Source organism: Ursus americanus, chromosome 28 (genome assembly GCF_024610735.1).
Source record: "Ursus americanus isolate L20-20 chromosome 28, mUrsAme1.1.p, whole genome shotgun sequence".
NCBI classification, from domain to species: domain Eukaryota; kingdom Metazoa; phylum Chordata; class Mammalia; order Carnivora; family Ursidae; genus Ursus; species Ursus americanus.
Window position 1 is genome coordinate 30173396 of NC_142154.1, and position 563925 is coordinate 30737320.

The 563925-nt window shown below is 43.6% G+C and overlaps 2 protein-coding genes and 1 pseudogene across 9 annotated transcripts; 1 reads left to right on the forward strand and 2 right to left on the reverse strand.

The window, feature by feature from the left end:
• The first annotated feature begins 24514 nt into the window (after positions 1 to 24514).
• HCN4 (hyperpolarization activated cyclic nucleotide gated potassium channel 4) lies at positions 24515 to 65340 on the forward strand. Of its 2 annotated transcripts, XM_087856562.1 has the most exons (10): positions 24515 to 25302; positions 48523 to 48946; positions 57515 to 57676; positions 59631 to 59849; positions 62715 to 62861; positions 62959 to 63199; positions 63487 to 63651; positions 63755 to 64317; positions 64480 to 64619; positions 64704 to 65340. In XM_087856562.1, exons 1-10 carry the CDS (start codon positions 24515 to 24517, stop codon positions 65212 to 65214), a joined length of 3360 nt encoding a protein of 1119 aa, XP_087712688.1. In that variant the 3' UTR covers positions 65215 to 65340. The 2 variants fall into 2 exon arrangements, with proteins under 2 accessions (XP_087712688.1, XP_045651262.1); XM_045795306.2 differs by having other exon boundaries at positions 63755 to 65340.
• A 15833-nt stretch (positions 65341 to 81173) lies between these two features.
• On the reverse strand, positions 81174 to 318867 carry NEO1 (neogenin 1). 7 transcript variants are annotated; one of them, XM_045795253.2, is made up of 29 exons: positions 318528 to 318867; positions 317692 to 318010; positions 260696 to 261013; positions 254438 to 254713; positions 250890 to 251043; positions 229917 to 230053; positions 196123 to 196277; positions 194659 to 194779; positions 137511 to 137730; positions 129820 to 129974; positions 127233 to 127381; positions 126507 to 126645; positions 124864 to 124913; positions 123778 to 123925; positions 119532 to 119642; positions 118270 to 118464; positions 115114 to 115209; positions 112007 to 112230; positions 111786 to 111924; positions 109733 to 109840; positions 108032 to 108226; positions 104237 to 104305; positions 100583 to 100730; positions 94467 to 94705; positions 93781 to 93873; positions 90217 to 90375; positions 86096 to 86359; positions 83940 to 84076; positions 81174 to 83720 (listed from the first exon to the last, which is right to left on the reverse strand). In XM_045795253.2, exons 2-29 carry the CDS (start codon positions 317816 to 317818, stop codon positions 83637 to 83639), a joined length of 4410 nt encoding a protein of 1469 aa, XP_045651209.2. In that variant the 5' UTR covers positions 317819 to 318010; positions 318528 to 318867; the 3' UTR covers positions 81174 to 83636. The 7 variants fall into 7 exon arrangements, with proteins under 7 accessions (XP_045651209.2, XP_045651211.2, XP_045651210.2 ...); XM_045795255.2 differs by lacking the exon at positions 318528 to 318867 and having other exon boundaries at positions 137511 to 137670; positions 317692 to 318148; XM_045795254.2 differs by lacking the exon at positions 318528 to 318867 and having other exon boundaries at positions 112007 to 112182; positions 317692 to 318148.
• LOC123790703 (small ribosomal subunit protein uS3 pseudogene) lies at positions 187307 to 189153 on the reverse strand (annotated as a pseudogene).
• Positions 318868 to 563925: the final 245058 nt, after the last annotated feature.

Sequence of the window (563925 nt, forward strand, 5' to 3'; positions counted from 1 at the left end):
GGAAACCCCCACCACCCATCCCCAGCTACCATGGACAGCACCTGCTCAGCTACAATGATCTTGCTCTTTGAAAAAGCAGCTGAGAAGTCTCTATACCTTGGCATGGCTCCTTTCAGGCTACCTCTTATTGAGTGTCTACTATGTGCCATGAGCTCACACTCACCATCTCTTAACCTGTACCGTAACTCTGTTGGCCAGGTACTATTATCTTCTGCATTTTACGTGTGAGGAATCAGAGGGAATTGGACAAGAGGAGCTGTCTAAGATTCAACAGGAAGTAAATGGTGGCACTTTACCCAAACTCAGGTAGATTGAACTCCAAATCCTAAGCTCCTATCTTTGGGCTCTATTTCAACTGCTAAGTAAAGCTGACCAAGATGAGACAATTCCAGAACAAGATGGCAGGTATAGGTTACCAGGGCCACATGTGGGGTGACATGTGAGAGCAGTCCATGAGTCAGGATGATAGGTCAGGAGCTGTGGATGAGAGAAGGAAATACATCCAGCTGTCTGTGGTTCAAACAAACCAGAGGTAGTGAAAGTAATATTCACAAAGTCGCTGTAATAGGACCTGCAAAAAAATTCCATTGTCCTCATGGTCAGAGAGCAGATGAAGTAGATACCTACTGATTTGTCTCTCCATCCCTCCTCTCAGTTTCTGGGATGAGCACCCTCTGCTTAGAGTAAACTGCTCCTTCCCCCTTTCCACCCATAGTGTTCCCATGGGAGCAGCTATTTTTTGCTATTTTGCTATTCCATCCACTGGCCAGAGTTGAGGGTTGCAGGGGCAGGGCCACCACCCAAGCTGAGCCAATCAGGCTACTTTGCTGGGATTTTTTTTTTGAACTGGTACTGAGATAAAGGGCCCATCTCTCTTCAGCAGCTGAGGTTGTGAGGGGTGAAGCTCAGGAGATATGAGGAGCCAATCTAGTGTCAGAGAGAAGCAGGCACCCGGATAGAGATGTAAGAAGGAAGATGGATTCCTGGCAGCATTCAGGAGTGAGTTCAGATATTCCTGAGGCTTAGCGGTATCCCTGCTCTCTCCAGGTTGGCTGTTCAACCCTTCTTTTGGTTGGGATATGTTTGCCAATATCCCATATTTGACCCTGGCACCTATTCAAAAGGGACAACTTGGTACCACCACATCTATCAACAAAGTCCCTTTTTGTACCTATGTTAGTATAAACTGTCCTGCCACCAAGTGACGTGACCAGTCTGTCTCCTCATCTACTCCCACTGCATGAGGAGCACATGGTCAGCATATTCCAGAAAGCTGGGGCAGTGAATCACATCAGAGGGGCCCAGGTGCCTGATGGTGACATGGGGACAAGTACAGGGGCATCTTAGGCCTGGAACAGCTGGCCCCACTCTGGATTGCAGAGCCCTGGTTGGAAGCCAATCTTCTGGGCCAGGCTGGCTCCTGGTACCCAAAACAGAAGCCAAAGAGATTGGGCCTAGAGGTGGCTGCTCTAAATGTGTCATCACTCAGATGCCTGAGCCAGAAATGATGCCTTTCCTCTGACCTGGACAGCAGGGCTGACTTTCAGGGAATCACTATGAAACTCAGTGGGCTTTCCCTGGGAGTCCAGGGCCTGTCAGAACCTTCTGGAATCCCTCAGTCAGATGTCCCTCAGAGCCAACAGGGACTGGGTCGGGAAGGGAGGGTGGGAAGGAGAGGGACGAGGAGAAGAGGGAGAGGAGAAAGCGGTACTCTGGGAGGAGAGAAGAGAAGGGAGATGGTAAAGATGAACTTGCAGAAAAATCTATTTCTTTTGTCAGCAGTTCCCAAGAGGAGCTTCCCTTCCCCTTTCCTTCTTCCAGCAGACACCATGGAATTTATTCTCCTTTCAAGAAAGAGCTTTTCTGCTCAGCTCGAAGTAGTAGTGAGGAGTGTGGGGCTGGACAGCAAAGCTTTACCAAGCTTCTGAGCTGCCCTTCTGGATCTCAGCTACTCTCCAGGGGCTTCTAGATCCCAGGGGAGGATCCTAGAGGATGACCATTTTAGGACAGAGAGAGCTGGACCCTGAGGCTCTGCAGCTGGCCCTCCTGTCCATACTGGAAACAGAGCTGGGTGTTTTGGCCTCAGTTTTCTTTCTGTGAAATGGGGATGGTATGCAACTGATTAGTAGCCTACTGCTGTTGTGCTGGGCTGGGACCTCCCGGTGAGGGTTCAGTGCAGTAAAGAAAACAGTGCTCTGCCACCTCTTGAACACTCACTGCCCAACTCCCAGTCTTTTTTTGGCTTACAGTGGACTTGCCCTCGTGTTATCTCATGGGAGGGGCACAAGAGTCTCCAGAGAGAGGCCACACAATGGCCAGCATCCCTACATTCCTAGAAGGATAAGCAGTGAAAGTGGGAGGCTCACTTGTTCAAAAGCACCCTGCACACCACTGCAGAACTGAGTTCTTCCCATGCACCATTTGCCTTTTCCTGTAGCCTAGTTGCCACCTCCGTGCCCCCTGCAACTCAGCACTGCCCCGAGCCCACGGTTTTTCACTGAGCACTTCTACCTTTTGTCATGGGCTAACTTGGTACATGTCAGGCTCAGCCTCTTTGACTACAGTGAGCTGGCAGAGGTCAGAGACTGTTTCACCATCTCTTTGTCCCACTGTCTCTCTGTGGCCTCACCCCTTTCCCCTGTAAGAGCAGCCCTGTTTTAGGACATAGTGGAACTCTAAAATGTCATGAGAAATGCAGGCTGACTGGCAGGGCTTGCTGTGTAGTGGGAAATTGCTTGGACCCCACCTTAGCCCCTTTCCCTTTTCTCTCTAGTCTTCCCAGACACCCCTGCAGCCTCTTCAAGGCAGACCTAAAGCTGGTTAACCCCCTGAGTGCTTGGGAGATAGGGAGGGGAGAGGAGGCTGTTCATTAAAATTCACATCAAGAGAAATAACTAATCAGAAGCCGTTTGTCGCTTAATTGGTTTTAAACTTCAGGAAGATTCCTCGTTAGCCTAGGGGTGACCTCTGCACAACAGCGCAATAGGGAAAGGGAGACTGGGGGGAGGGGAACGGAAGCCCCTCCCCTGCCAGCCTGCCCCCTACTCCCCAGCTGGGCATTCAGAGAAGGTTCTGCACTTCTTGCAGCAAGCTCCCTGAGCCAAGCTCCAGCTTTGCAATGCTCTTCTTCATTCAAGACCTCCTCTTCCAGGAAGCTTCCCGGGACTGGCCAGGGGAATGGCTCCCAGCCTCCAGCTCCCGCATGTACCGTCTGTGCCACCCAAGCTGGGCACTTTTTAAAGTATTTGATGGTGCTTCCCAGCCTTGGAGCTCCTAGAGAACTGAAGCTTCCTCCCTCTTCTGCTCCTTGATTCCTTGTCTCCTTTCCTTCTACTTCTTCTGCCTCCCTCCCTCCTCCCCTTCCTCCCGTTCTCCTCCTTTGTGTTTCCTCCCCAGTCAAATCCCCTTGCTAGGCTGGAGGAAACACCAGGTTAGTGACCGGGGCCAAGGGATAACCAACCCCCCATGATTTTCATCGGCATTCTGTAGATACTTCTGAAGTCTGTCCCCCTTCCAGCCTCCACCAGATTGCTGCCTTCTGCCCAGGAGTAGAGAAGAAAAAGGTTGGAAACCTATTGCACTCAGAGAGATGGAGGAACTGGAAAAACTTCACTTGCAGGGGAAAAGAAAAAAAAAGATGGGGGAAGTCATAATTACTCTTCATATTTCTAAGGGGCTGGTTCAACTGAGTGAACAGCCCTGTCCTGTACAGGCCAGGACAGAGCTAGGACTGGTGGGGCCTGAAGGTTGTCAGAGGGACAGAGAGTCAGACCCAAAGTAAGGAAGAAGAGTAGTGAACACCCACTGGTTTTCCATAGGCTTCTAGCTACAGCATTCTTCCCTTTGGGGATTCTACCCTCCGGCACTCCGTGTGGTTCCAATATGGCTACCATTTAGCATCGCCTATCCTTGGGTCATGTAACAAGGCCTGGCCAATCATAACTGCCCATGTCCCTGCCCATGGTGATTGGCTCAGGATGGGCATGTGACCCAAGGCTGGCGAGGCTCAATCCTTGTCTGGGAATTTGTATGTCGTCAGTGGGTGGAGGAAGCTGTCACTTCTGATTCACTAAGATGTGATAATATATGCTGAGAGCTATGGGCTGCCTTCGCCCAATCACATGGAGAAACAAAACCTAGAGTTGCAGAAAGAGAGAAGGAAGGTCCTGATAATGCTGTTTGGGTCTCAAGAGCCCTCAGGGTCACCTCAACTCCTGCCCTTTCCAATTGCTTAGGCCAATAAATTCTCTTTTTTGGTGAGCCATTTGAGTTGAATTTCTGTCACTTCAACTCAAAGTGTTCCTGACTGAGGCAAGAACTTTCTCACAGCCAGAGCTGTCCAAATGGGGGCTGGGCCGCCACAGGAGGCTGTAGCTGCCCGGGGCAGAGCTGCGCGGCCTCCTGCCAGAGCACTGTCGAGAAAACTTCTGGATCCGTTGTGCCAGATAACAGCTAATATTTATGGAGTTCCTGGAGCTTTATGACTATTACCTCATTTAATCTTCACAGCACCCCTGCAGGGAGGCAGTCTTCCCCCCAATTTATAGATGAGGAAACAGAGTCTCGGGGAGCTTCATTAACTTGTCAAGGATGCGCAGATCCAGGACTCATGCTCCTTGCTGCAAGCCCAGAGATTCAGAGGGCTTTTGCCTACACCCCACCTCAAAGCCCCGCCACTTCTGGAGGGGCAGATGCAGACCTGGTCTCTGCAGTCAGCTCAACAGCTCTTAACTAGGACAGTTGATAGAGGCGCAGTGCTGTGTCCAGGTGAGCAGACAGGCACACAGCTCCCGCTGGCTCTGGGGACAGCCCGCCTGCAGAACCATAGCAGTGGAAGAAACCCAGCGGAGGGGCGGGGCGGGGTGGACCTCAGGGGAGGGCGCAGGCAGGCAGGAGGCACTGCTTCCTCCAAAGACCTGGGGGGGGGGACTTTAATGTTATTGTGTGTCACAGATGCCTTTGGGAATCTGATGGCATCTGTGGACCTTCTCCTAGAAACAGACACGTGTGCGATGTTTTGCACAGGACATCAGGGGCTTCAGAGACCCCCTGGAGCAATGCGTGGAACCCCAGTGGCTCAGTGAAGAACTTCTGATCAAGAAGCATGAAAAGTGCTCAGGGGCCTGCCCCAGGCCAACCAGCAGTGGCAGTAAAATTTCAGAAATGCAGACTTACCACAGCCAATTATTTTAACCAGCATGTCTAGCTGGGGAAGGTGACCAAGTGTCTTTGTCCCCTTTCCCTTAGCCCCCTGCCCCCCAGAATCTTGCTGACCCATGATTCTAACTCCATGGCTGTTCCTGCCTAGGTGAGCGTGGAGGGAAATATCTCATGAGCTTCTTCAGCCTGAGATGGGGGGAGGACACCCACCCCCACATCTTTTCTCAGGCCATGGCTGCTCCAGCCTGCACCCACATGACTGTCAATCAATCCACCCTCCCCAAAGTTAAGCTGCAGAGTGAGACTGGCAGAAATTCGTTTTTCTGGGGTCCAACAACCCAAGACCCGCAGAGTAAGGTCTTAGACCTGTGTTGTCTAATAGAGTAATCACATGTAGCCATATAAGTGAAAATTAATTAAAGTAAAATAAAATCTAAAACTCAGTTCCTCAATCAGTCGCCCTAGCCACATTTTGTGAGCTCGATAGCCACATGTGGCTAATGGGTACTGTGTGGGGCAGTGCGGATATAGAACATTCCCATCACTACAGAAAGTTCTATTGGACAGCACTGGTCTAGATTAGACAGATTCTGAACAAAGACATAGCCTTGGAGTCAGGCTGCCTTGCCTTAAATCTGGAGTCTACCATTCACCTGCTAGGATTGGGATAAATTTCTTAGCTTCTCTAGGCTTCAGCTTCCTTCTCTCTAAAATGGGGATAATAGGGGCGCCTGAATGGTGCAATCAGTTGAGCCTCCGACTCTCGGTTTTGGCTCAGGTCATGATCGTAGGGTCGTGAGATTGAGGCCTGCCTTGGGCTCCATGCTCTGTGCAGAGTCTGCTTAAGACTCTCTTTCCCTCCCCTCCCCCCGCCGTGTGCAGGCTCTCTCTCTCTTAAATAAATAAATACATCTTTAAAACATAAAATAAAACAGGGATAATAATAATGTCTGCCTCATGAGGTTCTCATGGTCCCTGAATGAGTTGAGCCATATGATACTTCAGCACTGTGCCCCGCACATAGTTCGATGAGCTGGATGCCTTCAGCGTGCCCCTCTAGACCACCATCCACTCTTTCCCACTCAACTCCATGCCTGAGAACCTGAACTTCATGGACTGCATCAAAGGGTTTTCTTGCCCTCTGTCTTCCAGTTGGATTTGGCCATTGGAAAACACCACAGAACATCGGAGGGCAGGAAGAAAGAGACGCCGGGGTGTTTGTTTTGTGGCATTCTCCCCGCCAGGCCACTGTGCGTGGGCACTGTCCCTCAATGAAAGGCCACAGCATTGTCAGGCGGCCCTCTCTGGAGAGCTCCTCACTCCAGGTTCCTGTAACTTCTCCTTCCATATGTCCCTTTAGGCCCTGCTGTTTCTTGATGGGGTGCTGTCCTGTCTCTTGTTGGTTTCCTCTTATAGATATTCTTTACTAAGCTTTCCTTCATGACCTCGTGTGAATATGCCTCTTCTGTCCTGATACACAGACCCCCACCTAGGCTAGCCCTATTGGTAGTACCACCAGGCAGCAGGGGATCATGGATGTTCCTCTCTCACCACCTCCGCTTCTGCCTCCAAGCTTCTTCAGAAGAAACTGAATTCTAGGAGCTATCCAAATGAGGAAGGATGAAAGAAATGGCTCAGGGTGGGCTGATGAGGCTGGAGGAATGAGTTGTTAGCAAGGTGGAGAGTCAGTGAATGTGAGGAAGGAAGTGGAAGGCAAGACAGAGTTCAGGAGTCATTTAGGGCCTCCTAGAGAAGCTTTGGCTTCCAGACAAGACAGATCCAAGGTTGAAGAGCAGAACCCAGTTTGACTGCCTTGGGGGTTGTAGGGCCTGCTGAAAGGGTCCTGGAGCTTAGGCCTCTGCCATGGGGTCCAAGCCTTCCCCCCATATCCCCTCAAACGAGATGTCAGGTCCCTTCCTTTCCAGGGCCTCCTTCTGGAGCCTGACGCCCCTGCCTGGGGCCTCTTTCATTTGAACAGCCTGTCCTGCTTATCTGTCCCCTTAGCCTCTGAGTTGTGACATTTATCTGGTGTTCTTATTCAAGCAGGAGACAGAGTGGCGCAGGAATGGCCGAGAGTGGGGGATGTCCTGGAGAGGCTCTAAGAGGAATGTGTGGAGTTTCTGCTTCCTACCCCAAGCTCCCCTCACCCGACCCTTCATCCCAAGTCTGGGCTAGGTGTCCCTCCTCCAGGCTCCCAAAGCCAGGTGCACTTTCCTTACCATAATTGCCCATCTCCTCTCTTGTTGAAGTGCCATCTAGTCCATCATTGTATCACCAGCCCCTAGCAACTTGCCTGGCACACAGTAGGCTTGCAGCATCTTCATGGTGCCCAACCAATATCTATTTATAAGAGGAACTGCCCCCTACTGCCCCGGAGCAGCAGACCTCCAGTAACACTGGCGTAAACAGTGGGAAGAGCCCTCCAGGATCCCAGGGCCTGAGAAGACTGAACTGCGCTTTCATTTCACCAGGCTGCTGGCTTTGGACACTCCCTTCTTGTTCTGGACTTTGTTTTTTCTTATCTGAAACTTGTACTTGGTGGGACTTGATAATCTGTGGTTCCAGTGCCAAGGAAGGACTTTTTTAAGTATCATGATTAATACATACAAATGATTAATATGTACAAATTTTGAATCACAGTCCCAAACCTTGGCATCTTATCCTTTCTCTTTTACTCATGGATGAGCACTGTAGGTATTTTTATCGACATGTTCCTAGTCTAAAAAGAGTCGATCTCCTCATCCAGCCACGTAAGGCCTCTGTGCCCACAAAATTAGGTAATGGATTAATTCACTCCCTTACTCATTTGTTCGTTTAACGAGGATTTATGGAATGCCTATCACCAGTCAGAGATGGATCGTGCATTTTCTTCACTGTCTTTGTGAGAAGCTCAGAGAAAGCTAGTAGGTACCAGAGATGTCATGGAATCTTCGCGTGGGCAGAGGTGGGCCCCTCCCTCATCACCTGCCCACTTCACTCCTGCTGTTCCAGCAGAGAGGGCTGGGAGAGGTGGCCCTGCTGCCCAGAGCAGAAAGGTCTGGCTGCCTATCTGTCTTCCCATGGGGGAGGCGGTGACATCTGAATTAGGGACCAAAAGCTCAGGGGTCTGGAAGGAGTAGAGGGCCAGGTAGAGGCCCAGACTTTTCCACATGGCCCAGTGGCGGCTCCCTCATATCCACCAACTGTGCCCCTATACACACCAGCCAAATATAGGTAGGAAGCATCACTAAGCTCCTCTCCAATGGGGCTGACCCGGAGCAAAGCCTCTGAGCCCAGCAACTGCCCCAAGGGCTTTTCTTGAGTTGGACTCACTGATGCAGGGAGGATGGACCAACAAACTAGGCCAGGATGAGTTGCTCACCATCCAATTCAAATTTGAATGCTATACGGGGCTCATCAAGGATTCTGGCTGGAACTGAAAGGGCCACCCTTCTGAGTGCTGGATTCTGAACCGCAACGTGCCCTTTCCCTTTGGTCTGAATACAAGGAGACTCCAGATAGTTGTCTGCCGGGTCAGGGATGGGGGAAATTTCATTTATGTAGGTGGGCTGAAGATGCCGGCTCAAGGACGGTGGGCTGTCTATGGAGCCCCAGGTGGGGAATGTAGGGCAGCTCTTCCTGGATGAGTCCCACGGGTGACCTGTGAGCAGCACTGGGCTAGGTCCATTGCTAAATTTGGCCAGGGTGTTTTCCCTTCGGAAGGAGAAGCTGCTGAGGACAGCTGGAGGGAGTACACTCATCCTCATGCCTGGGCCCCTTGACAGATTTCTCTTTCAGGCTCAGGTGGGGTCCCATTGCTGCTTGGCAATCCTTTTAAAAAATAACTGTGTTATTTAACTTACTAAAAAAAGCGATACAAACACATTGTTGAACGTTTTAAAAATAAAGGTAAGTGAAAAAGAAAAATCACCCTTAATTCCACATTCCACCACTCAGAAACAGCGACTGCTAACTGGTATATATTCTTTCAGTCTTATATCTGTCCATACATATTATAGATTCTTTTAAAAAATCAGATTGCTGGGGCACCTGGGTGGCTCTGTCAGTTAAGCATCCGACTCTTGATCTCAGTTCAGGTCTTGATCTCAGGGTGATGACTTCAAGTCTAGTGTTGGGCTCCGCCCTGGGCATGGAGCCTACTTAAAAATAAGTAAATAGGGGCGCTGGGTGGCACAGCGGTTAGGCGTCTGCCTTCGGCTCAGGGCGTGATCCCGGCGTTACAGGATCGAGCCCCACATCAGGCTCCTCCGCTATGAGCCTGCTTCTTCCTCTCCCACTCCCCCTGCTTGTGTTCCCTCTCTCGCTGGCTGTCTCTATCTCTGTCAAATAAATAAATAAAATCTTTAAAAAAAATAAAAATAAGTAAATAAATAAAAATAAATAAATAAGTAAAACAAAAAATAAGAAAACAGATTGTTGTGTTCATACTAGTTTTTCAATTAATATGCCCTAAATATTTTTTCATGTCCTCAAATTTACTTGCTTTGTTTTCCAAATATCATTTCAAATGGTTCCATAACATTCTATTATATGAACCTGCTTTATCAAGTTGGGGGTATAAATAAGAAAAATATTTCATAAATATTGATATTAACTACTCAAGCCCATCTGAAGTAACAAGAAATACAATATCTCTTGCTTGGGTTTTCCCTTCACCTTGAATTGTCGAAGCATACAAGGACTTCCTCAAAACGGCCGGTTCATCCAAAGCTGGGTGACAGATGAGAGCACTGGCACCTCTGACCAGCTGTGGCTTCTCTTGTCACACCAAGGTATCCCTGTGGCACCTGGTCCCACATAATCTCGACTTCCTTGTCCACCAAGGCAGTGATGGATTTCCTCAATGGTCCAGACTTACAAGGGATTTCTAAGGTAGTTCTCCAGTGGAGAAAGACCCCGATGTGCCAAAGTGCCCAGGATGGGAGAAGCTTCCGGTCCTAGACACACACCAGTCAGAACCCTGGCAGCTTAGGGCCTGGCACTGAGCTTAGACAGTCTGTCAAGCTTCCCACCACCAGTGGACCTCACTCAGAACCATCTCAATCCATCAGAGAGGGGATAACCATGTTGATCCCCAAAGGGAAGGGACCAAGGGGCCTTTCCTTTTGGAAGCTCTTTGCCCCATACGGATTTGCCCACCTCCTTCTCAGCAACCATTGTTGAGAATTTTTTCTTAAAAATTTTATTTATTTATTTGACAGAGAGACAGCCAGTGAAAGAGGGAACACAAGCAGGGGGAGTGGGAGAGGAAGAAGCAGGCTTCCAGTGGAGCAGGGAGCCCGACGTGGGGCTCAACGTGGGGCTCGATCCCAGAACCCTGGGATCACGCCTTGAGCCAAAGGTGGACGCTTAACAACTGAGCCACCCAGGCGCCCCCATTGTTGAGAATTTAAATGAGTTCTCTCAAATTCCTTCTTTGCACCTCAACTTCTCCCTGGCCTGTCATGCATTCTTTTCCTTGCCTCTCACATCAGGAACTATCCTTCCTTCTCTTCCAGACTAACCTCATGTCTTCTGTAAGTTGTTGGTGCTGTTTCCTTCCCTCCTAAATCACCTGTCTTAATTAATTTTTCCTTCTATATCCTGCATCTTCAACCTCTCCCTGTTTGCTAAGTCCTCTTCCTCCCCAGACAGACAAATGTCTCAAATGTAGACAACTAACAAGCAAGTAAACCCTCCTCCAACCTTAAGTTCCCTCTAGCTATGACCCAACTGGCCAAACTTCTAAAAAGAACAATCTCATTGTCTTGACTCCTCAACTCATACAACATGGCACTGTGGACATCATCTGCTGAGACCACTTTCTCAGAGGTCACCATCATCAACGTCACCCTGCATTCCAGTTCTCCAGAAATAATCCTGGTTTGCCTGTGTTGTCCCAGAGTCTTCTCCGGTGTGCCAGTTTAAACTTTGCATTATATGGTCACCTTATTGCTCACCAGCCACAACCAATGCAACCCATGGTTTCATCGCAGCCATTTCCCCCCGAACTCCAAGCAACACCAGCCTCTGTTGACTGTGCCCTTCTTGAAATGTGCTCCTCTGGCTTACTTGACACTTCTCGGCTAGTTTTCACCTCTCCCTTCTGGGTGCTCACTCTCATCCGCATCCACCACATTCACTTTCCCCCAGACGCTGGAGCTTTGTAAGGTTCTGTTTCTTTCACTTAGCATTTAATCTTCTGAATTTCACCCACATCCACAGCCACAGCTCATCATCTCCGCCTTCGCCCCTGATTCAGTGCAAATCTAAAGACTTCTGGGAATCATGGTGGCTTAAATGCAGGTTTACAAAACTACCCTCCCCCAACTTGACAGAAATGAACAAAAAGAAACAAAAATGAGAGAAAAGGCTGCACCAGGGCTGAAAGCATGGCATGATTCTCCTCAGAAACAAAAGAAGATTTAAATAGAGACAGACCTTCCTCTTGGAAGGGAAGACACCATGATATAAAGATATCATCTATTTCCTTTGGATTAATTCGTAAATCCAGTACAATCCTAATCAAAATACCAACATGATTTTTAACACAATCAAATAATTATACAGTTAATCGTGCAAGAAATAACTAGGAGAATTCTAAAAGAGATGAGCAGTAGAGGAGAAAGATTCTTTTATCTTTTTTTTTTAAGATAATAGTACGTTACAGTAATTTCTGGGGGGAGTTGTGGTATAGGAACAGGAATAGGAAGCAAATCATGGAATAGATATAGACTCTAGAATATATATCCATATATAAAGAAATGTACTGTATGAGAAAAGGGGCATTGTTAATTAATAGGGGAAAGATGGATTATATATGTATATGAAATGTATTTATAGACAAAAAATGTAAATGAATATTTCTTGAGGTGGGGAAGAGCTCTTGAAGTGTGATATCTAGGTCAAAGATCACAAAGGACAAGGTTGACATGCTTCACTATATAAAAAATGAAAATTTCTGGGGCGCCTGGGTGGCTCAGTTGGTTAAGCAGCCAACCCTTGATTTCGGCTCTGGTCATGATCTCTGGGTTGTGAGACCAAGCCCCTCATAAGGCTCCACGCTCAGTGGGGATTCAGCTTGAAGATTCTCTCTCTCTCCCTCTCCCTCTGACCCTCCCACCCACACTCACTCTCTCTCTCTCTCTCAAATAAATAAAATACGTCTTTAAAAAAAGAGAAAATTTCTGGCATGGCAAACACTCCACAGCAAAAGTCAAATAACAAATGCAGGGATGAGTATTGGTAGCAATAAACGATAGAAAAGGGAATTACTCTTCCCAATATAGGTTGTGCTCCTTCAGCTCCATAAGAAAAAGGTAAAACCCAAATGGAGGTAGGGGAAAGGGAATAAAAAGAGTTTGAGAATCATTCCTCGCTTAATCAGCCACCTTGCATAAAGTCAGGGAGGGAGAAGTGAGCTAGAAAAACAATGCAACACAAATGTTATCAGACCCTCCCAGTCTGGGACTATAAATAACGCTCCATTAACATCCATCACCCAGAGTTCCTGCTATTTCTCTTCTGGCACCTACAAGGCCTCTGCCCTCTTCCTCCTCTGCCACAAGTATTTCTGGGAGTTCCAAAAAGGGAGCCCACATATGCTGAAGCATCACCCCGTCAGCCACAGTCCCCATATGGCTTCTCTGGAGTTCTTCTCTCCCAGTTCAGTGCTTGCTGCCAGCAGAGCCACTCCAGCAGTGACCCACGTGGGACTACGGCTCTGGGGAGGTGCCCCCTTTCCAATGTTCCCACAGCCTCCATTTCCTGGAACCAGAGGCCACTGGGCCCCAGGTAGAGGTGAGGAGCATGGCTTTCTCCTTCTCTTAGTGTATGGCCTCGCTGCTAACACCAAGGGGATTAACCCAACTCAAGAGAAAGACAGAGGGGACAGAGAAGGAGGACAGAAAGGGACTGCTTAGTTTCCTACTGGGGCTGTAACCAATGGCCACAAACCTGTTAGCTTAAAACAATACACCTTGTTCTCTGGAGGCCAGAAATCCTGGAATCAAAGCGTTGGCAGGGCTGTCCGCCATCCAGAGGCTCCCGGGGAGAATCTTTCCCTTGCCTTTCCCGGCTTCTAGAGCTGCATTCTTTGTGTTCCTTGGCTCATGGCCCCTTCATCCATCTTCAAAGCCAGCAGCATAGCATCATGCTTCAGTGGTTACATCGCCTTCTCGTTCTGTGTCAAATCTCCCTCTGCTTTCCTCTTACAAGGACACTAAGGATTGCCTTCAGGGCCTCCCCAGCTACTCCAAAATAATCTGCCCCTTTTCAAGATCCTTAATCACATCCGTGAAGTCTCTTTTGTCATATATGGTAACATTCACAGGTTCCAGGGATTATGACTTGATTATCTTTGGGTACCATTACTCAGACGGCCACAAGGCTAGATGCCTTTTTCTCATCCTCCAGCCTGCTCATCGCCTTTCTTCTTAGCCCCCAACCTCCTCCCCCAGTTTAGGAAGATAGCCCCCATGAGTATTTATAGAAGCAAATAAATACCAGTACTAGGATGTTGTCTATACCAGGAGCGTCAGAGGCCCAGCCTGGCAACCCAGTGCCCCATGGTGGGGGTCAGACCACAAGTCTTGGGCGTACGTGGAGACTGGGTGGCAGGTCAGGGCTACAGAGCTAAGCTTCTGAGAAGGTCAAGGCTCTGTGTCAGCTGGTCACCGAAAGAGGGAGGGCTTGGGCACCAACTGGCTGGAGCTGCTCTTCTGTGGCTCTGCAGCGAACCTTGCTTGTGTCCCCACTACATGCTGATAGCAGCAGCATCTTCACATTTATCACCTTCTCCCTCTGTCATCATCACCATCGCCACAATTTCACCAACTTAAGGGATCAGCTGGAAAGAGCTGAATACTGGACATGGGTTCAGGATGGCATCCAACAGTCCACACAGGAAGACAGCCTGCACCCCGACTAGAGAGTCCCAAACAACCCCTGGAGCAGGAGGCCCTGAGAGGGGCATACATAGCTAACTTCCAGGAGACTGGAGCAAGGAGTGTTGGGGGATGGTTTCTGCCTCCAAGGACTGCCTTTTAAATGTGGTAGGCTGTGTTTTAAATGTACCACCCCCACCATAATCATCGACCACTAATGTCACCATAATTACCACCACAGCCATTAACAAGAGTGTCACCATCACCATAAGCAGAAAGCCTAGGAAAGTGCATGAGTCGAGTGCCAGGGGAAGGAGGGCACTGTTGACAGGGAAGGCTGAAGAAATAATGGTGTACAGGCCATTAAAAAGCTTATTTGCCTTTATCCTAGCCCAGTGGAAGTCATTAAAGAGTCTTAAGCAGACATGCCCCAGTTACATTTTGGAAAACCACTCTGGATGCATCATGGATAATGGATTATAATAAGGCAAGGCTGGAGGTAGGGAGGTCAGTTAGGCTGCTGCCATAACCTGGGCAAGATATAACCCGGAGTTGTGTCAGTGGACATGGTAAGGGGTAGACGAATTTGAGAGATATTTATGGAGGAGAAACAGCAGGACTTAGGAATTGATTGGATATGGGGGCTGGTGGTGGGGCTGGTGGTGGAAGAAGTCAGGAATGATGCCCATGTTTCTGGCTTCAGCCACTGGAAGGATGGTGGTGTCATTCATTGAGTGGGGAGAACTGGGGTCTTTGGAGAAGAGCGTGTGGAGTGCGAGGTGCTTGTGAGACATCCAAGAGGCCATTGAACAAACAGGTCTGGGCTGAGGGCATGGATGAGAACCAAACCCAAGGGCCTGGGTGAGAGAGTCTGAGGAGAGAGGTCACATGAGAAAAGAAAGCACGCGCAATAGAGTCAGGAATGACACCAATAGGTGAGGCGTTGGCAGAGGAGGGAAACTGAGGACTGCCAGAGATGTAGAGGAAATCAGGAGAGTATGTTTTCCTGGTCAAGGGAAGAGGATGTTTCAAGAAGGGGGCAGTGGTCAGCTGCCTCACACGGTGCTCAGAGGACAAGTAAGGGAAGGATGAAAGGTGGATCCGGTCTTGCAGAAGACACGGCGGTAGCGGAAGCTGATGGCAGTGCTAAGGCACAAGGGCAAGGGAAGCCCTCCCTCTCAAGAAGAGTAGATGTGGGTGGAAGCAGAGAGGGAGACAGTGGGATTCAAAGAGGACCTTTTGGGATTGAAGGAATCTGATCAGGCTTAAATGCTGATGGGAAGGATCCTGTAGGAAGTGGTCGAATGTTTGGGAGAGTGGTAACTGATGGAACGGCGCGAAGACAAGGCAGATAGGGAAACACAGTGGGATCCCCAGGCGGCACTGAGGCACAGTAAAGACCATGACCTTGAGGAAGCGCCAGTCAGGGCAACCGCGTGATCTTCTCTGGCCGCCTCGGCAGGGCTGCTGTAGGCTGTACACGGTAGGGCCTAGCCAATTCATAGATGAGGACCTCTTTTTCACTGAGAAAGTCTCTGGCTTTGAAACTTCAAACTACATGTGACATGATAGCAGCTGTGATTGAGAAAGCAGCCAGCGGTGGGCGAGGATAAGACACGGCGTCAGACGTAGCCGCCTGCAAACCCGGGCTCTTCCTCTGCCCGTGGGAGCTTAGGCAAGTTAGTCAACCTCTTCAGCCTCAATTTAATCATCTGTAAAATGGAGATAAGACCGCTTACCTGACCAGGACTCTGGCAAGGATTACATGAGCTGATCCATGCTAAGCACTTGGCGTGGCGCCTGGCACGGAGCGAGCTCTCCGTAAACGTCAGTCTTCATGGCCATGAGTTCAGTTTTGCTTTAAAACAAATGGGTGTTTTATCCATCACGCTAGCTCCCACACACGGGGCAACGGTGGTTCGCGTATGTGGAAGGTGTGTTCCTTATTCGGTCAGCGGCTGTGTTTGGGGGTGCTGGGGAGACTCATAGCTCAGAGTCTCACAAGGATCCTCGTCCATCCACGTCTGCTCCCGACTCCTTCTGTGATCTGGGCTCTCCCCAACGCCGGCATTACCGAGGAAACTGAGGCCCGGAAGCTTACCCATGGACACACAGGAATTCATGGCAGAGCTGCTGGGAACCGGCCTCACTCAGCCCCTCTTGCTCTCCTCCTGTGGCAGCTTCAGCCTGTTGGCGTTTCCACAAGTGCCTGGGCCTGGCTGGGCCCATGTGTTTGCTGTGTTGCTGCTGTCACCGCCAACTGCTCTGTCAACCGTGGGAGTGTGGGCCTGGGCTCCAGGAGCTGTTGTCCCAACTCTGATTGTGGTTCCAGACTTAGTCACATTTCTGTCCCAGGCTCTCTCACAGTCCCTGTCTCAGCCTCTGTCACATAACTGTGGCAGCATCTGTCGCAGTACCTGTCATAGCCTTTGTCACAATACCTCTTACAGCCCCTGTCACAGACCTGTCACAGCCTCTGTCACAGCCTCTGTCACAGTCTCTGTTGCAGACTCTGTCACAGCCTCTATCACAGCCTCTGTCACAGACCCTGTCACAGCCCCTGCCCCAACCCATCTCAGCCTATCACAGCCTCTGTCACAGCCTCTGTCACAGACTCTGTCACATCTTTTGCAGCCCCTGTCACAGCCTCTATCACAGCCTTTCGCAACCTCTGTCACAGCCCCTGTCACAGCCTCTGTTGCAGACTCTGTCACAGTCCCTGTTACAGCCTCTATCACAGACTCTGTCCCAGCCTCTATCATAGCGTCTATCACAGACCCTATTACAGTCTCTGTCACAGACTCTATCATAGACTCTGTCACAGCCCCTTTCCTAGTGTCTGTCACAGCCCCTGTCACAGCCTCCATCACCCTCTCCCTGACACCGTCTCTGCTCTGGACCCTGCAGTGTGGCCTGTGGGGCACAGCTCTCATTACACAGCGGAACTGTCTTTCTCTGGAAGGCGTCCAGCGAAAAGCTCATGTAATAGCAGGTTATCCTGATGTGCAGGGCTCATGGGAGGGAGGCTGGGCCATGGGGCCTGCACAAAAGATGTGCTTTGCAGGGAGCTGGAGAGCAGAGCTCCCAGACCTGCTGCCAACCCTGGCCATGGCTCCCGCTATGGGCTCTCAGGCCTCTGGGGTCCAGGCCCTTCCTTCTGGCAGGTGACTAAAGGGTTTTGTGCCATTACTTTAATCTCCTCAACCCCACTGTGAACTTCCAAGAGTAGGGACTGTGTCATTCTTTTCTTGTTCACCTACTGCAGAATTGAGTACAGGGCTGGGCTCCCAGGGCCCAACCTCATGGTTGTCCCCAAAGTCCTGGCTCGTCAGGTCTGGTCACTTCCCATTGCTTCCAGAACCAACCTACCTTTGGGTCCTCGTGCTCACCCACGACTGCCAGGGCTGCCATCCCCCAGACTGCTGAGCCACCCCAGTGATGGGCTCCCCTTTGCCTCTCTTTTGTTCACACTGTGCCCTTCACCTGGCACACGCCGCCTCTCTGCTTCCACTTTTCCAAATCACACATGCCTTCTGGCACACATGCCTCCTGCAAAAGCCAATTCAAGCAGGACCATCTCTCCTTGTTCCCCTCCTCCATGTCCTTCCTCCTCCTTCCTCTGCTCTCCAGCCACTTGGCCACATCACATGACCCCTGTCCCTGGCTTCTTTACAAGAGTTTCTGTCTCTGTCTTATTCTTGTCACGGACGGCGGTGGCTGGAGATTAGGGGCTGGATCTTTAGTGCGATATAGTAGGTACTCCACAAGCCAGCTAGATAAATAAATGGGTGAATGGTTGAACAACAACAGGAATGATGTGAAATTGGGTAGGAAGAATAAGTAGAGGAGTGAGGAAGAGGACAGTGGGCATGGTAGGGGGGGCAGCAGGAACAAGGCTTGGCCAAAGGGAGGAGCCCAGTGTTACTGGGGGCTGCAGGCTGAGCCCACTCTCCGGGCCACCCCCAGCGTTCCTACCCACCCCTTGCCCTGTTTGCCAATTCTCTTCCACCTCTTCCCCTTGTCCCAATCTACCCTGTGTCTTCCTTTCGCTCCCTAACTCCTCCAGGCCAGGCTGTTGAAACCATCCCGGGGCCCCTGTCTGAACTCAGTTCAGCTCTGATATATGGTGAATTCCAGACTTGGGGCAGAGGAGTCTCTGGTACTTAGCTTCCTGGCAGCTCAGCTCAGCCAGCACCTAGGAGGCCTCCCCCCGCCCAAGTGCCTCACTCTCCAGCCTGGCTCTGAGTCCAGGTGGCCCAGACGTCCTGGAGCCCTAGTGGGACACAGAGACACAGTCCAGGCCTGACTGAGCTGTCAGCACATCTTTCTTCTGCCTCCCTGAGAGGAGAGGGGCATGATGTCCCAGCCAGTGCCTTGGCCAAGTCCTCAGGGAGTAGCTGGGAGGACAGGATGGGGAGAATGGAGAGATCAAGGACTGGCCTGGAAATGAAAGGACTTTGGGCTCTGCCAGGCTCTGGGCACTCACAGGTGGGGTCCTGCACAGAGGTAGGGGATGGAGAAGGGGACAATGCCATGGCTCACACTCCCAGATCCTAAAGAAACCAGGCAGACCTGAGAAGAAAGCAGATGGCAAACCCAACAGGAAAGCCTATAGGGACTTTCTTTCACTCGAGCCTTAATGTCATTGGGGGAGGGTAGGCTTGTGGGTTCCCAGTAGTTTCTGTGGCCAGACTCTAGGGGAGAGAGTATTAGGAAGAGGGGGTCAGAAGGACCCAATACCCTCCTTCTATTGGTTCAGCAGACTTTCTCATATGGCCAGCTTAGAACAACCTTTAAGCGGCCCCCTAAGGTGGACCCTTCCCCTAGGCCTATCCTTTGGCAATTCCTCATTTACCCCACAGAGAATGCAGCAGGCCTCACCCCCGCAAGGCTGCTCCAGTCACGGTTTCCCCCATAAGAAACACACACACACATACATACACACACACACCCCTGTCTAGAAAGCCTAGTTCACTTTCCACCTCCTCCAGGAAGCCCACATTGACCACACTCAGGAAGCACCATTGCTCTGAGCTTCTGAACCACTTACTCTGACCCCTGATTACAAACCTCTGGAATGGTCTTTCACCACTTTGACCAGACTGAGAACTGTCCATCTAGGGCACCTCACTCTCTTCTCAGCCTCATTGTGGTGGTGATCAGGGATGGGCACCAAGGCTTGGTCAAGACTAGGTGATTGATTTGTTCTCTCCAATACATTTACATGCAATTGGCCTTGCTCTCCATGTTCCTTCCCCCTTCCAGTTTCTTCATCAGGAAGCCCTGAGACAGGAAACCTGAGGGAATGTAGCAGAGTCCAATATTCCTTCTTGGGGCCTCGTCCCCTGGTCAGGAGTGCCAGCAGGAAGTTTACATATCCCTGATTCCAGCCCCTAGAGCAGAGCAGAAGTGTCTCCTGGGAGGACCATATCTACCCTAAACAGAAAGATGAAGTTGCACCTGTGTATGGTGGGGGCCTTGAGCATAGGGTCCAGGGTGTGAGCTCTGAGTCAGTTTCCTCTGATCCCACTTAAGCAAGTGCTCATGCCAGAGAGAAGAAAGCGTGCATTCTGGAGACTCGGCCAAGACTTACCAGGGACAGAGAATTTGAGGAAACAATCCTGCATAGCAAGACATGACTTCGGTCCCAACAGCAATTTTTTTTTTTTAAAGATTTTATTTATTTATTCAACAGAGATAGAGACAGCCAGCGAGAGAGGGAACACAAGCAGGGGGAGTGGGAGAGGAAGAAGCAGGCTCATAGCAGAGGAGCCTGATGTGGGGCTCGATCCCACAACGCCGGGATCACACCCTGAGCCAGAGGCAGACGCTTAACCGCTGTGCCACCCAGGCGCCCCCCAACAGCAATTTTTAAGACAAATATATGACCTAAGTTGGATTCCAAGGGCCAAGTATCTCCTCCATGTGCAATAACCTTCATTGGCTATCGCAAGTTTTATTCAATATTCCATCATTCAGGGTTTATTGAGAACTTACTACAAATGAGCTGTCATACTCCATGCATTCATTTTCTCAGTCTTCACAATAACTTATGAGGTATACATCGTTAAACCCATTTTACACATGAGGAAGACTGAGGCATACACAGGCAGTAAATGACAGAGAAGTATTTAATTGTGTTTCCCAGTCTCCTGCTCTATTGTTTACAGCGGGGGGCCCCCAGACTTTTGGAATTCACAGACAATAACATTTCAAAAATAATTTTTGGGAACAAACACAGAATCCCATGCCAACTTTTTATTTAGCCAAGGACATAAAAAATACCATCTCCTAGCACTATGATTTCATAAAAGGGCATTTCAACACAGAAAATGCAGCAAGGATATAATGTTAGAATAAAGACAGACTTCTAAGGACAGTTGGCAACCTTACCCTAAAATATCCTACATTGTTCTCTCTCTCTTTTTGTTAAATTTCAAGCAGAACTGGCCGAAACCTTGGCATTACATGGTGTGGGAGCCACACCCCTACCTCCAAGCTGCCTCTTTAAACAAGAACAATGCCCTCAGCCAACAAGCAAATAAACTTTCAGAATTTCTCAACCCCCTCTGCCCATCCAGGTTCCCATCTAGGGCGTATAAGGTCTGAGACTGACCCATAATAATCAGCTATATCCCCACCCTGCTCCCAGTTGGTTTTCTGAATTCAGTATCCCCTCCAGGGAAGGAAGCCCATCTTCCCCAGCCCCTTCTCTCTTAGACCCAGATTTTTTCTGGGTTTTCATTCCAGGAATACCCAGGTCCCCTGCGGCCCGGCAGAAAGCACATCTGTCTCCCAGAGACACTCATTTCCCACTGAAGCTGAGAGCCATAAGTCTCCCTATCTCAGTCCAGAGGCAGGGCTTTCCCCTTGCTGGAGTCCCCAGGTCCTGTCTACTGTGTGATCACATGAGCCAGAACAGACCCCAGGCTTTCTAGACAGCACTGGAAACGAGAAGGCATGAGACCCGGCTGGAGCAATGGCGAGAATACAGAATGTGGGGGCTCCATTCTTCACGGCCTCTCTGCTTTGACCATGCCAGACTCAGAAGCACCTCTCCTCCCTCCTGCACCTGTGCCTGCCCTCCACCCCACCTATGCGAGTCAGCTGGACATCCGAGGAGAGCCTGACCTGTGGGGCCCTTGGCCGGAGGTCCAGCCCCAAAGCTTTTCTTGCTGTGAGACATTTGGCAGGCACCTCTCAGGGCTTTAGTTTTCTTGCTTGCAAATGGGAGGAAGAATGTTAGCTAGAGCCACTGAAATCATAAAATGGTCCACAGAAATTTTATATGGTTTAACAGATGAAGTGTAAACTGTAAGGCGCTAGATACGTGTTTCTCACCAAATGTGACCCCTTCCTCCAGGGAGTCCTCCCTAGCTACCCCAAGCTCAGCGAGGTCCCCACCCCCCAAATCTCTCATCGGTTGAGGCATGATTTAGTTCAAATTTCTTTCCAATCTTGAGTTTTCTCCTCTTTCCTAAGGATGAGTCTAAGATTCCCCACAACTGGGTCCCATCAAGGGCTGGGTTTCTTCCTCCTCTACCTGCCACATTGCTGGCACGCCGCAGCTGTCCTCCATTAGGGTTTTCACACAGAGGAGACAGGAGAGGCCAGTGTCACCACATGCTGACTGGTCATTTCTGCACCCAAGGGCAGTCCTAGATGGTCCTGGGTGCATGGTGCTAACCAAATTGAGGGTAGGTGAGGTGCTAGAGGGAGAGGAATCCAAGGGCCCTGACCCCTGGCCAGCCTATGGCGGCAGTATCCCAGCAAGGAGAACCTTGGTCAGATCCTCCATCTACTTCAAAGATCCCCTTCAACGGCATTAGCTAACTTCCGGGGTCACTCATGCATGGTTGACATTTATTGATCTGCTCTCTGTCCCTCCTAGTTTTGGTGCTGAGGTCCCTGAGATGAGTCAAATTTGTCCTGCCCTCAGGGAGCTCAGTCCTGACGGGGACACAGACTGCTCTGTGTCATCAGTGCTCAGGTTGATGGGAGCTCATGGGCCACGGGGACTGAAAGGTGGGATATGGCCAAGATTTGGGTGGCCAGGAAGGGTACCTAGAGGAGAGGATGCCCTTACCACGGGTCGTTGGGAAGCCTGTTTGGGCTGACTTCCTGAAGCTGGGATAGGGCAGACTAGCTCCTGGCTATATACAGAAGCCCAAAGAAGTGAGTTAAACGGAGGTCTTCTCCCTATGGCTGGTGCATCAGGGCAGGCGGGGCTCCCAGCCCGTTAAGAACACTCCTTCTCAAGGAGACCCAAGGACATTCAAGGATTAGGCCTCCCAGCATCTGTGCAGAGAACTGTCAGCTCAGAGCTGCTCAAAAGTAGAAATGCCAGCTAGCGGTGATGTCATCACCCTAGTCATTCCCTCCCCCCCATGGGAGGTCCTGCGGTCCAGTGGGTAGAGCAGAAAAGCCCCTGCCAGCCTGCCTCCTCCCATCTTGCTTCCAAAATTTCTGCTCTGAATGGGGTGGGGGAGGGTGGTCCCAAGTGGGTTAAGAATGAGAGTAAAAAATCCTTTGAAGAAAAAACGTTATTCCTCAGAGAGAGGGCAGGGCTAGGGAATCTTTTGGCCCCCCTCCTGTCAGACTTTGCTGAGGGTCCACGTCGGCATTAACCCAAACTCCAACCTTTCCTGGCCAACCCCTTCCCTCTAATGCCCCCTCCCCATTTTTTAGCTAATCTGGGATGTTGGCCCTGACAGGATCTGAGTAACCTCTGGGCCATCTTGGAGGCCCCCAGGCCAAGGAGAGGGGATCTGGCAGCCATGCCTGTGTGGATGGAGGTGTCAGGCTGTCCTGGGGTGTGGAGGGGAAGAGAGAGGTATCTCTGGCTGAACTGGTGGGATTTGTCCATAACCCCGGAGAATGTCCGCGCAGAGAGGACACACAGCTGGATGGCCTGCTGGCCTGTGGGTGGGGGTGGGGAGCGGACTCCAAGGCGTGGGGGATTGTACAGCTGCTTGGGGGTAGGGGGCCTGGGTGGAACGGGAACTCCTCTAGCGTTTGTCCATATAGGGGTGTTACAATTTGGATGGTAACCCAGGATGAAGGTTCACAGCTAGCCCCAGAGTGCCAGGCCGCCAGAGGAGCCTGCCTATTGGCTCCGCGCTGCAGCCCCGCTGGTCTCAGAAACCCCCACCTGAACCACCCGCGGAGAGGTGCGCTCGGGCATCGGACCCCGCGTCCGCTGTGGGCGCATTTCCTCGAAGTCTTACCTCGAAGGGCTGGGTCTCACCCGCGCGCCCGGTGCCTCCCGGAGTTTTCCCCCACGCCCTCCTTGCCCGGCTGCTGCGAGGCTCCGCAGGGGAAAGACCGGCGGGGGGTTCGCCCCCCTCCCGTGTCACAGGAAAACCCCGGGAGCAGCCCAGAGGCAGCGTATTTCCTGGAAACCCCCTCTCCAGGAGCCTGGCGGAAAGGCCTGGGGCTCCGCATCCAGAAGACCCGCGCGCCTCCCCAGAGGTGGGTCGGAGACTCAGCTGAGAAGCTAAACCGCCGCGGAAAGGCGAGCCTAGAGCTCGGAGGAGAGATCGGGAAACCCCGTCCCCCGCCCCTTCCCCCCGCCCAGTCTTGGGGTGGAAATTCGCAACCCAAGCTGGAATCCTAGACTTGGGGCGTGCTCCCAGCCTTGGCCAAGGAAAGGTATTTGAGGGTGTAGGATTAAGGACGCCTCTCCCCCCAGCCCCTAAGGGTCTGGTGAGGGTCCACCCTGCGCCCCCGCGGGGCCCGCCCCCCGCCCCCCTCCCGGCCCCCGGCCCGCGCGCGGCTGCTCCTTTAAGAAGCCCAGGTAGGCAGGCCCGGCTGCGGGAGCCGCTCCTATGGCAACCCGCGAGCTGCGGCGTCTTCATGAATATTCCGGGGCGCGGGAGCCGAGCGCTGCCGGAGGGCGCTCCGAGGGAGGCGGCCGCTGATGTAAGCCCGGCGGGCCGCTGGGCTCCGCTCGGCTGCGGCGGGAGCCCCGGGACCGGCCGGCCGAGCTCGGCCAGAGGAGGCGAGGCTAGCTCGCGAGTGGCTGGCCACAAAGCCGAGGCGGCCGGACAGACTGACAGCACGCCGGCCCGCGGGACGCACGCCCGGGAGGCGCGCGGGTCGTGCGCTCTGCGCTCCAGAGCGGTTCTCCGAGCGCCGCGGCCGCAGCGCCGCTTCTACCCGCGCCCATTGTTCCCCGCGGGGGCGGGGCGCCTGGAGCCGGGCCGCGCGCCGCGCCCCCGAACGCGGGAGGGAGAGAGGGAGGGAGCGCGGGGTACCCGCGCCCAGCCCGGCCCGGGAGGAGGCGCAGCGCGGCGAGTCCGGGGACCCGGAGCCGGACAGGGAGCCTCCCCGCGGCACCCAGCCTGCCCCAGCATGGGCGCCTGAGGCGGCCCGGAGCCGGCGGCGAAGGACGCGTCCCCGCGGGCGGACTGACCGGCGGGCGGACCTGGAGCCGGTCGGCGGCGCCGCACCCGCGCCCCTGCCCCGGCCGGGCCCCGGCCCCTGGCGCCATGGACAAGCTGCCGCCGTCCATGCGCAAGCGGCTCTACAGCCTTCCGCAGCAGGTGGGGGCCAAGGCGTGGATCATGGACGAGGAAGAGGACGCCGAGGAGGAGGGGGCTGGGGGCCGCCAGGACCCCAGCCGCAGGAGCATCCGGCTGCGGCCGCTGCCCTCGCCCTCACCCTCGGCGGCCGCGGGCGGCACCGAGCCCCGGGGCGCGGCCCTCGGGGCGGCGGACGGCGAGGGGCCGGTCCGCGGCGCGGGCAAGTCCAGCACCAACGGCGATTGCAGGCGCTTCCGCGGGAGCCTGGCCTCGCTGGGCAGCCGGGGCGGCGGCGGCGGCTCCGGAGCGGGGGGCGGCAGCAGTCACGGGCACCTGCATGACTCCGCGGAGGAGCGGCGGCTCATCGCCGAGGGCGACGCGTCCCCCGGCGAGGACAGGACGCCCCCGGGCCTGGCGGCCGAGCCAGAGCGCCCCGGCGCCTCGGCTCAGCCCGCAGCCTCGCCGCCGCCGCCCCAGCAGCCGCAGCAGCCGGCCTCCGCCTCCTGTGAGCAGCCCTCGGTGGACACCGCTATCAAAGTGGAGGGAGGCGCGGCCGCGGGCGACCAGATCCTCCCAGAGGCCGAGGTGCGCCTGGGCCAGGCCGGCTTCATGCAGCGCCAGTTCGGGGCAATGCTCCAGCCCGGGGTCAACAAATTCTCCCTGAGGATGTTCGGCAGCCAGAAAGCCGTGGAGCGCGAGCAGGAAAGGGTGAAGTCGGCCGGATTTTGGATTATCCACCCCTACAGCGACTTCAGGTAAGGAGGCCGACGCGATCCTGTGGGTTCCCTGAGCGATCGCAGGCATGCTTCCTCTCTCAGCCCTGCCTCTCAGCCGGAGTTAACTTTCCTTCCTCGCGCGGGGAGCTCCAAGAGGAGTGGGGCGCCTCTAGGCACCAAGACACCCCCAGTCCTCCTCCCGCACCGCGCTGGGAACTTTCTTCTGTGCTCCAGGCTCCAGACCTCGCCCTCCTGGGGTCTGGGCCACATTAGAGGCAGGCTGAAAAGGCGTTCGGAGCCTGGCCTAGCCCTGCAGGCAGCCGGGAGTAGGCTCTGCCACTTTAAGCCACACATCCCACCTCCCTGTGCTGGGCTGCGGAGTCAGGGCGGCCATCCTGGAGTCAGTTCCAGGTCATTCCGCCTGACGAGCAGGGCCATGAAGGGAGACAGACCTCGTGGCAAAGGTGCCAGCTCCTTGGGCACTGACCCCAAATGTTAGCATCTCCTTCTGGTGCCCTGGGAAGCTGCAGCTGGGGGCGGGGGGGGGGGTGGATCTGGGCCCCTAGAGGACTGAGGTCCAGGGTTAAAGCCCTCCATGCCTACCTTAACCCTTGGTCCAGACCCTCGTGGCAAGTGGTGGGCCAGAGCAGGCATCCTGGGCACCTGGCCTCCGGACTAGCGGGACAGGATGACCTTGTTCATAGTGGTCAGGGAAGATGCCTGGTGTCCTGTGACCCCAAGCACATCCACTGCCCCATCCTCACCCCAGAGGCCCAAGCTGCAGTAGCTACCGGGACTCTCCTGGGTCAGTCACAGGTCCCCAGACAAATGGTGTGACTGCCAGTGAGGGAGAGGGACCCTGCCCCCTCCCCCATCACCTGAGTCAGATGCCCCTGAGGAGCAGATAGCTCCAGGCCTGCGGGGGTATCTGCAAAACAGGAGATCAGTGATTGCCCCTGAAGTTGAAATAAGGGATGCCCCCCACCCCAGTCAAGAGCTTGGGGCCCCCCAGCACCCCCCGAGTTTTCCTGATACACAGGACTGGAGTGAGGGTCTGAAAAGCGTTCACCCTTTAAAGCTGGGTCTAATTCATTCTCTCTCAGCCCTGCCCCGTTTAGCTCCCTTCCCTGCCTACCCGGCTTGCCTGCCAATATAAACGAGCATTTTGCCAACGCAGAGCCCTCTTCGCAAACTCCAGGGAAGCTAGGTTTGTAATGAGAGCAAAGCCATTTTCCATCCAATGAGAGAGATTTCTTGTGCTGGGAGTGACCAGTCAGGCAACACTCGATGGCTTATAATGGTGGTGACCCGAGGCCCCCCACACCCCCTTTTCTTTTTTTGAGGCACTGCTCTTCGTAACCCTCTTATCGAGGGTTCCCATTCCAGAGAGTGTGGGAGGCCACAGGCTAAACAGACAAGCGCAGTCTTCAAGCTGTGTGAGCAAATGTGGGACCCTCCCATTGGGAACTGTGGCCGCTCCCCAGGACCAGGTTCCTGAAGTGTGGCCTCCCCCCCGGTCAGTGCCAGGACTTAAGGCTTCCAGCCTGAGCAAGAAGGACTGGGCAGGAGGTGTATCTCCTGCACCCTCTGGGTGTCCTGGGCTTCTCCTCCTCCCTCGGAACTCCCTGGAAGTGGTAGCAGGTGGGCTGGGCCAGTATCAACCGCTTGAGAGTGGTGAGGGACCCCCTTCCCTTGCTCGTCTCTCTGCTGTTGTCATTGTCTGAGAGCCCCCGGTCAGTGTTCTCCTCGCCAACCCCATCGCGTGGGATATGGGGGGTGCCAGGCCTCCACAGACAACAGGCTTTGATCGAGGACCTTCTGGGAACTGGGCCTTGCCTTCCCAGTCCCTCCTTACCCTCGATGGTGAAGGGTTTGGACTGGGTGGATCGCATCAATGGGAACATCCCCGCCTTCCCGATCTTCCTCTGCCCATCTTGGCATGTCTGTCTGCAGTCCCCCTGCTGCAGACTCTCTCACTAACTGCAGGCTGCCCAGGACATGGCGGAGGGGATGGTGGTGGCGGGCATCAGGAGGGGTGGACGCAGCAGGATTGATAAATGGGCAATGGGTAAGGGTTGGACTGGGCTTTGAGTCTGTGTTTGTACCACAAGCATCAGAGACAGGTAGCTGGAAGCTCACATCTCTGGGGCTGGGTGGAGTGTAAAAAAAGAAATCCAAGAAAAGACCATCTGTGCATGTCTGGAGGGCCAGTGGTCAAACCTCTAGGCCAGAACAACTGGTCTCATCTGCACAAGGTCAAAGAGGCAATGGCCTGGCTGAGTCTTCTAAGCTTAGGAAACCCACCACTCGGACTGGCATCACCCCCACCAACACCCCACGGTGAGTTCCAGCCACTGACCAATGGGTCTCTGCATGGAGCCAATCCCTGCTGCCCAGCTCAGCCTTCAGAAGAGCTTCTGCAAGCACTGTTCAGGCCAGTTGAGGATTTATTCATCATTTTGACGGGCAGGAAGCATTGATCCAACAGAATTGGTTTAATAAAGAATCACCAGCAAAGCATGATAGATTGAGTTTGTGGTTTGGAGTTCAGGGCTCGCTGTCATGGGCTGCTTCCGGCATCTCCCGTTCCTGGGGGAGGAAGGTTGGGTGCCTTTTCCGAGGGCCAGAGTGGACCACCCGCCAAGGGACCTGCAGAACCTGGGCCATGGCTAATAAGAGGCTTTTCTGGGCTGCCTGTGGTTCTCCTCACCATGCCCCCAGCTATTACAGGGCTCCTCCAGGCTCTACAGGCTTGTCTGGCCCCCCCTTCCACTTCTCAGTTGCCCTTTGAAACTTATATTTAAGGTTTGGTAAGGGAAGAGGCCGGGAAACACAGTTCCCCAGGCTCCTGCCCAAGGCTGGTTGGGCTCTTGGGTCCTGGATGTGTCCTTCCTTCCACATGAGCCATGTTCTGGAAGCCGAGCTTGGCAGTGGGAACCCGGAACAAACCAAACATAGAGTTTTTCCAAAGAAAGAGGAAAGGAAGAGGGGACCCGAGGGTCATGTACCGGGTTTTGTGCCCAGAAGCCTGTCAGGCTTTTAAGTGTCAGGCTTTCGGGGGGTCTGCCTGGGTGTGTGTATAGCTAGCTGCCTGTCCGAGCAGGTGTCTTGAGCTGTGTGGGTGGACCTGGGGGCTGGCAGGGCAGTCCCCATGTAGGAAGTCAGTGATGGAGTACTCCTGTGCCCCAAACTCTAGCTTGGCCTCGAGAGTGGAGGCAGACAGAAGCTTGGCCCTTCTCATCCCTCTGCTCCTCCCTCTCCTAGTCTGAGCTTTCTGACGCTGTGAAGAAGGGAAGGGAAGAAATGCCCTAAAGGTCCTTTCCTTGGGACAGAAACTGCTGAACTCTGAAATCATGGAACCTGGGCCAGTGGCCTGATAAGTCCCAAGGGTGACCTAACCCTAACTTTTGGTGCCGGCCCCCTGGGCCCCTGGCCCTGCCTTTGCCCACCTCACATCCCTTGCCCTGCCTGGGTTATGAGCTTTCTCTGAGCCTCAGTTTTCCCACCTAGGAAAATGGGAATCCTGTCGCCCACGTCAGACCTGTATACCTGTGGTCACCCTGTAGAGGGAAGCAGCTCCAGTGGTCTGTCGGAGACCAGCGATGCTGCTGTCAGCCACACCACCCCCACTCTCACCGCCTCCTTCCCTTAGTCCTGGGGGGACCACATGGGCCTCTGTCTTTGGCTCTGACCCGTGGTTCTGAACCCATGTCAGGGACCTAAGTGAGAACGTGCAGGGAACTATAGAGTGTCTATCGAGAAAGATGCGCGTCTATCCAGACACAATATGACACTCAATTTCTGGGGTCTGTGGACTGCCTAAGTTGAAGACCATCTAGGTTGTGAACCCTGCTCTATCTAGACCATCCCAGAAAAGAGTGCCTGGCCTGGCAGGGGCAGGTGCTAGCCTCTTAGATCGAGCGCTCCCTGGGGCAGCCTGTACCCTGAGGCCTGGGCCTCCCGCTGCTGGCAGGATGGGCATGGAAATGGAGCTGACTTAGATGCCGAAGGAGGCAGTCTGGGGACTAGTTACTTTTCTGTTTCCTCATTCCCGCACCCAGCTCTCTCCCCTTCAACCAGGGGCCAGACTGTGCACAGGAGGAGGTGAGGAGGAAGGAGGGAGCAGCCGGGCTGGGTGGTGGGGCGGGGGGGGGGGGCTTCCTGGAGGCCATTGCCCAGAATGCTGCTTCTGCTCTCAGGAGTAGGGGGGCTCACTCGATCTGTTGTAGTGTAGAAAGCCAGGCCCAAGATGCTACAGGCCTTGCGACGCCAGGGGAGGGGGAAGGGCGCCTTGGTGCAGAGGGGAATTCCAAGGTGAGCTGCGGGGGGCGGTGCTGTCAGCTGGCACAGTGGGCAGCAGGATTCTCCAGAGATGAGGATGTGCTCGTCCTGGTAAGACTGGGCTGGTGGCAAAGGCCAGCACCCAGCTCAGGGCCAAGGTGCTCCCGGGATGTGGGATGTGCAGAAGCCCCATGGGGCCGGGCCCCTTGCGTCACCTGGGTGGGGAGGCTGGGGCTGCAGGTTCTCTCCCTGGCAAGGCTTCCGTTCCTGGTCTGACTGCTACATGACGAGGCTGGGGGCTGCTGCCCTGCCCAGCCCTGCCCCCGTTTGTTCCCTTAGCTGCTGTGAGCTGCTGTGAGGCTTTGGGCTGTCAGGTGGCCTGCCTCACATGGTGCTGGGCTGTCTGCCTGTCTGTCTGCCCATCCATCTGCCCTCCTCTCCCCTGCTTTCAGGCCCCTGGGTCTTCTGGGATGCCCTCTCGGGCCACACGGCCACCATCATCCGTCTGTCCCCTGCCTGACCACCTCAGGGCATTTGGATGGAGCTCTGTGTTTGTTCGAATGCGGCGCTTCTCACATTGTCATGTCATCCAAGTCGCCTGGGGATCTTGTGAAACTACAGATCCAGATCCTGACTTATTAGGTCAGAATTAGGGGTGGTGTCTGAGACTCTGCATTTCTGATATGGGTGCAGGCGATGCTGCTGCTGGGGTCCAGCCCAGAGCCAAGCCTGGAGGACTGGGGTTCAGGTCATGTGTATGTTCTCATCTTAGCCTGGGCTCCCTGAGTTCCCTGAGGGCGGAGAGACTGTCTTCTCCTGTTGGCCTCTAGCCCTGAGCACAGCAGGGTGAATTCTGTGAACCGGGTTGAGTAACCCTTAGCCACAGAGGTCAGCCGCACGCTTGAGGGTGTTGGGTTCCCAGCCTTCCTCCCCTCCTGCACTGCGGCTTGGACCCTGCTGGCCCTGGATGCTGGTCGATGGGGTGGGGTGAGCAGGAGGAGGCCAGGAGGCCAGAGGGCCCTTGCGAATCCATCCTGTCCCACTGCTTGGGTGGCTTCTCTCCCATTCAAAGGGCCAGAGGGGTGGGTCCGGCTGGAGGAGCGCGGGCAGGGAGGGCAGCGACCGCTGTGCTGCAGTGAGGTTTCTGGGAAGGAATAGAGGTCAGCCAGAGAGTCCAGAGGTGCCAGGGCAGGAGAGTGGGTGTGAGGTGGCCCCGACTGTGGCTGCCTGGGAAGAGGAAGAGACATCCAGGAGAGGCAGCTGCTTTGGCACCCTGAGGTTGTTGTGGGGGGTGGGGATTGTCTGAAGCTCATGGCCCCCTCCACTCCCCCCACCATGCCTAGCAGCCTTGTCCATGGGCTGGACTTGCCTGTCACTTCTCTCTGCCCCCTCCCACCCTGGAAGGCAGCAGGCTACATACAGGTGACAGAGCTGACAGTGTCATAGCAGCCTGAGTGGAGTGGCCCCTTGTCACAACACTGGCTATCCTGGGGGAATTTGCCCAGAGTAGAAGGTGCAGTCCCAGCTGGCCCTGGCGGGGAGGAGGGGACCGTCACATAAGCAAGGAGGCAGCCAGCTCCAGCGCATACACCCGTTGGCTCAAGGACTCTTACCAAGCTGCGACTGCCAGTTGCTAATTAATAGAAGGGCTACTAAGGCCGGCCAGGCGGTCCTGCTTGGGCCCAGGGGATATTGAAGAATCCACGCTTCCCAGCCAGAGCGGACCGTGGGGAGGGCAGGGGCATTGCCTTGGCTTTGGAGAGGATGTTCCCCGCCAGCCAGGCTTTACTGAGAGAGCATTGCCAGGGCCCTGGAAATCTGTGATTCCGAAGCCTAGGAGGCCACTCAAAGGCACTCTTCATCATCAGCACCTGCCCAGAATCGGGGTGGAAGCGGCACAAAGAGAGGGTGCGCTCCCTGTCACCAAGGGTGCTCAAGATGAGACAGCAGTACTTGGATCAGAAGTTGCTAAGCAGCATCCCGTGGGCCAAATACAGCACCCAGATGTGTTCTGTTTGGGCAGCAGAGTGTGTCATAACAAATCTGAGACAGTGTTTTAAAATGGAAAGATGTGACATAAAAATTTGGCTTTCGGGCTTCCTCTGAAAAACCGGAAACTCTGGCAGTTCTGGCCCCACGTGCCCACACCATAGCAGGCAGCTGGAGCAGACGAGAGGCTGCCCCGTTTGATGTGGCGTTTGCTCTCCGGTTGCCCACTGTCCCTAAAGTCCCATACCCAGCCGTGTCATTCGTGCACCCCGAGCTGATGAGCCCTGTAGGCTTCCGAGTTGACAACCCTCGATTCAGCCCGATAGAGACTGGAGCCAGGTGGATTTCCAGGTCAGTAACCACCGTTATGAACCATCTATACCACGTACCAGAACAGTAGAATCTTTATATCTCGTATTTTATTTACTCTTCGTGGTGGCCTGGACAATAGTTCTGTTATCTCCAGTTTAGAGATAGAGAAACTGAGTCTCCGATGGGAGAAAGAAAAAGATTTCCCCTAAATCATGCAGTAAGGAAGTTCTAGAACCGCCCTTTGAACCTGGTCTTGAGGATTCTAAACACATTCTCATCCCTCTTTGTTTCCTCCTCCTTCTTTTTCGTTAGCTTTAAAAAGCTGAATTACAAAAGTAGTTCGAGAAAACATTCTCCTGAGAATGAAAACGTTGCTGATAATGTTTGGCCACCCATGATTCGTGAGGAGGGGCTGTGGGGAGGAGGGCTGAGCTGGCTCGGGAGATTTAATAGGCCTCGGCCCACCACATCTGGACAGGCCTTAGCCAGCCCCTGGCCTAAAACCTTCATTTTATCAAAGGGGAGCAGAGGACCAGAAAGGGGGAGCCACCGGCCCAAGGTCGTAGAATAAGTCTACGTCAGAGATGAAATCAGAACCCAGAGGTTATGTAACATCTGGCTGCAAAGATCTTAAAATCCACAGTCTATCCCTAGACCCCAACCAGAGGTCCTGAATGGTCTTGTCACTGGAGCGGTTTTGTTTTGTTTTTAAGATTTTTAATTTATTTATTTGAGAGAGAGCGAACACGAGGAGGGGCAGAGGGAGAGGGAGAAGCAGACTCCTCACTGAGCAGGGAGCCCGACGCAGGGCTGGATCTCCACCTGAGCCACCCAGGCGCCCCCACACTGGAGCTTTTTCCGTTGCTCCAGCTCCATGCCCAAATTTTGAGGCGATAGGTATTTTCTGAGTCCCTTCTTAGTTTAAGCTGATCGGTGAGAAGGGAGTCTTTCCATGTCTGAAGATGCAGCGTCTGGAGGTGGAGGTCGTGCTTGCCCGAACCCCTCACTCGAGGGCTGCTCTGCTCCTGGGGAGGCCGGATCAGGGTCCTGACGGGCGTGGAGGACTTTGGGGTTTTGGAACCGTATCCAGGTGCTGTTGACCCGTCTGTTCTTCAACAGGAGTGATCAGGGTGCCTAGGGAAAGGGGACAGGTAGCCAGTGGAAACAGGTGGTCATGTGGCCTATCCATGCCTCCTTCGGAGAAGAGAGGAAGTGGAGTCCCGGTTTGGACTGTGTGTCCAGGGTCGGGGCTCAGGGTGTGATCAGGGTCAGGTCTGTAGCTGAGGCCACAGTCTAGGCCCACACTGTGGCCAGGATCCGAGTGAGACTGGTAAGACCAAGAAAAGGCTTTGGTCTGGGGTCAGGAGCCAGAGTCCTTAAACAAAGCCTGGAGCCAACCCCAGTGCCTCCCCGAGGCACCAGGGCTTGGGGCAAGGTGGGCACATGGCCCACCCCACCTTGTGCCCTCCCCTTTAAGAAGCCCTCCTTTTCTTTAACTCCCTGAGCTCCTACACCCCTTAGCATCTGAGCCAGCTGCCTCTGGTCCTCTCTGGGAGGTAAAGTACAAATTATAAATAAACAACAGTGCCACTGCTGCCGACGCCGGAGCCACCAAACACACGTGACGGCTCCCCGCCCCGCTCTGCTCTCTCATTGTTTGGGGCTGGTGTCTGTCTTCCCAGCCAGGCAGCCGGCTTGGCTCGTGGCTCCCACACAGCGGTGCTCGGGGCTGGGCAGGGATGTGTGCTGGCTTGATGGAGGGACTCCCTGCCCCCCACTGCACTCCCAGCTCCACACACCGCGGAGCCAGCCGCGGGGCCTCCGGGTCTGCTCACGGCAGCTGCGGGGGCCTCATAATTGGCTGCTGATGATTTTGTGTCTGTCTAAGCATTTATCCGTGTGGGTGGACGTGTTATGTCTGCGTGAACGAGGCTTTCAGAAATTAATACATAACATGGGGCTGGCTAATACACTGTCTTCTGGGCCTGGGGAGGGGCAAGCTTAAAGGGAGTTGGGTCATGCTCCCTCCAAATCAGATGCTCCATTCCAGGACTGTCGTCACCCAGTATGGAGGACTGGGGTCACTACCCACCCGGCAAAGAAGAGAATAGGATTTCAGCTCCTCTTAGGGTAGATCAGTACGGATTGATGGCCAGGGAAGGCTTCCTGGAGGAAGCAGATCTGAGCTGGATTTGAAGGAGAGAAGCATTCTGCACACTTTCTTGGGAGTAATTTCTGGGAGATGGAACGAAGGGGCTGGGGTGGGTGTTGGTAGGCACTAAGGGCAGGTTACTCAAATATTCTGCCTCTTTGGACTTATACTTACCGAGCTCTGTGCTTCTCCCCTGAGGACTGTGACCCCACTGCCCTGGGTCTTGACCCTGATGCTGTCTGAATATGTGTACATATATGCAAGTGTGTGCATGTCTCCCTGGCCTGTCTCCCTGGCCTGTCTCCCTGGGTCTCTGTGGCCCAGGGAGCTCTCCTGGCCCTGGCCCCAGCTGCCCAGCCCCCCTTCTCTTGCTGTACTACGCCCAGAAGGCAGGTGTTGCCGCCGCATTCATGTCGCTGAGTGTGTGGCCTGGAGCCCAGAAGTAATTACCCTGCAGTTGCTGTTGTAGGCTAGAGCAGCCCCTGTCAATGATCAACGCGAGTCCCCAGCCGCTCATCGCCAAAGCCAGCTTCTCCCACCTACAGTCCGTCAGAGGTTGCAGGGTGCTTGTTCTCTTCTGCAGGGACAGGAAAGACCCTCGAGCCCACAGGCCTCATCAGGGCGATCCGCACCTTTCAGAAGAAACATGGTCCAGCCGGGGAGATGCTGCAACTGGGGCCTGTCTGTGCAGCTCTGGGGCCGGCCCACCCTGGAGCCCCGGGTTCTCGCATCCTGAGCTTTCCTAGCTTGTGACTGCCCACCCCTCCCACGCTGAGTTTGCCCTCCTGCCCCTCCTCCTGTTCCGCTGTCTGACCTCAGCAAAGTCCTTTCCTGTCTCAGTGTCCGGGGTCAGGGCTCAGTCTGAGGCTGAGAAGAGAGCAAAGCTAATTGCCCAAATAGGTATTGAACCCGTAATCCTGACCCCATTAGTACAAATTGAGCCAGCGGGGCAGGGACAGCGCTGCTGCTGAGTGGAGCTGATGAGAACCTCCCTCCCTCCCTCCTTCTGGAGACTCCGCAGAGGCCGATCCAGGCACCATCCTGGAGTTGTGCAGCTCCTGTGCTCGTGGGCCAGCGGGAACGCCTGACACATGGGCCTCTTTCTGTGCGGGGGGGCTCTGCGGGCCCTTTGTGCTGGGGAACAGGGCGGAGGCTCCCCAGTATGTTGTGTGACGTGTGTGTGGTCTGCTGAGCACTCCCGGCCCCTCATGAGATCATGGCCCGTGTGTGAGTGGATGGCAGGCTTTCTTTTTTTTTTTTTTCTTCTCTGGGCAAAGGACACCAGCCCCCACCTCCTCCCAGCCATCTCTCTTGGGGCACAGTTGTCCCCTCCTGGAAGCTTAGACCTGGCCCCGGAAGAGTTCAGAGGGGAGGATCCATGGGAAGTGCGGGTCATACTCGACAGCTGCGCCCGGAGGAGTCCTGGGGGCGCAGGCCCGCAGCAGCGCCGTGGGCTTTGGAATTGGCAGGGGAAGGAAATGCGGCAAGCTGTTCTCCTATCCCACAGGCTCTGAGGAGTCATCATCCCGCTGTGTTGCTCCCCAGCTTCTGGGGACAGAGCCGAGGGGGCCGGTGCCGAATAAGAGGCCAGTGAATGCTCTGCTCTGGCCCCCCCAGCTGGGAGCACCGGGCCTTGCTTTCCTCATCCGAGAGTGAAAGGTGCTTCCAGAGAGGGGCTGGGTTTTAGCAAGACCCCCAGAGCCTGAAGCTGAAATGCGCAGGCCGCAGAGTGACCTGGGAGCTTTGCGCGAGGAACGCCTGGGCCTGCCGGTGTGGCGCCTGGGGGGGTGTGATTTTGGGGAGCAGCCAGATTGATTCAGCGTCTGTCACTGAGGAGCCGGGGAGCTGGGCACCGCTCAGGCCCTCGCCACGCCAGCACCTCTGACTGCACCACATCTGCCTCCTCGGTGCGCCCCACAGCCTGGGGGTGAAATGCTCGCTCCCCAGCCTGCTGTCCAAGCCCATGTGTGATGGGCCCCTCTCCAGGGAGTCGTTACCTCTTCTGTTAGCGATCAGAATCATAAACCTCCAGGGCTGGCGGGACCCCAGGGACCAAGGCCCTTCTCCGTGTCTTGTCACACTGCGTTTTCCTGGATGGAAGGCAGCGGAGTCCCGTCTGGCTCGTGTTGTCAAGAGCCCAGGCACCTCCTGGGAACCCCCATCCCAGCAAGAAGGGGGCCACGTAGACCCTCCCAGAGTCAATATTTAGCTACCTGCTCTGGGGCGGCCCTCCCGCGCCGTCCGTCCTCATCAGAGCACCCCTTCTGCCCTGACTCCGTCTGCTCTCACCCTTCACCCTGGGGCCCCCGCCTCCGGGAGCAGGTGAGCTCTCCTACCTCAGTTCCCCTGAGGTCATGCTCACGCGCTACTCCTCAGCCGTATGCTATTTTTGTTCCAGTCTCCTGGGTGGGGACAGCTGTGCTTGCGCCTTTGTTTCCTGGAAGCCGGGCAGGGAAGTGCTCCAGCTGCTCCTCGCCTCCCCATTTTTCCCCAGATAGTCTTGTCAGCGGGGTGAAGCTCAGAGAGGTTAGGCCACTAGCCTGAGGGAACACAGCATCCTGGCATCTTGGGGCGCTATAGAGCAGATGACCCCTGCTGTACACGTTGGGGTATGTGTGTGCGTGCGCTCACTCTTACATCAGTGTATCCGTGCGTGCACAGAGGAAGTCTCAGCTCTTCCGAGAAGCAATGGGTTGATATCTTGGTGTTCCTCATGGCCGGGCCGGGCTCAGTTGCGCCATCGAGAAGGTGCCGTCACAATCCTCCCTCCCCCGCCCCCCCACCTGGGAACTCTCCTCCTCTGTAACCTTCATGGCTCCCACGGCCCCAGGAGAGTCCCGACTACTCAGTCTGGTTTCAGGATGCCCCCGACTTCTCTTCAGACCGGTATTGGGAGGGGGAACAGGGGGCTGGAGTTCTCTACGGTTTGTGTTCTCCTCTCAGCGAGCTTTCCATCTGGCCAGCTGCCCTCGGCTGGCCTCTCGAGCCTCCGCACTGCAGAGACTCGTGGAATTGGCGTGTCTTTAGAGATCGTCCAGCTCCGTCCTCTCTTACCAATGGGGAAACTGAGAAAAGGATTATGAGAGGGCAGGGCCTGGTTCAGGGCACACAGCAGGTGAGAGATGGACAGGGAACTAGCACCCAAGCCTCTCAGGCTCCTGGCCTAGAGTCCCACTGTGCAGCACGGGCCTCCTTCCCTCCACCGCGACACTGACCTTCCTGACCACTGGACACACTCAGGCCGCCTCCATCCCCAGCAGGCCATGCTGCTCCCTGTTCCTCTCTACATTCTAAGCCCTGCTGAATTTCCCCTCCAGCCATCCGCAGCCCACACGGCAGAGCCGGACAATGCCCTCACCACCCACCCCCACTGGCTTATGGCTCATGTGTCCATGGAGCTGGTCTGGATCATCAGCTCCCCTCTGGGGGTGGGTCTGTCCGTCCCTAAGATCGAGGGCTCCTTGTGGTGAGACAGGTCCGCACACGTCCGTATCCCCAGAGCCCTTGGGCCAGGACCTGCCTCTTAGTGGTCACAAGAATAATAATGGTGACGTAACAGCCAGCATATACTGTGTATTTACACTGTGTAGCATATTATAAATATCTCATTGAATTCCCCCAGAATCCTGTGAGGTGGGATTCATGTTCTCATTTTGCGCATGAAAAAACAGGCTCAGAGAGATTAAGTGATCTGTCCCAGGCCACACAGCCAGGTATTTAGACACTCGAATGCCTAAATTCCCGACCTGTCTGCTAGAGCCTGGCTACTCGGTGTGGTCCGGTGTGGTTCCTGGACCAGCAGCCTCACTCTCACTACGGAGCCTATTAGCAATGCAGAGGGCACCCCGCCCCACACCTAGTAAACCCCTGGCTGTGTCTAGGTAAAATCTCCAGGTGATTTGCGTGCAGAGCACGGTGCTGTATGATGGAAAGATCACAGAAGGGGGAAGATTCCATCAGTGACAGCCCTCAGCCCACCTCTGCTGGCAGAATAGCCGAGACTGACCCTCGCTGTAGGATGAAAGGCTAGGGCCTCAGCCCAGGACCGGGAGGGACTGTGCAAAGAGACAGTGGTAACGGGTCTTCTTGGGTCTTCAAAACCAAAACCGAAACCGAATTTTCTTTCTTAAGTCACATAGACAATTTAAAAAATAAAAATACACCCAAGTCCCGGCTCCCCACCCATAAAGCAAGCACTGGATGCCCTTGGCTCTGACTCTGCTCCGGAGGCAGCCCCAGACAGCCCAGGGAGCAGCTACCTGGAAGCCCTGTGATTCTGAGTCAGAGAGTTTGAGGTGGGCTAAAAATAGAGCCTAGTGGCCAGAGGCAGGTGGGAGGAAGAGAGCAATTCATCCATTATGGGGGGGAGACCCCAAGTCAGGGAGGTTGGGCCAGAAGAGGGGGCAGTGAGGATGGGGGGTTATGCCTTCAGAGGCAAGAGCTGCGCGCCCGGCCTGGTTCTGGAAGGTTGTGGGGTGTGGAGTTCCAGCCGGAGGGGGGAGAGGGAGTCTAAAATGCCAGCTCCAGGGCACAGACAGGGAGGACCCCATCCAGCTCCCAAGCAGCCAGCAGCTTCTCTGGGAAGCTGTAGGGCTGGGCCCAGCTCTGCCTCAGAGAACACGGAGCAGGAGCCTGGGCAGGGAGGGGCAGGGAGGGATAGGGTGAAGATCCAAGTTTGACGATCCGGAGGGAGGAAGACGAGGAAGGAGGCTCTCCTGTGTGGCTCCCCACGTGTATGTTGTGGGCCAGCACGTAGTCTCCTTTGCCTGGCACACCTGCCCTTCAAATGGCCTCCCTCCCTCCCTCCTTCGTCACCGCCCTCCTCCAAAAAATCTGCTCATCCTGACCTCCCCATCGTGCTAACAGGCTTTTTGCATGTTTATGCTGGCTGCCTAGGAGTTTCCTCGAGGACCCAGTGTGTGTCTGTCTCCTGACATGCGTGAGGGGGCTCTTCCCAGCACGGGGCCCTGTGTTCATATCCCAGAAAAGGAAGCGCAATCTTTTCTGCTCTTGCGGGGCACAGGGCAGGGCTGAGGACATAAGACTCATCCTGGGTCTGCAAAGTGGGGACAACACAGGGGGATTCTAGGAGAAGGTGCGACTCTCTCCTTCGTACCCTTGCCTTTCCCCCTCCCCTCCCCCACCTCCTAGATTTCTGTGCTCCGCCTTTTTCGCCTATTTCGGGAGTAGGGAGAATCCTTAAAATCCCCACTGAGAGGGCAGGACCCTAATGAGGGCGAGTTCTCCCTCCATGGGCCTGTGCCGGTCAGGCTGGAAACAGTCCTGTCTAGGTTGAGGCCACTGTGTCCCCCTACCAGCCCCCTCTGCCACCCCACTCTGTCATAAACCCCAACCCTCATGCTTCTCCTGGCCTGTCTCTTATTTGTCTACTCCCCCCTCCTGCCCCCTCCCCTCCGGCTCTGCCCATCCTTCTCTGTGACTTTTCCACCATGGTTTTCAACACCAGGTGGTGGGGGGCATTCTCTGATGGGTGTTCCCGGGAGTCTTGGAGTCTTGGGGGTTTGGACAGGACAAGTTCCACCCAGATCAGTGGAAGGCCTCGTGAAAGCCTCGTGGGTCTCAGTGAGCTGCCATTTCATGCGTCTTCTGCTGGGCCACCACTCAGCTTTGTGTCGGTGAGGCACAGGCTTTCCTTCACCCACCTGTTCACACGTGTATTAGGCCCCACCACGTAAAAGGCGCTATGCCAAGCTCAGGGAGTCTCGTAGGCCGCAAGATATAAACACACAAATCAAACACACAATTTCGTCATGGTGTGATAAATACTATGCTAGGGCAGCGCATATAAGAAGCGCGTAACCAGCTTTCCTAGGATACAAAGAAACAACGCCTCCTCTGAACAGAGGGGCCTGGGGTGGGCGGGGGTGGGGAGAAGAGTCCCAGGCAGACACTGGCACGCAGGCAAGCCCAGAGGACAGGAAGGGTGGTGCATTTGGGGCACGGAAGGCTGCTAGTATGTCTGGAGCAGAGCGATGAGGGGAGGAAGGGTGACAAAACGTGGAAAGGAGGCAGAGTCCAGGTCCAGAGGGCCTGGGGGACAACAGTGGGACTTAGTGAAGCTGGGAGCACAGAAAGACTCTGGGCTTGGTGAAGTGTGAGAGTGGATTGCTGGGAGGATGTGGAGCCCACCTGCAACCCCGAAGTATGCGGGGTCCTGGAAAGGCCAGGGGCCCACCGTAGGAAGCCACGGGGTAGGCTGGGGGGTGTGCTGATGAGACTCAGACCCACTGGCTGGGTGTTGGTAGGTGAGGGAGATAGAGGATAACTCCCCGGGTTCTACATCGAGCATTGGGTGCCTGGAGGAACCCGTGCTGGGAGCACAAGAGTTTGGGAGGATGCTGTTTAGTTCTATCTGGACGTGGCAAGAATGAGGTGCCTGCGGGGCATGCAGGTGTCAAGGTGTAGTCGGCAAGTGACCCCACGTGCCTGGAGCTCGAGAGAGAGGTCTGGTTTGAAGGCCAGCAGGATCATGGAGGCCTTGGCAGATGGCGAGGTCACCCGGGGAGAGTGTGTAGAGAGAGAAGAGGCCAGGGCCCAAAGGAACAAACACACTTAAAGGTCACGCAGGGGAAGAGGAGCCCCTCCAGGGGAAGGGAAGGGAGGCAGAGAGAAGGGAGGAAACCCGGAGTCGCAGCAGAGTGGCCCACGGGATCACGTGATGCTGAGGGTCAGCCAGGAACAGACCGCAAAGCGCCCTGTGGACTGTGCAGTTACGGGGGTCGGCAGGAGTGTGGGGAGTGGGAATGGAAGTGAGAAAGCCTCTCCCAGGAAGCTTCTTTCCAATGGGCAAAGAGATAAGGCAGAGGGATTCGGGATTCGGGAATGGTTTCATTTTATTTTTTAGGTGGAGGGAGCTTAGAAGAATGAGCTGATGGGCAAGGACGCTTGGGGAGGGAGACTGAAGATACAGACAAGAGGGGTAACCTATGGGTCAGGGTCCCTGGGGAGGCAGAGGGGACTCGTGTCAAGAGGCAGGTGGAGGGGTCCCCGATGCTTTTGCAACTGGAGGAGGGGGTGGGGATGAGGGAGAGGCAAGCGGGGTCGGAGTCTGGTGGCAGAAAGAGGAAGGGGACGTTCTGGGCTTCTCTTTTCTCTGTGAGGTAGAAGGTGGTGGTGTCTGCTGACAGGGGGTAGAAGAGTGGTTTTAGAGCTTTGAGGAGAGAGAAGACACTCTGAAGTGGCTGTTGGAGGAGAATGGTGAGGGAAGTTTCCCAGGGTCTCCTGGAAGGCAGGGCAGGTGAGTACGGAAACCCTGATGAGGACATTGAGGCACGAGAGCTAAGGTGCTTTCATATTAACAGGACGAATCTGAGGTTGTGGGATTTTTTGCACAGTCGCCATGAAACGTGCAAAGGGTGAACGGTGGCCCTGATCCAGGGCGTGATCTTGTGAAGTGGGTGCCAGAAGGGCCAGGCAGGTGAGGTGGAAGGGCCAGACCCTTGTGTCCCGGGGGAGGGGAGGAGGCAGGAGGGTTCTGTGACTCGCGGATCCTGGGACAGACACTACAGAATAGACTTGGCACGACTGGCTACAAGAGCTGGAGGGAAAGGAGGTTGGGGTGAGAGATGGAACGACTGGAGAGGGTGACATCGTCCATCCCCCGCTGCAGGAGTGGGTGACTGACGTGTGGTGAGTAGAGTCAGGGCACCGAGCCACTGAGGGGCTGGGTGTTTGGGGTTGATGTATGGAGTGGAAGTCACCCAGGACGATGGCAGGGTTTGGAGTGGAACGGAAGGCTGTGAACCAAGTGCCAGCAAGACCAGGGTCCCTGAGGGCGGCAGATGGATGCGGCAGGATGGCCAGAAAATGACAGGATGCTCAAAGGATCCTGTAAAGATTCCTAGCACAGGCAGGAAGTGGTCCCAGCGTGGCAGGGGGGGAGGTTGCTGACCCCACCCCTGATACGGAGGCATGTGGGGTTCCAGGAGGGTGACGTCCTCAGGATTTAGCTAAAGCTTGTATAAGGGAAAAGCAGGACTCTAGGGGCAGGCTGTTTGGGCTTAATTCTTGATCCACCATATATAGCAAATTTCTCAACTTCTTGTGCCTTAGTCTCCTCACCTGTAAAATGGCACAATCATAGTATCTCCCTCACAGGGATTTTATGAGATTAAATGAGATAATCCATAGAAGGTACTCTGATTAGTGCCTGGCATGTAGTAAGTGTCCAAAGAACATTGGCCACCATCCTCCTCTTGTCTCATTGTCTTCGCTGTCACCTGGAGCAGTCGTCTGGGCTGGGCCTGGAAGACCAAGGGCTGTCTCGGGAGCCCAGGGGGAGCTCCCTTCTCCCATTGCGGTCTCAGACACAAGGATTCCTGGAGTCCTAGTCTCCGTGATTTGTTGGGAGGCTGAGAGGAGAGCTAGGTGGTGCCTGACGGAAGGGGCAGGATGTGACAGCTGCTCCCAGATACACAGCATGGTTAGGCAGACTTCCCGGAGGAGGAGGCAGTCAAACTGGGTCTTGGATGAAGGAGGAGATTTCAGAAGATGGGGGCTCAGGAGGCAGAGGCGGTTCTCAGAAGGAGGAGCCGGAATGTGGACAGAGATAGAGCGGGGGGGCGGGTGTCCGGTGGCTGCTGTGTAGGAAGCAGGAGGAAGCGGGGTGCAGGGGATGCCAGACCTTGGAGCTTGAACTTTCTTCTGTAGCCATAGGGAGTCTGCCAAGAGGGCTCAATTGAGGGGTGACGCCATCATAAAATTTGGAAAGATAACCCAGCGATCGCGTGAGTTGGAAGGAAAGAGGCTAGTGACAGGCAGGCAGCAGGGGCAAGGGTCCAGGTGAGGAGCAGTGAGGAACTGGTTTAAAACAGAGCAGTTAGAGATAGAAGCCATCCTAGAAGATTCTAGACAAGGGGTGTCTGGGTGGCTCAGTTGGTTAAGTGTCCCAACTCTTGATCTCAGCTCAGGTCTTGATTTCAGGGTCATGAATTTGGGCCCTGCATTGGGCTTCACGCTGGGTGTGGAACCTACTTTAAGAAAAAGACGCCAGACAAGACTTGTCACTGCATGCAGGGCCTGAAGGAAAGAGAAAGCAGCTGAGGATAGCTTTGAGGTTTTGAGCCCAGGTGATTGAAATTCTGAGTGTGCCATTCAGCTCTGAGGAGGAAGATGCTGAGTTCACCCTTGGACTTGGGTGTAGAAGCCAGCAGGCCCTCCAGGTGGTAGGTGGGAATGCAGGTCTGGTGCTAGGAGAGGTGTCTACAAAGAGGGAGGGGGTACACGGTGGGGCCCTGGGTGTGCCATTCCCCTGGGAGAGAGCATGGGGACCCTGGCCTGCAGTCAGTGTGGCAGGAGCACGGCCATGGCTGGGACAAGGCCCCTGCCTTCAGGGAGCCACAGCGTTCTGGGATGTCCAAAGCCAGGGCTCAGGCCTGGCTGAGGTCCATCGGTGAGGGGTGGGAGGGGCCTGGAAAAATAGCACTTCAGATGAATCCTGAAGGATGGAAAAAATGTAATGGGCCAAAAACCCACACTCTCTTCCAGCTGGCAGGATTCCTAGTGGATGTCATTTGTGTCAAATATATAGGCAAGCAGGTGTGCAAGAAAGTATGAGTGTGTGTATGGGGGCATAGATGAGAGTGTGTACAAAACTGTGTTATGGGTGTGTGTGTGCATGTGCGTGCGTGTGTGTGTGTGTGAGCACATGCGCTCAAAGGCAAGCATGGGTGTGTGTGAACAAGAGGCTGAAGGAGCTCATCCCTCTTCTGACTTCCACTTCCCCTGCCCCCATTTTATTACCCTTCACTCCTTAGCCTCTGGGGAAAGAGAGGGCCCTTGGTCTGGTCCTGGAGTCTCTGAGTTCAAGGTCAGGAGCTTCCTGTCTTCTCTTTCCTCAGCTCCCTTGAGGCCATAACCTTCCTTTTGGACCAAACCATGAAATGTTCTAGGTGTCCGTGTAAAAGGGCTGCTTGGATTTTCGCCATCCCCCATGTCTTCTGCACACGAGACCTCCTTCTCCAAAGCTGCCCTCTAGGCCACGCCTACCTGCTGAGAGGCCACCTGCCTGCTTGGACGGCCAGGGAGGAAGTAAGCTCCAGGATTAAGGGAGGACAGGCCTGAGGTGTCCTGGGGCTGAAACTAGGGTGAGGTGTCTTCCTTTTAGCTTAGAGAACACTGGGATGGGGTGGGTCATCTGGCTTTGAAGAGAACAAGTCCTCCAGTTCAGGCATGTGCCAACTCCAGCATGTCTGAGTCTGGCTGTCCCTCACTTCCCTGCCAGGGCCTGCCACCCGCCACCATGGAAGCGTACCCTGGATTGTGGGAGTTAGCCATGAATGATTCTAGGGGCAGTGAGGTGCTGGGCGAATATGGGGCATCCAGCTTGAGGATTTGAAAATGTTACTGTTCCCTCCTCCACGGACCTTAGTTTTTTTATTTTTTTATTTTTTTTATTTTTTTATTTTTTTTAAGATTTTATTTATTTATCCGACAGAGATAGAGACAGCCAGTGAGAGAGGGAACACAAGCAGGGGGAGTGGGAGAGGAAGAAGCAGGCTCACAGTGGAGGAGCCTGATGTGGGGCTCGATCTCATAACGCCGGGATCACGCCCTGAGCCAAAGGCAGTCGCTTAACCGCTGTGCCACCCAGGCGCCCCATGGACCTTAGTTTTTATACCCCTTTTACAGGATGTCACAACTGTGCCCAGTTGGCTGCTGATGACCAGGATGCCTTTAATATTTGAAAGGTGTGCTACTTCCCCCACCCAGGAAGCACCTCAGAAGGCTCTGGCATAGGAGGATGGGTCTGCTCCAAACTTCTTCACAGCTCTCTCTTCTCCTCTCTCTCTTTTTAAAAAAAATTTTATTATTGAAGTAGAGGTGACATACAATGTTATATCACTTTCAGGTGTAGAACATAGTGATTCAATTCTATGCATTATTCAGTGCTCACCACTATAAGTGTAGTTGCCATCTGGCCCTATCTCTCTCTCCTCTCTTGTCAACAAGAGACAACTACACCTGCTGTGACAGGCTACCTCCCCATGTGATGCAGAGGCTCCAGTAAGGCTGGTCTCCCTCCCAGCATCCCACTGAGGTGCCTAAAATCCTAAGCAGTCAGGCTCTCAAGTCCCCCCAGACTGCTTGGAATCTCGTTCTGTCCCTCACTAGCTGTGTGATCTTGGGTAGATACTTCTCTCTGAGTCTCCGTGTCACCATCTGCACAATACAGATGTTAGCAGCCACCTCAGTGCTGGTGGGAGGATTAAATGAAAAAATGCACGGAAAGCACAGAGTAAGTGCCTGATACACGTGAAATGTTTTGGAGTCTTTATGAATTCAGTCACCAAGGAGCCCCTGTAAAAAAAAAAAAGCCCAGGACATTAAGGAATCACTTGAGATGCTTCTGATCACTGGGCTTGGCGAGAAGAGGGGCCTGGGAGCTGAAAATGCAGTGGGGAGGCTGTTGCCAATTTCCCCCCGCTGGATCAGCAGAACGCCCGGCAGGCGTGCAAGGAGCTGTCCCTGGTGCTGAACCACCACCTCCCCTTTCTCTCTCCCTCTGTCACCTGGCCCTGCTTTTGGAAATCTGTGCAATCCTCTTGAGAGAGTAAGGAGAGGTTGTCTCCAAGGCCAAGGGCTGCTCCCAAATCCCAGCTCCTCTAGGAGCACTTTCTGGCCTCACCCTTCTGGGCCACTGGGAGCTCACCTTCTCAGACGCTTAGGCTGCTGCCTGGGATGGTTTCTTCCATCATTGCCCAGTTTGTCTTCTGTCTAAGCCTTGTCTTCTGACTAGACCATGAGCTTCCTGAGGTCTGGGGATCTCTGTCTGCCAAGGTTCTGTTGTCTGCCTGTTCACAGAATACTGTGGTCCTTGACTTCCACCACTGGACTCTCCCAGCTCCCTTCCACCCCTACCCCCAGTAGATGCTTTACTTTGACTCTTCTCTGGAAGATTTCATCTTCCTCCCTCACCTCTTTCCTGGGAATTTGTTGACTTGAATTCCTTATTGAATCATTTAGTAACACAGATAGGTATAGGTCAGAGCATTTTACAAATATCAATTCATGTCATTCTTATAACTCTAAGTTAGGTACCGTTATTATTCTCAGGGAGCAGACAAGGAAACTAAGGCATGGAGAGATTAAGTGACTTGGTAGTAAATGATGGAACCAGGAATTGAACCCAGGTTGGCTGGCTCTGAGAGCCTTTCTTCCCACTGTATTATGCTGCCTTTTGGGTGGCTCTGTGGTGCTCCAGGATAATTGTTCGTGGGGAGGAATGCTCCAGCATTCCGACCCCAGCCCGGATCAGGCACCAGAAATATCCCTTAGCATCTGGAAACTCACGATTGAAATAATTAGTCAGAATGCAAGGAAATGGGTGTTTTTGCCTCATGTAATTTGGTTTTATGAAGACCACTAAATGCAAACATTCTCCTGTTAATTACTGTCTCAAATTTGGTCTGTAATTGAGAGAACTAGAGCTGGGGAAAGTGTAGAAACCCGCTGGAGTGACAGGCCTGCCCGAGTCAGCATTCCCAGCCGCCTTGCTCCCGCTCTGTTAATTTTAGAAACTCCTCTAGCCTGTGTGTATTATTAGCTTTATGTACAGAGGGCCATGGGGCCCCAGTAGCCTCTCGATGCCAGTTTTGTTTTGTTTTTCCCAAGAGATGAAATGAAAAGGAATGGTGGCCGTGTGTATAGAGGGGTGTTTGCACACTCTATGTGTGAATGGGGATACCTGTTTGCGGCTTCTAATGAGTGTTTGCAGCTGTCTTTGAATGACATGCTTGAGGCTGTGTAGAGAGTGTACACGGCTCAGGAACATCCCGTAGAAGCTGAAACCATTCTCTGGGGTCCGCACATCATTAACAGGATGTGCTGTCTTCTGTGTGGTGGGTGTGATGGCTGGGGAGGGTTCTTGGGTCTTAGGCTGGGTTCTCCCAGATAGCATAGGGGGCTTGGGGCTGCAGAAAGGGTGGTGGATTATAGGGCAGGGAAGGAGCTGACGTTGACCTCTTACAATAAGCACCAGCCTTAGAATGAGAAGCTTTTAGCCTGAGAGGCTCTGACTTGAGGTCCTGTCTTGAGGCCCTGAATGGCTTGGCTTTCAAAGGAGTCCAAACCTGCCCTTTCAAAGCTGCCCTTCCCTGAGCGGTGTGGTGTGGGGCAGCGGTCTCGTCCACCTTCAGTGAGGCAGATCCTGCTCTCTCTTTGACTCACAGCACCATTTTGAATCTGGCAAAGAAAGCAATTTGCTGTGAAGTAATATTTTTTTCAAACCTGGAACTCTTCTGGCAGGAACACTTTGGTTTCGAATTGGGACCCTCTGAAGACTCAAGGGAAGCTTGTCTTTTTGTCTCCCCCTCCCTCCTGGCTTTCTTGCAGTCAAGAATTAAAGATGGCTGAAAGGTTACTTCTCTTGGGAGAGGACATGGTTATTTCTGCCTGACTTAATACCTTTATCTGTCATTGTGTAACTGTCTAAATTAATAGCACAGGGAAATAGCTTTGCAGGGCAGGTTTTAGATCTTGGGGCCAGCCCCGGGGTGGCTGGTACTTGGTCATACCTTCTAGACATGGGGTCTGTGCCTGCCTGTGCTGTCTGCATGCTCCAGAAGGGCCCCTGCTAGGCCAGGTGGCTTCGCCCTGAGTGGCCCTTCCCACCTCCCTCAGGAAGCACTTGCAGGTGCTTTGACACCTTAGGAGAAATGATACTGTAAGCCCCCACTGATCTCACTCCATTGCATTGAGTGGCGCCTCACAGGTGCCTGAAATCCCCTCATTAACACTTCCTGCCCTTGAAGATTTCACTGTCCTTCCCCAACCCTGTGTTAGAATGCAAACCTCTGGGGGAGATAGATGGTCAGGCATTTTGACTATAGGGAATAGACTAAAGGGGGACCCCAGAAACCCAGTGTGGGTGAGGGCCAGGTCAGAATTATGGGATGGAGTGTTAGACTCTACCCCTTACTGCACAGTGAGGAAACTGAGGCCTAGAGCAGGGAGGACACCTGCTTGAAGTCACACAGCATGTCAGTGGCAGAGCTGGGGCTGGATCCCAGGCCTCCTGCCACCCGAGTACCTGCCGTGTGTCTGGACCTCCCCTGCTCTCTGGTCACGGTCTGTAGCACGTCTGCCTGCCAGCCTGTCTCAGACCCTAGCTGACCCTCCGGGAGGATGGAGCAGCTTGGCCTGAGCCTGGGGTGTTGTGGAGCGAACTACTCCCGCTGCTAAAACAGCTTGGCACTTCTCTCTGGACATCGTTGTTTGGTTTGCATTTCAGCCTGAGTCCCTCTGGGGCTTGGGGATGGGAGCGGGAGGCTTGTCACTGGGGAGCAGACAGAGGGACGGGCAGAGGGTATCCTTAGAGAAAAGAGAGCCTTTCTGTGCCAGTCTCCATATCTTGCCCATGGTACCCATGCGTCTGTCTCACACAGTGACTCAGAACCTCCCAAGTCTTCCCTCTTCCACACGTGCTCTCCCTTGGAGTTTCTTCCCATAGTCTGTAAGTCATTCTCTCTGTCCTCCTGGCGACTGACCCCTGTGTCTCTGGGCAGATTTTACTGGGACCTGACCATGCTGCTGCTGATGGTCGGAAACCTAATCATCATTCCCGTGGGCATCACCTTCTTCAAGGATGAGAACACCACACCCTGGATCGTCTTCAATGTGGTGTCGGACACATTCTTCCTCATCGACTTGGTCCTCAACTTCCGCACAGGGATCGTGGTGGAGGACAACACCGAGATCATCCTGGACCCGCAGCGGATTAAGATGAAGTACCTCAAAAGCTGGTTTGTGGTGGATTTCATCTCGTCCATCCCCGTGGACTACATTTTCCTCATCGTGGAGACACGCATTGACTCCGAGGTCTATAAGACGGCCCGGGCCTTGCGCATCGTCCGCTTTACCAAGATCCTCAGCCTCCTGCGTCTCTTGCGTCTCTCCCGCCTCATTCGATACATTCACCAGTGGGAAGAGGTGAGTGGTCAGACCCAAGCCTCTTGGGGGAAGGGGCATGTTCCCCACAGGGAACAGATAGTTGGATTTGGGCTGTCAGATGGTAGCAGCCGCATCTGCTCCAAGAGGACTTGTGTTAGTAAGTTCTTGACTTCTTATCATGTGCTAGATACTATGAAAATCACTTTACAGGCAGTATCCCGTGTAAGTCTCTAACAACAGTAGTGGTACTCACTTTTACATGAGGAATCCAAGAGAAAGAAAGTTGAAGGGATTGATATGAGGTCACAGAATCAGTCATTGGTGAACCTGGACTTGAGAGCCTGTGCTATTAACCAGTGGACTATATTGTAGGGAACGCAAACTCATGAGCCTTGAGGGGCCAGGCAGGGAATGTGAATGGGTGAAAAGGGCCGGTGAGAGGCAGTAGGGAGTGTGGTGGACTGGGGAAAACTGAAGAATACATCTTCCGTCTGCCTCTTCTCCACCGTAGCTACTTGTTGCCCAGTGAGAATAAGCCCAGGCTTGCAAGATCTGCACACTGATCATGAGAAGCAGAAATCTGGGTTTTTGTGCCAATTTTGTTGGCAACTATCTTAGGTGTCCTGGGGGTTCTTCCAGAGCAGACCCTGAGGTGAGGATTTGCATGAAAGTGGCTTTTTTCCCCAGTGGGGCTGCAGCAGGGAGCGTTTCCAGGAATAATCTGGTAAGGGACTGGGGAAGAGGGACAGGGGATGGAAGGAAGGAAGCCAAATAAGGAGCCAAACCAAACAAAGTGCCGCGGGGAGCTCTGGGGACAGTGGACCTCACACCTCGGGCAAAGAGTTGGAATTTGGATATCCCCTCGCGTGTCAGTCCTTGGGTCAGGGCACTCCCCGCCCTCTGTGCTAGCAGGCAAAGCAGCTTCCAGCAGCCTGGGGCAGGCCTCTGACAAAGAGCCACAGGGGCTAGCCGTAGGGAGCGAAAAGCATCCGAGGAGCGTGGAGTCGTGTCCGCACAAACTGTAAAGGGATCCTAGGGGCTGTGGGCAGGGCACTGGCTACAGTAACTAAATAAAACATTGTAAAAGAACTGGGTGGGCCAACACCGTTCTGAACAAACCTAACCCAGCCACGGGCTGAATGCAGTCCTCTGTGGGAGGAAGAGAGGAGGACTGTGGACTGCGGCTCGGAAAAAGGCAGGTGACGGTGCGAGCGCTTCGGTCTGTGTCTGCCACCAGCCAACGTAGGACTTTCAGCCACGGTGGTAGTCAGGCTGACCTGCAGGTGCCATCACAGGGGTAGGTGTGCTCTGTGAGGCCGCCTACCTTGGGGTCCAGAGCAGCCCAGAGCCCGGGGAAGCTTCCACAGAGGCGCGTTCCTTGCCATGGCTCACTGCCGGGCTTCTGTTCCCCAGGACCCCCTTGCTTGGTTGGTTGGATGGAAGTGCCCATGCCCAGGACACGAAGCCCCCACCCCACACCAGTGGCAGCCTGGGCCCTAGCAGCACCCACGGCCGATGGTCCGGGCGCTGGCAGATTGAGGTCAGAGGTATCGTGAACACCTGTGCAGCTGGTGCGCCTCCACCAGCCCCGCAGCCTCACTCCGTGGCGGAAATTCTCTTTGCCTAGGAGAATTTGCATTATTCCTGCTGACGGAAGAGGGGCCATGACTTGCCCAAGGTCACGCGGGCGGCAGGCCTCTGGCGGAGCTGGAGCAGAGCCCAGTTAGCTCTCTGGACTTGCAGCAATGAGGAGTCAGTCCCTCCCTGGTGCAGTGCAAGGCCCGGGGGCTCGAGCTAGGATTGCACCTGTGAGACCCGAATTAAAATCCTGACTCTGTGACCTGGGTGGCCACCTTGTCTCCCGGAGCCTCAGTCTCTTATCTGCAGAGTGGGTAACATCCTCACTGGATCCTTGTGAGGATGAAATGAGATGCTGTTTATAAGACGCTCAGCAGGAAGCCCGGTGGATGGTTTGATAAATGTCCCTCCCCGCTCATTTGTCTGAGTGACCATCTGTACCTCTGTGTGTGTGGGGGTTACTTATCTCAAATACTTTTTGTTTCTCTTTAAGATTTATTTACTTCTTTGAGAGAGAGAGAGAGGAGAGAGAGAACACGCACACAAATGGGAGGGGCAGAGGGAGAGGGAGGGAGAATCTCAAGCAGACTCCACGTTGAGCACAGAGCCCAAAGCGGGGCTCGATCTCACGACCCTGGATCATGACCTAAGCCGAACCCAAGAGTCAGATGCTGAACCGGCCGCGCCAGCCAGGAGCCTCTCAAATATTGTTTAGCCTTTATGTTACTGGCTCCTCCCGCCTAGCCGGCAAGGGAAAACAAGCACGACTGATTATTCCTGCTTGTCCGTGAGGAACAGGGTCGGAAGGTCCAGCTGGCCCAGGTGTAGAATTTTGGAACGGGGCCTCCTGATGCCGGGTTCCTGCATTCTTAGGTCGCCTGAAAGCAGGATGACTTTGATTCTGTTGTCTGTCCCTCTGTTAGGGACGCTCCCAGCTGAGACTGGGAAGGCAGGCAGCCGAGCAGGTGGAGGGGTGCGGTGAGGAGTTCTGTGTGACCGGTTGGGTTTGAGGTACCTATGGGACATCCAGGCACAGAGAGCTCTTGGCCTGGGGATCTGAGCTCAGACCTGAGAGGGGACAGTGTTGGCGTGGGGGTGGGGGGCTGGGGCCCCTCTGAGCGGATGCAGGGGAAGGACAGAGGCAGATGTCCTGGAACGCCCTGGCAGGCTTGTCTCTTGGTTTCTGTCCCAAGTAGAAATGCCATGGTCAGGGGGGTGGACCCTAGACACCCTCAGGCAGACCTCCGGACCATGTTGGCTCCCTCAGTCCCCAAGACCCCCCCTCCAGCCTTCTGTTTGTCTTGAACTTGCAGTAAGACTATCATTAAAAGCAGCCAAGTAGCCCCTCTCTCCCTTCTCTGGCATTGGTTTAAGTCTCCAGGCTCCAGCCCCCTGGGAACTACCCTTGCTCCTTCCTGATGCCTGGGCCCCGGCGGCCGTAATATTTGGGGAGAGTTGGCAGAATCGCCAGTGGCTCGGCAGCGTGGGCCCTGGAACAGAAACAAGTGCTTCTCTTACTGTCCCTGCACCACACATCCTGGGAGCTCGGTCCAGAGCTTCTGTCCGCACTGCCTCTCTGGCCTGGCTACCCTACGGGCTCTCCAGAACTGGTCAGGCAGGCTCTCGCCCTGGCCCCTCCCTGGGGTAGACCCAGGAGGCCTCAGGTCTGAACTGGACATTGGTATCTGGTCTCCTGGGCAGGGAGGAAGATGCCAAGAGGCCAAATAGATGACTCCCCACCCCCTCCACACACACCCTTATCTGGCCTGCTAGCTGGGGAGGAAATTGCTTTGAGCCTGCTTCTGCCAGCACACCGCCCAGCCAAGGGCTCCCACTGGCCCCCGGGGTGGGATTGGGCTTCCCCAGCTGGCCCCAGAAGCCCTGTCTCCACATTCTCAACAGCTGCCCTAGCCTGGGGCTTCTCACCTCAGCTTGGCCTACAGGCAACAGCAGGGAGACCCGAGAGGTCCCAGTTCTGCGTGAGACACTGGAAAGGAGGTATTCAGCAGAGAAAACCCTGCTCTCTCTCCTCCTCTAACTCTGTATGTGAATCTCTTTCCTTTCGGGGGCCTCAGTTTCCCAGACTGTAACGTGTGCCCTGCTGTTCTAGGGGGTTGGGGCTTGGTCCCCACTCCAGCCTCCCCTGGCAAGGATGATGTGAGCTGACCCTGAGGACATTTTTGTGGCGCTGGGTGGGGGCGAGAACGTCAGCCACCTGTGAGAGGAAACAGCTTGCCCGAGGCCCCTGGTGAAGCTGTGGCCATGCCAGACTGCCCACCCCCAGGCTTCAGCTGCCTCGCCCAGCCCAGCCCCCCATCAGAGAGTCCTCAAGTGTTATCAGCAGGTCTTGGGAGTCGGGGAGGTGGAAGGTCTCGCCAGGTGTAGGCCACCCTCTTGGAGGACGCCAGCCTCTGCCTCCATCCCAAGCGATCTAGGTCAGCATCCTCCTCCCCAGCCTCCCCAGCCAAGCCTCTTCCCTCCCTCTGAGGTGTGAGCTTGTTACAGGCACAGAGGCTATTGTTAGAAACCATGGTCCGTCCCCCCCACCCGCCGGATGTTCCCTGCAGGCCCAGCACCCCAGCGACCCATCCCAGAATCCTCTTCCCCTCGGCAGCCCAGAGCCGTGGGAGGAAGGCTGGAGGCAGGAGGCTGGGCCGCGGCCGAGCCTCCTGATGAGTCTCCTCCCCCACGGGCCTCGATTTTTCTTTCTTTCTCAGAATCGAGGAGGGGTCCTAGGGGTAGGGGTCGGCGCTCTCTGTAGGCCTCAGGAAGGGACCCAGTGTGCCCCTCAGTTTGGCCACCTCCAGGCTGTCCCCAGCACACACATGCACCAGCCATCCTCTCAGGCCTGGGATTGCTGACCCCAGTGTGATCGCTGGTCCCTGAGACTCAAGGAGAAGTTGTTTTTTTTTCCCTGAGGAGAAAACGAATCTCGCTGGGAGGGAACTCAACCGAGCCCCAAGAACAGGCCTTGGCGGACACTCTAGTTTCTGGTCTCTCCCCAGGACTGAGAAATCAACTTTTTGTTTGAAGGCTGGGGAAGAGAGGGAAGGAAAGGAACCAACATGCATTGAGTACCTATTGTATACCAGCTGTGGACATTATCTCTCCTGATCCCCAAGACAGCCCTGGGAGCTGACAGTTATTGACCCATTACACAGATGAGGAAACAGGCTCAGAGCGGAGAAGGCACTTGGCCGAGGTGGAAGATGTGTCGCTCTGTCTCCGTGCTGTGGTGGGGAAGCTACGGAGCCTCCCCCCAGGGCCACGCAGGGCACAGAGAGTGAGCCACCCAGGCTGCCGGCCCAGCGAGCCTTGCGGGGCCTGGAAATGAAGGTACTCAACCCCCACAGTCAGAACCAACATCATAAAAGGGGGTTTTAATGAGGAATAAAGAGCAAGATAAATATTTGTGCAGTGCAGCTGACTTGCGGGTGGCCTGCGGCCCCAGCCCACAGCAGGGACACACGAGTGTTTAGCCACCTCTCCCAGCAACGGCCAGCCTTACTCTCAGCAACCACACCTGGGTGCCGTAGTGCGGGGCCGGGGTGCGTGTCCTCACCACCTGGGGTACCTCCTAGCCTGGATGGATTTGCCCCTCCTCCCCCACCAGCTCGGCAGCAAGGTCAGATTTTGCCATCGGTGCCTTTGGCTTTGCATTGACTGAGAGCTGTCCACAGTCTCCCTCCCCACCCCTCCCCACCTCCTCGGGGCCCCCTTCCAGCAGCCACCTACTTCTTCAGCCCAGCACCAGGCACCACCACCACCATCACCGTGCTCCGCAGGACACGTGAGTCTGTGCCCACCTGCAGGAAAAGGCACCCCTCCCTCCCTGCAAAGGCGGAGGCAGAGTCCCCGTCGGCTGCACCTGCCCAGAGAGGGGTCTTTTCCAAATGCCACCATATACACTCATGGTGGCCCTGCTCCTCATCATCCCTATCGCTGTCGTCATCACCTCCCCCTCTACCTGTGTCACGAAGCACTTCTCAGTTCCTGAGACCCTACCACGCGCTCTGCCCCCTTCATTGCCGAGGTCATGATCGAGGCAAAACTAGACAAGGACCTGGTCCTGGAGGAGGATGGGCTACGAAGGAAAAGACAGGTGATACCGAAAGAAAAGCGGGTACTGCATAAAAATATACCCACCCGGATACTTCTGTCTCTAAGGCCTGGAGTGATTCGCGCAGAGGGGCGGGCTCCGTGAGCCGTCCCAGGCTGGGACGCTTTCTAAAAGGGGTCCGAGGCTTCCTGCAGCCCCAGGACTGTATCACGTACATGTACCGCATAGTACTGTCTACCATAGACACCCTAAGTACCGTCCAGCTTGGGCTGTTAGAACAGAATACTGCAGACCTGGGGGCTTAAACGACAAAGGTTTATTTCTCACAGTTCTGGAGGCTGGAAGGACAAATCGGGTGCCGGTGTGGTTGGCTTCTGCTTGAGGCCCTCGTCCTCGTTTGTGGATGGCCACCTGCTTGCTGTGTCCTCACATGGCAGAGAGATCCTCCTTCTCGTGTCTCTTCTTCCAAGGGCACAGACCCCATTCTTGGGGGTTCCAACCCCCACGACCTCATCACCTCCTAAAGACCCCAACTTCTAATGCCGTCACAGTGGGGGTTGGGAGTTCAACAAATGAATTTTGGGGACACAAACATCCAGTCCACAGCAGCTGGGAAATGAAAGAGCTTTGTAATAAGGACCCTACTCATGTGCTCGTGGCCCAGAGGACTTTAGTAGCAAGTTTAATTTCTCCAGCAACCTCGAGAAATGGGGGGCAGATGTCTAGCTCGGCATAGCTGAGGGGAGGCTGAGATGTGGTGGGACGCAAGGGCAGGTGCTGGCCACTTCTGAGACAGGATGTTCCCACGTCACTTGCCTTCCCCATCCTCTGAGTCTGGGGAGCTGGTGGCATCCTGGTCAACTGAGACTTTGAAAGGTTAGTGACTTGCCCAAGGTCATAGAGCCATTGTGCTCACCTAAGCAGTGAAGAACCAGAAGTGAGATCTCCCGTCAGAGCCGTGGCTGGGGTGCCGGTACTCAGGAGCTGCTGGGGACAGTGGGGAGAGGCTGAGGAGCTTCCCGGGCTCCGGATCTAGGCCCCATGGCAAGGCTGGCAGTGGGCGGATGGCCGGGGGCAATGCTGTCATGCTGGGGCATGCTGTGCCTTCTAGACGCAGGCCCCGGGCCCATACGGCCCCGCCCCATCTCTCGTGCCCCCCACCCCTTACACTGACGCAGCAGTTCGGCGGGGAGCTGGCATGCCGACAGCACGGGGCTCACGGAGGCAAGAGGCTGGGGAGTTCCAGCTGGCCCTGGGTCCCCTTGCCATGTGAATCCAGCCACATCACTCAGCCACTTCGGGTTTGAGTTGTTCCATCTCCAAAACAGAATTCCTGAAACCATCCTTCCCTCACTGGGCCAGTCTGATCATCTGCAGGCAGCCCTGGGCTCAGACGTGCCGCTCCCACTGCCACCATGACGGTGGCCGGTGCCTTTCCTTCTCCAAGCCGTGATGTAAAATGGATTAATAATATTTTTAGCAAAGATTGTTGTGAGTTTAAATGAGATGAAGGCTGTGGGCCCACATGCCCACACTCAGATGTGGTGTTATTGTCCCTCTGTCACGTGGGCCGTGGAGGTGATGGAGCGCCATCCTCCATGAACCTTTCCAGGGTCCGCTCCATCCTGGAAAGACTCCATTGCCTTTCGGCTGGAACATCCAGAGTCATGCTAATAAGGGGGCCACAGGTGGGCGTGACCCTGGAGGTGATCGAGGAGTGGTGTTCATGTTTGGCTTTTCAGAACCTAGCCCCACACTAAGCCCACATTTCAGAAGGGGAAACTGAAGTCACTAGTATCAGAACATCCTGCCACCAGCCACCAAAGTGTACCCCAACCTGCCCCCAGAGTCTCCTAGGCCAGGGGGCAAGGCCAGAGCTTCCAGAGACCTCCCTCTAGACTTCCTTCCAGCTCTCTGTCCCCTCACTGCCCCGTCAGCCTGGGGATCCCCGTTGATACCAGACCAAGCAGCAGCTCTGGGAGGAGGGCGGTGGGGCGGGGGTGCGGGGACGTGCCCACCCTGGCTCTGCCCTGCCAGGCTTCAGCCTCTCACTAGGAGCCACAGGAGTGGGGGTGCACGGGTGGCGCTGGGTTGGGGTTGCAGGGACTGTACTTTATTACGCGATACGGGAGAGCACGACTGCTACTACGTATTAACTAATCATAAAGATTAATTATTAACAACAACCCATCCATTAATAATGGTTTGCAATTTATGGAACACGTCTATAGTACCGGGCACTTTATATGTATAATTTAATCCCTCTGACAGTCCACTCAGGTAAGAATTTTTATTGCCATTTTCCAGATGAAGAAACATAATCAGAGAGGTTCAGGGACTTGGCCAAGGTCGCACAGCCGGGAATTGGGTGGAAGTGGGCCTGGGATCAAGGTCTGTGGGAGCTGGGAGCCCGTGCGTCGGTGCTGCTCCCCTTCAGCTCCGCGGCTGCCTTAAGCGGAGCCCCCTGCCACTCGTAGGTCTCCGGTGTCTAGCAGCAGATCTGGGGAAACACCGCGCCCCGCCCTCCCGGTGACGGCAGACCTGGCTCCCTGCGGAGCCTCATGCTGGCTGGCCCCTCTCCCTGTCATCACCACGTCCGCGGCCAGCCGGGGAGGCAGCTTCTGTGCCCACGCCGGGGCGGCCGGGGGGCTCCCGGTGCCCTCCCTTCGGGTATCCGGCCTGGAGGGCTGGACTTGCCGGCGGAGGCCTCCCCCATCTGCACGCATCCCAGGAGGCGTCCCTCTCGGGCCCTCCAGCCCGCCGTGAGCTTCTCCGGGCCGCCTTCCTGCCCCCGCCCGCACCCCTACCCGGCCGGCTGCTCGGCCAAGGGCGCGTGGGGAGGGGTCGGAGGGGTGGGAAGGGTGCGACGGGCCCCCCCGCAGCCGCAGGGGCCGTCGGGGCCGCCCCCGCCCCTCCCCCCACCCCCCGCCCCGCCGCGAGCTAGCAGGTGTCTTGCCCTCTGCCTCCAGATCTTCCACATGACGTACGACCTGGCGAGCGCCGTGGTGCGCATCGTGAACCTCATCGGCATGATGCTCCTGCTGTGCCACTGGGACGGCTGCCTGCAGTTCCTGGTGCCCATGCTGCAGGACTTCCCCGACGACTGCTGGGTGTCCATCAACAACATGGTGGTGAGCGCCCGCCCCGCCCGCCGGAAGACGGGCGCCGGGGAGGCACGACTGGCGGGGTCGGTCCGCCGCCCGGGCTCCTGAGCCTCGGTGTTTGGCCCTGACATCACCCAAGGAGACGAAGACCTGGCCATTCTCGGACTGTCTCAAGGGTGGCAAAGCTGAGCTGGGGGCTCCTGCCCTCCTCCCTCTGTTCCCCAGAGGCAGACCAACCCTAGAAGCCGAGCCCGAGGACAGAGAAACCCGAGGGCAGAGAAAGCTGTGAGGAGCGCTGTGGGCAGTGCCTAGACGGGGCCAGCCGCCTTCCCGCTGAGCCGGGCTGTCCCCTACCGACCCCTTCCCCCCTCCCAGCCCCCACCCCTCAGACACACACCCGCTCCTCACGGGGGGGGGGGGGTCCTGAGCCTGGAGGGCTTACCACCTCCCTACCACCAGCCCTGTGGTGGGAAGATGGAATGGGGGCTGGGAAGCCATAGCGCAGAACCACCCCCCCCACCATGCAGCCTCCCATGGACAGAGTGGGCACCAGGTGCGGTGAGGACCCCCTGGACCCCTGAACATTTGTCTGGGTCTGGTGAACCCTGCCTCTCTCCTTCTCCCTCCATGTCAGTGTGGTTAGGTCTGTGTGGTTTGGTCTGTAGGCAAATCCCCAGAGCCCCAGGGGAGGAGAAACCAGCTTTGAAAGAGGTGAAAGAGACCCTGAGGCATCTTCCAGCATCAAATAGGCCTTTACAAAACAGCCTTTTGATGAGCTAAGTGTAAATGAATCGGCCATACGGATTGAATTTCCTGGTCCACAGAGGCTCAGCAGGAAGGCCCAAAGCCCTGACTAGAGGCAGCTGGGGGCCACCCCGGTCCCCAGGCAGGGAGCCCGGGGCCAGCACCCCAGGATCAGCCCCGCTGACCTCCCAACCTGGTCTGGACTGAGAGTCACCAGACCAGCTCAGCTTTGTCTGGGACCATCAGTGACCTTGAACATGGCTCGCAGCTCCTGGGCCTTTTTCCAGGTGCAGGGACAGCCTGCTGATCCTGGAAGGGTTTGGGCCTCTGGGCGAAGTCCTGCTCAGAGTTGCTAATATGTCTCCTGTGTGAACAGGGAGACAGTGGGGAGGTGGCAGATGCTGGGGTTCATCTGGCAGCTTCCTCTTTGGGGACAGTTTCCTCTGTGTGAGGGTGACAGGCCCACACATGCACTAAATTCAGGAGCTGGCCCTTCTGTGCCCAACATTCCCACACGGAGACTTCCTTGAGACACTCACTGGCTTTGGTGACAAAAATAGCCAGGATCCTCGCTCACTCCCTTCCTCCCTCCTCCTGCCCCCAAGCATTGTCTGTTCCAGACAGTCCATCTCCCGGCAGGGAGGACTAGGGGCCTCAGCCCTGGACCGATTCCGGCAGGGCTCACCCAGGAGGCAAGTTAGCTCTGCAGCGCTTAAACTTTGCTCGCCCAAAACGAGGACAGAGTTTTCGGCTCAGTCTGCCAGAGCCTGTCCCCCCAGGGGAAGCATATCTGGTTTTATAATTGAGGTCAGTGGGGAAATGGGCTTCACTTGGCAGTAGTTTGGGGGGGGGTGGAGCTATTTCAGCAAGTGGAGGACAGCAGGGTGGCTCAGCCTGGAGCCTTTGGCTGCTTTGGGGCTCCAGGTGGCCCTATGGAGACTGAGAAGTCGGGGGGGGGGGGTGAGGCTGGCTCCCTTCCCTTTGCTGGGGCTTCTAGCCTGATCCCTGTCCCCCAGAGCAAAAGAAAGGTCCAAGTCAGGTATTTGCTATCACCACAGGTGGCCAGCGTGGGCCTCCTGCCCCTCACCCACGGCTTTCAGCCAGCAGCAAGGTTGGAAGCCCTCCTTGGGCTCAGCCACTGGGAATGAGTTAGGTTGGGGGCGGGGGTGGCAGTGACCTTTCTAGCGGCTAGTGAGAGCGGCAGCCATTCACTACCCACCCCATAATGTGTCTGCAGAACAACTCCTGGGGAAAGCAGTATTCCTACGCCCTCTTCAAGGCCATGAGCCACATGCTGTGCATCGGGTACGGACGGCAGGCGCCCGTGGGCATGTCGGACGTCTGGCTCACCATGCTCAGCATGATCGTGGGCGCCACCTGCTACGCCATGTTCATCGGCCACGCCACCGCCCTCATCCAGTCCCTGGACTCCTCCCGGCGCCAGTACCAGGAGAAGGTAGGGCGGAAAGCCGTGGTCCATCCTGGGTTGTCTCGGGAGAACCTGAGCCACGGTCCCCAGGGAGCACAGGCTGGCAGCCGGTGGGTCCCCACCAGCCCCTCGACATATTCTGCCCTCTACCATCATCTGGCCTCGGCTGCTCACTTTTCTGTTGTCTGCCTCTTTCTCATGGACAAGTTCCCAAAACAAACCAACCCCACGTTGTTCATGATTGCTGCGTCCGTAGCTCAGTCCGTTAGATTGAAGTTCGCCAGTGCCCTCTGCATTGCTAAAGCCAGTGGCTCAGCATCTCAGTGGTATTTGACAGTTATCACTCCCTTCTTGGCTTGGCTTGGTTTCTGTAACTGCATACTCTTGGCTTTCCTCCCCCCCGCCCCCTCTGGCTGGTCCTTCTTGCTTCCCCTGTGCAATGGGGCCCAAATGATATAACCGGCTGTCCACAGAGCGTGGGCATGTTACTTCCCATATCTGTGCCCCATTTGCTCATCTGTAAGATGGAGACAGTAAGGAGAAGGGGTCATATCATGGGGTTTATGAGGAGTGAGTAATACGTGCCAACCACTAAGACTGTGTGAGCACAAAGCAGGCTGTTCAATATTTATTGGCTAAGTGGGCTCCATCTGCCACCTCCCACTCCATGCTCCGCACTTAAAAAATGTAAAGTTGATCGTATCATCCTGTTTAAAACTCGTCAGAGTCTTCACAGGACTCTACTCGTAGATGCAGAGGAACTCCGAGGTGGGTTTCCTCAGCCTGGCATTTAAGGGGCATAATCTGGCCCCTGCCCTTCTCATGCCCAGATCATGCCATGGGCCCCACAGCCCTCTCTATTCCAGCCTTGTCAGCCACCCCCCCTCCGCCCCGCATGTGTCCTCCTGCCACAGGGCCTTGGCACAGACACTAGCCTGGAACTCTCCTCTCTCCTTTTCACCTGACCACTTCTCCACCTCTCAGCCGGCACTTCACCTTGGTGAGCCTTCTGGGACCCCACCAGCCCCATCCATCCTGTGACCCCCTGGTGCCCTCTAATTCCCCTTCATCACAGTTTGAACTCGTGCCATATTTAATTCCTCCGTGCGGTCCCTTGTTTAGCGTCCATCTTGCCTGGCCAGGCTGTGGCTCCGTGATGGCAGGACCCAGTGAATTCCCGGAATATGGCACATAGCCGGGTTCAGTGTGTATTGATTTAACTGGCTGCCTGCCTGCCCCAGGCGCTGTCCCTTGGTGGGGTGACCAAGACCCGGAGGCCCAGGTCCCATGCTGCCAAAAGGAACGCTCAGGAGAGCCTGCAGAGCCAGGTCAGGGTGGGCGGGGCAGTCTGGGGAGGCAGAGGAAGGAGAAGGTAGAAGAGAATTCTAGGCGAATCATCATGACAAACATGAGCAAAGGTATGCAGATGGTGGGAAAGAAATCAGCCTGATGTAGAACAAAGGGTCCTGGGTTAGGAATGAGGGGGCTGGAAAGGGGGAGGAGAGGAGGAGTCAGGTTATAAAGGCCAAGGCTTAGTTCAGGGCCAGGTGAGGGATCAGTGTGGGCCCCTGTCAGGGCCCAGCCTGTGACCAGGTCAGGACTCAGGGTGAGACCAGTGTCAGGGCTCAGTGTGGGACCAGGATGAGGGCTCAGTCCGGGACTACAATCAGGGATAGTTCAGAAAAAGCACCAGGGTTCATTCAAGGGCAGAGTCAAGCTGCTTGTGACTTTCCATTTGCAAGTTGTCTTTATTTGTTCTTTAGCTAATGGCTCTCCAATGATTCACCCATAAATCTCTCTGAAATGTATTACCTCCCCTTGGTCTCCACCACTAGCTCTCGCCTGGATCACTTCAACAAGCTTCCAGCTCCCGCCCCTTCTCCAGACCTTGCGTCCCCATCACTATCGATGCTCCAGGCGTGGGGAATTCTCTAAAATACAGCTCTAGCTGTCCCCATAGCCAGCTGGGAAGTCCCTGTCTCCTGGGGCTGGGCACAACCTCGAGCAGACAGAGCCAGCTTGGCTGGAAGAACGCAGGGAAACTTCATCTCCCAGCCCTCGGTTGCCTGCTGGCGTCTGTCTGCAGCCGCACTGTGTCCCCACCTCTTGGGAACACCAATGCGTGAGAACAGGCTCCCCTCTTCTGCTTGTTCCTGGGGTATAGGAATTTCCCTTCCATCTCAGTGTGGGAAAACTCTGTTCTTGCCTCATCTGTTTCTGCCTATCATGCCCCCGTGGACCCCCACTCTGTACTCACAGTCCCAGGATGGCTGGAGCAGCGCCCATCCTTCACCCGTGGGTGGACGGGAGCATTTCGTATTTGCTTGAGTCCTGGGCACTTAGGCTCACAAATCCCTTATCCCCAACCTCTGATTAAAGAATTTGTTCTACCCTGCCCCCCCCACCATGGGCTAGAGTCACTCTTCAACAAGATGACTTGGAGCCAGTGGGGGGCCATGTTTGGATACACAGCCCATGACGGGTCAGGCATCCTGACTTCAGCCTCCGGTCTCCCTAACCCACTGCAGCCCAACCCTGCTGCCCAGGCCAGTGTGCTCGCTGTGGCAAAGAGCTCCTCCAGGGCCAGTGAGGCCTCTTTGGTCCACAGCATGACACAGAAAAGACCCGTGTGCAGCGGAAACTTGATGGACTCCTGGTCGGTTGGCTTGGAACGGGGGTTTGGAAAGTCCCTATTGTCCCTGGCCATCTCCAGAGCCCTGAGCACCCTGATGGAGCCCCTCCCCCACCCCAAGCAGCTGGGAGTCAGGGAGGATCTCGGCGTTGGGGAGCCAGGCCGGGCCTGGAAGGCCCACAGGGTCCAAGCCAGCTCTGGTCAACGGCAGGGCCGAGGCCCTCAGGAGGTGACGCCCTTGCCTCTCTCCCTGGACTCAGTACAAGCAGGTGGAGCAGTACATGTCCTTCCACAAGCTCCCGCCCGACACGCGGCAGCGCATCCACGACTACTACGAGCACCGCTACCAGGGCAAGATGTTCGATGAGGAGAGCATCCTGGGCGAGCTGAGCGAGCCTCTGAGGGAGGTGAGCCGGAGGGGCAGGGGGGAGGGGGCTTCCCTCCCGCGGGGCGGCTCCCTCACCTCCTCCCTCTCGCTCCCTGTCCACCCTGTCTGGGGAGCAGGAGATCATCAACTTTAACTGCCGGAAGCTGGTGGCCTCCATGCCGCTGTTTGCCAACGCGGACCCCAACTTCGTGACCTCCATGCTGACCAAGCTGCGCTTCGAGGTCTTCCAGCCCGGCGACTACATCATCCGCGAAGGCACCATCGGCAAGAAGATGTACTTCATCCAGCACGGTGTGGTCAGTGTGCTCACCAAGGGCAACAAGGAGACCAAGCTGGCAGATGGCTCCTACTTCGGAGGTGAGGTGGCCCGGGGAGCTCTAGGGGGACAGGGGAATGGGCTGGAGAGACACCGAGGATGATGTCTGGGTCCCTTCCGGGCCACTGCCTGGAGGTGGGTGTTTGTGGCCCAGGGTCAGGGTGCCCGAGCTGGGAAAGAGCTGGGCACGAGCCATGTGGGCACCCACTGGGGTCACCTAGCGTGGTCACCGCTGGGGACGGGAACTTGTGACTGTCAAGCTTCCCTACTGTCCGGGGCGAGCAGGCGGCCCCTTCGAGCCCCCTCCCCACTCCCGCTGTCCTGGCAGAGATCTGCTTGCTGACTCGAGGTCGGCGCACGGCCAGCGTGAGGGCCGACACCTACTGCCGCCTCTACTCGCTGAGCGTGGACAACTTCAACGAGGTGCTGGAGGAGTACCCCATGATGCGGCGGGCCTTCGAGACCGTGGCGCTGGACCGCCTCGACCGCATCGGTGAGGGGCCGGGCGGGCGGGAGGGCGGCCCCGAGCGGTACCCACCCCTCCCACCCCCGCCCCCCGCTCCGGCCTGAGCCCCTGCTCTCGTTCCGCGGCCCAGGCAAGAAGAACTCCATCCTCCTGCACAAAGTGCAGCACGACCTCAACTCAGGCGTCTTCAACTACCAGGAGAACGAGATCATCCAGCAGATCGTGCAGCATGACCGCGAGATGGCCCACTGCGCTCACCGCGTCCAGGCCGCCGCCTCGGCCACCCCGACCCCCACGCCCGTCATCTGGACGCCGCTGATCCAGGCGCCGCTGCAGGCCGCCGCGGCCACCACGTCGGTGGCCATCGCGCTCACCCACCACCCGCGCCTGCCCGCCGCCATCTTCCGCCCCCCTCCCGGCCCCGGGCTGGGCGGCCTCGGGGCGGGGCAGACGCCCCGGCACCTGAAGCGGCTGCAGTCGCTGATCCCGTCGGCGCTGGGCTCCGCCTCGCCCGCCAGCAGCCCGTCGCAGGTGGACACGCCGTCTTCCTCCTCCTTCCACATCCAGCAGCTGGCCGGCTTCTCCGCGCCCGCCGGCCTGAGCCCGCTGCTGCCCTCGTCCGGCTCGTCCCCGCCCCCCGGGCTCGGCGGCTCCTCCCCGGCTCCCACGCCCTCTGGCCCCGCCGCTGCGGCCGCGGCCGCCGGCTTCGGCCACTTCCACAAGGCGCTGGGCGGCTCCCTGTCCTCGTCCGACTCTCCGCTGCTCACCCCGCTGCAGCCCGGCGCCCGCTCGCCGCAGGCCAACCAGCCGCCGCCCCCGCTGCCGGGGGCCCGGGGGGGCCTGGGACTCCTGGAGCACTTCCTGCCGCCCCCGCCCTCCTCCCGGTCCCCGTCGGCCAGCCCGGGGCAGCTGGGCCAGCCTCCCGGGGACCTGTCCCCCGGCCTGGCCGCCGGCCCGCCAAGTACGCCAGAGACGCCCCCGCGGCAACCTGAGCGGCCGTCCTTCGTGGCGGGGGCGTCCGGGGGGGCTTCTCCCGGAGCCTTCCCCCCCCGCGGGGGTCTCAGCCCCCCAGGCCACAGCCCCGGCCCCCCAAGAACTTTCCCAAGTGCCCCACCCCGGGCCTCCGGCTCCCACGGTTCCTTGCTCCTGCCGCCCGCCTCCAGCCCCCCGGCCCCCCAGGTCCCCCAGCGCCGGGGCACGCCACCGCTCACTCCGGGCCGCCTCACCCAGGACCTCAAGCTCATCTCAGCCTCCCAGCCCGCCCTGCCCCAGGACGGGGCGCAGACTCTCCGCAGAGCCTCTCCGCACTCCTCGGGGGAGTCCGTGGCGGCCTTCCCGCTCGTCCCCAGAGCTGGCGGCGCTAGCGGGGGCAGCGGGGGCCTCGGTCCCCCGGGGAGGCCCTATGGTGCCGTCCCCGGCCAGCATGTCACTCTGCCTCGGAAGACATCCTCAGGTTCTTTGCCACCCCCTCTTTCTTTGTTTGGGGCAAGAGCCGCCTCTTCTGGGGGACCCCCTCTGACTGCTGCCCCCCAGAGGGAACCTGGGGCCAGGTCTGAGCCAGTGCGCTCCAAACTGCCGTCCAATCTATGAGCGGGGCCCCTCCCTCCCTCTTCTCTTTTTTTCTCCCTTCTTTCTTTCTTTCTTCAGGTTTAACTGTGATTAGGAGATATACCAATAACAATAATAATTATCATTAAAAAAAACCCACACCAGAAAAACAAAAGACAGCAGAAAATAACCAGGTATTCTTAGAGCTATAGATTTTTGGTCACTTGCTTTTATAGACTATTTTAATACTCAGCGCTAGAGGGAGGGAGGGGGGAGGGAAGCAGGCAGGGCCCAAAGGCAAAAGCCAGAAGAAGGCAGGTGGGGGAGGTCTCTGGGGCTTGACCGGGGCGGGGGTGACCCACCTTTGGGGTTTCTTAGAGATCTGTTGTCTTCGTTTTAAGGTAACAGTCACCACCAGCCCCTTAGCTGTGAACTTGGAGCCCCATACTGCGGGAGCCATCTTGCTCCCCCCAGGAAGGGGTTGCCCCTGGATGTGTTCCTGGGGAGCCTCGGTCACCTGAGTCCTTGAGACAAAACGGGGCCAGGGCCCGGAGAGTCTTGCATTTTTTTCTACTGCAAACTTAGCAAGATATGTATATGAATATATGTATATGTATGTAAGGTGTATGTATAGCTGTGTAGCGTTCTGCAGACCGTGTAGATAGCCACTCACATGTGTGCACATTTTAACCCCATGTTGCCAGGACACCCAGGTCACCTTACATCCAGCAACCCGCCTTGGCCCTCAGGCTGGGCACCGCAGGGTCTGGGGGAAGTGTTCCCTCCAGTCCTCAGGGAAGAGGACCGCAGGACCTCTCAGCAGGCTCCCTTTCTCTCCATCGCTGGTCTCAAATCCAGTCCTAGCCAGACCTCTCACCACACGGAAGCAGAAGACCCCTCCTTCCCTGGGGGACCTCAAGCACATCCTGTCACCTCCGTGGCCCTCCGTTTTCCCATCCGTACAGTGGGAGGTGAGGGGAACTTCTATTTATCGAGTCTGCTCTGTGCCAAGCCCTGGTTCAGCGCTTTACCCACATTAACTCCTTCAATTTCACGAAGACCATGAGGTAGGTACTTTGATTCTCCCCATTTCGCAGATGAGGAAACTGAGTTTGGGGTAATTTTTTCCAGAATCATGTAACTAGGAGTGGCAGAGCCAGGACTGATGGGAGATTTAAATCCTTGCCTGCCTAAGGCCAAATCCTCTGTCCCTTCCAGAAGCAACTATTGAGAGGGAGAGTTAGTCTCCAAGCATAGTGCTGTGGGAAGAGACCAGATTTTGGAAGCAATCAGACCTGGGTTCGAATCCCAGCCCTGCCACTTCTTAGCTGTATGACCTTGGGCTAGTTATCTGACCTTTCTGAGTCTGTTACCTCATCTGTAAAATGGGAATAATTATGGTACCACCTCACAAAGACTTATGAGGACCAGATAAGTAGCAGATGTGAAATGCCCAGCCTAGCGCCTGGCACACACCATAGTAGGTGCTCAATAAATCATGTTTCTTCTGTTCCCTCCTCGTGTGCCCAGCCCACTGCTCCAACAAGCTATGGTGAGAGCCCAGAGAACTTTGGCTGAGGCTCCAGGACCTTTCGATCTCAGGACACAGGAGGTGGCTGGGCCTCCTGAAGGGCCTCCTGTGGCCAGTGGTGGGCTTGAGCCAGGCCTTGAGAGGTGGAAAGAGTTAGAGAGGAGGACGGAAAGGAAAGAGAAGGGGGGAGGCGAGGGTGGGATGGAGCGCACAGCGAGGACAGGACCAAGGCAAGTGTAGAGTCAGGGCTTTGGGTGGAGATCCAGAGGGGCTGGGTGGCAGCCTGAGGGGATCGGCCTTGATTCTGAAGGCACCTGCGAGCCAGAAGCAGGTTCAGAATGCGGGCCGATGGGAAAGCAGCTCAGATGCCTCCTGAGGCACACTCCTCCTCCCCAACCAGACCCCGCCAGAGCCAAGGTTAGTGGTCTGCCTCCGCCTGCCTGTCGGGCGGGAGCAGGTTCCGACGGGCGGGAGCAGGTTCCGCTGCCAAGACCTGCATAGTGGGGGCGGGGGCTGCTCCCGCCTTGTCTGCCCAGAACCCTCCTCCATGAGCCAACCAGAATGATGTCAAGATCAGGTTTGGTCCTGAGTTGTCCTGGGATGTGGGGCAGGCCAATATCTCCATGGATGGGTCACAGGGAGAGGGAGGCAGTCATCCAGGAGAGAAGGTGGGGAAGGATCCTGGGATCCTGGGGAGAGCCCAAGCCCCTGGCTGGGGTCTCTAGTAGGTAGGAGAATGCCCCCTGGGCCCAGGGAGTTCTCAGAGCTGGAAGGATTTAAGTGGCAGTCTCAACCTGAGTTCTGCACACATCCCTGCCCCCGCCAAGGAAGGCAGGAAGACTTGATCCAAGCCAGTCTAGTCCTGGAGGTGGTGGGGTGGGGGAGGGAGGAGCAGGGGTGGAGGGTGCAGGGGTATGCGGGGTGAGGACCACCCCCCTTGCCATCAGGGCCTGGCCTCACCACTCTCTTCTCTTTGCACACACACACACACACACACACATACACATGCATTTTATAAAAGCTCTGACCCAGCCCAGCCAATCCTCAGAGACTGGGGAAGCCAGGTCCAGTCAGTGGGCCCACCCATCCCCAATCCCCCACAAGCAATTTTCAAAATCTACCACTTTTAAAACAGAAAACGGTAAATGCACCGTGTTGTATATTTTATTTAAATAAAAAAATTCCAGCAGATGCTGTCTTCTTCCAGGGGCCGGGGATTGGGAGCGGAGAGTAAGGTCAGTGGGGTATGCTGGAGGCTCAGCAGCCAGGCTGTGGTGAGCAGGGGACCATGGGCCCTGGAGCGCGTGGGCACTTGTGCCCCCGGGAGCAGGGGAGCAAAGGTGCGAGGGAGTGTGAGGGCGGGCTGGGTTGCAGGCGCGTGTGGTTTATGGGCTGCTGAGTCATTAAGGAGGAGTGTGAGAGAGACAGAGTGTGTGTCCTTTGTCAGCTGGTGGACGTGTGAGACCCTGACTCAGGCCCTGCCCACCCCAGCTGCCAGGGCTCCTGAGTCCCAGGAACTCCCTGGTGCTCCCTGCAGGGGAAGGAGGATAATCCCTGGGCACGTGGACTCCAGGGGGATACTGAAGAGGGAAATGCCATCTTGGCCTGATCAGATGGCCCCTCAGAAACTGGAGGGTGGCTGGGGGACCAAAGGTGACCGGGCTGGGGGTAGGGTGTCATGGCCGAGGGTTTCAGAGCGGCTAAGGATGCGGCACAGCTGCTGGGCCCCTGTGTGGGCTGGGGAATCTGAGGGCACACTCGGGATGGGAGGCTTCGAGGTTAGAAGGTGGGGCACCCACTCCCTTCTGATGGCGGGGTGGCCCTGGGTCTGGCCCCCAGACCTCTGAGAAGCCTTCAGACGGCTGCCCTCACTCCCCCTGGGGCCGCAGACCTCGCCGGATAGGAGAGACGCAGCCGTCCGTGGCTGGAACAGCGAAGTCCCCGGGGCTCCCGGCTCCGCGCGGGGACTGCCCTGTGGCTGCCTGTGGGAGGAGGGGAAGTCCTCAGAAAAGGGCAGGGAACCCGGTCCCCATCACTGATTGCTGAGTGGATGCTGTTTCCATGGGAACCAGCCTCGGAGTCCCGTTGCTAAGGAGGCAGCTCGGCAGTCCCGGCGTCCCCATGACAACTGCCCCCTGCGGCCCAGGCAGCCCGGTTCCTCAGGGACCGGCGGGGAGGGCAGAGGTGGCCCGAGGGCCTGGCCTTTGAGGCCACGGGGAAGCCTTTTCCCACAGTGATTTAGTCCAGCCAAACCTCGAGGGGTGGATGTGCACCTGGGTGGCCCCAAGGATAGTCACCGGCACCCACCACTGCTGCCCGCCCAGGACAGATCCCCCAGGTGCCTGCGCAGGGCCTCGCTCCTGCACTGGGATGGGGGCGGGTGGGGAGGCAACACCAGTCACTGTCTTCTCCGTTCCCTTACTCCGAAAGGACCCTTAGTAAGTACCCACCGTGTGCCAGGCGCTGGCTGCTTCCCCCTTCTCTCCCTCCCCCCACACCACCCTGACCGGTGAGAACTCACCTCAGTCACAGTGAGCCAAAGGGCACGGACGCTCAGCCCCCGACCAGGAGCTGGAGTGTGAAGGGACCAGGATGCTCACCTGGTCCTGGGGACTCCACCCTGCCCTTCTCCACTGGTGCCGCCCTAAGTAAGGGGCTGATGGTGGGAGCCGTCTGTCCGGGTGCAAGAAAGCTTGTGCCGTCTGGAAGGATTTAAAACCAAGAATAAAAATGACTAAACGTCAGTTTGCTTTCTCTTATCTGTCATCATCACCACCTACCAGCAATTCTGAACAACACCAGGGGTACAATCCTCCCTCCCCACTGTGACAGGCAGCATCCCCTCCCCAAAAAATGCCCCTTACTTCAGTGCCTCGCCGAGGGCTGCTGGCGTGGGGGGCAGGCCCGAAGGCACCCTTTCGGCCTCCGTGGGGATAAGCCAGATCGACATTCGTGAAAAAACATTGATAAAGTTTGACAAAATCCCTCCCTCAACTCTGTTTCTTCCCAGCTGCTGATGTCGGGCTTCTCAGCCAAACTTCTGGAGACTTGTCTCCACTCCCCAGCCTCATGTCCCTTCCTCTGAGTCACTTCTTCTACTGCAGTCTGGCTCCCACCTGCTCGCCACCAGCGGCTCCAGACCAGGTCATCAGTGGCCGCCACTGTGCATCCAGGGGCAGTTTCGTGGCCTGCAGGGTGTAACCCCGCTGACCCGGCTCGACCCAGCTCACCCAGCTGCCGAGGTCCCGCTCTTGCCTTCCTGCCCCACCACTCTGATCAGCCTCAGTTCGAGGGGTTCTTCTTTCTGCTGAAGGGCAGTGCTTCCAGGCTGCCCCTCGGCCACCCTCGTCTGTTGCACACGCCTCCTGGAAACTTCACCCAAGCCCTCGGCTCCCCTGGCCTGGAGGGGGAGGCCTTTCCAGTTTCCCCCTCAGTTCAGGCCCCCAGTCCCCTGAGCTTCAGCCCGGGCACCTGCTGCTGGGGTCCCCTGGCTCTTCATGCTTCTCTGACCCTTCTCTCATCCACCTCTCATTCTTTCTTGAGTTTGGAGCTTCCAGTGCCCCACAGAGCCATGGGCCCCCTGCTGATTCTGCTTCTCCAGTTTTCTTTCTCTTGAGGGTAGAGATTTCATACACACGGAAGAAGATATAAACACGTACTACATACATAATAAGACATTAAACATATGAGAAGCAGCCATGTACCAATCACTCAGTTTTAAACACAGAGCACAAGAAATTCCTTTGAAGGCACCTGTGCTGGTCCCCAGCTGTATCCTTCTCCTTCTCTCCAAGGACAGCCACTCATCTGAACTGTAATTCGATCATTCCCTTTCTTTTCCTGATACTTTACTGCCAAAAGACAAGGTCTCTGAACCATAGATTCCGTTGCTTACCAAGGCTGGGGGGTGGGAGTGGAAGTAGTTGTCTTTGCAAGGAGGAGGAGTTCATCAGCAATACGCAGAATTGTGGATGTGTGGGGATAATAAAAAGCAGACCGAGTTTTAGTTCATTTTCTTGCTTTTGAGTTCTTTCCAAACGATCTACCTTACCATTGCCTGCCCGCTCCACTTCCCGACACCACTAAGTACATTTGTAAAAATCGGGGTTTCGCGTACGTGGTATCATGCCATATGTCGTCTCTAGTAATTTGCTGGTTTTGTTCCATATCATAATTTTGAGACACTGTTGATGCACGGAGCACAGTTAACTCATTTTCACTGCTGTATAGCATTCCATTATATGATCCCCCCCCCCACCCGCCCCCGTTTTCATAGGCATTCCTCTGGAGATAGCTGTCTCGGTCGGTTCCAGCTCCTGCTGTTACAAACACTGCTACCAAAAACATTGCTATTTGTGGCTCTGGATAAAGATGTGTAAAAAGATCTCTAGGCTCCGTATCTAGTTGTGGAATAACTGAGTCATAGGGTGAATTAATCTTGGCTTTACAAGATCATGCCAGACTGTTTTAAGTAGTTCTAACAATTTACACTCCCACCTGCCGTGCATGAGTTACTCTCGCTCCACATTCTTGCCGATAATTGGAATCATCAGACTTTGTTATTTCTCCCAATCTAGTGATATTTGATTCTGTTTTAATGTGCAAATCCCTAATTACTAGTAAGGTTGAATGTTTGCTCGTATATTCATTTGCCATTCGGATTTCCACTTCTGAGAAATATTTTTTCATGTATTTTGCTTGATTTCCTATCTTGTTATTGGCTTGTAGCAGTTTTACACACACACACACACACACACACACACACGTGCAAACACACGCACATCTATTTGAGAAACACATTCTTTGTTCATGAGATGTTACCAATATCTTCTTCCTGTTTATGGCTTTTATTTTCACTTTTTTTCATTTTGATAAACAGAGGTTTTGCATTTTAGTGAGGTCCAGTTAAGCAATATTTTTTTAAATATCTAGTATTTCTTTAGTGTCTTTTTTGCTTGTTTAAGAAACCTGTCTCTGATGTTATGAAGATATTCTTCTATATTGATTTGTAAAAATGCGAAGTGTTGCTTAACCTACCCAACCTAACTTTGGTGTGGTATCAGGGCAGAATGCGATTTCATTTTTGCCCCGTATGGACAATCAATTGTTCCTACTAATTTACAGTGTCACTTCCGTATCGTCTCTGGGTCTGTGTTGAGGCTCTGTGTCCGGTACCATTAGCTTGCCTATCCTTGTTCAAACGGTAGCCTGTCGTAGTCACTATAGTTTTACAAAGTATGTTGATTCCTAGTTGAGCGAGTCCCCACCTTCTCCCTCTTAAGGAATGTCTTGGCTATTCTAGGCTCTTTGTACTCTCATACGTACACTGTGTAATCGCTTTGTTAAGATGCATGAAGAATTCGATGGACTTCTCATTTGAAATTACATAAATATTATTATTAAAGTTTATATTCCTATGGATGAACAGAGTATAACTGTCTCCACACTTGGGTCTTCTGTAATGGGTTTTTGGGGTTTTTTTTTTTTTTTTTTGGACTAGTCAGGATAATTAGCACTCGCTGCCCCAACAGAAAAAGCTCCAAATTTCAATGGTTTCACACAGCGAAGGTTTATTCCAGCTCAAGTAGATTCCTCTGCGGGCCGGGCTGACCCTCTCTTCACAGATGTCAGCGGGAACCCCTGGTCCCCTGATTACTGTGGGCGGAGCAGAGACAACTGGAAGAGAAGAGTGATTACGAACCACTTCTCTCCAGCAGCGACACACTTCACTTCCTCTGTCTGTTGTCCCTCGGCCATCACGTAACTGCCAGGGGGGCTGTGAAACGTGAGGGCCCATAGGGAATATTTGCTGGGCATTAACAGCCTCTGCCGAATCTTGCACATGGCTTTATGCTTTTCTTCATGACGGTTTGTACATGTTGTTAGATTCATGCCTCGTACCTTGTTTTTATGTTGCGATTGCTACCAGGATCTATTTGCTTCATCGCGGCTGAGTTTTGACAACTGTGCACAGTCCTATGACCACCCCCAACAGTTAAGATCGAGAACATTTCCATCACTCCTCCAAACACTCATGTCCCTTTGCAGCGAATCCCTGTCCTCCCACTCCTGGCCCCTGGCAGTCTGCCCCTGTCACTAAAGTTTTGTTTTTTCTAGAATTTCGTATAAACGGGATCATAAAATATGTGTCTCTTGGGTCTGATTTCTTTCATTTAGTGTGGAGCTTTCAAGATCTGTCCGTGTTGTGTGTATTACACAGCAACTCTTCCTGCTCTGGAGAAGCCACAATCTGCTTGCTCATTCACCGACTGAGGAACACGTGGCTTTTTCCAGTGTTTAGTTATCCAGGATAAAGCTCCTATGAACATCCATTTCAAGTCTTCATGTGGACATGGATTTTCGTTTATCTTGAATAAATATCCGGGAGTGGGGCACCTCGGTGTCTCAGTTTAGTGTCTGACTTGGTTTCGGCATGGGTCATGATCTCGGGGTTGTGACATCGAGCCCGGAGTCCCGAGCCCCGAGCTGGAGTTGGGCTCAGCACGGAATCTGCTTGTCCCTCTCCCTCCCGCTCTGCCCCTCCCCCTGCTCACCATCTCTCTCTCTCAAATAAGTAAGTAAAATCTTTAAAAAAAATAAATATCAAGGAGTGGCACTATTGGGTCCTATGGTAAGTATATGTTTAACTTCATACGAAACTGCTAGATTATTTTTGGAGCTGGAATACTGTTTTGCATTCCATCCACCAGCAATTGTATGAGAGTTCCAGTTACTGCACATCTTTGCAACACTTGATACTGTCAAGAGGGCGTGTACCGTTGACTTCTGGTTTTAATCTGCAGAATACAAGCCCTTTATAATATATATGTTTTGTAAATATTTTCTCCCAGTTTATGGCTCACCTTTTCATTTTCTTAATCGTGTCTTTCAAACGGTAAACATTTTTTTTAAGCTTTATTTATTTATTTTAGAGAGACAGACAGCACGAGCAGGAGGGGCAGAGGGAGAGGGACAGAGAGAAGCTCAAGCAGACTCCATGCCCAGCACACGTCTGAAGTGGGGCTTGATCTCACCACCCTGAGATCATGACCTGAACTGAAACCAAGGGTCAGACATTTAACTGACTGAGCCACCCAAGTGCCCCAAGTGGTAAGCATTTTCAATTTTGATGATGTTCAACTTACTAAATTTTTCTTTTGTGATTCATGACTTTGGACAGGGAATTAAAAGTGTGCACTAGAAAATATTTACTTAACACACAAAAAAGGGCAGTAACAGAGTAATAGACAAAAAAAATTAAGACATAGAAAACAAATAGCAAACGCCAGATGTAAATCCTACCTTATCAGTAATTATATAAAATGTAAATAGTAAACACTCAAATTAAAAAGCAGAAATTGGCAGAATGAGTAATAAAACTACATAGTTTTGTTAATATATTATATAATCAAAATACATTATGTTATACCCACTTTAATTAATATGTATTAATACATTTATATGTTAAATAGTACAAACTGTGATATATTATTTATTAAGTATAAATTATATATAAAAAATTCAACTCTGCTGTCTATGAGAGACACATCTCATATTCAAATAAGTTGAAGAGATGCAAAAAGATACATCATACAAATTTTAGCCAAAAGGGAGCTGGAGTGGCTGTACTAATATCAGACAAAGTATATTTTAAGACAAAATCGGTACTAAAGACAAAGAATATTTTTAAATGATAAAAGAATCAATCTATCAAGAAGATTTAACAATTAAAAATGCACAAACACCTAACAACAGAGCCCCAAAATCCAGGACGCAAACCTCATATAATGGAAGGGAGAAATAGATAACTCAACAACAATAGTTGTAGACTTTAATACCCCACTTTCAATAATGGGTAAAATGACTGGAGAGACAATCAGGAAGGAAGGAGAAAATTTGAACAATACAAACCAACTAGAATACCCAACCTAACAACAGCAAAATACATATTTTTCTCAAGTGTCTATGGAACATTCTCCAGGATAGACCCTATGTTAGCCACAAAACAAATCTCAATAAACTTAAAAGAATTAAAATCATACAAAGTATCATTCTCTGACAACCATATAGTGAAATCAGAAATTCATAACGAGGAAATTTGCAAAATTTGCAACTATATGAAAATTAAACAACAGACTTCTAAAGAATGAAAGGGGTCAAAGAAGAAATCACAAGGAATATTAGAAAGGAAACTGAGATGAATGGAAACAAATACACAACATACCAAAACTTATGGGGTGCAGCAAAAGCAGAGCTCAGAGGGAAATTTATAGCAAATAAGCTACTATATTTAAAAAAGACCCTAAATCAATAACCTCAACATTCACCTTAGGAAACTCAGAAAAGAAAAGCAAACTAACAAATCAAGTACAAGGAAGGAAAGAATAAAGACTAGAGCAGAAATACAGAAAAGTGATACAGGAAACCAGCAAAACCAAAAGGTGCTTCTTTGAAAAGATCAACAAAATTGACAAATTTTGACAACTGACCCTGTTGGAGAGTATAAGGCAATCGAGTCCAGTTTCAAAAATGAGGTTATAGGTACATACACACTCTTTTTGCAAAATGCACATGCTTTCATATAAAGCGAATGTATGGAGAGTATTAATGTGCTGTTGACACGCTCAGCAAAGAGAGTATATTTCCCCCTGGTAATTATAACTCTGGGATAGAACTGTCATTTTGGAACTTCCCAAGTAACACTTTTTTTTTTTAAATTTCTGTGAATAAACTTGAACTGTATTTTCTTTGATCTGACAATAACTTTCACAAAGATCCGACTACTTCAAGGGAAGTTTTCATATGCAAAAGTTACAATTTTACCTCATTTGGGGCATCAAATTAACCCTGTTAATTCTATATCGAAGAAAATGAACTTACAACTTGCATTTTAAAAAAATCTAGGCTTCCAAAACAAACCAAAGCAAAACAGAGGAGAATGAGAGAGAAGACTCAATATACTAACAGGAAGGGAAGAGGGGCTATTACTACTGACCTATAAGAATAAGAAAGGAACAGAGGGGTACACTGTGGACAGCTAGATGCCAACAAATTAGATAACCCCAAGAAATGGGGCAAATTCTTAGAAACGCACAAACTACCAAAACTGAATCAAGAAGAAATAGAGAATCTGAATAGATCTATAACAAGTAGAGAGATTAAGTTAGTAACAAAATTTCCCATAAAAAAATAGTCCAGGACCAGATGGCCTCACTAGAGAATTCTACCAAATGTTTACGGAGCAATTAACACCAATCCTTTAAAGCAGAAGAGGAGGGAATACTTCCCTTACTCTATGAGGCCAGTATTACACTGATAAGCAAAATCAGATTTTAAAAAAGTATGAGAAAGAATCCCTACATACCCATACCCCTTATGAATATAGACACAAAAAATCTTCAATGAATTCTCAAGGGAGATGACCATTTTTACTTATTTTTTAAATGTATCAGTGCCAGTCAGGTTTCCTAACAGGTTTCTCCTGGGCACCTCCAGCCTGGAAGCTTCCCTGTCCGTGCTCTGGCTGCGTCAGGGTCAGCTGGCTCCCTCCAGCCTCTCCCGCCTTCCAGGTTCCTGGTGTTCGGATTTCCGTAGGGCAGGAAGAGCTAGCTTCCCTTTTCATTTACCACTTGGGGTCAGTTTTTTGGTCCTCTGTGAGGGAAATCCTTTACTTCCTTTTTGAGCAAATCATTTCAAAGTACCCCTGCTGTAATTTAGCCAGTATCTGAATTTTCCCTGCTCTGAAGACCTACTGCCAGAAGGGTTGGGAGAAAACTCTGGTTCCTTTCTCTAGGGAATTCCCTACCACCGTCAGTGTTGACTTACTCTGTGACCGCCCCAGGCTGCAAGCAGGGTTGGACATTCCTTCCTTGCTCTACCAGATCGCCACTCTGTTGGGTCTCAGCACTTGTGCTGGACGGTAATTTCTGTCTGTTAAATGTCTGTGCTCCCCTCTAGAGTGTGGACACATTAACAGAGCCTGTCTTACTCATTTTGCATCCTCGGAGTCCTTGGGGGTATTTGTGAAGCCACGAATGATTCCCAGCTTCTTGGGTGAGGAAGACTCTTTTCTTTTTCTTTTTTTTTTTTTTAATGTTTTTTTATTATGTTATGTTAGTCACCATACAGTACATCCCTGGTTTCTGATGCAAAGTTCGATGATTCATTAGTTGCGTATAACACCCAGTGCACCATGCAATATGTGCCCTCCTTACTACCCATCACCGGCCTATCCCATTCCCCCACCCCCCTCCCCTCTGAGGCCCTCAGTTTGTTTCTCAGAGTCCATAGTCTCTCATGCTTCATTCCCCCTTCTGATTACCCCCCCTTTCTTTATCCCTTTCTTCCCCTACCGGAGGAAGACTCTTTTCTGACTGGCCCTGAATATCCCTCTTCTCACACCACCTGCCCATGGCAAGATCTCTCTGGCTCCAGTTCCAGCCAATTTCCCTTCTGTGTACTAGTCTAGAATGTTCATTGGCTGGTTCTCCTGCCATGTCCTAGGCAACTTTGTCTATGGGAGTTCGAGCCATCATTTTGTCTTCAAGAGTAGATCTTTCTGGCCTCTTTCGGAAAGCTGACCAGAATTCTCAGTAAGACCTGGGTTTTGAGTTTATGAAAGGAACCCACCTTATTCTTAACTCATTAGGACTGACCCCCCACCTGTGGTACCTGGCCAACCACCCCAGCTTGATGGGGCCCGGAATCACCCTTGCAGTGTTCCCAGGGCCCTGGGGGAGGATAGCACCAGCTCTGTGCACCCTCCCTATCCTCTGCTCTGGCCTGCTGGGACTCCAGTGCTGAATCCAAAGACAGCAGGCTGAACACGGTCCTAGAGGCCGCGGCCTCAGCAGGAAACAGGGTGGCTGGGACTTGTTCTCTTCAAGGTACGCTGATGGCCACAGGCAGTGAGCGGCTTCCCAGCTCTGCAATGGCTCCTTCCCGCTCCAGACAGACGGCCTCACAGTAATTCCTACACTCAGCTCAGCCTTACCTCGTCCGCAAAACCCGTCTGAGTGAGTGCTCCCGGGATGAGTTCGGATGTTGTCCAGTTCCCCCAGCACTGGGCCACGGTCAGTTCAAGTTCGTCTTCCTCAGCCAGGTTCATTTAGTGAACACCTACAGCGTGCTAGACACTGGGATGGAGAATCCAAACACTAGCGTGATTGTTTTCCTTGAGTTTACAGCGTTTTGGAAAAGACAGAAATATGAATAAGAACAGAGGTCCGGATGGTCAGGTTGGGTCCTTAGAGATGGAGAGAAATTTACTAGGCAGAGAAAGCCAGTCATGAGGGTGGTGGGTAGGGTGACAATGTGAGGCAAAGGGAAAGGTCTAGAGGTCAGACGTCATGGCTTAGGCTGTAAGCGCGAACTGCAAATCGATGTCAAGAGGCAAATGGGGCCACGTTGGTCTCTTTTCTGCAGGGCTGGTGACAGGGAAGTGAGTGCGGGGTGCTGAGCAGGGGAGGAAGGCTGGATCTGAGTTAGAAAAATCCTCCCCGTAGTCGTGGGGAGGCTGGACCGCTGGTGAGGCAGAGGCCAGGGGCCTGCAGGGAGTTTGCCCCACATGTGACGAAGAGGAGCCACCTCGGGGCACATCTGAGGTAGATGTGTTGAGGGGAGAGTTTAGAATGGCTCTCCGACTCCTCCTTTGGGAGATGGGGTCCAGAGAAGAAGGGAGACCCATTAACGAGAGACAGGCCTGTAGCATTCGCACCGGTGTCAGGTGGCGGGGCCCTGCGCCAGGGCACGGGGATGGGGAGCGCGCAAACCTGTGACTGCAACCGAGACACCAGCTGACGTCGGCCTGCCTCTTGCAACCTGAATAAGGCCGACTGGCCTTCACATTCCTTGACCTGGGGAAGGTCTCATGTCCTCCCCTCTCTCCCCTGGATTTCTGTGAATTCTCCGGTTTAGATTCTTTTAGTCATTTCCAGCTCTGGGCTCCTGTTTCCGGTGAGCCAGTCCCACTTACGGTCACCCTCACCATGCCAGATCTGTGGGCTGTCCATCCCCGCGTTGCCCCTTTCCTTGTTGGGGGGAAGCCAGTAACTCATGCCAGGCCCTGTGCACGTACGTGGCAGACAGCATGCGAGATCTGGGGAGCCGGAGGGGGGTCGTTTCTAGTTGTGCAAGGAGCAAACAGCCTTAAATTACCTCTCAGAGCTTCCCATTTGAAAAAGCCGTCTGGGCACCTCAAGGGCAGCCATTTCCCACTGGGGGTACCTTCCCACCTCGCCCCTCACTCTCTCTGCATCTTGCTTACACCTGCTGCCAGCATACCTTCTCGCCTCCCCCGCCCTCCATTTTTGCAGGAAATTCTGAATTCCTCTGTATCGTGCAGCAATAACCCCTTCTCAGCTCAGCTCCAGGCCCATCTTTTCATCTCCAAACCCATCAAGTCCCTCCTAGTTGAGTACAAGAGCATCTCGAGATGAACATCATTCAGTCTGCTCAAGAGTAATTGCAGTTTTAAATAGCATTTTTCCCACATTACATACTTTTTAAAGATTATAAGAAATGTAAAGCGCTCTTTTCCTTCCACTAGCCTCTCCCACCTCTTCTAGCTCTCCTGGTGAACCCCCTCCTTCGGCAGCTGGAAAGCCAAGGTGAAGAGGTGCGCCTGCTGTCTGGAGCCGCTCTTGGCCCCCTGCTTCTCTCTCCCTGCCCACGCCCCCGTCCCCATCAACACGATGGGTGTTCAGTGATGTTGTCCGGTCTCTCCTGATGATACCACACCCCTAGCAGGAAGATGGCTGAGATTGGGAGGGGCGGATGGACTGGGGAAAGAGCCTTGTTCATAATGTTCGTCTCAGAACCAATCTGGAGGACAGCCTTGCCCTAGTCCCCAGTCCGAGTTGGTCACTGTGGCATCAGCATCATTTCTCAGCACTGCCAGGCAGACGGGTCTTTGTCACCTTTCAGGTTCAGCCCAGGACACCAAAGGGCCATGGCTGCTGGAATGGGAGGGTCCTGGCACCAGTAACAAGAGGGACCTATTAGGATCCCTCCAAGGAGGAGTAGGCTGGTTATTTGTGTGGGAAACCATCCTACATGCTCCAGGCCCTGAGTCCTCATATCTGTCCATCTATCCAGGAGACAAGCATCTGCTGTTGTCAGAAACTGCCTCTGGCATTAGGCATTTGGAGAAGAGGAATTCATATGTGAGTCCACAGTCCAGTGGAAAAAGGCTCAAACTAGTAAATCCGTGTAAGATGTGCCAAGAGCTCCATCTAGGGATACAGAGGAGGGCAAGCACCGGTGGGCTGCCTGGCTGTTAGAGCAGGCGCGGTGGGGGCGGGGGGGGGGGGGGCTCCACGTGCCATGCCTCTAATGCCCATTTCACTGTCACTTCCCGTGGCTGGAATGCTGGGTGCACCCGGTGATGGGGTCTCGGCCTGGAGGCCACGGCAGACCAGCACAGACCTAGCACGGAGAGCTGACTCCATCCCGGTACCGCTAACGGGCATGATGAGGTTTGGGCTTCACGAGGCTCGCTCGGCAGCAGAGCAGATGAAGGGCTGGGGCTGAGCTCCGTGTCCCCCACTCGATGGCCAGTTCACGGAGGGGACAGCCTACGGCCGCGTGCTCAGCATTATTCCAAGCCTAGACCCTCAGATACCGTGAGAAATCTCACAGCGTTATGGACTGAATGTTTGTATCCCCCAATTCACATGTCCAAACCTTAATTCCCAATGGGATGGTATAGGAAGGGGGGACCTTTGAGAAGTGATTAGGTCACGAGGGCCCCTATGAATGGGATCAGTGCCCTTAGAAAAGAGCCCCTGTGAGGCCACAGCGAGAAGATGGCGTCTCTGAACCAGGAAGCAGGTCCTCACCAGACACCAGATCTCCTGCTACTTCGAGCTTGGGCTTCCCAGCTTCCAGAAGTGTGCGAAATCAGCTTGCCGTCTGAGCCCCGCGGGCCGTGGTGCTCTTGTTACAGCCGCCCAAGCTAGGGCACGGAGCGCAGGCGGACAGCGAGGCAGCCCGGCAGAGGCGGGGCTCCGGCAGACCCGCTGCACGTGTCACCCCGGAGAGACGGGCCTGGGCGTGGAAGGCCCGCATCCGCACGGCTGCCGAAAGATCGAGCTGCGGCCGGGATGCTACCGCATCAGGGACTTGGCCCACGCACCTTCCGGGAGGGACTTCTCTGCTGGGGTCTCGTGGCTCGCTGCACACTCCTCGGGCTGCTCAGTCCCTTCAGGGCAGTGATGGGGGGGTGGGGGACACGGACAGGGCTCATCTTCAGGGCTGGCGGGCGACCCGACCGCGGCCTGCAGTCTCCCAGCTCACCTGGCACGCCTCCCTGGGGGCCCCCAGAACGCCTGCCTTTAAGACTGTGAGGGCAGCGGTGAAGTCATGCGGACGCTGGGAACCGGGACGCGAAGCTCTTGTTTTCTTAAGGAAAAAAACTCTTTGACCACACCGGGGTTTGATTGGATTAAAAAAGTGTATTGGATTTCCAATACTAAATAAAAACATGAAATCGTTTTTTAAAAAGCCATAGAGTTTACAGCATCAACTACAGAAAAGGCCGAACAAGTGTGTACAGAAGTTAGTCCCCAGCAGTCCTCCAGGCCCCCCTCCAGCAGGCAACGAGGCATCAGACACGTTTGTCCCAGACCCTCCTGAAGGAAGCTGCCGAGCGGCAGCTCAACTAGGACGTTACGAGACGCACGATGGTTTAATTTCAAAAATCACAGGAAAATGTAAGAAAATGTATTAAATTGTGAAAAGGTGCAATACAGAATAGCTTTCCTTTTTCTTAATTTTAAAAAATCCCCCAACTTTGAACAGTTATTTTATTTAAAAATAGGCCCCCCCGCCCCCGTTCTGTGGCAGTATCCAGGTACCGAGGCCCTGAGGTAACACGAGTGTCAGGGGTCACGGGAGGGAGCGCCCCGAATACCGAGCACGTTTCTTTGGGCAAAAGGTAAGACAGCTTCTGGGGAATTTAGCCCTCCTGGTGTCCGGAGTGCTCGGGGTGCTCTCTTCGGGATCAGTTTAAGTGCACTGGTTTTCCAGAATCCCGCCTAGCACGATCCTCTGTGACCAGCTAGCATGGCAGCAGGACTTCCAGCATTGCACTTTTCATTGCCCCCAAAATAATAAATACAGAGTTCATCTTCTACAAAAGCAAATATGTGTTAAGACCTAAAAAGGGGAAATAACGAATGTACAAAGGCAAGTGGGGTGCCTGCGGGGCCAGGGCAGAGCCCGGGGCCCCAGGGCTGGTGGGCTGGGTGCCCACCGGTGGTCTCAGCAGCTGACCTCCTCCCGGCCACAGAACTGAAGCCTGATGGGCCTTCTACACTGCCTTCCGCACTGTCTTCTGGGGAGTGGGTGCTAGCGGGTCAGTCCTGGATTTTGTGAATATTCTCAATAGTAAAATAAAACACCTCAGCTCCTTACCTTTCTAAGAGAACGTTAAGAGCTGTCTGCAGAGGCAAAGGGCCTCTCAGCATACTGGAGGAGACTGCTACCCCCTTCTACTCAGGGGCTTCGCCGAGCCGCTGGGACCGAAGAGGTGGCAGCCAGCTCCTCTGTCCCTTTCCACTGCCCTGTCCCCTGCTACCTCCAGAACAATGTTTGGAAAGAAGCAGAGAGCCTCACGGGGTCTGCAGCCCCTGCCTGCCTCGGCCTTGCAAATGCTTTCCCTAAGGGGCTCTGAAACCCGGCAGCGAGAGCCACACTGGCTAAGGACAGGTACCAGAGAGAAGCAAGGCGTCCTGTGAGGAAACAAAGTTCCTTCCTTCACGTCCCACGTCCCCCAGGGAACACACAGTAACAGCAGGAAAGGGCTCCATCTTGCCCCGATTTTCCAGGAGCGGGCGCAGGCTCTCGGCCTGTTCCGCATCATTCCAGAGATCGGAAGTGCGGCACCGGCTCCTCCGAGTGGATGTTCTCAACAGGGTGTGACCCAGACATCAGGGCAGCTAAGTCCTTGAACTCACCTATTGCACAGAAGAATTTTTTAACTAGATCCAAATGAAAGTCCAGTTGCAACTTAGTGACAATAGAGATGGACATGCCAGGACAGGACGAAAAAGAAGATGCTTCCGTTCTCTGCAGGCTTCTGGAAGAAAGCACGACGACTGAAACATTCACAGACCTCAGCAGCCCCTCCACTTTCTATTCCCAACCCCCCGGCCCACCCCCACCCCAATACTTTGAAACTGCACAGAAAGCAACGAACAAGTCTTTTCAATGTTACATTTCATTCAAATAGATCTGTGATCTCACAGTGATGAGAGGAGAAAGTCAGGCCTTTAATAATTATAATAAAAAAATAATAAAAAAGCTTACAAACAGCAATGCAACATTTCCTCCCCCCTCAAAGTGGTGGACTAACAGCTGGTAGAGGACGCCATGACTCGGAATTCAAAAACAAAACAAACAAGCCAACCCCGGACCCGCCCGCGCTGTCAGTGACCTGCCACACACAATTCAGACAAGCAGCCGAACGTCAACCACTTGTGGCGAACACCATGGACTCGCTTGGGTTTTGATAGTGTTTTTCTTTCGAAGGTAAAATAAAATAGGACACAAATAAAACCGTACGTAAACGCCAATGTCTACACTCCATAAAGGCGATGCCGTCGCAGCACGAAGACACAGCCTGACCACAAGGTGAAATGTAGGGTGCACTTCCTGCCTCTTCCCCGGACACAAAATTTTGGCCCATGGTGCCCAGTCCTGCAGGGTGTCAGCAGGCAAAGGGAAGCCGCCTCGACACAGGCTTCTTCCAGGCCGACCAGGAGAAGGCAGGTGGCCGTGCCTGGAACCGGCCCCACGCAGGGCCGCCGGCTGGTCTGCTCGCTCGCTCTGTGTTCTCAAGTGCTGTCCTAGCGTGCTCTGTACAATCCTCGCTTTCCAGGCTCTGTCCCAAGACTTCTAGACCCAGGTCTGCCGTCAGGTCCTGGGGAAGGCCTCATGCTGTTGTGATGGCGTTTAGGTCCTTCATTAGTCCTTCCAGGTGGGCCATCTCTTTGGTCAGCTCATCTGGTTCATAGCTCTGGGGAAGAGAAAGCACAGACCCTCAGCACTGTTCCCGGCTCAGAGGAGATGCCCAGAGCACGTCTGCTCAATGAACGAGCGTGCATCTGCTTCCCGCTTCGGGGCCGGCACACGAGATCAGTGCGACCGGCACACGAGATCAGTGCGACCGGCACACTCGCAAGCCGTGGGACACACACCTAGACATCCTGGCTGGGCTGAGGGCCCAGGGACTTACACTCTCGGAGTCTTCCAGCATCCTTGTGGTCTCCTGCACTTCAGGGGCACTGGGCACCACCACTGGCATAGGCGGCCGGCTCCTTCCTAAAGTCCCAATGGAGGCCGTCTTCACCGAGTGAATGTGATGGTTCAGAGCTGAGGGGGAAAGGGCACCGTTAGGGGTGTGGCCGAGCCTGCTCCCCCAGATCTCATGAGGGCAACTAAGTTCCAAACACTGCTTCACGGTCAGGGATGCACCCAGACCCAGTGCACAGAGCCTGCTGTAAAGGCAGTGCACTAGGGGGAAGGAGGGGCAAGTGGGGCATCTCAGAGGCCAGAGAAAGTATTCTCTTTGGCTTTAGAAAACTAGAAGTAAGGTCAACATTCTTTTCATAATAATAAGACGTTTTTGCCTCTGTGCCGATGGTACGGAAGCAACAGTGAGTAAAACCGCCGGAGCCTTAGCATGAATTAAGGCAGTGGTACCAAATCGTCAGGTCACCCACGGACACGCCTTGCAATTAAAAAAAGAAAACACACACAAAACTCGTTTAACTGCAGATCATCCTTAATGAAGTAGTAGAAATTATTTCATTAAATCTCAACCCTGGTTACACACCCTGTAAGTATTCTATGTGACAAAATGGAAAGTATGCATGAAGCACTTCTGCTATATCCTACAGGACAGCGGCCGTCTGAAGTTCAAGGCATCTGTGACAGCTCGAGTTGGAAGCGCAACTGTGGCTTTTGTCATGAAACACTAACGGTAGTCCAAAGGAAGACTGACAGACACACCAGTTACTCAGACTTGAGCATCTGGCAGACATTTTCTAGAAAGTAAATAAAGTAAGCCAGTCACTTCAAGGAAAACACTGGACGGTATTTACTGCCAATGGTAAAATTTAAAGTTTCAAGTGAAAATTAGAATCTTGAAAAATGTGTATCTGCCACCAAGAGCTTGAGAGCCTCCCGATACTTACAGACGTTGGTGATATTAATAAATGTATTTTTAGATATTGTATAACAAAATGTGTTAAGATTTGGAGAATCTGTGTAACTTACTGAACCAATATTTTCCAAATGACCAATGTGTGATGTCCAATATCATGCATTCAAGGTACAAGATAGGTGGACTTTAATGGAATAGAGTACAGACAGCTCACGGCTATGGCTCCATTACATTACAAACAAACCTATAAGAAGCTACAACTTCTTGTGTTTTGCTACAGTATCAAAAAGGAATCTCCAGTTATCCGAAAAGGTTACAAAAATACTTTTCCCTTTTCCAACTTCCTATCTGTGAGGCCAGGTTTTCTTCTCACACTGCAACCAAAATAACATACTGCAACAGACTGAACGCAGAAGCAGGTATGAGAAGCCAGCTCCCTTCTACTAAACCAGACATGAGAGAGATTCGCAAAAACACAAGACAATGTCACTTTTCTCACTATGTTTTTGTTTTGAAGTTATTTTTCATAAAAATATGCTATTTACCTTTACATGACATATTTATTGATATTTTTAAGTGAGTTAATAAAGTACTTTAAAATTTTCTCAGTTTTACTTTCTAATATGCTAAATACTGGGAGATCTAGCTCACGTCAAGAAAAGCTCCTTCATGGTCTCAATAGCTTTTAAGAGTATAAAGGGTCCTGAGACCAAAAAGCTTGAAAACCACTGACTTACTCTAAAACAGACCATCATAACAGATGTGGAGAAGTAGGGAAAAGCATGCCTTTCAGGTTAGGGGACTTTGTTGGGCCACGTGAACTTGAGGAATAGACTTCTGTCCCATCGGAAGGGCCCCTTACTTCCATGTCTTGTCCTCCCCAATCCTCTAGCTTGTAGGCATCCTACAGAGGGAGGCATTTTTGGGAGGTTAAGTGGACTAGATCTGTTGCCCACACCCATAGCCATGGGATTTTACACCAAGAATTCTGCATCCAAAACGTGATTCAAAAAGTCAGCCCTCACTCCCCGCCAAATTATTCTCTGGTTCACATGCACTCCCCAAGGAGGGGAGCCCATATACGTCCTGAGAGGGGCGATGCCTTCCAGCTAGTCTAAACTGCTAGGATAAGCTTGGAAGATACTTGCTATTTTCAAAGAAGGGGTGACTTTTGCCATAAGCCAGAGCCAAAGGGTCCCGCCGGTGGTGCCGCTGTCCTCACTCACCTTGCTGGGCTAGTAACGGTGTGCTTGGCAGCGCGGGATCATAGGTGGGAGGGCCTGGGGGCGGGGCTGCCGGCACAGCAAAGCTCTTCAGTGGGTGCGAAGGGCGCACGTGCGCTGTAGGAAGACTCTGGCCCGAATCCTCCTCTTGGGAGCTCGCCAGGTAAGAGGAGCTGGTAGCACCTTCAGGGTCCTGGTGGTCAGTACAGCAAGTTTGAGACGAGGAGGCTGGCATGGTGTCAGTGCTGGGGGTATTTCGAACGGATTCTACAGCAGGAAAGTCTGAATGTTAGCATTTCTTCTACCATTAAACACACACACACACACACACACACACACACACACACACCAGGGTTCTGGGTACTTCTAAGGGCCCGAGACCAGCTCGATAAGCACTGAGGATCAGTGCTAGTCCAAGGGAGCGTGGATTAGCACCACTGCCAAGGCTAGGTAAGAATGGACTAATCTAAGAGGGTCCCAGCCGACTTTGCCAGCCAGCTGCTCTGCGGAAATGTTCTCGCCCACACAGCTAAGTGGTCACAATTTTACAAGGTTCTCCCGAGGACTTACTAGAAGTACACATACGGGTTCCTGAGACTGTTGTCTACTAAAACGTAAATAAGGATAGAAGGAGATTAAAAACATCACTCATTGACTGACGGTCTTAGAACCTGGCCTGTCACAGATAACATGTCTGCCTGACAAGTCCCAGATCTGCCCACGAGGCCTGGTGGTTCCTACAGGAGAGGCAAAGCCACAGGCCCTGCACGCCCTCGTGGGCTGTGCACAGAGCAACGGCCCCACAGCGCCAGGGAGACCTGGACAACCACAAGGTGCGGAGGTCTGAAAACAGCTTTAAGAGCACGCCGTACAAAGGGTGCCTGGGTCCACAAAACAAACAAACAAACAACGGGGGGAGGGGTACATCAGCCTGGAGAAGACGACTAAGGAAGAACACGCGTCTCCAGGTATGTGAAGAGGGGTCAGAACTGTCCTAGAAGGGAGCATGGTGGGATAGAAAACACTGGCTTTGGAGTCGGGTACACCTGGACTGTGACTCTCTGTCTTCACCTACAAAACAGGGACAACAACATAATTCAGTGAGGATTGAGAAGATGTGTGAAATGTGAACACAGGACCTGAATAACTGATAAGGTTCTTTCCTTTGTGAACGACTGAGTGCTTACTCTGAGCCAGCCACTCTGCTATGTGCTTTACGCGCATTAGCTCATTCTATGCTCCTAGTAACTCGGAAGGCGCCGGGAGGTTGGGGACCGCTCAAGGACACAGAATGGCAAGGGCGGGAATCTGAATCCCTGTGCCCTGACGCCCAAGCCCACGCTCAGAACTACCACCTTACACTGCCCTTCCATTTCCAGCACCGCCTGTCTCCTGACCCTGCGGGGGCAGAAGGAGCACCCAGCCCCGGGGAGACCATCTGAGGAAGCCCTTTCAAACAGTGTGAGCGGGAGCAGACCACCATCCCTGTCCTGAGGAGGGGCCCGGAGACACCAGCTCAGGGCAAACAGGCTGCTCCTAGCGTCCTCAACTTCAAAAAGGAAAATAGACTCTTTAAGTAGTAATGCATGAGCAGCCTGTAGAAATCCAACCTCTTTCCTTGCCTTTGTCACTGAGGTATCGTTGAATCTGTTCCCTTGGGCTCTCAGGAGACAAGCCATGCCAGGCATGAGTGCTATCGCCTTAGCTTAAAGATTTGGGTCCCAGGGGTGAGGGACTCACACACCTCTTCCCAGTGTGGAAAGTCTGGCTGTGATAACCCTACTAGGCCTAGCTCACTTCTCCTTCTCTAAAGAGGCGCATGGAGGACCTCATTTCTTGTGCTTGCTTCGGCCAGCCAGAACCACAGCTGGGGAGCTGCTGGTCCTACTCCGTGGCCTCCTGGGCTGGGGAGAAACTGGTTAGGGAGGGTAGCGGGGGGTAGGAGAGAAGAAGCAGACTCCAACCTGGACCATGTCAGCCTGTACTGGCAGACGGGTTAGGTCAGCTCTGGGCCCACAGGCCTACCGTGGCTGCCTCAAATGCCTGACTTTGATGTATACGCTTCTGAGGGTCAGAAAGGGTGGGAAATGTAACAAAGGACAACAGGTTGCCGCCATGAGTCAGAGCCCTGGCCTAGCTGTGTCAGTGCAGAGGGCACGGGCCACGCTATATTCCCAGTGAAGGGCACAATACTGCTGGCCTACCAAGAAAACGATGCTGTAATTAAAATTTCTGCTTTGCTGAGGGGCCTACTTCCTGACTGACTTACTTCTCAGGGTTTAAGACACACAAAGTTCACACTGGCCGAGGGCCCAGACAAGTGGAAAGTGCTCTCCCTGTGCCAAGGGGTGGCTCCCTAGAGCAGGGACTGCCCTGGCCAACTCCTAGTCACGCTTAGCCCACACGTTCAGCCGCACTGAGCTCCAGAGACCCAGGAAAATACAACAGTGAGAGAATTTGGATCAATTCTAGGTATTTGCTCTGTGTTTCCAATCTGTCTTCAGTGACTTTCCCTGTCATTGGTTTACCTTCTTTATCCCCTCTGGTCATTGAAGTGACGAACCCTGCAGTGACACAAATCATTACTTTTTCCTCTCTTCACTGTCTGCCCAAGTCCGCAGAGAAAGGACCTTTGAGCAGCACTAGACCACTTGGGTCAGGGCTGGCTGAGGGCTGCCCTGCTCTTTGCCAACCTTCAAGCCCCTCCTAGTCTGAGACGAAGGAAGAGCGGCTAATCTGATTGGGAAGAACCTGCCATGCACTCAGGCAGGCCCACATCCTAGGGGGTGGGATTCTTCCGCCTTCAAAATAGAGAAACAGAGTCAGGACACAAAAACTACTTTCTAAGAGCAGATGTGGGAGGCTGCTTTCTGGTCCCTGTTCTGTCTGAGACTATGTCTGTGAGGCAGAGTTCGGTTCTGCAGACAGCCGCCAGTAGGGGATCTTTCCCTGAGGCAGGGGGCCCCAAACCTGGATCTGGAACGAGAGAGCAGGAAGGCCCATTTTCGACATTCTCCAGACCAAGTCAAGGTTTGGGAGAAGTAACTCTGGGAGTTAGTACACATCCCTTAACAAAGCTCTGATCTTCATTTGATGTTCCGGGTCCATTTCAAATTGATCAAAACTTAGAGAGGGGGGATGTTATTGGCAACCCAAACTTCCAGGATGAGGTTCTGATGTGCTTTTAAAATGCAATTCACTTGAAATTCCCTTATTTTCCAGGACAAGCAAAATTTAATTCTATTAGTAACGTCATAACTATTAATAGACAAGTTCTGAATGATGGAAAAAAGAACATATTGTGCATATGAGAAGTTACCAGATTTGCACCTAACACTGAAAGGATGGAAGTCGATTTTCATTTAATGAGGAGCAACAGTATTTGTTCCATTTACTGTCTCCTCACCTTCATTATTTCCTCCTTAAAACTGTTCTGATAATGCTATTTCTTAAGATTTCCAGACTGGGACATGTTTGACTGGCAATGTATTTCTATAAATGCGCTGCAGATTTCTAGGCTCATTTCCTATCTGTTCTTTAGAGATGATTCATGCCTGTGTGGCCCCTTCCAACGTCAGTAATCCTCTGGGCAACCTGAGGATTACAGTGTACACAAAATTCAACGTGGCCACTGCCCCGCTGGCCCTGCATGCATTTCTTAGCTCGGGCCGCAGCAGAAGTAGGTATAAGATCTAATGAGAATTACCTTACGGCTGCCCGACAGACCCTCCCAACCACAGAGTGACTGCGAGGCGAAGACCATATCTCGTGTCTGAAAACCATCCTGAATGAGTCTTCCTTTCATATTAGAAGACTAAAAAATAAACGAACTGAAAATATGACTGAGTCAAGATGCAACTTGATGAAACAAGACATGGTTATGTGATTAGAGTTACTGTGTTTTTACTAAAAGGACACCTTGCACTGAGCACTTACCGACTTAGGGAGAAAAAAAATGGGGGGTGAATTTTACAGAAATCAATTTGAGTCAATAATAGAAGTGTTACGATACATAAGACAACACAGAAAAATTCCACATCCTTCTAAGCAGGGCAAGTCCTTCCCATTTCAGCTTGCCAACTCTTGGAATGCTTTCCATCTGGGGCTCAAGCCTCATCTCTCACCTGTGGAATTGGCCCTGTCTGAAAGGGACAGGGATGTGCCAACGGGCCACGGGCTGCCCGGGTGGTAGAGATGACTGCGAGCTGGAGAAGCGAGGCTGCTGGAGTGGAAATGATGGTGAGGGTTATCGAGGGGATGGATGGGATGGGCACTAATCACAGCTGTGGATGAACACAAGACAGAGAAGTGCTTAACATGCTTGCACGGACACACACAAGTCACAGTTCACGAGCAAAGCCACCCCTGCCCCTCCCACGCAGTACAACCATTCCCTTGGCTTCCGGGTGGCAGCTGGCTGGATGTGAACAATTAGCCATGGATTTTACATTTGTGTTTTTTTTCTTTAAATCAACACGCTCCTATGCGTGGATCTATCTATCTCTATGTATACACACACACACAGAAAAAAATCTCTGAGCAACACGCACTAAAATGTTAATGGGATTATCTTGTGGGGAAGCATGGTCAGGAGTTTGAAAACTTCCTTTGGTTCATCTGTATTTCCCAATTCTTCTAAAATAAACATGGATTACATGAGTTATTAAAAATATCTCTTTGCATATGTCACAAAATATAAATCCATAAGCAAACGAATTATGGTTTAGGTTTCTATCATTTTTTTCTCCTGCAAAAAAAAAAAGAAGTTTCTTTTCCTTCAAGTCTACTCCTAATACATTGTTTTTTCTTATCGTTGAATGAGGCATGCAATAGGTATTTAGACTGAATGGGTGAGGAGCTGTTTAATCAGGTTTTCATATCTGAAAAGGAACACAAGCAGAACTGAACTCCAGTCTAGTCTGAAAGGCACGGGACACAGGCCGATGGCACCATCTCTTACTGCTTCTAGTCTGGGAGCTCAGCCACATCCATTCACATTTTAAAATAGAAATGGATCTTTCCTAATTGCCTCCTTCCTTCCCACAATGGCTAAGGAATTAAATTTGCTGCATTTTGTTAACGAATCCAAATTTCCACACAGATATTCCATATACGACTTTCTATGAAGACAAAACACTTCTTTAATGAGGCTTCATTATCAATCCTGAGATGCAAACAAAGTCGGAAGCCCAGCTGGGGAATAAGCTTCTCTTCGGCACTCCTGACAGTAGTTCGAGAAACAGAATGTTTAAGACCAACATGCACAGCTCTAATCCCCTCAAAAGAGGCAAAGAGGCTGGGCTGACTAGGAACACAGGGGATCTTTTTTCCCCTCTAAGCAAGGGCATCACAAACAGTGATAAAACTTAATTAGCCTTTGGAGTCTATTAAATGTCCCTGTCACCCAGGATCTCCCTAGATCTTTGTGGGGCCACTTAGCATGACTCTGGTGAAGAAAAATCCTAGATGCTTTCATTCTCCAGCTATTTCCTGCCTTGGCCAATTGCCAGACAAGCAGATGGCACAACCAACCAAGGGCCCTGGAGCATCGCGGCCCCTTCCCTCCTTAAGGCCGGGGAACAAAACAGGGGCTTTCCCTGCACTCAGAGACCAGAAGGCTCAGGTGGTCGTTTGGAATAAAACACAAGCTGGAAGAGCTGGCAGAGGAGGTTCAGGACCGTCTGCGAGTCAGCATCTCCTTCAGGGGAACTGAGGTGGTTTTCCGAAGCAGGGAGTTTCAGTATCAGTATTTTCTAGAATTAAGGCCAGGGGGAGCAGAAGCAGCCTCCTGACTTTTGCCTAGTAAGTACAACCTGAAAAGCATTCCAGGTATGCAAGACTCTAGCACAGAAAAACAAAACAGACTTTCTCTTTTTAAAGGCATTTCCAGTCTTTCCAAATTGGGTAAACTAAAAATAAGACAATGGGAAAGCCCCTCCCTAGAATACGGTTGGCAATCGCGAGCTGTCAGCTGCCCTGGGTCCTGGCGCTTCTGAGCAAGGCCTTGTGCAAGGCTGACTGAACCTCAGACCAACGCCGGCAAGTTTTCCCAGCAGTGCTCAGCTGCTGAAGGCCAGGTAGGGGGACAGTGCGACAGACTCCAGGGAACCCCAGCTTGAGAAAAAGGACTGGAGCCACCTGGGGAAAAGGAGATCCGAAAACCTGAAGGCCACAAGTATATCAGAATACCTGGTTTCAGATTCTTGAATTAGAGATTCCACTACTCACCCAACTACTGAGGCACAAATTAAATAGTACTGCATATTTATGTGTACTCCTTGCCCACCCCCCAAAAAAGAAATAGAAAACAAACTGATACCAAGTAGTACAACATATCTTTTCTCCCTAACATTTAAAAATAAGCCAGTTCAGGTAAAAACTAAAATCTTGTACACAAGAAGCTATCATATCTTGCTATGCATCAAACACAAGGAGAAGGGATTTACTCTTTTCAGACACTTTTTAGACCTGGGACTCCAGCCAGGGTACCTCTTCTAAGAGGAAAACCATGTTCTTCCCTGCATGCTTCCAAGTTCAGGCCCTTCTCTTTTCATCATAGTCCCTACTTTGTGCAGAAATGACCGGCTAATGAATCAGCCCTTTCTCTTTCAAAGCTGACTTTCAGAATCTAGTGCCTACATGTCTGTGTACGGTGAGCGTGACAGTGTGTGTGCATTTACACACCTGCACATTTCATGAGTTTCTACGTATGGGGAGCCATGGTCCACTTCTTTGTGCGTAGGGTATCTGTGACTATTTAAATCTCTGCCACTCGTTGACAGAGAGGCGGCTGAGAGTTCTGAAATGGGACATCCTAAGAAATGAATAAAAAACTCAAAAACTCACTTGGGTTAAACTGAAAAGTGAGCTAGAGGATGCTTTCAGGATTTGAATCTGGGTATCTGACAGTGTTAAGCCTCACTGGGCATCTGTTCAGCTTACAGCAAATACCTCTGGTACAGAACTGAAAACACTTGTGATCAGTAGGCAGGTGACTTCTTTACTGCGGGATGGCACAGGGGACCCTCACCCGAAAGTCCCACTGTGCTAGCCAGTCTGAACGGCTTCCCTACCTTGAAAACAGTGACAAGGGACAAGACACTGAAGTTTGAACAAAATAATTGGTTTGCTCCATTTTTTGGTTTTCAATCATGTTATTTAACTTTGGATTTCAAATATTACTAAAGGAGGCCGGGTAACTTTTATGCTTATCAAATTGAGGCATGGTCAAATAAGGTTGAAAAATTTTGTTTTCTATAAACTTAAAAATCCTCTAAAATATAAAGTCCATTAATTAAAAGAAATGACAGGTGCCCATCAACACTGAATGTGTATCAGAAGTTAAGGACCACTGCGACATCTGGCTGTCCTCAGCTCCAGCCTGGAAGGATGCTTCTCCATCCCTCCTGTAGAGATGCCGTGTATACTGTCGGGGGATTGGTTACTTCTCTGTTCCTGGGAGACTGGGGTAGTGGCTTTTTAGTTTATTTATCTAAAGAAAAATAATCTCGAGAATCATGTTAACTGCAAAATATGAAAGTGTTGGTATTTCCTGCTCAAGGTGCCAGAGCTTCGGTGGGTCATCTCTTGTGTCAGGATCATGTGAAGTCAAAGAGATCGTTCGTAGCGGTTCCCCAGGACGACTGGGTAGACTGGCAGCACAGGGAAACGAGAGGCTTTTAACTTACGCTGGGGTGGCTGGGAGTCAAAGGGCATCATCATTTTTGGTCTCATTCCCCGCCTTCCAGCCAGTGTAGACATGCTGTCCTCTGATTCATGCCCTAGACATCAAATACGGAGGTTAGTTATAAGCGTGTGCCCTCGGCCCCTAAGCAGCGTCGGCAGTAAAACATTTCCAGTGGGGGGGGGGGGGTCAGGACTCGCAAACAACATAATGGGGACAGGGCGTTTCTGCAGGAAGTGAAAACAGAGGAAAGTGATTAGTAGCACGTTACAGGAGTCTCTGTTGAGAGTCACTGCAGTTGACAAAGGCTGCCTTCCACGCGTCAGCAGTGTGGTGCTCGCAAGTAAGAGCGTCCAGACCCAGAACGTTCTGGACACCACAATGAGAGGTGGACTCCAATGAAGAGATAGGATGAAATGCGCAGACATAGGCCAGGTTGTCTCAAATGCTTCAGGACCAAGCTGGTGACACATGAGAAGAGACCTAACAGACCTAGAAGGGTGTCTCATCTGCGTACAGAACCTGTCCCCAGTAACAAGCTATTTTTCCCCAAGCTATCTATTCTTTATCAGATGTTGACCAAATCCCACAATACACATTTCTTTAAACCTAACCTCACATAGGAATCACCACATTCAGGCCACTGTAGGAAATGGAAATAGTGTCCCCACATTTGAGGACGACCTGCACCTCTATATGAATTCCGCCTTTGATGGATGTTGCTGTCCATGGAGTTGTCAACTGGTGTGATATCTTGAGAGTTACGAGGAATTGGAGTATCAGTCATGATGGGGTTGGGGTCTGGCGATTTATCGATGGGTTTCAGCTCCAGTCTCTCATGATGGATCCAGAGGTCTGGGGGTTTGACATCTTTGGAGTTCCCTTTGTACTTGTGGGAGCCGTTCACTGATTTGCAAGCAGCCCGCTTCCTAGGCACAAATTTAAGAGGGTTTTTTTAAAAAAACTAATTCTTTTGAACTTGTGAAAAGGCTTGAATGATTAAAACTGCCCTTCTGAGAGGTGCCCCAAGCAAAGGCAGACACTACAAACACACAAAGAAAACAACAGAAAACAGGGTAAAGACATTTATTTCTGGGAATAGTAAATGGATCTCTGCTTGGTCCACACATATTTAAAGATACAGACAAGGGCATATTTGACTACTGCCTTGTGACTATATTTTTTTTGTGGGTATCCCCAGACTAGACAGCATTTTAAAATTAAGTTATCTCTAAAGCAGGGGGTTTCTCCTCAAGTTCCAATCAATAGAGAGAGAACATTTATTAGAAATATAACAATGGAATAGAGGTAGAGTCTGTGGCTTGTAAAAGAGGAAGGGAAAAACATTTCAGGTAGCCCAAACCTAGGACTACCAAATGGGTAAAGTCAAGAATGCGGATGACAGTGTCTACTTCTCTGTCCTTAATTTCTCCATTCACTCGCTCACACTCACCCACTCAATAAGCATTTATTAGGTACCCACTGTATGTCAGTCAATTCCTGTACTGGACTGCTGTGCCCTCAGCATTTCTGGTCAAGTGAGGAAGACAGATGTTGATCTCATTATTTTAAAATATTTTGAGCTTAATGAAATGCCAGTGCTATAGTTCTTAATAGCTGGCATAAAGTGGATAGGACAAACCTGGAGGAAGAGGGGATACTGAAGGGCAGAAGATGCTTTCCAGGTGATGAAGTCAGCTTATATCAAAGCCCTGAAGCAGAGCACAACAGTCTGGTACATCAGAGGGACAGTACGAAGTCTGGAGTGGTGGAAGCACAGTGATCCATGGGGAGAATGATATGAAATGATGCTGGAAAGGTAGCCCAGATCATAAAGGGCTTTTAGAGACATGCCAAGAGTTGACCTTCCTTCTCTGAGTAATGAGAAACCACTATATGGTTTTAAGCAGGAGAGTAAGGAGATCGATTCTGAGTTAAACATTTACACCAACTGTGGTTTGAAGAATAGATTTATGGGGTGGGGGGCAGAACAGGAGACCAGCTAGGATGCTACTGCACCAGTCTTAGCCATGACTGATGGTGGTCCAGGACAGTGGAATGGAGAAAAAAAAGCAGATTTGAGAGCTATTTAAGAGGCAGAAATGACAAGACTTGGGGAATAAATGATGTGGGGTGGGATGGGAGTAAAGAAGCAAGAGGAGCAGATGATGACAAGGTTTGAGGCTAAACCATTTATTAACATTGGAATTAATGGAGTAGAAGCAGGCTTGACAGAAAAGATTATAAATTCTTTTTTTTTTTTTTAAGATTTTATTTATTTGACAGAGATAGAGACAGCCAGTGAGAGAGGGAACACAAGCAGGGGGGGTGGGAGAGGAAGAAGCAGGCTCATGGCGGAGGAGCCTGATGTGGGGCTCGATCCCATAATGCCGGGATCACGCCCCGAGCTGAAGGCAGATGCTTAACCACTGTGCCACCCAGGCGCCCCAAAAGATTATAAATTCTGTCTTGAATAAGTTGAGTGCCTCCGAGACATTCAAGAGGAAATGTAGAAGAGGCAACTGGGCGTGCAAGTCTGAGACTCAGAAGAGAGGCCTTGGCCAGAGACAGGAACACAAAGCTAACTGGAATACAGACAGTAAATGGAGCCATGGGAGTGGATATCACTAGGGGAGAGTACAGAAAGAGAAATAAGTCTAGGACCAGGTCCCGAGGAAGGTTTGATGGCTGGGTAGATAGAAGGAGCTGTGAAAAAGAACACACAATCATGACATACAGGAGAAGAGATTGTTTCAAGAAGGAAAGAGTAGTTGAGTTAAATATTGTTGAGAGATTAAGACAAGGACTAACAATATGGAGGTCATTGATCTTCAGCAAAAGCAATATTGGTAAAGTGGTAGGAGCAGAATCCAGATTGATAAGAACTGAAGCAATGAAAGAATGGATGAGTGTATACAGTAATCAAGAAATTCTGTGGTGAAGGGAAAGAAGGGGTTTGTAAACAGCTACTGGTGAGAACCATGCAGTAGAATTAGTGTTATAATTATAATGATTTCTTAAGATGAAAGAGGTGTGAGCACACCTACCTGCTGAAGGGACGAAGCCAAGAGAGTGAAAGGTTAGCCATGCTGGAGGGGCAACAGCAAGTACAAGGTCTCATAAAGATGAGAGCCACTGAGACTCAGAGGGTAAATGGAGAGCCGGCTTCCGGTGGGAGGAAGTACACTGAAGGAGGTTTTGGTCACACGGTGGTACCTGGGCGTAGTTCTCATCTGCGGAGGCTGAGGTAGCTAATGAGGAAGACGTTGAGAAGCAATGAGGGGCTAGGCCCTAAATGCTCGGTCAGCTCCGAGTCTGTTGAAGTCTGTAAGCAGCTACAACTGAAATGGGAGGTACTTCAGGTATCAGAGAGGAAGAAAATAAGAAAACTCACAGATATTTTTCAGTGGCTCATGGAACGCCTGGAAAGACGGTCATTGGGAGAGGGGGAGGGAAAGCCCTGACAACTCGACACAATTCTTTTAAGCAAAAGGACCCAAATCTGTAGGATTTGCAGATTCAAACACAAAGTACAGAGCCTACTACCGACTCAGTTTTCTACCTCTGCATCTGAAGAATAAGTACTTTATTTTTTATTTGCTTTGAATTTTAAATCCCCCAAAGCACAAAGAATTGTTACTTCGTTTTTTTAGATTCTTTTAAATAAAGAGATCAAGATTTCTGAAACTAGATATAAAGCCAAATTCATAAGAGTAGACATATTTGAATTGCTGAACAAAGAAGCTTGCAGAAAACTTCTACAGTAGAAATAATGTCATTGCTGATGCTTTTAAGAGAGACAGTTTTCCATAATCAAAAGGAGACAGGGAGAGGTGTAAGAGGCAGTGATCAGGAAGGTTATAAAAGGGGTCCCCGTTCCCTTGGAAAAGAGGTGCAGCTCGAGCTATAGGAAGCTATTTTGTTTGGGCGAGAGAAAGATGAAAAACATCACATAACGTACACAAAATGACATAAAGCCATCACTAATGGCAGTGACAGGGTAGTCTGTACTTGACCTCTATACTGAAAACAAACTGAGTTACTAAACACATGCATCTAGCCTTGGGCAGACCGAGTCTGAGGAGTAATCACAAACACTGACAGGAACTTGTCTTTCTCTTTTATGGAGCAATATCTCCATCTTACGATCTTTTAGGATACGGCAATTAAAGTCATTTTATTGCCCATATGTGTTTTTTGCTATTAAGGGTAACTCAGGAATCTTTTTATTTTTGGTATCTGTCTCACTGGGCAGATACTAGATATGAGTTGAAAGTGGTCTGGGGTCAGGGATTCTCCTGTTTAGGAGCCTAGGCTGTTATCAAGCAATCTTACAACTGAATCACCTCGCTATCTGCTCCAGGCAATGACCACAACTCTCAACATGCCAGAGGAGCTCAGGGTTAGCAGTCATTCAACCCCTCTGCTAACTTGATATGCTAATTATAAATGAGTCTTTCTTATTCACTAAGTCAGTATCTCCTCCACCGAGGGGACCTCCACCCTGTTGCCAGTCCTAACCTCAACTTCCACACTTGGTAGCACTTCTTGAAAAATATATATATATTTTTAAGGATTTTAAAATTTATTTTAGAGAGAGAGAGAGAGAGAGAGAGCACACAGAGTGGGGGTGGGGGAACAGAGGAAGAGGGACAGAAACTCAAGCAGACTCTGTACTGGGCATGGAGCCTGACGTGGGGCTTAATCTCAACAACCCTGAGATCATGACTTGAGTCAACACTTAAGAATCAGATGCTCAACCAACTGACCCATCCAGGCACCCCTTGAAAAAATATTCTGAAACTTAGATGTAGAATGAGAGGTCTGTGGTCTCCTTCCATTTCGGGTGGCATCTGTGCCGTGAAAAGGCCTGTCGCAACGCCCATAGCTCCTGTGCGTCTGGGTCACCATGAGCACATACACACACTACTTCCAAGCAGCGACCGGCAAGGCTGGACACAGTCCTCTTTCCTCTCCAGATCCATCCTCTACTTGCCTCTGTGACTCGAGAGCTTGAGTTAAATGGCCTCTACCTGCTCTACCTGGCAACCCTGCTCCTGGCTTCCGATGGGTTTGGCCAAGGGAAGACACAGGCAAGAGACTGGAGAGCAGGAGGTGTTTTCGTCCTGCCCCTCCCTGCGAGGCTAGAGGCTGGGAGAGGCCAACTTCCTCCCACCACACCCAGCTCCTGTCAGGAAGCTCCTACTGCTTCAGACCTCTGAACACAGCTCTCTCTTCTTCAGAAAGACCTCTTGCCCTTTCAGGCCTAAGGGAGACAGTGGCCTATCACGGCCGCTGGTCCTTGCACATCTCTGCCTCGTCTCCTAATCCCACCTCTGACTCTGAAAATGGTCCCTTCTTTAAACTTCCTTCCACCCCTCTTGAGTGTGTCACCTCTTTCTCGCCAGAACACTGATCGATCCACATTTTAAGAACCATTCTGCATTTCCCTTAAAAATATTTAAAACATCACTTTTCATGTACAGTTAACCCTTGAACAACAAGGGACTGAACAGTGGGGGTCCACTTACATGCAGACCTTTAAAGACGTTTTTATTTAAATTCCACATAGTTAACATACAATGTAATATTAGTTTCGGGTGTACAATACGGTGATTCAACACTTCCATATTTCACCTGGTGCTCGTCACGACAAGCGCCTCCTTAATCCCCATCACCTGTGTCACCCATCCCCCCCACTCCCCTCCCCTCGGGTAGCTGCCAGTGTGTTCTCTAGAGTTAAGAGTCTCTTTCTCGGTTTGCCTCTTTTTTTTTTCCGCTTTGCTCATTTGTTTTGCTTCTTAAATTCTACACAAGTGAAAAACCATATGGTATTTGTATTTCTCTGACTGACTTCTCTTAGCATAAATACTCTCTAGCTCCATCCATGTAGCTGCAAATGGCAAGATTTCCCTCTACTTTACGGCTGAATAATATTTCACTGTATATATATACCGCATCTTCCATTCTTCCCTTCATATCCAGGGTTAGGGTTAGGGCCAGCATGAGGGTATGTGCCCAATATCCTGCAATTCAGAGACATCTCCGGAGGGTTAGGGTTAGGGTCAGGGTTTGGGCTAGTGTATGTGCCTGATATCCTACAGTTCAGAGATCTCTCCAGAGAATAAAACCCCAGACTTCTGCTTGGGCAGGAAGAGCATGGCGGCCATCTACTGGGCTGAAGCAAGGAAGGGGTATGGGGCTCTAAATACGCTTTAAATTAGATATTCAATCGTTCCTTCTGTTTTTATCTTTACCTTTATACCCACTTTCAGAAATATCACCAGTTCTTAAATATTTGGGGTCTTCTCCAGAATAACTAGGTTGCTTCTCAGCTTTTCTTATCATGTCTTCAGGAACCCACTTTTCAGATCTAGGATTAGGGTCAGAAGGGGCCAGGGTGAGGGTACGTGCTTGGTATCCATGTGGGGACTTTTTTTGATAAATACAGTGCAGCACTGTAAATGTATTTTCTCTTCCTTATGATTTTCTTAATCATTTTCTTTTTTCTAGCTTTCTTGTAAGAATACAGTGTATAATACATAACATACAAAATAGGTGTTAATCAACAGTTTATGTTATCAGTAAGGCTTTCTGTCAATAGTACGCTATTGGTAGTTAAATTTGGGGGCAGTCAAAATTTATATGCAGATTTTTGACTGCATGGGGGCGGTCAGCACCCCTAATCCCACATTGTTCAAGGGTAAACTATACTGTACGTTTTATCTCCGTACAACTCCAAATACAGAAGTCACAGAGGAGCAAAACAGCAGCAAAAATCATGGGCCACATTTGGGGCTCCTTACTTTTTCTGGTGAGAGGTGGTGCGCCTGGTGCAAAAGACAGCAATGACCACAACCACCACGATGGTGACAACGCCAACCGAGACAATGATGACCAGCAGCACGCTGCTGTCCAGGGGGGAGGTGGGGCTTCCGTGCGGGCTGTTACTACCTGCGGAGGAAAACAGGGGCGTTTGTTAGTGTTCGAGAATTCCAAAACTGCACACACTCAGCGCACGGAAACTTCAGGTGAGAGCCCCTGTAATGCACTCGCTGCCTTGGACACAAGTGTCTCATGTAATCTGCAGGGCCAAGATTAGGCACCACGCACGGTCCTCAACACAGGCCTTGCACAAAGCTGGTGTTCAGTAAAAGCTTCTCGAATTATACTAAACATTACTTGGACAGATAAAGGGTCTGCCCCCAGGTGTCTTATGTTATATGATGCATAAATTTGTCTTACAAAGCACCATTTGTAAATCATTTAGTTTTCTGATTTCACAAAAGCATTTACAAAATGTACATTCACAAGTAATGAATCACGGAACTTTACATCAAAAACTACGGATGTACTGTATGGTGACTAACATAATATAATAAAAATTATTATTATTAAAAAAATAAAAATAAAAAATGTACATTCACAGAAAGCTAGTTTTTCCCTGTATACAGATGTCTGAGATCACAAAAACTACTTGAAAAATACAGTCTGCTTTTATAAATATAGTCTTTGCAAAGTTAAGTCTCTTCTTCAGTTTCAGGAAAAAGTAGGTCTGTCCGTATGCATTAATTTGACAACTATTTACTGAGTAGTTACTATGTGCCAGGCATTGTGCTAGATACTAAGGATGCAACAGAGTGCAACAAAGATGGGACTGCTGGGGTAGGGGCAGAAAATAAACAAGAAATTATTAGTAATAAGTGCTATGAAAAAAAAATAAAATGAGGGGCTATGATACAGAGTGACTGGGTGGCTATTTTAGATGGAGTGGTTGGAAAAAGCTTCTCTGAGGAAATGGCATTTGAGCTGAGATTTGAATGACAAGAAAGATCCCACAATACAAAGATCTGGAGGAAGAATATTCAAGAGAGAGGGAACAGCTAGCGGAAGGGTGCTAAGGCAGGAAGGAGCTTGGCATGTTCAAGGAAAAGAAAGGTGGCCAGTGATGCTTAAGCAAGGAGAGAGGTGCAAAGTCAGAGGGAAGAGAGTGAGCAGAAAAAGACAGAGATGAGTGTACAGAGACCAGATCACTGAAGACCCGAGAAATTTAGCTTTTCTTCTTTTTCTTCCTGTTATTATTTCCCCATTGCTTATAGGGTGATGGCCAAGTTTTGTATCAAGGCCTTTTGTAATCTAGCTCTATTCTAACTCTTGCTCTTCTGTTTTCTGAAACCTATTTCCTTCCTTCCCAGCTCATTATAAAAGTTATGCATACTCATATTATAAAACATGGGAAATCCCACCACACAGCTCTATCACAGATAGCTGATGTCTTTCCTTCCAGTTACTCTCTCTCCTATAGAACAGTCAGAGCTGTACAATAACGCATGAGCTGCCTTACCAAGTAATGAGGGTTTAGTTTCTAGAAGTGTTTAAGAAGAATCATTCTACCAGTCCGGGAGATTGTGGAAGAAATTCCTAACATGAAACTATGGCCTGGGAATCTGTTTTAGAAAAGCTCCTAAAGTGATTCCCAAATACAACCCTGGTTTACAAACTTACGATCTAATTCAAAGTACACTTATTGGGGGAACCCCTTCCATTACATTGCATTAGCTGACCTTCCGACTTCTGAGTGTATGATTTTTATAGGCTACGTCTAAGGACAGTGCTAAATCCGGGCTGATTTAGGAGGGCTTAAGAGCTTATTCTTCGCCATTTATTCAATCATTTTTATTCCTCATTTCTGAGAAAAAAGTAAACAGACAACTTAAATTGTACGTACCAACATGTAATAAAACATTTTTATATTTGGGAAAGACTTAGAACTAGGGGACAATAAAATTAGACCACATTGGGGCTTTATACATAGAACTCGTATTAACAGCAGTGCCGAGTTACTGGGTAGGGTATGTAGTGGGGCAGGCATTGCAAATCAGAGGCTGGGGAGCTGGGGTGTGGGGGCCAGCAGAGGTGGTGGTGGGAGCTCTTCCCTGTATTTAACAGAGGTGAATTCCCACTTAACTGCATCTGACCTCCAACTTCTGAGAGGACCAAAAACTCCCATGGAAGACAGAGGAAGAGTGAGCTGCCGAGGGAATAAGTCCTGCCAGAGACATTAGGACAGGCCATTTCTCAAGCCTCATCTGGACTACTGCGACAGCCTTTGACCACTCTGTCTGACTTCAAAATCTCAGCCCCCAACTCACTTTTCATTCGTCAGAGTAATGAGACTCGGTATTCAATAAGTGGAAGTCACAGTTCACCCGTAGTGCGAGGTCTCTTACACGTGTTAGGGGCAGGATGAAGCTCCCATTTCGTAGCATTGGTACCTGAGTTTCGGGCAGGCTGGTTCTAACCTACCACCTTCTCTAACGTGAGAATCTCTAGCCTGTCTCCAGGCAGTGTGATCCCTGGAGAGAGCCAACTATTTTTTGCTGCCATGCATTTGCACGTGCTGTTGGTGCTTCCTGAAATGTTCAACCCCCACTCCTTGACATTAGCCATCTTCCATGCATCCTTTCATATCTGGGTCAGACATCCCCTCTTCTGTGAAGCTTTCCCCTTTCTCTGTCAGATGTTTGTTACTCGCTCCTTTTGCTCCCATACACAGCCTGTTACATGGAACCTGAACCCCTAAAAGCACGTGTGAATGAGTGAATGTATAAATGGAAGACAAGGAAACAACCGCTTTCCTCATAGCCTTGAATATGATACTGTGGACAGCACATAAATGCAAGGAAAAGCGCAGCCCTAGAACTCAGATTCCCACATCTGGTACAGAATCCCAGGCCTTTGAGGCAGCAAGTGTTAGTAGGAAAGTCACAATCAGGACTCAGAAGACCTGAATTTTGGTTCTAGGACTTCCATAATTACTGGGTGGATCCAGGCACACTACTCTCCATGGAGTCTCTTACTGCGTAAAATGGGGATATCTGTTCTCCCTGCTTCCCAGTGTTGTTAGGATCAAATGTAATTTCAGGTATGAAAGTAACTTATAAACAGTGAAGTTCTGTAGAGAAGTAGGTGCCATCATTTAAGGAAACAGAAGGCAGCAGCTCTTAAGCTGGCTGGAGAGTGGGAAGAATTTTTTAGAATTCCCAAATTAAAACACTGTGGTAAGCAGTGTGGGGAGGAAGTCATGATTCTGAAGCATTTCTTTGGCTTGTTCTAGGTGATGGATAATCCCATTAGAGAGTTTATTTTTGAGAGCAAGATTCTAATTCTTTTCTAGAGGCAGGCAGTGGGCAAAAGGAAGACTCATTTGTTTAGAATTAATCTTATTTTAAGTTGGGTATGCGGGGAAACAATTTTATTTAGGGATCCTATAATGAATGGGTTTGCAGGAATTCAGCAAACTTTTGCCAGCAAATGCCTGAAGTTAACTCTACTAAGTAAAAGGAAATAGGTTAACGTGCCACAACCCACCACAAAGAAGCTACAAAAGACATTTCGAGATTTAAGCAGAACCACGTCATGCCCACAGTGGGCCAGAAGAGCCGTAAGAAAGGCTTTACCACTCATTGGAGGTTTGTAGTCGGATCCTAGGTCTGGCAGCCGGCTTCCTTTTCCTGCGGACCCTGAGGCTGAAGGAGAAGAAATCATGTCAGTAATGACCCAAGCCATTGGTGTGACGAGTCCACTTCACAGCTAGTGAGTGTTTTCTACAAAAAATATTTTCAGTCTACTCTGTCCATGAGAACATGAAGCAGCACATAGACAACAGGGACAAGACAGGCTGCAGACTAAGGTATAGCTGTCTGCGCCATGAGGCATCTGAAAGGCTGCCACCCTCGGGCTGCGGCTCTATCTAGCGTGGAATTAGACTGCCACTTGCTGTCCGTCAGGTGGGAACATACCCATTTCTCTCGCCCAGGAAACAGTTCCTGCAAGACCGCTCAGAGCCCTGTCGCCAAAAGTAGCTTCTCTCAGAAAAGGAACCAAGGGGCCAGTTAGGTTGACTTCTGCATTACAGAAGTGGACTTTTCCGAAGGACCTGGCTATGGTGATCTCCCAGGAGGTGTCAGTAGTGTTTGGAGTTTTTCCTCAAACTACAAAGTTGCCTTTTCCAATATAAAGATACCCTCGGCAGGAGCAGGAAGACACGTGGAAGTTCAAACCGGGTTCTCAGTTCCTGCTCAGCTACCGAAATACCCAAGAATGTGAAAGCAAAGTCTTCCCTGTAGCTGCTCGCCAAGGACATCCTCTCCTGACCCACTGTCCTAACATAAAATGAGCGAGGCTGCCGAACCAGGCTCGGGACCACCTCGCAAACAGACTTCGTAAAACACAAAGATCATTCTCTAGTAATTCACGTTCTTGGTCCTGAATTTTGTTCTTCACATTTACAGACAAAGCTGCTTGGGTAAAGCAAATATAAGGCATCCTTTCCCAATACAGCAAAGGTACTCGTCAATCCAGGGTTTGGGTTCCTCCTGAAGAAGTCTGAAAGCATCGCAAAGTCAAAGCCGCTCCTCACGGTATATACAGCGCACTGCCTGTGCTATCATGTACTCGACTTCTGGCAAGTTATTTATTATTTTTGGGTCTCAGTTTCTTCATCGTAAAGTAGTGATAATAATGGGATCTACTTCACAAAACTGCACTGAGGATTAAATGGAATTTACTCCTATAAAATATTTTTAATACTGCCTGACACATAGCAAATGTTCAACAATTAGCTATTATTATGACATATATAATAAACCTTTAGGGAAGAATATAACCTTTCCCTTTGCAGAGGCACGGAGCATGAAGCTTCAGAAGACACTTATAAATAATCATTTCTACAAATAAAGGTTGACTAGAAATGCATAAACTAGATGTGTTCCTATAAAACATTATAGCTACTGTCGAGTACTTCTATAAATGATCAGAGTTGGGCTACATGAAAAATTAAAATCTGAATGTTTGTGTATATAGTTCATTTAACAGAATAAATACGGAGATTTTTGAAAACAATGTTTTCATTGCTGGGTGTCCAAAGGGCATTTTTAACTTAGTCCCTGATCCCTTTTCTGTTGTCCACACTTGTTCCTTCATCCCCTTACTTCCACGGCCATCATTCCTCCCCAGTGGCACACACCAGATGTCAGGATTCCAGTTGTTCTTTTCACTGGGATGAAGTCTGGCTGGAGGAGATGACTTAGCCCTTGTAGGGCTCTTCAGACTTAAATGTGCTTGTTTTTCAGGTAGCCCACATGTAAGTCCAACTATCATGCTATGTAAGTAACTGCCAAAGAATATACTTTGCCAATAAACTGATTGGTTTAATTCCTATATTTCCCAGCATTTTTGCTTTTAAATATAACCTATGAATAAGAAATTCCAAGGATTAACCAAACACCAAAAACAACTATGGGTAAAGAATTTTAAAGGCCAGAGGTGTGGTGCAAGTAAGACTGCACTCTGGCTTATCCAGTAAAGTGGGGAAGAACCTCGAGCACATTTATACCCTGTGCATACACAGTATGGTTATTTCTCTGTTCTCACGCTTAAGTCAAAATGTCCATCATCACTAGGGTGCCTTATACACACACACAAGCATGTTTGCAGTTTCTCCAACATACAACAAAAGACTCGTTGAGTGCAAATACATTTCCAAAGCCCTGAAACATGCAACCTCAAGTTCTGACTCTTCCTTGCCATTAACAAGATCTAAAGACTTTTTCTTTCTTCTTTTTTAAAAAAGATTTTATTACGTAATCTCTACACGCAACATAGGGCTCAAATTCACAATCCCAAGATCAAGAGTCACACGCTCCACCCTCTGAGCCAGCAGGTGCCCCAAGACTTTTTATTTCTAAAAACTACTCTTAAACCTTGAAAGCAACCTTCAACTTTACTTCCACTGCTCTCAGTAGAGAAAACAGATACCAACTTTAGCTGACTCCCCAGAGATGAAAACCACAGTCCAGTTACCTCTCCGCCATAGCAATTACAGTGGAAAAAACTATGTTGACCGACAATTTCGAGAACGGCGACACTGAGGTCTGTACTTCCTAAGTTTCCATCTTAAATTGTTTCTATCTCTTTTAAAATGAGCAGATATATTTAAGGGAAGAAATGGAAAAAGAGCTCTGAATTAAGCTTATGGTAACAGAATAAATAGGACTAATTTTGTCACAGATAATCACACAATTCAGTAGGGTAAATCTGTAGATTCTCTGGGGGGGGGGAACAGGATATTTTCTGAATTTCATTACAACTCTTCATTTAGAGATACTAATGCAATCCTAGATGCTACAAATATGACAAACTGGTATGCCTGCTCTCATCCAGGTGCAAATGTTTATCATTGTTACAGAATTTCAGTATCTTAGCACAGAGGACAAACTGACCCACACCTAAGGCCAATCTCCTATAGCTGCAGAACTCCATTTATCCTCCTCAGTTTTCCCCCTGCCTATTTAGCTCCTAAGTCGACTCCCCAGCTTTTCAGATACCCCAAGTGCCACAAACATGGACTCAACTCCACTTTGGCCAATGAATGTGGATTTTAACACACAGTACTGATTTTCAGGAAAAAAAAAGAAACAAAAACAACAAAAACTAATAATAATAGGTCAGAAAAGAGAGGAAAGGAGAGAGAGGCCATCTACTGATTTACCTTGATCATTAGGCATTTTATCAGAGGAGTCCGCTAACAGGCCAAGCACAGGGGGAGAAAAAACAAGAGCAAGGATCACAAGCTTTGAAGATGGGACAGGCAGAATTTTTAAAGGAAAAAAATAAAATCCCACAAACTTCCAAACAAATCGAGTCTTATTTTCAGTACCAACAGAAAAGAAATCCGTACATGGTTTCCACATTTCCACAGACTCAGGCCCCAACTAAATTTATTCCTAGGCTCATTTGGTTTGGTACTTTATCTTCACTTTCTTATCTAGAGTTTTCTTCAAAGCTCCCGTTAGTGTCTTTCTCTCTACAAAGGTCCACGAAGAAGCCTTTCAGGTTAAGAGCCTGCATGTGTTGAAAGGGAATCATCCATCACAATAACGTGCTATTACTCCACCTGAGAACCAAGAGAATCACATCGGGTCTGACGGTAGAAACTCTGAGATCACTGCAGTTCATCTGCCTTCAACAGCCTCGTATGGGACATGGTTAGACCGATAACCTAGGGAGCACTGACTTGGTGGGCTCAATGGGTGGCTGAGGGATCATTTTGAGATGAATGTTCACACTGTGGCTCATCAGCTCATCATCAGGGCTTTTTATATTCTCCATAGTCTCTATATGCTAACGTGATCCGTGCAAGCACTGCCCCACTAAAGAGACGTAAAATAAAACGCCGTTTAGTGGAGCTTTACCTTTAGGTGTTCTGAACTGGACAGCTTCGGACATGGGCCCCATGCCCTTCGAGTTTCGGGCTTGGATTTTGAAGTAGTACGGAGTGTCAAGCGTTAACTCTTGTATCTGGTGAGTCAGCCTGTTGCCCACAACAGGCTCAATAACCCAGTCGTGTATCTCCGCGTTCACATCCGTGCTATAATAGATGATGTAACCTGTCCAAAGGAGGAAATGAGAAGATATCTTATTCCTGCCTTTTCTTTCGGAAGCAGTTAGTCGATAAAGATACGTATTATAGCAGATACAAACAGAGAACCAGTTACTGATTAAAGATCAACAGTAAAATGCATTCAAACTGCTACAGTGAACACCATATGGAGAAAACCACAATTTCAACAGTGTCAGCCTATAAGTTATCAATCATCTATAGAACAGTTGAAGCAATAAAACTAGTTATAGTAATAATATAGGATTAAGAACTCCCAGGAGCTAAAAAAGACAAGGAAAACAATCCAATCACTCCAACGTTTTAATATCTGAATAATGTACCCATCAAGGGTCTATGATTAAAATAATGGCCCAACGTGCTGTTTAGCTCTTGCCAATGTGATTTCCCAGGAGAAAAACTCCCAGGAGACCTGGGCCATATCTTTATTAAAGTCTCCCAGACTTGAAGTGGTTGAAGTCACAGTGAAACATCACCTGATACTCCCACCAGGGGGCACTCTCTCTCCATGGCTGAGGCTAGAAGAGCCGACCACATGCCTACCTGCCCCACACAGTGCAAAAATGCACCACATCATTACTGGTTTTTAAAGACAGAATAAAATGTAATCCAAGACAAGTCATGCTTCATTCTTTTACAGAACAGGCAAGTTCAAAAACCTAAAAAATGACAAAGACCAGGGATTTATGGGAAGGAATTCTAATGGAAAGTCAAAGCAGGACATTAAGAAATGCTTTGTTTCCTTATTCATCCTTATTCATTCCCTATTCAATGCTTTCAGAACCCTTATTCATACAAAGGAACACCAGAAAGCAAACTCCTGTTCCTCAGGATACACCTACATGGAGCAGAGGTTCTGGGGGAATAATTAACAGCTAAATCCCACCAGGCTTCCGTCCCTGATAAAGCTGAGGAAAGCACAGTGTCCTCTACTGTGGAAAGTTCTCTGGAAGTCCAAGAAGAAATCCCAGGCCCCTTCAAAGGCCTAGGCCAATCCAAACTTCTAACCCTGGTTAGAGCACAGGAAGCTGAAGTAGCCGGCCAGGGGAAAAAACGGAATTAAAAGTCTAATGGGCTTTTCTGGAGTTCAGGTGAAAAGAGTTGAATCTATATTTACTGGGTATCACCCTGTAGAATCAGGCAAGGTCTTTAACTCCAAAGCTGATCATCCAGTCAGAGGCAGAGAAGCACAGCTTTTCTGATGAAAATAAATATGTCCATAAAGTCCCACTGTAGCCAAAGACTGTCCAAGTTACAACACCCATCAGACTTTCACACAGTTAGTCAGAACGACCAACCGGCAATTCATTTTTACGTTACTATGAGCAAACAGCACGCCCTTGGTCCACTTTCAAGGACCATCATGACTCCCTGCGCCTCATAAAATGATCAAGCCAACCTCCGGACTGCCACTTCTCCCAACCACACAGTCCTGGGCTGGAATGCTTCTGCCAGACAAGAACAGAGAACAGACACACACTCAAAGGCATCTTACCTGTAATTTTGCCATTGGCTTCTGAGGGAGGTTGCCAATTTACAATTATGGTCCTAGGTTTTCCCTCTTTACTCACAACTGTCACATCCTTGGGTGGAGAAGTAGGAACTACAAAATAACAAGACTTTCAATAATTCCTGTCCATTCCAATTTCATTCACCATTTCCACAACCCTTTCCTCTTATAAGATGCAATAAGAGGTATCAGGCAAAAATGCTCAAGCCTCCTGGCTTCAAAGAGCTCATAGTCTACCTGTAAATAGATCCAATAAAAAGAATATGCAAAGTACCAAAGAAAAAAAACACCATACTATAAGGATATAGAATTGGTATATTGGAGGTCAGGGATTTACAAGGTTCTTAGGTAAGGAAATCAAAAGACCTTTGTAGTTCGTTACTAAGTATCTACATTATCCCAGGCATTTTACAAATAGTATTTCACTTAATATTTGTGGCAACTTGAAAGGCAATTACCACTAGCCCTGCTTGACAGATCAGGGTACCGACAATGAAAGAAGTTATGTAATTTGCCCAAGATGACATTCTGCGCCCCCCCCCATTTGGATTATTTTGTTAGAATATTTTCAAGTGTAAAATAATTTTCTCTTTCACTCATAGTTGGCTCTCCAAACAAAATATAATGTTTGAAACCCCCTATTCCCTCAAAGAATTAATCAATTACAAACTGTTTTTATTTTAAGTTTACACTGTCAACTATTTGAGATTATGGCTCTGAAATGTAAAGCTGCTTATGAAACAACACTAATCAAATAAAAATAACACTGTGTTTCTTGTAGCGCCATGTTATGGCTGGTAACTCTTCATGTACTAGTAGAGAAATGAGCAAATTAACTACATCCTTAAATTTACTCTGCTCTTCCTGAAATACTGGAATTTTTCTATCATAAAATGGAGGGAAGCCTGGTGAAATGCAGATATCCTAAGAGAATATATAATATTATTTATTAACTAACAGACTGGAATGAAGCAAAAAGATATTCTTAAAACTAGCAAAGAAAGCAAACTCAAGGTCTATTTAAACTTTTGTGCACTGTTATTTCTAAGCTCTCCAGATCCAACCCTTCGTCTCTGTAGGAAGTCCTATCAACTGTGCAGGAGACATAAAGACATTAGGGCCAGGCCCAGTCTGGAGAGACTTGAGAGCTCCACTTTTTCATTATTTATGTACAGGAGAAAAAAGCCATAGGAGGCCGGAAGGGCCAGAGACTCCCGATGGTTACACATATCCCCATGCTGGGAAGTACAAGAGGGAGAAGGGCAGGCCTACAAACGAGCAAAAGGCAAACAGAATCACAAACTTGGAGAGCCTGCTTTTGCCTTAATTTGCTTTGGCGTCTTTTCTCTCATGCTTACTTACAGACAAAATCCCTTAGGCTGCCCCAGTGGGATTTTACCAGATACTAACTGATTGTAAGCAAGCTGCTGGGGCAGCTTTGGGGTTCCCTGGTAAAGTTCTGAGGCTCTAGCAAGCACGGCCTTGGCAGATTTTCTATCTCAATTTAGCAATAAGGCAGGATTAATGATAGAGATCCCTTATATCCGTACAGTGCTTCATAATTACCATGTGCTTTCTCGTCTGCTCGTTTTACCTCACAATAAGCCTCGAAGGTAGGAAAAGCAGCTATTATCATTACCCCTCTTTTACAGATGGAAGAAACGATAGGCTGGATGACTTACGTATGTCTTACACAGTCAGTATTTGGTTGACCTGGGATTGAACTCAAGTCCCTTGATTCCTAAAATCTAGTATACTTTGCATTCTATTATCCCATTATTTGCTAATGTTCTTGTTCAGTGAGGAAGAAAACATAATTCATCAATTGAAAAGGCAAACACTGAACTCCAGCTGTGCTGCTCACTCTGTTCTGTAAGTGAGTTAATTCACACCCTTGATTCTGTCCTTGGGTAGCAGAAGCAGGTGATGAGAAGTCTCATGACCTGGAATATGGCCCGACATTAGCTGGACTTCCACTGGCTTTCACATCTTACAAAGAGAAGAAATGCCATTGATACAAGATTCAGACAACACATACCAAATTCAAAGGTGGTACCATGGGCTGTCATACTCCATGTGCTTGATCTTCGACCTTTGGTCACCATCACAGAGAATTCATACAGTGTATTTGCTTTTAAACCAGTCACCAAGTAACTCAAAGTTGTTGCATTTGCATTCTGGAAGCATAAGAATCAAGGACTTTAGAACTAGGAAACATCAATAGTTAGCTTTTCTCACCCAGAGCAAATGTGCCAGTACCTTGTACTTGGTGTTTGCTGGGATGTTGGTTTTCCATCGGACTGTGTAGTACCGGGAATCTGTGATCTTCTGGTGTTTGGGCAGGGAGTTGTCCGCCCATGTGATCCTTATGGTGTCATGACTCAGAATGGAAGCCTGAACTCCCACAGGTGGCATCATGGGAGTGGGATCTGGCACTGGGGTGTATGGAGCATTAATAACAAATAAATCAACTTCAGAAGTGTCTGGGTAAAAAGTAATTAAAAGAGGGAAGTGGCATTTTAACGTAAACAAAAATAAAAGAAAAGGAAAATGCAGGGAAATATAATGGAATGAAAGGTGAGAAACGGAGAAAGAGAAAGAGAATCCGGAATTAATAGATAACCACCATTCACTAAAAAGAGTATTTCCACTTGTGTTCTTTCAGGAAAATTTTGCAGGAAAATGTCTAGGGAAATAATTAACTATATTCTCTACTGTATTCTGTAGGTATATTAACAGTTGATAATCCAGTGATTTTATTAACATATTCATACTTGAATTTTCTTTAAATTACTTGAAAATTCTATCTCCTTTCCAAAAAGGATTGTGAGAGGATACAAACTACTTTTAAAATCAAGGGTGTAATTTCAGAACAAGCAACACAATCCTCATGATCTGTTTTGGTATTTAAGTGAATGTGACTGAATTTTGGGGACATGGCGTATCAATGCAGGTCAATGAAAGTAAAGGTCCTACTCTCAAGCCTGAGTCCTGAATGCCAGCCAATGGCAACTTAGCCTGGTCTTGGTTTGAGGCTTATCCGATACCCACACAGGGTCCACTTCAGATCTGCTGATGTCCTGGGTCTAAAAGCAGTACAGCAAAATGGCTCACATCCAAATCAATCAAAAGGAACTCAAGAGCATTGCTCTTCCTGAGGACAAGGTAGGCCGACACCATGAGGAAGTATCTGCTATGCTCTCTCCAGTAGAATGAGAATAACCCACCTAATGAATCCCAATCAGTTACAGGAAATGACATACTTATGGGTCCAAGTGACAGCCATTATGAATGCTAGAAATCAGGATACTTATTTGATAGAAGGGAAAGTCTATACTCATATGTCCTGTGCCATATGCAGCTGACACCCTCTCAAAGCTCAATGTCAAAATAGAGGCTAGAATGTGCACACAGGCACCAAGGACCATGAGCCCAGGGCAAAACAGCAGGATCCACTGGGCTTTATCAACTCTTGGTCAGGTTTTCTAAGTACCTACACACTTTTTTATTTTAAGTTAAGGTTTTATTTTTTTATTTTTTTATTTTTTATTTTTTTTAAAGATTTTATTTATTTATGTGACAGAGAGACAGCCAGCGAGAGAGGGATACACAGCAGGGGGAGTGGGAGAGGAAGAAGCAGGCTCATAGCGGAGGAGCCCGATGTGGGACTCGATCCCAGTACGCCGGGATCACGCCCTGAGCCGAAGGCAGACGCTTTAACGACTGTGCTACCCAGGTGCCCCTAAGTTAAGGTTTTAAAATGGGTTTCCCACATGGTTATGGAGAGTAGCCCTTCCTGTAACTCAAAACCTGAAATGGCATGAACCTTGTGTACGAATAAGTGCCAAACTAACGTCATAGTCTCCGTTTGTGTATTTCCTACACACTGAGGACTAAAGGTAACAGAGGGACAGCATACATTATACTCAAGGGCTTTGTTCAAAGGTCAGGAAACAAACCAATTAGTTATAGGAAATGCACCTTTGGGTGCAAAAATCATTAGATTTGAGAAAATTTTTTTATTTATAATAACTCTTGGAAAAGAAAACAAGGTTAGATGACTTAGGAACATTTCCTTGTACACTTCGAGCCAGAAGGCTATATTTTTAAGTCACATAAAAGAAAATAATTTCAAAAAAAATTTTTTTCTATTATAGGCTAATTTCAGAAAGTAGCAAACACACTTATTTAAATATTCTCATTTTCATCTTACTTTTTTTTTCCTTTCTGAAATACCAAAGCTCTTCGCAGAAGAACTTATAAATTGTAAGCACACAGAAGAAGACAGGACAGAACTACCAAACATGTAGTCATGATGTTGGTCTTGTTAAGTAAAAGCATTAAAGAAAAAAAGCGGCGGAGAGGATCTTTTTAAAAAGAATAATGTGAAATTTGCACTATTATACAAAGTAGCCAGAAAATACAGCAGGCAATAGAGATACACAGCTCTGGAAAACAAACGGAAAAGAGCATTTCTGAAAATGATAAATTCTTAGGTTTTTAGGACCCTTTAGAAAAATTTACAAGTCTAATATATTTATTCCAATAAACTTTCTCATTCAGCTCTACATTAGATGTTTTATCCACAGAAAATTTTACATTATATGAATATTCCTTTACTGCAAAAAATATTTTGGTCTCATTTGTAATAAATGTACAGTTGATCAAATGGATAGTAAAACTGACTTTATAGTCTTTATATAAATAAAGCTTATGAAAAGCAAACAGAAAAATACTCTCCCGATCAACTCAGGTGACTAGTAAAGAAAATGCTGGATTCACTGATCACACACATTTATTGAGACCATCAGTAACCTATATAATTCCTCCAGAGATATGGAGACCTGTTCATTTTTTTTCACTCATGTTATAAGTCACATGACCAAAAGACAAAAACCACTTTTTTTGGGGTGGGGGGCAAAGGGAGAGGGAGCGAGAAAATCTCAAGCAGGCTCCATGCCCAGCGCAGAACCCAATGCAGGGCTTGATTTCACGACCCTGAGATCACGACCTGGCACAAAATCAAGAGTCAGATACTTAACCAACTAAGCCACCCAGGTGCCCCAAAATCACTTGTAATTCTCTCACAACTATAGTTTCTAGATCTGATCACATTAAAAACATGTGTTACATATCTACATGGAATTATTTATATGAATGACTAGATTGTTAATATTTCCTAAAAAGCAGAACAGATATTAATAGAAATTTCTGTGCTGAAAGCCTCTTTTCCTATATGAAGCCTGAAGCCTACACGGGCATACACTTTCCCTTCCACTGATACCTACGGGACAGACCTCATGACAACATTCCACATAAGCTGCTGGAAAAAGTGCCGAAGACCAGAGATGGACAGGATGGCTTACCTGTGTGAGGTCTGGTCACAGCGCTCTCGTACAGAGGGATGCCCTCACCCACGTTGTTAAAGGCTTTCAGGGTTATCACATAGTGAGAGCTGGGATCTGAAGGAAGGAAACAAGTGAAAACACTTAGGAAAAAATTCTCCAGAATTTAAAAAATTCAAGGGTAACAGTGCATGATCTTAAGTGCAGAAGAAGTCAGGAAAGAAGATTTTACAACTTTCATGTGGGATTCCTCCAGGGTGTGGGGAAATGTGGAGATGGCAGCACACACAGCACAGAAACACTGTCTGGGGCAACGTCTCGGGGTCAGTCCCAGCAGTGAGGGTGGCTGTGCCCGAATCCTCTCTTGGTGTCAACTAACCAACGGTTTAGTGATGTTGCTGTACAGTGGAGGGCTTGGACGAGAAGAGTAAATTGGGTTTCCATGTGCTGTAAGCCCATAAGGTGGAACTTGGGATTCCACTGTGGTTTCACTTGCATTTCTCTGATGATTAATGACATTGAGAATCTTTTCATGTGCTGACTGCCCACTCATATATCTTCTCTGGTATACTGCTCATCCCAATCTTCTGCCTACTCTTTTCCTCGATTGTCATCTTCTTATTAAGTTGGAAGAGTTTTGTATTTCTTTGTCTGATATTTGACTCAATTTCTTTGTCTGATATTTGAATGATGAGTATTTTCTCCTAATCTGTGGCTCATCTTTCCATTTTATTGGTGTCTTTCCAAAAGTTAGATGTTTTAAATTTCAATGAAGTGCTATAAATTAATTTTTTAATTTAATAACTTATACTTTATACATCCTGAGAGATCCTTGTCTACCTCACTGTCATGAGGTTTTTCCCTGTCTTCTTCTAGAAGTTTTATGGTTTTAGCTCTTGCATTTAGGTCTGTTTCTGTGTATGATGTGAAATAAAGGTCAAGGAAAGTTCCCTTTCTCTCCCATTCAGATATCCAATTCTTCCCACACCTTTTGTTGAAAAGACTACCCTCTCCCCACTAAATTATCTTAGCGTGTTTGTCAAAAATCAATCAGCCATTTATATATGGATCTATTTCTGGACTCCATTCTGTTCTATTTATCTGTAACACCTACCTCTGCACCAGTAACACCAGAGTGGCTCGAATACTATAGTTTCATATAAGTCCTCAAATCAGGGGATGTGGGTCTTTAGAAGACACCCGAAGAAATGTTGAAAAGACCACACTACCTGATACTCCTTTTCAAAACTGTTTGGCTATTCTAGTTCCTCTGATTTTTAGAATTAAGTTTATCAATTTCTGTAAAAAAAAGTCTGCCAGGATTTTACTTGGAAATGCACCAGGGAGAACTGTCATTTTAATGATATTATCCAGTCCATAAACATGGTACCTCTACTTAAGTCATCTTTAATTTCTCTCAGCAATAATTTTCTAATTTCCAGTATACAGACCTTGTACATATTTTTAAAGTTTATCCCTAAGTATTTCATATTTTTGGTGCTATGTAAGTAGTACTGTTGTTTTAATTTCAACTTCCAACTGCTTATTGTTAGCACATGGGAATATAACTATTTTTGTATATCAGCTTTGTATCCTGTGACTTTGCTGAACTCACTTATAGTCTTAGTAGCCTTTTTTGTAGATGCCTCAGGATTTTCTACCCCAGTAACAGGGAGAGTGTATAGTGCTCAGATATTGGTTTCTAAATGTCATTTTCCATAAAAGAAACCAGCATTCCTTGGAGAAATGACTGATTCAAGGGCTAAGGGTAGGAAAATATCAGATAAGCCCGCTGTATCTTACTGCATCAAAAAAGAAGAAAGTGCTCAAAGAAAGGTGGAAGATGTCAAACAGAAAAATCAGTCATAAAGAGACTCCCATTAGCTACTACTTCACTAAGGGAGAGAAGGAAAGCTCTTCCTTACCAAAGAATGCTGATAAATGTAGAAGAAATAATAGAGTTAGAAATTCACTTGGGAAACACCACAGTAATAACCGTTACTAAAGACACTAAAACTAGTGAAGGAAAGTTTGACCAGGAACAAGATGTTTACAAAGACTCAAGGTATTTCCCCCACAAGGTATTAATTAATTCTGAAGGAGAAAACAATACCTTTATGGAATGTGGCATTTACCCTCTGAACCAAGTGATTAAAGCTAACATCACCAGCACCAGACTTTCACATGCCTCCTGAGGAGATGCGCTGACAAGAACACAAGGTACGTACGCTATTCCTTCCAAAAACGCGTGAGCTGAGAGTAGCGAGGAAATATTAGACAAGTCTAAACTGAGAGATGTTCTACAAAATATAAATGGCCTATATTTATCAAAAATGTCACAGTCATAAAATTCAAGAAAAAACCAAGGAACTGTTCTGTAGCAAAGAAAACTAATGAGACGTGATGACTAAATGCAATAAGTGATCCTGGACCAGAAAACAACGTTTTTCTTTTGTAATAAAGGAAATTAACGAAGCGACTAGTAAAATATAAATAAAGTCTACAGATACTATCTGAGTGTTAATTTGTTGACTTTGGTAACTGTACTGTAGTTATACTGGAAAACGCCCTCATTTTTAATCCCACATTAAAGTATCAGAGGGTGGAGGGGCATCACTTCTGTAAATTACTCTCAAATGGTTCAGAGAAAAAATATGTACGTTCAGGAAGACAAGAGAATGATAAAGTGCATACGGTAAAATGTTAACTTTTCGGGACTCTTAGTGAAGAATATACAGAAATTTTTTGTACTATTCCTTTTTTTGAGAGGGAGGGAGAGTGTGAGCAGGGTCGGGGAAGGGCAGAGAGAGAGGGAGAGAAAGTCTTAAGCAGGCTCCATGCCCAGCGCAGAGTCCGATGCGGAGCTCGATCTCATGGCCCTGAGATCAAGACCTGAGCAAAAATCAAGAGTCGGACACTTAACCGACTGAGCCACCCAGGCGCCCCTCTTTGTATTAAAGTTTTCTGTAAACAGATATTGCATGGAGCACTGGGTATTATACGCAAATAATGAATCATGGAACACTACATCAAAAACTAAGGATGTACTGTATGGTGACTAACATAACAAAAATTATTATAAAAAATAAGTTTTCTGTAAAAAAAAATTATCGTACAATAAAAAGTCAAAAGAAAGAAATCCCATGTGCAATTACTTCTTCTCCCCAGCATACATACCCAGATTTTCGATGGTGTAATAGCGCTGTTTATAGTCCACTTTGATGGTCTGGGCATGAGGGCTGCCAATGCCATAACCAATGGCATAACCTCTGACCACAATGTTCTGATTCTCTGGAGGAGTCCAGCTAACTACAATACTAGTGACCAGTGGCCGGACGTGAAGAGAACTAGGCACTTCAGGAACACGAGTTTCTGGGAAGGAAGTAGAAAAGCAAGACTTTAGAATATTTACATCCTTGGGGCATGGTGTTTAGCCTCCTGCCAAATTATCTGGGGTTAAGATTTTTCCATTATGCCCAAGAATTCACAGAGAATCAGTATGTATAGTGTAGTATGGGTCATGGTTTTACCACATTCCGAGAAGAAAGCAAAACCCAAACAGCCTGAAATACAAGGCAATGCAACATTAATCTGGAAGGGAGACAAAGAGGTCTAAGAACCTCTGTCCAAAGGAGAGAAACAAATAAACTGCCTTTCAATAGGTATTTATTCCCCTTGGTCCCACATCTGAGTCCCAGACTCAACTAGGGGGAATGAGAAAGGCTTAACACCAACTAATTAGAAGCCTGCTCTCAACAGATTATCACGTATCACGTTACAGCAATTGTATCAATTATTTACTCCCTTAAGTAATATAAGTCAGAAAATAGGAAACTTTAGAACCACATATTGATTTAAATGGTGGGAGACTAAGAGGCTTAAAAAAGGTAGCAATTTATAGTATCTTCCAAATCTGTTACTTCGAGGCATAACCTGCTATCTAAATTTAAAAACTGGCAAACCAAGAATGAGAATAAGGACCCAGTCTTTTGTCTCCCAAGTGCAGCACCTGTGTGTCATAAAGGTACATACGCACACCTACATAAAGGTACTCGTTGAATGAAGAGGTAGAAAAAGGGCAGTGTGTCCAGGACTAAAAGAAAAAGGGAGGCAGGCTGATGTGGCTCAGTGTGAAATTTCAGATCATCCATCTACTCAACGGCCTTGATGAAAAACTAGACTTAAAGCACCTGTACATTTTTATTTGTTCTGGTTCTCCTTAAAGGGACAGGTCTCTCAAAGCCCCTGGGGCAGGAGTGGGGGAGGGGGAAGCACTCCAGGGGACTTGCTGTGTTACAGTAATGACAGCAGTGTGATACATTAAAGTTCACAGACTTGAGCCACATACACCCCCAAAGCTGTGGCTTTCCAGTTTAACTCATCTGACTACAGTTGGTTAGTACCTAGCTTCTCCCAATCCTGTGGATTGTTGTTCTTACCATCTAAGTCACTTTCAAAAGTTTCAGCAGACAGCCAGTCAGTAGCCGGGCCTGTACCATTGACCGTTAGAGCAGCCACTCGGAAATTATACTCAGTCCCCCGATCAAGACCTGAGATCCAAATAACAACAACAAAAAAAGAAACAACAAAAACAAAAAACAAAAAAAGACAAGCTGAAGTAAGAGTCTGGAAAACAAAAGATTAATACTTTCTCGTGAAGTATTTCATCCACCAAGTCAGTACACAGCTACTATCCCGACAAGCTTTCAGTTAAAGTTAATAGAGTATAAGCAACACATCCCCATAGCACAGAGGGGCTCCCACATCTCCAGGAGGGGCCGAAAGCCCACACAATCAAGAGGAAAACCACTGAGCGGAGTTCCCAGGAGATTACAGATCCTTTTTTTTTAAGAGCCTGAAGGCCCCTCAGAGATCATTTAATGTAATCCCTTCATTTTTTTACTTAGGAAGCTAAGGGCAAAAAGAGGTCAAGGATAATGAAAGAGTCATAACAAAGGAACAAAGTCAGTTGGTCTCAGAAGACACCCAACACCGGAAAAGAATTAAAAGATGTAATTGCTGCTGGGTCACCTCACCTCTGTTCTCTGAGCCATCCCATAACAAGAGTAGAACAACTGTAAACATCCGAATACGGCCTACAAACCTATTTCAAAACAGCTTGTTTGCCCATAAGTATATACAATAAGTAAAAGAGGAACAAAGCCTTTCTTTTATGCAGTTTTTCATAGCACTATCAGTAATAAATTCACCAATGTACTGAAGGCAACAAAAATTCACATGTATTAGTCTACCCTGCAAAGTAGAGCAACAGGCAATAATAGAGTCAGCTATTCAGATAATTCATGCATCCATTTTTTCTTTTTTTTAGGTTAAAACACATAACAAAATTTACCACCTTAACTATTTTTCAGTGTCCAGTTCACGTGTATGCATCTTTAGAGCACTTAAATACTAGATATTGCGTTACATCTTACAAGGTTATGAGAAATGATCTTGTCTCCGCACATTGAAATACTGGGATCTTTGGCCAGCAGCATTGTACAGAAGCTCTAAAGAGAGAACCACAGAGAGAGAGAACGTGGCCAGGATGCAGGATGGCTCAGTTAATGAATCCTGTCACCCGGTGAGAGAAGAGATGGGAGGTTCTGTCCTCAGCAGGCCCATCCTGAAGCTGTCTGCCCACAAAAAAGCAACAAGCAAGGCAGAAGGAGAAGCAAAATGGCTGGGCCCAAGTCAGTTTACCCGTCACCTCCCTGCATACACGGAAGCAGAAAGTGCCAGAAAGGGCTGTGCATGTGTTTGTAACTGTTAACAGACAAATAGTATGGACTACTGGCAAACATGGCTCAACTGAGGTCCTGAAAGAATTCAAACAAATTATCATTCCCTCCCCTCTGGGGAGTTAGATAAGAAAGAAAGTGAGAGAGGGGCGCCTGGGTCACACAGTGGTTAAGCGGCTGCCTTCGGCTCAGGGCGTGATCCCGGCGTTATGGGATCGAGCCCCACATCAGGCTCCTCCGCTATGAGCCTGCTTCTTCCTCTCCCACTCCCCCTGCTTGTGTTCCCTCTCTCGCTGGCTGTCTCTATCTCTGTCGAATAAATAAATAAAATCTTTAAAAAAAAAAAAAGAGAGAGAGAGAGAGTGCTCGCGCACGCGTGCACGTGTGAGCAACAGATGCGTGTGTAAAGAGGTTAAGAGTTCCCTTCCCCCCAGGTAACCTACAGAGTTCATAGACTCAAACTAAGATCCACAATTCATATTATAAAGATATGGCAGAATGTGTTAAGTGCCGTAAGTGTGCAAAATGAAGAAACAATTACTTCTGGCTAACACTGAGTCATGTCATTTGTGGTTCAGGACAGGACCCTGGTAATCCATATTGCTCTCTGATACTTACCAAGCTTCAAGAGAGCAAAAATGTCCATTTTTGCTCACCATCGTGTACCTAATGCCAGTACATGCTGATACAAGTTCAATAAAGTCCGTTAAACAAATGAATCTAAACAGGATTTCAAAATGCAATGATTCTCTCCATAAAGAAAAAGCTATTTTTACCATGAAGGTGATTATTTCGCTTACACATCAAATGTTTCATTGAGAAAATGAATAGTCTCCTCATGGTCCAGGACTATATTCTGTTTTTACATTATTAGCAGCAAGAACAGTACCATAGAGTAAATATCTATTAAATATTCAAAATAAAAGCCTTACGGATGGGAAATATTATCTGTATTTGGAGTCAAATCAGCAACTTCTTTTTCTTTTATTTTCAATTAGCCAACATATAGTACATCATTAGCTTCTGATGCAGTGTTCAATGATTCATCAGTTGCATATAACACCCAGTGCTCATCACAACACGTGCCCTCCTTAATACCCATCACTGGGCTAACCCATCTCCCCCAACCCCCTTCCTTCTGTAACCCTCAGTTTGTTTCTCAGAGTCCAGAGTCTCTCATGGCAATTGGTTTTTAAGAACACCCGAGACCAACTGTACTGTAACGCTCCTTTAGTGAGATGTCTCAGCAACACCACTGCAACCATGTCTACTCACTGCAGCTTAGAGCTGTGGGGTTCAAGTGAAGAAACTCAGACTGAAAGCTACCCCTGGAGACAAACATTCACCTATTTTGAAAGAAGTCAATCCATCTTTGAGGTGAGGAGTAAGGAGAAAAGCTTGTTGGATTACAGGAGTACAAGTTTTCACTGCCAGTGACTCACTTAGTTCTTAGAAACTCATCGCATTACATTTTTTGACCCCAGATCTTGGTTCTGTCAAGAACTTGGCCCCTAGAGGCGTAGGAAAGTGGCAGATGTCAAGTTTCTCTACCAAGGAGGGGGCAACGTAAGGGAAGCTGAGAGCTCCCCAAGGGTGATGAAATTCATTCTCAGGGCTTAGGTAATGATGTCAATATCTCCAATTCTTGCAGTTTTCTTCTACCAGCTCTGCTGGGAACCTCCAAAATGGTCTCTTAGGGGCATCTATCTTTATTCTTTATAAGCACGGTCCCAATATCCAAAGAGCAAAAAGCACTTCATCTTCTTCCCATGCTTCTCCTGCAAAGTCAACTGGCCCTTGCAGAGCCAAGTCTACTCCCCCTACTGGAGGAAGGAAGAGGGGGCTATTCTGTCATCTGTAAAGGAAGCCCATATCAGAGAGGCAGTAGGGCCCACTGTCACCGAGTATGCCACTTGCTCTGCTGCACATAAAGGGAAATCTACACAAAAGGAGCTATCCTGGACAGAATTCTCTAAAATTTATCATGTAACAAGTAGAAGCAAGAAAGATTACAGCACTGCTATAGCTATTCACAAATGTTTCGGGCCACACACGCATGTGTGGTGTCAGTGCCATATACATATATATATATGTATATGTATAAATCATTTTGTAGACCTCTGCTACCAGCTAGACTGAGCAGATTTTTGGCCTACATAGCTTTGTTTTACCTTGTTTTGAGATTGCAAAAAACTAGTACAGACTTAGGGTGGTTCCACTTACTCTTCTTTGACTTTACAATGAAGCGAAAGCAATACGCATGCAGTAGAAACTGTACTTTGAATTCCGAAGTGTGATTTTTTCCCAGGCTAGCGATAGGAGGCACAATCCTCTCTTGTGATGCTGGGCAGGGGCAGTGGCAGCTCCCAGTCAGCCTTGGGATCACGAGGGTAAACGCCTTACACACTTACAACCTTCTGTTTTTCATTCTCAGTACAGTATTCAGTAAAATACATGAGATATCCAATAATTTGTTATAAAATAGGCTTTATATTAGATGATTTTGCCCAGTTGTCGGCTGATGTAAGTGTTCTGAGCATGTTAAAGGTAGGCTAGGCTAAGCCATGATTTTGGTAGGTTAGGTGTGTTAAATATATTTTTGAGTTAGGATATTTTCAAATTTTGATGGGTTTATTGGGACATAACCCCATCATAAGTTGAGGAAGATCTCTATATATATTCAAAAAAGAAAATGTGGAGAATACAGAAAACCACAAGTAAAGAAATAAAACTCAAGCACAATCTCAACACTCAGAGATGACAGAACCTATAAGATTGTGTTCAATTAACTTTTATCACGTCAGACGTAGACCGAACCATTACAAATTCTTTTGAACTGTTTTTACTTTAAGTCAACTGCTCAGAGTAGTCATTAGGCTAGCAAAACTCAATGCCTGAAAAAGACGCCAGCTCCTACTTTTCACCCACATGCAAGGCAGCTTACCTTCAATCAGTTGAGACAATTGTGTCCCAGTTACCAAGGTCTCAGTGACATCACTCTTTCGGGAGGCCTTTCGGTAGCGGATCTTGTAGCCGATAATCTGACCGTTTTGTGTGGCTGGAGGAGGTGGCTGCCAGTGAATCACAATACTCTGGGAAAGACAAGATTATGGGGAAGACTGAATAAAGCAAAATCTTGTTCCTGTTTTATAAATTATCTTGAATTCACTGACAGAAAGGCAGCAGGGTGCTCAGACAGAGTTTTACTTAGGGATCACTCAAAATTACTTTTTAATTTTAAAAATCCTCCATGATCAAATGGGAAGATTATATTTGCGGGCAGTATGCTCTGGGCCTTTATTCTCCTGGGTATTTAGACGTTAGGCAAGAGTCTCAGAAAAGCTTTCAGAAGGAAAATATAAGGTCAGAGGGCACATAGATTAGGAAGTAAACTATGGTTAGGTTTAAGTTTCTCTTCTATCTCCATTGTGGAATGGCTGAAATTAGACAATTTCTGCCTAAAACTCTTCAAGAAGGGAATCATTAATTAATAGCTGGTTTTTAATTAAAGGACAAGGATTCCCATGGTACTTTTTGAAAGGACTGAGTGTCTCAGTTGTCAATGTAGTCCAGAAGCAGCTCTGGGCCTTTGAGAGGCACACATGGCCTTCATTGCACAGTGGACTCGGCTCAGAGGGAGTCTGAGCCTGTGCACCACTCTGACGGCTGTCTACCTTCACTTCACAGTGGGCTCATCTCACAGTACTAAGGGGCTGGGGTATAAACAACTTACTTCTTTCCACTTTATCACCAATGTTCTGAACTGCTAAGATCTATAATGTCAGGATTTGCAAAACCACAATGCATCTGCAGAAAGACTAAAGTAATCTTGGCATCAGAGAAAGGCAGTAAAGTTAAACGGAAAACACGGAGTTGGGTTCTAAGTCCAGCTTTACTGGCAGGTGTAATATCTATGACACCTTATTTCTCTGCTTGATTACAATTCTTTTGATATAGAATCTCCTTCTCTATAAGCCCTTCTGAGACTTGACAGTATGCCAATAAAAATGAATAGCAATATAAAGTTTACCTTTGAATTTCTTACTTCTAAGGACAGATTTTGAGGCGCAGCACTGGGAACTGGACAGGCAAAAAAAAAAAAAAAAAAGGAAAAAAAATTTTTTTTCGGTCACCCACATATCACCCCATCATGTGATATTCCTGGCCAGACTTTACACAAATGCACATCTTAAACACTAATTATGCAACCCGAAGGTCTCAACCTAGCAGCCAATGCCCTCATGTTGATAGCACTATGTGGATAGTGATAGTCCCCCATTTTTTCTCTGAATAGTCCTTTCACTTTTTTTATTGCCCCCCACCCCCTGGTTTTCTTTCATGAGACTAACATTTTTTAAATCAGGCCAGTTTATTTATTTTTTTTATAGAATTTCCCTGTTAGACATATCCAAACTGAGGAAAATTCTAGAAATAAACAAGCAAACAAACAGGCCTGAATTCTTGAAAAACATTATGACTTTCAGGAAACAATATATATGCTTATTAACCACAATAAACACTGTTATTTTCTATACTATTATAATAATATTTTTTTTAAATGCTGGTCTTAAAGATACAAATGTCCCGAAGGGGCACCTACCCCCCAATGTTTATAGCAGCAATGTCCATAATAGCCAACCTGTGGAAAGATGTCTATCGACAGATGAATGGATAAAGATGTGGGGTGTATATATAGACATATACACACACACACAATGGAATACTACTCCGCCATCAAAAGAAATGAAATCTTGCCATTTGCAACAACGCAGATGGAACTAGAGGGTATTACGGTAAGCGAAATAAGTCAATCAGAGAAAGACAATGATCTCACTCATGTGGAAGTTAAGAAACAAAACAGAGGAACACAGGGGAAGGGAAGGAAAAGTAAAACAAGAGGAAATCAGAGAGGGACACAAACGATAAGGGACTCTTAATCACAGGAGACAAACTGAGGGTTGCTGGAGGGGAGGTGGGTGGAGGGATGGGGTAACTTGGCGACAGGCATCATGGATGGCACATGATGTAATGAGCGCTGGGTGTTATATAAGACTGATGAATCACTGACCTCTACCTCTGAAACTGATAATACACTATATGTTAATTAATTGAATTTAAATTAAAAAATAGTGAAAAAATAAGAATAAAAATAAAAAATGCCGGTCTTGACCTACTCAATCCCCTTGGTAAGCTGTAGCTTAAAAAATATTGCTCTAGGTCATGGTCACATGAATATAACTCAGCTTAGAAATTCAGTCACAGGTAAGCAATGAAACTGTCACAAAACACTGAGGAATTGCAAAGAGCTATATGGCATACAGATATGACTGCAAAGTGAAATAAAGCCAGCCTTCCATCAGCCCTGGAATGGTCTGTGTTATGAACAAGCAGCAACATTTACTTATACAAAAGCCCCTACTAAAGATAAAAACATGAGAAACTGTTCCGTACCAGGCACTACATGTTCTACCCTCTCTCAGTGAATCTTTTAAACCCAATGAAGTTGGTATTATCTACATTTTATGCATAAAGAAGCATGCTCAGACATGTAAAGTGACTAAAGTCCAGAAAAGGGGCAGAACTGGGATCTGACCTGAATCTTCTGATGTCAAAGCCCATGACCTCACCAGGGCCCCCACACATGGTATGTGATCCAAAGGCGGAAAGACTCACCATCTGACAACGTTCGAACAGCAACATCTTGTGTGGACACTCCAGGACCATGTTTGTTGTAAGCCACCACTCGGAAACTATACTCTGTGTATTTTTTCAACCCGATAATGGTATGGGAGTGACTTGAAATGTCAACATCCTTGAATAAAGTAAAATAATTCACATGTATACAACTCAAGCCGCCAAAAGAAATGCTGCAAAATAATTAACTATACAAATTCTTCATTTGATACAATGCAGATTTTTGTCCCTTTCACAAAATGCTATTTAACAATCAAAGCAGATTAATCAGAAACATTGGCAATTAACTGAGAAATACTGCTTGATGTTTAGTGACCCTTCCTGATAAAAACTACAGAATATAACTTGGTACAAAGAAATAGAGTCTGCTGACTTTTCATTTCCTATATACAACTTTTTTATCCTGAGATTTCTAGACAAGCAAGTATTGAGTTTTGGAAATATATGTTTCCAAAATACTATTCCAATCAATGGACTGAAAAATGGCTTTGGGGCTCCTGGATGGCACAGTCGGTTAAGCATCGACTCTTGGTTTCGGCTCAGGTCATGATCTCAGGGTCCTGGGATGGAGCCCCATGTCAGGCTCCATGCCGGGTGTGGAGCCTGCCTAAGATTCTCTCTCTCCCTCTTCCTCTGCTCCTCCCGCTCATGCTCTCTCTCTCAAATTAATAAATATATCTTACAAAAAAAGGCTTCATCTTTTACCTGTTCTTTATCAGTCCCTTTTTCCATGTAGTATAATTTGTAATTCTGAATTTCCCCATTGCCAGACAATGGTGTTTCCCAGGTGATGGTGATGGAAGTAGGTGAAGCTGCGTAAGCTCGGATGTTAGGTGCCGGGCCAGGGAGCTGAACTAGAAAGAAAATTTTGAGACAGCAAATGAATGAAATTCACTGCACTCCTCAATAACCATTCTCAGCAATAACGTCACATTGGCCATGTTTTTAAAAACAATAAAAACTGAGAAAACAATTGATTTGATTGAAGTGCTTTTAGGATAATATATAATTAAACACAGTTTCCTTTCTATGACTCAAATTATAACCAAAAACTATCTGTGAAGTATCTCGAATGTATTCAAAGGAAAAAATAAACATTGTGGAATTTTTCTTGTGGTTTATAAAATCCCAGTTTTTCAGCAGGACTACAGCACATTAAAGCAGCCATCACAAAAAGAGAGTCTTCAGGGGATTAAAGGGTACACTTATCATGACGAGCCCTGAGTAATCCACAGAATTGTTGAATTGCTCTATTGTACACCTGAAACTAATATAACACTGTATGTTAGTTATACTGGAATTAAAGTAAAAAACTTAAAAAAGAGAGAGAGCCTTCTTTTGCCAGTCACTGGGGCTACGGTGACAGACAGAATCCCTGCCCACAAAGAATTCCCAGTCTAGAGGGAAGTCAGACGTATAAACAGTGCAAAAGTCACAAGTGCCAACAGATTTCATAATGACTGTAACAAAAACAGAAAGAGAATACACAACTCTGCTTTGAAAGGGGGATGTGTAGGCAAGGGAAGGACTGGGGAAGACTTCTGGGGAGCCAGACGCTTCCTCAGATACCAAGGGAAAAATTATTCCATTCAATGGGGAGGATATGTGAGAAGACGGTGTAATGGTTCAGGGTGAATAGTGAATGAATGTGGGAGGGAGAATGCTGAGGAGGAGGACACAGCCAGATAACGAGGAGCTTTCGTGTGCCTCATTTCTTGTAGGTGTTAGGTAATTACTGAAAAATTATGAGCAGGAACATGACATGACATGATCAGATCTGTGTTCAGAAAGGACATGTAAACATACGCATGGAAAAAAACAGTAAGGGAATAAGATTAAATAATGATTTTTTAAATAGCTACCATTTATTGAATGCTTACACTCAGTCCAGCTTAAAGTGCTTTACACGTATTTAAATGATGTCTTACTTAATCTTTGCACTAACCCACATGAGAGGGATACTATTATCAGCCCTATTTACAGATGAGGTTGAGAGGCTAAGAACTGTTCCCATGACGGGAAAGTCGGTGAGTGGTGGAGCCAGGAGCTGCACACTTTCTGATTCTAACGTGTGGACTCAAGACCGGTTAGATTATTCTGAGGCCCTCCGTGGGATGTATGTGACTGGAAGACTTGAGGGCTGGTCTGACTGTCCAGCTCTAACTCCTACAACAGCTCCCGTACCTTTTTACTATATTCTTTTTGTCTGACTGACAAACTGACAAGTTCCAGTCCCAGTTTATACACAAATTCCAGAGGTTGCCTATGCCTACACTGTGGGAGACATTCTATATTTGAAAACAACTTCTCTGGTGCCGGTGTTTCTGTAACAGAATCCATTAGATTCAAGGAACAGGGAAAAAACTGGCAAAATTTTGTAAAACAAACCAGCTTTCTTGAATGACAGCACCACAGCTTGGCAGTTCCGCTACCAAAGCAGAGAAACCTGAATGTGGCTACTCTGACAGTTGTTTGCTTTATTTAGTCATGAATCACGTTATTCACTTAATGTTAAGAGCATTATTTTGTGTGGCCTGACAGGTGGGATTTCTCACACTTCTGCTGCTACAGAAAACTTTCCTCTAAGTTATTAAAGGGGAAGGAAAACAAAACAATCCCACGATTCCCTTGAAATCACTTTCAATATATTCATTGGATAAACATAAGCAAATATCCTAAAAAGGCACTAAGAAATTCTTTCATTTCACCTGCACAGTGGCATAATAAATGGGAAAAATTTTAAGTTGGTTTGTTCAGCTAAGTATGTAAAATATTTTGTGAGGGCTGTCTCCAACACTTACGCCTCCCCTGCCACAGGCTGAACACCTCCAGATGAAGTACAAATCTCTCTCCATTAACTCGTCTTTTGCCAAAACATCTTCTAGCCACTTCCCATCCCTAAAATACTCTCTAGAGAATCAGGTTCCCCTCCATCTACATTCTTACTTAGTCTCTTCCTTCTAATCAAACTCCTTGAAGAAATGATTGTGCCGCCTACTTCCCTAGAATTACAGAGGTACAATATTAGCTAGATAGGATCAGAGGAAAGATCTAGAAGGCATCCGAGCCAGGTCTTTAAGAATCAGTAAAATTTGAGTGTGTTTCAGTGGAGTCCCATTGTCTTATACTATTTGCCAGTGTTTGACAGGAATTAATTCATAACTAATTCATAAGGTCCTTGACGGCAAGGAACTGTACCTTCTGCACTGCTCTGGTTCGCAAGGCTATGTGGAAGGCAGACCGTCCTATTGTCTACTGACAGATAGGGCTGACAGACAGATGGAAGACTTACCCTCAGGCTGTGTTTCTACTCGGAGTGGAGCTGAACTCTCTCCGGAGCCATGTTTGTTTTGAGCCATAACTCTAAAGACGTACACAGTCGCTGGCATTAGGTTTTGAATGGTTACCTGCATTTCTCCTGGGCGACTGGTATTCTCAACACGTTCCCTTTGGACAAAGAGGGGTGTGGAAAGAAACAGCATCGGTTAGGAATACTTCTAGAATGTGCAGTTTCATTTTCATTGCAATTCCTATAGATACAATGCCATGTCAAAATCTTAACTTTCGACTCTGGGAAACAAACTGAGGGGTTGCTGGAGGGGAGGTGGGTGGGGGGACGGGGTAACTGGGTGATGGGCATCAAGGAGGGCACGTGATGTGATGAGCACTGGGTGTTATACGCAACTAATGAATCACTGACCATAATATCAAAAGCTAGTGATGTACTTTATGTTGGTTAATTGAATTTAAAAAAAATCTTAATTTAAGTCAAATTAACTCTCCAAAAAGCAAAACTTCGGGATGGAACAGTTTATGGACCTGAATATGGAGAGTGGCAAAGCTCAATCTCACATGGGTCTGATAACTTGCTGACGTTCTTGCTTAAACATCACTGACTCTCTGGTCATAACTGCCACTTCCTTTCAGAGAAGGCACAGACAAGGGTGTTCTCGCTGCCGTTTCAAATGGGGAAACTGGCCATCAATTCTGTAGGCTTTAGGAATCGCTGAGTTTTAAGGAGTGGTTTTCAAGGAGACAAACAGAAGGTGATTACAAGTATGACCCAGTTTTCAAAGAAAATATCAAAGAATTCTGTGTATATTTTGGATGAAAGACTCAATAAAAAGAAAGCTAGAGATGATCACTTTTAAAGTTGGGAACGTCAAAAATTAAAATGATACTAAAGTAACCCAATCTATAAAATAAGCTAATCCTGATACTGATTTTTATAATTTATTTGTTAAAACAAATACTCTTTCACAATGATATCTAAACTGATTTGAAATATGTGACAAATTTTATGACAAACAGGACAAGTGAATCTAGCAGGCTAGTGTTATGAACTGAAAACACAGGAGCAGTTATCTGGCTTCTTTAAAAGCAGTAGCTTCCAGACTCTAACCTGGGGTCTGTGTGTCCCACACTTGGGTCCATAATTATACTCAGTCTACTGTACGTACCATAACAAAAACCAGTCTGTGTTATACACAAGAGCTTTCGACAAATACTGTGGAAGAATTCATTTGTTCTAGACAAACAGCTGGCCTTTAAGGTTGTCGATCATGTAAGGAGAGATCTGTATCTATCCTGACAGAGTAATAAAAAGGCCCCAAACTACTCTGTGGACAAAATTACTTGAAACTACATAATCTATTGAATTAAAATTCTTACTTTAAGATATTGGTAATTCTTCCTGAAATCACTCATTGAAATTTGTTTAGTTCTACATGACCATATGCCAGTCCACCTGACTGTATGTGAACATTTACATTTCAGAGATTTAAGTACTTTTCAGTGGTTTTCTATAGTTTTTAAAACTACCTGATTTTTACCCACATCTTCATAGAGAGTGATTGTCTGTACACGATGTTAGGTCCACAGGAGAAGAGGACAATGGCAACAAAAATTATTGCTCAAAGATACCTGAGGTATCGACGGGCATCTTCTCTTCAGCTAACCCTCCAAATCACAAGACTTAAAAGGAGGGTATCAGCTGATTTCTTACACTCTGAAGTTTCTGACAGTTGCTCTGATCACAAACGATCGCTGCCTAAAAGGAAGTATGGGATTTTACACTTGGCCAAACCACAAGCTCCATGTGCACAGATGAGGTCTGTTTTGCTCACTGTACATAACAGTTTAAACAAAGAGTTGAAACTATCTTGAGAAAGATAGTTGGGGGTGCTATTTTACTTTTTTCTTTTTTAAAGATTTTATTTATTTATTCGACAGAGATAGAGACAGCCAGCGAGAGAGGGAACACAAGCAGGGGGAGTGGGAGAGGAAGAAGCAGGCTCATAGCGGAAGAGCCTGATGTGGGGCTCGATCCCAGAACGCCGGGATCACGCCCTGAGCCGAAGGCAGACGCTTAACCGCTGTGCCACCCAGGCGCCCCTATTTTACTTTAAATTGAAGTGTCTCGATCACATTCGCATATCAGAGCAGAACTGAGCAGAACGCTCACGCGTGGAAGCAGCCCCACAGATATGTGCAGAATGCATGAATGGAAATTTGCCTCCTTACATAAACCCTGTATAGTAATAATATCACATACACCTTTTGTTCATTCCTATGTGAAAGGAAAAAAAAAACCAGGAGAAATGAGTGAAGGGAACGAAAAACTTAGAACCAATTTCTACAGAAACATTACCGCTAAAAAAAAAATCAGTAATAGGTATGATTCCTTAAGATGAAATAATAAACAGCCAGTACCTGCAAAAGCCTTAACTCTAGATTGGTCTGAGGTCCCAGAACCAAGTGCCTGTCTGGAAAAAAACTTCTGACTTCAGGACAAGATCCAGGGTGAGTTATAAAGTACAATTCTCATAAACGTGTGAGGTTGCAATGGAACTTAGGTTAGAACGTGTAAACGAAGAGTCAAAGGAGAAAGGAAAAGGTACATTTTCTATTAGGACAGTGCAGGGCTAGGCATTAAGCGCTCCAATTCTAGTTATGACAAGCTTACTAATTCCTTCTGAGCCAGATAGTAAATATTTACAGGCTCAGAGACAAAATGGCAAATATTATGTAGTTACTTATATAACCTATTAAAATGTAATCATTTGAAAACACACAAAAAATATTCTTAGCTCCTGGGTCATAAAAATAACAAGTCTGACTTGGCCCAGGGTCTACAGCTTGCCAACTCCTGGGCTCAACTACGATACCTAAGGCTTCATCCATCTCTAAAATGTTATAACTTCTGGAATAACTTACTCTGCATTTTCCATTTAGTGGCTAATATCAGAAAAGTACTCCTATTTACACTAAAAGCATTGGGGGAAAAAAAGTGTGAACACTTCATAGTTGAAAAGGCAGAGGAAGGACCCTTTGAAATCTCAAGAAACTCAGGCACCCAAAGGAATTATACTTCATGACCAAGACACACATGCCACCTGGTGGCTGATTTTTTAAGTGCAGGAAGTAGCCGGATTTGTAAATGCAGGTAGTGGCTTCCATCCTCACACTGAATTCTTATTTTAAGTCTGCGACGAAATAAGTCAAGCAGAGAAAGACAATTATCATATGGTTTCACTCACTTATGGAACATAAGAAGTAGGAAGATCGGTAGGAGAAGGGAGGGAAGAATGAAGGGGGGGTAAACAGAAGGGAATGAACCATGAGAGACTATGGACTCTGGGAAACAAACTGAGGGCCTCAGAGGGGAGGAGGTGGGGGAATGGGATAGGCCGGTGATGGGTATTAAGGAGGGCACGTATCGCATGGTGCACTGGGTGTTATACGCAAGTAATGAATCATGGAACTTTACATCAAAAACCAGGGATGTACTGTATGGTGACTAACATAATAAAAAATTATTATAAAAAAAAAGTCTGCAACGAGAAGTTACTACCCTCATTTTTTTAGATGAGAAAACTTAAGCTTATAAAGGTTAAATAAATTCTGTTTATAAAACAAGTAAGCAGGATTTGGTCTTCTGACTTAGTGTTCTTTCTACTCCTTAATGGCTTGTAATCAGAAATCATAAACTTCATTCACAAATGAAATGACAAAAACATGACAGTCTCCAAGAACCTTTGTTTGAAATATTCCCTCGATTTATTCTGTTCTCTCCAAGTCACTGCTCTCACCTTCGTCCCGGCCATACCGACCACAGGCCTAGATTAACTAGATTTGCCTCCCTGACTTCATTTCTTCTCCTCTTCTCTCTACGTAGTGCTCATAAACTACTAAGAAAAGGTATTTAATACAATCACAGTGCACACTTGCTCAGGAGTCTAAAATGGTCCCTTCTTAACTGATTATGTCCAAATTCTTACTGGCGTTATGACATTTGGCTCCGAACTTCCTCTTTATTATAATCTCTTACTAATTCCTACCAGAACTCTGGGCCAGTTAAGCTAGCTTTCTTACTTTCCCATCCATCAAACACCAGACACGCAAATTAAATTGGATCCTCCTTGCACCTCCTCTTCCTTTATATATACTTGCCTTGTCTTCCTGCCTGACAATTTAATTTTAAATTGAAGTGACAGATTCTCATTAAAAACAAAAGTATATATAGTTTTAAAAAATCCAAAAGTCCCAGTTTTTCTCTCTCCTCAAAACCTGTCCTTCCCTGACACCTAACTGTGGCACGTACCGACCTGTATCTTACCAGACTCTTCATGTCAGGTTTTCTCAGCCTTAGCACTATTGAGCTTTTGGGCGGGATAATTCTTTGTTGTAAGGGGCTGCCCTGTACACTGCAGGACGTTTATCAGCACTGTGGCTTCGACTCATTGGATGCCAGTAAGCATCCTCTCTCATCTGAGTTTTAATAACCAAAATGTCACCAGACATGGCCAAATGTCCACTGAAGGATGGGGACAAACTGTCCCTCGGTGAGAATCACTGCTTTCGGCATTTACACGCACATCAAAATACACAGATATGTCATTAAAAAAAATTCCTGTATCACACTTCCTATGGATATACATATATTAATTATGTGCCCATTCCTCCATCAATGGGCCTTTACTTTCTTTCCTTTTTCTCATTCTTACAAATAATGTTACAATAAACATTTTTATGAGTGCCCTATGTTTATGTGTATCCGTTATCTACAGAACATCTAGAAGCGTAATTGTTGGATTGATGGGTATGTGCATTAAAAAGGTAAAAAAAATTCTGCCAAAGCACTTTCTCCAAGGGCTACTCTTACACTGCCACCAAAAGCCTAGAGCGGATTTCTTCCCAGCATTTTAACTTGCTTAACACTACATATCATCAACTTAAAATTTCTGCCAGCCTGATAAGTGAAAAATAGGTTCACGTTTTGCATTATTTTGTATTTCCCAGACTGCGAGCAATGGCAAAAACATTTTTTCTTTTCTTTTTTTTATAATAATTTTTTATTATGTTATGTTAGTCACCATACAGTATATCCTTAGGGCAAAAACATTTTTTAACTTTAATGGGCCTTCCATTAACTTCTGCTAATCCTCTACTTGTACCACTTGCCTCTTGGGATATTTGTCTTTTACTTACGATTTGTAGGAGCTCTTTATATAGACTGGACAGCAACACAATGTTTTATAAACGTCACAAATTTTTTCCCAGCTCATCACTTGATAGTTTTTGTTTATGGTGTTTTATGGCATGGAATTTTACACCATTATATAATAAACTTTGTTGCTCTCTCCTATTGTAGCTTGGATATCCTGTCTTCTGTTAAAAGGCCTTTCACACTCAAGTGATAAAATAGTTTCTATATTTTCTTCTAATACATTCATGAGCTTTAAAATCTTTTTGTTTGTTTTGCTTTTTTAAAAATAATTTTTTATTATGTTATGCTAGTCACCATACAGTACATCCTTAGTTTTTGATGTAGTGTTCCATGATTCGTTATTTGCATATAACACCCAGCGCTCCATGCAATATGTGCCCTCCTTAATATCCGAGCTTTAAAATCTCTTAATCTATCGATAATTTATTGTTATATATAAGACAGAGATACAACTTCAATTCTTTCCAAATGGAGTTAATTAACGTAACGTGATTTCTTGAGTAAGCTATTATTTCTCCATTGACTGCAATGAATTTATTCATTTAACAAGTAATTATTTAGTGTTATATGTCAGGCCCTGTTTAAGGTGCCCGTGATACTCTATTGAATAAGACAGACATAAGTAACAGGTTAATTAAAAGAGAAGATTTCAGAGTGTTAAATGTTCTGAAAACAAAACAAAAGCAAAAAACAAAACCAAAGAGGGTGATGTGATAGCAGTGGTGTTCTGGTAAATGTTTACTAACCAGCTCTGGTTTGTAGCGCTCGCCCCAGTAAATACTCGTGCCACGCCCTGTTTTGAGCTACCAAGTCATCACCAGGTCTGCAAAATTTCCTGAAACTTTAATATCTGGCTTGGGAACAAACTGGCTCTAGAACACCTTGTGTGATAGGGCCGAAGGGGGCTAAGCTGGGTGGGTATTCATGGAAGGCCTATGGAAGTATCATCTGAAGATGACAGATACGAAGCCAGAAACAGTTGTTTGTGAGGGAAATGCATTTCTGGTAGAAGGAACAGCAAGGGCAAAGGACCTGGAGTGGAAAGAAGTTTGTTATTCTGAGGAATTACTAAGTGTTTTTTCCTTTTGTGAAATACTACGAAATTAGCAATGAGATGTGAAAGACTATCGCGAGATATTTTAACACAGATGCCATTTGGTAGTAATGTCTTGTCTTTTTGTGTCTAGAACTATGTTTATCTTTATAATTCCCAAAACATCCGGCACAATGTTCAGAAAAACATTATTCTATGAGTAGCTCCATCTATCTGGCCCAAATGAGGTCACGCAGACTTCTCAAGAGCTTTAAATCAAGAGGTTTTGATGAAGGTTCCTATCCTTGCAGAACTTGACAGTCTTAAATACAAAGTGTATCAGCTGTAAGCAGCCTGGTAGAGACACAAGCTTTATTTCATGTGTGAGGGCCCTAACCAAAACACATATTTTAGCTTTCTTATTTTGGTATGAATGAAGAAATCTACTTGGCAATGCTAAGAATACATAACACGTGGCAAGTTCCTCCCAAAGGTTTTATAGTAGGGTTGGGAAAACAGCACAAATACACATAAAATAGCAGAAGAGTAACAACTTATGGCAGTAAGAGATCATGTGTTATCATAATTAAGTGCCAATATTACTGACATGAACATATATAAGAGAAAGGCTGTATAAGCTGAAAAAGGTGGAGAAAAACGCATGAGGGCTTTCTGGGGCTTAATCTGGGCCATGAAGGACGAACTGACTTCAGCTTCAGTTGGGAAAGGGCGAAGCAACTGAGGTGAACATACTGGAAGAAAGGTGGAATGGGATGGGAATCAGACTGGCTTCATCAGAAAGGGAGTTACACTGGGAGGAGAGACGAGTAAGGTTGAACAGATAAAATAAAGCTGGACTGTGAGTAAAGTGGCCTGGGGACTCTGGACAATCTCCCATAAGCCATGAAGAAGCCAAGTGAGCTCCTGAAAGAGGTGGAGATGAGGAACTTCATGGAAATGCGGTTAGGAAAATTAGCTCCTAATTACTTTGGTTCATTAAGGAGACCCCCCGGGAGCTCAGCAGCCCACATCCACATATGAGTACAGGCAAATATTCATTTAAGATTATTTCTATAAATTAAGTCTACCGTAATTTCTAGAATCTGACTGTTCTAATTCAGTCATGTCCTACAGTCTGTGGTGACTGAACCTTATGAAAAAAGAGGAGCTCTAGTTATATATTATTATTTCCACCTAAATAGCTCTATCGACACCCTCTCCCCAGGTTATTCCAGAGAGGCAGGAAAGAATGAATACCAGGACCTCAGTCTGATTGGGATAAATTTTAATGACCTAAAATTGGGAAATACGCATCTTGGTGATCATATTTTTTGTACCAAAAATTGGTATAGATTCTGCACAACAAAGAGCCAGGGTGAGCATGACTGGCCTGGGATAGACCAAGATGCAATGAACTGGCTCCGGACATATGGACACTTACCTAGCAATCCCCTCCTTGGTGTAGAAGACAGAATAGGTAAGGTTGTCTCCATGAGGATCTGATGCAGGTGTCCGCCACGTCAATTTGATGAAGCGGGTAGAGACCAGGGAGGCCACGACATCCCGAGGAGCTGAAGGCAGTGGTCCCGTTGTGGCTGGTGCTAGATGGTCAGTAGTGGCACTGGTCAGTGAAGTGGGAGGTAATGTTGGGATGGCAACATCTTGTCATGTGCAAACATTGGGGAATATGAAGGGCAAACCACGACGGTTTTAAAAAAGAGAACAGAAAAAACAAAAAACAAAAAAGAAATAAACAAAACCACGATGGGAAATAAAATAAAATGAATGAACATAAAAAAGGCCATTAAACTGAAGGCTAACATGCAGGCCAGGGTTAACTACTGAAAACTAATGGGCACTATTCAGACACATCACTGTAGAGCAAGCAGACTTTCTGGTCACTATAATGGTTGTGGGCAAGGGACAGGGAGGGTGATGGCTGAGAGTAAAACATCTCACAGAAGGACACAGCAGTGACCAAGTAATTTTAATTCTGAAAGCAGCATGCAACACCTGTCAACCTTTGCACATAAAAGTCTCACCTATGATAAAAGCTCAGTACTTTTAGTTACTTTATCAAATATGGAATAACATGAGCCTAGTCACTCTGGACATAGGCCCAGGCTATCATGACCTCACTGCAGAGCTGGTATCTTCAGTTCTGCAGGAGACTCAAGAGCCACCCACATCTTTAACTTTTGTCTGATATTAAACACTGCCCTCTATAATTTGGCAATACGCAGGCAAGTCTGACAACCTTCCTTACTTCACTAATATTACTTTTGCTATTTCATTTTCAATTCATTTAAATATAGCAATATAAAAACATGAATCAAAAATCCCCAAGCCATAAAAACACAATACTTAGTAGCTTATCTGTTGGTTACAGTCCTCTCTACAATCTATATGACCATGGCTTGCAGACTCAGGAAATGGATGGGATAGATGAAGCAGTGGCAAGTCAAAGCTCCGCTCGCCAAAAATCTCAGTTTGTATACTTGTAGTCATGGGTAACTTTATTACTCCTCAAGGCGGTCCATTCTGCTGTTGGACACGCCTGATTTTCCTAATATTGAACCGAAAATCTCCTGCATCTTGGGGCCAGAAAGTATAAGTATAATCTCACAATTTTTAACTAAAGGAGTTCATCCAAGTTGTGTCATAACCTTAATGGGAAAATTAGTAGAAGAGAGGCAGACAGGAAAACATGAAAATTCTGGACCTAATTTTCAGGGAAATGGTAGGTCAACAACCTCCGGGAGAGCTCTGTGAACTGAAGTCTCAAGTAGGGCAGCCAAGTAACTACGCCAGAGTAAGTCCTCTAAGGGCAGACACTGAGAAGACCGCCTAAGTCGCTCCTCGGGGGGGAGGGGCAAGAGTCATCCAACAGCCACCGTTCGTACGTGGCAGTCTGGCTCTTCATACGGACCCACTGGAGCCTTACAACTCTATGAGAAAAGGACAGTCAGTTTATTTCTGACTTATATGTAGAGACTGACATTTAAAAGGGCTAAATTGCTCATCCGAGGTCACAGGCGGGAAACGATGGAGTCAAAACCAACTTTGGTTTTTAGTTTAAGCCAACAGGATTTCCACTCCTGCTGTGCCACTTATCCACTGTGTCCTCGTGGGCAACTCACTTGCTCTCTCTTGTCCTCTCCCTGTGAGAAAGTACTTTGAACAGAGTGCTATCAGAATGTAAGACTATGAAGTCACAGCCACAGTCCCAGAAGATACAAGTCCACACTCCACTGACACAGTGTCCACACTGTAAGAATGGCCTGTAAGGCCTCATTCTTATTCCTGATGCTTCGACGGATGTGCTGCCTCAGAGACAATTGCCTCTCCTTCACAGCTTTCGGAGTTGTTTTTTCATATACTGTGTCAGTTTATTCACACAACAACCCCATGAGGTAGGATGGGAATGGCAGGATTGGAGGCTGGGGTGAAGGTTAGAAAGGAGTCAAGGACTCCCAGGTTTCTGGCTTGGGAGAATGGGTGCTGTGGGTGGTGGGTGATGTCATTCACAGAGAACGGCAACATTAGAAGAGACCAGAGACTGAGAGAGATATGGCAGATCTGGTTCTGAACGTGCTGTGTCCAAAGCAATGATCCAATATCTGCCAGAGAAATGTGTAAGAAGCAACCAGAAATACGTGTCTCTGATTATTGTAAAATTAAGTCACTAAAAACCCTTAGAGGGAAACGGTTCAAAGAGTAGCCTGAACAGCCCTGCTTTGTTGCCTCATTTCTGTGCCCATCCAGAAACACACTAAGTAAAAGCTGCTTCCAAGTCTGACCCGACTCATGAAGCTGAATTTTTCTGTAAAGAGCCCGGGATTTCAAGTACAAAGACCTTGTGTTCAAAACTTGCCTCTGCCGCTTCCTAATAATGTGAAGCTGGACAAGTCACTTGGTCTCTCTGATCTCAGTTACCTTGTCTATAAGCTGGAAACACTCCCCACCCATGTCCCAGGCTGATGTGAACCCCATGAACATCAGTAAGAAAAGTGCACGTGGGAAGCACTAGGTACATGTTATCACCACAATTAGCTTGAATGGGTGACAAGCAGAAGAACGTAAGTATAAAGGCAACCAGGAGGGGAATGTAAGCAGGAAGGACCAGGGCACAGAAGTAACGGGTGATGACTGAAAGAATCGTCAGACAGGGAAACTTCAATTAGCCTATGGAACTTCTGGAGCACACATCTGTAAGTCTTTAATGGCACCCAGCGCCTCCCGTGTATGTTCAGGCTGAATCATGCTAACCTAATCTATAAGCTCCTGGAGGACAAAATCTGTATCTGCTTCCTCTTGGCATCACTCATTGTGCCTGTGTATACCTTAGACAATCAATAAATGTGTATTTATTGAATTAATAAAGTGGAAGAAAATTCAGGGAGAATGTTAGTGCAATGGAGACCTGTGTTGCTAGAATCTCATCCCACACAACAATATTTTAATATTTCTAGCTGATTCAAAGAATATACAAACAACATTTATGTAGTTATGTTATATAAACATTCGCTTTGCAAATGTATCTATCTTATCAGTTATACCTAGAATAAAAGTATAAATAATGCCAGGTCATCCTAAGTGATTCCTAGTTAACTATGGGAAAAATCCATGTCCGTTCTGGTCCTGGTGTTTCACACCCACTTTCCCCAAGTTCGTTCTTTTCCTGCTGGTCCATGTCCCAGTTGGGAGGGTAAGGGAAGAGTCTTATGTGATCCCAGAGAATCAAACAGGCAGTCGAGTTACACCAGGATCAATGGCAAATGATATAGATTGGGACTTCAGACTTCTAGCATGATGGTTTGAGGACTTCAACAAATGCTTTTCCCAAAAAACAACTATAAAGCTGGACAAAACTGTCAAAGACTGGAAATGGCCAAAGGCATGCAACAAACCAAGAAGCATTTATTTGTGAAAATTATCATTATTCAGGTGAAAACAGCAAGTGTATGCCGTTCCTGCCTGCGGCTGTTCCAAGCTCCCCACCTCTGTGGGAGTAGTTTTCAACCAGAGCAGGGCAGGTCCCCAAGCCCGTGGCTTCGCTGCTGCCGCCAGAGGGGCTCATCTGATGTGGAGTATCGTCAGTCAGAGTGGTAATCTTGGTGGCAAATGACTAAGAAGGGCCAGTGTCTCTGCTAGCCTGAGGCTGTGATCTTTTTCCAGAGCCAACAGTGGAGGATAGACTAGCAGGATTTAATAGGGAGTTTGGGAAGGTGAAAAAACAGTAAAAAGGCTCGATAAGCTCTCCACATACCCCAGGAAGACTGAAAGCCATGAGTATGAGCGGCAGAGCCAGCAGCAGGTCCAGGGGACCCACATATCCCTGGTCAGGGGAACCTACGCATGTGTTCCGAGGACCAGTGAGAGAGCCCCGTAGAAAGCAAAAGCTGAGGCAGACTAAAAATGAAAAAGTCTGAATGCATGCCCCAAACCACACCAGATCCACCAGCTGAGAGTGGAAGGCTTCCTGGCGTGAGGTGTTTGAGCACAACTTCTGACTGATATTTTTGGCTAAACACTAACCCATATAGATGCAAGGGTTACCCCGAGAAAGCCAGACTTAAAAATGAAAACGAGAAAATAAAAAACAAAAGCTAAGTCAGAACCCACGGCAGCTACAGTATGCTCTCCAAAATGTCCACCAGTCACCAAAAAATGAAGAGACATGCAAAGGAACGAAGCGTGACCTATACTCAGGGGCTAAGGTAAAAAATGCAGTCAATACAAAAGGTCTCGGGGTCTTTGGATATTAGATTTAACCAAGACTTCAAAGCAGCTGTTAAAAATATCTTCAAAGAACTAAAGAAAACTGCCAGGAACTATGCAGGGTCTGAGATTTACCTTACTTATGAGCTAACGAGACAGGCTATTACTGTCTCATGGGCACTGGCAGAAACACAAGTCTTGCATCAGAGACAAAACGTTACTCGTCCGGGCAACGGCGATAGCTAGAGCTTCTCGTTCGTGTTCATCGGTGCCGCAGGCCCCCCAAGCCCCACGAAGGCAATGTAACGGGCCCAGGACGGCTGCGTACACACACAGCAGGCTGTTACTGCAGAAGAACCCCGAGCTTGAAGAATTTACCACTTCTACAGCAAGCCCCAAAGAGCAGGCCTGCTGTGGATATCTGATTTAATTCTGCCGTGATCAGGCACACACACTGTTGCAGTCTTTTAAAGTTTCCTGAGACCTGTTTTATGTCCCAGCATACCCCAGAGATTGTTTTGTACGTGCTTGAAAAAATTCTGTATCTGTAGCTGTCGGGTGGAGATTCTGTAATATCAGGCCAGCGTGGTTGTCAGAGTTAAGTCTTCTATACTCTTCATGTTTTCTAATTGTTTTCATCAGTTTTTGAGAGAATATTAAAATTTCCAATTATTATCACCGAATTGTATATCTTTTCTTTGACTATATTGATTATAAATACATATACGTCTAATAACAGAGCCCCCAATAGTGAATTCAGAGAAATATGGGGAAACCACCAATTTTTAGAAATCAAACAACCCACTTCTAAGTAACCCAAGGATCAAAGGAGAAGTCACAGAAATCACAAGAAAAATTTAAAAAACATCTTTAACTGAATGAAAATAAAAACACAACAAATTAAAAATTATGGGATGCAGCTAAGGCAGTGCCTAAAGGGAAATTTAAATACCTTTATCAAAAGAGAAGTCTCACTGGAATTACCCAGTCTCCTACTTAGTGGAGAGTGTTCATCTTAAGCATTCTCTCTCTCTCTCTCTCTCTCTCACACACACACACACACACACACACAGGAACCCTACAAGGTGATGGGTGTTTTAATTAACTTAACTTAATTGTGGGAATCCTTTCACAACATATACATATATCAAATCATCGTGTTGTACACTTTAAATATATTACCATTTATTTGTCAATCATACCTCAATAAAGCTGGGAAAAATTAAATTGAATAACATTTTAGACAAGTTTTAAAAAAGACACAAGACTAAGAAATTAATAGAAGACATAAGTTACCTAAATCAAAGAAGGGACAATATGACCAACCATATAGATTGGTAGATTACAAAGTAAAATTATGAACAAATTTATGCCAATAAATCAGATAACTCAGAGGAAACAGAAAAATTCCCAGAAAGACAAAAATCACCAAACCTACTTACAAAGAAACACAAAATTTGGGTAGAACTATAACAAATAGAGACATTTAGCTATTAATTAAAAATCTTCCCATACAGACAAGTCCGAGCCCAGATAGCTTTAACGGTAAATGCTATCAAATATTTTAAAAAAGAACAAACAGCCCTTAAATTTGTGTGGAACCAGAAAAGGCCCCGAATCGCCAAGGAATTGTTGAAAAGGAAAAACAAAGCTGGGATCACAAGGACAGCATGGTACTGGCACAAAAACAGACACATAGACCAATGGAACAGAATAGAGAACCCAGAAATGGACCCTCGGCTCTTTGGGCAACTAATCTTTGACAAAGCAGGAAAAAACACCCAGTGGAAAAAAGTCTCTTCAATAAATGGTGCTGGGAAAATTGGACAGCTACATGCAAAAGAATGAAACTTGACCACTCTCTCACACCATACACAAAGATAAACTCCAAATGGATGAGAGACCTCGATGTGAGACAGGAATCCATCAAAATCCTAGAGGAGAACATAGGCAGCAACCTCTACGACATCAGCACAGCAACGTTTTTCATGACACATCTCCAAAGGCAAGAGAAACAAAAGAAAAAATGAACTTGTGGGACTTCATCAAGATAAAAAGCTTCTGCACAGCCAAGGAAACAGTCAAAAAAACTAACAGGCAGCCCACGGAATGGGAGAAGGTATTTGCAAATGACACTACAGATAAAAGACTGGTATCCAAGATCTACAAAGAACTTCTCAAACTCAATACACAAGAAACAATCAAATCAAAAAATGGGCAGAAGATATGAGCAGACACTTTTCCAACGAATACATACAAATGGCTAACAGACACATGAAAAAGTGTTCAAAATCATTAGCCATCAGGGAAATTCAAATCAAAACCAACCTGAGATACCACCTTACACCTGTTAGAATGGCAAAAATTGACAAGGCAGGAAACAACAATTGTTGGAGAGGATGTGGAGAAAGGGGATCCCTTTTACACTGTTGGTGGGAATGCAAGTTGGTACAGCCACTTTGGAAAACGGTGTGGAGGTCCCTTAAAAAGTTAAAAATTGAGCTACCCTGTGATCCAGCCATTGCACTGCTGGGTATTTACCCCAAAGATACAGACGTAGTGAAGAGAAGGGCCATATACACCCCAATGTTCATAGCAGCATTGTCCACAATAGCTAAATTGTGGAAGGAGCCGAGATGCCCTTCAACAGATGACTGGATTAAGAAGATGTGGTCCATATATACAATGCAATATTACTCAGCCATCAAAAAGAACGATTTCTCAACATTTGCTGCAACATGGAAGGGACTGGAAGAGATAATGCTAAGCAAAATAAGTCAAGCAGAGAAACACAATTATCATATGGTTTCACTCACTTATGGAACATAAGAAGTAGGAAGATCGGTAGAGGAAAGGGAAGAATAAAGGGGGGGGGGTAAACAGAAGGGGGAATGAACCATGAGAGACTATTGACTCTGGGAAACAAACTGAGGGCTTCGGAGCGGGGGGATTGGGATAGGCTGGTGGTGGGTATTAAGGAGGGCACGTATTGCATGGTGCATTGGGTGTTACGTGCAAGTAATGAATCATGGAACTTTACATCAAAAACTAGGGATGTACTGTATGGTGACTAACATAATATAATAAAAAATATTATTATTAAAAAAAAGAAAGAAATACTAATCCTTCACAATGCTTTCAGAAAACAGAAGAGAAACACTTCCAGCTCATTCTGTGAGGCCAGAATTACTCTAATATCAAAGCCAAAGGAAAAGAAACTACAGATAAATATTTCTCATGATCACAGATACAATAACTCTTAATGAAATACTAGAAAACAGTATTTGGTAACACATTAAAAGGGTTATGCATCATGACCGAGTAGGATTTATCACAGGAATCCAAGACTAGTTTAATATCCAAAAATTAATGTACTATACACATTAGAGAAAAAAAGAACAACTGATCACCTTACTAGATGCAGAAAAAGCATTTGGCAAACACCTACTTATTCATGATAAAAACTCTCAACATACTAGGAATAGAAGCAAAGTTCCTCATCCTAAAAAATCTACAGTGAAAATTACACTAAATGGTTAAAAAGTAAATGCTTTTCCCCTAAGGTTGGATACAAGACAGGGGTGTCAGCTCTCATTTCTTATATTAAGCATTGTACTTAAAGTTCTAGCCAATGCAGGAAGGCAAGAAAAAGAGACAAAGGAAATAAAGAATAGAAAAGAAGAAGGAATATTGTTTTTATTTGTGGATGACCTAATTGTATCTGTGTAGAAAACTCTAATAATCTACAAAAGTTACTCAAATTAATAAGTTTAGCAAAGTCATAGAATGCAGTCAATATATAAAAACCAACTCAATTTCTATATAGTAAGAGTGAACACCCCAAAAATGGAATTAAGAAAAGAATTCCATTCATGACAGCATCAAAAAAGAACAAAATATTTAGGAATAAATTTAACAAAGAAGTGTAAGATTTGTACCCTGAAAACTACAACACATTGCTGGAAAGAAATTAAACAACATCTAAATAAAAAATATCTCAATGAAAAAAAGATCTAAATAAATGAATGCTCATGGATTAGACGACAATGTTATTAAGATGACAAGCTACTCCTAAAATGTAATAGAAATGCCAAAGACCTAGAATAGCCAAATCAATTCTGAAAAAGAAAAAAAAAGGTTGGAAGACTTGCATTACCCCAAATTTCAAAATTTACAGTAAAACTCCAGGAATCAAGACAGTCTGGCATTGGCATATGAATAGGCATCTAGATCAATGGAAGAGAACCGAGAGGCCATAAATAAACCCCTAAGTTTGTGGTCCATTGGCTTTTGGCCAAGGCATCAAGAACTTTTAATGTGGGAAGAACAGTCTTTCCAACAACTGGTGTAGTACAACTATCCATCCATGTGCAAAGTAACGAACTCAGATCTTTACTTAGCACCACATACAAAAATTAACTCGAAATGCCTCAGAGACTTAATGGAAGAATTAAGACTTCTAGAGGAAAATATAGGAGGAAGTCTTCATGTCTCAGGTTAGAAAAGCATTCTTGGACATGACAACAGAAGCACAAGATGTAAAAGAAAAAAAAAAAGATAAATTGCATCTATTAAAAATAAAAACTTCTGCACTTTAAGAAAAACACAACCAGGGGCGCCTGCGTGGCTCCGTCATTAAGCGTCTGCCTTCAGCTCAGGGCGTGATCCCAAGGTCCTGGGATCAAGCCCCAGATCGGGCTCCCTGCTCCGCTGGGAGCCTGCTTCTCCCTCTCCCATGCCCCCTGCTTGTGTTCCCTCTCTCGCTGGCTGTCTCTCTCTCTGTCAAATAGATAAATAAAAAATCTTTAAAAAAAAAAAAAAGAAAGAAAAAAGAAGAACACAACTAAGCAAATGACAAGACAAGCCACAGACTGGCAGAAAATATTTCTGAATCGTGCATCTGATAAAGGACTTGAACATATAATTCAGAATATATATTCAGGACCAGAATATGTAATGAACTCTTATAAATCAATTAGAACAACCCAATTTAAAAGTCGGCAAAAGACTTAGACATCTTACCAAAGAAAACATAAGAACAGCTAATAAACACATGAAAACAAGTGCAACATCATTAGTCATTAGGGAAACGTAAATTAAAACCACAATGACACACTACTATCACACTCACTAGAATGGATACAATCAAAAAGGGTTCTAAGTGCTGTACCAACACAGTACTAAGTGTTAGCGAGGGCACTGAAGAACCGCAATCTCCTGCATCGTTGGCGGGAATGTATGAAGCCTTCCAACCGATGAACACGAATTGTCTCCTTTTATTATTTAGATCCTTAATTTCTTTCAAAAACGTTCTGCAGTTTTCAGAGCATAAGTTTTATGCTTTTTGGTTAATTTACTCCTGAGTATTTTACTCTTTTTGATGCTATCATAAATGGAATTATTTTAATTTTAATCTCAGATCATTCACTGCCAAGTATACAGAAATACAAGTGATTTTTGTATATGGATATTGACTCTTGCTGAACTCATGTACTAGTTCTAATAGTTTACTTGTGCATTCCTTATGATATTTTATATATAAGATGATGTCATCTGTGAACAGAGAGTTTTACTGGTAGTTTCTTAAAAAGTTAAACATAGACTTAGCATACAACCCAGGAATTTTACTCCTAGGAATCTACCCAAGAGAAATGAAAACAAATGTCCATGCCAAGATTTGTACACAAATATTAACAGTATCATTATTCAGAATACTTAAAAACTAGAAACAATCTAAGTGTCCACCCACTGATAAATAGGTAAACACAATTGAAGTATACCTCTTTTTTTAAATTATGTTCAGTTCGCCAACATATAGTACATCATTAGTTTTTGATGTAATGTTCAACGATTCATTGAGGTATATCTCTCAAAAAGACATTATTCAGCAATAAAAAGACAGAAAATATGCCACCATGTGAATGATTTCAAAAACATTACCCTAAATGAAAGAACCAGTTGCAATAGACTACATATTCCATTTTTATGTAAATGAACTACAAAAGGCAAGTTTGTAAGTGACAGAAAGCAAATCATTGATTATCTGTGGCTGGGGGCAAGAGTAGGTATTGACTGTAAGCAGATATAAGTGATTTGGGGGGGGGTGGAGATTTTTGTATCTATACTGTGATGATAATACATACCTCTATAAATTCACTAAAAATTACTGAAGTACACGCTTACAATGCATGAATTTTATGGTATGTAAATCATACTTCAATAAAATCATTAAAAAGAATGAAATAGCTTAACCTGGCTACGTGGAACTATCTAACATACTTTCTCCAGTGTATAGTTAAGATGGTTACAGAGTTACAAGAGCAATAGTTACAGAATCCTAGGACATTTCTGTGGCTCAAAACACCTGAGCTTATAACCAACCTATTTGAAGTCTTCACAAGAATAAAGTATCCAGAAATTACTCAACGATTTTACAAATACCAATCAGTCATCAAGGGTCCCAAAGAATAAGTGAAATCTTTTTTTTAAAAGTCTGATTATATTAAGAGTTATGACATGTTGTGATGAGCACTGGGTGTTGAATCATTCAACACGGCATCAAAAACGAATGATGTACTATATATTGGCAAACTGAACATAATAATAAAAAAGGGTTATGCTGCTTCCTTTCCCTTTTGCCCCCAAAGTTCCATCCTGAAAATAAAAGGTCTGAACACATCAGTCCCCAAAACCATCTACGGAATAAAGCCCAAACACCTGAGTACAGAGGTCAAGGTCCTGCATGCTGTGCCCTAGGTTTGCCTGGTTACTGAACAGGAAAGGACCGCTCAGCTTCGGTTCCTTGCGTGCACACTGCTACTGCATTTGGAGCAATCAGCACCACGTAAATCAGACTCCAAAGGCAACTGGGAAAGATGTTTGAGAAAAGGTATTAAACTTTCAAAATCCAAACATCAAAAATGCTATTAGCTCTGACCTGCTGCCCAAACCCTTGGCAGCAGCTTCACACAGGCACTTTCACTGAAACCTAATGACCTCACTGGGCTCCGAAGTGGGACTAACTGAAGTGATTGTGTGAGACCCCGAAGAAGGACTGTATTCCTCCTGATGCAGTATGCTCTTTGAGGAAATCAGCAGAACTATTCTCATTTTCTGAGAAATCACTTTCAAACTCCAGCTACTCTGTGGTTGGTAGATCTGGTGTTAATGATACATTAGATTCATGACTGATCCAGTGTCACTTTTAGCAGTTTCTAATTATGAGTTTAACCAATACATCTACGCATGTAGAACAGTTTCTAGGTAGAGATCATTAAATTCTGTGCTGGGCATGTTGCCCTCAGTTAAGTGGATCCAATTATCCTAATCTGACACCCACTCACACCAGCCAAGTGAGCTGTGAGTAGGCACATTTAAATTTTCTTTTGAAATCCAAATTTCCTTTCTTTTTTCATAATTTTTTTTTGGGAAACATATTAGTTTTAAAATTTCTTTCTCACCTTTTGAAGGAGTTCAGAATATTCTGAAGGTATCTAGGGAAAAATTTCTTTCTACTCCTTCATTTCCTTGCATAAAGGAATTTACTAAATTGGTTATTTTCCAGGAAAATAGAAGCAGTATTCAAAATTCATTGTTCAAAACTGAATCAGATTAACATGGTGCTTTATTGCCCTAACCATAATAGCAATGTCAACAAAAAAACAGTTCCACAGAGCATTTCTTTTGGGAGAAGTTAACAAGTGTACCATAAAAAAAAGAGAACAATCGTATTCATAAGATCGTGCAGGTCTGCCATACTTTTTGGCATGTTAAAAACTCCCAGCAATTCTACAGGACAAAAACCTGTTCAGTTTGTTAACCTAGAATTTCCCATTCCTACATGATCATTAAATCTCTTTTCCCCAAACAGGAACCCAGTTTGGGCAATCCTTAACACCTGAGACAGTGTCTGGCAAAGGTCTTTAAACGAACCTCTGTCTGAAAACCAGTCACTGTTCAACTACTTCTGTAGGGAGTCTATTTCATATTTTTACTTAAAAAACCAATGGTAATAAGCTTGTTATAGAAGTAATCTATTTATCTTTTTAAGTCATCAAATCTTTATTATGTTCAAAAGTAATTTATGCAATCCAGAAGTACACAGAGCAAAAGGATTGAAGTTCTACTTTTCATCATTCTCAAAATACTAGTGTTAAAGGTTTGTTTTATATTCTTCCAAATAGTTTCCTTTTCAATTATGCACTTATATATATACACACATAAATATGAGAATAAAATGATACCAAAAATGCTGATCTGCAAACTGCGGTATGGTGTAATGGGTCTTTAAGAGCTTCCCACATCAGTGTGTGTGTGTGTGTGTGTGTGTGTATATATATATATATATATATATATATATATAATGAACCTCATTATTCCCAACTGCTGCACACTATTCTACAATACCAACATATCACACTTTATTGAATCATCCCCTTATTACTGACATTTAGGCTGACTCCATTATTTATTTATTTTGGCTGCTATGGATGATGTTTCTGAAAATTTTCCTATACATGTATCTTTGTGCATATGTGTAAATCATTCTGTAAGATGAATTCCTAAAAGTGAAGAGCTGAGCCAAAGGTTTACATATCTGAATGCTTCAGGGATGATGCCAAATAGTCTTCTGAAAACCTATTTTGGCTTCAGTTTTAGGACAGAGGGCTAAATACATTTCTGGGTACACCATGTTATAAATACCCCCAAACAACAAACAGAACAAGAAATACAAACACAAACCCCATTTTGTACAAAACTAAGAGATAGCTGCAATCCCAACCCAAAATACATGTAAAAAAAAAAAAAAGTGGACAGATTAATTGAGCAGTGTACTTGGACACCAAGTACACCAAGATAAGACTCAAACCAACTGACCTTCAGGAACTGGCAGCACTTTACGAGACAGGGATGATATGGGGGCAGGAATTAGGAGCTATTAAACCTCCACCTCACCCCTGGAGACAAGAGGTTTATACTCTGCAGAAACTCAATCAGAGAGGCTCTGGGCTCAGACGTAACCAACAAGGGGATTAAGACCACATACTAAAATATGAAACTTCCTATCACCCTCTCCAGCAAGTTCCAGAAGGCTGGCAACCAAGCTTCCTATCACGAAGCAGGACAGTGAAGTGGTCCTCTCTGGATAAACTGAGCAGCTGAGAAGACTTACAAATATTGCTATCTGGTATGGTCCTAGAAAAGAATGACTACCCCAATTTTTCCATAATAAAGCCCAGCAATTAAATGGCTTTACCAGGAAAATAGGATATTTGCACAGCCTCAAGGTATAGCTCCTAAAGTATTTATTAATTACAAAAAGAAAAACAACTTTACAATGGAGAAATCCAACCAACACCACCTTTACCACATGATCAAGCTGACATTACCAAATAACAAGACATATTGGTGTAATATAACCCTGATATGGATGAATTTAAAAGGGCACATCAATTCTGTAATATTTGTCCAAAAAAATCCATAACCTTAATGTAATCCATTAACCTAATGTAATCATGAGAAAATTCCAGACAAAACGAAAATTGAGAACATTATACAAAATACCTGACCAATACTTTTCAGAAATGTCAAGGGCATGAAAGACAGAAGAACAGCCACAGACTGAAGAGACTAAGGAGAGGTGACAACTGAATGCAATGTGGGATCCAAAACTGGATTCTGGAGCAGAAAAAAGACATTAATGGAAAAAGTGGTAAAATCAGAATAAAGTTTGTAGTTTTCTTAGTTTTGTTTATTGTACCACAATTATTTAAGATGTTAACATTAGATGAATTTGGGTGACGAGTATACTACAAGAGCTCTCTGTGCTCTTTGTAACACTTCTGCAATTCTAAAATTATTTTGAAAAGTCTTTTAAAAGCGTCCCTATAAACAGAGCCTTTCATATTTTTAAATACCACACTCTTAAATATGAATGAACTGCCAAAGACTACTTTCATTTTTTTTTTTAAGAAACAAAACTGATGAACAAAGACTACTTTCAAGTATTTGAGGGTAGTCCTCCTCTTTTGATAAAAATTTCCCAGTTCTTTCTTCTGTTCCCTTTATAATATAGTTTCAAAACTTTTCTATAAGCTCTTGAAATTAAGTGACTGAAACATAAATAAGGATACTATATATTTTTGTCCTTGGATTCTTGGCATCTATATCACACTGGTGAGACCTACCAATAACCTAAAGGCCACACGACTTCTCACATGTAACACTAAGAAGTTTGTTTGGCTATCCTACAGAGCACTTGTGTAATTCTTTTAAATTATTTTTACTCTGCTTGTATAGAGCTATATAAGAATGTTCCAAATGCGTAGATCTACGTTAATAGTGATTATATTAGCCTGAAGTGAACCTTTAGGCACAGTTCATCAAGATAGTTGAAAAGATACATTTATACTTGTTAGCATCATTGATTTTCCTTAAGTTTTCTTCCTGGCAAGCTTCTTCTCTTCCAAGTGTTACTTGTATATTGTATTGTACTCAAATTTCCATTTAGTTCTTCATTACATTTCCGTTTCTTTATTGAACAACCATTTGTTCCCTCCGTGTGTTCATGTTTTCCTTTACATCCTTGAATATACTTACAATAACTACTTTATTTTCCAGGTTATGGTTCACCTTTTCCTTTCCTTTCTCTTCTTCTCTTCCTTCCCCTCTCCCCTCCCCCTTCTCTCCTCCCATCCTCTCTTTTGCCTCTCAATTAATTTTGATTATATATTACATATTATGTGTGCTAACCTGTTAGTTGTTTGGATTTTTTTGTCTTCCTTAGCAGAGTGTTGAACTTTGTTCTGGCCAGCAGTTAACCTCACAGATCAACGTGGTCCTGCCAAGGTTTGTTTTCATCTGTTAATGATGGTTCCTCAGTAGCCTTGCATCTAGGTATCAGCCCTACTCTCAAAGTATAGCCTTTCTGTAGTCTCCGCTGAAGACCTGGGGTGTTCAACAAGTTCTCTCTACTCTGATTGGATAGAATATAAAAATTTCTCAACCCTTTGTATGCTCCAGGAATCTCCCGGCTCTCCAGTAATTGTTCTTTCCTTAGTAGATGTTCTTTGCTAAGCTCTGTGTAGTACAGCTTAGTATTTAGTAAAAGACTCAAGGGGAACCTTATCCAGCTTTCTTGAGCTTCTCTGCACATTTCATTTCTCTCCAGTGGGCTGCTCCACAAATTCCAATTATCTTTCTCACCCTAAACTCTGATGTCTGTCTCCTTAGTTCATTGAGACCACTAAGCTGTCTGCTCCCTTGTCCCAACCCTGTACTGCAGGCTGGAAAGTACTTCCAGGCAGAAAGCTGGCGGCTGACTATGGGGCTCATCTCATCTGTTTCCCTTCTGTTAGGGATTATGCTCTTGCAAGTTTTCAAATGTCTAAAAATACTTATTACGTATTTTGTCCAATTTTCTAGCTGTTTACATCAAGAGGGCTAGTCCAGTACTAGTTACTCTGTCATGGCCAGAAATATAAGTTCCTAGTACCTTTAAAATATTACAATAATTAAAAATACTCTTTCAAAGAGGTACCATAGTAATAAAAAAAAGTATTAAAAACATTTCTAGGGGTGCCTGGGTGGCTCAGTCAGTTAAGCAACTGTCTTTGGCTCAGGTCATGATCCCAGGGTCCTGGGATCAGAGTCCTGCAGTGGGGCTTCTTACTCAGCGGGGAGGCTGCTTCTCCCTCTACCTCTGCCTGCTGCTCCCCCTGCATGTGCTCTCTGGCTCTCTCTCAAATAAATAAAATCATTTAAAAAAAATTTCTAAGCTCTAGTCATTAGAAAAAAAAATTATTTTTACTTAAGTAGTTATGCTCATTTGTTTTCTTTGTAGAAACTAATATCTACTATACATTTAATAAATGTTCATTCAGTGACCGAATAAAAACTAAGAAAAGATTTAAGAACAACAATATGTCACTGTGGGGATATGACAGACTTTAAAATATGAATTTGTATCATAAAGAAAACTTTTGAAGCTGAATTTCTAAAGAGAACTAGTTTACATGAAAATAAAGTTTTTTAAAAAAGATTTTATTTATTTGAGAGAGAGAGAGAAAGAGAGAGAGAAGGAGCAGAGGGAGGGGCAGAGGGAAAGAGAGAAGCAGACTTCCCACTGAGCAGGGAGCTTGACATGGGACTAGATCCCAGGACTCTGGGATCATGACCTGAGCTGAAGGCAGATGCTTAACCGACTGAATCACCCAGGTGCCCCGAAAATAAAGACTTTTAACAATACAAAAAAAAAAAAAAAAAAAAAGAAGCTCTCCCCAAATTCTAAGACAAAGTAAAAGTAATATCCTTATTAGCCAAAAAAGGCCAGAATGATGTCTGTGTATATATAAGTATACATATGCTAGTTCAACTTCGAAATTAATCTTGAACTATTTTTCTCTATTTTGTAAAAGTTTCACCCAACTTATTTTTCAAATAAAAGTTAGATGCAGTCAATACTCAATTTCACAAGATAAGCTTTCACATTTTCTTATTAGTTTTGAATTCTTATCCTACTACACTATTAACAAATGTAGCTGGCTTCTGGGTAGGGCTAATGAAGTACTCAGTGGTTAGTGCCAAAGAAGCCTGACCTGAAACTCTGGATTTCTGAACAAAAGGAAAATTGCTCTGTGGTTACACAGAAGTGTTTCATACACTCTGTCAAGCACCTGAGAGTGGATGTAGGAATGACCAGGCTGAAGGGTATCACCACTTCAAGAGCAAGAACAACGAACAGGTTGGAAAAAGATAGCAGAGGAGTAGGGGACCTTTATTCAGCTGGTCCCATGAATTGAGCTGGGTATCTACCAGATCATCCTGAACACCCATGAAATCAGCCCAGACGTAGGAAGATATATCTGGATCTGTACAAACGAACATCTCCAGTGCTGAGTATTGAGGTATGAAGTGGGAAGCCATGAATCCGCACACAGATATCAGAAGATAAACGGAAGGGGGAGGGAGCTGCCATGCTCGGGTGCCGGGAAGAAGTAGCCACTTGCAGTGGGGAACGGGCAGGACTCGCAGACTGATACCCGGGAGAAAACAGACTGAGACCATGAGCCCGGGAACGTGCTCAACCAGCCTGAAAACCGGAGCTCCAGAGAGCTCACTGGAACTGGACTGAAACCGGGAGCTTGGGAGCGTGTGCGCGTCCAAACACAAAACAAGAGTTCTGGAGTGCACACTCGAACTAGACTGAAACCAGGAGCTCGGGAGCGTGCATCCAAACTGAAAAACGGAGCTCTGGAGCACACACTCGAACCAGACTGAAAATCGGAGCTCCGGAGCGTGTGCACCACACTGAAACAGAGCTTGGGAGCGTGCGTGGGAACCAGGGGCGGCTGACGGTGTTAGAAGCACAAAGGATGGAGATGTGCTGGCCCTGGAAGCAAGGGCTGGGAGAGTGGCTGTGGGGCGCACGGCTGGAGATGCTGTGGGGTTTTTAGCAGCAATGGCAGAAACAGAGTTAAAGTGGAGAGCAGACTGCGATCTCTCTGTTCTGAGATAGAGGCCAGGATACGGCCACTGCTGCTCTGACTCTCAGAAGAATCACAGAAAACCGCCAGGGAAAGCCTCCAGAGAACAAAAGCCCGGAAATACCGGTTCACATTGTGCCCATCCCCATCCCCCGTTGCAGGGGACAGGGTGACTCTACCCAAACAGGGTTGCCTGAGTATCAGGGCAGCAGGCCCCTCCCCCAGAAGGCAGGCTGAAAAATCAAGAAGCCCACATCCCTAAAGTCCCTATAAAACAAGTGCACACCACCTGGGTCCTGGTCAATAATTTGGGCTCTGTGCATCCCCGCAACCTCTCCTCATCAGAATGACAAGGAGGAGGAATCTTCAGCAAAGAAAAGAGACAGAGACTGTGGCCTCTGCCACAGAATTGATGGATATGGATATAACCAAATTGTCAGAAATAGAGTTCCGAGTAACAAAGGTCAAGATGATGTGTAGGCTTGAAAAAAATATTAATGAAAATTGGAAGATGGGATGACAGAAAAGAAGGAAAAAACGGAAACGTGGCTCAAAAAAAATCCAATCTCAAGAATGTAGATTACGGGAGATCACTGACTCAATGAAACGTTCCAATGTCAGAATCATAGGCATCCCTGAGGGGGTGGAGAAAGAGAGAGGTCTGGAAGAGATACTTGAACAAATTGTAGCTGAGAACTTCCCTAATCTACCAAAGGAAACAAGCATTTGTGTCCAAGAGGCAGAGAGGACCCCTCCCAAGATCAATGAGAACAGACCTACACCATGTCACATAATAGTGCAATTCGCAAGTATTAGATCCAAGGATACAATCTTGAAAACAGGCCAGGGGGAACAGAATCCTAACCTACAGAGGGAGGAACATCAGAATAACGTCAGACCTGTCTACAGAGATCTGGCAAGCCAGGAAAGGTTGGCAAGGCATATTCAGAGCTCTAACTGAGAAGAACATGCAGCCAAGGATCTTTTATTCAGCAAGGCTGTCATTCAGAATTGATGGAGAGACGAGGACCTTCCAAGACCAGCAGAAACTGAAAGAATATGTGACCATCAAGCCGGCCCTACAAGAAATATTAAGGGGGGGTTCTATAAAAGTAAAAAGACCCCAAGAGTGATACAGAACAGAAATTCACAATCTATAGAAACAAAGACTTCACGGCAATATGACATCATTAAAATCATATCTCTCAATAATCACTCAATGTGAATGTCCTAAATGCTCCCATAAAATGACAAAGGGTTGCAGATTGGATAAAAAGACATGACCCATCCATATGCTGTCTACAAGAGACTCATTTTGAACCTGAAGATAAATCCAGACTGAAAGTGAAAGGATGGAGAACCATTTTTCATGCCAATGGATGTCAAAAGAAAGCTGGGGTAGCAATTCTCACATCAGACAGATTAGATTTTAAACTAAAGACTGTAGTTAGAGATACAGAAGAACACTATGTTATTCTTAAAGGATGTATCCAACAAGTGGATATGACAATTATAAATATCTATGCCCCCAACAGGGGAGCAGCTAGATACACAAGCCAACTCTTAACCAGAATAGAGAGACATATAGATAATAATACGGTAATAGTAGGGGACCTCAACACTCCACTATCAGCAATAGACAGATCACCTAAGCAGAAAGTCAACAAAGAAACAAGAGCTTTGAATGACATACTGGACCAGATGGACCTCATAGATATATACAGAACACTACACCCCAGAACAACAGAATATTCATTCTTTTCTAATGCACATGAAACTTTCTCCAGAATAGACCATATACTGGGTCACAAAACAGGTCTCAACTGATACCAAAAGACTGAGATTATTCCCTGCATATTCTCAGACCACAATGCTTTGAAACTGCAACCCAATCACAAGGAAAAATTTGGATGAGACTCAAAAACTTGGAAACTGAGAACCATCCTTCTCAAGAATGATTGGGTAAACCAGGGAATTAAAAATGAGATTAAGCAATTTTTGGAGACCAATGAGAATGAAAACACATCGGTCCAAAATCTATGGGACGCTGCAAAGGCAGTCCTAAGGGGAAAATACACAGCCATTCAAGCCTCACTCAAAAGAATAGAAAAATCTAAAATGCAGTTTTTATATTCTCAGCTCAAGAAGCTGGAGCTGGAACAGAAGAATAGGCCTAACCCACACACGAGAAGGCAGCTGATCAAGATTAGAGCAGAGATCAATGAATTAGAAACCAGGAGCACAGTAGAGCAGATCAACAGAACTAGAAGCTGGTTCTTTGAAAGAATAAGTAAGATCAATAAGTCACTTATTGAACTTATTCAAAAGAATAGAGAAAGGACCCAAATTAATAAAATTATGAATGAAAGGGGAGCGATCACGACCAACACCAATGAAATAGGAAGGATCACTAGAAGCTTTTATCAACACCTTTATGCCAGTAAATTAAACAACCTGGAAGAAATGGATGCCTTCCTGAAAACCTATAAACTACCAAGATTGAAACAGGAAGAAATTGATTACTTAAACAGACCGATTAATTTATGAAGAGATTGAAGCAGTGATCAGAAACCTCCCCAAAAACAAGAGTCCAGGGCCTGACGGATTCCCCAGGGAATTCTACCAAACATTCAAAGAAGAAATAATACCTATTCTCCTGAAGCTTTTTCAAAAAATAGAAACAGAAGGAAAACTACCAAACTCATTCTACGAGGCCAGTATTACCTTGATCCCCAAACCAGGCAAAGACCCCATCAAAAAGGAGAATTACAGACCGATATCTCTGATGAATATGGACGCCAAAATTCTCAACAAGATCCTAGCTAATAGGATCCAACAGTACATTAAAAGGATTATCCATCAAGACCAAGTGGGATTCATCCCTGGGATGCAAGCGTGGGTCAACATTTGCAAATCGATCAGTGTGATAGATCATATCAACAAGAATCAAGAACCATATGATCCTCTCAATTGATGCAGAAAAAGCATTTGACAAAGTACAGCATCCTTTCCTGATTAAAACCCTTCAGAGTGTAGGGAGAGAGGGTACATTCCTCAATCTCATAAAAGCCATCTATGAAAAGCCTACGGCGAATATCATTCTCAATGGGGAAAAGCTGAAAGCCTTTCCCTTAAGATCAGGAACAGGACAAGGATGCCCACTCTTGCCATTATTATTCAACATAGTACTAGAAGTCTTTGCAACAGCAATCAGGCAACAAAAGGGATGAAAGGTATTCAAATCGGCAAAGAAGTCAAACTGTCTCTTGGCAGATGACATGATACTCTATATGGACAACCCAAAAGACTCCACCCCCAAATTACTAGAACTTATAGAGCAATTCAGTAATGTGGCGGGATACAAAATCAATGCTCAGAAATCAGTTGCATTTCTATATACAAACAATGAGACTGAAGAAAGAGAAATTAGGGAATCGATTCCATTTACAATAGCACCAAAAATCATACGTTATCTCGGAATTAACCAGAGAGGTAAAGGATCTATATTCTAGAAACTACAGATCACTCTTGAAAGACATTGAAGAAGACACAAAAAGATGGAAAAATATTCCATGCTCATGTATCGGAAGAATAAACATAGTTAAAATGTCTATGCTACCCAGAGCAATCTACACTTTCAATGCCATCCAGATCAAAATACCAATGACATTTTTCAAAGAACTGGAACAAACAGCCCTTAAATTTGTGTGGAACCAGAAAAGGCCCCGAATCACCAAGGAATTGTTGAAAAGGAAAAACAAAGCTGGGGGCATCACATTGCTGGATTTCAAGCTGTACTACAAAGCTGTGATCACAAAGACAGCATGGTACTGGCACAAAAACAGACACATAGACCAATGGAACAGAATAGAGAACCCAGAAATGGACCCTTGGCTCTTTGGGCAACTAATATTTGACAAAGCAGGAAAAAATATCAGTGGAAAAAAGACAGTCTCTTCAATAAATGGTGCTGGGAAAATTGGACAGCTACTTGCAAAAGAATGAAACTTGACCACTCTCTCACACCATACACAAAGATAAACTCCAAATGGATGAGAGACCTTGATGTGAGACAGGAATCCATCAAAATCCTAGAGAAGAATAGCAATAATGTGTATAATGCTACACAATCGGTAACCTCTTTGACATCAGCCACAGCAACTTTTTTCATGACACATCTCCAAAGGTAAGAGAAACAAAAGAAAAAATGAACTTGTGGGACTTCATCAAGATAAAAAGCTTCTGCACAGCCAAGGAAACAGTCAAAAAAACTAAGAGGCAGCCCACGGAATGGAAGAATATATTTGCAAATGACACTACAGATAAAAGACTGGTATCCGAGATCTACAAAGACCTTGTCAAACTCAATACATGAGAAACAAATAATCAAATCAAAAAATGGGCAGAAGATATGAACAGACACTTTTCCTACGAAGATACACAAATGGCTAACAGACACATGAAAAAATGTTCAAAATCATTAGCCATCAGGGAAATTCAAATCAAAACCAACCTGAGATACCACCTTATGCCAGTTAGAATGGCAAAAATGGACAAGACAAGAAACAACAAATGTTGGAGAGGATGTGGAGAAAGGGGATCCCTCTTACACTGTTGGTGGGAATGCAAGTTGGTACAGCCACTTTGGAAAACGGTGTGGAGGTCCCTTAAAAAGTTAAAAATTGAGCTACCCTGTGATCCAGCCATTGCACTGCTGGGTATTTACCCCAAAGATACAGACGTAGTGAAGAGAAGGGCCATATACACCCCAATGTTCATAGCAGCATTGTCCACAATAGCTAAATTATGGAAGGAGCCGAGATGCCCTTCAACAGATGACTGGATTAAGAAGATGTGGTCCCATATACACAATGGAATATTACTCGGCCATCAGAAAGAACGATTACCCAACATTTGCAGCAACATGGATGGAACTGGAGGAGATTATGCTAAGTGAAATAAGTCAAGCAGAGAAAGACAATTATCATATGGTTTCACTCATTTATGGAACATAAGAAATAGCAGGGAGATTGGTAGGAGAAGGAAAGGAAGAATGAAGAGGGGGTAGACAGAAGGGGGAATGAACCATGAGAGACTACTGACTCTGGGAAACAAACTAAGGACTTCAGAGGGGAGGGAGGTGGGGGTTTGGGATAAGCCGGTGATGGGTATTAAGGAGGGCACATATTGCATGGAGCACTGGGTGTTATACGCAAATAATGAATCATGGAAGACTACATCAAAAACTAAGGATGTACTGTATGGTGACTAACATAACATAATAAAAAATTATTATTATAAAAAAATTAAAGAATAAATAAGAAAGAAAAAAGAAAGGAAACATTAATTAAAAAGATAAAGTAAATAAAATAAATTAAATTAAATAAAAAAGAATGAACAACTGTCTATTGATAAGTGGGGCACCAGACACTTGTTAAAACCCAATGCACAATTTCTCAACTTTTCAATGAATCTTTTCTACCCTGTCTTACCTTATATTTTAAGTCTGATCTGCAAAATAAATAAATAAATAAATAAATAAAATAAATAAAATTAAAAAAAAAAAAAACCAAACCCCAAAACAACAACAACAACAACACCGAAGAAAAACTTAGTGAAAGCATCCTGGCATTTCAGAAAGCATCTATAATATGAGATTATCAGAAACCAGTAGTCCAAAGAGATAAGGTATTTTTATAACTGCCATGGGAAAATCAATCAGAATTGCAATAGATGCTTGTCCCATTCCAAAATTATCAAAAAAATATATTTATGAATGTTCAAGTATGTCAGTATTCATCCTTAACATTTCTCTATTGGGTCCTACTCCACAATCTGATAGAGAAGTTCATTTCCTCCTCCCACTATAAACAGCCCAAAGAAAGCAATCAAAAAACCTTGAGAAGCACAGAAAAACAACAAGAGTCCAATAAAACAACTGTTCCTTCAGCTTAAAGACATTCAAATGAAGCATTTACACTCAACGGGGAAACAACAATTACATCGGGCTATTAATCATAGCACTTTATTAAAAATAAAATCTCTAACAGAATGTGAGAAGAGCTGCAAATTATTTGCTCCTGAGAGTAATCTATCACATAAAGGAGCCACTGAAAAATATGTGGCAGTTACAATGAGTTCCAAGCTGTGCGTGGGTTGTTCCCAACGGTGTCTCTCAACAGATTAAGCATGTTTCATGGAAGCTTATAAGTGAGAAGCATAAGAAAAAGATTTCTTCCCCCTTTCTCGAACTAATACAATTTCACCACTATTTCCAAATTTAAAATATAATGATAGTGAATTAAGAAAACTAAAGCAGAGCAATAATGCTACACAATGGGGATGATTTAGGCTTAGCATCCTCTTACACTGTCACAATCTGATTTATAAACATCTGATTTCAGGAGACTCATATAAAGAAAGAGCTATAGCCCCAAAGCCTATGCTCTATCTCGTTCTGCTGGATGCCCCACGAAAGTTAGTGTTAAAAATCTTAAGGCTTTTATAGATTCTAAAGGTTCAAAGTAAAGAAAGCTCTAAAAAACAGATTTAAAAAACATTTTAGTTTAAAGTAAAGAATAACTTTTTAACATAAACTTATATCCAACAGTAGAATGGGATGTCTTATGAGAAAGAATGGCTTATCACTAGAAAATGGTAAGTTATTCTGAAGACAATCACTGTATAGGTAAAACTAGTAATTCTCGAATTCTATGATTTTCTGAAACAGAAAAAAATGATCTTGCTAATAAGTCTTAGCTATTCTACGTTTAATATATCACTTGTTTGAAGTGGCACAAGTCTGGGGCGCCTGGGTGGCTCAGTGGATTAAGTGTCTGCCTTCAGCTCAGGTCATGATCCTGGGGTCCTGGGATAGAGCCCCCCCTCTGGCTCCCTGCTCAGCAAGAAGCCTGCTTCTCCCTTGCCTTCTGCCCCTCCCCCCCACCCCATGCTCTCACTATGTCTCTCAAATAAATAAATAAAATCTTTTTTAAAATGAAGTGGCACAAGTCTCATTGCTATGTATTATTAAAAAGAAAGACACTTTATAACCAAATTGCTCCGTGAAACTGTGACATGAATTTTAAAGCTTGGCAGATACATGCTATTTTCCTTCTAGGTTTATGTGACAGAAACAATGATTTATTTGCTGCCTACTTTTGATTTGGGAATCATCTTCCATATTATAATCCACATTATTTAACTTCTAGAAGAAGAAATCAAAATGTTTATTTAGCATGCAAATGGCTCCCAAATATCTTGAATTTCCTTGAAATTTTCATGCAAATTCAGATATTTTTATTGATTCTAGTATAAGGAGTCTCCATCTAATCAGTTCTAATAGTATTTTCCATTTCTTGGATACTCATAAATATTAATCCCATCAGCAGGATTAAAACAGATATGCTCAAGATCCTAACTCATATTTAAATAAAATCCACACAAATATTTATAAGTCAACAACCCTGATGTAGAAATTGATTTACTGGGTGTTATACGCAACTAATGAATCATCGAACTTTACATTAAAAACCAGGGATGTACTATATGGTGACTAACATAATATAATAAAAAAACATTTAAAAAAATAAATTGATTTAAAAAGATACAGTTATAAAGACAAAAATTAAACTGAGTAAATATACATTAATTATTTATTAATAATATTTATTGAAACGCTACATGTCAGGTAATGCTAGGAATCATACAGATACAGGACACAAATAATAAAAGGCACAAATCCTTTTCCTGGTGACCTTACAGTTTAGTAGGGAAGAACTGTATGCATCCAATGGCTACATTAAAGGAGAAAGTCCTAGAAAGGAGATCAAATAAATGTAAAATGAAGTAAGAAGTAAGAGATTTATTTCTGCTGGAAGACTGCCAACAGTGCTACAGCTGAGGTGGCATTTAAAACTGGGCCTTGAAAGATGTACAAGATTTGGTCCTCATAGGAGGGAACAGCATTTTATTTTTATTTTTTTTTAAAAGATTTTATTTATTTATTTATTCGACAGAGATAGAGACAGCCAGCGAGAGAGGGAACACAAGCAGGAGGAGTGGAGAGGAAGAAGCAGGCTCATAGCGGAGGAGGCTGATGTGGGGCTCGATCCCAGAACGCTGGGATCACACCCTGAGCCGAAGGCAGACGCTTAACCGCTGTGCCACCCAGGTGCCCCAGGGAATAGCATTTTAAGAGTGGAACAACTTAAGTGATAAAATGGAAGGTGGGTGAGGAACCAAAGCTAGTGTTGGGTGGGGTAGAAGCTACATACGCACGCTATAATGCTAGTGTTTTGGTTTTTTTTTTTGAATGATTTTTTATTATATTATGTTAGTCACCATACAGTACATCCCCGGTTTCCGATGTAAAGTTCGAGGATTCATTAGTTGCGTATAACACCCAGTGCACCATGCAATACGTGCCCTCCTTACTATTACGCTAGTGTTTAAACGGATCAGTCGGACAGGCTGGGTTCATATCCTGGCTCTGACACATATTTAGCTGTGGGATCCTGGGCAGGATAATGTTTTTAAACTTCATTTTTCTTAGGTACACTTACAAATAACAACCACCATTCTGTGTTGATGTAAAGATGAAAAGAGATCATATACCGATGGCATTGAGCATGTTCCCTGGCACATACTGCGATATATTTTAAGAACTCTATCTGGTCTTCACAGTTCCTGAAAATGCTTCAGGAAGCATTTACCTTCTTCATAAAGGTAAAATGGGTATCTTGTTATTAATGGAAGTGACTTCTGAACCCCACCCAAAGGTGGGGACTGGTTGCCAGGAGGACCAACCATATGATTAAAGGGTTGGAACTTTCAGTACCCCTCCCAACTCCCACCACTTCTAGGGAGGCAAGCGGGATGAAGGTTGATTCAGCCAATGGCCACTGACTTAGTCAATCATGACTATGTCATGAAGCCTCCATAAAAACCCAAGAGGATGGGGTGCCTGGGTGGCTCAGTCAGTTGAGTATCCGACTCTTGGGTTTCAACTCATGTCATGATCTTACTGTCATGGGGTCATGATCTTACTGTCATGGGGTCATGATCTTACTGTCATGGGATCATGCCCTGCATCGGGCTCCATGCTCAGTGGGGAGTCTGCTTGGGATTCTTTCTTTCCCTCTCCCCCTCCTCCCACTCACATGTTCTCTCTCTCTCCGAATAAATAAATCTTAAAAAAAAACAAAAAACAAAAAAAACCAACCAACCTTTTTTGGAGAACTTCCACACTTGGGGAACCAGAACACTCTCACATGTCAACAAGCCAGGCCCCAAGCTCTATGAGGATAGAAGCTCCTTTGTTTGGCACCCTGACCTATGTATGTCTTCACTGGTTGTTGATTCATATCCTGTATCATATCCTTTAGTAAACTGGTAAATGTGTTTCCCTAAGTTCTGTGAGCCACTCTAGCAAATTAGTTGAACCTAAGGATGAGGTCATTGGAATTGCAATCTGTAGACAGTTGGTCAGAAGCACAAGTGATGGCCTGGGGCCTGGGACTGGTGTCTGAAGTTGGTGGTGCTGTCAGGGGAGGGGGGGGAGCACTGCATGACTGAGCCCTTAATCTGTGGAATCTGATGCTATCTCTGAGTGGACACTGTCAGAACCGAACACTTGAACACCCTTGCTGGTGTCCAAGAACTGCTTTGGTGTTGGGGGGACCTCTTCTCATCTTGGACTTCAGTCCAGGAACCCTATAAGAATAATCATTCCAATATCAACTTATTATTAACAATGTAACAGTTAAATCTATTAAGTTACCTTCTCCTCCAATCAAAATCTCTTGAAATTACAGAAAAAAATACTTGGAAAAGAAAAGATGCCATACTTAAAATGTTGAGGACTTCTTAAAAAATAGGAAGTGGTTTGCTGAAAACAAAAGAATAGAGTAAATCGACAGCCCAATCTGACAAAGGAGAAAACATTTTTCAAATGAGCAGATAAGAGCAATCCCAGACATGTTCCACAGATTAAAGACATGAGAACACACATGGGCAATGAAGTAAAGAACAATCTTCAGAATACTTGGGCCAGATGTTTCCGCTTCTGCTCATACTGAGTCACACACTGCCCTGGTGTTACCCTTGACCTAAAACCCTTTTCCTGAAAAGAGTACTTAGGGCAAACTTTCATGAAGAAACTACATATATAAACAACAAGCAAACAAGCATAAAGATAAATATGTATACAAAGCTAAGGCATTTGGAATTAAAGCAATGAAAAAGAGGTACGAAATTCAATAAAAGAAATAATAACCAAGAGAACAGAATAAGCAAATAGAAGAAAACTTTATAAGATGTTAAAGATCGGGGTGCCTGGGTGGCTCAGTTGGTTAAGCGACTGGATTTGATCAGGTCATGATCCCAGGGTCCTGGTATTGAGCCCCACATCGGGCTCCCTGCTTCTCCCTCTCCCTCTGTCCCTCCCCCCAACTTGTGCACTCTCTCTCTCTCTTTCATTCTCTCTCTCAAGGATATAAACAAAATCTTAAAAAAAAAGATGTTAAAGTTTTCTTTTTAATTACGTTATGTTAGTCACCATACAGTACATCATTAGTTTTTGATGTAATGCTCCATAATTCATTGTTTGTGCATAACACCCAGTGCTCCATGCAATATGTGCCCTCCTTATTACCCATCGCCGGGCTAACCCATCCCCCCAACACGCTCCCCTCCAAAACCCGCAGGTTGTTTTTCAGAGTTTTTTCTTTTTCTTTTTTGGGGGGCGGGGAGGTGGGTGGGGAATGGGTTAAATAGGTGATGGAGATTAAGGAGTGCACTTGTTGTGATGAGCACTGGGTATTGTATGGAAATGCTGAATCACTGTATTGTATAACTGAAACTAATATTACGCTGTATGTTAACTGGAATTTAAATAAAAACTTAAGGATGCCTGGGTGGCTCAGTTGGTTAAGTGACTGCCTTTGGCTCGAGTCATGATCCTGGGGTCCTGGGTGGCTCAGGTCATGATCCCAGGGTCCTGGGATCGAGTCCCTCATCGGGCTCCCCCTGCTCTGTGGGGAGCCTGCCTTTCCCTCTGCCTGCCACTCCCCCTGGTTGTGCTCTCTCTGTCAAATAAATAAAATCTTTAAAAATAAATAAATACCGAAAAAAAAGAAAAAAGAAAATGTTAAAGATCTGAATAACATAAAACAAGAATAGCCCATTATTTACAAAACATTTAGAGATCTTAGAAATTAAAAATATAGGCAGGAGTGATGTCTGTTTTCAATCCTGCTATGTAAAGAGCTTGAAAGTCATCATTCCCGTCCAGGAAAAAGCTGGACAAACCTTAAAAAGAATGAAACTTATAAAGAACAACTTTTCTTGGATTCATCAGAGAACTAAGATTACAAGCCAAACTGCCACCCCCAAATATGGAGAGATGGTGCATCCACAGAGATGCAGCAACCAAGATCTGCCTACATGAAGTTGGAGCTCCCGGAGATATAAACTGATGGGAACACTTGAATGGTAATTTTGATGAATTGCTGGAGGTTGAGTGTGGACTACTGTAAGAGTAAGAAATTCCTGGAGGCCACAGTCTTACAGATGATGCTATACTTTTGTGGGCTTTCCTTCTAGAAACTCCACCAGGTTCTCACCATGAGGATCCAAAAAAGATCTCTCCTGTACAGGGGCAGGAGGGGGGGTAAGAATTGTAAAAAATGCCCAGAGTCCATAACAAAGGCCTACTTTCCAGAAGAGAAGACTTTGCTAGAGCACCATTTTAAACCTTATTCCAGCGAGAGAACAGGAAGTTCTACCCCTCCAACTGACAGGTTTCTTGTTTCACCTAAGGTGGGGGAAAGGGGGGAGAATACAACAACCTACAGTCAACACAGGACAGGGCTTCAAGGAAATAGTCTGGAAACACTATCAGCAAGGAAGGGAATAGGAAGTAGGGGAGAAAAGCTATAGCACTTGTGATGGTCATAACCATGAGACACAAGCCCATTTAAAATCTGAGACTTAATCATAAAATGGTCCTCCTTGTCCATATCTTAACACCATACAAATGGGGCTCAAGGAAAGTAACAGTGGATTACAGATAAAGAACTGTAAGAAACTCTCTGAGGAACAGAATATGGGAAAATTCCAAAGTCAAGAGGAAAGGCCAAAAAATCAAGTACACCAGAGGAATTTGAAACCCCTGGTATCTACAGCTATAATAAACATTAAACACAACTCAATTCCTACCTGGATTAACATAATTCCTCACACTAGAGGCCTATTTACCTCAGTTCCCATTACCTGAAACAAGATGCCTAACCTTCAACAACAAATCACAAGGTAAGCCAAAAGGCAAGGGAAAAAAACACAGCACAAACAGTCTCAAGAAATGAAACAACCACCAGAACACTATCTTCTGACACAGATGTTGGAATTATCAGAGAGGAAATGTGAAATAACTATGACTAATAGGCTCAGAGCTCTAATTAAAAAGGTAGATAACATATAAGAACAGAGGAGTAAGCGAAGAGGCAGAACTCCAAAGAATCAAAAGAAAATGCTTCAAATAAAAACCACAGTAACAGAAAAGAAGAATGCCTTCAATGGGCTCAGACTTGACATGGCTGACAAATAATCACTCAGTCTGAAGATAGGTCCCAAACTGAAATGAAAAGAAGAATGAAAAACAGAACATCCAAAAACTGTGGGACAATATCAAAGAGCAGAACATATGTTTAACTGAAATACCAGAAGGGGAACAAAGAGACAATGGAGAAGAAAAAAGATATCTGAAATGATAATGGCTGAGAACTTCCCAAAATTAATGACAAATACCAAACCACATATTTAGGAGACTCAGAGAACACCAAATAAGATAAATGTTGAAAAAAATTCATCCCTAAACATATCATATTCAGACCACTGAAAACCAAAGACAAAGAGAAATTCTTGAAAGAAGTCAGCAGGGGAAAAAAAAATCACCTTACCTGTAGAGGAACAGTAAAGATTATAATGAACTTCTTGTCAAAAAGACGCATAAGGAAGAAGAGAGTGAAATGAAATCTTTAATGTTGAAAGAAAAAAATAACCACCAACCATGAATTCTGTATATTCCATATCTATATCTATCTAATTCTCTATTCTAAAACTCTCCTTCAAAAGTGAAGGAGAAATAAAGATTTTCTCAAACAAAAATCGACAGAATTTACCACTAGTTGATCTGTCCTGAAAAAGATGTTAAAAGAAGTTCTTTAAGCACAAGAAAAATTAGGTAGGTCAAAAACTTGGATCTACATTTAAAAAAAGAGTGTCAGAGAAGGAATAAATGAACATAAGATAAAATATTTTGTTTTTTGTATTCTTAACTAATCTAAAAGGTAACTGCTTAAAGCAGTAATATGGATAAATGAAACGAATGACTGCAATACAGAGGAACGGGAAGGAGAAATTGGAAATATTCTGTTATAAAGTACTTACACTAAAGGAAGCAGTTATAGTGTTATTTGAAGATGAACACAGATTAGTTAAAAATATATTTGTAAAGTCTAGGGCAATCACCAAAAACTGTTCAAAAGAAGTATAACCGACACTAGGAGAGATGAAATGGAATCATGTAAAATACTCAAAACCATAAAAGGCAGGAGAAAAGAGGGGAAAGAAACAAAAAATTCAATGAATAGAAAGAAAACAGATACAAACACAGTAGCTACTAATCTGACTACATCAATAATCAGTTTAAATGTAAGTAGTCTAAACACACCTACTAATGACAGAGATGGTCAGAATGGATAAGAAAAACAAGATATAACCCTACATGTTGTCTACAAGAAGCCCCTTTTAAACCCACTGGAAAGTAAAGAGATGACCACTTTACATGCATTAGTATGGTTACTATCAAAAACAACAAAAGCAAACAGAAAATAACACGTGTTAGCAAGAATGTAGAGGAAATGGGACCCTTGTGCATTGCTGGTGGGAATGTAAAATGGTAAAATGGTACAGCTACAAGGAAAAACAGCATGGCAGTTCCTTAAAAGAATTAAAAATAGAGTTCATAATAGGATATAGTAATTCCACTAGGCGTAAATCCAAAAGAACTGTACACCCATGTTCATAGCAGCATTATTTACAATAATTAAATGTAGAAGCAACCCAGGTATCCACTGATGGATGAAAGGATAAGCAAAATGTGACATACACATAGAATGGAATACTGTTTAGCTTTAAAAAGGTAGGAAATTCTGGCATATGCTATAACACAGATGAACCTTCCGAACATTACAAGTAAAATAAGCTAGTCACAAAAAGACAGACACTCTTTGAGAGTTCCAGTTTTCCAAGATGAAAACAGTTCTGGAGGTGGACTGTGGTAATGGGTGTACATTATAATTGTACTTAATGCCAATGAACTGTACACTTAAAAACAGTTGAGAAAGTAAATGTTATATGTATTTTACTGAAATCAAAAAAACTGGGAAAAGAATACTGGAAGGAGAAGATAAGATAGAGAAGAAGTAAAGTACAAGGGTAGCTAGAACAAAAAACCATGGGCTAGGTCAATTTCAGTATATGGTAATATTCAAGGGATGAAGTGGATGTGAACAGGAAGCAGATTACAAATTCTCTTCTTAGGCCCTGTCCAAGGAGGCTCAGCTGAGTTAGAACCATCTTTTTGTTACAGATTAGAACAATAACTCCAAAATTTTGAGGACGATCCCTTTTTATATAAATATTATTATTTTTTTAAATCTTCATGTGTTAGCCGTTATAGTTTCAATGTCCCTTGATTAGAAGACTACATGATTAAAAGTTACAATGAATTCAGTAAAAAGAAAAAGTAAAGGGATGAAGAAAGATACATAATGCTAACACCAATCAAAAGAAAAATGGAATAACTAGCTATATTAATTTTAGACAAAGCAGACTTCAGAATAAGGAAGATTATTAGGGATAAAGGGGGCATTACGTAATGAAAAAGTTGTCAATTCTCTAAGACAATATAACAATCCTACACACATTTGTATCCCAAAAAGCATGCCAAAGTACATAAAGCAAAAATTGATAGAACTGCAAGGAGAAATAGGTAAATTCACTATTATAATTGGAGAGTTTAAACACCTTTCTGTCAGTAAATTGTAGACCAAGCAAGAAGAAAATTAGTAAGAATATAGATGACCCAAACAGCACTATCGATCACCTTGATCTAACCAACATTTAAAAAATATTCCAGCCAACAAAAGCACAATGCATGTTTTTCATAAACTTACAAGGGAATTCCCTGAGACAATATCTGGGCCATGAAACACATTTTAACAAATTTAAAGGTTTAAAATCATTTTTAAAAAGTGTGTTCTCTGACCACAATGGAGTTAACTTAGAAATAAGTAACAGAAATATAGATGGAAAAACCTCAAATATTTAAAAATAAACATACATCTAAACAATCCATGGGTCAAGGGAGAGCCACACAGAAAATTAGAAAATATTTTGAATTGAATGAAAATGAAAACATGGCTTATTAAACTTTGTGGGATACAACAAAGGCAGTGTTTAGAGAAAAATTTACAGCATTGATACATACATTAAAAAAGAAAAAATCTGAAATCCATAACTTAAGTTTCTACCTTAGGAAACTATGGAAAAAAGAGCAAATTAAGCCTAAATCAAGAAGAAAAAATGTAATAATAAAAATTAGAACAGCAATCAATGAAAATGAAAACAGGAAAACAACAGAAAAACCAAGACTAAAACTGCTTATTTGAAAATATCAATAAAATGATAAACTCTAGCCAGGCACCAAGAAAAAAATAAACAGCCACAAATTACTAATATCAGGTATGAAAGGAGGGCCATCACTCTTGCTCTCACAGGCATTAAAAGCATAATAAGGGGACAATACAAACAACTCTATGCCCACATTTCAATAACTTAGATAAAACAGACCAATTCCTTAAAAAACATAAACTATGAGAACTCACACAAGAAGAAATAGGTAACTTCAATAGCCATATGACTATTAAAGAAATGAAGTCAATAATTTAAAACTTTCTTTTTAAAAAAAGATTTATTTATTTTTGAGAGAGAGACAGAGAACACGCTCAGTGGGCAGAGGCAGAGGGAGAGGGAGAGAGTGTCTCAAGCAGACTCTGCACCGAGCCCGATGCAGGGCTTGATCTCACAAGTCTGAGATCATGACCTGAGCTGAAACCAAGAGTCATTTGCTTAACCGACTGTGCCACACAGGTGCCCCAGTTTAAAACTTTCTATAAAGAAAGCACCAGGCCTAGATGGTTTCACTGGTGAATTCTACCAAACACTTAAAGGACAAATAATACTAATTCCCCAAATTTCTTTGCAAAAACATAAACAGAAAGAACACTTTCTAAGTCATTCTATTAAGAAAGCATTATCCTAATATCAAAACCAGATAGACGTTACGAGAAGACTACAAATCAATATATCTCATGAACACAGATGCAGATAGCCTTAAGAAAATATTAGCAAATGATTGAATAAATACATGGGGGAGAATAGACAAATCTCCTGCACTGAAGAATTGAAAATAGTTTATGTAGATAGTCTGTCCAAAAGGAAGTAGCATGTGTTCCCACTCTGTAACTGTGGGCTGTGTACAATGACTTCTTCCAAAGTGTATGATATAGAAAAGCAAAAAAGAAGTCACTTCACAGTGGTGACACCTGCAAAGTACTACTCTCAGCCAGGTGATCAGGGTCAACATCCACACTGGTCAGTTATGTTGATGGCCTATACCTTGATATGATGTGATGAGAATGGAAATTTCTCTCTTTGGTCTTTCTCCCCAAAACAATATTCCCAGTATAATCATGAGAAAAATATCAGACAATTCTTAGTAAAAGGACATTTTACAGAATATCTGACCAATGCTCCTTCAAACTGTTAAGGTCATGGAAAAAAAGGAAAGTCTGAGAAACTATCACAGCCAAGAGGATTCTTACGAGATATGATGACTAAATGTAATGTGGTATTCTGGATAGGATTGTGTGGTACAAAAAGAACATTAGCTAAAAACTAAGGAAATTCGAATGAAGTATGAACTTGAACAAAAAAATGTATGTTTATATTGTATTGTTTAAATAACTGCGAAAAATGTCATACTAATGTAGGATATCAACAAATAGGGGAAATGGTGTGGAATGTGTAAGAACTCTTTATACTATCTTTGTAACTTTTCTATAAATCTAAAGCTATTCTAAAATTAAAAGTTTATTTAAAAATATGGACAGAAAAGAAAATTGGACCCAAATAAAGATCAAATTAGTAGACTGCAAAGTAATTCTAGGGATTTTGCCAGAACAGAACACTGAAGTACAAGTGACATGTAAAGGAAAAGTTTAAGAGGAGATAAAAGAACAAGCAGCAAGAGCAATAAATGGTCAAATATTTAACATGATAAAATTTTTCTGGAACTGAACACATATAAGTCTGTTTTATTATATATATTTATTTTTATTTTTTTAAGTAGGCTCCATACTGAGCATAACATGGGGCTTGAACTCACAACCCTGAGATCAAGACCTGAACTGAGATCAATAGTAGGATGCTTAACTGACTGAGCCACCCAGGCACCCCTGGATGGAAGTCTGTTTTAAAGGGACCGCTCAATGCTGGACAGTATGAATTGGAGGTGGAGGAAGAAAATAACCTGTATCACGAAAATGCAAAATTCAAAGGATGAAAGAAATTCCCAAGTTTACAAAGACTAAAACAGACGACTATTATCTAAAATATGAACAAGAAAAAGATTCCAAAGAGTATACTAAAAAGATAATGAAGCTTTATATGACAGCAAATAATATATTTTCAGATATGGGGTCTTAAATTTACTTTTCACACATCCTTTCTGAGAATTTACTACCAGGTATACTCTAGCAAAGTAAATTAAAACAACAAACCCACGAGAGTGGAAACTGTGGTCCGAAGGATGATCTGGGGAGAAGGCACAGTGTGTGAAGAAGGAGGCAGCGAAAGCACGATGAAGTATTTAATTATCTGGTGAGGGGGAAGAGATCATGGTTAACCCTAAGTGCTGCTAAAACAAATATGCTAAATATGTACATAAAAATTTTAAAGATAACCATTTGATAAACAGAAACCAATTAAGATGTGTTGGCAGGACTCATAAGGACAAAAAAACAGTAAGTGTAAAGCTGTCTACAGTCAATAAAACAAAAGGACACCAAAAGTTTGAAAATAAAAGAAAATATTTATCAGGCAATGCTATTAAAAATAAAGTAGGTATAGTAATGTCAATATCGAACAAAACATAACTGAAAGAGGGGCACCTGGGTGGCACAGCGGTTAAACGCCTGCCTTCGGCTCAGGGCGTGATCCCGGCGTTATGGGATCGAGCCCCACATCAGGCTCCTCTGCTATGAGCCTGCTTCTTCCTCTCCCACTCCCCCTGCTTGTGTTCCCTCTCTCGCTGGCTGTCTCTATCTCTGTCAAATAAATAAATAAAATCTTTAAAAAAAAAACATAACTGAAAGAATAAATCAGGGAAAAATGAATGTTTCCTGCTGATAAAATAAATACCATATTTTCTAGACTCTATGATACACTTTTTCACATTTTAAAATCTCTGGAACCAGGATGCATCTTATCTTCTTAGATTTGATGAACCACAGTAATCCAGAAGGAAAGTAAGTCATAATTCCTAATACACTGATGATGCAGTTTCTGAATATACAAAGCAAAAGTAGTTAGAAATACAAGGATTGAACAAATTTGTAATCACACCTTTCACAGAAATATATTTTCTTAAGAAATGGCAGATTATGTAGACAAAAATTAGGTAAGGCTCTAAAGGAGTGTACAAACCCAGTTAACAAGTTTGATCTGACAGACATTTACAAACTGTAATATCTAGCAAACATAACACCCACAGAAGTGTCACCAAAAAACTGACCATGTGTTACATCACTAAAAGAATCCCAAATTCCAATGAATTGAGAAACGTGGTCAACTGCTGGCAGTAAAATAGTAGGTTTGAAGAGCATAGGCTTTAAAATAATTGATATGCAAGAAAGGGGGAGGAAGTAGCCTAGGAAAACCTAATAGGATCTTGCAGGTGTCTGAATCCCCACTGAAGTTGGTGCTTATGAATGTAGTAACAGTCTTTCAGCGTTGTGACATAACAGCATACTCCAAAATGAAATAATTCCAAACTATGCAAATACCTGAAATGTCCACCAGCACAGCTGCTAAACAGCTAGGAGACAGGTTAGGGGCACACGGCAATGTGAACATAAACTCATAAAATTACTTAACCAAGCCTACGTATTTTGAGTATTCAAATAATTTCAAAGCAAGGGAATAAAAGTTGCATGTGATGATGCCACAGACTTTAGAGCTCTTCCTCTGAGGAACTAAATCCCAAAGGTGGAGAAGAACTAATCCGCTATCAGAGCAACGCACTCTATTGGAGAGTTTTGGTAGGTGTGTGCTCTGATAAGCAGCCCTTCCACTGAACTGCTGGTTTAAATAAATGACTTATATAAACAATTGAAGGAAGTTATAAAATAAAATGAACACAAAATACTCCTCCCATTCTGTGCGCAGGAGAGATGTTTCAGTTTTAAGGAAGTCATCTGACATTTTCCTGACATCAAAAGCACTCATTAAAACAGGTGTGCCAGACTGCTAATGACGTACCCACCACAGCGGTGAGCCCAGAAAAAAGACAGCCTTCTCTCCTTTCATCCTAAATCAAAATGCCATCTCCTCGGTAAGACTGTAACGCCCCAGACAAAAGGAAAGACAAAATGTGTAACGATATTTTTGCTCATTACCCGTGTAGACCAATAAAAAGAGAAAACTAATCGTGTTCCAATGTGCTTAATGATTTACATTAACTCCAATCATAACTAGTTTTCCAAGACATAGCTGAGAGATAAGAGCATTAGCATTTTTAAAGATTCAGATTCAGAAGCCCAAATTCTAGTTTTTATTTCCTCAGATTGTGTAAAAAGTGATAGAATTCAAGTAGTACTTAATCCAGATCTTTAAGTTTAACAAGAAACATCAACTACTTGAATTTGTAAAAGAATGTAAACTGAAGAGGAATCCTAAGAATTAGAAGAAATTTGTCATCATACTAGAATCCAGCTAAAAAGTCTCTCACATTCTTTGTATCATTTGAGGTCTACAGTGCTCAGGGACACACTGTAGATGAGGAAACTCAGAGAGTGACTCTGGTGGCAAACAAAGGTGGTTTTTTAAAATATGCATACATATGAGGACAATATAGTAGCAGTTACGTGGTAGTAGTATTTAAAATGCTAATACTATATAGGAAAACAGAACTCAAGGTGCGTATCAAATTATACTATACTTTTTAATTTCTGGTGACCTCTTCAGCATGCATCAAATGGAAGACGTTCTCAACACCAACAAAAACTATAACCAAAAATGAAAAACACACCGCTCCAGCATTGAAACTACATGAAATAAAGTCTATAAGCAGCCAGATTGTCAGTGATATCTTTTAGACCCGAATGATATTCTGCCAACTATGACATTATTGTATAATTTAATCATCTCTTAAATATAGCTACCAATTAAAAGATATTCAGACATACTATCTTCCTTCTGGTGTTTTAGCACTGCATAATGGATTCTTTCTTTATAACAAAATAACAGCATCAAATTAAAATTCAAGCTTGCTCTCTGATAATGTCTAAATCCATCTTTGTGTCCAGAAAGGTCATTTACTGAACTTTTATTTAATTGCTTAAAACCAAAATTCATAATTGAGGCACTAAGTTATTACCTGGACCTCACAAGTTCTGGCCTCAAAATTCATGACTTTTGTTAAAGATGAAATGTTAAACATTAAATAAACAAATCATACTTTATATATCAACCTCTCCAAAGCTCTCTCAAAACAGAGCAGTCATTACAGCACAACTCAACAATAATAAAGACAAACTTTCTTAACCTAAGTAGACTAAGATTACAACCTTGGATTTATACAGAGAATCTCTCTGCCTGGATTTAGTGTGAAACTTAAATCTTCTTCTCTCCCTTAAGTATCCAAAAAAATTACCAATCTTGTCCTCTCTTTCTTTGTAGGAACATCTATCTGACATTTATTAAATATTTAGCATGGATGAGCCACGAAGGGATAAAGAGTTTCTCCTTCCACTGTCAATACCTAGTTGAGGGTCTTAAACATCCTATCTGATGTGGCGCACAATTCTTCTAATCAGTATCACAGATTTTATATTTTCCTCTCTCAACTCTCCCAACACACCTCCAATAGACTAATCCTTGTGCACTACTTGTACACAAAGTGCTATTCATTTCCTAAAAATTGCTGAATTCTAGCTACTCAGTAAATCCCACCCAGCCTTTTGACCTGGTATTAAATAATCTGGTGTAGATACACCTTGCAGGATGCATATTCTTGTATTCCTACTTTCTGAACATGGGTAAACTAAGCTGCTTGCTATTCCTCAAATGCACTTTCAGCCTTCTTACTTATACATCCTAAATGTCATCCTTTTTCATCCTTGTGTAACCTGACCAATCTTCTACTCATCCTTCTATGCTCAACTAAACGCCATGTTCTTCAAGAAGCCATCCTTGTCTGCCATTTCTTCCCACTCAGAATTACAGCGGCACTCTGTCATTTAATACAGTTTGCACTGCAATTCTTTACTGTTCACAGCTTTTCAGGTTCAATGAACTGGCAATAACTGGAACAACTGTAGAATACACTGTCCCTGGCCAGATAGCTATGAGAATGAAAAGAAAGCACTTTTGGTAATTACGCTGGGACAACAGATATAAACTAGGACTGTCTGAGGCACACTAGGCACGTGGTCACCCTTGCAAAATGGTCCACTTAACCAGACTTGTCAATACGTATAACCACAGTAGACTCAAAGGACTGCACTTCAAATTAAGAGAATGTAAATGATCTTTGTCTTGAAAACATTAAACTGTGGTACAGGGAATTCTGAAACTGAGAACACAGGTATCAGTCCTGACTTTGCTGCTAACTAGCAATGTGATATAAGACAAGTCACTTAACCGAGTGTCCAGCTCAGCTAAATAGACATTTGGATCCCTAAGATCCATTCTAACCAGACTCGATCATTTTACATTGTCTCTCCTTCCAGCCTATGTATTAGGGGTCTCTGCTAGGTAACTAGGAATCTCTATTTACACAGTACACATACTCAATAAAACACTTGGTTTAACAAAACAAATTTGCTTTAATATATTAATAAACTATATCCAACTGCCTTAGCACTTATATGACATGATTCATCTTCCAGGAAAAAAAATACTATAATATTTGATACTATATTTGAAGATAAGAAAATATTTGGAGATAGTTGCCAAATACTCTAGACAACCTATTTATTTTTTTTCTCCCATAAGTTTTTGTTTTCAAGAAATAAAAACTTAAAAAGTTTTCAACTATCCTGAACAAAGTAAAAATCACTATGTGTACAGACCCGATTGCAATATTCCAAATTTAATTTCTAAATTTTAAATAAAAATTTAATTTTACTTGGCTTTTCAAATATTTACAATACATTGTTTGTCCTTCCCTCTCCATCTTCAGACATTTCCAACCTCACTCCTCAGATATAAGCACAATCAACAGATTGTTGTGTAGATTTATAAAACTCTGTTACACATACAAGCACATATACATCCACAGTAGATCCTTGAGCAACACAGGTTAGAAATGCGTGGTTCACTTAATACGTGGATTTTTTTCAATAAATATTTCAGAGATTTTTTGGAGATTTGCACCATTTGAAAAAACTCACAGATGAACTTCACAGCTTAGCAATATCCCCAAAATTAAGAAAAAGGTATGTCATGAATACATAACATATATGTAAATAATAGTCTATTTTGTCATTTACTATCATAAAATATACACAGGGGCGCCTGGGTGGCACAGCGGTTAAGCGTCTGCCTTCGGCTCAGGGCGTGATCCCAGCGATCCAGGATCGAGCCCCACATCAGGCTCTTCTGCTATGAGCCTGCTTCTTCCTCTCCCACTCCCCCTGCTTGTGTTCCCTCTCTCGCTGGCTGTCTCTATCTCTGTCGAATAAATAAATAAAATCTTTAAAAAAAAATTAAATAAAATAAAATATACACAAATGTAAAATACACAAAGTTAAAATTTATCAAAACTTATACACACATGGACTATTCATGGTGCCATTTGCAACTGAGAGAAATGTATGCAAATGTAAAGACAGTATTAAATTTTAACTGTGTAAAATTAACCGTAGTGCATACAGTGCTACTATAATAATTTTGTAGCTGCTTCTTGTTGCCACTGTGGTGAGCTAAGGTGTTGCATGTATCCACTTAAAACTGTGTGAAGCTAATCATCCCTGCAGGACACCAAACATCTCTGCATAAGCAGTTCGCCTCTCCAGCAAACCGTGTACTGCAGTAAAAGGTAATCTCATGGTTCGCACGATTAGTAAAGTTTTCAAGGAGTCAAAAGTTATAGACAGATTTCTGACTGCATAGGGGTTGGTGCCCCTAGCCCCTGTTCACAGGTATTGTTCAAGGATCAACTGTTTATCCTTCTGTCTTATCTTTTCCACAAATGAAATCAGATTACATATACTTTTCCGTAACTTTCTTTAATAATATAACGCAGATATTTTTCCACATCTACCATATTTACCTTACATAGACCTACTTTATTTATTTATTTTTAAAGATTTTATTTATTTATTCGACAGAGATAGAGACAGCCAGCGAGAGAGGGAACACAAGCAGGGGGAGTGGGAGAGGAAGAAGCAGGCTCACAGCGGAGGAGCCTGATGTGGGGCTCGATCCCATAACGCCGGGATCACGCTCTGAGCCGAAGGCAGAGGCTTAACCGCTGTGCCACCCAGGCGCCCCCCTACTTTATTTTTTTAACAGCTACCTAGTATTCCATCGTATTATGTTATTTAATCAGCTCCCTTATTAATTGCATGGACCGTACTGTCTCCAGATTTATCCTAGTCTAACAAATTATCTTTAAATATTTGCTAGCTATACATGCAAGGTAAATTATTATAAATAGGGTTATTTGATGAAAGGGTATATGAATTCTAAATTATTAAACTACATTTCAAAAAAATTTACACTGCCATCAAGAACACAAAAACGTAAGTCTCCTCATACTGCAGTCTCATAATAATAGAGCAAGGAAAAAAAGGTAAACCTGTAAGTACCAGCATGTCCATAAAATACTGTTCAGTAAAGTCACAGAAAAATACGATTTCATTTCTGCAAATAACAAGGTTATACATGATGTGTGTCTATGCCTGTGTGAGTATATAAAATATACACAGGCTTCTTCTAAGGCTCAGGTCTCAACAGACATATCCATCAGAAAGGCCTGCTCTGTCTATCCTGTTTAAAGTGGCTTCCTATATACCCTCAAGAATTCTTTATCCGAGCATTCTTTTCATTTCCTTTAAGTAGGCACATCATCTGTAATTATTTTGTTTACTTGCTCACTGTCCACCTGTGCTTCCAGTACATGAGCGCTATGATGGCAGAGACTCAGGCCTGCTTGTCGGCCACTTCATCCCCACCGCTTAGCACAGGGAATACACGTGGAATTTTGCTCAACAAATACTTCCTGAATGAATAAATACATAACCAACGCTTGTTAACAAGGGCTATCTCCAGAAAGTGAGATTAAGGGAAGGGTTAAAAGGTACATTTACTTTTATTTCAAGTCAATTACACATTCTTATTTTTGACAATGAACATGTGTTATGTTTATTTAGAACTATTTCGGGCAAGTTTAGTTTTAAGCAAACCATTTCAGATGCCTTGCAATCTGGTCACATAAGATTTTTTCCTTATTTTGCAAATCCAAATGCTCTAACTGAATATTAATTGTATTACTCTTGTCTACTTAAAAAAGTTCTCAAACCTTGCTTTGTGAAGTTAACCTTTCATCTTCATTTTAATTTCATGACTACTAAAATCCCAGTCAGTAGCTTAGCCTTTGCACATTCTTTCAAATTACGATTACCTTAGAGTTACAGAGTACTTAAAATTTACACAATGCTTTACATATACAGTTGGCTCTTGAACAACATGGGTTTGAACTGCGCAGGTCCACTTACACACAAATATGTTTTTGATAAATACAGTACAGTAACGCAAGTGTACTTTCTCTTCCTTATTATTTTCTTAACAGTTTCTGTGCTCTAGCTTACTTTATTTTGAGAATATAGTCTAAAATACATATAACGTATAAAATACATGTTAATTGACTGTTTACCCTACTGGTAAAGGCTTCCAGCCAACAGTAGTTTGGTTAAATTTTGCGGGAATCAAATTATACACAGATTTTTGATTGCGAGGGGAGGTCAGCACCCTTAACCCCCTTGCTGTTCAAGGGTCGACTTTATTATTCTATTTGCTTCTCAAGGTGTGCTGTGCAGAGGTTACTGTTTATACTTATACATAAGGAGAATGATGCTCAGAGAGATTAACTACCTCATCCACAGTGGGGCTGGGACACGAAGCCAATAATTCAGATCTTTAGTATGAGGTTTGTTTCATTACACACATTGTGGCAGGTAACTGGCAATGCCTCCATCTTTCTGCAAACAATGTATCTATTTCAATACCGAGACAGAAAAAAGTTCTGAAATTCATCTTATATTTAATGCGTATATTTTTTTTAATTTTTAAAAAGATTTTATTTATTTTGAGAGAGACAGAGCACTAGAGAGAGCAAGCATGAGTGGGGGGCAGAGGGAGAGGGAGAAGCAGGATCCCAGCTGAGCAGGGAGCCCGACGTGGAGGTCAGTCCCTGGATGGGATCACGACCCGAGCCAAAGGCAGATGCTTAACTGACTGCACCACCCAGGTGCCCCCAATGCATATATTTCTAAAACAGCTGCATTTAATAGAATATTTGATGATAAGGAAATCATATAATCTAAATCCTTCATTTTACAGAAAATAAAAATCAGAGAATTTCAATACCTGAACCAATCACTCAGCAAGTTAGTGGCAGACAAGAATTAGAACCCAGGCATTGCCATTAGATGCATTTTCAATCCCAGAACGTTCCTAGCCATGGAATTCATGATTAAGAAGTCAAATTTCATCATAACTGTCTTGAGCTAAAACTTTCCTTAAAGTTATAATTACTGCTACAAAAAAGCAAAATGACTGATTAGAATTTATCCTTTGATTGAAATCAATACCAAAAAAAAGATTAAAATAAAATAAAATCAACACCAACTATCATACATCCTAGTGTTTCAGACTTAAAATATTCCACTAATGACTAATGATTTCCTGCTATCTAGCCAACTTTTAATCATGCCAGGCCATGAGTCACTTATTCCAGAACTTCTATTATTCAATATTTACCTTAGATACTATATGGAATTTTTTGGAAATAATTCTGTCAAAAAAAAAAAAAAGTAAAACTCAATATGTGTCCTTATCTACCATGGCCATAATATCCTAGAAGTCATTTAATGAGCTGGTAAAGTATGAATTTCCTTTACTAAAAACAAGTTCATGTTACTCCCTTTTCACCAACCCATCTTCCCTTACTGGAACTAAAAAACTGCCAAGTATCAGACTTGATATGAATGAATGCACAAAGAAAAAAACTTTTGTGTTTTTAAATTTAAATCTTACAAGATAATTCTGGAATCTATTTTTAAATTCAAAGGGACAGGAAGAAAGGCTAATAAAAAGTTAATGCACAAAACACATTTTACTTAATTCTCACTACTCTTAACTGCAGTAATTTATAACAATGCTAATACTTAAAAAATCATTCAGTTGACAATTATAAGAGAAAGTATTTTAGAACAAAATGACAGATAATATTAATTTAATTGGCAGCAAATAAAAATACTATTATGATTAAATATTTTTAAAACTACAAGATCTTCTAAAATCAAGAGCTGCTGTTCCTAGAAATGCATGAAAGTAAATATTAAAAATAGCGTTTTAAATATTTTAAGAAAGTTATGTTTGACACTGAACTCCTAGAAACACAGAGAAGAATAACGATTACCAGGGACTGAGGGTGAGGGAAATAGGGAGATGTTGGTCAAACGGTACAAACTTCCACTTACAAAGGAATAAGGTCTGGGGTGGAATGTACAGCACGGTGACTCCAGCAAACAATACTGTACTGTGTAACTGAAAGTTGTAGGAGAGCTGAACTCACCATGTTCTTACCATAACAATAACAAAATGCTGATTATGCGAGGTAAAGAATGTGTTAAGTAACCTTACTGTGCTAAACATTTTACATTATGTACACCTTAAACTTACACAATGTTAAATGTTGATTATATCTCAATAAAGCTGGAGGAATAAAATGAAAATATGTTGGAAAAATACTCATTCTCAAATTCTACTTCCCAATTAGAAATTTTGCCTCCTACTGCTGTTGCTTCTATAAGATACTAAGAATGCTGTTCTTAGTGTCTTATATATTTTAACTATAATTACAAAATTTCATTTTATATTCAAAGGTGATAATTAACTTAAAAACTACATCATCCAAATTCTATCACAGGCCAATTGTGGGTGCTCTGAAGTACCTTTTTGTAACCAAGCACGACCCAGCAGGCTGATGGCCAGTATTATAGCCAGTACCCAGTAGAAATCAAAAAATTCTATCTACAGAAATAAGACTTGGTCTCAAAGATGCTCAAATCCTTTCAATATTATTTTTAAACCAGATGCATGAAGGTAAACACCATCACAAGAGATTTCTTCCCCCCTCCCTTTTTTAAAAGATTTTATTTATTCGAGAGAGAGAGAGCACACATGCATGAGCAGGGGCAAGGGCAAAGGGGGAGGGAGAGGGACAAGCAGACTCCACACTGAGCACAGAATCCGACTCGGGACTCGATTTCACAACCCTGAGATCATTACCGGAGCTGAAACTAAGAGTCGGAGGCTTAACCGACGGAGCCACCCAGGCGCCCCTCTTTCCACTTTCAATAATTTACTCCACGGTGTTTCTAGTACTTAAGTACTAAATGTCAGCCACAAAGATGTGCTAGCAAACTCTCTGTGCTCTGTAGTTGTGCTAACAACTCCTCCTTGGAGTCAGTCACCATTGCACATTTCCTAGTTACTCACACACGAAGTCTGACTTTATTCTGTTATCCTTGTATCTGTCACTCTCCTGCCCTTCTTCTGCCTTTTTCCACCTACCCCCCCAATTTTTCATTTAAAAACTTTTACCTGAAACAGACTTCCACTGACCAGAAATAACTTAGAATCACAAACTACCAGGGCTGAAAGATTGCTATCATTCATACCAGTGTTCCCAAGCTCCTTCTGTAAAGAGCAGAGTAAATATCTCAGGCCTGCTGGGTCATGTGATCTCTGTCTAAACTACTCATCTCTGCCGTCAGAGTGTGAAAACAACTACAGACAGATACAGATAATCAGTAAACAAGTGTGGCTGTGTCTCCATAAAACTTTACTTACAAAAGCAGGAGGTTGGCTGGACTTGGCCTATGGGCCACTGTTTGCCCACCTCTATTTTGTCCATCCTCCTTTCAATATCTCTACATCAGTGTTTCCCAAATTGTGCTCTTTAAGAATTTAATGGGTCCACTTAAAAAAAGACGAAAGTTCCACGGTCAAACAGATCTGGGAATGCAACATACACACATTCTATTTTACTCTTAGAGATTTGCAATGGTAATGAATGCAAAGCGAAAAGGGGCTCGAAGTTCCCATCCTTCCTCCTTCAGGCTGCTCAAGCCTCTAGGACTTGTCCTACCAAATCAGGGATAGCAGCGAGGTCTACTGGAAACTGCTCTGTTTACTTCCTGCAATACAACCCAACTCTTATGAAGGGAAGTGTTTGTAATTCTTCCATCTATGATGATTTTGGCAGGAAGTCCTCAAAATTATGTGTTTCATATATTTTCTAAATTTCAGCACTGAAAGGTAGCTTTAGTATTCAGTTATGAAAAAACCTTTATTGATTATAGAAGGAATATATGGTTATTTTAGAAAACTGAAAAAATATTAGTATCCAAAGGTAACAATTGTTAATATTTTGCTATGGGAATGTCTAAATGTGTGTATATAATTTTTTAAACTAAACTCAGATTATTTGGCATATATAATTTTGTATTTTACTTCTCTACTTGACATTATACCCTGAGAGTTTCCTGGTACCATTAAAGAGTGTTCAGAGAAGTGGTTTTTTAATGGCCAAGTAACTTCCATCAGAATGTTGTATTATAATTATTTTAACTAACTCCTCGGTTTGGGGACAAGTCAGTCCTTTCCTATTCTTTCTCTATTTATCCCTTTTTCTTTTTAAATTACAAATGCTGATATAAACAGTCTTTGTCCAAATCTTTGATTTCTTCCTTAGGAAAAAATCCTAAAAGAACAATTAATGGGTTGAGTCAGTAATTTTTAACATATGATTGTCAAAATGGTTTTAGTAAATGATGTAACCATTTATATTTTCACTGACAGGCACAACCCTAACCACACCCTAACCAACCGTTATAAAGTAATGTTCATTAAAAGATTAAATCTTCATTTGGCAAAAATGACATCGCACTGATTTAGTCTTACATCTTTGTGAAGTGGAACATTTGTCATGTTTAGAAATTATCTTTGCTCTATTGTGAACTGTATGTTTATGTTAGTTATTTTATCATCTCCATTTGTGTGCACTCTTAGATATTCAGAGTATTAAATTTCTTCCCTACCTTGTCTCCTCTTCAATTTAGTTATTTCTCATACTTATATACAGAAGAATTAAATTTTTATACCCGAAAGTACCAACTTTCCCTCTGTATTCTCTCTTACTCCTTTTACATGTAAAAGCAAGTGGCAAGACTCTTCTACCATCTTTCAACATTTTTATGGATTCAATTAAAATTTTACTCTCTATATTTTGTTTTGACACAAGGTAAATACATAATTTAATTCTTTATAGCAACTGTCCATGTATCATGTAATGTAGGCATCTTTCAATCCACAATGATTTGTGATTTCACTTTTTCATACATTCAAATATTATGAAGTGTTATTTCTGCAATATAAGTTTTTCCCCCCAGCTTCTTATATAGGCCACCATATTTTTTAAATGATGTGCACAAGAATGGGATTAAAGAGATTTTTTTCGAATAGAAGAGGTTCTATTAGAAATAATTTAAATACCTGGAAATGATAAGAAGGAAAAAACAGTAAGGGAATAAATGCTATCTTTAAGTAGATAAAATAAGAGGTTGAGATGCAAGTCCCTAGAAAACTGTGGTGGTTTAAGACAGAAACAAAACGAATTTTTTGATCATTAAGAAAAAAACACACATGGCAAAAAAATTTATCCAAAGATTATAGCAATGGTATCCATGCAGATCTTCAAGACAATACGCAGGGATGAACTCTAGCTAAGAAATCGTATGGAGGCAGATAAATGACTAGATAATATATGATCCCTTCTAACTCCATTTACTAAAGAGAGAGTTAAGGAGTTTTAATTCACAATAGTGTGAAAGACTACCACGTAAAAATTGGGGACACAATAGTCTCTACATGTAAGAACATAAAATACTTAGCTGCCTTACTTTGTAGCAAGAGGTTGGTTAAACCTCTTAAAATTTATCAAACCCGAATCCTGTTTTCTTCTTCAACCTCTTTCCTGACCTTCGGACATGAACTGCCCTCTGATTCTAGACATTTTTATCTAGTTTTCTATTATAACCTAAACCCAACACATCTTAAACTGATGCTTTACGTCCTGAACAAACCAGCTCTATTACTTTCTTTTTTAAACTTACTGGCATAAAGTTGTTCCTAATAATCCCTTATATCCTCTTAAAGTCCATAGGATTTGTAACGATGTCCTCCCTTTTCACTCTTAATTTGGTAATTTTTTGTTTTTCTTGATCAGTGTGGTTAAACATATTCCAATTAAACGGATCTTTTCAAAGGACCAACTCTTGGTTTCATTTACTCTGTTTTCCATTTCATTTATTTCTCTTATCATTTTCATCTTCTGAATGCTTTAGATTTAATTTGCTCTTTTTTATCTAGCTTTTAAAAGCTTCCTTCAACGGGGTGCCTGGGTGGTGCAGTTCATTCAGCATCCGACTGTTTTGGTTCAGGTTGTGACCTGAGGGTCATGAGATCGGGCTCCGTGCTCAGCACAGAGTCTACTTGGGATTCTCTCTCCCTCTCCCTCTTCCCCTCCCATTCATACTCTCTCTCTCTAGAATAAATAAATCTAAAATAAATAAATAAATAAATAAATAAATAAATAAATAAATAAATAAATAAATAAATAAGTTTCCTTCAAAAAACTACTTTAACTGCATTCTATAAATTTTGGTAAGTTGTATTTTCATTTTCATTCAGTTCAAAATAGCTTCTAATTTCCTGTGACTTGTTCTTTGACCCATGTAGACGGCTGTTTAACTTCCAAATATTTGAGGATTTTCTGGTATCTGTTATTGAGCTTTAGTTTAATGCCCCTGAAGTCAAAGAATATACTTTAGATGATTTAAATGCTATTAGATGTTTGAGACTTATTTTAAGGCCTAAAGGATTTACATTTAATGCAATAATTGATAAAGATTCAAATCTATCTTGCTAGTTTTTTATTTGTCCCATTTATTCTTTGTTCCTTTTTCCTCTTTTCCTTACTTCTTTTAGATTAATTCTTAAGATTCCACTGTATTTCCACTATTCACTTATTAGCCAAATCTCTCTCTACTTTTTAGTAAGTCCCCTACAAGTTTTATGATATGCATTTTTAAATGATCACAGTCTACTTCATATATTATGATCTGATATGTGATATAAAGATCTTACAAGTTTATTTTCAATTCTACTGTAATTTTTTAAAGAGTTGTTAAAACTTCAGTTTTGTCATATATTTTAATTTTATATGTTATAAACTATTTTTCTATTTTATATTTTTGTATGTATTTTTCTGTATTTATATACTAGAAACTATGATATTGATATTTTATACTTTTATATTTTTCTATTATATTTATATTGTAAACTATTTTGAATTCTACAGTAATTTTTTGCTAAAAAAGTTTGTTAAAAACTTTACTGTTTTGTCATGAATTTTAATTTTATATGCTATAAATTATTTTTCTTTAGATCAACAAAAAGGATATGCCACCTCTTATTTGCAAATAAAGCTTTCTGGGAAGTCAAGGTAGTTTGATTTATATGGCGGATCTGACGCTACAAGGGCAGAGTTGAGTAGCTGTGACAGACACTGGCCCACAAAATCTAAATTATTTACTGTCTAGCCCTTTGCTCTCCTATTTAGATAGTAAATTATCTCTTAAAGTGATGAAAACAAGAAAGAATTTTATATTTACTTTTTTGCTTTTAAACCATTCTGGCCCATTTGTTTCTTTGTGAAAACCCTGCAAGTTTGTCAGGTATCACACTACTTCTGCCTAAAGAACTTTAACATTTCTTGTAGCACAGGTCTGCTGACAATGAATTTTCTCAGCTTTTGTTCTGAAAAGTTCTCTATTTCACGTTCATTTTTGAAAGATATTTTTCCTGGGTATATTATTTGGGTTGACTTTTTTTTTCCTTTTAGAACTTTAGAAGTGCTACTCCATTGTCTTCTGACTTGCACCATTTCTGGTAAAATGTGTGCTGTGATTTTTATCTTTGTTCCTCTGTGTCTTTTTTTTTTTAAATGGGCACTGTATTTATTTACTATGTGCAATACAGATTTCCTCATACATCAGGTAAGAAAACCATTTTAAATACATCCCTCTTAAACCTATAAACCCAAACTGCAGTGAATTATTAATCAAGGTGCTGTCCTGTTAGCAATCAGCCTTCACCACCACACAGTCACTTCCCCACAGGATATCCCTCTGGTTAGCTCTGCTTAGGTCGTTCTATTCTGGCTCTTGCCTCACAATCACAGCTGAAACCAAGGATTTCATGGAAAACACAGAAGTATCATGAGCCAGGCAGCCCTAAGAATAAATGAAGTAATGTTCCCTTTGGGCAATAAAATCCTCAGTTCAAATAGTGAATGTACAGTCTATTCAGGCTGTGTGTCTTTTTCAAAGATTTTATCAAAGGTCTTTACAGAGTAATATCCAAACTCCAGATCCAGCCACCAAGGAGACCCTGTTATGCTGTGGGTACTGGCTGTGGCACGGCAGGTGGCTCTGGCTCCCCACTCTTATGTTCCAAGATGGCGGTGGTAGACAGTATCTCATATCTGGTTTCCACAATGCTCACATGGTCAGGTGGGGGTTCTTAGGGCCAGTCTTACCATTTGGATCCCAGGGAAGCACGATCTTCATTTTGATCATGCTATCTAACTGGCACACCCTATCTGAGCGACGTAGTGTCAACGTGGTAGTTAACAGGGTCCCCCACTGTGAATCATCATGCATCCACAAACCTCATGGATTTAGCCCTCTGTCCTTGGGAGCCTCCCAGACACCATGACCTCACAGTCTTGGCCCCACTCTCCGTGATGAAACACAGCACACGACAGAGGGCCCTCTACACAGCAAGGCTTCCTAGGAGTCTGGAACAGAGACTCTGCCTGGGCAATAGCACACAGACCTCTTGTGGCCACCTTTCCAGCATAAAGCTACACATTGCCCTCAGGGAAGCCAAACCTCTTCTGAACCGCAGTGGTCAATTCCTGGATCAGCCGGCCCTTCTCAGCAAGAACATTCTGCATCCTGGTGGCCAAGTTAATGATTTCAGTCCTGGTTGGTGTAACTTGGACCTCAACTCCAGAGTAGCCATCTCAGCTAGCTCCCAAGTCAGAAACTCATTCAGTTCAGCTTTGCAGATGCCAGCAGCGACAAACTTCCTCTTCTTAGAAACCTACACCACCATCCTGCCATCGCAGCACCGAAAGGAATAAGTCCTCTGTGTCTTGTTAAAACTTTCTGGCTGCCTTCAAGAATTCTTATGTTTGGTTTTCAGTAGTTTATTTTTTTTTTAAAGATTTTATTTATTTGAGAGAGTGAGACTGAGAGAGAGAGCATGAGCGGGCGGACGGAGAGGCATAGGGACAAGCAGGCTCCCCACTGAACAGGGAGCCTGACATGGGGCTCGATCCCAGGACCCCAGGATCATGAGCTGAGCTGAAGCCAGATGCTTAACCAACTGAACCACCCAGGTGCCCCTGTTTTTCAGTAGTTTAACTATGATGTGTATAGGTGTGTTTTCTTTTATTACTACTACCTACTACTATCATTATTATTAGCCTACTTGGGACTGTCTGAGCCTCTTCTTCTTTGACCTGTAATCTGATCTTGTTTATTTTTAAAAATTTTGGCCACTATCTATTTAAATATGTTTTTTCCTGTTCTGTTCTTGTTCTCTTTTCTTTGTGAGACTCCCATTTACTTATACCATCTTTTATTTTCCCATCTTAGATATTCTTTTCAACCTCTTTTTATCTTTTATATCAGTTTAAATAATTTATACTGAACTATCTTCAAGTTGGTTGACTATTTCCTCAGCTGTGTTGAGTCTACTGATGACTCTGAGTAAATATTTCATCTCTGATACCATTATTCTTTTTAATTCCCCTTCCTTGGTTAAAGAACCCTTTCACTCTCTGGACAAATATAAATATCTTCAAACTCTTTATGGTTTCCATCTTTCTGCCAAATTCCTCCTCTGGTTCACTCAAGCTACTACTTTTTCCACTAAATCCTTTAACATACTAATAATGATTAGTTTAAAGTCCCTGTCTAATAGTTTCAGCATCTGGGTCTCCTTTCTGTTGATTCCTCAACAATGGGCCAGTTTTCCCTTGTCCTCTCTATGTCCAATAACTTTTGACTGAATGCTAGGCATGGTGTACAGAATAGCAGAGACGGAGATTATTATTATTTATAGTTGGAACACGGCATGTCTATTCTGTCAAGCCATTAGTGTGGAGAGGTTAAGTCAATTTAGACAAGAATTGAGCTTGGTACAGATTATACTGTTGTTTTAGTTACCATTAGCACACCACAGGTTTCAAATTCTTCTTCTTTTTTTTTTTTTAAAGATTTTATTTATTTATTGGACAGAGACAGCCAGCGAGAGAGGGAACACAGCAGGGGAGTGGGAGAGGAAGGAGCAGGCTCCCAGCGGAGGAGCCCGATGTGGGGCTCGATCCCATAACGCCGGGATCACGCCCTAAGCCGAAGGCAGACGCTTTAACGACTGCGCTACCCAGGCGCCCCTTAAATTCTTCTAATGGTGGACCTATCATTATCTTGTGCAAAAGAAGAGAGATGAAGTGCCAGAGAGTTTTTCTCAATTTATCTGTTTTCCTCTCAGCTTTCAACCATTTCTGCATACCTCTACTACATACGGATTTCTCTCTATTCTTGACCTTCCCCGGCTGTAGAAACCTTTTGGCTCTTACTTGGTGGTGGGGCAAGTAGGATTTTCAGTTGTCCCTGTCCAGCCTCAGTATTAGGTAGGCCCTATGCACCAGAGGCTTCCTCCCTCTAGAAGCAGAAAGGTTTTGCTTCTACTCTTCCCCCCAGAAATTTACGAAATAAGGCTTTCTGCCCCTCCCTCACTGGTTTGAGGCTTAAAGGAGTCTGAGTAAATTAGAGGGGCCTTGCACCTATTTCCCAGGTGCCACAGATTACCTCTTTCACCTCTTCACCACCAAAATGACTTCTCGAGTCTCTGCTTTGCCACCAGTCTTCACAGTGAGTATCCTGCGGAGTTCCAGGGAAATGTATCTGCAAGCATGTATGAACTCCCCTTTCATCTGGGGCCCTCAGGTATTCCAGACTAGTACACACTGAGTCTTTAACAATCAATTAAAACTTTAGTCGAGGGACGCCGGGGTGGCACAGCGGTTAAAAGCAACTGCCTTCGGCTCAGGGCATGATCCCGGCGTTCTGGGATCGAGCCCCACATCAGGCTCCTCCGCTGGGAGCCTGCTTCTTTCTCTCCCGCTCCCCCTGCTTGTGTTCCCTCTCTCGCTGGCTGTCTCTCTCTGTCAAATAAATAAATAAAATCTTTAAAAAACAAAAAACCAAAACTTTAGTGGATTTCTTCTGATCCACTTTTATGGCAGTCATTTCTTTCTCTCATGCTCTGCCAAAAGTCAAAGAATTAATGACCCATTCTCTGGGGGCAAAGGGGTGTACCATTCTTTGGAATTTAGGTTACTCGGCTGTTTTGCAAGCTGAGCTCTCTGATGGGCTCAGACAAATTATGATTTTGTAGATTATCCAGCTTGTTATTGTAGGTAAGAGTCGGATGTTCTGTGCCCACTCTTCACATGCTGAGTAGAAGTCCCCCTTCCACTTCAATTCACCTTCCTTTTCTGTTTTCGAAAGGCATCACCACTCTTCCAGTGACCCAGAGAAAACCTGGGAAGTATCCTTGACTTCTCTATAACAATGTTTAATATTCAGCTGATAAAGTCTGGATTAGATAAATCACTAATATCTTATTAGAATCCTTTCTATTTTTCTAGTAGTACTTATCTCACAATGGTCTCTTGTAACAATATTCCTTCAACTAGCTGCCTCCTCCTATCTGCCTTCTTCTTCTCTTTTTGTGTGTGGAATGATTGTATTTTTATTTTTTATTTTTTGCCTTTTTATTTTTTTATTTTAATTCCAGTTAACATACAGTGTTATATTAGTTTCAGATGGACTTTTTTTTAAAAAAGATTTTATATTTATTTGAGAGCAAGTAGGGGGAGGGGCAAAGGGAGAGGGAACTTCAAGTAGACTCTGTGGAATCTGACGTGGGGCTTGATCTCACGACCCTGAGATCATGACCTGAGCTGAAACCAAGAGCTGGATGCTTAACTAACTGGGCCACCCAGGTGCCCCTCAAATGGACTTCTTCTAATTAAACCTGACTTTATCGTCAGACTGCCTTCCTACAGTATTGTATTTGACTCTTTACAATCAAGGCCATGATCAATCTGATCCTACTCTGCCTTCAGAGGCTAACTTCCTAAAGGAACAAGTGCTCTATTTCCATACTGACCCAAACCCTCTTTTTAACATCTGGAATTCTTATAATTCAAGGTCGATTACAAAAGGGATACTTTTTGTGAAAAAATTTCCCTAATCACACAGAAAGAATTCCTCTCTTTCTAATTGTATGCTGCTTTATTTGTATTATAAAAAGAACTCTTATTAAGGACTGGGTATTAAGTTGTACACATCTCTTACATCCTTTATAATACTATAAACTCCAGAAAGACAGAGATCAGACCTTATAAATTGTTATATTCTCTTTTAGCTTTCCCACATAAATATTTATCTTGCAAATTAAAACAGCAAAATTAGTAACATGACTCTTTCTTATAATTCACACATTCTTAATTCATCCCTGACAAGGTTACTAAAAACTTCTGCCAGCCCAAAAATGTTGTCTGTTTTTGAAATGTTGTCTCAAAAAGGAAAAAAACACACACTGCAACTATAATTATGCTATCCAAACATTTTCAGAGGAAAACCCAATTAGGATTAGTTTAGAGATCGGGCAGCATAGCCAACCATTTATACTATTAGAGTTAAATCTATAATGGTAATCCCAAACACAGATTTACTGAAATTCCTTTATTTAGTTCCATGTAAATCACCCCAAGAGATTCACAAATTTTACTAAGGAAAATCACTGCCCCTAATAAATGGAAACGATCTTATCTACTTTAGTGCCTGATTTGGCAATCATACCGAGGCATTTGCCAAGATGGAAAAGTGACAAGTTTCTATAAATCCTTTTCAATAAATAGGGAAAGGTATAATTCACAAACATAGGAAGAAAAAAGAGCAGTTCTAATATTTTATTTCTTTTTATAATAGTACTCTCAAATACATTGTCAAGAAAGAGCTTATAAAAATCTTATATGCTATTTTAGTGAAAAGCCAAATTAGCCACTATCTTTACCAGTAGCTTCTGCACCTGGGCTATAGAGCTGGGGCCACACTGGAACCTGAACTTAATCTGACTCAGACACCAGACTACATGTCTAAAGCATTATCTTTTTCATGTATTCTTCAGAACTGCACAAAATGAAAAATGTTCTTCTTGCTAAAACGATAATACATCCAACAGGTATCCTTATCAATTTGACACAGATTATTAAACGATTCAACTTCTAGTAATTTAGTATGAGAAAATAATCATATAAAGAAGTTCCGCATAGCATTGTTCATAATAGTAAAACATAGGAAACAATTTAAATGTTAACCAATAAGGAATCACTCACACAAAACAAAGTGCAAATATACTGTGCAACGATGGAAAATGTTGATATAGATCTATCTATTTATTGACAGGAGAAGATGTTCACAGCACGTTGTTCCAAGAAAATGCATTATCAAACTATACACACATCTGCGCATGTCCACATGTAGTACTCCCAGCAGGGAGGATGTGGAGCATGTGCCATTATCAATTTATTGCCCCTCAATTCCAAATTCATCCTTTATCACCTGCTCTGCAAAAATGAAGATGGGCACTTATCTGTCTTTTCTCTGCAGAGGACATATCTTTTAAATTGTATCAGCTGGATGGCAGCTTCTCCCAACACCCCAACCCCTCAGGTGGTTTTGTAGCAGAATGCCTTCAGGGAAACACCTCCTTGTGACTGGGTGCCTAGCACACCAGACCCTGGGTTTTGAGCAGGTTTCAATAGCAGAGCAACTTCTCTGTGTCCAGGAAAACATGGCCACACCCTCTCCAACACAGTCTGGATTTCAGTCCTGAGGAGCTTAACACTCTCAGACCAACAGCTTGTGGCTGCTCTTTGTATCTGCCATTCTTATATTCACTAGGGTTGTCTTTACCTCTTGCCAGCCCTCCCCTTGTTAGTCTAATCCTGTTATAGTTAATGGTTCTTTATAGTCAAGATTATCTGCTCAAATTATTGTGTGGTTTCCCCAGAACTGACTCTGACTGATAAAAGGTAGGGTTTTCCCCCTTTTTTACTTTTCAGTGTTGTCTGAATTTATAATAAGCATTTTGTGTGTGTGTGATAATCAGAAAAGGCGTGTTGTTTTTATTCTGGAAAAAATTCAATGCAAAATAAATAGTACTTTAAGTTTTTCTATTTTAATAGAGCAGAAATATATTTGTGAGATTAAAATGACTGAAATATGAAGAACATTCATTTGTGTAAGACTGTAATTGATCAGTTTTCCTTTTCAGTATTACCCAAAGTTGTGTTTCTACGTCATTTTAAGTAATAGAAGATATTTAGGCTGCTTTCTTTTCCTCTTAGCTATGTCATATACTGGTCTTTACAAATGGGTTATGAATCATGAGGTATCCTAGAGTAATAGGTACTGTGATAGATACTAATTCCTCAAACACAGTCAGCCTCTTTCATTTTACTATTTTAGCCCCTCTTACCATGCTCAAGGATTATCAGTTGGGCTCCAGCCTGTGCATTTCCAACATCATTCTCAGCAATGCATTGATAGAACCCTTCATCTGATTTCACCAGACCCAAAACTTGAAGATTATGTTCCTTCTGAGAAAGAAAAACATAAAATTTTATGATTCGACTGATGAACATTAGTTCAAAATCTCAAGGATGTGCTCTTTCTGGGGAGGAAAAATAAGTAAAATTGCATGATTCAGCTATTAAATATTATCTATGTACCTGTTAACTCAATTTTATTGACAAGGTACTGATTTAACTGACCAGAACAGGAAACACTGTAACTAACCAATTAAGAACGTAATCCTTACGGAAAGTAATATCCACAGTGTTTGCAAACCTACACCCTTGGTTGGAAAAATATAGGACGGATGATACCATGTGACTATAGTAAAAGTCTGAATTTGTGAATTCAAGGCATTTTCTTAAAATTATCTCTAATATCATCAGTTCTAACAAATTAGTCTACAATAAATTAAATGAGGATACATATATACAAGCTTTCCTTAAATTATAAAGAACTATATAAATGTCAAATATTGTTATCAATATAATTTGGTTTTAGGATTTTTAAGAATAATATGAAACTGATAAAAGTAAAAATTCTCATTTAGCTGTAACACATTGCTTTTTAATTTAAATACTTGTGAATTACTTTTTGTAACTTATGAGATTATGCATTTCAGAATAGAAAATATATTCCTATTAAGAATTAATTACTTATATGAAAAATTTATAAGACATTACACCAGTAACAACCATAATTACTTCTGAATTATTTCTATGAATGCCATGTATACACCTTAAGATATTAATCCTTATTACCAAAACTTAGATAATTTTATTACTAGGATTTAGATAATGATAATAATAATAGGAGACAATATTTACTAAGCATTTAACCATGTATCAAATAAAAAGCAATAATGGCTGACTATTCTTAAATACATTTAATGCTATTTACTTCTTAAGAGTCTTTTTATCTATTGTCACAACAATCGTCCAACCCTGGGTCATACTTTTTTAGAAAGGCCTGGGCATCCGTATATGAAGGACAGATTTCTGTTCTCTGAATGGAGAACTATGAAGACAACTGGTGCACACACAGGATAATCATTACCGAGAAAGTAGTGACAACTGTGTTTAATGAGAGTACTAGCAGGTTTGGGTTGGAATACCAAACTGCTGGTCAGGAGATCTGGACGTTAGGCTTAGTTCAGCTACTGACTTGCTATGTGATCTGATACAAGCTACCAAAGTACATCTACGCTCAGCTTTCTCATCAGCTAATGAAGAGATTACATTCTATGCGTATTTTCCTGTCTTCACCTGCAGTACATCAACTGGCATATGTAAGACAACAGATCTCTTAGTAATTACATTTAAAGACATTTAGAGGTTTCAGAGATAAGTGTCCTTTGAAAAATACTTACTACAATCTTAAAGTAATCACTTGGGATAACCATATCCCCATTCTTGACCCACTTCACTGTTGGAGTTGGTTTCCCAGTCACTTCACACTCAAATACAATATCCATTGATTCGTGAGCATATATATTAGTAGGCTGTTTCAGGAATTCAGGTTGGGCTTTAAAACAGAAGAAATCAGGATATTAATAAAAATAAAAATATCTGTTCATATTTCAAGCAATTTTTTTAAATCCTAGAATTCACACGATTTTTACTTATTATTTGAGGTTTTCACATATTTTTACAAAAGCATATAACAAATATATATTTAAAATATATGTTAGGGGGTGCCTGGCTGGCTCAGTCGGTAGCACAGGTAACTCTTGATCTCCATCGTGAGTTCAAGCCCCACGTTGCGTGTGGAGCCTACTTAAAATAAAAATTTCTTAAAAATTAAAATATATGATAGGAACACAGTATTTTTAAGAACTGATATTCTGGTACAATTAATGGGAAGAATAATTATAAAGATAATTTCTGAGTTTCCTTGTTGATAAATATTTACTAAATTGACTATATTGAAGAAATCGACAAAATGAATATTTTTAAATTTTTTATTATGTTATGTTAGTCACCGTACAGTACATCATTAATTTTTGATGTAATGTTCCATGATTCATTGAGTATAACACCCAGTGCTCCATGCAATACATGCCCTCCTTAATACCCATCACCAGCCTATCCCATTCCCCCACCCCCCTCCCCTCTAAAGCCCTCAATTTGTTTCCCAGAGTCCATAGTCTCTCGTGGTTCATTCCCCCTTCTGTTTACCGCCCCCTTCATGCTTGCCTTCCTTCTCCTACCGATCTCCTTGCTATTCCTTATGTTCCACAAATGAGTGAAACCATATGATAATTGTCTTTCTCTGCTTGACTTGTTTCACTTAGCATAATCTCCTTCAGTCCCGTCCATGTTGCTGCAAATGTTGGATGTGGTCCATATATACAATGGAATACTACTCAGCCATCAGAAAGAACGATTACCCAACAAAATGAATATTCTAAGCTGTCTAAAAATGAGCATTAAAACACTACTTCCCTAAGACTTTTACCATTTTGGAAGAAGCGTAATCAAAATTCAAGAAAATTGAGAAAACTGACATTTTTCTTTTCAGTCAGCGTGATAAGTAACAACAACTTTAAAAAAAGGCTTACAAATGTCACATCAGAGGCCTTATAGAGTTCACTCATACAACACCCTTCACTTGTAACATCCCTCACTGCATGAAACAGTGTTTAAGGGTGGGAGAAAGAGTAACAGGATCTTTGGGGAAAGGCTAAGTATATTTGAAAAAACCTAAATATTCCAGTATTTCCCTTTCTCCTTGCTCCAAAATTGTAAAACACGGACTTATAAATAACAGAGTAAGACTCTGAATTAGAAGGGGGAGAGCAGATCATCTAGTCCAGCCTCCCACTTAATGTTGTAATTTCCTATATGACTTTTTTTTTTTTAAGATTTTATTTATTTATTTGACAGAGAGAGAGACAGCCAGCGAGAGAGGGAACACAAGCAGGGGGAGTGGGAGAGGAAGAAGCAGGCTCCTAGTGGAGCAGGGAGCCTGATGCGGGGCTCAATCCTAGGAATCTGCCCTGAGTCGAAGGCAGACGCTTAAGGACTGAGCCACCCAGGGGTCCCATCCTATATGACTTCCTTGACAAGGAGTCTCATTGATCCCTGTTTCAAATGATAAGCCTCCCTATATCACAAAGCAGCAAGCTTCACTGTCAGCTAGTTCTATTAAAAAACCAACAATGACAAGAGCAGCTTTTTTTTTTTTTTTTTTTAATAGTTGAGCTAAAATGTGCTTTAGCCTGCTGGGATTTTGACTGGGATTATGTCACATTTGTCGCAACTTGACATTTTAACAATATTGAGACTTCCTTTCCCTGAATATGGGTTACCTCTCCATTTATTTCGTTCTGTGGTTTCTCCCATCATTGTTTCATAGTTTTCAATATACAAACCTTGTTCATACTTTATTAGGTGTTTCCCTAAGTATTTCATATTTTTTGGTGCTACTGTAAGTGGTAAATTTTTTTTTTTTTTAGTTTTCAATTGTTCACTGCTAATATGCAGAGGTGAAATGATTTATGTATATTAAACTTTTTATCCTGTGTTCACACTAACCTCACTCATTAGTTCTAGCATCTTTTTATAGACAATTGTGGGATTATCTACATAAATAATCCTGGTGTTTGTGAAGAGAGACAGTTTCATTTCTTCCTTTCTCATCTGCTTTCCTCTTTTTTTCATTTTCTTGCCTACTACATTGGCTAGCGTGGGGCAGGTCCTGAGAAGAGGTCCAGACAAGCTTTATAATTTGGGTTAATGAAGAGTAAGAGTACAGCGAGTAGTTAGAAACCCCAGGAAGTGGTAGGAGCCAAAGGAGGGAAAGAATGGATAAACTTCCTACCCATCAGTCAGTCCATGGCACCCCAGCGGGTGACTTTCCACACATGCTCTCAGGTCTGTGGAATCCAGAAGGAGATCTGTGGGCCAGCCTGGCCCATGGATGTGTCCTCTGGCAGCAACTACCCCCTGTCCAAGGTCTGAACTGCAGCTTCAGACATGGAGGCCCTCGTCCAAGTCTGTTCACTTTTTGGATTCTCTCCTTCAGCTCTAGAGGTAGTTTCTGATCCTTATATTTACTATTTCTTTATTCTTTAGAGTCCTAACTTTGTCCTTTTTTGTAGTTAAAACACTTTCACTAGTTAATAATTCTTGATATTAAAATTTCCTTGTTCAAATTCCTGGTGTGATTTCCGGCTCCTGACTGTACCCGGACTAATAGTCTCATACATGCTGCCGATACTTCTTCTCGGTTTCTACGTTTCTCTTTTACTTAAGGCCCCCGTTCTACCAGTTTTCAATTTGTATGTGGTACAATTTATCAGTCTTCCCCTTTTATTTGGCACCTATATTTTATTATCCTTACTCCAAAGGTTTTCCCTGCTTCCGTACTATGAAGATAACTCACTTGCGTCTTCTAGTATGTCAATGCAATAATCTGGACTTTACCAGGTACCCAGCTTTACATTTTTCTAAATGGCAACCTCAACAGTCCCAATAAGAGTACCTGATTTGAAAGAGTTTTAATATTAAAATCCTATGTACCCCTGAGGGGGAGTTATTTTTGAATACTAAGTGGTTTCATTGATCTGTCTATTCCTGAACCACCAGAACCACAAACTTAATGACTGTAACTATATAATATTTTTAAATATTTGGTAGAACAAGTACTCTCCATTTATTCCTTTATTTCCTCAAAATGTTCCTAACATTGCTCATTAAGCTTTTTTTTTTTTTTTTTAATTCCAGATGAATTTAGACTCACCTTTGGTTAAGTGTATCTGTTCCTTCTCAAAGAAAAGAGACAAATAAGAACAAACAAGAGTTTTCATTTGAAGTGCAATAAATTTTAGATGCAGGAAAAAACTAATATATTTTTGATCCTGAGTGCTCCCTATTTAAGATCAGATATTTAAGTTTATTTGAATATTATTCAATAATGATTTACTGTGAAGACACCGCAATGACTGAAGTCAAGAGACTTCCAGTTGAGTTCTGGTTCTACCAGTAGACATTTGCTGGCCATGTGTTTCAGTCTGTTCCTAAACTAAATAAGGAACTCAACTGAACTATTCCTAAACACACCAAGATCTCTAAACAACCGCAACTTTAGGATTTTAGTTTATATATTTGGTGTATGATACTGGGTAACATTCACAAATAGTTTCCACTTATTATCATTATTTGCCACAGCAACCCTATTATTTTGGTATTATTATATTATTTCTATTTTACAGACAAGGACACTAACACACAGAGAATCTAAGTAGTTCCATAGGGTCACAAAGCTTAGTCAGTGACGGATCTGCATTTTGAGCCCAGGCAGTTTAACTTTCAACTTTATGTTCTCTCTCTCTCTTTTTAACTTTTTACTACAGAGAAAATAATAATAAACACCATGTACCTGTCATACAGCTTCAACAATTATCAACTTATGGCTAGTGCTACTCCAACTACATCCTAACCCATCCCGTGTCTTTCCCCAGATTACTCTGAAAGCAAATCCCGGGTATTACATTATCTTATATATAAGAATTTAAGTAACTTCATCTACAAAACAAAAATTCCCATTTCTAAACAAAACTATAATACCATCATCAGGTTGGTAGCTACAGTAATTTCTCAGTATCATCAATCTACATTTTAAAAGAATGATTTATTTGAACTGGGCAAAGTGTATTCATTAATATTAATTTGTTTCTTACGTTTCTTTCAATCTACAGGTTCCTCCTTTATCTCCTATCCCTGTTTGTAATTTATTTGCTGTGGAGGTCACTTGTCCTGTAAAGTTTCCTGTAGTCTCCCTTTTGCTGACTGCATGCCATAATGGATTTAACATATTAGTCCTGCATTTAGCAGTTAAATGTAGAAACTGATTGGAGTTAGGCTCTTTCTTCTTATTTTTTCAAGACTACTTCATAAGTAGTGTCATAGTCCTTCAATCAGGACAGTTCATAATGTGTGACTATCTCTCTTTTTGGGATGTTAACAGTCTTAGAATTTGCAAAATAGTAATATTCTTATTCTATCATTCCTTCTACAGAGAGAAATATCCCCTCATCAATTATTCAGTTATCCTTAAATATACCTCTCACAGAAAGAGTAGGATAAATGCTTGATATTTTCCCTTTACTTACCAATTTTCAAAACAATGGTCCGGTTCTCTAATCGTTCTGACTGAAGGAAATCATTGAAGGGTTTTTAAAAAAAGTGTTCTTATAAATTCATGGATTAAAATATATTTGATTTGTTTCAATCCATGCAAGTTATTTTTCTTTTGATTTTCAAACTATCCCATCTCTGACTAATGGAAGATTGGGTCCACTGAAAGTTCCTAAGTCCTTTTTAACAGGACCCTAGTAGTTTTTAGTATCTTCTGCTCACTGTTTTTAGGCCCTACTTGTGAACAAAACCAGGAATTACGTACTTTTTAAATATAAAATTAATCGTGATTTCATTCTGTTATCCAATTAAATTCAGGGCTATAGGTTTTAACTGGATCTTAATAACTTTACATCTGTATCTCTTTTCTCTCATGCTAAAAATCCGTTCTCAATGACACCAAGTGAATTACTCACTCAGTAGTCTCAGAGTAACTATACCAGTATCTCCACCAATTATTATAACAGAAAACAGCTGAAGATTTTTGCAGTTCTTTTTGTCCTTAGAGTATATCCTGTTTGATATATACGGTTCAATTACTATTTTAAATTTATTTGTAATAATAACTTTCACTTGGAATTGTAGCTTTCTGTGTAGCTATACTACAAACTAGATACACATTTAGAGCCATTTGTTTCATTTTACTTTCCCCTTTCCAGAATTACTTTGTATAATCCCAAATCTACAAAAACAAGGTACACCCAAACAAGTCTTTCTCCTAACCCTGTTTTCCCCACCCTGTCCTCTCCCTTCCCTATAGGTAGCCATTTAAAAATTTTTAAGGTTTAGCTTTCCATTCTAAAAATTATAAGCAAACACACACACAATTCCTCCCTGCCCCTCTTCTTTAGATTAAATAGTAACATGCTGAAAAAAACACCTCCAGAGCCTGCAATCTTAACCATTAGGTGGGATGTTTCTGAGGAAGTGCTATATTCCTTGAGTCAAAGGACTGAGACTCCCCCTAAGGCAGAGTAATTCTGGAAAACACAGCAAAATCCTCTTCAAAAAAATCTAATTAATATAGCTTTAGTATGCATTTTTAGTAAACAGGTTTTCAAAGACTATTAGAAAAAAATTATCACAATGTTCAATTCATCATTTACTTTTCCCTTTCATGAATTATAAAATATTGCCTTTAAAATGTTCTTGGGATTTTAACTTCTCTGTAGCTAGTATTCACACCAATTAAACACAATGTAAGAGCAGATGTTTGTGGTTGGGAATTTAAATTGATAACCAGAGAGCAAATGAGTCAATTACCATAAGAAAATAAGCGTTGTAATGGAAGATTATGCATTTGTTACCAGAGAGATAATTAAGCTTCAAATTCTCATTGACAGCTCCCTATTCCTTCTAATGCCATCATCATTACAAGAATAATTTTAATTGCTAAATGCACAAGTAGAATTTGATACTAAAACATATTATACTTGCAAAAGTCTTTTACTGGAAACATCACTTCATTCCATCACTGTTTTGCAACGCTGGAAATTGCCACTCAATTCAAACAGAAAACAATGTAGGGCCAACACCAATGTTTCAAGGTTACTTTATTATGCTGTTATTTGGAAGATTATAACAGTTTTCATTTACATTAGCTCTGCATTGTTGGAATTTCTATTGTTTGATTTTAAAGGTTTAAGCACTGGAATTCTTAAAAAGCTCTTTAAGTAGAGAAATAAATCAATTCTGCCCATTTTATGTTAAACTGCACACTGCTGTTCTTAAGCTTCTTTTCAATAATTCACAAAATTACATGTAAGTCCTTAAAGAAAAAAAACCCCAACACATAAAACTAAGCATTTTAACAGCCTTAAATCCCTGCAGGATGTTGTTTGACAATCTAATCACAAGTCTACTGTAAGTACTGGCTCAACTAACAAAGCAAAAATACATTAGAGCCCTCCAACATTTCTTAAGAAAGCTTCTCATTCCAGTGAAGGTGAATCGGTTTTCCTTAATCTCCAGAAGGAAACAGGAGAAATTATTACTATGAAGCAACATTCTGAACACAGTTGCCACATGACTTTGAAATTATATTTCTATCCTTCCCCACATCTCCAGCTTCATCGCATTTCCTTAACTCTATTCCTCAGTTTAGCAAAAACTTAACTCATCCTTCAGACCTTAACCAAAAACATTTCCTGACCCACTTCTCCCATTCTTGGCCATCACTGCCCTATTTATCACTGAAACTCCAGTGGCCTAAAACATAACAGATGCTCAATGTATATTTGTTGAAACAGACAGTTACTTGAATTCTAAAACTTCCACTAATCAGCACTATAAGAGAAAAGATGTTCAGGATAAGAATTTTTTCAAGGATTCTCAAGTTTCTCACGGATTCAATGTTTTATACCATTGTTTCTCCAACAGGAATTCATAAATTTATTCTTTATTATATGTGAATTTTCTGCATGAGTTTTAAAATTTGCTTTTAAATGTTTATGATAATGTGAAGTTTTAGTAAGCATGTTATTTTAGCATTCACATTATGTTTATGTTTACCAGCTGACTCTGTAATCACAGAATTCAATCCCAATGCAATGTTTCTCAAACTTGGGGTTCTTTCAGCCCTTACAGACCTTAAACTTCAGAAACTGTGCTCTACACATAATTTTTTTTTTATTTTGAAGAATTCATGGAAATCTTTACTAAATACAGGCTCCCCTTCCTTAACAAGGTTGAACATACTTAATCTTTGCATGGTGTCACAATATTACTATGATGGACACCAACTTTGTACCACACCTAGACAGAGAAGGTATGAAGGCCTCAAGGACAAGGACTTTCACTTGGTACCATAAGTACATTAGAAATGGTCCCTACATAGGTAAACTCAATTTGTAAAGCCTTGTAGCAGCTTACAAATGACTTATGAGGTTTCTCTGCGTGAGTTCCACAGACTATTTGAGGAGATACACAAAATTGAGTACTGGGCCTTAGAAAAATGTTGAGTAGTTGGGTCTCACACCACATGCTTGAGAACTGCAAAAGATGAGGCCACAAAACCCTCATTTTAACAAGCTCCTTCAGATTAGTCTCAGCCATACTGAAGTGGGAGAACATGTTATATAGATGGGAATTCAAAAGAGAGAGCTGTAACTAACTACTGATGCACTGAGGAATATACAGAAAATTGGTACAGTGGTTACCTCACAAGAGGATAACTGGGAAACTGGCAAATAAAGAGAGATGGACAGTGACTTGTGACCATGTACTCATTCCCTCAAATTTTTTAAAACTGTGGTAAAATAATTATAGAAAATGTACAATCTTAACCGTTTTTAAGTGTATGGTTCAGTGGTATTAAGTACACTCACATTGCTGGGCAACCATCACCATCATCCATCTCCAGAACTCTTTTCATCTTGCAAAACTGAAACTCTATACCCATTAAATAGTAACAACCCTTTCCTTCTGTCCTCTTAAGCGTGTGGCAACCACCCTTCTTTCTGTCTCTCTGATTCTGACTACTCTAAGCACATCATAGAAATTGAATTATATGGTATTTTGTCTTTTTGGGACTGGCTTATTTCACTTAGCATAATGTCACGGTGCATCCGTGTTATAAAGCATGTGTGAGAACTTCCTTCCTTTACAAGGCTGAAAAACATTCCCCTGTATGTACATACCATGTTCTGTTTGTCCGTTCGTCCACTGATGCACACCTGGGTTGCTTCTGATATTTTAGCTACTGTGAATGATGTTGCTGTGAACATGAACGCACAGTTAACTCCTGGAGACCGTGCTTTCAATCCTTTCTGAGTGTATCCGGGATTGGAACTGCTGATCATATGGTAATTCTGTTTTCGATTTATTGATGAACCACCATTCTGCTTTCCACAGCGGTTATACATTCCCACTAATAGTACAGAAAGGTTCCAATCAATTTCTCCATATCCTCACCTATAACTTATTTTCTGTTTTGTTTTGTTTTTGAGAGTAGCTATCCTAATTGGTGTGAGGTGCTATTTTATTGCACCATATATACTTTTGTACCATTTGATTTTAATATGCATCTTTGTACATCTTTGTATATAGATCTTTGTACACATGTCTAAGAGTTTCAGAAGACTGGATTTCTAGAAGGAATAATTACATCAAGGTGTTTTCATATTTATTTATTTATTTATTTATTTATTTATTTATTTATTTATTTATTTATATTTTAAGATTTTATTTATTTATTTGACAGAGAGAGAGACAGCCAGCGAGAGAGGGAACACAGCAGGGGGAGTAGGAGAGGAAGAAGCAGGCTCCCAGCGTAGGAGCCTGATGTGGGGCTTGATCCCAGAACGCTGGGATCACGCCCTGAGCCGAAGGCAGACACTTAACGACTGCGCCACCCAGGCGCCCCCACATATTTAAAAATTTTATAAATATTACCAATGGATGTATCAGTTTTATATTCCTGTCAGAGAATCATTATTTTTTTTTATTATTATTTTTTTAATGATTTTTTATTATATTATGTTAGTCACCATACAGTACATCCCCGGTTTCCGATGTAAGGCTCGATGATTCATTAGTTGTGTATAACACCCAGTGCACCATGCAATACGTGCCCTCCTTACTACCCATCACTGGTCTATCCCATTCCCCCACCCCCCTCCCCTCTGAAGTCCTCAGTTTGTTTCTCATAGTCCATAGTCTCTCATGTTTCATTCATTATTAATGAGATTATTCAACATGCTACTAGAAGTTCTAAGAATGCAATGAAATAAGAAAAAAAAAAGAAATATAAATACAGGGCTGGGGTTGGAGAACTCTCCCCCTGCCACTCCCCTTCTCCCCAGTATACAATGGCAATGACTGTCTACTGAGAACATTCAAGAAAATCTCTCTCATGAGGAAATTTCAATGTTCATTGCTGTACTATCTGGTGGGTGGCGGCAATGATTTAATCAACTGGATGATAATTAAACTATGGTACATCTAGTTAAAGTATACGTTACAGTCTTCCTACTCAAAGTGTAGGGACCAATGGCACTAGCATCATTTGGGAGTTTGTTGGAAACACAGTCTCTGTACCTCACCCTAAACCCTCTGTCTGAATCAGTACTGGCATTTTATTTTTTTTTCTTCTTCTTTTTTTTGTTTTTTAAAGATTTTATTTATTTATTTGACAGAGATAGAGACAGCCAGCGAGAGAGGGAACACAAGCAGGGGGAGTGGGAGAGGAAGAAGCAGGCTCATAGCGGAGGAGCCTGATGTGGGGCTTGATCCCAGAACACCAGGATCACGCCCTGAGCCGAAGGCAGACACTTAACTGCTGTGCCACCCAGGCGCCCCTATTTTTTTTCTTCTTAATATTTTTATTTTTTTATAATAATATTTTTTATTATATTATGTTAGTCACCATACAGTACATCCCTGGTTTTTGATGTAAAGTTCGATGATTCACTGGTTGCGTATAACACCCAGTGCACCATGTAATACGTGCCCTCCTTACTACCCATCACCAGCCTATCCCATTCCCCACCCTCCTCCCCTCTGAAGCCCTCAGTTTGTTCCTCAGAGTCCATAGTCTCTCATGCTTCATTCTCCCTTCTGAGTACTGGCATTTTAACAAGAACATTAAAAGTTTGACAAGCGTTGCTTTAGAGCGTTTAAATACTGATGTAGTCTTATATGTACAAACATGAAAAAAACCCAAAGATTAGAAAGTCAAAAAGCAATTTGCAGAGCAACACGATGGTAGGATCCTATTTGTTAACAGAAACAATATATTTCTAGATGTACTTGTATGTAAATGCTTTTAAAAGACAACTAGAAGAATACACACTAATGACAAAGGTCGAGAAAGACAAATACCGTATGATTTCCCTCACGTGTGGAATTTAAAAAATAAAATAGATGAACATAGGGGAAGGGAAGGAAAAATAAAATAAGATAAAAACAGAGAGGGAGGCAAAACATAAGAGACTCTTAACTATAGGGAACAAACAGGGTTGCTGGAAGGGAGGAGGGTAGGGGATGATGGGGTAATTGGGCGATGGGCATTAAGGAGGACAGTTGATGTAATGAGCACTGGGTGTTACATGCAACTGATTAATCTCTAAATTCTACCCCTGAAACTAATAATACACTCTATGTTAACTAAATTAAATTTAAATTAAAAAATTGAAATTAAAAAAATAGTAAATAAACCAATGACAAAGGTTACCTCTGACAAAGGGGGTAGGAATGGGAAAGGGGAAATGAAGGAGGAGATTTATTTTGTTGATATGGTTTGACCCTTTAATAATGTTATTATATTACTTATATAATTTAAAAAAGAAAAATAAAAACCAAACTAACAAACTGAAAAGCTATTAGAAATACAAATTTTTGCAAACCAGCAGAAAAAATGATTATTTTTCACTGTCACTCATATTCTTATACAACCAAAAAAAATGTAAATTAAAAAATCTAATTCACACTACAAAAACAATTAAATAGCTGAGACACAAAGGGGCAGAGTCATATCACGTGACCATATTCTAAACACTGGAGGAAAAAGACCAAATTAACTTTCTATTCTTACAGAGAATGACTTTAAAAAATCATTGTCATATGAGGAGACAATCCAATAAAATACAGCCAAAACAAATATTATTTAAGTGCATTTAAGAGAGTCAAAAAGAAGTGTTTTTCTGGATTTCTGCATTGTTTGTACTTTTGTCAGTTCTCTTAGAAACTAATTTGTTGTGGTTTCTTTTCTCATTGTAAATAACTACTCATTCTGTACCTAATTGTACCTAACTACTCATTCTGTACCTAACTGTACTTAACTCATTTTCTTATACAAGGACTCAGTTTTCACTCCAGGCTCCACAGAAGCTAGATTTGCTTGTTACACTTAATGCTATTTTTGTACACGTATTTGCTTGAATACGCACAGAATATCAAAAAGAAATTAACAGTAGTGGTTGCTTCTGTATAGGGGGACTAGGACACTGGGTAATAATACTTCATCATCTGCCATTTTTTATCTTCTACATACATTACCTATTAAAAATCTTTAGTTAAAAATAATAAAAGTCGGGGCGCCTGGGTGGCACAGCGGTTAAGCGCCTGCCTTCGGCTCAGGGCGTGATCCCGGCGTTGCGGGATCGAGCCCCACATCAGGCTCCTCCGCTATGAGCCTGCTTCTTCCTCTCCCACTCCCCTTGCTTGTGTTCCCTCTCTCGCTGGCTGTCTCTGTCCTGTCAAATAAATAAAATCTTTAAAAAAAAAAATAATAATAATAAAAGTGTAGGGGCGCCTGGGTGGTGCAGTCGTTAAGCGTCTGCCTTTGGCTCAGGGCGTGATCCCGGCGTTCTGGGATCGAGCCCCACATCAGGCTCCTCTGCTGGGAGCCTGCTGCTTCCTCTCCCACTCCCCCTGCTTGTGTTCCCTCTCTCGCTGGCTGTCTCTCTCTGTCAAATAAATAAATAAAATCTTTAAAAATAATAATAATAATAAAAGTGTAGAGACATATGTACACCTGGCTAGGCAGACTTGACTGTGCAAAAAATGTCAGTCATAACTCTTTTAAAGTCAATCTACAAATTCATTCAAATGCCATTTAATATCCCAAGAGAAATTTTTTTTTTTTTTTTTTATTTATGTGACAGAGAGACAGCCAGCGAGAGAGGGAACACAGCAGGCGAGTGAGAGAGGAAGAAGCAGGCTCCTAGCGGAGGAGCCCGTAGTGGGACTCGATCCCGGAACGCCGGGATCACGCCCTGAGCCGAAGGCAGACGCTTTAACGACTGCGCTACCCAGGCGCCCCCCAAGAGAAATTTTAAGAATATTTGACAAGCTGATTCCACAGTACATCTATGAAAAAAAAAATGTTAAGAAAAATTATTCTTTGCAAAGAACAAAACAGGGATCTCCTTAACAAAGTATCAAAACAATAACTGATACAGTATAATACTGATGTAGGAATAGACAAATTGATCAATAAAATAGAGTTTAGAAATAAGACCTATGCAAATTTGGAAATTTGTGTTATAAAGTGGTGATATTTCAAATAACTGAGGGGCAAGAAGAATGCTGGGCCAAAGGGTAATTCATTTGGGGGAAATATTACCATAAAAAAAAAAAAAAAAAACCCTCCAGATGGGTCAAAGTTCAAAAAGTAAAAAGAAACTACAAAGTGATAGAAGAAAATGGGAAAAAATTTTTTTGAATAAGGGGGAGCAAGATACAATTCCAAAAGGAAAAATCCCAACATACTTGACTACATACAAATAAAAATTTCCTGTATGATAAAATGCACTTTAAAATTAAAAGACAAATTACAGGAATGTTCATGGCAGCTTTAAGTTGCCAAGATTTGGAAACAACTCACATGTCCCTCAAAATGAATAAACAATTACGGTATATTTGTGCAGTAGACTACTACTCAGCAAAGAAAGGACCGAACTACTGACACATGTAATAGCATGGCTGATCTCAAAATACGTATGCTAAATGAAATAAGCAAGACAAAAACAGAGTGCATACCATGCAATTCCATGTACGTAAAACTCCAGAAAATGTAAACTAATTTACAACAACAGAAAGCAGATTCGTAGTTACTTGGAGATAAGGGAGTGAGAAGGGCAAGTGGGAAGGATTAGAAAACTACAGGAGTGACAAATAAATTATTTAGATTGTGGTGACAGTTTCACGTGTGTAAACATAAAATTTATCACCTGTACATTTTATTTTTTTTTATTATTATTTTTTTAAATATTTTATTTATTTATTCGACAGAGAGAGAGACAGCCAGTGAGAGAGGGAACACAAGCAGGGGGAGTGGGAGAGGAAGAAGCAGGCTCATAGCAGAGGAGCCTGATGCGGGGCTCGATCCCGTAACGCCGGGATCACGCCCTGAGCCGAAGGCAGACGCTCAACCGCTGTGCCACCCTGGCGCCCCCACCTGTACATTTTAAATATGTGCAATACATTTATATCAATTATACTTCAATGAACCTGTTAAAAAAAGATAGGCAAAATATTTGAATAAATTATTCGTAATTCATATGTCAAAGAACTGATATTCAGAATACATTTACAAAAATTCTACAAGTCAATAAAAGATAATTCAAACAACGTCCAATCAGAATTGACAATTAAAGAAAATAAAAAGTCAATAAAAATGCGAAAGATGTCAAACTTCCTATGAATTAAAAAGCAAAGTATTGTTTCCTATCTTTATTTGCAGACAGTAAAACTTGATGGCTCCAATACAGGGGAAGTTGTGGTGAAACCAGTATTCCCACACTACTGGTGAGTAAATAAAGTGATACCACCTTTCTGCATGCCAACCTCGCAAGATATATCAATATTTAAAACACGAATACCTTTTATTTTAGCAATAAGGGTCCTAGGAATTATCATAAAAAGATAAAGTGTACAAATGTATATGTACAAGGATGTTCGCAGCAGTGTTATTTATGATAGTAAAGCACTAGATACCACCTAGATATTTTAGTAGGGGGCTGGATAAACAAATGCAAACACTGGAATACTATGTAGCAGGGGTCAGCAAATTATGTTCCATTTTTACAAATAAAGTTTGATTGGAATACAGTCACACTTGTTAGTTTACGTACAGTCTATAGATGTTTTTCTGCTACAATGGCAAAAATGAGTAGTTGTGACAGAGACCAAAAGGCCCACATGACTAAAAAAGTTATCATCTAGTCCTTTAAGAAAAAGTTTCCATGGCTATATGCCACTATATATAATGTACATTTGTATGTCCTGACACAGAAATATGTGACCATGATACCGAATAAAAAAAGACATGCAAAAGTCAGAATGAATGATATGACTTCATTTTTTTAAAAACATGAATTTATTCATGAAATAGTTTGAAATACATAAACATTGTGTTAATCACAATGCTATCTGTGGGTGATGAAATTATAGGCGACTTTTATTTTTCTTCTTTATACTTTCCAGATTTCTTTTGCTTTTGCAGAGGGAATATAAAATATCAATTATTCCTTATAACCTAAAAAAGTCACAAAATTATATTTGTAGTATCAATTTACATTCTGGAGAAATAATTCTGTAATCTCATTATGGAAACCTTGAATGAGTGAATACAGTTCCCTGAAGAATAACCCAATCAAACCCAGTAAATGATCATTAAGCTTATTCTGAACTAATTCCTCATCTCTAAAGATGAAAAGCTTGTTCTTAAACATGTTCTTGATATATCAAACTGCTCCTGGCATATTTATTTTCCACTCCTTACTACTCAGGAAAACTTTCCAAATTGGTCTAGCTCAGAAAAATCTTTGCATACTTGGTCCATATGCAAACTAAAACATATTTATTTGAAGATTCCACACAGCAGTTGAACATAAGCATTTTGGTTCTTAGTAGAAGTTCAGTAAATCACAAGCTTCAGCAGTTCAATACAAAGCAGAATATTTGTTTTTCAAACTGTTGACCCACTGGTGTACCAAGGGCGGTCCAGTGGGCATAGGCGACTCTGGTACAGGCGAAGAAAAAGGACACTGTCTATAGAGGTTAGAAACAATAATCAAACTGGCAAAGTTACAATTGGTCTTTTTTTATTACCATCATGCGCCAGCAATTCTCAACAGTGTCAGTGATAAAAGACTCCTCCCCATCAGAGCAGAGTACTCCCACTCCCTCGTCACAGTTGACCTACTGATGTTTCGTGAAATCAATTTTTAAAAATATGGAACAGGAAGAGATCGCATGAGGTGAAAAGAAAACAGTGCATCTCACGCAGTGTGAGCAGATATTGTTTGTAAAACATTTGCTTCGGAGATAATAATCTCTATATAGAGATTATAGATATAGATAAATAGAAAGATGTAGGATCCAATAATATATATATTGGACTGTGGCCTAAGATATAATTCTTATTATTTGTAGTAGTTAAAATGTTTAAAAACCACTGGGAGAGAGTAAGGACCCTCATGCAGTGGCATACCCTGCTTGAAGAGCACCCGACAAGGAGCAGAAGTTCCGGGTTTTTAATTCTAGCTTTGCCTTCAACTATGTTTTGTGATTTTAGGGAAATTACTTTTCTTTAAGGGTTTTAAGACATATGCATGTGAAAACTCTGTTAATACACAAGATACTTAAAGAACTCGCCTGGTATACCCATACAATGTGAATGTAATAAAGTACAGCTTATATTTTGTGAATAACGTAAAAGGTGTTTGATGATATTTCTACTATAATAAAATTTCTTGGCAAATAAAATATCTCATAGTTCCCCTGTCCTGTTCCAATTTTTTAAAATTCAGCAGCAACTATTTTCAGTATCCCAAGAAAAAGGCTGAAGTGGAAAATATAATTTGGGGACTTTCAGAAGCTTTATCCATCAGTAGATTAGTAACAATGCCTCCTCTAGAGCTTTGTAAGAGAGAAGGGAACTAAATTTTGTGGAATATTAGCTGTGAGCCAGGTATTGTAACATGTACTTTATCTATTAAATCTTTTTAGAGTCTCAAAATGTAAAGTGCACTTATATGGTAAGTATAATTCTGTTATACAATCACTGGAAATCAGTCATGCTCCCCCGAACATGGCTGACAATAACAACTCTGGCCAATGTAACAACCTGCTTACATGCCATTTTCTCACTTTAACACTAGTGTGATTTCTCACCTGCAGTTCTTTTTGATCTGGAGCTCAGGGCCAATGCTTCACAAATAATTTACCTCACAAGTATGGAAATAAAAAATTCTCAAGGGTTTTGAGGAAATGGTATTTTACTTCTGCTAATGTAGTGATTAGATTTTGTAATTAGATTTTAAAAAATACTTACAATTAGATGAAGTCTAATATACCAGGCCAATTTAATTATTTACTCTAGGTAACAGATATTATAAAATAGTTTATGGAGGCAAACATATTTGGAATTGAATTGTAAATTACTGGTATTTCATAGCATATTTGACATCATTCCTTTGCTTTTTCAAGAGAAATTCAAATACCTATATGGAGAAAAATTTCAAATCCAAAAATAACAGAAGTAGTAGTGATAGCTGAAATTGAACTATTTCTAAAGACATGTAAAAGCAAAGGCCTGAAATTACTATTAAAATTTTTAATTTTCTTTTTAAAATTTTTATAATATATATTTTAAAGATTTGTTTATTTATTGGACAGGAGTGGCAGAGGGAGAGGGAAAGAGAGTCTCAAGCGGACTCCATGCTGAGCACGGAGCCTGATGCAGGGCTAAATCTCATGACACCAAGACCACGACCTGAGCCGAAACCAAGAGTCAGACACTTAACCACCGGGGCCACCCAGGCACTCCGGTATTCTAATTTTTCTATTTCCCATGTCTTTCTGGTACCAATAAATGGACATTTCCTTAACACAATAAAGAATTCTCTAATATGACTGACAAACAGATCCTTCATCTACATATAAAATCAACACTGTTTAGAAAATAATGCAAGTTGGTACAGCCACTCTGGAAAACAGTGTGGAGGTCCCTTAAAAAGTTAAAAATTGAGCTACCCTATGATCCAGCCATTGCACTACTGGGTGTCTACCCCAAAGATACAGACGTAGTGAAGAGAAGGGCCATATGCACCCCAATGTTCATAGCAGCAATGTCCACAATAGCTAAATCGTGGAAGGAGCCGAGATGCCCTTCAACAGATGACTGGATTAAGAAGATGTGGTCCATATATACAATGGAATATTACTCAGCCATCAGAAAGAACGAGTTCTCAACATTTGCTGCAACATGGACGGCACTGGAGGAGATAATGCTAAGTGAAATAAGTCAAGCAGAGAAAGACAAATATCATATGATTTCTCTCATCTATGGAACATAAGAAATAGGAAGATCGGTAGGGGAAGAAAGGGATAAAGAAAGGGGGGTAATCAGAATGGGGAATGAAGCATGAGAGACTATGGACTATGAGAAACAAACTGAGGGAGGCCCTCAGTTTGTTTGAGGGGAGGGGGTGGGAGAATGGGATAGACTGGTGATGGGTAGTAAGGAGGGCACGTATTGCATGGAGCACTGGGTGTTACACGCAACTAATGAATCACTGAACTTTACATTGGAAACCGGGGATGTACTGTATGGTGACTAACATAATATAATAAAAAATATTATTATAAAAAAAAAGATGAAGTGTGATAAAGATGGGAAAAAAAAAGAAAATTTAGAAAATACCTCACAATGCAAGATACAAATGACCAATAAGCAGACGATAAAATATTCAACATCATTAATCATCAGGGAAATGCAAATTAAAACGAAACAGAGATACTATTACAAACCCACCAGGATGACCACAGTTACAACGACTGACAACCCTCGATGCTGGCCAGCATGTGGAGTAAAGACAATTCACATACACTGTTGGCAGGAATATAAACTGGTACAACCACTCTGGGGAAAGATCAGGCAAAATCGGAATACTCCTTATCAACAAAAGGACACAGACTCCTAATACATGCAACAACACTTTGTGAAAGAACCCTTACATAAACAGACAAACTGATGACATGCTTACATTTATATGGAGCTTTGGAACAGGCAACACTAATACACCCGGTGGAAAAAGGGCCGGTGCCTTCCGGGTGGTGAGGAGAGGGTCTGCTGGGAGGGACATGAGGGAACGTTCTGCAGTGACAGTAATATTCTCCATCCTGATAGGGATTTTGATTATATAGGAATACACATATGTTAGAACACATTATCAGCACACTCAGACTTCTGCATTTCCCAGTATATAAATCTTACCTCAAAAGAAAAAATTTAAAAAGAACCACAAACAAAATATTATGCTCTAGTTAATGATACAAATACTGAAGTATTTGGGTACATCCGCCTCTTACTCTAAAACATCAACAAATTCAGATGGATGGGCAGAGTGACAGACATGTGATACAGCAATTACAGGAAAATGTTAGTTGAATACTCCACATGGTGTGGTGGGTGTTTGCTGTAAAGTTCCTTCAATTTTTTTTTTATAAAATGTTTCCAACACACAGAAATGTTGAAAAAATGGGAAAAGACTTTTTCCTTAGGAAAAAGATATTCTTCAACACCCCATCACTCTTACAACAAGGAAATTACTATGATTAAGAGTTTTGAAAGAAAAAAAGTTACTATTTTTAAGACAGAAATAGAAATGGGTGGTAAAGATCAGCTACTTGGAACACCTGGGTGGCTCAGTCAGTTAAGTGTCCGACTGGTGATTTTGTCTCACCGCAATAATTCTAGTTAACATTGATCACCACATATAGTTATAAACCTTTTACTTGTGATGAGAACTTTTAAGATCTGCCCCTAGGAACTTTCAAATATATAATACAGTATTATTAACTATTAACTATGTCACCCTGCTATCCATTATATCCCTAAGACTTATTTATAACTAGAAGTGTGTGACTTTTGACCACCTCCACCCATTTCTCTCTCTCTCTCTCTCTCTCTCGCTCGCTCTCTCTCTCACACACACACACACACACACAGATACACAGATACACACACACATCCTCTGACAACCACCAATCTATTCTCTGTATCTATGAATTCAGGTTTTTCTGTTTTTGATTTTTTTTTTTTTTTAGATTCCATGTATCAGTAAGATCATATGGTATTTGTCTTTCTCTGACTTATTTCACTTAGCAAAATGCCCTCAGGGTTCATCCATGTTGAAAATGGCAAAAAAACAATGTTTAAATAAAGTCTGCTGATTATTTCTGATGTCAAGAATTCAAGGAATACATTTATCTGTTAAAAACAACTAGTGTCATTTTTCTTCTTCCACTTTCTGAGCAAGAATCACTGAAATCAACTAGACAAGAATGAGTCTCAGGGACAAAGTGGGCACACAATAGTATGGCTTTTATCACCCTGGGCTAGAAATGCCTAATTACTTCACTGTGTCACCTACCATACCCTTGGGGATGAAGACTGCATCCTATTTGCCATTCTGTCTCCAGCAATACTAGATTCTGCCTTCTGCTTAACTTACACTAAGTACTGAATAAATATTGCTTGAAAAATATCTCTGATATTACTTTTAAGATAGTCATTGAAATGCTGTGTTTGTAATCACGGATAAGAAAAATATTAACACAAGGAATGGAGACGGTCCCCATCCTACTCAGCTTCCATGGGACTAGTTCCATGTTTATCTATTTTACATTTCTTGCTTATAAAGTAAGCTCCTTAGTTCCCTCCTCCCCCCCCACCCCACCCCCCAACACACAAAAAGTTTGAAAAGCACTGACATGATCTCACCTTTAGAAATTTCTCTGGACAAAAAGACCAATAAAGTGTTCATTATCATTACAATGGGGATTGGGAAAAAGCAGAACAGATTTAGCTTCATTTAGCTTTTTGTCAGCTATTCTTAGAATTTAGATCAATGAAGGGCAGTTAGCTTTCAGATATATGGAGGGTAACTGCTGTGTTGGTAAGATATTCTTGTTGGGGCAAGATCCCGTTCCTGTCCGTAAACTGGGTTTGCCTGAAAGTATCATCAACAAACACTTAATGGTAGGGGGTGGGAGTGGGTAAACAGGGAAGAAATCTACACTGAAGAAGAATCTTGTTCTAGCTGTTCTTCCCACTAGGAGATCATCTTTCTATTGATCATTCCGGAGCTTCTGAATTCAATTTTTAATGAGAAGGTGGCATTTTTTAATTCATAAAATTGCTCCACTTTTCCTGCTGTTCCTAATTCTGGCTATCATCTTTTTAATGAAGAGGAAGATAACTAAAATCAAGAGAATGGGAAGTTTAAGAGATTCAATATATTTAATATGATACATATTGCCAATATGACTAAAATTACTAAAATTCTTTTCGGCATGGATCTCTCTACCAAATCTGGAAGATTCGATAATACCCCTTGAAGTAAAAGGTTAGTAAAGTAAAATAGTAAATATTATATGGAACACATTCCCTCAAAAAGACTGAATATATAACAGATTCAAGAAGACAGCTAAAATTGATGAATAAGAGACATGGAGTAAGCTAAGCTTGAAATTCTGAGGTCAAGACAGATAACTTTACAAGGAAGTAGATTAATGCCAAGGATGACAGCCAAACCTTCTCGCTTGTTTCTGAGCTGGAAAAGGCATGACTTTGCCCATATTGCTGTCCTCTTGTTCTTTAAATAAATACTTAAAAATGTTTACTAATATTTCATCCAATCTGCCAGAGTAGACAAGCAGGAGCATAGCAAGCGTGGACTTAAGTGAGAGCCTAGGGAGCTGGCTTGCGCGTTAAGAGTGGAGAGTGACTGGCCTGCCTCACACCCTTGGAGCCAAGGCTGTCTGGTGGTCATGGCATGTGACAAGACCAAAACAGAATGCCATCTGAGTCGTCCATTTGAATGAACCAAGAATGAAGTAGAATCTAGGTAAGTAGGCAAAAAAGAAATCAAAGAAAGAATCAAGTGAAGAGGGTTTAGACAGAAAGAAAAGATTCTTTGAACCCCAGGGACATTAGCTGCGCACATCTACTAAATACCCACAAAGCACCAGGCACTGTATTAGGCAGCCTTCTTACATCATCGAAGAAGGCGTGCTCATCTCCACTTTACAAAGAAGAAAAATGAGGTTCAGTTAAACGGATTAATTAGCAAGATTACATGGCCAGAGACTGGGGAACAGGGACATGCCTCCAAAAACATAGCTCTCTTCATCATACCATATTCCTTCTACGAGGTGCAATGCTGATCTCCTAGGGGTCTTATAGAAACCAGGGATCCATTTCTACGGCACGATTCCCGCTTATTTGTCCCACAATGCTTCCTCCTGATTAGGGTCATTTGGTAACATAAAAGCACAATAGAGTTGAGTTCTTCTCATGCTGCACTTTGACAAATGCACAAACAACAAACCGGCAGGAACTTCAGGCATATGACTGGCCTTCTATTTTGTAGCATTTTCATGGTCAGAAACTATGCATCTGTATTCCGCATCAATCTAGGTTCTAACCTTACATCATATTTCATTTTATTTCATGTGGATATTCCTCATCTTTTCTAGAATACCTGCAGGTTATCTCCTGGAAGGTGGTTAGTTACCATGGAAATGAGGTTATTGTACTTCAGAATAAATTTACATAAGTATTAGAAAATTATTTCAAGCTTGTAAAATATGGGATTCACCTGAAAGTTAACATGACCACTGATGTGATAAAAAATATAAGAAGAACTGCAAACCAATTTAAAATGACTCAGGTCTCAATACAGGATTATAAAACAACTATAAAACAATTTCAAATTTACAGCAATCTCTTTAAAAATGGAATATCTATAAAGTGAAATTGCGAAATATTCTGGATATAGATAGCAAACTATAAAAATGTCCAAACATCTTATCCATTTGTCATCAAAAATGTAGTGTCAGGCCCTATATTAGGTGCTATGATCAAAAAGTTGCCATGATGCAGGCCTGTCCTCAAGGCACTCAGTCTGGTAGGAGAGAAAGACAAACAAACTGGAAAAAACGACACTTCAAATGTGATAAAGTGAGAAAGATATATGCAAAGTATACACGCAACATCACAGGGGGGAGAAGATGGGCGTAAGCAATGCGAGTAAACAGGAGACAGAATTTCAGAGATTGCTGAGGAAAGCCAGGCAAGACGGTAGAAAGAGAGAGACTCTAGGCAGAAAGGACAGCACAAACAAAAGAACTAAATGGGGTTTCTAAGAAGCTAGCTATTGCCCTTGAATTAAAATACCTTAAAAAGTGGGTGCCTGGGTGGCACAGCTGATTAAGCTCTTGGTTTCGGCTCAGGTCGTGATCTCAGGGTCGTGAGATCGAGCCCCGCATTAGGCCCTGTGCTCAGCATGGAGTCTACTTGGGATTCTCTCTCCCTCTGTCTACCCTCTCTCCCTCTCCCTCTGCCCCTGATCATGCTCTCTTTTTCTCTCTCTCTAAAATAAATAAATCTATACATATATATATAAAAAAAGAAGCAATGGCTATACTAGACTGATCAGACTCAAGACTCAGACTCTAATTCTTTCTCTGCTTGACATTTAGAAGAAAAATGACCCCATCAAGATAAGTAAACATCTAGTATTCTGAAAATTATACATAAGACTTCAAAAGGAAGACATATAAGGCTTCTTGTTAATTAGTTTGTGGTAATTTGTAAAATAAAGTCAAAAGACATGACCCAATTTATACCATAACTTTGTGACACAAGTAATACGTTATTTAATATATTCAAATCATTTAATCTTGCCATTTAATAGTCTAAAATATGACTTTGGTTAGATGCATAGTATTCTGATATATGGGTAGGACATAATTTATTTTACCAATCACCTATTGTTGGCCATTTAGATGGTTCATAATTTTTCTCATTAAAAATACGTATCCTTCCAATAAATATATATCATTGCAATTTCTATGCATAAATCTTTGCATACATCCTGGATTATTTCATTAAAAGAAATTATTAGAAGCAGAACTGTAAGCCAAAGGATGTGCAAATTTTAAGACTTCTGATTATATTACCAAACTGCCCTAACAAAAAGGTTATGTTAATTTGAACTACTACCAGCAATGTGTAAGAATCCTCATTTTACTGTAATTTTGCCAAGAGTAGATTATTATTTTAAAACTCTACCTATGAGCCAAAAAAGGGCTACTTTAATTTGTGTTTCTTCTACTATTCATGAAATTGAACTTTTTCAGGTCAACTTTCCATTTTTATCTTGTTTCTGTAAATAGATAATTTTCTCTTTCCCCCTTTTTCAACTGAGAAATGGCATTTGTTTGGTTCTTGTTAATTTATAAGTTCCACTTTTATCTGTGGCAATTATTTTTCCAAGTTTTTAACGGAAGGATTTTGTTCATTTCTGCCATTCTGAAGAATGGATTTGAAGAAAAACCAGGTTAGAACAAGAAACACCAGTTAGGATACTAATGAAGTAGCCTAGGAAGGAGACTGACTGAGAACTGTTGAACCAGAGGAGTAAAGACAAGGAGAAAGAGAATCTGAATCAGATGTTGGAAAAAATAAAAAAGACCGAAATGATCAAAAATGATCCCCATGTTTCTAGCACAAGGGAAAAAGTGGGCAGTAGCACCACTAAGATACAGAAAACCAGAGAAAGATTTTGAAGGAAGAAAGTTAAGTTCAACTTTGGACATGTGAAGTCTGAGGGACCTGTGGGACGCGCAACTGGAAACATCTGATGCTCAGCAATGGGTCTGCCCCCGGGATTTGGGAGTTATCGTTACGCAAGTCACACCAGAAACCATGAGCACGAAGAGCTGTCGGTTGAAGACAGAACTGTGTGAACACTAATATTTTAACGGGCATGTTAGAGAAAAGATGCTCAAAAAAGAAAAGTAGAGGAATGGACAGAGAAATAAAAGGAGAAATAGGATAATACAGTGTTATCAAGGCAAAATAGTGGAGCATCTCATGGGATTGGAAGTAAAGATGAAGGGATTCAGTGCACACGGTCTTGAACTACTATAGCAAATAAGGAATATAAGCGTTTTCAAAACTAGCCATTTGGAAAAAAAGTTCATCTTTAATGGCTTTGGTACTTTTGTTAAAGTTTTATGTTGGCTTATGGGAGGCATCAAAAGGTCAAGAATGGCAATTAATAAAGATGATAAAGCACTGTTTATATATATATATTATATATATAATACATTTATATAATCATATATATGATTGTGGCAATTATGGCCTCAATTCTATAAGTTAGGGTAAAGATTCATCTTCCTCCAGAATAACCTTTCAGAAGATTCTTTTAATCCAAATTTCTTTTACATATAAGTCTATGAGAAACAAGGTGCAAAGGAAAACATGAGTAATAAAGTAACCACAACATCAAATCATTCCAGTTGTTACAGTTCACAATTTCACTACAAAGTTTCATTCACTCATTCAATAATTACTTGCTGATAATATATTATGATAAATCATAGTAAAGTTTATCTATTTTTAGTAATCTCTACATCCAACATGGGGCTCGAACTCAAGACCTTGAGATCAAGAGTCCCCTGCTCTACCGACAGAGCCAGGCAGACACCTCAATACCAGTCCCTGTTGATAAGGACCTCAGTCCAGCAGTAGTGGGAATAGGCATATAAACAAATCAATGAGAAACACTACTGGTAAAAAGAGAGCTATTTTGAGAAACATAATTACCTGAGGGTGAGAAGATGGTTATGAAAAGTTTCACAGCAAGGTTAAGATTAGAACTAATCTTGAAGGACTATCAGAAAATTTTAGCTGAGGGCGTGAGGATACAGGGGAACAGAGCTATCAAACAGCATAGTATGTTCAGGAAACTCTCTGTAGTTTGGTAAAGATGACCTTCATTTCTATCCCAGGTTCCGGAAGAACAGTGCCAGAAGTTTATTTAATTAATCCCTATAACAACTTATTGAACTGATAGACTAAGACAAAGGTAAGTTACATAACTTGCCCATGTTCACATAGCTAAGTAAGGGAAAGAAATGAGACCCAAGCACGCTGGGTCCAAAGACTGCTCTTAATTACCCTGCTTCTCAGTTAACAATGAAAAAGTTGCCTTTATATGAAGGGTCTGGTTATATTTTATACATACACTATAAGGAGTTTATTTTATCCTAAGCCAAGGGAAATGAGAATTCTTTTCTTTTTTTTAAGATGGTAAATCTTATGTATATTTTACCCCCCCCCCCCCACATACACACAAATAGCCATAACAATAACCCAAACAGAATTACATGGTCCCAGGAACTTTACTAAGCGAATGCTACTTTTTTCAGTTACTCCTTACAGTGACCTTGTAACTGGTGGTAAAAGTCCCAGTTTTACAAATGTTTAGAGCAGATTTCCCAGCACCCAGAGAGGAAGTCTGATTCTTCCCCAGCAGGAAGGGCAACTACAGAGCCTATGGAGGCCTTGTCTCTTCCTGTCCCTGCCAGCCAGCATCTCTCTGATGAGATGCTTGGGCACTTGCAGAAGGTCATACAGAGATCTCTCCCTACGTCTATCAAGAACTGAGGGTTCTATCAAATGACAGCAGACTACTGTAATGCATCATGAACTAAAAGGAAGTGAAATCAAGCAGAAGACTGGCAGAAAAGGCGAGATCAATGTCTTAATGTAAATAGAGATCAGAGTAGAAGGGTAAATGTAGAATGACATCAGGCTCTGACTTCAGAGAAAGATCATAGAATCAGTGACAGATTTGTTATCAGTATTGACAAAGTCAAGGAGGTGGCCAATTCAGAATTTATCAACTTATCCCACAAGAAACAAATGGAAAATTTTCTTCTTTTTTGTGTGTGGGGGAGGTAGTGGAGTGGGGGAGGGAGTGTGTATCACAGACTGTTATGACTGTTGTAAGAGAAGGGAAAAATTCCTCTTTTTTTAAAAAAAAAACAACTCATGACCAATGGGTGTTATCGGCAATCTAAGATGACAGGAAGTACACGATGGGCTAATTCACGTCACAGCATGTGTAGAAATCCCAGGAGTTAACAACAAAAACAATAAATTTGAAATATTTAACAGATGAAGAATGAACTTATAACCTTTTTCTGCATTAACACTCACTATGGCATTTCCTGTGGCTATAACTTTTTAAAAAATAACAGAAGTCAGACAGGTATGACCATATATATAGAAATAACTATATAAACACTTTATATATGTGTGCTGCGTGTGTATCTGTATATAATCTCCATATTTCTCATAAACTGCTTTCCTCATTTGAAAAAGAAAATACTTTCAGTTACGGGACAAAGTTCAAAATAAAATTTTCCAAATTTTTTTTGTACATAACTTATCTGTAAAGAATAAAAAAGAAAAGACCTCATGTGACACACATGAACAGTACAGGCTCAATTATTTTAACTACCATCCAGATTAAGAAACAGAACACACCAGAGGTCCTGTTGTTCCACATTCAGTCACTACCCGGCCTCGGTCCAAAAGTAATCACTAGCCTGATTTCTCAAACCATAGATTAGTTCTGCCTATTTTTGAACTTTATAAAAATGGAATCATACAGCATGTATTCTTTTGTGACAGGCTTCCTTCCTTCAGTGGTGTTTGTTGTACCCATGTTGTTGAATGTAGCAACCGTCTGTCACTTTCACTGTTGATAACATGCCACTGTAGGATTAGAACACCACTTACCCATTCTATTGCTGATGGATGTTTTAACTGTTTCCAGTTTTGATTCACTGTGAATAAAGCCGGTGAGAACATTGCTGTGTGTTTTTTGATGCATATGTTTACACATTTCTGGTGCATAAACTCCTAGGAATACCACCATTGTATCATAAGGTATGTTTGTATGCAGTTTCAGTAGATTTCGCCGAACAATATTCTGAAGTGATTATATCACTATGTAGAGTCCTAACAACAGGACATCGGAGTGTTCCTCGTCCTAACCAACATCTGCTATTATGAGTCTCTTTAATTTTAGCCACTCTGGTGGAATACAGTAGTATCTCCCTGTGGCTTTTATTTACACATCTCAGAAAACTAATGATGATGATAACTACTTCTTCAGTAGCCACCTGGAGATCTGTGGGGTAGGAGCTCAAGTCTTTGATGACTTTTTACTGGTTTATCTGTCTTTGTTTACCTTGTTGATCTGTAAGAGTTCTTTACAGAGTGTACACCAAGAGTTGGAACTTTTTCTGAAAAAGACCGGAGTAAATACTTTAGAATTTGTGGGTCATGTGGTCTTTGTCACAACTACTCAACTCCACAGAAGCGGCCACAGTCAATACATAAATGAATGTGACTGTGTGCCAATAAAACTTTATTTATGGACAATAAAACTGAATTTCATAAAATTTTCATACAATCACTATTATTCTCCTGTTTTAACCATTTAAAACGGTATAAACTATTTTTAGCTTACAGGCTATATAAAGACAAGCAGTCAAGCAGATCTGGTCTATAAGCTGTAGTTTGCACACTCTTCGTCTAAATAAAGACTTTTGTCAAGACTTGCTTGCACTGAAGTCTTGTCAGGTGTTTATCAATGCTGTTATGCTTTACAAGGAACTAACTTTTGGCTTTGCTGAAACTCTCTATTTTGAATGGTTTTTCTTATTTTATTAATTTTCCCTTGTCATTACTTTTTTTCTTCTATTTTCTTTGGGGTAAGTTTGCTATTCTTTTTTTTTTTTTTTTAGCTTTTTGAGATAGATACTTAAGTCACTGATTTTTCAGACTTTCTTCTCTTCTAATACCTGTACTTAAGGCTATAAATCTTTTCTAAGCAACCCATAAGTTCTGATAGGTCATATCTCTATTAGTTCAAACTATTTCCTAATTTTCATCATCATTTCTTTTCTGACTCATGGATTATTTCAAAGTGATTCACTTAATGCCTAAACATGAAATCTTCAAGTTACCAGTTTTTTAAGTTACTTTTTCGTAACTAGTTCCAAACTTAATTTTGCAGTAGTCAAATCTACAGAATTTCAATTCTCTAAAATCTGCTAAGAAATATTTTATGGTCAGTATGTGGTATATCTTAGTAACTGTTTCACAGGCACTATTAAAAAAACAGTTTATTCATTTGCTTTGTGCAGTATCCTATAAATACAATTATATTGCTAATGCTTACTAATATCTTGAAATATATTTATCATGAGTATTTTTAAATCTTGGTTATTTTTTTCCAGTAATTCTTCATCAAATGGTGCATATTATTCTATCCCCATACTTGGTATGGTCAAAGTTTTAGTTCTGGGTTATCATTAATATATTTTTACTTTAATTCTAGCCTTTTAAAAACTTTTTGCACTTTCCCAAGTTACTACTGCTGCATAGCAAACCAGCCCAAAACTTAGTGGCATAAAATCACCACCATTTTCTTATGCTCACGGATCCTTGGGTCAGGAATTAGGACAGCCCAGCAGGGATGGCTTATCTGTGCTCCCCAATGTCTATAAAAACTTGAACGTGTGGGGTGACTTAGAAAGCTGGGGGCCCAACTCAACTGGAGACTTCTTCATTCACATGTCTGGTCCCTTGGTTAGATGCCCTGCAAGGTGGGCTCAGTGGAGCTGTCTACCAGGGCACCTACAAATGGCTTGTGGCTTGGGCTTTGCACAGCATGGCAGCTGGGTTCTGAGAAGGAGATCCCAAGAAGTGACTGGAGAGTGGTAATTCCAAAAGAGCCAGGAGGAATCTGCATGGCCTTTTATAAGCCTCAGAAGTCATATGACACAACTTCTGCCATTATGCAAATAGCTCCAAGCCCACTCAGATTCAAGGGCAAGGGATATAAACCCCACTACTCATTAGGAGGACTGCCAAAGAATTTGAGGGCTATATCTTAAAACTCTCATATCTCTTGGAGCATTTCCTGAAAGTATCTCTTCTTAAGTGTGTATTCCAAAACACACTATTTTCAGTGTGTATCTTTGTACAGCAAGCCTTCTGAGGCCTTATATGATGAGAATTTTTATTTTAACTCACATCTTGGATGAATATAAATTCCATGTAGATTCAATGTTCTTTTCCTTTAACACTTTAAAAACATTACTCCATTTTCCTCTTAAAATCAGATTTCTCAAAATCAACACTAGGTGCAATATAATTCCTGTTCCTTTGTAAGTGATCTGCTCTTTGTCACAGGAAGCTTTTAGAATCTGTCTTTGTCTTTGATATTATCTGTTGCTATATGGGTCCAAGGGTGGGTTTTCCTTCCCACTCACACACAGAAGACTTTAAGCCCTTTCAGACTAGGTCTTCTGTTAGTCTTTAATTCTGAAAAACTGATCTTAATTATTTCTTCAAATATTTTCTCCTCCCTTTTTGTTCTCTCTTCTAGGATTTCTATTTACCTGGATAGAAACTCTTCTACATCTAACTTTCATGCTTCTTGGCTTTTATTCTATGTGTTCTCTTTATCATTTAATGTTGCATTCTCAGAGTTTTTCGGCATCATCTTCCAACTCATGAGTTTATCAGCTGTACACCTTCAACCATCATCCAGTCTACTGTATTCTTTATTTTTACATTTTTCATACCTAATATTTCTACTTGGTTCTACAGTTATGTTTTCTTGTTTTTGCATAGTATTGCTATATTTTTCTAATCTTCTGAAATATACTTGTCAAGTTTATCTTTTTAATTCTTGGTCAATCTTTTCCCAAAATTCTCCATCAGATGGTATATGTTATTCACTTAGTTCTCTTTCTTTGAGAGTGATTGTACTATTCAGGTGACTAGTTTGGCTATAAACTAATGTTTTTCTGGGGAACCAGTCACTCTCTAGTAATATATATGGTTACCGGACCTAACTGTAGCCAACCTGGTGAAATTAAGAAGAGAGGAGAGTAAGCCCCAGAGCAAAGAGCCCCAACGACCTTAGAAATACTGCTGTTTACTCCAATTTGCTGGGCATTCCACAGACATTTCCTCTCATTTGAACTCAGGGAGAAACAACACTGGGCAGAGTCTTCCTAGATTTGAAACACACCAATGGGAGTTTGGCAGGGGAGAAAAAAGGTAGTTATCCCCCACAGGTAATTAGTCAGGACACACCCATTTATATGCCATAAGAGACCTAGCACATCTTTTGAATAACCATGGAGGCCTGGACCACTGCTGCTCATTTCTGTGGGGAAAGAACAGGGAGGGAAAGACAGTATCAAGGCAACACCAGAGAGAAATAACAACAGAACTTAATAGCCTTCCAATCTATTTTCTCACTGCTTCCTCATGCAGTCCTTAGTCCCAGGCTACAGCCACCACCCCCACACATATTCCACCTACCCATAAACACATACAGATTCATGAGAGCCTTCATCTCCCCACACTTCCCTCTCATTCCTCTAGTTTGTGCAGAGTTCATCTTGGGTGAAGGAGTCAACAGCTGGGACTAGTTTGACAGAAAATGCAAACCAGCCTAGAAACTATTTTCTTTATCAATGGTGTAGAACTTTTGTTCAATTTCAACCACTCATAATCCAGTTCAGAAATGTGAAACAAGGGGCGCTGGGTGGTTCAGTCAGTTAAGCATCTGCCTTCAGCTCAGGTCATGATCCCGGAGTCAGGGACTGAGCCCTGCATCAGGCTCCCTGCTCAGTGGGGGGTCTGCTTCTCCCTCTGACCCTCCCCCCTCTCATGCTCTCTCTCTCACTCTCACAAATAAATAAATTCATTGAGGAATACAATATCCAGTATCAAGGAGGTAATGTTTTTTTTCATTTTTCATTTTTATTTATTTTTTTTATGTAAAGTTCGATGATTCATTAGTTGCGTATAACACCATGCAATACATGCCCTCCTTACTACCCATCACCAGCCTATCCCATTCCCCCACCCCCCTCCCCTCTGAAGCCCTCAGTTTGTTTCCCAGAGTCCATAGTCTCTCGTGGTTCACTCCCCCGTCTGATTACCCCCCCTGTCTTTATCCCTTTCTTCTCCTACCGATCTTCCTAGTTCTTATGCAAGGAGGTAATGTTTTTGATCTACTCTGTACTGCTGAGATGTTATCAATAATAATTTTCAGTTCTCAACTTCCCACCACATGCTCTGGAGGTCAAAATGTTTTCAATTTTTGCCAATATAATGTTTGGGAAAAATGATATCTTTTCAATTTGTATTTTTCTCACTACTAGTACGGTTGATTATCTGCCGATAAAGGAACGCAAACAGCTAATAAACCCTTCCTTGTGAACTGCCTATTCATATTCTTTATCAATTTTCCTTATTTCTTTTTTTATCATCAGTTTCTAGAAACTCTCTGTATTTTCAGGATTCTCACCCCTTCTCAGTTATGTGTTACAACTATTTTCTTCTAGTCTACCATTTGCATTTAGCCATTATTTATAGGGGCTCTTCTATATAACTTTAAAAAAAATGTGTATGTTGTCAACATTTGATGGTTTTTGCTTGACATGCTCTTTCCTATTCTTTCTGAGACTGTCTTTTCCAGCACAGATAATACAAACATTAAACCCATATATTCTTCACTTTTTCATACTTTGACCAACTTCAGTTTTTCCTACTTGAAAATTTATTGTACCAATACCCTTTAGTAAATAAAAGTTTTTTCCCTCTGAACTGAACTGCCACTTTGATAATACTTTTACGTTCCATAATTACTTGTAACAGCTGGATTTGACTCCTTTTGGTTGCCTACTCTTGGGCCAATACCATGCTGTTTAATTAGAGAAGATCTGTGGTAATTTTTAATATCTAGGTTTCCTTACTCTTATTCTTTCCTCAATTTTCTAGAATGTACTCATTTAAAGAGCACTTTCTCTAGGCACAGATAAGATGGAACTAGGTACAAACTGTAAGATGTATGTATTATCTTACAACTAAAAAAAATGTAGTTAATAAGTTAATAGAAGAGTTTTAATTCACAATTCCATACAATAAATAAAAGTTAAAAAGCAGAAAACAACCATATGGACAAATGCAACTGACATGTATGGCAGACACTATGCCTCACATTTGAGGTTAATAACAAGGTACTTTATAGTGGAGGAAGCTGAGGCACAGGTAGAAATGGAAGAGAGTGTTAGGCCAAGAATCTGACTAATGGTAAAAACATAGAAAACATCTAGTAAGGGAGGCACAGGGACCAAATAAGACGGAGTTCACTAATATTTTACTTGTACGATCCCACCCACACAGAGGTAAAGAAATAAACTGGATAAATAGATAAATAAAATAGAAATAAAAATTGGTCATTCTACAACTGGTAGTAGTGAACCTTCCACCTAGCCAAGAATAATGGTAGAGTGCAGGTGAGGCAATAGTTATGTAATTAACCGTAACAGTTATAGTCTAAGGCTTGCTCTTTTGATTTTCAGAGATTATGAATCCATCCACACATAGCAAGAGAACATAAACATTCTGTGCTTTTGACAGCATAGAAGAACCCCAAGCATAGAATAGACTTATTCCCCAATTCTTATCAAAAACAAATTTGAGGGGCACCTGACTGGCTCAGTCAGTGGAGCATGCAATTCTTATCTCGGGGTCATGAGTTCAAGCTCCATGTTGGGTGTAGAGCTTACCAAAAATAAACAAGCTTAAAATATATATATTATATATAAAACAAAATAAATTTGAGTCCTCTGGTGACTACTGGAAGTATAAATGTGGCTATCATACTTCCTACTCTGAAACCCACCAGTAAGCCAAGAGAAACAAACCTTCATAAAAATATGAAATAACCCTAAACCACAGATCAGGAAGTATTCTATCAAATATAATACAATTTGAGACAAGGTAATAATGAATATCATGAGCCAAAATATACCTCTACATATCCAAGCAATGTTGGATTTTCCTGAAAGTAACAGAAAAGGTCTTAAAATTTTTTAGTTGAAACAGATAAAATGAGGGCGTATACAAATTATGGGAGAGATAGCAAATATTCCTCTGAGGGTACATTTCAACATGGAGGAAGGGCAAGGGACATGGAGATAAAGGAGAGATTATGCCCTGTTCATTTTCTCTGACTTATAAATCAGAGAGCCTGTAAGGGAAAATGCTGTGATGACCAACATTAGTTGAACAGAAAGAAATAAATCATCAAATTATCAGAGACATTGAGAGACACGTGTATTCCATCCTGGCTGATCTATTCTGAAAGGAGGGAACATCAATGCTTAGGAGATAAAAGGTTCTAGGTCAGAGTATAAAAAGTCTCTGTGAGACAAGAAAAGTGAACTGAACCTTCCAGATGCCCCAGAACACAGCCTCCCGTAATACTACTACAGATAATATCAATAGTTACTGGGCTCTTATCTTATTCCAGTCACATATTCCAGGAGCTTATTAATATTAACTCTTTTCATCCTTAAAACAACCTCCAGGAGGTAAGTACTCTTGTTATCTCCATTTTACAGATGAGGTAAATGAGGGTCAGAGAGGTCAAGTACATTTCCTATAGTTATACAGCTAGGAAATATGAAACCTAGAACTGAACCTAAGCAATCTGCTATAAAGCTCAGGCTTTTAGCTATTACGGTGTATTGTCTCTTCTGCTTTAACGTTAAACAATTAGCAAACCCATGAAGTACACAGAACTTATTTATACAGGGAATATTTACCTACCTTGTACTGTAAGCTCTGCTTGAGCTTCGATTGTCTCATTTCCACTCTCGGCTATACAAAAATAAGTCCCCGCATCCTCCTCAGTAACATCACTGATCTCCAGACTACCACCTGCCAGCAACACCAACTTCTCAGAGCTGCATAAAAAAATATTGACACATTTCAGAACTAGGAAAATAATACCTGAGAAATTCTCCATATAAAACAGAAAAAAACACTTAAAAAGCATTATTATTTATATGGCTACAGAGAGACTAACAAAATTAGCAGAAATTAGTCCAATTTACTCTGCTCATCTTTCACATGCATAAATATCACAAATATGAATCAAAATGTTACAATGAATTCTCCCTAACACTTATTTTTTTCTGAGAGAGAAAGACTGCGCAAGTTTGGGATGGGGAGAGGCAGAGGAGAGGGAGAGAGACTCTTAAGCAGGTTCCACACGCAGGGCAGAACCCAAAGCGGGGCTCGATCTCACGACCCTGAGATCATGACCTGAGCCAAAATCAAGAGTCAGATGCTGAACCGACTGAGCCACCCAGGCGCCCCTATCTCTAAACACGTCTAATTATTCTCAAAGGTATACTACTTTTGTAACCAATTCCACTCCCCACAATCCATCCCTGCCTCCCAACTCTGCCCAGTTTTTCTGCACATGATTTAATTTCGAAGTCTGGAATCAATCTGAGAGTCACTCTACGATAGCTACGCCACATGGAGAGGACTACTGGAGAAGGTAAAACGTCAGATCATCAACAGAAAGTTGTGGGGCCACGATGCCTACTGAAAGTTTCCTGTGGTGGCTTGGCTAGGAAAGGGAGGAAAAGGGACGGGGAAGGGAGAGAACACAGTTGCCAGAGAACAGCAACCTGGGTGTGGTTACCAGGTAAGAACCCGCTATCACGCCATTATCGACAAGGACACTGACCACTATAACCCAAATCGATATAGTGATTTAAATCTTTTAAAGAGAATATTTAAAGAAAAGTAAAGTGATCCTATAATATTAAGGAAAAAAATCACAAATCAATATTCTCATCAAGTTTTTATAAAGTGAACAAGTTTAGTTGATTTGGAGTTTGTGGAGTTAGAATTTTTTTTTTTTTGAGGTTCTATGTCTAAACTGGCTTTCACAGGCAAATTTTTCTCTCAAATCTTAATAGTGTCACATTTCCTATATGTATCCATGCTCAACAAAAAATATGGCTTTTCATATAGAATTCCTAATGGGGAAAAAAGAGAGGAAATGACTATTCAAACTGTGTCACACTTATAATTCTCATCGTAAGTAAAGAGCTATTCTGGCTTAAATTTCAGTACACTGTGAACCTGAGTAATTAAGCTTCCTGAATCTGATAAACAAGATTAAGTTTCTGGACAAAGAAAGAGGAAAACCAGAATCCGGTTTGGTGGCTTCTCTATGAAATACCCTGCAAGATCATGACTCAACTTCATCAAGTGGCCTTCTAATTTGCATCATCTCTATTAGACCTCAAATCCCAATTTAACGGGATGAGACAGAGAAGCAATAAACATACCATGGAATGCAGCAAGAGCTACTAGGATGAAACAGAGTTAAGACAGGGTTTCCGTCCCTCATAAAACAAGAAAAATTTACAAAATTTAAAATCCTCTAATTCACCCTTAGACAAAATTACTACTAATCTTCAGAAATGGAAAACAACGCTCATGAGTGGAAAATCAGCAATATATACATATGATACCCAGCTGAGGGGAACATCATTTGAAATACTCGTTGGTATCGTACGTTTGAACTGAGATATAGTAATTTCTACTTAATAGTTAGACTAAAAAGTACTCCTGATACTTGCTTTGCCTCATATTTGCCATAGCTGAGTGCCAGTACAGAAGTCAATCTTTCTTAATGGAACTGGTTTTACTCCCTTAAAAGAAGCCTAGGAGGAAGAAAGGCTGTTAGCTTGGCAGAATTCATTCAACTTGTTCACATGATGATGTGATAGCTTATAGTAAGATGGCAATCAAGTCTTTAGAACTCCAAAATTCAAAGATATAAGCAAAAGGAACAATATGTGAAAAGTAAGCATGGTCATTGGACCCAAGTTAGGTTGAGTGTTGCTGGACAAAGGAAGTATGTGAGTGTGTCCCTGGGCAGTCAGGGGTCAGTCGAGGAGACTTTGATGTGCTAAGGAGACTGTTTGTTTGTTTGTTTGTTTTGCCAAGGGAAAGGCCTTGAAGGAGATAAATCACATGATTTGGTGAAGGACAAGAGGAATGGGGAAAAGACCAGAAGCAGAAAGTTTGATTGTGAAATTATTGTAATGGTCCAGAATTTAAGAGAAAAAGATGAACTCTGGCAATAACAACAGAGCTACAAAGAAGGCAGAAAGTATTGACAACTCTTAAAAACAATGGATGAAGAAGGTAAGGAGAGGGATTTATCCACTCAGCTAACATTCATTGGTGTGCCTCTACGCGGCAGGTAGCCGCTGGGGACGCGGCAGGGAGCAAAAACACAACCAGTGCTCCCATGCAGCTCAGTGGGAAAGACACACACAAAAGATGGCAATTCCACAAAACACTATTCCAGAAGAGCCTACCAGGAAATTAGAGATGAAATTTTTCTGACCAAAGTAACCCTTGAACAGAGATCTGAAGAATGAGAAGGCGCTAACCAATGATGAGGAGGAGAAAAAGATTTGAGAAAGAAAGACTAGCATATTCAAGAGAACAGTGGCAGAAAGGACCACAGTGTGCTTCAGGATCTGAAAACAACCAGTGTGGCTAAGTTTAAGAGAGAAAAGAGAGAGAGAAAGATGAGGATGGAGCCAGAGCACACAAGGTGTTGAAAGTCTTTTTAATAGTTTGAGTCCTCAACCTAAAAACAACGAAAATCCATTAAACATTTGTAAAAGTGGGTAGGGAGTGGACAATGATGTCATGAGATCTGAGCTTTGAAAAGACTGTGATGAGCACTGGGTATTATACGCAACTAATGAATCGTTGAACACATCACAAGCTAACGATGTATTATATGTTCGCTAACTGAAAATTAAAAAAAAAAAAAGAAGAAGGAGGAGGAAAGAAAAGATCACTCTGGCAGGACTGTGACGATGTATCTGGAACGAAGCCAGAGTAAGTATGGGAAGAACACGAGAGTCCTGTGGTAACTGAGGTGACAGTTGATGGTAGCTTGGAATAAGCTGGTTTTCACAGATAGTTGGGCGTTTCCATGACAGATCCGGTAGATGCATTAGGTAGAGAAGCTGAAGAAGAAACACATGTCAAGGAAGATTCTTAAGGTCAAAGTAGTATGTGTGAAGGGAAAAACAAAAGGAAATTTGCTTGTTTAATTTAGTTTCTTGTGTGTTGTTATTTGAGTGAGAGAGAGGTAAGCCTTTTTACAGGCAAAAGAGAAGGAGCTAATGGACAGGAAAAATTTTGAAAAGAAGATTCATTAAAGTGCTGGAGAAAATGGAAAGTAATAAGACCTAGAGTCGAAAGGACATCTCTTCCTTTAAAACAACAGGAAAAGAAGGGTTTTTATTCTCCTGGTTTTTTTTTTCATTGAGCTTTTTATTATGAGGTAACTGCAGTTTTAAGAAATAGCACAGAAATGATGGGTATTAAGGAGGGCACATACTGCATGGTGCACTGGGTGTTATACGCAGACAATGAATCCTGGAACACTACATCAAAAACTAAGGATGTACTGTATGGTGACTAACATAATAAAAAATTATTTAAAAAAGGGGCGCCTGGGTGGCACAGCGGTTAAGCGTCTGCCTTCGGCTCAGGGCGTGATCCCAGTGTTATGGGATCGAGCCCCACATCGGGCTCTTCTGCTGTGAGCCTGCTTCTTCCTCTCCCACTCCCCCTGCTTGTGTTCCCTCTCTCGCTGGCTGTCTCTATCTCTGTCGAATAAATAAATAAAATCTTTAAAAAAAATTACTAAAAAAAAAAGAAATAACACACAGAGATCGCACGTACCCTTTACCCAGGTTCTCCCAATGGTACCCGTGTAGAGTACAGCATCACACCCAGAATACTGACATTTCCATCACCACAAGGATCCCTCATCTGGCCCTTTTACAGCTACACCTCTTTCCTCCTACTCCCACCTCCTCATTAACCCCTGGCAACCACTAGTCTGTTCTCCATTTCAGTAATCCTGTCATTTCAAGAATATTATATAAATAAAATCATATAGTATATGATCTCTGGGGATTGGCTTTTTTCACTCAGCATAATTCTCCAAAGATTCATCCAGGTTGTTGCATTTATCAATAGTTCCTTCCTTTTATTGCTTAGCAGAAATTCCACAGTATGGATATACCTTAGTTCAACTATTTGCTCAATCAAGGACATTTGGGCTGTTTCTAGTTTGGGGCTATTATGAGTAAAGCTGCTGTGACTACAGATACGCAGACTCGTGTGTGAACATGAAGTTCATTTCTACAGGATAAATGCCCAAAAGTGTTAATGTTAGGTCATAGGGTAGTTGCAACATGTTAAGCTTTTAAAGAAACTGCCAGTTTTGTGGCAGTACCATTTCCACGCTCCTGCCAGCACTGTCAGAGTGATCCTTTTTCTCCGCATCCTCCACAGCATTTGATGCTGTCAATTTTTACAAAGCGTAGCTATTCTGATGGGTACGCAGCAACATCTTACTGTGATTTTAATTTCCATTTCCCTCATGGCTAATTATGTTAAACAACTTTTCTTGTGCTTATTTGCCATCTCCCTATCTTTTCCAGTAAAACATTTATTCATCTCTTTTGCCTATTTCTAATTGGATTACGTGCTTTTGTACTGCTGAGTTTTGAAAGATAATTACACATTTTAGATACTAGTCCTTTGTTGAAGATGTGGTTTGCAAATATTTTCTTCTGCTCTGCAGTTATTTTTTCATCTTAACAGGGTCTTTCACAGAGCAAAAGTTTTTAATTTTGATGAAATCCAATTTTCAACTTTTCCTTTTATCGATTGTGCTTTTGGTGTCAAATCTAATAACTCTTTGCCTAGTCCTGGGTCCCGGTATTCTCCTGTATTTCTTTTCTCAAATTTCATTTTGCATTTGACATTTAAGTCCAAGGGTTAATTTTTTATATGAGGTGTGAGACAGGTTGAGGTTCAATTTTTTGTCTATGATTGGGTGCCCAACTGCTCCAGCAGCACTTGTTAAAAATGCTGTCTTTCCTCCACTGATCTGCTCTCACATCTTTATCAAAAACTAGTTGGGAATTTTTGTTTGGTCTAAATCTGCATTCTCTATTCTGTTCCAATGATATAATATGAGACTATCCCCCCATCAACGCCATACAGTCTTGATCACTGTAGCTGTATATGAAGTCCTGAAATCAGGTAGACGGATTCTTCTCACTTTTTAAAAAAACTGTTAACTATTCCAGTTCCTTTCCTTTTCCATCTAAATTTTGGAATAATCTTGTCTATATCTACAAAAGATCTTGCTGGGACATTGACAGGAATTGAGTTAACCTGTGTATCAATTTGGAGAATTGACATCTTTACTACTGAATCTTCCAAACCAAAGACATAGTAGGTCTATTTATTTAGATCTTTGATATCTTTCATTAGCATTTGTACTTTTTAGTATACAAATCTAACAAGTTGTTAGATTTTTAACTTATTTTTTTTTCATTTTTTTAAAATGTTTTTTTATTATATTATGTTAGTCACCATACAGTACATCCCTGGTTTCCGATGTAAAGCTCGATGCTTCATTAGTTGCGTATAACACCCAGTGCACCATGCAATACGTGCCCTCCTTACTACCCATCACCAGCCTATCCCATTCCCCCACCCCCCTCCCCTCTGAAGCCCTCGGTTTGTTTCTCAGAGTCCATAGTCTCTCATGCTTCATTCCCCCTTCTGATTACCCCCCTTTCTTTATCCCTTTTCTCCTACCGATCTTGCTAGTTCTTATGTTCCATAGATGAGAGATATCATACAATAATTGTCTTTCTCTGCTTGACTTATTTCACTAGCATTATCTCCTCCAGTGCCGTCCATGTATTTCAATTTTTTGTGAGTGATTGTAAATGCTATTGCATCCGTAACTTCGGTGTTTATGTGCTCACTGCTAGTATACAGAAATACAAATGATTTTTTCTTCATGGTCCATTCATCTGTATTTTTTCCTACAAAAATATTTTTAATTGGAAAGATACACACTTACATGCTTAGAATTGCTACATAAACAAGAATTCCAAAAATGCAAAGTCCTTTGCATAAAGTTGTCTCTGAGCATTTGTTCATTATAAAGAGCCAAGATCTCCTTGGGCAGTTTTCCTCCAGTTCTGAAGGATGGCCATCTGGTCTGTTCCCAGTGGCCAGGAATGTTCTCCATTCCTCCTCCTTATTCTCAAGGACTAAAATTGTCTTAATTCTTCTTCAATGAGACTTGGCGTTAGAGCAGTCTTAGGGAAGAGAAACTAAGTGGTAATAGGTTACCTCTTGTCTTCAATGACTTTGAATTGATCTTCTCAAAACATACTTGGCTTACCCTGGCTTGGCTTTTTCCTCTCCTGCCTTAGTCTGAATTTACCCAGTCTTATTTCCTGGTGCCTAATTTCTGTTTTATAACCTAGATTCTTTTTTTTTTTCCCCATCATGACAAGTGTGCTCTTTAATCCCCATCACCTATTTCACCCTTCCCCCACTCTCCTCCCCTCTGCTAACCCATCAGCTTGTTCTCTATAGTTAAGAGTTTGTTTCTTGGTTTGTCTTTTACCTTTGCTCATTTGTTTTGTTTTTTAAATTCCACATATGAGTGAGATCATACAGTATCTGTCTTTCTCTGACTTATTTCCCTTAGCATTATACTAAGTCCATTGATGTCACTGCAAATGGCAAGATTTCATTCTTTCTATAACTGAATAATATTCCATTGTATATGCGTAACCATATCTTCTTTATCCATTCATCTATTGAGGGACACTTGGGCTGCTTCCATATCTTGGGTATTTTAAATAATGCTGCTATAAACATATGGGCGCATGAATCCTTTTGAATCAGTGTTTTCCCATTCTCTGGTTAAATACCCAGTAGTGTGATTACTGGATCACAGGATAGTTCTATTTTTAATTTTCTGAGGTATCTCCGTACTGTTTTTCACAGTGGTTGCACCAGTTTGCATTCCCACCAACACTGCACTACGGTTCCTATTTCTCCATATCCATACCAACACTTGCTGTTTCTTGCGTTTTTGATTTAAGCCATTCTGACTCACTGCAGTTTTGATTTGCAATTTCCTAATGATAAGTGATGTTGAGGAAATACAATTGAATTTTATGTTTATCTTATATCATGTGATCTTGCTGTACTTATTTCTTAGTTTTAAGAGGTTTTTTTGTGGATTCCTTGGGATTTTCTCTGTAGCCAAACATATCATTTGCACATAGAGACTATTTCTTCCTTTTAGATCTGTGTGGTTTTTTTTTTTCTTGCCTTACGGAACTGGCTAGAACTTCTAGCACTGACAGTGAATTTCCTCATCTAGTTAACGATCTTAAGAGGAAAGTATTATCTTTCACCATTAAATACAATGGTAGCTTGTAAGTTTTCTGTATATGTTCTTAAGTTATTTTTCTGAAGGTCTTTTAAAGTAGTGAAAGGGTGTTGAATTGCGTCAAATGCTTTTTCTCTATCAATTTGATCATGTAGGTTTTACTTCAGTTTGTTAATAAGGTCGATTATATTAATTTTGGAATACTGAGTCAGTCATCCCTGGAATAAAACCTACTTGGTTATGGTATATAAATATACATACATATGTATTATACACACACACACGTGAATACACACACACCCCTAAATTCTATCTGCTAGTATTTTGTTAAGAATTTTTTTTAAAGATTTTATTTATTTATTTGACAGAGAGAGAGAGAGAGCACAAGCAGGGGGGAGCAGCAGAGGGAGAAGGAGAAGCAGGCTCTCTGCTGAGCAGGGAGCCAGACATGGGGCTCAATCCCAAGACCCTGGGATCATGACCTGAGATGAAGGCAAACGCTTAACCAACTGAGCCACCCAAGCACCCTTTTGTTAAGAATTTTTATGTTTGTATTCATGAAGGATATTGGCCTGTTGGGCCTGTAGTTTTCTTTTTTACACTACCTTTGTCTGATTTTGGTATCAGAATTCCTTCTCTTCTATTTTCTGGAGAGAATATGTAAAACTGGTGTTAATTCTTCTTTAAACATGAGAACTCTCCAGTGAAACCATCTGGGCCTGGAGACTTTTTTTGGGAGTTTTAAAATTACAGAATCAATCTCCTTAACAGAGACCTATTCAAATTATCTACTTCATACTGGGTTAGATGTGGTAGGTTGTGTTTTGGAACAAGTGGTTTATTTTGTATAAGCTATCAAATTTCCACACGTATTTACATGTGTATAGTTGCTTATAGTGTGCCCTTATTATCCTTTTGATGCCTGCAGGACCTGTAGTAGCGTCTCCTGTTTCAGTCCTAATACTGACCATTGTGTCTTCTTTTTTTCTAGTTCACTGATTCTTTCCTCTGTCCAATCCGATCTACTGCTAAGCCTATCTACTGATTTTTTTTTTTTATTGTCTAAGTTCAAAATTTTCTACTTGGTTCTTTAAATCTATTTGAGGAGACTTCCCTATGTTTTTGCTGAGATATTCTATTTTCTTCATTTGTTTCAAGTGTGTTTGTAATTGTTGAAGCATTTTTATGGTGACTGCTTTAAAATATATTACATAATTCTATTTTTTTAAAAAGATTTTATTTATTTATTTATTTAACACAGATAGAGACAGCCAGCGAGAGAGGGAACACAAGCAGGGGGAGTGGGAGAGGAAGAAGCAGGCTCATAGCAGAGTAGCCTGATGTGGGGCTCGATCCCAGAACGCCGGAATCACGCCCTGAGCCGAAGGCAGACGCTTAACCGCTGTGCCACCCAGGCGCCCCTAAAATATATTACATAATTCTAAAACCTGCCATCTCAGTGTTGGCATCTATTGATTTTTCTCATTTGAGATCTTCCTGTCTCTTGGTATGATGAGTGATTTTAAATTAAAATCTCACATTTGGGGTATGTTATGAGACTGGATCTCACTAAACCTTTCATTTTAGCTGGTTTCTTCTGACACTGCTCTAGAGGAAGGGGGAGGTAGGTACCACTTCATTACTGTCAGATGGAGGTAGAAGTCCAGTTCCCTACTCAGTCTTCATTTCAACACCCAAGGTGAGATGGGGATTCCTCGTTATTCTTTAACAGGGTTGAGAGTTCTGATTCCTCACTAGACCTTCACTGATTCAACTGCCCTCTGGCTGGTGCAGCAGGAATACCTCATTACCATTCCCCACATGGTGTCCACTGACACCATAGAGGGGGGCCTCAATACTACATGATGATGAAAGTTCTCTCTACAAGGCCTCTTTTAATAGCACTCCCATAGGGAAGAGAAGAAATGCCTCACTGCCAGATGGGATAAAAGTCCATGCTGTCCATGTGGTTTCTACTAACGAGCAAAAGAGAGAGCTTTGATACTGCCTTGATACTGCCTGGCTGAGATGAAGTTTTGGCTCCCTATTTAGCCTTTGATACCATACAGGTTGCAGGATCTCATTACAACCTGGTGAGGGTGGCAGTCTAGCCTTCCCACTTGGCTTTTGCTCACATGGATAAAGGTGGGGCCACAGTTTCTTCCGTAGTGTTTGGTTAAAGTAGGAGTGATTATAGTCTTACACTTTTTGTCTTATATGCTTTCCCTTTCCTGTGGCCAGAGAGAGCACGTTTGTTAAGACCTTTTTTGAATGTGCCTGTTGGCATTTTCAGGTTGCCAGTTTTCAGCTCAAGTTGGGATATATGAGGCAAAAACAAAAGCCAAGGAACTCACCATCATGTTGTTCCTTGGGTCCCAACGTCTCTAGTCAGTCAGTCTTCCTCTCTCCACTTTTCAGAGTCCTTTTTTCCTTCCTTCCTTCCTTCCTTCCTTCCTTCTTTCCTTCCTTCCTTCCTTCCTTCCTTCCTTCCTTCCTTCCTTCCTTTCTTCCTTCCCATCTTTCCCCTCCTTCCCTTCCTTTCATTCTTTCTTTCTTTACTTATTTATTTAAAAGTAGGCTCCATGTCTAGCATGGAGGCCAATGCAGGGCTTGAACTCACAACCCTGAGATCAAGACCTGAGCTGAGATCAAGAGTCGGATGCTTAACCAACTGAGCCAGCCAGGCGCCCCCAGAGTCTTAAGTTTGTTTTACATACAATGTCTGGGGTTTTTAGTAGTGGGAAGAATAGGGAAAAACACATTTATTCCATCTTCCCAGAAATGTTACTCCTTCACTTGTTTTTTAAATAATCTAATTTTTCTACTATTGTCAATTATAATACATTAAGCATTTTTATAACTATAACCTTTCCTTTGCAGCTGGGTTCTGATCTATCATTGTGCCAAAACAAAACATCACATGGTTACTAAATTACATTGTGCAGTCAGTTGCTCTGCACTTTAGCATTTGTATTTTCTGGATTCTCTCTCTTTAAAATGAAACTACGCAATGAATGGGATACATCTCCACTACCCCTCCTTCAATAGCTATGTCTGGTTTGGATCTGAACAAATTTGATGGAAAGATTACATAATTCTTAAGACAATCTTAAGACAGTTACAAAAGTCATGGTAATGTTTTATTTATTTATTTTAATGGTCACAAAAAATTTATTCATTTATTTATTTTGTTTCAAATTTTTCTTTCAATTCCATATAGTGTAATAGTACTTTCGGGAGTAGAATTTAGTGATTCATCACTTACATACAACACCTGGTGCTCATCACAACAAGTGTCCTCCTTAACCCCCATCACCCATCTTGCCCATCCCCCACCCACCTTCCCTCCAGCAACCCTCCATTTGTTCTCTATAGTTAAGACACTGTTTTATGGTTTGCTTCCCTCTCTCTTTTTCTTCCCCCATGTTCATCTGTTTTGTTCTTTAATTAGACATATGAATGAAATCATACAGTATTTTCCTCTCTCCGACTTTTTTCACTTAGTATGATACTCTCTAGCTTCAACCATATCATTGCAAATGGCAAGATTTCATTCTTTTTTATGCCTGAGTGATACTCCACTGTATATATACATATATATATATAGAGAGAGATATATATACACCACATCTTCTTTATTCCTCAGTTGATGGACATTTGGGTTCTTCCCATAATTTCGCTATGGTTGATAGTGCTGCTATAAACATCAGGGTGCACGTGCCCCTTAGAATCAGTATTTTTGTATCCTTTGGGTAAATACCTCGTAATGCAATTGCTGGATCATAGAGTAGTCCTATTTTTAACTTTTTGAGGAACCTCCAAATTGTTTTCCTGCACCAGTTTGCATTCCCACAAACAGCTTAAGAGGGTTCATTCCCATTTCTCCACATCCTCGCCAACACCTGTTGTTTCCTGTGTTGTTAATTTTGCCATTTTGATAGTTGTGAGGTGATATCTCATTGTGGTTTTGATTTGTATTTCCTGATGATGGGTGATGTTGAGCATCTTTTCATGTGTCTGTTGGCCATCTCGATGCCTTCTTTGGAAAAATGTCTACTCATGTCTTCTGCCCATTTCTTAACTGGATTGTTTTTTGGGTGTTGAGTTTGATGAGTTCTTTATAGATTTTAAATACTAACCCTTTATCAGATATGTCATTTGCAAATATCTTCTCCCATTCTGAAGCTTGCCTTCTAGTTTTGTTGATTGTTTCCTCCACTGTGAGGAAGCTTTTCATCTTTCAAAAAAATTTTTTTTATTTAAATTCAATTAGCCAACATACAGTACATCATTAGTTGCAGATGTAGTGTTCAATAATTTATCAATTATGTATAACACCCAGTGCTCAACACACCATGGGCCCCACTTAATGCTGATGAAGTCCCAACAGTTCATTTTTGCCTTTGCTTCCCTTTCCTCTGGAGACATATCCAGTAAGAAGTTGCTACCGTCAAGGTCAAAGAGGTTGCTGCCTGTGTTCTCCTTTAGGATTTTGATGGTTTCCTATCTCACATTTAGGTCTTTCATCCATTTTGAATTTATTTTTGTGTATGGTATAAGAAAGTGGTCCAGTTTCATTCTTTTGCATGTTGCTGTCCAGTTTTCCCAACACCATTAGTTGAAGAGACGGTCTTTTTCCCACTGGATATTCTTTCCTGCATTGTCGAGATTAGTTGACCATGTAGTTGTGGGTTCATTTCTGGGTTTTCTATTCTGTTCCGCTGATCTATGTGTCTGTTTTTGTGCCAGTACCATAATATCTTGATGACTACAGCTTTGTAATATAGCTTGATACTCAGAATTATGATGCCTCCAGATTTGCTTTTCTTTTTTAGGGTTGTTTTGGCTTTTTGGGGTCTTTTATGGTTCCATACAAATTTTAGGATTGATTGTTCTAGCTCTGTGAAAAATGCTGTTGGTATTTTGATAGGGACTACATTAAATGTGTAGATTTCTTTGGGTAGTATGGACATTTCAATAATATTTGTTCTTCCAGTCCATGGGCATGCAATGTTTTTCCGCTTCTTTGTGTCCTCTTCAATTTCTTTTGTAAGTGTTCTATAGTTTTCAGAGTATAGATCTTTTATCTCTTTGGTTAGGTTTATTCCCACGTATCTTATGGGTTTCGGTGCAATTATTTATAAGTGGGATCAATTCACTGATTGCTTTCTGCAACTTCATTATAGTGTGTATAGAAATGCAATAGATTTCTGTACGTTGATTTTGTATCCTGTGACTTTACTGCATTCATGTATCAGTTCTAGCAATTTTTTTTTAAGATTTTATTTATTTATTCGACAGAGATAGAGACAGCCAGCGAGAGAGGGAACACAAGCAGGGGGAGTGGGAGAGGAAGAAGCAGGCTCATAGCGGAGGAGCCTGATGTGGGGCTCGATCCCATAACGCCGGGATCACGCCCTGAGCCGAAGGCAGACGCTTAACCGCTGTGCCACCCAGGTGCCCCAATTCTAGGAATTTTTTGTTGGAGTCTTCTCTTTGAGAATTTTTGCATCCATGTTCATTAGGGATACTGGCCTATAATTCTCTTTTTTAGTGAGGTCTTTGGTTTGGGAATCAAGGTGATGCTGGCCTTATAGAATGAGTTTGGAAGTTTTCCTTCCACTTCTATTTTTTGGAACAGTTTGAGAAGAACAGGTATTAATTCTTCTTAAATGTTTGGTAGAATCCCCCTGGGAAGCCATCTGGCCCTGGACTTTTGTTTTTGAGATATTTTTTATTACTGATTCAATTTCTTTGCTGGTTATCAATCTGTTTAAGTTTTCTATTTCTTCCTGTTTCAGTTTTGGTAGTTTATATGTTTCTAGGAATTTACCATTTCCTCCAGATTGCCCAATCTGTTGGCATATAATTTTTCATAATATTCTCCTATAATTGTTCGTACTTCCGTGGTGTTGGTTGTGATCTCTCCACTTTCATTTGTAATTTTATTTACTTGGGTCTTTTCTCTTTTCTTTTGATAAGTCTGGCTAGGGGTTTGTCACTTTTATTAATTCTTTCAAAGAACCAGTTCCTGAGTTCATTCATCTGTTCTGCTGTTGTGTGTTTCTGTATCATTTACTTTTGCTCCAATCTTTATTATTTCCCTTCTTCTGCTGGCTTTAGGCTTCATTGATTCTTCTTTTTCTAGCTCCTTTAGGTGTGAGGTTAGGTTGCGTATAATGAGATTTTTCTTGCTTCTTGACATAGGCCTGTATTGCTACTTACTTCCCTGTTATGACTGTTTTTGCTGTATCCCAAAAGTTCTGGACCATTGTGTTTTCATAATCATTTGTTTCCATGTATTTTTTATCTCTTCTTTAATTTCCTGATTGATCCATTCATTTTTTAGTAGGATGTTCTTTAACCTCCATGTATTTGTGGTCTTTCCAAATATTTTCTTGTGGTTGACTTCAAGTTTCATAGCATTATGGTGAGAAAATATGCATGGTATGATCTCAATCATTTTGTACTTGTTGAGGTCTGATCTGTGACCTCGTACTGATCTATTCTGGAGAATGTCCCATGTGCACTTGATAAGAATGTGTATTCTGCTGCTTTAGGATGAAATGTTCTTACCATATCTGTTAAGTCCATCTGGTCCAGTGTGTCATTCAAAGCCATTGTTTCCTTGTTGATTTTGCCTAGATGATCTGTCTGTTGATGTAAGTGTGGTGTTAAAGTCCTCCACTATTATTGTATTATTATCAATGAATTCCTTTATGTTTGTTATTCATATTTGGATGCTCCCAAATTGGGAGCATAAATATTTATAATTGTTAGGTCTTCTTGCTGGATAGATCCTTTTATTATGATATAATGTCCTTCTTTATCTCTTGTTACAGCCTTCAATTTAAAATCTAGTTTGTCTAATATAAGTACTGCTACTCTGGCTTTCTTTTGATGTCCATTAGCATGATAAATGGTTCTCTATCCCCTCACTTTCAATGTGCAGGTATCTTTAGATCTAAAATAAGTCTCTTGCAGGCAGCATATAGATGCGTCTTGGTTTTTTGTTTGTTTGTTTGTCTTTTACCCATTCTGATAGCCTATGTCTTTTGGTTGGTGCATTTAGTCCATCTACATTCAGAGTGATTATTGATAGATATGAATTTAGTGCCATTTTATTACTTGTTCTGTCATTTCTGGAGATTTTCTGTGTTTTTTTTCTAGTCGTTGAAGGTTTCAGTCTTTCTTTCCCACTCAAAGAGTCCTCTTTAGTATTTCTTGCAGGGATGGCTTAGTGGTCATGAACTCCCTCAGTTTTTGTTTGTCTGGGAAACTCTTTATCTCTCCTATTCTGAATGACAGCCTTGCTGGATAGAGTATTCCTATCTGCATATTTTTCCCATTCAGCATGCCACTCTCTTCTGGCCTGCCAAGTTTCTGTGGCTAGATCTGTTCTTAACCTTATTTGTTTTCCCTTGTAAGTTAGGGACTTCTTTTGTCTTGCTGCTCTTAGGATTTTTCATCTCTATATTTTGCAAATTTAACTACAATACATCTTGATATAGGCCTGTTTTTGTTGATTTTGATGGGAGTTCTCTGTGCCTCCTGGATTTGAATGTCTCTTTTCTTCCCCATGTTAGATAAGTTTTCAGCTATAATTTCCCCCAAGTAAAGCCTCTACACCTTTTCCCCTCTCTTCTTCTTCTGGGACTCCTATGACAACGAATATTATTGCACTTTATGGAGTCACTACATTCCCAAAGTCTACATTCGTTGTCCAATATTTTTCTTTCCCTCTTCTTTTAAGCTTCATTATTTTCCATAATTTTATCTTCTGTATCACTTATTCACTCCTCTCCTTCTTCCAGCCTTGTGATCATTACATCCAGTTTGCTTTGCAACTTGATTATAGGATTTTTTATTTCGGCCTGACTAGTTTTTAAGTCTTTTATCTCTGTGGTAAGGGACTCCTTGGTGTCTTCTATGCTCTTCTCAAGCCCAGCTAATATCCTTAGGATTGTCCCTTTAAATTCTGGATCAGGCATATTATTTATATCTGTTTTGATTAGATCCCCTTTTCTTGTTCTTTCTTTTGGGATGAATTCTTCCATCTTGGCATTATGGTAGGTGCCTGTCTTCTGTGTGTTAGGAAAGCGAGAATGTTCTGTTTCTTGCTCCTAAGAGTAATTGCTTTATAAAGAAGAGGTTGTACACTGTCAAGGGGCTGGCGATTCATGAAATGTCTCTGGAGTATGCTGTGTACACTCTGCTGCTATGTTTTGGCTGCTCTTTCCCTCAGGTCAGTCCTCCACAGAGTTTCTCCTTGCCTGCAGCGGGGAGTATTTGGACCTTGGCCAAAGTGTGGTGGTTTTTAACTAGGTGTGCTCTGGTCTGTTTGCTTGTCAAGAGAGACCTAATGCTATTTCCACTAGAGCTGAAGCTTTGCAGAGCTCTATGGTCAGTAGACTGGGTACATGCAGGGGGGTTTGTGCTGGTCTTCTGGGGGAGGGGCCTGCCGCTCTGGTTCTCAGGCACACTTGCCTGCAAAAAGCAGCACCTGCAGGGTGCAGTGGGGTGGGACTTGGTGTAGGCTGCTTGGATTAGGCTGCCACTGCTGGCACTGTGCTACTTACTGAAGTTAGTTTATGCTGAGGTGTAGGGGAGAGAAGTGGCACCAACCCCCTCCCTTGTGCCCAGAGAGGGCAGTTCATGCCCACTGCTGTCTGGGGAGCCCTACCAGAAGAGTGAACAATCTCCCCTCATGTGTCCCAGGTGGCCCTCAGCTCACTGCCTTCACCCCGTCTGCGTCCAGGCCTTCTGCCTGCCTGGCAGCTCAGCACACCCGTGTTCTATCCCAGGCAGGCCGGCTGAGTTTTAAAACTCCAAACTTTTGGGACCTGGTGTGGCCCCCCCACTGGTCCTCTGGGGGAAGGTCTCACTGCACTGGGACTGATTCAGGTTTGTCCCAGAAGGGCAGTTGCACAAAAGCACAGAGGTGTGGTATTTGGAGTGAAGTATAGCAAAGAGCCAGTATCCAAGTTAGCCACCTTCTGCACGTAGCTCTGCACCTATGCTGAGGGGCAGGGGAGGTAATGGTACCTGCTGGCTCTTCTGTCCCCACAGAGGCAGTGCCATCTCTCCCAGATGCACTCCAAGAAGGGGGAATCGTCTCTCCCCGTGCACTCCAGAGGATCCTCAGATTGCACCACCTACCCCTGGCTTATCTGCCCTCCTTCTCCACAGGAGCACTGCAGTACCCTCAGGGCTCCAAACTACCCATGCCATGGACCTCTAAAACTCCAATCTTTGAGCCTCGCTGGTTGTAAAATCTCACAGAAATCAGCCCCTCTAGTTTTCCCACTTTGGGGAAGTATTTTCCTTGTGCGATCCCCTGTGCACTCCTCTTTCTCCCTCTCTCACCTCTCTCCGTGATCAGGGCTCCCTCACCTCTGCAGCACCTGTGATCTGCTTCTCCCCCAAATCACATCTCCAAACCTCCCACCTTCTACATTGTGGCCTCTTTCCCTCTAGTTGCAGTTTGTTCCATCAGTCCTCAGATCAATTTCTTGGGTATTCAGAGTGATTTGATATTTATCTAGCTGTGTTCAAGGGAAGAGGCAAGCCTAGGGTCCTCCTACTACTCAGCCATCTTAGCTCCTCCCAGGTAATGTTTTAAAATGTTCATTTTCAAACAGGCCTTAGGATTAGTAATAGAGAAGGATGTCTAACAATTTAAGATTTTTACCAGAGCCAGAATAGCACTATCTAGATTTCTAGCCATTTGTTTCTTCCAATTTCAAAATTTCTTTCAAATTTGGGGTTTAAATAATTTATTAGCTAAGGCCCATCTGCATATCTCATAAGGCACTGGTAGAAACAGACACATTTTGAGCAATTACCTATATATAACCCGAAGCCCTCTGATTCTCCTTTACTACGTTCAGACCAAAAAATATTGGTTACCACTCTCCCTACCCCATTATGTGCCACACGCTATGCTAGGTTTTGGAAATACCGATGTGAACGCCATCAACACTGTTCTCCTCCTGTATGCTTGTGAAGCTTCCTGAGACAGTGCTATACCAAAGCAATGCTTCTCAGACTTTTCTACCATGTAACCCAAGTATTCAGAAGCCTAGAGAACTCAAGTAGAAAACAGTCTACTCAGTCTTAAGTCTTCTGAATTGTCCTTCAAATTCAGAGGAATATTACTAGCCATGATATATCCACATTTGATTTCATTAAAAAACATTTCCATTAAGAAATATCTTTGAATAAAATTGAATGTAACAATTTTATGCAACATAAAAGGAAGATATGTAACATTTCTACCATGACTTATGTACCCCAACCCACATCTAGATTCCAGTATGAGAATCACTTTACTGAAGGAATAGCCAATCCTACCTCTATAGAGGATAGCAATCCTACCGCTACCTCTCTTGGCATCCCTGGCATACTTTTGTCTTAATTTTCTTCATAGCACTTATCATAAACTGAACTTTTATATGTTTAAGTGATTACTGTCTGATTATTCCCCACTAGGATATCAGCAAAACTCTAATCATAACAGCAAAACTCTGTTTGGTTCACTAGTCTGTTCCCAGTACCTACAATATGCTTAACGTAATTGGCATTCAATAAACATTTGTTGAATAATTACTGAATAAGCAAACAAGAATCACAGTAATCCTCACTTTTCTTACATAAGAAATCAAACTCCTTTATCATTATATATATTCAGAACATCCTTCTATGATGATAAAATATAAAAACTTTAAAAAGAACCTATTTCAGCTTTCTTATTCCTTTTTTTTTTTTTTTTTTAAGATTTATTTATTTCTGGGGCACCTGGGTGGTTCAGGTGGTTAAGCGGCCTACTCTTGGTTTAGGCTCAGGTCATGAGCTCAGAGTCCTAGGACTGAGCCATGTCAGGGTCTGCACTCAATGCAGAGTCTGCCTGTTCCTCTCCCTCACCTTCTGCTCCTCTCCCCACTCGTGCTCTCTCAAATAAATAAAATTTAATTAAAAAGTAATTAAGATCTATTTATTTGAGAGACACAGAGAGAGAGAGAGAGAGCACAAGCAGGAGAAGAGGCAGAGGGAGAGAGAAAGAGAGAAAATCCCAAACAGACTCCCCACTGAGTGTGGAGCTCAATGTGGGGATGGATCTCACCACCCTGAGATCATGACCTGAGCTGAAATCAAGAGCTGGATGCATACCCAACTGAGCCACCCAGGCGCCCCAGCTTTCCTACTCCTGATAAAGATTTTGTTCTAACACGTAGCCAATTTAAATTTTTACTCAAAGAGAGCTTCATTTTATCCACTTTTTAAACGTTCTCTATGTCTCAGTTAGCATAAGTTTTAAATATTCCCTTGAAGCCTTATAAATCCTTTGCATAATATTTAGCTGGGGAAAGGGAGTGGGAAGAAAGGAAGTAAAATACAGACAGAAGTAGTTGGGACTGGATGGGTGCTGAGAAAGAAAGAGGTCAGAGAAAGACAAATATCATATGATTTCTCTCATCTATGGAACATAAGAAATAGGATGATCGGTAGGGGAAGAAAGGGATAAAGAAAGGGGGGGAAATCAGAAGGGGGAATGAAACATGAGAGACTATGGACTATGAGAAACAAACTGAGGGCCTCAGAGGGGAGGGGGGTGGGGGAATGGGATAGACCGGTGATGGGTAGTAAGGAGGGCACGTACTGCATGGTGCAATGGGTGTTATACGCAACTAATGAATCATTGAACTTTACACTGGAAACCAGGGATGTACTGTATGGTGACTAACATAATATAATAAAAAATCATTAAAAAAAATAAAAAAATAAAAAGGAAAAAAAAAAGAAGTAGCTGGGACTGGATGGGTGCTGAGAAAGAAAGAGGTCAGAGAAAGACAAATATCATATGATTTCTCTCATCTACGGAACATAAGAAATAGGATGATTGGTAGGGGAAGAAAGGGATAAAGAAAGGGGGGGTAATCAGAAGGGGGAATGAAACATGAGAGACTATGGACTATGAGAAACAAACTGAGGGCCTCAGAGGGGAGGGTGTTGGGGGAATGGGATAGACCGGTGATGGGTAGTAAGGAGGGCACGTACTGCATGGTGCAATGGGTGTTATACGCAACTAATGAATCATCGAACTTTACATCGGAAACCGGGGATGTACTGTGTGGTGACTAACATAGTATAATAAAAAATCATTAAAAAAAAAAAAAGAAAGAAAGAAAGAGGTGATATTGGAGATGATGCCATCAGTTTTGCCAATGAAACACTTTAGTGCATTCTATCACTTCCACCTATCACTGAAGGTTGATCACCAAGCTAACTAGAGAGTTACCCTTTCCCGGGTCTTGGTTACTTAAGTACACAAATTAAGACTGTCCGCTTACTTTGGATACTCAGTTGGGAATCTTCAGACCTGCCCAGTCCAAATCAATAGCCACTAGCCACACGTGGCCTCTGACACTTGAAATGTGGCTGGAATAACTGAAGAACTGAACTCTGAATTTTATTTAATTTTTATTTAAATGTAAAAGCTGAAACAACACTAACCACAACTTCACTGTTTTGGAAGAACGACGTTTCACTTTAACTGATGCATCATATAAATTATTATTATTGTATTTAGTAATGTGTGTTACATCTTAGTGTTGGCTTTTTTTTTTTTATCTAGCTACCAAAATTTTTAAATTACATACATGGCTTGCATCATACTTCTACTGGACAGCAGTGCTCTGCCACAGTGGTCCTCAGCTGGGGACAAAAGGGACATCTGGTAACATCCAGAAACATTTTTGATTGTCACAACTTGGGAGTGCTACTGGCATGTAGTGGATAGAGGCCAAGGATGATACTAAACATTCTACAACACGCAAAATAACTTTGCTTTCGAAACAAAATATACCTAAATACCACCACCACTACCTCAGTTCCTTTATCAGAAAACAAGAGAGCAAAGCAGCCATTATATATGTCAAGTACCTATGACATAAGTCATGAGGGATGACAGGACGGCCGATGTTAAGAGAAAAGGCTTTTGTGGAAGAGGAAGAATTTATGATCATACAAGAAAGCTGGTATGATTTTAAAAGGCAAAAACAGAAGGATGAGGAATACATTTTATTTTTAGAATAAAGGAAAAAACTACTATCAACAAAATGCACATGAAAAGGAATGAGAAGTCTCAGGCTAGTCAAGACCAGAAACTCCTGCAACAACTTAGGGAAGGAGGTCTTGAGGCCTTAAGCTAAGTATACTGCAGCTCAGAAAGAATAAATGGAATAATTACCCCTTAATATTTTGAAAGCAATTTGTCCTTTAAACATCCTAATCATATACAGTATATAAACTATTTCAAGAATGATAAATGAGCATTATAATGTGCTTAAATAAAAATAAAGTAGATAACCATTTTTTTCATGATTAAGCAGTAGTCCCAAATTAGATGAGACCAAGTCTCAGGCTCAGGCTGAAAAAGGCTTTTAGGCAGACGACATTACCTTTCTGTGTCAAGTGCCTCCTCATTTTTCATCCATCTAATGGCTGGAGTAGGAAGTCCTGAAGCAACACATGGCAACATCACACTCTGACCAATGACTCTGACTAAGGAAGAAGGTTGTTTCAAAAATACCAAGTTTGAAGTGAACTCAGGATCTAAAAAATTAAAAAATAAAAGACAATAATTAAGAAAGCACTTTACTACACTAATGATGAGGAGTGGCAAATTCCTGTTCAGTCTGTGTGGCTTTATTATTTTATTTTGAGTAGACTCCATGCCCAATGTGGGGCTTGAACTCATGACCCCAAGATCAAGAGCTGCATGCTTTACCAGCAGAGCCAGACAGGCGCCCTATGTGGCTTTACATAACAAAAATATTTTAAGTAACAGTGACACAAGAAAAGTCCATTTAAATTAGCAAACATTTCAGGGCGCCTTGGTGGCTCAGTCGATTAAGCGTCTGACTCTTGATTTCAGCTCAGGTCATGATCTCAGGGTCATGAGATCAAGCCCTGCTTTGGGCTCTGTGCTCAGCAGGGAGTCTGCTTGAGATTCTCCCTCTCCTTCTCCCTCTGCCCCCAGCCAAAATAAATAAATAAATCTTTAAAAAATAAATTCACAAACATTTTTCTTTAATCACTTTAACGTGTAAAGCATCGTGCTAGGCTCTCTGGGGACCTTAACGATGTAGAAGTTATAGCTCCTAACTTCAAGGTGCATACCGGTCAACTGAGGGACACTTGACAAGAATCCCCTGCACATTAAAAGACTGAATAAAGTAAATGTTTCATGAGCGGCACAAAGAGAGAAAAGACTGAGCAAGCTCAGGACTCTTAACAGCATCCTCTCCATTCAGAGGGATATCATAAGAGGTTCCCTTTACATCCCTACATCTGTGTGTTACTTCTGAAAATCTTTCTGAGTTTCATCTCTAACTTATTCACTTAGCCTGTCAATCCCTTGATTTTTATAATGGTACCACTATTAGGCTACCACTGTGAGTGTTCACTTTATAGCTGCCCTCTTATGGACATCTGAAAGGACACACTCTAATGGGTAGAAGACAGGGTTCTCTACTTGATGAAGTGGTATTTCCGGTGTTCTGTTTTGAGAAAAAGACCATTCTCAGGTAAAGAGATAGGACTCTTGTCCCCATACTCTCAGGAAAAGATGTTCTACAGCCACGGTAACCACCACCAGGGCTGGCTTTAAACTTGTGTAACTAATCAATGACAGCGCTATAGCCATGGTAACAAGTAAACACTGTCTAAGAGATCACTGACAGCTTGCTTCAGGGAACATGCCTTTGAAAGCCAGCCAATGAGTGGGTTTAAAAGCCTCAGGGTTTTAAAAGTTAGCCATTCAGCAGTGGAATCACTTGCCTCTATAGCTGACATTAACCCGCTCTCACCTTTGTAACCAACCATAAAACATGCTTCTATGGCTGACATCAACCCACTCTTGCCTCTTAACCAACACACCAAAAATAACATCTTCCCGGGGCGCCTGGGTGGCACAGCGGTTAAGCGTCTGCTTTCGGCTCAGGGCGTGATCCCGGTGTTATGGGATCAAGCCGCACATCGGGCTCTTCCGCTGTGAGCCTGCTTCTTCCTCTCCCACTCCCCCTGCTTGTGTTCCCTCTCTCGCTGGCTGTCTCTATCTCCGTCGAATAAATAAATAAAATCTTAAAAAAAAAAAACATCTGCCCCAAAATTCTACATGAGATAGGCAGTGCATTATTCAAGAAGACTGTGCTTAACAACTATGGTTTTCCCTCATGTCAGTAAAGAAAACATCCAGTATTTTGTTTTTGTTTCAGATATTGAGTGGTGATTCATTCTCTGACACCGAAAATCTTGTTTCCTTGGATCTGGTTTTGAGGATTTGCTTCAATGGTACCCAGATAACAGAGAAGAAACAGGACCTCTGCCATGTAAAAGCAAGTCAGGAAGTAGGCTGGAAGACATAGTTCTCTTTTTTTTTCCCATTGGGATTTAGCTAAATGTAATCGTATTTTGATAGAAACAAATAAATCTGAACAAGTATTTACTGGCGTCTATGTGCCAGTTACCATTCTTGGCAGCAGACAAAATTCCCTACCCTTGTTGACCTTATATACGACTTAGGGAGAGGGACAAGAAATAAAAGACATTGTATGTCAGACAGTGGATATGTTCTGAAGTAAAATTAAGGGGGAAAGAGGAAAGTACCAGGGTGGATATGGAAGATTGTTGTTTTAAACATTTAGTGGCCAAGGAAGGCTCAACGATGAAGTGATATGTGAGCAGAAAAATAAGATGGTGTCAGGCGGGTATCTGATGGAAGAGGATTCCAGGCAAAGCAAAAAGGCAAGTAGAAAGACCCCAAAGCAAAAGAATGTCTGGGGTGCTCAGGAAACATGAGGTGGCCACAATCACAGAGTGAGGGAGAGGAGAGTACCAGATGAGATGGGGAGGAAGGTGGCCTTAGGATTATACAAAGCCTTACAGGCCAAGGACTTTAACCTTCACTCTAAGACGAGAAACCATTAGGTTTTGAGCAAAGATGTGACACGATGTAATATACGTTTTATTTCATTTTACAATCTAATATACATTTTAAAAAATAACGGTGGCTGCCGAACTGAAAATACACAGGGACAGGAATGGCAAAGACATGGATGATGCTGACGAAGAAAGAAACTGCATTAAAAAAAAATCAGTTCAAAGCCCATGCGGAACACTGTCAAGCACCGAGGCTCACAACACGGGTCTCACTTTGCAAGCCAACCCACAGACTAAAATTAGCCTATGAAGTAGTTGTATAGAAAAACTGTGCCCAAACAATGTAAAGATGGCCCCATTATATTCATAAAGTCAGGTCTGAAGGAAGAAATGTGGACTCAGGCACCCAGCAGTGGGAACGGAAGCTGAAAGGCCAGGAGACAGCAAGAGGCTAGCAGGACTGTGATAAGCAACGTGAAAGAGGAAGTTACGAGTGAGCAGAAGTTACACAGCTGAGAAAAGACACACGAAACAGAGAAGGAGAGCCAGCAGGGGCAGAGAGAGAGAGAGAGAACCCACAAAGAAAGCGAAGAAGGGGCTGAGTTTACCCTAAAATGGGGGCACGCTATAAAGATCCAAGAACCTTGCTTACCAGTGTGTCCAGAGCTGCCGTATTAGTCACCACGCTGCCCGTCCCTTACATGAACTAGCCCGAATGAGTCTCGGACTCTGACAAGAGATCTATGTGAAGCATCCCGTCCAGGGAAGGAGCAGAGAGAGGCTTGACAAGAGACACAGACCTAGTGTGTCTTTGGCCAAGAAGAATGCCATACATATTAAATATACTTGATCACTTCATAAATCTCTACTCATGTATTCACTAAAGAGTCAATCTTTCTGGCACATTTTCTTCTTTTCTCTACGTATAAGAAACTGAGACTCCTTACGCTGACATTAATTTGTCACACCACATATTTAACAGTGTTTATTAAAAAAGAAATTCTAACAGAACAATTTTTATTCATTAATAAACATAAAACCACAAGTCCTGGTAATAAATGAATACCTGGAAGAACTTTCAATTCAGCTTCATCGCTATACTTTGGTGGCCCGCCACTTTCAACTATGCAGCGGTAAAGTCCCCCATCTCCTTCAGTAGCGTTGCTGATAACCAGTGTTCCACTTGGAAGTTTAATAACTCTATCATGCAGAAGAAGAGGCTGTCTGTTCTGTTCCCACCTCACAAACGGGACCAAATCTACATTAACTTCACAATTCAGAATTGCACTGTTCCCAGCATAAACTGAAGAAGGTTCTGGCTGGCTGGCAAATCTTGGAAGACCTGGACAATAAAAGAAAAGAAGAAAAAAAGTGTAGTTAAATGTTACTTTAAAATGTAGCCATGGGAACCAGGAGCAAGTCAGCCCACGTGGCCATATGCATGGTGGAACCAGGGTCAAGAAGAAGGTCTATGGGTCGGGAAATTGGCTACAACAGGGATACAGGTCAAATAAGTAACTGTACTAGGGATAACTGGAGTCACATTCCTCATGATATTGGTAGAATTGAGGCATCAGTATAAACTTACAGTTTTATATAATTATACAAATATAGTTAAACATATATAGATATAAATGTGTATGTGTAAAATATATATACATTTCATACACAGTCATTACATACAGGTATGCATATACACATATATGTATAAAGCTCCTAGCTCTGTCCAGAGGGAGCCCAAAATCAATGCCACTTGAGTAGCAATGAGTATATATGGTGACATAATCTTGATTTCTAAATACCATTTTCTGCTACAAGGAAACAATGCTCCTTAGAGAAGAGGCTGATTCCATGACTAGAGTAAGGAAAATACAAGATGAACCTGGAACATCCCGTGACAGGAAGTAAGGAAGCATCCAAAGAACAATATGGACACATCAAAAGGGCCCAGGAATCAGACTGAAGGGTTTCCTCTGGCTCAATCCGGGATAATGATAATTGATGCAGAAAAGAATGAATGGATACCAAGCCCACTGGTGAAGTTTGGATGAGGAATAGGATATATACAGAGTCTCAAATTAGCTCTTCTCAAAATACTTATTACTAATTAATAAAAGTACAAAATATTTAACTTTCACAGTGGAGAAACATAGCACAGACCATATTAACAAAGTAATGAAGGTTAACATCATCAGCAATGAAACAGAACATCATACACTCCCTGACATAACGCACTAAGAAGAACGTGGCATCATTTACTTCTGTGATATCCCTTCCCAAATGCAAAACCCAAATCTATTCATAACGGAAAATCAGAAAACACAAAATGAGACAAGGATAAAACTAAAGAATGGTTTGAGACCAAAAGAGCCTAAACCACTGAATACAACATGTAATCCCAGACCAGAAAAGAGTGCTGGAGGGGCAAAGTCCCTGCTTTTGTTTTTTGCTATTAAGAATTTTATTGAGACAACCAGTAAAATCAGAATGGTTTTCTGATTTTATCATATTAAGATTAATTTCCTAAAATTGATGGATGGTTATTTAGGAGAGTATCTTTGTTTTTAGGAAATATTCATGGAAGTATTTAGGTGGGGGTAATGCCTTCAACTTACCCTTAATAACTAAGTTCGGAAAAAAAACACTGATTTGGGTATGAGCACATTGTGGAGGGTTATGAGGCAGACACAGTAAAATGTTAACAATTGGGTAATCTGAGTGAAGAGTATACGGGATTTCTTGGTTTCATTCTTGCAATAATTGAATGAGTTTGAAATTATTTCAAAATGAAATATTAACAAAAAATAGTCATAATAGTCATAAATACCCTGTAGATGCCACAGAAGGCAGTGCTTAAGAGCCTCGGTTCTGGAGTCACATGATCTGAATGTGAATCCCAACTCCACCACTTCATGGCTGTGTGACATCAGCAAGTTACTTAACCTCGAAGCCTCAGTTTCTCCATCAGTCAAATGGGAACAATAAGAAGCCTCATAGGGTGTTAAAAAGGTTAATACTTAACATGAATATTTCATATATAGCATATTGCCTCGCACATAAAAACTCAAAAAGTAGGGGCACCTGGGTGGCTCAGTTGGTTAAGCATCCAACTCTTGGTTTCAGCTCAGGTCATGATACCAGGGTCTTGGGATAGAGCCGCACGTCAGGGTCCGCACTCAGTGCAGAGCTGGCTTGAGATTCTCGCTCCCCTCTGCCCCTCCCGCTCATTCTCATTCTCTCTCTCAAATAAATAAACAAATAAAATACTCAAATAGTGGCTGCTATTATTATTAACAGTAACATCTAAAAAGTGACTCTGAGATGTGGCAAACACAACAAAATGTTTCTTTAAAGACTGAGAAACCTAGTAAATTATGAGAAACAGTTCCAGGTTTTGTAGTTTTATGATGGTGAATTAGTCCATACGGAAATAACACACAAGTTGTCTAGCCTTCATACAAATTTTTTCTTATTTTTTATATCAAGGGGATTTTTGAAGGAAAGAAAGATAAAATGAGCCATATATCTACTTTACAGAAACCAAAAAATTAGAAGAATGGAATTAACAAAGATAAACAGAGAAACTAATAAAGTAGGGGGGAAAGGGAACTGAAATAAAACCAAGAGCTAATTCTATTTTTAAAAAATCAAGTATTCTCCCCTCCTGAGGTCTCATGAAAATGAGTAATTTTTAAAAATATAAACCTACAGCAACATATGTGGAATTGGCAGACAAGAGATTTCTGCAAGTTTCTGAATAGGGAAAACAGATGGAGGAACTAGGACTGACGTATCACTGCAGAAACGGCTGCAGCGTCCTGCACTCGCAAGTGCGAGGCCAGTTTGTCCTGTGGCTTGCAGAGAATTGCAGGAGAAAAGAGAGGGAGTAGGAGCGAGACACGGGCTTGACAAGAAGAGATTAACAATGTCTGCATTCAGACCACCCAATTCCTCCACTTTCAGGCACAAAACACTCACAGCCAGGCTACTGCCCGGGCAGCAAAACAAAAATTTCTGCTGTGGAGAAGTGGGTGCAGAGAAGACAACTTCTCCTATTTAATTTTATGAGCTACCTACTTTGTGTTCTTTCAAAAATTCCCCTTCTTACTTGACTTGGCCAGAATCAGTTTCTATCACTTGCAACCAAAGAACACTAACCAATGTTCTTTTAGAATGGCAATCTGGCAGTATCTCCTTGAAAAAAAAAATAGTTTTATTGAGCTACAACTTCTATACCATAAAGTTTATCACTTAAAGTCCACAATTCAACAGTTTTTAGTAACACACAAAGTTGTGCAACCATCACTATAATCTAATTGGAAAACATTTTCATCATCCTCCAAAGAAACTATATACATTCACCTGCAGTCATTCCCCATCCCCGCTATTCACCCGCCCAGTCCTGTGCCCTGTGCTCTCCCCTCTCCCATCCTCAGCCCTAGAAAACCACCAATCTACTCCTTAGCTCCCTATATGTGCTTCTTCTGGACACTTCATATATATGAAGTCATATGATACGTGGCTTCTGTCACTTAGCACCACGTTTTTCAGGTTTATCCACGTTGCAGTACATATCAGAATTTCACATTCCCCTTTACTGCTGAATAACATTTCACATACGAATATACCACATTTCGGTTAGCCAATCATCACTTGATAGGTTGTTTCCACTTTTTAGCTATCATGGATAGTGCTGGTATAACCATTCATGTACAAATTGTTGTACAGACCTATCTTTTCACTTCTCTGGGATTGATACCTAGAAATGGAATTGCTCAGTCATAAGGTAACTTTATGGTTAAAACTTTGAGAACAGCCAAATAATTCAGTGCTCTTTTTAAAATTATACACACAAAGTATAGTCTATGATCCAGCAACTAATATAATTACTAATTCCAATAATATGTTCTATAGAGATTTACAAAAGACTGTTCACTATACCACTGCCTTTAACATCAGACAATTTTCAATCATGTAACTGTTCATCAAAAAGGGAATCTTTGGATAAATCACAGTATATCTATATAATGGATACTATGCAACTACTAAAAGAACTTTTATTCATCTCTTAGCTCAGATCTTATTTCCTCCTGATACTCAGGCCATGAGTGAGTTAAATAACTCTCCTACAGAATCTTGTCTGCAGCCAAAGATTTTATTATATTGTATTAAAATTGGCTGTTTACTAAGACATTAGACCAAAAAATGCTTCCTGAAGGATATGAAAGTTTAAAAGAAGGATGGACAAACCCAGCAGAGTAGAAAGAGAGGAAAAACAGGACAGGCTTAATAGGCAGTGGGGAAGCCATGAGCAAAGGCCAGAGACAGAGAATAAAAGGGACTGGAAAATATTCAGTACTGGCAGAGCTTAAAACATGGTGAAGGTGGTCTTGCAGCTGCTGATGGTAGAGGGCAGGGACAGAGGCAGGGCGGAGTGTCAGGAAATGAAGCCAGAGAGGCGTGCCTGGGTGGCTGAGGTGGTTAAGTGTCTGACTCCTGATTTCAGCTCAGGTCATGATCTCAGGGTCCTGGATACAGCCCCACATCAGGCCCTGTGCTCAGCACGGAGTCTGCTTGGGATTCTCTCCCTCTCCCTCTGCCCTTCCCCACCCCTCTCTCTCTAAAATAAATAAATAAATCTTTAAAAAGGGAGGGAGGAAGGGAGCTGCAGAAGTGGAGGCCAGCTCAAGAAAAGACCTAGAAGCCTGTTCAAGAGTTTAGACATCCACTTGACGTTGTCACTGAAGAGCTACGGGAGGGTGAGGAGAGAGCCTGACCACTGGACTGGAAGGGGGAAAGAACAAGGCAGCGGACAGTTGCAGGCTGTGTGTGGTGAGGGACGATGAGGAGTAGCCTACGATCATGTACAGAGAAACTAGGAAGCAGAATTCACTGGATTTGGTGAAAGGCTGTGGCAGACAGCTGAGAGGAAGGAGTCACGATTAAAGCCCAGCTTAAGAACATAAATGATAAACAGGAGCTCACCTACGTGACACTGTAGGGGCAGTCATAATGCCAACTTATTTATCAGCATGTTGGAGAAAGCCCAGCAAGCAGATTAGAGGAAGAAAGAAAAGGAGGGAGGGAAAGGAAAAAAGGAAGGAAATAAGGAAAAGAAGAAAGAAGGAAAAAAAAGAAAGAGAGGAAAGGCTAGAAGTGATCCCCCCCTTTTTTTTTTCCATCCTCAGTCTGTGATTATGGAATAATTACAGTAGCTTTATATCACACTCAAATTCAGCTTTGAGTATCTGGTTCCAAAAAGAAAAAGAGCCATCGTACTCTGAATGAATGAGCAAATATAGCCTGGAGTGAGCGGGAAGTGGGGAACTATCACCCTACAGTGGCAATAAGATGGGAAACTATTCTGTTACTCATATTCTTTTCTACATATTAGCATTTTACCAAGATAAGTATAAATGGAAGACTTAAACATAAGACAATTTTTGTACCATGTGACCCTTAACAAAAACTAACCACTTCATCTAGTACTCAAGTGAAGAAACACTGGCCTGGGGAATACCAGCATCTACTATAAGACAAGTATGACTTATTCAGTTTACACTTCCATTATTCTTCAAATAAGAATGCTCTAAAAGGGAGTGAATGTTTGTGTCTTTACAACTTTCTGCTCTTCACCTTAATACCCACATCCTACAGGTTTTTTTTTTAAAAGATTTTATTTATTTACTTGACAGAGATAGAGACAGTCAGCGAGAGAGGGAACACAAGCAGGGGAAGTGGGAGAGGAAGAAGCAGGCTCATAGCAGAAGAGCCTGATGTGGGGCTCGATCCCGTAACGCCAGGATCACGCCCTGAACCGAAGGCAGACGCTTAACCGCTGTGCCACCCAGGCGCCCCCACATCCTACAGATTTTTAAATAATTAATGCAATTAAATGTCATTTCCTTGGCCAGGGCATAAGGGAACCAAGATTCTGGCTATACTGCAAGTTTTACAAAGCCATACTAAGTGGTTATGCTGGGGAGGATAAAAGTTGGCAATCAAAGGGAATCAATTTTCCTATACAACTTCCTCTGTCATTTCCAAGTTAAAAAGAAGAAAAGAACGGACTTAATACTTCTGATCACAGCTATAAGCAATCTAAATGACAGAAAGCGGAGAAGTGCTACAGTTTATTCCCTACGGCACTAAGCAAGTCTTAGCATAACACCACGCACCTAGCAGATGCTCAACTGATACTTGTTAAATGACTGTATTTCTTGTTACCAGTTAAATGAAAACTCTAGGACAATACTGCTTTTTATCAAGATATACCTTTTATAAAAATTTGAAAACACAAATAAATTACTTGAAAAAAACTTACCTGCTACTGTGAGCTTAGCTGTTCTGCTGACAATAGTTCCAAGGTTCTCAACAGTGGCCACACACTGATAATAACCTTCATCAGGTTTACTGTGTTTGGAATGCACCACATTCCTGATAAATAAAGACCCATCTGAGAGAAGCTGGCGTCGGTCATCTGATACTAAGTTTAAAAAAGTTCCATCTTTTTTCCATTCAATTTTTGGAGAAGGTTCAGAATATGCTGAACAGTTCAATATAACAGAAGAGCCTCTAACTGAGAGTGTATCCACTGGTTCCACCAGAAAATAAAATGGAGTGAATGTTCGAACGCTGGATCCTACAAAGATAATAAAGAGAACAAAGTTAAGCAAAGCTTTCTTATTCTATTTCTGTAAGAAAATATAATTTGTATAAAATTATTGTTAATTATGCTGTTTGGCTATGACACATAATAAGTAATTTCACTATGAATAACTAATAAATAAAATTTCTTTTACTAGGAAATCAAAATATGACCCAGTTAGAAGAAGATGAGAAAAAAGACCCTGCCAGGTGAGATAATCCAACCTTGTTAGATTACATGAATATCTAATAAAAGTTTTATTTCAAACCCTACAATGGGATTTATAAACATTAAAGATTATTTTATTCAAAGTGAAATTTTCTACGAAACATAAAGGAAGCAGAAAATTGAAATAATTCTTTGTTATTAGTAAGGTGTGTTTACTGGCTGCATTTGCTTCATAAAGTCACCATACATACACTTTGTCCATTTTTCTAGTGGATTACTCAACCTATTGACTTCGCAATCTTTGGGCATAGCTATTATGTTTTGCAAATATTCCTTTTTCCACTTTGACTTTATTTTTGTCATAAGAAAACAAATTTTAACTACATAAAATTAAATCTGTTATACTTAAAAAGATTTTTTTTCCAAGATTATAAAAAAATTCAGCTTTGTTCTGTGCTAGTACTTTTGTGATTTCATTTTCTACATTTTTTTAAGTAGGGAACTCACGACCCTGAGATCAAGACCGGAGCTGAGATCAAGAGTCGGACACTTAACCAACTGAGCCACCCAGGTGCCCCTGGAATTCATTTTGATGTAAAGAGCACAGGAGGGATCAGTTTAATTTTTCTAAGTCCTTGGCCAGTGCCTTGAACATGAGAAGAACTTTTTTTTTTAATTTGCTATAGGAACCTCCACACTGTTTTCCAGAGTGGCTGCATCAGCTTGCATTCCCACCAACAGTGTAAGAGGGATCCCCTTTCTCCACATCCTCACCAACACTTGTTATTTCCTGTCTTGTTAATTTTTGCCATTCTAACTGGTATAAGGTGGTATCTCACTGTGGTTTTGATTTGTATTTCCCTGATGGCTAAAAATAGAGCTACCCTACGACCCAGCAATTGCACTACTAGGTATTTACCCCAAAGATACAGATGTAGTGACAAGAAGGGCCATATGCATCCCAATGTTCATAGCAGCAATGTCCATAATAGCCAAATTGTGGAAGGAGCCGAGATGCCCTTCAACAAATGAATAGATAAAGAAGATGTGGTTCATATATACAATGGAATATTACTCAGCCATCAGAAAGGATGAATACCTACCATCTGCATTGACATGGATGGACTGGAGGGCATTATGCTAAGTGAAATAAGTCAAGCAGAGAAAGACAATTATCATATGGTTTCACTCATACATGGAACATAAGGAATAGCGCAGAGGAGCATAGGGTAAGGGAGGAAAACTGAATGGGAAGAAATCAGAAAGGGAGACAAACCAAGAGAGACTCTTGACCCCAGGAAACAAACTGAGGGTTACAGAAGGGGGAGGGGATGGGGTAACCAGGTGCTGGGTATTAAGGGGGCAGGTGTGGTGATGAGCACTGGGTGTTATACACAACTAATGAATCATTGAACACTACATCAAAAACTAATGATGTACTGTATGTTGGCTAACTGAACTTAAGAAAAAAAAATTTGCTATAAATCTTACATTCTCAGCCAGAGAAAACTTTCCAATTTAAAGCTTTACCTCTTTTAAGAAGAGTACTGACCAACTCCCTTGCAATCTGACTATAATCAGTTCTAGTCAGATTTCTTCATGTGAACAATTAGGGAGGCTTAGTCCAATGGATGAAACCAAGACTGTTTTTAAAATATATCTATACACTCCTGTATCTATAATTTATTTACAGGGTGAATTTAAGAATGACACTAGTTCTCTACTACATAATGAAAGAGTGGTTCAAATAAATATGAAACACACTGGCAGAGGGAAGGGACTAATATTCACTTGTTTTAAATTTTTCTAACACTTACAGTGTGAATCAAATTTCAAACAGACTAATCTTCCTTTCTCAAATACCACGAGGTGGGTTCCATCCCTATTTAATGATTATGAAATTGATTCTTCGAGTCTTAAAACTCTTGAGAATGAGCACAGGAATTGTTCAGAAGTAACCTGCAGTGATTTGCTTCTTATTACTGTAAAAAATGTTACATTGATACTACAGTAAAATAAATAAAAATATCAATTCCAGGGCAATACAAATAATTGTTAAACTAAGAGAAATTACTTTTATACCTTTCCTGTGTAACATTAAATCTTTATTGTACCACCCAAATTAAATAATTCAGGAACTTAAGAGATAAATGTATTAGATTGGCAGTCAAAATATGCAAATTAACAATTTAAAACAATTATTAATAAATGAATTTCATTTTAAAATCTGTACATCTTTGTCATTTAAAAAATAATTACACAAATGTAAATGTTTCACAGCTTATTCTAAACAGCTTAACATTCTACCTTGCTTTTGATTTTCTTTTTTTTTAAGACTTTATTTGAGAGAGAGAGAGAACGAGCCAGGGGCAGAGCAGAGGGAGAGAGAGAAGCAGACTCCCCACTGAGCAGGAGCCCCAGGGATCCCCTGGGATCATGACCTGAGCGGAAGGCAGACGCTTAACCAACCAAGCCACCCAGGCACCCCTGATTTTCTTTCATTTTAAAAGTCCACTACCAACCAAGTTGAACAAGAGTATTTGCCTTCAAAAAAATTTTTTTAATTATAGGAAAGTTTATAAATGCCTTTGAAAATCAAGGCCCTTCAAATTTTTACCACAACGTACTCTATATTACTTAGAATACCACATTACTTAAATATTTATGTGTATCATCTTTGTATTTTATTCCCCCAGTAAACACAGAGTGACCTAAGGTACTGTTCCTTTGCTTAAAATCCCCCAAAGGCTTGCCACTGTCTTTTACAAACTAAATCAACTCCCTAACTGGACTTCCCGGTCACTGTGTGACCTGGCCTCTGCCTACTCTCCAGCCTTCCCCCAGCATCACTCTCCCCTCACCTTTTAAGGCTTGCTGCACCCCTGTCACCCCCCACAGCTCCTGCCCTCTTCACACAAGCTATTCCCACCATCATCCCTCTCCAGCTGACTCCGATTGTCCTTCAAGCTCAGCTTAAGTACTACTTTCTCAGAACTGCTGTCTGTCCCTGGTGCCCAGACAAGATTAGTTTCGCCTTGTTACAAGCCGGCATGGTATACAGTACTTACACAGCACTTCAAATGTTCTTAATCTTTAAATATTTGTAACACTTGTTTGTTAGGTCACAGAAGTTCTTGGTTTACGTAATAGTTAGGTTCAAACAAATGAATCAATATTTATGTCCTAACAAGTTAGTATCCTGTTGAAAAAATAATACAGGCAAATTGAAAAATATTTTAACTTTCAAACAACCACAGTTACTATGGGATGTGTGCTCCTATTGGACACCGTATGAGTTCTCAAACCTTGAAATCAAATTGGATACTGCCATCCTTATTTCCTGTTCCATACTGATTTTTGCATGGTACTTGGTTTTTATCCCAGCAACCACCAAAACGCAATTTCATAAACATCACAGCACTGAAATGAAGGTAGTACAACCAAATGAGGGTAGTGAAACTGTCAACTACTTTCACCTAAAAGTTTGCACAGTGTCCAACAGATGTCGCTATGTTTCCTTAGAAAGTTTAAAATACCCCTGGGAGTTGTGCGAGGTGCCCTGGGGTATCTTGGGATATAGTCTGGAAACTAGAGGCTTAGGATCCTTCTATAGCATTTTTATTCACCATATTCCCAGTGTCCACTTACCACAATGAAGGGTATTAATCTTTAGATGATACAACCAACCTCTAAAAACTTCCACTGCTTGAAGTATTAATGAGACCACAAGTTCCATTCCAATACTAGCCAATTAGTATCGCTCTCTTCTATGATAAAACTTACTAATAAACAGGTTTTTGTAAGTTTTGATGAGTCCTTAAAAAATTATATAGAGGATCAAAGAAAGCCAGGAAGAGTCAAATAATTTAGAAGAACAAAGTAAAGGGACAGCACTCATCAGTTTTCAGTATTTATTAAGCCACTATGGCTCTGGAGCGGGGATAAACAGAGCTCCCTAACAGGCTAGAGAGCCACAAAATAGAGCTATATATATATTTGGAAACTTAATATACAATAGAGAATGCATACTATACCAACTGGGGAAAAGGATGAACTACTCAATAAATGTTTCTAGGACAAGTGGTTATCCACATGAGGGAAAATACAAGAAGCTTATATACAACATGTAGTAACAGGAAACACTTAACATGTTTCTACGTATCAGAGACTGCTCTAAACATACTACTATGTATGTCTACATACTAACAATTCATTTATAGTCTCCACCACTATCTTACGATAGGTACTATTATTATTCTCATTTTAGAGGAAAAAACTAAAGCATAGAAATGTTAAATACTTTATCCAAGGTCACACAGGTAGTAAATAACAGAACCAGAGTCTGTGATCTTAACCACACTACACTATAATGCCACTCATATACATACAGAAAAATACATTCCAGACCTACGAAAAAACTATGCAAAAAAATTTTAGGGGATGCCAGGGTGGCTCAGCTGGTTAAGCATCTGTGTTCAACTCAGGTCATGATCCCAGGGACCTGGGATGGAGCCCAGCATCAGGCTCCCTGCTCAGGAGGGAGTCTGCTTCTCCCTCTCCCTCTGCCCTTCTGCCCCCTCACCCCCTGCTTGGGCTTGCTCTCTCTCTCACTCACTCTCACTCTCTGTTTCTCTCAAATACATAAAGAAATAAATCTTTTAAAAATATTTTAGGAAAATACAAGGATAACCCTAGAGCCAGGCAACCTTTTAAATCAAAATAGGGAACTTCAAAGTTAGAAAAGATAGATGTTTCACTTCATTGTATTTAAATTTAAAAGACTTTAAGGCAAAAGTATCATAACAAAACAAAATATGACAAGACTGGGAGGAAATATATCACACATAACAAGGAATTTTAAGTCACATCACTCAATTAAAAAATGGATAAGGCTGTGTTCCAATAAAACTTTATTATAAAAACAAGCAGGATGGATTTGATCCATTGACTATAGTTTACTGACTCCTGCCTTAGAATATTTAGCTAGCAAAAAATTAATGAGCCACATCAGCTGATCTGGAATGAATTCTGAGAAAAATGAACAATGCAGACAAGTATAAATAATAAAATGTCATAGGCATATGACTGTATGAGCACTGAGAAAGTAGGAAAGTGTACCAGGTTGTTACCACTGATTTACTGGGAGGAGATGGAAGAGGTGGGGAGATAAAAATCTTCAAGCACATAGAAAATAATTTCATAATAAAAATCAACTTGTGTGTATAATCCCTTTATAAATATTATACGTGTTTGTGGTAGGTGTGGGTGTATGTTCACACTTGTGTGAATACCTAAAGGGGTATATTTTTTAAAAACTAGTCATTAAAACATGGATTGGTGAGATTTCAGTTGACTTTTAATTTTTTCTTTCACCTTTGCTATTGCATGAATATTTTAGATAAAACACAACATTGTTCAAGCAGAAATAAAGCTATTTTCGTATACAGTCTGCATAGGAGAGGGACAATATGAAAAGTCTGGGGCATATTCACATGCCGACATTCAAAAATTGTTAAAATATATATACTGTTAAATAAAAAATACTCAAGTTCAAAGTGCATATAATATGACCCACTTACATAAAAATATATATACGTGTACATATATGTCTGTATGCAAATATCTAAATGTAAATAATGTAGGGGAAGAGTGCCTGAGTGGCTCAATAGGTTAAGTCTGACTCTTGATTTCAGCTTAGGTTGTGATCTTGGGGTAGTGGGATGAGCCCCGCATCAGGCTCCGTGCTCAGCAGGAAGTATGCTTGAGATTCTCTCCCTCTGCCTCCCCTCCCAGCTCATACATGTGCTCTCTAAAATAAATAATCGAACACTGTATCAATAACTAATGATGTACTATATGTTGGCTAACTGAACATAATAAAAGTAAATAAAAAATAAATAAATAAAAATGAGGGCCATGATAAAAGTTTTAAAATAAAAAAATAAAATAAAATAAATAAATAAAATCTTTAAAAAAATAATAACGTAGGGAAAGGGCTAAAAGAATAAACACTTAACAGTTTAACAGTGTTTTCTCCTGGGGAAGTAATGGGATTCAGCCACTGATGGAGAGCATACAGGGGGAAGGCTTTTTACTTCATGGATTTCTGCATTGCTTACTTCTTAAAATATGAACTGCTTATGCATTCTTCTTGTCATCTTTTTCTGTTTTAATAACAAAATAACTTTTTGTTATTGATGGTAAATAATCCTTTCTTGAGAAGATTTTTTTTAAAAGATCTATCACCATTTCTTTTTTTTATTAATTTTTATTTAAATTTTAGTTAACTTACAGTACAATATTGGTTTCAGTAGTAGAATTCAGTGATTCATCACTTACAACACCCAGTGCTCAGATCTATCTATCACCACTTCTTTAACCATTTTTCCTTCGTCACAGAAGAGTTATCAGACACTCACTCCTTGGCTGACTTTGTATAAAAACTGGCCTATACTTCCCACCAGGGTCCTAATTCCCTAGCCACTTAAATTTGCCTAATTTTAGTTTACTATGACCACAGTCATGATACACATTATTCTGAAACAGGCTTAATGATCCTGTCTGATCTCTTCTACATTCCCTGGTCTCTGCAAATTTCTCACTTTTTAATGGAATAGCTCTCACTTCTTGATAGACTATTCCTCACTTTTTGATAAAATACTTCACACTTCTTGATAGAATTCCATCTTATGAAAGGAAAATATCCACAGGGAACTTATCTCAGTTGTGATTCCCCCACCCCCAAATATCAACAAATCATATCACTCACTGCACACCAGCATGGCCAATACTTCTAAAATTTTATCGTGCCCAGAGTAAAAAAATAACATACAGTATTCGAATACTGGCAGAAATAAAATGAAATCTGTCTTATTGCCCAGCAGCGCCAGAAATGCAGGACAGAAAGATAAGCAAGCCTTTTTACATACCTACAAACGTAAGCATTTTGTATATAATATTATTCATCCTATGAAAATTATGTCTTCATTATAAACTGAGACACTAATGCCAAAGGACTGCATCCCTCTTTTACTCCTTAATAACATTACTTTTGACCCCCCTATCCTATCCAGTCTGTAAATCCTACATTTCATCCTTCCTGATCCTTTGCTGTCCACTCTCGCCACATAGCTTAGTTGCTCTTGCTTCAAGTTCTCAATTTAATTAAAAAAGTCTAAAAATTAGAAAATTAAAATAATACTCAATTCAAAGCCCTCAAAAAGATAATATATTCACATTACTGATTAAGGACAAGCAATACTTGAGAGTTAAAATGTTTTCCACCCTCTTTTGCAGCATAACAATTAGGGCTCCCAGCTCCAGAGCTCAGCCCCTCTCTGCCCTGCACAGCCAGTTTCTCTAAAGACTGAATCTACAGAGATGCAGAACTCCTTTCCTGGAATTTCAAGTAAGGCATGCGGTTAGCTGTTCATATTATACGGATGGTTTTACTTGCGTGATATACATATACTCTGAAAAACTGTGGTGGTACAGGTATACCATGAAACAGCAGATGTCAACTTCTAACCAAAGCTGGATCTGAAATTATTTTTCAGACTACTAATATCCTATTAGGGAAATTCAATTTGATTATTCTAATTTATAGCATCTACTTTCCCAACCGTCCCCCCAAAATGAAAAATATCTGCATCTGTTTATTCAAGAAACATTTGTTATTAGAAGAATGCTTTCCTTTTCTTCAATTTTCAGCCTTCCTCCTCTCTCGTCTCCCACAAAAAAACAGCCACAGTGGAAAACTCCTTGGCAAAATTAAGTCAAGCAGACATGATTTTGAATTCTAGCTCCACTATTCTAGTTGGACAAGAGACCTGGCCCCTCAGAAGCCAAAGAAATATTTCAAGGAGGAGGATGACCTGTTGAGAATACAATACAAATGGACACTCATTCACTGGAGATGTACTGAAAAGGTCACCGATGACCTAGGCAAGAACAGATTTAGTGGTGTAGTGAAGACAGATGCCAGACTACAACGCACTCAGAACAAGATGGAAAATGAAGAAACAGAGCCTGCAAAATGAACAACAGCACTTCTCACATTTTAGTTTGCACACCAATCCCTTGTTAAATCCTGCTCAAGTTCAGATTCTGATTCAGTAAATCGAGGGCGGGGCCTGAAATTCTCCGTGTCTCAAAAGCGTGCAAGTGATGCAGATTCTGCCAGTCCACAAGCAACACTTCTAAGAAGCAAGGATACAGAGAAAACTCTCAGAAAGTCCGGCTGCAGAAGTCAGAGGAGAGAGAGATTGGTAAATAAAAAAAACATGAGCCTGGTCTTTTATATTCTTTGTAATGGAAGAGTGACTTGAGCATGTTGAAAGATGGAAAGAACCAGTACAGAGGGTGAAATCAAATATTCAGGCCAAAAGATGGTAAGATTAGGATCCAGGCTTCTGGCCATTAAGGAATAACAGGAACTAGACTTACCATCCTGCCTTAGACAACTAGAAAACTGGACAAAAATCAATGAAACAATGTTTTTTTCAGACACTGGACAACAGGAAATGCAGGACTGTGACCCCTGAGAGATAGGAAACAAGATGAGTTGTAAAATCACCCCATCTTACAGGCTGTAGATAGCTCATCTTTCCAGTCCTCAGCATGAGAAAGGGAAAGCAAAGTCACCTCTGAAATCTCACAGTTAAAGAAACAGATCACCGTTGAAGAGGCCAAGGTTACCACAATTTGCAGAGTACGAAGGAGGAAGGAGCTGCTAAGAGAGAGAGAGATGCACACAAACTCTGGAGTTTGGCAGAAGAGACCCCTCGAATCTGTGGAAGACTACTAATCTACATATGAGGGGACTGAAGTCGTACACAATGGAACTAACCACAATGGAACAAACTAGAAATCTGTAACAGATAGCTGGAAAACCCTGAAGTATTTGGACATTAAGCAACATACTTCTAAATAACTCATAGATCAAAGAAGAAATCACATGAGGAATTACGAAGTATTTTCAACTTAATGAAAATGAAAATACAGCATGTCAAATTTGTGCAATGTAACTAAAGCAATGCTTTGAGGGAAATTTCAAGCGTTAAATGTCTATACTAAAAAAACATGCCATACAATTAATTCTGGATCAGAGAAAGGACACTTCTTTTGTTGTAACAAGAAGGAAAGATGAGGATATGAGTAAGCCTGGTGTTAGCTACCGGAGTCATGGTTAATTGCTTGTACAGCTGCTGAAGGAGTTGGTGAGTAGAACTGTTGCTGGTGTGGGTGGGCTGGGCTGTCAGGAGGGTCAGAGGTCTGCAGGTGGTGGTAAACATCTGAAGGAGCTATAGTGAGAATGGACGGGAGCACCAAAAAGGGAGAACAGGATTACTGGGCCACACTGAGAGCACAGTCAGGTTGCTAACTGTATTTAAAAGAAGTGCAAATATGAGAACGTGGTTTTGCAGACTATAAAGGAAAGAGAACATAGACATTTAAAACTGAAGCTTCCAAATAGTGAGTATCAAGTGAAAATGAAAAGGGTTGAACATACCAGCACATGGCTGTCAATGGAATCTAAGACAGATAGGGAAGGAAATACTCTAGAGTGAACAGAAAACAGTAAGTGCTGCCAGCACGATGTGAGAAACCTGGAAGGACAGGAGACTGTCGTGAGACTGTGATACTGTTTTAATAATATTTCAGCACTGCCAAGTGATGACAAGGGCTAGGGTGCAATTCTGGAAGCTGGTACTTGAAGTGGCATGAAAGAGAAGCCACTGGGGATGAAGAAGGTGAAGAAATGAAAATGGGACTAGGAAGTAAGCCAGGCAGACACTCACATTTTCCAGAACAATGACAGACTTGCAATGGAGAAGAAGACTGTAAAACAAGACTTAAAAAGTTTTCAATGAATGAAAGTGCATACTAAGTACACAGATGACAGAGAAAAGCAAAACATAAAATTTAGTGGCCCACATCTTGAAAGAGCAGCAATTTTTTGAGTAATTATTTCACATTTTTGAAAGCTATTTTTCCATTATTCTTCAGTAATCAGCTATGTTTTAGAGAGCTGATATTGCTCTAAATATTGCTAATAGAGTACTTTTCTCATATGGAAAACAAGCATTACAGATTTTATGTGACTATACCACCATATGTTTACAAATTGTTACCAAGTTCAGCTAAAAAAAAATTCTGAGTAAAGATGCATTAATTCTTGAACACAGAAAACAAATAGCACATGAATAATGTATTGAAAGCTTTTGTTGTCGGCAGCTTTACTAACAGAAGTAATATTTATGAAATCCCACAGGACAATCTAACAACTTAAATATATACGCAAAAGAGAAGAACACAAGACTAAGAATCCGTAATAATGAATCTTATAATATCAGAGCTATTTTCTGCAAAGAAAGCTGTATGTACATAAGCTCTCAATGCAAAGTAAACAGTTGTTTCAGAAAGATCATGTCATCGTTTCACAAGGTCTGTAGACCAGGTTCTAGAATTCTTCTGTTCAACGGTGTATTTAGTGATGGAAATAAACTGAATTCAAAAGCTTGTTAAAGCCTGATTAGCCTAAAGCTAATTCAAGACTACATTAGTAAGCTGTCATAGTAAGTCACAAATTCATATTTCATTCACTGAGTTCTTACTCTCTTGATAATGTATTTCTGACAGGAAATAATCCTTAGAGGGGAGGGTAAAAGAAGAGGAGACCTAAAAATCCAAGATAGATGTTATAACAGTCCCAGAAGGATAAGACACGAAGCCCAGAATACTCACAATGAAGGCACGTATATACTAGCCAGGCAGTGGTAAACACATTTGTGAGAGTAAAATAAGACTTTCCCATGCTATTATAACTGCATACCATTTTCACACAGATGTAGAATTAGTTACTAAAATGAAATGCAAATGGTCCTTAATCATTTTAAAAGATACTCAACCTCACTCATAATAAGAGAAATGCAAATTAAAACTACACTGAGATACAATTTCTCACCTACCATACTGGCAAAAATACAAATGTTTAACAACATACCTTGTAGGCAAAGTATAGGGAAATGGCTAATGGGAATGTAAAATGGCAATATCCACTATAGAGGCAAGTTTGCAATATCTAGCACAGTTATAATTACATTTTCCCTTTGACTTAGTAATCCTATGTCTATGAATCTATCCCCAAAACACACTGGCCAAAATATGAACACAGGGACAAGCAAGACTATTCACCGCAGCACTACCCGTGGCAGCAGCTAGAGACAAGCTTGAAGGCGCTGTGGTCCACAGATACGATGAGGTGCCATGCAGCTGTAAACCAGACGACGCAATAACTTCATCTCTACCATGCAGTGGTCCCTAGAATAAATTAAGTGGCAAAGCAAGGTTGGAGAGAAGTGGGTATATATATCTAAGAAAGGTGGGACAGTAATAGATACACACACGTAATTTTTAACCCATACAAGGAAAGGAAACATAGTTAGAGGAGACAGGAATTGAAGCTCGATGTCTCTGAACAGAACTTGTACATAGATTTGACTTTGGGGGGGCGCCTGGGTGGCTCAGTTGTTAAGTGTCTTCCTTCTGCTCAGGGCATGATCCCAAGGTCCTGAGATCGAGCCCTGCATGGGGCTCCCTGCTCCGCTGGGAGCCTGCTTCTTCCTCTCCCACTCCCCTGCTGTGTTCCCTCTCTCGCTGGCTGTCTCTCTCTGTCAAATAAATAAATAAAATCTTAAAAAAAAAAAAGATTTGACTTTGGGATCATACAAATATTTTACAAATTTAAAATACAAAACTAAATCTTAAAAATCCCTTAACATTGAAAGCAGAGGTAGAACAAGCCTAAATCTCTAGTTGTCATCAAAACCACCCAGACAGGAGAATTTAAGAACACAATAACCAAACTATACTTAGTGGAATATGCCCTAAGGACCAAAAGAACTGCAAATATTTTTAACTGTTTTAATAACCACTTTTGTTGTAGTTACTATTGGTACTGTTATTCTGAGGCTGGTGTGTGTGCGTGTGTGTGTTGTAGAATAAAGCAAATGAGTAATTTCATTAACGTCATGAAGAACAGGATTCCCGGTGTGGAAGAAAAGCGATAGAGATGTCAAATCAATGAGGTGATCTGTCAGAATGATTAACATCAAGGACACGGGACACAACAGGTGTCAGCAAGGACGTGGAGAAAAAGGAACACTTGTGCACTGCTGGTGGGAACGCAAACTGGTGGAGCCACTCTGGAGAAGAGTACGGAGGTTCCTCAAAAAGCTAAAAATAGAAACACACTTCAATCCAGCAATCCCAATACTGGGTACTTACCCAAAGGATACAAAAACACTAATTCAAAGGGATACGTGCGCCTCTATGTTTATAGCGGCATTCTTTACAATAGCCAAGATAAGGAAGCAGCCCAAGTGTCTATTGATAGATGAACGGATAAAGAAGTAGTGCATATATTCAGCTCTATTAAAACAATGCAGGCTTGCCATCTGCAACAACATGGATGGAGCTAGAGAATATAATGCCAAGCAAAGTCAGTCAAAACTTCAAAAAAAAAAATGAGCAAAGGAGAAAAAAGAGAAAGACATACCAGGAAGCACTCTTCACTCTAGAGAACACGCTGATGGTTAGCAGAGGAGAGGTGGGTAGGGGATGGGTGAAATAGGTGATGGGGATGAAGGAGGGCACCTGTGATGAGCACTGGGTGTTGTATGGAAGTGATGAATCACTATTTAAAAAAATCAATGAGGTAAAGTAAAAACCATCTATCCCTCAGTTTTAATCTTAAGTACCAATATGAATTTGTTTTTTACTTATCTAAAAAATATGTACTGCCTAGCTCAATTGACTGAAAAGGCCTAATAACAATGACCAAACCAGTGCAGTTAAGTACTCTCCACAACGAGATTTTGGCTTTAAATTTCATTTTCCACACAAAAGAACCCCTGAAACAACTGGCTAATTCCAGGTCTGCAATTGGAATATGAGATGAATCTGCAACATCTTGTCAGACTAGAAAAGAAAAAGCTATCAAACGACTGCTAGGGTCATCGCAAAAGACTCAAGAGGTTTTCACTGGCCAAATATGGGACATTTAAGCATCAGTAACGATAATAATAAATTGAAACATTCAAATATGTTGAATTTCATTACTTTATAATGACCTCAAAAAAAAAGACAAAATAAACAAATGAACAAAAAACACAAAACAAAACTAACTGATCTCCTTTGGAGACTGTTAAAGAATCGAATCATTATTTGAAAACTGGCACATAAAAGAACTAAGCATTTTTCCTAATCAAACTGTTTCTTATGGCAATAAAATTGTTGATGGAAGTAAGCTTCTATTTATAAAAGTATTCCACCTAATAATAAGGGACTGATACAATATCACCATATATGCTAGATATATAACTAGAAAAATGCCTAAGTGAATTATGACATATTGATATTATACAATCACTAAAAATTGTAAAGGGAGGCAGTAAGAATAGTGGATACGAGCATGCGTTGAAGAAGAGTCAGGCTGCCTGAGTTCAAATCCCATTTCCGTCATTTGTTAACTATGTGGTCTTGGCAAATTATCTAGTCTCAAATTTACGCATACTGCAGTTGGGAGGATTAAACCGTATGATATACGTAAACCATTTAACACAGTACCTGGCACACAGCAAGCTTTCAAAAATGCTAACTACTAGATTATGGCAAAAATACACTATAGAGTGTAATCTTAAAAAATACATATGTGAAATTACATCTGTGCTCTGATTACAGTATGTAAGAATTATGTATATACAGATAACAAGGAACAGGAGGCAATCTGTAAAGTTTATTGATTTGTAATGGTGGAATGATAGTGATAACTTTTCAAATTTCCATTAGTACATTTTTAAAAATACAAAAGTTATTATCTATATAGGACAGAGTACAACAAAGTTAAGATTCTTATATTAATAATTATTTTTATTAATGCTTTCTAGTTAAAAATTATAGCATCTGCTGGCAATCAACAGTTCCATTTTATTGTTGCTTTTATTTAAAAAATAAATCAACATATGCTCATTCATGGGGTTGACACCTCCTCCAGAGGTTATCATATTAACAAATTAGTATGAATTCTTCCACATCTTTTCAACAGATCCTCTCTCTCATTGTTTCATTCACACACACGTAGTTTAGGAGTTTTACTTTAAAAAACAAAAGGGATATATGTATTGTACTGCAACTCATTTCTCTCCCTTAATGTATCTTGACTATAGTCAGGCCAGTGCATACAGTTAATTCTTTTCACAGATGCATAGTGATCCATGCTATTAGTGTACACATATAACAAACATGTGAGTTATTATCCAAACAGGACACTACTGAGAGTGAAAGAAAGTGGTCTTACCAATTATGCTGCTAGCACCGGTGGAAATCAGACCCTCTCAAACTAACTAGGACACATGGTCACACTACATAAGAGAGCCACATCTGCTGGCTAACGTTTAAGTCATCTCCAATTTTTTTGCTACTATAAACAATGCTTCAATGAACATCCTATAATTCTTTGCACATGTAAGAGAGAGATGTCTAGAAGCAGAATTTCTGAGTCAAAAATAATGCACATCTTATACCACCACCTACAAAAAGGCTGTATCAATTTATATTCCCTTTAATAGTATACAAGACAGACTTTCCCCCTTTCCTTTGTCAAAATTGAGTAGCTTTTAAATGTTCACTAGGTTAATGGGCAAAAAAAATGATATCAAATTGTTTTACCTTGCACCTCCCTCAACTTGGGTAAAGTCAAATATCTTTTTACCATGTTTGTTATTTTCCATGCGCTGCATATTTTTATTTGACTGCTTATCAAAGTCTTTATTCTATTTTCTAAAAGTACTTCAAAAGTCAAAAATTATAGAATTAAAAATTGTTTTAATTTAGGACAGGAAAGAACCTTAACTACACCCTCATAGGAGGCAGATACCTAAAAAGTAAAGTGACTAGTCCACTAGTTCATCCTCTATCATATTTCAAAACATTTTCATTTATATCCAAAAAAACTTGCCTTGCTTATTAAGCATTTTTTGGTCTAAGATATCAAAAACAATGATAATACTTTATCAGGTTATTTGCAAATCACTGAGCAAATTAATTTTAATCTGTACTCCCACTCCTACCATTATGCCCAGTCTTAAAAATGCAAAATTCCCTACTTCTGAAAGGAGGGTGAGGGGACAAAAGAAATTATTTTTAATCATATATAAAATCTAGTGTCCACTCATAATCAAGAAACAAAGACAACAAAAGCAAAACAACTAGGACTGCATCAAACTAAAAAGCTTCTGCACAGCAAAGGAAACAATCAACAAAATGAAAAGGCAACCTACCAAACAGGAGAAAATATATGCAAAGCACATATATGATAAGGGATTAACATCCAAAACATATCAAGAACTCATACAACTCAACAGCAAAGAAAAAAAAAATATCAATTAAAAGTGGAAAGAGGGCCTGAATAGACATTCTTCCAAAGAGAACACAGATTGCCAACAGGTACATGAAAAGATGCTCAACATCACTAATTATCAGGCAAATGCAAATCAAATCACTATGAGATTATCATCTCGCATCTGTCAGAATGGCTATTATCAAAAAGACAAGAAATAATAAGTGTGGGAGAGAGGATGTAGAGAAAAGGGAACCCTCGTACACTCATAGTGGGAATGCAAATTGGTACAGCCACTATGGAAAACAGTACAGAGGTACCTCAAATTTTAAAAACAGACTACCATTTGATGCAGCAATTCCACTTCTGGGTATTTATCCTGAGGAAATAACAGCACGATTTCGAAAAGATATCTGAATCCCCACGTTCAGTGCAGCATTATTTACAATAGCTAACACATGGAAATAACCTCGGTGTCCATCAATGGATGAACGAATAAAGAAAATGTGGTATGCATATACAACGGAATATTATCCAGCCATAAAAAGAAGGAAATCCTGACACATGAGATAAGATAGATGAACCTTGGGGGCATTATGCTACGTGAAACAAGTCAGAGAAAGACAAGTACTGTATTATTTCACTTACATGTGGAATCTAAAAAAAATACGGAACTTAGAGATACAGAGAACAGACTAATGCAGGAGGGTGGACATGGGTAGGTGAAATTGATAGAGGTGATCAAAAGGTACAAAATTCCAGTTATAAGATAAGTAAGTCCTGGAGATGTAACGTACAACATGATGACTATAGTAAATACTGTGCTGTATACTTGAAAGTTGCTAAGAGAGAAGATCTGAAAGTTTCCATCACAAGAAAAAAAAAACTATATGTTGATGGATGATAACTTATTCTGGTAAACATTCTGCAAAATAAAAAAATATACAGATATATATCTCAAACCATCATGCTGAACATCTAAGACATGTTATATGTCAATTAAATCTCAAGAAAAAGAAAGGCATAGCAAGATAAATGGTCTGAAAATATCAGGCACTGCTGATTTATTAGCCAGTAAAAATAAAATTACCTTTTATCTGTATTTATTTTCTCAAACCATTTACGCATCATCCAGACTCCAACTATTAACTGTAACAACAATCCACAAATCTGAACCTCTTCCTTCACATCAGCTCAAGCTCAACCAATTAAAACCTAACATCTCTCTCTCCTTATTCTGTCTAGATCTTCCTAGGAAGCATCATTGTTTTTCTACTCCTCTAGTCTCAAACCTTTATTATCTTCTACATCATCCACTCTCAGACCCAATTAATTTACTAAATTAACTGGAGTGATCTCTTGTGAATGAGCCCATCTTCTCCATTCGTGGAGCCTCTCCATTAATCCTAGTCTTCACTTTATGCTGAGACCACTGCCTCTTAACTCATCTTTGTCTCTCTCTAGTTTCACATTCTCTAAAGTATATATATCCCAAAACTTTTCCCTCTTTTTGCCCTGAGCCCATTCTATTAAGATGACCCTGCCTATTTACTGAGAAAACGCAATCCTTTTTATGTAAGTTGGACTTGTCTTCTTCATACTTCAAATTTTCTTTATCTTCATCCTTCCTTTTTATCTTGTGTCACAAACATCAGGTTAAACCATTTGAAATAAAAAATAATTATGTAAAAACTGGTCAGTATCAGCAATTTCATATGGTTCAACCCTAAAAGAGGCCCAATTCCTTTGATCTTTCCATTTCTCTCCTTGGTATCACTTTTTCCCCCTACATTTTCATCTAGACCCTATTTTATCACTTGAAACAACTCCTGCTCCCTTGCTCCTGTTCAATCTCTTCCTTTCTACTGTCTCTTTGCCTTGATCTCGATCTCCCGCTTATCAAATGGAAAAAAAAATTTTTTTTAAAATCTTTCCCTTATCCTTGCTATACCTTGAGACACTTTCTCCTCTTTCACTCCTTCCCTTCACTGTCAAACTTCCTGAAATCGTCTGCACTCCGGCCTCCATCTTCCGAACCTTAACAATAACCTGGCTTATCCATTCATCCACTCTACTGAAACTTTTTTCTGGAGTTACCAACAATCGCCGTTTTACCAAAAATCAAAGCCCTAACTTCTGAAGTCTTCAAGTGTTTCATGTTGAACCCCTCCCCCCACCCACCCCACGCTGTCCGGTCACAGTGCACTTTCAAAGCTCTCCTTTATCTCTACCTCCCTGACACTTCTCCTATCATTCTCTAAATGAAAGTATTTCACAAAGATCAGTCCTTAGTTTCCTCCTTTCTCTTTCTGTACTCTTTTCCCATGGTAATTTGTGCACATTTTCTGGCCTCAACTATCAAAATCATTTCTGGGAAGACGCTGTAGTATCCTACCAAATTGACCTCTCTGTAAACAAATCTCCTATCCACCCTGAAATGTTCATAGTTCTCCTGTCCTGAAACCCATGGACAATTTGGTCATTTCTCCACATTCTGAAACCAAAGACCAGAACGTGACTTCAGCACTCTCCTAACTTTCTACTGATACTTCCAAAACATTATTCCAAATTTGTATAATCACTCTTTCTCCTTTGAGGCTTCTACCAGTTATTAATTTAATACCTCTAAGTTATATTTTTTTCAAAGATTTTTATTTATTTATTTGTCAGGGAGAGAGAGAAGAGGCGAGAGCACAAGCAGGGGGAGCCACAGAGGGAGAGGGAGAAGCAGGCTCCCCGCTGAGCAAGGAGCCCGACGCGGGGCACGATCCCAGGACCCTGACATCATGACCTGAGCCAAAGGCATATGCTTAACCAACTGAGCCACCCAGACATCCCTACCTGTAAGTGTTAAGTCTACCCTCACTGGCCTGATTTTTTTCTATTGGAACTGAATTCTTTAGACTGTGCTTCCTCTCAGTTGACTTGCTATCAGGCTCAGCCAAGATAAGGGTGCTAAAGGGACGTACCTACCTCTCTATACATCTTAGAGCTCCCTTTTACTCCTGTTAGTAGTTAACTGCCTTTGACAATTCTTTTTTTTTATAATAATTTTTTATTATGTTATGTTAGTCACCATACAGTACATCCCTAGTTTTTTAAGTTCCATGATTCATTACTTGCGTATAACACCCAGTGCACCATGCAGTACGTGCCCCCCTTAACACCCATCACCAGTCTATCCCATTCCCCCACCCCCCCTCCCCTCTGAAGCCCTCAGTTTGTTTCCCAGAGTCCATAGTCTCTCATGGTTCATTCCCCCTTCTGTTTACCCCCCCCTTTCTTCTTCCCTTTCTTCTCCTACCGCTCTTCCTACTTCTTATGTTCCATAAATAAGTGAAACCATATGATAATTGTCTTTCTCTGCTTGACTTATTTCGCTTAGCATTATCTCCTCCAGTCCCGACCATGTTGCAGCAAATGCTGAGAAATCGCCTTTGACAATTCTTATTAAAATTCCCCTGCTCAAATTACTGGTATGGCTTCTGTATCTGCTTGGATGCTAACTGATACAGGGCTTAGGCCCTTGAGCTATAACACTGCTTTGTTATTGCTTCTTTCTCTTCCCCCTTCTCCTGAACCATTATTTTAACTTCATGATCAAAGCCTTTGAACGATATTGAAACAACTCTGGCCTCACATAAATGTAAAACTATGTTCTAAGATGAAATTCTCTCCGTAAATGCTGGTGAATCACAAGTCTGGTGACTTTCATGTGCTGGTTTTTCAGTGTTTCGCTTTGGTTCAGGGGCAGTCGATCCTCTACATTGCTTTTATTTGAAAGAGACTTTTGGGCAGCTTCATCCATCTTCACTTTGACGGCAAAAGTATGATGGCCCCATTCAAGGCTTCTGAAAGTGTCAATTGTTACAATGCTAGGTAATTTTATGACTGTTACGGGTCAAAGCTCAAACTCTACCTTTTCCATGTCACTTTCACAGATCACCATAGAGCCATAAATGTTCTGTCTCTCCTCTGAGTTACTCTGAAAATCACTGCTGTAGATGGTGGTGCTGTGTTGGCACTTCTTCAGCTCAACAAGTACTTCTCGCTTTTACAAACGCAGTAGGCCGTGTGCAAAAAGTACCAGACCATCTTTGTCCTCAAGTTTACAACCCCGTTTGGAAAATAAGTCTTACACTTATGTGATGGAGCAAAGGCACTTTTGATTACAAACAACAGAATTCCATGCAAATTCACTTAAGGCAAATTTTTAAAATTTATTTAAATTCAATTAATTAACATATAATGTATTATTAGTTTCAGAGGTACAGGCCTGTGATTCAGTAGTCTTATATAATACCCAGTGTTCATTATATCACATGCCCTCCTTTATGTCCATCACCCAGTTTACCATCCCTCCACCCCCCCTTCCAGCAACCCTCACTTTGTTTCCTATGATTAAGAGTCTCTTATGGTTGGTCTCCCTCTCTGGTTTTCATCTTGTTTTATTTTTTCCTCTCTTCCCCTATGATCCTCTGTTTTAAGACAAAAAATTTTAAATAAAGTTACAGAGGTAGTCGCACAGTATCACATTTCTGTTCCAATCTGATGTGAAACCCAATTGTACTTCCTACCGTGACAGTTCATGAGATGAAATGTAAACTGAGATGGTGTGGCCCGAAGCGTTATGTTCTAAAGAATGTGAGACCCTGAGGAGATGCTTCAGGACAGTGCTGTCCAGCAGAAATACAATGAAAGCCACAGATATACCTTTAAATGTTCTAGTAGCCACATTCAAAAAACAGATGAAATTAATTATTACCATATTTAACCATTATATCCAAAAATTACTTAAACATGTGATCAATAAAAAGAGTACTAGAGGATATTTTACATTTGTTATATTAAGTCTTTGAAATCCAGTGTATGTTTTACACTCACAGTAAATCACAAATTGAACTAGACACATTTAAGTGTTCAAAAGCTACAAGCAGATAATGACTACTAACAACACAGCTTCAAGAATTCTTAAAATATTCAGCAGTCTTTAAATATACAATGTATGCTGCAATGAACTATCTGCACATTCAAATGTGTCACAGCAAAAAAAAAAAAAAAAAATCTTACCACTTTGGAAATGACAAATGCATCCAGATTAACTTGCTTTTCAGAAGACCCAGAATAAAGCTTCTCTGTAACTGGACTTACAACCGAACACTTTATAAATTTGTCATTGATAGGAAAAGTTGTTACTATAATACTAGGATTTTTATTACATTTAAGCCTACATAACAATTCACATAAAATGTGTAAGCAAGAACACCTGTAAAAACGCATGTAGCTTGATTAAATTCCAAGCAAGACTTGGGCACATCTATTCTATGTAGGTTCCTGCAAATTATACAGAAATGAGTGAATGCCTAACACATCATACCAGGATATTAGGGTTTCAGAACTTATTTTAAGTTCCAGGTACTTAATGCTTAATTTTAGTAAAGGATACGAGTAGTGTTTGGGCATTTTGAGTATCCCTTTACCATCATCCATAAACATCTACCACATTTCAGTATAATTATGTGTTTAGGGGCACCTGAGTGGCTCAGCTGGTTAAGTGCTGACTCTTGATGTCACCTCAGGTCATGATCTCAGGGTCATGGGATCGAGCCCCACGTCAGGCTCCACACTCAGCTCTGTTCTTCTCCTCTCTCTATCTCTCTCTCTCTCTTTCAAATAAATAAATAAAATCCTTAAAAAAATTAATGTTTTTAAATGTTCAGCCTTCCCCACTAGATTTCATGTTCCATAAGAGCAAGGACTGTGTTTGTCTTATTCAGTGCTTATCCCAGAGCCTAGACCTAGAACACAGTGTGCATAAAGTAAATTTGTTAAATGTCTCATAATTTTATGTTATACAGACTGTATTTCTTTTCTTACTGTCCCGAAATAGAGTGTTCTTTGTATTTGGATTCTGCTTTCATTTTGCAAATACTGGCAAAATGCTTGTCACAAATTAAGCATGGTTTAAGTTCATTTTTTGAGTCTAGAAGTCTACCTACACATATACCAAGACGGGTATGGAAATAAAATCTCTGCTCTTTGAACTACCTCAAAGACCTGAAAACAAAGTCTACAGTGAATAGGAAGAAGCAATAATTGCTGCCTTGTTACTTTGTTAAAGGGAAAGAAATGGAACTGAACATACTTTGAGATGGCAAATTTTAAAATGCTGGTATACAAATACAAAACCAGATTTTTCAGAACTGCTACTAAAAAACCATAGTTGATAAAGAATTACCAGAAGTCCAAAATTACTATTTTTCTTGAGCACACATAATTTCCTAAACACTAATTTGAAAGTTCTTGGCTAATTAAACTTGGTGCAAGGCTTCTGACAAGTTTATACTCTGGAAAGGTCCAATCTATCAAAAATACAGGGTTAATATATACTTTATTATTCAAATCAGGACATTTCTGAGGGCAAGAGGGGGTGCTAAAAATAATTATTTAACAGGAACAACAAGCAAACCAGGACCTACGGTAACTCTACATATATGTGACCTTGATGAATACACCTAAAAACTAATTCCTGACTACTTCTACTTTGGAAGTCTTGCATACTTTTTCACCAAAGAAATCTGTTTCACTAACCTTGTAAATCAAAATGTCTCTCTGACATAAATTATATAAATATTTCCTATGAAAAACTTAAAGCACATATTTTCAAGCATGATTTCATTAAAATTACATTGTGTAAACTATATTTGATGATTAAAAAAATCAACAGAGAATAAAATTACAGACTGAATCACAGGTCACACTGTCATTATGATAAGAATAACCTCTTACCGGCATTTTTGCACACTCATAATTTAAAAGCTTTCATTTCTATATCAAAACTGTCTCTGCAAGTGTGTATAGTCATAAAATATAGCCACACTCATTTGGGAAACTAAATATTTAAGAATAATATACTTCAGGGACGTCTGGGTGGCACAGCGGTTAAGCATCTGCCTTCGGCTCAGGGCGTGATCCCGGCGTTATGGGATCGAGCCCCACATCAGGCTCCTCCGCTGGGAGCCTGCTTCTTCCTCTCCCACTCCCCTGCTTGTGTTCCCTCTCTCGCTGGCTGTCTCTATCTCTGTCAAATAAATAAATAAAATCTTTAAAAAAAAAAAAGAATAATATACTTCACTCCTTAAAATTTCTTAAAATAAACTAAGTATATACATAGAGACAGATACATATTAATATATTTTATATGTATTTACACATAAATCCATAAAATATAAATATATACACATACTTTTTAAAATATCCATTTGGGAGTAAAAATTTATATATCCTTCCTAAAAAGCAACTTTGTGATGTGTATAAAGAGCCTTCAATATGTCAAACCCTTTCTAGTTCCAGAAATAAATCTTAAGTAAATTTTTAGGAAAAAAAACTTATATAAAAAGAACTTACACACTTTAATTTTCAAGATTAATGTTTATGTGAAATTATGGAACACGGCAAAATTAGGTAGCCATACTGGATCCAGGTATAAAATATTTGTAATATGATCCCCAATTTTGTTTTAAACACACATGCACATACACACACACACACACAGAGTTTAAAAATACACAAGTATAGGGGCGCCTGGGTGGCTCAGTAGTTAAGCCTCTGCCTTCGGCTCAGGGCGTGATCCCAGAGTCCTGGGATCGAGCCCCACATCAGGCTCCTCCGCTAGGAGCCTGTTTCTTCCTCTCCCACTCCTCCTGCCTGTGTTCCCTCTCTCGCTGGCTGTCTGTCAAATAAATAAATAAAATCTTAAAAAAAAAATACACAGGGGCGCCTGGGTGGCACAGCGGTTAAGCGCCTGCCTTCGGCTCAGGGCGTGATCCCGGCGTTCTGGGATCGAGCCCCACATCAGGCTCCTCCGCTATGAGCCTGCTTCTTCCTCTCCCACTCCCCCTGCTTGTGTTCCCCCTCTCACTGGCTGTCTCTATCTCTGTCAAATAAATAAATAAAATCTTAAAAGAAAAAAAAATACACAAGTATATATGTAGAGGAGGAAAACTAGAAAAAAAATACCAAAATATTAATAAAATCATCTGAATTGTGAGATACGTGGTTTTTACTTTCTTTATTCGTTTCTATAGTTACTTTTTTTTTTAAGATTTTTTTTTTTAATTTATTTATGTGACAGAGAGATAGCCAGCGAGAGAGAGAACACAGCAGGGGAGTGGGAGAGGAAGAAGCAGGCTCCCAGTGGAGGAGCCCGATGTGGGACTCGATCCCGGAACGCCAGGATCACGCCCTGAGCCAAAGGCAGACGCTTAACGACTGTACTACCCAGGTGCCCCTATAGTTACTAACTTTTAACAATATTTTCTAAGTTTTCTACAATAGAAATGTTACTATTTTGATGTAATATAAATGTTTAATATAAATGTTACTTCTGATTGTGAACGTTTTTACATTTTAAAAGACCCATTTGGGGTGCCTCGGTGGCTCCACTACTTAAGTGTCCAACTCTTAATTTTGGCTCAGGTCATGATCTCTAGGTAATGAGATGGAGCCCAGCACTGGACTCTGTGCTCAGCAGGGAGTCTGCTTGACATTCTCTCCCTCTCCTCCTGCCCCTCCTCCCTGCTCATTCGCATTCTCTCTAAAAATAAATAATCTTTTTAAAAAAAGACCCATTTGGTTTTAATTTTGAATTCTAACAAACATTGAAAGAAGAAATAACATTCTGTGCAATATCTTCCAAAAAACAGAAGAGGAAGGGACATGTCACAACTAATTTTATGATGCCAGCATTATCTGATACTAAAACCAGGCCAATATGGTACAAGGGAACTATAGACCAAAATTCCTCATCAACACAGATGGAATAATCCTCAACAAAATATTAGCAAATCAAATCTAGCAATACAAAAAGACTAGCAAGTCAAGTGGAGGTTTATCCCAGGAATGTAAGACTGGTTTCATATTCTGAAATCAATATAATCCATCAGAATGACAAACTAAAAGGAGAAACTGCATGATATTATCAACAGATGCAGAAGAGCTCCTATTCATGCTAAAAAAAACTCTTAGCAAACTAGGAAGAGAAACTTCTTAACTTGATAAAGGGCATCTAAAAAAAACTACAACAACAACCTTAAGTTAACATCACACTTCATAATGAAAGAGTGAATTGCTTTCCCCTAATATCAGAAACAAAGCAAGGATGTCTATACTCACCACCACTATTCAGCACTGTACTGGAAATTCTAGCCAAAGTAATAAGGCAAGGAAAATTAATAAAAGGCATACAGATCAAAAACAAAGAAAGAAAAAACCATCACAACTGCAGACAACATGATTGCCTACTTTGAAACTTAGAACTTTTAAGTGAGTTTAAGCAAGGTCATAGGGCACAAGGTTAACATACAAAAAATCAGTCATATTTTCCTGTGCTGGCAATCAACAACTGGCAGTCAAAATTAGGGGGAAAATATTTACAATAGCTCCAAAAACATGAAATACTTAAGTATCTGAGAACTACAAAATGCTGATTTTAAAAAAAATCAAAGGCTCTCTAAATAAATGAAAAGACATATGTACATGGATTTAAAGACTCACATAGCTGAAATGCCAATTCTCCCCAATTGTCCTATGGATTTAATACAATTCCAATCATAATCCTAACCAAAAGTTTTGTAGATAAAGACAAAAAACTAAAAGTTACATGAAAAAGCAAATGAAGCAGAATAAAGAATTTCAAAAAAGAGAAACAATGTTGAAGGATTCGAACTACACTATTTTAAGACTTACAAAGCTACAGGAATTAAGACAATGTGGGATTGGCAAAATGACAGACACACACATCACTGGAACCAAACAGAATTCAGAGATAGACCCACACAATTATGGTAACTAATTTTTGACATATAAGTGTGAATAAAATTCAATGAAGAAAGGAGAGTCTTTTCAACAATAAGGTTGAAACAGTTTGGATATCCATATGTCCCCCCCCCCAAAAAAAGAGAGAGAGACGGAGACAGAGAGAGAGAGGGAGGGACAAAGAAAGAGAGAAAGCACCTTGACTTGATATAGAAGTTAACTCAAAATGGATCATAAACCTAAATATCAAATGTAAACTATAAAATTCCTCACAAAAAAATCAAGGAGAAAAATTTTTGTAAATCTGGATCAGAGTTCTTAGAAATGACACTAAAAGCATAATTCATAAAGAGACTAAACTGATAAATGGAGCTTCACCAAACTTAAAGCTTTTGCTCTGCAAAAGACATTGAGAGTATGAATAGACAAAAAAGACTGGGGGAAAATACCTGCAAACCATTAACAAAAGAAACTGTATACAAAATAAATTTAAAAAAAAACTAAAAACTCAACCATCAGAAAACCACCCATTTTTTTTTAATTGGGCAAAAGATTTAACTAGACATCTCACCAATACCGGCAAGTAAACACAGAAAAAGATGTTCAATAACATTAGTCACTAGCGAAATCCAAACTAAACTACAACATAATCATACTACTACTATTATAGTGGCAAGAAAGAAAAAAAGAACCGACAATACCAAGTACTGGGGAGGACACCAAGCAATTAGAACTCACATACGCTGCTGAAGAGAATACAAAGGTAGAGCTGCTCTGAGAACAGTCTGGCACTTACCACATGGCCCAGCAATCTCACTCGGGGATATTTACTAGAGAAATAAAAACATGTTGACACAAAAATCTGTACATAAGAGTTTGTAACAGTTTTATTGATTATACTCACAAACTGAAGACACCGCAGTTGTCCTTCACCAGGCGAATGGATAAAATGCAGTACTTTCATACAGGAGAATACCCCTCAGCAATAAAAATGAACAAACTATTGATACACACAAGATGGATGAATCTCAAAGGGACTATGCTTAGTGAAAGCCAGCCTCAGAGGCTATCTGATTCCACTTACATGACATTCTGGGAAAGGCAAAACTGTAGGGATGGAGAAGAGATCAGTGGGAGTGAGAAATGGAGGGAGAGTCTGACTACAAAGGGCCAGCATGAGGGAAGTTTTTGGAAACTGTTCTGTACCTGATTATGGTGGAGGTTAAAGGTATCCATCTTACACATGATAAAACCCAGAACACACATACACACACTTCTATAATATGTCAACTTAAAAATTTAACTTAACTAAAGATGTGTATGCCATACAACCCCCACACCTGCCCCAGATTTCCTCATCATGCCCCATGTTTCCTAAATCAGTAAAGTTGCTCTTTCAGAAGCTTCACGGGTCAGCTAAGCACTCCTCATATATCTGATTCACAGTTCTATTCCCTAATGCCTAGAATATGGGAGGTACTCAATAAATATTTGTTATCTAAATGTGAAATCTAAAACTGCATTAAGAAAGAAGAAAATGTAGGAGACCTAGGGTCACTAACACAAAGAAGCACAAAAAGTAAGGGAAAATTAAAAAAAAAAACAATGGATTTTGGGGCGCCTGGGTGGCTCAGTCGTTAAGCATCTGCCTTCGGCTCAGGGCGTGATCCCGGAGTTCTGGGATCAAGCCCCGCATCAGGCTCCTCCGCGGGAAGCCTGCTTCTTCCTCTCTCACTCCTCCTGCTTGTGTTCCCTCTCTCACTGGCTATCTCTCTCTCTCTCTGTCAAATAAATAAATAAAATCTTAAAAAAAAAAAAACAATGGATTTAGCCACATTAAAACTAAGGATCTCTGTTCAAAGAACACAACAGGCAAAGTAGACAAATGACAGTGAAAAATGATTTGCAATGACTAGAACCAACAGAAATGGTATCAGGAATATACAAAGACCTGCAAATCAACAAGACTAGAAACCTGACACAAAAATGAATACAGGATATAAATAGGAAAGCCACCAGGAGCAGACAACTAAATGGCTGTAATCATTGCAAGTCTCATTAGTAATCAGGAAAATGCAAATTCAACCAATACTGAAATAACTCTTTATACCCAAGTCAAAATGGCAAAGTTCGGAAGGTAAGTCCTATTTGACGCTGGCAAGGATAGAGCAGACAGTCACTCACATGTATTGCTGGTGGGAGTATAAACTACTGCACACATTCTACAAAACAGGTTACATTTAGTGAAATTAAATTGTACATATGTCATTTGATGTAATAATTCCACTCCTGGATTTATATCTCAGAGATGTGTATACAACAGTCAGCGAGGATTCATATAGAAGAACTTTGACTATGGCTATATTTGTGGCAGTGGAAGCTGGGGCAAAGCTAGGAATGCACAACTTAGGAAATGCGTAAGTAAAATGTAATAGATGTATTCTCTGAAAACTACAATCAGAGGCTACTAACTAGGCACACACGTAACAACACGGATACATCCTGAAAGCACCATGTTGAATAGAAGGGGAAAAGTAAAAAACAGAATATATTACAAAAGTTCACTCCTTTAATCCTCCCAACAACCCTATAATCTAAGTACCATTATTATCCTTTTACAGATAAAGAAACTAAGACAGAAAAATTGAGCACCACATCCAATCATTCTCTAAGTCTTGTCTATTCTACTTCAGTTACATCCCAAATACCTCTCACTGCATCAGTAATACTCTCTGGTCCACGCCAGAACTACCACAATGGCTTTCTAACCAACTGCCCTCCACTCAGTCTTGCCCTGTCCAATTCACTCATCATTAATTGGATTCTAACACTCCCTGCCTACGCACTTCAACAGCTTCTCATTACTCTTACGATGAAGTCCAAAGTCCCGGACACACCCAGCAAGGCCCTGATTTACTCCTATCCTACATTTCCTGTTTTCTTTCACACCACAATCCCTCTCTCTCCCCCTACTGCAGCCACCTTGATCTTTCAGCTCTGCATCCTTGCCAACCTCCTTCCCGCTTCAGGGGATACGCACTCACATTTGACTGCATCAGTACCCGTCAGATCTCAGCTGAGACGCCACCTTCTTATGGAAGCTCTCCCTGACACACTAGCTTGGGTCAGGTCTCTCTGTGATGTACCTGTCCTTGAAAGTACTTACCAACATTGTAATCAATTATTTCTGTTAAGTACTTGCTTAATATCTGCCTCTAGCTAGGATCATAAACTCTATAAGGACAAAATACATCCAGGTGTTACTCTCTACTTTCTCCTCTGCACCTAACACAGCGCTCAGTATATACTACTACTCCAACTGAGGGCCATAAAATACTGTTAATCTTTCTATTTACTTAAAAAAAAAAAGCTTTAAAAGGCCTGCTACTGGTCTTTGAAGGGAATAAACAAAATCCTTTATTTCTCTCCAAAACACTGCCTTTGTCCTATGATTTTTGTTTTTCTTATAAGTTAATGACTATCCGTATTAAAAGATTTAGAATTAACAACAATCTTCTCAAAAGCTTTTGAATTTAAGAAAGTACATTCTCAAATGCTCAGAGTTTATTTCAACTCAGTAATAAACAAATTTCATGAGCCAAGAGTCCTATACAATACAGTGGACAGAAATAATCAGTCAAAATTTCCCTATCCTATCGCATTTAAGTAACATTTTCTTAATCAAAAAAACTCGGGAGGAAAATATCATATACCTAACAAGCCTAAGTAGCCTCTAAATCTAAATCTGAGGCCCACAAAGGCAAGAATCCATTATCAAAATCATCAAATATTCAGCACGTGCTACAAATTTCACCACCAGGTGGCAGATCCATACAACTTAGAAATGCTCTTATCAGTCCTAAGAAACCCAATTAGAAAAAAATTTAGAAAAAGTGAAATAATTCTGAACATATTACATATTACTTCTCACAATGTTACGCATCTATTTAACTGTACATCTGTCTCCAGGCCATGTAAGCACAAAATTATCTTTAAATGAAGAACACTAAAATACAATTTTAAAATGTGGTTATCCACAGTCAGTTACTCAAAATCCTCAAAGTGTAAGAGCAAGTTTTGAATACAAAAGTAAAGAAAAGCAAGAGATAAAAAGGAAGTGTGGAAAAAGACATGATGAGAAAAGAAGAAAGGACCAAGAAAAGAAGAAACACGTCTCAAACCTAGAAGCTGTAAACCGAGTTAATAGCAACCGAGAAGAACCAGTGACATTTTTGTGTTTCCAGCAAAATAGTTTTCTAATCAACAGAGACCTTAATCTCAAGTCAACCAGTTAATTAAGAAATTGGCTTTTCAAATTTTTCAATAAAATTATCCCAAAATTCTAAAAATGTGTTATTAAAATAATTTAAGATGGAACATATTATCCGGGGATGACTCTTTTGTTATTTTATTTTTTTTCATTTTTTATTATGTTATGTTAGTCACCATACAGCACAACCTTAGTTTTTGATGTCTCTGTTATTTTTTTTATTATAATTTTTTTTTATTATGTTAGTCACCATACAGTACCATACAGTGTCTCTGTTATTTTTAAATGCTATCGGAAACTTTAGCTGCAAATGCACCCTTCAATCGAAGGAGACCATCCTGACGTTCTCATTCCCCTGGCTGTGGCACACCCTCCCCTCCACCCGTCCTATTCCTACGTCTTCTGCCTCCAGAAAGAGACCCCTGACCATACAATCATCAGGCAATAGCTCCGCTTCCTCAGTAATATTTCCTTCCTGTATCCCTCAAATCTATCTCAGACACAACTAGAAATCAACACTCAACCTGTTTCATGAACCAGCGCCGAACTGAGTTTTGTGGTGTTTGAAGAATATATAATTTGGGGGCCCTTTTTAAGGAAAAAGAATACAAGAAAAAAATTCAATTTTGCAGACTTCACAGAAATGCATAAATATAGAACCTAGTGCTGGAGCCTCTCCCAGGCCCTAGAAGGGGCTCTGCAAGTGAGGGAATCCAGACTCAACAACTTAGGGGTAAATCCTCCCTGCTACGAACACACGCCGAGGAAAAAACAAGCCTCTAAACCCGGTTTGTTAAATAAAACAAAACAAATGGTTCAGCAATTCCAGTCAGTAAAAGGAAAAATACTGCCTAGAGAGTTACAGTGATCCCAGTTACTCTAGAACAAAGTGGCTAAAATTAAGGACAGAGCCAAACTGTCTAATGATGACATGAGAGCAAAACACAGGGAAGAAAACTGTTAGTGGGGGGAATGCATACTCACCCACTTCCTGCATACACTCTGAAAAAGCACACTGCCATCAGGCTCCCCCAGGAGCACCGCTCCCCACTGGGTTCTTACACAACCCAGCTTCAGAAAGCTCTCACTCTTCTTCCCTGACAGAAACACTCAAATACAGAAAAAACAATTCTCAAACAACTTAGCTTTGGGGAAATTTTTCTTTCAATTATGCAATATACATTCCATCATCCTATAGTCCAAAGTCCCTAACACTATTAGAAAAAAGTTGCCAAACCCCTCAGTCCTTGCTCTAATATAAACTGTTTTGATATACACAAAGGTCTCGGCAGCTTATCTGAATGAACAAGAACACAAGTTCTCATTTCCTAATAACTTCCTGAATATTTTATTATCGTTTCCTCCCAGGAAATTTATTCACTCCATGTAGCTCCAACACTAACAGTCCATTTTTGAAGGGAAATTATTCAAGTGCACCAGAAGCTCATATAAAAGATTACCTCCACTACTGGGTTATTGTTTGACAACGTATCTGAGTAAAAAAAGAGGAGTTGAAAATACATGTGGATTTCATTAATACACAGAAACAAAGCAAATGGAAACAACTATTTTAACAAATAATTTAAATAATTAAACTTATATTTTCACATACCAATTAAAATATGCAAAAAACAAATAAAATGGCATAATCATCAAAACTGATTGAACAGTACACCTGAGATCTACATCTTCATTTAACTATAGCCACATTTCAATTATAACTGAATTAAAAAAAATAAAATTAAAAAGAAAGTCCAAGAGTAAGATTGGGTAATTTTCCCCACTAACAAGAAAAATTACTGGTACTCTTTTCTAACTCTGGTTTCAAGGGAAAATACTTACAGAAATTACATTGTATGTTTTAACCTCAGGATATTTTTAATACATCATTTGTATTCTTAGAGCCACAATTATGGGCCTACTGTATGACTTAACAACATATAATGCATGCCAACCTTTTCACAGTATAACTTCTGCTCTTTGGAGCAAAGGCTTTGGGGCATTAAATAACTAGTAACAAGACTCAAAAGCAAATCTATTGTATCATTCTCTTTGTCATAAATGGTTCTGAACAATTTTAAGAGCTTCTGATGCCAATCAAAACCACGAAGAAATATCACTTACACCTGTCAGAATGGCTAGGCTTGTCTCGAAAAGACAAGAAATAACACATACTGGTGAGGACATGGAGAAAAAAGAACTCTCATGCAGTGATGGTGGGAGTGTAAATTGGTACAGCCACCCTATGAAAACAGTATGGAGGTTCCTTAAAAATGGAAATACCATACAAATCAGTAATTCCACAACTGGGTATTTATCCAAAGAAAAAAAACACTAATTCAAAAAGATATGCACCCCTATGTTTACTGCAGCATCATTTACAATAGACAAGATATGGAAGCAACCCAAGTGTCCATCAATAGGTGAATGGATAAGGAAGACGTGGTATATATACACAATGGAATATTACTCAGCCATAAAAAAATGAGACCTTGCCATTTGCAGTAACATGGAAGGATCCAGACGAGCATAAAGCTAAGTGAAATAGGTCAGAGAAAGACAAATACCATATGATTTCACTCATCTGTAGAATTTAAGAAGCAAAGCAAACGAACAAAAAGCAGAAACAGACCCATAAATAGAAGAGAGGGATGGGGGTAGAGGGATGGGCAAAATGGGTGAAGGGGAGTGGGAGACACAGACTTCCAGTTACTGAATGAGTACGTCACGGAGATAAAAGACACAGCACAGGGAATGTAGTCAATGGTGCTGAATAGTTATATGGTGACAAACGATAGCTACGCTTGCGGTGAGCACAGTGTAATATACAGAGTTGTCTAAGCACTATGTTGTATGCTGAAACTAAAGTATCATTGTGTGGGCATTACAATAAAAAATAAAGTAAAAAGAGCTGCATTCTGTTCTCACTGGAACAGGGGAAGGAGGTTTGACCAAACAAAGGGGATGGGAATAAGTACGCATTAGAGAGGGAAAGAGCCGGCAATCCAGGAGAGAAAACCACACTGTTCAGGATACTGCAGTACAGCCAACTGGTTCATAGCCTGGTTTGGGTTCAAATTCCTGCTTGTCACTTACTAGGTATATAACCCCAGTTTAAATGACTTATTACACGTAGTGTTTCCACATGAGAAAACTGAGGCACAGACAAGTTAACCAACTTGCCTCCGGTCCCCAAAACCTTGGAAACACCCAACAATGCTAGTGAGTTAGGCATGAGGAAGAGCTCTGCAGAAAGACACCAGGAAAATACAGCCGCCTAGAGCTTAACTTAGCAGAAAGATGGGGCAACTACTGCATGTGTGTAACCAACAGCTGCCCATGGCACACCCTACAACACGGTGTCCCTAAAACCATTTAAGACCCTTTCACTACGTACTGGATATTTAGCAAAAGGTAGGAAACACTGCCACAGTCTAACAGAGCCCTCGGTGGCGAAAGAAGAGAGGAATGAGATCAGTCCAATCACGTACACGGCTGCTCTTCGATCATCCTTGAAAACACCAACATGAAAAACTACAACAGATGTCAACTGATAAAATCTATAAAACAATGGATTTTTAATGCAGCAACACAAATGAAAACAGCATAATCACAGAAATCACTTCAAAATATCGACCTTTCTCCCTCTCCTGCAGGATTCTGTAACTTATTTGAGCAGAGAACACTTTTTTTCATGATAAAATTATGAACTCCTGGACCAGTGAAACAATGGTCCACAAAACACTGATTTTTAGTCAAGAGCCTAGACTCAACCCACTCCTCCAAGTCATCATATACTCAACTGCCAGATCAAGTACCCTACCTTTCCGTCCCTATCCTGTGCCACTTCACATTAATATGCTACACCTCCAAGTAAATTACTTTCTGTTGACCGTATCACCAACGCCTTCCTGCTCACAGACATTTGCTCATGTCATTTCCTCTCTCCCTTCCCACCTCCACAGGTCCGCATCCTCTCCTTAGCCAGGGCCAGCATCCTGCACCATGACTCTGTGCTGCCGATGCAGGACCGTGTACTCAGCCTTCACTTGACGGTCCATCTCAAATTCTACCACCCCCACCGAGCTCACCCCGCATCGCCGTGTCTGGAAGCACCCTCTCCATCTTTAGAACTCCCAGAGCACTCTGCACCCCTTTCACAGCATACACCACTTTCTACACAGCATTCTCATTTGTACACATGATACACCCTTTATCAGACGGATACCCTCACTTCTCCCATCTCCCGACGCCTCCTAGCACAGTGCCTTGCCCACGATAGCCACTCCATAAATGCATGCTGAGTGAGCGACTGTGAGAGTCTATTTCCCATTGGAGAATCATAATTAGCCTTCCTTAAACACAGCAAAATAGACTGGGTTTCTCCCTCAGAGAACACAAATTACTTGAAGTTGCCAAGAGCTACATCTTAAATCAGAGAAAGTCACTGAGCTATACGGCAGAACTTCGGTCACACAAGCTGCCTTGTACTTGCTTGTTTACGTGTTCTTCTTGGTGAAACAGGCCTTTATCCGCCAAATGTGAGGCGGGTGGAGCACATAACTAGTTTGTTTTTAAAAATGCAGCCAATTAAAATCTAGTTTTGACAGCCTGAAAACGTGGCTCAAAAAATTGCTATGTTATTATAAGATATCACCTACCCTACAGAATTTTTCTCTTCATAATCACAGAAGAGGCTTCTGAGCTTTTTCTGGTAACTCAGGTCTTTCACACATAGCACTGCACTTCTTCAGGGGAAGAAGGAACTAGGACCAAAGAAAACACAATCAACTTAGAAACCAAGATATGTTCCTTCTAAACCCGAGGAGATAAGCAGATCTGAGAAGAGAAGAGTTACGGAGGTGGCCAAAGCAGTGGCAAAATAAGAGCGAGAGAAGTCAGCTTTGTCTCTAAAGAATAAAATCAGTTATCAAAAGGAAGGGACTGCTTCACGTTCTGAGAAGGCAACAGGGAAGTGCTAAGGTCAAGAGAAGTTAGAAGCACAAGAGCAGACAGAGCGAAGGACTTATCTTTGCCGCAAAGCTGCACACTATCCCAAGCCTTCTCCAACTGCCATAGCCCTCAGAGGCCCCCCATGCTTACTGTCAGTGCCTCTGTCTGTCCGTCCAACCAATACATACTGACAGGAAATTATGTATCTGGGTGTTGTTTTAGACACTGGGAAAACTGTAATGAGCAGTCACTTGGCACCAAGATACACGGAATTGTTACGTAACTTCTTTAGGTGCTTTACCCCCCATCTGACTGCAAACCTGCTGGAGGCAGTACCTCTCAACCAGATTACAAACACCTTTAAAGCAGGGTAAATAATATATACTAAGTCTCATAATCTTCACAGCTTCTTTTATCTAGATCTGTCACAGGATCTATTCATACCTTCATGTTGCTACTGATAAAAAGGAAAATATTCACCAACCACAAACCAAGTGACCTAAAGGGAGACCAGAACTGTACCTACATTCTTGGTTCTCTGTACTTCTGCAAAACTTAACTGGAAGCAACATTTCACCATTTCCCTCCCCAGATTTCTACCCTCTCCTTCCACACTCAACTCTTCCCCAAATATGTGCAAATATGAGACATTCATTTTATACCTGGAGAATGTCCTCTAAATACAGCAAGAAAGGAAATTCAACACAGAGAAAAATAAGCTACAACTTAACAAGACGAAATGCCACTGTGCCAGTTACAACTCAAGTAACGTGTGACCTAATCAAGGGATGCAACTCTCTGGACCAGAGAGAAGGGAAGATGATCTTAAAGGTCCCCTTCCAGTTAAAAAAAAAAAAAATTCTCGGATTTATGAGTTCTCACAAATGCACACACACGTGGATGAAATAATTTTACAATAGGTCAGCACTATTCAACTTGCCTGCATGGGCTGAATGAATTCCTTAGCTGCTGACAAGGCCTCATATGGCACAAGAGAAGCCTTCAACTGGCTCAATCTCCGCATGGACAGTTCATGCTAAGAAACACCTTCCCCTCACCTCTATCAAGGGGCAATAATCACCAAGACGTACTTTCAGATACAGAGTTCCCCCAACTCAAATCTGTTCCCACTTCTGGAAAAGTAATTAAAGATGCATGTCTTCCTGATGATGCATCATTAGCTTTTTTTTCATTTTAGGAAGTTGGCATATATAAAAGTGGACCACTCATTTGCTATTTAATCATATACTGCTTTGAGAAATATGGATTCTTATGTTATCTCATCTTACATTAGACAAGTTCCTTTAGGGCAAAGCTATGTCTTACGCAACTCTGTACCTGGCATAACAGTATCCAGCAAATACAGGCACCAAAAACAAAACAAAACAAAACAAACACTACCACCAGCACAAGCCACCCCCATCCTGAGGGAAAAAAACCAAAACCAAAACCAAAAACAAAAAAAAACTCTGCTAAGATAAATGGCTGCTTGACTTTCTACTTAACTTGGGATTCCTAGAAGGCTGGGACTGTATATCATATCACTTACCTCCATGTATGGTCTAAAGTCTCATTAACCATGTCACAGAATGTAAATAACCGCTACAGAATCTAAGCCTCACCCTCCTCATCTATAAAAGCAGAAAGATAAATGATTCCTCCTATGACTCTGTAATTTTTAAAGTCCTTCATTCAAAAATGAATATTTCTGGAGAAATTATATGCCAAGTATTATTGCATTAGGTCCTGAAGATACAGAGATAAAACTTATGGCCACTACCGAGAGGGCCGTGGTCCAGTGATCATAATTTGAATCCCTCCATCTGGCCTCTGCACCCTGCCTGTCCTTGGTTGTAGTTTGCCCAGGTCATGAGATGCCAGCATTTCATATGCTTGCAAAGCAATGAATACAAGCAGTGACAAGAAAAAGGAGGCTGAGGATGCCTGGGTCAATGGAAAAGACTAATGGAAAGGGGACAGTCACACTGGGAGGGGTGTGAAAGTGACACAGAGAAAAGGGCCATATATGCAAGAAAATAATTCTATCTGCCTGGAAGCATTAATTGTCTTTATAATCTAAATAACACGAGAGTTTCCTGACACATTGAAAACCCATTTTATTACACTGAATATTATAGTCATTTCTGACAGCTTCCAATGAACCGCAGAAATAAGGCACAAGAAAAACTAACAAGCCAAAGAGCGCTTCATTTTAGCCATTATCTACATTTCTGTTTTTCTTCTCCCTATCTTACTCATGAGTTTAGAATAACAAAATGGCCAAACAGAAGGCTAGGTTAGAAGAGAGTGAGAAGCAAAGGGATTGTCTAATCTTGAGACAAATAAAATAGTTAATTAGCCCCTGAATAACAGAATTGGTTATAAAAGTCCCCACTTTTAGACACAACAGGTTTTTAGAGATGGATGTCTGAAGTGAATTGCCCTGAGGTGAAATTCTGATTGCATTTACAATGTATCTTAACTATGCCTGAGCTGTTACCTTTATCTGCTTAGACATGGATTGAGTCCTCAAATGAGCAAAATCTGCTGTGTAAATCAGGTACTTAATTAAAGAGAAAAGCCTAGTAGGCTGCAGGGAGAAGTTTGCTGAAATGGTGTATTAAACACTGTAATAGGAAGAGGCTTTTTTCACTTATTAATTCTATCATTGTCAGTCAAGAGTAGTTACTGTTTATGCATCTTTCATTTAAGATTCTAGTTTAGGGTAAATATTTACTGAGAACCTACTATTGCCAAGATGCTCATGGACCCCGAGCAGATGAGGGGGAAAAAGGCATAGAAAACAATGCTATCCCCATAGAACTTAAAATCTTGTTAAATCTTCTAGTCTGCTATATTTTCATACATTTTAAAAAGTATTGCTAACCCTGCCTCTCTGATCCACTAACTCCCCAACTCTCCTGGAAACTATTTCTTATCAATCCTCTTCATGCACAGCAGAAAGCCTTGCTTCCTTACTAAGAATATTCACCTATTCTCATGCTCCTTCCCTCCAGCTTCAAAGAGTGGCCTTATCACTCCTCCTCTCTGATCTAATCCCAATCTTTCTATTTGTGCTCAGAACAAACCCCATATTCCCCAGGAAACTTATACTATAGATTATTTCATCATTTTCCTTGTATATTCAAACTACCTTCCTCAAACAGTCTTCCATTGCCTTTTAAATATGCCCAAGAATCCCACCCACTAAACACACACCTCACTCTTATTAGACCTCAACCACTACATGTAGTTGTCCCCCTTTACAGCTAAATTTCTGGAACTTTCCAGGGCCTTCATTTCCTCCCTTCCCACTTAACTCTCGAACTGCTTCCAAATTCTACTTAAAGGTCTTAGTAAGGCTGCCAATGACTTGTGGATAGTTAAATGCAAAAGATACTCTCCTCTTCCAGCAAAATTGAGACTCCCTTCTTGACTTCTGTGATACAACCCTTCCCTGGTTTTCCTATTTCTCCCCTCACCTCTCTCATTGTATAAGAGCCCATCCCTCTCAACTCAACCACACTATAAGCAGACGACACAAATCTATAGCTCAACAGCCCCCTGGATAACTCAAAGGCATATCAAATTCATTAAGTCCAAAATTAAACTCATGCTCTTTTTTGCCCCCCCAAATTTCTTTCTTTCCCAAAATACCACCACCATACCACTACATAAATCCTAAAGAACCCTAGGAACCACCCTGGACACATTTCTTACCACAATATCCAACCCATCTCCAAACTCTATTTTATCACCTAAATATCTTCCCTGTCCATAAACTATTCTCCACTTCCATCATGCTAATCCAGGTTATCTTTGTACACTACCTAGATTACTATAACAGCCTAAGTGTGAGACAACACCATGACTATCACCATCTCCACACACATAAACACACTTTTTTTTCTTGCATGTATTATAATGGTTAGGTTATTTAATTACCTTTTACTGAAGTTTCAAATTCCTTACAGTTAGGCAAAGCACATATCACCTGTTCCTATATAGTCCTTCTCTATCTTATTCCCACTAGACTGTGAACTTGACCAAGACAGGGTTTAAGTTTTAACCATCCTCATGGCCCCAATATAGAGCTTGGCATACAGCATGTACTGATAAAACTTTACTGAGTGAATTAATCTGGATTTCACTGTTTTGGAAAAAGAATGTTTTAAAGTTTATACACATAAGACTTTCAGTTTAACTTTTCATTTGTGTTCCTGCTACCAAAAGTTGAAGCAGATAATAAAGCAAAACTAAAACTTTTAAAAATTTATTACGATTTTGGGGCACCTGGGTGGCTTAGTCAGTTAAGCATCCAACTCTTGATTTTGGCTCAGGTCATGATCTCAGGATCGTCAGATCAAGCCCACGTCAGGCTCCATGCTTAGCTGGGAGTCTGCTTGAGATTCTCACTCTCTTTTGCCCCCATCCTCCTCTTTTAAAAAAATGAATTATAATTCTGAGTCTTCCAGATATTAGGTTAATGGAATGCAGTCCAAATTCTAATGACATTTTACAGCTAAAAAACCATTAAAAGTCATTAAACATAATATGATTATTTCCATGGAAAAACAACTACAAGACTTCCTGAGAAATGGAATTCTTTTTCAATATTCCAAATGCTCTTAGCTATAAAAAGACATTTCTTAAATACAAATGAATAAATAGCAACTACACCCCATCGTATGCATTATATTTTTCCTTGGAGAGAAAGTTCATCTTAAGATTCTATTCCTTTTAAATTCAGAAGCAATTTTCTGAGTTTTTCCTCAGTCAAATTTAGAAAATAGTTCTCAAGCTTTGTGAATAAGAAACCACTCAGATGCTTCTTAAAATGCAGATTCCCAAGGTCCCGAACCACAAATTTTATCTCAATAGATAACGATGCCCTGAAACTAGTGACTACACTTTAAGAATCACTCAGTCACGCTGCCATTGGCTGAAGCAACCAGTCCCTGTGAAGGCCTCAAACTAAGCTTAAGAGACACTATAAACCATTGAAGTTTGGGGAGGGGGGGGAACCTCACTTCTATTTTCTTCTATCTCTTCCATGATTCATTTTCATCATGAAATTATCCTGTGTTACGGTACACAACAAAGGTTCACTAAATATTTCCTGAACTGAACTACTGAATAGAACTTATTTACAACTTATAAAATTATACTTCATTTGATTAATGTAATTAAAGGTATTAATAGTTTACAACATCTCACAAAGCACTCCACTACTTCCAGATGTTCTAACAATTGAACAAGTGTGAAAGCCATTGCATTAAAAACTGAAAACCTGGAAGCAAGTGTACTCTGCCATATCAAGTTTATAAGATTACATGAATAAAATAATGTATTTAACCTAAGATGAACAACACATAAAGAAAATTAACTCCTATCAGGACAAAGCATTAGTCAGGAAGACCCAATTTAATAGCTTTCGCTAAATCGTACCATTCTTGTTGGATGTAAAATGAAGACAGCTAACTCGCCTTACAGTGTTATTTTATATCTGCAACAGAAGTAACACTATTCTTCTTGAAACAGCAAAATGAAGCTAGCCATTTTCTTTTCCAACCCACCTTTTGGCCTCAACTGCCTGCTTTTCCTAATTCTTCTATATCCGATCTATCAAGCCGCTTCCAAAAAATGGTTTCCAGACAGGCTAACTCTAGATTTAAGGCTAAAGTAACTTCCTAATTCTTTCCCTAAGTAAAAAGTAGCATAATGAATATATCATGCTTCTACTTTTCTCTGTTTCATGTCCTACCTTACTAAATTCTGAATTGGACTCCTTATTTTTTTTAAAAAAGCCATGCTATCCTACTTCCCATATATGTGTAACAGATGAGTAAATTCAATCACATATATAACATAAGTCCTGGGTTTTGATAATAAATGATCATCTGGTCAGAGAATATAATGAAATTTACTATATATACACAAAAAACAGGTAACAAAACTGAAATTGTAAATAAGATTTTACCAGAACACTTTCTACATACATAGAAATTATTATCAGTATCTTTATAAATATTCATTTATATTCAACAATGTAACTAATGGGTTAAAAAATCGAAATTTTAAATGAACATTGGTACTTTCATTCTCCCAAAGAAAAGTCTTTCAGCCTCAGAAAAAGGTATCTCTGCCTCAAGAATAGTACATAAGATTAAGAGACCTGCCCATGTCTGTAATCCCAAAACCTGGCACAGCTTGGGAACAAGGTCAGCATTTGCAAAAATGTACAATAAAAAAATGTCCCATTCTATTAAAAAATTCCTATCAGATAAGAGTTAGTCTATTAGAGTCCTTCAGGAATTGCATAATTATAACCTATATGCACATAAAAGTAAAAAGAAAATAACAAAACTATTCTTTTTTAATTGAGTCAGACACCAAACTAAGCCAAGTGAAAAAGACAAAACAATACAGTGTAGATTATCAATTCAAGATGGCAAAACTGAGCTCCTCAATTTAACCAATGCCCACCTGACATTCCACCTCAATATCCACTGAAATAACCAAAGGAATAAATTTTTTTTAAAAGAACAAAAACACCTGGGGAAACAATCTGTAGCCTACTGAAAATCACAGAAGAGTACCAACCATAAATGGACTAGGGAACCTCCAAGAAAAAGGCTGAGAAGCATTCATGTTGCGGATAACGTGCTAGGTAAAGTTTAGGGATGGGGCCAAAAGAGAAGGGGCATTACTGCTAACTCCACAACCAACCACCAACGCTGAATTGTAAATTTTTTTATTTTCACGCTGAAAACAAATGCTTTCTCAGTAAACCTCCCTGTTTCATAGCTGTCTGACTATACTTTGCCTCTAATCTCTGCAAATCAGCAAATCAATGATCTAGCAATGTAAAATTATTACAAATCTAACATTTTCCGTTTTTTCATCTGGACCTGAAACGTTAGAACAGGAACCCACACAAGTTCAAAAGAGTCCATCTCTACCAGCAATACTGAGCACATATAGACACCATCCCGTCATCACAATGACGCGCCAATGGATACTTGAAAAGACCCAGAAGCTAGAGGAGTGATTGTTCCATTAACTGGAGCAAGTTTTTTTCCCTGGAACATTCACTGAGAGAGAACAAACTTTAAAATATCATTAGAATTCCCAACTGAGAAATCTCAACCGTAGAAACCCCCCCCCCACTTAAGAGAATACTATATATATGAAGAGAGAACAATCTGAAATAAGGGAAGACTGCTTTCAGCCACAAAACAAATGAATTATCTTTTTTAAAATATGATAGGGGCAATAAATTGCAGACTGAACATGACAAAAAACCAGACAAGCTTGAATATTTCTCACCAAACACAAATAAGAGAAAAGATGAAGGGGGCACTGTGAGAGTTCAGCTCCCAGGAATGACAGATTAGATGGTTCGGACCAAATCTTCCACTGGAACAACTGAAAAAAAACTAGACAAAATACAAAATATCTGTGTGAAGGCAATCCAAGTGATGACGCGTTAAGGGACCAATACCAGGAAAATGAGAAGATCCAAAGAGAAAATCTGGTATTTGAAGCTGCTTCTTGTCTAGAGGTATCTGCAGATTCTAAAGGCCACTACTACTGAAGAGCCACAAACTCAAGCCCTGCGGGGACAAAAATGAGATGAGGGCCTGCCAAGGAGGGGGGTGAACCCCTTAAGCTGTGGATCAAGACCTCAAAGGGCTACATTCAAGAAGTAAGGGTAAACCTAAAACATTTCAACTCATAGGGTCTGAAGCCCAATTTTAAATCATCTCAAATCCAACCCTGAATGGGTTAAAGTAACCTGAGATCATTATGTCTCTAGTATAACCACATTACCAGAAGAGAAGCAATGGTAAGTCCTTTCTGGAAGAAGACAGGATCGTTCAGACTATTTCTATTAAGTTTTCATACATAATTCCTGGCCCTCAATCACAAACAGGCACATAAAAAGACAAAGCAACTCCCAAATCAGGAGAAATGACAGACATAAAAGCAAACCTTCATGGGAACACATATGACAGGATGGGTTAAAAGAATAAAGATACAAGATGGAGAATTTCAGCAGGAACCTGGATACTATGGAAGAAAACAGAATGGAAATTCTCTAACTGAATAATATAATAAATAAAATCAATAAAAGGAGTGCTGCCTCTGGTTAGAATGTAGAAAGTCACAAGAGACTGTTGCTCTTAACCTAACAACCCAAATAGGGCAGATAAGCTACAAAAACCCATAGTCTTTCTGAACCCATCAGTGTGATGAGGATTCAAAGACCTAAGTCAACTTCTCCAATGGGGAAGAAGAAATATCTGAAGAGATAATGGCCAAGAACTTTTCATCCCACAGATACAAGCAGCTCAACAAGCAGGATAAATACAAAGAAAATTACAACTAAGCACATCACAGGTACATTTCTGAAAACCATAGAGAAAGAACAAATCTTAAAAGTGATCAAAGACGGAAGGAGGAGGAGAAGCACATTATCTACAAAAGAGGAAATTAAGGCTATAGCTTGACTTCTCATTAGAAATGAGACAGCAGACAATGGAATGGCATATTTAAAGGGCTGAAAGAAAAAACTATATACTAGAGTTCTACACCTAATGCCTTCCATCCCCTGACAAACAAATCGAAGGTGAAATAAAGATGTTTTCAAACGGACAAAACCTGAGTGAATTCACCTCCCACAGACATAACTCCTAATGAAATACTAGAGGATATTCTCCAGGCCTGAGAAATGATCCCAGACAGAAGCTCAGAGATGCAGAGGGAAATGAAAAGCACTAAGAAAGTAAATATATGGGCGAATCTAAATGAATAATGACTTATAAAATAATAACGTCTTATAAATCTTAAATATAAAGAGAACTAAAATACATTAACAGGAATAACAAAAACCAGAGGAGAAGGACAAATAGAATTAAGGTATTCTAAAAGGCCTTGCATTGTCCAACAAAAGGTAAAGAAGTCAAAGATGCATTTAGGAACCATTAAATGAATAGCAAAAGAATATATACCTGGTAAGCTAAAAGAGAGAAAAACTGCACAAGTGAAAATAACCAAAGGAAGGCAAGAAAAGAGAGAAAGGAGAACACAGAACAGGCAAAACAAATAGTAAATAATAAAATGGAAGATTTAAGTCCATATATATCAGCCAAATATATCATTAGTATATCATTAAATGGGAATAGACCGAACACTCTAGTAAAAGGACAAAAACTGTCAGACTAAATAAGAGAACCTAACAGTATGCTACATAAGCAACATAAAGGTAAGACTACAAAAGACAAAATAAAAGGATAGAAGCACTTAAACACTAACCAAAAGTCAGGCGAGAGAGCTATATTAGGATCAGAAAAAGTAGACTTAAGGTAAATAGCATGACAAGAGATAACGAGGAGTCCATTCACCAGAAAAATAAAATTCCAAATCTGTACGCGTCTAATAATACAGCCTTAGGTGACACAGAGAAGGGAGAAACAGAGTGTCATGGAGGAAAGAGACAAGAGAGCAAGTACCTCTAGAATTCCAGAAAAAGAAAACAGTATAGGTAATGAAGAAATAGAAGAAAATTGTCCTACCCTAGCAGAGACGTGTGCATTCAGAACAAAAAGACTCACTAAATAGAGAAGTCACATCACACAGACATTTTAAGTTAGAAGAATTCAACCACATATGAGAGAGAAAACGTGGAACTGACGTAGAACGAGCCATTCTCCCTGCCTGTCAGTACGAGCGTGCGATCTGAGACAGGAACTTGTCCTCCCGCTTGAGCTCAGCTGCGGTGTGCCTTACTGCGAGCATCGCATCACACCACAAATTCAGAGTGTTAAAAAAATGTTTCTGTACAATATAAATGCAAGTGTTCCTCTTCGTTCAGTACTTAACAAAAGAAATAATTTCTTCCAACACTAAAAGGAAAAACCATCTATGCCCAACATATTGGGAGACGAAATACCAGCCTCCCCTGTGGGACTTTTCTGAGGTCTGTTGAAGGGAAATATGATAATATGCAGTTTTCATATTACTTCTGATTTTAAGCCTAATGCCTAACTAAAAACGCAGCTCCAGGGTAGCAGGCTGGAAAAAAAAAATCAATTAATAAAGTCCCACCTAGTCCTATCCTGGTGAAAATTCTGTATCTCAAAGTCCACACACTAAAAAAAAAAAAAAAAAAAAAAACTACAAACATACAGATTAAAATACTAAAAAGCTGTAGTAGATATTAATACTATGTACAACATTAAATGTGGGGGTTACAGGGAGAGCTGTCCAGTGAGTTTTGAAAGCAAAAGACTGTGACACAGGAATTTTAATATCGCCATCAAGTTACTATGCATATGCAGAGGCAAATTTTAAAGCTTAAGTGTGAACAAAATGGAACTAACTACTAAGTTAGTACCACGATGTTATCTGATATTTACCCACAAATTTTAACGACTGACAAGACTAATTCTGAAGCTGCAAAATCTCTACTGACTACAGCTACTCTGAATACTGTGAAGAAAGAAGTTCATTCTTCCACAAAACTGCCACAAAATTTTTTAAAAAGTGAAGATTTCTTCTGAAAGTGGCAAAAATTAACTGCTCAGAACTTCTCAATACACATTGTCCCAAAACTTCTTCCTGTGACTTTGAATACTCTCCAGAGAAATCAATGTCTCATAAAAGATGCCCACAACATCTAGCAGGAAATAAATGAAGTCTTAAAAAGCAGATATGGGATGATAAGGTTAATTTTCAGGCATTAAAAATTGCAACAAGCACCGTCTCTGGCTTCTCTTTTAGCACTGCAATCTTTAAAAGATTACCTGGCCTATGATTTCATCATCCAATAATCACCTCTTCACTTCATAACAAATGACAAACTTCAGAATAAAAAAATGAACCTTTTAAGAAATGGGTCACTGATCAAGAACATTTCAATTGATTTTGCCTTTACTCTGCCTCAACTCCTATTGCTCTTCACTTCATCCTCCTTGTCAAAAAAAAAAAAAAAAAACCCTATTCATCTAAAAAGCCTCCTCATGCCTTCAACAGCAGGTCAAGTCCTACCTCCTCCAAGAAATTTAACCAAATACTCCAAGCTAAACAAATCTTTATCCTCCTCAACATACGTGCCCTCATTAACAATCTAATTATACACAACCATCAAGTGAAAGTATAAAACAAATCATATAAGCACTAGTTAACTTTCATGTATTTTTAGCTAAGCTCTTCATCGTTTATAAAATAAAAACAACAATAACAATGGTTTGCATTTAATGAGTGATTAAGATAAACCAGGCTCTGTTCTAAGCATGGACACCTATTTACTCATTCATCTTGTACCTCAGCCCAGCAGGATGGTCAGTGAGTGAGTGAGTGAGTGAGTGAGTGAGTGGGGGTGTGTGTGTGTGTGTGTGTTCATTTAAAGTTGTTCAGAATTGTCTTTGTAAGCCCCCCCTTTCCCTCCCTAGCACTCTAACCTAGGGCCACACCGTGCATGCAGGGGTAAGGGAAAAGAGCCAATATTACTTTGGCACTATCCCATTTATTCATATAGAGGTTTGTGAATAAGATATCCACAGGCAGAGTGAACTTCATTATGTTACATATCTCTGACTCTAGGTACTTTTCCTCTGCAGACAGGGTAATATTTCCCTTCCTTTGGACACTGAACTGTGGGTATATGCTCCAGTCTTTGCCCTCTGTTTCCTTTTTCCTTCCTCAGTGATACGATCTACCCTTACGACGAACACCTATCCAGATTATTCCTGAACCTGTATTTCTAGCCAAGAGAGCAGTCTGACTTCTCACCTGAGCCTAATTCTGTAATGCCTTTACAGAGATGTTCTGCTGCCATCTCAGACTCAGGTGTCCAGAATGGAAATAATATCCTGTCCCTTGAACTTGTCTCTTCTGCTACATTCTTAATCCATTTTCCACTTGAAACCACTTCAGTACCTTGAGCCAAACTGGCACTGAAGTATTTGATTAACTGAACTTACTCACTCTAAACCTAAGTTTCTTATCCTGTCTTAAAAGAGGTATTGGACCTGCTTCAGTTCCTATTTTTCACTCAAATCAATGAATAAAATATTTATTTTCCTTCCAAATAGAACAGCTTGAAAGCTTATGAATCCGTATCAAGTGCACACGAGCAGTGGTTAGCAGAAGTCAGATGAGCAGACTGACTCCATTACTCAGTTCACTTCTCAGTAAGTTAAAAATCGCAAGCAACCATGGGAGTATTGACAATTATAAAATTTAATATTGCTCCTATTCTTAATTATGTACTGTTTAATTTATATTTATAAATGAACCTAAGACTCAAGAATGAATATAGGAATTTGAACAAAAGACCTGAAGAGACAATTCTCAGAAACAAACCATCAATAAAAATCTGAAAAGATGTTCATTCCGTTAACAATTTTAAAATATAAAATCTAAAGAGATGCATTTTTTTTGTCTATCAAACTGGCAAAACTAAGAAATCTGAAAATTACTATATTGGCAAAGGTGTGGGGAAATAGGCACACTCTCACTCACTGTTGACAGGAGTAAATCAGTCTTTTGGAGAACAATTTAGAAATAACTATCAAACATTTTAATACACATGCTCTTTAACCCTACAATTCCACATCTACGGACTTATTTTATAGTATATTTGAACATGTACATGAAGATATTTGTAAAAATGGGTTCACTGCATATGTTTGCAATAAAAAAAACTGGGAGCATCAAATTGGAACTGGTTAAATTAAGCAGGATACATCTATAAAATACCATATGGCTATCAAAACAGCTATGATACATTTCTATGTACTCACATGGAAAGATGTCTTTAAAGCAAGCTGGAAGACAGTATGCACAGCACAACCCAACGTGTTAGTTTATGCATGCACTAGTTGTTATATATGTATTATACACTTAAAATATTTAACTGTAAATATAAAACAGAAATTCCAGGGCACCTGGGTGGCTCAGTTGGTTAAGTGTCTGCCTTCGGCTCACATCATGATCCCAGAGTCCTGGGATGGAGCCCTCGCATTGCCAGGCTCTCTGCTCAGCCAGGAGTCTGCTTGTGCCTCTTCCGCGGCCCCTCCCCACAACTCTCAAATAATTTAAAAAAAACTTTAAAAAAAAAAAGTCCATAGCTATTAAAAGTGATTATCCCTGGGGAGAAGGTTGAAGTGTATGATTTCACTATTTTACATACTGTTTGAAGTTATATAGTGTTTTTCATTTTTTTTAAAGTCAAACCAACAATTAACTTCACCTAAAAATTAAAAATTCAGATGCAGTACATATTTTAGCAATCAGGGTTAGAGATGCTGCTAAAAAAGATAAATTCCATGGCCAGAGGGGTAGGGACCAGCAGAGAAGGAGCTGTGCCCTGCCACCTCACCTCTCTTCCTATTCACATTTCCTGTTCTCCACCTCAGGTGTCAACCTGGCCCATACTATTTTGAGGTGATGTGAGACTCCAGAGATCTCCAAGGTTAGATAGATCTCCCAAACAGCAACTTGTATCTATAGTAAAAGGGGGGAAAAAGGGCAAGGGGCAGGCAAAATCCATTTGCTGTGATGGAGAGGGAAAGAGACTTTCTTGAACATGGCTGAGACAATTATTTCTGTTTAAGGGAAGATATTTGCATTCTTATGTTTATTTTAAATCTCCTTCCTTACCAAGGTCACAACTTGCTGTTGTTAGGGGGCATTCCCAAGATAGCCTCTACCCACTTTTGATCAGCAATGGGCTTAGAAATCAGACGGTACAATCTGTTAGAAATCCACATGAATTAAAGACAAATAGGCTCTAAACAAAACCTCTGGGACTCTGAGAAACTTATTTTGATGCACAGACTTCGAAAACTTATTTCTCTTAATCCCTAGTCGTCAGTTACATTCTAGAGGTAAGGGTGCATATGGTTGAATCTATGTAGGTGAGGTGGCTATTAATAAAGGGGCTATTGCCATAAGAAGTGTAAAAATCCCTTCGATATTAACACTACATAAATTTAAAACAATAACCCCACCTCAAACTTCAAATGCTTTGAAGAATTAACCAAAAAAACCCTTAAATTTTAGTTGCTGCATTAAAAGTTATGCTATGAATAAAAAGTTATTGATAAAACATAATTTGTGATTCTGTCCCTAAATTTATAAATTATAATGCTATCATCTTGACTAGACCTTATATAACAAAATATATCTAGGTGATTTTTTTAAAGGTTTTATTTATTTATTTGAGAGAAAGAGAGACAGTGAGAGAGCACGCACCAGCAGGAAAAGGGGCAAAGGGAGAGGGAGAAGCAGGCTCCCAGATAAGCAGGAAGCCCAATGTAGGCCTTGACCTTGGGACCCTGGGATCATAACCTGAGCCAAAGGCAGATGCTTACCTGACTGAGCCACCCAGGTGTCCCCGGGTGATTTTTTTCCCCACTTACCCTACAACTGAAAAACAAATATTCTGTATCCAGCTTCCATTTAGTATCATGTTAAAAATTCACTCCGCTCAGGACTCATCAGCAACTTTTACTCGCTATTACTGACCGATAATAAATTCTGAAAAAATAATCAATCTTCACATTTCCCAAAGACATGGAAGTAGCTGCACCCCTAGATGGCTCCACTATTAGAATTCTCATATATTCAAACATTTCAGTAACCATTTATTTCACTTAGAAGAAATGAAAAATAGCTTCCTCTGAGAATTCTAGTCTACTGACTTGGTAAAACTAAGTTAGGACTACTCAAAAGCTACAAACCAAAATTATGAGAGAAAGCAGAACTATTACTTGATTAACAGGAACACAGTGATTCCAGAATTTGTTTTTCCACCTACAGCAGTAATGACACTTTCTCCCTCCAAATCAAGTTATCTACTATCTGTGGGGATGTCTTATCTCTGCTATTAGACCAAGGCTTCCTAAGGATAGAAACCATGTCCAATTCATCTTAGTTATCTCCACAGTGTATAGCTTTGTGCACAAATAACCATCGATAAAATGTTTGCAACTAGCCAAAATTACCTAAATTTTTAGTTTTGGTTATAAACTGGAAAATTAAATTTAAAAATTCTGGCTATTAAAAAAATCTTGCTATGAAACAATTTTAAAGGTTATTTTCTTGGTTTTTAAGAGTAAAAGCAAAAAAAACACGCATTTGACTTTCAGACTGTCCAACTGCTAACTCCTTTCAAGAAGAATCCAAGTACTGATTTCCATAAAGTTAAACATATATAACTACCACCTCTCTCTCTCTCTCCTTCTCCTTTCTTTACATGAGGGAATCAAAAGAAGGAATCACAACCTGCTCGTTTCAGCCAGATCTATAACGTGGGCAATTTGCTTTACATTGCTTATAAAGCCTAAGAATAAGCATCTAATATTTCAAGTAATCCTGCAACTTAAAGCATCTCACAATTTCGTAACACTTAAATCTTTATTTCTTGAAATCAGCCATAAAGCTATTTTTACACAAAATCATACACAATCCTGTTTACAAGCAACTTAAAAGATTTCCCTAATCATATTCAACTTCATGTCAGAAAAAAAAAGATGTACCATAACTGGAGCTCTAGAGAATGACAAAAGGTTAATTCTTGCATCCAAGAACAGAAATGATGAGTGTTCAAACACAAGAACTGAATAGAGGTCATTTAGATATCCACGACTCAATTTTATAGACTTCAGAGTTATAGAAACTTGGAGCGAGAAGGGACCTTTGAGATTACCTATTAATTAGGTAATTAACCCCTGCAGTTAACTGATGAAACAGAGAAGCTATAGGACCTGCATTTTAAAATAACGGACTGAACTATTCAAAGTTCACAATTAAAGGTGAACATACCTTGAAAAAGTTGTAGAAGTACTAGTAAATGGTATTATTCTTAATGATATCATTACTCTACTATAATAAATGGAAACCTGACCCTCATAAACACACAAAAATTATCTTTTCACCAATAATTCCAAATGTGGGGATCCAAAAAATAGAAGGGAAACACCATACACAGGAAGATGCTCATGACAGCATTTTTTATTATAGCAAAATACTAAAAACAACTTCAGCATCCATAACAGGAGAATAAATAATTAGAAGCAGTATGCAGTATAATAAAGAGCATAAGCTTTGGAGCTGAAAAAGACCTGGATTCAAATGACAACTTCTCCACGGGGGAGCTGTGGGACCTTTGGTCACTTAATATTTGAGACCCAGTTACCTCATCTGTAGAATGGGGAGATGTTACCATCTCCCTCACAAGGTGAAAGAAAGAATTAATGCATGTAAAAGAGCTTGGCACAGTGCCTAGAGTTCAGTGAGTGTTCAATAAATACTACTTTTATTGGTCACTATTAATGCCATATTCATACACTGCAATATTATACAGACATTTTCAATAATGGTTATAGGAAAATCTATACATGCTGGAAAGATCTCCAACGCACTGTTAAAAAAAAAATCAAGTTGAAAAGCAACAGGTAGTATGTTCCTTCTTATGTGTAAGAATACAACTATACACACATATGTAAATGCAGAAGAAAAAATACTAAAAGTGGTTATTTATGGGTAAAAAGGTATTTGTTGGTAGAAGTGATACTTTACTTCTATGTTGTTTTATTTCAAACACATTTACATATTTTTTAAATAAGTTTTAAAAAAAATTATTTAAATATAATATAGCAACCAAAAACTGGCATAATGTTAAGAGAGAACATCTACATATAAAGTTGTACATACATTATGGCTACAATGTAACACTGATGTGTCATATTAACAGAGACTAGAAAGAAATATGCCAAAATTATACCAGTGGGTCTAAGTGACTTTTGTCTCTATTTCCAAAATTTCTTAATCAAAAAACTCTTTTCATTCTAAATGAATCCAAAATTTGGGTTATATTTTAATATCTTTCACTGGTTGTGTTCCATGACAAAGTCAATTTTTTAAAATCATAAACACTAGACTTTTCATCACCTCAGGTAGCTATCTGGTCAACATGATCTTATCTATGGTCATTTCTTCTGTTCTCCCATTGTTCATACAATTTTACCTAGAAGCCAAAACACCTACCAATGACATGGTAAATACCTTCCAACCATACAGAAGTCACTAATAAAATAAAGTATTTGGGAAAAGACTATTAAATAGGGCCTAGAGCCTCCATATATAATGAGATTAATGTTACCCCAATATTTTTTTGTTAGTGTACAGAAAACTCATAAAGAAGAAACCAACAATGCTCAATTAAGCCAACAGAAAAAAATCTACACTTTCAAAAAATTTAAGAGAATTACATTATTTTTTAGCAGTTCATAAAACCATTCCACAAAGAAACAGAACTTTACAGTTTATAAGCAGTTTTATATTTCACTTTTCTGACAATCCAGTTAGGTGAGCAAGGTTACCTATAGCCCTCAACACATACGAGAGGAGGTATGGGCCATGAGTGATATCCCAAATCCTCTGCCTCATATCCTAAGTCTTTTTTCATTATCCCACATCACATACTAATTTTCATACAGTCTGCTAAGAAGAGCCACATTTCTTACCTCCTTTGAACATTCTGCCTAGAAATCTACAAATTCTTTTATACCTCATTCTGTTAGGCAAGCAGAGCAGGACATCAGTCTCTGTTTACAGAAGACTCAATAAAATCATTGATCTTTCCAAAGATGACAAAACTAATAAACACTAAAACTGCAGCATATCCAGAGGAAGATGACTAAACTCACAAAGGATCAGAAAAGTAAGTAACGTGAAGACTTGCTGAAGGAATAAAGCATAATTCAGTTAGAAAGAGAAGGAGGGGAAAGCGACATACTTGCATACACACAAATGCTGTCATTAGACACATGAAAGGCCATCATACAAAGAAATTAGACTTGTGCTATATGGCCCTAAAGGGTAAAAACAAAGGCAATTCAACATTCATTCAACAAACATTTACTGGTTATCCACTCTGTTCCAGATGCTTCTGCTATGCCAGGTATACAAAAGGTAAATAAGAGAAGTCCCAATCCTCAAGAGGTTCAGACAAGTTGAGGAGACAAGAAAATAAATAACACAAGATTTAAAAGCACTCAGAAAGCTATGGAACAGAGAGAAAAACGCCTCTAACTCTCTTCGGGCAGGAGAATAGCAGGTAAAAATTCACTGTATGATGAATAGGAATCTCAGAAGTAGACAACATGGGAAGTGGCATTAACAGGAAAAAAGGACAAAAAAAAAAAAAAAGGAAGACAGGACAGCATGTCAAAGGCATGGGGACATGAAGCTCTGCTGTATCTGAGATGGTGGAACACCAGGTACGCATTAGAGGTGCCAAGAGATGAGGCGTTAAATTCAGGGTGGGAGAGGCCAGGGGTAAAGAACACAAAAGGCCTCACAGTCTTCATGCCAAGGAGCGTACACTCTAACACTCAAGCTGTGGAACGCTAATAAGGGATTTTAAGTAGGAGTATGGCATGCTCAGAAAAGGACGTAGGAAAACTCATTCCAGCAGAAGACAGATGTCTGGAGGGTAACAACAGAGATAAAAGAATGAATTACGAAGCCACTATTGTTAGTCTACGTGGGGACGGTGATGAAAAGATTCAGATTCAAGAAGTATGTAGAGGGTAAAAATCAAACAAAAGTATTGGCTATAGGAATGAGGGAAAGGGGAGGGTCCAGGATGCCTTACTTCTAGATGTCAACCTGGGTGAATGCCGCACAGAGATGCCCAAGACAGGTAATACCAGAAGGCAAATCTATGCGATCATTCAAAAATGTGAGAGCCCGGGGCCAGGAATTGGTTTGTTCCTGTCTAGAGAAAAGAGGAGTGAAGGAGGAGAGAAGCAGAGCAAAAATGAGCTTACCCTTGGTCTTGTGTACACATAAGGCGCTCCTCAGTGAAGCTACTGAACGGCACGTAAAGAAGAGTGGACCAGGAGAGTAATTAGCTTACAGGTAGCAACCGAAGACAAGACCTAAGGAGATCAACTCTGACGCCAACATTTAATAAGGGAGTGAAAGAAAACCTTGAATAACAAGCTGATCACAAAAGTAACAGCTGAAATAACAGAGTAATGCTGAATAAGGCAAGAGAAAAGGGGGGGGATCAAGAGGAGTGGGAAGGTTGAAAATTAAAGTTAAATGTGCTGCCTAAAGCAGTTTACTGGCAGAAGTCATTCAAAACAGGAATAGACCACTTTGTGAGGTAACGAATCACATCATCAAGTAAACAATTCAGTCAGACAGCGCCATCCATGTGGGATGCTGACGACAGGATTCCTCCCTTAAAAGAGAAATGTAGCTACAGTACACCTCTGAAATCTAGGACAAGGTTAGCCTTACCACCATTGTGACATGTCATCAAACACTTTTTTGCATTCTGACCAAGGAATGGAATATTCGATTACTCTAGTAAAAGTTTTTTAAAAGATTTCTACATATTTCGTGTAACTCACAAGCAACCAATACTGGATTAAAACTTCACTAATTCTGCTCTCGGCGTACAGAAAGTTGCTGGAGAAAGTGTGGAAATAGCTCAACTGGTGTACTTTAAATTCAAACTGATTTCAACTGAGCTCTCAACACTGGCTTCCCTAAGTTCCCCATTCTTGCATTTCAATTCTACCCCATCACCATTCCTTAGCCTTCACTCTGATTAGAGAAGACTTGCACTGCACAGACAGGCTCCTCTGTCCTGATCTCTTTCCCTAGGTCCCTACCCATCTTTTCAGAAATCTTCCCCTCCTTTCTTCCTAAAACCAGGCAGTGTGCCTAATCATTTCCAACCCTCCACAGCTGACCATTTTCTATCACTAGTTCATCTCCCTCCTTTGTCCTCAAAGTCTACCCTAAATTGGAAAACCATTCCATTTATCCTGCTGTCCCACACCCTAATTTTCTCCTTTTCTACCAAATACCTCCATCCCCCTACCACCTACTCACTATAATCCCCTGCAGAAAGGTTGGAGTTCACCCCTCTACAAAAATAAAAAATTAAAACCACAGACAAATGACATGGGATCTACTGACCACTTATTTCAGTTGCCACTTACTCAGTTCTCAATTCTCTCGATCTCTCTGCAGCTTATGACCAGCCCCTTCTTATTGCAGAAATGAGAAATGAGACAGAGTGGCTTGTGCAAAGCACTCTGAACCAAGAATCAGATCTGGGCTCTCTAGTCCCTACTAATACCACTAACTGGCTGTGAACCTCCCCACCTCCAGTCCTCCTCGCCCTTTGGATCTCACTTCTCAGACACCCTGACACCCAGACTAGGTGAGGTCCTGGCAGTATACACTTTCTCAAAACCCATTCTTCTCCTTTCTAGTGCTTACCACATTACTCAATTACATAATTAGTAGTTTAACGGCTATCTTTTCTACCCACTCACCAGACTGGAAGCTCCATGAAGGCAGGACACACATTTAAGCAATGCCTGAACCGCATAATCACAAAATAAAAAGCCCATCAATTGAATCAATGTTGAAAGACATGTTTCAACCACTTCTAAGAGACTGCTTACATGACTTTTATTAACCTAATAAAATTATTAGTATTTTATTTATTTACAAAATTACTGACAAAATTCTAAACAAACTCCACTAATTACCTAAAACATACATAATATGAACTACATGTATAAAATTAAGAGTAAGAAGGAATCTGTCTTCCAAAATAGTTACATTTCTCTTGCCCATCCACAAGAATAGAAAGGTTGGATCAGTAAATCTACATTACAGGCCCCAAATGTGTATTCTAACCCAGGTAGAGGCTGAATGTGCAAGTGCAGTTTTGATACTAAAACACTGTTGTTTATATCAATGTTTAGATAATGTCCACTGGTATTCAGGTTTAAAGCTTTTCTTTAACATTGGCAAAAGCCATGAGCTAATAACACTCTGCAAGGAAATCAAAAGAAAGTTTATCAGTCAAGTTACATTTGCAGTGTGATTTTAAGTATCATTCAGTATGAATCCGAGAAACAAGTGAAGGCTTGGCGGTTAGAAGCTGCCACTGTGCCTGATCAGAGGGCTTTCAAACGCAAAAATTTCAGATCTCATACTAGCAGGTGAGAGTTTTGTTAAGTTTTACACTACACCACCTTGGTCAAACAATTTAAACAGATTACATGCTAATTTGCCCTTCAACTGCTGAGTGTATCCCGCTTCTCAACTACAGCGTATGGTCTTCTACAGGCAGGCTTGGCGTTTGTTCACTGGCCCCCTTAAAGAAACAGGGATGTAGATAATTTCAATAATCTATGATATTTAAAAATAACACCTGAAAATGGCTTTTCAGGCTAAATGTAGATATTGCCACTTGGAAACATAAAGTACTTAAAATCCGATGCTTAGACAATTCCCTAGGTTAAGAGCAGTTACCAGGCTGTAAATGTAGTTGTAATCCCCAGGAAAGAAGAGGCATTTCATAACGGAAACGCTAACAGATACAATCAGTTGGAGCGGTTCTCCAAGGCGCCCTCATCGTTAAGTCAACACCAGCGGTTGTGAGGGGGGCAATTGTGCCCCTCAGCCACCCTCTCTCTTCCGCAGCCTCGGGGCTACAATCCCCGCACGAGGTGGCCCTCGAGATCAGCCGGCGCTTCCCTGGGACCTCAGCTGGGAAATCCCTAGCCAGGGAATGCGGAGTTCAAGCCCCCCTCCCCCTTCCTTTCCTGAAAATTAATGAATTGGCCGTGCGATTGTTTATTTAATGAGGTGTGTAGTGGCCTCTACTGGTGCTTGTGTGAGCACAAGAATGTCCCACTCTTACAAGTGGGATGAGCCTGGGGGAGGGGAGGGAGGCGAGGGGTGAACCTGCCTCCGGGTACAAAGCGCAGAACTAGACCCGGGAGCCCCCGACGCGCCCCCGCGGCCGCCCCTCCCCCGGCGGCGCCCCCGCCCGCCTACTTCACTCTCCACCCCGCGCGACCCCCTTTCTCTTTGGCAACCGGAGCCGAGGCAGAGAAGTTCCCGCACGTTTCCTCCAGGATCCTAAACAAAAACACCGCAGCCACCGGTGCGGGTGCGGGTGCCGCGCCCCCGCCCCCACCCCGCGCCTCCCGGGCCCGCGCCCCCGCTTACCTGGGGACTGCGGCGGGGAACCGCTCCTGGCGGCCGCGGCGGGCACCGGGCGCCCGAGCAGCAGCAGGCAGCAGAGCCAGAAGGAGGAGGTGCTGAGGAGTAGCCGGGCTCCCCGCTCCGCCGCCATCTCTGCCCCGCGAGCGGCGGCAGCGGCGGCGGCAGCGGCAGCGCCGCGGAGCCCTCGCCTCCTTCCCTCCCGCGCGCCTCAGCCGGTCCCTCGCTGCAGGCTCGGCTCCCGCGGCCGCCGCCGCCACTGTTCCGCCCGGCCCGGCCCGCGCGGCCCCTCTCGCGGGAGGGGAGACTCGGGGGCGCCTCCCTCCTGCAGGGGGGCGGAGAGGGGAGGAGAGCAGAGAGGGGGGAGTCAGTACATTCCGGGCCGGGGTTGAGGGGGGTCGGTCTCCAGGTTCCAGGCGCCGCCACCCGCCGCCGACTCCGGCTCCACACACTAGTGTGAGGGGGGCGGAGACCGCGGGCGGCGGGGGTGGGGGGCGGGGGCCCGGGGCGCGCACACCCGCGCACGCGCAAGCGCGCGCCTCCCTCGCCCGCACCCCCTTGGCTCCGTGCGCGGCCCGCCTCCGCTCCAATCCCGGCTGCCGCCTCGCCGGCCGCGGCGGCGGGCCTCTCCCCTCCCCCTTCTCCCCGGAGCCGCGGGCGGGCGCGGGGTGCGCGCGCCGGGCGCTGCCGCTGGCGTCAGGGAAACCCCGGAGAAGCGGATCCTCCTCCTCCTCCTCCTCCTCCTCCTCCTCCCCACGGCCGCCCGCTCGCCGCAGCCCCTCGTCCCCGCGCGCCCCCGCCGCCTGCTCCTCGCCCCAGGAAGAAATCCCCCCCCTTCTCACCTCCTCTGACGCCTCGGGCTGCGGAGACCTGGGGGCGAGAGGCGCTCCGAGCTCAGGCTTGTCCGGGAGGCCGGAGCGGGAGCGCACCTCTTCTCAGCCTGGGCCCAGGGCCTCTATATAGGGCCTCAGAGGAAACCGAATGGCCTCCGGGAGGAAACCTGGGTGCGCAGAGGGTCGGCGCGGGGATTTATGTGCTCGCCAAAAACAATAGCGATCCCGCCCGGCTCTTGCTGGGACCTGGCGCGGCTCCCGTGGGAGGGGGCCCACCGCGCCGCCGCTGACCTCCAGCTTCCAGGCCGGGCCGCCCTCGCCGCGCGCTTCCCCGGACAGGGCCGGGGCCCGCGCCCCCACCCGCTTCGCTCGGCTCCGGTCCAGGGAAGCAGGGCGCAGACAAAGGTGCCCGGTGTCCACCCCTCCAGCCCGAGCGGGGGCCGAGGCTGAGCCCCAGGGCTCCCCGGGGCTAATGCTCTGCCTGTAGCAAACCTTTTACCTATACCTCTGCGGGGCACTTCGCTCTCTCGAATCTCGAGATCACGTCTTCCGCCGGTAAACCGGGAGCGAGAGGAATGTGATTTTGAACACTTGGTCATCGTGAGGCAGCACCCAGGCTTCCCAGAGTTAGGGGAAAGCAGTTTGTAGTTACACTGCTGTTGGGAATACTGCTAATTTTATAAACTGCACCCATGGAAAATTTAAGAAAATCTCTTTGTGTGGTTATGCGCTTGAAGAGTCAAGTCTTGTTAATATGAGTTGGATTTTTGTTCACTGCTCTGTGTAGTCAATAACCAAAATGTGTTGCCTCCCACGAGAAGATGGCTATTTCTCTGATTTCCACATCCCGGCGTGCCTTCTCGTAATTATTTTCTTCAGCTATTTTCTTTTATTCTGAAGTGCCAAAATAAGCAATATAAGGCTTGCGTTAACATTAGGAGGGAAGAGTTCAGACTCCTCATAAAACCTCTTAGATCATCAAAACGGTGGAATTAGGAACCCTCATCCCAGTTCTTTGAAACAATTGACTCCTAAAAGAACAAACATGCTTATTGTTTTCGACCAGGGAAACAATTTAAATATCTTTCTGTTTTGGTTAGAGTTGTTAACCAGCAAAAATATTTTCTAAATACCCCTGATTGACCTGTTAAATTAGAAATAGATTACCTCCCAATTACTTCACAAGTATTTGCTTAATTAACCTTTAATAATCACATCATGAATAACGTGATTATTCAGTTTTCTGAGATAATTAATGAGAAAAACCCTTTGGAAACTATAAATTGCCTCGCAAATGTTAATTTTCAGATATCTTTTCTGAGGCTGAAAATTTTTCATTAGTAAAACTATGAAATGTATAAGGTGACTTCTAAAATGAAGCTTAAATTTATCTCCACGTTGAAGAAATACGAGTTGTGGCTAATAATCAGATTGATTTTCATGTATGACTTTGGTGAACTGTGCCACAATTGTCTCAGCCCACTGTGTACATCGGGGTTAAATCAAAAAGTTTAAAGCACTTTCTGTAAAACAGGGTAACTAGATGGTGTATTTCTGACTTGTAATTAAATCACAATTTTAATTAAACCCACTCTAACAAACCACTAATAGATGGAGCCCCAAATAAAAAGTTATAGATTCTATATCAGTTCAAGAAAAGTAACCTGGGCACGTGCTTGAATTCAGATTCCTCACCTTGTTGCAATGTAACCGGCATTGTAGATATCCCCTTTAAAAACCAGCATTTGAATTCATTAACCTCTCTTCTCTTCACTAAGGCATCTCTAAGAGATTCTCGTAGGCATCTTATTTATCATTTTCATCCTCCCAACAAGATTTTCAGCTAATACTTCAATCCACATTTATACTGCTAATCAACATACTTTATGTGGTCTAAACTATTAATCTACAGAGAGATATTAAGCCATTCGTGAAATTAACACTTTTTTCATCTAAGTTAGAACATGAGGCCCATGTTCAAGGAATAGAGCACAAAGAAAGTTTTAGAGCAAAGAAAACAGACTGGCCATTGTATGTTGGTGTAAGTTATCAAAGTGCAGGCCAAAAATAACTAGACCAAATATTCTTGTGAAATTTATTCTAAATGTACTTTGATATAAAAATTAAATGAAAAATTAATAAAGCCAATGAATATAAAACTTGGTAAGAATCTTATTCTCTGTAGTAAAAGGATTATTTTTCAACTTTAGAGAGGCAATATATTTCAGTGTTTAATTGCTGGCACTAATTAGATTCTGTAGTTGATTCCCTGGCTGAATACCAGTATCCAAGGTAGCGAAGAAGAAAGCTAGCCCCTGACTAGTAGATCCGAGTATAGAAAACTTCCTAGACACAGAAAATTTTAACTAGGAGTTACACATGTCATAGACACAAGAGTTTCCCTACACAGGTGTTGACATTTTTACATTCACCCTTTACATTTCACTAGGTAAGAATTTTTATTTCTCCCTTTCTCCTCCCAAAGCCACCTGTTCTAAGGAGCCATCTCTGAATTAAGCCTAATTAAGAAGGATATGTGCTCCTTAAGGACAAAGCCTACACAATATTAATTTTGCTCGTTACACGTTGCTTAATTAATCATATATCTGTAGTTCCACAACCACCTATCAATTCAACAAATATTATTGAAGACCTATTGTTTGCCAGATATTGTACTGGGTGCTGAGATAAAATTATTTGTTCATTCATTTAATATTTATAAAACACTGTCTCATGTTCTGCCCTGTGTTCAAGGAATGCAGTGGTGAGCCGGAGAGACAAGGTTCCCAGTCTAGCAGGAAAGATAAAGAGTTATAACAAAGAAGTGTGAAGAGCGTTACGGTAAGGAAAGATAAGGAGTGTGGGAAACAGTAAAAGCATCTAACCTGACTAAATTGTTTGTGGGGGCAGAGGGAGGGTGGGGTTGGGGAATTAGGGAAGAAGCATCCGTCTCTAAACTGAGCCAAATGGAGAAGATGGGTAGGAGTTCGCTATCCTGCAGTGAGAACTGACATCGGATTTGCATTTTAGAGGGATCACTCAAGCGGCTTCATGAAGTGTGGGTTGGAAGGAGACAAGATTTACGAAACCAGTTCGGATTTTGTTAACAGTAGTCCGGGGAGGAGATGGTGGTGGCCTGGAGTCAAGCAGAGAGGGTTAAGAGAAGTGAGCAGATAAGAGAGAGATTTAGGCAATAGATAGGAACAACAGAGGTGTGTGGGAGACCGGAGGCGAGTGTGACTCAGATTTCAGCTTGGGCATCGGAATGAAGGTGGTGACATTCACTGAGAGGGAAACTAGGAAGAGGAGCCGATGGGAGGAAATGTGAGTTTAACTTTGGACAAGGTTAATTTAAAGTGCCTAAGGGACATCTAAGAAGAAATATCAGTAAAGTATCTGTTATCTGGGTCTGGAGTTTAGCAGGGAGGACTGGGCTGGAGGTGAGTCATCAGCACACACATCTGTGCCTAAATATAAGGCGTCTCCGAGTAGAGTGTGCCCCATTTTCCCAATTAAAATCCGCCCCCAATAAAACTTTGTAGCCAGCTTAAATATATGAACTTTTAGAGATGTAGATGAAATAATCAGAGATCTACTGATAATATTTAATGCATTAATTTAATTATACTTATATACTTTAAACTATTAATGAAATATAATTTTAAAAACGATTTTCTAGAAACCCTTCACGGTGTTTTTATCAGGACCAGAGTCACATTTTGAGTCTCTGACACGGTTTCCCAAGACAGATTATCTTTACTTCCACCTAAATTTTTGACTTTATATATGACATTGTCACTGGGAATCTTATTCCAGCTACAGTATCTAATCTGATGAAATGACACTACGTCATTCATCCTATACCCATATTCACTTATGTATTTTTTTCCATAATGACTCTTTAGGGCTTGTTTACAAGCGCATTCAACAACAGTTGCAAATTTGAAGATATTTCCCAGAATTAATTTCTAAATCTGTGTTAAATTTCTTTGTTTCCTTTCTTACCAATTCTGTCAGGTGGCTTCTATAAGAACTTTGAATGAGCTTATTTCATGCTAGTGCATATTTCCCCAAAGAGCATTTGGATGTTCAAAATAATTGAGAGAACATCCAGTAATATGAAAGACTTTTTTAAGGTCAGAATGTAAGGTGATTCTCTCTCTTCTAAGGGATTTATTGCGGGGAGGGGGGAGCTGGTATTATATTCCAGTATATACAGTAATGCCAAGAAGTGGTTGAGATTGCCCCAGGTTGAGATTTCAGATCGGAGAGGAGGATTTAGGACTAGGACCAAACCCAGGGAACACCAACACACTGAAGGTACAGAACAAGAAAAGGAACTTGCAAAGAAAGAAGCAGACATATAAAAAGAAAACCAGAAGCATGTAGTGTCACAGAAGCCAAGGAAAGGAAGCGCTTCAGGGATGCGGGAGTGGTCAATAGTGTCACGTGCTCCTGAGAGGTCAAGTAAGGTAAGACCTGAAAAACATCTGTTGCATTTCGTGATAAGGTGGTCTGGACAACCTTACCGAATGCAGTTGCAGCAGAGAGTAAGGCCACCTGATTGCTGTGGCTTGTCACTGAGTATGATCAACTTCCTCAAGGTGTTTACTTATAATAGGAAGAAAGAGTAGAGAAGTCTAGAAAGGATTTTGTTAAGAGGGGAGTGAACTTAAATACTGATCCAAGGAGCCAATAGAGAGGGAAGTGTTGAAGATTCAAGAGAGCAAGGGGATAATTGATAGCTTTGAAACAGTGTAGTAGATAATTTGGCAGCTGTCATTCAGCGAGGCCCATGATTACCTGACCTCAGTAGTCTGAAGCAACTGGCAGTACGCAAAAAGGACTTCACGGAATAGAGTTACACCCTGGCCCTGTGGTTTCCAGGCAGCTTTCCGCTGTATTTGAGCATGTGTCGTTCTTGTAACACCTTAATAAAGACTGAAAATAAGAAGCCACATCCTGACGATGACTATCCAGGCCTGTCTCCTCAAAGGACACAGGGCTGGGTCCCAACAGTCGGCAGTCACAAAACAAGGCAGTCCAGCTTTCCAGCAAGAACGACAGGATCTAGCTTTTTGGTTGCAAGTAACAGAAACCCAACACAAAATACTATCTGAAACAGAAAGAAATTTTATTGGAAGGACCCCGGGATCTCAGGACAAGGACGCAACCAACCTCAGGAATGGAACTAGAAACTGGAGCGCTTTAAAGAACCCAGAGAATGCTCTTTTGGAGAGTCTCTTGTCTCTGCACATCTTTCTGAATCTGCCTCAGCTTCACATTTGTTGCAGAGTGGCTCTGTGTCCTAGTCCACATGGCAGAAAGTGGCCACTGCCAACAACTTCCCAGTTACCCTGTTACAGTCTGCTTCTGGCTGCCGGTCCTAGTTACAAACTTCCCCGTAAAAGGACCACTGGTTAACCTTAGTTTCGCCCACTCTAACCCATTCAGGCTGTAATGTGGCAGCTCCCACTGTAATCAAGTAAGTAAAAGAAGAATGTGCAATTCATGGAAAAGAGGTGCCAAAATAATTCAACAGGCATCGATTGCAGCTGGGTTCCATTTATCCCTATGTCCCAATGGCCCAACCTGGTACTTGGTATTTAATAAATATCTCTCTAAGGCTTACGTATTTGGTGTTGATATAAAGATTTTTTAAATTGTGGAAGGAAGTTTAGATATAGGTCAAGGCATTTGCTTGGGTGAGAAGAGCCAGAAAAGAAGAAAGCAAACATACATCTGTGCAGATAGGTTCATAGACAAGAGGATACAAAATTCATTCTTGAGGGTCTTGATCTTATCCATGAAGTAGGAGCAAGGCCTTCTGCTGCAAGAAGAGAAGGGGTGTGGTAAGGTGTTTAAGGAGAGTGGCATATCTTTGGAAGAGTCAGAGGAGAGTAAGAGAGGGAAGTATACATGGGTCCAGCTGAAATTCTTAATGACGAGTTTGTGATTTTTGGCATCTAGTACTTCTAAGGCAATACATACTAAGAGGAGAGAATGTGGATGGTTGGATTGACCCAGAGTTGGGGAGTTCTAGGAGTGGGTGAAGAAGTAAAAGACAAGGGATGGAGGCATTCAAGGATGCTGAGAATTATTAAACTGTAAATCATGTGCTGTAGTCTAGATAGGGAAGGAAATAAATTCAGAATGTTTAGAATGACAAGGATAAAAAGAGAGTGTCAACATATTGGAACATTCAAGAAGATCCAAGAGTAGATGTACAATGTATGAATAAGGAAGTAAGAGCATAAAGACAGAAGTTTGCGTATTTGAGACTAGAAGTTGACTGTTTCAGAATAGTGTTTGGTGAATTAATTTTTGGAACATTGCTTACATGTTTTGGAAATTTTGGGAGTTTCCTTCTCCCTACTGTGGACTCAGCTCTATCCAGTTGTCTGCCACTTACTTGTACATCACACACGCACGCACGCACACATGCACACACCGCACCAAGCTACTTTCTACAATGGAGTTGAAATGGCCAAAAAAGAGATTACCAGAGGACAGCCTGGTTCCTATTCCAAGCTACAACCCTCCTGCGTTTTGGTCCCTTTCCATTAGCCCTGAGAAATTCCCAAGCAGAAGGCACCCTCAACCTTACCGCTAACTGGGAAACAAAAAAGAGACTCGCCTTCCTCCAGGTTCTGCTGTAGAAGGAATCAAGGGGAATGCTATTCTATATCGGCATTTTCCTGCCTTGTGTGTTGCCATGCAAGCTCCTGCCTGGTGTTGAAGATGGTGGAGAGGGAGAGGGAGGAGAGCAGGGTCAGTGTGGCTAAGAGATGGGTCATCCACAAAGCCAATGAAGTCACCCAAGATGGCAGGCACGGAGCAGTTGGAATGGAAAGAAAGAATATAAGCCACTTGACACTTAAGATACCTGAGAAATGACTCATGAGTCGATCATTATACGACAACAACAACAACAAAAGATACTGAGCTAGATGCCATGATTCCCAAAATCAGAGTTCTTGTTCTCCTTAAGTTTTTTGTTTCTACCCCAAAATGTAAGTGATTTGGTGGGAAATGACTGTGGGATCCCAGATGAATATTAACATCACCTACTGGTCACTTGAGATCTGAACAAATGAGGTCCACAGAAGTGGCCTCAGGAGAAAGATTTAAAAAACAAAGCAGGTGACAAAAGGGATGCCCTGCAGAGAATGGGTAAATAGAGGCATTTGTTTACAACACAGTGGGACTTCCAGGGGAACAGAGGAAATGTTTGGAAAAGAGGTTAAGCACTGAGAGCTCACATCAACGGGGAGCAGAACGTTATAAAAAGAGCCTGCAGGGGCGCCTGGGTGGCACAGCGGTTAAGCTCCTGCCTTCAGCTCGGGGCGTGATCCTGGCGTTATGGGATCGAGCCCCACATCAGGCTCCTCCACTATGAGCCTGCTTCTTCCTCTCCCACTCCCCCTGCTTGTGTTCCCTCTCTCGCTGGCTGTCTCTATCTCTGTCGAATAAATAAATAAAATCTTTAAAAAAAAAAAAAAAAAGCCTGCAAGTCAATGGCCACAGGGATGAGAGGCTCTGAATCTAGGTGACACAAAGCCAAGGTAGCATGGTGAAGACTGTGGCCTGTGAGGAGCCTAGCCCAGCCCGACACAGCTTTCGGGGTTCTAATGAGTCCGTGGAAGCCTAAGGGAGGAGGTGGGCCAGTCTGTTGGCTCCTTGCATGAGGTTCTAGATTCTGTGCACATACCCTCAGGTGGACGGCCACAACCACAGGACCTGGAGCAACATTGCAGGAGCAGTAGTGACCCAAGGGCAGATATGAGAGAGGGTCCTGCACTCCGGAAGTTCAAGGGTCCTGCTCTCAGGAGAGAAAGCCTCCCTGATACTTAGTGCAGGGATTCCCAAATATAGAATCACCAGGGAATATGCTTAAGACACACAAATATTCCTAAGCTCTACCCCAATCCCCTTGAATTATAAACTCCCAGGGGTGGCCCCAGGAATATGCATTTTTGGGAAATCACTAGATGACTTCGGAGTTTATATCTAACAGGAACTCAAGGGTGGGGATGTGATTGGTTATCAGAAGTAAGCAGTGATTCAAAGAATAATCAGCCTTAGAGATTTTCATATTCTTAAACCCAAACTTCTCTAATTACATTAAAATAAGCCAAAATATTTAACTTGTAACTCCCTACATTTAGCACTTTGTCCTTCCTCCTTTCTTTTTCCTTCTTGTCAGTATTTTCATTTGAAATCATACCCTCTTGTTGTTGGTGATTCTAAAAACCATCCCTTTTGATGTTGCATTTATCAAATTTCCTAATATTAAAAGAAAACATGGAAAATGCCCAAAAGTAAATAGAAGAGTAAAATTACCTATATTCTCTCTTCCCACATCATTCTTGATGTTTGGCTGTATCTCTTTCCATTTTTATTTGTCTCCACTAAGCTTTTTTCTATATTTGTAATTATATATAGAAAAAAACTTTGTAATCTTTTCTATATATAGTTTCTTATACTAATTTTTAACTTTGTAACTTTGTAAGAAACTAGTGTAAGAAAATTTGCAATCGGGGCGCCTGGGTGGCACAGTGGTTAAGCGTCTGCCTTCGGCTCAGGGCATGATCCCAGCGTTATGGGATCGAGCCCCACATCAGGCTCCTCCACTATGAGCCTGCTTCTTCCTCTCCCACTCCCCCTGCTTGTGTTCCCTCTCTCGCTGGCTGTCTCTATCTCTGTTGAATAAATAAAATAAAATCTTAAAAAAAAATTTGCAATCATAATATATATGTAAACATATACTCTACTTTCTTAAACTTATTATCATATATTCTGCTTTCTTAAACTTATCATAATACTTCCTTATCTTATAAATTATTATTCTTAAAAATGTATGCAATACTTGGGGTGCCTGGGTGGCTCAGTCGGTTAAGCGTCTGCCTTTGGCACAGGTCATGATCTCAGGGTCCTGAGATCAAGGCCTACCTCAGGCTCTCCGCTCAGCAGGAAGTCTGCTTCTCTCCCTCTCTCTCCCTCTCTCTCTCCCTCTGTCTGTCTCTCAAATAAATAAATAAAATCTTTAAAAATTATGTGCAATACTTTGCAATATTATGTTGAGTAGATAAATCATAATTGCCTAAACCATTTTCTTATTGTTAGATGTTTGGTATTGTTTATTCATTTCACAAATATTTATCAGTTTTCTACTATGTGCTGGGCAGGGTTCTGGGGCCTAGAAATACAGTCATGAAGATAGACAAATTCTCATAGGGCTTATATTCTAGGAGAGAGAAACTGGCAAGAAATGAATGTCAGTTGATAACAAATGCCCCTCAAAAAAACAGGGAAGGGGTAAAGGATGACAGGGCTGCTGTTTTATATAGCATGGTCAACACAAATAATACTACAATGAGTACATTGGTTCATAATACTTTTAAGTTTTTCAAATTGTTTTGCCAAGATACTTTACTGGAGAAAGAATTAGTAAATCAAGGAGTGTGAATGTATTCATTGATACGTATTATTAATGGCATTTCAAAGAGTTGGACCCTTTGAGATAGGATCACTGGGTATTTATACTATTCTTTTAATTTTTGTATTTAAATTCAATTTGGCTGGGGTACCTGGGTGGCTCAGACAGTCAAGCGGCTGCCTTTGGCTCAGGTCATGATCTCAGGGTCCTGGGATCGAATCCCACATCGGGCTCCTTGCTTAGCGGGGAGCCTGCTTCTCCCTCTCCCTCTGCCTGCTGCTCTGCCTACTTATGCTCTCTATCTCTCTGTCAAATAAATAAATAAATAAATAATCTTTAAAAAAGTAAATAAAATAAATTCAATTTAATTAACATACAGTGTATTATTAGTTTCGGGGATATTTACACTATTTTGCAAACTTCGCCGATTTGAATTTCTTATTGATTTGAATGAGTTTTTAGAAGAGGAAAAGATTGGGGCACCCGGGTGGCTCAGTCGGTTGAGATTCTCACTCTTGGTTTCGGCTCAGGTCATGATCTTGGGGTAGTGAGATGGAGCCCCACAAGGAGCCTCGCCTGCAAGGAGCCTCAAATCCAGCCCCTCCAGGAACCCCAGGTGGGGCTCTGTGCTCAGTGGGGAGTCTGCTTATCCCTCTCCCTCTGCCCCTTCCCCCTCAAAGAAAAAGAGATAAATAAAATATTTCAAAAAATAAAAAATAAAAGAGGAACAGTTTAACTTTTATCGTATTTGCTACAAATCACTTTTCCAGACTCTTGACTGACTCTTAACTTTGACGATGTGCCCCTCTTTCTTTGCATAACTACCAGTTGTCGCAACACTCTTTGCTGAACGATTTTTTCCTCATACGCTGGTTTGTGCAGTTACATTTATTATGTATTAACATTTTAAAGTATATCAGAATCTGTGTCAAAGTTATTTATCTGGTTCATTCATCTGTCTACTTGGCATCAGTACTGCCCTGTGTAATTACTTAAGTATAAGGCATTCTAATGCCTATCAGGGCTAATTCTTCCTCATTATGCTTACCTTTAACGCATATTCTTTTTGTTACTCTTTATGATTTATTCTTCTAAATAAATTTTATACTAATTTCATCAAATATTCACCCCAGTCTGCTGACTACCATTTTTGTATTTTTGATGCTGTTAGGAATGGGCTTTCCCTTTTCATCACATTTTTAATACGTTATTGCTGTTATACAGGCTAGCTATTGATTTTTGCATATATATCCAATCTTACCACTTTATTGAACTCTTTTTATCAATTCAAATAGCTTTTTAATGGCATCTCTTTGGTTTTAGAGATGTATCATTCATTTTCCTTTATACACTGTTTCTAACAGGTTTTACTGTGTGTTACTTGATGGTTTAGGCTTTATTACTGTTTTGTTTTTATTCTGAAATATACCTCTCATCAAAATAAAATTACGCTCTTGGCTAAATGGCTTTGGCCTTAAATTTCACTTTCTTTATGTTTATTTGTGTCAAATATCTTAGCATTGCTTTTATTTTTCAACTGTGTCAGCGGACCCCTGTGGGAATGCCTGTCACCCACGCCTTCTCTTCCAAGCGCTTGGTTCCCACCGCAGCTATCGCGTCAGTGCAGGGCGATCTCACCTCCTGCCCACAGTTGATTGGGCGTGGTGGGGACCCCTGACCCGAGATTGGCCAATCCTGCTGCCCTAATCACTCCGGCCACACTCGATTGGTTCCTGAGTGCCGGCCCTCACACAGAATCTCAGCAGCAATGAATGCGACAGTATTTGAAGGTCGTCCAAGTCCTCAGTTTCTGTTGTTCCTGAGACACAGCAGAGTCTCTGGCCCCATAGCTGTTCAGCTCTACTTTGGGTTTGGTGAAATGCCTCAGTCTTGGTCCAACAAATCCTCCTTTTTAGCTCAGGCGAATTTCGATTGGTTTTCTGTCACTTGCAGCCAAGAGATTCCCAGCTAATATAATATATGCTTTTGTAAACAGCTGAGATAGACTCTTGAGGCAGGAATGCAGGCCAGATAGCATCCTAAGTTCTAGAGGTGACAAATAATTATTTTTGATGTTACATTGGCCAGATCACTTTGGCAGGGTAGAGAGAGGGGAATACAATACATTGTATTGTACATTGGTTTAGGGTATCTTGGTAACCACGCTCCTCATCTCTTATCTGGATAATGCAAGCCATCGTTTCTGCCGCTGGGTTGAGGTCCTAAGTAGTCTCAGTCACAACGTGAGCTCTATTCCAAAGCACCTATCTGAGCAGTAGAAGATTAGTTTCATGGCCTCTGGATGAAGCGAGGGGGAAAGAGACGAGATTGATAGCCTTTGAAAATAACATGCTCCTTTTCTGAAACATGCCTTGCAGTATTATCTTCAGGGCTGTCAGCCTATACCTTTCGCCAGCTAAAGGCAGTAGAGAAGAAAAAGAATCACTTCGGGGTACTGAATTTCCAAAAGGAACACCCTTCCTGTCACTTCCCAGCTTTCTCAGGGAACTGATGGTCAAAGTCAGACTCTCCAGGCACGTGGCGCTGAGGGGCGCTAGTCCTGGATGGAGATCATATCAGAGACCAGCACATTTCTGTGACAGCTATGCCACCAAGAACGTCAAGATCTCTACATCTGCTTTCAGGACGTGGAGCTAGCGCTTTGGATGGTTTTTAGTCCCCTACCAGCAGCTTAGAAATCAAATTACTCTGCTGAGTGCCAGAGGCCCTAGCTCACCGACTGAACCACTAAATCAGACTAATTGAGGTAACAAATATGCCTGAACGTTGCTTCCTTGAGAAAATGCAACCCTCAGAAGACATGACATTTACTTCTGACTCGGCTGGACGTATCCACAACGAGGCATTTCTGAGACTGCTTTTGATTTGTATTGATTAAAAGAAATATGGGATGCATTTTAAGAGTCCAAATGTACCTTTGCCCTGATTCAAACACAGACAGACACACCAAATAGAAATTTGTAAGTAGAACGCAAATCTAGCCCAAGTCAGTAACAATTGAGAGCTTTTATCGCCTGACAGCAGCTTTCAGACACATATGTAGTGATTTCAGGGGCTTGGTGCAGTTCATAATGGGCCGAGTGTCAATGTCCCAAATGCCTTCCAGAAATTATTACAGTTGTTTGGCTACTGTGTTGGCAGTCTCAGCAGGACGACTAAGAAGTATAATGTTACCAGCAGCATACATTCCTTCCTTATTTCCAGCTAGATGTGTTGCTTTGAAGACAAAAAATGAGGTGAGGACCAATAACTTTTACTATTCCTGTCAACTTGACAGCTACCTTCAAAACATTTGGTTTAACTCTTTTAATCACAATGAAACAAACATTGAGGAAAGAAATGAGAAAATTCCTTTAATAATTGGATTGTAACGTTAATGGCAAGAAGAAACTCTTGTAATAAAATGCAATGTGATATAATGCAAAAGGAATCCACCAGAAGCGTGTGACAGCACAGAGAAGGAAGACGTGTTCCTGAGGATTGCCATGCACCATGCTGCTATGTTAAACAGGATGATATTTTAATCAATGCTTAGGACCCCAAAATAAGCTCACAAGATATTGAGATTTTAGTTTAGATGAATTATTCATAGACCAAATAGCAAATTAAAAATAACATTATCTCATGATCCTTTTTTGCCAACACAAAAATTCTAAATAAAGAGGAAGAAAGGGTAACCATGGCAAATAGGGTACTTCAGCTATAACTCGAAAGAATTGGACATTTTTTGTTCCTACTACTGAGTAGTTTAGTTTCTCATAGAATATCCAAAATCCCTCTGTCTACATGTGCCAGTTCCCAGAGATACTTCAACTATGAACAATAGTGTGGGTCTAATCAATACAGAAAGTCATCAGGGCGCCTGCATGGCTCAGATCATGATACCAGGGTCCTGGGATTGAGCCCCACATCCGGGTCCCTGCTCAGCGGGCCGCCTGCTTCTCCCTTTCCCTCTGCTGCTCCCCCTGCTTATGTTCTCTCTCTCGAATAAATGAATAAAATCTTTTAAAAATATATAGAAAGTCATCTATGAACCACAGTTCATTGTTCTTCTTCTGACTTTCATACTGAAAGGTATTTTATGAGCAAACATGGCTATCTTTTAGGAGGTCAGTCCTGAATATCCCCCAGTTTCCTTGATTGGTCATTATGGACTATTTACCCATTTTTTATACTTTGGAAGAGAAAGCCACCTCAAACACAGCTCTAAGAGGCAGCGTGGTTGAATTAGAGGAGAAGGACAGCGTAACTGTCATTAGAACACAAAGCTTGGCTTCCAGCTCCACTGTAGATAAGCTTGTTTTTATCACTTCATCTATTTTCAAAACAGGTAGACTGAAGGCCACTGGGGCACAAGGCTTTATGGCTAAAGCTGAGCTCCCTCAGCTTTTGGACTGGATGAGTGGCCGCAAGCCGACTCAGTAGCGTGCTCAACCCCACGATGCTGTGAACCCAGTTCTACACACATTTGCCATAAGCATCTTTGCCACAAGCATTTCTGTTGCATTTTTGCTGCGTAACTAATTGGCTATAAGGCAATTTTATCATAAAAGATAAAATCATAAAAAATAAAAGAGGACAGGGGCACCTGGGTGGCTCAGCCATTAAGCGTCTGCCTTTGGCTCAGATCATGATCCCAGGGTCCTGGGATCAAGCTCCACATCGGGCTCCCTGCTCAGGGGGAAGCCTGCTTCTCCCTCTACCACTCTCCCTGCTTGTGTTCTCTCCCTCTGGCTGTGTCTCTCTGTCAAATAAATAAAATCTTTACAAAAATAAAAATAAAAATCAAAGAGGACATTCATTCAAAAGGACATAATGAAACATAAAAACGAGCAACAAAATTCAAAAGACTAGATTGTTGAAATACAAAATACTTGAATACATTTAAAACGCGTAGTGTAGAGTCATGGCAATGTGCACAAATTGCTGATTTTATTTTGTGGGTTGTACCTAAGCACTTGTCTTCAAAGTCTTTCATTTATAGGATTTTTTGCTTATTGATTTGTCTCCTCCTTCAGCATTGCACTTTTTCCTTTTTCACTAAAATTTCTTCCTTCTAGGATGCATATTTGTAACTGAGCCTTGCACTGTGTTGTGAAAGCCTTCTAATGCTGTTGTCTGTTCTTGGCATATTGTTGCATGTCCGCTGACAGACGTTCCAAAGTTCTTTGGGAAACATGGGTCCAAAACTCTACACTGTTTTATAGACCATCATGAGCACTCAGATTTATATACTATAAAAACAGGAATACTGTGTCAATGAAGAAATGAAACCCAACTGTCAACCGGTTGATGAAACCAACAAACTGTCAAACCAAACTGTTAACCGTTTTTTTTTTTTTAATCTTTTATGGCAGAATTGCCTTATGGCCAATTAGTTATGCAGCGAAAATGTTTGCAGAGAAAATGCTTGTGGCAAAAATACCAGACATGGTAAAAATATGACCAGCTTCTATGAGATCCATGATATTAAAAAATACTGGGTTGACTAACAGTGGCATTTCTCAGTCTAGACATACAAAGTCTGAACCTACGGGCTTTTGGTGACTATGCGTCAGTGTAAGTTTGTTGAGTGTAATAATGTACCACTCTGCTGTGGGGTGTCAGTAAGGGGGTAGGCTATGCCTGTGTGGGGGCAGGGCATATGCGGGGAATCCCTGGACCTTCCTCTCAATTTTGCTGCAAACCTAAAACTGCTCTAAAAAATAAAATCTGTTTTTTTTTTTAAAGAACAAAGCTTCTTAAAAAGCATGGTGTGAACACAGTGACAACTTGCTCTTCTTGGTTTTCGTGTCCTGTTCTCACTCTCTTCTTCTATTTTCCGTACAGCCATCATAAGTTTATTCCAAATACATGTCCTTCTGAAATCCCACCAGCGAAGCCCATTGTTGACAGGGAAACATCTAAACATGACCTGTAAGGTTTGTCTTATTCTAGCCTGTGTCTACTTCTCCGGGCTCATCTCCTATCACGGCCAAACACAACCCTGCGGCAATATTACATGGCTTCTAGCTCCTTGGATACCCCATGCTTTTAATGCCTCTGTGCCTTTGCTCAAGCTGTGCCCTCTGATTAGAATGTGCCTGGTAGATTCCAACTCCTCTTTTATGTTTCAACTCTCCTGGGAAGTTTTTCTTGCCTGGAACCCCATGCCTCCACAATCCCACCCTCATAGAGCCAAGTGCTCCCTCCTTTTTGGTTACCTGTCCACCTTGACCACACTTCTGTGGTTGCATTTATTGCCATATTGTGATTTGCAGGTCTGTCTCCCCAACTAGGGCAGGGACCCCGTCTTATTTGTCTTGGTAATTTGGAGGGCTGGCGCTGTAGGCACCAGGGTAACGTTTGTTGGGCAGATGGACACACCAACAGATGGTTGAATGGATGAATGAATTCAGGTTAATGTGGTCTTGTTCACCAAATCTCAAAACTCTGGTACAAAAGCTTTATGAATAAAAAGAGGTATAATTTTACATAATGTACACTTATTTGGTACTTGGCATGTCACAATTGATCCTTTTATATTAATTTCCTATTTCTCCCAGGAGATCGTAAATTGCCCACACACATACCAGTGAGGCATGCTGTAAGTATCGTGAGACTTGATTCTTTTCAGACTTTGTGTTGTGAGTGTCTGATCTCTAAGACAAGTCCAGCCAGTTACTGTCCCAGGGGTTCTCTTGGGAGCAACATTATTTACTGGTGGTCAGTTAGAACTGTGTGGAGTTTAAGATTTGTTGCAAAAGCAGAGGACTGCCCTCCTTCTAATCTCTGAAGGCATTCATATGACTAAGAACTCTCCCTTATCTTTACTTCTGAACACAGAGTTTAGTTGAGTAAAGTAAATAGAGTAGAATCAAATGAGTAAGTTTCTTCTCTAAATCAAAACGTCATCTCTGAACAGAATAACAGAGTTTAATTAGGAATTTAGATTTTTTTTAAGTGATTGCAAAAAAAGGGGGGGGGGAGTTGTTACACCAAAGGAATATATCAGAACAAAATAGCATCTCAGATTGAGCAAGACTTATCTTTCTACTTCATTCTCTTCCTCTCAGGATGCTAGGACTAGGGCGATTACGACGGTCTCGTCTACTGCTATTCTCATCGAAATCAGAGGCTGCAAATTATGGAAATGCAATTGGCCAGTGAAACAGGACTTTCTGTCACTAAGTAAATCTCCATGTGACACCCCTGTAAGAAAGCTGTCAGCTTTTTAGCCCTGATCAGCTCAGCCCTTACCATGTTGTGTTGGGGGAAACAGTGGACTCTTCTAAGCTTGCAGGGTTCCTGCTTTCAGGAGGCATTTTTACTGCATAACTAAAAGAGTGTCTTTTTGAGTTTGGACTTCCTAACCTTGAGAAGGAGTTGACGTGCTTCTTCACTGAGTGTGAAATGAGCAGATGGTGTTGTTTCACTCCAATTTGTTTTGCATGGACTGAGGAGAGGCTGTGGGGGAAGGGATAAATGTGTTCTGTCCCCGATTGCGGAACACAACTTATTGGCACAAAGAATCCACTCCACTAGCATTGGATCGTCTACTTCTTAATAAGGACTGGCTCTTTACTTACTGCACTCCTGTCTGGAAGTTATTATCACCAAGTTGTTCTCTTTATCCAGAAGGGATTATATTCTCATTACAGCAGAAAAACCCAAAACAAAACAAAACAAAAAAACCTGAAAAAAAAACCCCACAACATATTTGGTCTGCCCAGCCTAATAACTGAAGGAGCCTACAGTGGGCCCTTTGAGGTAGGGAAAGTCACACGTTTTAAAATACCAGTTGCCCCTCTCCAGGCATGTTCATCCCATTTTCATTCATTTCTACGTTCAGCTCGCCAACACCCAAAGATGTCCCCAGTGAACCAAGACAAGGAGCCTGATGACTGTCGTGGAAAAGTCGGTAACTCCGCAGTGACCCTCCGCCAGCTCTCTATCCGGACTGCTAGGGGGCATGTGGGCCAGAAAAGTGGTGGTGAGACGTTCTCTTCCACCTTATTCTGGGGATCATTTGGACCTTCTCCCATGTCCCTAGGTGGAACCCTAGTCCAATCTCACCCAAGGAAAAGGGCTCATAGGGCTAAGAGAGCTGTCTGCTCTGCCAGCTGTCACCACACGTGGGCTCTGTTCCCACCATGCACTGCTTTGATGCGGCTACAGCACCTTTTTTGCACCCCCAGGCCCCTCCTTTTCAACCACTGGCAGAAAAACACAATGAGTAATCTACACTTTGCTGAATGAAGATTTCATTGGGGAAAGGGCAGGAATCAATAACACACAGAAGCGCCCCCAGGCATCGTTATCGCCCGTGAGCATCGTGTTTCTCGTTTACCAGTTTTCTACTACCCTTCAAGCCCCCCCTAAATACAGCTCTGCCCCCAACTTGCACAGTCCCCTCAGTAAAAACTTTGCAGTTAGTGAACTTAACACCCTTTTTAGAAGGCAAGTTAGTAACCACCTATTAGTATGGGAAGCCCACTCTCTGGGAGTCTTATTCCCACCCCGTGAGACACTGAACATCTAATATTGTCCCTGGTAGGTAATCTTGTTAGTACGATCTTCTTTTTTTTTTTTTAAGATTTTATTTATTTATCCGACAGAGATAGAGACAGCCAGCGAGAGAGGGAACACAAGCAGGGGGAGTGGGAGAGGAAGAAGCAGGCTCATAGCGGAAAAGCCTGATGTGGGGCTCGATCCCACAACGCCGGGATCACACCCTGAGCCGAAGGCAGACGCCCAACCGCTGTGCCACCCAGGCGCCCCAGTACGATCTTCTTCACTGTCTTGTATCCGGTCTGGCCCAACCTCCAGAATTCACTGAGGCGACTTCCTCCTTCGCCTATTTAACCTGCTACTCCGTACTCTTGTCTCCTGCTTCATTAACCTCCTTTTTTCTCTGCCCCTCAGCAACCAAGCCAGACTCACCTTAGCCCTTCCTCACTTTGGCGACCTGTTTTGGATACTCTTCTTTTTTTTTTTTTTTTAAGATTTGATTTATTTATTCAACAGAGATAGAGACAGCCAGCGAGAGAGTGAACACAAGCAGGGGGAGTGGGAGAGGAAGAAGCAGGCTCATAGTGGAGGAGCCTGATGTGGGGCTTGATCCCATAACGCCGGGATCACGCCCTGAGCCGAAGGCAGACACTTAACCACTGTGCCACCCAGGCGCCCCAGGATACCCTTCTTGAAGCCAGACCCACCCATCTCCCTAGGACACGACCCATGCACCACTCCTCTTTAGGGGAGACCCTGCTGCTTCCACCCTGCCCGGCCCCTTCACCGAGAGTGGTGGGTCATGTGTCACCAAACCACTGTCCTTAAATGAGATCCTAACACAGTGCACAAGGAATTTTCAAATATGTTCATAGGTCACCAATACCTTTAGCACCAATACCTTTGAGGGATGGGCCATTGTGGCCTTGGAGACTGACCATAAGACGGAGATGGCAATCACACGCAGCTCGGCTCTGGAATTCTTCCTGGTCTGTGCTCTGTCTGCTCCTTGGTGAGTTTAACACTTGTCGGTTTGACAGCTGTCCATTTGGACCTGGCTCTGTCCTTGGAATGCTAACCCTCAGAATTAGGGCCCAGCTTCTGCACCTCGCTGTCAAGTATGCCACTGCTTTGGGGGTCCCCTCTTTTGGCTTTGGTGGCCTTGCTTTACCTCACTGTGGTAAGAAAGGCCCCCGCCTGGGACCTGTGTGGTGGGCATCTCCCATCCCCCACCCCCACTAAGGTGGCACAGAGCAAGTTCACAGTTTCCAGGGAAAGAACTATAAGAACTGACAAAGTTGTAATAGGTTTGCCAGGTGTCCGGTATTGAACCAGACAATCTGGTATTTTAACTTCCTGTCTAGTTACAACAACAACAAATTTTTTTTTTAAGGAAGCACATATTTCTGAGTAGTTATGAAGTTAAGGAACTATTTCAAAGATATATCTATTGAAATAGGCAGATAAATTTCTTCAATTAATTTTTATATCACCCCCACATCCCCCTGAGACCTACCCCCAATGCAGTTTTGGTACCTTTATAGGAAAAACCTAGAAACCTAAATTATTGTTCAATATTGAGCCTCCTCCCCTTTTAATTTAAAAATGTCCTTCAACAGATGACTGGATTAAGAAGTTGTGGTCCATATATACAATGGAATATCACTCAGCTATCAGAAAGAACGATTTCTCAACATTTGCTGCAACATGGATGGCACTGGAGGAGATAATGCTAAGTGAAATAAGTCAAGCAGAGAAAGACAATTATCATATGGTTTCTTTCATCTATGGAACATAAGAACTAGGAAGATCGGTAGGAGAAGAAAGAGATAAAGAAAGGAGGGGTAATCAGAAGGGGGAATGAAGCATGAGAGACTATGGACTCTGAGAAACAAACTGAGGGCTTCAGAGGGGAGGGGGGTGGGGGAATGGGATAGGCTGGTGATGGGTAGTAAGGAGGGCACGTATTGCATGGTGCACTGGGTGTTATACGCAACTAATGAATCATCGAACTTTACATCAGAAACCAGGGATGTACTGTATGGTGACTAACATAATATAATAAAAAAATATTTAAAAAAATAATTTAAAAATTTTTTAAAAATTAAAAAAAATAAAAACGTGCAGTAACTTGCTCTGTTGTTTTTCAAAACAATATACGTATGTTAGGGAGCTAAATAGATGCCAGAACTGTGTATTCAACCAACTACTTAGAACTATTTTCAAATGTTTGTTTTTCAACAGAATGCAAAATGTGGTCTTCCTAATATTTGTCTCCTAATCTTGGGCTTCCAAGGACATTCAATCATGATTATCGTCTCTTTTCACTTAATAAGGTCGTTTTAAAATCTATTTGATATCTAAGAGAGCCTCATGAATTCTTTTAGCAATTTCCTCTGTTTTGACCCAAGAAGCATTTTTGCCAAAAAGAGCTGGAACCTACAAAGTTTTGGGGCTGTATTAAACTATACTGGTTTTTCACTTTTTGAAAGCTTGCCAGAATATTTACCTTCTTGAGTTTATAATTTTTTCTTTTTTTTCTTCACTTACCAATTGAATAAAAGTTAAAAGGTCACATCTTTCTCATCCTCTCACCAAAGTAAACATTTCTCCAATTACCCATAAAGGGCAGACGTTTCCAAGGAATTATTTATTGCTTATTAAGAAAAAAGGCAAAGGCTATAGTAGAAGGCTCCATGTCACACATGAGTTCTTAGCAAAAGCATTTAAGTATCCCTAAGCCTAGGGGAAAAAAGGAAATCAAAGAAATCATGTGACATCAACTGTATTTCTAAGAAGTTGTTTTTTGTATTTTTTTAAAAAGATTTTAGTTATTTATTTGACAGAGAGAGAGGCAGCGAGAGAGGGAACACAAGCAGGGGGAGTGGGAGTGGGAGAGGGAGAAGCAGGCCTCCCGTCGAGCAGGGAGTCTGATGTGGGGCTCGATCCCAGAAAGCTGGGATCATGACCTGAGCCGACGGCAGATGCTTAACGACTGAACCACCCAGGCGCCACTCTAAGAAGCTGTTAACCAAGTGCCTGCTAAAATGTATCTATACCATGAATCTGAAGGCTTACTCCTTGTAAGTATCACCCTCACAATTCACTTATTTCTCAAATGTTTATTGCCTGGCACTGTTTGAGACACCGGAAATATAGGAGTAAACAAAATAGAGAAAAATCCCTGCACTTGATAGCTGCGAGAAGAAACTCTCCATTTCTTTAACAGGACCAGCTTATTAAAAGTAAGTATAGAACATAAACGATTACTAGAATCCAAAGAAATCCAGGCTTCCCCAGCCAGACTGTAAATTTCTTTCTGGTGGTACTCTCCTGGAGGAAGGACTGAGAAGCATTCATCTCCAAACTCCTCCTCTGCCCAGACTGGTGTTTGTTGAACCCAGGAGTAATTTGTTGTAGACACGGATGGTCCATTTCTAGACTAGAACATCTGAATCCTTGGAATGATTTCTTCACGATTTTTCAGGTTTATCTGATTATCTACATGCAGCAACCATTCTTTAAACATCTCTGGCATAAGAAAAAGAAGTTTTAGTAATTGAAACTTGATCAAGTGAAGTTAGGAGATATTCTCACATTGTCGCACCTGCGTTGCACTTGCAAGTACAATGCTGGAGAACGGCATGAGCTATGGAGTAAACTGGGAGAAGCCCAGGGAAGTCCCACCTCCCCATATTCCTCTCTCCCTACTGCCCCCAAGCTATCTCCTCTACCCAGATGTCTCGCTGCAGAAAAAAATCCATCACTGGACTGGTTATTACCCTGTACTGAATTGCCTTCTCTAGGTATCATTTTTAAAATATGCAGACGCCTCTTGGAGGATTGTCACACTCTGCTAACAGTGCGTCCAGAAGATCGCAGGGAGCTAACACTGAAGGGGTTTGAACCACGTGCTAGGCACTTGCCACATTGGTTAATTCCTACACTGATCTCTAAAAGTAGGTTTTCTCATCTTACTGATGACGAATCTAGGGTCCAGAGCGGTTAAATGACAAACTCCCAGATCACACAGCCTTCAGTGCTAGAGCCAATAGTCAAAAATGACCTTTCTCTCCCATAGTCTGAATTCATTTATCAAATTCCTTTCCTTTGTGGCACACAAAACCTAAGTAAGGATAGCCTTGAGAGTGATGACTGCCTGGCAAGAGGGTTGAAGTTGAGGGGAAAAGAACAGAGAAAGAAATGAGACACAGAAAGGAAACATTTTGCTGACTTTCCAGTTTTCTCTGAGGTCAGATTCATCACAGGGCTACATTCTTACTGCTTTGATAAAATTCCTGATTCTCAGAAATACTGACTTGGCAGGACCTTCGAGGTCATCTAGCCCAACCCACCATTAAAAGCTTTATTCAGTCATTAACTCACTTTATTACTGTCGGTGATCTGGGAAGGAGTGTCATTGACTTGGCAAGTGAGAACATTTCCCTGAACCACAATTTTCCACTATCTCATCACGGGCTTGTCTGGAGAGATTTGACTTTAATGATAAAAATTCTTTACATCTCTAAGCTTTTCACAGTTGTCAAAATGCTCTCACAGACACTGTGCTCTTTAAATTCTCACTTCTGTAAGGTAGGGAGGGGTGGCATTTTACTGGAAGAGCCCGGACCTCGGCCAGGTAGATCTGGGTGCAAATTCCCACTCGGTGACATAGGAGCCATGTGAACTTGGGGAGATCGTGTAATCCCTTTGAACTTCCGCAGCAATTTGCTTTTAAGCCTCCCAAGACCTCATCTGTAAAAATGGGGACGATAATATCCCCTACACGAGGTTGAACTAGAGTGTGTGGAAAGCATTTGCTCATGGCAGGTGCTCAGAATTGGTTGCTTTCTCTTTCCCTCTCTTCTTTTTATAGCTGAGGAAGCAGTGCTAAGAAGAGGTAAAGCAGTTTTCCTAAGATCAAAGAGCCAGTGGTTGGTGAACAGAGGCCAAGACCTTTGACTGCAATTCTAGGGCTCTTTGTGCTTCCCGTCCCACTTGGTATAACTTCCTCCTTCTCTGCCCTTTTGGTTTGGACACACCTTCTCCTTTTACCGACTCCTGGTTTCTTTGCAGTGCAAACTCTTCTGCTCCGTTTCTCCACGCTGGGCGGTCCGTGTTGTTGTTTCTGCCCTCTCGCATGCTGTGTTCCTCCTAGTTTCTGTGCTTACTGCCTCTGGCTAGTTTCCTGTGTGTTTTATGTGCTCTTTGGATGTTCAGGACAAATGTCCTAAACTCAGCTGTGTCCGCCTACTGTGAAATCTGGTTCTCCTAGAGGAGACAGGGCAGCTGTGGTGGCATCCAGGCAGATGGGCTCCTGGTCCCCTGGCTTCTGGTGCTCGAGTGTGACGTGCTACCGGCTGCCTTCTGGATTTTGATTACCGCTCCCCTGGCACTGCTGCTTCCCCAACATTCCTCTAACAAACTCTGATTTAAACAGCCCTACACTCAGCCTTTCACGTACCCCTGTAACACATGGAACTGGTGCAGCCCACCGGGAGCCCCTGAAATGATTTGCTGCCGAAGGAATTGGTGCTTTTAAAGAGGTCATTCTTCCACATGCAGAAATACATGCAAGTCTTAAACACTATCTTTATTTAGGTCATTCGAAATGCATGGTCACAGATTTGCACCGGAGTGAAAAATAAATGTATAAGCAAGCAGATCTACAATATAGTATTCCTACATATCATACATATTTACATAGAACACATAATAAAAAATAATTGTCACTCATTTCCTTTATCATAAATTCAAGTGGGACCATTGGAATATTACCCAGTCCAGAGAAAATATAATCAGTAGATCTGAGAGAATTCTTAAGAGATCATCTTGCCAACCTACCTATCTATCTCTAAGCAGAGGAAATATCTAAACTAATCAGAATTAAGAGCTGATGTTTCCTTATTGAAGAGCTCTATTCTGCCGTGAAGCTTAGTTACATATCTAAAGTTGTTTTCTTACCACCAAACGAACAACCCCTTGGGAATTCCCACACATAAGAAGGATCATATCTGTTTTCCTTCCCAGGATAGGCGCTAGGCATGTGATCTCAGAAAACTCGTCAAGATAGGGCGCCTGGGTGGCTCAGCTGGTTAAGCGTCTGCCTTCGGCTCAGGTCATGATCCCAGGGTCCTGGGATCAAGCCCCGTGTTTGCTCTCTCTCTTGCTCTCACTCTCTCTGTCAAATAAATAAAATCTTTGAAAAAAAAGAAAAAGAAAGAAAAGAAAACTTGACAAGAAACTCTCTGTCAAATGCCCCTGGAGTCCATGGGGCCCACTCTACTTCCTCCAGGCTCCCCTCCCCCCTGCTCTCAAGGGTCCTCAGGTGCTTGCCCACCACAGCCCGGATGCTGCAAAGCTGATTGTCTACTTGCTGCCTCTTGTCCATGGAGCCATTGGCCATTTCCAGAGATCTTAGTTTCCTGGGAGGGCAGAATAAAAATAAATTTAGCTGCTGGCAACAGCCCTATGCTCTTCTGGGCCCCCCATTGGAACTGAGACTCTCATAGTCCGTTGCAAACCAGCTTTACTCATATACTTCATTCAATCCCCGGCCATCCCCCCAGACCTACGGCCCCCAGAGCACTGGCCCAGTGCACTGGAATATTCTTCAAGGAATGAGAGAAGAGAAGGGGAAGGACAAACTGCACAATGAATGACAGAGATGGTCCTCTTGATCCTTCACGTTCAGTCCAGCATGCCCCTCCCCGCGCCGTCCGCCGTTCCTCCCGCCGGTCCCTCCTCAGGCTGAGCAAATCAAGCAAAGCAAAGCAGACAAAGCAAAGTTGCAGAGCACATGTGGCAGCCTGTAGAACACGGGGACCCTTTCTGCACCCTGCCTGACCAACCACTTGGACGCTCCGCACGCCCTGACACGTCTTTACACAGTGGCCAGAATTCACTTGAAAGGGTAGCTGGAGTCTGTCTCCCTTGCCCTGGATTCTCATCTGTCCAGAACAAAACCTGTTGTGGAGTAAGAACATATCAATACTCCCCCAACCAGTGTTAAAATAGACTTACAAACAACATTGTAAGAAAAAGGGGAAAACAAGTATGCTCCAACAACTGGCTTCACTGTTGTATGAGCTGATATAGAAAAAGAAATCTAATTTTATTCTTTCTGTGAGAAGAGAGGGGAAGCAGATAGGTGATATTCAGCCTAAGGAGTTGGAACCTACACCACTCCTGGGCAAGCCCTGTCCTCACCAGGACCTATTCACCTCTATCTGATGTAGAAATTCTACCTCCAGGGGCGCCTGGGTGGCTCAGTCATTAAGCGCCTGCCTTCGGCTCAGGGCGTGATCCCGGCGTTATGGGATCGAGCCCCACATCAGGCTCCTCCGCTATGAGCCTGCTTCTTCCTCTCCCACTTCCCCTGCTTGTGTCCCTCTCTCGCTGGCTGTCTCTCTCTCTGTCAAAATAAATAAATAAAATCTTAAAAAAAAAAATTCTACCTCCAGGGACTCTTCCAGAGCCTCAACAGCCCTCAAGACTCAAATATCCACTCTCTGTGGACCCCGGCCACTGGCTCAGTGCTGATCTGGGACACACTTGGTTGCTCCTAAGTCTGTAAGTTTAGCGAGAGCCCCATTAACATCCTAGTGTTTCTTACAAATAGGAGTATACGTTTTCAGTCTTTTATCTTCTCTTGTTTCTCTTTCTGAGAGTGCCTCCTCTTTCTGGTCAAGGTCTGGGATTCGGTCAGCTTCTGCCTGGCCCAGCCCGGCCCAGCCTAGGTGGCCACACCGAGCCCATTACGGGCATTCTTGGTCTTGGCCCCCAGGAGCTTCCTGTGTATTAACCCGGCTCCATGATGTTGCAAGCAAGAGACCGGCCCAGCTGATCTTTGGTGACGAGGATTGATGGCCAGCAGAGTTAAGAATGCAAGGTCCTAAGGGACATGTCTTCTCAGCTGGACCCTGTCTAGACTCCAGTACCTCCAACTGGACTGTGAGGGATCCTAACCCTGCACTTCGTTTCCCCCAAAGGGAGAACTGAGTTGGGTGTGTAGTCGTGTGTGAGGGCTGTCGTAACAAAATACCACAGACTGGGAGGCTGAAACAACAGAAGTGTATTTCTCACAGTTCTGAAGGCTGGAAGTCCAAGATCAGGGTGTCATCAGGTGTCATTCCTTCCAAAGCCTGTCTCCTCGGCTTGTGGACAGCCACCTCTTGCTGTGTCCTCACGTGGCCTCTCCTCCTTGCACGCACGCCCCTGGTGTGTCTCTGTGTGCGTGTCCGAATTCCTCTTCTTGTCAGGTTGGGTAGGGCCCACCCAGACGACCTCATTTTAACATCATGGCCCCTTCAAAGGCTCTCTCTCCAAATACAATCACATTCTGAGGTAGTAGGGGTTAAGGCTTCAACACAGGAATTTGGGGAAGACACAGTTCAGCCCATAACTTCCAACATGAGGCGCTCTCACTGGGCAGAGTTTATGCCACGCTGCCTCAGAGACTGCTGCCGTGGCCAGCTCGTGGGGGATTGATTGCCTTTAGCTTGGCATCGGTGTCTGGTAAAGCCAGTTATGGTGAGGGCACCGAGTCGGTTTCACTCAAAACATGTCATAAGCAATAGCCACGGACACAGGAAAGAACCGGTTTGGGCCGCTTTCCTTAAAAGGTAACTTCAGGTGTGGCAGGTGTTCTTCGAGGCCTGTAGCCCGGGCGGAGAACCCCTGTGGCTGCCAGCTGCTGGCAGAGTCTGTCAGGTGCTCCCTCCACCCCCCACCTGATCAGGTCTCGGCCTCTGGGACCTGAAACCAGCGCTGTGTCCTCTCCACCCAACCTCACCTCGGCCCTCTCCAGCCTTGAGCCAGTTCCTACATCTCAGTCTCACCTGGTCTGACTCTTCTAAACACACACACACACACACACACACACACACACACACATACACACCTGCCCTGGAGCCAAGGCAGCTCTCTCTGGTTTCTTTGTCACACACTCCTAGACTCATCTTCCATTAACGCGCTTCTTCGTAAACCATTTAGTCCTCTGGGCGTCGATTTCGGTTCAACTCCCTCACTACTGCCCCTTAGCTCATGACCTGTTTTCCAGGTCACACGTGACTTGGCCCCATACCTCTACCATCTGCTCCCCTGGGGCAGCCTCTTCCCGATCAGTCTACACTCTGACACAAATCTGCACCAAGGCCTCGAGCACAAAGGTGATGAACCTGGTTAGTGCAGGGAGGAGATTCTGGCTCCTGGTGAACGCAGTAGTGAACCGGTTGGGACCAGCTGGAAGACGTATAACCCGACACACTTGACAATTCTCAGGGTGACCAAGAGAAGCGCTGTATTAGCCAGGGTTCTCCAGAGAAATAGACCAGATATCTATAGACGTGGATATACAATTATATGTCTATAAAATGAGAAATTGGCTCACGTGATTATGGAGGCTGGGAAGTCTGCTGTTTGCAAGCCAGAGACCCAGAAAAGTGACTTAGTCCAAGTCCAAAGGCCTGAGAACCCGGGGACCGTGGTGTAAATTCTAGTCTGAGCGCGGGAGAAGAGATGAGACATTCCAGCTCAAGGAGTGAGGCCAAATAAAAGAGACAAATTCTTCCTTCCTCTGCCTTTTGTTCTATGCCGTTCACATGAGGGAGGGCAATTGACCGAGTCTGTTGATCCAAATGCTACCTTGTTTGGAAAGACCCTCACAGACACACTCGGAAACGCTTCATGTGGGCACCCCACGGCCAGCCAAGTTGACACATAAAATTAACCACCCCAGCGGCCGTTCTGGGTTTCCGCCTGCCCAAGAAGGGTACAAAGTGGGTCATCCTCATGTGCAGCTAGACAGGTAGGCATAGATAATTTCTTTGGCAACCTGCTCCCTTAGGCGTGGCAAGAAGTAGGCAGGCCCTTGCTGGGAAGGGGGAGATGGAGAGACAAGTGAGACTCTTTCCAGAAGCACTCCCAGCCACTGGCTGGTGGCGAAGCTATCCTAAGTTAAGAAGCTTGAGCCAGAAAGACCTGGACTGTGGTTACAGCAACCTGCACCTCGGCAGGCAGTGGCTTTCTCCCCTCCTGGTGCTTCGATGATCCAAGAGCACACAGACTGTGCCCCCGGAAGCAGAAAACCAAGGAGCTGCCCCCTTCCTCCTCTTTCAGTTAGAGCCTCACCCCAGGCTCAGCCTGGGGTGCCTTCTGGCCTGGACTCAGCTGCTCCCACTAGGGTCCTGGTGCTGTTTGAACAGAAAAAACAAGTGAGCTGTGGTTCCACCTGCTAACGAGGCCTGAATGCAGCATTTAATGAGAGCTCATATTTGCTCTGACTTGCCCATCTGGCCAAGGGGCCCAGTGTTCCCAAAACTGAATCTCGAAGGGGAGCAGCCAGGCCTCTAGGGCCATGTTCATTCGTGGAGGAAGGAGGAGAAGGCATCCCTCAGGGAGACTTGGCTCTATGGGTTCCACTGCCCAGCAGAAGGCATTAAGTCTGCCCTTCAGGACCCAGGGGTAGGGAGGGCATTTTGGTGTTTAGGCTGGTCCTGCGACAACCTGGGGAACCCCTGATGAGGGGGGTCAACATCTCTCCGGAGATGTTGACAATGCTGTTGAGGTGACCCGAATCCTGGAGTGGTTTCTTTGAGACTGCAAAGCCACTTCTAAGGAAGTACAGGGGCATCTGGTCTTCAGTCGAAGGTGTTCAAAAATTCCTTTTAACTCGTTCTGTTTGAATTATGCTTTTGTCGGCCAGGCATCTTTCCTTTTGAAGAAATGCCCCTCCCTCGTGCTATGAGATTCTGAAGAAAGCTACAAACCACGGGCCCTGCCCCTTGCGGCATCATCCCCACTCAGGCCTTTCTCCCGGTTCTTGAGTCTGAAGCCAGAACACAGCGTCAGAAGAGAGATGGAACCGAGCTTTCCCAAAATACCGTCGCACAGGAGGGAGGCAGCAGCTTCCTTGCGTTCCTGATGAGAAAACAGACTCAGAAAATTAACCGACTTTTCCGAGGCCCGCACTAATAAATGGCAAAGCCAGGATCTGAACCCAGGTCTACATGACCCCGCAGCCCATGACTGTTCCGCTCATCGCAATAGTCTCCGTTCACAAAGTACTTCTCTGCACTTTACACAACGGAGAAATGGGGGAGGGGGGATGGCTCCAGCGCCTGCGCACTTCGTTCGGGGAGTTAGATGCAACAGCATATATGAAATTCAGTTCTTTCTCATCTATATGCACAGTATCACGCTATTTCATCTCCCCACCTTGCTGCCATTCCCCGCAGGAGCTCCTCACTGTGTTTCTCACACATCCCACTAACAGCCCGTGAAGGGTCTCCGGTCTTTCTAGAAGCACACTATTTCAGACTTCAAGGCTGCCCTCATCTTCACCTCCATTAACCAGGCACGGTCCCGTGCATGTCCTCCAATCTCCTGAATCTCTCTTTTCTCATCCAATTACTGTCCCCCTGGAAGTTCCCCCACCCCACCCCACCTGCCTATAAAAGCAGGGCAGAAGCCGGAGTGTCCCAGTAAATACTGAGAGTGCTGTTGCGTCTTGTCATTAGACATCACGCTTTAACCAAATAAAGCATGTCTGCTGAGGGCACTGGAACCTCTTCCGAGATGGTTTATTTTCATACGCCCCGCGCGCCGCTTTCTTCCTGATGAATCAGCACTGCCGCTTTGCGCTCAATGCTCCAGCAGTAACAAGGCACAAAGACTGTCAAGCTTTAGCCCATAAATGACTCTAAATGCACCTATTATCCCACTGTTTTTCCAGCTGATTCTCCTGAGCTCGATACTCTGTTCTAGACGGTTGTATGCATCAGTGTATCTTGCTGAAGGCTCCCGGGCTTTGAAAAGCATTTGATTTCTTGGGCGTGCTGCATGCTTTGGGAAAACCAAACCAAACCGAACCATCCTTATTTGAAAACCATCGTCTTCATAATCCTCAGCTGCGTCAACCTCATCTAATTAGCCCAGAAGCACATGTCGGGCTGTTTCTGTGAAGATAAACTCCAGAAGAAAAGACCTGCTTGACACACCTCTCATGGACTTGAAAACCACGTCCGGCGCTGCGCGGCCGCCTACCTTGGTGCTCGTAGAAGGCGCGGAAGGTGCACCGCAATTGCGCGGAGCTTGAACACCATCATTTCCTCTTTAGGGTCTAAGGGTCGTGATCAGATGTGCTTGGTTAATTCCTGCTGTCACTTCTCAGCTTCTGCTGTGGACTCCACCAACTCACCCCCCCCCCACCCTCACCCCTTTTTAAATGCCTGTCTTTCTAGGCACTGTGCGAGGGAGGAGACCCCAGCAATGGCCAGATACATCCCTTTCAAGGGTTTCTCAACGCCGGTAATATAAGAAGATTGTATCACTGGTGGCTGGACCCTGAAGAGAATTTCAATTCTCATAGAAGCAGACGGAAATAGGCTTTTAAAATCCTTCCTCGCCGGATTCTAACCTGCTTGGGAGCTGGCTGCCCACTTTTGCTGGTCTCCTAGCAACCGAGCCCCTTCCTCCGCAGGCAGGGCTGCTGTCCACCGGGCCCAGGCTGGGGAGAACCGGCCTCTCCCTGCTCTTCCGAGCACAGGGCAAGGATGTCACTCGGGGAACGGGTGTGAGCACTTGGAGAAATTGCTAAATGGTCTGTAAATTCACAGTGAGGACGACAATCTAAATGGGGCCACCTTTCACACATTTTTCAGGGGATCTTGGGATTTAAATTCATCCTTCTGCTTCCTTCCAATAATAGCTTGCATGGGTGGAATGCTTTGTATTTTACAAAACACTTCTGCATCCATTACCTCATGCAATTCCCCACCAGAGCCTTGAGAGACTTCTACAGTGGGAAAAAGATAGGGAAATTCTGTGCGTTCTCTTTGAGATGCTTTTAAAGAACCCAGGAAAAACTCCAGGTCATTGACTTAGTGTGGCAAAAAAAAAAAAAAAAAGTGAGGAAAATTCCAAACACCAGTCTTTTATATTATTATTACTACTATCAGTAAATTACGAGTTAGGACTCTGGCCAGCTAATCTCGGCCATAATGCCTGGGAGTTTGAGTGGAACCCAGAAAAGCTGATGGGTTCTCCTTCTCCCTCCTGCTCTCTACCATTCTTGTCCCTTCCCAAACGGCCACTACTGGGATTAAAAGTGATGCAATTCTCTTTGTTTCTAACAACCTCATTCTGAGTTCTACCTATAACATTCTTCCTTTCTGGTCAAAAGAGAAATTATTCTTAGTATGCAATATTAGTCTGCTCAGGCTTCCATAACAAAATGCCGCAGACTAGGTAATTTAATGAATGGAATTTATTGCTCCCAGTTCTGGAGTCCAGGAAGACCCAGCTCCGGGTCTGGCTGGATCAGGTTCTGGGGAGGCCTTTCTTCTCCCTTGCAGACAGCCACCTTCTCACTGCGTCCTCACATGGGGGGAGAGAGAGCTCTGGTGTCTCTGCATCTTAGTATAAGGGCACGAGAGCTACCAGATCAGGGCTCCACCCTCCTGGGCTCACTTCACGAAAAACCCCATCCCATGGAGGGTTAGGGCTTCAACATATGAATTGGGAGGTATGGGGGGCACAATTGGGTCCGTCACAAGCTCCTTCATTCTCCTGCAGGATGGAGGGAAGAGAAGCAGAATCTTCTCCCTTAGAAGCCCTGCACGGTTCCCCTTAGCTGGAGAGGGAGGCCAGTCTTTAAACTGTGAGTCCGGAAATGTGGCCCAGTGATAAAAATCTGTTTGTGTTTCCCTCTCTCATTTGTGGATTGGAATCCTTTGAAAGAAGTTACCGATACTCTGTGGTTTATAGCATCTTTGTCATTTTAATGGTGTTCAAACAAGGAGCATGATTGTTCTGAAAGACTCTGCTTGTAAAGACCCGGCATTTTTGGCCTAAAAATGCCTTTGACGAGTGGCTTCTGCCGCCCGTATCACAGCACAGTTAACAGCAGCCTATGTTCCTGGAGACTTCCAAGCGGACCCCCTTTATCAACACCATAGAGGGCAGCAGCTGCAGTCGTCGAGGTACCCAAGCACCCCAGCAGCCCGGAAGCCCAGATACAGGGCCTTCTAGAACACACACACTCTCTCACTCCTGCTCTGGCTTTGATGTCGTCTTCTGGCCACGCCCTGGTCATCAGACTGAGGGGAGAGATGAGGTCTGGGTTTTGCAGCAGTTACCATCTTCCATGCTATGAGGCAAGGTTCTGGATAAACATAGGCAGCTACACAGAGTCCCAACTTCACAGGCTCATGATCTTGAAAAGAGAAACTACAAGACACCCAGGAATAAACCTAATTGAGGAGGTGAAAGACCTGTTCTCTGAAAACTGGAAAACACCGATGAAAGACCTTGAAGACGACACAAACAAATGGAAAGACATTTCATGCTCATGGATTGGGAGAACAAATACTGTCCGTACTTCTGGGGGTGCCAGGGTGGCTCAGTCAGTTAAGCGCCTGCCATCTGCTCAGGTCACGATCCTGGTGTCCTGGGATCGAGCCCCGCGTTGGGCTCCCTGCTCAGCGGGGAGTCTGCTTCTCCCTCTCCGTCTGCTGCTCCCCCTGCGTCTCGCTCGTTCATGTGTGTGTGCCTGAGCACACGCTCTCTTTCTCTCTCTCTCAAATAAACAAATAAAATCTTTATTACAAAAATCCATATTTCCCAAAGCAATCTACCAACTTCATGCAGTCCCTATTAAAATACCAACAGCATTCTTCACGGAGCTAGAATAAACAAACCTAACATTTGTAGGGAACCACAAAAGCCCCCGAATAGCCAAAGGAATCTTGGAAAAGAAGGGCAAAGCTGGAGGCATGGCAGTTCCGGCTTCAAGTTATTTTATAAAGCTGTGGTAATCAAAACAGTATGGTACTTCGGCAACGACGTGGATGGAGCTAGAGAATATTATGCTTTGCAAAGTAAGTCAGCCAGAGAAAGAGAAATACCATACGATCTCACTCATATGAGGAATTGAAGAAACAAAACAAATGAGCAAAGGGAAAAGAGAGAGAGAGAATGAGGCAAACCAAGAAACAGACTCCTAACTCTAGAGAACAAACTGATGGTGACCAGAGGGGACAGAGAGGAGGGATGGGTGACACAGGTAATGGGAATAAGGAGTGCGTGAGCGCGGACATATGGAACTGTTGAACCGCTATTATCGTTCACTTACAATACATTAACATAACACCATATGTTAACTACACTAGAACTAAAATTTTTAAAAAGAAAGAAAAGGGGAAATACCAACATTTTTAAATAAACTTTTAATCTTGGAATAATTTCAGATTTACAGAAAAGTTACAAAGATAGTGCAGGGAATTCTGCGTACCCCTCGGCTAGTTGCAGGGTTCCCTAGTGTTACCTCATATTACTAAGGTATACTTGTCAAATTAGCAAACGGGTACTTTACTATTAGCCAAATTCTCACTTTTTTCAGATTTTGCCAGGTTTTCCCATAATAACCTTTTTCCGTTCCAGGATCCAATTTTGGGACCACACTGCACTTAACTGTCATCTCCTTAGGGTCTCCTAGTCTGTTACAATTCCTTAGGCTTTCCCTGTCTTTCACGCCCTTGACATTTTTGAAAAATAGTGTTAGGAATTCTGTAGAATGTCTCTCAATGTGGGTTTGTCTGATGTATTTTTTCATAAATAGATAGGGGTTATGGAGGGTTTTTTGTTTTTTGGTTTTTGGTTTTGTTTTGTTTTGTTTTTTTGGAAAGAATACTGCTGAGGTCATGGGCCCTTCTCATCAGCCCATACCACACGACATCACTGGTGACGAGAACCTTGGTCATGTGGTTAAGGTGGTGCTTGCCAGGTTTCTTCGCTGGAAAGTTACTATGTTTCCCTTCCCATACTTCTGTCTTTGGAAATGTGTCACTAAGTCCCGTTCATTCTGGGTGGTGGGGGGTGAGAGGGGAGAAGATCTACATATATTATTTGGAAAGACTTATCTCTCCTCCCCTATTTATTTCTGAAACATGCATTTAAAAAATCATAATTACACAGTCTGTAAATTCATGTTTCTGGTCTGAAACAAAGTCAAGTACTCTCAGATAAGAGGACCAAAAGAGAATGAAGACACTGAGTACTCATCTACATAAAACATTTAAAAAATCCTAGCATTTTGAAATTTATAATGGAGACTTTTTAAAAAATGCTTTAAAATACACCGTACCAACAGAAGAACGGATTCTTTCACTGCTTCGTAATATGTCCTCATTATTAGAAAGGATATTGAACCCCAAGGTGCCCGTTGCCGTGGACCTTGCTAAGGACTGGGGATTATTTCTGAATTAAGGCTGCAGAGGGGAACTTTCAGGGCAAAAATGATACTGTTTCTTGTGCAGTGTGAACACTCATTCTCAGGGTTAAACGGAAAAGAAAAAGAAAGGTACAAGCTCCCGCACAAAACCGACTGCAGAATCCCAAGAAGGTACTGCGGCCAGAGACAACCCCTCTCCTATCTGAAAATATAGGGAAAAAAATGCAGCATTTGATACCATAAGCATCCTGCAAAGGAAAGTGCCTCTTGCCAGTTTGGGTTGGAAGCGAGCACTCAGCCAGATTTGCAGAAACCAGTCGTTCTTTGGAAACGTCCGACGAGGCAAAAAACCAAGCAACAGGGAAACAGAGGCTTCCCAGATCAGAGCAGAATCAGTGGGAAGGCTAAGACCAACATCCATTCTAAAACCAAGGCAAAAAGAACAATAACCAGACAAAACAAAACCAAAAAAAAAAAAAAACCCACATTTTTCAATTTTACTTTTAATTAAAAAATAAAAACAATAGATTGCAAAAAATAAATATAGTCAAAAGGGCACACACTGAGAAAGAACTCTCCTTCTTGTTCCAAATCTCTGGGCCCATTTTTGAAAGACAACCTCTATTAATGGTTTCTTATGTTCCCAGAGATCCTACTGCAGCTTTATTTGTAGTAACAAACAAGCTGGAAGTTGGTGCAGTGCCGATCGGTAGTGCACTAGCAAAAGAAATTATGGCTCATTCCTACAATGGGAGGCTATATAGACATCACAAAGAACGAATTCATTTTACAAGGGCTTGAATGGGAAGGTCTGCAGAATATATTATTAAGTGAGAAAAATCAAGGTATGCAGAGCATGACTTGTCTTCTGGATTAGGGCGCAAGAGCTTCATTCAAAAATAATTGCCACGACATCACCACTAGGGTTGGTCTTATCAGAAAATGCCTAGAGAGAAGTCACAGACTTCTTGGAGAATACTGTCCCTACTAAAGTGATATTACTACTGTGTTGTCCGGGATCTTAAATGTCACTAGACATTTAGACTATAAGACTATAGCTTGTGGCACCTGGGAGACCCTGTGATGAATGCTGGGCTTCAGCTCTCCTGAAACACTTTTTGTTGGTGGTGGTGGTGGTCACATTTCAACAGCCCTAAAATCAGGATGTGTGGGCCAGGTAGCAGTTGGTGAGGGGGCTGTCACTGCCCGCACACGCACAACAAAATTTGATTGGGGACTTGGAAGAAAATCCAGGAGATACTAGTGAAGAACTCTTTTTTTAAAAAATGTTGCAACAGCAGAGATGATTTGTGTGTGTGTGTGTGTGTGTGTGTGTGTGTGTGTGTGTGTAAAGAGGGGAGGGAAGCAGCCTTCAACTCTAATTCAAAAAATGATTTAGGAGAGGCAAATTTTAAACGTGAAAAAGTTTTATTTTTTAATTTACTTATTTATTTAAGAGAGAGCAGGGCAGGGCAAGAGGCAGAGGCAGAGGGAGAGAAAGACTCTCCAGCAGGCTCCCTGCTGAAGTAGGAGCCCGATACAGGGCTCGATCCCAGGACCCTGAGGTCATGATCTGAGCCGAAACCAAGAGTCGGATGCTTAACCGACTGAGCCACCTAAATGCCCCTAAATGTGAAACAGTTTTAAGAATATCGTAACCGTTTGTTTTGCTCAGGTTTTCCCTTTTTTTTTTTTTTATGTACACACAAGAGTAATGCAGGATAAAAATCTGTGTCTAAGTAAGCTTAAAGAGTTCTTTCAATAAGTATAAAAAATTCAAGTGAAAACAGCATGGGATCAGAGTTTAATTGGCAGCCTTCATTATTTCTTAGCAGAACATGGAACAATGGTGTGTCTTACAAACAATGGTATTTTAGATACAGTGAGATGTGGGGTGTGTTTCTTATTTTAAAGAAAGGACAGCCTGCTGAGGGCTTCAGAATACACAGCTCATCTCTCTCACGGACCCTGCTCTTAAATAAATGGGCTGATTTTCGGGCACCCTTTTACACCTTCGAAAAGGCTTGGATCTGAAAAACATTTTTGGGAAAGGACAAGACAGAGGTGTTTAGTTTAAGTGAAAGTGTTCCTTATTTACCTATAAATTGCCCTTTTCATTATACCAAGAGTGTGTTAACAATTATTCATACGTTAATCCATTTCTCTGTGGCGTAGATTCCCTGATGTCATTCCCACTTGCGGTAATACAGGAGGTGACCTTGACCATAACCTGTATTTTGCTAATTGGCTCCAACTGCAATCTCAGGACCCAACTGCAAAGTTGCCCCTCAATTGGCAAGCGTTTCTGGATTTACCCAGGGCGTCTCTCATGCCTTCTGAATAATATGTTAGGTCCACTGTATGGGGTTCTGTTGTTTTTCCCCCTTTGGTCTGATATCCTTGCATTGAGAGTGCTTCAATCTCTCCAGCACTGGCCTTTAGCGGGGCACTGATGCTGCTTCCTCTGGCTGGAGCGCGGTTGTCCCCATGTTCCGCTGCAAACCAGGGGAGTGACTATCCCCCATTCTAGTTCTGATCAACTAGAAACAGGCAGTTGATCTAAACTGAGCCAATCAAAGCTCTTCCCTGAAATGTTTGAACTTGGAGAGCTCTGGCGTCTACAGCGGTGAATCTAATGTGAACTTGAGAGCTGCTGGCAGCTAAGCTTCAAGGACTGGTTTGAGACAAGAAAGCCAGCATGCAGAGAGAAACAGAGAGACCCGGATTTCAAGCCCAGCTGTACCCCTGTTCTCCCACAATGATTTGGTTACACGAGTCGAATTTGCTTAAGCTAATTTAACTTGGGTTCCTGTCACTCGGAAGCCAAGTATACCCCCCACATTGTGGCACCTCTCTTTCATTATTTACTCCCATCCCTCTTCATAGCTGAGTTCATGGTGGGCTGTGCTGGGAGATAAACCAGGGAATGACACCACACTGAACCACCACTCACTGTTTCCATTGGCCAAAGCCATGGTCTGGGGCTAAGCGTGGGATTCTTTCCCAGGATAAGTTCTCTGCCTGACCATTCACCCCTGCACAACTCAGTACTCACTCTCTCATACTCAAGCTCTACATCTCCTCCCAAGCTCCCCTTCCTTAATTACCAAGTTTCTCCATATCCTCAGTGTTTCTTTCCATCTGCAGTCTTGACTGGAGCCCAACTTTGTCCCAGGAACAGCATTTCCGCTTCCATCTTACGTGGCCGCTGTTCGGTATAGATGCTTCACGTACCTTAGGGCCAGAAACTGGCATCTGGTTCTCCTTGTTCCAAAATGCTGCTTCTAGACCATTTTCTCCTTACTCTGTTGTGAAACTAAAAGGCCCACTTTGGGGCCCTACTCCCCTCTTCTCATCTTGATTCTGCCTCTTACTGCCCTCCTAGTATCTCCCCCTCATTCGCAGGTGACATTCACCCCTGACTCACAGGCTGTGTCTCTATCCCAACGCAGGCCAGCATCCTGGGGGACGTCACAGTCCACACGAACCACCATCCAAGATCTCAGTTTCTGTCACTGACGCCCTCATCAGCAAAGGCCTTCCCTCCCATACCACCCCGCCATCTCCTCCCACGGTCTCAATTTGGATCCTGTCATTTTTCAGAAACTGTACCAATGACCATGTCACTACTTTCAACATCCTGCTATCCAACCACAACCTCTTACCCCTCCATCTTGCTCATCTAATGACTCCCACTGTAGCTGCCCTTTGACAATATTGGGGTCTCATTGGAGCTACTCTTTTGACCTTTCTCTACTTATCTATCCGTTCCTTTAGCAGAAATAGCATTCTGTTTCCAAAGACATTAAGGTCCAAAGTGGCATCTGGTAGTACAGATGGCATGGTGTCAAGTTGGCAGAAATGGCAATGGCGCTATATTTGATTTTCCCCACATCCTTGACACTACTGAGTATTAGTTTTTTTCGTCTTTGCCAACGTGCCGGAAAAGTATTTCCTCACTTCTTATTCAATTGGTGTATCTGATTACTAGTAAGGCTGAACATCCTTTTGTATGGTTGGTGGTCATTTGTATTCTCTTGTGAGTTGTCTGTTAATGTCCCTTGCCTGTATGTATGTTTGGGGGCTCATTTTTTCTCATCAATTGATGAGAACTCTGTATACTAAATGTATTAGTTCCTTGTTACATATATTACAAACACATATTTGTGTTTTAACTTTGATTATGGAGTGTTTTTCCCTCTCTAGAAATTTTTTATTTTTAGGACATCTACCTTTCTTTATGGTTCCTACCTTTAGTAGCAAGCATTGAAAAGAACATTGCCATTTGCTCTTTAGATATCTTTATGGTTCAAGCTTTTACATTCTTAATTTGTAACCTCTCCCAAATCTACTTAGATATAAATAAGTACAGTGTGGATCTGGGTTTTTTTTTTTTTTCTTTCCCCAAAATGGCCAACAAGATGTCTCAACATTGTTTGTTGAATGTTATCTGATTTTCATGAATTTGAAATCTATTCCATTTTTCTGTCTTTATGCCACAACCAGACTATTTTAATTTTTCTGGCTTTGGAAAATGTTTAATATCTCCTAAAGTAAGTTTCTCTCATCGGCAAGGTGGCATGACTCTCCATTAGGCCGGTGTTTTCCCATGACCTCTAAGTTTGTTGTTTTCTTTACGGAAATTAAATATATACATTTATTTACATCTTGTGTGAAAGCGATTGTTTTCATCAACTTATTTTACGTTTTCTGCTTTTGTGTTATCTAGAGATTTCCTTTGTTTTCTGTATTTTATTTTATATCCTATGTTGTATTAAATGAGTAGAAATGTTCTACTGGCTTGAATTCTCTGTGGGAATTCAGAATTCAAAAATTCTATTTTAATTGTTCTACTAATGTCTTTAGGCTTAGAAAAGTAATCCGTAAATCTTTTTTTCTTTATCAATGGCAAGACCATAAACTTTTTTGTAAACCTCATGGTTGTTGTTGTTGTTTTCTGTTTAGTCAAAGACGAGTGATAGCTTCGGACTCAGGGGCCGCCAACAGACAAGATACCCTGACTTGTTTACAAGTTTACTTTGCTCTTGCAGCTCAAAACCCATCGACTGGGCTGAGAGAAGAGCGTACACTAGACGTCTGTTGGTATATTTCTGCTGGACCCAAAGATACACTCTAATCAACCTGCAACCCGTTCCAACCAGACGGTCAGATGCAGTTGGCGGCTTCTCCTTAAATACTGTCGGACTTGAAGGCCACACGCCTCCTACAGTCTTCCTATTTTTCCAGTCCTGCTCACAAGGTAGGGGTGGCTCTGTCTAGGATGTGCTGCTTCTCAACTTGCTTCTACCACTTCCTGTCCTACGGCATACTGGGGGTGACAGTCCCCAGGGAACTGGGGAGCAACGCTGACAAAGCCGTAGGGGGCTGAGCCCCTCTCATTCCGTACCTGACTCCAGCACAGTTAGGAAATGGCAATTTGTTTGTCTAGGGGTCTGATCTGCGCCTGAATTAGGTAGAGATAATAAAGGAAGATTCTAAATAATTCCTTCCTTCTCTAGGGCCATCTGCCCTGCTTGCCTTCAGAGCATGGAGCATGCGGGAGGCAAATCCAATCATATGCTTCTTAATCCTTCTTCTCGTCTGCCCCACTGCAGGCCTACGACATTGTCTTATTTATAGTTTCTGATGCTGTAGCTGGTTTTGTATTTTGCTCATGGCATTTTCATGGGGAGGCGGGGGAACTGTATTAGGGACAGCTTTCGCTGCCATGCTAACCCAGAAACCGGCTATACAGTTTTTTCAAAGTAAATGATGTAACTAGACACCCACCCCGTTCAGGAAACGCAAACTTTGCAGTTCTTGGGGGAATATTGTATCACGGTCTTTGCATTCACTCAAGGTATTTCACGTAAAAGGCAGAGTAGCGATCTAAGATACTTTCTACTTTACATGTATTAATGCAACAGTCGTAGGTTAATATTTCATTAGGCTTGAATTAAGTATTTACAGATGTGCATACTAACAGCGGCCGTCTTAATATTGCACTGGTGGGGGAGGTCGACAAACCCATCCATTTCAAAATGGTTCGTGCTAGCCATAGTGATGCCTCATTTTAAGCAAGTGTAGTATTGTCTTGGCACATTTCTCCTAGTGGGACACCAGGAACTTTATTTTCTTTAAGGAGTCTTGGCATAGTGCCTACGAATGTGAAAAAGAGATGTTTATGCTGAGATACTGAGACAACAAAGACAAAAAAAGGAGAAAATAAAATCTTAATTCTTTTCTTAACCTGTCCCCACCCCACCCCACATTATTGTTTCTTCACTACGAAGTGCACCAGCCCTAAGCTTTGTTGTTTCAGTATTTGCTTCGATAACTGTGCCCCTACAAACTAGCCTCGATGAGCCCCGCACCTGAGTTTCATAAACTGTAGAGTGAGGCAGGAATACCAGGGGTGCGGGGGGGGGGGGGCGGTTGCAGGTGACAGCCGGTGTACCTGGGGCCCGAGCTGGGAGTTTCAGTGAGCCAGCGGGTCTTGAGGGTGGAGAGGGGGAAACAAACATTTATAATCTCTGTTAATAGACTCTGACATCAGAAATCTGTGATCCAGATGCTGCTGGACTCAGTGCCAGGGGCACACCACGGAGGCATCGCGCTCACATTCAGGGACCTCATGTTAAGAGACATGCTGCACCGAGAGAATGAATTGCATCTGGGGAAGAGTATCCAGGTGGCAGAAATTAAAAAGAAAGAATACACACCCACCGCATGAATCGGAGAACAGATTGAGGAAGAGGCAGACTATTTTAGATGTAGCATATTTTAAGGGGCACTATGGAGCAAAGATGTTACAATTCGCCTCTGTAGCTTCGGGGGCAGGATCAGCAATAACGCCTGCAAGTCTCAAGGGGACAAATCTGACGCAATGTGAGGCAGGATTTTCTCACAACAGGGGTTGTTTAGCTGTGAGAGAGAATGCCCGCCGAGTCTTAGTTCTTCGAGTTTATATGTTGTCAGAGACTCTGGAGATACAGGTCGGGATTCCTATTCGGAGGGAACAAATGATTACATGATCTCTAATGTTCCTTCTAACTCTATGATTTCTATTCCACTCTCCTTTTATAGGATGGAATTTTATACTGGAACATTATAATATTCAAATTCATATAATACATTTATATACAACCAGACCGTGCTGCAAAAGAAATGTGTATCTTGGAGGATCTGAATCACAAGGAAGTCTCAGAGGCTTATTCTTTGTTCCAGAATTTCAGAGCAAAATTTTTGTGACCCAATCTTTCTACGGTTAAAAACAAATTCTAGCTATTTTTAACATAGAACAGTATTTTCAAAATATGTGTCAGTTTAGATTAGCTTATTATTAAGTCTTTCTCTCTCCCCACCCTCCCCCCTTTCTTTTTTTTTTTTTTAAGATTTTATTTATTTATGTGGCAGAGAGACAGCCAGCGAGAGAGGGAACACAGCAGGGGAGTGGGAGAGGAAGAAGCAGGCTCCTAGCAGAGGAGCCTGATGTGGGGCTCGATCCCACAACGCCGGGATCACGCCCTGAGCCAAAGGCAGACGCTTAACGACTGCGCCACCCAGGCGCCCCTCTCCCCCCTTTCTATTAAGGCTTAGTCATGAGGCTGGATTAAGGAGGAAGAATTATATGGAGGAAGAGGAAGGGGGTGCCCAACCTTTCCTGGCCCAGGTTACTGAGATGGGAGTCCTGTGCAAACAGGAAGGTGGAGTAAAAGAAACACCTCTTCCTCTGGTGTAGGAGGCTAGAAGGAAGAAGGGAGAGAAAAGCAAGAGAATAGTGCGCCCAGAAATCTTTATGGAGGTCTCAACTCAGAGCGGTGGGGAGTGTTAGATGGGTTACAGGGAATACTAGGGCGAGACAGATGTTGGTTTGCTTCCCGTCTGGCAGGAAGCAAGCTCTGGAGGAAGCTCACCCCCAAGGTGGCTCTGCCCCAGCCCGTGGGGGTCACATCAGAGGGCACTTGGTTGGGCAGCGTGATGTGCAGAGAGAGAACTTGAGTCCAGTTGTCCCGAGTGACTGCTGGTTTTGGTGTGCCATGGGTAGGACCTAGAAGTTCCCACATGACTCTGAGTGGGAGCATGTCTGGAACATCACTGAGTTGAGAGCTGGTGGGTCTGCGGGGGGCCCTGTGATGGTGAGGGGCGAAGAGTCAGATTGTCTGGGGATTGGGTGGAAAATGAGGCGGAACCTCAGCCAGGTCTGTGATGCCTACAAGGGTGGGGAGCCAGTCAGCCAGGAGGACTGCTGTGGCTTGGTCAGGCTGAAGACCCAATCACAGATGATGGCAGAGGCTCGCAGATTCAGGGGAGATGAGTCAGAAAGAGACATCATTGCCGCAGAGGCCAACCGGGACTCGGAGAGCCATATAGACACATAAATCTGGACCTAGGACCTTCTTTCCTGGTGCCAAGGTCGCTGAGCCATCCCCCTTCCTCATAAGCCTGGGCACCATCTTGTAGAGAAGTGGGGAGGACAGATGGAAATCTGAGAGGCAGGGCATGTTTTAAAGGGATTGAGCATTTTCTTAAAGATGCTGTTTAAATCATTGTACCAACACACCAGATTTAGTCCAAAGATTGGACAAAAATGTAGGAGTTTTTTCTGGCTTCCCAGCAGGTTGGATCTCATGAAGAAGGTCTGTTACGGACAACACGAAGAAGCAACATTCCCTGTGCACGTCTGAACTGAAGGACGAATAAATTTTTGAGTCCATTACAAATGTCAATAGCACAAAAATTGTGACAAGGAGCTGTGGACAGACACTTGTACTTCCAGTGCCAAGGGTGGTGACTAGGACATAGAATGTGCCGAATAATTATTTGCTAAGTTAATAAATTAATTGATAGTCAATTTTCAGTAATAGGGCGGAAGTGGAGGAATATTGTTACAAACTCAGATATATTATTGTAGAAATATCAGTCACTTCCTTGGTTCGATGCAGGCTCTCTGGGGAATCTATATAATTCAGTCTCTGTCTGAAACAGGACCAGCAAGATAAGGTATCTCATCAGGGAGATATTGAAAAGACGAAATGGAGTAGGAGGGACTAGCATCAGAAAGGACTGTGTAATAAAGGTCACCGAGAGGAGATGGAAGAAAAAATCAATGAAGAGCTGCAAAAGCGAGAAAGAAAATTTGTAATAGCCGAAGTGAATTTAAGTCAATCACAAATGGAGTTGGGTTTGGGTTATGTATATGAGGCTACCCAGTGTAGTCCATTTTATTTTTATGCAATACCCTTAATACCCCACGTCATAAAGCACTTAACATAAAACACTCAATGAAAGAATCAATTACAGACTGGAAAAGACATAAAAATAATTTTAAAATTTTTTTCACATTGCATTTTCATACCAATTAATTTCAAAATGAGTTGCTGGTTTGTTGATTTGCATATTTACTCTTGAACACAATTCTCTTTGCCTCAGCACAGCCCGATACATTCACGGCACAGAATCAGAGCCCTGGAGAGGATGTTTTCACAGTACACTTTATAATAGAATTTCTGCAAGGCCAACATCATTCCACTTATCCTAGACAACCTTTTCTTCCTCATCCACCTCTCTCGATTCTTTTTTATTTTACCAACACACTCTATCTTAGATCTCCCCAGCTTGGACTCTCTACACCTCTTGTCTAAGCCAGGAATAGAAGACAAATTTAACTCCCGTGCCAGTTCAAGTGGACTACACTGAAAAGGGTTCCGAAGCATTGAGCTGGTACCCAGGGAAAGAATGTCAAGATTGTCTGATGATGTCTCCTGTGGAGATGGGAGAAAATCCAGGAAGTCAACAATGCATGTACCAATCCTGGCTGAGGGATTTTAACAACCTCTCCACTACCTCCTTACCTTTAATCTCTTGCCTGTATAATAATGTCTTCCTAAAATAGTTAGGAATATTTACTTTGCCCCCCTCATACATCTCTTATGGCTCCTTAGTTCTTACTCAAGAAGTCTGGTCTCCTTAGCATGGTATTCAGGGCCCTCACACTCTGGCTTTACCTTTCTAGCCTTCTATTCTGCTGTAGCCTTACAACACTTTACTAATGACCCCACTTTCCAGCAACTCTGAACTATTCAGATGGATTCCAGGTGTAAGCCTTCATCCATAGTGTCCCCATTCTTTGGAATACCCTTTACTTTCCCATTTGCAGCTCCTCAACATCTTTCATGCTCTGGTTCAAATGCCCCGTCCTTTAGAAAACCTTCTTAAATCCCTCCCAACCAGTTGGAGTTAACTGATGATTCCTGGAATGTATTGTGCACCAGATGAAAACGAGCTCAGCTAAGCATTCTGAACAGGAAGCTACTTACCAGGTTTTGTCAACGCTGGGACCCAGGACCTTTACCGTGATCACCAGACTGGTGGCCTCCTATCTACAGATGTATGGACTGTAATATCTGGAAGGACTTCATAAAAGAAACAAAGGGGTTGAGAATTAATAAACCTGTATTCTGAAATGAGACTATATACTCTTATTTTTTTTTTAAGCCTAAACATTTTTGGTGGGGTTTGGAATTAAGTTCTTGTTCCTTATCACAAATGAACTAGTGGAAATCTTACCCAGACTCCATCCTGATTCAACAGCAATGAATGTAAATGAGATAAAATTGTAAAAGTAAAAGTAAAAGTAAAATAAAAGTAAAAGACTCGCAGACTGGGTTTTTATTTTTTTATTTATTGATTTTTTTCATTTTTTAAAAGATTTTTAAAAATATTTTATTTATTCATTTGAGAGAGAGAGTATAAGTGGGGGCGGGGAGGAGAGGGAGAGAAGCAGACTGCCCGCTGAGCCGGAAGCCTGATGCGGGGCTAAATCCCAGGAACCCAGAGACCATGACCTGAGCTAAAGGCAGGTGCTTAACCAACTGAGCCACCCAGGCACCCGTTAGATTTATTTAAGTGATCTCTACACTAAACGTGGAGTTCAAGCTCACAACCCCGAGATCAAGAGTCACATGCTCTACCAACTGAGCCAGCCAGTGCCCATGGGTTTTTATTTTTTAAACGATATTACATAGGTTATCTACTCGAGACACTTTTACAGCACAGTAACTCCGAAAAATGGAAAATGCAGATATGGGAAAAGATGTGCTAGGAATGTGGACAAACAAAAAAGAAGCAGAGATTGAGATTCTCTCATCAGATAAGGTTGAACTCAAGCAAAATATTAAGGCTAAATGGAAAATATCTCATCTGTGATGAAATACAACAATAATGAATCGTTTTGTACCAATATACCTTGCAACAAAATTAATCAATGGGCTGTGCTAGTGAGAATGAATGAAAATAGGTGTCTTTCTGGGCAAACTCACACACTGGACCCAGGCTTCACCGAATGCCAAGCTACCTACTGAAGGTCTTCATTGGATACCTAATAATTAGGCATCTCAAACTTAGATTTTCAAAACCAAATTCCTCCTTCATTCCCAAATCTGTTCTGGCGATCTCCAACTACTATGAACGACAACTCCGTTTTTCCAATTGCTCAAGCCAAAAACCTTGGAGTTTTTCTTGACTCCCTTCATTCTTCCACATCCACAGCTGTTCTTTCAGCAAATTCTGCCCCTCCTCCAAACTACAGCCCAAATCTCATCACTTTGTGTCACCTCTGCCGTTGCCACCCTGGTCCCAAGCCACAGTCTTTCATCTGGATAATTATAATGCCTTTACAGTTGGTCTCTCTTGCCCTCGGTAGAACAGCCAGAGCAGTCGCTTCAAAACCCAAGACCGTGTCACCTCTCTGCCCTGAGCCCTTCCATTGCCTTCCCTCTGCTCAGAACAAAAGCCAAAGTCCTTACCTCGGCTCACAAGGTGCTACCAGGTTGGGCCTCCACTTACTGCACTTACTTTATCTCCTTTCACTTTCCCTGCCTCACTCTGCTTTAGACCCACTGACCCCCCGCCACTCGTAAAATAAGCAAGGTGTGTCTCTGCCTTTGGGCCTCCGCCCTCTCTGTTCCCTCCTGCCAGAACACTCGTGCTTGGAGAGCAGTATAATTCACTTCCTCACCACCTTGGGTTTCTGCACAAGAGTTTCCTATCACAGGAGGCCTTCCCTGCCCACTCTCCCTGAACTAGCGATTTGCTCCTTCTCCTCCCTGCCCCCACCTCACTTCCCATGCTCCCTACCCTCTATTTTTCTACATAGTCCTTATCACATCTGACCTATGATATGTACTTTTTACAAATTATTATTGCTTGTTGGATTTCCTCATTCCCATCCTGAATGCAATATCCCTGAGGCCCACACGAGGTTTTGGTTTCTTTTTCCGGGGGGGGGGGGTTGGTTGGTTGTTGCTGTAGCTCCAGGATCTATAACAACACCTGGCATATGGTAGAAGTTTCATAGATATTTGTGGGATGGTTGTGCCACCCTTAGCTAAGCCTTGGAACTCAGGAAGGATCCATGAAAGCAGGGAGGGAAAGGTGGTTGGTCTCACTGACCTAGACTGACCCATCTAGAAGGGACTTTGGCCTTTGGCAGCCCATCTCATTAGGGCAGTGGTTGTTGGGGGTCCATGCCTTGTTTCCACGATCTCACTGTGTCTCAGCTTTCCTTGCTTCCACTTCCTTCCCTTTGCTCTCACTACCGGCACCAGCACCATGGTCAAGAAGGCCTTCCAGAGGCTTTAAGAAGCACTTTCTAGCTCTGAGCATCTGCCGTGAGCAGCTGTGGGGCTCCAGGGTGTGGACTGTCTGATATTTTTAGGCGAAGAGAGTGTTTAGCAATGAGCTCACCCCTAGGAACTGGAACAGAATAGGGTCAAACCATCTGCCCCTGCTACTGTTGTGTAACCGATGCCTCCGGGCACTGTTAGCAGGCCGGATTCCATTAGTCCTCGTAATTGAGGGCCAAATGCAATTGGTCAATGCTTGCAGAGGTTAAGCGTTTGCACTTTGACAGACCTGAGTTCAAGTCCTGCCACTTAGTAGCTCTGAGACCTTGGGAAAGTCACCTACACGATCTAGGCCTCAATTTCCTCATTCATGAAATGGAAATAATATTAGTATTTGCTTCAGGGAGCTGCTGACAGGGTTAAATGAAAACTCCAGGGAAACATTTAGCCCCTCAGCGTAGTGCTTGGCCTACAGCAAGGACTCAGCTGGGACTAGTCCCTGCTATCACACTGGTTGGTATCTCCACGTAATTACATAATAAAGTTCAGGTACCATGAGAGATCCCCCATGAGAGGAAAATCACTTAACTTGCATCCTGCCCCCCATGCTCTGTATGGACCGTCTGGACTCTGAATTTTCGATGACTGTGTTATGTCCTTGAAGTTGCTGAGGGGCTAAGACTGGGGAGGGTCCCTGAGACAGAGCTGGAGGGATTAAGAAACAAAGTCAATGTTTACCTGCATTTTATGTGCTTGGTCTGTGAAATAGCTCTGTTTTCATTGACTTGGCCCAAATTGATCAGTGATTCACAGGAGACCTTAACTAGCACTTCTACATATAAAGTTGATGTAGCTGCTTGTCTTCTAACTGCTTTGGTATTTTTGGACTTTCAGAGCATACTTGACCATCATTGTCAACTGAAAAGTAATGTGCCCTGCTCAATATGGATTTCCCATTAGGTGGCCACTGCTGAAGGGACTGGGCCCAGGCCCGTGTTTGTGCTATCGTGGCCTCGCTGCTGTAGGACGCTTGTTTCCCTTGCTTGATGTAAGTCTGTGGAGTTTTGCACACCCATTAAACTGGAAACACTTCAAGATAAATGAAACAAAAATGAGGTTTCACCTTCTTTTGCTCTCCTCCACAAAGTCTACTTGCGGTCTCTACAGGGATAAGTGGTCGAAGATGGGCTCCTGACTAATATTTGTATTCTGCTATCTCAGTGCTTTTTGGAATTGCAAATGGCCTTTCTCTCCCCGGGGACTCATTTGTTCACATTCTTAGATCCACAGGTCTCTGGGTAATCTGCATTTGTGTGTGTGTGCGTGCATGTGTGCGCGCATGTTCACGCGTTCCCACATGAGAGCGGGAGAGACCTGTCTTGGGCCTGAGATAGGACCCAAACCTATCCAGAAATGTCTGACGAACTGAAGGACAGCTCTTTAAGAAGGAGTTGATTTAGTATGAAAAATAAGGCACTTGTTTGCCCTTATGAAGGGAGAGCCTGGTGTCAGCCTGGAAACTTGCTTCACAGCCTCCTCCCGAGGAAGACTCCAGCCTGAGGTCTGTGAAGAGAGGAACTGAAAGAAGCAATCATTTCCAAAGGGTTTGGAATACCCAGAGATCACTGGGTGGCTCTGACACTGTAAAGAACTCTGCTGGTATGGGCCTACTTTGGTGACTTCAGGAAGACAAGGGGAGAGGCCTTATGGTACAGGCAGCAGCGTTCTCACAGAGGACCCAGCAAAGGGGACAAAGGGGGGCAAGGATGAGGCACTTGGCCCCCCACCCCCATACACACAGATAATACATATCACCCATTACAATGGGTGGGAACCACACCAACATAATCATCTGCACTGTTGACCATATGCCAGGCACAGTGCAAGGCATATTTAATCCCATCTTACAGGCTGAGATAGGAAATTGCCTATAGCATGCATGTGATGTATTTGAATTTAATCTAGGCAGTTTGATTCCAAACCTCTTGGTCTTCATCACTCCTTGATATATCTCCAGGGTTGCATGAAACAGAAGAGAAAGTCCAGAAATCGATCCAAATACATATGACTCTTTTATATATGATAAAGGGTATATCTTTTATTTTATTTTATTTTTTTTAATGTTTTTTTATTATATTATGTTAGTCACCATACAGTACATCCCTGGTTTCTGATGTAAAGTTCGATGATTCATTAGTTGCGTATAACACCCAGTGCACCATGCAATACGTGCCCTCCTTACTACCCATCACCAGCCTATCCCGTTCCCTCACCCCCCTCCCCTCTGAAGCCCTCAGTTTGTTTCTCAGGGTCCACAGTCTCTCATGCTTCATTCCCCCTTCTGATTACCCCCCTTTCTTTTATCACTTAAGGGTATATCTTTTAAAAGGGCAGCTAAAAGTATATTTATAAACAAATGGTATTGAGACAGCCATCCAGAGAAAGGTAAGGTTGGATCCCTACCTCACACTGTACACTAGGACAAACTTTATATGAATCAACTATATATTTCAATAGAAACATAAAATCATACCTATACTAGATGAAAACATGAACAAATTCCCTTTTAACATTGCAGTAGGAAAAGTCTTTCTAACAATGACTCAAAAGTCATAAATGAAAACTCTGATAAGTTTAATTATATAAAAGATTAAAAGACAAAAGACAAAAATGGGGGAAAAAATGAACTCTTATGAGAAAAGGACTATAAATAGGCCTAAAAATTGATAAGATAAAGACCAATGATTCAGTAAAAAGTTATGAAAGGACACAGACTGTTGACAGGAAAAAAATGCAAAAGATTCTTTTTTTTAGAGGGGGGAGGGGCAGAAGGAGAGAGAGAGAATCCTAAGCAGACTTCACACCCAGTGTGGAGCCTGATGTGGGGCTCGATCTCTGAACCCCGAGATCGTGACCTGAGCTGAAATCAAGAGTCGGATGCTTAACCGACAAAGCCACCCAGGCGCCCCGCAAATAATTCTTAAATATGTGAAAAGATTTTCATCCTAACTCATAATAAGAGAAATGCAGTAAGATACCATTTGGAATGATGAAGATACCATTTTTCACCTGTCGGATAGGCAAAAATGCAAACATTGGACATCACGTTCCGTTGGTGAGGCTCTGGGGAAACAGGCATTCTCCCCATACGCCATTGGGGGGAGGTCACAACCCTGTGGCGGGCAATTTGACAGTACCTATTAAAATACAGATGCACTGACTTTCTAACCCAGCAAGTGCCCTTCTGGGAATTCGTCCTGCAGTTCTACCCGAGCACGAACAAAACAACGGATGCCTAAGGTAAGTCATTGTAGCACTGTTTGCCTTGGAAGATTGGGAACAACCCAAGCGCCCATCATTTAAAATCTGAGCAAACTCGGGTAACTACACACAATGAAATATTGTTCATTTCTAAAGCGAGAGGAAAAACACATAGGGACCTCTCTATATATTGATTTGTTAAAATATACAGAGCATATTGCCAAATGAGAAAAGCAAGGCACAGAAGAAGGTGTATGGTTCATTGCCTTTTGTGTAAGAAAGGGAGAAAATAGAAATACATATTCACATTGGCATAAAGGAAACTGGAGGGAAATGTGAAATAGTAAAAGTATCTCTTGGGGCAGAGGAGTGGAAAGCAAAGTGAATGGAGGATGGGAGAGAAAATTTTCACCCTATGACTTTTAACCATGAAAATGTATTGTCTAATAAAAAAATAAAAAGAACTCAAAGAGCTTCATTGTCTATACATTGATGTTTGTCGGCTGCTTTCCTCAACCACGTGTGCTGATCTTAGGCTTGGATGACAGAGGCTGACCTAGTTCTGATCCATCTTCAAAACAGTGAACCGACCTCGAAGTTATCGGCGCTTCAAATTAGAACAAGGTCAGTTGTATTTGGTCCAAGAATGCTGACAGTGGAAGGTGAGCAGGACAGTTCCTTAAAGATTTTGGAAAAGCCTCATAACTGAATGTTATTAGGCCAAAGAGTGACAAGGATCCAATTTAAAGTTACACGTGGCCTACTCCAGAGAAATGCAGTTCTCTGGATTATTCCAGAATGGACCTGCAAGCCCAAGTCAACATGGAGTCTGCTGTCCACTCTGTGGCATTCGAGGGCTCTCAGCATGTCCAACCCATCAGACAACAAGGGGGAAGTCGGTCTCAAACTGGAGGCCCAGCGAGGGACGAGGGCTGGTGCGTACCGTTAGCCGACATCATTCTTTGGAAGCTAACAGAGGGAGCTGAGTGAGAAAAAAGCCTGGCTGAGGAAATGAGGAAGTGGCCTGAGTCAAGAAGATGAAATGGGGGGAGAAGGAAGGGGAAGGGAACTCATGCTTTTTGAGCGCCTACTCCCTGCCGGAACTTTGTATTTAGTTGTTAAATTGTCCCAACAGCCCCTCGAGGTAGGGTTTATTATACACATGTTAAAGATAAGGAAACTGAGGCTCAGAGAAGTCAGCCGAGCCAAGCTCAGGAAGGTTATAAGCGATGAAGTCAGATCTCCCGGATGCCACAGTATTTCCCAAGTTCATATTTAGCAACAGGCTCTTCCGGTCATTATCACCCTTTTTCCAAAGAGCCCTTCTCTCTCCTGGTGTCCCCAGCCTCAGCTTCCCCCGACAAAGGAAGCTGTGACGCCTCCCAAGCCTGACCTTGGCTGGCCAGAGCTCCCAGCCTCACAGCTCCTCCTGCATCTTCCCTGCTGGTCCTCCATCTCTCCCTGCCCTGGCCCAGGCCTCTCGTGTGGACAGTGTCCCCACTCCTGCAGATGCCCCCTGAAAGGATGACTATAGTCTCTCGGGTCTGGGGTTGCTTTTGAAGCTTTTTCTCTTGAGTCACTTGCTCTGGGACTCTTGGTCCCCCGTTTGAGTGGTACTACCTTACGTCAGAATTCACGTCACCCTTCATGCCTGCCACTGCCGGTGCAGTCCACCGCCCGCCCACTGACTGGTCTCTTGCTTGTTCCTTCAGGGAACTCTCCGGTGGGTAAGGACAAAGCCTATGTCTTCTCTTTCACTTAGAGGCTTTATCTTGAGGTAGAAATTCTTTCTGATTTCCTGTTCTCTCAATTAGATCATGGGTCTTGATGTCAGCCCTTGAAGATGCCAGCTCGCGTGGCTAGAATTCCCTCTAGACCTTTGATGAGCCCGAGGCCATATTTGATCTGGTCCCGGATGGTGGTAACTAATTCAAGCATTTCCCTCGGGGCCCGGCGCTTCCCACCACCCATAGAGACAGCACATTTTTCTCTTATTTCCAACCTACACACTCCCTTCTGCCTGCCCAGCCCTCCCTTTAAAGGCCATGTCTTCTAGAATCAATAAAATATCAAATACACTTAATCACTTAAATACCAGTTTTGTGGTGCTATTCATCTCACGGAAGGATAAACATACGTGTAGATACATGTGTAAAACACACCACATGCTGGTGTTTTCCCAAGCTAATATGCAGCGTTTTGCACTGCGTTGTTTTTTTCCCTCACTGAGTCTCTTCAGTGACGGCCCAGTGACCTTCTGTGTGACACAAGGCCGTATCTGTGAAGGTAACTTCCAACGCGGCACACATTTTGACTTGTAAGCCATAAAGCGACAGCCACAAGTCCTGACTCTTTATAGATACATTTAACACATGCATATGTATCATCCCCAGGCGCCTCAGATGAGAGGCCTTTGGAAGAACACAGTGTTCATTTATATCCCTTTCCTAGCTGGAAGCAGCATTAAGCAGTTGCTTTTTTACTGATGAGCCTAGAGCCTGCAGGCCTGAGAGTTCTGTCTCCCACTGGTCACTCCTCAGGCCAGCCCCTCTCGGGAGCCTGTGCAAACCATTCCCCATCTTGGAATAGTGAGGAGCCCTGGGTAGAAGCATCTCGAAGGTGCCACTGGCAGTAACCGTCCCCGCTTGAACTCTGGGAAACAAACCGCCCACTTTCCACGCTGTTGCAATTTACTGCAAGTCTTAGCACGAACAGTCCCTGTTTCAGACTGGCACCCAAATGTCTGGAGTTTGGAAATTTATAATTGGTACTTGAAAGAGCCACCAAAACTTCTTGGAAAAAAAAGGTTGAAAGACTTTCTTGCAAACATCAGTTCTTCACACATGCCAGGTAATTTGCAACAATAGTCCTCATGCCTCTCTTGCCTGTGCAAAAGTGGGTACCCGGTTTCTCTGGAGGACGTCTGTGCCCCTCCACAGCCCGATGCCACAGCCGGCTTCCTACGGCTCTGATTTCCCTCCGCTCTGGAAACTGGGGAGGAAGGACTGGAGATTCAGGTGGGAATGTTCAGCGGGTACTTCTGCCAGCTATGAGCTCAGGCTCCTGTTTGCATACAAATATCCCCTAAGATTTAAAAATGTTGAAGCGAGAAGTGGAAGTCAAACGATTTCGTACCTTCTTCGTTAGGGCGCAGGGCTGGAAACCGACAGGAAAAAGTGCTCAGCTTAAGCAGACGACCCAAGCGTGCTGAAAGGTATGCCTGTGTCTCTAGTTTTTAAAATTCTGAGGCCTCCATTTTCAAATAGTTGTTAGGCTTCTTTTTTATATGATAACACTTATAAGGTCGCTCTGTAAAATTTTAGGAAAAAAAAAAAGTAAAAAGAAGGGTGTGGGAGATCTCAATCATCATCCTTCCATTCAAATCAAGTGTTGTAACACTTTGCTGTGCTTTCTTCCAGACTTTTGGAAGCTTTGGCTTTCCAAAGTTTGCTCTTTTTTTTTTTTTTAAAGAAATTGATTCCCTTGCCAATATTGGCCTCACCAAATACAAAGCAAAGCTTATAAGAAACTCAAAAGGGTGTGTCAAAGGAAAATGCACTTTTCCTATTCACCACTGGGCCATGTAGGCAGCCCTGGGGCCCTCTCTCTCTCCCCAGCCCTTTACAGCTTGGGAAGTTACCTTCCCCTCTCTCCTTTTGGAATCTACACGTTCAGATTTTGGGGAGTGGAGCTTCATTTCCCTTCATGTAATTCGCTCATGATTTAGCCAACAGGCCCCATCTCTCCTCCCTTGGAACACGGGTTACCAAACTCTGCCCCCCACCCCACCGCACCCCAAGTCTCCTCTCCATGCTCCAGCGTGGGAGTTCGCAGCTTCCTTCTGAGAGAGACAGATATCCCCTAACAGCACCGTCCGTGAGCAGGAAGTCCCAAGAAAGGGGCAACGTCTGAACAGCTCACTGCCAGGATATTTCTGGGGTCAGTTCTGTTTCAGAGGAGCTCAGCTGAAATGCAACAAGATTAATAAGCATGTTAAAGAAATCTAAACACAGGCTGGATGAGGGCCACGAAAGTCATTAGCTCATGAGCACACACACACTGTTCTCTCTTTCCCAGTTCCTCCTTTCCTCGGCCATCAGATTCTAGAAGAATTTTTATTTATTTTTGTTTAAGCTGGATGAGGATGCCATAGGAAGATAGGTTCTGGGGTGTCTGTGGGAACAGATACATAATTTGTGGGACACGCTGCAAAATGAAAATGCCTGCCCCGTGTTTTAAAAAAGTATGAAGAATGTTGCAGTGGTGACAGCAGGGCATTAAAGCAAGCACAGGGTCTCAGCGTGGGGTCTTGGGTGACAGCGCAGACAGCACGCCCGTGGAGTCTGCATGTATGATCCACATTCTCGTAAGCTGTATCCATGTGCTCGTTCTGGTTGTAGGAATCTGCTTTGCAGCTAGAATTCTATTTCACTTTCTTTAAAATCGGGGACGAGAGGGTGGCCTGTAGCGGAAAAAGCCAACTAGGTACTCATGGACACCTGCCTCTAATGAACTCAGCTTCTAATGTTTAATTCAGGGTCAAGAATTAAACCAGCAAGTGATTGAGGGGGAAAATATTGACAACTGATACGTTGTCGGTCAAGAAAGCATGAGTGGCGTTATTTCCTCCAGGCGTTGAGCACAGTACTTGGCACTCGACTGATGTTGGATGAATCAATTCGGGAATGGCCAGAATGTCAGGTTTGGGAGAATGCAGGGACAAATGGAGACCTAATGCCTTTTACCTCTTTAAAAAAAAAAAAAAAAGGGTTGAAAATACAGGAACTGTGTCTTCACTGCGCCTGGGCAAAGACAGAGACACAACTGAACCGTGTTCGAGCTTCGGTGGAAAAGAGTAAACAAGAGAGAGATTATACATAATTATAGACAATCATGTTTCGGGGGATAAACAGCAATCAAAAGCAAGGAGGTGCTGAAGACTGGCCCCTTTCCAGTTTCAGCCAGGACCCAGGAGTGGAGAGAAAGCACTAGGTAGGAAACATTGCCCTGAAAAACTGTTTTTGGTTAGTTAGGGGATGGGCTGTTTTGTGTTGTTTGGATTTTACTTTCTCTGCCCAGGGGTGGGGTAGCAGTTATACAGTTGCTTTGACTGTTCCTTTGGCACTTTGGATTTTTTTTTCTTTGCCTAAGGCATTACCAAAAAAAAAAAAAAAAAAAAAACTGTCCAAAGGAACACACTGAAGCCAAAGCCAAATCATTTGAAATACTTGGCCAGTACAGAGGAAAAAAAGAATCTCTGACCCAAAATCTCTCCATTTGTTTAACACATCACGGCATAACACATTAAAATGTATAATTTGCAAAACAAACACTTAAAGTCCCAGTTTCTGCAAAAGCCAAAACAAGAGACCAATGAGATTTTGATCACTCAGAGCCCAAAAATGAATGTGGGGGAAGAAAACTGCATTTCATTTGGCACATTTTGTGGTCAAGTTATCCAAGTAATTACACCTAGATCTCTGCTGGGTGTTATCTACAGGGACTTGGCTATCTTTTTTCCAGAGCTTAGGCAAACTAGCGGCATTAAGACTTAATTGGATGCTATAAAGACTGACTTGAAAATCAGGAACATTCTACCCACACCAGATGGCCATGGCCTGGGAAGCCGAGGAAAGATCAGCTCTATGACCTGTTCAGAATCTGCTCTGAACACCCTTAGGCCCCTGAGCATCATCAGGGTAATCTTTGCCCCTCTGCTTAAATTAAATGTGTATTTCACACATAATTATAGGGTTCTATGGGACTTCCAAGATGGTATCCACCTGAATTAATCATGTTACGGCTTCTACACGGGTAATTAACCAGGTAGAAATAGCCTGGGGCATCGAAATAACCCAAACTGCTTCAGTGTTGGGACATTGAAACATCTTCAGAGGCCTAGCAAGGGTGAGGCACTGGAGACGGTTCTTCATGTTAACATCCATCAGCATCACCGGGGAAAGCTTGTGAAAAATGCAAAATCCGGGCTTTGCCCTCTGAGCGTCTGAGTGGGTGGGAGCTCAGGCGGGGTCCACTGCATCTGCGTGCTGGGACGCCAGGTGATTCTGATGAAGGTGGTCCACGCTCAGAGAAGTACGCTGTAGGTTTTCACAATTGGGGAAGCATCAGAATCACCGAGAGAGGTGTTTGAAACACAGATGCTGGGCCCCACCCCCTGAGATTCTGATTCGGGAAAAATTCATGGAGAACCTGAATTTCTAACATGTCCCCACATGAAGCTGCTGCTGCTGGTCCGCATATCAGACTGCGTGACCCACTGCTTTAGACCCTTAATACGTATTGAAAATATGGTTCCTAGAAACCAGCAGCATTAACATCCCATGGAAGCTTGTTAGAAATGCAGAATCTCGGGGCGCCTGGGTGGCACAGCAGTTAAGCGTCTGCCTTCGGCTCAGGGCGTGATCCCGGCGTTATGGGATCGAGCCCCATATCAGGCTCCTCCGCTATGAGCCTGCTTCTTCCTCTCCCACTCCCCCTGCTTGTGTTCCCGCTCTCGCTGGCTGTCTCTATCTCTGTCAAATAAATAAACAAAATCTTAAAAAAAAAAAAAAAAGAAAAAAGAAAAAGAAATGCAGAATCTCGGGACAGCTGGGGAGCTCAGCCGGTTAAGCGTCGGACTCGATCTCGGCTCAGGTCTTGATCTGAACTCAGAGTTGCGAGTTCAAGCCCTGCATTGGACTCCACAATAAGCATGGAGCCTACTTAAAAATAATAATAATAAAGCAGAACGTCAAGCTCCATGCCTCACTTTATGAATCAGAATCTGCTTTTTTGCTAAAACCCCCAAGCGATTTGCATTTCATACAAGTTTGAAAAGTATTGATTAAGACAATAAGAGCCATTTGCAAACTTACGTATACATGGGAATCACTTGGAAGCCTTTAGAACGGATTGATTCTTGGGGCCCAGCTGCAGAAATTTCTGGTTTCATTGCTCTGGGTGCAGCCCTGGCACTGGGATTTTTAGAAGTCCCCGGGTGATCCTAATATGCAGCCAAGGTGGAGAACTACCGCTGATGAAGATCCTGGACAAGCATTTGTTGAGTGACAGTTGATGGAAATTTCCAGCAATGCTAGGGGGTAATCTTCACTTTAGCTTGTCTTCTTCCTACTGAGCTGCCCCTGACTCACCCAGCCCCACAGAACATTCACAGCCCAGACACCAGCGGCCAAAGCAGAAGAAAAGTCTCTTAAAATGTGAGTACTCTGGGCACGCACAGAAGCTAACGCAGAAAAGAGAACTGAAAAAACAACAACAACTCTAATTAGTATTCCCAGTGAGATTTGAGAGGACACTACAGTGCTAAAATAGAAAAAAAACCATCACGAAAAAGGAACAATCTGAGAACAACAAAGAGTTCTTGGAGATGAGAAACATTGTTAAAATGAAATGCTCAATAGAGCAGTAAATAGCAGAACGGATATTGCCGAACCAGGAATTAGTTCATTATAAAAATCATTTCCAAGCATCCAACTAGCTGAATTAAGAATTTGGGGACAACTCAGAAGACTGGGCTAAGGCATTCTCCCAAAACCCCTAAGAAAGAGAGGAAAATTTAGAGAAAGAGAAAACAATAAGAGGCACAGAAACGGCCACAATGTGGCAAAACACTGGGGCAGGGGCTGGCCCCGGAGGGCTTGCTGGTGCACCTTTCACGTGTGAGCAGTGCATTCCGGGCTGGGTGACATTGCGCCTTTGAATGGAGGATAGATGTTGGAAATATGCTTTATGTAACAGAAGTTCTGGAAGTAGATAACCGAGCAAGCGCAGGTGAAATTATCAAATAAAAAATAGGAGATCATCTTCGGATCAAGAGGGACACCAGATGCAAGTCTAGCTGTATTTTTTTAGCAGCTAGTCTGGACCTTTCACCTAAATGGAATCATAGATATTGGTCTTTTGCAACTGGTTTCTTTGACTTAGCGTGTTTTCATGCTGTAGCACGGATCAGTACTTCATTTCTTTTTATGGCTGAGTGACATTCTGTGGTATGCATAGACCACATTTTATTAATCTTTTCATTATTTGATGAAAATCTGGGTTGTTTTCCACTTTTTGGCTATGATGAATAAGGTTGCTATGAACATTTGTGTCCAAATTGTTGTGTGGGTAAGTTTTCATTTCTCTTGGGCATATACCTCCGAGTGGAATTGCTGGGTCGTCTGGTAAGTGTATGTTTAGCATTTTGAGAACTGCCAGACTGTTTTCCAAAGTGGCCGTACCATTTTACAATCCCACCAGTAATGTCTGAGCATTTCCATTTCTCTGCCTCCTCGCCAATAGTTGTTATTGCCTGTCTTTTGATTTTAACCACCTTAGTGGGTGTGAAATTATGTCTCGTGGTTTTGATTTTTATTTCCTTGATGCTAATTATGTTCAGCATCTTTTCATGCGCTCGTTGGTCACTTGTATATCTTTGGAGAAATGTGTATTCAAATCATTCGCCTATTTTTTAACTGGTGTGTTTGTCTTTTTATTGAGTTGTGAGACTTCTTTATATATCCTAGATACTAGACCCTTCTCAGATAAATGATTTGCCCATATTTTCTCCCATTCTGTGGGTGGTCTTTTAATTTTCTTTCTTTTTTTTTTTTTTTAAAGATTTTATTTATTTATTTGACACAGAGAGAGAGAGCCAGCAAGAGAGGGAACACAGGCAGGGGGAGTGGGAGAGGAAGAAGCAGGCTCCCAGCGGAGGAGCCCGATGTGGGGCTCGATCCCAGGACCCTGGGATCACGCCCTGAGCCAGAGGCAGACGCTTAATGACTGGGCCACCCAGGCGCCCCTTTTAATTTTCTCAGTGGTGACCTTTGGAGCACAAAAGTTTTAGCTTGCTCAAGTCCAGTGTATCTATTTTTTCTTTTGTGCTTTTGGTATCCTACCTAAGAAGGATTTGTCTAATCTGTGGTCACAAAGATGTACTCTTTTGTTTTCTTCGAGTTTTATAGTTTTAGCTCTTTCATCCATTTTGACTTACAATTTGTGTATACAGCATGAGGTAGGAGCCCAACTTCATCGTTTTACACGTGGATATCAAGTTGTCCCAGCACCGTTTGTTGGAAACACTACTGTTTCCCCTATTCAACTGTATGGGCACCCTTTTTGAAAATCAATTGATCGTAAATGTAAGAATTTATTTCTGGATTCTCAATTCTGTTTCGTTGACCTATATATCTACCCTTATGAGAGAATCCCATTGTCTTGCTTACTGTAGCCTTGTGGTAAGTTTTTAAGTTGGGAAGCGTTCTTTGCTCTTCTTTTTGGGGATTGTTTTGGCATTCCAGGTCTCTTCTATTTTTAGATACATTTTAGAATCACGTTGTCAATTTCTGCAAAAGGAAGAAAAGGCAGCTCAGATTTTGGTAGGTCTTATATTGTCTCTGTAGATCCATTGGAGGGATATTAACCATCGTAACAATATTAAGCCTCAAGATCTATGAACATCTATTTAGGTTGTTCTTCATTTCTTTCGAAACTGTTTTGTAGTTTTCAGAATAAAAGTTTTGTGCTTTTACTAAATTTATTCTTATTTATTGTATTCTTTGATGCTATTGTAAACAGACTTGTAAATTTTTTTTAAGAGAGGGGGAAGGGCAGAGGACGAGGGAGTAAGAGAATCCTAAGCAGGCTCTGTGCCCAGCGCAGAGCCCGACGCAGGGCTCGATCTCACCACCCTGAGACTGTGGCCTGAGCTGAAATCAAGAGTCAGATGCTTAACCAACTGAGCCACCCATGTCCCCCAGAATTGTTAATTTTATTTTCAGATTTTTAAATTTCAAGGGTACAGAAATACAGCTGATTTTCGTATATTGACTCTGTATTGTGCAACGTTGCTGCTTATTAGTTCTAGCAGTTTTTAGTGTATTCCTTAGGAGTCTCTGTCTATATGAACATGTCCTCTGAAAATAGTTGTATTTCTTCCCTTACAATCTGTATATCTTTTATTTTTATTGCCTAATTACCCTAGCTAGAACCCCCAGCACAATGACTACAAGAGCAGACATTTTTGTCTTATTCCTGATTTTAGGGGGAAAATATTCAGGCTTTCACCATTAACCATGATGCCAGCTATGGGTTTTTTGCAGCTGCCCTTTATCCAGGTTGAAGAAGTTCCCTTCTGTGGTAGGCAGAATAGTGACTCCCTAGTAACTGCCCATATCCCTGGAACTTGTGAATATGTTGGGTTACATGGCAAAGGGAAATTAAATTAGCAGGTGTAATTACTGTTTGCCAATCAACTGGCTTTAAGGTAGGGACATTATCCTGGATTATCCAGGTGAGCCAATATAATCACGAAGGTGCTTAAATGTGAAAGAAGGGGTCAGAGGAGGAGATGTGACAACAGAAGCAGAGCCAGAGACGGGCTGTGTTGCTGGCTTTGAAAGTGGAGGAAGGGGGCCACTGGCCAAGGAATACAGGCACTTTCTAGAAGCTGAAATGCACAGAAATGAAATCTCCTCTTGAGCCTCCGGATGGAACACAACCCGACTTACACCTTGATTTTTATCCCACAAGTATCCCACAGGTATCAGGATTCTGACCTCAGAACTGTAAGATAATAAATTTGTGTCATTGAAGACACTAAGCTCCTGGTAATCTGTTACAGCAGCGATAGAAAGTGAATGCACTTAGGGGCGCCTGGGCGGCTCAGTTGGTTAAGCGTCTTCCTTTGGCTCAGGTCATGATCCTGGAGTCCCCGATGGATGATGGATCGAGCCCTGTGTCCGGCTTCCTGCTCGGCGGGGAGTCTGCTTCTTCCCCTCCCTCTGCGCCTCCCTGCTTGTGTTCTCTCTCTCTCAAATAAATAAATAAAATCTTTAAAAAAGAAAATGAATACACTGTCTATTCCAACTTTGAATATTTTTATCACAAACAACTGTTGATTTTTTTAAAGCCTCATACCTTATGGATTCCAAAGAACAAAGAGAACATTCTAAAATCATCCTGTCAGAAAACAGTGCATTTCTTACCATGAAAAATGAAGCAGATTGGTGCTAGCCTTTTCGTCTGCACTATTAAATGTTGAGAGATGACCAGGCAATGTTAACAGACACCTGAGGGTAGAAGACTGTGCTGTAGAGTCTATGCCAAGCCAAGGATGCTTCATGTGTAAGGACAAGAGAAAAATATGCTCAGATGTGCAAAGACTTGGGAAGGCTGCCACCCGTGGAATCCTTTCAGAAAATTTTCTCAAAGAACCGTTTCGTCCAAATGCATAATGAGTAAGAATAAAGGAATCAAGAAAGGGTGAAAGTCTGAAAAACAGAGTTAAATCTAAATGCTGATACTGGGGTTGTAAGTTACAATGTAAATATTTTTGAAAGTTTCTTGAAGGAGAAGGATCTATGATGTCAAAATCAGTAGTACTTTGGAATTCTTCAACAAGATTTTAAGGTAGCAGGGAAGGGAGAAATTGACAGCAGCCAACAGCCTTTACTTGTTGAGCAGGGAGTTCTCAGAGAAATATGTGCTCAGATACTTCTGTTACGTAAGGTAAAGGTAATCATAGGTAAATCAGAAATAGAATATATACCTTTCAAACTCTTCTTTTTTTTGAGAGAGAGAAAGAGAGAGAGAGAGTGCACGTGTGTGAGTGGTGGAGGCGGGGGAGGGGTGTTGAGGGGGAGGGGTAGAGGGTAAGGGAAAGAGAGAGAGAATTTTAAGCAGGCTCCATGCCCAGCGAGGAGCTCAATCTCATGATCCTGAGACCATGACCTAAGCCAAAACCAAGAGTCAGATGCTTAACTGACTAAGCCATCCAAGTGCCCCCCTTCCAAATTCTCAAAGAAAAAAAGAAAAGAGAAGGAGACAAAACCATTATGGGGGGCAGGAGTGTCAAAAAAGGAGGAAAGAAAAACAAGAGTACACTAAGAGGCAAAGACCATAAGGTACATAAGAGAGCTGAATCCCTCTGTTAAAAGATAAAGATTGAGACTGGGATTAGTTTTTAAAATGAAACCAGCTATAAACTACATTCTAAAGCACTACCTAAAACAAAATGACATAGCCAGTTTGAAAATAGAAAGATTGGGGCCCCTGGGGGGCTCAGTCAGTTCAGTGTCTGCCTTCGGCTCAGGTCGTGACCTCAGGATCCTGGGATCCAGTCCCCGTATTGGGCTCCCTGCTCAGCGGGGACTCTGCTTCTCCCTCTCCTGCTCCCCCTGCTTGTGCTCTCTTTTCTCTCTCTGTCAAATAAACAAATAAAGTCTTTTAAAAAAATAAAGAAAGAAAATAGAAAGATGGACCAATATATTCCAGGTCAAAATGAACAACAAAAATCTGGGTCCCAAAACTAATTTCAGACAAAGAAGAGTGTGGGCTGAATGGGCAAGGCAGCCTGAGAGCAGACACCATTGGTTAGATGGTCTAACACTGACCGCCCACCTCTTCCTCATGTCCTTCCTCTAACACCGGGGCAACAAAGCTAAATGTTCAATCCACTTTCCTAACCTCCCTTAGAACTCCGAATGGCCATGCGACTAGGGTTGCCAGACTTAGCAAATAAGAACACGGGGTGCCCAATTAAATTTCAATTTCAGATAAACAAGTAATTTTTTAGAATGCCTTAACCAATATTTGGGACATACTTAGGTGCAAAGAGAATGTTCGTTTACCTGAAATTCAAATCGAACTGGGAATTCCGTATTTTATTTGACAACTCTGTGTGTGACCAGCTCTGGCCAATGAGGCGGTAGTGCCATCTGTTAAGCTGGTATTTCTCTGGTTCATTTATTTATTATTGTGGCAAAACATACACAGCATGAAATGTACCATTTCAACCAGCTTTAAGTGTTCAGTTCACTGATGGTAAGTACGTCCACATTGTTGTGCGATGCACCCCTAGCATCCGTCTCCAGAACTCTCTTTGTCTTATAAAACCGAAATTCTGTACCCAGTAAACAGTAACACCCCAATAGCTCCTTCCCTCAGGCTCTGGCATCCACCAGTCTATTTTTGTGTGTGTTTGATTACCCAAAGTACGTCCTGGAAGTGGACTTGTGCAGTATTTGTCCTTTTGCGATGGGCTCATCTCATTTATCATAACGGTCAAGGTTCATCCGTGTCCTAGCATGTGTCAGAAGCTCCCCCTTCATAAGGTTCGGTAATATTCCATTGAATGTATACATCACACTTTGTTTACTCATTCACCCATTACTGGACATTTTGGTTGCTTTCACCTTGTGTATATTGTGAATAATGGTGCAATGAACGTGGGCGTACAATTATCCATTTTGAGTCCTGGCTTTCAATTAAGTGGAATTGCTGGATCATAGAGTGATTCTATTTTTAATTTTTTGAGGAACCATCATACTGTTTTCTACAGAGGCTGTACCGTTTTACATTCCCACTGCAGAAGGTTCCATTTGAGTTGACTGGTGTTTCAAGTTGGACTTTTCTGTTTCTTGGGGCAATATGCATCCTAATTAATGTACCATTTCCATAGATTCAGGGGGAGACAGGCCTAGGTCTAAGTGGATCCAGTCAGATTTTTCCTTGGGGCTTTTATGCCGGAGTTATTTCTACAGACCTACTCTTTCTACTGGGGTTCTACATTAGTTAGGGGGTCAGCTACATATAACAGAGGACTCAAGTAATGGTGGAATAAACATATGTCCTCATGTAAAAGAAGTTTGAGATAAGCAATCCAGAACGGGATAGCAATCCCACATTATTGCTAGTTATCCATGATCCTTGTTTCTGCTCTTTCTTAGCATGTAGTTTCCCTCCTCAAACATACCTCACGGTCACAATATGGCTGCTGCTATTCCAGCAATCATATCCATGTGCTAGATGGGGAAAAAGGAGAAAAAGTGAAAGGGCAGAGGATGCATGCTGAGTCAATACCCTTTAAAACTTTGTCTGTTGCCCCATCTTATGACTTTTATTTTTGGTCAGCACCGTATCCTACCTGCAAGGGTGTCTCAGAAATTTAGTTTTTACCTGGGCACAATGATTCCCAAAATATAACGGGTTCTTTTAGGGCACTGGGTAGACTAATAGCAGTCCCTGCCACAGATTACGTCTATAAAAAAGCGAGTCTAGAGCACCTGGCAGCATGGTGCGCAGCAGAGGGAGAGAACCTACCAAGAACTAGAGAGACAGAAGTCTGACATCAATGGACTCCTTGTTCGAGCCGGGCCTTCACCTCCCAGGTACTTATGTCAATACATTGCTTCGTTTCCTACAAGCTAGTTTGACCTGGGTTTTTGTCATTTGCAGCAGAAAGAGTTCTGAGCAATGCAAGGATCATGAGAAAAGGATTGGTTAAATAAATTACAGTACATCCTTAGAATAAAATGCATACATCTGTTAAAATTAAATGTCTATAACAATGTAGATATACTTATCTCTGTCAGTGTATCTCCGAAAAAAATGTTTTAAAATATGCCAAAATGTTCATGGTGATTTATCTGAGTGACGGGACTTCCGATGATATTTACTTCCGCCTTTATATGTTTCTGAATGCTGCATAATGAACGTGTATTACTTCTTCTTTTTGTTTGTTTTTTAAAGATTTTATTTATTTATTCGACAGAGATAGAGACAGCCAGTGAGAGAGGGAACACAAGCAGGGGGAGTGGGAGAGGAAGAAGCAGGCTCATAGCAGAGGAGCCTGATGTGGGGCTCGATCCCATAACGCCGGGATCACGCCCTGAGCCGAAGGCAGACACTTAACGACTGAGCCACCCAGGCGCCCCATACTTCTAAAATAAAAAAATATATGTAGCTACTTTCTTTTGTAAAAATGAACAGAATGTATATCATCTCATTTTAAAATATGTATATTTGTATTTGCATAGAATGAGGTCTGGAAGGACACTCAGTGAGAGGTTAGCAGTGGTATTTCTGGATGGTGGGTCTCCTGGTGGTTTTCATTACATTAGATTTCTGGGCTGTCTAAATATTTTGCATTGTGGGGTGATCAGTTTCGTGTGTCAGTTTGGCTGGCTATAGTCTCCAGTTATTCAATCACTAGCGTAGGTGTCTCAATGAAGGTGTTACATAGATGTGATTAATGTCTTTAATCCGTTATCTTTAAGAAGGTTATCCTTGATAATCTGGGTGGGCCTGATTTAATCAGTTGAAAGGCCTTAAAAAGTAGAGCTGAGATTTCCCTGAAGAAGAAGAAATTCCACCCATGGGCTGTAGCCTCTGCTTGTGCCCTAGTTTCTATTCTGCCCTTCCTGCCCTGTGGATTTCAGACTTGCCCAGCCAGACTCACAATTGCATAAGCCAATCCCTTGCAATCAGTCTGTGTGTGTGTGTGCGTGTGTGTGTGTGGTTTAACTGGTTCGTTTCTCTGGTAGATCCCCGACTGATACAGGCTTTGGTACTTGGAAGTAGAGTTGCTGTAGCAAATACCAAAAAATATGGATGTGGCTTTGGAATTGGATAATGGGTAGAGGCTGGCAGAATTTGGGGTCGTATGATAGGAAAAAGCTAGACTGCCTGGAACAGACTGTTGGTAGAAATAGGGATGTTGAAGACTCTACCAGGGAGGGCTCGAGAGGAAGTAAGGTACATGGCGGAGAAAGCCTGCATTATCTAAGAGTACATACATATCGTCATAAACGGAAGGTGGGTAGAAATATGAATGTCAGAGGCCTTGCTGGGGAGAACTCAGAAGGGAATGGGGAACATGCTATTGGAACATGAAAGAAAGGAGATCCTTCTTACACAGCGGCCAAAAGCCTAGCTGAACTGTGTTCTACAGTCGTGTGGAAAGCAGAACATGTTAAGCAATGAACTTGGATATTTAGTTGAAGAGATTTCCAGAGTGTCGAAGATACAGCCTGGTTTCTTCTAATCGCTTAGGTAAAATGTAAAAGAAAAGACACAAATTAAAAGGATTATTAAGGAAAAAGGAATTCACACTTGATGATTTGGGAAATTCTCAGCCTATCCAGATTGAAAAAAAAAAAAAAAAGCTGGTACTAAAGAGATTCACTATTAGGAAATGTGCTCTGGAGAGAAAGTCAAGGATATGGTGAAAAACCTTTGGCTAGTGCGAAAGCAATCGAAGGTGTGACTCAGGAATCCTCTCAATCATCTCAACAGAAGCCAGGAATAGATGCGGGATTCCCCAGGAATGATCTGTGCAGGACCCTCTTGTCTACCGGCATAGGCAAGACCCACTACATTTCTGAGCATGGTATGCTGGCAGGATACTGGTAACGTGTGCCGAAAGGGACAGAAGGAGGTTGAAATGAAGGGAGATTTTGGACCTCCAGAGCCTATAGGTAGGTAAACTGAGCAACAAACAAGGGGAAAACAAGGATAACTCAGATGGCAGAGCCTCGGTCCTTGAAGCTAGAAGAACCGTGGGTCAGGGTCAAGAGGCAGATGCCAGAGCCCTGGGCCCCAAGGGCACAATCTTGACCACAGAGGTTGCTCCCAGGCCTTGAACCCTAATGGAATTTGCCCTGCTGGATTTTGAAATCGCTTGGGAGCAGTGACCCCCTTTATTCCTCCCATGTCTCCCTTTGGAATGGGAAGATCTGTAACTATTATGCTAAGCCTGTACCATCACTGTATTCTGGAAACAGAGAACTGTTTTTCCAGTTTCACAAGTACACAAATAGTGATGAATTGCGCCCTAGGATGCGTCCTACCCAGAGAATCACCCATTCCTGATATCGCTGATAAGATTGTGGACTTGAGTTGATGCTGTGATGGGTTGAAACTTCGAGGCTGTTGGGATGGGCGCCTGTATTTTGCATGGGTGACAGATGCGAACCTTGGAGGGCCAAAGGACAGATTGGTAAGCTGAAAAAAAAATGCTCCGCCAAAGATATCTCTATCCCAATTTACTTTCTATGGGAAAAGAGGTCTTTGCAGATGTGATTAAGGTAAGGATCTTGAGACGAGAGTCTTGAAATGGGAAGATTATCCCGTATTATTCAGGTAAGCCCTAAGGCAAATCACATGGACCCTTGTAAGGGGGAGGCAGGAGGGGCGGTTTTTGCACACACAGAAGAGAAAAGGCAATGTGGGCAGAGAGACGTATTTGAAGATACTTTGGGTTTTGAAGATGGAGAAAGAGGTCATGAGCCAAGGAATACAGACAGACACTAGACGCTGAAAAAGGCAAGGAACGCAGCTCTTGGTTGGAAAAGGCAAGAAATGGATTCTCTCCTAGAATCTCTGGAAGCAGCACAGTCCTGGCAGACACCTTGGTTTTGGCCCCGCGAATCTGTCAGACTTCTGGCCTCCGAAACTGTAAAAGAATAAATTTGTGTGTTTTTAAGTCACCGAGTTTGTGTGACTTTGTCACGGCTGCACTAGGAAACCAAATGGCTCTATGACCCGAGACCTGGTGAAGCGGTATTAATTGGATCTGTGTGCTGTATATAAACGCTACTGAGCTTGAGTTTTGATATTTTATTTGGAAAGTGTGTATCTGTAACGCTCAAGGGGTTGGTCTGTACTTTTCTTCCACACACTATCCTTGTCAGGTTTTGGTGTCAAGGATGCATGAGTCTCTTAAAAAGAAATGAGATGCCTTTCTTCTTTTTTCTAAGTTCCAGAACAGCTCAAATAGCAATGGAAGCAGTCAGACTCTGTGTTTCCAGCATTGTGAGAAGGGACAGCTCTTGGAGAACATTCTCGATTTCTTCCATGGTCTTTTAAAATTTCGATGATCATAGTGCATCAGTCTACGAGTGTCTTTTAATCCCCACACAATATTCCTAAACTTGGGGTAAATTCTGTTGTTCGTGCCATTTCACAGATAGGGAAACTGAGGGTAAAGACCTTAAGGAATTCGGTTAAGTTTCCACGGCTACGAAAAGGCCGAGCTAAGACCTGCAATGAGGAGTGTGTTTGCTTCAATAATGGCTCCTGGTTGCGCACAGCTTGCATACATGTAGTAAGTTAGTTTTCTTAGCAAGTCCCTCATGTCATCTAGGTTAGCGAGTGCCTAGCATATCTTAAAAAATATTCTCTTATAATTCTTTAAATTTCATCTGCATTTGTGGCCGCATCTCCTTATTCTAAATTTTGTATTCTTATGCTTTCTCCTTCTCCTTGACTTCACTGTGCGGGTAATCTATTTCACCTCTCCTTCCATCCAGCTTTGTGACTTCATTTCTGTTTCCAAACTAGTAACTTAGGTTTTTAAATGTTTTGGTTTATCCTATTTCCCCTAAATTCCTATTGTCCTTTTTCTCTAATTTCTTCACGCACTAAATGTTTATTGATTGCGTAATATGTGCCAGACATAGTCAATGGATTACTTCGTTCATTGCTCATTTTCCTCTCTTCTTTTTTTTTTTTTTAAGATTTTATTTATTTATTCGACAGAGAGAGAGACAGCCAGCGAGAGAGGGAACACAAGCAGGGGGAGTGGGAGAGGAAGAAGCAGGCTCATAGCGGAGGAGCCTGATGTGGGACTCGATCCCATAACGCCGGGATCACGCCCTGAGCCGAAGGCAGACGCTTAACCGCTGTGCCACCCAGGCGCCCCATCATTTTCCTCTCTTCTAACTTGATAACTGAAGTGTTCAAGTCTATACATTTCCTTCCAAGTACAGCTTTGGCTACATTGAAAAGTTTCAACACACAGTATTCGCAATATTGATATTTACCAAACATTCTGTGATTGCAGTTTTTGTTCCAAGTAGTTAGAAATTTTTGGTTATTCTCCCATGATCTATTTATAGTCACACTGAATTATAATCAGAGAATATAGTTTCTTCTATGTGTACATTTTTGAATGTCTCGTAGGAGAAGCTACCAAGTTTTGTAAATATTCCATGGACATGAGAAGACTGTGTATCCCGCAGTTACGGAGTTTGGAAATCAATATTAGTATAAATCAATATTAGATCATCCTTGTTCTTTGAATTATTCAGCTCCTTTGGATTTCTCTATTTTTTGCTGGTGTAACTGTCAGTGACTGAAAAGGATATGCTAACTAGAGATGATTTTTTATTCAGCAGGATTTGTTGTATACGTATCAGTTGAAAACTGATGGTACAGGCTGTCAGCCAGGATATAAAAATAGAGCACAGTGGGATCATGAGACTGGCACGCCCTGCAGAATGTCTACAGTCTGTTTCCCAGTAGAATCCATCTAGGGTTTTAATACCCGAACTTTATTGAACACACGTATTCGTCAATATCTTTTGGGCTGATGTTTACATAAGAGAGAATCATATTTACATGCCAGACCCTCAATTCAACATTTTAACAAAAGAACATTCAATCAAGTCTTCACTTACTTTCTGAATACGAATAGCAGAATATCAGAATCACGTGCAAATGTTTTGCAAAGCATGCCGAGCATCCTCACCGGTCATGCGAACTATCCATCCCGCTGTGTGCCAAGCAATTGCCTTCGTTTCTTTCCTTGCTGTTGTTTATTAAGGATTTACATACGGTGAACCCTCTGCAAGTTTCGACAAACATAACCACCACCGTATTCAAGACATAGAATATTTCTGCCAGTCCGAAAATTCCCCTGTGCCCCTTTGTGGTCCACTCCTCCCCCTACTCCCAGTGCCTGGCAACCTCTGATCTATTTTCTGTTCCCATGGTTTGACTTTTCAGAACGACATAGAAGTGGAACTATAAAGCAGGTAGACTTTTTGAGTCTGGCGTCTTTCATTATGCATTCGAGATTCATTTGTGTTGATGCGTGTATCCTAGTCTGTTCCTTGTTACTGTAATTAACATTCCATCCTGTGAGGAGGTCTGCCCCATGGATCCATTCCCCAACTGAGGAATATTTGAGCTGTTTCCAGATTTCGATTCTTATGAATAAAGATGCCGTAAATATTCACATACAGGTTTTTGTGTGAACATAAACTTTCATCTCTGGATCATATGATCATTGTATGTTTAACCTTGTAAGAGACTGTCAAACTGTCTTTCAAAGTGACTGTCATTTCACATTTCTACCCGCAATGAATGAAAATTCCTGTTGCTCCATATCTTCATCAGCACTTGGTATTATCAGCTTTTCTTTTGTGAATGTTCGCAGGTCTAGCAAGTGTACAGTACGTTTCCCTGAACTAATGAGGATGAGTGTCTTCATATGTGTGTATTTGTCGCCGTATCTCTTCTTTGATGAAGTCTCCGTTAGATCTTTTGCTCATTTCTACTTGGATGATTTCTGTCTTCTAATCTTGCATTCTAAAAGTAGCCCCACCCAAATCAATCTCTCTGCTCAGTGGGGAGTCTGCTTCTCCCTCTGCCACTCCCCCTGCTTGTGCTCTCTCTTTCCCTCTTTCTTGCTGTCAAATAAATAAAATCTTTTACAAAACTTAAAAAAAAAATTAAAGTTCTTTAGATGTTCCTGAATCAAGTCCTTTCTCAGACGTGTAACTTGAAAATATTTTCTGCCACTCTGCGGCTGGATTTCATTCTCTTAACAAGGTTTTTGGGAGAGCAGAAGTTCTTAATTTCGATGAAGCTCAATTTTGCGATTTTTTTTTTCTGGCGTAGACTGTGTTTTTGGTGCCCTATCTAAGAAATTTTTACCTAATTCAGAGTCACGAATATTTTCCTCTAGAAGTTTTATAGGTTTAGATTTTTCATTTAAGTGTTAGATCCATTTTGATTTAAACTTTGTAATTTTGTAATTTTTGATCAGAGAGAGATGTTTAAGCACTTTACAAGCGGAGATGATAGTTGTTACACACATACGGAGGCATTTTGCCATGTTTCAATTACGTTTTAGGAAATTAGAATGGAGGCTTGTTATGGGATACATTATCCCCATTTAAAATAATGATTAGTGTTCAGGGCAGAACATCTGTTTTTCAGGAACAGACTACTGATATTAAGTGAAATATGCTTCTTTTGTTAAAATGGGGTTTTACCTCTTGAGGTCTCATCCAAAATGTTGCTTGATGGCAGCACAAACGCTAACCCCTTTCATAACCATTATTCAATATCAGGGTCACATTACATGTGAATAGATGAAACTCTATTCAGGCCACTAAAATATGAGGGGTGGTATTTTTTTGCTTCATTTGAGCCCCACTGAACATCTTTGCTATCAAAACCATGCTACAGCTCTAAAAGAGAGAGAGAGAGAGAGAGAGAGAGAGAGAGAGAGAGAAATTTTAATAAGCTGGAGGAAGCAGGTGCCCAGGGGAGGCTGGATCTGTTGCACTGTCAGAAAAACCCCTCTGCCGGCACACACACAAAGAAAACATGCACGGCAGAAGGAATGGAAAGAATCAGCCAACTAAGGAGATTGTGTTTGCGCCTGACAAAACTGCGAGTGGGCAAAGCATTAAATTCTTTTTTGTATTTGTTTGCTGTTTTGTTTGAAATTTGTACTGTGAGTAACTCCACTTGATGTGTTTCCTTCTGGAGCTTTTCAGTAAATCATCAAGAACTACACACATAATCAGATAGTTCCTCGTGACATTTATTCACACATTCGTTCTTCCATGGACCGAATATTTACTGGTGTCTACAACGTGCTCAACCTATAACAATGAATAAGGAAGACCCAGTGCATTGGTTTGAAGGCGCTTAGTGATTTAAGCGTGATGGGCCCTGGGCAGAAGAGTCAAACTTGGGGGATCTGGAAGGATGTCTGCCGTCATCGCACAAGAAGGAGGGTCTGCTGATGGGCCACAGAGTCACAGAGCTGCATCCAATGTGCATCATGGCAAGTTTGGGTGATGGTCCCCCGACAGTGCTCAGGAGCAGGAACGGGTTTTCCATTGTGTATTAGTTCCCTACGGCTGTTCTCATAAATCACCACGCACTTAGTTGCTTAAAACAACACCGATCTATTCTCTGGCAACTGTGGAGGTCAGGAGTCTGAAATGGGTCTCGCTAGACCAAAATCAAAGTTTTGGCAAGGCTGTGTTCTTTCTGGAAACGCTGGGGGAGGATCCGGTTCCTTGCCTTTTTGAGTTTCTAGAAGCCACCTGCATTCCTTGGCAAATTGTCCCCTTGCTCCATCTTCAAAGCCAGCAGCATAGCATCTTCAAATCTCTCTGACTTTGACACTCCTACCTCCCTCTTTTGCTTGTAAGGACACGTGTTGTTCCATTGGGTCTGCCTGGATAACCCAGACTAACCTCTGTATCTCATCTCCTTACCTTAATCACATCTGTAAAGTCCTCTTTGTCATGTAAGAGAAACTATTCCCAGGCCACGGAAATCAGGATACCGACTTCTTGTTGGGGAGGGCATTCTGCCGACGACACTTTGGGCTTCCTGGGCCTATCATGCGGCTCATGCCCTCAGATAGTTCAGGGCATCACGAGAGGTGCAAGGCCTCCGAAGCCCAGGGCACTATTCTGAGTACCCGGAGGGAGCCAGGCCAGGAGGTCTGTGGATGTGTCACTAAAATGGAACATCCAAGAGTTCAGTAGGAGCTTACATCAGACCCTGGAACTTCAAGCAGGCTGCACAGTCTCGAGGCCACCCTAATCAGCCACCTTGCCCTAACCATGTCTGATCCCTGTATCAATAAGGACAGTCTAAGTTATGTTGTGATAATAGATAATCCCCAAATCTTGGTAGCTTATAGCAACCACTGTTTATTGGGTAATGCTACACATCCGTTGTGGGTCAGCAGAGCTCTGCTCTGTGCTCCTTCCTCGGAGACCCAGGCTGACAGAGCAACCCCTATTTCAAACACCACCAGTTGTTATGGTAGAGGGGAGGACGGAGAGCATGGTGGGGAGAGGAGTGTCTTGGCAAGCAGTGAATTACTTGGGCTTCGAAGTGACGTATAACACTTATTACGATTCATTGGTCAAACCTGGTCAAGTGTTCACACTCAAACACAATGGGATCAGGAAAGACAACTGGGCCATGTGTCCAGAAGGCAAAGAACCAAGAATATTTGGTGAAGCATTAACGACGACCACACCTAGTGTTTTCTTCTGGCTCCTGGTATGAGTGAGGCTGTGCTCCCAGCAAGGCCACTTCTGTGAATCCTAGGGATGGTCTGAGCTGATCCAAGACCTGGTGTCAAGTAGAAGCAAATGGCAACCCCATATCATCACCACCCCGTTAGCTCCTGCCGAGCCTCTTTGGTCCGGAGCTTCCCTCTACAAAAAGAGCCCCATGATGTGGCAGAGATCTGATGTGACTTTGAGCTCCTGCACCCCTGGGTATAGGCTTTGACAGCCGGTCCTTATACCTGGCGAGGTCTGTGCCAGTATGGCTCAGAGACTGCAAGTTTGCTTGGTTCCTACTGGGGTGGGCTATGGGAGCATTTGCATGCACAGTAGATACCAGGACAGGGGAGGGAAGCTGGCAGGACCGGGGGATTCATGGGGGAAAATAAACAGATGAGCATAAGGTGAGCAATAACAATAACCTCTCCTGCGTACCCCTCCGACACCGACCACCCACCTCAAACTCCACCGGTAAGACTCAAAGCATCTTACAGGGGAGAGTTGCCACTCCCACTCCTGCTGTTCTGTCCCTGTTGGGGGTGCTCAGCAGATACAACCACCTGGACCAGGATCGACTTGCACCAGGTGGTGTATAGGGTCTGTTGAGCCAGGGTTCTGCTCACAGATTTGGAAGAGATGGGTTTTAATCAAAATCTCCTTGCAGTTCGGTGAGGGACTAGAACACTCTCGACTCAGAGAGGAACTTGAGGTGGTAGGTGAGAGTTGCAAGGAAAGCTGATTGATTCCTCTCCCCTCCCTTCTTGCAGATGGACACAGGGCCCGCCAACTGGGTCCCCAAGCAGCAGATTTCACTATGGCGGTTACAGCGAACTGGCCAGAGGATCATGGGGTCAGACTCTGGAGGTCAGTGTGGCCTCTATGCCGGCTGGGTGGTGCAAGGGGACGGACTCACAAGGTTGGAAGCTTTCCTTCTACCTTCTCCTGGACTCCACCCCAGTAGCAATGTGGCTCGGAGTCTGTGTGAACAGACAGAGCCTGCCACTTGTATTTCCACTTCGAAATGAGAATTAACTACCTTTTCCCCTGGAAATTACCAGCATACTTCTCCCAGGCAGGGAATGTCTGGTTCTTCCTTTGGCCAAGGGCAGAATTCCCAGCACTGTGTTCTTAGAAGAGTGAATCACAAATCTGGACAGATTCTCAATAGGACAGAGGGCAGCTTAGGGCTTCTTGATAAAAAAGAAAGAAAAAAAAAAACGATTTGAAATGCAGGGAATTGAGCGAAGGAAAATCAAAGCCTGAGACGAAACCAGCAATTAGACCGGCTCCTGGAGTCTATTTAAGTCAAATCAACGCACGAGGGAATTTTAGTCACGGCTCCCTGTCTGTCTCCCACAGCCCACGGCTGGAATCCCAGCCCTTCAATCAGCACTCCCCAGAAATGCAGCAACATCCATCTTCTAAAATGCTTTATCACAGTTGTGCAAAGTCCTAGACATTCCCCTGCTCCTGGGGATTTATTTACATGTTGATGTATTTATTCCTCTCTCTACAGCAGCAAGCCTCTTGAGATTATATTATTTACAAAGACATTGGGGTCGTGCATCCGGACAACGGAGTGAGGGAGGAGGCCGTCCTTGCATGAGCCTTGTCAAAACCCAAGTATCAAAAACCAGGGAGGCAGCCTCGGGCCCTCTGACTCCCTTGGTCATCTTGCCCCCAAAGGCAAGGGCTTGCACTCCCAAGAGAAGTCAAGAAGAAGGAAATGGAAATGCAACAGCGAGGAAGAGGATAGAAAAAGCAGCTGGGAGCTCTGGGTATGACCTCCATGGAACCCCACCAGGCAGAGGAGCGGGATCTCCCTACTGCGACCCCCCAATGGTCCAGCGACCCCTCAGCGGGGAGTGGGCGGCCTCTATTTTCTGGTTCTGCACAGTGGCAAGCCCCCTGGCTCCCCTGGATTGCTTTCCCAGAGAGGACTCTGTTAAGAGAGAAGAAAGAAGAAAGGAAGAAAGAAGAGACGAGAACACACAAGAACAGAGCCTGGAAGAAACTAAGAGGAGGGAGAGAAATCTGTTCCCTGGCAAAGGCCCCGGGCTGCAGGAAAAAGCCTTCCAGCGCTTTTTATAGATGGCTTTTTTTTTTTTTTTTTTTTTTTTTTTTTTGGCTAGCAAGGCAAATGCTGGAAAACTCCCCTCGTTCTGATTAGCATTCTTATCACTCGGCGTTTCCCCTCTCAACTCTGTCTGGTGAGCACTTTGATTTTTAAGGGAAGGATTAGCTGAGGCACAGAGATGACATCTTCCCAGGGGTTAGAAAGGAATTCTTGTGGGCACTGAGTTGGGCAAACAGCTGACAGCCTAGAGAAGGGGAGGGTGCCCGGAACTTGGCGCGCAACTTCCTTTCAGGGTGGAGGCTCTCAGACTTCTGGGTTTAAAAGGAGATGTTTGGCCTCAGAGGGGAGGGGGGTGAGGGAATGGGATACGCTGGTGATGGGTAGTAAGGAGGGCACGTATTGCATGGTGCACTGGGTGTTATACGCAACTAATGAATCATCGAACTTTACATCAGAAACCAGGGATGTACTGTATGGTGACTAACATAATATAATAAAAAAACATTTAAAAAAAAAAGGAGATGTTCGTGTTTGCGTGGGATGCGTTTGAGGATGACAGCCCTCGTAGGAGAAAGTCAGCCCAAGGCCAGGCAGCTCTCCGGGCAGGACGAGTGTGTTCAAATTGCGGCTTGAACTTCCAACTGAGGTTTGCAGCTGGAACCAGAAAGTGTCCCCTTCTTAAAGGGCCAGTTCTCACGGGGCACCAGGGGGACAGTCGTAGGAGCTCACCTGTGTTGGCTGTAGGCTCCTGGACCAAAAACTCCCCTCCCCCCGCCAGAGGCTGCGTTCTTGAACCTGAAGCCTCAGAGGTTTGAAGACAAAGTAGGAAAACGAAGCTCATCCGGGAAAAGTTCAAGCTAATACATCTTGGCAAACATAACGAAAAACACAGACAGTTGCTTTAAGAGAGGAGCCCAGAAAGAGGTCAAGTTCTGCTGAGAGAGGCAGAGCGGCAATTAGATGGGGGCTTCTGTTGCAGCGCGGCGGCAAAGGGGTCAGAGAGAGGGTAGGACACTGTGCATCTGATTTCAGGGGGGAAGCGGGCCTGGAGACGGCCGGGCGCGCTGCACGGGGCGCGGGGGAGGCGGGCGCGGGCTGTTCCAGAACTCGGAGCAGTCTGTGTGGCTAGGCCTGCAGGGGAGACGGCGAGTTTTACGAGTTTTACGCTAGGATGGCCGAGCCACATGGACACGGTGAAGTCAGCAGGGTAGGAGGGGCGTTATTGACTGGGATTTGAGGTTTTGGAATGAAGAGTTCTCATTGGAATGCCTAAAATAAAATTTTCAGCCAAAGAGAAAAATAAGGAGCACTGAATCCCATCAGCTCGTGGAATATTCTTCCAAGGGAAGCACTGGAAAATCATATCATGAGATACTTTCTAATTGTCGAGGGGACATTAGCACCAAATTCATAAATTTCATAACCAAGACCTTCTAAGACACTGGCACCCAGGTTTTGTCTTAGATTTAGGATCAGCCAACTGGAGAAGGAATGTGAGGAACGGAGGGGGCAAGACCGGATGTGTGATTTCCACTAAGTAACCAGTCTGGGCAGCTGCCATAGCCCTCAGTCCCCCAGTCCCTCGCCAGGCTAAGGCTAAGGCACTTATGGGGCCAGATGGTAGAGGAAAACCCTTTTACAAGCTCTGCTTTGGCTCCTTATTTAAAATAAATTGCTATTTACCAATAACTTTTCTTTTGAAAATTGATTATTAAAAACTCACACACAGGGCGCCTGGGTGGCTCAGTCGGTTAAGCGTCTGCCTTCGGCTCAGGTTATGATCCCAGGGTCCTGGGACTGAGCCCCACATCAGGCTACTTGTTCGGGGGGAGCCTGCTTCTCCCTCTGCCTCTGCCTCTGCCTCTGCCCCTGCCCCCCACTTGTGCACTCAATCTCTCTCTCCTCTCAAATAAATGAATACAATCTTTAAAAATAAATAAACAAATAAATAAAAATTCACACACACAAATCCTGTCTTTCCGTTAGGAGCTATATTTCGGAGTAACAAAATCACCCCTGCTGACAAGAGAAAAGTCTGTTTCCCAGAAGAAGGCAGGCTAATAAACGAAGACGGAATGATAAAATTGGGAAATTACCATTTTGTAACCCCTATAGGGATAATCGATTCAGACAAGGATCTTCAGTGGATGCTAAAACCATCCGGCAAAAGCTGAGAGTGAATTACCTATTTACAAGGTACCAATTATCACCCCACAGTTTAGTTGCTAGTTCCAAGGGGTAGGGAGGCTTACTTTGCAATGAAGGGATTAAACCATCACCACCGTAACCTAATGATCAATCTTAGCGTCACTAATGGAAGGCCGGTCTGACTCTATGTGTCTCTTTGTGCAATGCATTGCTAAGTACAAAGCTCCATCTGCGAGCTTTTCTGGATAAATATATTTAACCTGAATCACATCAGGACTTTACCTTTAGCTCCCATGACACCAGCATGGTAGGGGTCACCTCAATGAAGCCATCAGGCAAATCCAGAGGACGGGCTATTCTATACTATCTTCAGGAAGTCGGTGTCAGAGAAAAAAGGGAGTGCGGGACTGGATCAAAAGAGACAGAAAAGAGCTAATTACCGAATGTCATTTTGATCCGTTATTTGGTCCTGATGTGAAGAAATCAGCCGTAAAGCCTATCTGGGGGAACAATGGAAGAAATCTGAAGACGGACCAGGTATTATACGATATTTAGGAATTACTGTCAATTTTATTGGTTATGATAATGCTATCATGGCTATAGAGGGAAAGTCCTTACTTTTTTAGAGATGGGACTATAATATTTACGGGTGAAGTGTTGTGGTGTCTATAAATAATTTATTATAAAACTCTTGAGCCAAAAAGGAGATAGAAGAAGCAAAATCAAAAATGTTCTGCCACTAACCGTAAAGAATGAGAACAAGCAAATTCTCCCCTACAAATACTTGTTGAACCCCTGTCACGTGCCCGGTTTGCTAAGTGCTGGGTATATCGTAAAAAACAAGATGGCACATGAGTCCTCCTCGAGGAATTTAGAGTGTAGAGGAAAAAGTCAAGAAAACCCAATATAATCATAATAGTGATAATGATAATAATAATAAGCCTTGTTGGCCATTCATCATGTGCCAATGTAAGTGCTTAAATGCATGATCTTCAGTCTCCTGATAGCCCTATGAAAAGGGTACACTCTGCTTCAGCGTGCGAGACTCAGGCAGGGGTGTCCCAGAGCTGGGCAGTGGCTGAACCAGGTCCTAAATCTTAGAGTTGTGTGCTGGTCCCGGCTCCTCCCTGGGTGTGTGGCAGGAAGTGCGTGCCACTCCGTAAAATCTTAGTGTGGATTAAGTCTGCCTTTTCTCTCTGCCTCTTTCCTCCTCTTTTTTCTTATAATTGTAAAATGACCCTGATTTTGGCTGTGAACCAAATGGGAAGTGCTGTTTCATTTACATAAAAGGCATAAAAGCAAAATAATAAAAACCTAGTGCCTCTCATCTCTGAACCCTATCTCTAGACTGCCTAGATTGTTCCCTAGTCTCGCTAGAAACTTCATTTTCAACCACCTCTAGTTAAACCTGCTTTCTTCCCAATGAACACATTAAGATAAATACATGTAAGACTAATTATTGAATTATTTAATGCAGTGGATGTCTGTTATTTTCATTGCTAGCATTAAGCAAAATTGTTTCCTATATTGAAAAATATGCAGCTATTAGCTCCATTTGGTTCAAATGTATCTAAGGGCTAGAACCGGACCTTGGCCCCCACCCGGCTATCACTGGTCATCAAATATTTACTGAGTATTTACTATGTGCCATGTACAGTGCTATATTTATAACACGGTTTCCTCGGAAATCCAGGTTCCAAAGGACTGCTTTGCAAACAAGATTTAGGGGGGTCCTAGAGTTGGTTAAGCGCCCAACGCTTGGTTTGGGCTCAGGTTGTGGTCTCAGGGTGGTGAGATGGAGCCCAGCATTGGGCTCTGAGCTCAGCATGGAGTCTGCTTGGGATTCTCTCTCTCTGTCTCCCTCCGCCCCTCCCCGCCGCGTTCTCTCTCTTTCCCATTTTCTCTCTCCCTCTCAAATAAATAAATCTTAAAAAAACAAACAAACAAAAAACAACAGCAACCAAGGTTTAGGATCCTGGCTCATTTGCAAGGTGGGAAGGGCCTGAATACTGACCATACATGCCTTCAGGGCCAGCATTCGGTGTCCGCAGGGAAGTCAGGTTTTATGAGCCTGTCACCACTGCATGATACATTGCCAAGAGCAGACAGTTTTATGGCATTACGGTAACTAGTTCCTGCAGTAAAGGCTCCGCCTATCAGAGGAGCAGTGGTGGGTCCCAGGCAGCTCCATCTGCCTGTGCAGAAAGCTCAGCCATTCCCTGGGCGCCTACCCCAGCAGTGCTGCAATGAGAGCGCTATGACACGGGCACCTGGGGCGATCCCCAGCCAAGGATCTTGGCAGTTCAGTTGGAGGCAGGTGTGTAGTGTCCCCATCCCCCTGGCCTGGGGGGGGGGGTCTGTCTAACGCCACCTTATTTGTGGCTTTTATTCTCTTCCACTTTTGCCCTTAGGCGCCCTATTGATGTTAGTGGATTTCCATATCCGAGAGGGACTTACAGAGCTCCAGAGGTTAATGGACTTGTTCCTTGTTACCCAGGAAGTCCGAGGCACAACCAGAAAGGCACAGCTCAGCACTCCTGCCGCCCATTAGAGTCTGTCTTAGTTACAGCCAGAGGACTCCAAGTTCCCATGTGTCATTAAAGGAAATGCTCAGTGGGACGGCACAAGCTTTGGCATGTGTGAAATTTCACACCTCGGAGATAGCACTTCTGTGTGTGTCCAGGCTGCTTGCTTGCATGTTAGGTTTTTTTCTTTTTTTAAAGTGTGAGTTATTCTACACCAAGACCTTTATCATAAATTATTTAATTTCTTTTCCAGAAAAACATCTTTCCATTTTGTTAATCGCCTAGCCAGTCACAGAAGCAATTACTGGGTCTTTTTTGAAAAGTACATTTCCCCCCAGATTACAAAACTATTGCATGTTTGTTGTAAAAAAAAAAAATGGTAACAAAGGCATAAAAGCATAGAGAAAACAATTTAAGCTGCCTGTAATTCCATCCCTCAGACATAACTGCTGTCGACATCTTGGGGGATTTGCTTTTATTCTTTTCTTTTTACATATGTAATTTTTAAACAAGATCGGGATCATACCACTTCTTATCATTTATGCAGTTTGAATTCTCTCTTACAGAGAGCATTATATTGTGAGCATACTCTTGGCAAATATCCTCAGAAACATCATTTTTAAACGGCCACATGATTTCAGCAAATGATTTAATCTATTTAACCAACGTCTGAACATCGTGCTTGTCTCCAGTATCTTACTCTCATAAGATATACTTTATTAAACAACCTCAACATGAATTCTTGCCCTACCAGGATTATTTCCCCAGAAAAAAGTTGTAGGATGGAATCACTATATTATAGGGAACAACTCTTTAAGTCTTTTATCCTCCGGAAGGCTCAGCCAAAGCACCTTTTGGTCAGAAAAGTATGAGTCCATTGGGTAGCAGTAGGGCATTTTACAGAATTTAAAAAAGCTTTCCTAATTGAATAGGCATAAAATAATATCTCTGTATTGTTTTAAGATTATTTTATTATTGCTGAAGCTATGCCCTGTCGTACCATAAGTTTCTGGGCAGGACAAAAAAAATATCCTCGCAAGCGTTGGTTCGATTTTATGCTTAGGCTTTACTCCAAGGTTTAACTCTTCAGCAGTTTCCTGTTAGGAAAAGAAGGAACTAACTTGGCAACTGCTACTTACAAAGTATTAATTGTGGCGGGTTCTCAGATGTTGCTGATTACTGTAGACAGAGGGAGGGGAAATGCCCACGGTATTGTTGGAAAGACTGCTACCGTTTGGTTTTGAAAACGCTCTCTAAAGACACCTTCACTGGCTAGCTTACTTCCAGTGTCCCAAATACAGGTTTTCCCTAGGGTTCTGCACTCGGTCCTCGCCTCTTGTTTTGAAATTAAATTTAAATCAGTAAGCTCTACTTACCTGCTGCTTTGTGCTTCACCCAAACAGAACAAGACACGGCTCTTGGCTTATAGAGTCTTACGACGTAGACAGATGCTGCATATAGAATGCGATCGAAATGCCTACGTGCCAAGTGTGGCTCTAGAGCCATAATGCTAGGGTACGGACCAGTGGGAGTTACACCAACCATCAGGTGGGGGGGGTTTTACACTGCGTTTTGGAAAAAGAGGCAGGCGCTCTTTTTTCCTGGAATAACGGAAAAATACTTCTGGTCTCCCTGTTCTTGTAGAAACTTTACGCTTACCTGTCGAGAGGTCGTGTCTATGCCCCCTCATCCTGACCCTGAGTGGGGGATTTTACGACGGCTTTGAGGAATGGAATGTAGCAGATTAACGCTGCGTGACATCTAAGGCCAGGTCGTAAAAAGGGATGAGGCTTCCTCCTGCCTCTCTTTCTCACTTGGGACAGGGATCTTTGCAGCCGCCATGGGAGAAGTCTGGTTACCCACCTCCCTGAGCCACCACACTGGGAAGACCAGGAAGAGAGAAGGAAGGAAGGGAGAGAGGAAGGGACGGAGATGTCTGAGGAGCTCCGGCTGTTCCAGGCCCCACCTGTTGGATTCTTCCCAGCCTGAGCTCTAGACACGTGAGATTATTTCCGCCCGAATCACAGTCTGATGACCACTGCTTGAGACGTCCGGAGCAAGAACAACCCAACAAAGCCCCGTCAAGCCTCAGAGCCAGAGCAGTTGACAATAAAACGATTCTTGTGGTTTTGAGCCACTAAGTTTTGAGGTCGTTCGTTACTCAACATGGATAGCTGGAGCAGCGGGTGTAGGAGAAAGAGCGGTCCAGTCAGAGGGACGGTCTGAGCAGCGTCCCCTTCAAGCTTGCTTTCTTTTTTGTTTCCAACTGTCCTTTCTATGCAGACGACTCCTGTAACTGGCACTACCGTCCTCCCCTCTCCCAGACTGGTGGAGATGGTCCCACCTGCTTGCTGGACAGCTCTGCTGTCCAGGTATCCTACCCACACCACGAAATCAGTACATCACAGAAGGAACTCGAAACGATCTCCTAGAAACATCTATTTCTCACAATCGGTATCTTCATCGATGGCACCACCACAGTCCCACTCCCCAGGCTGATCATCTGGGTATTTTCATTGATTTTTCCTTCTCCCCAAATTTGTCATCCTGCATCCTTCCTACATCCTGCAATTTGGGTTCCATATTTTGGGCCTGTCCTACCACCACCATCACCATGTCTCCCTGCCCTCCTTTGATTCAAGTTTAGATCTCTCACATGGCTTGGATGCTACCCCAACCTGGTCCCCAGTTTCCTCCACTCTCTACTGCCACGACAGTTGTCACACAGAGCAACTCTGATCATGTCATTTTTTGCTTGAAAGCCTCTAGGAGCTAATTTCTCCTTACCCCCTGCAATTTCTTACCAATATTTGGGTAAAGTAAGAAAAAACAAACAAGAAGTCTCTAAGACTTCCAATTTGAGCAGATGATGAAATGATACTTGGTGGGTAGGGAAGGCAGATTAAAAGGTAAAAGGCCTTCTGTATTTTAGGTTAGTCTCCACTCACCCCAGTGTGATATCAGTAAGTGTCCTACATTCCTGGGATCTGCCACTTGCCTGGACCACACTCCTCCTAGTCACCCAGTCACTCCTTCTTCCATCTGCATGGCCATGTCAGGGTGGGACAGGAAAGGGGTTGGGGAGAACACGGAACCAGCCTTGAATGGTGTCTGAAAACTGGGGACTAGGGAATAGTCAACATGTGCACCCCAGGGTCTAGCCTACTCGCTGGAAGAAGATTAGTGCCAGGGAGGCAAAACAGAGAATGAGGAGAAAGATCCATAGAAATCACAGCTGGGTTTGAGGCCAAGGAGAGTGTGGCCAAGGGTAAAATTATAGGCACTGGGTAGTTGTCTGGGGTGGAGCAGAGGGATTATGGCGAGGATAGGTGTAGAGTCAGTGATATTTTGAAGAAATGGCAAGGAGTCTGCCTCCTGTAGCTGAGTAGGTCCTAGGGAGTTCCAATATAGAATGCCTGATACAGACTATGAGTGGCTCAGATTATGTGAGTCAGAGAGAGCTTGTGAAAGACTGTACAGACCAGGACAAAAGCTGTCCTTCTAGAAAGTGCCAAGCCTGGGGTGCTTGAGGTTGGGCAGGGTTCTACAGATGGTGATGAGACCTGCCTCTAAGAGGGGGGGTAGGGGCTAGGGTGGGTATTTCAACCATTAGTATTCATCAACAGCTATTAGCTGAGTCCCTACCATGTGATCTCTTACACTAGGCTAGGGAAATGGAGGAAAAGCACAGGCCCTGGCCTCAAGAAATTCAGTTTATTAGGAGACCCAGAGCAATAAAGGTGATTTCAATAGAGTGTGGGGGCAGGCAGGGAAAACCAGGTTGGACACCTAACTCTCACCTGAGCAGCAGTGAAAACTTCCTGGAGAGAATCTTGGTAATTTGTTGAACACAGGAGACCATCTGTGTCCCCCAAACCCAAGCCAGGAAGAGCTCAGTGCAGAAATTTGGCACAAAAATTCTGTATGGTCCTTGGAATCTCAGAAGTTTAGGATGTCCTTGACACTTCAGGGAACAGTGAATCCCCAGCCTTATAGGCCAGGAGGTCTCAAAGTGGTTAAAGCATTGCAGGTCTCTGGCTGAGGGGCTTTTTCTGGGTGAGGTGTCCCTCCGCTGGCAGGTGTGGTCAGCTAGAAGTCACAGTGGCAGGGCACACGGTTTTCAAGAGCCTGGACTCACAAACGTGTGGGTCACTAAGCACCCACACCCTCTATCCCCAGAGATCGAAGGGCAGCCAGGGGTTGAGACCAGAAGTAGCAGAAGGTGGGTCCTAGGGAAGCACCCCATTGCCTATACTCTTCACACCCCAGCACAGCTTTTTTCTAGTGTCTTCCTAGCTCCCCACCCTGCCCAAAGGAAGAATGGTTGCTCACCTGACAGGTCAGAGTCCAGAATGTTCATTGGGCCACATTTTATTGGTGAGGGGGGTTACCGTACTTTAATGGCACCCACGCCAGGTTCCACTTTCTCTCTTCAACTTTCTACCGTGTGTCTAGGAAGGTCACGGTCTTTGGGGCTTACGGTGCTTCCTACAGTGCAGGGATGTGGTAAGCTGCCCGAGGCCATGGGGCCACCTCAGCGTGGGCCTGGCCTTGTCTCTCTCCGTCTCCCTGAATATGTAGTTAAATGAGTAAGTTAGACTGGGGCTTCCTCACTCTCTGGCACTTGCTGACCTGCACTTGCTGCCCCTGCATTGAGTTTCTAGAGGGTCGGGGGGGATCTTGCCAAGACCTCAGCCGTCTCATACAATCATCTTTCACCAGCTTCTTCATCTGAGTATCAGCCACTAACAAGGCAAATACCAAAAAAAAAAAAAAAAAAGGCATTTTTTGTTCTCATCTCTTCCTTCTATGGGATACCCAGGAGCAGACTGATTGGCAGGATAGTATTTTAGCCTTCCTGGCTGTAATACCATTATAATATTTATACTGAAACTTTTAACTCCAGCCTTTAATGGTCCCCTATAAAGGGAAAGCAGAGCCCTCTACTTATGGGCACGTTGGACTAATGCCCAAAGTCCTTGGGCTCCTCCCAGGCATATTGGCTCAGCTTCAGAAAACAGCAGTGAGCTGACAGATTGGAAGGCTCCAGCCTTGTCCCCAGCTCTCCAGAGGCAGTGGGCTATGCCAGGGGCTCAGCCTCTCCTGGAGCATGACACATTGTGGCATGAGTCTGGTGAGATTTTCGGCTGGGAGGCCTGAGCCAACGGGTCCCAGGGAGGTGGGTGGGTGTGGAAAGGGGGTGAAGAGGTGGAAAACGTGCAGGTCTTCCTCAGACTGATCTTTGAAGAGATTTCTTGCTCCTGGATTAATCCTGGCCCCAAAAGGTCACTGTTGTCCAAATATCCAAATAGGGCCCCCCACCTCCAATGTCCATGTCTCCTTCCTGGAAACTGAATATGTTAAGTTACAGAGCCAAAGTGACTTTGCAGATAGAATTAAGGCTATAGATCTTAGAATGGAAAGATGATCATGGATTATATGGGTGGACTTAATGTAATCACATAAGCCCTCAAAAGAGAAGAAACTTTCCCAGCTGAAGAGAGAGATGTGGCAGAAGGGAAGGCAGGGAAGATAAGACAGGAGAAGGATTTGAACTTCTGATGCTGGTTTTGAAGATGAAGGGGGACATGAGCCAAGGGATGTGGGTGGCTTCTGAAAGCCAAGAACCCCTGGCCAATAACCATCAAGGAAACAGAGACCTCAGTCCCACAACCACATGCAACTGGATTCTGCCAACAACCTGCGTGAGCCTGGAACTGATCCCACCCCCAGAGCCCCCAGCAAGGAGCACAGCCCCATGGACAACTCAAATTTAGCCTGCTGAGACCTATGTCCAACTCCAGACCTGCAAACTAGGACATAATAAATGGGTGTTATGGTGAGCCCCTGTATTTGTGGTAACCTCAGTAGAAAACTAATACAGAGATGGAAGGTGGAGTGAGATTACTGAATCAGTCCACGGCCTTGGTCTTGGAGTGCCCTTGGCCATCTATACTTTCTTAAAGGGCTGGTAGATGAGATTCCTTAAACAAATACTGTGATTCTCACAGGGATGCTCTGCCAGCCCATTGGAACTCTGGTTCTAAACAGAGATCTTTGCCTTTGCTCATGCACAATTATTGTCATGGATGATATCTGGCCTCTCCTGTGGCAATCCTGGTCCCATTGACCTGTTATCTTTCTGTTGATTTTCTGCTTAGGTGATCGGTCTATTGCTGAGCGCGGAGCGTTGAGGTCCCCTACTATTAACGTATTTTATCTATATGTCTCTTCATTCTGGTTAAGAGTTGGCTTGTGTATCTTGCTGCTCCCCTGTTGGGGGCATAGATATTTATCATTGTCATATCCACTTGTTGGATACATCCTGTAAGAATAATATAGTGCCCTTCTGTGTCTCTAACTACAGTCTTTAGTTTAAAATCTAATCTGTCTGATATGAGAATTGCTACCCCAGCTTTCTTTTGAGGTCCATTGGCATGAAATACCTGTTATCTTTCTGAGCGAAGCGACCCCGTATTTGACCTGAGGCCTTCCACGCAGAAAGAATGGTCCATGGGCAGGGAATATGTATGTCCAGTGCAGCCAACGACAGAATACTTTGTCCCAAAAGCACAGGGCTGTGGCAATCAAGGGTAACATCTCATGGTTCTAGACCCTGAGGTCAGAGACATCAGCTCTTCTTCCTAGAGACTGGGTCAGATAGAACTATGTGAATTCTGATCTGCGGGGTTGGCCAAGGACAGGTCTATGGGGACAGTGCTTGGACTGTAGTGATCTAGAAGGTGGCCCTTCTCAGGTAGGACCCAGTGAGCCAGGAGGATGTTGTAGCTGGATTTTACTTATACCTGGATTCAGCTTTGTGTTTGTCCCCATCACCCATTCTCCTTGTGAAAGAGGGGCAGATTCATGGGATGAACATGGGGCGTCACTCACCCAACTTCTCACCGAAGTGGCCGGCCTCTTCAGAAACCCAAACTCCCCCAGGTGGCAAGAGGGAAGACAATTTCGGAGGGAAATCAGGGTTCTATCCCTTCAGCAAATCTTCTGGCAAATGAATAAATTAGTGGGCAAAAATGATTAGAGTCTAGCCTTTCAACTCAAATCCTATAAGAGGATCCAACAGGGAAGAGTCAAGGAAATTTCACGGATACCATTTTTAAGCAAGTGGTAACCCCTAAGAGAACCGCCCTCAATGAGAGATAAGCAAGCAGGAAAAAACGCAGCATGGAACCTATGCAAAAAAGCACCTACAAAAAGCCCACAGTAGACAAAAGATGAATGAAGAGAATTCTTCTGAAATTTTACTCTCGGAAACAGAAGAATGACAAAACCTTGGACTGGTGAGGGGCTGGGGCTCAGCCCCTTTCATGCTCTGCTGGTGGTGACATAAATTGGTCCAGCCTTTTTAGAGTGCGCAAGGATGGAAGGAATGAACGTTTTAAGCAAGTGTACCTTTGACCCAGCAATCCCACTTCTTGTAATTTTCCTCAAGACAGTAATTGCCAAAGCATACGATGATCTAAAGATAAGGATTTCATCTCAGCTGTGTTTGCGATAGTGAAAAACGGGCGTTTTCCTAAATATTCATCAACGGAGTTAAATCGTTGGTTAAAGAATTACGGCGCATCCATGTGGATGATATATAAACGATGATGTAAATCTCTATTTGATGATATGGAAATGTGCCTATGACACGTATAACTGAGAGCAAAAAAGGAGCTAACAGAACAGCATGATCCCGTTCGTGTCATATTCTAATAGCTGTCTGGAACGATGTTCACCTTAACAGTCATAGTCTTCTTTATTCTTTGTATATTTCAATATTTATAATGAGCATGAATTTTAACAACATAGAGCTCTTTTCAAAATAAAGAACAAATGTGATAGACTTCTACTCGATCTACTGCATATGATGAGATCCATAGCTGACAAGTGGGAGTTCCTGGGGGAAATCATAAGGAATGACATAGGCATATGTTAAACAATTTATTTCCATTTAAAACATATAAATGGGGGCGCCTGGGTGGCTCAGTTATTAAGTGTCTGCCTTCGGCTCAGGGTGTGATCCCAGAATTCTGGGATCGAGCCCCACATCAGGCTCTTCCGCTATGAGCCTGCTTCTTCCTCTCCCACTCCCCCTGCTGTGTTCCCTCTCTCGCTGGCTGTCTGTCTCTCTCTGTCACATAAATAAAATCTTCCGATATCTGTGCGCGGTTTCACGGCTCCCCACTTCGTACCTCAATACTCAGCGCTGGAGATGTTCATTTGTAGAGATCCAGATGTATCTTCCTGCGTCTCAGGCTGATTCCGTGTGTCATATAAATAAAATCTTTAAAAATAAATAAATAAAAATAAAAATAAAACATATAAATGAACACCCATTCACTGTTTTTTGATTTAAGGATAAGACATTTTATTTTTATGTGTCATAAAACTACAATCTGAGTGCAGAATTCTTCTAGATTTTTTTCCCATAATATTTGTCTATGTTTAATTCGATACTGGTTTTTAACTTACCTTTATCAAGTCAAGATTCATTCCATTCCTCCTCTTCCTTGCTTGCCTCTAGATTAAGAACAGAAAAGTTGACAACTTGCTTCTTCAACCTTCTCGTTAGGAAGGGTGGCCATGTCATGGTCAATGAGGCATTGGCAGTCTCCCGTGGGCTTCTGGGATTGTTTTAGCTTTCAGCTTCCGTTTTAGCAGTCCAGTCAGTTACCCACAGTTTATTCCTTGGTTCCTATTCTAGTTTCTTTGCTTCTTATACCACTGGACCTGCCAACCCCTCGGCAGTGCTGGCTTTGCCAGACATCGCTGTAGATTTTGTGGGACTCCTTCACTCTATTGCATTAATTGGCAACTGGCGTCGCATCTGCTGGGGACTGCTGTACTTTGCATGCCCCCTCTGCCCTGTGTTGCCGCCGCCACCATCAACACCACTGGCAATACCCCAGACCTCACGGTGTCAAAGCTGTATAGACGTCTATAGTAAAATGGGGAGAGAGTGCTTCTACCCCTTGGCTTGTCACACACTCTGTTAAAGGATCCCCAAGTAAGGGCTGCTTTTGCCCTTCTGTGTCCCTGAGTATGCAACAAAGTTCTGCTCTTTTGCTGTGACCTGAGCCACAGGGGACTGGCTGTGGCAGGTCTCAGTGATGGGCACCCACTATATTTGGAATTTCCTCTCCTTCCTGAAATCCATAGCTCCACTAATGGGCCAGCTTAGTGCATTTGACGCCCACTGAGTGAATCCTCTCCTAGCAGGCTCTTCAACCGCTCATGCTCCCTCACAAGTTCTCTAGATGTGTTTAGAATTTATTGGTGAGTACTCTTAGGCCAAAGTGCTGCCTTCCATTGCAGGTGTTGGGGGGGAGGGCGGGTGGGAAAGAAGCAGGTAAAGATTTTTAGGTATTTTCACTTTTAAATTAGTGTCTTATTTTCTAATAATAAAATTAATACATACTCTATGAAAAGATGTATTTTCACTTTTAAATTAATGTCTTATTTTCTAATTATAAAATTAATACTCTATGAAAAAATGTATTTTCACTTTTAAATTAATAAGTCTTATTTTATAATTATGAAATTAATACATACTCTATGAAAAAATGTACAATGGAAAGACACAGTGAAGAAAATGAAACTCACCTGTAATCCCACTACTAAGAAATAATCACAAACAATGTCTTGATGGTTTATACTCCTCCATTGTTTCACACTAGTAAGATCACACTGTTTATATAATTTTACAGGCTTTTTTTAAATGACTCACCATTTATCATAAATATTCTCCCTTGACATTAAGTATTATTTATAAGCCATCTTTAATGGTTACATCATATCCGGTGGTGTATGTGAGTCGGGAGTCTTTTGACCGAAAGTCACAGAAACCTACTCAAGCAAGCATAAATTGTTTTTTTAATGAAAGACATTTGTAACAAGGATCCAGGGATGTTTCCTGGAGACTAAAGGTAAAGAGGCAGCCAGACCTCAGGACTAGCTTATGAACAGAGACTGGACTAGCGCGTAGGGAAACCAGGAAGCCCCGCCCTTCCACTTGCCTCTGTTTCCCTCTGTACTTCTCCTCCGCTGTCCTCTGTTTTTGTCGATTGGCTTTTGCAGAAACATGGCCATTGACCACTGCTGAGTTTACACATCCAGGAACTCCAGCGAGAAGCTCATGTCCCTCAGCCCTAGTCTCAATTATTTGGGAAGACGCCCTGATTGGCGCAGTTTTGATCAGGTGGTGATTTGGCTCCAATCAACAATGGGAAGGGGGACCAGGGTCGTTTGGTAGGAAACGAATGAGAAGGATGAGTGGTGAAAGGAGAAGGGGATTCCAGAATGCCGAGACAGGCAGAGTCTGTCGAACAACCTGTGTGCACATAGGTTACCCTATAGGTTCCAGAACTTCCCAAACCATTTCCTCTACAGCACCTGCAAGTAGATACTGAGTTGGGGGTGAGGGTTGAGTTACCTCACTCTAGTCCCCAAGAACATACAATTTTCAGATCCCGCCTGGCCAAGATACCAACTTATACTTCTAGATGGGTACTAGCAGACCTTACAGAGAAAACTCCTAACTTAGCAAAGGCTGTTGCCAGATACCTTCAGACACCTCCAGACCCAGGCAGGAGGATTTCCAGGTGCTGCTCTCCCTTCCTGGTAAAGCTTCGACTTGTCCATAATACGAGAAGCCTCTCATTCAGTAAAGTTAATAACTAGTAAAGTTTGACAAAGGAAAGGAAATACATGTTTCCACCATGAATAACCAGTCTCCTGCAGGGGGTAATTTGTCGGAAATGAGGCTTAGATTTTCAAAGGAGTTGGATGGTTTTATGATCATTAATAACATTCACAGTTATGCATGTGTGGATTTCATATTTCATGGTATGAGCTGATTTCCTGGAGGGGTCAGGAAAGGCTATTTTCTAGAATTGCACTAGTGGGGTCGGTCCATTGTCAAAGACTTTTACCTTCTTCTGAAGCGTTAATTGTTGGTCACTGACTTGACGAAATGATCAGAAATGAAACAAACAAAGCCTGTGTATTCATATGTTTCTCTTGGGCTTGTTCCCAAGGTCTCACCAATTTACCAGGAACCTTGGGGAAAGCTCTGGTTCAGTGTTCCCAGCTCAAGGCTGGGAGCAGGCGGGGGCTGATACTGAGGCCAGCATCAATTGGTTACATTCTGATTTCCACAGATGGACAAGTAAGGGAATTTTCTGCCTCGCGCAGGAAGGAATCTTGCCCTGCCCCGTCAGTAGCAGGGATTGGCTCACGTATCAGTGCCCTTGCTACATGGGACACTGGCAAATGCTGCTCCAGGTTCCCTCCTTGACATCCTCCTGTAGTGCAAGGCTGGCTTGGCCAGCATGGAAGTGTTGCTGTTGGGTGGGCACCAGGAGTGTCTGCCACCCTACTATTCACAAAGCCTGGTGCCAGGCTTTACGGTGAGACACGAAACAAGTACAAACTGGTTTCTACCCTCAAGCAGCTCAGTATCTGTTAAGTGCCACCGAAATAATAGTACTGACACTGAGTTAGAAAAGAGGCAAAAAGATGAGGAGACCCGTATGTGCTGGAATAGTCTGGACAGACTTTGGGAAGTCGTAGGAACACAGCAGGAGCCTTGACTAGATGGTGGGATCTTAAAAACGGAGGACACTCCACACTGGGGAGGCCCGCACAGGCTGAGACAATGGCGCAGAGGACAGACCCTACATACACAGGGCTCCAGAGGATGGAGGCCGCTGGCTGGGTGGAAGGGGCTCCTGGGCCAGCCTGGAAGGAGGCTATCCCCACGGACCAGCTCTAGACCTCAGGCCCTGAACAGTGTGCAGAGAATCTGTACTGAGTGCAGAGGCATCTTGAGCAAAAAGGCCAGCTGACCAATGGCAGGGCTGTTCCAGGAAGACACATCTCGAAGTATAGTGTAGGGCTAGAGGAGAGAGAGAGAGCCTTCAAGAGATAGGTTAAGAGTCTATTGCAGTGACCCAGGTCCAAGGGGGGCAATCCCCCTCCCCCATGTCATGTCCTGGGACTGCAGACCAGAGATCCAGATGAGAAAATAAGGTTTCTAGGGTCTGAGGTAGGAAACTTCGAGAGACAGATAGAGCTAGTTGGTTATTCAGGACCCCTGAGCCTAGCAAGAACAGTCTTTGGGGCTGAGCCAAGGAAAAATCCCAAGATGTATCCTTGACTCTATGAGGGTCCTACGGGGCCAGAGAAGTGTGTAGCTTGCGGGAGCAGCCATGAGATCCGGGACTTTGGGGACAGCCTCAAGCTGGCAACAGAAGAGACCCCCGCACTGCTCCAAACCCAGGGTTCTCGAGCTAGACTCACTAGGGCACCTCCCTGGAGCATGCAGGGGCTCAGCCAGAGGAGTGAATGGGGACTGGCTGACCATCAGACCGGGGCAGCAGCCTTGCGATATGAGAGGACGGGACAGGACTGGGGGTACCTTGAGACCCTCCCCTCTGAACAGATCTTCAGGCAAAGCACAGACACGTAGCCTCTTCACAGGAAACCATCCGCCAGACATCACAGTGGGGCGACAAAACCCACCAGGAAAGGTCCTTGGTTATAATGAAAGGAAAAGTGGCCCAGAGAGCAGGGGGGCTCTGACGAGCAACCATCCAGAAAATAAGTCTCTCAGCACTTATCCACTAGTGTGGATGCTGGAAGGCTGAGCCTGGGTTTGCCAGCTCAGACCCCACTCTGCCAGGAGACTCACTGGTCCTAGTAGGGTAAGCAACTGGCTTCTCCTTAGGTAAACCCCATGTTGCTCTGGATAGAATTTTCCCCTCTCTTAGGAGACAACGCCACCTCCTCCCCCTTGGCATCCTGCCAGGACTTTACCCTGGGGCAGCCAGGAGCAGACCTCCTGGGGCCCACAGAGGGCATGGGTCACACTAAGAGCCACAGCTGTGTTGAGAGGTAGTGACCAGCTCCCTGGCCTGTGATCTCTTTAGGGTGCCATCCCTTCCCTTGAGGAGTCAAGTCTGGTTCTTGTCACTGTGAATGTCCAGAGACTTCCCTTGGGCTCCACAGGGCCTGCCCTTGGTTCAGCATTTGGGAGAGAGGGGGCTCAGATTCACCCCGTGGGGACACAGCTCACAACAGCACTCAGAACTGCTGGGCTGGAACTTGGCATAATCAATGTATTCATAAGCCAAGGTTTTAATAATAAGACCAAGAAATTGGAGCACTGGCTTTCAACCCGTCGCACACTGTAATCATGCGGTACATTGTTTTTTAAAATTCTGAGGCCTAGAACCCTCCCCCAGAGATTCTGATTTCCCTGGTCTAGGATGTGCTTGAGCACCAGGATTTTTAAGACCACTGTGCAGCCAAGAAGGAGAACCCCTGAATTAGAGAGATTGAGAGAAAAGCATTTTATATTGCAGGGAGCGGAAGTATGTCCTCTCATCGTCCTACTTTTTATAGGTGCACACAGGTTCCTCTGTTGGTTTTGCTTTACCTTCAAATAATACCACAGCAGCTTTCCTTTGGGAAACCATCCTTTCCATTTCTGTGTGCTCTCCCCCACTTCTCCCAACTTCTGGGGTAAGCATGGCCCAGATGGGTTTAGTGGGACTCAATGAGCCACAAACCTTGGACTTCCTCCGAAGCTATCAGGAAAAAGAGCGTCTCTTTCTCTGGGATTGGAAGCTGGTAGCCTCTGAGCCTGGAGTTTCCGGAGCCACTACGAAGAGAAGGTAGGTCTAGAAAGGAAGCCAACATGGGAAAACAGAGAGAAAGCAGAAAAGGCACAGCACTAGTGACATCGTATGAGACCTGGATCCAGCTCTGCCTGAAGGCCGATACTCCTGGATTTCACCCTTAGTGAGTCAACAAACTGCAGGTGTTGTTTAATCCACTTTGATATGACTTTGTCAGTTGCATCTACAAGAATCCCATGTAAGACTATGTCTCAAAACCTTAAAAATCAGGTCTGATGGATGTAAAATTTCCCCTTTCCCTTGTGTTAGTTCTGCCTAAATAGGTTAATGATGAGAGCAAGGCAATATTTGGGACTTAGATAAATCTGGCTCTGTGATGCCCATGTCACAGACTGGCTATGGGGATCACATGAGATAGAACTTATGTAATGCGGGGTGCCTGGGTGGCTCAGTCGGTTAAGCATCTGCCTTTAGCTCAGGTCATGATCCCAGGGTCCTGGGATCGAGCCCTGAGCCCTGCTTCTCCCTCTCCCACTCCCTCTGCTTGTGCGCTCTCTTGATCTCTCTCTCTCTGTCAAATAAATGAACAAAATCTTTTAAAAAAGCACTTATTTAATGAGTGATCCAACAGGGTGTCTTACCAAAATTTTTATGTGTTGTTATTGTGATTGATGGTTTGATTGATTGATTTTAAGGAAAGCTGCCAGCAGCAGTGTAAAGAGACAGTGATCACCTCACCTACCCTCTCTCAGTTATGCAAATTGTCAGGCCAGCCCTTGGGAAAAGATGTAACAGGACTTTTATCTGATACAGCAAAGCCAGATGACCCCCTGAGTATGCGGAACGTCGGAGTAGGAGAATCAATCGGCAGAAAGCACCCAGAGACCCTACTGGAAGGAAAGAACTGATAGCCCCTCTCCTCTCTGAGCCTGGGGCCTCATCCCTGACCAAGGCCCAGTGCCAAGGAAGAGCAAGAAGTTACCACGAGAGCAGACATAGACCAGTGCGCTGCCCTGTACAAGTCATGAAGGAGAAATGGGAGAACAGCTCTGAGTTTAGAACACAAGGCCGGCTGGAGCCTGCTGTATCCATCCGTCTAGCGGAGACCTCTTCCTGGCAGTAGCAGCTGTGTGTGAAAGAGCCGTCACTCCCCACCACGGGGACAGCCAGATCACTGAAGGGTGATGGTTGTGAAAGCGCTGTGCTAAGCACACTGACATCAGTATTCCCATTAGTACTCCCAACAATCCTATGAGCTTGGTACCGTTATTATCCCAACGTACAGATGACAAAGCTGGGGGAGGAGAGATTAGGCGCACGGCCCAAGGGAGTCTGACTCCAGGGCCCACACTCCTCAGCACTCCTTGGCCGCCACCCTACACAGTCTGCCTGTGCCCTCCATGGCAATCAGCCTCTTCGGAGCAGAGTCTCACCCTGGCCAAGGCTGGGGGAAGAAATGGGCAGCACTGCGATTCTGAAGGCCTTGGCCATTTTGGGACAGACCCATAATATTGGAGAAGAGGAATCAACTTCCTCTTGCAAGTGGGGCTCACACCAAATGGTCTATTTGATGGTAGGAGCCAGAAAGGACCCATTGCTCCTCTGCCCCAGGTAGCTTTTCTACACCAGCTAGAGCTCCTCCCCTGCCAGGACAACGCAATAGATGACGGTAGAGACTGGGTCTTTTCCCTCCTGTATCCCTTCTCCCTTTCTTCCTTTTAGTAACAGAAATGGCCCACCAAGTATCAGAAGGGCGTGTGGCTGACAAAGACTACATCTCCCAGCCTCCCTTGCATCTCGGTATATCTACATGACTATGAGTTTAGCCAATGAGATGTGAGCAGAAGTGATGTGTGTCACTTTGGGGTCTTAGCTTAAAAGGATTGGGTTTCCTTTTCCCAGCCCCTTTTCTTCTCCATTCTGGGTGGGAAAGAGTAACAAATATGTCATATGCCTTGGACCCAGAGATGGAAGCCATATATTCAGAACGTACCTCACTAACCCTGTATTGCTACTTTATGTGTAAGAGAAATAAGCGTCTAAAAGTTCTACCTTATTTAAGTCACCACACTTTTTGCTTTGTTTTTGTTTAGTTTTTTTTGTTTTTGTTTTTGTTTTTTGCTGTGTTGTTGTTGTTGTCTACATCCTAACAAATATAAAGCTCAAACTGACTGGAATATCCAACCCTTTCAGAAAACCAAATCTCAAAGCACTTTCAGCACATGTAAATTCCGAGACAAAGATTTTGGTAGGGGAGGGGGCCTTGAAGGTGGTGCACGAGATTTCCTGATAATACAAGCGTATGGTTGGCTATTACTGTAAGGAAGATTCTTAGGACAAACTAGGTTATGCTACATTGACAAGCAACACCAAGAGCACTGTGGTTCAACACATGAATGCTTGTTTCTTACCCAGACGAATCCATCATGGGTCCCAGCGGTTCTTCAGGGCAACCGTCCTCCATGTGGCGGCTCAGTGACCTGCACTCCTCCATCTTCTGACCCCGCCAGCCTAACACAGAGCATTCTCCAAGATCACGGCAGCAGGGAAACAAGAACACGAGAAGGTTTCACGCCATCAGTTAAATACTTCCGTCTAGAAGTGACACCTGTCACTTCCATTCACAACCGGTGACCGGAGCTGGTCATACGGTTCTGCCTGACTGCTGGGAAGCTGAAAAGTAACATCCTCCTGGGGCCAAAAGAAGACTGTAGCTGGTGTGGGCGAGCACTGGAAGGATCCGCCACAGCGCGTCTGCAAGCACATAAGCACCAGGCTCGGCACAGGGGCTCAGTGCTCAACACATCGGGGGAAATGGGGGAGAAAAAGCCCAGAGAAAGTGAGGAGGAGAGAAGGAGAGAGAAGCCTGGATGAAATGTACAGAAAGAGGGGCGCCTGGGTGGCACAGCGGTTAAGCGTCTGCCTTCGGCTCAGGGCGTGGTCCCGGCGTTCTGGGATCGAGCCCCACATCAGGCTCCTCCGCTATGAGCCTGCTTCTTCCTCTCCCACTCCCCCTGCTTGTGTTCCCTCTCTCGCTGGCTGTCTCTATCTCTGTCGAATAAATAAATAAAATCTTTAAAAAAAAAAAAAAAAAAGAAATGTACAGAAAGAAATCCGATCCAGAACCCAAAGCGAGAAGGCCCCGGAGCACAGCCCATGGGGTGCCAGGCTAGCTCACATGCTAGTTCGTGGGAGTCAACTGCCAAATCTTCCGGAATTTGGCAAATCAGTTGTTACACAATGATTACTAAAAATTATATAAGGGGCGCCTGGGTGGCTCAGTCAATTGAGCGTCTGACTCTTGGTTTTGGCTCAGGTCATGGCCTCAGGGTCCTGCGATCCAGCTCCACGTCAGGCTCCGCGCTCAGCATGGGGTCTGCTTGTCCCTTTCCCTCTGCTCCTCCCCCCACATGTTCTCTCTCTCTCAAATGGATGAATAAAAATCTTTTTTAAAAATTATATAAGCTTACAATTAAATGAACTATATCAAAGACAAAGGTCATAAATTCTCAAAATAGCATCCCTTCCTAATTCTCTTACATTTTACCATTATCTATGTTCTTGGGGTTATTTCCATCCATTACAGAGCAGGGCGTGCTACTGAGCGTTTCTTCCCAACGCCGTCCAGAGACGTGATTTGGCAGCTGGTGGGAGTCTTTGGTCCATGGCAATCAGCAAATGCTACAAATCAGGGCTTTTGTCTGCTAAAAAGCTGGTGGTTGAACATTTATCAGCCTGGGTCCAGCCTTCCTTCCCCGGTGCGTCTAAACTGGGAGTTTCAGTGAAGCCAGTAAGTGTGCTCTGACCTTTCCAGAGCAGTGCTGGGGCAGGAAATTTCCATTTGTCACCAGTGACTGGTTGAGAGCAGGGAGTTTAGGGAGTACTGATGGGTGAGCCTTTCCATTTGGAGTTCCTATGGGAATGGGCTGCGGGGTCAGCAACCCTAAATCATAGCATTTTGCAAATACAGACGCTCCCTTCCATGTCTGCAAAGCGTGACCCTCGCTCAGAAGCCTAAACCATTGTGTGCTTCCCAGGAACCAAAGGCTGGTGCTGAATAGTAATAATCACCTGCCAGGAGCCTATTGACCAGGAGGACTGCCTGCTGCCCGTAACTCCTGGTAACAGGGAGCCCTTCGAGAGCCATCTCTGTGCCGGCTCCACAATGACACGCGGGTGGCTTTCTCTCTCGAAGCGTTTTTACGGGGTCTCTAAGACAGTAGCTGCAGAACGGAAGCCAAGGCTGGCAACTTGAACCACAAGAGGCCCGAGTTTATTTGGCCAACTCGAAATCTAGCTGTGTGCACACGGGGCTTGTTTTTATAGCCGCTGTAAAAATTCTCCTTACACTTGCTACTTCACTTTCCCCTGCAGCCCAGAGCCCTCTCTTCTCCCCCTCCAAACCCGGCTCAGCCATTACCGGCCACTTAGCCTCCAGTGTGCAGGGCCCCTTTTAAAGCACGATTAGATGTCTGGATGGTTTATGGATCTCTGGGCTTCTGACTCCACGGACCGCATCATCTAAAAGCGGGGCCATCAGATAGAGTTGCAGAGGGGAGCACTGGAGGGGGCAGTGTGTGAGTTTACCCTTTAATGCGTGAATGTATTACACCGAATGGATGGAAATGCCATGGTGGCCATTGTTGCGTCTTTATAGGTTTCTGATTTTTAAAAAATCAATTAGTGTGTTTTTACTCATATTAACTCAGTCTCAGGATCTTCCGTTTTTGGAATTACTGCTACTCTAGTGGCCAGTTAAACTTGCTCAAGCCTCCATCCCACGTACCTTCCCAGGATTTATGAGGGATCCCAAGATGTTTCACGTTCTCCTGGTTACCTCACCTCAAATTCCTGACCCCTCTGAAATCCTGATCTTCCTTGTCGCTTGTACATTCTCTTTTTATTTTTTTAAAGCTCCACTGTCATAAGGTTCTACACGTAGCAGACCTTTTTCTAAAGCTTTGGGGATCACTAAGGGGTCTGTAGGCTAGTACTGAGCAAGAAGCGATTAGAATTTTAGACCCCGGGATCTTAAAGACCCAGACCATACCCACCATAGGGCTGTCCCACTGGCCAAACTTTTCAGACCGCAACACCTGCCATTCCTTGGGCCTGCTCTCTCTCTAACTCTCCCCCTTCTAGATCTTTCTCCCATTCCAGGGCCTTGGAGATTCTCTCTGCTTGGTTGCCACGGGTGATCTTTTCAGAGTAATCTAGCCCTCTTTGGTTTCAATGTTCTTCCATTTAGACAATCCTGTTTAGAACCAAAGAGCCCATTGTGGAATGCCCTGATCAGTAGAGCCAGCCACCCCGGGCCAGCCACCGCGGGTTGACACACCTAGCAACACAAAGAACAGGGAGTTGTTTTGAAATGTTTGGTTTTTAAAGAATTTACGTACGAAGTACCTGAAAACATCCTTGCTGTAAAAAATTCAAACCACACAGACCACACTTCCCGCTCCCTCCTGCAAGCGTGGTCCTCCTGGGGAGAGGACCACGCTGTTCCAGGGGTTGCCTTCCAGGCCTTTCTCAGTGTGTTTATGTGCATATGGAAATATATATAGTTTTCACTCATGTGCAAAATTCAGAAATTCGTTATGTATGTGTTTGTCTACAAGTTGCTTTTTTATTGATAACAAACCATCTTTTAGATGTGTTTATGCCAGCATCATTCAGAAACAGGAACGTTCCTTTAGGATACGTGCCCATTGGTAGGGAGGTAGTGAAATGTGTTTTGTGGGCCTCTGCAACCTCTGTGTAGAAGGGAGTCGCCCCACAGTCGGCAGATAAGACTGAAGGGAGGCAGAGAAGAGTGGGTGGCACAATCCCCTGCCCCATGCTAGATTTCTGTGCTGAGCCCCAGCGTCCCTCCTCAGACTCAGACCTGGCCGCTCTGGCTTGGCCCTGGAGGGAAGTACAGAACCGCCTCTTTCTTCTTCACGGACCTTGAACACAAGCCCAGGAGCCTTTTGGATTTAAGATTTCCCCGCTGCTCGCTATGGAGACCCAGACCTGAGACCGAAACTCCCAGCATGGACAAAGGCTCGTGGTCCCTGGCCAGCAGTTCCTGACTTCCTCTGGGATGGTAACTCCTGGGAGAAGCTTGCCCCAACACCGTCTACAGAGTTTCTGTCTGTAATCAGGCCCTGCGGTCAGCACAAAGATCAAGGGGGCACTTTGCATCCCTGAGGTCCACAGGATTGAGCCATCCTGGGTGCCCCAGCCCAGCCCATCCCCATGCAGCCTGGAATGACTACCTCAGGGATGTTTTCTCAGGGCCTGTTGAGCTGCAGACTGTGGGCTGGGCTTTGTATGGATGGGAATCCCGGCAGGATGCCGGGCAGAAAACAGGAGCAGCAGCCCGGTGTGCGACTGGACCAGGCCGGGGGCCTGTGTTTGTGGAGCGTGAAGGACCAGAACATGTGCCTGACCCAGGGAGGACTCTCCAACGTTCTTCTTTGGGTTTGGGGAACAATTGTGAGAATACCTCTTAAGAACAGCACCAGGGGGATGGGTGGGGAATGGGCCTCCCAGAGCTGGTCAAATTTGATGGAATACTCCCCACAGCAGCCCAACCTGGTGCTGGACCAGAGTGATTGACAAGTAGAGCCCACATGAGTGCTGGAAAGGACCAACGGTCAGGACCCAAGATGAATGGGAGTGATCCAGCTTCTCTGGGAAGCCTCCTTCACACCCCTCGCCCTGCAGCCCTGGCCCTGCTGGGCCCTCGGTTCATCTACCCCTACACTTAGCACACTGGATTATGACTGGGTGTAGACAGTTTGCCGGGTAGTGACTTCCTGCCTCACTGGACTGCCGTGACAAGGGGGTAGAGATCTGTGGCTCCGTGCCAAGGCCACGCATGGCCACCCCTGCTGCTCTTTCTGCAAGGACCGCATGCACCGGGGTCCGTGGAGCGAGTGTGGCTGATGGAACCACGGGTGGTGGTCCTAATGCCCAGCGCAGGCCTGGCTCCGGAATGGGCGGCGAAGCCACCTGCAGGTTAGCAGTGGAATCGATGTCTGCAGCTGAGGGAGCTGGGGGTGGCAACGGTGTAGGAGGAAAACCATACCTCTTTGCTCTCCTCTTCTACTCGACTGCCTGGCAACAGACCCAGACACCTGACCACTCTTGCCCTATGCCTAGCACATGACCTCTCAGGGCTAGCTCTGTGTTATCTGGACGCTGTATACATATTATCACGGAGGTCCCAAGCCTAAATATCACTTCCTCAGAGAGACCTTTCCTCATCGACCTAAAACACACTTAGCTCACCTCCTAGCTACTCCGTAGCACATTAACCTGTTTCTTCCATTTCTTTTTTTCCCCCATGTTACTTAGAACCACCTGGAATGATTGATTGATATGTTCAGGGTGTATCTCCCTAACCAGGAGACAAACTCCATGGGGCTAAGGGTTTGCCTGTCTTATTCCCTCTGGTAACCCCAGAGCCTGGTACATACTATGTGGTGAGAAAGTGGGGAATGGACATGGAGGAGAAAGGACAACCGATCAAAGTCTGCCCAATATCCAGGAGCAGGAACCAACCCCCACCAGTGAGTTCTGGTTGGATCTGGACCAGGACCTCCCACCAAGGCCTTTTTTAAGACCCATCTGCCCCAACTACAAGTACACATACTAACCCAAAGGGAGAGGAAAAGTTGAGGAAATGAGGATGGGCCGTTGGGGTGATTTGGAACTCGTGCTATTTTTCTCATGCCCCCAACAAACACAAAAATTTGAAACCTTCTGGGGTGCCTGGGTGGCACAGCGGTTAAGCGTCTGCCTTCGGCTCAGGGCGTGATCCCAGCGTTCTGGGATCGAGCCCCACATCAGGCTCTTCCGCTGGGAGCCTGCTTCTTCCTCTCCCACTCCCCCTGCCTGTGTTCCCTCTCTCGCTGGCTGTCTCTGTCAAATAAATAAATAAAATCTTAAAAAAAAAAATTTTGAAACCTTCTATTCATGATGGTCCTGTTCTCCCCTTGACTGGCCGCGGCATTGATGATATCAGCCTCAGCCCCAGCTGGAAGCAGAGGAACCGCATGTGGGCCTGGCCTAGCTGGTGAGTTCCTGAATTCAGTGAAGGGAGGCGGCTGGGTGGGGGGACCGAGGTAATTTCCTGCAGAACCTCGGGATTTTTTTTTTTTTTCATAAAAATAAACACCGAAAACTAAAGAAGAAATTCAGTCAGTCTTTTTCGTTCCTCACACCCCCACCTTCTTGAGGTCATTCCTTTCATGTCGTAAGGTGCCCAGCAGGGGCGGCCTGGAAGACACAGGACCGTGCCCAGGAATGCAAACGTGCTGGGCTCACAGAGGTGGGTTTCAGCTCCTCTTCTTCTTTTCTGATTTTACCAGGCCTGCCTTTCCAGGGCCAGGCCCCTCCACAGGGACTTGGGGGGCTGCTCTACAAAGAGCGAGGTTCTGTTTCTGTTTGTAATTGAAGGCTGGCGCGCAACCCCAAAGCAGGAGATATTAATCACCACAAATGGATGTAGATTGCCCCTCTGAGCTTTGTAAACTCCACGCCACCTCTTGTTCCCTGCCGTGGGCCTCGGTTTACGGCGTGCCCTGCCAGAAACGAAACCCTTTCATCAGTGGAGAAGCGGGGCCTGGCTGCTGCTGTGTCGGGCTACAGAACGGAGGCGGAAAGTGTTATTTTAGGGTGTTGCCAAGAGCCAGGGCTGTGATTTGAGCAGCAAACTCAATTATCCTCACCTTTTCGCTTTTGGGAGACAAGAAGTAACAGTCAGGCCATAATTTATCCTGTGGCTATTTTATTTATTTATTTATTTGGGTCAGGAGAGGTAATTTAAGTTAAATTCGTTCAGTCAGTGGACTTTGAGTTATGGGAAGAAGAAAAATAAACTTTCTGTTACCAGAGGGATTTTGTGCGCAAACACACACGGATGCGTGTGCACGCGTGCGTGCACAGACACAGACACACACACACACACACAACTACAACAGGTCAAACAGGCAGACATAGCTAGTCATTCAGGATGAAAACTCACTCCGTAAGCTGCCAGAGGAAGTTATTTAAAATAATAGGAACAATTTAAATATAAATCTTCCAACATTTTCCCACCAGATAAAATCAAAGCATAACAAAGTGGTACTAAATGCAGCCGGAACGTCTGGAAACCTCGCCTTTCACTCCTCGGGTTGTTTATGAGGACCTACGGTAGGCCAGGTCCTGTGGAGGCACTGTCTCTACTGAGACTGAATACGGACCCACACTAGCTCAGCTCACATCCCGGGGGCAGGACAAGGAGATGTAGTGGATGTTACAGGAGACGGTGGTGGTGGGAGGCAAGTGAACTGAGGAGAAGCTTATAAGGAGAATGAGCAGAAGTTGCTTGAACCACTAGAGTGAGGGAGAGAAATGGGTGCCAACAAGGTATCACCAAGTGATGGAAGAAATGACGACATTCAAAAACAGGCATTCTTGGAGTGAATGAATGAATGAGTTAATGAATGAACAAAGAGCCAGATGCTAAGGTGGTGGAACGGGACACCCAGCTAGTGGCCTGGCCTGCTGGGACAGGCACTTTCGGAGACCAAGGCAGGGCCACCAACTCACAAACAACACGACTTCTCAGAAAGAGTCCATGCAGACCTGGGATTCCAGGACATTTCTCTAACGACTCATCAATGTGTTCTTCCCAGCCATTGAAAGAATACAGAAAATTGGGGTGGGAGGGGGATGAAATACAGAAACCTCAAGCTGAGAAACGTTTTGGCTGGAGGAATCTTATGGGTAAGCACAAAGTCATAGCTGAGCAATTACATGTCACATCACGTGTGCACGAAAGAAACAATGTTCCTGAAAAGCGAAACTGTGGGCAGCCGGTGCTGGCAAGGTCCGAGTTGTAGGAAGTCGTTTCTTGTGTCCAATACATGCTTTAGGCTTGAGTTATGTGGACAGCCTCATCTGATCTGACAACTTAGCTTGTCACCATCAGAAGGAGACAGCCTGATGTCGAAGGGTTTTGTGACAGTATTCCCCAGATCTTTTTCTTCTGTGTTTTCTGCTCATCGTGAGTTGGTGAACTACAGATGTGGTGTCAGTTTCCTTTGGCTACTGTAACAAATTACCACAGACGTGGTGACTTCAAACAACAGGAATGTGTTCTCTCACAGTTCTGGAGGTGGGAAGTCTAAAATCAAGGTGTCCCAGGACCACGGTCCCTGTGGAGGCTGTAGGAGAGAATCCACCCCTTGCGTCTTCCAGCTTCTGGTGGCTGCCCGGCCAGCCTTAGCCATCCTTGGTGCTCCTGGGCTTGTAGCCACATCACTCCAATCCCTGCCTCCGACTTCCCATCACCTTCTTCTCTGTCTCTCTCTTCGGGTGGGTCTGTTAGAAGGACCCTTGTCATGGGATTTAGGGCTCAGCCAGACAATCCAGGATGATCTCCTCATCTCAATATGCTTAAAAACATCTGCAAAAACCTTTTTTTTTTTTTCCAAATCAGGTCACATTTGCAGGTTCTGGGGCTCAGGGAGGACACGGACATATCCACGGACCACCATTCAGGCCACTACATACACCGTCACGGATGTAGGCACACCTACATACATGTCCATGCTTCTGGTAAACCTTTAAAAGAGGCTGACTTGGAGGGGAGTTTGCAAGAAACTGGAGGGAACACGATGCAGCAAAGGTCCTTGGGAGATGGAAGGAGAACAGTGGTTCCAAATTCGAACAGCAAGACAGGGGCCACACTTCAAAGTGCATGTCGGCTTTTCGCTCAGGCTTCCCCCATGACTCTCCTAACCCTTCAAGTGTCTGTCTGCTAAAAATCAGAACTATCTCAGCTAAATTGAAATCCATGGTCACTTGACCATGAAACCATTTCAACTCCGGCTGCGCAAACCGTCCTCCTCCCCCCATCCCCCACTCCCGTTCTGTAGAGGCCAGGATCTAGCAGCTTGTGTGTTTTTAAAATGTCAGAGGCTTCCTTTTTCTCCAGAAGAGGTGTGTAGCTGGGGGTGAGTGAAGACACTTCACGCTGCATTAGGCATTGTACCCTAAAGAGAAGCTGATGGAAGAATTAATTACAGTTTAACAATAATAATAAAAAGCAAAACAAGAGATTGAAATAAAATAGCCAAGGGAACAAATGCGTTTCCCGGAAGAATGGTGCCTATTCACCGTGGAAAATTTATATGTAGAGTAAATGCTGGGAATTGGAACACAGAAGAGGCCATCAAAGCCCTGAGGAGCTCCCGCAAGCTGGGGGTGCTTTTCATCCAATTGTCTCATTAGCTGGCTGGACGTAGAAATAAATTCCTCCAGTGTCTTTGTTGTCTGACAAGATGGAAAGCGGAATGAGTCTTGGTGGGGCAGGGGGTGGGGGATTTGGGTAAAGGGAGGGTGACCCTGACAGCCCTTGGAGCCAAGGGAAGGGCTGGGAAGAAGTCTGCAGTGGGGAAGAAGAAGCAGGGATGAAGGCAACGGGCTGTGGGCTGCGCGGAGGACCGGGGAGGGGCCGGGATTCCCGGAGCACAGAGGCTTTGTTCTGAGCCCAGGCGCAAGGCTTTTTCACGGCAAACCCCACTTTACATCCCCACAGCTTACACCGGGAGCCACACTCTTGAGCCTCAAAGCCTTCCTCGGGGTGCACTCAGCCACCTGCTTCAATCACAGCGCCCTCCACGGACTGCCGTGCTGTGACTCTTTGCGGGGGCGGGGGGGGGGGGTCACAAGACACTTGTTGCGAGGAATGGAAGTGCCAGCATTTGCGAATAATTCCGATTTTTAAAATGGAAGGAGGCTTCTGGCAGTCATGGTAACATGCTTTTTTATCCCTCAGTGAGATATAATTCAAAAGCCGTACTACGTGATTCAAGGGTTTTTAGTATATTCCTGGAGTTGCACAACTATTACTATTATTGATATTATTAATATCAATCAACTATTAACACAATCTTCGCCCCAAAATGAAACCCCGTGCACACTAGCGGTCACTCTCCATTTCCCCCACACTCCCTAGCCGAGGCAGCCACTAATCTCTTTTCTGTCTCTATAGACTTGCCTATTCTGGACATTTCAAAGAAATGGAATCCTATTATATTTGTCCTTTGGGTCTGATTCATTTCACTCAGCGTGATGTCTTCAAATTTCCTCCACGTTATAGAATGAGTTCTCATTACCTTCCTTTTTAAGGCTAAATAATATTCCCTTGTATGTATATTCCACGTCTTGTTTATCCATTCGTCTGCTAATGGGCAGTCGGGTAGTTTGCACCTTTCAGCTATTATGAATAATGCTGCTATAGGATTCATGTATCAATTTTTGTGCGGACACGTGTTTTCATCTCTCCTGGGTATATAACTCAGAAGTAGAACTGCTGGGTCATATAGCAACTCTGTGTTTGGTGTTGCTTTCCAAAGTGGCAGCAGTATAATTTTTGAACTCCTCGATCGCTTCTATAAAAACAGAACAGCGAGGACAGCCAAACAGAAAGCTCACAAACATCAACAACAATGGTTCTAAAAGTGGGGTCTCAAACTGGAAGTGTCCATACCACCTGAGAACGTGCTGCACGTGCAGATCTCAGGGCCCACATTAGACCTTTGCACCTGTGCTTTAACAAGCCCCCCAGGTGACTCTGGTGATGCCAATTCGAAAGTTTGAGAACCACTGATCTACAACAAAACTAGGCGACGAGGTATCATAACAGACTCCAAAGCATGAGCAGGTGGGTATAAGCGACAAGGCCGTATGATTTTGGTAAATTATGAGAGGAAGGGGAGAAGAGCAAATGGACTCCAGTAGCTCTGAGAGCCAGAGAACCCACAGATTGGCTTTGGGGATCTTGGGAGCCCAACCCGAGAACGCCAGCCAAAGGCTGGAGGGAGTTTCATAGGCTCCCATTTGCACGTGAGGACAAGGGGATGCCGGGAGGTAGAAGGAGCTGGTATACTCTGGGCTTTCTGAACATTTTAAAACTAACCGAACTTTGTTGTAGGGTAAACTTCTGTGCTGAAAAGTACCTGCTGGGAGCAGAATTTAAATTGAGTATCACAGGGACAAACACACACACACACACACACACACACACACACACACAAAACAAAAAAGGGAGAGAGAATGGATCAGAAGAATAAACATAGTTAAAATGTCCATGCTACCCAGAGCAATCTACACTTTCAATGCCATCCCAATCAAAATGCCAATGACGTTTTTCAAAGAACTGGAACAAACAGCCCTTAAATTCGTGTGGAACCAGAAAAGGCCCCAAATCACCAGGGAATTGTTGAAAAGGAAAAACAAAGCTGGGGCATCACGTTGCCAGATTTCAAGCTATACTACAAAGCTGTGATCACAAAGAGAGCATGGTACTGGCACAAAAACAGACACATAGACCAATGGAACAGAATAGAGAACCCAGAAATGGACCCTCGGCTCCTTGGGCAACTAATCTTTGACAAAGCAGGAAAAAACATACAGTGGGAAAAAGACGGTCTCTTCAATAAATGGTGCTGGGAAAATTGGACGGCTATATTGGACTGCTATAAGCAAAAGAATGAAACTTGACCACTCTCTCACACCATACACAAAGATAAACTCCAAATGGATGAAAGACCTCGATGTGAGACAGGAATCCATCAAAATCCTAGAGGAGAACATAGGCTGCAACCTCTTTGACATCGGCCACAGCAACTTTTTTCATGACACATCTCTAAAGGTAAGAGAAACAAAAGAAAAAATGAACTTGTGGGACTTCATCAAGATAAAAAGCTTCTGCACAGCCAAGGAAACAGTCAAAAAAACTAAGAGGCAGCCCATAGAATGGGAGAAGATATTTGCAAATGACACTACAGATAAAAGACTAGTATCCAAGATCTACAAAGAACTTCTCAAACTCAATACACGGGAAACAAATAATCAAATCAAAAAATGGGCAGAAGATATGAACAGACACTTTTCCAATGAAGACATACAAATGGCTAACAGACACATGAAAAAATGTTCAAAATCATTTGCCATCAGGGAAATTCAAATCAAAACCACATTGAGATACAACCTTACACCAGTTAGAATGGCAAAAATGGACAAGGCAGGAAACAACAAATGTTGGAGAGGATGTGGAGAAAGGGGATCCCTCTTACATTGTTGGTGGGAATGCAAGTTGGTACAGCCACTCTGGAAAACAGTGTGGAGATCCCTTAAAAGGTTAAAAATTGAGCTACCCTATGACCCAGCCATTGCACTACTGGGTATTTACCCCAAAGATACAGACGTAGGGAAGAGAAGGGCCATATGCACCCCAATGTTCATAGCAGCATTGTCCACAATAGCTAAATTGTGTAAGGAGCCTTCAACAGATGACTGGATTGAGAAGATGTGGTCCATATATACAATGGAATATTACTCAGCGATCAAAAAGAATGATTTCACAACATTTGCAGCAACATGGACGGGACTGAAGGAGATTATGCTAAGTGAAATAAGTCAAGCAGAGAAAGACAATTATCATATGGTTTCACTCATTTGTGGAACATAAGGAATAGCAGGGAGATCGGTAGGAGAAGAAAGGGAAGAATGAAGGGGGGGTAAACAGAAGGGGGAATGAACCATGAGAGACTATGGACTCTGGGAAACAAACTGAGGGCTTCGGGGGGTGGGGTGTTGGATTGGGATAGTCTGGTGATGGGTAGTAAGGAGGGCACGTATTGCATGGTGCACTGGGTGTTATATGTAAGTAATGAATCATGGAACTTTACATCAAAAACTAGGGATGTACTGTATGGTGACTAACATAATATAATAAATTATTATAAAAAAAGGGAGAGAGAGAGAAGATTCAGGTAAAGGTGAGAGAGAAGAGCAGAGATGACACAACTCAGAAAATAGTTGGGGAGACACATACATATTTAATCATTCTTTGAAAGTTGTCGGAGGAGAACTTCCAGGGAAGTGAATCTGGGACAGTTATCCTAGCCTACCTTTCCCTTCCAAAAGTACAAAAAATTCTTCTCGTTAAAGTGAGCAGCAGTAAATGATCATGAGTAAATCCCATGCCAAGTGACTACAAGAGAAAGGAAGATAAGGGGCAGAATACTGTCTCTGGAGATAATGAAGGCCTGCTAGAAAGACATGCCCACAAAAGAGATAAAACTTGTAACCTAATATAGAAAATGAACTGAAATAAATTAAGAAAAATTACGTTATAAAAGAGCAGCACTAATAAGATTAGATTCTAATACGCTTAGAAAAACCAGGAATTGAGGTTATTGAGAAAAGAAAGATTGGAAAAAGAAGTGACAGAACTCAGAAAAGAATACAAGAGAAGAAAGCATAATCTGGTAAATGAAGATTAAAACGGAAGGGGCGTGTTCCAAGTATCTACTGCTACATAATGAATTCCCTCCGAATTCCGTGGAACAAAGCAACCATTGTACAGGCTTGTGGGTCCCGGCCTTAGCTGGGGTGACCTGAATGGCTGTCTGTGGAGGCTGTCGGGAGTAGGAAGTCTACTTCCAAGGTGGTTTCTTCAGTTACATGTCTGCCACTTGGGCTTGGATGGCCGCAGGGCAGCTCAGCTAGGCCTGGGGACCGGAGTGCAGACAGGTGGCCTATGGGCATAACGTTCTCAGGGTATTTGGGCTTCATACACAGCAGCTCAAGTGACTAAGACTGAGTGTTCCAAAGACCAAGGCAGACCAGCCTGGCCTTTTCTGACCTAACCTTGGATGTCACATAGCATCACTTCATCCGTGCTGTATTAGTCGAAGCTGTCCCAGGCTCCCCCAGTTGTAAAGGGAGGGGACATAGATTCTACCTCTCATTGGGACGAGTGTAGAAATAGAATTTGGGTCTATTTTTCTCAGCTTTGTTGAAGTGTAATTTGCATAAAATTCATTCATTTAAAGTTGTGCACTTTGATGACTTCAGTAATTATATACAGTCTTGTAACCAGCAGCACCGTCAGGATACAGAACAATTCCCTCTCCTGAAACTGTTGGTCGTGTTTCTTTGTGGCCATGTTTTAAAACCACCACAGAATCTAAATATGAAGGAACACCAGTTGCAAAGGATAAAAAACTTTTAAATAAAAGAGGAAAGAAAGTGAAAAGTGATTCTAGAGAAAATGGTACACACACACGTGCACACACACGCACACACGTGCGCTCACGCACACACGCATGGAAAACGTGACCCAAAGCATGTGGAATAGAAACCCTGAAAATGAAAACCAAAGCAGCAGACTAAAACAGATACAAAAACATTTAAACTAAAGTTTCTTTTCTGAGTAGAACTGACTTGAAACTTCACGGTGAGAGGTACATTCGTACCTGGGAAAATCAACCTACAATAGCCACTATTCTAGTAAAACTAGTGGACTTCAAAGAAAAAGAAAAAAATTGCCAGAAAGATCAAGTCACTTATAAGGGAAAGAAAGTCAGATTGTCATCAGACTTTGGACACAACGTTTTATGCCAGAGGACATTGAAACCACATATTTACTCAAGGAAAGAAACTGTGAGACGACAATTTTCTAGCAAATGGACAGTCCACTATAAAGGCACAGAAACTCAGGCAATATTGTCCCATGAGTCCTTCCTCAGGAATCTGCTAGAGAATGGTTTCAAAAAACCAAAGTGACCAGAGAGGTATCATGCTGACTGGTGGTGAGCACTGAGGGTATAGTTCCCTGCAGAATTAAGACTAAATGATGGTTCTTAGGAAGAAAGAATAGTATAAATGGCTTTATGTTCTAACAATGGAAATAGAATACCTCTGCCCCAGATTGCGGGGGCGGGTGGAAGATGGGGAAAGCATATGAAAAGTTCAATAAGCTTGCAAATTGTCTTATGGATTTCAACTGAGAGTAAAAGGATAACACCTCAAATTAGATGCTGAGGAGATGGCCTGCAGAATGACTTCAGTATTGCTCATGGGGGAGGGGGAGCCAATAGACAATAGGTTGGAAAGAAAGAGACTTGGAGTGTAAATTTCCAAATTGATTTAAAGGGAACCATCGTAGAAGAAAAATACAAACTTGCCTAAATTCAGAAGATATACCCTTCAATACAAAGGATACCAAATAAAATACGGGCACCTGGGTGGCTCAGCCGTTAAGCATCTGCCTTTGACTCAGGTCATGATCCCAGGGTCCTGGAATGGAGCCCCGCATCAGGCTCCCTGCTCATTGGGAAGCCTGCTTCTCCCTCTCACACTGCCCTTGCTTGTGTTCCCTCTCTTGCTGTCTCTCTCTGTCAAATAAATAAATAAATCTTAAAAAAAAAAAGAAAAAAGATAGCAAATAAAATAAGCCATAAAGACAAATATTAACTGAGGGCTTCAGAGGGGAGGGGGGTGGGGGAATGGGATAGGCCGGTGATGGGTAGTAAGGAGGGCACGTATTGCATGGTGCACTGGGTGTTATACGCAACTAATGAATCATGGAACTTTACGTCAAAAACCAGGGATGTACCGTATGGTGACTAACATAATATAATTTAAAAAATTATTATAATAAAAAAATTTTTTAAAAGACAAATATTCTATTTCTAAAAGATAAACTTAGGATATAAAATATGACAAGACTTGAGGCCAACAGGTCAATAATGTCAACAGGTATGAAGTGATCTCGTGTTTTTTTTTTTAAAGATTTTATTTATTTATTTGACAGAGATAGAGACAGCCAGTGAGAGAGGGAACACAAGCAGGGGGAGTGGGAGAGGAAGGAGCAGGCTCCTAGTGGAGGAGCCTGACGTGGGGCTCGATCCCAGAACGCCGGGATCACGCCCTGAGCCGAAGGCAGACGCTTAACCGCTGTGCCACCCAGGCGCCCCGATCTCGTGGTTTTGATTTGCAAATCAAATCGAAGTGATGCTGGACACCTGCCTTCTCATGTACCTCTTGGCCCTTTGTATGTTTTCTTTGGAAAAATGTCTATTCAGCTCTTCTGCCCATTTTTTTAAAAGATTTATTTATTTATTTATTTGAGAGAGAGCACGAGAGCAAAGGGGAGAGGCAGCGGGACAGGGAGAATCTCAAGCAGACCACCCACCAAGGGAGGAGCTCGACCCCACAACCCACGAGATCATGACCTGAACCGAAAGCACGAGTCACACGCTCAACCGACTGAGCCACCCAGGTGCCCTTCTGCCCATTTTTTAAATCAGATTTTTTTGTTGCTATCAAGTTGTAGGACTTCTTTATTTGGGGGGATATTAACCCTTTCCTGGACACATGATTTGCAAATGTCTTCTCCCACTCCATAAGTCACTCTTTCATGTCGTTGCTGGTTTCCTTTGCTGTGCAGAAGCCCTTAGTTTGATATAGGCTCTCTCTACTTTTATTTAGGTTTGGAATCTTTCCTAATAAAAAGTAAATATGTATATGTGTGTGTAAAAAATAAAATTGAAGATTTTCCACGATGGCATTCAGATCTGTTTTCTGGGGCATAAAGGGAAGTGTCCCCAAGATTATGCATGACACAGAGCTATGCCATACACGTGACTGCCGTCTGTTGTGTGCGAGAGATCTCTGTTCCTTTGCCATCTGATTTTCCCCCACATGCTCTATATTGCAGATGCATTTCCCTTTCCGCGCGTAGAGCTCTACCTCACAATTTTAATGGCGACATAGCCTTCCACTGTATGAATGTGTCATAATTATTTTAATTACTCCCCTATTGATTGATATTTGGGTTGTTTCCAAATGTTCATTAATTAAACAACGGTTGTGATGAACATTCTTCCTCATACATCCTTTCACATGGTGTGGCTATTTCCTTAGGATAAGTTCCAAGAAGTGGAACTGCTGGGTTAAACAGTCATTAGAGATTTGAAAAGCAGATCTTTGAAAAGATGGGGCCCACTGCACCAGACCTGGCCTGGTGCCGAGGAGTCCTGTGGTCTGCCCTAGGCCCCAGGAATCTGGTTCTGCGGCCACAGGATGCTGAGCTCCCTCACTCTGGGCAGAAAATATTCTCCACTCCAGACTCTGACTCAGGAGGTCTATGCTGGAGTCCAGGAACATGAATTTTTAAGTAAACTTCTGGCTGATGCTGTTGTCGTGGTCTAAGATCACACTGGTAAATAAACATTTATCAACTCTGTCTGCTCATCAGCTTTTCCTGAGAAGCTCTGAAAAATACTCGGGCCTGGTTGTAACCCTGGGAAATGTCCTTTTCTGTAGATCTGAGTTCCAGCTGCTATATGAAATTACTAAATACGTGGGCGCAAACACGTGCTGAGATTTTCCTTCACGCAGCCTTCCTATTTTTTCCCCTTGCTCTATGTGTGCTCGCCTCCTGCCTCGTGCTCTCCTCTCCAGTTCCACCTCACCCCCTTCCCAGGCAACCTGTGTTCATAACCCAGTTGTTAAACTTCATCGTTAACCTGGTTTTCTCCATGCGAATTTAACATACACAAAAATACTCTGCATTATAGACGCATATCAGCCAGGGTTCCCAGTTAGCAAGCAGAAGGAGCCAATTCTGGCTGATAGAAGTAGAAGGGAAATCTCCCACAAAGACACTGAGTAGTTCACGGATTCTCTGTGTGGGTTGGAAAAACAGCCTGAAGTTTGTCCACTCAGGGCCCCGTCTCCAAATCCGGTGCAGGGCCGGTCCTGTGAACACACCGTTGGTGCGTCCAGGCACCGGGCACTGACCCAGGGGAGGCCGAGGCTTCTCCGCCCACGGCAGAAAGTGCCACGCCGGACGGCAGCCTTCTTGGGAGGGTAAATGGATATTAATTAGGTGTTCCTCATCACACGTTCACACCTGGGTGCAGAACCGATAGTGTTCTGATTCTTGAGTTAACCCTTGCCAGCCTCCCTCAAACGTGCTATGATCGTCTACTCCCATTTTGGCGGGAGTAGGACGCTGGGCTCTTCGGGCTACTTAGGGCCCGAGTTCTGAGGATGCCTGGAGGACGACCTCTGCCAGCTCCGTGTGGCCTCCCGAGATGCGGCATGGACCCACCATGGGCTCTGCAAGAGGCTGGCACGCTTTATGGGGTGCCAGAGGGCATCTGAGCCGTGTGTGCTGGGAGGGGCAGGTCGGCTTATCGGGAGCTGCCTGATGTGGGAAGAACGAACCAGGCTCGAAGAACGCACCAGAGCACGGCCTGGCTGTAAAGTCTTAGCAAGCATGGTGTTAGCCACCGTTTTCTGCAGTTACGGCTCGGGGGCATGCTAGGGTCCATGGCGTTAGTTAGATCTTCCTTCTTGCTAGCCGGCCCTCCTTATTCGGGCAATAACATAGGTCATGGACATTGACCTGCGCACTGTTGGCCTTTCTGAATCAGCCCCGGAGGGGCTGAGAGGTGGGCTGAAAGGGGACAGATTTCAGGCAACACCAATCAGAAGGAGAAAATCCTGGTAGAAAAAGGCATCTCATGTTTTGGAGCCCGGTTGGGGAGTCATCTGGGATAATTCTTTGCAGAGGGTGGAGAGGAGAGTATTTCCATGAAAAGGATGTTAACAACCAAGTCCAAGTTCCTTAGGTTGTGTTCGGGAACACGGAAGCATTGGGCTGGGTCCTCCAGGAAGCAAACAGCAATAGAGTTAGAATTAGAAGAGATTCTTGGAAGGACGCCTGTGAAGAATAAAGGGGGAGGGGGAGAAGAGGAGGCAGGAAAGACTTCAGATTGCCAAGCAGGTGTGACACCTGTGGAATGAGAGGGGCGGAGGAAGGAGCGGGTGGGAAGAGCCCCAGCCTGCGGGCCAGCTTTGAGAAAGCTGTCAGCCCAATGGGGAGCTCTAGCACCAACAGTGCCCAAGAGGACTTCTACATGGGACAGAAGGGACAGGAATCAGCACCCCCCCATGCTCAGTCATTACGGGGGGGGGGGCTTCCCCGGGGAAGAGCACCAGCTTGGGAAAAGTGCATCTGTGAATCCTCAAGGCACTGCAGTCAGAGGCAGCGAGCTTCCGGCGCTCCTCGTAGGGATATCAAGTTCTTTCTTGAAGGGAGCTCTAAGTGGCACACCTCCGTGGCTGCCACGACAGGTGTTAGCACCATATCCATCAGCAGGGGTTGTAACTTTTTAAATTAAAGCAATGCACATATATCGTAATCTCTTTAAACATACAGAAAAATCTAGAAAGAAAAGGAAATTGCTGTTATCCCACTTTATGTTGATTTTCTAGATGTAATGTAGAAAAATATACTATTTAAAATCTATAGTAAATATATAATGTGTATGAATACCTATTAAAAAGAAGATCATACTCCACACACTGTTTTAAACCTTTTTCCATTAAAAATATATTATGAACATATTCATTTTCTCTTTTGATTTACACAAGTCTACATATTTTCTGAGGATGATGGTGCCCCTTTGTACGGATGTGCCGTAATCTGCTTGAGCGGTTTCCTATGGATCGACGCTCCAGATGTTTCAAGTTCTTTGTCACTATAGAGAGCACGGCAGTGACAAGGCTGGTACACGTGTTCTGCTCTTGGAGGCCTCCAGGGACTCCAGCCTGCCTCGCTGACTCTTTCTGATGCTGCATCGTCCTGACAGTTAGGATGGAGTCCCACCCTGGAGTCCCCCCTGAAATGTTGCCAAGGACGCAAGAGTGCAAACAGAAGGGCCCCAAGAGAAAGGCAACTATGCCAGGTGGCTCTTTGCACCCTGTGGGACCAACAGCCGGGTCCAGCGTCATGGCTCCGGGAAACCAGATTCCTTTCCTTCTGCCGCATCCCTGCCAGGGATCACGGCCCTATCGGGCTGTTTATTTTGTTCCGTTGTCTTGTTTTCCATCCACCTGCTGCTTTCAGGGATTTAGACCCCCGGTTCCAGTGAGGAGAATTAAGGGAAGAAAGTCCTCAGAGATGGTAGAGTTGCATTCTTCTAAGAGTATCTCGCCCCAGCCTTCACCTGGGAACACCTGCTACCCAAGCCCAGCATGAACCATCACAGTGATCCGCGGTTGCCATGGTGATTTGCAGGGCTAGCTCCCATGGGCAGCCCCAACGATGGCAGCTCTGTCCCTCAAACCCTCTCAGGCACCGGGCCAGGACCTGGCCGAGGCACCAGCAAAGCGGTTGGCGGTGGGATACCCCTGAAGTCAGGAGATCAGAAGCCAAAGGGAGCTAGAAAGAGGACACAACGCTGACCCGTGTTTGTTGTCTTCTGACAAATGGACTGAACTTGTGTATCAAGCGCCATTCTACTGCGCTTATGATTTCTGTCTCAACCACTTCGGGAGGCCTCTGGTCCCTTCTCCCTGGTGTTGGAACGAAGTTCTTGGACTTATGTAGCGTCTAGCCGGAGAGTTCTTAGCAGTTCGCAGGCTTTGTTGTACGTCCAGCCGACATCTGCGGAGCTGAACCTCACCCCTGCTGACCCTGCACAGATGTCCGCCACGACTCGCACACTCTCCGTCTGCCGGGCCGGTGCGTCCATGCTGGTCCCTCCGCATCCTTCTCTGCTTGCTTTCCTGGGTTCTCCGAGGTTTCTGCTTTAAACAGAAATTAGGAGGGATCAGATTTTAAAATAGGGCCATTTAGATGTATCTTTATTGCTATAGTATATGGGTACAGTATATTTACTATATATGGCTCTATGTTGCTTTTCTGTCTTCAGAGTGGGGTTCTGGGGTGGGACATGGACAGGGTTTGGAACAAGCCCTGGATAAAGGTCTTCACTTGAAAACAAAACTAGGACAATTCAACCTATAATCGATGCAAAACAAGCCCGCCTGAAGATCTGTTTATCAGCTCGTTGCTGGGCATTCTTGGGCAACAATCTGGCTTCCTGGGAGAGCCCTAGACGTACGTGCAGGAAGGTGTGACCAGAGTGTGACTGGGAACACAAAGGTGCCCCACCCTGTGGCTTTACGGCCGCCTGGCCGAAGCGGGGCTGTGTTATAGGGCAATGAACCAAATGCAGGCTGGATCAGAGGAGCGTGCCACCTTCTAGGAGAACCTCTCTCCTTCCACTCCCTCCAAATGGAGATTTGGCAAAAACACTTTTGTTTTATGTCTCTGACATTGTCCAGAAGAGAGGATACCCTGACCAGCCTGCACAAATGTTCTGGTTCTGTTGGCTGGCCCTGGTGTGGAAATGGGTCTTTAACTGATGGAGTGTGATGATAACACTGTCCATTAAGATAAGCCCATCTGCTACAGACCTTTCTAGAAAGCATATGGCAATTTGTATCAAGAGCCTTTAAAAGGTCCATACCCTTTGATCTAACAGCTCCTCTTCCAATAATTGTCAGAAACTCAAACACAGATTAATGCACGGTGGTGCACATAATGGTGTTACCCAAAGTGGTAACAAATGGAAACAATCTCAATGTTCTACAATAAGGGAAGGAGGTCAAGTAAGTCATGTGTACCCATACCTTGACCTAATAGGAAGACATTACAAATGATTTCCAAAGAATTTTATTGGGAATGGGAAATGTTCATGGTATAGCAAGTTTCAGAATTAGGATTCAGAGCTGGGGATATGGTATTATCTTAATTTTATAAAACTATTCCATGAATATTCCTGAGTAAAATATTATAAAAATATGTATCAAGTCTTTAGGTATTCAAAACTGGTGATTTCTAGTTTCTTCTTTGTATCCCCCATCAGAGAGATAGCTTTTCTGTTTGCTTGTTTATAAAAATATTTGAATCTATTTGTTCTTTTACCAAGTTCACCAATTTATCTTGTGACAGCAATTTGGAATTCAGAGATGTCATATAAAAAGCACATACCTGGCGGGGCACCTGGGTGGCTCAGTCGTTAAGCGTCTGCCTTCGGCTCAGGGCGTGATCTCAGGGTCCTGGGATCGAGCGCCGTATCGGGCTCCCTGCTCTGCTGGGAGCCTGCTTCTTCCTCTCCCACTCCCCCTGCTTGTGTTCCCTCTCTCACTGGCTGTCTCTCTCTCTCTGTCAAATAAATAAATAAAATCTTCAAAAAAAAAAAAGCACATACCTGGCTAGCTGTGGACTTTAGACAAGGCACTTGACTCTCCCTGAGTTCCCTCATCTATATAATGGGAATAAAAATAGTTACCTCCCGCAGCTATTGTGATTACTTAACAAGATCATGAATGTAAAGTGATGAGCACATAGTAAGTGTTCAATAAATGTTAGCTTTTCTCCCCTGCCCACTCCTACTTTAATTTTGCCATGAGGAAGTAATAAAAAGAACATGAGTACTTTGGTCTATGTACCATTATATTATTCATTATAAATTAATTGAATGGCCTGATGGTTGTGGTTTTTAAAAGCATATGCTTCAAAAAGGAGGAAAATCCCTGTGTTTGAGCTAGAGGCTGTGTAATCAGGGGAGGCTTTGGAGAGAATGCAGACATGCTTAACTATTATTTTCATTTGTCTCCCTATCAGGAAGAAACACCATCTAACCAGAATGAAGGAAGTTGAAGGTCAAGATTGGAGAGTACGTAGTGGAAAACTACTTTAACCAAATCTACGGATTGGACTCTGTCTCCTTTCGCCTGCGACGTGAAGACAAAAGTTACATTCCAAAGGAGGCCATTGTTCAAATATTGCACAGTGTCTCTGAACTGCTGGGATTTCTCTGGAACCCTTGAAAACCACAATGAGAGCATTGAGGGTCAAAAAGGAAGAAGATTGGAGAGGAAGAGGTCTTTAAAAGAAAAAGATTTTATTTATTTATTTATTTATTTATTATTTGAGAGAGAGAGAGAGTGTGTGCGTGAGTGGGGAAGAGGAGCGGAGGGAGAGGGAGAGAATCTTAAGCAGACTCCCCACTGAGCACAGAGCCGGACTTGGGGCTCGATCTCAGGACTGTGAAATCATGACCTGATCCGAAATTAAGAGTCGGTAGCTCAAACAACTGAGCTACCCAGGCGCCCCTGGGGAGAAAGAGGTCTTTGGAGGGACTGATTTGCAAGCTGTGGGAATACCTCACCTTCACTGAGAGACACAGAGAGAGGGAGAGGCTTCAAAGGAGAGCAGGTGGGGAGCTGAGGCTGACGAGGGGACACGGGAAATGGAAATTTGGTTCCTGCCTCAAAAAAATCTAAAGAATGAGAAGGCTTGAAACACTTGCCAGGCCCACAGAGCGAAGAGCCATTCTACAAAGATGGCAGCTAAGAGCACACTTTCCTACTCCCCGCCCCAGAGGAGACACAAGTCCAGGTTTGCAGCTGAGGTCTGGTGGAAAAAATTCAAAAAAACAAGAACCCAATGCACTTTCACCAGCTGTAAGCTTTCTGCCTGCAGGAGGGATCAGGCTGATTCAGAAGATTTAACTTGAAACAAAGCTTAAGTTCTGATCCTTATCTGGGAGTCGATTTCTAATACCTAAACGAAAACAGTATTTGGTGACTTAAGGTGATTAGAGAATTTTATTTATCCTGAGTGATGAGAAAAGTCACAGGACTGATGAATTTCCATCTACAAACATCAAAGGGACAAGACTCACTTAACTTTAAAGGAAAAAATGGAGGCAAAATAAAGTTGTTTTCCGCTTACATGCCAGAAATTCACTTACACCAAATAAACTACCAAGCTTGCACTGTTACTGAGTTTAAGTCAGCTGGTCCAGACAGATGACTTCCCGCACGACCACACGGGTCACCTGTAAAATCTTTGAGATGTCCTAGAAAACCAGAGAGAGAGCAGCCAAAAGGATGATGTTGGGAAATGTCGTGATTTTAAAATAGAGTGATAGATGAAATTTACCATTTGATTGACGAGCACCACCAGTGCCAACAGAAGTCTAGAAAGGATTATTAAACAGATGGTTTTCTGAGTACTTTAAAAAGAAAGTGATGTTGGCCAGAAACTAGTGCGGACTCACGGGTCTAATCTCATTTCTTTTTCGTGTGAATTATTAGATTAGTGGGGGGGGAGGGGTGCCATAGACGTGGTGTCTTATTTCTGTGAGGCCCTTTACTAAATCCTTCATGATTCTTTTGTGCAAAGGTGGAAATGCGTCAGTGGGGACGAGGCGGTAGATTTATGGTTGGTTGGACGGTTGTTCTCAAGGAGTGTTTGTTAATAAATCCCCATCCCTTTGGAGGCAAGTGTCTGGAGGCAGTCCACTGGGATTTGTTCTGGTTCTTTCCAGGTTAATACTTTTTATTAATAACTTGGAAGATGACCTAGAAGCCAATTATATCAAAAGTGTGGAAGACACCAAGGCAAAAGGGATAGTGAATGCGAATGACTATAAATTTTTTAAAAAATTGCCGTCCTATCTGCTGATGCATTTTGGCAGTGATGGTTGGAATATCTCAACCAGGACAAAGACGGCTGAGGCTGATTCAAGCACAGTCTTTTCACTCTCTCAGACAAATGCTAACTCGCACAACCCACTGACACTGTTGTCCTCTGTGCCACCACCCCCGGGGACGGCCTCCTCCTCATTCTCCTCCTTCATTGTAATGACACCCCAGCTCCTCCCCACAAACGGGCCCCCACCCTGCCAGGCAAAACCCACTGTGGCACTTGAGCTCCATGAAGACCTTCCCCGGCTTAGGCCCCTGCCTCAACGCATCCAGGTTTTAATTCCCTGGGCATCCTGCCAGCTCATGGCCCATTATCAGCCCCCCACCCCCACCCCAGAGCTCTGTGAACAGGGCCGGGAATTCCTTCCCCTCCTTCCGCCAAGTGTCTGCTTGTTCCAACACCCTAACCCCATATATCCATGTGCATAAATATACGTGTACTTGCCCCCGGTATGAAATCTCCCAGGGATGAATGTCAAATCTGCATTGTTTAAAATTCAGTTATGCCAAGACGAAATGGGGGAGACTTGTCTTGACAAGAGTCTATATTGAGCCTTTGGGCCAATTTGCTGAAGACCAATTTGCCCAAAGTCAATTTGGCTTGAAGTCCCAACTGCTGCAAATGTGTATCTTAAGAGTCCATTTGTCGCTCTTCAGGATAAAATCACTCTGGCTCTATAAAGCATTTTGAATGTTGGATGATTCCTCCTATTTTACCTATTTTTAAATATTTTGTGAATTAGTAAGCAAATTTTAATAGACTTCTACTTTAAGTTCACTTTACTATTGGTTATTTTAAAATTTACAGTGTGTCACTTGGCTAATTCTAATAGAGTCCTATTCCTAGGTATATACCCCAGAGAAACCAGTATATTTTTATACAGAAAGACTTGTGTAAAAATATGAACAAAAAAGTGCATACCAGTTTTATTCTTAATAGCCAAACACTGGACAAAACACAAAGGTCTATCAACAGGTGAATAAAAATATTTGGTTATACACAGACAATGGATTACCCCTCAGCAGGAGAAAGGCATTAACTACGGGTACGTGAGACCACATGAATTACTCTAAAAAACTTCACACTCGTTAGAAGAAACTGGGGGACACGTAGGTATGATTCCATTTACATAAAGTTCAAGAACAGGCAAAAATTATGGGGCGCCTGGGTGGCACAGCGGTTAGGCGTCTGCCTTCGGCTCAGGGCGTGATCCCAGCGTTATGGGATCGAGCCCCACATCAGGCTCCTCTGCTATGAGCCTGCTTCTTCCTCTCCCACTCCTCCTGCTTGTGTTCCCTCTCTCGCTGGCTGTCTCTATCTCTGTCAAATAAATAAATAAAATCTTTAAAAAAAAAAAAAGAAGTGTGCTAACCCTCTCGGCATATTCAGCAGCTAGTTTTCATAACATCTCTTCGGTAAATTCATGCCCGCTAACGAATCTGAAACACATGCAGTGTCCTGAGTTCAGGCAGCTGTAGATTTTTGCACCTGGGACTGAGCCACAGACAATTTTTTCCAGACTTTCCTCAGTCTCCATGCCCTTGCCCAACATAGACAGCTCTCGCCCACCCAATCCCATGCCGATCCTAGTGGATAGTTGGCAGACACAGTTGGTGTCCTGCTTCCATATTCCTCTTCATTCAGAGCAGCCCCAGCCCCCTGGGCAGGCTGTGAGTAACTATAATAACTTCCCGGAGGTTGCCAGAAGAGTCTAGAGGCTGAACCCCTGCACCATCTCTCAGGTCGGCTTGATGGCTGCCTGGCCTGGTGTGAGCAGGAAGCAGGCTCGATAGGGCCCACGTGGCTGCCAATTCAGGTCACCCAATTAGCCCCAGGATGAGAGAACCCTGTGTAACCAGCTGCCCGGTCCCCACATCTCTCCTTAACCATCATGTCAAATACACCCACAGGTGAGTACAATCAGACGATGCGTCTGTAAACGTTCACCTGGAGTTTTGTTAACACACCGTATCATGTTGCTATGGGCAATGCTGGGTAAACTCCCCAAACTAAAGCCCCAGCCCCCAGCTCTGGCCATGTAACATTTTTTCCTTTCTTAGGAGAAGGGAAGGTATTAATAGATTATGCCCATTGTTCTTGGGCAAGGCAGCCTGAGTCACCACACTCTTTTTTCTAAGATATCTATCTGGGAGCCCTGGGGAGAATGAGTATTATACACTAATCTTCTGGTTAGAGACCCTTTTGTTAAGGAATCCAGTTTGCTTGCTCTTTTGCTCTATAAATAGATTAGGGAGACTTGGTCTCTTTTGTGTCCCAAATAAGGCAAAAGGAAGTTGTAAACAGATTGCTTCCTGGGCCATACTATCCATCCTGGAAAGAAGAAGAGAAATAAGGATTCCTCTCCCTTTTCTGGAAAAGTTGTTCTGCTCAGGCAGAGGGTAGAAAGTGGTGCAGATAAAGCTTTTTTTTTTTTTTAATTTTAATTTTTTGGTTTTATTTTGTATTTTATTTTATTGTATTTTACTTTATTTTATTTTTGATGCTGCATTTGGTGGAGATTAAAGGGCTTTGGCCAGTCTCCTAAAGCTCAGCTTGGCTCCCAGGAAGAAAGCCCCCAAGCCTGGGCATCCTTGAAACAGATGTCCCTCGTTTTCTAACTAATAAACCCACGAGGCTCTCGGCCAGCGAGATCGCCTATCAGAAAGGTTCAAAGTACAATCTCGGGAGTCAGACCCGCCGCGGTTTGGATCCTGGCAGCCATCTTGCCTCCTTAGGACTCAATTCCCTCATCTATATGCTAGAGTTCATAACTACCTCGCACGTTAAGAGAGTGAAGTGAGAGAAGAGGGGCAAAGCACCAGGTTCGGAAGTCTCAGTGTGACTGCCACTCATGAGAACAGGAGGCACTCCATCCTGTTTGGGGAGTTTGGAGATTTAAGAGGAAATGTAAAGTGGGAAACAGTCAATAGTCCTCCTGCCAGGACATGGAGGGGTCTGGACATCCTGAAAAATGAGGAACAGTTGAAGAAACTGAGGGAAGAGAACCACTGTCAAGTCTTTGCAGAGCTACCTGTGTTCCAGTAGGGGCCCCAAAGCCACCTGACACGCTCTGTCCTGCACTGGATGGCAACTTTCATCTCCATATGAAACTCCGGTCGCCCCAAAGGCTCTGCCCCGAAGGCAGGCGAGGTGGGGTGGTAAAGGCCATGGCTCAGTGTTGGTAGCTGATGACATCCAGGGACCCCAGCTGGAGGACGCTGAGCAGACATCAATAAGCCAGGCCCTCTGGCTGGGCCAGAGGGACCTGGAACTCCCAACAGCCCAGGGAAGAGAGCGGGCAGTGGTTTATCCCAACTGGACCACAGAGGCCTTTTGGACAGATCCCAGTGCTCTTCCTAGTACTTTGTCCACTCTTGGGAGAGGCCACCTCAGGTCACAGGAGCACCCCTCCTGGGTGGAGTGCAGTTTGTTTCTTTGTGGTCTGGCCAGGAAGCACCAAGCCGGGTGGCCGAGAGGCTGGCCGCCTTGGCTGAAAGGCTGAGTGACCGGCCAACTGGTGTGTCTCCAGAGAGCAGACTGACCCGCCTGGACGGGCCAGTCCTCCGGCCGCCAGCGCGTCCCCCTCCAGCCAGCTGACTTTCTCATTGCGAGGCTTGGAAATGGCGTGATTTATGACCGCGCTCCTCCACTCCTGGCCCCTGGGTAGACACGCTTTCCCTTCCAGGCTGGGAAGTGAATAATGAATTAATCACCCTGCCTGGGGTTCAATACGGAGCTGAGTGTTTACAGATCTTTATTGTAGTGTGCAAGCCAACTTGAACTGCTCAATTTGCACTCGGAATTCATTGGAGTTTGTGCATTCTGCCTGTTCCCGGGGAGCTGCAGCCTTGTGGCCTCCTGGTCTCTGAGGATGCCTCCCTCCCCACTCCCGAGAGTGAAAGCCAAGGACTCCTGGGGGCTCAGAGAAGCCAAACCACTTCCTCAGAGACTGCTCGCTGGGATGTCTCTTGTCCCAGATGAGGCTATTTAGGGCACTTCTTAGCATCGAGAAGCGACGGCTGAGCTGCCTGATGCCAGCCCGCGTGCGCGGCACAGAGAAGGCACACAGGATTGCTTGTGGAATGAGTGACCCTGGCTCTGCACACGTGGGTGTTGTATCAACACGAAAGACACACATGTTTTATCAGAACGAATGGTTTCTCTTTTCCCGTGTTCTGGTACCCTAGGGCTTTGGGGGAAGACTTTTCTATTAGGTCTCAGGTCCGATGAGATCCTGAGCCATGAGCTGGGGCAAATTCTTTCTCAAGTTCACTGGGAAGCAATGGGAGGTGAAATCTGCATTGGAAGATTTGGAGATTTCCCAGCTTTGGCCATTTTCTTCACCTTCCAGAAACCAAGGCTTTAAAGCAGCTGCCTTGACCTGGTGCTTGAATATGAAAAGCAGGGGGCCTCAGGGCTCTGGATGGGAAGGCTGACCCAGGCTTCCTCATAATGGGCTCCAAGAAGGGGCACATCCTCCCAGACCCAGTGCCGCTGCGATGTGGCCTCGTCCACCTCATCACCAGCACACACCTGGCCCTTCAGCCCGGGGAGCCATCTTTCATGGAGCTTTCGTTCACACTGTGCCCTTCAGAAGCCTTGCTTCCTGCCACGCTGCTTGCTGGGGTACTTTCTCCCCTTGCTCCCTCAGACCTGCCTCTAAAGCTCTCTCCCCATGAAAACTTTCCCGGCCTCTTTCATCCATGTGGCCTCTCTTCTCATGAGGAGGAGAGAGAGCTGAGGGCAGCCCCCACACCCGCCATCAGGAACTTCCTCACAGACCAGCCACAACCGCCTTCTTTCACCCATGAAACAAAAACATTTATAGAGCCCCAGTTCTGCTCGGGCAACTACGAACAACTTCACCTCCTCTTGTTTCTCCCCTCCAGACTCTAGCCACTTCGACTTTCTATAGTGTCCTCAAGGCCACCACACTCCCTCCCACCCCAGGCTTTCGGGATATGCTCTTCTCCGGCTATCAAGAAAAAAATATATAAGACATACACTAAAAGACAAAAACCACAATTTGAAGAGACAGAGCAAGGGTGAGAACCAGACACGCAGGGATGTGGGAATGATCGCACTGGGGATTCAGAACAGCTGTGATTAGTATGCGAAGGGCCCTCACGGAGGAAGTAGGCAACATGCAAGAAATGAGCTACCCAGCCACACAAGGATAAAGAGGAACCTTAAAAGAATATTACTAAGTGAAAGAAGCCAATCTGCAAAGGCTACTTAGTACAACCTTGACATTCTGGAAAAGACAGAACTATGGAGACAGTAAAGAGATCAGCGATTGCCAGAGGTTGGGGAGGGAGGTGGGGAGGGATGAACAGAGCACAGAGGATTTTTGAGGCAGTGAAACTAGTTTCTGATACTCCAGTGGCGGATACAGGGCATTATACATTTGCCAAAACCAATAGAATGTATAACACCAAAATCAGCCTGAAGGTAAACTGTGGACTTCAGTTAATAATGTATCAATTCTAGTTCCTCAATTGTGGCAAATGGACCGCTCCACTGCAAGATGCTGATTATTGGAGAACTCGGGGTTGGGAGGTGAGGGAAATTGTACTTCCTGCTTAATTTTTCTGTAAACCCCCCCCCCCAAGGCTTGGGTGGCTCAGCCGGTTAAGCAGTCAACTCTTGATTTCGGCTCAGGTCACAATCTCAGGGTCGTGAGATCATGCCCAGCGTGGAGCCTGCTTAAGACTCTCCCTTTCTCTCTCTCTCCCTTGACATCCCCCCACTGCCTCTCTCTCTCTGTGTCTCTCTAAAAAAAAAAAAAACTTAAGTCTATTAATTTGTAAACAACAACATGGAAATAGTGGCATTAGGTGATTGGCAAGGATTTTTGACTTAGTTTGAAGCCTGAATTCAGTTGAACGGCATGTATTCAAGGACATCCCACAGCCCAGGCAAAGACAGACTTCAGAGTGCCTCCTTGGTGAGTTTTCTGCTGTTTTCTTCATGCCGCAGCTGTGGCTGAACTCGCATTTTGCCATTTCTCTGCAACTCGCCCCATTTGGTGACTTGAACAATTGCAGCTCTCTTCTGGCCCGGCGCATACTAACAGGGCTGGTATCCTTATGCTGCTGGTGTCCCATGCTAGGAAGAGTTACTAACAACATTCTTTATCTTTTCCCTTTACAAGGTAGAGCTGCATGGAGTGGCATAGCGATCATTTTCATAACCAGGGAACTTGAGTAGCTGAAGAGCTAATCAATCACGCTACATGATGGCCCAACGGCTCGGAAATTGACCACACAGGGTACCTCTGGAAGTAGGAGTAAAGGGAGATCGGAAAAGAGGAAAGTGGGTGAAAGTCAGCTAAAGGAGCAATTAGACCCCCAATGCCCTGATCCACTTGGCTCAGCCAGGGAACAGCTCCTCCTTTACTCTGCAGAAAACTGTAGGTTCATTCTCTGGAGAGTGCAAAACATGTTCTCTCGGCTAAGAAACCCCTAACAGGACTGAAGGCAGGAATTACACACTGGAAGTTGAAGCATCCAATTCTCTTCTCACACTTGGATTTCAGAATCCTAGAAACCATACATGTTTCTGGCAGGTGATTGGGAGAAAATCTATGGGGAATCTAGCCAGTCTAAGAGAAAAATACCTAAGAAACTGATAATAGGATTCTCTGCAAAGCCAGCCATGATGATCACTATTCAGTGAGAAGCCGCAGTGGACACAACTTTCCCACTTGCCTGAATGTCCAGTCCTACCTTTCCAGCGTCCCACTCCTTAAGCAAACAGCACAGCATCATTAATTACCAAGGAAACGCAAATCAAAACCAAATGAGGTAACACTACCCAACCACTAGAATGACTCATATTAAAAACACTGTTAATACCAAGTGTCGGTAAAGACACAGAGCAACTGGAATTCTCATTCCTGATAGGAACGTAAAAATTGTACAGTCACCTTGGAAAATGGTTTGATGGGTTTTTTTTAGAAAGTTAAGAATACATTTACCATAAAACCCAGCAATTCCACAACTTGGTGCTTGCCCAACGGAAATGAAAACCCTTGTCCATACAATCAGTTGTACACGAATGTTCATAACAGCTTTATGTTTAATAGGTCCAAACTGGAAACAAACCAAATGTCCATCACTAACTGAATGAACGAACTGTGGCATGTTAACATAGTGGAAAGACATTAATTCCATCAATTACTTAATTGTCGTTAGTGGAATATTGATCAGCAATAAAACGGAAACTGAACTACGGAAATACATATCATTGATGAATCTCAGAAATACTACAAATGACACCATTTCTATGGTCTTCTAGAACAAGCGAAACTAATCTATATTGGCATAAAGCACATCGGTGGTTTTCTGGGGCTGGAGTCAGGGAAGAAGTGAATGTAGAGGGGTGCCGGGGTGATGGAAATGTGCTCTATCTTGATTGTGGTGATGGTTACATGGTGTATACATGTCAATCATGTATAAACGCTAAATGTATTGAACTTGACATAAAATTGATATATACATAAATACATCGATTTATTGTATGTAAATTATAGCAGTGGGGTTAAAATACAAGTTAAATCTCAACAAAGTCGTTTTTTTTTTTAATTCAGCAGATGGCCAAGGATCATTGAACCTTTGAGAAAAGCATTTCATATAGCAGACAGAGGCCAAGGGAAACAGAAGATGCAAGTTGAAAATAGCAGACTGTATATGGATTTAAAAAAAAAACATTAAAAACCAAAAACTTACCGTTAATTTCCTGAGATATTTTTCTTCAAAAAATGATAATACCTCTATAAAATGAGAAAGATTGCTATAGTAAAAGAAATATTCAGAGAACAGTAAAAGTGCTCTTGTAAATTTAAAGTATAAGAGCGAAAACTTTAAAAACTGAATAGAAATGGTGGAAGATTACAGGAAAGATTAAAAGAAGACACCCTGATGAAATCTTAGAAATTAAAAATGAAAAGGAGATATTTCCAGAGAGATGGGAAAAGTTTTTATACGAGTGATCAAAAATCAGAATTGCTTTGGACATCTTGACCACAAGAGCAGCTAGAAGGCAAAGAAGGATTCCTTCAAAATCTGAAGGAGAACTGTGTCTGACCCAGAATTCTAAATTAGGTCAAATTGTCAATTAATAGTGAGGGTATAATAAAGACATTTTCAGATGTTCCAGGTCTCAAAAAATGTACTATACATGTTTTTGCTTTTTTTTTTTTTAAAGAAAACTACCAGAGGTTGTGATTCATCAAAACATAGGACTAAATATAGAAAGAGCTGGGAATCAGGGACCAGGGAATTCAAGAAAGAGAGATGAGGGAATCCCCCAAGGTGATGGGGAAGAGAAGCCAACATCCACACCCGTGTTGTAACCAGCCCCAACTGAAGCAAGTCAGAAGGCTACAGGGACAGATACTTCAAGAAAATGAAACTGAATGTACGTCTGGTGCATCTGGAGATATCATGAGCAGATTTAGAGAACTGACAGAGGATTTGGGGTTGAATTCATGAAAATAGTACACGCAAAAAAATGAAGCAGCTTGTAGGGGCTCCCACTGGCCCTGTTTGGGACAATCTGAACACCAAAATACAGCAATGTGTTATAAACCATGGAAAAAAAAGTTTGTCAGCCTATACTGAAAATTGATAAATAATGAGTAATAATAAATACATAAGTGGGGAAAGGGGGAGGGAGGTTCAGGAAGAATGCCCAAGTGGTACATGTGGGGGGAGTGCCAGAATTGGAAAATCATCACTCTGTATTCATCATTACAGAGATTGGGTCAGGCCAGAATTGTCAATGGATACTAATTCCAGGGGAAGTTTTGATGAGAAGCAAGATATTATATGGTCTTAAAGTGTCTATCTACAAGCTGCTTATTAGCTGCAAGAAAGAGGGGCAAAAAGGAAAGAATTCTATAGTGAGAGAAATTGGGCAACACCTTTGAGAGTGATTGAAATTAACAGCAGCCCCCAAACAATACGATACTTAGGAATAAACCTAACAAAGGAGGTGAAAGACCTGTATTCTGAAAACTATAAAACACTGAAGAAAGATGTTGAAGATGATACAAAGAAATTGAAAGATATTACGTACTCATGGATTGAAAGAAAAATTATTAAAATGTCTACCTACCCAAAGCAATCTACGCATTTAATGCAATCCCTATCAAAATACCAACAGCATTTTTCACAGAGCTGGAACAATCCTAAAATTTGTATGGAACCACAGAAGACACCCAAATAGCCAAAGCAACCTTGAGAAAGAAAAGAGAAGCTGGAGGCATCACAATTCCAGACTTCAAGTTTTATTACAAAGCTGTAGTGATCAAGACAATATGGTACTGGCACAAAAACAGACACATAGATCAATGGAACAGAATAGAAAACCCAGAAATGAACCACAACTATATGGTCAATTAATCTTCAACAAAGCAGGAAAGAATATCCAATGGGAAAAAGACAGTCTTCTCAACAAATGGTGTTGGGAAAACTGGACAGCACCATGCAAAAGAATGAAACTGGACCACTTTCTTACACCAGACACAAAAATAAATTCAAAATGGATGAAAGACCTAAATGTGAGACAGGAAACCATCAAAATCCTAGAAGAGAACACAGACAGTAACTTCTTTGAGACTGGCCTAGCAACTTCTTACTACATATGTCTCTTGAGGCAAGGGAAACAAAAGCAAAAATAAACTATTGGGACTACGTCAAAATGAAAAGCTTCTGCACAACAAAGAAAACAATCAACAAAACTGAAAGGCAACTGGTAGAATGGGAGAAGATATTTGCAAAAGACATATCTGAGAAAGGATTAGTATCTAAAATATATAAAACTTATCAAACTCAACACCCCAGAAAACAAATAATCCAATTAAAAATGGGCAGAAGACATGAACAGACATTTTTCCAAAGAAGACATAGAGTTGGCCAATAGGCACATGAAAAGATGCTCCACATCAGGGAAATGCAAATCAAAAGCACTATGAGTATCACCTCACACCTGTCAGAGTGCCTAAAATCAACAACACAAGAAACAACAGGTGCTGGCGAGGATGCAGAGAAAGGGGAACCCTCGTGCACTGTTGGTGGGAATGCACACTGGTGCAGCCACTCTGGAAAACAGTACGGAGGTTCCTCAAAAAGTTAAAAATAGAGCTACCCTACAGCCCAGCAACTGCACTACTGGGTATTTACCCAAAGAATACAAATACTAATTCAAAGGGGTACACGCACCCCCATGTTTATTGCAGCATTATCAACAATAGCCAAATTATGTAAACAGCCCACGTGTCCATTTGACTGATGAATGGATAAAGAAGATGTGGTATATATACGAAGTGGAATATTACGCAGCCATCAAAAAGAATGAAATCTTGCCATTTGCAACGACATGGATGGAGCTAAAGATTTATTACACTAAGTGAAATCAGTCAGTCAGAGAAAGACAAATACCATATGATTTCACCCATATGTGGGATTTAAGAAACAAAACAGATGAGGAAAACGAAAAAAAAAAAAAGAGAGAGAGAAAGAAGTAAACCAAGAAACAGACTCTTAACTCTAGAGAACAAACCAATGTTTACCAGAGGGGAGGTGGGTGGGGGATGGGTGACATCGGTGATGGGGATTAAGGAATGTACTTGTCGTGTTGAGCACCAGGTGAAATATGGAAGTGTTGAATCACCATATTATACACCTGAAACTAACATTACACTGTATGTTCAGTAACTGGACCTTAAATAAAAACTTTTTTAAATTAAAAAAATAAAATTAACAGCAGTTATGATGGACAGGTGAACATTACATAGTCCAAATGAAATACCCTAAAAAGGATACAACTCCAATTCTCCAATACAGTTTTCTGGTCATGAAGGCACAGCCACAATTTAATCAAATGAACACTGTATAAATGCGAAACATTCTGGTGAAAAAGACCGGTGAAAGGGACTGTATTCTTAAAAATGTTAAGATCATGAAAATCAAAGAAAAGCAGTGGAAAAGTTCTAGATTAAAAGAGGCTAAGGAGATGTGACAACTAAATGCAAAACTTGAACCTAGACTGGATTTTGTGCTGAAGGGGAAACATGCCACCAAGGACATTATTAGACCAACCGACATAATTAGAATACGAACAGTATATGAGATAAGATGATTATATCAGCGTAGTTATACATGTATGAAGTTGATAACTGTGTTGTATTTATGTAAGAGAGTATCTCTATTCTTAGGAAATACCAACGTATTCAGGGGTAATGGACCATGGTGTATACATAGTTTCCCATCAAATGGGTCAGGAAAAAAATTAGGTAGAGAAAGACAGAGAGAGGAAGGGGAGAGAGAGAACATGATAAAGCAAACATGTTTAAACGTTAACAGTAAGTTAATTTGGGTAAATACGTACTCCTCATTCTATTTTTATAAATTCGAAATTACTGCCAGATAAAAAGTTGAAAAGAAACTAAATACATTTTGATACCCAATTTTATTTTATTTTTTTTTAAAGATTTTATTTATTTATTCAACAGAGATAGAGACAGCCAGCAAGAGAGGGAACACAAGCAGGGGGAGTGGGAGAGGAAGAAGCAGGCTCATAGTGGAGGAGCCTGATGTGGGGCCCGATCCCATAACGCCGGGATCACGCCCTGAGCTGAAGGCAGATGCCCAACCGCTGTGCCACCCAGGCGCCCCTGATACCCAATTTTAAATTAATGAAACAGTAATACAACAAGTACTATGTATCCACCTTAAAAAATAAAATATTACTAATGTAGTTTAAAAAATCATATTGAGCAACCTATTGGGTATATGATTTGGGAAACAATAAACGCTAGGTTCCATAGATACAGACATACACGAGACATAGATTAGGTATATATGTGGGTATATTTCCATGTCCCTCTTTGTCTGGTCTCCCATCTGGAGCCTGTTCACAGTGCTTAGAGTCCAGCATACACTGTATGGCATCAGTGATTTAAAAAACATAAAAGCAGGGGCGCCTGTGTGGCTCAGCCAGTTAAGTGTCTGACTCTTGGTTTCGGTTCAGGTCATGATCTCAGGGTCGTGAGATTGAGCCCCGCATCAGGCTCCTCAATGAGCTGAGAGTCTGCTTGAGATTCTCTCTCTCTCTCTCCCTCTGCCCTTCCTCCCCCCTGCACTGTCTCTTTCTCTCTCTCTCTCAAATAAATAAATAAATCTTTAAAAAAAGCATAAAAGTACAGTTACAAAAATTATGTTATTACTATAAGAAAATACACAAAACTGAATATCATTCTCTGTTTCATAAATTTATGTATTCTCTAAACTTCCTCTAATGAGTATTTAGTATATTTAATATCAAAACAGTTGCAATTTAAAAAATCAGCCTATAAAATTTTGCATTATCATATGATTACACTCAGTAAACTACAGAACAAAAGAATGAAAGAGAATGTACCAAAAACGATTATTTCTGGGTGGTGAGAACATGATGTTTTTTCCTTCTGTCAAAGATTTTATATTTTCCTAATACTACTACAATGATCAAAAACTAAGGATGTACTATACAGTGGCTAACTGAACATAATTTAAAAAGAGGAGAAAAAAAGAAAAGAAACATCAATTTTCTTTTCTTCTCAATGAGAGAGTTACAGATTATGTTTTTTTTAATGTTTTTTTTTATTATATTATGTTAGTCACCATACAGTACATCCCTGGTTTCTGATGTAAAGTTCGATGATTCATTAGTTGTGTATAACACCCAGTGCACCATGCAATACGTGCCCTCCTTACTACCCATCACCAGCCTATCCCATTCCCTCACGCCCCTCTCCTCTGAAGCCCTCAGTTTGTTTCTCAGAGTCCATAGTGTCTCATGTTTCATTCCCCCTTCTGATTACCCCCCCCTTTCTTTATCCCTTTCTTCCCCTACCGATCTTCCTAATTCTTATGTTCCATAGATGAGAGAAACCATATGATAATTGTCTTTCTCTGCTTGACTTATTTCACTTAGCATGATCTCCTGTTTTATTATTTTTTTTTTAAAGATTTTATTTATTTATTTGACAGAGATAGAGACAGCCAGCGAGAGAGGGAACACAAGCAGGGGGAGTGGGAGAGGAAGAAGCAGGCTCATAACGGAGGAGCCTGATATGGGGCTCGATCCCACAACGCTGGGATCACGCCCTGAGCCGAAGGCAGACGCTTAACTGCTGTGCCACCCAGGCGCCCCATCACTTAGCATGATCTCCTGTTTTAAACGAGGTCCACCCCTCCCTCCGTGCACCGAAATTAATTGCGGGGATTTAAAGAGTTAAGTTTTCAAATTGTAGAAAACTTGGGAGAACATGAAATCAAACCTCACGAAGGGGATGTTTTTCTCAACCTAAGAACACTAAAAGAAAGCACAAAGCAAAGAATTTGCTGTATAAAAAGTGTGTAATATCATGAAATCAGAAGAGTATCTCACGTCCTGAGGATGGGGCCACACACGTTAAAAGAAATGCTAACATAAGGCTCCTTAACCTCTCAGCCCGATGGACTGATGCTCCCTCCAGCCGCCTCTCCTTCGTGGCTCTGAATGGCCCCTGGTTAGTCATTTCCACTCCCACGTCTCCTGTAAGACCACCTGAGGGCTCCTAGAGCAACAGGCACCTTTCCTGACCTTGACAGAAAGCAGGATTCTGGACACCCTCCATCCGTCCGTCTTTGCTTCCCGCCCGTCCTGGAGATAGAAGCTGCAGAAGGCCACTCCCCCTCCTCCATCCCACTTCCTGGCAGAAGGCGAGAGGCTTCTCTTCCCAGCTTGGCCCAGGACTCCTGCAGAAGGGCCAGGGAGGCTGTCCTCTCTCCAGGATGGCGTCTTTGTCTCCGATCGCTGTTCCATCTCCGGCAGCGAGGCATACCATCTGCTGATGCCTGCCACCAGCTGCCGTCTCGTCTTCACTTTCTCGTCTCCCCAGAGAGTTCCCTGACTTGCAGGCACATGGTATTCTCTCTTGCCCTTGCTCAGCCTGGTCTGTATCTTTTGGGAGCTTTCACAGCCCCTCCCCTTCACTTAGCATCGCCCTGGTTTCCCCCTGGGGACTGAGGTCTGTCGCCCTCCCTGAATGAGTCCCCTACTGTCATGTATGCCATCACTGGGACTCTAGAAAAGGGAGTACATGCCGGAAGGTATCTGAGAGCACTCACAAGGGACAGATAGCTTCCACCAGAGGAAAACAGATCCTGGGGCTCTAAGTCCCACGGGATCTTAGTTTCAATTCCCCATATGGAGTCTCAAACCTATGAATCACACCCAAGGTTGAAATTTTACTTTGGTATAGTTTCATGGGGGAAAAACAACAACAACAACAACATAAAAAGAGCATGCTTATTGAGATAAGACTCTTTTTACCACCTAGAAATCTCTCCCCCTACATGTCTTCACATTTTCAAATCAGATACATCCATCAGGCTCTGGAATAAACGCCATCTCCTTCAAAGTCTTTTCTGATCTTCAAGATGAATGTCATTGTTCCTCCTTCTAAATCGCCTAGTCCTGTGGTCATTCCTCTCCTGGGCAGAGCAGATGCTGCCCGTCCTCTGCGATGATGCCATCCCCTCCCCTTCTCAGCCTGCTGCTGGGGCCTCAGCGGACACAAGGCCCAGCTTGGTCAAGTTACAGCATGAACTGAATTGACCCGAGGAGAGCTGCTTACCGGCCCGGAGCCATCACAGTCATAACTCTCTTTGAATGACGGCTGGCTGGCTGGACAAAACTCCTACCAAGGCCACAGAGCTGTGTTTCTCAGGGCTGCCTCGTGCCCAGCACCTCTGCTCTCTCCATCACGACCTTGTCTGTGCCAGGCCCAGGACACATGAGCCAGGCATTGTTCTTGTAACACTAACAAGAGCTACTTAGACAGCTCATTTTTCTTCTTCCCCTCATTTTAGGGCAGGTCCCTAGAAGCAGAGCCTGAGACGGAGATTCTGAGATAGAGAGGAGTGAGAGAAGCAGGAGCAGGCAGGGGAAGAAGCTCAGCAGAGATGTCAGGGGACATCTAGCCACAGCCTGATCATACGGAGCCCCGTAGCATCAAGGGCCTAGAGACAAAGGAGCTGGACTGTTAGACTCCTCCATCAGTCAGTCCGTGGCCAAGATGCATCCTGAGGGCAGGACTTGTAGCCTCCCACACCTCCAGCTTCAATCAGCCAAGGGCAAGCCTCCAGGGAGAGCACAGGTGTGCACTAGGAGCCGCCAACACCCACAGCAGCTAGGACATGGGCCACTGGCCTGGTCCAGAGGATCTGACACCCACCACGTCTGTTACATCCCCAGCTACGGGCTGAATGCTTGTGCTCCCCAACCTCAAATGCCAATGTGAAGGCCCTAATCTCCAATGGGGTGTGTTTGGAGATGGAATCTTTGAAAGGTCATTGGGTTTGGATGAGGTCGTGGGGGTAGAGCCCCCATGAAGGCACTGGTGCCCTTATAAGGGACTGAAGAGACCAGAGTTCTCTCTCGACCATGCCAGGATGTGGTGAAAAGACAGCTGTCTACAAGCCAGGAAGCGGGCCCTCACCATCACTTGACCACCCCTGGATCTTGGACTTCCAGCCTCCAGAACAGTGAGAAATCAATGTTTGCGCCTTAAGCTCCCATCTTGTTAGAGCAGCCCTAACTGACTAAGACATTCCTCCTTCCTTTTTCTCTACCCACACATCTTTTCTTTAAATAGATCTGTCACTAGCCCACTTTCACTTTTTTTTTAAACCTTCAGAGTTGGACAAGAATACAGTCCACTAATTCCAATCTTGATCAACAATACTGAAACCCCAGACTACTTGTGTCCACAGATTGGACCAGGGGTCATTTTTAACATTCCTCATGGAAGCTTAGAGATCATCTGCTGTTGTTTCTTCATTTCATAGATAAGGAAACTCGGGCACAGAGAGACTAGATTTACTTTGTCCAGCAAATTTTGTGGCAGAACCAAGTCCAGGTCTGCCTAACTTTCAGGCAAGAGCTATTGCGCCATACTCTCGTCCTCCTTACGTCATTGCATTATAACTATTCTACTAACATTTTCTAATTAATCATTATTGGAAATGATCATTAAATTCAATGCTTGGGAAAAAAGTTGCATGCCAGAAATAGTATTCTCTCCTGTGGTTTATGTCTTAGATGGGGACATGGAGTTAAGCCAGATATAGAACCTACTTAAAACCTTACAGAGTTTTAAACCAAACTTGAACCTTCTGGAGTTCATTTATTTATTCTTGGCAACTTGCTGCTTCCTGGTTCTTGGAAAGTTCCTGGCTCATTTAGAAGAAAAACTCATGAGACTTCTTGTGCATTGAGTAGCTCTTACAAAACAATCTTTTGAAGTGTAAAGTGTTAATGAATAAGAAACAGAAGACTGAAGTTCTCCTAAAATACACATGGATGCAATCATTAAGGGAACGGGCACACTTGGCAAAATGCATAATTGTTTCTTTTGCCCTAAACACTGAGGAATAGCCTTGTGCTCAGCAAATCCCGAACAGCTATGTTTCCCCTTTGTCTGAGACTCTCCTTAAGTATGTGGGGGACTTGGGTTTGTTACCAAGGGCACCAGAGGGAGTATGGCCAGGGCTAAACCCATTCCATTCTGTGTCCCAAGCATTTCTTTTACGCTATGCTCTATGAATAAGGGTTCTTTCTTCTTCCTAATCAAAACTGGTCAGAATAACCCATCATGGAACAGGACAGTCTTTAGGCTAAAAGGATGTGGTCATGACCATTGCATGTCAATTAGGAGGACTGCTTTTCTGTATTGAAAGGCCTAATGCTCTGAAGGTTGAGTGCCATGGAAGAGGGGTCTCCTCAGAACACAAATGGTTTCTTTTGACACAGATAAAACCTTTTCTTTTCTTACTTAGCCTTTCAGTCATCTAGAAGGTCTCTACCCTGGTCCACACTTTAGCTCTCAGCCCAAGTTCAGCTCAAGGCACATTAAGATTTCTTAGCCAGTTCTTCTGTGTTGTACATTAGGAAAGAATATAAAGCTCTCTTCCTTAATAGCTGGTCTATCCATCGAAGAGAAGAGCAAATACAAACAATTGTCTAATGCCTGGAAACTCGGTTTTGGTTATTCTAGCCAATTGGTTCCTAATTCATCACACACATCATTATTCTTCAGCATGAAGAATTAAATTACATGAAATTATCCCTCCAGCCCAACATTAAGATGGGCCATCACCCCTCTCACACAACTACAGCTATTTTCAAGATAATTTTTAATTCTGTTCACAAGCTTTGGAGCAGTCTGGATCTCCCTGCTATGTTGAAAGATGGCAGATGCAGCATAGTTGAGTAGATGGAGTCAGACTTTGGAGTCAACTGACCTGGGTTTAAATCCTGGTTCTTCTCCTTATGAGTTTGGTGACCTTGGATAAGTCACTTGACATTTCAAAATCTGAGTCTCTTCATCCGTATACCAGAGGAACACTGGTTAGCTCATCAGGGAGCTGTAAATGGTGAATGAATTAATATGCAAACATGCCCAGCCCATAGTAGGTGCTCAAAAACCGGGAGCAATTACTCTTATTACTGTTGAGACCATGCAAGAGCACCCAAACCTTTTTGAAGGCCCTCTTGCCAGCAGCTGTTCCTTTGAGCTGATACCCAAGACCCTTGCTGCACTCTGTCTCCTCCTGCCGCCTCAACCTTGGCCACAGGAAGGAAAGCATAGACTCGTGAAGAGCTGAAGTGACTTGCTAAAGGTCTCCCCAAATGGGAAGCCCTCCCGAGTAAGGGAGCTCTGGAATATGATCCCTCATGCCTGTAACTTCTCCAGGTTCTATGGGGGAGATGGGGGAGTATGTGGAAACAACAGCCCTTCTCTTTCTCCCAACGTCCCTCTACCTCCAACTCAAAAAATCCCCCAAATCACCCATTAGCTGCTGTATGATCTCACTCCCACCAGAGGGGCTAGTCAGATCTCTAGGTATTTCTGGTGGTGTATTAGGCACCTAGAAATGTGGGCCTGGAGTTTGGGAAAGGGGTAAAACATGGAGACATGGACTTAGATATCCCCACAGTCAGTTGGGGCTGCTATAACAAAAATGCCATAGACTAAGGGGCTTAAACAACAAACACTTATTTCTCACAGTGTTGGAGGCTGGGAGAGCCATTGAATTGGCAGAATGGGCGTCAGATGAGGGCCCACTTCCTTGCTTGTAGGTAACCACGTTCCCACTGTATCCTCGCATGGTGGAGATAGCAGGGGATGGCTCTTTTCCTCTTCTCATAAGGACACTGACGCTGTAGAACCCTGTGAGGGTTCTACCTTCATGACCCAGTTGCTTCTTCCCCAAAACCTCCAAATCACATTGAGGCTTCAACATATGAATTTGGGGGAAATGCAAACATTCAATCCATAGTAGACACCCTTTACCTGAGTGGTGAATTGAACCCCTGGGGATGGGTGCAGTTTCTGGGGTGCCAATAGAACTCATATGTTAATAGAACCAATATACCATATGTAACAGATAATGTTATGTCATAGCCAAGAAAATTTGGAGAAAAGAAAATAATGAGGGAGGAGTTCACCTGAGGGGATGTTAAATCATATTGTAAAGCTAATTTGCCACCGAAATCTACACAGTACCTTCTAGAACAAAATACGCAGTCCTGACCATGGATAGTACACAAAGCACAACTTCAGATGTGATCAGCAAATGGCACCATGGAATTAGTTCTTTGAAAAATCTAACTTGGGGCGCCTGGGTGGCACAGCGGTTAAGTGTCTGCCTTCGGCTCAGGGCGTGATCCCAGCGTTCTGGGATCGAGCCCCACATCATGCTTCTGCGCTAGGAGCCTGCTTCTTCCTCTCCCACTCCCCCTGCTTGTGTTCCCTCTGTCGCTGGCTGGCTCTTGCTCTGTCGAATAAATAAATAAAATCTTTAAAAAAAAAAAAAAGAAAAGAAAAATCTAACTTGATCTTGAGGCAGAAGCAGTTAGGGCTGACCAAATATTCTATGAACATCCCCAACTGGAAGCAAAAGACTTCAAGATGGTGGAATTGCAGGCGGAAGCAGGCTGGGACCCTGAGAGGCTGCTTGGAGGACCACCGCTCCACAGCGTCCCCTGACCATCACTGGGCCTGACATCAGTGAGAATTAAGGCTTTGTTGTGTTAAGGCATTGAGATGTCAAGGCTTGACGGTTGTAGCAGCCAGCATTAATTATCTCAAATATAACACCTTCGCACCTTATACCACACATCAAAATCAAAATAAATTCTCGTTAGAATAAGAAATAGTGTTAAAAAAACTGGACAAATATAAAGATGAACATTGATTCAGTCCCTGGATGGGGTTTTTCTAGGTGGAACAGCAGTTGAAGAAATTGCAAAAGGGAAAATCCATAGTTTAACTGCATAAGAATTCTTAAATTCTGTTTAAAACAGATTAGAAATTAAAAACAGAATTGAATAACAAATGGGAAGGGTATATTTGCTGCAACTGTGGTAAAGGGCTAATATCCTTAATATTTAAAGAACTCATAAAAATGGAGGCCAGGGGAGAGAGAAAGGATTATCTGAGGCAAGGCTTTAATCATAGCTGGCTTGTCCTGATACCTAAAATGTTTCTGAGTCCCCAGTTTCTGCCAATTGGTGTGCGTTCTGTACATGCAAACTGTATTTAACATTGGCTCAAACCCAACCTAATTAGTAAAGTCAATCTGCCACAAAGAAAAGATCATTATAATGCTTCATGCAGCCAAATGTCCATGATGTTTCTGGTATGTGCTATTGGAAGTTCTCCACAAGGTTGCTCCCCTCTATGGGTGCAAGAAATTTAGAGCTGGTCATACCCCCCTCTTTGGGAGTTCAAGAGTAATGGTAAGACTGTCCCCAGGAACAGAGCTGGTGTAGACAAAGAAGAAATTCAAGGCAATTTAAAAAACTAATCCTTATGTTCCATAAATGAATGAAACCATAAGAAGTAGGAAGATCGGTAGGAGAAGAAAGGGATAAAGAAAGGGGGGGTAATCAGAAGAGGGAATGAAGCATGAGAGACTATGGACTCTGAGAAATAAACTGAGGGCTTCAGAGGGGAGGGGGGTGGGGGAATGGGATAGGATGGCGATGGGTAGTAAGGAGGGCACGTATTGCATGGGGCATTGGGTGTTATACGCAACTAATGAATCATGGAACTTTACATCAAAAACCAGGGACGTACTGTATGGTGACTAACATAATGTAATAAAAAATATTATTATACAAAAATAATAAAATAAAATAAAAAAACTAATCCTGCTATATCCGTTTGGTCATGCAGTCCATTATTGAGCCTGGTGCTAGGCGCTTTGGGGGTTGGTTGGTTTTTTTTTTTTTTTGCATTTCTTTATTTAATCCTCGCAACAACCCTATAGCTAGGTATCATTTGTACTTTCTTCAAATAAAGAAACTGAGGCTCAAATTGGTGAAATAATTTGACCAACATTACACAAGGAACAGGCAGAGCCAAGATCTGAACCACAGTGTGTTTGACTCTAAGGGCATGTACCTAATTGCTGACCACACTGCCTTCTCTCAATCCAAAGGAAATGTCTGCATTTCCTTGAAGAAATGCATAGATGGCATTTCTTGGCAATAGTGGGGCATAGGGAAGAATGGAGAATGGATAAAGAAGGAGACAATGACTCCAGCTGTCAGCTACCTTCTGACCTAAAATATCTAAGAAAAACCCAAACAAAATATATGAAACAGCAGTTTTCAAGATACTGGATATCAAAAAAGGAAGGACAATGGTCCCTGCGAGATGAGAAACAAATGAGGTACGTTCTAAGATTGCCCCCCCTTTACTGCCCAGAGAGTTCCCAGGCCACACTGCAGGCAGGTGGAGCCCAAGCAGAGCCCAGCGGTGCCCTGAGCTGAGGAGATGGAGGTGGGATGCCCCAGTGGCTAGAATTCATAGGCCAGTGACTGGAAACTAGAGGGCTCTACATCAACAGAGAGCTCTGGAGATCTGCAGAGGGCTCTCTTTGCATCTTCCTTTGGCTAAGTTCCAATCAGAACATATACGTGAAGAAGCAACCTCAGACCAAGGAAAGAGAGAAGATTAGAGGAGGAAATTCCTGGAGCTCACACAAGGCTGGAAATGTTTTCTGACTTCAAGAGCCAGCCTGGAAAACCTCAGAATTCATGGGGCCCTGGGTAAAGTACCAGAAAGGGTTTTGCCTGATTTGTGAGGCAGAATTCGCTGTAGAATAAATTCTGTTCTGGTTCAGTGTAACAAGGCTTAAAAGTAAGACCTGAGAAACATTAAACTGTTTCCAAGTAACTTAGCTGCATCGCAGAATACAGTGCAAGAATTTTATGGGAAGAAAACATGTCTAGCACCCAACAAGGTAAAATACACAATGTCTGACATCTGGTAGTAGGAGAATAAGACATAATGAGGAGAGAACCAACCAACCAAAACTGACCCAGAAATGACACAGTTGATAGAACTAATAGGCAAGGATAGTCAAACAGTTATTAAAACTGCATATCATATATTCGAGAAGCCGAAGAAAAGATGGCACGTGTTGAGGAGGGACATGGGGGATATAAAAAAGACTCACAACATGTGTCTAGAGATAAAAGCTGCCATATCTGAGATGAAAAATAAACTCAATGGGATGAGATATCACAGAGAAAAGAATAACGAACTTGAGGACACAGCGGTAGCAACCAGCCAAAATAAAATACTGGGAGAAAAAAAGACTAAAAAAAAATCAACAGAGCACCAGCAAGCTATGGGACAACTTCAAAAAGCCGAATACACAGGTAATTGAAATCCCCAAAGGAGGAGAGGATTAAAATAAAAAAATGTTGGAGGAATAATGGCTGGCAAATTTCCAAACTTGATGAAAACCATACACTCACATATGCAAAAAGTTCAACAAACTCCAAGTGCAGGAAGCATGGAGAAAAATACATCAAGACACGTTACAATTGATTGCTGAAAACAGTATAAGTAATAAATCTAGAAGGGCATAAAATGAAATGATAAAAAAATAGACAAATCCAAAGAAGGAAGGAAAAGAATACAGAAAGCAAATAGCAAAATATTAGATTTAAAACCAACCATATTAAAAAAATCACATTAATATGTATGGTTTAAACTCCCTCAGAAAAAGGCAGAGATTATCATTTGGATAAATAAAGCAAAATCCAACTACAGGCTGCCATCAGGAAACCCACTTTATTTTTTTTTATATATGTATTTTTTATTTTGAGTATCTTTTTTTCATAATATTTTTTTATTATATTATGTTAGTCACCATACAGTACATCCCTGGTTTTTTATGTAAATTTCGATGATTCATTAGTTGCGTATAACACCCAGTGCACCATGCAATGCGTGCCCTCCTTATCACCCATCGCCAGCCTATCCCATTCCCCCACCCCTCCCCTCTGAAGCCCTCCGTTTAGGAAACCCACTTTAAATGCAAAGACACACAGACTAAAAGGAAACGGAAGGTAAAAGTTAAACCATGTGCATTAGATTCCTAAGGCTGACATAACAAGTCAGCATGAACTTGACGACTGAAAATAACAATTCTGGAGGCTAGAAGTCTGAAATCAAGGTGTTGGCAAGGCCATAATCCCTCTGAAGGCTCTAGTGAAGAATCCTTCCTTTCCTCTTCCAGCTTCTAGTGGCTCCTGGTGTTCCTTGGCTTGTGGCAGCGTCGCTCCAATCTCCCCTGTGTCTTTGCGCATCCCTTTCTGTCTCTCGTAAGGACGCTCTCATCGGATTTACAGCACGCTCTAATCCAGTATGATCACAACTTGCATCTGCAAAGACCCTATTCCAAACAAGGTCATATTTTGGGGTTTCAGGTAGACATGAATTTGGGGAAGACACTATTCAACCCACTACACACATTCTAACACCAATCAAAAGAAATCTGGGGTAGCTATATTAAGACAAAGGAGACTTCAAAAAATGAATATGTCCAGGGATAATAATATCATTTCATATTGATAAAGGAGTCAATTAGTCAAGAGACATAGCATTCTAAATATTCATGCACCTAACAACAGAATTTCAAAAGGCATGAAGCAGAAACTGGTAGAACTACAATGATAGACAAATTCATAATTATAGTTGGAGATTTCAACACTCCTGTCTCAGTAATTAATACAAAGAATAGAAAAGTGATCTCTAAAACGTAGGAGACCTGGAAAGCACTATCAAAAAACTTGACTTAATTGATATTTATACAACATTTCACACAACAACAACGGTAAAGACATTCTTCACAAGTGCGTAAGAATCTTTACCAAGAAAGAATATGTTCTCAGTCATAAAACAAGTTTCAATCACTTTAAAAGGAGCCAATTCATACAAAGTCTATTCTCTGATCACAATGGAATTAAATTAGAAATCAATAACAGAAATATCTCTGGAAAGATCTACAAATACTTGCAACTAAATAACACACTTCTAAATAGCCCACAGGCCAAAGAAGAAATCAGGAAGAATTAGGAAGTATTTTGAACTGAATGAAAATAAAAACACAACATATCAAAATTTGTGGGATGTAAATGAAGTGATACTAGAGTGAAATTTATAGCATTAAATGCCTAGATTAGAAAAGAAGGATGGCACGTATTGCATGGTGCACTGGGTGTTACAGGCAACTAATGAATCATCGAACTTTACATCAGAAACCGGGGATGTACTGTATGGTGACTAGCATAATATAATAAAAAAAATTAAAAAAAGAAAAAAAGAAAAGAAGGATCTCAAGTTCATGACCTGAGCTTCCACCTTAAGAAACCAGAAAAAGAAGAGCAAGATGAACCCACAGAAAGAGGAAGTCAATAAAATCAATAACAGAAAAAAATAGAGAAAAATCATTGAAACCAAAAGCTTAATATTTATTAAAAAGGCCAATGTGATTGATAACCTCCCAGCCAGTCTGATCAAGAAAAATAATAAAATACACAAATTGCCAATATCAGGATCGAGAGAAAATCATTACTACAGACTCTAAAGATATTACAAGAATAAGAGGCCGTTAATCTGAGTAGCCCTATAAGTATTAAAGCAATTGCATTCGTAGTTAAAAACAAATTCTAGGCTTAGATGGATTTATTGGTAAATTCTACCAAACGTTTAAAAAAGGAATAATGCCAATTTTACACAAACTCTTTCAGAATATTAAAGAGGAGGGAATACTTTCCAACTCATTCTGTGAGGAAGGCATTATTACACTGATACAAAAATCAGACAGACATTAGAAGAAAAGAGAACTACCGATTCACACTCCTAATAAACACGAACAAAAACCAAAATTATAGGAAATGGGATCCAGCAATACATGAGACATACATACATCACAGTACAGTGGAGTTTATCCCAATAATGTAATATTGGTTGGACATTTAAAAACCATTGACTGAGGGGTGCCTGGGTGGCTCAGTCAGTTGGCATTCCAATTCTGGATTTAGGCTCAGGTGTTGATCTCAGGATCATGAGATCAAGCCCTGCATCAGGCTCCGCACTGGGCATAGAGCCTGCTTGGGATTCTCTATCTCCCTCTCCCTCTGCCTCTTCCCCCACTTAATTCTCTCTCTCGCTAAATAATAATGATAATAATAATGATGATAATGATATAAAAACCATTGAATGAAATGTCATTCTGTAGATGCCGAAAAAATACTTGGCAAAACCCAACATCCATTCCTGACAAAACCTTTCAGAAAACTAGGAGTGGAAGTTTCTCAACCCAATAGAGGATACCAGTAAAAACCTACAGGCAACATCATGTTTAATGGTGAAAGACTGAATACTTTCCCCCTAAAAACAGAAAAAACTAAGAAGTCATCTCGCATCACTTACAGTCAACATCGTACTGGAGATTCTAGTCAGTGAAATAAGGCAATAAAAAGAAATAAAAGGCACACAGATCGAAAAGGAAAAAATAAGACTATTTGCAGACAACATAGTCATCTATATAGAAAATCCTATGCCATCTGCAAAAGTCACTAGAACAAAGCAATGAATTTAGCAATGTTGCAGGACAAAAATCAGTAAAGGGAAATCAATCTTTTTAATGAGATGTAATTAACATATATCAGTGTATTAATTTCAGGTGTACAATGTGATTTCTTATTTGCAGACTTTGTAAAATGATCACCACAATAAGTCTATTTAACATCCATCACCATAGTTATAAAAACTTTTTCTTGTGATGAGAAGTTTTAAGATCTACTGTCTTAGTAACCTTCAAATACGCAATTAGTGTCATTAACTACAGTCATTACATCCCCATGACATTTTATAACTGGATGTTTGTACCTTTTGACCTTCACCTATTTTGCCCAGTCCCCACCCTTCACCTCTGGCAACCACCAACCTGTTCTCTGTATCTACTTTTTTTTTTCTTTCTTTCTCTTTTTTTTTTTTTTTTTTTTTTTAGATTCTACATGTAAGTGAGATTATACAGTATTTGTCTTTCTCTGACTTATTTCACTTAGTATAATGCCCTCAGGGTCCATTCGTGTTGTCACAAATGGCAGGATTTCCTTCTTTTTATGGCTGAGTAATACTCCTTTGTATACATATGCCACATTTTCATCCATCAATAAACACTTAGGTTATTTCTGTGCCTTGGCTATTGAAAATAATGCTGCAGTGAACATGGGGATGCATATATCTGTTCAAGTTAGTGGTTTGCTTTCTTTTGATAAATACCCAGAGCTGGAATTGCTACATCATATGGTAGTTCTATTTTTAATTTTTTGAGGAAGTTCCATATTGTTTTCCATACTGGCTGTACCAACTTACATTCCCACCAACAGTGCACAAGTGTTCCCTTTTCTCAACACCCTAACCAGTACTTGCTGTTTCTTGTCTTTTTGATAATAGCCATTTTAACAGGTGTGAGATGGTAACTTCTTGTGGTTTTGATTTGCATTTCCCTGATGATTAGTGACGTTGAGCATCTTTTCATGTGTCTCTTGGCCATCTGTGTGTCTTCTTTGGAAAATGTCCATTCAGATTGTCTGCCCATTTTTTAATCAGGTTGTTGTGGGTTGATGGGGTTTCTTGTTGTTGTTGCTGTTGTTTGGTTTTTTGGCTATTGAGTTGTATGAGTTTTTTATATTTTTTTATATTAACCCCGTACCAGATACATGGTTTGCAAATATTTTCTCCCATTCTGTAGGTTGCCATTTCATTCTGTTGATGGTTTCTTTTACTGTGTGGAAACTCTTTAGGTTGATGTAGTTCCACTTATTTATTATTGCTTTTGTTGCTTTTGCTTTTGGTGTCAAATCGAAAAAATCCTCACCGAGACCAGTGTCGAGGAGCATACTGCCTATGTTTTCTTCTAGTAGTTTTATAGTTTCAGGTCTTATGTTCAACTCTTTAATCCACTTTGAATTAGTTTTTGTGTGTGATGTAAGATAGTGGTCCAGTTTCATTCTTTTGCGTGTGACTGTACAGTTTTCCCAAGACCATCTGTTGAAGGGACTGCCTTTTCCCCATCAGATATTCTTGCCTTCTTTGTTGTAAGTTGATTGACCATACATGCATGGCTTTCTATTCATTTCCATTAATACATGTGTCTGTTTTTATGCTCATACCATACTGTTTTGATTACTATAGCTTTGTAATATAGTTTGAAATCAAGGAATGTGGTGTGTCTAGCTTTGTTCTTCTTTCTCAAGATTGCTTTGGCTATTCAGGGTGTTCTGTGGTTCCATACAAATTTTAAGATTGTTTATTCTATTTCTGTGAAAAATGCTGCTGTATTTTAATAGGGATTGCATTGAATATACTGCTTTGGGTAGTATGGAAATTTTAACAATATTAGTTCTTTTAATCCATGAACATAGAATATCTTTTCATTTATTTGTGTCTTCTTCAGTTTCTTTCATTAATGTCTCAGGGTTTTCCCTGGACAGGTCTTTCACCTCCTTGGTTAAATTTATTCCTAAGTATGTTATTCTTTTCAATACAGTTTTAAATGGGATTTTTTTCTTATTTTTCTCTTTCTGATAGTTTACTATCAGTGTATAGAAATGCAACAGATTTTTGTATATCAACTTTGTATTTTGCAAATTTACTGAATTTTTTTATTAGTTTTAATAGTTTTTTGGTGGAGTCTTCAGGGTTTTCTGTATATAATTTCATGATATCTGCAAATAGTGACAGTTTTACTTCTTCCTTTCCAATTTGGATGCCTTCAATCTATCATTATTATACCAATGAAGAAACAGAGATTGTAATGTTAAGACCTATACCATTCCCAATAGCATCAAAAAATATAAATTACCTAGGATAAATCTGATAAAAGACATATAAGCTCTGTACATTGAAAATTATGAAGCTCTGATTAAAGAAATTAAAGATAACCCACATAAATGAATAATCGTGCTCATGGCTTGGATAACTTAATCTTGCTAAGATAGCAACTCTCACAATCTCTGTCAGAATCCCAAAAGGGCTTTTTGTAGAAACTGATGTACTTATTTAAAATTCATGTAAGTCAAAGGACTTAGAATAGCTAAAACAACTTTGAAAAAGAAAAAGTTGGAGAACTTACACTACCGGATATCAAGATTTCTAAAGCAACAGTAATGATCAAGGTGTTGGTGTAAAGATGACAAATTAATGGAGCAGCAGAGAGTCCCTGAATAGACCCATAACATACACAGCCAAATGATATTCAAGAAAGGTACAAGGACAATTCAGTGTGAAAATGACGGGTTTTAACAGTGATCTCAAACAACGGAATATTCGTATGCAAACAAAAACATAACAAACATTTCAATCCTTACCTCACACTATCTACAGAATGAACCCACAATTGATCATAAATCTACATGAAACTTAAAACTATAAAACTTCGAGAATAAAACCCAGGAGAAATTCTTTGTGAACTTGGTTTAGGCAAAGATATCTCTGATACAACCCAATAAGCACAATCCATAAAAAGATAAAATTGATAAGTGGGACATCATCAAAACTAAGAACTTTTTTTTCTTAAAGATTTTATTTATTTATTTGACAGAGAGAGACCGGCAGTGAGAGAAGGAACAGAAGCAGGGGGAGTGGGAGAGGAAGAAGCAGTCTCCTAGCGCAGAAGCCTGATGTGGGGCTCGATCCCAGAATGCCGGGATCACGCCCTGAGCTGAAGGCAGACGCTGAATGACTGCGCCACCCAGGGGCCCCAAAACTAAGAACTTTTGTTCTTCGATAGACATTGTGAAAAGAAATGAAAAAGAAGCCACAGACTTGAAGACAATATTTTCAGAGAAAAATATCAGATAAGGATTTGTAGCTATAATATATAAAGAACTGTCAAAACGCAGTAATGAGAAAACACACACCCAATTTTTAAAATAAAACAGAGATTTGAAAAGACAATTCACCAAAGAAAATATAACTTGGTACAAGATGCCCTTCAACAGATGACTGGATTAAGAAGTTGTGGTCCATATATACAATGGAATATTACTCAGCTATCAGAAAGAACGAGTTCTCAACATTTGCTGCAACATGGACGGCACTGGAGGAGATAATGCTAAGTGAAATAAGTCAAGCAGAGAAAGACAATTATCATATGATTTCTTTCATCTATGGAACATAAGAACTAGGAAGATCAGTAGGGGAAGAAAGGGATAAAGAAAGGGGGGGTAATCAGAAGGGGGAATGAAGCATGAGAGACTATGGACTCTGAGAAACAAACTGAGGGCTTCAGAGGGGAGGGGGGTGAGGGATTGGGATAGACCGGTGATGGGTAGTAAGGAGGGCACGTATTGCATGGTGCACTGGGTGTTATACGCAACTAATGAATCATCGAACTTTACATCAGAAACCAGGGATGTACTGTATGGTGACTAACATAATATAATAAAAAAACATTAAAATCAAAAAAAAAAGAAAACATGTTCAACATCATCAATCACTAATTGTCAGGGAAATTCAAAGGAAAACCACTAACCCCATTGGAATATCTGTAATTAAACAGACTGATCATCCCAAGCATTGGTGACGAAGTAAAGCAACTGGAAGTCTCATACACCGCTAGTAGAGATGTTAATCACGCAACCACTCGGAAAACAGTCTGGCAGTTCCTTAAAATGTTAAACTTATATCTACCATATGACTTATCTGTTCCACTCCTATATGTTTAGCCAAAATAAATGAAAACATATGTTCATACAAAGACTTGGACACGAATGTTGTTCATAACAACTTTATTCAAACAAGCCAAAAAGTGGAAATGACCCAAACGTCCATCAATGAGTAAGGGGATAAACAAATTATGATATATTCATGCAATAAGTTAGTTCTCAGCAATAAGAAGGAAGGAACCGTTGATGCATGCAGCAACAACACGGATGAATCTCAAAATAATTATGCCGAGTGAAATAAGCCAGACCAAAAAAGAATACGTATTGCATGATTCTATTTACATAAAATTCTACAAGATACAAACTATCTCGACAGAGGTTGCCTGAGGACTGGGAACAGGAGACAAGACAGGGAGGAGGGGGCGGGAGGGATTGCCACAGGGAACTTTTGGGTACAATGGATATTTTTATCATCTTGATTGTAGTGGTTGTTTCCTGATTGTACACATATGTCAAAATAGATCAAATTGTGCACTTTAGTAGGAAGCCAATTATACTTTAATAAAACTGTTAGAGAGACAGACCAACAGATAAGGAGAACTAGAAAAGGAAGGCTTGAGATGGTTGGGGAACATCATTGGAGAGTACTTTGGGACTCATGACTTTTGAAGGTGAAGGATCCAACTGAAAATAATAGAAATAACCTAATAGTAATTAACAATAATACCATTTCTTCATGTGTCTGTTGGCCATCTGTATATCTTCTTTGGAGAAATGTCTGTTCATGTCTTCTGCCCATTTCTTGTTGGATTTTTTGGTTTTTTGGGTGTTGAGTTTGATAAGTTCTCTATAGATTTTGGATAGAAATCTTGCCATTTGCAACTACGTGGATGGAACTAGAGGGTATTATGCTAAGCGAAATAAGTCAGTTAGAGAAAGACAAACACCATATGATTTCACTTATATGTGGAATTTAAGAAACAAAATGGGGGCGCCTGGGTGGCTCAGTTGAGCATCTGCCTTCGGTTCAGGGCGTGATCCCGGGGTTCTGGGATTGAGCCCCACGTGGGGCTCTTCCGCTGGGAGCCTGCTTCTTCCTCTCCCACTTCCCCTGCTTGTGTTCCCTCTCTCGCTGGCTGTCTCTCTCTCTCTCTCTCTGTCAAATAAATAAAATCTTTAAAAAAAAAAAAAGAAAGAAACAAAATGGATGAACATAGAGGAAGGGAAGGAAAAATAAAATAAGATGAAAACAGAGAGGGAGGCAACCCCTAAGAGACTCCTAACTGTAGGAAACCAACTGAGGGTTGCTGGAGGGGAGCTGGGTGGGGGGATGGGTAACTGTGTGATGGGCATTAAGGAGGACACGTGATGTAAGTAAGCACTGGGTGTTGTATGCAGCCGATGAATCACTAAATTCTACCTCTGGAACTAATAATACAGTATATGTTAATTAAATTGAATTTAAATAAAAATTTAATAACAAAGAGAAAAAAATAATAATATTTCCATTATATCTAATGCTTCTTGTCTGCTTACTATTTTATATGTATACACATGGGAAATGGAAGCTCAGAAAAGCTAAGCAATCTGTCCAAGCTCTCAGAGCTAGTGAGTGGTGGGATAATGATTCGGATCCAGAGCCCACACACTTAACCAGATCCCTGGGAAGTTCTCAGACCAGACCACAGAGCGCCCTCGGTGTCCTTCAGCACTGGGAAGGGCTAGCACAGACCCAATCATAGTGGTTCCCAGCCTTCCTGACTCTCCCCGGCCATGCAGACTCGGAGCTGCCCAGCCCCACAAGCCTTTCCTCGCTTGTTTTTCTCCTGATGCTCTGAGGCCAGGCAGGCAAAGCCATCCCTGACAAGTTTTGATTTGGGCAGCACTGGTCTCACAAATTCCAAGCCAGGAGGCTGGGAGCCAGTGCTCCGAGGGACATTTGAGAAGTTGAAGATGAAAGCTGTCGGGAAGAGTGACGCACGAGGGCATGCCTGGAATATCGACAGGTTCAGCCACTTCTCTGAATCTCCCCGGGAAGCGGGGTGGGGAGGAGGAGGCGTGGGGGGGGGCATGTGGGCCAGTCATGGCAGGTGCTCCGGGATGTCTCATTAGGCCTGGGAGGGCCCTGGAAGAAGACGAGATGGTATTTATTAACATAAGCTTGAATGCCATATGCAAAACCTTTGAAACAGAATCCTTAAAAATGGTCTAAATAAAACACTTCTAATGCCCCTAGAACACAGCAAATGTTCTGGCTATTGGAATTTTCGTTGTAATAGTTCAGAAGCCATAGGATCAGGGGCGCCTGGGTGGCACAGCGGTTAAGCATCTGCCTTCAGCTCAGGGCGTGATCCCGGCGTTGTGGGATCGAGCCCCACATCAGGCTCCTCCGCTATGAGCCTGCTTCTTCCTCTCCCACTCCCCCTGCTTGTGTTCCCTCTCTCGCTGGCTGTCTCTATCTCTGTCAAATAAATAAATAAAATCTTAAAAAAAAAAAAAAAAAAGGAAGCCATAGGATCTAATCTTGTTTTAGAAGGTGGTGATTTTTGGTTCCACAGAGCTCGAATATGACAAGTGTGATTTGATGAAGGTAGAAGGAGTTTGCTTTAAATCTGCATAATCTTTAGAAATAAAGTTTTATGGGGAAAAAAGAGAGAGAGAAAGAGAGAGGTGAGAGAGAGAAGCACGGTGAAGCCTCAGGGTCTTTCGCCAATGGAACCAGACAGGACAGCAGGCGGAAGGTTTCATTAGGTCAGTGCGGGCGGCAGAGCCCTGCCCTCCTCCAAAGCCAGCTCTCTGGGTCGTGACAGGGGAATCCTACACATCCCCACACTTTGCAGCCACGCCAGCTGGGACGTGGCCATCCCCAGCCTGGAACCCCATGGGATTCTGCTGCAATCAAACAGTCTGAGACAGTCACAGTCCAGGGAAACCGGGGCAGGGGCCCTGTCAGTGTTCTTGACAGTAGAGTCATGGGTCAGGGACTGTTATCACTGTGTCACCTTCTTCTGCTGCTGCCGCTGATGGTAGCTCAGACCTGTGTCTCATCAATTCCCCTTGGGGTAGCCGTGTTGGAAAAACAGAAGGGAATTCCTCCCAACCTCCCCCTTCCCAATCTCCCCTACCCGACAATGTGCGTATCCTATGGCTGTTGTAACAAACTACCAGAATTGGTGGCTTACCGCACAAGTCCATTACCGCAGAGTCTGAGGCCGGAAGTCTGAGATGGCTCTCGCTCAGCTACAGTCAAGGTGGTGGCAGAGCTGCCTTTCTTTCTAGAGGCTCTAGGGTGAATACCCCCCCCCCCTTTTTTTTTCCTTTTCCAGCTTTTAGAGGCCACCTACATTTTTTGGTTCCACATCATGCCCCTTCGGTCTCCAAAGCCAGCATTTTGCTGGTTGAAAGAAATAGCAGGAAGATCGGTAGGAGAAGAAAGGGAAGAATGAAGGGGGCGGTAATCAGAAGGGGGAATGAAGCATGAGAGACTATGGACTCTGGGAAACAAACTGAGGGCTTCGGAGGGGAGGGGGTGGGGGACTGGGATAGGCTGGTGATGGGTATTAAGGAAGGCACGTATTGCATGGTGCACTGGGTGTTTTATGCAAACAATGAATCATGAACACTACATCAAAAACTAGGGAGGTACTGTATGGTGACTAACATAACATAATAAAAATTATTATTTAAAAATAATAATAAAAAATTAAAAAATAATTTATAAATAAATAAATAAATAAATAAAAGAAACCTCTTTCTCACACATCACTCTGATTCTGACTCTCCTGCCTCCTTCTTTCTCATACGAGGACACTTGTGCGTACGATGGGCTCACCTGGATAATCCAGTACCCTCTCCCTATTTTCAGGTCAACTGATTAGCACCTCTAATTCCATCTGCAACCTTAATTCTCTCCCTCCATGTCACCTAACATAGTCACAGGTTCCAGGGGTTAGGACATGGACATCTTTGGAGAGCCTTTATTCTGCTTGCCACCCCCTCCCCCCAGCACATGTAAACCCCGCATATCTGGTTAATTACAAAGATTAAACAAATCTTATGTTTCTAAGAAGTAAAAAGAAAAGAAAAAAAGAACAAAAAAGTACATCATGGGAGCTTCCTGAAATTTGCTTTGGACAAGATGGTTGGTGAACAGGAAAAATGTTGCTTTAATTCTTGGCATAAAACTTTACCAAAGACACCCCATTTCTCTCTCTCTCTCATTCTCTCTCTCTCTGCTGAAAAGATCATGGAAGCCACTCAGGTAAATGCTTGTCTTTATAAAGGCCTCCAGATTCATGAAGAGAATGATGCCAGCCCCCCAGGATCTCACCCAGTCAGAATAAGGAGCTCCCGACTAAGGGATTCGAGAAAATGCTTCCCAGCCAGAAAGACTGCCCTTTCTTTTTTTTTTTTTCCTGAAGATTTTATTTATTTATACGACAGAGATAGAGACAGCCAGCGAGAGAGGGAACACAAGCAGGGGGAGTGGGAGAGGAAGAAGCAGGCTCCCAGATGAGGAGCCCGATGTGGGGCTTGATCCCAGGACTCCGGGATCACGCCCTGAGCCGAAGGCAGACGCTTAACGACTGAGCCACCCAGGTGCCCCAAGACTGCCCTTTCTTAATCCTGAAAAGGTTGCCCCTTTCGGACAGCCGATTTGGTTGTGTAGAAGCCCGTGTCTATTATGACTGTGGTTTCCTCTGTGTTAAGCAACTGAAAGCAAATGCTCATTAGAGCCCCTCTCTCGATTCCAGTGACGCATATGCTGGATTTGGGCTGGGCACCTGCGGGTGTGTGTTAGTAACCTGTGGCTGCCATAACAATGTATCACCAGCTGGGTGGCTGAAAACAATAGAAATTTCTTTTCTCATGGTTGTAGAAGGCCTGAAATCCAAGATCAAGATGCCACAAGAGCTGCTTCCTTCTGGTGGCTCTGAGGGAGAATTTGTTCCAAGCCTCTCTTCTGGCTTCTGATGGCTGTCAGTAATCCTTGGCATTCTTGGCTTACGGCTGCCTCTGTCCTCACATGGCCTTCTCCCCTGTGTCTTCTCCTCTTCTTATAAGGACACTTGTCATTGGATTTAGGGTCCACCCAGTTACTCCAAGATGATCTTATCTCTACCTCCTTAATTCAGTGACATCTGCAAAGGCCCTTTTTCCAAATAAGGTCACATTCCCAGGTATGATGAATTGGGACTTGGACATCTCTTGGGGTGCCACAATTCGAGCCATTACAAAGTAGAATCCGGCCCCCAAGTGGCATTGGGTGGAGTTCTGCCAAACTCATCCCTCCAGGTGCAATAAACTATTAAAGGCCACCCCACGACATCACTACATTTCACCCCCTTTGCCAGTCTTCACAATGTTTTCTAGCCAGGAATGCCCTTTCATATGCCTGGAAAATTCCTGGGTCCCCCAAATCCATCTCAAGAATCACCTGCTTTATAAGATCTTTCCTGGACCAACTGCACAGGTGATACAGATCAAACTGTCTTTTCTCTTTTCTTTCTCCAGTGAATCTTGTATGTTTCTCTATTACGGCACCTATTATAATGATCACTTAACACATCAGTTTCCCCTATTAGGCCTTGAACAACCCAAGGACTCAAAGATCCTCAGCTTACACGCATCCATTCATTCAATAAATATTTACCAAGAGCCTGGTATGCATTAGGCACATAAAAGCAGCCAAGGAGAAGTACACACAACTAAGACATCTTAAAATGTGGGAACCCAACCTAACCCAGGTCTGGGAGACCAGAGAAATTTTCCTGAGGATGTGGTATCCTTTGAGCTGAGTATTGAAGATGATGGTAGGAATTAACTAGAAAGAGGAGGAAAGAGTAGCCCAGGCAGAGGGAATAACATCAGCAAAGACCCAGTGGTGAAAGTAACTTAGCAAGTTCAAGGGCCTAGAAGAAGTCAAGTGTGGCTGGTGCAGGGCTAGGAGTTCCTGTGGTTGCAAAACAAGGCTGGGGATATTAGTGAGTGTCAGAGCACACGGGACCTGGAGCACACAGCACACAGGACTCGTTAAGGTGTTTGGTCATTACACATCTTTATGCTCCTGCTTAATCGATGTTGAATGGATGAACAAAAACTGACCATCAGGAGGCCTGGGTGGCTCAGTTAGTTAAGGATCTGCCTTTGGCTCAGGTCATGATCCCAGGGTCCTGAATCGAGTCCTGCATCTGGCTCCCTGCTCAGCGGGAAGACTGCTTCCCCCTCTCCCTCTGCTCCCCCCACCCCCCCACTCATGCTCTCTCTCTCTCGCTCTCTCTATACCTCAAATAAATAAATAAATATCTTTTTAAAAAAAAATTAAGAAGGGGCGCCTGGGTGGCACAGCGGTTAAGCATCTGCCTTCGGCTCAGGGCGTGATCCCGGAGTTCTGGGATCGAGCCCCACATCAGGCTCCTCCGCTATGAGCCTGCTTCTCCCTCTCCCACTCCCCCCGCTTGTGTTCCCTCTCTCACTGGCTGTCTCTATCTCTGTCAAATAAATAAATAAAATCTTTAAAAAAAATTAAGAAAACAACAACAACAACAATAAACCGACCATCATCCCTGGAGATCATAGCAGCATTTTTGTGCTTTCGCCATGTACACAAAAACAAAATGTATATTTACCCTTTTGAACTGAACTTGTACCCAGAAGCAATTTGATTCAGAGTTGAAAGTCTAATTTCAGACAACAGTGACTCAGGTCATAAGTACTTATTGAAAATTACCGGTAGAGCGAGATCTGTACCAAACATGGAATTGGCCTTGGTCCAAATCAAAGATACTTCTAACTTATGAAGGAAAGAGAGCCCAACAAGATTAGCAAAAGTTTAAAATACCCACCCCAAGGAGGGAGGGCAGGCCGCAGCACAGACAGTGAGCTGCCTCAGTTGCCTGAGGAGTCGTTAAAAATACAGCTTGTTAAAGATAGAGATGTTCAGACCCACCCTCGACCCAGATCTGATCGTCCGAGCATGTGAGCTGAGGATCTTTGAATCCTTGGGTTGTCCACGGCCTGGGAAGCGAACCTCCCAGATCAGAACGTCCCAGATCAGGGTCCTGCTCAGGCCACCACCAGGTTGCCATTAAGCAGCTCCCAAGCACACCAAAGTTTGAGGATCACTAATACAGTGATGTTTTTACTACGGCAAAACGTATCCAGTGATTTTTTTTTATAGTAAAACATTAGTGGTGTTACTTATAGTGAAGCTGGGAAAAGGACAAGAACTAGGATGTGAAATGAGGGCGGCAGTGGGTCCTGGGAAGATGGAAAAGTTCGAAGGGGAGTGGTGAGGGAGGTGAAGTTCAGGCTCTTGAAATAAGCCTGAAAGGACTGATTAGTACTTTCTAGTCATCAGGTCCCCCTTGGTTGGGGAAGATGTTTAGGTGGTTACTGTAACTCGAGCTTCTTATTCACCTAGTCCGATACCCAGAAAGGCGCCACCTTGACCTTTCTCCTTCCTCTTGATTACAAAGTGGGTTCACACCACTGAGATTCTGAGAGATGATGGCACAGCCCAAGGGCTGAGAGTCCGAGAGCCAGGGAGGGAGCCAACCCAGTCACCAGAGCTACCCCAGCCCTCCATGTGGCTGCGGGAGAAGCAGTGGTCAACACCTGGGACAAGCACAGTTCTCCGGCGGTCAGACGCTGTCTCTGACTGAGGATTTGGTTCTTAATAATATCCACAGATCAGTCAGCAACCTGTAGGTTGACCACCCGGCCAGGGGGACTGATAGACCCTCCAGACAGCAGGGCAGTGGGAGCTGAATGCCCAGCAGGTGCAAGGGGAGGGTGCATGAAGCAGCCCATGGAGCAGTCCCTGCAGGGCCCCCTGGCTCTCAGCCAGCCCCTTGTGGAAAGATTTCATATTTCAAACATCTCCCCAACTAATATATTTTTTTAAGATTTTATTTATTTATTTCAGAGCAAAAGAGAGAAAACACGAGCAGGGGGAGGGGCAGAGGGAGAGGGAGAAGCAGTATCCTCGCTGAGCAGGGAGCCTGATGTGGGGCTCGATCCCAGGACTCTGGGATCCGCTTAACTGGCTGAGCCACCAAGGCGCCCCCCCAGAATTATATTTTTTAACATATGAAAAACTTAAATAAACAAATGCAAATGCTTTCTTAGAGCCTGGTCATCTGGCCTGGGCTCCCTGGCAAGAGGGGAGTCTGTTTATAATCGCTTGAAACTACAGGCTGGGCAGGGAGTCTATGGAACGTGAATGTTTGTTTCCATGTTGCTGGTAAGTGGAAAAGCCTTCAGATCAAGGCTAAGGTTGGGGCAGGCCGAGGAAGAAGAGATCAGAGATGGCACAGACCTCTCTCGTGTACACTTGCTGCAGGGTGATGGTTTGAAATATTAACCAAATAATTCTACCTCTTCCTCATTCTTTCCCTCAGCCCAGATTTCTTTCCTCATCTGAACTAAGCAAGTCATCATTCATCGCCTTAGGGAGAGGCTGACAAAGTAAAAGATGGAGTCGGTTCTCAGCCTCCGAATTTCAGAAGCCCAGTCACAAAGGGTTATGGAAACAGTTTGGTTGCAGGAGAGATTTGGGGAAAGTCACAATTTACAGAATTCAGAGCTTCCTGTCCTTCCCTCCGCTCCCTTCCCTTTGGAGATTAGACCAGTGCCAGGACCAGTGCAGCCGCTGAACGATATCACAGTCTATGATGATGGCGCCCCCTGGAGTTGTGCAACGTACAACCTCCATGGCTGGGCGTAGTGGCCTCGGCACTGGGTTCTTTCCTATTTCTATCCACTCCCCTTAGCATGGAGGCCGCTCTCCTCATTCTTGCCTCCTCATAGTTTCAGCACAGCTGCTGTACCCCCAGGTTTCACATCCATATTCTAGGTGAAAAGAAGAGGGAAAGGCAAAAGGCTCTTAATGAGAATTTTTATTCATGAAAGGGTGTCCTTTGTATAGACTTCTGCCTTGATCTCATTGGCCAGAACTGTATGTATCCTCTATTTACAAGGAAGACATGGAAACAGTCTTTCCATTTCCCAAGCTCTCTCACGGGAAGGCAGAGAGTTCTTGAGCAGACAGTTCCCATTATCTGCCATAGAGAACATTTGAGGCCGGAGGCACAACATACGCAAAGGCTCGAGAGTAGGACCATCCTTGCTATGTTCCCAGGGCCTACGGCAGTGCTGGGACATAGTAAGCACTCACCAGACCCTGGCTGGGTGAATGAATGGAGAGATGAAGTGAGAGCATGGCACGGTAGAAAGGCTAAAAGAAATTCCGAGTGGCTGCACTGTAGCATGCACGAGAGGAAGCAGCAAGACAAGAAGCAAGAGCATTCCGTGCAGCGGGAGCATGCAGGGCCCTTGCGTTTGGATCTTTATCCTAAGATCAAGGAAGAGCCTTTGAAGGATTGTCTGCATGGGTGTACCTTGGTTTAGATTTGTGTTTCAGGAAGATCATGCTGGCTGCAGGGAGGGGCACATTTTGGAGCTAGATAAGACAAAAGATAAGGAGCCCATTTGGAGACTAATGCAATATCCAAGCTAGAGAAAATGGGAGCCTGGGAGAGTACATTGGTAAGAGAAATGGTAAGAAGTGGTCAGAGTCTGGGGCACCTGGGTGACTCAGTTGTTAAGCACCTGCCTTTGGCTCAGGGCGTGATCCCGGCGTTATGAGATCGAGCCCCGCATCACTCTCCTCTGCTGGGAGTGTGCTTCTTCCTCTCCCACTCCCCCTGCTTGTGTTCCCTCTCTCACTGGCTGTCTCTCTCTCTTTCAAATAAATAAATGAAATTAAAAAAAAAAAGTGGTCAGAGTCTAGAGATAATCTTGGAGGCAGACCTGACTGCACTTGGCAATGGATTGAACATGGGAGAAAGAGGAAAGATCAAGGATAACTCTACAGTTTCTGGCTCAGGTTATTGAATAAGGAAGCATAGAAATAGCAGGCTTGGGTTTGGAGAGGGGTGATGATAGATGCAGTTTGGAAATTATTCCAGATCCTGTTATGTACACAACCCAAGATTTGCTCATCCCCACCTTCCCCCTCCAATGCCTTAGTCACCAGTCCAATGGGGATTGCCCAGCTGCAATCACTGGTGCCCACTTGCCTTATCCCAAATCAGCTTGGTCTTGGAGCAATTCTCTTTAGCTATTTGAACTGTTTCTCGTGCGGTCATAGCAAGGGCGCTGGCTCCTTATGTGGTAGACAGGGGGTGGACTTGACCACCAGCACGTTCTCTACATGTTCCCCAGGCAGCTGTCACCTCTGGTTAATTCTGTTCCCCCCAGGTCCTGCAGCTTGTCCGGCAGGTTCCCAGGTGACGCACCATCTCCAGGTCCTTGTATACCATGTACTGCCGCTTCCCTCCCTCATCCCACTCTGGCTACATCAATAATCCTTCAAGCTCCAGCCTTTCTTGAACTTGGCTGGACCCATTCCAAGCTATGGCTTCTCTGATCAATTTTAGGCTTAACTGAAACACCAAACTGGAAGCCTGTGGTCTGGTTTCTCCAGTGGATGCCTGGAGGGGCCAGCTAACACAACCCACAAAAGCATGAGAGTTAATACTCATGAAGCAGACCTGACCCATCAAGTACAGGAGAAAGGAAAAGACTGGATTTCTATGTCTTCTACCCTAAAGGAGTGTTCCTAGGCATGGTTCTTCTCTAAGTCCTGTCTAGAAGATATTCCATGTGCCCAAACAACTGTTTGCACTTTTTTAAATAAAGATTGATTGATTGATTGATCAATTGATTGATTTGAGAGAGAATGAGCAGGGGGAGGAGCACAGGGAGAGGGAGAGAGAGAATCTCAAGCAGACTCCCCACTGAGTGTGGAGACCGATGTGGGTCTCAATCTCACTGACGTGGGGCTCGATCTCACAACCCTGAGATCACGACCTGAGCCAAAACCAGAGTTGGGTGCCCAATGAACTGCGCCACCCAGGTGCCCCAACTGGCTGCATTTTTTAATGAAACTGTGGCTAGTTTGGTGTAGTACTTCCCCATAACAAAGTACCTGGGTGGCTTAAAATGACAGAAATCTATTTTTTTCAGAATTCTGGAGGCTGAAGTCTGAAATGAGCACAGAGGGCTGTGCTACCTCTGAAGGCTCTAGGAGAGAGTCCTTCCGTGCCTCTTCTAGCAGCTTGTAGCCCCCAGTACTCCTTGGCTTGTGGCAGCACCACTACAATCTCTGCCTCTCTCTTCACATGGCCTTCTCCCCTCTATGTCTGTGTCTCTGTGTGTCCTTTCCTTTTCTCATAAGGACCCCAAACAAATTGGATTTCAGACCTACCCTATTCCAAAAAAAAAAAACAAACTTTCCCTTAAGTAGCTACATCTGCAAAGACCCTATTTCCAAATAAGGTCACATTCACAGGTCCTGAAGGTTAGGACTTCGGCATATCTTTTTGAAGGACACAGTTCAACCCACAACACTTGGTAACACACCACCTGATGTTTACTTCCTTCTTTCCCTTCCTCGTTTACCTTTTTTTCTCTTTCTTTGCTACCCTGGAAGTATGCTCCCTAATAAAGCCTTATCATATGCATTTTGACTCAGGATATATTTCCGAGGATATTCATGCAAAGACTTGTTGAGTTTGAGACATCCAAGCAGAGATATCTATCACATGGCTAAAACTGAAGCACAGGGGAAAGATCTAGACTGGAAGAATAAATTACAGTGAATATCTGTCTTGTCCATTCTGTACTCCTCTCTCTTTTTCTGGATATAATACCTTACTTTTCCTTTAGAAGGCTACAGTTTTTCCTTTAGAAAGCTTCTACAATTCATTGTGATCCGAGGGGACTAGAAATTACAGATCACCATTACACCCCAAAGTCACTGAGTAGTCCTCTAAGTAGGTATGTGACTCCAATTGGATTAACCAGATCCCTTTCCTGGGAATGAAATAACAATATTGGGAGATGGAAATTCTTTCTTTCCTCCTGAATGGTGATCTAGGTTATCTTGGGCTGTCCACTTCCACTCCTCTGCCCCCATCCCCTCTGCATAAGAAAGGCTGTCTGCAATAGAAGAGAATGAGGCCAACAGATAGAGAAACAGAACCAGTGGAGAACATGGAGGAAGAGAGGTCTGACAATACCATCTGAGTCCCTAGATGAAGAAATGTCCGAAGTCAATGCCACCTGTAAAGTTGCCTATTATGCTAGCCAAAAATTTCTCTGTATTTTTGCTTGAGCTAGTGTGAATTGAGCTTCTGTCATTAGCAACCAAAAGTCTTCACTATATAAATGTCCTCAATATTCAATGCTAACAGAACAGATTAGATGCTAAAGTATGTAGCCTAGCAAGAGGGAGTAGGACAGAGTGCCAGAGAGCAAGAAGATTTGAGCAACAGTCAGAGAAAGCATTAAAGAAAACTGAAGAGGCCAGGGTGCCTGGGTGGCTCAGTCACTTGAGGATGATTCTTCATTTCAGCTTAGGTCATGACTCTCAGGGTTGTGAGATCAGCTGTGTCACACTGAGCCTGCTTCTACCTCTCCCTCTGCCCTTCCCCCAACTCATGCACACACACTCTCTCAAATAAATAACTAAATAAATAAAATCTTCAAAAAGAGAAGAAGAAGAAGAAGAAGAAGAAGAAGAAGAAGAAGAAGAAGAAGAAGAAGAAGAAGAAGAAGAAGAAGAGGAGGAGGAAAAAGAAGAAGAAGAAATCTAAGGAGGAGTGGCCAGAGAGATGGAGAGAAAATGGGAGAGCAAGGTCATGGAAACCAAGGGAGCAAGACTCGTAAGAAGGGAGTGGTCAATGGTGTCAGGTGGTGCTGAGAGATCAAATGAAAAAGAAATGGGAAGTGTCCACTGGGTTTGGCACCAGAACATCCTTGGTGATCTTGAGGAAAGCAGTTTCAGTGGACAAGAGGGGGCAGAAGCTTGATGACCAAGTGTTGAGGAGTAAGTGAGGAATGTGGTATATGAGTGTAGGAAACACTCAAGAAGTTGGGTTGTGAACGAGAGAAGAGATGGGATGACAGATGGAGATGACACAGCGATGTCATCGAAGGCTTTTTTCAAAGACAACAAAGACTTGAGCATATTTAAATGTTGATGGCAAGAGGCTGATGGGGAGGTAAAGATTGCAGCTGGAATAGTCCCTGGGCAGGTGAGAGGGACTGGAGTCTAGGGAACAGACCCCCATAGTAACCAGAGAGTAGGAGGGATATACAGGTGCAGGCTCAAGACAGGTCTGAGGCGTGACGGCAGGAAGATGGGGAGATTTCATCTGTGAAGTGGCAGCAGGGGTATTGCTGATGGAGGCTGAGACACAACAGACAGGGGAACAAAGGGGTTGGAGGCTTAGGATAAGACTGGAATGGCCTGTGTGGAGAACAGGAAGCATAAGGCTCTACAGAAACATGAAGGAATTACTAGATGTGTGGAGGGACCAGCTGGCTGGAAACCATGTGTATATCATGGCCCCAGCACATGAAGGAGCAGTGCTCAGAGTGTCAGTGCGGCCACGGGGAAGGCAAATGGTTGAGCCTATATGGACCTGGGGTTTTTCAGGACCTTAGGACAAATACAGTAGAGGCTCCTAGAAAGCTGGGGAATTGGGAAGGGAAGACAGGAAGAGGCTGAGAGGCTCAAAGTAGAATGTCTAGGACCTGGAAGTCCTTAGGAGGTTGGAAAACAGGTGTAAAGGGCATGGGCACATATCATTCACACAGCCCCTATCTGATACCAACCAGAGACCACCCGCCACAGCCACCATTTGTGATTTTTGTCTCCTGAACTAGATCGTGAGTTCCTCGATACACAGGGCCACTTGGCCATTGATGAGAGATAGTAAGTAAGTAGACAGAGCATGGATGGATGGATGGATTGATTGATGGATGGATGGATGGATGGATAGACAGATTTGCATTAGTAGAAATTTTCAATTCCTTTGCCCATGAAGACTTGACAGGTAGGAGTCCCCATTTTTATTGCCATTACACACAAACACACACAGGCAGAAGGATACATAGGTTCAGGGTGCAGACCTCTGGGGACACATGGCAAGATTCACCAATAATAATTCTAAAGCCATCTCAACTTCTCTTTTCCTTTTTTTTAAGCACGGGGCTTGACTTCACAACCCTGAGATCAATTCCTGAGCTGACATCAAGAGTCAGATGCTTAACCGACTAAGCCACCCAGGTGCCCCTCAACTTTACTTTTCCACCAAGACTCCAGCACCCCTGCAACTCTCTCCAGTCTGTGCCTATGACTGTGCTGGTGCCAGTGAGAGCCTCTCAGATCTCGAAGCCGTCCCCACTCTCTGGGGACTGAAGCAGCAGGATCGACTGCTGAGAGTGCTTCTCTGGCTCTGTCTATGGGAAGCATAACTTGAGGGCTGCTGGCCTTGCCCAAAGCCTGAGGTCTAAGCTAAGCAAATAGCCTCAGAGGGCCCTGAGGATCCCTATGGACAGTCCGTCCAGACGACTCAGTTCTTCAACCTGCCCATGCTACTCCTTTTCCCTGACAACAGAGCTCCGATTCTTTTTTTTTTTTTAAGATTTTATTTATTTATTCGATAGAGATAGAGACAGCCAGTGAGAGAGGGAACACAAGCAGGGGGAGTGGGAGAGGAAGAAGCAGGCTCATAGCGGAGAAGCCTGATGTGGGGCTCGATCCCATAACACTGGGATCACGCCCTGAGCCGAAGGCAGATGCTTAACCGCTGTGCCACCCAGGCCCCCCAGAGCTCCGATTCTTTATGTACCTTGCCCAAAGAAAACAGGGCCGAGAAGAGAATAAGTTCTGAGAAAGCGAAACATAAATGCCTGCAGATGTTCCTCAACCATCCCTCCCAAGGAAATCAGCACTGGAGTCCGAATAACTTCATTAGACCCAGAGCAAGGCGGGAGCCTCTGAGTCAATGGTAGGATGGTCGGGAGAGAGGAGCAGGAAATGAGGGCTTTCTAGATCTCTTCTTGCCAATCAGGGAAGGATATTCATACGGTTGCCAGCAAATCTGTCTGGATCAGAGACCTCTAAAATATCAGCCCCCTGTCCAGGGCCGGAAACGTGAGCATTTTCCATTGACGCTTGCAAACAGTGATACTGCTGTTAGAAGGGACTCCGAGCAAGGATTTGCGAGTCCTGGGCTAGGAGCGGCTTCCCTCCAGGGCCTCGGGCAGGCTGGGACAGAGCAAGTGAGGAGAAAGGGGGTTTCCTGTTTGTTGGGGACCACCATGTTCTTGCTGCCCAGCCAGCTGCCAGCCTGGGAGGGAGTCTGTGCGGCCACTGCGCACGCTGCCTGGTGGAAGGCTCCAGGCTGAGAACAGTTCCCTTTTATTCCCCCCTTGCTGGCAGGCGAGGAGCACAGGCAGGCCTTGTGTGGGGCAGAGGCGGGCACTGGGGGGTGTGCGAGGGACAACTTCCCCCGCAATTGCCCATCTCCTGCTGCTCCCCTCAGGCTGGAGCCAGCCTCCTCCTTCCCACTGAGCCACTCTCACAAGATGGCTGGACAACAGGTAACTCTGACCTCGGCTGTGACATGGAGCTGGGCAGGGCGTCGGTAAGGACGAGAGGCTCTGTGGCAGGGCTGGGGGTGGTTTCCAAGGGGGCCTGGAGCTCCGGCTTGACGCAGGAGAATGGCTGAACAGATGTCACCTGAATGTAGCTGTAAGGTAGCAAAAGGAGAGAGCCTCTCAGGGCTCAGGTGTGTGCACGGCAGGGGGGTGGCGGGGAGGGCAGGGTCGTGTACGTGCTCGTCCAGAGGTTACTCCTGTGGTGAGATGAAGGCCCAGTTGTGTGGAGGGGAGACTCTGAGGAGGGCACGCTTCAGAGCATGATGGATTCTAGATTGCTGTGTTTCTCCATCACCGTCGCTTACGTTAGTCACCTGTACAGAACAATGCTGCGTAACAATGACCCCAAATCCTGGTGACGTAAATGAGCAAGAATCATCAGTTCCCAGTTTCCGTGGGTCAGGAATCTGGGCATGGCTCAGTTGGGTTTTCTGGCTCCAGGTCCTCCGCAAAGTGACAATCAAGTTGTCAGCCAGTCTACAGCCGTCTCAAGGCCTGACTCCCTGGGTCTGTTCTTTGCCATTCAGTGGACTGAGGGCCCCAACTCCTCACCGGTTGTCCCCTGGAGGCCACCCTTAGGTCCTTGGCTCACGGGCCTCCCCATAGAGCAGCTCACAACATGGCAGCTGGCTTCATCAGAACAAGCAAGTCAAGACGAGAGAGAGACAGAGACAGAGAGATGAGAGTTACAGTCTTTTATAAGCTAATCTCAGAAGTGACATCCGTCACTTGCACCATATTCTGTTCGTTGGAAGTGAGTCACTAGCCCCAGCCCCCCGTCGGGGGAAGGGGGTTACACAAAGGCACAGCTGCCTGGAGGTTGGGGGTCCTGGGGACAGTTTCAGAAGCCGCCTGCCACAACCCTTAGAGGTATCCTCCACTATTTGAAAGTTCAGTTTACACTACTTTGCTTTTATGAAAAACCTATATCTGCACCTGCTTTCACAAACAGAAGAAAGTCCAAAGAGGATTTCCACTATTAGGAAAAAAGGCAAAACGTATCCCAGGTATCTGGGAGCATCTGTGCTTTATCTCAATTTATTCTGTGCACCCATTAACAAGCTGCGTCCTCAGGTATCAAAGCCAAAGAGGGATTACTTTTTGGATGTGGGAACACTCAAAAATGTTTCCATATAAATTAATGGTCATTGCTTCTTTGTGTTACACAGTTTCGGCTTACACAGTGTTCCTAGGAACTCTACATTCAGAGAGCGGGGAAAAACCTGTAATTCATTCAGCGATTATTTAATGACGACCTGCTTCGTACCAGGCAACGTGCTAAGTACAGAGGATAGAACAAAACTGTGACTGTCAGTTGAAAATTACAGTCTGGTAGGTGAGGCACGTATTAATTAAAGAAACACACAAATCAATGTCAAATTTCACTACAGAAAACACCAAAAGGGGGCTGGGGCATGGCCCGTGGTGCTCTAAGAGCACTGCGCCAGGGGTCTGGGCCAGGGGGTCCCCAGGGAAGGGATGATTGAAATGTGGGCTAATGGTGGGGGGCAGGAGCCAGCGGGGTGATCAGAGGTGGGAAAGGCAGAAGAGCACAGCAGGCCAAAGGGTGATGGTGGTGAGTGTGAGTTTGTGTGTGTTCTGCACCTGGGGGAGTCTGTGTGTTCACACCGTGCAGAGGATGTCTCAGGTACCCAACACCACTGGTGCACTTGAAGACTCCAATGAAGGGACAAGAAGATGGCAGAGAGGACAGAAATCTGAGCAGTGCTCTCTGAGAATTCCGGTCCTGCCCTCTTCTCCCTGCTCCCCTCCCTCCCCATACCCCCTCCATAAGGCTTCTTGAGGGAGTCATATATGTCCTCATAAAAAGCAGAAATCTGCTGATGCAGCTTAATCTGGAAAAGCAAAGCTGTCTGTGGGGGCCGGCTCTGTCCCCGCCCCAGCCCGAAGGCTCCATTCTGCAAACCAGCATCTCCCTCGTTAAAGAGACAGCCTATTGATTGAGACCAAAGTAACTTTTTATGGGTCCAGAGACAGGAAGGCAGGGGCCCCTGTTGGAGGGAGGGGGGGGAGCCGTACAGCCAATGGGAAGGACAGGGCAGGAATGGGAAGAGCGCTGGGAGGTCCCCTGGCCAGGACGAGGCCCCTTTGGGTGTCGAGAGAGCCAAGAGTGGAGGATGCTGAGGTGCCGGCAGTTTGCAGTGGGACAAGGAGCCAACCCTACACTCCTGTGTCCCGGGCTGGCCAATCCCATGCATTGCCTGGTCATATGGAGACAAGCCCAGCCACATGCAAATCAGCAAACCTGAGCACAAGTACGTGTGGTCCCTTGTCCTAAGGGTACCCGAGGAGGAAGACTTCCCTCCTTGCTACGGCATCTTGGTGGGCAATGTAAGCAGATTCTGTGTCTAGAATCCTGCTCCAACCCCTCAGACCAGGACCAAAGGTATGACTCCCACTTATTCATGTTTTTATTCACTCGATAAATACCCACTCCTGTGGGCCAGGCACAGTTTTTGACCCTAGGGACACAGATGTGGTTCCTGTCCTCATAGACCTTACAGTTTAAATGGCAAATCATCACCAAACAATGATTCATATCACCATGTAATGACCATAGAGAAAGAGACATGAAGGAAAAACACACACGAGAGCTAGCATGGTTTAGAAAACACTGTGGAATCAGGGAAGCAACTCCTGGTCTCTACGTTGTTCTCTGGTTGTTGCTGAGCCCTGTAGAGCAACCGGGTCTGTCTGGGGGTCAGTGTTGTCCCCCAATCCATTCCTGTAACACTGTCCATCGGTGTGTCACGTGGTCCATTTTCTCAGCAGATTAAGTATACAGTCTCTGACTTATGATGGTTCAACTCAACAATTTTTGACCTTATCATGGTACAAAAACAATACACATTCAGTAGAAACCAGACTTTGCATTGTGAATTTGGATCCTCTCCCAGGTTAGCCATAAGTGGCACCGTGCTCTCTCGTGGAGCTGGGCATCGAGCCTGCAGCTCCTGGTCAGCCTCGCCATCGTGAGGGTCAACCACTGATTCACTCACGACCATTCTGAAACCGTACAACCATTGTTTTCCTGTTCACTCTCAACAAATTACATGAGATGTTCAACACTGTATTATAAAACGGGCTTTGTGTTAGATGGTTTGGCCCAACTGTGAGCTACTGTAAGTGTTCTGGGCGTGTTTAAGGTAGGCTAGGATAGGCTATGAAGCCTGGTAGGTTCGGTGTATCGAACGCATTTGTGACGTATTTTTAACTTACATTGGATTTCTTGGGATGTAACCCCATTATAAGTAAAGGAATATTTGTATGGTGGTCTACTCCCTTCTGACCATCCACCCATTTTTGCTATGGCTGGCCCCATCAGTCCTCTGAGATTGATCCCAGCTCCACCCTGCATTGGCCTGGGACTGTCCTTCCCACTGCTTCTGTGACAGTGTCCCTGAGCAGCATGCGAATTCTCCATCATCAGACACCTGCTTGGCCCCTCTCCAGGGGGCAGGAACATTTGCTTATCCCTTCACAAACCACTGGAAGTGAAGGAATCTCTAGGGGAGGTGGAATGAGAGGCTAATCCAGGTTCTCCTACCTAAATGTTCCACTGTTTATATTCACAACGTTTTAGAAGAAATGAAGCAAAAGCCTCCTCCACCAAAATCTGCCGACACCACCTTACTCAAGTGATCAAGATTAACACCCACAACTAATAGGACAGATCGACAGCACCTACCCCTGGTAAGATGCAGTGAGAAGGGCACACCACTTCTGTTGTATTCTCGCCCAAAATATGTAATCTCTGTCCCATCATAAGAAAACAACAGAAAAATTCAAATTGAGGGATATTTTACAGATTCAACTGATGAGTATTTTTTGAAAGAGTCCACATCATGAAAGACAAAGACAGACTGTGAAATTGTTCCGGATTGGAGACTCCCCGACCACTAAATGCAGTGTGGCCTCCTGGATCGGGACGTTGTTGGAAAACCTGGTGAAATTCATCTAAAGCCTGTGGGTTACTTAACAATATTTTGTCAGGGTTTTATTTTTTGGTTTCTCTCACTGTATTATGGTCCTGTAGCATGATAACATTAGGGGAAGCTGGGTGAAGGATATGTGGGAAGTGTCCGTGCTTTATTTGCTTTTCAATTTTTCTCTAAATCTGAAATAATTTCAAAATAAAAAGTGAAGGGGTTAAGAAAAAGTCTTTTCCCAACCTCACATCCTCAAGCCTATCGACAGTGTGAGCCATGATATGGGGATTGAGGTACCAGCCCCCAACACTGCTGAACATTCCTCTCCCTCTGTACTCTAATCTACTTTCTTCCCTGCTCAAACACCCAGTTCTCTGAGTTTGGGATCTTCAGAGCCCACACACGCTTTTTTCTCCACCACAAAGCCAGACTTTTGTAAATGAAAATTTGCTTTTATGACCATTATAATTCCTGTTGCTTTAAAGCAGAGGTTCTTAACCTTGGCTGCACCTTGTAGGGACCGAAAAGTTCCTATTCCAGAAACTTCTGATTTAATTGGTCTGCTGGGGCTTAGCCTGGGCAGCAGGATCCTTAAAGCTCCCAGATGGTTCTATGTGCAGTGAGGGTCAAGAAACACCTCTTTGAAGAGTCCCATTTATGAATAGCAATGACTTCTTTTGTCTCAGCCAGTCCTGCCTTCCCCATGAAGAAATCTTTACCTCACAACACATGTTAGTTGAGTTCCTTTTCTGGGCACAGCTCTGGTGCTTGGGACATAGCAGCGAACAAAATAGACAAAATTCCCTGCCCTTGGAGAGCTGGCATTCTAACCAGGAGAGACAGGTCAGAAACAATAGCAATAATATGTAGTAAATTCCACGGTACATTTGCCAGTGACAAATGCAAAAGGGGAGAAAGAAAAACAGGGTAAAGAGCTCAAGGATGGAGAGAGGGCATCAAGCTAGACTTTATGGAGACATTTGAGAAAAGATTTGTGGGGCATGAGCGAGTAAGCCAACTCACATTCCCAGAATCAAAACCATGGCAGACATTTCACAGTATTATTCTCTGCATATATTTAGGAAAGAGTGTCTACCAGACTTGGTGCTTGGACATTGACAGCAGAGAGGAGTGAGAAAAAGAATCCGTCAAGGATGACTCTCCGATTTCTCGCACAAGCAATTGTGAGTTTGAAGTTGTCCTTCACTAATCTGGGGACACTGAGATCTAGAGGTGTAAGTTCAGAGTTATACCGTGGACACACCGGTGTGAGATGTCTACCAGACATGCAAGCAAACCAACAGATAGACCGGGGGCCCCCGACCACGTTGGGTTTTTACATTTTTTAATGATTGGCAAAAATCAAAAGGAGAATAGTATTTCCTAACTGAGAATTGTATCAAATTCTAATTTCAGTGTCCTTAAACCAAGTTTATGGCAATGTGGCCATGCCCATTTGTTGTCATATCGTCTACGGTTGAGTCTGCACTCTTATGGCAGAGTTGAGGTGTCGTAACAGAGACCAGTTAGCCCACAAAGCCTAAAATATTTACTATCTGGTCTGTTTCACAACCATTTGCCAGATCTTTACATAGACAATTGGATCCATGGATCCGGAGCTCAGGAAAACCATTGAGGCCGAAGTTACAGCTCTGGGCATCGTTAGCAGCTGGAGGTATTTAAGCCATGGACACGGACGCGATCAGAGAGCAGATGTGGAACGGGAAAGCAAAGGCTAATGCCAGGCCCTGAAAAACCTGGACATTTAAAGGCTAGATGGAGGAGAAGCAGCCCAAAAAAAGAGGCTGAGAAGGGGTAGCCCAGAAGGAGGAAAATACAGAGAATGCGTTGTCGTGGAAAAAAAAGAAAAAGAAGGTATTAAGAGAGACTGAGAGGCGAAAAGGTCAATGCTGCTGAGAAGCCAAATAATATGAGAATAGAAAGCATCTAATGAATTTAGCGGCAAGAAGGTAATTAGCAGCCGTGGTGGGGCCTTTCAGAGGAGCGGGGAGAGGAGGCCAGATTGGCCTGGGACAAAGAGAAGACAGCAAGGAAGTGGGGACGTGATACGAGGATAGCTTTTTGGAGGAGCTCAGCTGAGAAGGGAGGTACATCAGCCATAGAGATAAAATGATGACTGGCAGCTATGAAGGTCAAGGAGGTTTCTTTTTTTTTTTTTTTTGTCATTGTTATTTTAATATCAGATTGGAGGGTGTCTGATTGGCAGAGAGAGAAGATGAAGACCCAGGAGAGAGATGGAATAAATGGATGGGGTAAAGTGCCCTGGCCCCGTGGCAGCTCACTGGTGGAGCTGAAGAGCCAGTGGGCCCTACCTGGGCCCCTCCTCTACTGCCATGAGCCCTGAGAAGCTGGGGGAACCAGCCCAGCTGAGGCGAACCCTCACCTTACCTCTCTGCAACAGCAGCTACAATGGAAAAGGGGGGCACCCTGGAACCAGACAGTGTAGCTTAAAATCCTGGCTCTGCCTCTTATCAACTGGATGACCTTAGCAAGTGACCCCTCAGGTTCCCTGTTTCCTTATCTGCAAAGTGGGGCTAAGCCTCCCCAGCTCACAAGACAGGTGAGGGTTGAATGCAACAATGTCCATCCACCAGCCACTGTCTCCTCCCTGTTCCAAACTGCTCCCAGTCCAGCTACATCCCAGACACTGTCTTAGAAAAAAAAAGAAAAGAATCTTGGACGCAAAGTTGACCTACATTCGGTGTCAAGTCTCTTGTCTTTCAGGAAGGAGAGAGAGGCAACTCCAGGGATGTGCTCAGCCAGCTGGCCTGCGCTCGGCCAGATGCATTTCCTTGGAAGCTCCCAGCTAAGCAAGGATCCTGAGGTCCCTTCCAATCAGATGTTGGCGTGAGCCCTCTGGCCACCCAAACTCTGGAAGCTTTTGACAAAAGAGGAGTTCCTAGCCTGACTTGTCAGGGTTTGAGTTTTGTAGCTGGTTTTGTAGTGTTTGGGGGTTATCACCAGGTCACCAACCATTCACCTCTGGAGACCTTGCTGAGGGCAGGGCCAGCAGAAGATGGTCTGTCTTTGGATTCCTGAAAGCCCACAGAGATGGACAGTGCCCAGGGCAAAAGAAGGTGTGGCCAAGATCAGGAAACATGGCCGATCTGGGGACAGGGAGCTTAAGAAGCAGTATCCACCATTAACACACCATAACCACATGGTGGGTCCTCCAGGCAGCCTCTCCTAAGGAAGCATTACCTCTCCAATCTGCTGTTTAGAAAAGGTAGAATGAATAATTTCCCCCGGCGTTTCCTTTTCAAAGCTGGTGAAATGGCTGCGATGCTGGCTTGATACCACATCAGGGAAGCAGCTTATCATTCCTTAGGACAAAAATCCTGGGAAAGGGACAGAACCACGTTGGTCTTTCATCATGAGACATCAGCTCAGCAGGCCAGGGAGGGAGAGGAACCAAGTGTTCTGGGAAGTGAATCAAAGTATCAAAGCCGCCCCCTGCAATTATTTAAATTAAATATTATGTTTCATTGAATGTAAGATATATAATTAATAAAGGTCCCCCACCTTTTTTATAGTCTTACGGAGCTGCAAAGAGATCATTACCAGAACAAACCTCTCCCACAGTGCCCTTGATGATGAGTGTGTACTTGTCAGCTGATGTGCACGTGTGTGTGTGTGTGTGTGTGTGTGTGTGTGTGTGTGTGTGTGTGCAATGAGAATGTGTGCCTGAGTGTTTCTGAGGACTTGTGCCTCAGGAGTTATTTGAGTACAATAGCCCATCCAAGCCCACTTAAGTGAAAGGGAATTAATCATAAGGAATTGGGAACGGCTGTAACAGACAAGTTGGTCAGTTTCCCCAGCCCCTCAGAGTCTGTACCTTCTGATTGGCCCGGAGCGCCCCCCCCCCTTGCTGACAGCCATAGCCCCGTGGGACTAGGACATCGGACTCATGCTGCATCAGTTGGCTTATCAGCCCAAGAAATTTGGGATTGGGACAGGCATGTGCATTTTAGTTAGTTGTTGGAGGTGTGAACAGAAGGACTTGTCTTAAAGATATGTCCATGTTTGAATTAAGCAGCCCCTTAGCACGATGGGTCTCAAACTTTTGCATGCCAAAGGATCACCTGGGGCGTTTGTTAATAATGTAGTTTCCTTGGCTCTATTCCCAGAGATCCAGGGCTCCGAATTTTAATAAATGCTCCAAGTGTTTTGAGTACAGGTATTTCAGCCAGAGAGAGAAGAGAAGCCGATGAGAGATGAAAAACCTTTCCTGTCCTGCAGAGAAAAAGGGAGAAGGGAAGTCAAACTGCCTGGGTTGAAGACGCCTTCCAATCTCAGTTCTAGTCCCTCACAAAACCTGTCTGTCTGTCCTGCCATCGTCTTCTGCAGATTCCTAAGTCACCCTAAGTTGGTTTTGCTTCTTGCCACCAAAGACTCCCCTAAAAGCACTTGTGCTTATGGAACCCAAGGGCAAGTGACCGTCTCATGCCATTAGCCATACCTGGCGGGAGAAGGGGCAGGATCTCCTGCTGCGAACAGAGCCACCTGACCCACCTCTTTGACAGATATGTGGGCAGGTCCTTTCTAAAAAGGGGTGTTGTCTGGGAAGGCACACCAAACACATCTACTATAGTAAACATTTCTGAGAGCGTGTGAGGGCCCGTGGGCGTTTGCGTGCCTGTGTGTGCATGCCTGTGCACGGCTCGGATCTGTTTCCTGTGAGGCCTGGGTATGGTATTTTCTCAGACACAGGAGTATAATTGTGAGTGGGTGTGTTACTGAATCAGTCTGTGCACGTGAGTGGGAGAGAACGAAGCCAAGCTGTATTCTAGGTTATAATTGTCCACATTAGAGACTTGTTAACTGTATCGCTCCATCTACCCATCATCCCCCAGGATTAGATTTAGAAATGAGCTTCTTAAAGTGGTAGAACAGACAGCCTTGTTATGTGGGGCGTGGCAGGGAAGGGATACCATTTGGAAAGGTAAAATTTGGTAGGGATTGCACTCAACACCTGGGGGCTGGGTGGAGACAGACCCCAGGAATCGACAGGGTCTACCCCAGACATCGCCAGCTATGGGGCAGGAATGTGGCCCCGAAGCCAGCCGGTAACCAGGACACAATGTGCCTGCGAGAAGACACCAGCGTTGGGAGCCCACTCAGAATCAGAAGAGTTCCGGTAATGTCTCAAAAGGAAGATTTCTATCTACCTTCGGGGGACTCTTGCAGCCTCTTCAGGGCACTTCTATGTCTCTGGAAGTCACAATAAAATTCTCATCATGCAACAGAGCAAAAAACAGAAGCACACTTCTTCTCCCCATAACCACCCAGCACTTTTATCTGCACGTCGCTGATGTCATGTATTATGTGCTATCTCATGCCACGTCAGGCAGAGGACGCCCTCAGCACCCCCCCCAACTCAGATCCCCTCTCCCTCTGCAGTGCGCCCACCCTCAGCTTTCGTGTACTTCGATACTAATTGTTTGCAGCTGCGACCTTCTTCGGAAGCTTGCCCTTGGGCTCCTGGAGTTGAGTTCCAGGTCGGGGAGTTGACTTCCCATCCCCTTCCCACCCTCCAGCAATGACTGGCTGGTACAAGATTACAAAGCCCACCCCTCTCTCTCTCAGCTGCAATTTATATTCCAGGGCTCCCCAAGGGGTCAAGCAGAGGTTTGGAGTTAACTGAAATCTCCCCTTTCATTGGCTTCTTCCCGTTCTGATACTGCCCCCCGCCCCCGCCCCACTGCCCCACTGATTTCTCCTCGGAGTATTTAATAAATCACTTGCTCTCACATCCTCACCTCAGAGGCTGCTTCTGGGAGAATCCTCCAAGTGTTCCAGCTCTGCCCACAGCCCCAGAGAAGACAATTCTGCAGACCATGAGACTTCACCTCCCTGGCCACAGCTAGTTCCTGCAGGGGGACCCCTAATGCACGCAGAGCCAACAAAATTCTCAGAATGGATCCTCATCCTACGTGTGGGAGATAAACGGGGGCTCCTGGATGGCACAGTCGGTTAAGCCTCTGACTCTTGGTTTCGGCTTGGCTCAGGATCTCAGGGCCCTCATTTCAGGGTGTGAGATCAAGCCCTGAGATGGGCTCCACGCACAGGATGGAGTCTGCTTGAGATTCTCTCTCCTTCTCCCTCTGCCCCTCCCCCCAAAATAAATTAATAAATCTTTTTAAAAAAGAGAGAGATTGAGAGTTAACTATAATACTCTTAGAAGAAAACACAGGAGTAAGTTTTCTTGACCTTGGGCTAGACAATGGTTTCTTAGTGTATTAGCTCGGGCTGCTACAACACGGTATCAGACTGGTCAGCTCAAACAACACACACTTAGGTCTCCCCATTCTGGAGGCTGAAGTCTAGGATCAAGGAGCTAGCTGACTTGGTTCCTGGCTTGCAGACAGCTGGGTTTTTTTCTTTTTCTTTCTTTCCTTCTTTCTTTCTTTCTTTCTTTCTTTCTTTCTTTCTTTCTTTCTTTTTTCTTTTCTTTTCTTTTCTTTTCTTTTCTTTTCTTTTCTTTTCTTTTTTAATGCTGTGTCCTCACATAGGAGAGAGAGAGCAAGAGAGCAAATTCTCAGGTGTCTCCTCTTATAAGGGCACTAATCCCATCATGAAGAATCCACCATCATGACCTTATCTCCCAAATACCCCATCTCGGACTTCAGCCTGTTAATTTGGGGGAGGGACACAATTCCCCCACACCCTTACTCTTATGTGCCCATAAGCATGCAAATCAAAACCCAACAAGATACCACCTTACACCCACCTTCACCATACGATTTAACAATTCTACTCCGAGGTATATACTCAAAAGAAGTGAAACATATCCACACGAAAACATGTGTGCAGATCTTCATAGCAGCATTATTCGGAGTAGCCAAAAGGTCAAAAACAACCATCAGTTGATGAATGGATCAATTAAACGTGGCATATCCACACAATGGAACATTATTCAGGAATAAAAAAGAATGAAGTACTGATGCGTGCTATCACATGGATAAACCTTGAAATCTTTCATTATGCTAAGTGAAAGAAGCCAGACATGAAACACTACACACTGTATGTCTTCATTTTTATGAAATATGCAGAATAAAGAATAAACAGAGATAGAGGGTAGGTCAGTGGTTGCCTAGGGCCGGTGGGGGGTTCGGGAGGTAGTGGGAATGGGGCATGACTGCTAATTCATCTAGGATTTCTTTTTGAGGTGCTGAAAATGTTCTAAAATTAGATCACGGTGATAGTTGCAGTGAATATGCTAAGATCCACTGAATTTCAAATCGGTGAATTTTATAGTATGAGGAATATATATATCTCAATTTTTAAAAACCTCACAGTTGGGTTTCCTTGATATTCCTTTGTATCTTTCTTTTTTTTTTTTTTTTAAGATTTTCTTTATTTATGTGACAGAGAGACAGCCAGGGAGAGAGGGAACACAGCAGGGGGAGTGGGAGAGGAAGAAGCAGGCTCCCAGCGGAGGAGCCTGATGTGGGACTCGATGCCGGAACGCCGGGATCACGCCCTGAGCCGAAGGCAGACGCTTAAGGACTGCGCTACCCAGGCGCCACCCTTTGTATCTTTCTAATAAACAAGCTGTATAAGAAAAACACTCCTCTGTTTCCCCTCTAGACTTTCACACCATTACCACACTCACAACACTTATGATGCCAGATTTGGGGGAAGGGGGTCCACACCAAGCAAGTCTCTGTGACACCAGCTGGGTATCTGGGTCAATTCAGTTCTGACTCTAAGCTGAGTTAGCTCAGGCTCCACAGGTGAAGGGCTCAAGACCGCTGCCCCCACTTCAGATGCCACTCACGAAGGTGGGTTGTCGCCTGTGCTTCTGACCAACCAGTTATAAATCTGAGTTTCCTATGACCTCCTCCTTGGGTCCAATCATTTGCTAGAACAGTTCAAAAAACTCGGGGAAACACTTACCAACTTATTAGATAATGAAAGATACGAAAACAGACCCAGATGAAGATCCAGATGAAGAGACACATAGGACAGAGTCCCAAGGACCCCAACCACAGGAGCTTCTGTCGCCATGGAGATGGTGTGGAACAGGTGTCATCAATCATCAACTCAATGTCCAGCCCCTCTCCCCTTCAGCTCCAAGCTTCTAATAATGGTCTTTCTGGTGACTGGCCCCCATCCCGGAATCAATCGAGCATTACCGCATTAGACTAAAAGATGTGCGTACCACCTGGGAAATTCCAAGGGATTCAGGAGCTCTGTGTCGGGAACTGGGATCAAAGGCCACATATCAGAATAAAAGTTGCTCCCAGTGCCTTATCACTTAGGAAATTGCTAGGGTTTTAAGAGTTCTGTGCCAGGAAGCAGGGGCAGAGACCAATATATATATTTTTTTCTATTATTTCACAGCGGCCTTTAACTTAAACTTTTGAGTGAGTTTATTTATCTTGAAGCCAAGTATTCCTGAAGACATCAAGTCTCATCTCCTTTTCAGACTGACTTTCTGAAGGACAGGATCTGCATATAATTCATATAAATTGCTCCCGATGCTTTACGCTTTCTTGCTCTCAATCTCAGAGGAAGAGCTACCTTTCCTCCCATCACAAACACAACTGTACAACTGTCACTGCCCTCACACCATCCTATCCCTTCGAGAACCTCCCTTTATCAATTACTCTCTTTCCATGTTTCACCAAAGTTTTCCTTCAAGACTCTTCCATATTTTAAAGCACATTATCTCTGGGGTGCCTGGGTGGCTCAGTTGGTTAAGTGTCCAACTCTTGGTTTTGGCTTAGGTCATGATCCTGTGGTTGTGAGATCAAGCCCTGTGTCGGGCTCTGCAATCAGCATGGCGTCTGCTTCGGATTCTCTCTCCCTCTCCAGGATTCTCTCTCTCTCTCTCTCTCTCTCTCACATAAATAAATAAATAAATCTTTAAAATAAAGCACATCATCTCTGGCCACCCTTGGACCTAGGTCTTCTCAAGCTATCCTGCTACCTTCTCCATCTTCCATTGCCAAACTGCTCTGAACACCAATCTATTCTCCCTTGCCCTGTTTCCTCAGCTCCTTGGTCCACTATAACCTGGTTTCCACACTAACTTTTTCCTGGACACAAGACTGAATTCCCTTTTGGGATTGTGAGCCCAAGTACTAGCTCACAGACATGTCACAGAATGGGAGTAAAGATGAGTCTTCCATTTGACCTAAATTGCTCATTCCTGTCTGTGGTAGTTGGTTGGATAACTGAACATGCATTCCAGTCTCCCTCTCCTTGCCCAACTCCACTCCAGAAGCTAGAAAAATGAGATATTTTCCTTCCCAGCTTTCTCTGAAGCTGGGGGTGAGAGGTACATAACCTAGTTCTGGCTAATTAAATGAATGCAGATCTGTTGGGGACCTCTGAGAAAGCTTACACATTTCTAATAAAAGGGACATGTAGCTCCGGAGCCATCTCTCCCTGGTCCGACCTGCCTTTAACACAACCATAATGTGACTCTACAGGAAATGCCTAGAGAATCTCAGAAAGGTTGGCACTGACATCGTCAGGCCACTGAGCCAATGATGGCAACTACCTATGTCTGGAACTTCTTGTGTTAGGAAAAAAGTCTGAACCAACACACTGGGGAAAATATTTTCAACTTATATTCTAAAGAGTTAATATCCCTAATATTTAAAAACTTTTCTAAAATAGAGAAGGCCACAACCATATAGAAAAACATAGAAAATAATATAGAAAAATACGCAAGAGATATGAACACACCCTTAATAGAAAAGAAATGCAAATGGCTGTTAATCATATGAAAAGATGCTCGACCTCGTTCATAAGAGAAATACAGACTGAGATTTCATTCTTACTTACTAGACTGGCAAAAATCTAAAATTTTGACAGCATACTCTGTTGATGAAGCTCTGAGAATGGCCATTTTCATTCTTTGGTGGTGGGAATGCAAAATTGTACAATTCCTAAGGAATGAAATTTGACATAACTATCTATGCATTTGCTCTTTAACCCACCAATCCTACTTTTAGGAATATATCCCAAAGATAAGATGACAAAAACACAAAAAAAGACACAAGTGCAAGGTTATTCATTATAGAATTACTTGTAAGTGCAAAAGTCCCCCACTCACCCAACAATAGGAGATTGCTGAATAAATTATGGTATACCTATAATAACGGAATTATATGCAGCTGTAAAAAGAAATAAGGACCATTTATATATATTACTACACAGAAGTTCTGAAGATATATTTTTAAGTAAATAAAGTAAGCTGGCAAAAATGTGTATAGTATGCTACCATTCAGCTAAAAAGGGATAGGAGACAATTATATTTTAATGGAAAGATAAATTATAATTTTTTTAAGAATTACCTAAGAAGTGAGGGAGGGAAAGTAGTGGAGGGGACAAGGATAGAATCTGGACTTCTCTGAATGTTCCTTGTTTTATAGATTTGACTTTGGAACCACGAAAATATTTTTTTATAATTATAAGATAAAAATTCATTTTAAAATTAATCTCTAAAAATCAAAACTAAAATGAAATGGAAATACAAAAATGAATCCCTTTCTGCCCCCATTTATCAGATTTCTAATATTGAGTCAATCTTGCCTTCCTGGGATAAATCCAATTTGATCATGATCTATTATCTTTTTTACATATTATAAAATTCTGTTTGTTACTATCTTCTTTGGGATTTCTACTTTGTTATCCATGTGAAATTGGACTAGAAGTTTCCTTTCTCATACTGTGCTTTTTTTTAGATGTTATATGAGTCATACTAACAAAAAAGAAAAAAACATATAAGCATCTCAATAGATGCATAAAAAGCATTTGACAAAAGCCAGTATAATTTTATAATTAAAAAACAAACCTGCCAGAAGACTTCTGGGGAAGACGGCAGAGTAGGAAGATCCTAAGCTCACTTTGTCCCACAGATACAACTAGATAACACCTACATCAGAGTAAATAAAACAGAAAATGACCTGAAGACTAGCAGAACAGATTCTCCACAGCTAAATGTAGTGAAGAGGCCACATCGAAGAGGGTAGGAAGGGTGAACCCATAGGACTGTCTGCAGGAGGGAGGAAGTGATGCCACAGACTCCAGACCGGCCCACTAACAACATAGGGACCAAACCATCCTCACAACAGGCAAAAAGAGCCATTGCATATGCCTGGACTGAAGGCAAAACCAGCTCAGCCACGACAGCAGGGTGCACACAACACACGTAGGAAAGAGAAAAATATAATAAAAAATGAAAATAGACTTAGGGAATTCAGCAACACCATCAAGCATAATAACATTCTCATTATAGGGATCCCAGAAGAAGAAGAAGACAGAAAAGGGGGCAGAAATTTTATTTGAAGAAATAATAGCAGAAAATTTTCTGAATCTGGGGAAGAAAACAGAAATCCAGAACCAAGAGGTACAGAGATCAACCCAAGGAAGTCCACACAAAATCCACACAAATTACACATAATAATTAAAATGGAAAAAAGTAGTGATAAAGATAGACTTTTAAAAGCAGCAAAAGAGGGGCACCTGGGTGGCTCAGTCAGTTAGGGTGTCTGCCTTCAGCTCAGGTCATGGTCCTGGGGTCCTGGGATCAAGCCCCACATTGGGCTCTCTGCTCAGCAAAGAGTCTGCTTCTCCCTCTCCCTCTGCCCCTCCCCCTGCTTGTGCTCTCTCTCTCTCTCTGTCTCTTTCTCAAATAATAAATAGAATCATAAATAAATAAATAAATAAATAAATAAATAAATAAATAAATGCAGCAAAAGGGGGCGCCTGGGCTCCATAATTAGTTAAGGGTGTGACTCTTGATTTCAGCTCAGGCGATGATCTCAGGGTCATAAGATCAAGCCCCACACCAGGCTCCATGCTCAGAAGGGAGGGTGCTTGAGATTCTCTCTCCCTCTCTCTCTGCCCCTCTCCCCACTCTCTCCTCTCTCTCAAAATAATAAATAAATCTTTTTTCCCCCAAGGCAGCAACAGAAAACGGTTACATACACGGGAAACCCATAAGATGATCAGCTGATTTTTCAGCAGAAACTTTACAGGCCAGAAGAAAGTGGCATGATATATTCAAAGTAGTGAAAGAAAGAATATTCTGCAACCAAGAATATTCTATCCAGCAAGGCTATCATTCCAAATAGAAGGAGAGATAACGAATTTCACAACAAACAAAAGTTAAAGGAATTCATGACCACTAAGTCACCTCTAAAAGAAATGTTGAAGGGGACGTTTGAGTGAAAAGGAAAGACCATAACTAGGAATAAGAAAAGTACGAAACACAAATGCAGTAAAATTAAGTATATCTATAAAAATAAATTGAGGAATTCACAAAATAAAAGGATATAAAGTAGGACACCATATACCTAAAACCTGGCAGGGAGAAGAGTAAGGATAGGGTTCAAACTTACACAACCATCAACTTAATATATAGATTACTATATGCATAAGATGCTATATATAAACCTAATGGTAACTACAAATCAAAAATCAGTAACAGATATGCAACAAAATTAAAAAGACAGAAATCTAAGTATATCACTAAAGAAAGCCAGCAAACTGTGAGAGAAGAGAGCAAGAGAAGAAAGGAGCAGAGAAGAACTACAAAACAAGTAGCCATAAAACAAGTAACAAAATGGCAATAAGTACATACCTATTGATAATTGCTTTGAATGTAAATGGACTAAATGCTCCAATCAAAAGACATAGGGTGACAAAATGGATAAAGAAAATAAGACTCATCTATATACTGCCTACGAGAGATTCATTTCAGACCTAAAGACACATGCAGATCAAAAGTGAAGGTATGGAAAAATATTTATCAGACAAATGGAAGTGAAAAGAAAGCCAGGTACCAATACTTATATCAGGCAAAATAGACTTTAAAATAAAGACTGTAACAAGAGACAAAGAAGGACACTACCTAACCATAAAGGGAACAATCCAAGAAGGTATAACAATTGTAAATATTTGTGCACCCAACATGGGAGCAATTAAATACACAAATCAGCTAATAACAAACATAAAAGAAGTAATTGTTAGTAATACAATAATAGTAGGAGACTTTAACACAGTACTTAGATCAATGGATAGATCACCCAAACAGAAAATCAACAAGGAAACAATGACTTTGAATGACACACTGGACCAGATGGATCTAACAAATATATTCAGAATATTCCATCCTAAAACAGGAGAATACACATTCTTTTCAAGTGCACATGGAACATTTCCTAGAATAGATCACATGTTAAACCACGAAACAAGTCTCAACAGATTCAAAAAGAGTGATGTCATACCATGCATCTTTTCCAACCACAATGCTATGAAACTAGAAATCAACCACAAGAAAAAACTGGAAAGAACACAAATACATGGAAGTTAAATAACATGCTACTAAACAATGACTGAGTCAACCAAGAAATCAAAGAGGAAATAAAAACATACATGGAGACAAATGCAAATGAAAACACAACAGTCCTAAGACTTTGGGATGCAGAAAAAGCAGTTCTAAGAAGGAAGCTTATAGCAAAACAGGCCTATCTCAAGAAGCAAGAAAAATCTCAAATAAACAACCTAACATTACACTTAAAGGAGCTAGAAAAAGAAGAAACAAAATGCAATACCAGTAGAGGAAAGGAAATAATAAAGATTAAAGCAAGGGTGTCTGGTGGCTCCGTTGTTTAAGCAACCGACTGTTGATCTCAGCTCAGGTCTTGATCTCTGGGTCATGAGTTCAAGCCCCACCTTGGGCTCCACACTGGGTGTGGAGCCTATTTTAAATAAATAAATACTAAATAAAGATTAGAAGAGAAATAAATGAAATAGAAACTAAAAACAACAACAACAAGATCAACAACAACAGCAATAGAACAGATCAATGAAACCAGGAGCTGGTTCTTTGGAAAGATCAATAAAACTGATAACCTTTAGCCAGACTTATATGAGAGAGAAAAAGAGAGAGAGAACTTAAACAAACAAAATCAGAAATGAAAGAGGAAAAATGACAACTGATACCACAGAAATACAAAAGATTATAAGAGAATTTTATGAAAAATTGTATGTCAATAAACTGGACAAATTAGAAGATTTGGATAAATTCCAAGAAACCTATAACCTACCAAAATTAAAGCAGGAAGAAATAGAAACTTTGAACAGACCAAATACCAGCAAGGAAATTGAATCAGTAATAAAAATTTTTTTTAAAAAACCTCCCAAAAACAAATGTCTGAAACCAGATGGCTTCACAGGTGAATTCTACCAAATATTTAAAGAAAAGTTAATACCTATTCTTCTCAAACTATTCCAAAATACAGAAGAGGAAGGAAAGCTTCCAGATTCATTCTACAAGTCCAGCATTACCGCTAATACCAAAACCAGATAAAGACACCACAAAAAAAGAGAACTACAAGCCAATACCTCTGATGAAAGCAGATGCAAAAATCCTCAACAAAATATTAGCAAACTGAATCCAACAATATATTTTAAAAATTACTACCATGATAAAGTGGGATTTGTTCCTGGATTGCAAGGATGGTTCAATATTTGCAAATCAGTACATGATACACATCAACAAGAGAAAGGATAAAAACCATATGGTCATTTCAATAGATGGAGAAAAGGCATTTGACAAATGACAACATCCATTCATGATAAAAGAAAAAACCCTCAATAAAGTAGGTTTAGAGGGACCATACATCAACATAATAAAGGCTACCTATGAAAAACCCACAGCTAACATCATACTCAATGGTAAGAAACTGAGAGCTTTTCCCCTAAGATCAGAAGCAAGACAAGGATGTCCACTGTCACTCTTTTATTCAAAATAGTACTGGAAGTCTTAGCCACAGCAATCAGTCAAGAATACAAAAAGCATCCAAACTGTTAAGGAAGAAGTAAAACTTTCACTATTTGCAGATGACATGATACTATATATAGAAAACCCAAAGACTCCACCAAAAAATTACCAGAACTGATAGATAAATTCAGTAAGGGTGCAGGATACTAAATCAATATACAGAAATCCATTGCATTTCTATACACTAATAATGAAGTAGTAGAAAGAGATTCGAAAAAACAATCCCCTTTATAATTTCACCAAAAATAATAAACTACCTAGAAATAAACTTAACCAAGGAAATAAAAGACCTGTACTCTGAAAACTATAAAACACTGATGAAAGAAATTGAAGATGACACAAATAAATGGAAAGATATTCCATGTTCATGGATTGGAAGAACAAATATCATTAAAATGTCCCCACTACCCAAAGCAATCCACAGATTAATGCAATTCCTATCAAAATGCCAACAGCATTTCTCACAGAACAAGAACAAATAATACTAACATTTGTATGAAACCACAAAAGACCCTGAATAGCTAAAAAAAAATCTTGAAAAAGAACAAAACTGGAGGTATCACAATCCCAGATTTCAGGATAAACTACAAAACTTTAGTAATCAAAACATTATGGTACTGGCACAAAAATAGACACATAGATCAACAGAACAGAATAGAGAGCCCAGAAATAAACCCATAATTATATAGTCAATTAATCTTGGACAAGGGAGGCAAGAATATGCACAGGGAAAAAGTCTCTTCAACAAATGGTATTGGAAAAAAAAAAAAAAAAAAAAACAAATGGTATTGGAAAAACTGGACGGCTACATGAAAAAGAACTGGACCACTTTATTTCACCATACACAAAAAATTAACTCAAACTGGATTAAAGACCTAAATGTGAGGGGCGCCTGGGTGGCACAGCGGTTAAGCATCTGCCTTCGGCTCAGGGCGTGATCCCGGCGTTATGGGATCGAGCCCCACATCAGGCTCCTCTGCTATGAGCCTGCTTCTTCCTCTCCCACTCTCCCTGCTTGTGTTCCCTCTCTCGCTGGCTGTCTCTATCTCTGTCGAATAAATAAATAAAATTTAAATAAATAAATAAATAAATAAATAAATACCTAAATGTGAGACCTGAAACCATAAAAATCCTAGAAGATAGCACAGACAGTAACTTCTCTGACATTGGCCATAGCAACATTTTTCTAGCTATGTCTCCTAAGGCAAGAGAAACAAGAGCAAAAATAAACTACTGGAACCACATCAAAAAAAAAACTTCTACACAGCAAAAGAAACAACCAATAAAACTAAAAGACAACCTACAGAATGGGCAAAGATATTTGCAAATGAAATATCTGATAAAGGGTTAGTATCCAAAATATATACAGAATTTCTACAACTCAACACGAGAAAACTAAATAATCCAATTAAAAAGTGGGTAGAAGACACGAATACACATTTCTCCAAAGACATACAGATGGCCAATAGACACATGAAAAGATGCTCAACATCATTCATCATCAGGGAAATACAAATCAAAACCACAATGAGACATCCCCTCACACCTGTCAGAATGGCTAAAATCAAAAACACAAGAAACAAGTTTTGACAAGGATGTGGAGGAAAAGGAACCCTCTAGCACTATTGATGGGAATGCAAACTAGTGCAGCCACTATGGAAACAATATGGAGGTGCCTCAAAAAATTAGAAACAGAATTACCATATGATCTAGTAACTCCACTACTGAGTATTTACCCCCAAAATCCAGAAACACTAATCCAAAAAGATATATGCACCCCTATGTTTATTGCAGCATTATTTAAAATAGCAAAATTATGGAAGCAGCCCAAGTGTCCATCGATAGATGGATGGATAAAGAAGATGTGGTGCATATGTATACAGTGGAATATTATTTAGTCATAAAAAAGAATGAAATCTTGCTATTTGCAACAACATGGGTGGAGCTAGAGAGTATAATGCTAAGTCCAATAAGTCAGAGAATGACAAATACCAAGTGACTTCATTCATATGTGGAATTTAAGAAACAAAACAAGCAAAGAAAGGAAAAAGAGACAAACCAAAAAACAGACTCTAAACTATAGAGAACAGACTGATGATTACCAGACGGGAGGTGTTGGTGGGGGATGGATGAAACAGGTGAAGAGGATTAAAGAGTACACTTATCATGAGCTCTGAGTAATATATAGGATTGTTGAATCATTGTATTGTACACCTAAAGCTAACATAACACTGTATGTTAACTATACTGGAATTAAAATTTTAAAAAAACCTTTCGGCAAAATAGCAGAAGAGAGGTCTTCAACTTGGTAAAAGAAAAAAAAAGATCTATGGAAACCCTACAGTTAATATCATTTAATGGTGATAAACAGAATGCTTTCCCCTTAAGAACAGGAAGAAGGCAAGGCTGCCTGCTCTTAATACTTCTAGTCAACAATATATTGGAGGTCCTAGCCAGTGCAATTAGGCAAAGAAAAGAAACAAAGGGCACCCAGCCTTTATTCACAGATGACGTGATCTCCTATGTAGAAAATGTAAAGGAATTAAGCCCAAAAAAGCTACTAGGATCAATAAGTTTGCAAAGTTACAGCATACATAATCAATATACCAAAGTCGATTATAATTCTAGATACCAGCAATGATCAACCAGAAGTTGAAAATACCATTTACAGTAGCATAGCCAAATAGGAAATACTCAGGGAAAAATCTGACAAAGGATGTAAAAGCCCTGACAGCTGAAAACTAGAAAACATTGCTGAAGAAAAAGTAAAGACCTTAAAAAAAATGGAGAGATGCACTTTGCTCATGGGTTGGCTGATTCAATAAGGCATTAATTTTTCCCAAATTGTTTTATAGATTCAGTGCAATCCCAGTCAAAACACCAGCAGCATTTTTTATAGAAATTGACAAGCTGGTTCTAAAATTCATATTGAACTACAACAGATCTAGAAGAGTCAAAGTTGTAAGAGAAGAAAGAAATGGGAGGACTAACACTGCCTAATTTTAAGACTTACTATATAGTTATCAAGGTAAGTATTGCTGTAAAGATGGACAAATAAATCACTGAAACAAAAAGATGGAATCTAGAAATAGATCTAGACACATATAGACAATTGATTTTCAGCAATGGTGCAAAGGCAATTCAATGGAGGAAAGATACTCTTTTCAATAAATGCTACAGGACCAATTGGCTTTCTATATGCAAGAACATGAAATTCGTTTACAAAATTAACTCAAAATGCATCATAGATCTAAACATAAACACTAAAACTATAAAACTTTTAGAAGAAAACACAGGATAAAATCTTAGTGACCTTAGATTAGGCAAAGATTTCTTACATATGACACCAAAGTACAATCTGCAAAAGAAAAATTGATAAATTGGACTTCACCAAAATTTAAAATTTCTGCTCTTTGAGGATGCTGTTAAAAGAATAAAAGGTAAACCATAGACTGAAAGAAAATACCTTCAAATCATAAACCTGCTAAGGACACGTGTCCAGAATATACGAAGAGCTCTCAGAACTAAATGATAAGAAAACAAGAAACCTAACCAAAACGAGGCAAAAGAATTGAAAAGACACTTCACCAAAGAATACATACGGAGAGCAAATAGGCACATGAAGATTTTCAACATCATTAATCATTAGATAAATACATATTAAAACCACAGTAAGATATCACTACACAGCTACTTAAATTGCTGAAGTAAAAAAGACTGCCCATAACAAGGATTGCCAGTGGGATTGTAAAATAGTGCAACCACTTGTGTAAAGAGTTTGTCATTTGTTTTTAAAGGTAAATATGTTGCTACCAAATGTTCCAGCCTTTTCAAGTCTAAATATTCACTCGAGAGAATGAAAGCATATCTCCATACAAAGACTTATCGATAAATGTTCATAACAAATTTATTTGTAATAGCCAAAAACTGTAAATTACTCAGACGTCCATCAACAGGTGAATGAATAAACAAATTGTGGTATATCCACACAATGGAATACTGCTCGGTAATAAAAAAAAGGACTGTTGGTAGATGCAACATACATGAATTTCAACATAATTATGCTGAGTGAAAGTCGACAGATTTCTTATTTACATAAAATCCTAGAAAATGTGAACTAACCTATAGTGACAGAAAGCAGATCAATGATTGCCTTGTACGATAAGCAATCTCTGAAATGGCTCCCTGTGATTTCCACATCCTAGTATTCACACCCTTGAGTAATTTCTTCCTCTTCAGAGTAGACTAGACCTAGTGACTCTCTATAAATGAACAGAATATGGCAAAAATGATGAGATTTCACTTCTGAGATTAGGTTATAAAGAGATGGTAACTTCTAGCTTGCTTACTTTCTCTGCCATGCTCTCTCTCTCTCTCTGTCTGTCTCTATGTCTCCCTCTCTTTCTTTCTCTCTCTCTCATGAAATCAGCTGCCATGTTGAGCTGCCCTAAGGAGAGGACATACGGCAAGGAAATCAGTGAGGCCTCCAGACAACAGCTAATAAGAATCTGAAGTCCCCGGTTCAACAGCTTATGAGGAACTGAATCCTGCCAACAACCACGTAAGTGAGCTTGGATGAGATCTTCCCCTGGTCCAGCTGTCAGATGAGACCATAGCCCTGGACAACACCTTGGTTACAACCTTGGGAGAGACCTTCTGGCAGAGGCACTCTGGTAAGTTGTGCCCAGATTCCTAATGTGCAGAAAGTAAGAAATGGTAAATGTTTGTTGTTTTAAGCTGGTAAATTGTAGGGTTATGTGTTACATTGCAATAAATAACTAATACATTTGTAGATTGGGGGTGGAGGGCAGGTGTGAGAGGCAGGAGAGGAGGATTGCCAATGGGCACAGAGAAACTTTGGGGAGTGATGGATATGTTCATCATCTTGAGTGCTATGATGGTTTCATGGATGTATAAATATGTCAAAAGTTGTTAATTTATACACTTCCAATATGTGCCATTTATTATATGCAAATTATAGTTCAGTGAAGCTGGGTTTTTTTTTAAAGGTTGCTGTGAGGTCAACCAAGACTAAGAAGTCATCAATGGATTTGGTAACATGGAAGTCATCAATTTAGGACGACTTACCATCTGGATTTGCCCAGGACTGAGGTGGTTCCTGGAATGTGGGACTTTCCATTTTAAAACCTGAGAAAGCCCCAGACATATAGGGAGTTGATTCCCCTTCATAATGCTAATAAGAATGATAGGGCTGCCCATTATGGAAGTCAGTGCCAACCTTGTCTAAGGCAGTCTCAGTGGAATGATGGGGACAGAAGCCTCTTGGAATAGTTCAAGATGGATGGCCGAAGAACCAGGGAAACTGATACAGACAACTCTTTTGAGGAGTTTCACTGCAGCAGCAAGGAGGGAAATTGTGTAGCAGCAGCAGAAGCTGTAAGTCAAGGAGGTAAGTTCTAACGTGGGAGTCTGTTTGCGTGCTCGTATTCCATAATCTAGTGGAGACGAAAATTTGGGTGATACTGCCCAACACAGGAAAGAGACACTTGCCAGAGAAATGCCTTCCAGTAGGCGAGACTTGCTTGTTGAAGTAGAGTTCCCACAAGTGGCCTGAGGCGCCCTGCCAGGCCACAGGGGCTCCCCCAATGGGTCAGGGTGACCCAAGAATGCAAGGCTTTTCTTCAATTCTTATAGTCAAGTATTTTGGAACAGCTAAGAGTTAGTTACTAGTAACCTAGTGAGTGAGTCAGGAAAGTTTGGTAAAATGTGCTATTCATAAACTAAAATGACCCAGGACTCTGACTGTGTCCTTTGCTAAGACGTCTGGCTGCCATGCAACACTCACCCTGCATGCACACTTGCAGATGGTTAGAATTTCACAATGTTCAGAAGAATGTGTGGTAGGGGCACCTGGGTAGCGCAGTCGTTAGGCGGCTGCCTTCGGCTCAGGGCGTGATACTGGCGTTCCAGGATCGAGTCCCACATCGGGCTCCTCCGCTGGGAGCCTGCTTCTTCCTCTCCCACTCCCCCTGCTTGTGTTCCCTCTCTCGCTGGCTGTCTCTCTCTGTCAAAATAAATAAATAAAATCTTTAAAAAAAAAAAGAAGAAGAAGAAGAATGTGTGGTTAGTGCTTCCTCAGTGTTACCCTGAACTGTCTGTGTGGGGTTTTTTTTTCATTACTGATGGGCTTGCTATTTTTATTACGAAAGTCTCCTTTAGGGGCACCTGGGTGGCTCAGTCGGTTAAGCATCTGCTTTCGGCTCAGGTCATGATCTGAGTCCTGGGCTCCTGCTTCTCCCTCTGCCTCTCCCCCTGCTTATGCTCTCTCTTTTTCTCTCTCTCTGACAAATAAATAAATAAAATCTTTTTTTAAAAGTCTCTTTTAGTATAGCTTTAATATTATCCACTTAGCTTTTTGTGGGTTGTTAGGTTAATTTCACAGTCTATAGTGATCCAGATTTGCATCAATAATTTTTAACTTTAAATTTTCCTGTAATAGGCTCCAAGACCATGGAAGTTTGGTGTTCAGCTATGAATCACTCACATCCCTATTGCTTATGGAGAAACATGTCATGTGTGATGGGCTGCGTGTGAATATGGGCTATGTTAATAAGTAAAATAAAATGGAGTTATTTTTCAGCTTTTAGGTAATTATTTATAGTAGAAAAATCTATTAGGCATGTTCACATTCTTCTGAAGTAACTAAAAAGTGAATCATTTATATTGCTAGCAACATAATAGATTCAACTTGTTTTATTTCTTCCTTTTCTTGAGCTTTTTCCCCTAATGGCAACTCAAAGGCAGGGGAGAGCACAACGCTATGTATCTTGCCTGGGGATGTCACAACTGAAAGGTTGAGCCCCAGTTAGAGAAGGGCTTTTTCAGGGCTTCTGAGAACAGGCCTCGGCAGAGTTTACAGCTCCCCAAACCATGCCAGCTTTCTTTCCAGGCTGGCCCCCGTGAGTACCCACAAGCCATTCCTTCTTGTTAAGGACCGGCCCAGAGAACACTGTGGCTTTGCTGCACAGAAGTAACGTTCCACTTTTCTGGACTGTGTCTTTCCTTTTTTTTTTTTTTTTTCTTTTTTCCTTTGGCTTCTCTCTCTTCCTTGCCCCCAGGATTTACTGTTCTAACTATAGTTTCTAACAGGTGTGCAGCCAGGCCGAGGAGGCTGTGGTCCAGCTGTCTTCAGACACATGGATACTCTCCCACCATCTCGCTGGAATCATGGGGCCCTAAGCACACTGACTGAGTGAGTGAGGATAGCCTCCCCTGGGTCATGGCCGGGGGAGGGGCAAAGACAGGGGAAGCTTCTGACTCCCAGAGCAAAGCTGAGTCCAGGAGAGCATGCAAGCTATCCCCAGATTTGGGAGGACTATTTTCTCATTCTTAGCGGAGACTGCCAGAAGTCTACTCAATATCCATCCCCTCCTCCTTCTTTCTTATTAATGTAACCCTCGTTTGAGCCTCACCTGGCTCAGACTAAACACCCACAAGTGAGCGACTGCTGAGTCATTTACTCCCTGCAGCAACTCATTGCACAAAGAACTCATACTTGTACTCAGTGATTTACCTGACATCTCACACCCGACAGGTGGCAGAGCTGGAATTCAAACCCAAGTCTGTCTGATTTAGAGATTTATCCTCTATTTCTCTACCTCTTGTCTCCTTAAGAAGAAAGAATCCACATACAGAGATGGGAGCTTTAGAAAGCACCTCTGAGACCCAGGCTTATCTCTAGGGATAAGATCACCCCACAGAACAGGTGGCAGCCTCTCCCTAAGGCTGCCCAAAGTTTCACTCCCTTCTCCCAGTACATCACCCAGAGTTTGGTGCATAGTACAGGCCCAACAGGGAGGGAAGAAATGAAAGAGAGGAGAGATGAAAGGGGAAAAAGAGAGAGAGAGACAGAAAGAAGATATCAAACACTCATGTCCTCAGCTACCTGCCCCAGCCCCAGGCTGTAGGCGAAAGGGCTTTATCAGTTAGAACTTACATTCAGTCAACAATAACGGAGATAGAACTTAAACATGTAAGAGTTTATTATTATTTTTCCCCACACAAAACCACAGAGATAGGTAGTGGTGTTATATTAGTGGTTCAAAGATACCAGATTTGCAGTCTCTTCTCTTGGCTTTTTCCTCATGGTCACAAAATGGCTGCGGCAGCTCTAGTCATCACGATCTAGGCAGGAAGAAAGGAAAGCAAATATTTCTTAGAAACCTTTCATTTATGTCTTATTTGCCAGAACGAGGTTGGGAAATGTAAGGTTTTCGTTTCATGTTGTTTTTAGCAAGGCTTCTTTGTTCTGTCATCCCCTTCCCTGCCTTCTTCTCCACTTCTCAGTCCCAGGGAGTGATCTCTAAAGGACAAAGGAGGCTCAGCTCACAGAGGGAACCTCAGAAGAAAGGATAAAACAGGTCCTGCTGAAATTATGACGACTTTTAGAAAATGGACGCAAACCCCGGAAGTTTTAAATTTGACTTCCAGGGCACAGCTCTATCCCCACTGACCCACTGGACTTTCTGTGGTTCTGGGCTCCAGAACACACAGAAAGGATAGGAATTGACTACAGCTGTCAAGGAACAAATCCTAAATCAGTTGGGATGTTTTCAGGTACAAGTAACAGCTTCAACTCAGAGTAGCTTTAACATGTAAGGGAGTCCAGAGATGGGAAGACAGGACTCCAGGCAGGAGAGGGGAAATGGAATCTGTTTCTGGGGCAGTAGCAAGTTCTGGAAAAGCACATGAGAACTGATTGACCATGGCCCAATACAAAGGTGCATCAGGAGATCCAGTCCGTCTTTGCACAGTACCCCCTGCACTACCACCCTCCACTGCCTCCAGCTCATCTCCATATCCAGGTCTTACCGAGTAGGTAAGGATCTGAACCACCCGCAGGATCTGAACCACCCACAGAACCCCACCGCAAGGCATTCTGGGAAATGTTGTTTGTAGCAGTTGGAACGGGGGGTTGGTGAGGTAGCTTGCAGCCTCCAACAAGGCTGGGAAAAAAGAAAGAGGGAGTAAATAAATGATTAGGAAGTGGCCAACAGGGTCTGCTACAGATCCTTACCTTTCCTAATTTCTACTTGGTAACTTTTCCTGTAACATTCAACAAATATTTATTGGGTGTATTCCATGTTCCAGGCAACGGGACTTTGAACAAAACCGATGGAGATTTTAGAATCTATGGAACACAATCTTAAACAAAGAAATTTTTTTTAAGATTTTATTTATTTATTTGAGCGAGGGAGAGAGAGCGTGAGTGGGGGGAGGCAGAGGGAGACTCCCAAGCAGACTTCCCCCTGAACATGGAGCCCAATGTGGGGCTCGATCTCACGACTCTGAGATTATGACCTGAACCAAAATCAAGAGTCAGAGGCTTAACCGATAGAGCCACCCAAGCGCCCCTTAAACAAAGAATTACTATAAATAATTATGTATTTGCGATCATAATGCAGGCTTTAAAAACAAGTGGTGTATTCTGTACATCTTGTGTATCTTGCCAGCCTGATAGGAAACGTCAGGCGCTGGAGACTAGCCTGAGTCTTCCTTCATAAATCTCTGCAGTCATCCCAGGACAAAGTCCTTTTGGGTGCTCAGGTGCGACTCAGAATATTAACTGCTCAGAGTCATATAGTAGAGATTAGTAAAGTAGGTACGTGTTCAAATAAATGCGGAATTCTGAAGCAGGCTAGTATCAACAATGTCTGGAGAAACTTGGCACTAACAAGCAAAATGGCAACGCTGACCTGGAGATGAGAAAAGTTCAGTTCCAGAAAGAGTCCAGATACAGACAAGAGTAGGCAGTGTAGTCTTGCTGGAGGCAGAAGTGTGGAATTCCAGAGCCCACGTCAACCATTGTTTCAGGAGAGGTGGGTTTTAGAGTTCCTCGACATCAGCCATGGCTGCAACCTTAGCTCCCAAGGAAAACCTGCCATTCACTCCTGGAAAATGTGGGCCCTGACAAGGGGATGGGTGACCGTGATCAGACTGTGCGTCTGGAAACAATTACACCCATATTGATGGACGCCCGAGGTGCTCTTCTGACCTGTGGTTCAGTGACCCCAATATTTGTGTTTTGGTCATGTTAAAATAGGCTCCCCGTTATGGGCTAACCACACAGGGCTCTTTTAGTAGCTAAAAAGAAGTGCTGCCTTGGTGACTCTGTAATATACGTTAAATCATACGTTATTTCCTCAATTAACAGAATGACGGTAGGAAATAAATAACACAGCCTCACACCCATTCTTTTCCTCTCTGATGTTTTCTTCTTAAGAAACAAACACACAGCTTCATTACCAACAAGCTCAGAATAAATTAATAGGAGCTGAAATGCGTGAAATGAGATTCACTTTTCTAATTAGCTGGAGAGTTCGCAGATACGGGGCGGTCTTTATCACCGGCTCTCTTCTTCTCTGGAAGGGGATGGCCATTTGTGATCTCAGAAAATTAAACCCTCCCCTCTTCCATTCTACAAAGGCATTTCTGATTGAAGTGTAAACGTCCTTTGGCCACCTGGAAGATCATTATGACGTTGTGAATCTTGAGCAAATTCCTCATTAACTCCCCCCCCCCCCCCCCCGGCTGGGAGATCGTGTGATGCCGCAATTTCCATTTTCAAAGGAATTGTCTTTTTTCCTAATAACGTCCTCGGCTTAGTTGGCACCCTCCTCAACAGAGTTCAAAGTGATGTTGAGACTTTGTCTTTAACTCCCACAGCCCAGACAGGGAAGATAGGGGCCAGGAGAGAAAGCAACTGCTTTCCTGACAAGTGAAGGAGGCCGAGGTCAGGGAGCCAGGGGGCCCAGGGAGACACGGAACAAAGTTCTCAAGATGACCCCACAGGTCAGTGGCAGCCCCGGAGCATCCCGACTCTTATTCCTGACTCCCAGCTAACCAACCATCCCAATTATCTCCCAGGAGTCTAAAATTACCCAACAGACCCATGGGGCTCTGAGTGAGCACTTCGGAGCCCTAGCACTGCCTGGTCTGGTGGCGCACTAAGTGACTTAGAGAGGCAAACTGGCCTGTGAAGGAGTGAGCTCCCCGTCCACAGCGGCTAGATGCCCGCCTGTCGGGAATTCCTTCACTCACGCGTGCGTTCAGCTGTAGAACACACCTTGCCTGCACCTATGTGCCAGATACCTCGAGGCACTGGGGTTATAGAAATGAACAAAAGGAACAAAAATCCTTCTTTTCACAGCAACTATTCTAGTGGCGAAGACAAAAACAAGATAAACAAGCAAAATGTAAGGCTTGGTAAAGGGTGAACAGTGCTAGAGAGAAAATAAAGCAGAGACGTGGGAGGTGACATGTCAGGGTGCACGAGAGGTCGGCTTTTTAGTTGGAGTGACTGGGGACCATCCCATGGAAAGAGCCCAGTAGGAGATGGAATGAATGGATGCTATGAAGGGTAACACAGCCTTGGGGGGGGGAGGGGGGGGAATGGTACCAGATGTTCTCTGTGGTCTTTTGAAATACAGGCGTCCTTCATTTTATTGTGACTCAAGTTATTGTATTTCTCAGATACTGTTTTTCACACATTGAAGGTTTGTGGCAACCCTGCATTAAGCAAGACTATTGGCGTCATTTTTCCAACCGCATTTACTCCCTTCACGCCTCTGTGTCACGTTTTGGCAATTCTTGCAATATTTCCAACTTTTTCATTTTTATTACATTTGTTATGGGGATTTGTGATCAGTAATCTTTGATGTTTCTATTGTAATTGTTTTAGGGAGCCATGAACTGTGCCCATAGGAGAGAGCAAACGTAATCAATAAATGTGTGTGTTCTGACGGCTCCACCCGCTGGGAGTTCCCGGGACTCTCCCTCTCCGCAGGCTCCCTATTCCCTGAGGCACAACAATATTGAAATTAGGCCAAGTAATAACCCTACAGTGGCCTCTAAGTGTTCATATGAACCAGTCACACGTCTCTCACTTTAGATGAAAAGCCAGAAATGATTAAGTTTAGGAAGGCATGTTGAAAGCTAGGATAGGCTGAAAGCTGGGCCTCTTGCACCAAACAAGTCAGCCAGGTTGTGAATGCAAAGGAAAAGTTCTTGAAGGAAATGAACAGTGCTTCTCCAATGAAATCATGCATGATAAGAAAGCAAAACAGACTTCTTGCTGATATGGAGATAGTTTTAGCAGTCTGGACAGAATATCAAACCAGCCACGACATTCCCTTAAGCCAAAGTCTAATCCAGAGCAAGGTCCCAACCCTCTCCAATTCTGGGAAGGCTGAGAGAGGTGAGGAAGCTGCAGAAGGAAAGTCCGAAGCCAGCACAGGTTGGCTCAGGAGGTGTAAGGGAAGAAGCCGTCTCCATAACATGAAAGTGCAAGGTGAAGCGGCAGTTACGCTGCATAATCATGAAGCGGATTACAGTGAAGGTGGCTACACTAAACACCAGATTTTCAGTGTAGATGCAACAGCCTAGTATTAGGAGAAGATGCCATGTCAGGCTCTCTTAGCTGGAGAGGAGAAGTCAATGGCTGACCTCAAAGCTTCAAAGACAGGCTGGCTCTCCTATTCAGGGCTAATGCAGCTGCTGACTTGAAGCTGAAGTCAATGCTCATTTACCATTCCAAAACTTCTCGGGTCCTTCAGAATTATGGTAAAGCTACTTTGCCTGTGTTCTAGAAATGGAACAACAAAGTCTGGATGATAGCACATCTTTTTACAGCACGGTTTACTGAATAGTTTAAGCCCACTATTGAGATGTACTGCTCAGAGAGATTCCTTTCGAAATATTACTGCTCATTGACAATGCATCTGGTCACCCAAGAGCTCTGACGGAGGTGTACGAGACCAATGCTGTTTTCATGCCTGCTAACACAACAGCCGTTCTGCAGCACATGGATCAAGGAGTCATTTTGAGTTTCAAGTTTTAAGAACTACATTTCATAAGGCTATGGCTGCCTTAGAGATTCTTCTGATGGATCTGGGCAAAGTAAATTGAAAGCCTTCTGGAAAGGACTCACCATTCTAGATGCCACTAAGAACATTTCTGATTCATGGGAAGGGGTCAAAATACCAACATCAACAGGAGGTTGGAAGAAGTGGAGTCCAGTCCACATGGAGGACTCTGCGGGGTTCCGGACTTAAGTGGAGGAAGAAACTACAGATGTGGTGGAAATAAGAAGAGAACTAGAATTAGAAGTGGAGCCTGAAGATGGGAGTGAATTGCGGCAATCTCATGATAAAACTTTGACGGATAAGGAGTTGCTTCTGATGGGTGAGCAAAGAAGGTGGTTTCTTGAGATGGAAACTACTCCCGGTGAAGATGTTGTGCAGACTGCGGAAGTGACAACAAAGGATTTAGAATGTGACACACGCTTAGTGGATAGAGCAGCGGCAGGGTTGAGAAGCTCGGCTCCGACTAGGGGGAACCGCAGGGGAAATGCTATCAAACAGCACCACATGCTCCTGAGAAATTGTTGGTGAAAGGAAGAGTCAATCAGTGTGGCAGATTGCACCCCTGTCTTATTTTAAGAGCTTGCCACAGCCACCCCAGCCTGCAGCAACCACGACCCTGATGATTCAGCAGCCATCGACATCAAGCGACACCCTCCACTGGCAAAAAGATGGACTCACTGAAAGTTCGAATGATGGCTACCATTTTTAATAATATTTTTAATTAAGGTATATACATTGTTTTTTAGACATAATGCTTTGCACACTTAATAAACTACAATATAGTGTAAGCATAACTTTTATATGCACCTGGAAACCCCCCAAATTCATTTGACTTGCTTTGTTGTAGTATCTGCTTCAGTGTCCTGGTCTGGAACTGAACATATCTCTGAAGTACACCTATTAATTCATTCCTCTCTGCCTCTGCTTTGGCGTTTGTGAGTGTGGCGAATATCTGGTTATAGGAGTGAAGAAATCAAGTAATATCTGTACAGTGTCCGGAATCCATGTCCACCTGGAACCTCAGAACACGACCTTATTGGAAATAGGGTCTTTGCAGATGTAATTAATTCAAATGAGGTCATACTGGATTAGGTGGGCTCAAAATCCAATGACTGGTGTCCTTGTAAGAAAGCCATAAAGAGCTACAGCTGACACATGTGAGGAAGACACATATGTGGACAGCGACAGAAGTTAAAGTGTGGAGACACGAGCCAAGGAGTGCCAAAGATTGCTTGTCACCTCCAGAAGCTAGGATAGAAGTAGGAACAAATTCTCCCTTCGAGCCTCCAGAAGGCACCAGCCCCGCCGACGCCTTGATTTCAGACTTCTGGTCTCCTGAACTGGGAAAGAACACATTTCTGTTCTAAGCTACCAGTCTGCGGTCATTCGTTACAACCATCCGGGGAAACCAAGACCTATTTCGGTCGGGGAAGTGGTGCTGCTGTAATAAATACCTACAAGGTTCCCCCTTTGGTATTCATTACAAATGGCTTTGAAATTAGGTAATGAGTAGAGGCCGGAAGACTTCTGAGGTGATGATGAGACCTTGGACTTGGAACCTGATGCTGTAATTGGTTGGAAATTTGGGGGTCTTGTGAGAGAGGTAAGTGCATTTTGCACGTGGGAGGGATGTGAATCATGGGGGCCGGCGGGCAGATTGTGGCAGGTCATTGTAATAACGATCCACGTGCAGACAGGGCTCCCTGGATGCAGTTCCCTGCATAGCGCTCATGGGGATCCAGAGATCCATGAATTAAAAACACAAGTTATTTGCCCTCAATGTACTTAACAGAAAAATAGGGAGGAGGGGTAGATATCCCCCTCAGAGACATCTTCATTTAAAAGGGGGGGAAATGAGAGGCCCATAGTAGTCACTGTTCCCTAGCAATTTTGAGATCTAACTGGACCCATGTCAGCAGTTCCCCCAATCGTAGAAGCAAAGAGAGTTCCTCGATTAAGGCATTTTCCCATTTTCTGCTTCCCAGAAATGGTGCCCTAATCATTGTTCTCCCTGGTTCTTAGTTTCATGTTCTAGGCTTCACCACCCGAGATGTCTTTCCTTTCCAATAATGAATGGATCATATTTACAGTTGTGTAGCACTCTCTGCCTGGCTTCCTGCCTGTGAAGAGTTAGAAGCCCACAGACCAGTTTTCATTCCACTGTTTCTGTTCCTTTTAATTCAAGCTAGTAGTGTTTTTGCCAGGACAACTCTCTTTTAAGTTGCGTGGGTTTGATCAGGCTGGGAGTCCCTACATGCTTCAAAAGTCACATTGATGCTTTCCAAGCGATGCCTCTTTTTACTCTGAGTGGGTGTCAGGATTGTGTTAAAAGCTCTCGTGCCTAGCTGAGGGGATCTACTAAGCACCACCTTAAATCTTTCTGAGATACAAACAAAGAGTCTTACAGCCATAATCTTGATTCATTCTTTGCCCTGAGACTATTTCTTACTTTGAAGATACTGTCCTGCCACCTCTCTATTGCCTCTAACGTCTTAGAGACAGAATAGATCCTTCTTGAGCTCCTCTTTCTCTCACAATACCTTAGCATGTGTTGATAAAAGAAGCCATCAGGCACTTTCTTTTTATTATTATTATTAATTTTTTTAAATTTCAGTATAGTTAACGCACAGTGTTCTGTTAGTCTCAGGTGTACAATATAGTGATGCAACACTTCCGTACGACAGCTGGTGCTCGTTACCACAAGTACGCTCCTTAATCCCCATCACCTATTTCACCCATCTCCCCCCTCCCCCCTCCCCTCTGCTAACCATCAGTTTGTTCTCTATAATTAAGAGTCTTTTTCTTTGGGACTCCTGGGTGGCTCAGTCAGTTAAGGGTCTGCCTTCAGCTCAGGTCATGATTCTAGGATCCTGGGATTGAGCCCTGCATCAGGCTCCCTGCTCAGTAGCAAGTCTGTTTCTTCCTCTCCCTCTGCCCCTCTGCCTTGCGCTCTCTCAAATAAGATTTTATTTATAATCTTTTATAAATCTAAAGATTTTATCTATAATCTTTAAAAAACAACCAAAAAAAAAAAAAGAATCTGTTTCTTGGTTTGCCTCTCTCTCTTTCCCTTTGCTCATTTGTTTTGTTTCTTAAATTCCACATGAGTGAAATTATCTGGTATTTGACTTTCTCTGTCTGACATTTCACTTAGCATAATACGTTCTAGTTCCATCCGTGTTGTTGCAAATGGCAAGATTTCATTCTTTTTGATGGCTGAGTAATATTGTGTGTGTGTGTGTGTGTATATATATATATATATATATATATATATATATATATAAATCTTGTTTATCCATTCGTCAGTCAATGAACACTCATGCTGTTTCCATAATTTAGCTATTGTAGATAATGCTGCAATAAACATAGGGGTGCATATATCTCTCTGAATTAGTGTTTTTGTATTTGGGGGGTAAATACCCAGTAGTGTGATTACTAGATGGTAGGGTAGTTCCTTTTCTAGCTTTTTGAGAGATCTCCATACTGTTTACCACAGTTGCTGCATCAGTTTGCACTCCCACCAATGGTGCATGAGGGTTCCTATTTCTCCACATCCTCTCTGACGCTTGTTGTTTCTTGTGCTATTGATTTTAGCCATTCTGACAGGTGTGAGGTGATATCTCGTTGTGGTTTTGATTTGCATTTCCCTGATGATGAGTGATGTTGAGCATCTTTTCCTATCTGTTGGCCATCTATATTTCTTCTTTAGAGAAATATCTGTTCATGCCTTCTGTCCATTTTTAAATTGAATTATTTTTTAGGTATTGAGTTGTATCAGTTCTTTATATATTTTGGGTACTAATCCTTTATCAGATACGTCATTTTCAAATATCTTCTCCCATTTACTAGGCTGTCTTTTCATTTTGTGGATTGTTTCCTTTTCTATGCAGAAGCTTTCTATTTTGATGTAGTCCCAATAGGTTTTGTTTGGGTTGGGTTGGGTGTTTTTGCTTTTGTTTCCCTTGCCTCAGGAGACACATCTAGTAAGAAGTTGCTGTGGTTGATTTAGAGAAATTTCAGCCTGTGCTGTCTTCTAGGATTTTTATAGTTTCAGGTCTCACATTTAGGTCTTTAATCCATTTTGAACTTATTTTTGTGTATGGTGTAAGAAAGTGGTCCAGTTTCATTATCTTTTTTTTTTTTTAGATTTTATTTATTCATTCGACAGAGATAGAGACAGCCAGCGAGAGAGGGAACACAAGCAGGGGGAGTAGGAGAGGAAGAAGCAGGCTCATAGCGGAGGAGCCTGATGGGGGACTCGATCCCAGAATGCCGGGATCACGCCCTGAGCCGAAGGCAGACGCCCAACCGCTGTGCCACCCAGGCGCCCCCAGTTTCATTCTTTTGCATGTAGCTGATCAGTTCTCCCAACACCATTTGTTGAAGAGACTATCTTTTTCCAACGGGCACTTTCAGTAGTCTTCCTGGAAATCTTCTTAGCCAGAACCACAAGTTCATTGGCTACCTTTTCTGTTCTCCAAGATCACACTAATTATTCCACCTTAATACAGTACAGGCTGCCCTTTCTCTAGCCTGCAATAGCAGTTTCTTCACTGTCTTTCCAGCATCCATGTCCTTGGCATCCTTTTAGCCTCCAGCTGCCACCCAGCCCTAAAGTCTACCCACATGTTTTAAATTATTGTTACGGTATCACCTCTACTCCTATGTACAAATTTTTGTTTCAATTAGCTTCTGATACATTAAAAAAACTACCCCAAAACTTAATGGCCTAAAATCAACAATCTGGGCTGTGTTCAGCTGGGCAATTCGTCTCTGCAATGGGTGGTGTCAAATGACTCACTCGAGCCTTGCAGCCAGCTGGTATCTCAACCGGGGATGGAGAAACCAAGATGAGCTCACTCACATGCCTGGCACTCAGCTGGGAAGACTGACATGGCTGAGGGTGGCCTGGGCCTCACTCTCTCTCTCCATGAGGTTTCTTATCTTTGAGGAAGCTCTCATGGGCTCCTTTACAAGTATCTCAGGGTGGCATGAAAGGCCCTTCAAGGAACAGACTCAGAGCAACATCCCTTTGGCTGTATTCTCTTTGCCCACGCAAGTCACAAGTCCAGCCCAGATTCAACATGGAACTACAGAAGGACACAAATTCAACACATTTGTTTCTTGATATACCAGGAGTCTAAAAGATTGGAAGTGGTCTGGATCCCTCTAGGCTAAAGGAGACCCTCTGTATTTACCCCAAAGATACAGACGTAGTGAAGAGAAGGGCCACATGCACCCCAATGTTCATAGCAGCATTGTCCACAATAGCTAAATCGTGGAAGGAGCCGAGATGCCCTTCAACAGGTGACTGGATTAAGAAGATGTGGTCCATACGTACAATGGAATATTACTCGCCATCAAAAAGAACGATTACACAACATTTGCAGCAACATGGACGGGACTGGAGGAGATTATGCTAAGTGAAATAAGTCAAGCAGAGAAGGACAATTACCATATGGTTTCACTCATTTATGGAACATAAGAAATAGGAAGATCGGTAGGAGGAGTAAGGGAAGAATGAAGGGAGGGTAAACAGAAGGAGGAATGAACCATGAGAGACTATGGACTCTGGGAAACAAACTGAGGGCTTCAGAGGGGAGGGGGTGGGAGAATGGGATAGGCTGGTGATGGGTAGTAAGGAGGGCACATATTGCATGGTGCACTGGGTGTTATATGCAAGTAATGAATCATGGAACATTGCATCAAAAACTGGGGATGTACTGTATGGTGACTAATATAACAAAATAAATATTATTTAAAAAAATAAAATAAATAAAATAAAATAAAATAAAATAAAATAAAATAAAATAAAATAGACCCTCCGGCCCAGAGTAAGTGCTCGGTCAACATCTAACAAGTGAGCTCTGTAAGCTCTGGTTTTGGCTCCGTCTGCTACCCATTTACCCCCAGATGTAGAACCAAGCCCAGAAGGATAATCCAAGCGGCCATGGGTTCCTGTCCACTCACCATTGGAAGTCATCATGCCAGGGTTACCGTGATAGAAATGGGTTGCCCCTGAAGCCCAGCAGCACCAGAGCCTCACCGTTGGGGTCAGAGACACAGACTCCCAACAATCAGAAAGGGAATGGTGGGCAAGAGGATGCACAGGAGTGTTCCTACCACATATGTCTTCTGGCTCCTGGGAAAGACTTTCCAGCCACAGGACCATAAATAACCAGACCATAAAGGGCCCCAGTCACTGCCCAGGTGGAAATGGAGGCCCACGGAGGAAACTCTGGTCAGTGGTCCGTGGCAGAACTATGCCTCCAGCCCAGGGGTCTGATCTCTAGTAATTCAATAATTCTCTCAGGCATTCACTCAGTAGACACTGACCCAGATGGGGAAGACTTGTCAGGACCTGCCCCAGGCACTGAAAGAAAGGTGTAGAGGAAATAGAGCAAGGAAAGAGGGGAAACTGTCTCTTCCTCCATAGGAGCTCTAATGGAAACTTCTTCCCATCTTAGGCCTCTTTCTTCAGAGCCCCCAAAGAGTAAGGTCAAGCCTCAGTGTCTCTAGATCCTGAGCTTGCCACGCTCTTCTGGGTCCGTCTAAAGGCAATGAAGCCCCCACCTTGACCTTCAACCCTCACACAGTGTCCCCAGCCTCTTGCCCCAGCTGCCAGTTGAGGCAATGCAGACACAACTTAACCAGACCCCATTCCCTCCATGCCCCCCCCTTCACCGCCGGCGCCTCTCCTGACCCTCTGCCTCCTCAGGCTGCAGCCCACCCCCCACTAGGCTGACCACTAGTGTCCGCCCCGGGGGTGCACAGCCTACGCGGTCCCTGTCACATCCCCCGCCCCTGCTCTGTGCTGGGCCCAGGAGACAGTGATGACTCAGAGCCAGCCCTGCCCCCAGGTCCTTCCAGACATGGACAAATAGCCATTTTCCCTCTGACAAGCAGATTGATGCTTTTCTCTCAGGAGAGGCTCTCAGAGCCTGGGAAACGTTGCCCCCTCTGTCTCCAGAGCCGCTCTGAGGGCAAAGAGACCCGATTCTGAGGTCCCCTCCACGCCCACCGCCTCCTCCCTGAGATTTTCCATAAATCCTCAGATGACAGGGAGAAATGGAGTAAGAAGAGCAAGGGAGAGCTGAGAGAAGTACACACTCAGACACCCTCAGGCACACACAAACACCAGTCCAACACCTCCCACCCAGACACAGGCGCTCGCACACTACGCGCTATGAGCAAGCACACCCACAGAGACGCAGACACCAACCACACACACACACACACACACACACACACACACAGAGGCACTCTCATGCAGACAAGCTTGCATGAGGGCACGCATCTCATGATCATAATGGGCATGTGCACGGAGTTGGCTCTAGCCCAGGGCTGGGCAGTGGGCCCCCTACAGCCTGGGATTTAGCCGTAACCCCTACCTGGGTGGGCTGCAGCCCAAGCCGGGAGGAGGGGAAAGGGAGATCTGGGACATCTTTGAAGGGAGGAAGATGAGCTCTGTCCCAGGAAGTGGCCCTGGGATAAGGTGGGCTCCATGAAAAGTGTCAGGTGGCATTGCGAGCCCAGGGGCGGACAGCTAACCGCAATCCCCCAGCTGCAGGCCAGGAGACTCCAACACAGCATCCAAACCAATAGGCTGTTCCCTGGGGGCCTGCAGGGGCTTCAGTATCCCCCCACCTCTGGCCTCTGCCTAGAGGGAGGGAACCAAAGGCACCCTGACCCTTGCCCTCCCCCCACCCCCACTAGGAACCCCAGACACAGACTTGCTGCTCCAGCAGATTTCCGTGGATGCGAGCAGAGGAATCGATGGTGCGCAGAGCATTTACAGCCAGTGGGAAAAGCTGCCCTGGGCCTCCCTGACACCAGAAATAAATGATTCTGCGAACAGAAAACCACTCAGACTCAGCCGGAATGACCCGCTGGAGAGTGCTTTCACCTTGAGGAATTGCCGGTGCTGGCGGCAGCCACCCCCTGTGAGCCTGACCAGGCTGTCTGTGCAGAGCAGGGTCAGATCATGCAGCATCCAGGCCCCGGGACCCCAGCAGGCCACGCCGCAGTCACCAACAATGCTGCCGGGCCACCTCGCAGCGCTGGGCACGTGTGCAGCAGGAACCCGGAAGCCCAGCCTTTCAGAGAACAGCTGCTTGGAAGAATCTGTCTGTGGACAAAAATGGGGTTTTGTTTTCTTCAACAGAAAACCTGGTTTCTCCAAGGCTGCTGGCAAGCTCTAAAAGGGAAGAAACCGGGAGGCACACTAATTCCTTAGCTCATGCAGGACCCCACCGCCTGCTAAATCCCCCCACGTGTTTCTGGGAGTCCCAGGAGGTGACCCGCATGTGCTCGCGGGTGAAGCTGGTCAGTTGCTATACAACAGCTGCAGATTTATTCCTCTGCTCTTAGCGACTGCCTGCCTGACACACTTCTGCTGACACCGCTGGGTCCCCCAGGCATCACCGTGAAACCAGAGCCTGCCCCTAGATCCAAAGCGTCCCCACAGCCAGGCAAAGTGGGGCAAAACCTCTCTCCTCCCCTGTCGTGCCCTGTGCCCTGCCAGAGGCATTCGGAGCAGGGTGCTTGGGCCCCCCTGCCTTACAGAATTTTAGAGAAATGACTTTTGCAGTTCTGACCATCCCCATGACCCCATCTCCCACGCCTTAGCATCAAGACATCCCATGGGGGTGGGTGAGGGAGACAGAGGCAAGCCTCGACCCAGAACTGCTTTGCCCCTTAACGCCTCCACGGGGCAAACTCTTTGGCTTGAACACCTCTTCCATTTGGTAATGACTCTTCCCGAAAGACCACAGTCCACACGAAAGAGCCCATTGTCCCATTGGCTGTCGGAAATATGTAGCCTCACCTGAATTCTGGAGACGGACAATGCTTTGGCTCAAGCCAGGAGCCCCATTACACACAAATACCTGTTCAGCCTGCAAAAGTAATGATGACACCTTAACACTGTCAGAAGCAAGGGCCTGCTTCGTACTGCTCCCCACCAATCCAGGTGAAATAGCCCAAGGGACAAGAACCTGGTCCCCTGTGGGCAGATCCTTGTGCTCTGCAGAGGGCTGAGACCTGAACACCTTCCCTCACCTTCCCTTCTTTAGTGGAATTCCTTATGTGACAGAAAGCGACAACAGGACACCATCCATGTGGGATGTCAGCCTGGCGAGGCTCCTAGGCGCATCCTGGAATCTCCCCTCAGTGGGCTGTGCTGGGGCGGCTCCTCCGTGGGGCCCATGGGCTCTGCTTCTGTAGTCTGCGCTTGTACGTGGAGGGGTCTGTGCAGGTAATCTGAGTCTCCTCCCAGGACTCGCTGGGCTGGCACTGGATGGTGGGCACATGGCGCTGGACAAAGCCCTCAGTGTTATGGTACCACACCAGCGAACTGATCTTGTACGGTCCTTCTTCTGCTAGAAGGTCTTGGCGTGTTCCATCACGGTGGGGCCGGGGGTGGGGGGGAGGGTCTCCGCAGGCCACTCTGCTCTTTTTACACACGAAGGGCAGGTAGTAATTGCAGGGCACATCATTCCACTCCCCCTTCTCGTGCCAGATGATCACCACGCAGCCCTCTCCGCTGACGAAGACGTTGTCGGGCTGGTTGGGGGCTGGTTCTCAAACTGCAAAGAGTGTCCGTCTGAGCAGCAGAAGTCCCCTTCCACGGTCCTGTCATTCAGGCTGATCCACTTTTGGTCTTGGGCATTGTTGTTGGCAAAGGGCAGAGGGTCTAGACTCAGTGCTCTCCACTCCCACACCCCTCACCCCACCTGCTTCTTTTCCAGATAAATGAAGACTGTTGGTGTAGAAGAAAGAAGGGGTGACTGACCCATGCTAGAAACCAGTGTTCCTCCAAGAGGCCCCTCCCCACCCCTCGACCTCCAGCCTTCAGGACTCTTGCTCTGAACCTGTTGTTCTGAGACAGGCCCCAAGGACTGATGACCCTGCAGCCTTTGTAACCAGGATCCCCAGGGACGGTGCTCACACCCCCACCTCATTTCCCCTTCATTCTGGCCCTGAGCGATTGTGTCCTGAAAGGTTTTAACCATTACTATTGGCTTCCCATATTTACAGGGTAGAAGCAGCCTTTGGCTGGACGTCACCCAAATATTCACATCCTTCTCAATGCTAACAACATCCCTAACTATGTCCTTCTCAGTCTCAAGCAGCCTGAAGAGGGCTCTTGGGAGAGAAGATTCCCCTAGAAGACCAGGTATGTGTTGTGGCCAGCACAAAGTGAGAGGAAGTTCTCACAGTCAGGAGGTCCCCAGCCCTGAGGATGGTGGGTACCAGCTTGGGGCCCTGATTCCCCCTCTTATGGCAGGAAAAGGAGTGAAGGGGTTCAAAACATGCCATTCAAAAATATGCCACTTTGGCATATGGATTATTTTGAGCTGAAGGCACTTGAGAAACAGCAGATGCCGGAAGCGCCCTCTACCCTCCCCTTTCTACCTAAAAGCAGGACATAAAATTTCCCTTGAGAAAGGTGCCCTCCTGCACCAGGAAGAGAACATTCTTATCAGCAGAGCCGGGGAGTTGACGTTGAAATGGAACTGTGCAAACAAACCTACAAATATAACCCTTATCTGCCATGAGTTTTCCCCATATAATTTCCACTCACTGTCCCACAATTTACTGCCCCTAGCCCAAGCTCCTTTGTCTTGTCACATCCCACAATTTATCGTTCTTTGTGTAAAAAGGCATGTAAGCTTTGGGGCTTAATGGCTTCTTCCTTCCGAAGATTCCCATGTGCACATAAAAATATTACATCGATTTATATGCTTTTCTCCTATTATTCTGTCTTATGTTAGTTTAATTCTTAGGCCAGCCACAGAACCTAAGAGGGTGTAAGAAAATTCTTCCTCCCCTACAGGAGCATCTTAGAACCTGCCAGTCTGAGGAGCCGTGAAAGGGCTGCTGGTCAGTTAATTGCCCCCAAACTTTAATAAATGCCTCAGGTTTCTAAAACTCCAAAATTTCTCTGATTCCTTTAAGTCTTAGAACCATATCTGATGCCTCTTGCTGTAACAGAGGGTGTCAAGTTGTCAATACTTGGGTGCTATGATGAGGCACCAACAACAAGTTAAGCTCTGAGACTCGCCTTTCGAGACATGTGGAAAATCTCCCAAATGACAGGGGGCCACACCCAGGGCTGGGCACTCACCCGCCTTTGGGTCAGTCCCAAAAGGAGACTAGAAAAGGTTCCAAAGGGGGAAAAAAGGCTCAGGAGGGCCGTGTGGGGAGAAAGGCATTGTGCCCATGGTCTTGAGGACATTCATGCATGAAGATGAGCACAGGGCTTGCAAGCAGCAGACTAGCAGCCTTCGAAGGTGACATGCCTCGCTCGAATCATGAGATGGAAGCACAAGGCGCTCCACTCACCTACTCCGTGCTCACTCTGCCTGCAGACAGAGAGCTGGTGCTGGCCACGTGTGCCTTCTTAGTCCTGGTAAATTCACCCCAGCAGCTCTCCGTTAGGGTTTGTTTCACCTGTCCACTGAACATAAGGCAAAGATGCCCTAATACCTTTCTCTCTTTCGTGTGTGTGTGTGTGTGTGTGTGTGTGTGTGTGTGTGTGTGTTATTATTTTAAAATCTGACTGCAGTTCCCACTACTAGTCCTAAGAGGATGATAGAATTCCTCTGAGGGAGAAAGCTGCTCTTTTGTTTAGGAAAACACCTTAATGGATCTTTTAATTATGCAGAGAGAGGCCCTAGGGCTGCTTTGGAAAGGAAGAATGAGACAAAGAGGAAGCTAAATTGCACTGCATAATAAACTCACAGGAATTTTGGACCTATCCCAGGAGGTAGCCTTAGGAAAGAGGGGGAAATTCAGGAGCCTAAGGAAAAAGGCAGTGCGCAAAGAGTGAGGAAGGAAGCCTTCCCCACCACCCCTTCCACACACCAACACCCCCGGGGGCACAGCACAGTTTTTCCCACAGCTTGTTGGGATGGAAACTTTGTTTTAATGGAAAGAACAGCCTAGAAGGCTGGAATGCTGAGACATCTCGATTACAGATTTCAAGCATTTCACTCCCTAGGTCTGCAAATTTTTATTATTGTTAAACAATAAAAATTCAACTGAGTGAATTTAAAGATCAAATTGGTTTATTCAATGATTCATGAATCAGGCAGCATCCCATCTGGCAAATAGAAAGGAACTCTGCCGAGCTGTAGAAAAGGAAATGTTCTTAAAGGTGGAAAGAAGACACATAAAAAGGAAATTTTAACAAAGAATGCACTGTTCTGGCAAGGTCCCCTTCCTGAGGGGACAGAGGGAGTCTATCACCTCACTAATAATGTTCGGTGTTGACTGGTTAAAATCACATTTCTGGGGGTGCCTGGGTGGCACAGCGGTTAAGCATCTGCCTTCGGCTCAGGGCGTGATCCCGGTGTTATGGGATCGAGCCCCACATCAGGCTCCTCCGCTATGAGCCTGCTTCTTCCTCTCCCACTCCCCCTGCTTGTGTTCCCTCTCTCGCTGGCTGTCTCTATCTCTGTCGAATAAATAAATAAAATCTTTAAAAAATTTTTTTTTAAAAATCACATTTCTGAGTGGTTGAAACTGCCATTAGGCTAGGTATTAAGTCTTAGTTTGCTGACATGGGATTTAGCACAAGTGACTCCATTTCGGGCCTGCTGTCTCCCTTTTACCAATTCCTCCTTTTGATCAGACTCTCAGCCTGAGAGATGTGATTGAAATTTAAGGCACTGGCATCACTCTCAGCTACTGCTCTGTGGTTCCAGTAGCTTATGTCGATCTTCTGTGTGGTGGTCCCAGGTCATGTTTTTCCTTGATCCCTGTCATGGCTTCAGGTTCACAATCTTTAAATTGGTCATTTTCTTCACTCCTTTTCTGCTGTTCCAGTCTTAGAGAGCTCGTTTGCTTGGTGGTTAGCAGCTGCAAACATACATCTAAAGCTTTTGAGAGAATAAAACATACAGGGAGGTTACCATGATTACTGTAAGTTGGGTAACTCCTAGTATTTGGAGTGCACTTCAGAGCCATGGTCCCCAAGACCCAAACCAATCAAATCAGTCAAAGAAAGTCCTCATGGAAGGAATCACCTTTTTAAGCCAAGTGGCTTGCTCAGTGATCTTATGTAAATGTGTTTCAATCTTCCCAGAAGTGTTAATCCAGGTGCAGCAGGTGGTCTGGGCCACAGCGCAGACACCTCCTTGCTCAACTAAAAGATAATCGAGGGCTATCCTATTATCCAGAACGACTTTGGCCAGAGTGTCTAAGGATTTTGGAGGAGCAGCTTTCATTTTAGCAGAGGCTTATGCAATATTCTCAAGAGTTAAGGAGGGATTTCTGATAGGATTCTTGTTTATATTTATTCCTAACCAGGAAAATGTGGCCCTGCCAAAGGAAGTGAACCTTGAGTCGTGAACGCCTCCTGGTAATTCCTTTCCACCTTGACGATGTAAATCCAAGGGAGTCAACCAATAAGGTGGGTTAGTTTGTTTGTGGAAAGTGAAGGGCACAACTAGATAACGGAAGAAATATTTCCTGGTTATATGCCAGGCATCTAGGCATTCATAGACCCAAGGAGAATGAGAATCACCACAGACAAAGACGACCCTGTTGGGCACAAACCATTCCTGCTAAGATGGCACTGTTAATAAATAGATAGCAATTTTTTATCACAAATGCAGCAGCCTGAGAGGCAAAGGCTCTCCCCTCCCCTTAGTAATGGCCCAGATGATACAGATGATGGCATTATCTTTGCAGGCCAGAGTAAAGAAAAGAACAGGAAGAAGAAAGGCTTTCATGTTTAGTTAAAGTATGAAGTCTTGATCCAGCATCTTGGGTGAAGGCAGTCTACCTCGACGTCAGCTACTTCTCCTCTTCTCTTCCTCGTCAATTTGATTTGGAGGTCTCCAGCGTTTGTGCCAAAGCCAGATGTCAAGTAGAGCCTTCTTCAGCAATGAGATACGTATCCAAGGATCAAGATCCTGAAGTTTGGCTGTCACCTGGGTAGTAAGGAGGACCTGGCATCGTACCTTTCAAGTAGACAGAAGGGAAGTCTTTGTTCTCAGTGAGTCCAAATCAGAAAGGTGGAAGAAAATTGGAAATGTTAGTTTGGAGATTTGTAGCCAGATTTTTTTCAGGAAACTAGATGAATTTAGGATCTAGTCCAGTTTACAGGTGTATAACAAAACCTCATAGGGCAATTAACAAGATCAGAATCTAATATAGACAAAGAAGCAAACATAATTTCTTCTCTCTAAAATTGACCTCATTTTTTAACAAAGATAATTGTACTAAAACTAGTTTGTTTGTATTAAACTTGGCCTGATTATTTACATGAGTGTAGCAAGGATAGTGAGTGACCATATAAGCTCTTTTTAAGATTGTTTTGGTGGAACCTTGTAATCAAGGTACCAGGCTGATTTTTCCAAGGGATTTTATTGACTCTGTAAAGTCAACCTTAGTTCCTTAGAACCGTCTGGTCATATCTGAGTCTGTGTACCTCTATCTCAAATATGACGTTCTAGTCAAAACTAGCCAATATTTCACCAACATAACACAATAATTGTATCCTGTTACAAGAAGAACACATTCTCACTGAACTTATGTAAATAATTCTATTGCCATTAAAAGAATACTCAAGGGTTTTCAAATTCTGGAGGGATCGGGTAGGGAGAAAAAGCAAATATCTCAGCTTTATTCACAAAGGTAGATCTTACCAATTGTTGGTAGCTTAAGAGAAAAAAAGAAAAAGGTTGCCTAAAATCTGGAAAAACAAAACATTAAAGAACCAGCAATGTTTCAAACATAAAAGTTGCAATTATTCTCCTTAGTTTCTTCAGTCCCATGTAATTAATATTTGTTCTACTTGAATCCAGTCTTTCCATTCAATGTAAAAACTCTTACCCAGGTTAGTTTTATGATCTTAAAGTTATAAGGAACCTGTGCTTGTTATCAGAGACTTGTATTGATAAATCAAAGTTATCAGAAACCTCCATGAATCTCCTGAAAAATGAAGCACTTATGCAGAAACACTTTTACAAAAGTATCAGAGTAAATAATAACTGTAAATTACAAGAGACTTTTTAAAAGTGTCCATTATTAAAGATCTTATGAGAGTTCATTATAATGAAATTGAAAGGGAAATTTGGTTATTTTGGTGACACATAACTATTTAAGACAATAACTGGAATCATGTCTTATAACATTATAACAGAAATGTCAGATTTCCAGAATTTTATACAATTTCTGAAATAGTTATACCATCTACCTGTAAAAATATAATATAAAAAAGGCTTAGTAGCATTACTTTTTATATTACAACGCTACCCATGTAATTTAACATATCAAATACATCTAATTAGCTTCTCCCTTCTAATAAGGAGAAAGAACAAATCTTTTGAGATGTTCCAAGGACCCACTGAAAAGTTCTAAAGATAACTTCAGGTCAAAAAGACTTCATTTAGAATTTGATTTGGGGGAAATCTGTCAAAAATATCAATGAAATTTTTAAAAACTTGGTCAAATAGGATCAGATTGTGAAACAATACTTAATTATCTATTTAACCATGGTGACAATCAAAGACTTCACAGTCAAATACAGAAAGTTAAATAGCTGTTTAAAAAGAATTCTTAGAAAGAGGAATCCTCTTGCACTGTTGGTAGAAGTGCAAACTGGTGCAGTCACTCTGGAAAAGAGTATGGAGTTCCTTCAAAAAAGTTAAAAACAGAGCTACCCCATGATCCAGCAATTGCAAATACAAAACACTAATTCAAAGGGATACATGCACCCTGATGTTTATAGCAGCATAATTTACAATAGCCAAATTATGGAAACAGCCCAACTGTCCATCAGCTGATGAATGGATAAAGAAAATGTGGTACATATACACAATGGAATATTACTCATCCAACAAAAAAGAATGAAATCTTGCTATTTACAACAATGTAGATGGAGCTAGAGAGTACAATGCTAAGTGAAATCAGTCAGAGAAAGACAAATACCATATGATTTCACTCACATGTGGAACTTAAGAAACAAAACAAATGAGCAAAGGGAAAAGCAGAGAGGGACAAACCAAGAAACAGACTCTTACCTATAGAAAACAGACTGATGGTTACCACAGGAGGGGGTGCAGGGGGATGGGTGAAATAGGGGATGGAGATTAAGGAGTGTACTGTTGTGATGAGCACTGGATGATACATGGAAGTGGCAAATCACTATGTTGACTGAATCTAATCTAGAGGAATTAGATTCAGTGACCGAATCACTGAAATTAATATTACACTGTATGTTAACTAACTGAAATTTAAATAAAAACTTTTAAAAAATTAAAATTAAAAGTAGAAATAAATTTTTAAAATCCTTAGCTCCTTTAATAGAGAAGATTCAGCTTTTTTAAAGACTTGATAAAACCAACACAAGAAATTATTTTGACAAAACACAGAATTCTTTTTTTTTTTTTTTAGATTTTTTTATTTATTTATTTGACAGAGATAGCCAGCGAGAGAGGGAACACAAGCAGGGGGAGTGGGAGAGGAAAAAGCAGGCTCATAGCGGAGGAGCCTGATGTGGGGCTCGATCCCACAACACTGGGATCACGCCCTGAGCCGAAGTCAGGTGCTTAACCACTGTGCCACCCAGGCGCCCCAAAACACAGAATTCTTGTTTTGTAGGCGGACTACTTTAAGGGTAAAGAAAAATCTTTTACAATCTCTTATCAAGAACAGACCAAAAGTCCAAGAAAACTTTGTCCTTTTAACAGAAAGAAACTAAAGTCTTATTTTGCCCCAGCTTGCTTTTCATATTAAAACTCATTTACTTAATTAAATTTATTCTAATCTTAGCCAGTCCTGACTACACATAAAATTCCTTTCTAAAGATTTCTATAAACCTTCTACAACTTTTAAATTTTGTCCTATATTTTTTCCTCTTTCTCGTTTTGAAATAACCAATGTCATTGTAGCACAAAATTATTTTTTTCTCAACAAAAATGTATCTCCATTCTTTGTATCTTTGATCAAAACACACATTCTACTTTGCTTGTATACAGAGTTGTTTCCCTTATGATTTCTAATGGCTGTAACCACATATATTAGCTAGAATTTGTGACCCTTAGAAACCTTAACTTCTGGTGAAAACTAAGACGTAAACAATGGCAAACTGTTACATTAGTATTCTTTAGGTTGGCAAATCTGTGAATGCATTTCATAATTTTTAGAAGCATATACTTACAGTACAATCTTTCAACATGGCACACGTTTACCAACAGATCCTTTGCAAAAATGTTTGTTTATTTATTTATTTATTTATTTATTTATTTATTTATTTATTTATTTCAGAGATCGAGAGTACAAGCAGGAGGCGCATAGGGAGAGGGAGAGAGAATCTCAAGCAGACTCTGTGCTGAGCACGGAGCCCGACATGGGGCTTGATCCTATGACCCTGAGATCACAATCTGAGCAGAAACCAAGAGTCAGACGCCCAACTGACTGTGCCATCCAGATGCCCCAACGGTTCTTCTTTAATAAGAAGTCAAAAGTAGATAAGCCTAGGGGTGCCTGGGTGGCACAGTGGTTAAGCGTCTGCCTTCGGCTCAGGGCGTGATCCCGGCCTTACAGGATGGAGCCCCACATCAGGCTCCTCCGCTATGAGCCTGTTTCTTCCTCTCCCACTCCCCCTGCTTGTGTTCCCTCTCTCACTGGCTGTCTCTATCTCTGTCAAATAAATAAATAAAATCTTTAAAAAAAAAAGTAGATAAGCCTATGTTCAGTAATTAATGTTTCGTTACATTATCTTATTTGGAAATTGTCTGAATAGTCAATGAATTGAACTTAACTCATCATTTAACTTAACTTAGCAAAACTTTAAGGTTTTGGGTTACCAAAAATATTTGAGAAATCTATTTTAAAAGTTTACTTAACATTTTTTTATCCTACTTACATCTATTTAATTTACTCATTCCTTGTATGTTTAGATTACCCATAGAATCTTCATGAGACATTAGACCAAGTCAGCCATTGGCCCAAGCTTTTTTTTTTTTTTTTTTAACTAATAAATTTTGTAAGAGATAACATGAACTCATTTGACCTTCCATAAGCTTAGGTAGAATAAAAGTTGCATGTCTGCATTATTTTAATGTTGATAACTCTGAAGACATGTCTATTTTAATTAAACTAACACACTTTAATACCGAGTATTTTCCCTAAAATTCATTTGGGTTAGTTTCTATTACATTTTTGAGAATTTTATTTATATAAGCACTTAATTTTCTTTAAGCCAGTTAAAGACGGCTCTTTCACAAATTAATTTTTGCAATACTATCTGGAGGTAAAAAATACTATCACACATCCACCATACATATAGAGAGAGACACATGAAACATACAGATGCAGAGACCTTATAGTTTTTGTGACTAAAACTTTATTACTACCATTTGTGCAGAAGACCCTTAAGATCTGTATTTATCCTTGACAAGTAATCTCATGGAGGCTGTGAAGAAGTTTGTATTGTTTTTTAATGAACAAAAAATAGTCTCTCCCACCACCACCACCACCCTCCCCCGCACTTTTTTTTTTTTTTCAGTCTTAGGAATTGGGGATGGTCTAGATAAGAGTCCTCGCAGGGATCAGGTAGAAAGAATGCAGATTTCTCCAAGAAGGAGTTTGGTTTTCCAAGGCCAATACTTATAAGCATTTTGAGATAAAAAGGGGAGGTTTGGGGAGTGGTGAAAAGGAATAGGTGAACTTTGAATGTCTCTAAAGCCACATTTCTAGTTTTGCAGAGACGGGTGAGATAAGAACAGTTGCTCTCGATCTTTCAAACAGCTGCAACTCAAAGGATGGCACAGGTTGTGCTGCCCATCCAATGACATAATTTTTTTTAGTAAATACTTTTATAAATGCCTCAGGTTTTCCTTTCTCTCTGGGGACATAGTTTCATTTTAGCTTAGGGGAGAAGACCTAACAAAATTCCTATTAGTCTCTGAATACCAGCTTCCAATTTGGCCAACTTTTGACTACAGAGCTACTTAAAAATGTCTTTTAAAAACCTCATCAGTTTTCAGCCAGGACAAACAGCAAACATTTCTGGCAGTATTGAATACCCCCACCTTGGGTATAAGAGTGGTCCCAAAAAAGGGTGCAAAAGATAATTTATTTTTCTCTCTCCCTTCGGTATTGTAGACAGAGATCTGGGAGAGCTGACTCTGGTAAGAATCCTCACCTTTAGCTGACTTTTGACAGTTTTTCCAGATTCCCACTGGAAGGTTCTGAGTGGGGTTTAAAGTAGAGTGTAGCTTCAATATTTACCTGAATTTGGAAGGTTTTTTAATTAATTTTTTATTGTGTTACATTAGTCACCATACAGTAGTTTGTTAGTTTATGATGTAGTGTTCCATGATTTATTGTTTGCATATAACACCCAGTGCTCCATGCAATACATGCCCTCCTTAATACCCATCACCGAGCTAACCCATCCCCCCACCAGCCTCCACTCTGAGACCTTCAGTTTGTTTCCCGGAGTCCATAGTCTCTCATGGTTCATCTCCCTCTCTGATTCCGCCCCTCTTCATTTTTCCCTTCTTTCTCCTAATGTCCTTCATGATATTCCTTATGTTCCACATATAAGTGAAACCATATGATAATTGTCTTTCTCTGCTTAACCTATTTCACTTAACATAATCCCCTCCAGTTCCATCCATGTTGATGCAAATGGTGGGTATTCATCCTTTCTGATGGTTGAGTAATATTCCATTGTATATATGGACCACATCTTCTTTATCCATTCACCTGTTGAAAGGCATCTCGGCTCCTTCCACACTTTGGCTATTGTGGATATTGCTGCTATGAACATTGGGGTGCATGTGCCCCTTCTTTTCACTACATCTGTATCAAAAACCTCCCAAAAAAAACAAGAGTCCAGGGCCTGATGGATTCCCAGGGGAATTCTACCAAACATTTAAGAAGAAATAATACCTATTCTCCTGAAGCTCTTTCAAAAAATAGAAACACAAGGAAAACTTCTAAACTCATTCTATGAGGCCAGCATTACCTTGATCCCAAAACCAGGCAAAGACCCCATCAAAAAGGAGAATTACAGACCAATATCCCTGATGAATGTGGATGCCAAAATTCTCAGAAAGATCCTAGCCAATAGGATCCAATAGTACATTAAAAGGATTATCCATCAAGACCAGGTGGGATTTATTCCTGGGATGCAAGGGTGCTTCAACATTCATAAATCAATCAGTGTGATAGAACACATTAATAACAGAAGAGACAAGAACCATATGATCCTCTCAATTGATGCAGAAAAAGCATTTGACAAAATACAGCATCCTTTCCTGATTAAAACTCTTAAGAGTGTAGGGATTGAGGGAACATTCCTCAAATTAATAAAAACTATCTGTGAAAAGCCCACAGCGAATATTATTCTCAATGGGGAAAAGCTGAGAGCTTTTCCCTTGAGATCAGGAACACGACAAGGATGCCCACTCTCGCCATTATTATTCAACACAGTACTAGAAGTCCTAGCATCAGCAATCAGACAACAAAAAGAAATAAAAGGTATTCAAATTGGCAAAGAAGAAGTCAAACTCTCTCTCTTTGCAGATGACATGATATTTTATGTGGAAAACCCAAAGACTCCACTCCCAAATTACTAGAACTCATACAGCAATTCAGCAATGTGGCAGGATACAAAATCAATGCACAGAAATCAGTTGCTTTTCTATATACTAACAATGTAACTGTAGAAAGAGAAATTAGGAAATCGATTCCATTTACAATAACACCAAAGACCATAAGATACCTTGGAATAAACCTAACCAAAGAGGTAAAGGATCTATACTCTAGAAACCACAGAACACTTATGAAAGAAATTGAAGAAGACACAAAAAGATGGAAAAATATTCCATGCTCATGGATCAGAAGACTAAACATTGTTAAAATGTCTATGCTGCCCAGAGCAATCTATACTTTCGATGCCATCCTGATCAAAATACCAATGGCATTTTTCAAAGTGCTGGAACAAACAATCCCAAAATTTGTATGGAACCAAAAAACACCCCAAATCTCCAAGGGAATGTTGAAAAAGGAAGACAAAGCTGGGGGCATAATGTTGCCTGATTTCAAGCTATATTACAAAGCTGTGATCACCAAGACAGCATGGTACTGGCACAAAAACAGACACATAGATCAATGAAACAGAATAGAGAGCCCAGAAATGGACCTTCAATTCTATGGTCAACTAATCTTTGACAAAACAGGATAATATATCCAGTGGAAAGAAGACAGTCTCTTCAATAAATGGTGCTGGGAAAATTGGAGAGCTATGTAACAGAAGAATGAAACTTGACCATTCTCTTACACCATACACAAAGATAAAATCTAAATGGATAAAGGACCTCAATGTGAGACAGGAATCCATCAAAATCCTAGAAGAGAACATAGGCAGTAACCTCTTCAACATCAGCCAGAGCAACTTCTTTCATGACACGTCTCCAAAGGCAAGGGAAACAAAAGCAAAAATGAACTTTTGGGACTTCATCAAGATAAAAAGTTTCTGCACAGCAAAGGAAACAGTCAACAAAACAAAGAGGCAACCCACGGAATGGGAGAAGATATTTGCAAATGACACTACAGGTAAAGGGCTGGTATCCAAGATCTATAAAGAACTTCTCAAACTCAACACCCAAAAAACAAATAATCGAGTCAAAAAATGGGCAGAAGACATGAACAGACACTTCTCCAAAGAAGATGTATGAATGGCTAACAGACACATGAAAAAATGTTCAACATCATTAGCCATCAGGGAAATTCAAATCAAAACCACATTGAGATACCACCTTACCCCAGTTAGAATGAAAAATTAGCAAGGCAGGAAACAACAAATGTTGGAGAGGTTGTGGAGAAAGGGGAACCTTCTTACACTGTTGGTGGGAATGCAAGTTGATGCAGCCACTTTGGAAAACAGTGTGGAGGTTTTAAATTAATTTTACTTTTTGTTTCCGCTTGGCTGTTTAAGGGAATGATTTAGCAGTTTACCAGAAAATTCCTCAGGGTCTTGTCAACACTGGGTGGAGTCCCTATGGAGGCCCTCCCTTGAGGGTAGATATGGGGGTGTCTGTGAGGCTGTGGTGGACTTTTATTTATGGTGTAAAGGTGATTCAAACCAGGGATTGCTAGAATGAGTGCTCAAATAAAGGAGGAAAGGGAGGAGAAGCAGTTGAGTCCATCTTACCGTCTTTCATTTTAGGTACCTTTTCTGTCTTTTTTTTTTTTTTTTTTAAGATTTTATCTATTTATTTTTGAGAGATAGAGAGAGAGCACAAGCAGGGGGAGCAGCAGGCAGAGGGAGAAACAGGCTTCCTGCTGAGCAAGGAGGCTGACGCAGGACTTGATCCCAGGATCCTGGCATAATGACCTGAGCCGAAGGCAGGTGCTTCACTGACAGAGCCACCCAGGCGCCCCCTTTTGCGTCTGTAATTTTTCACTAGTCTTTTGCAGTGAATCCTTAATAAAGCTATTTTTTAATTTTGAAGGCTTTGGAGGCTTCCACATGTCAATTAAAGTAGGCATCTCATCCTCTTTGTTTAATTTGAGAACTGTGACTTTAAGGGCACCTGGGTGGTTCAGTGTGTTAAGCGTCTGCCTTCGGCTCAGGTCATGATCTCAGGGTCCTGGGATGGAGCCTCGAGTTAGGCTCCCTGCTCAGCAGGGAGCCTGCTTCTCCTTCTGCCCCTCCTTCTGCTCCTGTTCTCTCTCTCTCTCTCTTTCTTTCTCTCAAATAAATAAATAACATCTTTAAAAAAATAATTTGAGAACTGTGACTTTCAAGTGCCCTTCTTAAATGATCTTACCTTATTGAAATGTTTTCCATAATAGCCACTGTAACTCCCTGAGGGCTAGCAGCAATTTGGAAGGACCCCTGAGGTGGGAACGGAATTTAACCCACATTTCTGTACAGCCATCTCTGGACTAAAATGGGGTCTCTCAGAGCCAAACAAATACCTAAAGGGATGTGTTGCGGGGCTGGGGATTGTGTGGCACTCTACAGTGTACCTCATTGCCCAGAAATTTTTCTTGAGATTGACAGGTAACCAACCTACTGTCAATCTAACCCATTCTGTGACCAGTATCTTAACATGGGAATCTTTGCATTAGGTGGCTGGTGAGTGCTCTAACAGCCTTTTTTTTTTTTTTTAATTTTATTTATTTATCTTTGTGAGAGAGAGAGAGAGCAGGAGCAGAGGGAGGGGCAGAGGGAGAAGCAGAGTCCCCATTGAGCAGGGAGCCTGATGTGGGACTTGATCCAAGGACCCTGGGATCATGACCTGAGCCGAAGGCAGCCATCCAACCAACTGAGCCACCCAGGCGCCCTCTAACAGCCTTTAAGTGTTCAACTTATGCCCGACGATTTTTGCAGCTTTTTTTTTTTCTTCCAAGATCCCCACTAGCAATAGTCTTTATCAACACAACATGAGACAAACACGTGCACCTTACCATACCAACAGTAACCAAGAGGTATTGCTGCAGCTGGCCAAAGAAGGTGATACACACCAGTAATTCCCAGTGTGGACTAAACCAGCAAGCCCCGGTAACTGGGGACTTCAGACTGGAACTGAGGAAAGTGACTCCAAATAACCAAGGAATTGCTGACTGAACCAAGGGCTAGAGGCTCAAGTTTCAGCTGGAACTCTCTATCAGCTCAAGCTGACTCACTAAACCCTGGACTGGAAAGCCAATTAGATCGGGAGCTCAAGGCAAAGACTGTGGAGCTCAGAACCAAGAGGAACAGTGAGAAGCAGTGAGAAAGACAATGAACTGGAAAAGGGCTTCACCAGTACCACACCCGTGTTTCTCATTGTCCCCAAACATCATCAAAAGTTTACCTCAGATCCCATACAAGAAATTATGAGAGAAAATTATGAAAAACAAATGTCAACAAATTGGACAACCTAGAAGAAATGGATAAATTCCTAGAAACATTTAAATTACCAAAACTGAAACGGGAAAAAATATAAAATTTGAACAGACCAATAACCAGCAAAGAAATTGAATCAGTAATCAAGAAATCTCCCAACAAACAAAAGCTCAGGGCCAGACGGCTTCCCAGGCGAATTCTAGCAAACGTTTAAAGAAGAGTTAATGCCTGTTCTTCTCAAACTATTCCAAAAAATAGAAGAGGAAGGAAAACTTCCAAAGTCATCCTATGAGGCTGGCATGACTCTGATACCAAAACATAGAGACCCACTAAAAGAGACAACTACAGGCTAATATCTCTGATGAACATGGATGCAAATATTCTCAATAAAATACTAGCAAACCGAACCCAAGAATACATTAAACAAATCATTCACCCCGATTAAGTGAGATTTATTCCTGGGTTGCAAGAGTGGTTCAATATTCACAAATCAATCAACATGATACACCACATTAATAAAAGAAAGGATAAGAACCATATGATCATTTCAATAGATGCAGGAAAAGCATTTGACAAAGTACAACATCCATTCATGATATTAAAAAAAAAAAAACCTCTTAATAAAATAGGTTTAGAGGGAACATACCTCAACATGATAAAGGCCATATATGAAAAACCCACAACTAATATCATTCTAATACCATCATTCCTTTTTTTTAAGTTGTTTTTTTTTTTTAAGATTTTATTTATTTATTTGACAGAGATAGAGACAGCCAGCGAGAGAGGGAACACAAGCAGGGGGAGTGGGAGAGGAAGAAGCAGGCTCCCAGAGGAGGAACCTGATGTGGGGCTCGATCCCATAATGCCGGGATCACGCCCTGAGCCGAAGGCAGACGCTTAACCGCTGTGCCACCCAGGCGCCCCTAATACCATCATTCCTGTCAGGAATAAGACAGGGATGTCCACTCTTACCACTGTTATTTAACATTACTTAAAGTCCTAGCCACAGCAATCAGACAACGAAAAGAAATGAAAGGCATCCAAATCAGTAAGGAAGAAGTCAAACTTTCACTATATGCAGATGACATGATACTGTATATAGAAAATCCAAAAAACACCACCAAAAATTTGCTAGAACTGATACACGAATTCAGTAAAGTCACTGGATACAAAATTAACATACAGAAATCTGTTGCATTTCTCTATACCAATAATGAAGCAGCAGAAAGAGGAATTAAGGAACCGATTCCATTTACAATTACACCAAAAACAATAAGATAGGTATTAGGAGTCAACCTAATCAAAGAGGTGGAAGACCTGTACTCTGAAAACTATGAAACACGGATGAAAGATATTGAAGATGACACAAAGAAATGGAAAGAACTTCCATGCTCATGGATTGGAAGAACAAATATGATTAAAATGTCTATACAACCCAAAGCAATCTACACATTTAATGCAATCCCTATTTCAAAATACCAACAGCATTTTTCAGAGAGCCAGAACAAACAATCTTAAAATTTGCATGGAACCACAAAAGACCCCGAATAGCCAAAGCAACCTTGAAAAAGAAAAGCAAAGCTGGAAGCAGCCCAATTTCAGACTTCAGTTCTACTACAGGGACACCTGGCTGGACATGCAACTGTTGAACTCAGGGTTGTGAGGTTGAGCCCCACATTGGGTGTAGAGATTACTTAAAAATAAAATATTTTAAAAAAACATTATATTACAAAACTGTAGCAATCAACACAATATGGTATAAGCACAAAAACAGATATAATAAATCAATAGAACAAAATAGAAAACCCAGAAATGAACCCACAACTACATGGTCAATTAATCTTTGACAAAGCAGGAAAGAGTATCCAATGGGAAAAGACAGTCGCTTCAACAAATGGTGGTGGGAAAACTGGACAGCCACATGCAAAAGAATGAAACTGGGCAGGGGTGCCTGGGTGGCTCAGTCGTTAAGCGTCTGCCTTCGGCTCAGGGCATGATCCCAGTGTTGTGGGATCGAGCCCCGCATCAGGCTCCTCCACTGGGAGCCTGCTTCTTCCTCTCCTACTCCCCCTGCTTGTGTTCCCTCTCTCTCTGGCTGTTTCTCTCTGTCAAATAAATAAATAAAATCTTTAAAAAAAAAAAAAAAAAGAATGAAACTGGACAACTTTCTTACACCAGACACAAAAACAAATTCAAAATGGATGAAAGACCTAAATGTGAGACCTGAGACCATCAAAATCCTAGAAAAGAACACAGGCAATAAGTTCTTTGAGATTGGCCTACCAACCTCTTTCTAGATATGTCTCCTGAAGCAAGGGAAACAAAAGCAAAAATAAACTATTGGGACTACACTGAAATAAAAAGCTTCTGCACAGGGGCACCTGGGTGGCTCAGTCGTTAAGCGTCCGCCTTTGGCTCAGGGCGTGATCCCAGTGTTGTGGGATCGAGCCCCACATCAGGCTCCCTGCTCCACTAGGAGCCTGCTTCTTCCTCTCCCACTCTCCCTGTCTGTGTTCCCTCTCTCGCTGGCTGTCTCTCTCTCTGTCAAATAAATAAATAAAATCTTAAAAAAAAAAAAAGCTTCTGCACAGCGAAGGAAACAATCAACAAAACTAAAAGGCGACTGACAGAATGGGAGAAGATATTTGCAAAAGACATAACTGACAAAGGATTAGTATCCAAAATATATAAAGAACTTATCAAACTCAACACCCAAAAATCAAATAATCCAGTTAAAAAATGGGCAGAAGACATGAATAGACATTTTTCCAAAGAAGACATACAGATGGCCAACAGCACAGGGAAAGATGCTCACTGTCATTGACCACCAGGGAAATACAAATCAAAAGTACAATGAGCTATCACCCCACACCAGTCAGAATGGCTAAAATCAACAACACAAGAAACAACAGGTGTTGGTGAGAATGCAGAGAAAGGGGAATCCTGGTGCACTGTTGGTGGGAATGCACACTGGTGCCACCACTCTGGAAAACAGTATGGAGGGTCCTCAAAAAATTAAAAGTAGGACTACCCTATAATCCAGCAACTGCATTACTGGGTATTTACCCAAAGAATACAAATGCTAATTCAAAGGGGTACATGCACCCCCATGTTTATTGCAGCATTATTAACAATAGCCAAATTATGTAAACAGCCCACGTGTCCATTTGACTGATGAATGGATAAAGAAGATGTGGTATATATATGAAGTGGAATATTATGCAGCCATCAAAAAGAATGAAATCTTGCCATTTGCAATGACATGGATGGAGCTAAAGATTTATTACACTAAGTGAAATCCGTCAGAGAAAGACAAATACCATATGATTTCACTCATATGTGGGATTTAAGAAACAAAACAGATGAGGAAAACGAAAAAAAAAAAAAGAGAGAAAGAAGTAAACCAAGAAACAGACTCTTAACTCTAGAGAACAAACCGATGGTTACCAGAGGGGAGGTAGGTGGGGGATGGGTTAGTGACTCCAAATAACCAAGAGGTCCTCAAAGTGTCGTCTGGACCTGCATTCAAAGCACCTCCTGTAGGCCTCAGGGGGCTGAGAATAGCCCAGAGCTGGAGCTTGAGTGGACCTTAAATGTCACAAAGCCACCTGGTGACCACTCTCCCTCCCCCAGGTCAGACCAAGGCTTAGCAGGTGATCACTCGGGACAGGGCTTCTAGCGGCCCATCTAGCCTAGGTTTCCTGCCACAATGTTTCGGGAAGGCTCCTCCCAGCAAGATGAACCACGCCCTCTCCCTCCTCAGCAATCAGCAAGGTCATCTCTCCGCACAGTTGGCCTGGACCTTCACAGCTCAAAGGTATTTAAGCTCAGGTGCTCCAAGGCCACCAGGAAGGAACACACAGCCGCACCTTCTCTCTGTGTCTGCAGGCAGAGTGAGCATGGGGTCAGGTGGTTCCACACTCTCCCCAGTGATGACGGTTTTACCATTCTCTCATTCCTGCTAACACTTGGTATTACTCACCTCCTCCTTCTGCCAGTAAAACATGTATAAAGTAATTTTTCATTGTTGCTTTAATTTGCATATCTTTGCATATCTTTGATTACTAATGTGGTTTGAGCATCTTTTCAAATACTCCTTAATTTTTTTCTTGCTCAATATGTTGTCCGGTCATTATCCTTTGCCCATTGTTCAGTGGGGTTCGTCTCAGCTGCTTGACTTGGCCCAGAGGCCCTGGGGAGGGAAAAATCAGTCTAGCCCCCAGAGTTACCTCCACCCACAAAAGCAGGTCCCATTATTGGCAGGAGCTGCAGCCCTCTCTGGACACTCTGCTTCCTGAACTTTCTCACCCACCTGTGCTTAGAAAAGTAAGGAGTTCTAAGCCAAGATAAAGGAGGCATAAAACCCAGAAGCTCAATGACCAAGATACTACATTAGGGAACAGTTTGTCTGGTGGGTGGGCTTCCTGGGAGGAAAGAGGCCAAATTCCAGAGTTTTATTTAGCCCGTGTCAGGAAAGGCTTGAGGATTATTCCGGGAGACACCAGGTTGGGAGTGGAAAGGGTTGCAGAAAGGCCTTGATTACCAAGGGCCCCTCACGTCTGGAATGCGCTGGATTATGGGAGGACATTGACCTCCCTGCAGAACTCAGGCTATGCTCCCCTCAGATGCGCTGGCAGGATCGATCCTGCAAAGATGGCGCTTCCACACCAAGGAGGCTCCGCGACTGCGCAGCCTTTCGCACTGAATGCTTAACCGTTCCTCCTCACTTCGGGAACACGAACAATCTATGGGGGCAGAGGTACAGACAGGGCAGTTTTTACAGATTGAAGGTTTGTGGCACCTCTATTGCCATCGTTTTTCCAACAGCGTTTGCGCACTTTATGTCACATTTTGGTAATTCTCACAAGAGTCCAAACTTTTCTCATGCTGATTATATTTGTTAGGGTGATCCGTGATCGGTGACTACAACTTGTTGAAAGCTCAGATGGTAGTTCGTGTTTTTAACAGTGAAGTATTTTTTAGTTAAGGCACGTACATTCTCTTCTTAGACATAACGCTATTGCGTGCCTAACAGACCACAGCAGCGCGTAACCGTAACTGGTACATGCGCTGAGAAACCGAACACCTCGTTCTACCCACTTATTGCTATATTCACCTTATTGCAGTGGTCGAGAACTGAACCCACAATATCTCTGAGATATGGCTGTGTAGTCATGTGTGCTTTGTGGGGCGTTTAATATTAATTACAATATGTGTGTCTGTGTCCGTGTACTTGTGTGTCTATGTGGGTCTGCTGATGTGCCTGTGTCTGTGGGAACGTGATTGAGCACAAGGGCTGGTGTGCACAACTCTTATAAAGGACAAGGCCAGGGGCATGCCATACGGTGAAAAACGAAGACTATAGAGTTCTTAAGAAAAAAAGAAAACGGAATTGCTCTGGGCTTAAAGTTTGTGTCTCCAAATTCATATGTTGAAATCCTACCCTCCAAAGAGATGATATTAGGATAGGGGACCTTTGGGGGTGATTAGGTTGTAAGGGTGGAACCTTCATGAATGGGATTAGCACCTTCTAAAAGAGATCCCGGGGAGCTCCCTCGCCTCTTCCACCCTGTGAGGACACGAGGAAAAGATGGTTGTCTCAGAACCAGGAAGCAGGCCCTCACCAAATCTGCTTCTCTGTGGATTTCAGACTTCCCAGCCTCCAGAACCGTGAGAAACGAATTGTCAATTAAGCCACTCAATCTATGGTATTTTTGTCATAGCAGGCGGAGCAAGGAGAACGAAAAGAATTTAGATTATGTCTCTCCCTTCTCCTCTTCTTCAGTGATTCCTCCTCTGACGTTCAGCACATGGGAACTCAGAAAAGTCTGAAAAATCTCAGAGCTGGAAAGAGCCATCTAACGCTTGAAGCCCTTGCTATATCCCCAGGAAGTAACTGTCTTCTGTTTAAACACTCCTGATGCGGCCCTGTGCTCACTGGAGCACAGTTCCATTGGTAGGTGGCTCTGGGCACTGGAAATACCTTCCCTTACATCACCTGAAATCCATATCCCTGCAAGATCCATTCACTGATACGGCTCCTATGTGACAGGTTTCACAAAACAAGTCTCTCTTCTCTGTGCCAGTCATGTCATGGTCTCTTGAAATATGACCCCCAGGGGGCGCCTGTGTGGCTCAGTCTGCTAAGCATTGGCCTTCGGCTCAGGGTCCTGGGATGGAGCCCCGCATCAGGCTACCTGCTCAGGGGAGACCCTGCTTCTCCCTCTCCCTCTGCCTGCTGCTCCCCCTGCTTGTGCTTTCTCTCTCTGTCAAATAAATAAATAAAATCTAAAAAAAAAAAAAAAAAGAGGGGCGCCTGGGTGGCACAGCGGTTAAGCGTCTGCCTTCGGCTCAGGGCGTGATCCCGGCGTTATGGGATCGAGCCCCACATCAGGCTCTTCTGCTATGAGCCTGCTTCTTCCTCTCCCACTCCCCCTGCTTGTGTTCCCTCTCTCGCTGGCTGTCTCTCTCTCTGTCGAATAAATAAATAAAATCTTTAAAAAAAAAAAAAGAAAAGAAAGAAAGAAAGGAGAAAGAAAGAAAGAAAAAAGGAAGGAAGGAAGGAAGGAAGGAAGGAAGGAAGGAAGGAAGAAAGAAAGAAAGAAAGAAAGAAAGAAAGAAAGAAAGAAAGAAAGAAAGAAAGAAAGAAAAAAGACCGGCCCCCAGGACCAAACATGATTCTCCAGACGCAGCCAGATTAGAGTAGGCAGGACAGATGAGAAATATTTGCCTTGTCCAAAACAAGGTAGAGCTAGGAAGTGATATCTAGAAAATCCTGAGAACCCCTGCAAATCAATACCAAAAAATACGCACCTCCATAGACCAAGAGGCAGGACCAGAAAACCAGACAATTTATGGAGAAGGAAACTCAAAAGGCCGAGGAATATTGGCAAAGCTGCTCGACCCATGTCAGTAATCAAATAAATGCAAATTCGGCGGACGACGAAAGATTACTTTCTATGTAGTAGACCGGCAACGAGAGAAGCTGAGTACCACCAGGTGTCGGCTGAGATGGGGGGATGGGAGAATTCTCACCACCCGTGAGAGTGTCAGACGGTGCAGCCACCTGGGACAGCAGCTGGGACGGCGCAGGTGAGACCAGGATGCCCCAGCCTCTGACCCAGAGACCCTTGCCTGGGTGTGTATTCCACCTGCATTCTCATATAGGCCCACCCGCGCAAGGATGTTTATCTAGTTGTGTGTGATTGCAGGTCGGGGGAGAGCGTGCTTCCAGTAGAAGACACCGCACACACAAGGACCCCAAGGCCCGACAGGTCTTCGCCTCTGCTCCGACGGTCTGGCATTACTTTGAAAATGGAAACTCCTGGAAAATGCAGCACACCCACCTCCACGTATCTGTGCTGTGAGTCCCCAGGAGGGCCGGAAGAGAGAACGTGGTGAGCATACCAGGGACCAGCCCTGGGAACTAACAAAAGCCAGAGGTATTTTCTTGTCAACCTTGAGCAGCAAGGCAGCAGACATAAGCAGAGAATAGCTAAAGCTGTTGCATGAATGAATTTCCTTTGAAACAGCACAAATGAAAAACAAAATCCTCTTAACCTAGGGACGGCTCCTGATGGAATAAAGCACTTTCTCTGAAACGACCCCCAAATTAGCAAAACCATAATTAGGATTACTAAATGAACAGATCAGAATTCCATAGAGAAAATATTTACTCAAGCAAAACCTCCTCGATTCAATAGCTCTTTCAATGAATTTTTTCTAAAGTTTTGGATTTCCACAGACTAATCTGCTGGTATTTAGAAGGATTTGTAAACCACTTGCCAAGTAGTTAAAAAGTGTGAAAAGTCTTTGCCAGGAAGCTCCGTGGGGACCTTTGCAAGAACAGGCAGAGAGGAGTGAGGTGTTCGAAAAGGCCTCCCACCAGCCTATGGGACACTGCTCTCCCAGTGGTTCATCCCCCACTGGAATATACCCTACAAACTGTCCCAAGAAGCCTAGGATTGCCCAATGCCCCGGCCAAGCCCCAGAGTGGTGGTTGCCCCCTCGGGAGGGATGGACTTCGTCGCTATGGAACAAAGGGTTCCATTGGACGAAGCTAAGGAATGATTGGCGCTTACAGGAATTACAGCATGAGGATGGGCTAAGTTGCTTTGAATGTAATACTGAATCAAGCATGGGCCACATGCAGCCCAGAGAGGTACTGGATTACTCTAAGATTTTGACTAGGATGTCTGGGAGAACCTTTAATGGAGAAGCTAAGTAAGGCCCTACCCAGAGCCCTAACGCACTTACCAGCATCATCTCCTGCCTCTCTCTTCCTCACCCCTCCCAAATACTCAGACATATTTCCCACCCACACAGGTCTCTTCCTCCCCTTCCAAACTCACCTTCTGCCTTTTTCGTGCCCTCACTTTAAATGCTCTTGTCCTTAAAGAAGGGAATGGTCAGACTGGAGACTACAGTGTAGGACTCCATGGAACCCTGAACTTGGACCTGGTGCTCTCCCAGTGGGAGCCTCTGATCCACCCCTCCCCAACCTTGCAGCGACTCAGCATTCCTCTCTATTTCTCCGAAGAAAATCCACTGCACAATGCATGAGAGTAAGAAAGACATTTTGTTCTGAAGTTTCAAGAAGTAGAGGGTCACATGGCAGAGCACAAAACAAATTTAACATCTCCACTCTCCCTGCAAGTTTCTTCCCAGCCATAGACATCCCACCCTCCCCCTACTCCCCAAACCCCCCACCCCCTCTTTGCAGACCCTTCTCCTGGAAGTTTCAGTCTCTGTTCTTACCACCCCTATAGATTTCCCTCTCTTTCTGCAGAGCAATTTAACCCTTTCCTGCCTTGCTTCCCATTTTTTTTTTTATTATGTTATATTAGTCACCATACAGTCCATCATTAGTGTTTGGTGTAGTGTTCCATGATTTGTTGTTTGCGTCTAACACCCAGTGCTCTGATTTTGCAGACTCTTTCCTCTGACCCCTTTAAAGGTCTTTCCAAAGACCCCTTTAGTCTTTGTGCTCCATCTTCTTTAGAAGGCAGTGGACAGTTGTAAATAACAAACAATATTTTTCCCTCCAGGGGCTGGGATGAGGGTGGGGAGCACCGGTTTGGAGTCCTGGCTGGTGGGGAGTGTCTGAATTTCTGATATGCCAGCAGGGGGCAGCAATGAGCAAGAACCAGGAGTAGTTTGTAGGCAGACTTGCATCCCTGGAAACTGGCTATACCAGGAGGGAAACCCTTGGGAGGATTGGACTTCCTGCTACTCAGATTGGTGGGGGTCTAGAGCCTTCATACACTGAGATATTTTTGTTCAGGAGCATTCTACCTGGAGAATCCGCCAACCCTTGGACGCTGTCAGATATTTACGTAGATATTTACACTGATTAAGATGTGCATTTGACAGATTGTACTTTCCCAAGATGGCCACAGCAGTATCACCCAGCCCACCTGCCCTTCTGTGGAGTAACCCTCCACACCCCTTTCAGGAGGTGCAGTTTATTTCCCACTTGTACGTGAGTTGTCCAATGTCCGCTTCAACCAACAGAATATAGCGGAAGTGATGTGCCAGTTCCAGGCATAGCTTTCCACTGGCTTGGGACCTTCTGCTTCCTGCTTCTTGGAATGGTCGCTCTTGGATGATCCCTTTCAGAACGCATTGACTGACCATATTTACTGATTTTCTCTATTCTTAATGCTCTGGCATTTGATCCTGGAGAGACCGCCCCTCCCAAGGTCAGCGAATTTCCAGAGCCTCCCTCGTGAGTGTGGCTTTGATATACAAACCAACCTATCCAGAGCCAGCACTTCCAACCATCCCCTTTATGAAATTCTCACACACCAAGCCAATATTCCGCCTGTCCTAAGACACCACAGGGCCAAGTGCCAGGCAACGAAGGACCACCCCTGCCGCCAGCGACCAAAATTATTCAAATTATCCAATCCTAAACTTACTCAGCATATCTACCCTGCCTCAGCCATTGTTCTCGTGAAAGCCCCCGTAAAGGCTCTGGACGTGCTATCCTCTCCCTCCTCTCTGCCTCCCCACCAACCCCGGTGCTTCTTCATGTGGCCTTGCATGGCAAGCTGTGCCTCCTGCTTCTAGGGATCTAGAGTAGGGATAAACGTCTTCCTCCATGACAGTCATTTCCGTGTCTGCATGTCTTACCGTATCTCATTAACACAAATCCTGCGTACACTTTAGAACAGCCACCACTGCTGTGAGAAGTCCAAGCCACATGCAGAGGCCACGCCAAAGCATGATAGTAGCCCCTCCTGAGCTCCCTGACAAAAGCCTGTGGCAGCATTCAGCACAGAAGACCACAGCTCCAGCCAACTTCGGACTGCAACTCCATGAGAGACCCCCAGCGAGAACAGCTGAGCTGAGCCCAGTCAACCCACAGAATAGTAAATTGTACCGTAGACCCCTCTGTTGTCAGGGTGGTTTGATACACAGGACATGCATGACCTCTTTCACTGAAGGATCAGCTCCTATAACGGGAAGTTCCCACGAATGGTACCATAGCTCAGTGCTACTCAAAGCTTGAGAATCACCTGGAAGCTCATTACGAATGCAGAATCCGACCGCATCGCAAATTTATGAAGCCAGAGTCGCATGTTAACAAGGGCCCCTGATGAATCGAATGCACATTAAAGTTTAAGAAGCACTGCTGTGGCCAATATTGACTATACTCTGCCCAGCTCTCCTTAAATCCTTTAAGTGGTTCTCTGTGCCCCTCTCCCACCTTCCATCCGGGTGTTTTTATTCCAAGAGCTTGTTCCTGTGATCGTTAGACTATTGCCCTTGGGTCACTGCAGTTGCTTTGCCTGCATATGCTGTCAGAACTATCTGGGAGCTTGTGCCCCTGGGATAGCCCACAGAGACTGACTAGCATGGCAGTATGAAAGCTCGGCTCTTTGCCTCAAGGTGGAATAAACTTTATTTTGTATTTATTTGTTTATTTTGAGGGGGAAATGAGGAGGGCAGATGGAGAGGGAGAGAGAGAATTCCAAGCAGACTCCACACCCAGCGTGGAGCCTGACATGGGGCTCGATCTCACAACCCTGAGATCAGGACCTGAGCCGAAATCGAGAGTCAGACGCTTAACTGACTAAGCCCCCTGAGGTGCCCCACGAGGCAAAACAAACATTTTTTTAAATCTTTTTTTAAAGATTTATATATTTATTTTAGAGAGAGAGAAATTGGGGGGAGGGTACACAGGGAGAGGGACGGAGAATCTTTTTTTTTAAAAAAGATTTTATTGGGGCGCCTGGGTGGCACAGCGGTTAAGCGTCTGCCTTCGGCTCAGGGCGTGATCCCAGCATTCTGGGATCGAGCCCCACATCAGGCTCCTCCGTTATGAGCCTGCTTCTTCCTCTCCCACTCCCCCTGCTTGTGTTCCCTCTCTCACTGGCTGTCTCTATCTCTGTCAAATAAATAAATAAAATCTTTAAAAAAAAATAAAATAAAATAAAATAAAATAAAAAATAAAAAAGATTTTATTTATTTATTTGACAGAGAGAGAAAGACAGGCAGCGAGAGAGGGAACCCAAGCAGGGGGAGTGGGAGAGGAAGAAGCAGGCTCCCAGCGGAGGAGCCTGATGCAGGCAGGGCTCAATCCCAGAACGCTGGGGTCATGCCCTGAGCCAAAGGCAGACGCTTAACAACTGAGCCACCCAGGCGCCCCAGGGACAGAGAATGTTAAGCAGACTCTGCGCTGAGCACAGAACCCCACATGGGGTTCGATCTCACAACCCTGACATCATGACCTGAGGCAAAAGCAAGAGTCAGATGCTTAACCAAATCCGCCACCCAGGCACCCCAAAATTACACTTTAAGGTGTAATTTTCTCCAGAGCTGCCCCGGATCAGTAGGAGATGTGGACTTTGCCTGGAATGTCATCCTTCCTCCACTTTCTCCTCTTCCCTGTCCTGCTTCCCCCACTCCCTTCCTAATTTCTCTTAAAGGCTCTTCCTTAATAAATCTTCTGCACGTGAGTCCTCATCTCAGGGTCTGCAACACGCACCTAAGACAGCATTGCGCTATGACATTCTAGTCACCCAGGTAGTAGACACTGGCTAACGCACCAGGATAGGATGAGGTGGAACGGGGCGGGGGGGGAGGAGGGAAAAGGAGTGATGAGCATAGACAACCCTTTTGAAGAACTTTGTTATAGAGGGGAACTAAAAAATGATGCCGTAATTAGAAATGAAAGTCATGTTAATTATATTGCTGTGTAACCCATTACTCCAAAACTCAGCAGCTTAAAAAAACAAACATGTGTTATCTCACACAGTTTCAGAGAGTTAGGAATTCCTCAAGGTGGCCCTGCTGAGTCTGTCATGTGTTTGCAGTCATGATGCCAGCCAGGGCTGCAGTCTCATCCGAAGGCTTGGTGCGGGCTGGAGGACCTGCTTCCAAACTCACTCATGTGGCTGCTGGCCAGAGGCTTCCATTCCTCTCCACTTGGGCCTCTCCGATGAGTTGGTCATGGCATTGCTTCCCCCAGGGAGAGGGATGAGAAGGTCAGGTGTGTGGAAATGCATAACATGAATTGGCAAGGACACACTGTTAGCTGGTAAAAACTCTTGGGAGAATTGAGGAGCACAGGACTATAGGGATGATGAAGACAGATTTCCTTTTCATATACCTCTGAATTCCTTTTGTAATTTCAAAACACTAAAGGAGAAAGCTTAACTGAATCACCAGTAGTGGGGAGCATGGGTGGCTCGTTGGTTAAGCATCTGCTGTCTGCTCAGGCCATGATCCCCGGGTCCTGGGGTCAAACCCCACGTTGGGCTCCCCTCTTAGCAGGGAATCTGCTTCTCCCTCTCCTCCTGCTTGTGCTCTCCTCTCAAATACATAAATACAATATTTTTTTAAAAACGAATCACCAGTAGCTTATAATGAATAAAGCAAAAATATCTATAAGAAGGAGAAATGACAAGGATAAAAAATTTGAACTGAGTTATAAAAAAATACGTAAGTGATAAAAAAATATGTTGATAAATTTTAGGGGCATGTACCTGTCCTACGTAGAATTTCTGGAAGCAAGTTATAAGCTCTGGAATTGCTGCTGACCCCAGGTAGGTGGGAGTTCCTACCTCCACTAAGAAAGCCCAGAGTGTTTCCCCTTCTATGTGCTCTGTCCGTAGGGGGACATCACCTCTGACCAGCTCCACATGGCCTTCTTTCACCAGCTGCCTGGCTGGGGCCTGACTATCGGCTTTCTGGTCTGATCTTACTCAACACCTCAAGTTCAAACATCTCTTGCTTCCTAACAATGTGCATGACCACTTGACTGGATGCAGAGTCCTGACGCCTCGAGCAGAGACCACTAAAACAATGCAGCCCCAGGTTCCAGCATCAACCGCTAAGAAGGACAGGTGAGTGCTTTGTCGTAAACCCAGAAAGGCACCTGCCATCTGCAGGCATCCCAGCCAGAGAAGTAGCCACATCCTCTCAGTTCGGGGAAGATGAGCCTGACTTCCTCACCCAACAGTCTCTGGAGCTGAGCGCCAGGTGCAGGAGAGGTCCTGGCTGTGTCAAAGGCAACGTCACCCTCTCAGCGTGACCCTTAGCTCAGAAGCCTTCATTCTAGGCACGTCTTTCAAGGTCCCTCATCATAAACCGATGACTTGGGGAGAAGCAGGGGCTGCAGAGGCTGGAGCTGGAGAAAGCTTGGGGTTGTGCACCTGTGTGAGGGCAGTGAGAGAAGAGAGGACCTAACCTGAGAGCCACATGACGGTGGTGGGGGAAGTACTCAAACTGGGTGGGGAAGGATTCAGACTGGTGATTTCTGGTACCACCCTGAGGGGTAAGAGGGTCCCTACCCAGTCTTCTGGGACTTTGAGCAGCACTACACGGAGTGTGGCCTGTGGCCTAGCGCCAGTCCACAAATGGTCTGTTACTGGGTCTTGATGCATTACACACGGAAACAGAGAGTAATTTTGTATCTTTCCATCTTTAAAACTTAAGCCTTGGATTTTGTATGGATTTTTTAAATTTCATTTTTCTAGTGATTTATTTTTATTGGATTTGTACAAAAGAACTGGTCTGTATTGGATGGGAAAATTGAAAACCAACCCTGCGCCACAGAACGTTGGCGAAGCCCTGCCTTAGAAGGTCCCCCAATATCATGACCACTCCAAAACGAAATGAAAAAGCACCTGGGAACTGGTGCTGAGCCCTGGAATAGCACAGCCTGCCGCGTAGACCTCGGCTTCCCACGTTCGGCCCCAGCCACGCGCCGCTCCGCGTCTTCCGCCCCATGCCATCAACGCAAGAAGCAACTGTGTCTGAATGTCACGAAGGTTTCCGGGTTGTGCTTCTGCCAACATCGGAGACAGACACTGCTTCAGAGGGAGAGGAAGGTTTGAGTGGCAGAAGCACTCAAGAAAGCAAAAAGACAAATTAATTAACTTGTCAAATCCTTTTTCTCAGATAGCATGAATGCAATAGTTTCTTACAGAGTGAAGTAGGATTTCCCGGGAGGGCACACGTCCACTTTCATGCTTCTCTGTGTGCTCCAGTTCATGGTCCAGGGGGTGCTCACGAATTAGTGTGGTATTGACAGGTGCACACGGTGGCTGTGGAACATTTTGCCGTATTAACGCTTTGCCACTGTAACCTGTATGTCCGTAACTAGAGATGTCATGTGTGTGGCTAATGTCACATCCTGGCATGACTCTAGATATTACTTTAAGAGCTGGTGAAATTTATAGTAGAAGAGGTAGAAATTTATATTGTGAAATTAAAATATTTTGCAAGATTTGGGACGGTCATGATAAATTTATCTTATGTAACCCCATTAAAATATTTGAACAGGGTAGGTGCAATTCACGATTCATTTCCAAGTTTGAATATTGTGTTTACCATTTTTTGTGACAATCCCACGTCTTTCTGAAACCGTCTCTAAATTGAAATTAATTTTTAAAGCGTCTAAGAATTATGACTCAAAAAAGATAGTCTAATTTGGCACCAATTTGCAATAGAACATAAATGGTGCAAAAATCTTGATTATAACAATTTTGCGATGAGGAAGACAAGAAAAATTAAGTTAATAAAAAGATACATAATAATTTCTGAATTCCTTTTATTTTTATTTTATTACTTATCTATACATCAGCAGCCAATCAACAGAATATCCAATTATGTGCAAAAACAATTAAATTCCATCTCCTTTACTGCCTCGCCTACTTTTATTCATATAAAAATCATAGTGCAGGGCGCCTGGGTGGTTCAGCTGGTTAAGCCACTGCCTTCTGCTCAGGTCATGATCCTGAAGTCCCAGGATCGAGTTCCGCATCGGGCTCCCCCTCTCATGCTCGCTTGCTCTCTCTCTCTCATTCTCTCTCTCAAATAAATAAATAGATAAATACATATATAAATAAATAATCTTTTTAAAAAATCATAATGTTACACTCTTTAAATTTGCTTTTGATCTTATAAGGGCATTTTTTTTATTATTTATTTTTAAGATTTTATTTATTTATTCGACAGAGATAGAGACAGCCAGCGAGAGAGGAACACAAGCAGGGGAGCGGGAGAGGAAGAAGCAGGCTCATAGCGGAGGAGCCTGATGTGGGGCTCGATCCCATAACCAGGGATCACGCCCTGAGCCAAAGGCAGACGCTTAACTGCTGTGCCACCCAGGCGCCCCACAAGGGCATATTTTTAAAGGCAGGAGGATAAAATATTTTTAATTAAGAGTTTATTGGCTTGGTTTATAATTTTAAATATTTGCACACATGCTATGTGGGCTTCCATTTAGCGTAGAGGCCTATTTAGAGCTGCTTTCCTAAGCTAGGCCAGGGCTGCCCCACAGCTGACTGGAGCTTAGTGAGTTCACTCCACATTTTAAATTTTGGTTTGTTTTTTTTTTAAGTAGGCTCCACGCCGACCGTGGAGCCCAACTCGGGGCTTGAACTCACAACCCTGTGATCGAAACCTGAGCTGAGATCAAGAATCAGATGCTTAACCAACTGAGCCACCTAGGTGCCCCCACTATACATTTTAATTCACTTAAGACAGAGAGCTGCGGGTGGATGGAGACATGTTTTTAGAAATAATTATTTGCAATTGATCCCTTCAATCAGTAGGAATTTTTGCCTGGCTTTGGCTTTAAAAAGCCACTGTAGGTGTGACCGGCCTTGAATGTCTATAATAGCCACCCCCACAGTCCTCCTTTGTTGGGGTCCCTTCTTTGATCCTGGAGGCCCCCCCAAGAGGAGCTGAGGAATGCCTCTAACACAGGTGATCATCCCTCCGAATCCTGCTCTGGAATCAACGCTGCTGGCTACCGGCAGGAGTCACGGGGCATCCACAGCTGCCAGGTGGAGACCTCCCGGGGACTGCGAAGATCGCAGCTTACCCCAGGCCTCTGGACTGTGAGCCCTAGGGGAGACCCCCACCATTTACACCACTTCCCTGCTGCGAGGCATTTGCTTTGTTTCCCGGCTGGGTGTGTATGTGTGTGTCTGCACATTCGCATCATGAGCACCCCTCTATGATCAATGCTGCCATAAACACCCTTGTATACGGGCCTTTAGGTGGATGCCTTTATTTCCCCGGAATAGATTCCCAGGAGTGGGATTGCTAGGTCAAAGGGCATATGTATTTTTAATTTTAATGGATTTTTCCAGATTGATTTCCAAAATGGCTGTAATAATTTACATCTCCACCAGCAAAGATTAAGAACACCCCCCCCCATAAAATTGATGTAGAAGCTCTTTTTAATTTTGCGAGTCTGGTGGGTGCAAACTAGTATCTTATTATTACTTTAATCTACATTCCACTGAATTCTAATGAATTTGAACATCTTTCCATACAGTTGGCTATTTTTCTTCTCTGAACTTCCTGTTTGTATCATTTTGTCTGTTTCTCTATTGGGTTGTTTATCTTATCAATTGATAGCTCTTTGCATATTACAGCTTCTGACCTTTATCATTTTCATTACAAATATTTTTTTCCAAGTCTACTGCTTGTCTTTTGACATTGCTTGCAGTATCTTTTGCCATAAAAATGCTTTAAATATATATATATATATATGCATATGCAAAAACATCTAACTTTTTGATCTCCTAGATTTCCAGCCTTGGTTGAGAAGGCCTTCTAACCCCTCGTTTATATGAAACCTCCTTGCCAAAATTTTTGTCAAAGTATAACATACTTATGAAATAGTGCATGTATTTTTATGGATTCATGATTTTTCACAAGGTGAACGCACTCACGTAGCCGGGACCCAGATCAAGAAACGTCACCTCTCCAGCACCCTAGAAGTTCCTTTGTGCTCCTTCCAGTCATGACCCTCCCTAAAAATTAACCTCTACCCTGACTTCTAACAGCATAGGCTAGAGTTGTAACTTTCTTCAAATGAATCGTCATACGGACTCTGGTATGTCTAGCTTTTTAACGCACATTATGTTTGCGAGATTCTTTCATGTAGTTCATTCTTTCTCACTGCTGCACAGTATTCCTTGATGTAAGTGTTCCGTACTTTATTGTATTTTACTATTTTTTACTTGTTTTACTATTTTTTAAATTTGTTTTATTGATGGGCATTTGGGTGTTGCTTCCAACTTGGGGCTACTACAAATAGCGCTGCTATGAACATTCTTGTACGTATTTTTGGTGAATTTGTGTCCGCGTTTCTGTTGTGTATTTACCCAAGAGCGTAATTTTGGGGTCACGGGGAATATGTATGCTCAGCTTTTATAGCGACTGCCCGTTTTCCCAAGTGGTTGTACCAAGTACACCCTCGTCAGCAACACAAGAGACAGCTCGTTGCTCTATATCCACCCAATACAGGGTCACATCTGACTTTTTCACTGGCCACTCCGGTAGTATGTGCTAGTACTGCATCCTGATTTGTCTTGCTGGAGTTTTAATATTTTACTTTTTATGTTTTAAGCCTTTAATCCATGTGGAATTGTATTTTTGTATATGATAAGGTAGGAGTAGGAGTCCGCTGTGACTCTCCATTCCAGACAAGCGGCCAGCTATGCCAGATACAATAATATATATTTTGCCCTGATGTGCCTTGAGGTGTGAGTCGTCATCTGCCAGGTGGAGTGGAGTGGGGAAAGCACTCCGGCTGATGGAGCTGCGTGACCAAAAACACGAGGCGTGACGCAGCGGATGTGGCTAAAATTAAAAGTGAGGGCAACTGGCTGGTTCAGTCAGTAGAGCATGTGACTCTTGATCTTGGGGTTTTAAGTGTTCGAACCCCATGTTGGGCATAGAGATTACTTAAAAATACGATCTTAAAAAAAAAAAAAGGTGCATAGCGGTGAGCGACACAGGAAGGTAGGCAGAGCCAGATCTGGCCGTTCTCACAAGGGTACAGAGACACCAGGCTGCTATGGAATGGGCACAGCAAAGGAAGAAGGACCCCCTCTGATTCTGATGTTTGGGGATGTTCTTTGAGATCCTCATTCTGAAGGGTGTGATTATCAAAATGTCACTCTCAGGGGAGCGTTGACTGAGGTACTTACTAAGATCCCTTACGTGGATTATTTCCCTTTGTCTTCATGGTGAGTTCACAAGGTGGGCATCGTTAACCTCGATTTAGAGATGAGGGCATGAGGCTCAGAGAAATCAAGTGACTGGCCCTCGACCACATAGCTAATGAGTGGCCGAGCTCAGTCTGGAGCCCATGTCTGTCTCCCTCCTGAGCTCCTCCTCTTTCTTCTAGACACACTGCTGGCACTGCCGGTGGACAGTGAATTAAGTTTCCAGCCACTTCCCAAACAATGGAGCATGTCACCAAGCAGATTTATAATTACGACTTCGGCCCCTGCCAGCAGACCCTGCTGGTGGCTATTTTCTCTCCCCCAGTCACACTGGTTAATTTCTTGAGAAACTGAGTCACTCTTCCAGGCAGCAATGGCCTCTTCCGCTGAAAGGCTTGCAGAGTCAGACTGGGATGGCTGCTCTGGGCCCACGGGCAAGTTTATGGGTGTGCGGGGAGCAGGGAGTAGCAGCCTGGCAGAAGCAGAGTAAGGCAGGAGAGACAGAAAGCATGAGGTTGCCACTGTCCTCAGTCCCGTTTTCACTCATGGTACTAGGTCACAGAAGGTCCAGCTGCTCTTCTTTCCCCACTGGGAGAGATCTCTCGGGCCTACACTGATCCCCTGGGAGCCTGTGCTCTTGGGAGGTCTCCGCTCCCCACAGCCAAGGAGAGATGTGCACTCACCGGCATGAATGCACTGGCACTCAAACGCTATCATGCACACAAATACACGGGGGACACACACGCTCTACACTGCCCCAGAGTACAGCCAAACACCCACTTCCAGAGAATCGGCCTCCTGGAATGAGGTCCTAGGGAATCAGTCTAGCTCAAGGGTTTTTCAAATTATGCCAAATTATGCTACGTGAGTTATTCTGCAGAGGAAAGCCACACAAACGATGAAGCAGTTTCTCACCAAGGGGAAGATTTTTTTTAAAGATTATTTATTTTATTTGAGAGAGAGAGAGAGCACGCATGCTCAAGCATGGGGGGAGGGCGCAGGATAGAGGGAGAGGGAGAATCCTGGAGCCGGCTCCCCGACTGCCCGCTGAGCACAAAGCAGGATGTCGGGGCTGGATGTCACGAACCCCCGAGATCATGACCTGAGCCGAAGAAATTAAGAGTCAGAAGCTTAATCGACTTCATCACCCAGGCGCCTCTCACCAAGGGAAAGATTTTTAACTGCTAGAGAGAACTGGAGAAGAGTACACTACTAAACTATGAGGGGCCATTTCCCTCTATCAGATGTAAAATCTTTCAAATTTAAAAGTTTGATAATACCCACTGTTGGTGGGGATGTAAAGATATGCCATTTGGCAGGGGGGAAAATAAATGATTACAACTTCTGGGAAAGGTAACTTGGCAGTATATGTCAAAATGTTTAAATGCACCTGCCCTTAAACCCAGTGATCCCACGCCTAAAGTTTTATAAATAGATAAATATAGATGTATCACCACCCAAAAATACTGATTAAGGAAGTTCACTGCAGCATTTGTGTATAATACCATCAAACTGGAAACCAAAAAATATCCATTAATTGAGAACTAGCCAAATAAGTAGAGGGGATCATACCCTGGAATACTACTTACCATTTAAAATGATAAGATGGACCTCTATGTACTGACATGGAAATGTGCCCACGGTATATCTTAATTGAAAAAAAAAGTAAAGTGCAGAAGAAATTGTTTTTATCCCATTTGTGTTTTAAAAACCGTATGTTTGTATATGTGTAGAGGGTGTCTCCTGAAGTACACTGAAATCTATTATAGTAGGTAGCTCTGGAACTGAAAGGGGAGCGGGAGAAGGAAGAAGAGACCGAGGACCAAGGGTTTTTTTTTTAGAGAGAAGGGGGAGGGGCAGAGGGAGAGAGAGAATCCCAAGCAGGTTCCACGCCCAGCGTGGAGCCTGAGGCAGGGCTCCATCCCACCGCCCTGAGATCATGACCTGAGCTGAAATCAAGAGTGGCAACCTCAACCCCCTGAGCCACCCAGGTGCCCCTAATTTTTTATTTAGTAACCTTCTGTACTACTTGACATTTTTACAATGAGCGTGTCTTAATTGTGTAATAAATTATTTTAACTGAGATTTAAAATACATATGTACAGATATATATTGATATATTAGGATTTCCTGGAAGATTTCACTTAGAAAAAGAGTTTTACTACTAAAAACTTTGAAAAACATGTAACCCAACCCTATTGTATGAATTGCCAGGAAAAAGTGTGAGAGGCTTCTGAAATGGGGAGAAAAGTGCCCTTCTACGCTATCAATTCAGGGTAGTCTCCACTTTTGTCTTGAGTCTGTGAGCTGTGGAAAACGGAAAATAATACAAATGATTAGTGTCCATAGCAATGCAAATAAATTTTGGCCGGTGGCAGTGCAATTGATCCCCTTCCCCCCCCCCCCCCGGTGGAAGAAGCCAATTTTTATCAATTAACAAATTCATTTCATTACTCCTGATTGACGGGTATGTGCATCTGGTCTTTATATTGTCCTTTGAACTGATTTTTAACATATTATTTATTCTCTCTTTAATTAAGGAGTTAAAATCTGACACCTGTTCATTTTATATTAATATGAGATTTTCCCTTTAAACAATTATCTTTTAACAAAGTGGCAATGCAGACCAGTGGAGGAAGAGACTTGTCCAAGTTTAGGTGCCTTTAGTTTCGAATATAGCACTATTCCCCAGCCCTGAGATTCCTTGGCTATTTTACCTACATCATTAAATAACAAGGATCAGAATCCTTTCCATTTCGACTTGAACACTTACTCCATATAGACATATAGTTAATTTAGAAGATGCTTTCTTACAAATACACGTACAGTCACACAGGCACCAACATCCTGCCAACAGGCACAAACTCCCGCACAAATGAAGAAATACCCCCCCAACACACACCTACACCCCAGATGGGACACAGGCACTCCTCAGCAAAGCGGCTAAAGGGTTGGGACGCAGCGTGGCCCCTTCCTGCGGACCCTTGATTGCGCCCTGCGAGGAGAAGAGGTGGCCCCTCACTTCTAACGATGGGCCGGAAGCAGAGGGGCGTTCGCCTGCGGCGACAAGGGGCTCGAGTCCCGGTGGGGAAGCAAAGCCCCCATCCTCAGAGACAGCCCAACGCAGGAAGTGGGCCGCACACTCGCAGAACCAGGAGCGCTACGCCCCCCTGAGCCCTGGGGGAGTCCGGTAAGGCTCCCTGGAGGCGGCGGCCTCCCCGCGGAGATTTGAAAACCCTGGAGCAAAGACTTGGAGCCCAGGAACTGCCCGCTGGACTGAGCGGGGAGGGGAAAAGCCAAGGCCTGCAAACGCGGGCCTGTAAAGCTGCTGGCGTTTTTGCTGCGCGGGAAAAGAAATCCCCCGAGATGAGAACCCCGCGCGGTCCGGGCCAGCGAACCCGGGCAGCGAGGCTCCAGCCCCTCCCCCGGTGGCTCGGCGGCCCCGCCCCCCGCCGCTGCGGCTTGGGCGGTGGGCTCGCGGCGCCCCCTGCCGGCCCGGAGCCGTTCTCCCGGCACAGGCCTGGCTCTGGTCCTCGGTCCCCTGCAGGCGCCGGGGTGCTCCCAGGCGGGGCTGTGTTTTGTGCACCCCCGAAGGCGCTGCATCCACGTACTGCCATCACCGAGGGACTCCATCGGCATTCCGCGGATGAGGAAACCGAGGTTCAAAGACAGATCCTGTGCCGCGCAGGGAAAAGAGGTGGTGACTCCCTCCATGGGCCCAACCTCACCCTGCTCCTCTCTTTGCGCCTGGAGACCCCTTTCTTGGCCCTAGAGGGCCTAGGTGGGGCCACAGACTCAGTGGCTTGGTGTGCACCCTAGGCGCCCTCTCTCCCGGATTCCTCGGAGCCAAAGCATCCTTCCTAAGCCGGCTGGCTGGGCGGCGGTGTAGACAGGAGTGCGTTACTCGAGGGAAACCTGACAACTGCGCGGGGTCTGCCCTTGGACGAAGCCGTTCCACTTGTGTGACTCAATCCTAAGGAGGCAGTAAAGAAACGGCAAAGATTTTGCAATGAGAATGTTGTTCATCCCTCATTGTTTGTACTAGTCAAAATTTGTCACAGTCTCTCTACCTGCAGGTTAGGTAAATAATAGTCTAAGCAGTCATGAAAAATCATGTTGGATAAAAATTTTTGGTGATATATCCAAACGTTCATTATATTGTTTTTTAAGTTACCATACAACATATATAATAATAAAATAACATTTCTGTGAAGATGTGTGTAGCTATGAGTACACATTTAAAAAAAAACAAAGTCTGTAGGGGCACCTGGGTAGCTCAGTCTGTCAAAGTCTGCCTTTGGCTCAGGTCATGATCTCACGGTCCTGGGATCAAGCCCCCCACCCCCACCCCCATGCCTCGTTGGTGGGACTCCCTGGGAGCCTGCTTTTCCCTCTCCCTCTGCTGTTCCCCATGCTTATACTCTGCTTATACTCTCTCTCTAATAAATAAATAAAATAATTTTAAAAAGCCTACAAAGATGTACATCAAAAAATTAACATTGATCAGTGGAATCAAGGGTGCTTTTTAAAGTACTTGTATCTTTCGGTATTTTCTAAAAGTTACATATACACTGAACATGTCTTGTTTTTACAGTTTGTTTTTTTAAGTTAACCAGGGTTCACTTACCCACCCCAGGAAGGAGAAAGCAGCCTAAAAAGTTGGATCAAGAAAGTAGGAAAGGGGATTTATTGGGACATTTCTTTTCCGTGACCCCACAGGAATCATGGTCACCAAGAGCTGCTTCTGAAGAATATGACAGTGATGATATGTTTTCCAAAGTGTTGATTATAACACGGTTTGCAACATGACCCAACTGATGGATCATACGTTTGGCCACAGATCAGAAGTTCTGGAAGAAAAATTGCTACTGGGTACTCGCTCAAATTGTAATGGGTAAAGTAACCGACTGATGTGCCAGATTTTTGTTCCAGAAAGTTCTCAGATGTGAGTAAGTGATGTGGTTCCTTTCTTGTACTAGCTTCATGCATATTGACTGGAGCGCATAGAGCAAAGTCTGACATCCACAGCTCCGTCAAAGAGGCAGGGGATTTACCTACTCCAACCCGGGTTTGAGCTCTGGGCTGTGCGTGGCGAGCTTGTGAAGCCATCATGTTGACAGACTCAGCTGTGACTGGGAGCAGTGATGACAAAGTAGGCTGTCAGAAAGCAGCAAGTCCTCCAGATTCTCCCAGGCAAGGAGACAACACTGAAAGCTACGTTAGGCTTTTTCCTTTTCAAAACTTGGCAAAGCAGAATTTGCTGAAAAGTGAGCAGTGCTGTCTGGTTTTAATTTCATTTCTCAAGAAAATCCAGCTAACTTTCATCATGAGCCTGTAGGCTTGCTATCTTTTTGGAAATTAACTTTTTAATATAACCTTAACTAAAAATATGTAGATTTGGGCTATAAAAGTAAAATCTATTTCTTATTCTATTTTTCCAGTGAAGTACTATCCACTTGTTATTTTAAAAGTTGCTCTCTATTGTTCTGAACAGTAAATAGTGCCAAAAACTAAAAAAGAAAACATGCATTATAATTTCAGCATCAGGAACGACTTGTTTAAAGAAATCTGTTTGCAATAAATGGTAATGAACTGTAATACCTCTTTAAAAAAAGATTTGGAAATAAATGCCAGATTAATTCATTTAAAAAAACAACCCATAAGGATGAATGGGGTTGGAGGAAATTAATTGCCTGCTCTTTCTGGGAGGTAGGGGAGTCCACAAGTGGGGCTTGCAGGCCCTGCCACTGCTGCTGAGGCCAGTGACTCCAAGGGCTGACCACTTGGGACGTTAGCTGTTCCTGGCCTGGGCACTAGGGTCTGAGTCTATGGTTTGAGTCTAGGTATAAAGAAGGGTTACTGCCATAGAAGGACATAGATGCAACCAGCTTCATTCTGCCCTGCTTCCAGTCTCAGAATTTTTTAAAGAGGGTGTAGTGTGTTCATAAATCAGAGATTCAAATCTCAGTGCCCAATATCCCCACCACCACTACCACAAACTGTGTGGTTTGGGGCAAGTCACTTTATCTTTCCCAACCCAGTTTCTCATCTGTAAAATAGAGAGAACAATAACCGTATTATGCTCTTGCTGGAAGATGTATTATTTTATTATTCAACAGTTATTTATCGATGCCAAGCACTATTCTAGTCACTGACTGGGACAGACAAGGTCTCTGTTTTCACAGGATTCATATTCTAATAGGAAGAGATCACAATAAACAAACAAATTAATAAACAAATGAGAAAAGTCCGTGGTTAATAAGTTCTAGACAGAAAAGAACAGAGGGAGAGGTGGTAGAGACCCACAGGCTGATGAGATTATATTGTTTGGTCAGGGAAGCTCTCTCTGAGCACGCCGTATTTGAGCAGAGATATTAGTGATGGAAAGCATCCAGGCATGCAAAGATCATGGGGAAGAAACTGGGTAAAGGGTACAGGGAACCTCTGCACTATTTTTGCAACTTCCTGTGAATATGTAACTATTTCAAAATAAAAAATTCATTAAAACAACTCCTGATGCACACGACAGCCTAATGAGTATCAAAACAGCTATGCTGAGTGAAAGAAACCAGATCAAACAGAGGACATACTGTATGATTTTATTTATATAAAATTCCGGGAAGTGTAAACTGATCTATAAAGACAGAGAGCCAATTACTGATTGCCTGGGTACAGAGTAGGGAGGGGGATGTTTGGGAAGGAAGGATTACAAAGCGACATGAGTCTTTTGGGGGTGATGGGTATGTTTATTATCTTGATTGTAGTGAAGGTACAAATATGGTAAACTTATCAAATCATGCACTCTAATATTGTGCGGTTACTATATGTCAATTTTCCCTTTATAATGAGGTTAAGAAATATTATGTGCCTAGGGGCGCCTGGGTGGCACAGCGGTTAAGCGTCTGCCTTCGGCTCAGGGCGTGATCCCGGCGTTATGGGATCGAGCCCCACATCGGGCTCCTCCGCTGTGAGCCTGCTTCTTCCTCTCCCACTCCCCCTGCTTGTGTTCCCTCTCTCGCTGGCTGTCTCTCTCTCTGTCGAATAAATAAATAAAATCTTTAAAAAAAAAGATATATCTACTTTTCACAACCATTTGGTCCAGTAGGAATTACTTTGCAGGTAAGGAAACAGGGGCAGAAGGGTTAAATGACTGCCTGAGATACACAGACACCGGGTGGCAGAAGTGGAGATTTAAAACCAGGCATCCAATCCCACATTCTTTCCGTTGGAGTGGAAGGTGTTGACTGCCTTGCAACATC

Coding starts and splice junctions, on each gene's coding strand:
- HCN4 (XM_045795306.2), top strand. CDS start 24,515: ATGGACAAGCTGCCGCCGTCCATGCGCAAGCGGCTCTACAGCCTTCCG. Junction 25,303..48,522: donor CACCCCTACAGCGACTTCAG/GTAAGGAGGCCG, acceptor GTCTCTGGGCAG/ATTTTACTGGGACCTGACCA. Junction 57,677..59,630: donor TGTCCATCAACAACATGGTG/GTGAGCGCCCGC, acceptor ATGTGTCTGCAG/AACAACTCCTGGGGAAAGCA.
- NEO1 (XM_045795253.2), bottom strand. CDS start 317,818: ATGGCGGCGGAGCGGGGAGCCCGGCTACTCCTCAGCACCTCCTCCTTC. Junction 127,382..129,819: donor AGTAGAAACACAGCCTGAGG/GTAAGTCTTCCA, acceptor TTTTCTTTCTAG/TTCAGCTCCCTGGCCCGGCA. Junction 90,376..93,780: donor TGACTCCCAGCCACCCCAGC/GTAAGTTAAAAG, acceptor GTTCATCCACAG/CTGTGATTAGTGCCCATCCC.